The 484,270-nt window shown below is 46.1% G+C and overlaps 1 protein-coding gene across 1 annotated transcript; it reads right to left on the bottom strand.

The window, feature by feature from the left end:
- Nucleotides 1-156,109: 156,109 nt before the first annotated feature.
- On the bottom strand, nucleotides 156,110-469,451 carry LRRC69 (leucine rich repeat containing 69). The gene is made up of 8 exons (XM_069621344.1): nucleotides 469,255-469,451; nucleotides 441,724-441,850; nucleotides 372,371-372,443; nucleotides 343,493-343,688; nucleotides 297,731-297,802; nucleotides 257,728-257,829; nucleotides 230,040-230,219; nucleotides 156,110-156,366 (listed from the first exon to the last, which is right to left on the bottom strand). Exons 1-8 carry the CDS (start codon nucleotides 469,441-469,443, stop codon nucleotides 156,256-156,258), a joined length of 1,050 nt encoding a protein of 349 aa, XP_069477445.1. The 5' UTR covers nucleotides 469,444-469,451; the 3' UTR covers nucleotides 156,110-156,255.
- Between the last annotated feature and the right edge of the window lie 14,819 nt (nucleotides 469,452-484,270).

Below are 484,270 nucleotides of genomic sequence, written 5' to 3'. Positions count from 1 at the left end.
ATTTCGGGTTGGGAGAGTGTGCTGCACTATTTGGATGATTTTCTTTTCATTAGCGGGGCAGAAAGAGTGGAGGAGTGTAAAAAAATGCTACAGTTGTTTCAGGAGCTGATGGAGGAGCTGGGGGTGCCATTAGCGGAAGTCAAAACTGAGGGGCCGGCAGTGGTATTGACATTTCTAGGAATTGAGCTGGTTTCAGTGGCCATGACCTCACGCTTGCCGCACGACAAGGTGAGCAAATTGGTGGTTTTGTTGGAAAAAGTGGTGGTTGCCAAGAAAATGACGCTGGTTGAAATGCAAAGTTTGGTGGGGCATCTGAATTTTGCATGCAAGGTGGTGGCCCCAGGGCGAACATTTTGCAGGAACATGGCGAGGGCTATGGCGGGAGCGAGGTGCCCACATCATCGAATAAGAGTGTCAGGGGCAGTGAGGGAGGATTGCAGAATTTGGTTGCGCTTTTTGGAGAATTTCAACGGAGTGACAATGTGGTTGCAGGGAGACCCGGTGACTTGGGAAGTTCAGATATTTTCTGATGCAGCAGGAGTGGGAGGTTTTGGAGTTTTCTGGGGAGGAAAGTGGTGTGCGGAGAAATAGCCAGTACGGTGGTTGAAGGAAGGAAGTAGTATAGCATTTCTTGAATTTTTTCCACTTCTAGTTGCATTGCAGTTGTGGGGGAAGGATTTTCAGAATAAGAAGGTGAATTTTAATGTTGACAATGAATGCGTAGTTCATGTGGTGAATAGGCAGTCAGCTAAGGATCAGAGGGTGGTGAGATTGATGAGAGAATTTGTGCTGCAGTGCATGGAATGGAATGTGGTGTTTAAGGCAACACATGTGCCGGGGAAGGATAATGGCATCGCTGATGCATTATCTCGTTTTCAATGGCAGAAATTCCGTGGATTGGCTCCAGATGCAGAGCAGGAGGGGAAATAGATTCCGGAGGAGCTGTGGAAGATAGGAAGCTGAGAGCGCTTTCACTGGTGGAGGGCACATTGGCCTCGGCATCTAAGGAGGCATATAGGAGGGCCTGGGAGGATTTTATTAGAGGGGGAGCTTGTAGTAGGAAGGGTAGATGGGACGCGGAAGAGAGGAGGAGAGATGATGTTATGAATTTTCTCCTGAGGTGTATGGACAGGGGGTGGTCAAAGGCAACGATTGTGGGGAAGTTAGCAGGGATTTCTTTCTATGGGAAATGGTTTTGGGGTTTTCAACCAAGTGGGGGGGAAATGGCAAATAGGATGTTGGAAGGTTGGGCTAGGGAGAGTAAGAGGGACAAGGATAAGAGGAGGCCGATATCGGCGGAATTGTTGCAGAGGCTGACTGAGGTGGTGGGGGGAGTTTGCTGGGCAGCATGGGAGGGGGAACTGTTTGTTACTTGTTTTACTTGGTTATTTTTTGGGGCTTTCAGGGTTTCTGAGTTGGTAGGGGGAAAAGGTGGGGTAGGAGGACTGCAATGGGATGATGTACGAATTACAGAGGAAGGTCTGGACATCAAGATCAGAAGATCCAAGACTGACCAGAAGGGGAGGGGTTCTTGGGTTCTACTGGGTAGAGGGAGTAGGAATTTATGTCCAGTACAGGTAGGATTGGTGTGGAAGGAGCGTTGTGGGGGTAGGGCAGGCTTGGTGTTTCAGCATGAGGATGGGTCGCCGGTGGCAGCGGCACATGTGCTGGGGGTATTGAGGAAGGCGTTGGAAGTGGTGGGTGAAAAGGCAGAGGATTTTGGGACTCATTCTTTTAGGATGGGCGCAGCATCTGAAGGCAGTAGGTTGGGATTTTCCGAAGACAAAGTGAAAAGCTTGGGGCGTTGGAGGTCTGGGAAATACAAGGGGTACATCAGGGATTTTGATAAGGGGAATGTGTGATGAGATGGGGGAAAGGATTTTGGGGAGGACTGCTCTTATTGTGATGTTTTTGACTTGCCAGTGATTGTTAATTTTCTTGTTTCAGATGCTGCGCGAAAGGAAGGGGAGTTGGCGCAAGTGTGGATTGTTGGCCATTCAATTGTTAAGTGGGCTGGTAAGGAGGCGGAAAAAAGGGTGTTTGGGAGGCAGCTGGGATGCAGCTATAAGGAGGTGGTGGTGAGATGGCATGGTTTGGGGGGTCTGCGCTGGGATCAGCTGCTTCCTATATTAGCAGGGATGAGGGAACGCTATGGGGTTCCAGATGTGGTAATTATTCACGCGGGAGAGAATGACCTTGTGAAGGATACGGGGGTCTCTCTGCGAAGGAAAATGAAGAGGGATTTAGTTTGGATGAGGGAAATGTGGCCTAAAGCAAAGGTGGTTTGGACCAAGTTGTTGCGGCGGAGAGTTTGGAGGGGGGCGAGAAATGAGGGAGCAATAGAGAGGACTAGGAAAGGGATAAACAGGGAAATGGTCAAGTTTTGTGCCTCGGTGGCGGTACAGGTGATGGACCACAAAGACATAACGTATGAAGGGCTCCTTATTTTTAGAGAGGACGGAGTACACTTGTCCATGTATGGGAATAGTCATTACCTGGCGGATCTGAGTTCCTGGCTGGGAGACTGGGTAAGAAGTTGGAGATAGGAAGGGAAAAAGGGGGAGGGGGAGTGGGGCAGAAAGAAATCCTCAGGGGAGGGTTTTTCTGGTGCCGGGGGCATGGCCCCTTTTGATGTGAGGGGAGGGAAGCACAATGGGAATGACACGGGAAAGGAGGGGGTGGCGCTGTTTGCACAAGCAGGTCACCCCGGGGGAGCAGGTATTGAGCCTGGAGGGGCATGGCCCCTGGGAGAAAGCGGGATGCCTGGGAAAAGGGCAAGGAGATGGTAGGCTCCAAGGGGTAAGTAGGGAGGAGATAGATGAGTTATTTATTTAATTGTTGGGAAGATGAAAATGAAAAAGGAGAATGTTTAATTATTTAATTGTTTGTTGTAATATTTATTTAGTTTGTTAGGCCATGGAGCCAGTTAAGCATTTTGAATTGTAAGCTTTGGCCTGTCACATTAAAGCGACCTTTTCCACTTTTAAATGAGTCTGGGTTTTTGTGCAGTAAGCCAAAAGGGGGGACCCGGGGGGAACGCGTAGCGTTTCCCCCCAGGGAGATTTTTGGCGCTGCACACGGCCAGCGAGTGGCCGTGGGAGGCAGAGTGCCTCCCGGGGTATTTAAGGGGCTCAGGGAAGGTTCGGGAGCCAGGCGAGGGTTAGGACTTGAAGATTGTCCCGCCCTCCCACCCCTTCATTTTGGGTTTTAGGAATAGGCCTGTTTGAAGCCGAGAGAGGGTCCAGGGTACATTTTGTGGGGGGTTTTGCTAGAGGTAGGGGTGGTAGTTTTTTGTGACAGGTCAGGGCATTGCGAAGATGTGATGTGATTTCAGTTGCTGATGTGGCAGGTCAGGCTGGCTGCAGGTCAGAGGATAGGGGGAGATTGGTGTAGAGGGGAGTATAATGGGGTTGAAGTGTTCTGGGCGCCGGGGGCATGGCCCCTTTTGATGTGAGGGGAGGGAAGCACAATGGGAATGACACGGGAAAGGAGGGGGTGGCGCTGTTTGCACAAGCAGGTCACCCCGGGGGAGCAGGTATTGAGCCTGGAGGGGCATGGCCCCTGGGAGAAAGCGGGACGCCTGGGAAAAAGGCAAGGAGACGGTAGGCTCCAAGGGGTAAGTAGGGAGAAGATAGATGAGTTATTTATTTAATTGTTGGGAAGATGAAAATGAAAAAGGAGAATGTTTAATTATTTAATTGTTTGTTGTAATATTTTTTTAGTTTGTTAGGCCATGGAGCCAGTTAAGCATTTTGAATTGTAAGCTTTGGCCTGTCACATTAAAGCGACCTTTTCCACTTTTAAATGAGTCTGGGTTTTTGTGCAGTAAGCCAAAAGGGTTTATGCCACTAAAAGCAAAGAGTTATGTCATTGCCTCATCGCTTCCAATGGGCCCATATTATATGGCTCAAATGGTGAACGCTGAAAACTCTCTGCGTATGGCAGCACGGGCAGCTGCTTAGATGTGTCTTATTGCAGGATTGGCCCAGTCAACACATACGTAGAAAAGACCAGCAGATAATGTTACAGCAAAAGAATATAGAGAAAGAAATAATCCTGCATCTCTGTGGGGCCTCTAATTTGTGGACATAACGCTACTGCCTGAGCGCTGCCCTTCTAAAGAACTCCCACGGCATTGCGAGCATTCTGCTCTTGCCGTTTCACGCTTCCTGGAGGAGGCGTGGCTTTTGTGGTCACGTGGAGGATCACGTGACCCTCTGAGGGGAACTTAAACTGCTGTGTGGCGCCGGAGCGCTGATAATCCTGCATCTCTGTGGGGCCTCTAATTTGTGGACATAACGCTACTGCCTGAGCGCTGCCCTTCTAAAGAACTCCCACGGCATTGCGAGCATTCTGCTCTTGCCGTTTCACGCTTCCTGGAGGAGGCGTGCTTTTGTGGTCACGTGGAGGATCACGTGACCCTCTGAGGGGAACTTAAACTGCTGTGTGGCGCCGGAGCGCTGATAATCCTGCATCTCTGTGGGGCCTCTAATTTGTGGACATAACGCTACTGCCTGAGCGCTGCCCTTCTAAAGAACTCCCACGGCATTGCGAGCATTCTGCTCTTGCCGTTTCACGCTTCCTGGAGGAGGTGTGGCTTTTGTGGTCACGTGGAGGATCACGTGACCCTCTGAGGGGAACTTAAACTGCTGTGTGGCGCCGGAGCGCTGATAATCCTGCATCTCTGTGGGGCCTCTAATTTGTGGACATAACGCTACTGCCTGAGCGCTGCCCTTCTAAAGAACTCCCACGGCATTGCGAGCATTCCGCTCTTGCCGTTTCACGCTTCCTGGAGGAGGCGTGGCTTTTGTGGTCACGTGGAGGATCACGTGACCCTCTGAGGGGAACTTAAACTGTTGCGACGCACCCTCGCGGCGTTAAGCCCGTCAGGGGTAAAGGGCGCCGGCTGTTATAAGGCTGTTATATGCGGGGAGTGCGCTAAAGAAAAAACAATACTTAGGTCTAGAAGTAAGTTAACCCACCTGTCCTTAACTAATAACTAATATGAAATTGTTTATTCCTAGTTTTTAACTCGATTACATATTAATTGATGGTACTGGCTGCCCTTCTTATAGATCTGTCCTCTATTTGATCACTGTAATCATTTCAAGCTTTATAGGGACTGCGAAGGCTCTTTCTTCTTCCCTGTTTATTATTAATTACTGCAGTGTTTTTTGCACCATTGACTTGGCTGAGTCCTGCCATATATATTAAAGACCCTGTTGGAGTAGGACTGAGCTAATATTTCTATTTTTTAGATCGCATGGTGATGTGACTTCTTAAGGACAAATAACATATAATAATACTAATCCTATTTTTATTATATTTTATTTGTATATATTTCCCCCTTTGTGCTATATTAATATGGCCCCGAGTACACGATCTCATAATTTGAGAACTAAAAAGGGGAAGAATAATATATCTACACCGAATACCAATTTAGCCACTCAGAAGCCTGGTTATGGGAAAAAATCTAAGAAGAGTGGTAAGAATGAACTTACTGGCGAAGGTAAAGGTGTTTTAGAACAACCTAAAATACTCAGTTTTCTAACTATAAAAGAAAAAGTAACGGTATCTGATAAAATAGAACCCCCCCCCTTTAATAGCTCTGCGATAGATAATAACTAGCTATTGACACTAGTACATAACTTCAGGCGACAATCTATGGGAACTGGTACTAATCTGGAAATCTCTATAGTTGAAGATACCGATATGAACAACATAATCAGGTCTAATTTGTCAGCTTCCCCAGATTTGAATAAATTTGCACACAGAGAAGATGAATTTAATTCGTGTGATGAGACATCTCACTCTAGGGGAAATCAATCTGAAATTGTTGAAAACAGTAATAGAAGTAGGGGGAGTGAAAACTCACTGAAATCAGGGGAGAAATTAGATGCCCTAACTACCATGATGGATGTTCTCTTGACCATTTGCACTAAATTGCTTAAAGAACAGAGTGACACAAAATCATTGGTACTACAGAATATTGATAATATCAGATCACTTGGGATTATGATAGAGGAATACTGTGGCAATGATTTTTATAAGGGGAAAAGGCATACCATGGAGCCAAATGATGCTATAGGAGATTTGAGTGAGTTGGTACTGGCAGTTGAAAAAGAAAATGAGAATACCATGATACAGCCTAATACCTCCCGTACGGAACTACTCAACCCTAGGGAAAACCTAGTCGAAGAGATCAATAATAGTACGAGTGAGATAGAAATAAGGTTAGCCCAAGGCTCTAAGAGGCGCACTAGGCGAAATAGAAAAAAAAATAATAAAAATAACCCTCGCAATAGGATGGTGATAGCCAAGACTAAAGCAAATAAAACTGTGAAAAGAAATTCTATGGCTCTTGCTAACACTGCCCCATTAGATTCTGAATGTGTAGAAGTAGGGAACCACTATGAAATCTTGGAATACCAGAAGAAATCGGATGAAAGGAAAAAAGGGGAAATTAAAAGTAAGGGGCTAGAATACTGGTTAAAGGGCAAGGATGATATTATTGAGGAAAGTGAACTTGAGGATATGGCACCTACAGAAAATAACTTTAAATATGTTGAAATCCCATATAATAATAACATCATGCCCCTTACTAAAAAGGAAAGGGAAATTTATACAAAAGAGATGGAATGACTGGCTATGTATAGTAAGCAAAAAACAATCAGAGTAAATAGTGTGGGAAACAATGAAGAACACCAACTTATAGTGGGGAAAAGTATTAGAATCACAGAAAAATCCTGCACAGATAAAAGCCCTTTCCTAAACCGGGCCTGGTTACTTAATAAACTGTCACAGATTCCACAGCTACAAAATATTAATTCAGGGGATATTGAATCTATTATCCTTCCTGAATATGGAAGCTGGGAAAACTGGGTTATTGTCCAATTTAGATCTGCAGTTTTTGTTGACCTCATAAGAGAATACTCTGATGGAGTATGGGACAATAACTATGAAATTGTGATATGCCACTCTGCTATTCATAATGATAGGAAAAATAAAAATATGGAAGGTGTGGGAGTCCCTCCTACTACTTCGGAATCAGGAAATATAAATGCACAAGTTAACTTATCGGAGACAAATATCAGAAATCAAAATTGAGATAAGGTATGTACTAAAACATTCAGTCTCCTCTCTTGGAATAGTAGAGGTTTTAAATCTCTACTACATAAGGAAGGCATTCAATTGTTGTTGGAGAGTGACATCTTTGCTTTACAAGAAACTTGGGTAACTGGGGAAATTCTACTAGATGGATATAGCATTTGGAACAAAGTTGCCCATAAAGGTGAAAAAGGCAGGCCTTATGGAGGGCTATGTATTGGGGTAAAAAATCATCTCTCATTTAAACAGTATGAGATGCATGGAAATCTACCTAATGTTATGTGTGCTATCATAGATAGGGGAAATCAATTAGGGAATTTCCTTCTTATTAACATCTACTCCCAACCGGAACGGGAAGATATTCACGAAATTGGGGATTATATTAACGACACCATTGAAAGTTGGATTCAGGAATCTCCAGAGTCCGATATTTGCATAGTGGGTGATTTTAATGGCCATTGTGATTCCGCCGTAAGGGAGATGAATAGGCGCAAAGAATTGTGGGATGAAACGGCCATCATTGCATCTTTGGAAACTAAAGAGGGTAACCTGGTGGACGGTCTAAATACACAGACTATGCAGGGTTGTCGGTGGATGAACCTTATGGCTAGCTGGGATCTCGAATATCTAGAACCGAATATAGGGCCGGGCATGGGGGTAACTTGGACTAATGGGAAGGTAGGCTATAGGTTAGACTATATGTTTGTAAACAAAAAACTAAACCTGTCCACTATTTCTTTTGAACATATTGATACCACTCTGAGTGACCATACACCCATTAGGGGTGTATTTACTAATGGTTTGGAAAAGAAATGGGATGTGAATAATGTGATGAATATACAATTCTCAGCTGGCGGAAATAGGATTACTTGGTCGGACAAAAATTTAACCATCTTTAATGAGCTGTTTGATCGTCTACCCATAGATGGGCAAGATATTGCATTGAATGGTCTCTATCCTATAACTAATCTGCTGGGTATAATACGGAGGTCAAACAGCAAGTTTATTGTGAAAAACATAAGGGGTAAAAATCACTCCCACAAATATGATCAAGTGATCTATGATAGAAAAAAAGAAATGATGGGTGAGATTAGTAAACTTAAGCAGACATATGACTTGGATGAAGAAGAGAGAAGTAAGAGAATTAGAAACATAAAGACTCAGTACAAAAATTGGATCAAGGATTATAAGTATAATACCAATAATGCTAATTGGAGGTGCTTATATAAGATATGCAAAACTCATGACTCAAAAAAATTTTGGTATTTATATAGACAATTCCTGATGGACGGGGATTGTAGAGAAAATACAAATGTGAGTTAAGATGCATGGAAGCAATATATTACCGACCTCTACTTCAAGACTAGTGACATGTCTGCTAATCCCACTGGGATAAATCTATATGACCAAGATACTATTCCCTTTGGTATTTTGGATATTAAGAAAGTGATCTCAAAAATGAAATCCTCACGTGCTCCAGGCCCGGATGGGCTGGCTAATGCGGTTATTAAACAAAACCCTATGAAATGGGCAGGGATTCTGCTACAGCTCTTTTCCGGTATATGGGAGACAGGCCGCATACCGGATAGCTAGAGGAAAGCAATAGTGGTCCCTATTTTTAAAAAGGGGGATAGAAAACTGCCCGATAACTATAGATTGCTGGCCATGGCAGATAGTAGCTGTAAGATCTTTTGCTCCCTTTTAGTGGAGAGTTTAAACAACTGGATAGAGGAAAAGGGACTTCTGCCTGCCTTGCAAACTGGCTTTCGCAAAGGATACAGTACCCTTGATAACCTAACAATGCTGAATTACATCATAGCAGGGTCAAAAGATAAGGGGGAAAAACTGTATGTGTGTTTCGTAGATTATTCGAAAGCCTTTGATAGTGTCAATAGGGGGCTTTTGTGGAAGAAACTAAGTGAGAAAAATATTTGCCCCAAAATTTTGCACTTTTTGAAGGAAATGTATAGGGATACCACTGTTTCAATCTGTTTGGGTAAAGGAGGGATGACCTCTCCAGATATCGCTACTAACACTGGACTGAAGCAGGGATGTGTGACATCTCCTATATTATACAACCTGTATGTCTCAGATATGTGGGAAAGCTTTTCCACTATTAATAACTTCCCACCAATAATAGCGGGAAAACCCATTTGTGGCCTTATGTATGCAGATGACACCGTACTTTTGGATAAAACGCCAGTAGGGTTGCAAAGAATGTTAAATGGATTATTATTGTACTCTGAAGAGAATAACCTAAGTATTAATATTAATAAAACTAAGGTAATGGTATTTGGAGCAACCAATCTGGAAAAGAAAAAACTTCTCTCTAGATGGCAGATAAATTCTATAAAATTGGAGGTTGTGGAGGCCTATCCCTATCTGGGGATGCCGATTCTGAGCAATCCCTGCATAAATTTTTTCCAAGAGGCGGTAAATCTAAAAATATTAAAGAAATGGAAAGTCATAAGAAATTATATTACCAGTAAAGGTGGCCACTCTATAGAAGGACTGCTTGAGATATATAAAAGTTGTATTATTCCTGGAATTTTGTATGCGCTGGAAACAGTAGAAAGCAAATATCTGAGTAAACTGCACCTACTTGAAGGGAAGATTTGGAGACCAGCCCTAGGACTCCCCAATTCAGTACCAATACAAGCAATAAGATGTGAATTGGGGCTTATATCACTCTCGACCCTGTGGAAAATTGAATGTTGCAAACTTTATTTTAGAATAATTTTGGGGGTTGGGGATGAAGGAAACTTGCTCAACCTTATAGGGCTAAATAAAAGTGAATACAGTTCTAAGAATTCCTATTTTTTAAACCTACAAAAAATAGTACTATCATTTTTAGAAGTCTTGGGATATAATGTAAATATGGGAAAAGATAATTTAATGTATATTAAGAAGAACCTTAAAGATAAGGCTTTTATTTGGGATCTGTGTGAAAATCAATCCTATTTACATACAAAGTCTAGATATTCCATTTATGCTCTTCAAGGCCTCAAGCCTGCCACACCAAGACAGTACCTGCTTAACACAGGAAATAAAGCTATGAGAAGATTCATTCTACTATTACGTTTGAATACTCTCCCTTGTAATGAAATTATCGGGGCAAGAACAAAAATCCCCTGTGCAGAAAGACTGTGTAGACACTGTAATATAGAGGTGGAGACAGCAAGACATATTTTAACCCTATGCCCTAACCTAAAGGAATACTATAATAAAGGGTATTCAAATTTTGTAGGGGATATGCGAAGAATTGAATCGGACCAATTTTGGTCAGCCATTTATGACAGAGAAATTAAGGTCTTTATTGGGGCAGCCTTTTATATTTGGAAGCGAGTAATGTGATGTATTTTGTAACGTGTTTTAGATTGTAAATAAGATTTGATTATAAACTAGTTGGTTAATGTTTCTCTTTTTATGTGTAATATGTAATCATGTATGGTTGATGTAATAATTTTGTAGTGTATAAGGTTTTAATTAACCAAAAACACTTTAATTCAATAAAAAAAAAAAGAAAGAAGAAATAGAATATACAGTATGTGAGAAAGTCACACAGTTCAGTGGGAGAGCAGGACCGGGGCAAGGCAGCATTCTGGACCGGCACTAAGAGCCGAAGCACGAGCCATCAACAACACAAATGGATGCACGGTAAGTGATGGAATATCATATTTTCCAAATCAGAGAAGTCACTAGTACATATATTCATTATATTACATAGCAGAAGCACTCAAAAAATACACAGCATAACCATTTTTAGAACATTAAAAAACAAGGGCTTTGAACACACCTTATTACTGCGCCAAATATAATAGGAGAAGACTCCAAAGCATGTTGGTGGTAAAAAGACTTTAATTTCATGTAGCGCTTCAACATTGACACGTGTTTCGGCAAGGTGCCTTTCTCAAAACAGGGCTTATCTTTATGTGACAAAAACATAAATACAAAATAAAAATTGATGAAATGAGAACACGTTTGTTTCTCCGTCCATTTTACATTTTATTTTATTCAATCGGAAATCACATTGTATATGGTCATTTGTTTTGATTTTTAGCTCATTCTTTTGACTGGCACATATACAATGGGTTGACATCTGATTTTTGCAATAATGGCATATGACATTTGTTTTTTTTATACCCCTTACAATTTACTACTTTTTATTTTATATTTATGTTTTTGTCACATAAAGATAAGCCCTGTTTTGAGAAAGGCACCTTGCCGAAACACGTGTCAATGTTGAAGGGCTACATGAAATTAAAGTCTTTTTACCACCAACATGCTTTGGAGTCTTCTCCTATTATATTTGGCACATATAATTGTGTGTGTTCAAAGCTCTTGTTTTTAAAGTTTAACAAATGGAGTTGAGGAACTCTTAGTCTCCGTTCTCTGACACACCAATGCGACAGAGCAAACTAGCAATTAATTAGGTTGCGCAGGTCACCAAGTGATATCAACCAAAAAGTTCCCTCTAAACTCGCTTCATTTGTAGAACATACTGCCTTGCAAGAAATGCTTTGTGGAACACTTTCTAGAACTCTACCCCTCTCGTGTTGCTGTTAATCTAAGAGTAAAGTGTATGTTTAATATTTTTAAAACAGAAAAAATCCTCCTAACCCATTCTACAGCAAATCTGTCCATCAGATCACATAGATTTCCAAGGTTAAATCACTAGGTGTATTTTCTGCATGTATGTCTCACCTTAGTTATTTTATTATTTAATATACATGTAACCAAGAATTGACTTTGTATATACAACATAAAAAACACAATACAATACATATTCAAAACCAAGCCGCTATAAATAGTTAATAAACAATCAAATTCTTTAGTTCTATAAAAAAAAAATCTATTAATTCTGAGCTACTTTAAAAACAATATAAGATACATTCAACATATACCACTGGATAGTTCACATAAAATATTCCTACAGTGCCAGTAAAATGTAATGATATAATACATAAAATCAATGTCATTCGCATCCATAAATTTGCTCCACATATCTACTAGGTCTACCGCATTACTATCATTTCTATCTGACTTAACTTAAGAAAGCCTAATATTGGCAAGGCTTTCGCAGTGGACTAAGCTATGTAGAAGTGTTTCAATGTTGGTATTACTGCAAAATTGACAGTCTCCTATTCCGAGTGATCCCCATACGTGCACCTCTGATCTCTTAAACCTCACAATCATTCAACTTTAGGAGCAGGTATTGTCGCACAACAGCACTTTCAAGATAGACCGTTATATAAACAGGGTTAAATGTACGCTGCATTCTATATTGAACATGGGGTCCACTGTGCAGTTGGTGGCCAACTGGATGAGGTCGATTTTCTAGACTTTAATATATGACTTTCCTTTTAAGCCAGCGTTTACATGACTCGGAATTATAGTAGTTAATACGACTGAATCCCTCCAGCAACTGTTGATGCAACAATATTATGCGCCCCAGTGGGCCTTTTCTAGCTTGTCTGTCAAATGTTACAAAAGCATCCATATAGGTAACCATTATTGTGTCGTTACAGAGTAGTCTCACTCTTTCATACCACATAAACGTTTTTTCCAGTCCTTACTGCCCATATACTTTTTCAATCAAACTCTAGTCTGATAAATTCAACTGAGAGGGATTTACGCATGCAGAGGAAAGTCCGAAGTATCTTTGCCTCAAATTTGCACCTTTCATCATGGAAGCACCCCCAAACTTCAACAACATCCAAGAGGTGGGAATGATCTTAGAGTTGTACAACAACAGTACAGTATGAATGGAGCTTCTCCCAATAAATGCGCTAATAAACTGTACAATTTTCATGCACTTAAGTTTAGTATCAATCGAATGAGGTGACCAATTTAACTTTTCATTGACTGTTATCCCCAAGTATTTATCATTTTTAACCTGCTCCACTTGTTTATTATTAAATGTCCATACTGGGCTGTTTTTCGGTTTAGCATTTCCATTGAAAGCCATGATCTTTGGTTAGGTGATGTTAACTCTTATTCCATTTAATTTTGCATACACAGATAGTTCATCTAGCCGGCTCTGTAAACCTTTTGGTGTATGATCAAACAGGAGCAGGTCATCAGCGTACCCGAGCTAGCAAATTTTCAGCGAACCAATTTTCACTGGATAATGTTTCACGTTGTTAAAGGCTGTCGCTAGGTCTGCCAAGTAGAGGTTAAACAATGTAGCAGCTACAATACAACCATGTTTCACTCCTCTAATCAATCTAGATAATTTCCCCTTACCATCCATACGCACCTTGACCAAGGAGTCATGGTGCAGCAACATAAGCATCCTCAGCAGGCCACGCAGGATATTCAATTTAACAAGCTTCTCCCAGAGGCAATTACGCATGACAGTATCAAATGCTGCACTAAAGTCTATAAACGCACCATACACTGCTGTCTCCCGACTCGAGTGTGCGCATTCAACTGCAGTCACCAAGATCATAATATTATGGGTGGTATTTGTTTTAGTGTGAAATCCAATTTGATTTTGAGGGAGTATTTTGTTTTCGCCAATCCACTCAGTAAGTTCACAAAGAAGCACTTTGGCAAAAACGTTGCCAGGAATGTCAAGCATTGCGAGCAGCCTGTGATTGGTAGGGCTAGACCAGCTGTCTTTTTTATAGACTGGTAGAATAATGCTTTCATTCCAACTTGAGGGCAACAATTCACTCTCCCCATTGTGATTAAATACAATAGAGAGCACCTGAGCCCATTTACTGGGTGCTAATTTGATAAGGTTGTTACATGTTCCATCAGGGCCTTCAGCATAGGAGTTGTTTAACTTCTCAATCACTTTAGTGAGCGCTTGTACTGGGAGTTTGCATCGCCACGTTTCAGTAGGTATTTTGATGGCAGTGTTTTGGGGCAGCGTAGCTCCCAGAGTGGACTCGATGTGCTTTATCCACTCTGTTTCTGCCACACTGTTAATTATTCGACCCTTTTTCTTAGTACCACATATCAATGCCCATATCTCATTCGAGTTACCAACAGTAGCATGTTAAGCTATCCTACACAATACATCCCGAGCACATTCAGCTCGATGCAGTCTTAGCCATCTTTGATAATCTCTTTTTAATTATTTTATCGTCTGTTTGGTTGCAGGGATAACACATGTGTGCCAGTCGCTAGGGCAAGTGCTATGTTCATCATCAATTTATTTTCGCTAATGATCTCTGTATCCGAAGTCGAGCGCTGCTTCGATACCTTTGGACAATGTTCCTCCCTACTTTTGTATTGCTTTTTAATTTGAGTATACAGACTGATTTGATGCGTATGTTTTTCAAAATCTTGGGTAATATTGTCACAAGCTGTTCCCTGTGTTTCTGTATGTGTCTGTATATATTTTGAAAGAATTTCACCTGCAGCCAATCCTGCTCTGTTTAATCTCACAGTATTCCAATGCATACGATTGACACCATTATTCAGGTTGGGTACACCTTTCAGATACTGGTCAACCGCATCCTTATATATTTCAATATTGTTATTGTGCAGGAGAACGCACAATGAAAGATGATCAATTTGCTCCCTAGGGGGAACGGCCAGATCTTTCACCAGTTTGCAAGCACTTGCATTCACAAATACATAATCAAGATGTAAGGCACTATTGCCAAGAACTCCCGTAAAGACTTGTTGGGCATCAGCAGGGGCGTGTGACAAACTGGCCGGCGCCTGCTCGAAAGGCAATACCGACTCTCTGTCCTCACTAAGAAGAGAGCTCATATCCAAGTCTGTGTCTCTGCAGCATCTAACAACTCGTCCGTACTCTTATAAATCTGCAAAGAGCGGGCCAATCCTGATGCAGTCTCTACCTCTCCTGTCTTTTCCCAAGCCCTCTGTATGGCCGTGGCTTCTCATTTCTTCTCTAAAACCCAGGACAGCCTGTCCACCCTCTCGTCCTCTCCTGCTTCTCCCTTTAATCTCTCCTCTTCCTCCGGCCCATCTGCAGCCACCCCCCCATCTTCTCTGCCTTTCCTCTCTCCACCCCTGATGAGGTTTCCAAACAAGTCTGATCTATGAAAGCCTCGTCAAAACAGGTTCTTCCAAAACCATCAAGGACCACATTGACACCCTTGCTCCAGCCTTGGCCGACTTTTGCAATCGCTCTTTCATCACTGGAACCTTCCCTCCCCCCTGAAACACTCTCTTGTGCACCCTCTTCTCAAGAAGCCCTCAGCCGACACCTCCAGTCTGGCTAACTATCGCCCGAGCTCCTTCACTCCTTTCCTGGGCAAACTCCTGGAAAATCTGTCCATCTCCCAGCTTAATCTTCACATTGAATCTGTTGGTTGTCTCCATGACCATCCGTCTGGCTTCAGAGCAGCCAGAAGCACGGAAACTGCTCTCCTGAACATCCATGAAGACCTGCTCTCTAACCTTGATGCTAATCTCCCCTCTGTTCTCATCTTACTCAATCTCTCTTCTGCCTTTGATATGGTCAACCATGCCATCTTGCTCAACCGGGTCTGTGATAACCTGGGTATCACTGATCAGACTCTGGCCTGGCTGACCTATTTCCTCTCGGACCGACCCTCCCATGTCCAACTTTCTCTTTCTCTTTCTCTCTCTCTCTCTCTCTCTCTCTCTCGCTCTCGCTCTCGCTCTCTCTCTCCCAAGGAGTCTAACTTTTCTTCCTGGTTGTTCAATCAATACTTGGCAACTCTCGCCCACTGCATTGCTGCTCTCTGCTCCAGCTTTCAGTGCTATGCGGATGTAACTCGCGTTCAGGCTCACCTCTGCCGCCTCTTCTTCTCTCATCCCAGATTATCTGCCTGCAATCCAGGAGTTGTGTGCCACCAATGATCTCTGCCTGAATGCCAGTAAGACGGAGACCCTCCTCGTCGGCACACCTGCACCTTCATTTCCAGCCACTCTCTGCCGGCCTCCCTAGGCCCTCTTCCTGCTCCCACCTGCAAGGCTAAGAACCTCAGGGGCATCTTTGACTCCACACTCTCCTTCTCTCCTCACATTTCTGATGTCTCTAAGAAGTCAATCTACCAAGTGCACCTCCTCAGAGGGATTCTCCCTTTCCTCTCCTTCCCCCAGAAGCTCTCTGTCTTTAGAGCTCTGGTTCTCTCTAGGCTGGACGACTGCAACAGCCTCTTTTTGAATCTGCCGTCCTCTACTCTCCGTCCTCTACAACTCATCCAGAACAGGACTGCGAGGCGTGTCCTCGGCCTCAAGCCCATGAATTGTATCTCTCCAGCCCTGAAATCTCTCCATTGGCTCCCAGTGGCTGCACAGATCAAGTTGAAGATCCTTTGCATTGTCCACAAGGCCTTCTGGGGCCTGGGACCGCAATACCTCCAAATCTCTCTTCGGAAATATCTTCCTAATCAAGCTCTTTGCTCCTCCTCCTCCAACTCCCTGAGGGTCAGGAGCTTCTCCAGGCAACGAGTTGGGGGCAGATCTACCTCTTTGGCTGGCGCCTCTCTCTGGAACAGCCTCCCAGCCTCTCTGAAACGTAAGCAGAACCATCTCAAGACTTTTCTCTTTGCTTCTGCCTTCTCTCTTCCTGATCTCCGCTCTGACACTGCACTGGACACCTGGCTTTCCTCTGCAATTCAGGCCCAGGTTCCTGCCCACCCAGTTGCACACCTGCACTGCCTCCTGGCAACCCTTGCATTTGGGTCTGTATCTGCAACCCTACAGTCCCCTTCCCTGCACTTATTAGGCACTTGTTGTCTGCACTTAATCCCCGCACTGCCACCTGCTGGCCGCACTACTTTGTTTTTGATCCTGTGTCCTGCACTTGCCCTTCCTCCGCTTCCCACCTTTCCCCTCCCCTCTCCTCTGCACTTGCGCAATCTCAATGTCATTAGGCCTAGTAAGATTGTTGTCATTGTCCTCCCTTTGTTTCCCCTCCCTTGCCTCATCACACCTTGAAACACTTGTGTATAGGTGCGTTATAAATGTCATGTCATATCATTAAGCATAAACATGTTATGATAGTCAAGCAAATGCGCCCAAACTTTAATTTGCTTGCTAGATTTACACGAATGCACTGGGCCGGACTTGCTTGTGCACCTTAATATATAATTTTCTAATATAATATTGGCATTAAAATCGCCCATGACCCACACAGGGTTTTCTATATTAATTGCCGCAAGAAGTGTATTTACTGTGTCAATATTCTCTTTATTAGCAGTAATTTGAATGATAATGATGTGTTATTTATATAGCGCCTTAATCCAAAGCGCTTTACAGAGCACATATTTACATACAATATCACCCAACCGAAATTGGTACTCATTTATTGACCTGGGAAGGATGAAAGGCTGAGTTGGCCTTGCCTGGATTCGAACCTGCGACCTGCAGATCACGCTCAGATCACAGCAGCGAGTGCTCAACCCGCTGAGCTATCTTACCGTCCTGTACCAGTAGCTTTGGGATTGTCATATATGTTTACGAGAAACATATCTATACTCTTGAATTTGATCTGGACTATCTGGACCATACTGGTAGAGCCCTCCAGGGATGACGACAAGAGACCTAAAGCCCACACTTGGGCCAGGGCCAGCCAAGCGGGCCCTTAGTAGCCGAAATGTGTAATGTGCTCCTCCCGCCAAACTCGCATGGATCAACTAACCAGGTTTCTTGGAAAGCAACTACACAATAACGATCCGTGTAAGCTACCAGTCCCTCATCATTGGTGAGATGGGAAGAACCACGTGTGTTCCAAGAACAAAGGCTAGACTCAACATCGAGTATACCCAGCAAAGTGCGACTTAAAGATGCTAGGCAGCCATCGCCAGTAGCTATCTTCGTTATTCGTTTCTCCATTTTGACTATGTGTATTCCTGGTAGGTGGCTTCTGTAGAGCTACGCAGGGCGGGTGTGAGAGGGAAGAGGAATCAAGTGTCATGCTAGTGGGGTAATGTGTCAGATCTCCATTTTTCTGACGATTACAGATGCAGTTCGCTCAGGGGGACCGCCTTTCTGACTAATACCGTAACCTGCCCTTACTTCATAAGGGGACATTTTTACAGATCTGCAAATGTATCCATGATGATACATCTCATCGACTGACTTCAGTGAGAAGGTTTCCTAATCACATTTTGGTGGCGTTGTGTACCCCATTCCCTGATCTTTAATATGTATGAGTGGCTTATCAGGGACTGTAGCTAGGCGAGAGCTGATAAAATATCACAGACCACAGGAGAGCCTATTTTCAGGTCTGTTTTTTTGACAAATAAATGGTTAGATTCTTTTTAGAATTTCGAATGGTCCTCACATAATGAATAAGAATCGTCTAGTCGGTGTCAAACAATACATAGAAGCAGGTACCTTATTGCACAGTTCATTTCGCTCAGTGTGTTTAACTCGTTGCAAGTCAGCAGTAAAACCAACCCAAATGACATTTCTTTGGGTTCAGATCAATTGGGATTCTGGGCTGTATTCAACCTTTGAACTAATTGTGAATCCCTGTTAATTAACAGATTAAATCCTAGGAGTACTTAAAGGTGCAGTTCCTTTCGAAACTGGACTTTCAACGGGGGTCTGGTGCATACTATAACAACTTAAAAACTGAAAGCATATAAGTTGGAATTCCACAGAATGCATTCACACCCCATGAGGCCAGAGCTAAGAATCATGCTCTTTTTGCCCAGCGTGTTTGATATAGATTTTGAAAGGTTTTTGTCTGGTTGGTTTATCATGTGAATTGTGTACAATTCTACAAAACAGGATATTATTTGAGTGCTTGAAAAACAAACATTCACACAAAAAAGCTCCTTGCTGTATGACAAGAATTGAAAAATAAAGCTGTTGAGGTGCCAATATTAAAGACTGGGCTTGTCTGCATTAACACTTAAATCGAGAGTCTCAGTTTGGGCAATGTGTCTACTCTGATAGTGCCTAACCTATCAACATTGCCAATCCCTACATTTTCAAAAAATTCCAATCCCTAAGTGTAAGCTAGTTTGCCTGGTATGCTCTTCAGAAAAGCTTTAATCATGGTTTAACTGGTTATGGTGCGACTTCATATGCATTAATAGTGACCATTGCAATGGCTAATGGAACAACAAAAAAGTCAAAAACAAGTTGAAATTCTCTAGGCACTTTATTCTTATTACCAAATGGGTCAAGTTTGGATAAACAAACTTATGGGGTCAGAGCACAAGTGGTAAATACTCTCGTATTATGCCAGGTCTTTCACTTCCTTTAGGACCATGGTTCTAAGTGCCTCCCTCCATCCCATAATTCATGGTTGTATCTCCGGCCAAATGAAAAAATAACTTGCAGCCTCCTGGATTTTATACTCTCTGAACACTTCTTTATTGACTCGTTATCTTTCCTGGTCCTGCATGGGTCATCATGGTCAAGTGTTGGTACTCCTGGCCTCTGCTAACAGGCACCACCACCACAGTACCATAGCTCATCCAATCGGGTCAGCCGCCTGACACTGCTCAAACAGTTGGACCACAGTAAGCTGTCCCCTCCTGTTTGGTCTTGAAATCACTCAAGGTAAATTTAGAGCTGGACAAAAATAAACTCCCAGTGCTTGCTCCCCTCTTCCACATCTCCTCTACGTTCTCTCTTAGATGTTCCTCCCCCTTCTTCTTTGCTTTCACTCAATGGGAGTGTTTCTCTTCCTCCCTTTCTTATCACTCTCTCTGAATGTTTCTCTTCCGCCTCCTCTCCTTCCTTCATGAGCTCTACCTCGGTCTGTCATTTTGGAGTAAGGCAGCCCTTCTCACATGGCCACCCATCTTCAGGATGGTGCAGCAGGCCCCCACGGTCCCTACATGGGGCTGACTTGTGGCACCCTCCACCAGGGGCAAACCAGATGTACTTGTGTTTCATTTACTAGACAAAAGGGGGACACCAGGGCCGACCCTGGTGAATCAATACAAATAACACACTTCAAGGACACTGTGCAGTAGTCGGTTGATGACTGAACAAAATACAGGATTTAAGCAACTTAGAGCAAAAATGATTCCATTCATTCAGACAAAAAATTGCGGTCAATTAATTCTTACAAAAACATAGAGGCAATGTCAATTTAAAAAGATTAAATAAACTGTCATGTGCACCCCAAAGCGATTAGTGCTTGATAAAACAGGATACAGAACAATTTCATTAATCTCTATATATAACGACACAAATATTGCTTTTACTATAGTACAGCAGCGGAAAAGGCAAGGGCTATGTCTATAATGGTTGTCTTATAGCTAATAGGTATAGCTGAAAAACTTCCATCTTGCTGGTGACTAATGATTGAGCAGCCGTTTTAAATATGGCTGTACATATAACCCAACATGTTTCGTTCCGTTGAATCTTTGCTTGGGATACAAGGAACTTCTTCAGGGGATTTCACTTTTGCTGTTCACGTCGGTTCCAACACTGCTGGGTTGGGTGAGCTATAGGTTTATTTGTGAAGTTAAGTTCTTGTTCAGTCTTACATTCACGTTCTCCTATGTTGTTGATACGGGGTAATGTCATAAAAATGCAGTTGCTACCTCTTAGATTTTTGTGACTGAGGTTAGCTGGAGAAGTTCAGTTTCTCTAATGAACCTTTCTTCTGTGAGCCTTAGACCAAGTGGATGGCTTCTAGTTCCTGAAGTAATGGTAACTCTTAAAATTTGTGTGGCATGTATTGTCAAACTGACATGGTTGTTACTTTCTAACGAGAAACTTCTGACTCGCAAATTAACATCAGTTTGTTTTATGCTGTCATCATGTTGCTACGTTAACATTGATTTTTTTTTTATTTTGAAATGTATACGTTCACACAGGCAGCAATCGGGAGACTTGCGCTGTTCGCTGTTACCATTACCGCTGTCAACCTTAAGATACCTATTCGTTTGATCAGGTTGTTCACAGAGCCTTTAGACCAAAGTGTTGCAAGTGGCAAATTATCTCACCACGGTGAAAAACCAGAAAGGAAACTGGAGGATGAATAGTGGAGGGTTCTTCTAGAAAGCACAGACCACCCTGGTTGTGAGTAACAGGTAGGTTGGTAATTTCTAGCGTGGCTACCCTAGGAACAGATGCACAGGAGAAGTCTATGGAAGAACAAGGGAGACACTTGGAAGACTTTGAGAGCAAGCCGCCTCGGCAGGACAGGCAGATGGTACCTAGACCAGGAAGGCCATTCCAGGGGGAAGGAGGATTCAGAAAGATATGGCAAGGTCGAAACAACGAAAGAAGGCAGCGAGAAAGAAGAATGAGCAGGCCTCTGGAGTGGAAAAAAGTGGCAGCAAGGAACGCAAAGAAGAACAGAGCGTCAGTTCGGGCAGATTCCAGAGCGTTCCTGAGGTAGAGTCAGAAGGAGGCCATATTGGTGGTGGACGCGCATACAACGTCCCGCAGCCACCATTCTAGTTGAGGTATGTGTCCTAAAGCCACATATGAACCCAAACAGAAAGGATGTCGTCACTTTCAAGTATGGGTGCACAACACATTCTGTGCTACCAATATCTCTCCTTTCGAACTGCAAGGAACACTTTAGGGGTTTCTGGACGTCTAATAACATGTGAGGCTAGTGATGGGACAGAGGCCGTGGGGGTTTCCCGGAGGCAGTATACAGGGGCCTGCATCACTGAGCAGGCAATGGGTGCCAGCGCCCGGGATCTCACAGCCCCATCTCCTAACCTCTGAACATTGATTTTGTCACACCATTCATATATTGCACAACACAAATAATGTGTTCCTTGGCTCACTGAAGGCAAAATACTTGAAAAGGATGGCCCTCTTCTGATCTCAGCCTATGGTTGGACATGTGTACCTTCCAGATAACTGATACACAGGTCCAGATTCACAAAAAGCAGCGCAAACGAAAGGAGCGCAGAGAATGGGCTTGGTCTGTTTGTGCTGCTTTCATAAATTCCCATGTCACTTATTCACAAAGGTGGCCTGGGCATTTCTGGAGGGGTTGGACTGTTGTGCAGAGATGCAGCATCTAGCCCCCTCGTATACATTAGTGTTGGGAGAGCATTTCACAGAGATGGGCCTTTAAAGGGCCCGTCTTGATGAAATGACAAGAAAAATGCATTTCCATTCTCGTTTGAGGAATGGAAATCCTAGTGTGGCAGCTGCGGTTTAAAAAAAATGATGACGGTTAGAAATTACCCTGCAATGATTTGTGCCTTCCCCGACCGCTATTTCAGAAGGCACAGGGGCATGACAAAAAATGCCCAGAAACGCCCCCTTATGCGCGCAAAGGGGGAAAAGAGGCATCTGAATGACCGCGTCTAGGATGCCCTTTGTGAATCGGGCAGCACCAAAACAAAGTTTTGAGAATCTTCTTTATCCAGACTTGAGCAGTTCGCCATTCTGTCAGGCTGCTAATCTGAGGTATCTACCTTTCCCACAAAACTATTCAGGTGCGTGCCCAACTCTTGGCTGCTATTGTTACATTGTGTACTGTACCTAAGCTAGAACACGAAGTCTCATTGTGACTGCTAATGTTGCCCTTGAAATTACACGTGTTTGATAGTCTAAATCTAGCGCCGAAGGAAGGTGGTCAGGAGACTTCAAGGCAGTTTCCGTACTTATTTTGATTGCTGATAAGATGAGGGGTTCTGGCTGGGATAAAGAGAGGAGGGCAAACGCACTCCGATATCTTAATGTTGTTAGTTTTGAGGGGCACGTTTGTTGAGCTGGGTCCCCCAAAAACCCATAAAACAGCCCTGCCTTTGTTAAATCCGTTCTAATCTGGGGAAATGCAGTGCTGTGCTACATAGCGAGGGATCAGGGCATTTCAGTTATTTCATTAGTTCCCTGGATGCATGACAGCTATTTATATGAGCTAAGCACTGTCTCAGCCTTCCTTGGCTGCTTAAGATCCACTCATACTGTGGCATGTGCATGTTTGGTTTAGTTTAGTTTATTTATTTATTTATAATGCGCACCAGACCCAGGGACATCGGGGCGCAGAAGATAAGGATATGTTCAGCTTGGTTACAGGGTACATGGGTACATGGAATGCAGGACGAAATATACAATGTCACATCAGTATATACAGTGTAAATTACATGATCACATGAGATTACAGTGAAAGTGCTAGGAGCATGAAGTGCAATAGTACATCGGTATATACCGTGTAAATAACATGGTTAGGTAGGTTTGTCAAGCGTACCCAGCCCACACAGGCCCTTGAACTTCGCATCACTGGCCAGCGCTGTGTGAGGCGGTGTGAACAGGAGTCGGGTCATTATTTAAGTGACTCGAGTTACACTCACACGCAGCATGCCCACTGCTGGTTACTCTGCCTATATTTGGAGACCATAGAACCAGGAGACAGAGAAATACAGAGATATAGAAAAGGGAGATGTAATGTCCTCTCTCTATGCCCTTTCACTTTAGGACACACAGGACAGGCATTCACTCGTCCCTTTTCCATGCCTGGTGTGGGTTGCAGTCCACCATGCAAGTTTCATATTGGCTTATTGCATTACATCAGCTGTTGCACATCTTGGCGCTACGTGGGAAAGGAGTGGACTGAAGTGTGAGCATATAACAGTTGTATTATTCGGAACTATGAGGCCTATTACGAGTTTGGTGGTATCTTGGGAGTAATAGCACTGAGATACTACCAAACAGTATTATACTGTTACCACCACTTGGTTCCAGCAATTAATACCGCCAGATTAGAAGTGGCAGTTTGGCAGTGTAAATGCCCATTTTGTGGAGTTCATAGGACTGCATTGGAGATTTGTTGGCAGAATTACCTCTAGTGGAATTACTGAGTGGTAATTCAACCAACTATTGGAGGTAAAGTGGAGGATCTACCCCCATCCAAGGCAGGGAAAATTGAGGTAACGGAATTACCTCCACTTTTTTCCTGCACTGCCAAACTTGTAATGAGGCCCTATGTTTTTCAACCCATATATAGAACAATCGTCACTGTAAGGTACAATGGGCCTCATTATAAGTTTGCCAGTCCGGAAACAACGGTACCGGTAAGCTTGCCGGTACTATTTACCGGACCAGCAAACTACGAGTTCTGCCTGCGGGTGCCTTCCCGCCCGCCAGCTCTGACCTGGCGGGCATAGCAGCACGCGCGATCAGTGCATGTCGGATGTACCGGCACCATTCTGAATGGTGCCGGTGCATCCGACCTCCCCATTCCCATTGTGCCCTATAGGGCTCAAATGGGAATGGGAGCATTTTTTTTCTGGCGCCCACGAATGGGCAATTACCGGGTCCAGCGGGGCCATAATGACCCGGTAATTGCCCATTTGCGGGTGCCGGAAAAAACACAAGTTTGGAGCAGCATGTCGGTTTTACCAGCAAGGCTACCACCAAACTTGTAATGAGGACAAATGTGTGCCTCAAACTTGCCCCAGGGAACTCCAGGCTCATTTATTTGGCGCTTTAACCCTTTGCTGAGACTGGCAACAGAGACCTGTGTTGTGGCAATTATGGTGGCCTTTTGTGGCAAAATGATACAGAAAAGGGCAAAATGACACACAATTCCCTGGCTTCTGATGGTGGTCCCAGCCACATTCAAACTACTGCGGTGAGGTAGAAGCCAGTTTATCCTATGAAGATACGTGATGATAATTACATCAGTTTGTTTGGACAAGAATAGCAAGCTAAAAAGACTTCTCCACATGTCCCCCATCTAAGAAAGGCAAAGTACATATCTTTAACCCTTCCCAATCCAATCGGGATTCCTATATTGGGGAAAAAAGATGTAACGTTCACCAAAACACTGAAATAGTTTTTTTGGGTCAAAAAAAATGAAATGCTAATTCCCTGCAGGAATCTGCAGTCTGGTTGTGTACAGCATGGAATCACAGTGTCATGCACGCTGCTTCCACCTCCTTTGTGGATGCGAGGGGGCGCCCCCTCAGTCAGCCGTTGTACCACCTGCCACTTTCCTCACCCAGCTCCCCCTGTCACGAGCGGGGGACACCCTGTCAACTCCTGGTCTCCTTCTGGCCAACGCCCCATACTCTCTAAATCCTCTCCCTTAACCCCCCTCAGCCATCCTTTCCCCCGCTTTCCCCTGCTGCCATCCTCACCCCCCACCGAGCCCCCACACCTCGCCAGCACTCCACTCCTTACCTTTTCGACCCACCACCATCAATGTTTCCGGGCGTGGGCCCTGAGGTGCAAATTCAGGAAAGGTGAGATGTTGGGAATTGTTTTTCAGAGTGGACAACTAGGAACAATCACAAAAACATGTGTGTGCAATTTCCCCGCCTCAGTATGTGCATTGTACTCCCATAATGTCAGTGTCGCGCATGCGTCTTTAAGTCAGAAGCGTAAATCGTGCATGCTGAAGGATCAGGCATCAGAAAAAATGCAGAGAAGCCCAACCACGCTCGTGCATTCGCGCTCCTAAGAGGAATCTATTCATTGGCTTGCAAAGTTCAAATAGGTCCCGAGATGATGGTCTTTCAAAGAGAAGCTGTGCTAAATCAAAGGCATTTTTTTATCCTCTACTAAAGGTATGTGGGACAGAAAAGCATGCGTCGTAGGAAATAATAACATTACCCTGCATTACAAATTCTCTTGAGCATGCTCCCAACACTAAGATGACTGACAAGGCATTTTTTTTGTAAATCCTGTTTGTAAATGTGAGATGCATACACAGATGTGGGAACACCTCCTTCCACCCTGTGGCCGCAATGTGCATGATTGCACAAAGCAGTTAGAAAGGGATCTCGAATTGGTATGCATCTGTGATGTGATCCATCAGATTTCCCTTTGTGAAACCCCTGCATTTATTGATGCAAGTGACGACGGTGTGCAAGCGTGTTCTTCCTTCACTTGCATGAAGGCAAACCTTTGTCAACCAAAAGATTGCAGTGACAGTGCACACAGCTAAAGATCATTGCTTTGCCTTCACTCTTTCTCAAGCGCTTGTGAGGATTAGCCATCTGGCAAAGGTGTAGCTAGAGTATTGAAAACATATATGGAGCATTCTGCGGGGCGTACCTAGAGGACATTGTGGCAAGAACAGGTACGCCACCTACATGAGATCACCAGATCCTTGAGGAAATATGGTCTAAGTGTCAACCCTCACAAGTGCCACCTTGCCCAGTCGGTAGTTAAATATCTGGGCTTCTTAGTGGGTAACGGACTGCTCGAGCCACACAATATGAAAAAATCTAAAGCAGTCCTTCAAATTCCCTCCCCCAACACCAAGAGGGAGCTTTGCGCTTTTCTGGGGCTAACCGGCTACTACTGTAAGTTCACACGTAATTATTTGAGTATAGCGGCAAACCTCACAGATACATTGAGGAATGCTCAATCTCAGAAACTCCAGTGGGGAAGAGAAGACCAAGGAAGTTCCAACGGTTCTCTGTCAAAAGACCTCACTATAAAGGTCTCATGTAAAAAAAGACCGAGTTTAATTGGCAGGGGTTTTCTTTATTGCACTTCTGCCTTTCTTTGTTTTACAATTCAGGGGGGTTTCACCCCCGATCTTCCTCCCACCCCACACCCCCCACGCCTCGCCCCACTCTCCCGCACTATTACATTGTAATCTCGCTGTTTCACTGAGGCACACACACGCGGGGCCGCGCTAATCCTCCCGCTCGTCAGGGTACACTTGCATGCCTCAGCGCGCACTCGTGTGCGGTACGTCTGAAGTCCCCTGCGCGCATTCATTCGCGGCCCGCCTGCTGGCCCTTGGTCCTCCAGCAGGAGCATAGAAGATCGCTTTAGATCAGTGGTCTTCAAACTTTTTTGGCCAGGGCCCCCCTGAGCAAAATTTGGGCAGGTCGGGACCCCCCAGAAATGCCAAATGGACAGTATATATTGCGCGCCGTCAACTGCTCCCATCAAAGTCGCTGGGCTCCCTCATCCCACTCCTACCCAGTCGCTGGTCTCTCCCCACCCCATCACACACCCAGGGCTCTCCCCACTCTGCTCCCATCACTATCCCATGGTTCCCGCCCATTGTGCTCCCACCATAGTCCCTCGGTTCCCCCATCCCGTTCCCAACACAGTCTGAGGGCCAGTGGCGGCTGGTGAATCTTTTTTAAGTGGAGGGGCATTAAGGGGAGGTTCGGGGGGGTTTCCCCCTGTGAATTTTTTTTAAATAATAGGTTAAAATGTTGCATTGTAGAGCATACTTTTAACAAAAAATGGGTAAATAGCCAAACAGTTTGCAATTGTTGCTGGGAGTCCAGGGGGCAGGCATTGATATTTTATTTCTATCGCGCTCGTACACAAGTGTTTCAGAGCGTGACAAGGCAAGGGAGGGGAACAGAGGAGAATAAAACAGCGATCTTACTAGGCCCAGTGACATTGAGAACGCGCAAGTGTGAGGGGAAAAGTGCATGGAAGGGGGGAGAAGTGGAAAGTGCGAAGCAGAGGAGAAACAGATAAATAACAATAAATAAATAATAAAGGCAACAAACAGTGGTAGTGCAGCCAGCAATTTGCAAGTGCTACGTTTAAGGCAGCAGACAGGGTAGGTCTGATAAGTGCAGGAAGAAAGATGGTTCTCCTCAAGTTTTAGAGTGGCAGGGCGCTGTTCCAGAGGGAGGCCCCAGCCGAAGACGGAGATCTACCCCCAGCTTGTTTCTTTGATAAACGACTGACCCTGAGGGAGTTGGAGGTAGAGGAGTGAAGAGCTCGAGAGGGGAGGTATTTGCGGAGGAATAGCTGAAGGTATTTTGGACCCAGGCCCCAGAAAGCCTTGTGGACAAGGCAGAGGGTTTTGAATGATAGATGTCCGGTAAAAAGATACCATCCCTGTCCCCTGGGCCCCACTGGTCCTAACACAATGAACATGATTATGTGTATATGCAAGGCGCTGCACATTCATACAGCAATCACTCTATCATTCACATGAGCATCCATCACCATACACTCACTCATAACGCATCCATACACATGTTTAAATAAAAACAATGAACATAAACGTACCTTCTGCATTGGCCTGTGTGTGGGTGCTGAAACGGCCTGCTCCAGCTGCTCTGTCCGTATGTGCGAGGAGGCGCAGGAGCTCCCCCTCGGACATACAGACATGCAGTGCCCCAGCCAGCATTTCCAATGAGGTATGCAATGCTGGCGAAGCAAAACGCCCCAGCACTTGCATGGCTCAGTGAGCATGTGCGGCTGGGGAACTAAACTGAACTGTCAAAGGGAAACAGCGTTTCCCTTTGACAGTTCAGCCAGCCCAGGAGCACTCCATTAGCTGGATAAAGCAGCTGAGGGAGTGCTCACTGTTTCACTGGGCTGGCTCCTTAGCTCCTCCATAATGGGATGAGCCGCCAGGCTCGGACAGGCCTATAGGGCAATGTCTGTACCAAAAATGTAAAATGCTAGTTTGGGCCAATCAAAATGGGCCACCATTTTGGCCAATGTGGACCATTTTGATGAGTTACTAACTATGCAGTTAGTAATGTTGACCATTGTTGCTGAATATATCACAATTTACTTACATTTTAACACAAAGCACCCCTTTGGGTACTATTGAAACAGTGGGCTTCATAACTACTCTGGCGGTAGCTGTGCCGGTAAAACCGGCACTGCTGCCACTGGAGTTGCATCTGGGTCTGGCACCCGCGAATGGGCAATTACTAGGTCATGCCGACTTAGGCGGACATGATAATTGCCCTTTCGAAGGTGCCGGTAGATCCCCATTCCCATTTGAGCCCCATATGGCTCAAATGGGAATGGGGAGCTCGGATGCACCGGCACCGTTAATAACGGTGCCGGTGCATCCGACGAGCTGAGGTCAGACCTGGCGGGGGCTGTCAAGCACCCACGAGCACAACTCTTACTATGGCGGAACGGTAGCAACGGTGCCGGTAGCTTACCGGCACCGTTGTTACTGGTCCGCCATAGTAGTAATGAGGCCCAGTCTGTGACTAAAGGAATGAATATCCATTTACAACTGTGGGCCACTTTTTCATTGTTGCCTGAGACAGTTTCATGCTTCAGCCCGCCCATGTGGGCCACCCCTGCCCATTTCTTCCAATCTAAAAAAAAAAAAAAAAAAAAAAAAAATCTTTTTTCATGCTGAGCTCTCAGGGCCCCCCTGGGATGCACCCGCGGACCCCTAGGGGGTCGCGACCCACAGTTTGAATACCACTGCTTTAGATAGACCGCTTTTCCCTAGGAAACAAAGTTATGCCACAGTGGAATTGGAGGCTTTAGCAATAAAATGTGCTGTCACCCATTAAAAATATTATTTGACTGGCAAAGAATTCAGACTGGTTACTGATCACTCTCCCTTAACATGGACGAGCATAAGGAAAGATACCAACGCCAGGAGGGTTCTTGGATTTGCAAACATTTTGCTTCACAGTGGAACATATAAAATGACAAGTATAGGGAAATGTGGATTTTCTAAGTTGGTTTCTGATAAATGGAGAAGGGGAAGCCACCGAATTAAGGGGGAGGATATTTGACGAATCGTGGGTAATGCATCCCTTCCCCCCCAAGGAGAATCTGTCCTCTGAAAAGAAGTGCCTTTCTGGATTACCAAAACAGGTGATGGCATATTGCCATTATAGTGTCTCTGATTCACACGTGAAATCTGTAACCCGGGGTACAAGTTCTGCCAAATCTGAGCAAACCATGTCAATAGAAAGATCTTTTAAGAATACATACCCTCCTTACTCCCTGAGGTATAACATGAAAGGATCCAGAGAGAAGCCATAAACCAGATGTCTTCCTCTGTCATAACCAATCCTAACAGCCCATCTTTTACTGAGCTAAGGGGAAATAGATTTACCCATAAAAATAGCTCAAAAGTTGCAAGAACTAACTTTACTGAAAGGGACTACAAGACCCATAATCCCAGAAGTACTGGCACGAGCTAGAAGGCTGAAGAGGCATGCGGTTGTAGAAGTCAGGCAATTAAGGATAGCAGCCCACACCCGAAGGAACTTGGGAGGCATAAAAGGCCCCCTCAGGTGCAGGAAACTGGTAGGAGCTGGAACTGTGAATGGAAGGTGAGCTGTAGCAGCTGCAGGAAAAAGGTGCAAGGCTGGCAAACCAAGCAGAAGTGGGAGAACAAGGAGAGGGTCCCATTCCCCCAAACTCTGAAGTGCAGAGGCTGCGCATTGTAAGACGTGTAGGAGAAAGGTCTTTTCATATGTTTCATATGTGAACCTGATTGCAGTGGTTGCCGAGCAGGAGACTGAGGCAAGCAGTAATTATCCAGCGTGGGTCTCAGGAGGTAATGGAGCTCCCAAACAGTGTGGCTGGACTGGAGACACCTTTTCAGGAGAAGCTTGTGGTGTCCACAGTGAGTCAGAAGTCGTAGAAGTGGTCTCAGAAGTCGGAAAGCACTGCAACCCACAAAGCAGGTGTTTAAGAAGCCAGTGAGTGAAGCACAGTGTTCTAACACATTGCGCAAGCCTTGCCGGTAAACGTATCCAGCTCCCTGTCAACTCGCGTAAAATTTAGAGTGAGTAGAAGTTGTTTGTTGCTTTTGAAAATACATTGAAAGATGGAAATATAGCACTTGCTTATAACAGTAACACTCCTTACTCGCGTTAGAAGCTAAAGTGACTAAAATCCACTGTTCTGCTATTCTAAGACTGTCATTTCTTGAAGGATCGGTGTTAGGCTCACCGCAGACACTGTCCAGCAGTGTAGAGGGAGTAACAGTCTGGTAACCACGGTTCGTTCGTAGCTGACAAGTTCTTCCTACCAATGTAGCCCTCTACTCAGTTAATTAACAAGCAGAGGGATCTATTAGTCGAAAGATGGGACATACTCCCACGACACGCCGGCTGTGGAAGGAAAAAGACCCAGTTAATAACACTGCTTGGTACTCCTGAACGATACTCCCACAATTCAGGCCAGACAAAACCAACCTCAAGAGGTGGAAGGGATTCCAGATAACGGGCAGTGCATTGGAGCTGGCAAATAGTGTCCCTGAGTACTCTTCAACGGGAATGAGCGCACCTAAATCATGATATACACTAAGTGATGGTGAAGGGAAAACTAACATGTGACAGAAACAGGTAAACAGAACAGACCTTACCGGAAGAGTATCCATTAGATGTTATATGTTCAGTCTCGAATCCAACAAGGTACCAGAACTTACACCACGACACCTGGATAGGGTCTTTAGAAGACAGAGGATCCTTGTGTCTCGATACAGCACGAGGACGCCTAAATAAGCACTCCCACTGCAAATGTCTCTAGCCTTTGTGCCACAGTTCCTGAGCTTAGTGAAGATTGTCCAATTGGTGTTGCGGAGCAGAATTGGAGGATCCGTTGTCATGAAAGGAGTCTCGCAGGAGAAGGGAGCAGAGCCGAGGGGCAAGGCCGAGAACAAAATTGTTCAGCAAGAGGTGTGCAACAAACAAGGTCCGATTTGTAATCCAAAGATTTCCCTTTAAATTCCCATTACACTGTCACAAAGAAGAGGACGTGCGGAGGAGAAGAGGATCCGCAGGAGACAGAAGAAGGAACAAATGCTTGTGCAGGAGAAACTCCATGCTGACGTGAGACCCAAAATTGGAGGAGCCTGGAGACGCAAAGAAAGAGCCTGTTAGTTACAAACAGGCTTCAACGTTAACCCCAGCAAGAAGCAAAGGAGAGACGCACAGTGTTCTGCAATCTTAAGAGGGCCAGAGGTGACAGTTGGGCTACAGTCAGTAGCGAGGAGCACAGGAGAATGGGAACTGGATGAGTAGGAGGGAGAGGGAGAGGGAGAGAGGGAGAGAGGGAGAGGGGGAGAGGGGGAGAGAGAGAGGGAGATATATATAATATGGCATGACCACGGAAGGTTTGTGGAGGACCGAGTGTCCTCGCAACTATGCCAACAACATTGTACCACAGCAGACATGGAACAAACCGGTATACTTAACGCCGTACAGCCATCCGAGACAACAAGATGGAAGAGAAGGTGGTGAAAGGCCACAGAAATCAAGATGGACGTAAAGCAAACCGACCCTCAACGACCGAAAACCACAGTGTCATTTGCCCTAAGAACAGAAGGTAACAGGGATAAGAGGAGACAGGAGTGAATGAGGATCATTATTGAAATGCTCATACTTGTTACAGTCAAGAGAAAGATAATATTACAATATCAGAAAGAAGAGTGAATGAAAATCATTATTGGAATGCTCATACTCGTCACAGTAAAGAGAAAAAGAGAAATATTTTGGGTGTGATCAAATTGATATCAGCCAACGCCAAGAAGACCTAATCCAAATAGAGGGTCAAGTGATAAAAGAAAAGCCAGAGAACAAGTTGGACATAATAAATACATTTGAAGGCAAAGAACAGAAAGTAATCAAAGATTGTGAACTGTTCTGAATTAGTCCAGAGGAAAAAGATACTTGCTGGATAAATTTAGTAGGGGAAGAGAAGAGAATAACTCTTTGTCGAGAAAAACAAAATAAGAAACAAAAGCCCAATACAACAGTGAATGAACTGTACGAACTGATAAAAACAGTGAGAAACCAACAAGACGCAGTAGAAGGCAGACTTTCTCCTGGCTTTAAGTAATTGAGATAGTGGTAAGGTCAGACAGGCTTAGGGTTGGATGGAGGACCGTTTCATTTCTAGACTTTCACTGACGACTGACAAGCACCGTAGCTAGATTTGTTAGGTAAGGACGCCTTGCAGTAAAGAGAAAGCTAGGCATTATTCCTTTTCTTTAATAAACTTAACAGTGATGTCTAATTAGAGTCTATGGCCTTCTTCTGACCTACAAAAGTCACCAATAAGGGTATCAGGAGCCATGTATGGTAGCTGTAAAGGTGCAGTAGTAAGACTCTGACATGGAGGGGTCATGGTATTGGCTATAAACCTTTATTACGGGTGTAAAAGGAAAAGAAAACCCTAACTCGCACTAACTCTAAGAGGAGTTTCCCTGCCTCAACGTAAATAACGAGTGTCAGAATGTCTAAAGTAAAAGTCCCACTCTCAAGTGTCAACATCCTGACTATTTACCTTACACACTAAGCTGACTAAACAAAAAGATGGTGTATTCTGGATCATGGGGGGTGTCTCCCTTCCCCTGGACAAAAGGCAGTTGGTGTTAGATTCTCCTTGGCTGTCAGATAAATGTTTCTTTCGCCAGTCGTCTGTAGACTTACAAATTCGCACTTTGGTGTCCCAGACCCCAGTTGGTAGCTTTGGCTGACCTCGCCAGCTATTGTGTTGAAAGTAATTGCCTAGATGATCTCTCCAAGCTGTATCGGTCCTTGACCCTTGGGTGCAGACCTGGCCCCCTCTCACCAAGTGATGTACTGTTCACTTGTTGGCAGGATGTTCTCGCCAAGCTGCAGACCTGGTTCACTCTCCTGCCAAGCCCTAATACAATTTCCTGTGTGATTTTGGGTGCAAGTCCCAGACTCGCCCTTCCGGCTGTATTCTCGATTTCTGCGGGCTTGATTTATCCCCTGCTAAGTTTTAGTACAAGTCCGAGGCTCACCTTTCCGGCCGTATTCTTACTTTATGTAGACTTGGTTCACTCTCCTGCAAAGCCTTAGTACACCTCTGTGTACTATTTGGGTGCAAGTCCAAGACTCACATTGCTGGTGTTTCCAATACTCTCTCTGAAGTCTCTGAACCTCTCTGGCTTCCCACATATCCTGCTGCGTGGTATACGTGAGTGCTGGCACCCTCGAGGCAGCTGGGCTCACTCGTCGCACTACTGTACCTTTCTGGAGATTCACTCCCCCTGCAGTGGCTCCTCATGTCTCTCCTGTTCAGGGCTGGCGTGCACATTTGCCTTCGGGGTTCCCCGGTCTATGGAATGCCTGGAATCCTGTTCCGCTTCTGGCACCATCCTTCCATCCTGGACCAGCCCCAGATTCTTTTTTCATCTGCAGAGCGTCCCGGTCCGCACCCGTCTGCCTGTTGAGCTTGCCTTCACTCTCGCGGCTCCTCCTCAGAGGCCTTGACACTCTTTCAACTTGTTCAGAGCAATCCTGGCGCATGAACCACTAGACTGCCGACAGTGGTTCCAACGTGGACTCTGTATTGCTCTGCATTCCCTCCCTTGTCTCAGTCCCTGGTGAGCGTTAAGATGTGAACTCCGTAGTCTTCTTCCTCGTCCCACTACTAAGTGATTATGGGGATGGTAACTCACTAGTCCTTTTCCTCATCTCATTGCTAATTGACTATTGAGATGGTAGCTCCATAGTATTCCTCCTTGTTTCATTGTTCTCTATTGGAGTTGCCTAAGCAAAGTATATTGGATGTGATTTGTAAGTAAAAGAGGAATGGGGGAGGAAGAAAAGGTGGGGTAACTTTGAAAGGGGGCACCAGGGTCATGTGTTGGATTGGAATACTGCGTTCTCCATAAATAGTCATCCCTGGCCCCAAAGAGGGTCTCTCCTCCCATGAGATCCACCCGCTGAGTGCCCCTTCCCCCGGGAGAATATCAGGTAGGGGCCTCACCACCCTAGCCTCATGGGAAGGGGCTCCCCCTTCAGAAGCAGTGATGACATCATGGAATTCATCACATAGGAAACTCCTGAGGGGCCAGGGGTGAACATCCAACACCTGGCTGTGCCCTACCCCCGAATTCTTGGGCTACTGGACGTTGAACACATCAAAGCTTTCAATTGCATCTGTTCCTGGTTTTGGAAGGGGCCATGGCTTTCGCCCTATGCCTACTCTTATCTCTGCCTCAACAGACACACTAACAGATATAGGTTCTCTACACCTGGCAAAAGTCAACCTGACCTGAGACAACAGCTGAGGACAACTCGCTCAGTTCTGACAGGCTAGTCAGGTCTGAAACTTTTCTAACCACCTTTTCATGTTCTTTTTCTATGCCAGTAGGCAACCCTGAGATCACTGAACCCAGTGCTACAACTCGCAAGAATAGGCAACTCAGCGGACTTCGGCCTTGGGCAGGGAGCACTGGGGACAACAGTGCTTTCACTCTCTGGCAGAGAAAGCCTCAGGGATGCAGCCCTCAAGCGCTACCTTCTTTGCTGTTCTCAGATATTCTGCTACAGTGACTACCATTACTGTCTCTGGATCGAGGAGGCATTCTACTGGAATGTAATTCTTGACTGGAACATGGTACACTCCTCCAACTAGGCCCAACTGTTTCCCAGGGACAGTACCTCAGACTATCCAAACCTCTTAACTGCAGGTTTGGTCCTTGGGTGCACTGCCCTTCCATCACCAGTTGCCGGACAACCCATGACACTAGAAGTGGTCCCACTCAAGGTGGGCGTATATTCCCCATTTCTGGAGGCACTGTCCAGAAATAGCTGAGTCTTGGCAGAAACGGTTCCCCTCCTCAAAGGATGGGTACCATTCCCACTTAGAGGGAGCGAAATCCATGGCCCAGGCGGACTTCATCTTTAAAGATTCCCACACTGACTGTAGTCCCCTTTCAGGGCACCTAAAGTCACAATGGCCTTCTTGGCCTTCCCCTTGCAGCCAGGATCACCCTTCTTATGTCTCAAGTCTTCACACCAAAAACAACCGTTGGTTGCCGAGTGTGTGGATGCCTCAGTGCTAGAGGTGTTGCAACCTGCTCTCCAGTGGGAGTTCACATACCAAGGGTCTGGGATCTCCCTTTGAGTTGTTTGGGACAATTCTTGGATGGAGGGTCAGAGCGCTCTTTCCTTTCCCTCCTTGTATTTACAGCGATCAGTTCCTTTTGATTTGGGTGCATGCGCCTTAGCCTTGTTGTGGACTTGAGTATTCGCGTTCCTGCCTGTAGTCATCTCGGGCCTCACAGGCTTTGTGTCACCCATGTCCCCTAAACACTGGTATAACTCCATCTTATGCTTTTCAAGGATATTCTCATGCGTGTCCAAATTACATATGCCCTGAATTGTGTCATCTTTGTTGCCTGTGTCACATTCATACCGTTACTCTAGGGGATGATGTGTAAATGCCTCAAAAGGTTTACTCCCCACCTCAGATGGTTGGACTGTATCCATGGGGATGTGGCGTCTAGGCTTTTCTTGGTTGCCACCACCTGAGATACTTTCATCCCTACTGGAGGTTTTGTGTGTCACCAACTCGAATAAAATATCCCCAGCACCTAGTAATGATCTGAGGTTTCTGAACAATACAGAGGCCGATTCATGGAATAATTAGCGCGGCGCAAGTGGGCAAAAACGTGCGAATCGCAGTGGAATAGCGAAAATCGCAGTGAACGTGCGAAAATCGCACGAAAAGCAGCGCACGTCGATTCATGGAAGTCCGTGCGCGAGAAAACCAGCGGATGTGCGATAAAAAGTGCGCGGCGCACGTTAGCGCACAGGCCATCTAACAGCGTGCGCCAGGTCACAGCGAAAATCGCACAGGCCACAGCGAAAATCGCACATAGCGCGGCGCACGCAATAAAAGTAGGCGGAACACGGGCGTAACACTCGGAATGGGGAACAACTTGCCAAAACGTGGGCGTCACGGGGGAAGTACAGGGCACAAGTGCGCGGAACGCCCACACGCTCGCCTACAACACGTATTCATGGAATAGAATAGGGGAAAAAAGCGCACGCTCAAACCAGCGCACAGGCACAAACACGACCGCCACAAGAAAGGAGGCGGTAGCGTCTCTGCGGCTGTAAGAAATGTGCGCCAAAAGGTGCGCCAACAAATAGCACCTATATACTGCCATGATGAATGTCCCATACTGTGGCCCTCCAGGAAAAATGACGTGCAAAGGGGTACCCACAAACACGGACACCCGCTGACAAAAAATACGTGTGCATGTATACCGGGGTGCGCGGGAAGTGTCACACGCGATTTGCAGGGTACGTGCATCACAGGGGTTTGCGTGAAGTTATTCACGCGATCGGGCCTGGGGGAGCGGGCTATGTGTATTACAGGGGTTCGCGTGAAGTTCCTCACGCGATCGGGCCTGGGGGAGCGGGCTTCGTGTATTACAGGGGTTCGCGTGAAGTTCCTCACGCGATCGGGCCTGGGGGAGCGGGCTACGTGTATTACAGGGGTTCGCGTGAAGTTCCACACGCGATCGGGCCTGGGGGAGCGGGCTTCGTGTATTACAGGGGTTCGCGTGAAGTTCCTCACGCGATCGGGCCTGGGGGAGCGGGCTACGTGTATAACAGGGGTTCGCGTGAAGTTCCTCACGCGATCGGGCCTGGGGGAGCGGGCTTCGTCTATTACAGGGGTTCGCGTGAAGTTCCACACGCGATCGGGCCTGGGGGAGCGTGCTACGTATATTTCAGGGGTTCGCGTGAAGTTTCACACGCGAATAGCCTGGGCGCGTGAATTTGAGGGGTGCGCGGGAAGTTCCTCACGCGATCGGGCCTGGGGGAGCGGGCTACGTGTATTACAGGGGTTCGCGGGAAGTTCCTCACGCGATCGGGCCTGGGGGAGCGGGCTACGTGTATTACAGGGGTTCGCGTGAAGTTCCTCACGCGATCGGGCCTGGGGGAGCGGGCTTCGTGTATTACAGGGGTTCGCGTGAAGTTCCACACGCGATCGGGCCTGGGGGAGCGTGCTACGTATATTACAGGGGTTCGCGGGAAGTTCCACACGCGAATAGGCTGGGCGCGTGTATTTCAGGGGTGCGCGGGAAGTTCCTCACGCGATCGGGCCTGGGGGAGCGGGCTACGTGTATAACAGGGGTTCGCGTGAAGTTCCTCACGCGATCGGGCCTGGGGGAGCGGGCTTCGTGTATTACAGGGGTTCGCGTGAAGTTCCACACGCGATCGGGCCTGGGGGAGCGTGCTACGTATATTTCAGGGGTTCGCGGGAAGTTCCACACGCGAATAGGCTGGGCGCGTGTATTTCAGGGGTGCGCGGGAAGTTCCACACGCGAATAGCCTGGGCGCGTGTATTTCAGGGGTGCGCGGGAAGTTCCACACGCGAATAGCCTGGGCGCGTGAATTTCAGGGGTGCGCGGGAAGTTCCACACGCGATCGGGCCTGGGGGAGCGGGCTTCGTGTATTACAGGGATTCGCGTGAAGTTCCACACGCGATCGGGCCTGGGGGAGCGTGCTACGTATATTTCAGGGGTTCGCGTGAAGTTTCACACGCGAATAGCCTGGGCGCGTGAATTTGAGGGGTGCGCGGGAAGTTCCTCACGCGATCGGGCCTGGGGGAGCGGGCTACGTGTATTACAGGGGTTCGCGGGAAGTTCCACACGCGAATAGGCTGGGCGCGTGTATTTCAGGGGTGCGCGGGAAGTTCCTCACGCGATCGGGCCTGGGGGAGCGGGCTACGTGTATAAAAGGGGTTCGCGTGAAGTTCCTCACGCGATCGGGCCTGGGGGAGCGGGCTTCGTGTATTACAGGGGTTCGCGTGAAGTTCCACACGCGATCGGGCCTGGGGGAGCGTGCTACGTATATTTCAGGGGTTCGCGGGAAGTTCCACACGCGAATAGGCTGGGCGCGTGTATTTCAGGGGTGCGCGGGAAGTTCCACACGCGAATAGCCTGGGCGCGTGTATTTCAGGGGTGCGCGGGAAGTTCCACACGCGAATAGCCTGGGCGCGTGAATTTCAGGGGTGCGCGGGAAGTTCCACACGCGATCGGGCCTGGGGGAGCGGGCTTCGTGTATTACAGGGGTTCGCGTGAAGTTCCACACGCGATCGGGCCTGGGGGAGCGTGCTACGTATATTTCAGGGGTTCGCGTGAAGTTTCACACGCGAATAGCCTGGGCGCGTGAATTTCAGGGGTGCGCGGGAAGTTCCTCACGCGATCGGGCCTGGGGGAGCGGGCTACGTGTATTACAGGGGTTCGCGGGAAGTTCCACACGCGAATAGGCTGGGCGCGTGTATTTCAGGGGTGCGCGGGAAGTTCCTCACGCGATCGGGCCTGGGGGAGCGGGCTACGTGTATAACAGGGGTTCGCGTGAAGTTCCTCACGCGATCGGGCCTGGGGGAGCGGGCTTCGTGTATTACAGGGGTTCGCGTGAAGTTCCACACGCGATCGGGCCTGGGGGAGCGTGCTACGTATATTTCAGGGGTTCGCGGGAAGTTCCACACGCGAATAGGCTGGGCGCGTGTATTTCAGGGGTGCGCGGGAAGTTCCACACGCGAATAGCCTGGGCGCGTGTATTTCAGGGGTGCGCGGGAAGTTCCACACGCGAATAGCCTGGGCGCGTGAATTTCAGGGGTGCGCGGGAAGTTCCACACGCGATCGGGCCTGGGGGAGCGGGCTTCGTGTATTACAGGGGTTCGCGTGAAGTTCCACACGCGATCGGGCCTGGGGGAGCGTGCTACGTATATTTCAGGGGTTCGCGTGAAGTTTCACACGCGAATAGCCTGGGCGCGTGTATTTCAGGGGTGCGCGGGAAGTTCCACACGCGAATAGCCTGGGCGCGTGTATTTCAGGGGTGCGCGGGAAGTTCCACACGCGAATAGCCTGGGCGCGTGAATTTCAGGGGTGCGCGGGAAGTTCCACACGCGATCGGGCCTGGGGGAGCGGGCTTCGTGTATTACAGGGGTTCGCGTGAAGTTCCACACGCGATCGGGCCTGGGGGAGCGTGCTACGTATATTTCAGGGGTTCGCGTGAAGTTTCACACGCGAATAGCCTGGGCGCGTGAATTTGAGGGGTGCGCGGGAAGTTCCTCACGCGATCGGGCCTGGGGGAGCGGGCTACGTGTATTACAGGGGTTCGCGGGAAGTTCCACACGCGAATAGGCTGGGCGCGTGTATTTCAGGGGTGCGCGGGAAGTTCCTCACGCGATCGGGCCTGGGGGAGCGGGCTACGTGTATAAAAGGGGTTCGCGTGAAGTTCCTCACGCGATCGGGCCTGGGGGAGCGGGCTTCGTGTATTACAGGGGTTCGCGTGAAGTTCCACACGCGATCGGGCCTGGGGGAGCGTGCTACGTATATTTCAGGGGTTCGCGGGAAGTTCCACACGCGAATAGGCTGGGCGCGTGTATTTCAGGGGTGCGCGGGAAGTTCCACACGCGAATAGCCTGGGCGCGTGTATTTCAGGGGTGCGCGGGAAGTTCCACACGCGAATAGCCTGGGCGCGTGAATTTCAGGGGTGCGCGGGAAGTTCCACACGCGATCGGGCCTGGGGGAGCGGGCTTCGTGTATTACAGGGGTTCGCGTGAAGTTCCACACGCGATCGGGCCTGGGGGAGCGTGCTACGTATATTTCAGGGGTTCGCGTGAAGTTTCACACGCGAATAGCCTGGGCGCGTGAATTTCAGGGGTGCGCGGGAAGTTCCTCACGCGATCGGGCCTGGGGGAGCGGGCTACGTGTATTACAGGGGTTCGCGGGAAGTTCCACACGCGAATAGGCTGGGCGCGTGTATTTCAGGGGTGCGCGGGAAGTTCCTCACGCGATCGGGCCTGGGGGAGCGGGCTACGTGTATAACAGGGGTTCGCGTGAAGTTCCTCACGCGATCGGGCCTGGGGGAGCGGGCTTCGTGTATTACAGGGGTTCGCGTGAAGTTCCACACGCGATCGGGCCTGGGGGAGCGTGCTACGTATATTTCAGGGGTTCGCGGGAAGTTCCACACGCGAATATGCTGGGCGCGTGTATTTCAGGGGTGCGCGGGAAGTTCCACACGCGAATAGCCTGGGCGCGTGTATTTCAGGGGTGCGCGGGAAGTTCCACACGCGAATAGCCTGGGCGCGTGAATTTCAGGGGTGCGCGGGAAGTTCCACACGCGATCGGGCCTGGGGGAGCGGGCTTCGTGTATTACAGGGGTTCGCGTGAAGTTCCACACGCGATCGGGCCTGGGGGAGCGTGCTACGTATATTTCAGGGGTTCGCGTGAAGTTTCACACGCGAATAGCCTGGGCGCGTGAATTTCAGGGGTGCGCGGGAAGTTCCTCACGCGATCGGGCCTGGGGGAGCGGGCTACGTGTATTACAGGGGTTCGCGGGAAGTTCCACACGCGAATAGGCTGGGCGCGTGTATTTCAGGGGTGCGCGGGAAGTTCCTCACGCGATCGGGCCTGGGGGAGCGGGCTACGTGTATAACAGGGGTTCGCGTGAAGTTCCTCACGCGATCGGGCCTGGGGGAGCGGGCTCCGTGTATTACAGGGGTTCGCGTGAAGTTCCACACGCGATCGGGCCTGGGGGAGCGTGCTACGTATATTTCAGGGGTTCGCGGGAAGTTCCACACGCGAATAGGCTGGGCGCGTGTATTTCAGGGGTGCGCGGGAAGTTCCACACGCGAATAGCCTGGGCGCGTGTATTTCAGGGGTGCGCGGGAAGTTCCACACGCGAATAGCCTGGGCGCGTGAATTTCAGGGGTGCGCAGGAAGTTCCACACGCGATCGGGCCTGGGGGAGCGGGCTTCGTGTATTACAGGGGTTCGCGTGAAGTTCCACACGCGATCGGGCCTGGGGGAGCGTGCTACGTATATTTCAGGGGTTCGCGTGAAGTTTCACACGCGAATAGCCTGGGCGCGTGAATTTCAGGGGTGCGCGGGAAGTTCCTCACGCGATCGGGCCTGGGGGAGCGGGCTACGTGTATTACAGGGGTTCGCGGGAAGTTCCACACGCGAATAGGCTGGGCGCGTGTATTTCAGGGGTGCGCGGGAAGTTCCTCACGCGATCGGGCCTGGGGGAGCGGGCTACGTGTATAACAGGGGTTCGCGTGAAGTTCCTCACGCGATCGGGCCTGGGGGAGCGGGCTTCGTGTATTACAGGGGTTCGCGTGAAGTTCCACACGCGATCGGGCCTGGGGGAGCGTGCTACGTATATTTCAGGGGGTCGCGGGAAGTTCCACACGCGAATAGGCTGGGCGCGTGTATTTCAGGGGTGCGCGGGAAGTTCCACACGCGAATAGCCTGGGCGCGTGTATTTCAGGGGTGCGCGGGAAGTTCCACACGCGAATAGCCTGGGCGCGTGTATTTCAGGGGTGCGCGGGAAGTTCCACATGTGATTTGACAGTGTGGCTCCTCCCAGGTGTACCCTGTACACCCTCCACGGCCCCTGCAGGCAGCCCACACCACAGGGGACTACCCTGCATCCCTGGTCATGTCCCGCAGGCAGCCCACCCAACATGGGCATGCCCCCCAGCAAAGGCACATGTCTCCTTGAACTAATGAACACCAACACATGTCCCCTTGCACCCCCACCCCCCAGCACTGTGGGGCACCTGCCAGCAGGCCCCCACCCATGTCCAACTCATGTCACCCACCACCCCCAAACCCCAGCCACCAGGGTCACCCTCCACCAGGGCCCCACTCATGTCTCCCACCACCCCCACCCCCCAGCACTGTGGGGCACCTGCCAGCAGGCCCCCACCCATGTCCAACTCATGTCACCCACCACCCCCAAACCCCAGCCACCAGGGTCACCCTCCACCAGGGCCCCACTCATGTCTCCCACCACCCCCACCCCCCAGCACTGTGGGGCACCTGCCAGCAGGCCCCCACCCATGTCCAACTCATGTCTCCCACCACCCCCAAACCCCAGCCACCAGGGTCACCCTCCACCAGGGCCCCACTCATGTCTCCCACCACCCCCACCCCCCAGCACTGTGGGGCACCTGCCAGCAGGCCCCCACCCATGTCCAACTCATGTCTCCCACCACCCCCAAACCCCAGCCACCAGGGTCACCCTCCACCAGGGCCCCACTCATGTCTCCCACCACCCCCACCCCCCAGCACTGTGGGGCACCTGCCAGCAGGCCCCCACCCATGTCCAACTCATGTCTCCCACCACCCCCAAACCCCAGCCACCAGGGTCACCCTCCACCAGGGCCCCACTCATGTCTCCCACCACCCCCACCCCCCAGCACTGTGGGGCACCTGCCAGCAGGCCCCCACCCATGTCCAACTCATGTCTCTCACCACCCCCACCCCCCAGCACTGTGGGGCACCTGCCAGCAGGCCCCCACCCATGTCCAATCCATGCCCCCCTGCACCTGGGTCCCAACATTCCCCAATCATGTCCGTAATGCCCATCCTCCCCTGCCAAAAGGCCCAACCAACTATCACACCCACCCACATATCAAAGGCAATTACATGTTACACCCCCAATGTAAATAATGCAATTTAACACATGTCTGTCACACACAATGGCTGCAAGTGAATGACAAAACACCCAACATGACATGCCTGAAAGCAATGAGATGATACGACACATTGAAGATTAAAAAAATAATATGTATTGAACAGCAAATAAGAAAAAACACAAAGCAAATCAAACAAAACAAGATGAATGTCCATGAAAAAATTATGAAAAAATAAAATAAGCCAATCAAGAAGATAATCCTGGGTCCATGAGCCCTACCAAATTAAACCTAACTGACTACTAACTAAAAAGGGAACTATATACAAAAAAGTGGTGCATTGTCCAATCGCAACCCAAAAAAAATTCAAAAAAACAAAGGAAACCTAACCCTAACTATACAACTATATACAAAGGCAGCGGGCTATTCGGACGGCTCACTGGTTGTTGTCATGGGCCAGGGCATCCTCGAACTCCTGCTCAATGGCTTGGAGGCGGGCATGTTCCCTGGCCCCGAGGTCCCGCAGGGATAACGCAGTGTCAAGCTCAAACTCCCTGCGAAGACCCTCGAGGCACTCAGCCCGCCTCAGCGCCCTCCGCATGGAGTCCTCCGCCCTGACCATCGTGAGCCGTTCCTCCTCTGCCCGCTGCCGCTCCGCACCTATCCGCTGGCACAACCTCTCCCACACGGAAGCCACTCCCATTCCAGGGTTCTCCTGCCCTCCGGCCGATGCCTGCACCCCTGATGTTGATGGCCCCGAGCCATGATGCCTCCCACGTTGAGCCTGCTGCTGCCTCCGACGCAACTGCCTGTGCCAGCACGACGGCATCCAGGCTGATGGAAACCACCGACGCCGTCGTGCACGTGCCCTGCCCGATGATGCCGTCACATCCTCCATCTGCTGGGGTCCAGTTGCTCTGGTGTCCACCCCTGCTGGATCTCTGACTCCCGACTGTGGCAGGGATGGGATCCCCACCGAGCTGGCTGCATTGGTCGGGGCAGGTCCACAGGGGGCCCTGGTGGCATCTGGGCTGGAAGACGGCAAGGAGAACGACTGGTGGATAGCCTGCACAGAGGAGGAGAGGGCCGCCACATTGGCCAACACATGCAGGAAACCCCCGAACATGGCCGATCCCAATTGGGCCACGTCGGCACGGTGCACTTCGTGATGACGTGCGTGCTCCTCCCGGGAAGCACGCACGGCATCACGAATCGCAGCCGTGCGCAACGCGACCCCAATCAGGACCTTCTCCGCACGGCCAGGGGTTCCCACGTCCGCAGGTGGAGGGGAGTCAGGTGACATGGACATCCCCTCTACCTGCGGACAGGCCTGGGACGGGGCATCCCTGCTGGTGCATGGTGGTGCACTCACAGGGTCAGGGACAGCGACATGCACAGGCCCCTCCACGGTGACCTGTGCTGCCTCCTGCCCCTGGCCCTGGACTGCACCACTTGCACCAGCAGGGATGCCCCCACCAGGCCCCATGTGTGCCCCAGTGGCGGCCTCCTCCTCCTCTGTGCAAACCACCAACCTGGATGGCTCCTCACCGTCTCCCACCGTAGCAGGCCCCTGTGGGGGCTCACCCACCCCTTCCGCTGCAGCCGTGGGGGCATCCCCGCCGCCTTGCTCCACAGCGCCGTCTCCGCCCTCTTCTTCACTAGCCGCTGCGTAGAGGGAGACAAAGAACACAAGCATCAGGGCACTGTACAATGGTCCCCTAGACAGGAAGCAATAGCAGATGAGCACCACTGTCAAAGTACACTTCCATCATGTCCCTCCACAACACATGGGCCAGTCCAGGCAAAACACACACAGTAACAGGCATGGTGCATGCCATGGACATTTCCATGCATGTCCAATGGACTCTTGAAACATTCAATGATATGTAACTCACATGCATCATGGCTCATGCCCATCACATGCACACACATCACCTCAGTCACATCCATCTGGCCCCAAACACACCAAACACAGCGGATACAAGGGTCATTTTGCTGCTTTACTGAATCTCTGCATTGTCACACACATGTGTCATGCATCCATGGCATGCACAAGTCACAGACACGCAGGTCAGGCACACAGACATGGCTACCATATATGTACCTGGCATCAGCACCCATCCCTCACCCCCACCCATGTTCAGGTACAGAGACTGGCATGCTCTCATGTTCATAATCTGATTAGGGCTCCCCATGCGGCATTTCAACACATGCAACAACCATGTGCATCACACATCACTGGTCGCACATGCATTACCATGATGTCCCTGCACACATACATGCATACATGGGCTATGGCACACATACAGGCAAGTATCATAGAACCAGCACACCGCAACATGCCCTGTCTCACACAGTAATGCATGGACACTTACCGCTCAACTCCAGACGGGCCTCCCTCTCAAGGATCTGGGCGTGGAGCGCTGGGCGTACGCGTTCCAGGACCCTCATCTGGATGGTACTCATGCGGCCCCGGCCCCCCTCCACGAGGCGCCGGGCCTTCACAAGGGTCCTGGACCTCAAGTCCTCCCAGCGCTTCTTGATCTTCAGGACGTTGCGGGTTGCCACCCCCTCCGCGTTGATGGCAACCACACAGTCGGCCCAGATCCTCTGCCGTCCTTCCTTGCTGGCGCGGGACGATCCAAAGAGGGCATCATACTGCCCCAGGACATGCTCCACCAGGACACCAACTTCGGTGACAGTGAAGCTGGTGCCCCTCTGCCCCTCTGGCCTGGGGTTGCCACTGGTGCCAGATGTGGAAGTGCCCGACATGGCAACCCCAGAGGCAGGTGTGGGTGGGCAACTGGGTCCTGGGGCTGGGCTGTGGAGCGATGTAATACCAGTCGGGAGTCTTCAGTTCCAGCAGGGGTGGACACAGCAACTGGACCCCTGCAGATGGCTGATGTGCAGGCACCAAATGGCAGGGCACGGTGGCAGCAGGCAGGCAGGCAGGCAGGCAGCAGCAGATGGCACGTGGGAGGCTGCTCGGGGCACTGGGGGGCAGTAACTCGGCCTTCTGGGCAGGAGCGTGGGCTTCCGTGTGTTTTCGCGTGGCCAGCTTGATACGGAGTGATTTGGCACGTGAAAATCCTGCACGTCAGCGTGAAATCCGAGGAAAGGCCCTTAGCGCGTAAGCGCGTCAGCACGCATACGCGATTCCATTGGACCAAAGGCCCTCAGCGCGTAGGCGCGTCTGTGACGTGACCCGCACGGGTGTTTCCCACACAGCACGTGATGACAGAGCACACGTGGAAAGACTGCACGTCAGAGTCTCATCGCGTGTAATTGGACAAAAGTGCGTGTACACGCGATTGGCCTATGTACGTGTATATGAGGTGTGCGCGGACACTTACACACGCAAGTACGTCAGCGCACCTGTATCCCGGTGTACGGCCATTTCCACCAATCACACGCAATGAGACTCTGACGTGCAGTCTTTCCACGTGTGCTGTCATCACGTGCTGTGTGGGAAACACCCGTGCGGGTCACGTCACAGACGCGCCTACGCGCTGAGGGCCTTTGGTCCAATGGAATCGCGTATGCGTGCTGACGCGCTTACGCGCTAAGGGCCTTTCCTCGGTTTTCACGCTGACGTGCAGGATTTTCACGTGCCAATTCACTCCGTACCAAGCTGGCCACGCGTGAGCACACGGGAGACCACGCTCCTGCCCAGAAGGCCGAATTACTGCCCCCCAGAGCCCCGAGCACGCTCCCACCTGCTATCTGCTGCTGCCTGACTGCCTGCTGCCCACGTGCACTGCCATTTGCTGCCTGCACATCAGCCAGGGGTGCTGTTGCTGTGACCACCCCTGCTGGAACAGAAGACTCCCGACTGGAATTCCATCGCTCCACAGCCCAGCCCCAGGACCCAGTTGCCCACCCACTCCTGCCTCTGGGGTTGTCATGTCGGGGCTAACACCATCTGCGACCACTGACAACCCCCGGCCAGAGAGGCAGAGGGGCACCAGCTTCAGTGCCTCCGAAGTTGGTGTCCTGGTGGAGCAAGTCCTGGGGCAGTATGATGCCCTCTTTGGAAGTTCCCGCGCCGACAAGGAAGGACGGACTCGGATCTGGACTGACATCGTGACTGCCATCAACGCGGAGGGGGTGGCAGTCCGGGACTTACAACATGTCAGGAAGCGCTGGGAGGACTTCAGGTCCAGGACCCTGAACAAGGCCCGGCGCCTCTTGAAGGCAGCGGATGCCAAGGGGCGCCGGGGCCACTTGTCGGAAGAACAGATGGGGGTCCTGGAACGCATATCCCCAGCGCTCCACGTCCAGGTCCTAGAGAAGCAGAGCCGTCTGGAGTCGAGCGGTGAGTGTACATGCATCCTGGTTGTGAGCAGGGCGTGTGGTGATCATTCCCCATTGTGCCGGTTGCACATCTGTTTGTATGGGGTGGAGTATGGGTGGGGGTGTACAGGGCCGTGGGGCTGACACATGCGAGGGCTGTAATGTGTGAGACATGGATGGTGCTTGTGTGTGTGGGCTTGCATGGCAAATGCAGTTGTGCGTGCACACATGTTTGGATGAATGTGTATGTAAGTAGACATGTCCGTGATGTCAGGCATGTATGTTGTTTTCGGCTGCATGTATGAGCACTGTGTACATGTGCATGTGTGTGTATTTGTCAAAGGTGCAACAGTGATGCTACATGGATGCATGTGACAGCGGTATGTGGAAGCCTGATTGGCAGATGTGACATGGATGCCCGTCTGAACAGTGCGACACTTGGCAGAGGTGTAGACATGCATGCAAGTGTGGTGGTGTGTGTACATGTGTGGTGCACTTCCTGTGTTGCATGTGATGTATGGCTCCCCTTTGGCTGCTGATGCTGTTGTATGTGTAGGGATGGTGGTGGCAGTTGCGATATGGCTGTGGTATGGCTCATGTGTGCCAGTTGCAATGACATGTGTGTTGGGGATTGTGATGACATGTCTGAGGTTTGCCAATGCCACTCATGTGCAACTGTCATGCGTGTATGTGTCCATTGTACAGTGCCCTTATGCCTGTGTTTTGTTTCTCCCTGTCTGCAGCGTCAACTGATGAAGAGGGCGGAGAAGGTGCTGTGGAGCACAGCGGCGGGGATCCGACCGCCAGCCGGAGACGCAAGGCCCGGCTCCCCTCCCGTGTTGTCATCTCGTCGGGGAGTGAGGAGTCCGGTGCCGCGTCCCAGGCCGCAGCTGCCGGGGGGAGGTCCAAGAGGCGGAGGTTGCAGTTGGACTCCTCGGCAGCAGAAGGGGCAGCTGGGACCCCACAGGGCCCAACAGGGGAAGATGGCACGGAGTCATCCAGGTTGGTGGGGGGTCTGGTGGAGGAGGAGGCCGTGCAAGCACCAGAGACGGGGTCTGGAGGTGGGGATCCCACTGGTGCTAGTGGTGCAGTCCAGGACCAGGGACAGGAGGCAGCACAGGCGGCCGCGGAGGTGCCTGTGTGCAATCCTGTCCCCGATCCTGTCCCTGCATCATCTTGCACCAGCAGGGATGCCTACGTCCAGACCCGTTTTCAGGCAGGGGATGAGCTGACGTCAACTGGCCTTCCTCTGCCTGCGGACGTGGCTATCCAGGTCCGGGTTGAGCCTGTCCTGGCTGGTGTGGCGTTGCGTCAACGGGCCATGCGAGGTGACCTGCAGTCTTTTCATGGAGAGACTGCACGTCATCTCGAATGGCTCGTTGACCACGTCAGCCTGCTGGGACAGGTCACCCAGACCGGATTCCTCCGTCTGATGGGGCTTGTTCCGACCCCCTCCTCAACTGGACCCCCTACGCGCCAGTCGTCCTCTGTGCCATCTTCCCACCCATCAGTCACCTGGGTGCCCTGTGGAGCTGCCTCTGACAGTGCGGCCAGGCTGGTGGAGGAGGCATCCCTGCCACAGTCGGGAGTCGGACGTCCAGCAGGGGTGGCCACATCAACAGGTGCACCCCAGCCGGCGGAGGATGTGCAGGCAGCAGGAGGCAGTGCACGGGCAGAGGCAGAGCAGCAGCAGCAGCAAGATGGTGGGAGCCATGAAGGCTCGGGGCCTTCGACATCGGAGGGGCAGGCATCGGCCGGAGGGCAGGAGGACCCAGGACAGAGAGTGTCTTCCGTGTGGCAGCGGTTGGGCCACGCCATAGGTGCGGAGCGGCGGCGGGCGGAAGAGGCGCGGCTCACAATGGTCAGGGCGGAGAACTCCATGCGGAGGGCCCTGAGGCGGGCCGAGTGCCTCGAGGCTATCCGCAGGGGGTTGGAGGAGGACACGGCGTCGTCCCTGCGGACCCTCGGGGCCATGGAACTGGACCGCCTCCGGGACATCGAACAGGAGTTCGATGATGCCCTGGCCCGGAACACCACAGAGTGAGCCGCTGGACTTGCCCGCCGCCTTTGTATATAGTTCTTTAGTTTTAGGTTTCCTTTGTTTTTTCTTATGATTTGGAGTCGACGGACACTGCTCCACTTTTTGTATATAGTTGATATTTAGGTAGGTTTTTTAGGAGGTTTCCTTAGTTCTGTTGTGATGATGGAACCTAGTTATTTTTGGACATAGTTCTTTGTTGCACGGAGAGTTTTGACATTTGACTTTGGACAAATTTTTTGGATTAGATTTTCTAGTTTTGTGTTTTTATGCGGACATGCAGCTTCTTTTTTCACATTTACATTGTAGTTAGTTTTCTTTCTTTAGCATTCGTATTTTTTTCTAATACATTTTTTTTTACATTGTTCACTGTGTGGTTTCATCTCATTGGTTTCATGCATGTCATGTTGTGTGTTTTCCCATTCAATTGGAAAATATGTGTGTGACGGACATGGGTTCATTTGCTTCATGAACATTGGGGGTGTAACATGTGATTTCCATTTCCATGTGGGTGAATGGGTTACTTGGTAGGGCTTTTTGGCTGTGGAGGCTGACCATTACGCACATTGTGAGGACCTGGTGGGGGCTGCACATGGTGGCAGGGGGGTGGGGGTGGTGGGAGACATGAGTGGGGGCCTGGTGGAGGGTGCCCCTGGTGGCTGGGGGGTGGGGGTGGTGGGTGACATGAGTGGGGGCCTGGTGGAGGGTGACCCTGGTGGCTGGGGGGTGGGGGTGGTGGGTGACATGAGTGGGGGCCTGGTGGAGGGTGACCCTGGTGGCGGGGGGGTGGGGGTGATAGGGGACATGAGTGGGGGCCTGGTGGAGGCTGCCCCTGCACTGCTGGGGGGTGGGGGTGGTGGGAGACATGAGTGGGGGCCTGGTGGAGGCTGCCCCTGGTGGCTGGGGGGTGGGGGTGGTGGGAGACATGAGTGGGGGCCTGGTGGAGGGTGACCCTGGTGGCTGGGGGGTGGGGGTGGTGGGTGACATGAGTGGGGGCCTGGTGGAGGCTGCCCCTGCACTGCTGGGGGGTGGGGGTGGTGGGAGACATGAGTGGGGGCCTGGTGGAGGCTGCCCCTACACTGCTGGGGGGTGGGGGTGGTGGGAGACATGAGTGGGGGCCTGGTGGAGGGTGCCCCTGGTGGCGGGGGGGTGGGGGTGATAGGGGACATGAGTGGGGGCCTGGTGGAGGCTGCCCCTGCACTGCTGGGGGGTGGGGGTGGTGGGTGACATGAGTGGGGGCCTGGTGGAGGGTGACCCTGGTGGCTGGGGGGTGGGGGTGGTGGGTGACATGAGTGGGGGCCTGGTGGAGGGTGACCCTGGTGGCGGGGGGGTGGGGGTGATAGGGGACATGAGTGGGGGCCTGGTGGAGGCTGCCCCTGCACTGCTGGGGGGTGGGGGTGGTGGGAGACATGAGTGGGGGCCTGGTGGAGGCTGCCCCTGGTGGCTGGGGGGTGGGGGTGGTGGGAGACATGAGTGGGGGCCTGGTGGAGGGTGACCCTGGTGGCTGGGGGGTGGTGGGTGACATGAGTGGGGGCCTGGTGGAGGCTGCCCCTGCACTGCTGGGGGGTGGGGGTGGTGGGAGACATGAGTGGGGGCCTGGTGGAGGCTGCCCCTGCACTGCTGGGGGGTGGGGGTGGTGGGAGACATGAGTGGGGGCCTGGTGGAGGGTGCCCCTGGTGGCGGGAGGATGGGGGTGATAGGGGACATGAGTGGGGGCCTGGTGGAGGCTGCCCCTGCACTGCTGGGGGGTGGGGGTGGTGGGAGACATGAGTGGGGGCCTGGTGGAGGGTGCCCCTGGTGGCGGGGGGGTGGGGGTGATAGGGGACATGAGTGGGGGCCTGGTGGAGGCTGCCCCTGCACTGCTGGGGGGTGGGGGTGGTGGGAGACATGAGTGGGGGCCTGGTGGAGGCTGCCCCTGGTGGCTGGGGGGTGGGGGTGGTGGGAGACATGAGTGGGGGCCTGGTGGAGGGTGACCCTGGTGGCTGGGGGGTGGTGGGTGACATGAGTGGGGGCCTGGTGGAGGCTGCCCCTGCACTGCTGGGGGGTGGGGGTGGTGGGAGACATGAGTGGGGGCCTGGTGGAGGCTGCCCCTGCACTGCTGGGGGGTGGGGGTGGTGGGAGACATGAGTGGGGGCCTGGTGGAGGGTGCCCCTGGTGGCGGGAGGATGGGGGTGATAGGGGACATGAGTGGGGGCCTGGTGGAGGCTGCCCCTGCACTGCTGGGGGGTGGGGGTGGTGGGAGACATGAGTGGGGGCCTGGTGGAGGGTGCCCCTGGTGGCGGGGGGGTGGGGGTGATAGGGGACATGAGTGGGGGCCTGGTGGAGGCTGCCCCTGCACTGCTGGGGGGTGGGGGTGGTGGTTGACATGAGTGGGGGCCTGGTGGAGGGTGACCCTGGTGGCTGGGGGGTGGGGGTGGTGGGAGACATGAGTGGGGGCCTGGTGGAGGGTGACCCTGGTGGCTGGGGGGTGGGGGTGGTGGGAGACATGAGTGGGGGCCTGGTGGAGGGTGACCCTGGTGGCTGGGGGGTGGGGGTGGTGGGTGACATGAGTGGGGGCCTGGTGGAGGCTGCCCCTGCACTGCTGGGGGGTGGGGGTGGTGGGAGACATGAGTGGGGGCCTGGTGGAGGGTGACCCTGGTGGCTGGGGGGTGGGGGTGGTGGGAGACATGAGTGGGGGCCTGGTGGAGGGTGACCCTGGTGGCGGGGGGGTGGGGGTGATAGGGGACATGAGTGGGGGCCTGGTGGAGGCTGCCCCTGCACTGCTGGGGGGTGGGGGTGGTGGGAGACATGAGTGGGGGCCTGGTGGAGGGTGACCCTGGTGGCTGGGGGGTGGGGGTGGTGGGAGACATGAGTGGGGGCCTGGTGGAGGGTGACCCTGGTGGCTGGGGGGTGGGGGTGGTGGGTGACATGAGTGGGGGCCTGGTGGAGGCTGCCCCTGCACTGCTGGGGGGTGGGGGTGGTGGGAGACATGAGTGGGGGCCTGGTGGAGGCTGCCCCTGCACTGCTGGGGGGTGGGGGTGGTGGGAGACATGAGTGGGGGCCTGGTGGAGGGTGCCCCTGGTGGCGGGGGGGTGGGGGTGATAGGGGACATGAGTGGGGGCCTGGTGGAGGCTGCCCCTGCACTGCTGGGGGGTGGGGGTGGTGGGAGACATGAGTGGGGGCCTGGTGGAGGGTGCCCCTGGTGGCGGGGGGGTGGGGGTGATAGGGGACATGAGTGGGGGCCTGGTGGAGGCTGCCCCTGCACTGCTGGGGGGTGGGGGTGGTGGTTGACATGAGTGGGGGCCTGGTGGAGGGTGACCCTGGTGGCTGGGGGGTGGGGGTGGTGGGAGACATGAGTGGGGGCCTGGTGGAGGGTGACCCTGGTGGCTGGGGGGTGGGGGTGGTGGGAGACATGAGTGGGGGCCTGGTGGAGGGTGACCCTGGTGGCTGGGGGGTGGGGGTGGTGGGAGACATGAGTGGGGGCCTGGTGGAGGGTGACCCTGGTGGCTGGGGGGTGGGGGTGGTGGGAGACATGAGTGGGGGCCTGGTGGAGGGTGACCCTGGTGGCTGGGGGGTGGGGGTGGTGGGTGACATGAGTGGGGGCCTGGTGGAGGGTGACCCTGGTGGCTGGGGGGTGGGGGTGGTGGGTGACATGAGTGGGGGCCTGGTGGAGGCTGCCCCTGCACTGCTGGGGGGTGGGGGTGGTGGGAGACATGAGTGGGGGCCTGGTGGAGGGTGACCCTGGTGGCTGGGGGGTGGGGGTGGTGGGTGACATGAGTGGGGGCCTGGTGGAGGGTGACCCTGGTGGCTGGGGGGTGGGGGTGGTGGGTGACATGAGTGGGGGCCTGGTGGAGGGTGACCCTGCACTGCTGGGGGGTGGGGGTGGTGGGAGACATGAGTGGGGGCCTGGTGGAGGGTGACCCTGGTGGCTGGGGGGTGGGGGGTGGTGGGTGACATGAGTGGGGGCCTGGTGGAGGGTGACCCTGGTGGCTGGGGGGTGGGGGTGGTGGGTGACATGAGTGGGGGCCTGGTGGAGGGTGACCCTGCACTGCTGGGGGGTGGGGGTGGTGGGAGACATGAGTGGGGGCCTGGTGGAGGGTGACCCTGGTGGCTGGGGGGTGGGGGTGGTGGGTGACATGAGTGGGGGCCTGGTGGAGGGTGACCCTGGTGGCTGGGGGGTGGGGGTGGTGGGAGACATGAGTGGGGGCCTGGTGGAGGCTGCCCCTGCACTGCTGGGGGGTGGGGGTGGTGGGAGACATGAGTGGGGGCCTGGTGGAGGGTGACCCTGGTGGCTGGGGGGTGGGGGTGGTGGGTGACATGAGTGGGGGCCTGGTGGAGGCTGCCCCTGCACTGCTGGGGGGTGGGGGTGGTGGGAGACATGAGTGGGGGCCTGGTGGAGGGTGACCCTGCACTGCTGGGGTGTGGGGGTGGTGGGAGACATGAGTGGGGGCCTGGTGGAGGGTGACCCTGGTGGCTGGGGGGTGGGGGTGGTGGGAGACATGAGTGGGGGCCTGGTGGAGGGTGCCCCTGGTGGCGGGGGGGTGGGGGTGGTGGTAGACATGAGTGGGGGCCTGGTGGAGGGTGCCCCTGCACTGCTGGGGGGTGGGGGTGGTGGGAGACATGAGTGGGGGCCTGGTGGAGGCTGCCCCTGGTGGCTGGGGGGTGGGGGTGGTGGGTGACATGAGTGGGGGCCTGGTGGAGGGTGACCCTGGTGGCTGGGGGGTGGGGGTGGTGGGTGACATGAGTGGGGGCCTGGTGGAGGCTGCCCCTGCACTGCTGGGGGGTGGGGGTGGTGGGAGACATGAGTGGGGGCCTGGTGGAGGGTGACCCTGGGGGGTGGGGGTGGTGGGTGACATGAGTGGGGGCCTGGTGGAGGGTGACCCTGGTGGCTGGGGGGTGGGGGTGCAGGGGGACATGAGCAGGTGTGCAGGGTAGTCCCCTGTTTTGTGGGCTGCCTGCAGGGGCTGTGGAGGGTGTACAGGGAACACCTGTGAGGACCCACCCAGCCTAATTGCGTGTGATAATTCCCGCACACCCCTGTAATACACGTACCTGGCCAAATCGCATGTGAGAATTCCCGCGCACCCCTGTAATACACGTACCCAGCAGAATCGCGTGTAGAACTTCCCGTGTACCCCTGTAATACACGTACCCAGCCAAATCGCGTGTGATCATTCCCACATACCCCTGTAATACACGTACCCTGGCCAATCGCGTGTAGAACTTCCCACGCACCCCTGTAATACACGTACCAAGCCAAATCGCGTGTGATAATTCCCACGCACCCCTGTAATACACGTACCTGGCCAAATCGCATGTGAGAATTCCCGCGCACCCCTGTAATACACGTACCCAGCCGAATCGCGTGTAGAACTTCCCGTGTACCCCTGTAATACACGTACCCAGCCAAATCGCGTGTGATAATTCCCACATACCCCTGTAATACACGTACCCTGGCCAATCGCGTGTACAACTTCCCACGCACCCCTGTAATACACGTACCAAGCCAAATCACGTGTGATAATTCCCACGCACCCCTGTAATACACGTACCTGGCCAAATCGCATGTGAGAATTCCCGCGCACCCCTGTAATACACGTACCCAGCCGAATCGCGTGTGATAATTCCTGCGTACCCCTGTGATACACGTGCCCTGGCTAATCGCGTGTAAAACTTCACGCGTACCCCTGATATGCACGTTACCCGCTTTGCGTTCCTTGTTTGGCAGCCCTGTGGACTGGTCCAGGGTTAGCGCTGCCCTTTGCGATGATTTAGCGATTTTGATGGCTTTTCCTTGCGCGAGGGCGTTCTTGGGGGCGTTACTGGCGCTGCTGCAGGGTCGCTGCGATACTCTGCGCCACGGCTGGTTTGGGAGCCTGAAATCCATGAATACGCTGTGCGCGGAAATCGGTTTTAGCGCACGTGCCTGGCGCAGTCAATCGCACGCGGACACTCTGCGCCAGCCGCTTGCGACACTTTTCTGCGAAATTCTATGAATTACCCTGTCAGTGTTTCTAACTTTACTGCCTTGCGGTAGGCCTCACCTCTTACAAAGCTTGTGCAGGCAGCCTCTACCCATGCCCTGCACTACTTTCATTGTGAGCCATATCACAGTAATAAAAAAAATACTGTTGCAGTGAATCTAACGTTAGTTGCACACTTTTACTTTGTCTGACTAAGCTGTAAGCAGAATCTCTCACCTCCCACCCATGCCACCAATGTGACAAATGCCTTCTGCTAAGCAGGAGTATAATGGTGAGTAGTGAATAAACCAATTGGTCCCTTGACCCCAAAGGGAGCCACCCCCTTAAGACTAGAGAGGTGAGCATGCTATGCAAAATACTCCTTAAGGGATCAGGCAGGCAGAATCACACTGGAGGTGCCCTCCCCCAGGGATAAGGACTCCACAGTAAGCGAGTCCGTAACATCTCCAATATCACCAATGTCCAAAAGAGTGATTGCATACATGGGGTTGATAACAATGAAATGGGACCTTTAACTATGCTTGGTTGGGCTGGGGACCACTCCCAGAGACCGGAATCCCAGACCAGTAGAATTATGTCTCTCTCCGAGAGCCTGCCAAACGCTGCCGAGCCCAGGTGTGCTGGAAGCCCCTGGCTCGAAGGCCTTGAGAGGAGCAACAATGAAGCATGACCGAAAGGGAAGACCAGCATGCCAAAACTATGGCAGCTGAATGAAGCAACCAGGAACCGACGGTGTCAGGAGGCCGGTTCCAACACGTAAGGCCACCACAAAGAAGCAGGTATGAGGTTCTCGCGAAGGAGGGGGATGAGGGTGGTTGAGCTCTACAGGAATACAAGAGATAGCCAGAACGCTATTGGTAAATAAAATGGATTTCCTTTTAACTTGGGGCTGTTGCAACAACTGAGTAACTGTTGGATCTATCTAAGCTTCACCCTGATCATTTACTGTGTCGCTCATTAATTTATAAGCAAATGGTGCTCAGTTAAAAGGGATAGCCATAATACTAACTCATTGCTGGGAACAAGAGAGGAATGGTTCCACAAAATTCATGCATATGCACCATTAGCATGTGCAAAACAGAACGTGCAAGGCAAGCTGCTCAAAAGTCTTTTTGATGGGTCAAGCATAGTGGCAGAGGATCATCCTTTCATATGCAGGCCATGCAAATTGAGTTTAAATGGCAAATTTGGGTTTTCTACCAAAGTTGGCATTGAAGAAATGCACACCAAGTAGAAACATTTTCCTTTCATCTCTAATCAGGATCTTGGGAATCGTCTCCACCACTATTGGGTATTTTAACATTTTGTTGCTGGCTTTCCCTCGCTAGCATTTCCTCATCCATGTATTCTGGTTCATAAATGAACCCCTGAATTCTGTCCATAATGTTTGTGAACCCCTTAATACCGGTCATAATGTTAAGATTATAAATGGTGTGGCGAACCAGAAGAAGGAGTCGGACCACTGACAGACATGTTCTTAAAAATCTTCATTTGAAAGTAAAAGAGAACTCCTAACTTTCCATATTTCTATGAGTGAAGTTCACTACCTAAAACTAAACCTAAGGTGTGCTTGTCAAAGAAAATAGTCCTTGGCCAAAATCCTATCCAACCAATCTGGCCCTACCACTTAGGAAAACTAAACTAAAAGAAGAGGCCGGAGCAATTAACTTCTGCCTGGCCCAGGCACTTTGCGTTCAATCGATGGTTCTAAGTCTCTTAATATCACACAAAATAAAACAAGTTCTCAGCTTTCTTGCAGTCTATGGGCCTCATCACGAGTTGGGCTGTATTCCCGGCTGTAATACCGCCGACTGTAATAGCCCTAGCACCGACCGGTCCGGCTGTATTACCGCCGGATCACGAGTTGGGTGTTAACGGTAAATCCCCATTCCCAATTGGGTCCATTGGATTCAATGGGGTATTTTCAGCGCTAATTATACGGGCTAATAAAGCCGACGGTAATACAGCCGGAAACAGGGGATTTTCACCTCCAGAGAAAGGCTGGAGGTAAAACAGCCCATTTAGCGCCCAACTCGTGATAGGGCCAGCCCTTAAATGTGGCTGTAATACCGTTACCACCGCATATAAGGGCTACAGCCCAACTCGTGATGAGGCCCTATGTTAGTTCAAACAAAATGTTCTTCCTCATGGTTTCCTTTTCCCCAAGGTCTTTGTTGTCACAGTTCCCTATATAAAATGTTTTATGCCTCTGGAACTCCCCAAAGTCCTAAGGCATTCCAACAAATTGGTTTCCTATCAAAGCACATAGTTCAAACAGGGCGCTTGCCCACTCAGGATTTCTATGGTTTCACCAACTTTGAAACACAATGTTCATATATCTGCCACTCTGGCTCACATAGGGCCCTTCCCCGCTCGGGTTTCTAAGGTTCCCGTAACCTTGTTGGCTCGGCCTGGAATGGAAGTATTTTTACTTGGTTTGTTCCGATTCTCATTCAGGACTTGCCTGCTTGGGTTTCGAAGGCTCTCGTAACCTTGTTGGCACTCCCAGCCTGGATTTGAAGTATCAGTGTTTCCTTCATTCAGATTCACACTGGGCCCTTGCCCGCTCAGGTTTCTAAGACTCCTGTAACCTTGTTACCTCTCTCAGCCTGGATGTGAAGTGTTCGTACTTCTTAGCGGTAGTCTCTCCATGGGAGCATTTATCTCCCGGTTGCTTGTCTCTGCAGAGAACGTCCTCCGGGTTGGGAGATCAGCATTCCAGGCTCTCCCCAGCAAATTGGTTTCTGCCTCTGTTACTAGGCTCCAAGCCCACCACGGCCTGTCCATGCTCATGCCACCAGAGGAGATGGGTAACTCTCAGTCTCTGTCTCTACTCCCAACCTGGACTGCGCAGCTTATGAAAACACCAGCCTTTCGGTGTCTGGCTACGATTGGCCTCGCTCTCCATGTTCCAGCAGGCTACGCGGCCCATCGTGGCTCTGCCCCTTCAGGGCATCCCCTCCAGGGGGCTCGCCTCTGCGTAGGGAAGTGCACCCCACTCCCCCTTTGCAGGAGTTTCCTTCTCTCCATTAACAGTTCCTCTTCTGTTAAAATATATCACAAACAGCAATGGTATGCTGCATTGTTTCACCTTGCTCTGCCAATTCCAATGTAGCTGTGTCCAGCTGCTCACTGTAATTTTTCACCTTGCTCTGCCAATTCGAATTTAGCTTTGTGCAGCTGCTTATTATGAGAGCTGTGCCCAGTGGCTGTACTGTGTTTCACCCTGTTTGATCATTTTGATTTTGCCTGTGCCCAGTCGCTGCATTGTGCTACTTTGTCCTGCTGTTGTTCTGCCTCTTCTGCTTGCACCCCCCTCCATGTTCCCACCCACCCCCTTCCACTCTTCTCTCTCTCCCTCCTCCACATTACCTGTGGCGCTCTTTGTTTCTCCTATCTTCTCCAACTTTTTCTCCATTGACTATCCCACCCTTCTCACTAAGTCTGCCAGGAAGAAGTTCAAAAAGGATATCCTGGTCTCCAACCCGGGTCTCCCTATTGCTCACACCTACACCAGAACTTCCTCCAGACAGACCCTCACCAACATCCTCTTTGTCGTTCCTTCGCCAGACCTATGGACTCCCCATATGGTCTCTGTGCTCTCTCCTTTCTCTTCCTCTCCTATTAATGGTGGCACTCAGTGGGAGGCCCTCCTGGCCCCCTTCCTCTCCTCTAAGGTCATCATTAATGTCTACCTGAATGGCACCATCTTGGTCCAAGGCCGTCAGGCCAACCTTCTCCTCTTTGATAGACGCTTCCTGAACCTCATTAACTTCCTTCCTTTTCCTGGTGTGCCTTCTCTCTCCTCTCCGGCTCCCTTGCCTCCCACGTTTGCCTTTTCCTTGGCTACCTTGCCCTTTTACACCCCTCTCGGGCTCCTTCTACACCCCTGCAGAGCGTACCTCTGATTTGTAACCCTCCCAAAAGTCTTTCAAGGTTGGCAACCTTCTCCATATTGACACCATCAACACTTGCTCAGCTGTCAAACACTCCTATGACATCTGCTGCCTCCTGGAAGAACTCAACCTCGATGTCCTTGGTCTCACCAAAACATGGTTCAAAGCCAACTCTGTCACAAGCTTTGACACTCTCTTCCCTGATGGCTACAAGATCCTCTCCGTACCAAGATCTGACCGTCCTGACGGGGGTGTTGCCTTGATCTTCCCTGAGTGGATTCGGCCTCTGTGATTCCTATGCAGGCCTATTCCTCCTTCAAATGCCTCATCTGCAGGGATCTCTTTCCCCTGGCCACTTTCTCACCATTGCTAAAATCTATTGGACACCTGGTCAGACTACCTCTTTCCTTTCCAAGTAGGCTGACCTCTCCTCGTCCCTCCTGGCCTCGACCACACAACTTCCCCTCCTTGGAGACTTCAAAATCCACCTGGATGCTCCTGTCCCTCTTCTGGACTCTTTCACAACCTCTGCAAGTCTCTCTCTCTCTTTCTATTCTTCCCTCTGGCCCGACTCACACTGCAGGGCACACTCTGGATGTTCTCATCTCCTCTGACCCTCCTCTCTAACCCTCTTACCACTCCTCTCTCCTGGAATGATCACTTTCTCCTTTCCTCCCATCTCTCCCTCTCTACACTGCAGGCCAAACAAGCTCCAGAACTGCCACATACCTTCTCAGTCATCCAGCTCTTGAAGCGTGCATCATTTGAGGCTTTCGCTGCCACTTTCTCTCCTCCTCCTCCCCCTCAAGCTGACTCTCATCCTGACACAGCCCTTTCCAAGCACTACTCTGCTATCTCTGGTACTCTTGATGTTCTTGCCCCTGTCATGAGGATCCTGCTCCAAAGGAAATACTGGCTCTCTGTCTGCACTAAGAAGAGAGCCCACATCCAAACCTGCGTCTCTGCAGCATCGAACAATTCGGCCAAATGCGTTAAAATCTGCAAGGAGCTGGCCAATCCTGCTGCAGTCTCTACTTCTCCTGCCCCCTCCCAGGCCTCTGCATGGCCCTTGCTTCTCATTTCACCTCTAGAACCCAGGACATCCACCCTCTTGTCCTCTAGTCCTCTTCCCGCTTCTCTCACCGCTACATTCCGCCCCCCCTGCAGCTGCCTTTTCTCCCTCTTCCTCTTCTCTGTTCTCCCCTGACAAGATTTCTAGACAAGTCCGATCTATGAAAGTTTTGTAAAAACAGGTTCTTCCCTGTTCGTCCAAAATGATCAAGGACCATATTGACACCCTTGCGCCTGCCCTGGCCGACTTCTGCAACCACTCCTTCACCACTTGAGCCGTCCCAGCCCCCCTGAAGCACTCTCTTGTGCACCATCTTCTCAAGAAACCCACAGCTGACCCATCCTGCCTGGCTAACTATCGCCCGATCTCTATCACTGCTTTCCTGGGCAAACTCCTGGAACAGCTGGCCATCTCCCAGCTTAACCTCCACCCTGATTCTGTTGGTGTTCTCTATGACCATCAGTCTGGCTTCAGAGCAGCCAGAAGCACGGAAACTGCTCTCCTGAACATCCGTGAAGACCTGCTCTCTGACCTTGATTCTAATCTCCCCTCTGTCCTCATCCTACTCGATCTCTCTACTGCCGTTGACACAGTCAACCATGCCATCCTGCTCCATCACCTCCGTGATAACATGGGTATCACTGATCAGGCCCTGTCCAGGCTGACCTCTTTCCTCTCCAACCGACCCTCCCAGGTCCAACTTGGGTCCTTGCTTTCCTCTATCTCACTCTATACTTCTGGTGTTCCCCAGGGGTCTAACCAGTCTCCCTGGCTTTTCAACCAATACTTGGCACCCCTCGCCCACCGCATTGCTGCTCTCTGATCCAACTTTCAGTGCTATGCGGATGCCACTCAGCTCGTTTTCAGGCTCCCCTCTGCCCCCTCTTCTCCCTCTCTCATCTCAGATTGTCTATCTGCAATCCAGGAGTGGTGTGCCGCCAACGACCTCTGCCTTAATGCCAGTAAAACAAAGATCCTCCTCATCGGCACTCCTTCACCTTTTTTTCCTATCACTCTCTGGCCGGCCTCCCTTGGCCCTCCTCCTGCTCCCACCTGTGAGGCTAAGAACCTCGGGTCATCTTCGATTCCAAACTACCAACTGCACCTCCTCAGAGGTATTCTTCCATTCCTCTCCTTCCGTCAGAAGCTCACTGTCTCTAGAGGTATGGGTCTCTCTAGGCTGGACTACTGAAACAGCCCCTTTCCAAATCTGCCTGCTACTACTCTTCACCCTCTGCAACTCATCCAGAACAGGACTGCAAGACTTGTCCTTGGCCTCAAGCCCTGGGATCGTATCTCTCCAGCACTGAAATCTCTCCATTGGCTCCCAGCGGCTGCAAGGATTAAGGTAAAGACCCTGTGCATTTTCCACAAGGCTGTCAGGGGCCTGGGTCTGCAAAACCTTCAACTCTCCCTTCGGAAATACCTTCCTACTCGGGCTCTTCACTCCTCCACCTCCAACTCCTTCAGGGTCAGTCACTTCTCCAAGCAACGCATTGGTGGTAGATCTTTCTTCGGCTGGGGCCTCCCTCTGGAACAGCCTCCCTGCCTCTCTGAAACTGAAGAACCATCTTTGGTTCCGGAAGCACCTCAAGACCTTCCTCTTTGCTTGTGCCTTCTCTCTTCCTCTCCCCTGCTGATCTCTGTTTGTTTCTGCACTGGGCACTTGGCTGCCCTCTGAAAATCGGGCCCAGATCCCTGCCCACCCAGCTGCATACCCACGCTGCCTCCTGGCAACCCTTGCACTTGGGTGGGTATCTGCAACCCTACAGTCCCCTTACCTGCACCCACTAGACACCCATTGTCTGCGCTTAATTCTTGCACTTCCCACCTGCTGGCCTCACTACCTGCTGTTGGTTTGATCACATGTTAAGCACTTCCCACTCCTCCCCTGCCCCTTGCACTTCCCCCTTCCCTCTCCCCTGCACTTGTGCGTTCTCAATGTCACTTGGCCTAGTAAGATCATTGTTTTGTCCTCCCTTGTTCCCCTCTCTTGGTTCGCCCACTCCTTGAAACACTTGTGTATGGGCGGGTTATAAATAAAATATCATATCATATCATATATGTCCTTCTGCGGTGTCTTTGGTGCTTAGAGGAAATCCAGCATTGCCTGCAGACAACAGAATGGAAGGGCTGACACTGGTTAGGGTAGCCAAAACGGAAATAAAAATTAGCTTGTACCAATCCCATATACGCAGACCATGTATTCCGGTTTGGGAGGTCCTTATCGGACTGAGAGTCCTTGTGCTCGAGAGGGCAGTCACTCCCAGTGAGGTCCCATGTACCCAGACTTAGGGAGGGTCTTTTGCAGAGCAGGCTCACCTCCATAGCCTTACAGGGGGTGGCTCCTCTCTGGGTAGAAGGAACAAATTGACTAGGTTTGTCACAAACCCCTCCCATTAAATGTGAGGCCTCCCCTTGATTGGGAAGTGCAAATCAACTTAGAAAGTCCACATTGCCTTGCTCATTCCTTTTTCGATGTTCTACGGAGAAACAAAAAGGTTGCAGATCTAAAAACCATCTCATGAATTGGGCATTGGAGTCTTTCTTCAGAATCATTCAAGTCAGAAGGGAGTGATCTGTCACAAGCCGGAACTTTCTTCCTTTCAAATAATATTGTAGATTGACGATTGCCCACTTGATGGCTGGGGCTTCCAGTTAGCCATTAACATAAGACTGTTGTAAAGGTGCAGAAGTAAGGCTCGGACACAGTGGTGGCATGTTTCTAGATATAAACTTTTATTAAATAAGAAAAGGTTGGAAAAATGCCTTGCTATCCCTAAATCTAAGTGGGGTTCCCCTACCTCAAAGGAAACTAGTGAAATTGTCAAGAAGCCCAAAAAGAATGAGTTTGTCACTGTCGTGTTAAAAAAAAAAACTGCTTCTGACCCCTACAATAATGATCTACAATAACTGTGCAAGTATAGTCTCTTCTTAAAGTAACAAGTGTTCTTTGTGGTTTCAATCAACAGAAAAAATCCCAGACTTTCTTGTAGTAAACAGCAATGAAATAAACAATGTTCAAAAGTATAAGATTCCCAGACTAGGGTTCTGCTCCTTCGCCTACAGTTCTTCTCAGTTTTGCAATTTTCTGTCATATCCGTTTGGTTCACTTTCCTGCCAAACAAATGATTCTCTGCTTTACTTATACCGGTGGTATTATGGGTGTATAGTTCACTCTCCTGCCACATACCTGACCCTCTTATCTTGGTTTGTTATATGGGTGCGGATCCCAGACTCACATGTATCATATGCATTCGGTTCACATTCCCGCCTAACATAGGATTGTCTGATTTTGGGGTTTCCCAGGGTCCCCAACCCTTTTACAACATATGATTCTTGTGGGTGCTGGTCCCAGGTTGGCAGTGTCCTTTCAGGGTCCCAGAACCTCTTTTTCCAATGTTTAAAGTCAATTGCTAGCTTCCCCGAACCTACGACTCTTGGTAAACCTGCATATCTGTTTTCCTTCTCTTGACAGATACCAGCGTTTCCTCAGCTTCTGCGTTGTTCTTCGAGGCTCCAGCAACTCCCTCGTGAATGGCACAGTCTGCAGCAGTTCCACAGGCGTCTCTCTCTAGCCGGGTGCACATCCTGCATTGCAAGCGGCTCACCGGAGCCTCTGGTGCCCTGCGGTACGTATCGGCAGCAATCCGAACGGTCCCTCCAGTTTGGACCGCGTTCAGATTCTCCTTATCCTCGCTTCGCAGCTTCTTCCCCTTTGGCTTCTCTCCATCTGCCAGATGCAGGAGTCCTACAGTTCCTCCTTGGAGGATCATGCACCCCGGCTTCATAGCCGATTTCCTTTCGAACTCCTGTGTCAGCCAGGTGCATTTGTTTGAGTAAATGACTTCTCGTGAAAAGCTAGGCTGCTCACTCTGCTTCTTCTGAGTGATCCTTGAACTTTCTATGATCTTCTTCTCACCAGCACTCATTTTCAACTCTGGTGTAAGATACTTAGCATTCTCTTGTGTTTTAACTTTGTTGAGTATATTCAGATGACTGACCTTGCAACAGAGTATATTTGCTCTACCTGAAGGGGCCAGAAATGAGAGACAGACACAAAGTTGCAGTTTTCTCAATGTTTGCCATAATTATTAAAGGTAAGATGGGTGAGCTAAATGCCTATTTGTCCCCCTCCTTGTGACCAGGCTTTGGTTCCCTTCCCCAGAATCAATTCAAGAAGACGTCTGAAAAAGTTATGATTCAACAAAGTTCTATTTAGTTCAATGAAAAATGTCTTTTCCGTCCAATACATCCTTCAACTTGGTAAAGTAAATGGGCCTCATTACAAGTGTGGCAGCCCGAAAACAAGGGTGTTGGTAAGCTTAATGGCACCCTTGTTTCTGTACCGCCACACTATGAGTCTGCCTGCCGGGTCCGCTGCGCCCGACAGGTCTGACCCTGCCAGGTGCAGCAGCGCCGGTAGGCAGATTCTTCCTGGAAGCGCGAGCACCAGTAGAAAAGGTGCCAGCGCTTGTGTCTCAGCACTCCCATAGAATAGGGAGTTACAAAATCCGGCGCCTAACTTCTCGCGCCGTGGGACCTGTAATATCCTAGTGGCACCGGGAACTCAGGCCCCAGATTCAGTGTTACGGGGTTGGCGCCAACCTTGTAAAGAGGCAAACCACTTATTAAAAATGAAAGCAACTCTTTCTTCCACAACCACAATTATTCTTCCGGTCAAATACTTTTGTCTGGACAGCACAACAAATGCCTTTTGTTATACAACAGTTTGTCAGGATGAAGTTAATCATTTCTTTCCACATCACTGCAACTGTTTCTTTCCTGGTGTACTTGCCTGCCAGGACTAACTACAACTGGTCCCTTTGCTGGTTTACTCGGCTGCAAGGAAGAAAAACTCCTACAACTACAAATGGTCTCTTCTGTTAGTGGCAATATTTGTTCCAAGGTTCTCCACACCAATATTCCATGTGAGGAGGGTTGCACAATGTTTGCCTATCTTTATAGTCTCTTGACTGTTGGCAATGTGGATTACAAATTTCCCCAAACTGGTATCTTATGAATGGAGATTTGTCCCTGTGTTGCCGTCTTATCTCTTCTTCATACTTTCTTGGCTCTTGGCAATGTGGGTTACAGGCTTCCCCAAGCTGATATCTCATGATAGGAGAATTGTGCCCCTGTTGCACTTTTATTCTACCTGTTCAGTATTCAAAATTGTCTTTTACTATTACTTGTTATGCTCAAAGCGCCCCGGGGTTACCCCTTTCTTCAGGCCAACTCACTGGCTTCTTTCGGCATCTCTGTGTCTGTGTCACTCCTTACTGCTGCAGTGTAATATCAGTGAGGACAGGGCTTCAGTACAGTTGACAGCTTTACTGTGACTGCCGTTGCCTGCACAGCCTTTCTCTGGAGCTCCACAGGCTTCGTCAGTTCTCTGCGTTCTCCACAGCACCTGAGCATGTCTCCCGCACAGCAAGGCTTCTTTCCCCGCTGCCGTCTGCCACGATTCTTCTTCCTGCTGTGTGTACCCTGCAAAACCGCACACCTTCTCTTCCCACGTCGGCTTCTGCTGGTACTTTGTCTTCTGATTCAACTTCCACTGCTTTTCGTTCTCTAGTGATTTCTGGTATTCGATTGTTCTCCTGAACGCTTCTGCATACGCTACCCCCTCTTCCACCTGTGGATAATTCACACATTTAAATTTCTTGCTTGGATGATTTAAATTGAAAAAACAAGACTGCACGGTCTTCTTAGTTGCACCTTTGATCATCATTAACTCTTTGTCCTCTTCCTCGTCCGACTACCATAGTCATTATGGGTCTTGAAGTCCATAATGTTTTCCATATCTATTTAGTTTTGGTTAATTTGTGAAGTGGACGTTATCTGAGCTAAGAGCTGTTATGTGAATGATATGTGTTTTGACATTGGGGTCATTAGGACTTCTACCTAAGACAGAATCATGATAATTAGAAGATGTTAAATTTCATTAATAAATTCCCAAGGTACAAAACCTATTCTGTTTAGGTGACTTTTCATAGAATGGTCTTTGGGTTTGCTCATGGAAGGGATTGTGCAGTGACAACATGCCATTAGAAATTTGGGATTTATAGGGTCCTCCTCAGAAAAGTAACACTGCGCCTCTCCTAAGGGAGTCACCATTTTATCCTGACGGCCATCTCCTATCATGTGATCCTCCCTCATGATGCCACCCCCAAGATTAGGATCAGGTAGCTACTGCCTTTCCCTGGCCATGAAAGAAGATTTTATGCTGTGGTTCAGTGATGACTCTGCAGAATTCATCAAAGGGGAAGAGGGATTGGGTAAATCAGAAGGAATTTGATGTGTTAAGGGGCGTTAAGGGGGGTTACCGCATTCCCTGAAAATAGTCGTCCCAATCCCATAGGGGGCTTCCCTCCTCATGTGATACTCCCTTGCTACACCAAACCCAGAGGAACTATTGTACTCTGGACGCACCACGCTAGCCCCATGGGAAAGGTCTCCCCCTATGGAAGAAGGGACGACATCCTCAGATTCATCACACTTTTCTCTGCGAAATAACATCCGGCTAATGTACAATATAGAGTGTTCCATGCCATCATGTTCTTGTGATAGCACGGCTCCCAATTCAACCTCAGAGGCATCAGCTTGTATACTAAACTCCAGATAACATAAGGCATCTTTAAGATTGGTTCTTGACACAAACTTTGTTTCAGGCCCTCGAAGCTTCGTTGGTCCTCTTTTTCCCAGACAAGCTTTTGGGGATGTGAGTTGTAGGATTTGTCATTGTCGGTTAGATTGGTGCCCATGGTGAAATAATTTGGTATGAACTATCTGTAGTAGCCTGTCAAAGAAAGCTCTATGGTCCCTCTTGGTTTTTGGCACCAGTGTTTCTTGTACCACTTTTATTTTCTCCACTTGGAGTTTAATCAGTCCGTTTGCCACAAAGCAGCACAACTACTTTACAGCTGCCTTGATCAGAAGACACTTATTCGGGTTTGCTGTTAAACCAGCTCCCCTCAGAGCTCTTGTGACCACGTAGAGATGGTGCATGTGTTCAGACCAGGTCTTACTGTGCATTATGGTGTCATCTAAATATGCTCCTGGGAAGCTAGCATAGGGTTGCAGAATCTTGTGCATTAACCTCTGGAAGGTGGCAAGAGCCAGCCCTGTGTAAACCAAAGGGGAGGACCTTGACCTGATTCTTGTGCATTAACCTCTGGAAGGTGGCAGGAGCCAGCCCTGTGTAAACTAAAGGGGAGGACCTTGACTTGAAAGAGGCCCTTCGGGGTGGAGAAATCTGTTTCTTTCCTGTCAGAGGAGTTTAGGGGTACCTTTCAGTATCCTTTGGTTAATTCTAAGGTGGAAATGTATTTGGATGACCCTACCTTCTCAATGAGTTCTTCAATGTGTGACATGAGGTGGCTATCAAACAAAGAAATGGAGTTCAGCTTTCTGAAGTCCATGCAGAACCTCCAACTCTTGTCCAGTTTTGCCACTAACACTAGAGGGGAGGACCATGGTCGCTCGGAGGGCTCAATAATGTTAGCCTTGAGCATTTCATGGAGCTCTGCCTCACTGATCTTCCGTCTTGCGTTTATGGGCCGGGGTCCTAATATGATGAAAAACGAAATCTGTACTCTCCCAGGTTGTTCTGAGAAGACCTCTGGGAATTGATCTAGGATATCATGCAGATCTTGTTCAGATAAATGTTGAGGGACCAACTGATGTTCTAGGTCTTGGTCCATGAGGAGGGTGGCCACGGTTACAGTAGTCTCCCCTACCAAGTCAACCTTCTATTCTTTTAAGTTGACAAGGGAAATGTGGGTTTTCTGGCATCTGTCTGGTTGTGCCATGACATTATTCAAAGGGTGCCTTTTCTCGAGGACTTTATAGGGGCTGTACCATTTCAAGTTTATTTTGTTCTCTGAGGTAGGAAGGAGAACTAAAACAGAGTCACCAACAGAGCAAGACCGGGCTACCTCTTGTCTGTCTTGTAGTGTCGCCTGATGTTGTTCGGCCTTAAGTAACTGTTTTACAATTTCCCTGACAGCAGACATGAGTTTTTAACTTCTGAGCTGGGAAATGAGTAGAATTGCCTCCTCTCTCTCCTCCCAAGTCTCTTTTAACATTTGCAGCATGCCTCGAGGATCTCTCCCATACAAAAATTCAAAAGGGTAATACACTAGAAACGCCCAAGGTGTTTAAAGAGCCCAGGGAATCATAACATCCCAGTTCCTACCACCAGCCTCTACTAATTTGTGGAAAATTCTTTTTAAGGTTTGGTTAAACCCCTCCACAAGACCATCTGTTTGGGGGTGATACACAGAGGTATGTAGGGTCTTGATATGTATCACCTCTTTTACATCCTGCATGATATAAAAGTTGTGCCTTGGTCAGTAAGGATTTTCTTTGGGAACCCGACTCTTGACAGAAAGGGAAGTAGATATTTAAGTATCTGCTGACTCGTGTTGTTCCTGAGGGGGGAATGCTTTTGGGTATCAAGTAGCACAATCTACAATCACGAGTATGAATGTAGTCCCTAGTTTTGATGTTTCTAGTGGGCCCACTATATCCATTACTAGTCAGGAAAAAGGGATTCTGATGATGGGAAGGGGTTGTAGTTGGGCCTGGGTAACTGGAGTGATGTGGTCTTGTGGCAGATTTCGCAGGTGGAGACATATGTTTTTACATCTACGTTCACCCCGGGCAGTAAAACCGTGCTATGATCTGCTTCTGGGTCTTCCCTAGTCCCTGTTGGGTGGCTGTTAAATGGGAAAGGACTAGTTCTAATACGATCCGGCGATGGCTAGGGGGAATCCCCAGTTGGGTTTGGTGAAAGCCATGTTTTTCCCACATCCCCTCGATATAGTAATCCCTTCTTTAGAAAGAAGAAAGGACCAACTTGGCTATGTTCTCCCTCTTTTGACATCACCTTCCCAAGGCTTCTGCCAAGGCTCAATCATTGCTTTGGGTGATGGCAAGATCGGGTAGCAAGGAGATGTCCTCTCTATCCTTACAGCTGCCTCTTTTCTCACAAAGTCGGCTTCTTAAAACCCCATTGACCCTCTTTCGGTTTCTATCAGGGTGTTTTCCGCTTGAGGAATTGGGATGAGGGCTTTTTCAAGAATCTCTTACGCAATGGCCTCCCCTTCCTTGAATAGATATGTGACAACCCCAATAATTGTGGAGGATCACCTTTACCTCTCCCCTATAATCAGGATCCACCACACCCGCTGCAACCTCTAATGCATGTCACAAGGCAAGTACGGACTTGGTTGCTAGTCTGATGTTAGTTCCAGGTGCAGCAGAAAGACTGAAGCCTGTTGGTATTTAGTGTCTTTCCTGGGGTGGGATGGAGATAGTCTCTATGTGATACAAATTAAACCCAATGGATTGGGAAGGATTTCTAAGGTTTTCCCGATTGTGACACACAATGTTCATATAGCTGCCATTCTGGATCACATAGGGCGTTTGCCCCCTATAAGTTTCCCGTAACCTCGTCGGCTCTCCCAGCTTCAATTGGAAGTATTTGTACTTCTTTCAGTCGGATTCTCATTGCGCAGTTGCCCACTCAGTTTCTATGGCTCTCGTAACCTCCTGGGCTTTCCTAGCCTGGATGTGAAGTATCCGTACTTCTTGGTGCTAGTCTCTCTGTGGGAGCATTCGTCTCCCAGCGGCTGCTTGTCTTTGCAGCAAACATCCTCCATGCATAGAGCTCAGGATTCCAGGCTCTCCCAAGAGAGCTGGCCTCTGAGTCTGCTACTGGCCTCCGAGCCCACCACCGCCTGTCTGTGATCATGCCACCAAAGGAGACCAGTACACGTCTGTCTGCGCATCTTCTCCCGACCTGGACTGCATGTTCCGAGAAAACGCCAGCCTTTCAGCGTCCGGATAGCGTTGGACTAACTCTCCACACTCCAGTGGACTGTGCAGCCCAGCGTGGTTCCACCCCTTCAGGACATCTCCTCCAGAGGACTCACCACTGCATAGAGATTGCACACACACCCTACGTAGGAGTTTCCTTTTATCCATTCAAAGCTCCACACCTGCTTAAAAAATACGTCATCATGAACAACAAAGGTATGCCCTTCTTCCGTGTCTTTGATGCTTAGATCTAGCATTGCTTGCAGCCAAAAGGAGTGAAGGGCTACCATGGGTTGGGGTAGTCAAAACAGGATTACAATTATATATGCCGACAATGTATTTCAGTCTGGGAGGTCCTTATCGAACTGGGTGTCCTTGTCCCAGAAAGTGGAATCACTCGCAGTAAGGTCCCACTTGCCCAGACCCCTAGGAAGGAGCTTGTGGAGCAGGCTTACCTCCATAGCCTCACAGGGGGTGGCTCTCGTCTGGGGAGAAGGGACAAAAAGACCAGATTGTCAAAATATTGAAAAAGAAAACCATATTTAAATTTCAATTGTTCTTCAAGTAAAAGGGAGAAGAGAGAACAAACCATTGAGAAAAGCAATGTATAGACCATTATTTATTTAATAAAACAACATAAGTAATCATTGATAAGAGACCATACACAACAGCAATAGGCCCAAAAATGCAAAGTACTCTAGAGCATAAGAAAGAATTTCCTAATTAAAAAAACCTTTCTATATTGGATTTACCCTGCACATTTGCAAATTATGGATTTATGGAAATGTGAAGCAAATATAGAGAACAGTCATTTGAAGTAGTGGAATTACCTTTGTGTGCTTTATGCCTCATGAAGACACACCAATACTTTGCATACAGAGGACTGTGATGGATCTTGCAGAATCGCCACTGATCCCCAGCCTAAAGTGTTCTCCCATGAGGCCAGGGGAAGGCAGTTGCTACCTGATCCTGAACCTGGTATTCTGAGGGTGGATCACATGGGAGGAGATGGCTGCCAGGGGAGAGTGGTGACTCCAGCAGGAGAGAAGCGGTATTCTTCTCTTTCTTGTGAAGAAGATCCCCGATGGAATGTTGTCATTATTCAGAACCATTTAAATATAAAAATCTTAAAACTACTTATTTCAAACAAAATTCTATAAATTCTTCAGGTGTACATGATAAGTCTAGAACACATCACACATCTAATGTTTATGGTGATTGTTATTTAAATAAACCTGTCCAACAATGTACCTTAAAATCATTTGAAACTTCCTTGGACTCCAAGTCCTAGAAAGCCTCAAGTACTGGCACGAGGAAGAGGAGAAAGAAGTCAATGTTGAGGGAATGTGACACCAAGTACAAGGTGCATCTAGTTGTCAAGAAGCCATGTTCTGTTGTGTGGGGTCTCTCAGAGGTTGTGTGTGTACCCTACTCTTTTTTAACATCTTCACCCTGCCCATCTTTGAGCTGGAGTCAGAAGGCATAATATACGCCAACTACTCAGATGATATGCAGTGCCTTATACCTCTCTCAGGCAATCATTCCCAAGATTTGATAACCATTAATACCACCTATAAACTCATACACACCTGAATGATATGTAATGGATTAGCTCTTAACACCAAAACTGAAATTATGATTGTCGGCACTCCTCCTAAAATTTGAAATCTGGACACTGCACACCGATCCTTTCAAATTGCGGACTGTACACTGACAACCCTTCCCAAAGTTAAGACCCTGGGAGTAGTGCTCGACAAAGAGCTTGCATTGAAAGCCCACATTAGCAGCTTGGCCTCAAGCACTGCCTACAAGGGTTAGGACGAAATATCTGAATAAAATTTTCCGACCTTACAAAAAGACCTAAAACACATACCACCAAAAGTTCAAACTTTTTGTCATGTGTGTCACTATATTAAAGAGTATAGTGAGTGGGGGATGCAGGGGAAACCCCTGCAGCTGCCCAGAAAAAAGAAAAAAAAAGAAAAGGACCCTGCAGCACCGGTTCCCGATCACAGAAGTGAAAGGGAATCAGCGCCGCAGGGACAGAGCAAGTCTTAAAAGGTAAGTAGAGTGTGGGTGGGGGTATGTTGTGGGTGTGGGTGTAAGATTGTAGGGTTTTTAAATGGATATTTGCATGGGAAATGTACAAACATTTTGTAGTGCGTACATTTCCCATGCAAACATTTCCATCATGGGTTATTCTGCCGCGGAAATTTCACATAGATCCACCTACTACATCAAACTCCTGGTCCAAATCGGACCATTCCTTGACTCCTCCAATTGTGCTACTCAGGCTCACACCATCATTGGCTCTTGTCTCAATTATTGTTCTACCCTGCTTTTGGGCATAGGGAAAGGGGAATGGAATCATCTTCAGGTGTTGCAAAACAATGCTGGTTGGGTGATGAAGGGCTTGCGAAAATCCGATCACATGTTAGCAGCTAGGCGATCCCTGCATTGGCTGCCCGATGGTAAGCGAATTGCCTTCAGGACTTTGTGTCTCACCCACTCCTGTTTGTATAGGAACAATTTCTCTACCTGTCCAACTAGCTCTCGTGGCTCCCAAATAGGTAGGCCCTAAAATCGAATAGCTCCTGCTTACAGTGCCCCCCTAAGGTCAAACTGTCATTGGTTTCAGAAGGACGGTTTTCTGTGGTGGTGCCACGTTTGTGGAATGCCCTTGCTCTGCACCTTAGGACCTGCTCCTCTATTGCCGTTTTCAAGCATAGACCGAAGACTATTCTGTTTGAATAATTTAGCCTCCTTGCTGCTGATGACCGATCTGTCCTCCCTTGCCTGACTGCTTTTTTTTCTGTCTGTCTCCATCTGTCCCTGCGTCTCTATGCCTATGGGCTTTGTCCTTGCGCATTACAAATAAATAAAAGAGTGCGCGGACCAGGAAGCGAGTCTAGCGGCAGAGACAGACTCACGGAGAAGAGCCATTGGGAGAGCAGGAAATGTTTGCCGGTGACGGATTAGGGGCATTCAGGACCGGAGAAGAGGAACTTTAGAGAAGTTGCAGCGGGTGCCATGGTGGGACTTCTGAAGGTGAATGGTGCGCAGCAGGACCACAGGAGACGTGGTTCTGTAACGCAGCAATGGGACCATCATGAAAAGCCGACGTGGGAACCAAAAGAGCCTCTGCCAAGCAGGGGAAGCTTACCCAACAAAAGCTTCTTGCAGCAGCTGCACGTTAAACCGGTGAGTGAACCTAAAAGAGTAGGTGGCCCCGGGACATGCCAATACATTAACAAACCTTTGGGAAGCATTTTTTAATACTGACCAAATGGAATTGAAAAGCAAAGGCTAATATGGTACAATTCTCCTAATATGAAATGTCTGTTGGGGGAAACCTGGAACCAGCATTGCCTTAATCCAAAAGACGTTACAGAAAAAAAGCAAGGGCAACTATGGAACAATTCTCCTGATATGAGAAGTCAGTTTGGGGAAATATGGAACCAGCATATCCATAAGCCAACGACATTACAGAAGAAACAAAGAGGCAAAATCTGTACAATTCTCCTAATATGAGATGTCAATTTGGGGAAATCTGGAAAAAGCATTGCCAAGAAATATTGAAAGAAAGGTTGGAATATCAGTATGGGGGAAGTTTATTTATTTATTTATTTATTTTTGAACAAGTAGTACCATAAGTCAACAAAGTTGTATCATTGAAGAAGCACACTTGTGTTATATCTAAGAGGAATGTGAATGTTACAGAGTGGCCTGATAAGAACAGCAGGTAGTGAACCTTTTTGTGAAGAGATACCAGGCAGGAGAGTACACCAGGGGATCTGAATGAGCCAAAAGGAAGTTATTCTTGGTAGGAAGGAAACCAGGATATCAAGAGTTTCAGTTGAGAGGTTTCCTGGCAGGAGAGCATACCAGAAAACCTATTTTGAAGTGGTGTGTTAAAGTGAAACTTTGTCATATGAAGTTGTTGCTTACATTGAATACATTCAAAATGTTGTCAACCAGAGAGTTGGAAAAGATGTGCTTTTGCCAATCTTTAACCAATATTGGAGAAAAGACCTTGGTCTACTCATCCTGAAAATAAAGAAAGACTTTCCTATTGCATATTCCAACCAGTATTGTTGGAAAGATATTCTGTTTCGCCATCCTGAAAACCTAGGAGAGACATTCTCTTTTTTATATTCCAACCAGGGTTGTGGAAGAGACATTTGTTGTGTGATCTTGAGGAAAGTATTAGGCGACAGAGACATTTTATGCCTTTAATAGACTATTGTTGAACATTTTGAACAATTTTCCTGAAACAATTCAGGGTAAGGGAGCCAACCCCTGGAGACAAGTATTGTTTTTGCTGAAGTTATATGTTTAGGTTTTTGCAAATTCTTACATTTACCTCGAACCTTTTGATTGGGTATGTTAGTGTGAGGGTCAGAGATAGTTTAGACACAAGGTCAGCCTGCTTTAGTTTTATAGGAAGGGACATACTCTTTAGGATAGGGAGAGTAAAGCCTTAATCCACACCCCTTTCTGTTAATAAAAATGGCTGATGTTGAGAACATTACAACTTTATATCCGTCCCTCATTTCTGACCCCTCACAGAACGTTTGTCGACATTGTGCACTGTTGTCATGACAAGGGGCATATCATAGCACTCTGGCATGCTGATGTCACATGCAAGGGTGTGTTTTATTATTTATTGCTGCCAGGGCTTTTGAACGTACCCATCAATTGATACCCATAAGATAGCAGTTGTTGATCTGTGCAGTTTGCAGATATTAATGTTATGATATGAAAGGTAAGATGCATTGAAAGAATGAATGGAATCCATTGACATATGGTCCAGAATAGATGCCTTGTTGATTGGTACATTAAAACTGCCGAGAGAACCTCTACTTTAATTTCTCCAACCATCTCCTTTTGAAGGTTACATTCTCTTCTCCATGCCGGTCTCCAACCACTACTCACTGTCCAAGCTACTTCTCTCCTACAAACTCCTTTTGCTCGCCAACCATCTCCAAACTCCCACACTCTCTGAATGAAACCCTGGATTTATATATGACATAGAGTCCTCCACCTTTGGTAGCCTCAATTTCAGGGTCTGCACCTACAATGAAGAATTGGTGGGGGAATAAAATTGGTTGACCTTAATTGGCTCAACTGAGCTGACTGATGGGCTGTGAGGTGTGAGTAACCTGAAGGCGGCTCCCTGGCTAGTTCCTGGGGATCGGTCATCCAGGTGGCCAGGAGACAGCCATCACTTTTGAATCCAGTTTTGGGGGTGGACCATTGAGGGAGGATCACCTGGATGGGCGGGGGGGTCGTTGGGGAGTGGAAGTGGGACACTGGCCGATACGCGGTATCCCCCTTCTTCTTTCAACACCTTTTCCCCATCCTACCACGTAGGACATTCCAGAACACTGCCCCCTCCACTTTTTCCACACAAACACTTTCGCACAACACGAAAGACAACCGACTAACACTATGGCTGTTTACCTGACGTGTCCCAATACCAGGGTCAGGCAAAGTCAGGCAAAAGACCAGAATCACGCACGCCTGATGGCCCTTTCCCTTCCCCACCGGAATAAAAGGTAGAGCACAAGAGCACGATATGAGCAAGGCAGTCTGCCCGACATAAGAGTTAGCTCAGCATGGTAGTTCAAGAGGACGTGAAAGACGGCGCAGACCGAGGGGGTGACCAGGAGAGAGGTGACCTTCCCCTTTCTGAGCCAGGGCAGTAAATCCTCTGCAAACAGAAATATAAGACCACCAGCAAAGGCCAGCGTGTGTTGCGGCAGATGTCTACGGTACGCGAGACCCTCCTCTGCTGATAACCAAGCCGGGGAAGGACTTCGGTCTCGATGGTGCCAACCTTGACTCCAAGGATAAAGAAAGGCAAGCGATTCGCCACAGCCAGTGATTCGAGGGGAGAATCAATAAGAAACAAAATTGTGTTGAACGAAAAGTAGCAAACGGCTAATTTGAACTTTGAGAAGCTAAAGAGGGGGAAAACCAGCAACAGAGGAGGCTGGCACCCCGTGTGTGCTCAGGCAGGAAACTCTGGGTGATTACCCAATGGTAGAAAGACTACCATAACAAGAAGCCCTTCGCGAGAGGTGAAAAGAGGTTAGAAGTGGTCATACAGGGGTCTTGTAAAATCCTCTATACTGTTGAAAGTCTTTGACCGGCAGATGATTGTGAAAGCTAAGGGAAGTGAATCCTGCATGGTAAAAAGTTAATACATGAGCTGTATATTGGAAAAGTCGGCGACAGTGAACCCGGCAGAAGGAGACCGACAACGAGGGGAAAAGCCTGAAAGCCTGTTTAAAAAGACATTAAGATTTATGAAAGCAAGAAGTATTTCAAGACAAGGGGAAAGGAAATGCCCCCTTGTAATTTGGGATCCGAGCCCGGCCAAGGGAGATCCAGGGGTGGAAAACTATCAGCCAGTGTTCACTAAAAAGGGAACTGTCTTTTGAATTTGTTGAATACAATTACTGAGGGCTTTGCGCCCAGAAGAGGGGGACTGTCATGATGCCTACCCCCAGGCATCCGGACCAAGCCCATCAGCCCCGGGAGCACGCATCTAGACATTTAGTAAAACCTTAGCAGCCTCTGCTAGGGGCTATCTGGGTTCAGTCCTGGCACCTTATGCGCCAGGCTCATAGTAGGAATCAGTCCTGGCGCCTAAGGTGCCAGGCTCATAGTCATCACTTACCTCAGGCAGACCATGCTGCAAATGACTCCAATCCAACATGAAGCCTGAAAGGGACTATTTTTCTACAGGGACTATTTTTTACACAGGTGTGGTTCTAGGGACTTCTTACCTGGTACTACTTTGAGGCTATTTAAACCACGCCCGACCAGCAACACACGCTTTGTGTTATTCTGCATCCAGTAGCGTAACACTCACAGTGCCTGCAGCCTGCATCCAGTCTTCTGCAACGTCCGCCTCGAATCCGGAGCTCCTAAAACAAAGAAGAAAGAAAGGGACAAGGTTAGAAAATGAACTTATTTCTATTCCACACCTGATTCTGGATCCATCTTGTCTCCGGACCTGTAAAGAACATAATGTCTGCACGTGCCGCACCTCCAGCTGCAGCGCCGCGCCATACTCACCAGTCTTCATAGCATCCTTCGGGTCGGCGCTGCCTCCATCATTTCTTCGCCGAACTTCGGCACCTAGGAGACAAAAGAAAACCACAAGGTGAGCCGAGGGAACCAACAAATATAATTCTTACCACCATGGGTTTACCTGATTTACCACCGGAGGCATCCTTTTGTGTCTCTCCATATTTTCACGTGCCGCATCTGTAAAGAGAGACAAAACAACACGTTTTCCTCGTGCAACATTTACCGGACAGCGCCGGGTAACACAGACTCTTACCTGAGCGCCACCAGCTGCCACAAGAGCATCTTTTCACGAGCCAGCTGCAAGACAAGAAAGGAAGGGGGGAACAAGAGTGAACATCGGACATATTGAACTCTATGAACTTAATACTTACTGGTCCTCACCAGGAACCTCAGAGTCAATACTCTCCGGAACTCTCCCAAGCCTTCAAACCAGTGAAGTAACTGGAATCGACGCGCCCCTGCAAATCCACGCAGGATGGAGAGCTCATCTTTCAAGAATATAAGGTGAGATTGCTGTGAGGGCATTTCGGAGGTGATTAGCTGGGGAGGACTGTGGGGGTGCCATCAATGGAATCCACAAGTGGCTAAATCCATCTCTCCACTTGCAGGAGAATATTTCTACGGGTTAAGCAGACAAGATTAGGAGGACAGATCCCGTCAGTCATCGCTGCACTACGCATCACGTGGGTGGAGAGTGCAGCTGTCCGGGTCCGACCGACGCCCCTGTGGGAGCCACGTGAGCATAACAGGGACACAGGGATGAAGCCATCACCCAAAGTATACGTGAAGCAGAACTTTGTGTTTGCCTGTTGTGGAAAACATCAGGCCCTCGAGCGAAAGACTTTTATTGCAAAGAGACTTTACCATCGAAGAACCTGATAGCTGGAACATAACTGTCGGCTCGTGCTGAGAAAGCTCGAGTGTGTGCTGTTCCAGCAGGAACGGAACTGTCAGCTCGTGCTGGGAAGGTTCGAGCTTGTGCTCTGCTCGAGTCCCACCTTGTTCCGTGCTAAAAAACATGGGGAACGGAGACCTCAAGGCAATCACATCCTGACTTATTATTTGAACACTGTTTACTTTATTTTGGTACCCTATCCCACACTCTTTCTGTAAATAGGTGTAAGGAATTGTGTCAGCAGCCGCCCCTCCTGGAAACTATGGTCCCGTTGGAAACACGCAGTGCCATTGTTCCATCACGTTTTCCGGAAAGTGCATTGCCGGTCTAGTTCTTTTCAAGATGGCCACCACCAGTCCCCTTCAATAGCTCTCTGCGGTCCCTGTTCGGTGCGTTGCAACTGCTTACCACCTCCTTTTGGTGAGATGATGTTTCCCTCTGTGTGTTTCCTTCGCTGCTGTTTGCCTTTTCTTTACTAACGTTTGTTAGCTCGCCTTGTCCCCTCTCGTTCCCATGCTATCCACGCTGCTCTGTGTCAGCTGCCACTCTGCTCTGTGCTGTGTGTACACTTACCCTTTTTGTGAGTGTTCTTGCATGCCTACATTTTCTGGCCTTGATTGTGTATTGGCTTCGAATCTCAAGCTGCTTCTTTCCATTTGGACTCTCACCTACTGGATCTCAGTACCTTGGCCCTATTCTCTTACACTACCTCCTTGCACTGGACTCTCGATTCCTGGATCTCAGTACATCACTGTGCCAGCGCCTCTTCAGGATACAAGGGTTTTTTATGCTATCTTGGTTTTTCCCCATTCCTGCCTAGTTGCTTTCGGGCGAGAGCCTCCTGCCTTAGCTGTCAATTGGAGCAGGCATAGTGGCTTCCCCCTGAGGTAGACCAAACCTCTACACGGACAGACATCCTGGAAGAACGGATCATCCCCACCTCCAGACGAGTCCTCGGCCCCCTCCAGCAACGAATACTCAGGTGAGGAAGATCTGGTCATCAGTGACAAATTGGTAATAGGTTTTTCTTAGTGTAGGCACTTTTATTTTGAACCGACACCACTAGGACTGCTTTATTTTTCATTTGATGGTCGACACTTGCTCGCATCTGAGATTTAGGTTTGGGTTAGGCGTTTTCCACACTGCATTTATTGTTCAATAAACACCTTTGAACTGTGTTCACTTGTCTGTCTTTACTGTTTCCACCATGAGTTCCTTACATAGGGCAGGCCAAGCTTTCATGCTGGATATCGGAGCAGCCCTATACAATGAATGTGTGTCCTGTGTTGAGGACCCATAGCTGGTTCTGGACTCTAATAAGGGGCTTACCCAATGTGTTTCTAGTATCTGATTCATAGGCTGGAAGCATAGTCCTCCACCCAGTACAGCCACCCTTGAGGTAGAGTCAAAGGGGGAAAAATACAAACCAAAATGGTTGGGTGGCCAGTTGTAAGTTTGGTCCAACCACCCAAGCCTAAAGCAGCTCCCTGTTGCACTCAGAACTAGCGTCCAATATCAGTCCTTTCCTAATGTCAAGTGCAGTTCCTTTGTCAAAGTACCACGTCGTTTCAGCAACTTGCCTTACCTACCCTGTGGTATGGCTCTTGGTGGGGTAGAGGTAGGGTTGATCCTCCCATGCAGCCACGACTGACAGTGAACATGATACAATGTTGCGACTAGGCTCCAGGAAGGGTCAATCCCTAGGGAAAAATACTCCCAAATGAGGGAGAAAAACCCACTGGGCTGGTTCCGACGTCACATTGATGAGGGAACTGATGGAGGATTCTGGATAGGTAGAGGTCTTGATAGCAAAAACACTGGGGCAGAGAAGCTAGTCCACAAATCCGTTGTAGGAGGACAGCTGGATGCAGCAAGGAGAACAAAAAGAGCTAAGGCATACAACAAAGGAAGGGGTGGACCAGTACTGAGTAGGAGCTCGGCAAGGGGGAGAATACAGAAATAGCAGTGCACAATTAGAAACAAAGATAACATATACGCTTACCCACACTCAGCGAGCTCAGCAGTGTATGCAGCCATCTTCAATGATGTCAGCTGTAACAAGCATGTCTGTACATCGCCGACACCTTGGATGAGGATTAGACTGCTGCATCCCCTTTTGTGTATGTGATCCATTAAGACGACCTGCTGCGAGGAAGGCAAGCCACTGCCAGCGCTACATGGGTGATGGACGGTAAGTGCTAACACCTCGAGCAATTGAAGGTGATAAGAGTAGAGCAGTAGAGCAGCAGGAACTGGGGGGGGGAGAGCAGGAGGTGGAGCAGGGCTTGCAAAATCTACTAGCCCACTAGCATTAGCGAGTAGCTTTTATGAAGGGCTAGCACCATTTGCAGGATACTCCACCTTGCTGGCGAGTATGGGGGATGTTAGAAACATTTTGCATTTGCTACAAACTTTGTTTACAGAAACTGGCAAATGCAAGTTCGCTGTGCATGCTTGGCAGCATTGCACCAAATATGAACTGTGCTTATAGCGACATGCACCATTTTACAAAAAGCACAGGTAAATATTTTGTCACCAGTCACCTTGGGGTGAGAGCATTTCTCTTATGTCGAATATGTAAACTAAGGAACTCGCCCTGCAGGTCTAGTGGGATTTTTTATAATTTGCCATGCCTGAGGTGGTTGCATGATTTGGGGGTGATTGTCAGGAGGAAATGGTAACATAAGGAGGAAGTGATAAAATCTAGAGTAGGTTTTCAGGAGGAAAAGGTTATCAGGAGTAACTGCTAACGTCAGAATCAGGTGGATGTCAGTAAGCGTTGGCAACAACAGGAGGAGGTCATTGTCAGGAGGAGGTAGTCACATGGGAATGGGGAAGTGGTATCAAGAGATCAAGAAAGTTTCTAGCCAGAGGAGAAGGGTCTTCTCTGAACCATTTATGTCAGGAGGAAATGTGGTAGCCTGGTCCGGGCCAAGTTAAGTGGTTTTCAAACTGAAGCAAGGAGGTCAGAGGCAGTGCAGTCAGGTACCCCACAGGGTGGTGTAGGGGTGAAGGAAGTCGAGTACTGATGAAGTAGAAAGGGATATGTAGAAACTCACTGGAAGGAGGAACATGACTTGTGGCTCTAGCTCACCCATAGTTGCTGGTATACAGTGGATTGGTGAAGGGGCTGCTTCGTTTGCTCTATAGACGAGTACATACATCATAGAGCCTTCAGATAAGAAAACCTGCAAATAGCCTATAGAACAAGGGTCTAGGAGACTCAAGTGCTCGGCAATGCCACTGGAAGGTGAGGAGTCATCACCCCCAGTGTGCAAGCTGGTATTATTCCTCTTGTGTTTATTCAAAGTCAACCCATCCTTTGTCAAACATTTTGGAAAAAACTGTTGATATAGATAAAACTACTGATTCTGGTCTTTTGTGTATCCTGCATGGTCTTTCTGACAGGTGGTTTTAGAAGAGGAATGTACACATGCAGGGATGGAAGTCTCCGCTGCTAATAAGTTGAGACTGGTTCCTACTATCATCAAGCTACACCTTGGTCCATGGGTTGGACCTATTCTGCACAGAAACAGGAGAAATTTCCCCGAGTGGACAAGCTTGGGTGGCACTACTACCAATGACATATGGACCGTTAACCCCCAAACATGGGTTGACTGTATGTTACAGCATTATTGTTGAGGCTGGGGAAACTGACCTAGACTACAAGGGGTAATGAAGGTCCTCCCGCTTAATCATGGATCAGACACCTTCACAGTTTGCAAGGGAGACCTCATCCACCAACTAATTTACAACTCCACCTCACTGCAGAGCCTAAAGAGACTCCTGATCTGAAAACATGGTTATCATATGGCTACAAGTTAATAGTGCACAAATGAATTACCAATAACTTTAAATTCTTCCAAGTTACCTGGACTGGCAAATAAGGAGGAGGTATTCCATGGCACACAGAGAATTCCCCAACATTTCAACTTCACGCCACAGAGACTTCCCAGACTCGTGATCCACCTCATATTGAATCATCAAACCAACCTCTCTTTCCTACCTTTTTACAGGCCATTCTCATGCAACCCTGCCTTTACTGAAATATTCCCTGAAATAATTTCTAATTTTGTGATGGAGCACAAACACATAACCATCCTCAGAGATTTCAACATTTGGTTCAAGGAACGATAAAATAAGCGCCCAGAAGTCTGAGCTGCTATATGGCCGACTTCCACCTCAAACGAATGGTAAAAGGAGTGGTGCATGCTGCGTACTACACCCTCAATCCAATCATCTGTGATTAAGGCCTGCTAAGCACCTCTCCACTGAATCAAGTACCATGGAGTAAAGATCTTTTGATACCTTTTGCTATGAACGCATTGATTCGTAAGTTCATGACAAACAAAAGACAAACAAACACCAGCAGGCAAAGCTGTAAAAAACTAAACCTTGTGTGACGAATCGAGGGAATTCGTCCCTTCACCCCAAAAGGGAGACCACCCCTGTGAGGCTAGGGAGGTTAGCCTACTGTGAAATACCCTCCCTAGTGGTTGAGGCAAGTGGGACCTCACCAGGAGAGGCTCTCTCTTTGGGTACAAGGACTTCTGTTCCTGTAAGGAACTCCCTTCACCAGTAAGCCTAATAGCATACATCGGAATATCAAATCTTCTGAATCATAAAGACTGCACCAAAGAAGATACTGAAGGATGTTATCTTCACAAGAAAAAGCAAATATCTCTTTAATGGAAACTGACCAATCCACTAAGATGAGTGGATTAAGAGGAAAACACTTGTCATATAAGGAAGGGGAACGAGTATGACCACAGAGTCAGCAGTACGCCTCCACGCAGGGGAAGTACCCTGCTGACTTAAGCCTGGGAAGAGCCGGAGCCATCGCGGGACACAGAGCCTGTGAAAACCAAGCTTGCTGTCAAGCATGTGATCAAACGCTGAACTATGAGTATTGAAAAGCTGGAGAGAAGAATAATCGATGGTGGTGTGTCCCTGGAAGAATCAGGGTGGGCAGCAGGCCTGCGCAACAACGTTGAGAGCATCGGTGTAATTCCGCTGCGGCCACGCCTCCCTGATAAGATACCGAAGAGACTAGAAGTGCGAGGACCGCAGACGAGGGGCGCTGAGAACTCAGGCAAGCAAGTACAGCGAAGAGCTGGAACTGCTGCCAGACCTGTAAGAGTCCCAGGACCATTGCTGATAAAGAGAGGAGGTAACGGAGGACCAGGGATGCACAGGAAGAACAAGGAAAATAGCACGTAACTAATAACTCGCCCCAGTACAAAAGAAGAGTTACTGCATGTGAACTGTGATAAAATAAGTGTGAAATCCATAACGCTCAGTGAAGGAGATTTGGATACAAAAGAATTACCACTGTCAAATGTGAAGACTGACGGTTTATGGAAAGGAACAAATACAGTACCTTTACTAAATGTGAGCTTTGATAAAATACAGAAGGAAAGAATAATGTTCCCAGAGAGGAACCAACATGAAAGAGAGAAACCTAATAATAATAATAATAATAATAAAGAAATGTGAATACAGAGAGAGAGAGAGAGAGAGAGAGAGAGAGAGAGAGAGAGAGAGAGAGAGAGAGAGAGAGAGAGAGAGAAAGAAATCCTCAGAGAAGGGGAACATCCATGGAATATATTCCTATGTGGGAAAGAAAGGAAAACCTGTGGGAAGCAAAAGGGTGTTAAATAAAGAAAGCAGAATATCAAATGTTAAAGGCCTGCATAGCCAATACAAGCAAACAAGTTGAACAAAGTAAAGACCTGCCTAAAGTGGGATATAAACTGTCTACAGTCAGAAAAGAACTGGGGATAGCTAGGCCTTTCTGACTATTATTAAACAAAGTTTGCTTAAAATGTCCCTAAAGAGTCTGGGTACTTCTTCTGACCCATCTCATTGGTGTCACGAGTGGGATGTGGGCCAACCGATAAAAGTTGGGGACCCGTGCTGTTCACTAGACTAAGTCGCAAGGCTCCAGACCCTACAGTGGTTAGAGCCGAGTTCATAGGATTCGACCTGCAGAGATTGTAATACCCGCTGGTGAGGGATGCCTAATCCCTACAGGGCTGATACTAACCCCTCCTCGAGCAACTTGTATTAGATTAGCCTCCTAATCATGCTTGGCTTGGATACATGGGTTGGACATTATGGCGGGAATCATAGATTCGGATATCCGTGGAGACGTTAACGTTTTCCTACATAATAGAGAAAATAATACCTGTACCGTTAAGGAAGGAGAACAGGTGGCCCAGGGGATTCTTGAAAAAGCATTGCTCCCAACTCCACAAGAGGTAGAGGTTCATTTGAAAAAAACGGATAGTGTCAAAGGGGTTTGGAGACACAGATCTCTCAAAAGAGAAGAAAAGTCCCAAAGAAACAAAGGAGGTTACTCCCTTACCAGATCTAGGTTTTGCCAAGAGAAATTACCCCATTCTTTCAGAGGCCTTTGGAAGATTATCCAGCAAAGAGGCTGGATGTAATCAACCCAGTCCCTTCCTCTTAAAAAAGGGTCCATTGTATTTGGGTGGTACAATGCCTGAAAGGGTGTATTGAACCGAACTAGTGATTCCTCGTAGTCATCAGCAAATAGTACTGGAGCTTGCCCACTCATTTAACAGCATCTCATCAAGGGGTGGGAAAGGGTAAAACTCAAATAATACCAACATTTTACTGGCCTAGGATATTTGCAGATGGCAAGAATCTTGTCCTGACATGTGAGAAATGTCAGAGGACGACCACCACTGCAGTGCCAAGACCTCCATTACAACCCTTACCCATAATACAGGTACCTTTTTGAGGATTGCAATCGATATAGTGGGGCCATTAGAGACATCTCGGTTGGGGGATTTCGCTTTATCTTGGTAACAGTAAACTATGCCACTCGCTATCCTGAAGCTTTTCCTTTGTGTAATAACACAACAAATCCTTAAACACCTGCTACCCTTTCTTTCAAGAGTAGGGTTTCTATAATAAATCCTCACTGACCAAGGTAACATCTCTATGTCTCGATTGATGAAGGAGGTGAAAGAGATGCTTACCATCAAGACCTTAAAAACATTGGTGTATTATCCCCAGAACGCTTTAATAAATCTTGAAAAAGATACTCCAGAAACTGGTGGAGACAGATGTGAAATATTGGGACATAATGATACCATGGGCCCTATTTGCTGTCAGGAAAACACCACAAGCGTCCCTGGGATATTCCCCATTTGAACTTCTCTATGGAAGGGAAAACCAGGATGTACTAGACAAGTTGAAGGAGACCTGGGAGGAGAAAAAAAAGATGCCCTTTTACCAACCTCTCAAAACGTGCAAAAGCTGGGATCCCACGTGACCGCGTAGCAGAGATTGTTAAACAACATCTAGCAAATGCACAACAGCAAAAGGCAGCATATAGCAAACATGCCATACCCTCAGTATGTCTTGGTTCTCCTACCCACTTCAGAAAACAAAATGGTTTCCAAGTGGCATGGAACATATTAAGTCTTGGAGAAAAAGGGGCATTTAAATTACCTAATTTTCCAACCTGATAGAAGGCAAAAGACTCAGGTTTACCATGTCAAACTTATTAAAGAATAGAAGACAGACCACACTGAAAACACTACTGTTGCCAGGGCAGCTGTCTTGACAGATTCTGATCAGGAACACTCTTTAATCTCTCCTGAATTATCACCAACTGAACAGGATGATATTAAAGACCATCTGGAACAATTTTCTGACGTCTTCTCTGAGCGTCCGGGCAGGGTTAACAAATGTTTCTATTTCATCAGACCTCCAGCAGGGAGAACTCTTAACAGTAAACAATACTGAATTCCAGAAGCATGAAAGAAGATAATTAGAAAAGAAATAGAGGAAATGCTCATGGCGGATATCATCGAGCCCTAGGAGGGTTCATGATCCTCTCCCATTGTGCTAGTTGCTAAGCATGACCAGTCATGGCGATTTTGCCAGGGATGAGTAACTTGTCCTTCGAATGGATTGTGTCCTCCCACGTAATCCTCATCTTTTGATAGGCTCCCAAAGCAGTATTTATTTTGGAGTAGGGACTAAGAATCCTCCTTCCTGGCCCGAGGAAGAGTCCAGACAATAATGCTTTGTATACGTCTAAACGGAGGACCATGGGGGGCCGCACTACTATCTTGAATTGGGACTCCTCTCTGTAAAGCAGAGGATGTAGCCATGCCCCTGGTTGAATGAGCCCTTAGACCCTCAAGAGGATCTTTTCAAGCTAGTCTAACACTCAGAAATGCCTAACATAATCCACCTACACAGGGTTTGTTTGTCACTGCCATCCCCAATTTATGGCCTGCATAACCAACAAACAGTTGATCATTCTGTTGCAATTTTGACATTCTAGAAAAGATAAGTGCTCGCCTTGGGTCAAGCCTGTGTAATCGCTCCTCCTCTTTTTTTACATGATAAGGAGGTGGATAAAAAAAAAGGTAGTACAATGCTCTGTGTTAAATGAAAATTAGAGAATTTTGGGCGAAAATGTCGGTTTAACTTTAAGGCTGTCCTTGAAGAAAATGGTATCGGGTTGCTTGCAAAATGAGGCTTGAAGTTCACTCACCCTACGGTCTGATGTAAGAGTAACGAAACAATGGCTTTTAAGGTTAACAACCTTAAAGGACAAGAATGAATTGGTTCGAAGGGAGTGCACATGAGAAATTCTAGAACAAGATTAATGTCCCAAACTGGAACCTGAAAATGTATCGGAGGGAATACATTTGTCAATCCCTTCATAAATTGCATCACTGGTGGCATTTTGAAGAAAGACACCTCTTCAGACGACCACTAAAAAATTGACAGCGTTGCCGGATATCCTTTAATTGTGCCAACCCGAAGCCCCAGATTAGCCAGATGTTACAAGAATGATAACACTGTAGGGGTACAGCACATAAAAGGGTCTACATTCTTGTCCCTGCACCAGCTGCAGAACTTGATCAAATGGCAGCGGTACAAGTATTTTGTTGCAGGCCTTCTGGCCAAAAGCAAAATCCCCATTACGTTATCTGGGAGGTCCCAATCCTTATATCTCAACCTCTCAGAAATCATGCGTGAAGGTTGAGTGTCTTGACATTGGGATGGAGAATCCGACCTTCTTCCCGCGTGAGAAGATCCTCTCTTTGTGGAAGATGTATTGGAGGGCAGACGGACATGTCCAAAAGGTTCAGGTACCACGTCGTCCTGGCCCAATCCATAGCCATTAGGATTATGGATTTGCCAAACTTTCTCAACCTCCTGATTTATTTATTTATTTGAAATTTGTAAAGCACACTGCAGCCCGCGGGCATCAAGGCGCTAAGATAACTTACAAAGGCTTAATTCTGGGTTACATGAATACCGCCCAAGGAGGATTCTTAACATGGTACAGGTATATACAACATACAAGTGACTGGGCTGCATGGTTACAGGTGCAGCGGGAGATGAGGCAGGTTAGAAACATAATCAGATAAAGAGACTCGTTTTAACCGCCTTGCGGAAGGCTGCGCAGAGTCGATACTCCTGATGTGTGAGGGTAAGGCATTTCAGTTGTATGCAGCCTGAGTAGGGAGGCTACTACCAGCGGCACACGTTTTCTGAGTTTTAGGGACGGTGATTAGGTGTATGTGTGATCACATGAGAAATGACAGGGACTGGAATAAATGCATACAGGAGTGGGAACTCTCAGTCCACTATGAACGTGTCTCCTAAAGCTCCTCTTGATGGAAATTCTCTGGAGCAGTACAGCTTGCACTCTGGTTGGAACTGGTGACAAAAGAATCCACTTGAGGGGTTGACCAAAGGGTGAAGATCTCTTGATGGACTTCCTGAGCTACTTTCCACTCATGGGAGACTGTGCTCTGCCTGCTCAGAGCATCCGCCACCGTGTTCTCCTCTCTGGCTAGGTGAACTACTGATCGGGAGATTCCATCTTGAATTGCCCAGAACCAGAGCCTCGTTGCCTCTCCGCACGGTGGTAGTGGTCCTACACCTCCTCTCTTGTTGAGGTAGTATATGGCCACTGTGTTGTCCATCATTATCAGGACATTCTTTCCTTGTACAGATGGCAGAAAGGCCTTCAGCGCTAATCTGATTGCCCTCAGCTCCAAAAGATTGAAATGTAGTTCGGACTCCGATGGAGACCAACAGCCAATGATAGTCATATTGTTGACATGTGCTCCCCACTCGGTGAGTGAGGCATCCGTGACAACTGTCATATCTGAACATGGTTGCCAAAAAGGTTCTCCCCTCAGAATGTTGTCCTCGCAGGCCCACCACAGAAGATCCTTTGCGACTCTGCTCGGAATTTGAAGAAGGTCTGACATTCTGCTTGAGAATTGGGACCATTGAGTTGTGTGAGTCCATTGGAGAGATCGCATTCTTGGGCGAGCCTCTTGCACCAGAAAAATACAGGATGCAATGAGGCCAAGCAACCACAAAAAGTCGAAGGCCGGAAGATACTGGGCCCTCTGGAATTTGGTGACCATCTGCATAATGTGTTGAGCCCTCACCTCGGGTGGCCAGGCTTTTCCCATGGATGCATCCAGGACTGCCCCGATGAACTGGAACCTTTGAGATGGTATCATGTGGGACATCTTGTAATTGAGGGAGGAGCCCAGTCTGTGGAGAGAGTGGCAGGTTACGCTGAGATGTTCCAGTGCTTGTTCGGGAGACCGAGCCCTGATCAGCCAATCGTCCATGAGACTTGCTGCCATCACCACCATCAGCTTACTGAAAACCCTTTTGCGGAGGTCAGCCCAAAAGCCAGAACTCAAAACTGATATTGAGAACTGCCAAAGGCAAACTTCAGGTACTTTCTGTGCTTGTGATGGATTGGCACATGAAAGTAAGCACCTTTCTCCAGCATGGTCAAAATTTCCTGCACAAGTAGCAGATCTGGAATTTTGAAAGAGTTTCTCCCCGGTGGATGATCCTGAGGACTTTGAGAAAGGGAAGGCAGTTTGCAATGCCCATGCATCTGAAGTAATACCCCGCCATTCTTGCCAATGCCGTGAGAGTCTGCCTCCCCCCACCAGGGTTTTGTAGACTAAGGCCTCGGAGAGGTTTTGAGGTGGCTGATGCAGCAGCTGAGGGTAAAGCAGCTGTTGCCTGGGCGGTCTTAGCATCTCTCCCCTGTCCACCACCAGGGAATCTTCTTTGACCCCTCTGACTCGCCAGTCCTCTTACCCGTCCATCTGAGGAATAAAAATGAAAAGACCTGCCCCCTCCAAGCTGTTCCACTGAACTGGATCAATTTCACGGCTGTCCAATTGCAGCACCAAGGGATTTGGCTACCGCTCTGGAGGTCTGCAGCTTCTCCAGGCTCTCGTCAGCCTTGCTGCCAAATAAGTGTGTTACGTCAAAGGGCATGTTAAGAAACCTTGATTGTACATCCGAAGCAAACCCGGACTTTCATAACCATGCAAATCTGCGTATCACAGTGCTAGCTACAATTGCTCTGCTGATACTGTCTGCAGAGTCGAGACCATTTTGAAGGGACTCTACCCAACTTTAATAATGTTAAAAAATCCATCTTGTTCTTCCCCTTTGGAAATAGGATCAGCCACCAGCGCTATACAGTCCCATAGGTTAAATGTTAACTAAGCAAGTGTGCATGTGGCGTTCGCTGACTTAAGAGCCATACTCCCAGCCGAGAAGACTTTTCTTGCCAAGGCATCATAACTTTTGTCATCCCTGTCATGGAGAATCGTTGGGTAGGCAGTCTGTTTTGAAGTAGATGTGGCGGCCTGTACCACCAGGCTTTCTGGAGTTGGTTGTTTTGATGAGTAAATACAGAACCTGCAGTAGCAATCCTTATTTTCTGACAATTTGTTATTCACTGTCGGAATTAGCTCTGGCATATCCCTGTTTGCTGACCCTAGGCTATATGGAAGGGAAGAATAGGATCCTCTTGGGGCCCCTTGTCCAAAATGTCTGTCAAGTCATCCTGCTCATAAAGTGTTGGATCTAAAGCTAACGGTCGAGGGGCATCAAGTCGACTCGCATCGAAGCGCAGCGCCCCCTGCTGAATTTCTTTTCTGAGACAGCTATAGCTGAATATGGATATATCAAAAGATGAGGATTATGTGGGAGGACACAATGCATTCAAAGTTGGGTTCTGCAAAAAATATATCTACACTAGACTTGACCAAGGGCTATTGGCAAGTCCCTTTGAATACATCTGACCCTGAGAAAACTGCTTTATCAACACCTCATGCAGGGTCTGTTCCAATTTAAGGTTTTACCTTTGGGTCTTCATGGGGCACCCCCCACAGTTCAGTGACTGATGGGCTTCATGTTAAAACCATATTTGGCATTCTGTGGCACATATTTAGACACATTGTTTATTGTGGTGCATAGCAACAGCTGGGTCGAACACATGAATTATTTATAGAAGATCACTCGTGTGTTAAGGAAGATGGGCTTGACAGCTAATCCACGAAAATGCCACCTGGCACAATCAGCAGTAAAATACCTGGGATTATTCATGGGAAATTGTTTAATTCAACCACAGACTGCAAAAGTAAAAGCAGTTCAGCTTACTCCTACACCTAAAACAAAGATAGATCTGCAGGCCATTCAAGGGTTAACCGGCTATTTATAGGCGCTTCATTAATTCCAAACAACTCCTATTGGATAAGAAAGAACAAACCAGTTTTGAACACTTGAAGAATCAATTATGTAAGAATCCCATACTAAAGATGCTTAACTACAACAAATAGTGTTTACTTTAGAATGGATCCATCTAAGGTTAAATTGGCTGCAGTTCTCTCCCAAGAGCACGAACATCCAACACTAAATGCCAGTCAAAAACATTTCCCTTGGGAACAATCCTATGCCACAGTCGAGCTGGAGACCTAAGCAAAAAAGTGGGCTGTCACACACTTGAGGTATTAAGTAACGGGCTGAAAATGTAGACTCATTACAGACCACTCTGCTGCAAAAAGATACTAATGACAGAGTGATGAGATGGTTCTTGTACTTGGAACCTTTTTGTTTTTCTGTTGAACCTCAAAAGGGTCAAGAACAAGGAAATGTTGATTTCTCAAGTCGCTTTCTCTATGTACAGAACAGGAAGCCACAAAGCTAAGGGGAACGGTATGTGACAAATTGAGGGACTTCGTCCATTCTCCCCTGGGGAGACCCCCTGTGAGGCTAGGGAGGTGAGCCCACTCTGTAACACCCTCGGTAAGGGTTGAGGCAAGTGGGACCTCACCAGGACAGACTCCCCCTCCCCTTTTGGGACAAGGGTGAACCGGGACAAGCCCAGACCTTTAAGATGAGGTAAACTGTAAGTGATTTCAATCCGGCACACACCCGAGTCAAGCCCAGCATGTAGTGCTCAACTGAAACCCTTATTTATTTTTATCTATAAGTTCAATATTCTGAACGATATACCACTCATATCATACCCTTCTCCTGAGACCCCACCAGTCACAATGAACCAGGAATCACGCTGGTTTGCAAAGGTAACTATTTATTTATGTATTTCAAATTTAATCACAATATATTTTAATAGGTAAAAAACACTCACCAATGGGGTGTCGAAACACAGAGTAATATCTTCAATACACTATGGATCAAGTAATGAGCGCCAAAAACATATGCAGCACAGAAAATAATACTTTTGTGTTGGTTTAGACGGATGGCACTATAGTTAGAGGTTCCCCCTACAACACCCCTCGGCCCCCCAATAGGCAATTAAATAGATGTGAGGATAGAGCAGGTATTCATGAAAAGCATAAATCGGACAGAATATCAGTACCACCTTCCCCCTTCAAACACAAGAGAAAAACGGAATTGACTTTTCAGCTGTCAGAGTGGCTTTGAAATTATCTTTGGAATTGACTGAGCAAAAACACTAAATGTGGACAAAAGTACTTAAATTGTTATAAATTCCTATGGGTGCCACTTTGAACAGTTGAACACAGTCGCAAACAATGATTTAGTCCAAAGAAAGCATTTGAAATCTCAAAGTCCAAGTAAAGAACACTTTAAAGCTATTTCCACACGTGTAAAGACTTTCAAATTTTAAAATCGCTGCAAACTTTTCCTTGAGTGATTTCTGCTATAACGGGAGAATCGCACTGTTTTGAATGGATGTAAGGTACAAGTAGGGGTTGAAATTTAATTTCTATCATAACTGAGGGAGTTATAGAGGTTTTAGTAAAGGTTGTTTTTGTAAAATAGGCACAAGAATGAAAAATGGAAATGCACTTTGAAAATTAAAGATGGTTTTGATTCCACTAGATTATGACTATGAAAAAGATAATGTCACACGTGAATTTCCACAGTTACGTGGCCAACGTAACCCTTCATGGGTGATACTCTAGTTTCCGTTCTGGGATTTACTTGTCTTACTCAAAATCACTAATGACTTATGATTTTATAAAACAAATGAGAAAAATCAGTGCAAGAAAGGTACTGACAATACTATGATTCTGAATTTACAGATAGGATGAATTGAGATTGGGATAAGACTATGCAGAGATATTGGGGTCACTTTTCTTCCTATTAATACTTACAAAATAAGTTATTAGATTGGACCGTCAGTTCTGGTCATGGATTGGATCTGGTCTAGGAAGAACAGCACATCAGGCACGGGACTGTATCAACTAGGCTGGTCACCGGTTTTGCACAGGATCTGCCCTCCCAGTCTGTGGGTATTTTAATCAGCTGGATAGTGAGTTACTCAGGCAAGCCTAGTGGTGGCAAGCCAGAGAATTTCAGGATACTGGTTCACAAAGCCTTCTCATCCCATAGCGCTTCTCTGAGGGTTTGGGAATAGGTTTGAGGATTAGGTCTTGCAGAAATCAATAGCTCTCTATTGCTGGCAAGAGTCTTGGCATCTGGATCTGCAAGAATATTAAAGCTGGATGTAGAATGCTGGATTAGAGTGCTTCGCCGCAATCAGGAAAGTGAGTGGATCTGTGAGTCCCTATGTGTTATCAGCTGTCTCTATTTATGCTTTAAAATTACATCACAAAGTGGGTGTATGGACTGGCTTAGCTAAGCTTGGCCCTGTGAGCTGGGATAGGATCAAAAATTCATCTCCGCCTTGCAATTTGAGTGATTGGATCAAGGCCGGATGATGTTACCTTTTATGGTTTGCTTTACAGTCCTCAGATACCTCCCTTTAGCCACTGGTCTCAAAATCGGATTTGATACTAAATGTACATTTCTACATTGGTCACCTTTATACAAATCACACACAAAGATGCCATATTTTATTTAGCAGCTATTGCTCAAAACCCTGCAGCAGTGGGATCTTGTCTCAACCATCTACAGAATTTTGTCCTTTTCGCTATGAACACAATTTTCAAATTTTATGCAAATTTTCACAAATGTGTGTGTTTAACATAGGAATGTGTGTGTAACTTTTCACAATTCTAACATTCATACATTTCGCATAAAACCCCATATATTGCCATTCCTGTCCAGAACATGTCACACAGTTCTACCGCCTCTTCACACGTGCAGCCAAAAATTTAATTAACAACTCTGTCCTTTTTATATGTATCCCCACTTTGAATAACAAGTTATGAGTCTTTTAAAAATTGTTCATTGTTCATTCTTAACAGCAGATGGTCGCTTGGCTCCACCCCTTTGTCTCTCCTGGGAGTCGAGTACATCCCCCTCCTTGGGGGAAGCTCCTTCTAGGAGAGTTTATGATCACCTTCACACCTCCGCTTCTTGGGGTGAAAGGCTTGTCATTGTTCCTTCTCTTTCTGTAGACCAGTGTCTGTTCTAATCCGCAAATAACATCTCCTAGTGAGTTTCTGCTGAGAGGAAGGCCCTCCTTCTGGGAGAAACCTGCTTTTCTAGTTCTTGCAGCTCAGCCAGGCTAATTAACTTCTTAAATCCAGCCAAAACCAAATTTGTTGCATCAAACATAAATACATTACTTTCTTAGCCTTAAAATCTGTGGGATCAAAAACACAACTAAAATCTGTTTTCCTTTTTGGCAACAATCCTTTTTATGTTTGCTAATCCAGCATACTTTTAGTTTTAGCTCACTTTAAAGTTTCATCAGTATCTCATCTGACAGCTGTCATTCAGGAAGCCCAGGGCTGCACCCAGATTTTGGCATAGGCTGTCAGTTTTCAGACAATTCAGTTTGTCTGAAGAATGTTTTGCACTTCACATTAGGACTTTGTATGTTTTACAGTACTTCATTAGATACATGAATTTTAGCACCATGCGAGATTTTGAATGTTGAGAACTGTTATAGGCATTTTGGGGTTTTTAGCGACAAAGCAGATGTCATTTGTAGGCCCATTTTGGGGTTTCACTTGCAAAGTGCTGCTTCTCTCTCTGCACTCCGTTTGCTGGTCATGGAGCCCACTGGCATATTTTCTGCAGGGTGTGCTCTATTCCACCGCACATGCACCATGGGTGGCAGGTTGTGCATCCCTTTTTTTGCGTGCTGAATCACACAGTTTTTGTAGGTTTTTGGCACGCACAAGGGTTTTGCCGCCCTTGTTGCTGTTTCTTTCACCTTAACTGGCAGGGTGATGCCGCATAGCATAGCAGAGTGGGTCAATACATCCCACAAACAATACTTAGAGATGAATGGGGATGCAGAAGTTACTCAAACATCAATAAGTGAAACGACCCAGGCAGTTGGCAAAAAGGTTGACTGTTGTAATGTCAATTATCTAAAACGGGGAGTACAAATGACATCAACGGACGTCTCACAGCATGGTCTCAACGAGTTTCATTAAAAAAATCATACTTATAGTAAAAACTCATCATTGATGACATTGACCTACGTATTTGCTAACGTCATCCTACGTGGCAAACTACAAAAACCTATTGGACAAAGTGATTGTGTCTAAGGCAATGTCTAAGTATACGTTCCATACTAGTCTGAGAAAGTGATAGGCTCCTTAACATCTGGTGGGGCAACTAAGCCCTCCCCTCAAACAGGTCACTATAAACGTCACTAAATACATGACGTCCCATTGGTCACACAAAATATAGGCCCCTTAATTACGCGGCCCCCTACCATTGGTTGACACTCTTACATCTGTCAGTACTTTTCCACCTACGTTAGCAGCACTCGGGCTGGACTTCAAGGTGCAGGTGAGCTGGTCATAACCATAACTTACCACCAATTAGCATATCATCTATCATCACCTCAGTGGTCTGACAATTAAGGCTATGAGCTCGGCCTTGGAAATGTTCTGTGCTCTGGAGAATTCAGGGGATTAGAGGCACACTCTGCCTCTCCGTGTAGGTGTGGTTTGTCATGTTTGTCCAACTTCATCCATCCACATGACTGAAGACCACAAATTTGAGCTCTGGTGCATTTAAAATACTATTTTTTAATAGAACTATGACGTCTTCCTTGTTTTTGTCCATGTCTTTTGAACAGGAGTTTCGTTCTTTCACACTTATTTATTTATTTGTATTTTTAAAGCGCACGCTCAGCCTGTGGGCATCGTGGCGCTGTTACATATAAGCATTTGGCTGGTTACAGAAGGAAGGTTGTTAAGTTTACACGCATTTTGAATTACGGTATCATGTTTTAGATATATACGTTTGCAAGGCATTTTAATTTATAGTATCAAGTTTTAGTTACATACATAGGCATCGCCGACATCAGGGCGTTTAAGATATGTGTCGTTCATGTCGGAAGGGAGCTGCTTATGTGAAGAGCATGGTTTTGAGGAATTTCCGAAAGGAAAGCAGTGAGGGTTCCGCTCTGAGAGAGTTGGGGAGGTTGTTCCAGAGCTTAGGTGCTATGTGTGCGAAGCCAAAGCCTCCAGCTTTAGCTCTTCTTATGGTGGGGACTCGGAGTTGGTTGTCATGTGGGGTTCTTATAGGACGAAGGGAGGATTTCCTGATGATGGTTTCTACTAGGTAGGAGGGAGCGGTATGATTGATGCATTTATGTGTAACGAGAGTACTTTGAAATTAATTCTTTCTTTAACTGGGAGCCAGTGAGCGTTTCTTCTGGCCTGTGACAAATGGTCGAATCTGGGGATGTGCAGGGCAGCGCGGAGCGCATTGTTTTGCACTGTTTGGAGCTTGTTAAGATTTTTTGTTTATGTGCCGGCTAAGAGGGTGTTGCAATAGTCTAGCCTCGTTCCTATGGTGGCTCTAGCAATGGAGAGGCAATTGGGAGAGGTGAGATACGGTTTTATGGCGAAAATGAGTTTGGTGGTCAGCGCGGAGGAGGAGGAAATGGCATTGACTTGTCTTGTCATGGAGAGAGTAGAGTCTAAGTATACTCCTAGGGTCTTCACAGCAGTGGATACAGGTATGTTGGTGTTGTCGATGTTTATGTGTGAGTAGTCTTGGCTGAGCTTGGCTAGGATTTCGCTGGGGGCCATGATGATGATCTCTGTTTTGTCACTGTTAAGGCAGAGGCCATTGATCGCCAACCATGCTTGGATCGTGGAGTAAATGTTGAGGAGGGCTTCTGTGTCTCGGGCATAGTCTCCAGTGAGGGGGAGGAGGACTTGAGTGTCATCGGCATAGTTTGTGTAAGCTATGCTGAGGGAGTCCAGTAGGTCAAAGAGGGGTTTAGTGAAGAGGTTGTAAAGAGTAGGTGCAGTGCATGACCCTTGTGGGACTCCACAACTTATGGTGGTCAGAGGAGCATTGGCCTGGTCAGAATACACCTTCATGGCTCGCCCTTCTAGAAAGGATGTGATCCAGGAGGTAGCTTTAAGGGAGAAGTGGGCTGCATTGAAGAGGTGAGATGTGAGGATGTCATGGTCCACTAAATCAAATGCTGCAGAGAGGTCGAGTAGCAGGAGGAGAGCAGGTTTGCCTGTGTCCATTATTTTGGTGATTTGATTTTTTAAATCTAGTAGGGCAGTTTCGGTCCCGTGGCCTTTGCGAAAGCCCGATTGTCTTCTGCCTAGGATACACGATTTGTAACCAATGTCTGCTCATCCCAGTCCGATATGACTGGTCCAGCCTCGCCCTTCTGAGATTCATTCCCATATTTTAATTGCTTTACAACTGCGACACACTGGAAAGGCCTTCCTTTTCTAGTCCAGCTCTGCTATAACACGTAGTGGAATCATCCATTCTTTACTTGCTCCTATATATGTATACATTGGTGCATGCCGCAATCTATTCACTACTTTGCTAGCCTCAAGAATACTTCATCTGCTTGCGTTTCTTTGCATATGTACACGTATAAAATGACTTGATATCTTCATCGTTTCCGTAGCATAAGCCTCTTCATCTTGAGCCCAAGATGTTACTTATCTTTGATACTTCCTTGAAGCCTTATAGAATATCTTCATTTTCTTGTCTCTTCATCTCTTCCATGTACGTCAGCCTGGCTTTGTGTGACGTCACCATTCTGCTCTTCCAGACATTTGCTCTGTTTCTTCTAACATTTCATTCAAATGGCCATCATACTGTCTTGTATGCAGGTATGGTTATCTCGAAAGGGCACCTTGCTTTCAGGATTCTCTTTGGTATCTGTATATTCAATGGTATTGCACGTCTCACACTCTGGTTCCCAGCATATAGGCAATATAGGAGCGATGGTTAAGGTGGGGGTACTTGGCTCCTTCTCTACACTCTCCCCTCTGGGTGATTCATCGACCACTCTCCCATCATCCTTTACGTCTAGACATCCTCTTCCAAAGAAATGCTTCTTTGGTATCCATACCTTTATGACTCCTTTCGGGCATCCAGCTGATTTCACATGCTCATCCTTGTTCCATGTCACGGGCATGCACTTTCCACTTGGACTGCAATAGATCAATTTTCCCACACATGTCTTATGGTTCCTTGGATACAGGAACTTATTTCACTCAGGCACATGGATGCTGGCGTTCACAAAATCTCTAATTTCGTCATCTGTGAAGTTTCTGGCCTTCCAGCCTGATTCAACATCAATCAAAATCTTTTTCCGTATGGCTTTCTTTGCAATTTTCCTGAATTGTGGGATTATTATCCTAATTACCCTGAATCCAAGCAGTACCATCACAATCAGGTCTCCAAGGAACTTAAACATGTCTGCCATCCATTGTGGAACACAAGAAATGTGCGCTCCAAACCCGCTAACATCAGCAATGTCTTCCACTTCGTCTATCATCTGAACGTGTAGCTTCCTCCGCATCCCTATGGCCTCTGTCAAGGTGCCATTCTCGTCATCATGAGAAGGTATGAACGTGCAACATGAAATACCTCTATCCATAGCTGTGATCATGTCCAGGATGCATTGTTCTGAAGAGTCATCAGTCGTATGGCTCGCAGCTCCTCCCTGATAGCAATTAATCCCTTTATGGTAGTGTTGATCATCTGCAACAATTCCCATCTGGTAATCTGTAACCATTTAGTATTTGCTCCAACCTGGATTCTTGGCATGAAGATCATTGTGAATAATTGTGAAGTCTGGCTGAACAGTCTGTGTTCATATGGGATGGAGTCAAAAGCTTCTATTGACTTGGCTGAAAAGTAGTTCTCCCTCTCCATTCGATTAATCCGCTCCACAGATCTCTTCTTCCACAGAAGAGCTTCTGCTTTTGGGAAGCTGTCAAGGTTTAAGTCACTTTTTGGAATCACCAATACTGGAACATGGACATTTACTAGTGAACATCGTCCTCCGCAGTCTTTGGGTAGCTTCATATAAACTCTGGATCCACAAGCCCGGTAGTGATGCATGATTACTGCTGATCCAATTTTCATTCTTGGTACATCAAAGATTCGACCACAGTTCTGGATCTCTCCAACTTTTCTTGTGCCATTGTTTCTGAAGCACAGCTTTGCACTTTCCAAAGGTACTATCTGCAAGGGTCCTCCCTTATCTTCGACCCATGTCAGTAGTTTAGCAAGTCTTGGCCATAGAGGCGTGCATCCATTCTGTACGATGTCAATGGTTGGCTGATAAAAACCAATGACCACCCAGGCTCTGCAGATGACTGCTCCTTTTCCCCATCCGTCTGGTGATAGCACTGATCCCCAAATCTGCATCTGGCCTCTATTCTTCCATCTATGAATTTCATTTGCAGATTTTCCTGGACTCTCCAGTCTTCTGTTTACCTCCATTCTGATTCCAGCTCCATTTACTCCAGGTTTTTTGTATCGGATCACGTGATTCTTAGTCTGTACCGTATTTCCTGTCTTCGAGTCTTGGACATAGTCGTCTTCATCTGGATGTGTCCATTCAGTTGCCCATTTGAGATAGGCTGTTCGGCCCATAAACTGACCTCTTGTAGGGAAGAGTGCTATGTGTGATGGACAATGTACAGTCTGGACGTCTATTTCGATTGCTATGACGATTTTAGACCTCCCCATGCTATATGGCAGGAGTGTACATACAAAGCATTCCTCCTTTGAGGTCCTTCTTCCCACTTCTTTCATATGTTGATACCATATGTTATTTCCCAAAGGTGGGGTACTATTCAGGTAGTCATTTAACTCCTGATCATCATCCCTAGCACTTCTTTAAGGTCTCATTCTTTTCTTATGAGTTTCTATAATCATCTCATGAAGTATGTCAGCATAATTCCTTCTTACTGGACCAATCGTAGGAACATTTGTCAATGGACTTGGTGTTTTTACGTGTGCTACCTGTGTAGGAGAAAGTTCCAAAAGCCTTTTCCTATCCTGAAGCCTCTTCTTAGCAGCAGAAAATGATGGCCATAGAGAGTCCACTATAAACTCCATACGTGAACTTCCCCCAAAAGGAATCCCGGATTTATCTATCACAGGAATATGTACCTTTGAATGTACGTCTAGAGTAGGGACAATTACATAAGGTCTCGGCTGTCTGGTAGTTGCCACATCTGTACCCTCATTCTGCATAGGAAAATACACAGGGATCCTTTGTTTGTTTGGATTCAAATAGTAAGCAGTGCGCACTGTAAGTGAAAAAAGTATCACTATAAACAAAATGCATGTATAAAAGACATACAGGTAAGCCCACTTCAACAACAGCTTCTTGCACATCGTGGAGGTCTCTCGTTGTTTGCCATTACATTATTGCTGTTGACGCTGCCCATTCTTAATCTTTTTTTAAGGAAGGAAAAACCAACTTTTATTTGGGAAGCATGCAGTACTCTGGTAATATCTTAATCTTTTCAAGAAGCTCTTCAAGCAGCTGGCTGATCGCAGGACGATTAACAGGGTTCCTGATGCATAGAAAAGAGTCGTCCTTTTGCCAAACAAAATGTGGATGTCTCTCCATCAAGAAGTAGAATACTACAGCTATTAGGCTCCGGATCTCATCTTCCAAAAGTCTCATTCAGGATGTCCTCAGTGTTCTCTCAGAATATAGGTTATCTTGTTCAATGATATCTCGTAACTATTCCTTAAGTGCCACGTCATTCCTCAGATCTCTCAAGAAAGTGCAAACGTCAGTTTGTCTTCCAACAAGATGTGGGCATTCCTCAATCAAATGGTAGAACACCATGCCAACCAGTCTATGCGCATTATCATCCGATAGGGGCATTTTCCCCACTGTACTCAGAAAGCTGGAGAACTTTCTCTATTATGGCTGCGAGCAATCTCCTCACGATAGGACCAGACTTAGGATCTTGCAGGAAATTATGAACATCAAAAGTTTTTCCCACCAACGCAGGGCAGGAACGAAGAATGTAAATAAAAATAGCAAGAATGATCCGATGAACATTGTCATTGGCCACCACCATGGGCACCTCCGAAAATAAACTCACTGTGAAAGGATTCGGGGCACTGTTCCATCCTTCAGTCATTGAAAAGGAACCAAATCTGGCCTTCTTTCCTGCTCGACCAAGACCTAAACATGCCTCAGTCCAATGTCTACAAACTCCTGTTGCTTAAGAACAAATAGCTTCCCTTGACTCCTTTTTTAGCAATTTAAGAGTGTCCCGAAACAAGCCACAATCCAATGTACTCTTTATCTGTCTATTCGACAGCTTCTGCGTCCTTCTTCCTCGACATGCATCTAGTCTGCACGTGCTCCGGTTCTTCTGTGATGCTTGCTTCTGACTGGGCTGGGGGTGAAGGGGGTTCTCCAGCGTAGATCTTTCCATCTCCAAGAAATATTCACGCACATCTGCCTTGCACCTTCACTGCTGACGGTGTTACGTCCTCCACGATGAAGGGACCGTTAAAGCGTGGCTCGTGCCATCCCCTAGTGAAATTCCTGATCAAGATTTGATCACCAGGACAAAGTTTGGGAAGACATAGTTCTTCACATCCGGCTGTTGTATTATAACTCCTTTCTTAACAATTCTGCTGTCGTCTGGGAATCGCTTCTAGTTCTAGATGGAGGTGTGAGGGGTGTCCTCATCCGCCTCCCTGTCACAATTTCATGGGGCTTGAGATGGTGGTCGGAACCTGGTTGATTTCTCAACACATACAATGCCAGTGGTAGGCAATGCAACCATCCTTTTCTCAGGGTAAGCTTCAATTCGCCCATTCTTTCTTCAAGCAGGCCATTGAGTATCTCACAGATCCCGTTCACTTGCGGGTGATAAGCCGATGAAAACTTGTACTTTATACTAAGCAACAAGCTTATCTGTTCAAATACTTCATTAACACAATGAGGGCCATTATCTGATCTTACTACTTCACATATTCCCCATCTAGGAAACACTTTGCATACTAGAATGTTCGCTGTGCAGGTTGTCTCTGGATGTGTGCATGGACCAGCCTCAATCCACCTTGAGAAGGGACATACCACTACAATTATATACCTGTATACATTACAGACTTGTAGCATGTCCACATAGTTGATGTGTAAATACTGAAAAGGACCATTAGGTCTCGGAATAACTCCTCTAACTGTACACAGTGTGTGCCCAGCTGTAAACATTTGACATACAATGCAGTTTACTGCATAAAATGCAACGTGTTCTACCAAATTCAGAACAAACCATTCCTGCCGTCCGCTCTGAGGTAGCCGCTCCTTTTCCATCGTGCTAGCCCTGCGTGTACTGTCAACGTCACATAGGCAGAGTCACTGTACATGCTTACTTCCTGGTCTGTTTGATTCTCGAGCACAATAATTGGTGCCACTAATTCTGCAGCCTGTGCCAAAAAGTGAGACGTAGTCATGCACTTATCAATACTTCAAAATCTCCATTAGCCATGTTTTCACCACAGTGGCACCTGTTTATCTCTGTCCATCACTTTGATTGATTCTAGAAGAACTGTCAATAAAGAGAATCTCCCCAGCTGCCAATGCATTTTCCTTCACCCTCCGGAGCTCATCATAGAATTCCTCATAGTTCGAGCAATCATGTGCATGCTCATCCTCTGCCAGTGGTTCTGCAATAAACATGGCAGGGTTCACTATTCTGCATCAAACTATTTTAATCGCTGGATTTGATAAAACCACCTCGTAGGCAGAAGCCCTTTGGGATGTCAACATGTCTTTAGGTTTTTCCAAAATGGCAAACAAAGCATGTTCAACAAATAACATCATAGAACACCCCATTTCTATGCTGGCAGCCTTCTCAATGGCGAACACAGCGGCTGCCAAAGATTGTTCACAAGGGAAGTGACCCCTCATTACTGGGTCTAGAATCCCACTGTAATATGCAAGGGACTTGTAGCCCAACGTGGTTCTCTGCATGAGTACAGCTGTCATAACAGTGCCTTTTGTGTGCGAGAATAAGAATAATTTCTCTGCATAATTGGGAATCCCTAAAACTGGAGCTGTGCAAATTGCTTTTTTCAACTCATCAAACCATTCTTCCATTTCCTCAGTCCAGAACTGTAGACAAAGACCCATGCTCTCACAAAATTACATAATCCCAGAAATCTCTGCATGTGCTTTATCGTGTGTGGCTTTGCTGTTTTCAAAATAGCCTCAGCCCTCTCAGGAGTAACCTTGTTTCCTTCATGCAAAATTAACTGGCCTATATACAATACTTCTTCTTGACAATACTGCAATTTTTCCTTGTCTACTTTATATCCTTTCACTGCAGGAATAATCATCAGTTGCACAGAATTGCGTCTGCACTCTTCCTCTGAGGTGCTACAGACTAATATGTCATCCACGTACTGTAATACAACACTTTCTAAATCAATATTGCTTAAGTCCATCTGTAGGACTCTATTGAAAATCGATGGAGACTCACAGTACCCTTGAGACAATCTCGTGCTTTTTAGCTTCTTTTGTCTGAACGTAAATGACATCAGATCTTGAGAGTCTTTATACAATGGGATTGAGAAAAACACATTTTTCAAGTCAATCATAGTGAAATATTGCACCTCAACACGGATACTACAGGGAACTCGACCTCTACAATCTGGTTAATCGGGCATAAATTCTGAATTAAACGCCATAAGCCCCCCTTACTTTTTTCACAGGTAACACGGACATATTACACGGCGACTCTGACTTCACTAAGATATTTTGTTCCATCATGGAGGATATTGTCTTGAAAATGCCTTCGTCTTCCTCTCGAGACATGGAATACTGCCGTGCTCGAGGTAAAATTACTCCTGGTTTCAATTTAATCTTAACTTCTCCAGCCCCCTTCAATAAACCGAGACAAAGGGGGTGTCCCAAAAACAAGCTACCTATTGATGTCACAAATATAGGCTGGAAATGTAGACTAACATGAGGCAACTGTAAGTCAAAATCTTGTGTGGAAACATATGTCACAAGATATAAACAAAGGCCGGTGTTACAAAAAATATATGTATTCAATTTTTCTGATACATGCTAAAATGCAAGGACAACAAAAGTCCATTTTTAAAAAAAAAGACAGCATATGATAACATATAGCAACAATGAATCAAACACTGTATTCTAAAGCATACAAATATATCTGATAGCGATTGTCAGAATTCAATGAAGCCCATTCCTAGTTTCAAGTGATGTTAGTAAAACAAGGTGACTTCCAATCATAGGCGTTTCTCAATAATTTTATAGAGAAGATCCTATAGAAGATGTGTCGACAGAAATGACTCTGTTTCCAGCCTTAGATATGTAAAACCACAAGGTAATACTTGTCAACTGTTGTAACCTGGACACCTGATCGTCCGACTAAGACTTTCATCAGGACACACAGAGGACACCTGGAGTTGGATGTCTTGTTTTCAAGAGGGATGCTTTTTGTTAAACAGTGTATCTTAATGATTTCTTTAGGCAAAAGCTCTAAGAAGTTTAAACGATTTCTGTATTCAGTATGTAGGATGTGTCCCTGTTGGTGAGTTGGTACATCAAGTCCGGCAGGAGTATTTGGAACCATGCAGAACTTCAGATTTCTTCTGGGCCCATGTGGCTATATCTCCCAGATATAATTTTGTGTTGGTATATAGAAGATGCTTCCTATCGTGGGGCGAGCTTAAGAGAATCGTGTACTGGATGCTCGTATTATTCGAGTGTTTTCTATTCCACCGTGGTACCGGCGTTTCGAGATCCCTTCAAGAAACCTACATTATAAGGGCCTGTTGTCCATAATGCAAAGCACTTTCGCCATGTCTTCATCGAAAAACTCGGGACGTTTCTGTGCTAGCATCATTTTCTGAGGAACCTCATGTTTAATTGCTTGCACCCAATAAGTAATACTCATCCAAAATATCACTTCCTCATCTGACAGATGGTCCCCAATCAAATCCTCATCAGTGACGTCAGTCAATCTATAACCTTCCCCAATGGCAATCGCTGTGCACCATCGTCTGCCTTCATAATCGGTTCCATCAAGCAAAGCCATTTCTCCCCGCACTATGGCTGCCTGTAATTCTAAAGGAAAGACTTGTCCTTCCTCTTCATCCATAGGTATCTTTGGCCTAAATAAAAATTCATCAGGTATTCTCATAGTTCTAAACACTAAACCTGGTAGCCATGTTAACAGAATGCGCACCCCATAGTGAAAAACTTCTGGTTTCAACGGCATTCCTCGTATGGCCACTTGTTGTTAGGCAGAATCCTGTGCAGTTCCCTTGGGGACCACTGCAAGAAGATTAAGACTACAGGAGTAAGCAGTAACCCCAAATGGTAGCAGTCTGTACCACCCAGATTTACCTGGTAGCTGTGGCTGAGCAGTCAGACTTCTCTCAAGAAGAGTTAGGCAGTATACAGAGGATACACAATAGGGCTAAAAACACAATAGAACAAGCAAACACTGACCAGAGCTTTGTATCAAAAGTATATAATTATTTATTTAACACACACTTTAGGAAACACACTAGCACTATTAATCAAAGCAAGCTCAAAACATAATCAGAAAAGTATACACACCTCCCTTAAGAATTATTTGACAAGTCTAAGTCAAAACACCACTTTTTGTCAAAACAGAGGTGAGCGCGTAACATAGATGGCACTCGAATAATTAAGTAAAAGGGAGAGAAAAAGGCAGGTCATAAAAATAAAACAGTTCCCAACACTTTTAAAAGACCAAAACCAGTTAGTGAAGGCAGAGTCTACTGTAGAGCCAAAGTTCATAGGCCAGGCCCACTTTAAAGGGAGCAAGGTGAAATGTACCCAAGATCACACAATTGCGAAATGCATTCAAGTCTTTCTAGAAATGTTCAAAAGAGGTTGGGGTGGTTCAAAAGATAAAGTTAGAAGGTCTGGGCGCCAACCCAGTTGGAAAGCCAAGGATTTAAGGGTCACCTTGGACAAACCGAAGAAAGGGAGGCCAGGTGGAACACAGTACCTTTAAAATTGAGGAAGCTCCAGCGGTGGCAGTTGTTCCTGGCAGCGGGTGCAGTTCGTGGTTACGACCAGGGGAAGAGAGGATCTCGTCGAGAAGGAAACTTGGAGTTGTTGCACTGCCCAGGGAAGAAACCAGCCGCGGATTTCATCAGTGAAAAGGTGCGTTCCTGGTATTCGTGGTCACAGTGGTGCAGCTTGGCTATCAAGCTGCCGGGGTGCTTGGCATGGGCGATTCGACCAAGAGACGTCCTGTAAGGCGAAATGGCAAACTGGTTGATCCCACCAGCTCAGAGGAAGAAGACTCTTCCAGCAGAAGATCTTCTCTTGTCGTCGGGAAAGTGGTGAGGTCGTTGCAACAGGGCTCCACCGGTGGTGTCGTCGTTGCAGATGGCTCAGCTTCTCCCCTCTTTGGATTTCTTAGGTCCTGTGGCGACTTCTGAAGTTCCAGTCCCAAAAGCCCTGCTTTTATGCAGAAAAACCCCCATTCAACAGCCTAGCTGTCACTCAAAGATGCAAAGTGGTGAGCTGGGTGGCTCACCACTGGTCCAATCAGAACGGAGTGCGACTTGGGTTGCTAAGGCAATGCAGTCCATGGTGCCAATTCCCCCATCCACCCATCCTGTGGAACCCAGACAGAGTGGCACCAGTTGGAGGGCTTCTGTGGAGAAGCCTGCCAAAAAGTGGAACAAAGGGCCCGACCTTGGTTGGAGTTACAGAGACGGACACGAACAACATTTTAGAAAAGAGTTCTGGCAAAAAGACCCAACCAGTGATTTAATATTAAATAAGTAAACCGGCGGTACTTTAACAGTGCACCAAAAAGTGGTGCGTTTAAAATCAATGGGAAAATCCCATAGGAAATATACTGGTGGAATATTTTGCGTGGTAACCACTGCCACCAGCCAGAAACTCGACAAGGGGGGACTGGACAGTTCCCCCTTGGAAACAGACCCAGGAGCAATCCAATTAACCCCTTCCAGTACTTCCACAATATGATGGTTTGTACTGGTTCTGTTCACAATTTTGGACTAGTAAAGTCAATGGTGACTTTACATGCCCTGGGAGACAGTAGTCAGTCCCAGGGTATGGAGTTTATGTTTGGGGGTCAATATGACACCCCTGTGTTACTGCACTGAGGGTGCTGTGTAACACATACACAAAAACAGATGATACCCTATGGAGTAAAAAAAAACATAGCCCATAAGCACACAAAAAGTCAAAGACATACCTCAAATCATACCTAAGAGTGGGAGGAAAAGAGTCTCACTCTTAGCAGGAGAAAAAAACAAACCTCAAAAATCCAGCAAAGCTGCTGGGGGACTCACTAGGTTTGGGAAATTAGCCTTATAAGAGAATTCCCCCTAACACTTGTCCTGCAAACGCCATAATAAATTCACTTACGTTTAAATAATGCATTCCTGGCGTTGAACACACTATGCCTTCATCAGTGAACAAAATCGTCATGTTCAACTTGGTCATCAAATCTCAACCTAATATATTGACAGGTGTCTGTCTTGAATATAATAATGGCACAGACATGTCACATTCTCCTATAGAGACAATTTTTCAGTAAAAGGAACTTTACTTGTAGCGCCTGTGAAACCTTTAGTATTCAGCGCATTTTCAGACATTGTAAATTTCTCCTCTCGGATACATGAGCGTGTTGCATCCGTGTCTACTAAAAAAGAAAAAGATTTGCCTCCTATATTGATGTCAACCCTTGGTTCATCTTGAGGATTGGGCGTCACTAATTGTATTGAACACATCAAGTCTCCCAGTCCTATTGTGGATACATTCTCATCCCTGTACCTGTGAAAGGATTCCCTCCATCAACAGTAACCCCCCGCCCCTATCCTACTTATCAATTGTCCCGTCTTTGGACCCTGTTGTATCTGGATGGGTGAATGCTGTGACAGCTCTTGTAGCGGATTCATTTCCGTTTGCTGTGTTTGTAAACTTGGTTGCATTCTCTGTGCTTCTGTTTGCTGCACCGTTTGATTTTGAGCAAAACCCTCTCCATTCTGTTGAGTGTATGCAGGCGGGTTTGTGGTCCCTCCTCTTAAGAATTGTCCATTTTGCACGAATCCTTGACTTCTACACATGCGTGCAAGGTGTCATGACATACCACATGTCCAACATACAGGAGGTCTCTTAATTTGCCCTTCCTGCATGCCTTGACTATCATTCTGTGTGTTTTGAAACCCACCTTGGTTGTTCTGGAAATCTCTCTGATTATTCTGAAAGCCTCTGCTCCTGAAATGTCCCCTACCTCGTGGTACGAATCCATTATTACCTTGATCATACTGCCGTTGGTTATTCACCTGAGGCATGCCTGCTTCTTGCTGTGAACCTGACCCATCTCCGCTAGTCAACATGGCCCCTTCAATGGCGTATTTTGACAATTCCTTCTGCACTCATTTCACCTCTTCACCTTTCCTAGCATCATCTTTCTTTCGATTCTTCTCTTGCAACAGTCTGCAATAATGTGCAATGGTCAGCTGTATTTCTGATCATGGCTTTGCTTCCATGCCCACCAATTTCTTGAGCTGCTCCTGCACTGGCTCTGGCAGCCCTTGGTATAATATGTGATAAAATACAGGTCTAGATTTCCCCAAGACTCGCGTGTCTCCAAACCCCACTGCTCTTGAAAATACTGAATATAAACAAGTGGATCATCCCCTTCCTACATCTTTCTTGCCATTATAGCTCCCATATCTGACGTGTCCGGATACAGCACTCTAAGTGCTTTCCAGACTGCCGTCCTACAGTTGTTGAGTGGTGCTCCATCACGAGTCGTGTTCAACATAGTAACACTCTAGTATCCTGCTCTTGACCAAACATTGTCAGCTCTTTCCCCAAGGATAGCGATTAGGAGACCTTTAACGTCCCCTATGGCTAACGTATTTCCCCCTGTCATTTTTTCCAACTTGTGTATCCATTTCCCAGCACCAGAAGTTAAACTCTGGGGTTTACACCTTAAATTATCCTTATCCATCTGTGGCCAAGGTATATACTGCGGTCCGGCTCCTCCTTTCTCTAACAAAGGAAACTGCAAAATCCCAAATTCACATTCGTCCCCCATCGTCTTTCTGTTCATAACAGGGACAATGGCTATGCACCCCCTTCTTCCTGGCAGCGACCTTAACCTGCTCACATAAGGTGGCGAGTATCCCCTCTCACCATGCGATTGCCCTTTAGATCGATCTAGCTGCGTCAGAAATTCTGATGCCCGAGATATAGGTGGGTCTAGATCCGACCATCTAACTTCCTTGTCCATTGAAAAATACCCTTCAGGACCACATGCATTACCTCCCTGCTCCACACGGAAGGTTTCTCTGTCCTCGTCTGACATATCCTGTCCCCAACTAGTGTGGCTTCTCTCCTCTTCGTCTCTATTCTGAGTTAGTCTATCTAAAGACAGCTTGTTAGGCTCAAACCTACATGAGCCTCCCTCTTTGTCGTACAGCTGCGTACTCTCGAGTCGATTGTTTTTACCCTTTCATTTCAGTTCTTCCTTAGTCCTCATCTCATGATTGACCTTATCGATTGTGCCCCCAATGCTTCTAGTGTCAAACCCATTGTCTAGACCTACTCTAGATGGACCTGGCATGGGTTCATGTGCTGGGAAGAACTCTTGTATTCTTTCATCCCTTCATTTCTGTTCTTCATTCTCCTCTCTCTTTCTAACTTTTCTCGTTCTTCAAATGCCCTCTGTTGTTGTATTTCCTTTGCTCCTCTGCCCTTTCCTGCTTTTTCAGTTATTCGTCTTGATACAACTGTTCCTGTCTTTGTCTATCTCTCCTTTTCACCCCATCTCCTTTTAATCGTTCCTCTCTGTCTCTATCTTTTTTGTCTTGCTCATCTTGACTTTCACTTTGCCTTATGTCCTCGATGCTCTTACCATCGAGTTTGAGCAAAATCTGACCACCCATCCATTTGTTCTGTATGAGCACTACCTCATCAGCCTTATCCTTCTCTCCTTTCCATCTATTTATTTCCCGTCCTATATCTAAGGATGTACTTGGTCTGTCACTTCTCTCCTTGTCCGTCTCTCCTTGTCCCTTGGGACTTTAGAGAGAATTTCTTTTTCGGAAACTTTCTGTGCACCCTCATTGCTGCTTTTGCTCAGGCGACTTATATGCAGGATTGTTGTACCCTGTTGCTGCCTTACGCTCTCTTAATGGATACAATTAGTCATCTTTCTTGCTATCGCCGTTTATTTCAGGCGCGGCAGGGGAAGCAGAAGGCGCCTCACCACCCTCTTTGCATATGTTAACTATCCAGTCTTCAGGAGGCGGCTCTTCCCTTTCATCCTAGTACATTTTCCAGAGCTTGCTAGCCTTTTGTATAACTTTTTTCCTGTGCATGCTGCATGCAAGTAAGTCGTCATGCGTTGCAAAACTGCCTTCGATAGTGATCCCCCTTGTGGCCATGGCATGAACATCTTATCTGCCATGCCCTTAACCCAGTCTGCACTGTACTGCTCAAGCTTGGATGCGTGTTTTGGCAACTGCTTGCACAGATGTGTAAGTGGAGTAATATCATCCACTTTGACTCGTCACACCTGACTGTCAATATGCACCTTTACACTTTGCACTTTTCAACAATACATTTCCAAAACAAAATACAATATGAGCGTGCACCAACCGTCACAGCTCCAAACCCTCTATATCACGTTTTTTACTCCAGTCTACTTATTCACTAAACACCATCAATTCAATTTCAACAAAAAAATAATGAACTCTTGAATCTCGTGTTTTCCTTTTCACGTTTCTCAATTCCTCTATTATTTCTTCACCATATACAATCACATAAAACAAGTGAAACTTCTGACAGAAGATGCTGTGACTACGAGCAGAGACTGCTGACAGAAGATGCTGTGGCTGAGAGTAAAACTTCTGACGGAAAATAGTCGCTTGGGAGATAACCTTGTTCAGGTAAGTCTTTTCTATTAACTATTGAACTCTGTAAATTGCTGTGAAGCTAATGTCTCTATTATCTCCTTTTACAGGTTCTGTGAGGAGAAACGCTGGTAGAGTTACCCGCTGTCAGCGGATCAGATGCGAAGCGCATGTTCCAACGGTGGCGGGGCTTAAATAGCTCCCTCTGCAATATGAACAGAATGTGCTGCAACTTATGAATGGATCGTGCAGTGGCCATGTTAAGTGTATGGAATTTACTGTGAAACATCACAATAGTCTATGGAAGTGTATGCCGAGAATTATGTAAATGCCGTGTGTGTCAGGCTAAAACCAACCTTTGACCTGCTGGTTTATGTAATGATCCCTGCCTAGCCTGAAAGCGTGAATGAGGATTATGTCCACTGACTGGGATCATGACAGTTTTCCCCCCAAGGCCCCTCCCAAAGATGGACACTCTGGCTTAGTGGGGTGATTGTGATGGAACTTCTGAAGCAATTTGGGAGCATGAATATTTGAACTGGGTTCCCAAGTCCTGTCCTGTGGACCAAACCGTTTGCAATCGACAAAGTAGAATAATTTCCTTTTGACAATCTTGGAATCTAAGATTTATTTCACTAAGAATTCTGGTTCACCTTCTATTATCAGGGTTTTTAGGGATGGTTGTAGTTTGGTCCCTGGATTCATTGGTTTTAACAAGGAAATATGGAATACAGGATGAATTGGCATGTGAGCTGGTAGGTTCAATCTTACTGCTACAGGGTTAACAATGGCTTCCACAGAGAATGGGCCCAGAAATCTGGGCTGGAATTTACGCAGGCCCTTATGTGCAATGTGTTTAGAAGACAACCATACCTTATCTCCTACTTTATACTCTGGAGATTTTCTTCAAGGTTTATCTGCACATTTCATTTGGCTTTCCTTTGCTGTAGTCAAATGTCTCTGGACCTCCTTTTGTACCTGGGTAATGTTCTCTTGAAGATTCCGTACTGCTGGTATTTCCAAGGATTCTGTTGGATCGAAGGTAGAGCTTCGAGGATGCGAACCGTTAAGGACGTAAAAAGGGGTATATAACCTGTGGAAGTGTGTTCGGAATTATTATAAGCATACTCTGCTACCCAAAGGACATCCATCCAAGAACAATCTATCTGGTGGAGAAGACATTGAAGGTATTGTTCTAGAGTGTGATTGGTTCTCTCAGTCTGACCGTCAGTTTGTGGGTGGTGGCTAGTAGATAAACATACTTCAACTTTAGCCAACTCACAACATTTCTTCCAGAATTGAGAAACAAACAGACTCCCTCTATCAGAGATCACTGCAGATGGAAATCCATGAAGACGCACAATTTGTTCTAGGAACACTTTTGGTAAAACCAATGACGTGGAAAGCCCCTTGAAGGCAATGAAATTAGCAATTTTGGAAAACAAGTCCACCACTACAAGGATTGTGTTATAACCTGAACAAGGGGGTAACTCAGTAATAAAGTCCATAGAAATGGTATGCCATGGCGCTGGTGGGACAGGTAATGGTTGAAGAAGTCCTGCTGGTCTCTGCTTTGAGCTTTTGTTTTGGACACAAATCCCACAAGTTTGGATGAAATCTATGATATACTTGCACCATGTTGGCCACCAGAAATGTCTTTTGATCTTGGCTGTGGTCTTAGCGATTCCAGGGTGGCCTTCTAGTGGGGCTCTGTGGTAGTCTGCCATGACATTCCTTTGAAGCTCCTGATTTGGTAGGTAAAGGAGACTCTGGAAATAAGGTAAGCCTTCTTGAATGCTAAACTTTGGTACTTTTGACTTCCAGGCCTCTAATTCTGAAGTGGTCATGCAGAGTTGAATCTGTGACTAAGTCTTCTTCTGAGGATCTAGTGACTCCCAGCACCTTCTTTCTGGAATTATGTTTAATGGATCTGAAGTACTTTGGACCTCTTCTTTCTCTCCAATCCGTGACAAGGCATCCGCTTTACCATTCCTTACTCCAGGGCGGTAAGTTTTAACAAAATCGTATTCCACAAAAATAATGCCCAGCTGAGTTGTTGGGATGACTGAGCCTTTACATTGCGTAAATATTGCAGGTTTTGGTGGTCTGTGAAAACTGTGATGGTATGCCGGACCCCCAATAAATGGTGTCTCCATTCCTTGAAAGCGTGTTTTATTGCTCGTAATTCCTTATCTATGATACGGGAATTTAGTTCTGTGGTTGAAAACTTCTTAGACCAGAAGGCCACTGGATGCAGTTGTCCGGTTTCGGTATCTTTCTGAGATAATACAACCCCCATTTCTGCACTGGATGCGTCAGTTTCTACTACGAATGGTAGCTCAGGTTGTGGGTGTCTCAAAATGGGAACAGTGGTAAAATGTTTTTTTAAGTTTTGGAAAGCCTCCTCTGCTTCTTTACTCCAGGAGAATGTCTTGTGCTTTCGCAATAATGAAGTTATTGGATGAACTAGTTGGGAAAATCCTGCAACAAAACGTCTATAAAGATTTGTGAATCCGAAAAAAACTTTGGACTGACATAGGGTAAGGCCAATTCAAAATGGCTTCAACTTTTCGATTATCCATTTGAATTCCCATTGGTGACAGGATTAACCCCAGAAATTCCACTGAGATAGCATGAAAGGAACATTTCTTCAACTTGACAAATAACTTGTGTTGCTGTAGTTTCATAAGTACCGCCCTTACATGGGTTATGTGCTCTTGGACCGAGTTAGAATAAATTAGAATGTCATTGAGGTACACTACGGCACAGGCATCTAGCAATTCGCATAGGACATCATTCATAAAGTTCTGAAAAGCTGCTGGAGCGTTGCATAAGCCGAAAGGCATAACTGGGTACTCATATAAGCGGCTTTTTTTGCGGAAGGCATTTTTCCCATTCATCCCTTTCTTTGATTCTCACTAAGTGGTAAACTCCTCTAAGGTCCAGTTTGGTAAAAACTTTGGCATCATTAACTTGGCCCATTAACACTGGGATGAATGGAAGGGGATATTTGTTCTTAACTGTGATCTGGTTTAGGGCATGATAGTCAATACAGGTACAAAGGTCCCCTTCCTTCTTGGGCACGAAGAACAGAGGAGACGCCATGGGGGATTTATGGGGCCGAATAAAACCACTGGCAAGATAGTTATCTAAATATGTCTTCAACTGAATATTGTCTTGTTATGTTAACGTGTAAATTCTACTGCATTGGGTTTTCGAACCAGGAATTAAATCAATTTGACAATCATATGGCTGATGTGGAGGTGACACATCGGCCTATTCTTCCTCAAATACTTCTTGAAAATCTCGATACTCTTGTGGATGGGTTCCTACTAATCCTAAGGTGGATTCTTCTCTTGAAATCGCTTGAACCTCTTTTACAAAGGTTCTGCCATGGACATAGCAGGAGTTCTTGCATTCTTTGGAAAATACTAAGGTTCTGGCATGCCAGTCAATGTGTGGCTTATGTTTCTCCAGCCATGGAATTGCTAGGATTACTTTAAATTGTGGAGCACTAATTAGGTCAAACGAGATCTTTTCCCGATGTCCCTCTTGGCAAAGCAAGGTGCAAACTTCAGTACACTTCGTCACTGGTCCGGATATCAGTTGAATACTATCCAATGCGGTGACATTTTCCGACACTGCCTTTGGGTGCATACCATAACCCATCTTGCCTGCTAGTTCATAATCCATGTAGTTCCCAATCGCACCACTGTCCACGTATGCTTCCAGAACATATATCTTACAAGGTTGAAGGTCACTACTTAAGATAGCGGGAACAACGAAATGAGAGATCTGAATTTCCTTCTTCTGGCTCGACAAGTCGACCTCTACACTTGGCTGGTGTTGGAGTTTTCCGTCACTTGATTATTTATTATATTCTTGTCCGCTTTGTCTATGGCTCCCACGGCAGTTTCACCGGACAATTACGCAAGTGATGACCGGCTGAACCACAATAGAGGCATACATTCTGTTGTCTTCTTTTATCTCTTTCTTCTTTAGAGCACCACCTATCTGCATTGGCTCCGAGTGACTTTCAGTCACTTGACGAGTTCCACTGCCTTTTGAACGACCATAGATTGCTCTAGTCTCTGATCTAGCCTGATCAGAGCGCCGGTCCTGCAGTCGATGATCCTATTGTATAGTTAGATCAATTAATTCGGCACAACCTCTAGGAGGGTTCACTACTTGCGCCAATATGTCTTTGAGTTCCCCTCGTAATCCTCGATAAGAGTGTTGTTCTCTTCTCCTCAGGCCAATTAGTCTCTGCTACTAGTCGATCAAAGTAAGCAATGAAAGCTAATAGTTCTTGGTTACCTTGGCGTAAAGAGAGCAGCTCATTATCTAAGGCCTGTCGCTGAGCATGATGGGCAAAGAGTTTCTCCAACTCCTGCCAAAAACCAGCATAATTTATTAACAATGGGTCAACTCGATTGACTAAGGGTATGGACCAGTCAGCAGTATGTCCACCCAGATATGATAACACAAATGCCACCTTAGCCTGATCTGAAGGAAAGACCCTTAGTCTACACAGAAAGTGTAAATTACATTGGTTCATACAAACTCGAAAACACCTTGGATCCCCTGTAAAAGCTTTCTGGGGTTGATAGTGGAATGTTCCCTGGTAAAACCACCTGTAGAGGAGGACTGGGAGCGGAGACTTGACACTGTGGAGCACCACCTGGAAGTGGTGCTTGTCCTCCTTGGGACTGTAGTAATTGGCGACCCAATTCATCAGTGTGTTCTCTGTTAACTACCAACTCTTTCCTGAGAAAATTGGTTTCTGACCTAGCTGCATGGACTTCTGCCCTTAACCCTCCAAAAATGTGGGATACATTTTCTATTTCTGTGTTCTCCATTACGCTCAGGTGGAATATCTTAGGTACAGGCTTTGCGTTCTGTAACGCTTACCTGGACACCTCGGGAGCGTAATGCCTTCTCAACCTGTGGACCTGGTACTTGAGACCTTTTGGATTCTCTTTCTGTTTCAAAACAACAATAACAATAGAACACTATAACATCTATTAACTAAAATACTACTGCATGACATGTGTGCTCCTTTAATACCTCCCTTCTCACCAGTGTTTATTTTTTGTGAAGCTCTGCATCCTGCTTTTCTACAGGGGCGCGTTGAGGTGAAGAAACAATGGTAACTTGAGTAGCTGTTGTACTCAATAACTTATTGTCAAATAAATGTCTTTACTTTTAAGAATGAGTCTAGGGGTAAGTAGCTGTTGAAAATGCTGTAATCATTGATGGTTTAAATTAGATTCCTACGTTGGAGAGATCTCTCTTTCTAATAACTTGCTCTTTTTCTCTTACTTTTGCAGGTTCTCGGAATTTAGGAAAGGGACTTATGGCTGAGAAGGACTGCTGAGTTACCCAGAATGAGATAACGTTTATGAAACGTGAGTTCGCCTATACGGAGTAAGTGCAGCCTTCAGGGATGAGTGCAGAAACAACTGTGAGGTGAATGCTTGAAGAACCTTCAGGTACGTAATGCTTATTTAACGTCTTCTTTTATCTATAAAGTTTGTATATTGTTAATTAAATACCTTTTGTTTTGTCTGCAGGTTTTTGGAAAACTGAGTGAAAAATACCTTTGGAAGATGCAGTGGCTGCGGAAGAACCTTCTGACTGAAGATACTGCGACTACGTTTGAAAACTGCTGACTGAAGATGCTGCGGCAGTGAGTGAAACTTCTGATGGAAGATGCTGCGACTACGACCGAGACTGCTCACAGAAGATGCTGCGGCTGAGAGTAAAACTTTTGATGGAAGATAGTTGCTTCGGAGATAACCTCGGTCAGGTAAGTCTTTTCTATTACCTATTGAACTCTGTAAATTGCTTTGAAGCTAATGTCTCTATTATCTCCTTTTTGCAGGTTCTGTGAGGAGAAACGCTGGTAGCGTTACCCGCTGTGAGAGGATCAGACGCGAATCGTGCGTTCCAGCGGAGGCGGGCCTTAAATGGCTCCCTCTGCAATATGAATAGAACATGCTGCAACTTATGAATGGATCATGCAGCGGTGTATGGAATTTACTGTAAAACTTCACAATAGTCTATGGAAGTGTATGCTGAGAATGATGTAAATGCCATGTGTGCCAGGCTAACACCCACCTCTGACCACCTGTGACCTGCTGGTTTATTCAATGTTCCTTGCCTAGCCTGAAAGCCTGAATGAGGATTATGTCCACTGACTGGGACCATGACAACCAATGACTAGAATACGACGCCACCTCCAGACGCTAAAACTCTAATGGAACACCTCCCCCTTTTTACGTTTCTTCAAAACCACAACCAAGGACATCAGCCCACTACAACCATATAGCAGCCCATACCTTTCATCACAAAACAAACAATGTCGTCATGAGCTTGCATCCCAAATGGAAAAACGGCAGGATCAAGCACTTTCCCTAACAATTAACCCTCAATGTCTCTGCTGTATGCACCATAAGCAAACTCAAACTAGTCACCTGTACATTGGTTTTAAAAGACCCTCTCCCCACACATCAAACAGCACATCGCTACACCCTTAACACTAACTGGTACACTCCACCCCTGGCCAACGCATGCCCTCGCTGCAAGCAAGGATAAATCTCTGAACATAAAGCCCTCGATACTCCTAACATATCACACATAGAATGCTATCTTGCATGCAGAGTTTAGGGTAAACCACCATCAGCAATAAGCATTGCGATCTTGCTTTTCCATCTCATCTTAACTAACAGAAACGGACCCACTCTCTTGCAAATGGCATTCACATGCGATACAAATCCTAATAACATAACATTTTACCAAATGTGGGAGTGATGAGCTTGGCGCCTCTTATATCCTGGAGGAAGAAGTGAGAGACCTAAGTGGAGAGCATAACTGTGCCCAAGTTTATTCCCACCACCGTAGCCACGCAAACACAGTGGCTGGTAATGGGTGCAATGGTCTGTTAAAGTCTAGGGCTATTTTGTGCCTTGGTCTTTCCGGATACTCCACGGTCGCATAGGGAGTGGAACAGGTATGGAGGATCTTGTTGCTTTCTTGGCACTCCTGGCAAACCCTCACGTAACGGTCAACATCTTTGTCAAACCTTGCCCTCAAAAGGTGTTCCCTAAGCATAATCCTCATGCCTGACATGCCTGGGTGACAAGCATGATCATTGCTCATACTTTTAATCCTCATTCCCTCTAGAGCAATGCTCTTGTCTCCTCTGAAGAGTATGCTATCCTCCACACATAATGCGTCTGGCACAAGAGGACATGGCTTCAGATCATGGTCGACAGCCTTTGTGGGAGTACACATTTTGACTCAGAAAAGAACCTCCCCTACTAGATATGTTGTATTGGATGCGCTGTATCTTGGTTCCCAGAAGGCTAGCTGGAATGACAGTTAGTTAAGGGAGAATGTTTCCATGGGAACTTAATAGCAGTTAAAGATGACATATATTCTTACAAGGACAACTGAATGGAGGCTGGCTGGGTGCTGTGTAGTGGTGCTTGAGCAATAAATCCAATTCTGGCAAACCAGTTGGAATCTGCACATTTACTGCAATATGGCAATGAAAGCGGGATCTGCTACCCACACCGGTAGAGTGCCCGTGCTCCGAGGAAGAGCTTGTAGCAGGCGTACCCTAGCATCAGGCAAAATGAAGCACCACTGATCGCGTAGGGAAGGTGGAAGGGATGCACACCAAGTGAATTGAGAGGGCCTCTCTCGTGCCAGAGAGGTGCACAGCTAGACCGATGAAGAGATGCAGCAGGTTACCTTGGTCCTGGATTCAGACGATGCAGAAAGAGTTCAGGAACACATGTTATCACAGAGATAGGATGACTCTCTTGCAGAGGGATAGTGATACAGCTCACGTGAGGACTGCTATTAAATAATGCTTCCACTGTGCTTCAGTGATAAATGGCGTGCACAAAGTCCACATAGTAGTCTCCCACAAACGCTGGTACTACCCCTGTAGTTGCCTATGGTCACATAAGGCCTGTAATTAAATGCTGACCCAGCTCAGCTTCAGTGCCAAGAGTGTGTAGACCCAAAACCTATTAATCCCTAAAGCGCTTATGTATCAGCTGCAGTGATTCTCTGCAGAGTCTATGGGAAGCATTCTTAGGAAAGCGCTGCTGGGGCCACAACATTCTATGATGGGTATTAAGGTTTAGGTAACAAAATCACAGCTAACGCTGCATTAGTATTTGGACCTGGGGAAGGCACTTATATCTTGCAATGGGTGCTTCTTTGCCAGTCTTCCTTTTCCAGCACAGTGGTGGATCCTGATGCCTCTGTGGTGCAGCACACCCCTTCTTGACACACGTTGTGGTTTGTGGTGAGGATGAGGTACTGGTTGCAGTTTTGAGGCTGGATCTTGTAATCAAATTGTAGTAAATAGGCAGACTCTAACTGGTTTGTCAGGTTTATTGTTCCAGCACTAGTACACATCTTGCCAACCTCCAGATAACTATCCTTGTGATCATACTCCACCCCGAACTGCTGACTAAGTTCCATGTAAGCATTCTCCCTTACATCACCAACATTCCACTTAGTCTCCTGGCAGCCATGCTACAACACACCCTTTCTTCCAGGGAGAAGTTTACCACATCCCAGCGTAGAGCCCACCTCTTGAAGGACCTCCTTTGACTCCACAGTCTCCATTGAGGAGGGCAGAATTTTAGGGGGACTCTATTTTGTTGAGATGAGAGGTTTGTTGTACTGGCTGACGAATAACATTGAAGGAGAGGTGCAGACCACTTACTAGCTATTAGTTCCTCACCAATTCCAAAGGGGTGTTCTACACCTCGTCCTTTATCACCTATCTGCAGGCCACAAAGGAATCACTAAATCCCATGAACAAGTACTGAGTAGGCTTTTCTGGTCCGTTGTTCATCAGCAGATCCGTAAGCATTGCCTGGAGTGCCCTGTGTATCATATGACTCTCTGGGCGACGTATGCCAGGCTTTCCTCCGACCTCTGCACATTAGTGAGGTGCAATTTCCCGGATCGGTATAGCTGTGATGGGACCTCTTACTTAAGGAACTGTCATGTAAGTCATTTTGGACCATGGCACCTAGTACACTGAGGCTTTCCCAAAGTGGAGCAAAACCACACACAGCATGATTAAACAACTAGCTCCCTCATTCTCGAAAGTTGCTTTTTCAACCGAAATATTAACAGCCGAGTGAACCCCCTTCATGTCCCAGGTTATGGCAGTGCTAAACAAGGGATGCTAAAACTTCAGACTCTGCCCAACTCGATTTACCATCCTTACACTGTTGTCTTAGTGGAGCTTTCTAATAAGACCCTAAAGACCATTCTCTGGAAATTGGTGTCTGACAATGTCCAGAACAAGATGAGCTGCTGCCCTAAATCCTGTTCACTGTCCATAAGACACTGCTGTTCACAAAAAGATGTTCCCCTACCAACTGGTGTACAGAAGAGAATCCTGGAATATGCTAGGCATTCTAAAACAAAGCTTGGAACGGGTGCCGGACTCATGGCTACGGATCGTAGAGTTCATCCAATCCACCCAAGAACACATGAGGATCAATCGACACATGGTCCAACAACAACGGATAGACAGCCGGGAGAAACAGAAAAAGTTATATCACGAGGAGCCCAACTAATGGAATTGAAGGTGGGAGACCTGGTCCATGTACTACTACCTACGACAGAGAGTGCAAAATGGCCAAGTGACATGTGCCGTACAAGATTGTACAGGTTCTGGATGACAGGAACTATCACGTGCAGCTAGATGATCACCAGAAAACTGACTGAAAGGGGTGGCAGCAGCCAGAGGAACCTACCTTGACGGCACCCCTGAGGACACCTACGAGCACTCTGTACAGTCCAGCATTAATTAAGTTAATTTCTGAACACCTCATGGCTGATCAAAGACTTGATCTCTGTGCACACCTACATCACTTATCCAATGTGTTTTGTGAGTAAACAGGCATAGCCCACGGGTAAGCCCATTATATTGAGACCCCAGTGGGAAAATCTGTCCTCCTCCGACCTCATTAGCTTCCTGATGCATGTCTAGTGGTTCAACCTCCGCTTCATCAAACCATCCCAGAGACACTAGTATCCAAATCAGATGGGACTTGGTGGCTCTGCTTTGACTTCCGAGAAGTAAATGAACTGTAGAAATGTGATGCCTACCCTATTTCGAGGATCAACAACGTGATCAAGCGGATTGAACAGTCCAAATACATCCACAGTCTGAATCTCATGAACGACTACTGGCAGGTACCATTAGCTAGGGAAGACCAGCAAATAAATGACTTTGCAACACCTTTGGGCTTGTAATTTAGGGTCAACCCATTTGGCTTGCACTGCGAGTCAACCAGTTTACAAAGGATGATGGATGTGATCCTTCAGCCCCATCAAGCTTTCTTGGCAGCATACCTGGACAAACATAGCAATCATCGATACTAATTGGGCAGAACATTTGAAGTATCTATATTTTGTAGCTTGAAGCTTCCAGAAAGCAGGGATCATAACAAACCCAGGATTGTGCCACGTTGCCTTGTCATCAGTTAAATACATGGGCTTCCAGATCATAAGAGGTGCTGTGCATCTGCAAGAAAATAAAGTAAAGAGCATCCAGAATATCCCTAAGCCAAAAACAAAAAGGAAAACTCGGATGTTCTGGGTCTAGTCATCTGCTATAGACGATTAATGCCAAACCTCTCCATCATAGCTGGGCCCCTCACTGATTAACTGAAGGGATCAAGGATCAACAAGATCCAGTGGTCCAAAATTATGGAGAAAACCTTTTGTCATCACCCCCACACCTGGTTATATTTAACTTTGTACATCCTTTTACCCTGCAAAGAAAGCCTAGTCAGTCGACCCGGGAGCAATGCTCTCAAGTCAGGAATGGGGTGGAGCCTCCTAGTTGTGGGTGCTACCAATTGGTAATTGAACTGTCCTTGAGGGGGTAAAAGACCCTGTTGATGGTTTCCCCAGTCCTGGCATGTGGCTCAGTGTATTGATGTTCCTGTTGATTCTGGGATCTCCTGGATAAATGTCACATATCCTGAATTTGCTCTATGGGTACCACAAATGTGTCACTCTGCTTATATTCATACCAAGAAGTGGATAGAATGTAGGCTTTGCCCACCAATGTAGTGCAAGTTCACTACTTTCGTGTTCATTCACCAGAGCAGGCACACAGTTGTTAGTGTTATGGGGAATGGAGTTGATGTGGTGAGGGGGAGTGAGTAAATACAGGCAGGAAGGTGGCATACGCAGGTGACATGGAGGGGGTTACAGATACTAGCTGCATACAGGATTGACAGCGACTTACCTGGAAGCTGTATCGATCTGCCTCTGTCTGTCTTCATCACACTTAGAATGGTGTTGTTGTGCAAAATCATGTTATCATGTCTGGACCCAGGGAACTCGACGCAGCAATGCGTGATGGTCGGATTAGCATCACATGTCCTCTACCGTAAGGCATGCAATGTTATAAAATCTGCATTTCATGGCATTGATGCTATCATGGGTGGTGAGGAGGGAAATATGTTTGTGTGCATGTTGCAGAAGTGCTTCTACCACCTGGGCAAGGACTAACGAGAAGAAGGCGGCAGGTTAGAGAATGCAATTCAACATTCCAACAGTTTTGGAATGTGCCCGTTGTACAGGTGGCCTCCACTTGTTGGCTCCTATGATATGACCTGGCAAAAACAAAGAGGTTATGGCTGGAAGGTTTAGAATGAATCTTAACCACTGGCAATGCTCTGGGCAACCCTGCAGACCACCGTTCTTCGCCTGCCAAGCCATTACAGAAGGGAAAAGACCATATGCAAATCAGGCTTGGCCCCACCCCAAAAGGGGCAGTCCAGCCCGAACTACTAGGTTACATCCCTTCTGCACGAGACCACAAGCATCCCCAAACATGTTTCGGCCTTCTTGGGCCTCATCAGTGAGGGGTAGCTTGGGTCTCTAGGCCCAGCAGGCACGGGAGCCACGTCTGGGCATACCCGTCCCACTCGGGGTGACAAAGAAAAAACAAAGAGGTGATGGCTGAAAGGTTTAGAATGAATCTTAGGAAGCAAAATGAGTGGGCACCACTGAAAAGTAAATCCACTTATTTCTGGTGTACAAAATTCATATTAGAAAAAGATCTGTTCAAAAATAATTCTTGCAGAAAGCTTGTGAAGGAGCAGGCTGTAATAGGTTTGGAGACACCCAAGCCAAGAAAACAAGTGAAGCAAGAGACTAGGTAGGATACCTAGTCATACAGCCGCTCTCTAGTGTCCCAATACGGGTAGTGGTTTCTTTCAAAATGACTGAGAGTTTAGTTTAAACCTTTGCTGCAAATTTCGAAAAAGTAAAACTCGAAGTTACTGTTGTTTTTCAAAATAATTTTTATCTGCAAAAACGATAGTCTTTAGAAACTGAGTAGTCACTAATAATTTCTTAGTGAGGAAGAGTTTGCCACAATTAACTCGTTGATCAGACAAAGTTATGCCAATGCATTACGGAAATAAATTTCCTTCATCAGGGCCAGTCTAACCATGGTTCATACATATTCATGAATCAAGCAAGCAGTATGAATTAGTGCAAAATCACATACATAAGTAGAAGAAACAAAATTAGGAAAAATAATAAGGAAAAAACAAAATTCAAAACATACCAGCAAGTCGTGGTTGCAGTAGCAGAAGGGTAGAGCAAGAACAAACAGAAAGAAAAAGGCAAATCAGTAATTTTGAAAGAAACCACTACCCGTATTGGGACACTAGAGAGCGGCTGTATGACTAGGTATCCTACCTAGTCTCTTGCTTCACTTAGAATGAATCTTAACCACTGGCAATGCTCTGGGCAACCCTCCAGACCACTGTTTTTCCCCTTCTGTAATGGCTTGGCAGGCAAGGAACGATGGTATGGAAGTTTGCCCAGAGCAACGCCAGTGGTTAAGATTCAGTCTAAACCTTACATCCATCACCTCTTTGTTTTGGCTCCTATGACCTACCATATGTACCTATGCTTTCTTTGTCAGGATGGTACAGAGTTGTCACTTATTGACCTGTGAATGTCCGGGATGATGGTCAGGCGCTGGGGATGTCACGTTACTAGATCATCCACCACCACCTCCTCTTTTGGGCCTGTCACCTATCCCCTTTTATCTGCAGCTTGCTGTCTCCCTTGAATCGCATAATGAGCCCCTGCACATGTTGAAACAGCCCACTATAATGACCTGTGGTATCTTTCCACATTATTTTATTTTTTCATTTGTAAAGCGCATAAGACTTTTTATAGTCATGCGCGTGGGATGGACTGCATCTGTCGCTGTTTATGGTCAGTGCTGCTCAGGCCGTGATCATTGACATCCTGATGTCCTAATGCAGCTAGCAAGAGACCAGCAACATTTAAATTAATTTGTTAAAAGCGCAGGATAAAACTATAACGGTCCTACTAGGTCTTGTGAAATTCTGATCGTGCAAGTGCAGCAAGCAGGAAGTGCAGGGGGCAGGGTGAGGAGGAAAGTAGGGGGAGGATGGTTGGGGGTTGGGAAGAGAGTGCCCTAGCTTGGTAAGTGCAAGGCAGAGCCAGGTGGGCAAGTGCGCTGGGGATGGGATAAGGGCCAGCTGCAAAGTGGGTGGGGGGAGTGGCCAGGCTCAATAGTCTAGCAGTGCAAAGGTGGACAGGTGAGGGAAATAGTGCGAGGGGGGATCGACCAGACCCTGTAGTTTAGTCAGCAAAGAGTGGCTGGGGGCAAGTGCTGGTAAGGGTGGCTGAGGCAGACTGGTCAAGGCAGGGACTGGTGCCTGTATGAGTCAGAGGGGACTAGGAGCCAGATGCAGCAGCACAGGTGCATTAACAAGCAAGGGGGAGAGGGACGTAGGAGTAGAAGAGGAAGGACTTGAGAAGCTTCCAAAACATAACGAAATCCAGCTCGTCTGAGAGGGGCAGGGAGGCCATTCCAGAATGAGGCACCTGCTGAAGAAAGATCTACCCCCCACTCTCTGCTTGGGGAAACGTCTGACCTGCAGAGAGTTTGAGCTAGAGGACCGAAGGACTCTAGCAGGGAGGTATTTAGGGAGCCAATGGAGAGATGTTAGGGCTGGAGAGATGTGGTCCCTGGGCTTGAGGTCAAGGATAAGTCTTGAAGTCCTATTCTGAATTAGTTGGAGAGGGCAGAGAGAGGAAAGAGGCAGATTGAGGAATAGACTGTTACAGTAGTCCAGTCTGGAGAGAACCAGAGCTCTAGCGACATTGAGTTTCTGCGGGAAGCTGAGGAAAGAGAGAATGCCTCTGAAGATGTAAAGCTGAAAGTGAGCCTCCTTGGCAAGGTCAGCGATATGAGGTGAGAAGGAGAGAGAGGAGTCGAAGATGACACTCAGATATTTTGCCACACAAGAGGGTGAGGGGAGGGGGCCCAAGGAAGGCAGCCAGAGAGTGGGGGGGGGAGGAAAAAAAGGGGAGTTCCAGTGAAAAGGATCTCAGTCTTACTGGCATTAAGACAAAGATCGTAGCAGCACACCATGCCTGAATAGTAATCAGACTGTCGGGAATGAGAGAGGAAGGCGAGGCGGTAGAGGAGGGAAGTTTAAAGGAGAGCTGAGTGTCAGCCACATAACACTGGAAATGAGGAGAGAAGGTAGAGATCAAGTGTGCAAGAGGGGAAAGGTAAATGTTGAAGAGCCAGAGCGATAGGATAGAGCCCTGAGGGATGCCACAGGTAGAGAGTGAGGTAGAGAAGAGAAAAGGGTCCAGTTGGACCTGCGAGGGCCGATTCGGAAGGAGGGAGGTCAACCAAGCCAGTGGCAGGTTCGTGATGCCCAGAGTGTCGTGGAGTCGATTTAAGAGGGTGGCATGATTGACAGTGTCAAAGGCAGAGGATAGATCAAGGAGGATGAGGACAGAGGGAGAGTTAGTGTTAATGTGTGAGAGCACGTTTTCACAGGTGTTCAGGAGAGCAGTTTCGGTGCCTCTGGCTGCTCTGAAGCCAGACTAGTGGTCATGGAGACCGCCAACAGTTACAGTGTGGTGAATTAGTTGGGAGATGACCAACTTCTCCAAGGGTTTTCCCAAGATGGGGGTAGTGGAGATAGGGCAGTAGTTAGCTGGACAGGAAGGGTCCGCAGACGGCTTTTTTAGGAGGGGGCTCAGAACGGAGTGATTGAGAGGTAGTGGGAAGGAGCCAGTGGCAAAGGAGTGGTTGCAGAACTCAGCCAGAGATGGTGCAAGGGAGGCAATATTGTTCTTACTAGTTCTGGATGAGCAGGGAAGCATCTGGTTCGAGGGGGCTTTCATAGAGCAAAGAGGCTTGGAGACCTCATCAAGTGCTATGGGTGAGAAGCAGGAGAGTAGGAGGGAAGGAGGGAGAGGGGCCAATGGAGGCCTAGGTGGAGGAGGGAGGATAGTAGAGGAGAGTGAGGATATGCCGTTGAGAGGGCCTGGGAAGAAAGGAGAGGTAGAAACTGCAATAGGATTGGCAAGTTCCTTGCAGATTTTGAAAAGTTTAGCCGTGTTGTTGGTGGCCCCAGAGGTGCAGGCTTGAATGTGGGCCCGCTTCTTGGACCAGATGGAGAGTCTGTAGTGCCTTTGGAGCGGGTAGCAGGCCAGTTTGTTAGGGGATGGGCACAAAACCAACCACTTCCGTTCCGCACCTCTACACCTGCTTTTCAGTAAGGCTAAGTCAGAACCATACCAACTGTTGCACTTGTAGGCAGGCTTCATGCGGGAATCATACCAACTGTTGCACTTGGAGACAGAAGAAATGAATGAGCACATTGTGCTAGAATTTACATGTGATACATCTTACACAAGGAGTTGCTACCACTTTACTATTTCTAGTTGAGTGACGAAAGGCAATACCAAAAAGGTATCCAAGTGCGCGACCTGACACAGCTGTTCAGCAAGTAAAAAGGGAAGATTTAAAATAAATGAGTTATCCGTTTTTCATAAAACAGAAGTACGTTTTCTGTCCTGCAAATATTTTTGGGGTGAAGACTCCAGAGTATGGAGGCCAGAACCACGCTGTATGTGCCAAATGCCCTCATGGTTTGGAACACTATATGTACATAGTGCTAAGGGTAGAGTAGCGTCGAGACTGAGGGGACAGATGCCAGATGCAACGATGTTTAAGATGGAATGGAGCAGAACCAAAAAGGGCTTTGTGGGCCAGAATAGGCAACAAAAGAAAATCTACACCTCACAGACAGCCAATGCAACTTCCGAATAGGCGAAATATGGGCAAACCTAGGAACGTTAAAGACAATCATTGCTGTGGTGTTCTGTAGCAACTGAAGTTGGTGAATAGAGTAAACTCGTATGGCCACATAAAGGGTGTTACAGTAGTCTAATATAGAACCCAATAGGGCTCTAGCCAGGACAGCACAATGATGTTGCAAGAGATCCGGCTAATTTGTCTACGTAGCATCAGTTAATAGATTGACTATGCAGATGAGAGACATAAAGAATGGAATCAAAGGTGTCATGCCAAACGTTTTAACCTTTGCCTTAACGTTTATGGTGTGTTCGGCAAAGTTAAAATCTGGGTATTTTTTGAGGGATTTAGAAAGGGCCGTCATGAAGCTACAAGTAAAATTTCAGTTTTGCTTTGATTCAGCCCCAGCCAATTTTGGGCCATTTATTGTTGCACACATAAATAGATTGGATTTGAATAACATTGTCGTGAAAATCGCTATCAAGACAAAAGGTAATCGGAGTATGGTTAGAGTAATTTTAGAATACTGCACCTACATTTAGTAAATGTCATGTAGGGGTTTCACATAAATGGTAAGACGAATAGGAGAAATGTAGGGCCCCTGTAGTGCTCCAAATTCAACAGATTGAGCATTATAAATGTGTGTACCCATTTTTATACGCAACGAAGAAAACCATTTCACAGAATTTTCAGACGCCATAGCCACTTTCTGAACCACTGTCATAGCAGAGTGTGGTCAATGGTGATAAATGCTGCAGAGAGCTAGAGTAGCATCAATAAACTTACATTCCCCCAATCCATTATTTGAAGAAGAGAGCCCTAGATATCCAAGAGAACCATTTCAGTACTGTTGACAGAACGGAAGCCATATTGGAAATCGTCCAGGAGTTGGTGAGACCTTCCATGTGCTTGTAGTTGAATGGAAGCAGCTTGGGATAAGATCTTCAATAACAAGCATTGGCAAAGCCAACCGTTTGGGCTTTTGTGTAGGCACTTGCCAGACACTGCTGTAGTGGTATTAACTGGCCACTGATGGTAGCAGGTGCAAAATAATGCCAATACCTTGGCGTATAATAGCAGTGCCTAGCCAATGAAATTCCTAATACTTATTATTTTATTTTTTTATTTGTGTTTAGTTAACAATAGACTTTTCACAAGTTATAATGTTAAATACATACAAAAAATAAGGAAAAAAGGAGAAAAGACAACCAAGAAGGAAAATTGAAAAAAGAAAAAGCATTGAAAGAAATAATACAGAATCGAAACATCAATATGTACATCACACACCCATTGAGGATAATATCCCTTGCCCAAACTATTACTCAATGATCGATTTCAATTCTTTCAGCATTCTTACGACTTCAATAGATAAAAACGTTTCCCTCCCGGCAGACATTATGTTACAAAATTCATCTGAGTGTAGCCAATCAACAGTATGTACAAAATGAGAGAAGGGTTTCACTCTTTTCTCTTTAGTGGCCACACACGATATTAAGAGATGTTTCACACTCTGTTGTATTTCAAAGTTGCAAAGATTACATGAGCCCTCTGCACCATTTCCTTTATTCCTGATTCTCTGTAATGCTCTAGTATTGAAAAGGTTCAAACGAAACCTCAAAAATTGCACCCGCCACTTGGCATCCAGAAAGCACCCAAGATAAGATAACACAAAATCTCTAGGTTTATCGCTATTTGGGAAATTCTTAAAAATGTAAATTTCCAAAAACATGGCCTTTGTCAAAATCCAATCATTCTGCATTGAGTTTTTTTTCACCTTTAGGGGGTTCTCAATCTAATACTTATACACAGGCCAAAACTGTTGGATTTGCCAATGCTTGTTTTTAACAGGGCTTCAGTGAAGTACAAGCATGGTGCTTATAAATCAAGTGGGGGCAGGAACTGTTAGAATGACCATGGGCAATCAATGGGTGGGCAAATAACCAAACAACACCTACAAGCGTTGTGTCTCTCCTCATATGCTGTTTCTCCCTATCTGTACTCTAATGCGAAAGTTTCCACTTTTAGCGTGCTGTAAGCGGCACCTAATAAGCCAAACTAAAAAAGGGGTGCTTGTGATGGGACGGTAGCTGGCACAGTCTTCAGGATCTCAGGAAGGCTTTTCTCGTAATGGCGTAACTCAGGCTTATTTTAACACATCTGGGAACATGCCATCCTTAAACGAAGATGTAATGATGTTGCTGATCAAGAAACAACGGGGGCAAGCACAGTCCTTGATATTCCGGGCGGGACAGAGATAATTTGGACAGATGGATGGTTTAAGAGAAGCAACGAAGTTCTTGGTTTCTTTAGCAGAAACCGGATGAAAATCAAAAATAGTTTTAACTGCCAAGTCCATACCCATCAAAGGCGCTATGGGGGTTGTGCTAGGGCTAAGATATTGGTTAGCGTTCAAAGAGTAAAAGGTTAGCGTTCAAAGAGTAAAAGGAGGTCTCTAACCTGCAAAATAAAGAATGCCTGAAGTTTGTCCGCCCTACTGGAGAACAGATCGTAGAAGGAGAAGAAACATGAGCATTTTTCAGATTATTTAGATTTTTTTTTTTTTTTTTTTTTTTTTTTTATTTAATTGTATTACAATTTTTACAAAACGGGAACCCATGTGAACTCCTGTTTACAGTTTATGAAGTTTATAGAGTAGAGTGGCCTTGGCTCCATTTAGCTATGTATATTAGTTCCAATCATGTTTTCCCTTCTCCAAGTTTCTTTTTTGGTAATGGTAGTGATCGCAAGGCTCTATCCATACATAGAATCATAGAATCCAAACGTAGTTCACCGTTTAAATGCGGCATGGCCATCCTTACAATTTTCCCTCATTGTAAATTCAGTGATTTAAGAAACAGACTTACGCCTATCACGCATCTCTTATTGTTCCCGTTATTCAATAATGACCAGAGGTTCTCCCGGTCTAATGTTACATAATGCTTCAATGGGTCCGTGAGGAAGCGGGATCTTTCTGTCACCAAACCCATGCAATCCATTATTAGATGCTTTAAGGTTTCAACATGCTCAGTTGGTTTACAGAAACGGCATAGGTTCGTTTGCGCTTGCTTACGGATTACCAAGATCTCATTGGTTTTCAGTAGGTTCAGTTTAAATCGTAAGAATAGGCGACTTAGTCTCTTATCCGGGAATTTGTGGAGGTATCCTCGGACTGCATTTAGCTTCATGGGAGCGTTAGGCAAACCGGCTGTTAATAAGTGGTCAGTTGCCAGTTCTTGTGTGTGGATCCAGTCCGCTTCGAACAGTTTTACCACCACTCTGTTCGGGTTTTGGATTAGAGTTTCCAACGATAAGTCTAATTCTTTCAGGAGTGCTAGGTTTGCTTGTTCCCACTCCGCAAGCATCCGGGTATCTCCTTCTGTCAATTCTTTACGGATAAGTTCTAGCACTCTTGCTTCCGGCTTGTTAATAACTTTGCGATATAGCATCAGCGATGCTCTCATCTTAACTGCCAGGAGTGATGAGATACAGAGTTCCCTCCTTATTAATGGCATAGGAGTGGATGGCGCTAGGCCCAAGACACTTCGCCAGAAGTAGCCTTCGTATTTCAACCAGATTGAGTTCGAAACCGAAGGCATAGCATCTATGCCATATATCAGTGCGGGTATCACCTTAGCCTTGTAGAACCTCAGAGTGGGAATTAACGAGAAGCGTCCGTGTCTTCTATCCACTGCCTTAGCTTGGGCTGTAAGGTTTTTCAACTTTGTCCAAAGTGTATCTAGCAAGGTCTTTTCGTTTTTCTCGTTGCTAAATATAATTCCCAGGTATTTGAAAGCCTGCACTGTTTCCAGTTTCTTGCCCTCACAATACCAGGAGCAGTTTTGGAACTTTTTTGGTGGTTTCCCCAAAATGAGTACTTTAGTTTTTTCTTTATTTAACCGGAGATTATTTTTTGACATATATGCTACCAGGTTATCCAACTGACGCTGAAGACCAATAGGCGTCCTATCCATCAGGATAATGTCGTCAGCGTATAATAGACGATTGATCTTCTCTCCGCCCAGTGCTGGTGGAAAATGTCTGATTGCCAGACTTGATTCCCCATAGTCTGCGATGTATGCGTTGTATAGAGAGGGTGCCAAGGGGCAACCCTGTTTCACTCCTCTGGCTGTCATAATCTTTTCGGATAAGATTCCTTCGGCACTAAGCCGGACTTGAATAGAGGTTCCTTGATGCAAGGCCTTTATGGGGTCTAAAATTGAGGCCGGGCACCCTTTTGCTTCTAATTTCGACCAAAGACGTTGTCTATTGACCTGGTCGAATGCTTGTACCAGGTCAATGAAGACAACGTAAATCGGAAGACCACCTTGTAGCGCTTTTGCTTTCAGGGCGCTCATAAGCAAGATGTTTGTGGTTGTCCCTGAGTTCTTCACAAAGCCATTCTGGAAAGGATCCATAGATTTGGAGGAATGGGCCCATTGTTGAAAATCGTCCAGTGCAAAGGACGCAAACATTTTTCCCATGACGTCCAAAAGAGCAATTGGTCTATAGTGGTTCGGGTCGTCAGTTGCGCCTCTTTTGAAGATCGGCACAATGTTCGCCTTTTTCCATGTTGGTGGGATGTCTTTTGACTGATTGCAATTCATAAAGATCTTGCTCATAAAGCTTGCCCATAGTTCTGGATGTTTTTTGAGTTCTAAGTTGCTAATGCCGTCAGGCCCCGGCGCCCTGGAGTTGTTCAGTTTTGTAAGCTTGTTCAGAATTAACTCTTTGTCAACAGGGATATTCCACGTTGAGTCCTTATGGCGACTTTTTCTAGTAGGCGAGTAGATGTTATTCTCGTCTACGATTGGAGCAAACAATTTCGAAAAATGCTCGATCCATTGTGCTTCGCCCACGTTGTTCTGGATGTTGTCATTAACATTGCTTTGAGTCCCTTTGATCAGGTTCCAGAATTCTTTTGGTTTGTTTCCACAAACTGCTGACAGCATTTGTTCTGAATCGTTCGAATAAAGTTTATAGCGGTAATGGACTAACCAGCTTCTATATTCATGCACAGCCTTTAGCCATTGTACCTTGTTCTCAATAGAAGGGAACTTCTGATAATGTTTCTTCAGCCTTCTATGTTCCAACCTTTTCGTTACCAGATCTTTGTTGTAGAAGTGGCGATGTCCCGTCTGTGGTTTAGATGTTTTAATTGGGTCCCTCTGGAATCTAGTTAACAAGGGAATGTAGTCCAGAACGTTCTCATCCCTTAGGCCTTGTGACATGATTTTTATTCCAGATCTTACATATTGCGCTTCGAGTTGCTGTAATCCCTTTTGTGAGATCTTCACCCTTTTACCTCTCTCTGAGGACTCGAGCGGCAGGGAGCTCTTAATTAATTTAGGTCGTGACACCCAACCTTCTAAGATTAAGAGGTTATGGTCGCTAAACACTGTGCGAATTACCTCAAAAGAATGGATCTTTGGCAAAATTTCTCTTGATACAAAGATGTGATCTATTGTCCCCTTTTGATCACCCCTTTGCCATGACGGGATCTCCAAGTTTGATTTGGAACGAATCCAGTGGAGGTTGTGCATGTCCCTGTCAGCCATTATCTTATCAAAGAGAATCCCTCTTTCCCGAGCTGGGGTCTTTTGGCTCGTCTGCTTTGGTGACGTACCGATGCCGTCGCAAATTGCGTTGAAGTCTCCATTGAGGCTAGGGCTAAGATATTGGTTAGCGTTCAAAGAGTAAAAGGTTAGCGTTCAAAGAGTAAAAGGAGGTCTCTAACCTGCAAAATAAAGAATGCCTGAAGTTTGTCCGCCCTACTGGAGAACAGATCGTAGAAGGAGAAGAAACATGAGCATTTTTCAGATTATTTAGATTTAATAAAACCTCCTCGGAAGAGTTAGATACATATTGACTGAGCATAAAAATATTCTTGGCATGCACAATGACAGGTTTGTAAACTGACCTGGCCAGCTTAGAATTCTTATTGTGGGAACTATTGGGGTCTGTCGTCAATCTGAGGTCCTCGGTTGTAAGAGCAGTTTTTAAAGCGTGAAGTTAGTGTAAGCCATGTATTGCCTACATACCTAGATTGAATTGTTTTGGTCTTTATTTCCGCAATATTGGTATTACAGAATGTCATCGTGTGGTCAGTATTCACGTCACTATGAAAGGTTTTCTAAGATGTTATACAGGGATGGACCCAGGGAACTAACAGTAAGATAGTATCTGTCTCTATGGGTAATCGCTGTAAGGTCAGCATTTGCAGAATTCTTCGCCTGAAGTTGTGCTTAATGAAAAAAGAATAGTAGCCTGACCGTGGCAGACAATAGAGATTACAGAGCATCTGCCTAGAAAAATATCCCACAAAACCACCCAATCAACAGTATGACCTCGATTGCGAGGAGTTTGCATTAGGTGGACGCCTGCCCTAGTAGGTATTTTGCATACACTTGTAGCCAGAGATACCTTATTACCATTAAAAGGCAGATATTTAGTTTGCCCTGTCTTGCCTGCCATTTCCACCTCCCTTGGGCCAGAGGTATTTTTGGAAGACTTTCTGGTGATTTCTTAGTGTTCTTTCAAGCAAGAATGGGATGATATTGAACAGTGGTGGTATTTTAGGTATACCGCAAGATTGTCTGTTATTCTGGTATACTGCCAACAGTGTTTTGGTATGAATACACTGGCAATTTTCTTTAAGGGATTATGATCTGTCATGAAGTAGGCAGCATACACTGGCAGTACTGATGAAAAACCTGTTTTACTGTTACTGCTGAAGTTGTAAGGAAGCCCTAAAGTCCTTTTCACAATGAAAATTCTATCACTTGTAACTTACATACTACTACTTACCTTCATAGAAGATGAAGTATTCTTTTCATACAAACCTTTCTTTGGACAGTCCATTATTGAATGGTACATATGCGTTATAATGCATGTTAACCACCCAGTTGCCCTATAAGAGTAGCCTTTGCCCGCTCAGCCACAGCTAAGTCAAGGAAAGCTTACATTGAAACTCTTATTCCAAAGCTGTGGTCAGTGCTGCCCATCCCTTCAACACAACACCAACCCATGACAGATTGCTTAACCGCACCTGGGTTCATTGAAGGTACTACAACAAAACAAAAGAGGTGATGGCTGGAAGGTTTAGAATCAATGTAAACCTCTGGCATTGCTCTGGGCAACCCACCAGACCACCGCTCTTCACCTGCAAAGACATTACAAAAGGGGAAAGACCATATGCAAATCAGGTTTGGTCCCACCCCAAAAGGAGCAGTGCAGTCCAGCGCCAACTGCTTGGTCCCATCCCTTCTGGACGAGACCACAAGCATCCCCAAACATGTTTCGGCTCGTTGGGCCTCATCAGTGAGGAGTAGCTTGATTCTCTAGGCCCAGCAGGCACAAGACACGCGTCTCTGAATACCCTTCCCACGTGGGGTGAGTACAGCAAAACAAAAGAGTGATGGCTGGAAGGGTTAAAATTAATCTTAACCTCTGGCATTGTTCTGGGCGATCCTCCAGACCAATCGTTCTTCGCCTGCTAAGCCATTACGAAACGTGAAAGACCAACATTCAAGACAGGCGCTTTTCTGCACATAGCTGTGGTATGGGCACCTTGAGAAGTTACTTCACTGGAGTAACTTGTTTCATAATGTTATTTCCATTGTAGGCAGCTGTTTGTGATAGGCGTCAATAAACATCTGTCCATGTTGTTTGCTGCTGTATCTTGAATTGTAAATTCTCTGTATGTTTCTCAGGCCCTTTTTTATCACTCAGTATGAATTTCCTACTTAGCCCATATTTTTTCCTAAATTTATTTTTTATTTGGATTTGTGAGCAATTTGCATCCTGAAGTACAACGTCTGACCATGATCAATAAGGACTTACATATCTAACACCTATTAAAACAAAAACTTTTCTAAGGAATACATTTGCAACAGAACACACGACAGAGTATATCTGCTTGCGTGTGCCTTTACTCGCATCTGAAACAACTGATCGGTATACGAGTATGTGAAAACAAAAGCCAAACCAGGCAGCACATACATATTTATTATGCATTTGGCACGGTTACAAATACAGCATCATTTATCAAAGCAGAATACACAGAATGTCATCATAAGAACCCATTACCATTATAACACAGATAGAAAGGTGTGAGGACCTCTTCTTGTCAGAATGCATTCACCAAGAAAGTGGTAACTAGATTTATTTGGGGGAGGGGGTGGGGCGCAGGGCAGAGAAGTGTTCAGGGAAGTGGTAGCAGGCTGTTTGCGCGTCACTGGATGTGTCATGGCATTGGCAGAAAGATGAGTTTAGCTGGCCTGATTGTCTGTTCTAGTTATTTGAGTTTTTATGGAAGACGTTGCATGTCACTATTCAGCTGGTTCTAAGTGTCCGGGGATGGATACATTGGGGTGTAGTAACGAGTTGAAAGAACAACGATGTTAAGGAAAGAACGCACAGTGAATTGAATGGTCCACTGCATGTTCAACCTCAGAGGAGAGATTTCCATGCAGTAGAGGGAATTAGTACATGAAACGCCACACTGGGCCATGCATTGGCCAGATATACTTAGACTGGAGGATGCAGCCGTAGGCTTTTGAGGGCTGGCATTCGTAATGCGGTCAGCAGTGCAAACAAACATTTGCAAAGCAAACCGTTTTTGCTTTTGTATGGCCATGTGATAGGCATTTTCCAAGCAATAAGAACATGGCACTACCTGGACAGACGATGGCAACTGCTGCAAATGGTTTAAGTACATGGGCATATTATGGGTGTACCTGGCAATGCCTATCTACTGCTCACTGTTGGCTTTGCCAATTCTTGTTTTTAACAGAGTCAGTGCAAAGAACAGATGTTAGGACATACATATCTACATATATAAAAGTGAACATTTGTTTGGTGTGGGTTTGTATACAATTCCACACTGTTTCTCCAATCTGCACCAAATATTCTGTTTCACCAATCTGCACCAAATATTGCATAGTTGCCTGTTAGGAACCTCTGGACTTTACTGGCTACATGACATTTGGACACTCCACCCTTTTCCCCAGATATCAGTACCTTCTGACATGAGACGATTGCCTGAAATCGGCAAAACATCAATGTGTCGTAGAAGGACCGGTCCCGATATGAGTCCAGGCCCTAAGGTGCACGGTTTCTAAGATATTTGCACCGCAACAAACTGCACCGTGCTGCAGTGAGGTGACAGGTGGGGAAAGAGCACAGACGGTCCCAGTATGCATGAGCACACCAACTCTCGCCTCCCCACAACGTCTGCTATGGGGTATGTCAGCCAGCCGCACACACCCATTCTTAGTGCAGTTTACTTCAGGGTGCAAAGCACATCAAACGATAAGTGAATCGGAATAGGGACCTACAGGATCAGTGTTATCATGTCTGTGTACAGAACCCGTTCAGAGAACGGGTATTTCGGCTATATGCTTATAAAACAAGTGGTTGTTGGCACTCCTGGTTACATTTTTATTATACTAGGAGCTGGTTTAAGGCTCCAATTAAGCCATGATCTTCCAGAAGACTGCTTAGAAAAAACATTTAGATCCACTTAAGGCACAGTGCGTGTGCAAATACATCCGGGGTGTGGGGCTCTTTTAGGTTTGGAGACACAGGTAAGGTATGGGGATTGCCATAGGACTTGCAGGGCCATGGGCAATCAATGGGTGAGTCTAATGGCAAACACCCACAGTTTGTGTATCTCTACTTGCATCCTATCTCTCGCCGATCTTCACGTCCGTTTGTAAACATTTTGGCTTATCGGCAGCACTTACAGTGCCGCCCAATAGCCAAAACTAACAAAGGAATAGATGTGATTATATGCGCAGGAGACTGGGCCCCTTGTAAGATCAAAGCATGTGTCAAGCAGAAGCGATGAGTGGGGGTTGTTGCAGAATGTCAGGGACACAAACGATGCAGGTTTGTAGTAGGGCGATTTGTTGGCGATTGCAAAGTATAACCTGCCCAGAATATTTGTCAGCTCTCCCATGAAAGCCCTGGGGCTTTCCCATAGATGCAACACTCTGCTTGAAGAGATCTACAGGTCTCCATTATTACTGTATCTGATTGCCAAAAGAATTACTCACAATCATAACATGGTACTGTGAACGTCTTGGCCCTCGTTTTAAACGCATGCATTCCTTGGTGTTGTCTATTGAAATTCCAATCCATTATTTAACCGTGATAATAATGACTGTATAGTGCACAGCAGAAACTGAATGAAATGTATGTATTGTGTCACTTTTGGAGGGTTATAAAGAAAAACACAAATGAGCAAGGTCATGGAAATCTAACTGCTGAAACCTGGATTTGTCACAACATGACTTGGTGAACACAGAATCAAAAGAAAAGTCTGTATACTGCAATTGAGATTTAATTTGTGTGCAGTAAGTGTCAAGATACACTTGACTTTATAGAGCATAAGATATTCAACATTAAAACATACACGGTATAGTACCCGAGTTAAATGAATCAAATGACAAATATTTGAAATGCCAAATTCTTTTGCTTGTACATTCTCTATAGGTTCCTTGGGAAGGAAACTAGAGAACTTAGTGAAGTAATAGTCGGGTAATCAGCACAATTGTGTGGGAACAATCTAGAGTTGAACAACAACATAAATAACAAGTCAACACAACAGCGTTTCTGCCATTTTAAAGATAAGCTTGCTGAGCTCTGGTGGTGTAGGCCTTCATCAGGACGAGATATTCTTGTGAGTGAAGTATCCTATGTAGTTGGATCCGGGAAGCACAGTGGCTTAAGGCATCTTAGTGTCTATGTACACTAAAGTGATAGGAGATTATCTTCTATAGGGCGGCCATTCCTATAGGGAGCCTGTTGATTCGAATTCTAACAGAAGGCAGCGTAATTGTTACGGTAGGTGTTCCAATGTGGAAAAGTCACTCCTAGTAGAAGCTAGTTCTCAAAGGGACCGCTGCGATGGAAGTGCCGGCGTTCGGTGTACAGTCTCCTGCGCGGCTCACAGTGCGTTTTTACTTTTGGAGGGATGAAAGTTTGAACCAACTCTACGAAGATTTGGGCCTGTGACCTGCAGGTGTTCGGGTGAATCGCCCCTAAGCGACAGTACATAGATACTATTTAAAATCAAAAGTGTTAGAATTAAACATCAAGCCATGTATTTCAAAATATGTGGTCATGTATGTGATAGTATTTACGTCTGAAAGACACAAGACAGAAAGTTCGGGTACAGTAGTTTAGCAGAGACCCACATTTTGTTTGACTAAAATCCTTCATGCCATCACAAGCTACCACAGAATGTATAGGCATTGCAATCAAAAGTGCACGTGTTAAAGGTTTTGCTACAGAAACTGACTTTCCATTTGCCAGTGCTCTGATATTCCTGAATAAAAAAAAGTTGTGTATTTTGGAGATTTACTCTAAGCACTTAGCAATGCTTGATCTCTTCTCAGCAAATACTCTCTGCACTTAAGGTCTTTCAAGCATAAAAAGAAGGAGGGGTCCAACTGGCAAGCATCCATTTATGCTTTTCTGATTAATGTTCTAAGCACAGGATATCGCTTTTCAATAAGTCACCTAAGAGAACATTTGAAGTGTTAAAAATGCGATGGTGTAGATTATCTGATATTAAGAATATAATGTTTTCATATAGTGCTACATGTAGACTCCTCCACTTCACAATGCTGTTGTGGTATGTGTTATGATTGCCCAATGTATTGGTACTCGGTCTGCCACAGAAAGGATGAATGACGGAGTCGGCCTCACTAGGATTCTGGAACCTGTGATTGCAGCTTGTAGACATAGGCATATGTCTGTGCTTCAGTAGAATCTGTTCATAGCATTTGTTTATACTGTAATGCCACCCGAGAAACAATATTCCAGATGCCCAAAGAATGCAGACTTCAAGTAACCTATCGGTGCACATGTCATTCTTTACTTTGTACAACATGCCCAATACTCCTGGGGCTGGATGATGGGCCAGGCACTGCCACGAGCATTACTCGAACCAGTAGCAGCAGCACGTGATGGCATTCCTTCTACTGTACTGCTGAGTCCTCATAGTAGTGCAACCCCAAATAATCCATGGTCTTCTCGGTTAAAGCACTTGTAGGAGCAGAGGAACACTCGGATAGGAAAGAACTGCACGTTGGTACATATCCGTATCTTCTGTTAAGAAAAGAAGCAGAGAACAGGTTGAAATACTTAGTACCAACAGTGCAAACAGTGCTTTCCCAGGGACACGTACTACTGACCACTAGGGGTGTCACAGTATTCGTTTTATGACGGTACGATAACCTTCTTGCCAAATGACGGTATGTCATGGTTATCGCGGTATAGCAGGTGGAGTTAACTGATCTTAACAAATATTTTCTAAAAGGTCATAAATTGACAGATGTATCATCACAAACAAAACCAGGCACCCAGGGCCAGAATTGGGCTTTTCAACATACTTGCCACTGAAATGCCTTGCTTCCACCAAACACAAACACACGTGTGGAGAGGAGGGGGTGAGGTGGAGGCCTGCTGCAACTGGCAAAGCAAACTGAATAGCTTTTCTTAAGTGGTCATTTAGGCTTTTTGCTTCCCCACTGGCTACTGGTGAAGATGAACATGTTGCCATCTTGATAACCTGCATGCCACAGATCAATGGAGGCTGATGGTAGTATACGCTTGTGCACATACACACACGCACACACGCACTTTCTCTTTACGTTACAGCCTTTAGTTTACTTGCGGGCCAAAAGGTGTTCAGTAATCACTGACATGTTACCCTTTGGTATGGCAGCAGGGAATACCCACAGATGAGTGAATTTCGCAGTGTGACTTATTATATGTAAATTCAATGATAGAACCAGGGAAATCCCCCATTGCCATATGTTTAGAGAACATTATTCATTATAAATATATAAACCCCAAAGCCGCCACCCCAAAGTAAACCCTTTTCCTTCTTGGCACTGTATCTATTCTTCCTATTGCTAACATATTGATTTTGTGTAAGGCACGTGTGGTTTATGGAATGGCATTAAAAACTGCTCCAACTGAAACTACTTGGCAGACGGCACATCCAACAGTGCAAAACCAAGACTGCGCAGCAATTGCTTACTGCAGCCTTTCCAAATCAGATTGAAAAGCACACTTAACGGTATGAATGGTATAACGGTATAAACAATGTGACGGTTATTATTGTTCAATTAAGTGGTTCACGGTATCTTTAACGGTATACCGTTATATCCCTACTGACCACACACAGGGGCAGTACCTACATTCTACTTTACACTTTCTTATTAGTCACCTACAATCTTCAACTATCAACTGTTTTAAACTCATCCCTAGAAATTAAGAGGATCTTGGGCAAAAGAACCTTCTTGCAAAAAGTTAACATTGTGTATTCCTTGCATCTAATCATGGCTCCCTTCCAATCCCCTTAGCTCCGAGCTGGCCGTTTTCCTCAGTTCAACCTGATTTAAAAAAACATTTTTTATTGGGTATTCAGTTTGTAATAAACTTTGTACACACATACATTAGAAAATAACCATTGCACATACATGTATGCATGCATGTCCACAAACAATGAATATATGAAAACCTAAAAATAAAAAACAAAATTCATTATTCAGACATAAAACCAATTACAACCAAACGATTACCATCTAGAATAATAAACATTTACCCGCAAGAGGGCATACGTCCTAATAAGGCTCTGAAGCAAAGCTATTATTAAAGCGATCTGGCGGCCGCTTAAGAGTCTATGAGAGAGAGAGAGAGAGAGAGAGAGAAGGGGCGAGAAAGACGGGAAGAAAGAGAGAGAGAGAGAGAGAGAGAGAGAGAATCACTGCAGTGTACACATTTCCCCAAAGGTCTACTTCTTTATTGTTTTTTTTAAACTTTATTTATACATTTAATATTTCGCATTGACAACAAAATATAATACAATAACACAATGTTCAAGGAATACTTATGCAATTCCATCATTAACTTTATCCATAAAGAATAATCAAGCATAGAAATTAAAATGGGAGGGGAAAAAAGAAAAATAATAATTAAAAAAAATGTTAAACCTCAACAATAGACAACTAAGCATAGAGATCATTAAATGCCCCCCAAATCTTCTCATATTTGTCGAGTTGCTCCTTTGCTTTAAAGGACACCCTCTCTCTCCTGGATAGCAGGGACAAACCTTGCAACCAATCCTCAGTATTCGTAGAAGCATTACTTTTCTAAAATTTTAAAATGTGCTTTTTAGCTAGGAGAAGGGCTCTATATAACCAGAACATTTTGCTGTTAGACAGCCCAATACCCAATGGAATCAAACCTAGCACACCAAGGAGAGGGTCGCTACGTATAGGTTAGCCCAAAACTAGCTCCATCCTCTGAAAAACACTATCTCAAAATATCTGTATTTTTCCACATAACCACAACATGTGGAGCGTGCTACCCACCTCTCTGTTACAGTTCCAACAGGTGTCTATAGCACTCAACTTGCCAGATTTCATTCTCCATGGTGACCAGTATAGATAGTGATTCATTCTTTGTTGTGTATACCTCAAATCCAAATCCACCTTATATTTAACAGGATCCGCACACACACGATCCCATTCAATATCTGACAATGAATTATTCAAATCAGAGTCCCAATTTGCCCTTCCACATTGTGGAGCCACCCGGGACGCAGAAGGTGTAATAAGCTTATATAAGGTAGATGCAGATAAAGGTACGGACTTAGAAAGAAGGAAAATCACTGGCGGTGCATGCACTGCAGCATTCAACAGCAAAAACAATACACCAAAAAGCTCCTGCAAAGCATTATAACGACACATCTCAGTTGCTTTGAGCTTATATTTAAAGCGTAGAAACTCAAAGTCAACCATATTCAGTCCGTCAAAGACCTTCCCAATTCTCCAAATACCTGCATTTTGCCATGAAACCCATTGTAAGACCTTATTATTCTGCTTCACAGTCTGGTTTTTCCATAGACATGAATCTTCACACAATAAAAACATTTCACCCTGGATCTCATTACCTTTATGCCATTCCTTCACAACATGTTTTACTAAAGGTGGAGTGGTATTAATCGGTAATCTTTTATCCATGAACAAAAGCATGTCAAGTGGTGTGGGAGAGACGGATTCCTTTTCAATTCTAATCCAACCCGCGCTATTAATCTCTACATTCGCCAACCAATGATGCAGTGCACGCAAAGTAAAAGCCGAATTATAACGCCTTATATCAGGAAAGCCAAATCCACCGAGATGAACTGGTTTATGAAGAATATCTTTCGGAATTTGCGCCTTGTTTCCTTCACCCAACAGAAACCTGGTCATAGACTTATTAATACCCATTAACACACTATTTGAAAGTGGCAGGGGGAGCATGCTAAAAACATACAAGAATTTCGCAAGAAGTGACATTTTAACTACACTAAACTTCTCTAATTTGCAACAAAGCTTATCTATTTCTGTAATCTTCAAGTGAATATTGTGCGCAAGTAAAGTCTCAATACCCTATTTACATGAATTCCCAGATATTTAAGACCTGAATCAGCCCACATCTCCCGACCAACATCAAACAACCCCCTATGACAAGCCGCGGAAATTGGATAAATCAAAGTTTTGGTAACATTAACTTTGTAATTAGAAAATCTACCAAATTCCCGCAACGTCAGTAGGAGCTCAGGATAAGACCGTTCAGGGTTTGAGATCAGGACTAGGAGATCATCTGCATTTAAAAGGACCTTCGATACATATTCTCCAAAAGGAATACCGATTATATTAGGGTTATTTCTAAGCATAACGGCAAGGGGTTCAATAAATAAATCAAACATTAGTGGGGACATCCCTGCCTAGTACTTTTCATAATTTTGAAACAATCAGACCGACTACCATTAACATCTACAATCGCTTTAGCACCTCCATATAGGGCTCTGAACAGCCTAATGAAAAGTGGTTCACAATTCATTTTAAGCAGAACCTGACGTAAAAAAAAAAAACTCACCCGATCAAACGCTTTCTCTGCATCTATACTAATTGCTGCATATGCATCAGCATCAGCTGAATGTCTCTTGAGATAAATAACACCAAGCAGCTCACGTAGGTTATCACTACTATTCCTTCCACTCACAAAACCTGTTTGGTTCCTATGAACAAGCCTTGGGAGTAAATCATTTAATCTTCTTGCAAATATTTTTGCCAAAATTTTAACATCCACATTCAAGAGTGATATAGGCCGATAGTTTCCACATAGTGATGGGTTATTCCCAGGCTTTGGTATGACCGTTATTAATGCCATCTGCATTGATTCAGCAATTGCTTCATTATCCAGCATTTCTGTATACAACTTTACAAGAAAAGGTGATAAAATCAGACTAAAGGTTTATAAACCTCTATGGGAAAAACATCGAGGCCAGGACATTTACCATTTGCCAAAATATTGATGGAATCTTGAACTTCCTCTATTGTTAAAGGCGCATACAGGCCTAATCTTTCTTGCTCGGTAAGCCCCGGCATATCCACTCTACTCAAGAAATCATCAAGTTTCCATTTCAGAGACTGTTACATCATCCTTATACAATGCGGCATAATATTGCTTAAATACCTCCCAAATTTCCACATTCTTTTTCTTCTTCATTCCTCTTTCATCCATAATAAAAAGCACCTGTTTATCATTCTCTCTCTGCCGTATACGGCTTGCTAACAAAGCCCCAGATTGTTCTCCCCTCTCCCAGAAAGCTTGCCTAGAATAGAATATTTGCGTTTCTACCTTATGGTGGAGCTCACACTCTAAGGCACGTTTTGCTCGAGTCATGGCTAACATGTTCTCATCACTAGGACAGCCACAATAATGCACCACACATTCTTTATAAACATCCTCTAGTTCAACCACAGCCTTTTCCTGTTGACTTTTACGATAAGACGCAAAGCTTATAATTTGACCTTGCAATGTTGCCTTCAATGCATCCCAGACCGTTGTTAAAGAGTTCACTGATCGCAAATTATCCTGCAAAAACAGCGATATTTCTGTTTCCAAGTGTTTCACAAACTCACAGTCCAGAAGCAACTGTGTATTCAAACGCCATTGCCTTCTAGGCCTCAAACCACAAACCTCCTCTTCCAATGTCATCATTACTGGCGGATGATCCGAAATTACAACCTCCCCAATTGAAGCATTACCAATGTCCCCACACAAACTCCTACTAACAAGGAAAAAATGAATACGCGAAGACGTACCATGAGCCAATGAATGAAAAGAATATTTTCTACTTTCTTCATTATAATCCCGCCAAATATCATGCAAAAAGCACTTGTCTAAAAATCTTATAAGTCCTTTCCTTGCATAGGAGTTAGCCTGAGTAGTCTTATCTTTAACCATATCAATTGTGGTATTGAAGTCCCCTCCAACTACAATATTGGTACAATAAGTTAGCTAAAACTCCATCCAATTTCTCAAAGAACATATCCTGATTCACATTGGGTGCATAGATGTTAAATATTACCATGCATCTATTCTCAATATGTAATTTTAGAACCACATACCTCCCTTCCTGATCAACACATACAGTATCAGTTCTATATCTAATACCCTTCTTGAAGAGAATGGACACACCACAAGAATTACTTGCAAAATAGCTTGAAAACTCCTTTACATACAAACCATTCAAAATATACCCCACTTGATCTCCTCTTAATTGGGTCTCTTGCAGAAATACAATATCCGGTTTGCGCCTACTCATCATTGATAATACTTCCCGTCGCTTAATAGGATTATTGACACCCTTGACATTCCAACTCATAAAAGTTATATTTACTGCCATAATCTCAGATGAATTAAATGTATAGGGTCAGATAAACTGCTTCTTTCGATAATCCCCTTCAACACTGAGCATATATTCCCTTTTATACTCCAGGCTCCCATCCTTCTCCTATCCCTTTCCTCCTCTCTCCCCATTTTGATAGACCGTGCCAACCAAGGCGTTGTACTCAGAGATCTCTACATATAAGTAACATACTAGGAAATTACATGAAAAAGGACACATCCTAAAAAGAAACCAAAAGCAAATAAAATGACAACTAAAAAATAAACAAAACAAAACAAAGGTTACAGGAAAGAGCATATAAAACTAAATATTGAACAGTATTAACCGAACTAGACTAATTTATTTGCTCAGTATGAAACCTAAATAGGACTAACATAACCTGCGCAGCAATAAGCCAGCAACCATACCACAGCCAAACATGAATAGCAGTCCCATAAGTAAAATATTAAGACCTAATAAGCCTATCCCTTATATTTTATATAATTTCCAATGAAAGAAAACCTTAAAAATATGACACTCTATATACAATCAACATTACATCCATTTAAAGATCATAGTACCAAGCAATGTAAGTAATCATATTCACTAACCTTCCATTACTACACGTGACACCATGTACATACCCGCATACACATTTAACTATTTAATTCTCCCTGTCCAAATCCAATCCCTACATTAGATTATTCATTTTCCCCTTCCTCCAAGTAAAGTCCGTTTCGAATTGCATGAATATCTTGCTTTCTAAACTCTTTGAACTACTCTCCTTACACACAACTGGAAGCCACCATAACCATACAATTAATATTTAATTCCCGAGAAACACACACCATGCATTCTCTTGGCAAGCAACTCTCAGCCCACATAACCTAATAGCAACATCCCTCACCAATTATATGACATAGCGAAAAGCCTTTGACACAGAGCATAATACGAATCTAAGTGATTTGCCCGCGGTTGAAACTACCGCGGGCAAAACGTTTGCATGAGAAAGGTGCGAACTACCAAATGTTTGCACCTTTCTAATGCGAACACACATACATACTCACACCCACACAACACAACCATAACACCCCCCACCCGCACCCTCAACATAAACAAACCCCACTTACCTTCATCTTCACGCTGGGTTCCTGCAGCGCCAGTTCCCTTTCACTTCCGTGATCGGTAACCGGTGCCACAGGGTCCTTTTCGTTTTTTTTTTAAACAGAAGGCTGCAGGGGTGTACCCCGCAGCCCCCGCTCACAATACCACGAAGTATAGTTTGGTCATTGCGACCATTTGGTTTAGGTAAAATCGTCCTAAACCCATAATACCGCTTCAACATTGGTAATATGGAAATAATGCATCTCCTATCCCACAAGTGCGCCTTGAAACAACGCTTCAAAGGAAGTGCCTCAGCAATATAAAACCACAGACATAGTATATATTCATCTGTCTAAAATACCCACTATAATGTAAAGGCCCCTCAACAATCCACTGCCACAATTAGGCTAATGAATCGTAATGCATTTAAGGGCCTTCTAACAACATCAAACAAGGGCAAGCATCACCTCTAATGGCTGTCCAGTATAATACAACAAAAGGGCATACAACCACATATTGAAGTTGAAAAGAGCTTCAGAGCAAGAGGCCACAGAAGAGACTGACACTGCAACACCCCCACAGCCCTATAAACCCACTGTATGTTATAAGCATATAAACAGACTTAACTTAAAGAAAGAGCAATAGTAATTTCTCCCATTTCCATTGGTTTACCAAGCTTCAAATAATATTCATCCTGCACAATCTACCATAACATTATACCATGCAATCGAACATTATTCACATAAATATCATATCCCTTCATACACTTTTGTTACTCTTTAGAGCTAAAACATAGATGAGATTCAAACGTTAAGGTGTCATGGGGCTCCACATTCCACATGACTCTTCTTCCAACACAGATAAGTATTTTCAGTGTTTGGTCACAACAGTACAGCAATATACTTTACTACCACAATAACTGTATTATAATTGTCGCAGACTGAAGAGCTGAATGTCATCCATGTCACATGGCACTTACTGTGCAGTACAGTATGCATATAGCGCTTGGCGCTTATCCATGCCACTTAAAATAAAAGCTTCCAAACAACATAGGCTAGCTATAATCCTTCACATGTACCTCAGCCCATCTCCTTGATTTATCCACCCCTGCATCCTCTTTAAGGATTGTATACGCCTATTAGTAACATTTAAAAAAGAATACTGCTCATACTAGGAAGTAAGTGCAGAATAAACAAGGAAGCGTCAAAATCCAGACATATGATGTTTAAAACTTTAGCTTTTTCCGTAAATATCTCAGTCTGATCAGAGAGAATGCATTGCTGTATACTCCCATCCACTTCAATAGTAGGCCACTAGTAACTGACCATGTAGACAGTGCTTTCCTGACACTCAACCTGGCATTTCAAGTCCTTTCCAGTCCCATTAATACCATTTAATAAGTCTGTGATTTTCAGTTTTGGCTAATAGCCGACATCGGAATGCTGTACACTTGTATAATCATACATCAATTGGCCCTGGTGCTTTCATCCTGTTGGGCGCTCATCCCTTCAAGTATCATATCTCCGCTCCTGACTCCTTCAACTTCCCTGTCTGCCGCAGGCACACACATGACAACAGGGGCGGAGAATGCATATCATGCGTGCCTTCCAAAAGTCAATAAGGGCACAACTTCAGGGGCTCCCAGCCTCTGCAGCACTTCACCTCAACAATTTATTTCCCTGACATTACCGTCAAGGAACAAAGGCATAACGGGTAAGTTAGCAAGTTCTCCTTGTGGAGCGCCTTGTTTGGCATGACCTGTGGACACTTCTTCCGGCTGAGCTTGCGGAACCCCTGTGACTTTACTGGCTCGTACAGGAGGAGGGGGTCTCTCGAGCCAAAGCCTCTCCAGAGGTTACACCTTTGCTTCCCAACATCCAGAACGTGGGATTAATGAGCCTGCACGCTCTTACCAGACCACAAAGGTACTTTGTGACTCGCCTCTGAGCTGACCACCATAAGATGAATGGCACAGCCGTTGGCTTGTGCTAACTTCTACCATCTCTGCTCGGTATACCCCGTTTCGGCGCAGGCCAGTTTGCCGCAACCGCTTTGGCGCAGTGGCCAGTTCAGCGCGCCCATTTTGGCACAGAAGCCTTTCTGGCGCCGTCGATTTGGCGCGAGGGACGTTTGGACATGACTGACATTGCAGCCACGTCTAAACTCCCTCACGCCAAATTCAAAAGAATAATTCTTTTCAAATGCAGCACGTTGGCAGGTAATTTTAACGTGTTGCATTTGAAAAGAATTGTGGGTGTGGGACCGGAGCAGAGCCTGCGTGAGCAACTGCTGCGAGAGCCAGCACGCCAGCCCCCCCACCCTGCCCCGGCAGTCCGCTGCTTGGGGCACAGCGGGAAGTGCACCAGGATCACACATCTTGTGACGCAGAGTGCCTACTAGTTCGAGGACGGGAAACTGCATGGAAAAAAGAAACTGGCTGTTAAAACGATGCACGTTTTCCCACAGGAATGCCTGTTTAAAGCGAAGTGAGACGAAATGCAAAAAACAGCCCGTGACGTGTGGGGAGCCTGAGCCTCCTGGTGCGGCCGAGGAATGTTTACATTTTGCTGGCAAGCTGTTTTTTCATCCGTGGCGAAAATTAATGGTCACGAGGGAAGAGAAAGATGAACACCGCCCCTGCGGGGGGGGGGATAGCCAGACCAACCTGATAACTGCAGTTTAGAACCGACTTCGGCCCAGCCCACCCCTCACCTCCGCAGGACAGAGGGCACACCAATCCGCGGACGAAAAACGGCAGGGAAAGGAAGAATGGCATTTTCATCGCAGCATGTTTGCACCCAAATGCCGCCCGTGCAGGGTGGGGGGAGCCTGATCCCCAAATCCAGCTGAGGAATATTCAAAGTTTGCTGGCAAGCAGTTTTTTCATCCAGGGCAGCACGGAAGGGTCGAGAGAGAAAAGGGAGGCAAGCACCGCCGGTGCCGTGGGGGTAGTCTGATCTTCCAGATCACTAGACGTTTAAGACTGACGTCCCCCCAGCCCACCTGTTGCATCCACAGGACAGCGGGCATCACAGAGATGCCTCCCGGACTGATGCATGAAGGACATTTGTTCATTTTCCAGGCCGCTCGGAGCATGCTCGCCGGGACATGTGGAGTGCCTACGAAGCTCCAGTGGGGCAGCGGGCCTGATCCCTCAAGGCTCGGCGGTCATCAGCCGACGCAGACTCAGCTCGGCAGCCCCCGCAGCTGAAAATGACAGTGGCCCTGCAGATAAGTAGAGGACACAGGCCCGTTTTTTGCACACCGCAAGTTACACAAGTGGATGTCGCGCTGGGAAGGCAGTGACTCTTTCCCAACCCGCACGACACAACCCGGACCTCCAATGAAGCATCAGCTGGGAGGTGCAAGTGACCCGAGGACGCCGGCGGTCTCCAGACTCCTGTCCTGGGCTGAGTCAGCATGTCCTCCCAGCCCCACCCCCACAGGACAGCGGGCCTCCCATGCGAATACCCGCGCCAAAACATCCTGGTGCCCGAACATCCCCACGGCGAACTAGCCGCGCCGAAATGGGTGCGCCAAAACGGGCTCTGCGGCCAATCGGCCGCGCCAAATCGTCCTGTTCCATCTCTGCTAGTTTATGTTAAATGTTAAAGGTATTTGTACCGCGCACTGTCACCAACGGAATTGGTCTCCAGGCGCTCAGGCGGATCTGTAAATGATAAGGTGGGATGGGTTAGTAAGGTGAAGAGGGAGTAGGATAGTGAGGAGTGGTGTTCTGTTGGCAGCTTCAACTCGGTATACCCCGGGTGCTGAGCTTTGGTGCGGGTATTGGATCGGTGTCAGTCCACATGTGCTGTTGCTCCGGTTTATGTGTTGTTGCAGTGTTGTGAAGTGCATGCGGCTTGTGGTGCGAGAGATGGTTGTGTGAGTTTTTAAGTGAGATAAGTATGCAGAGTTTGAGGTTATATTGGTTAGTGGGTTACTTGACCTTTAGCATGCTAACATTCACAGTTTTGTCCAAGTGTGGCACTTGCTGGCCCTCACAAACCCATCTGGACGCAGCGCAGGCCAATGTCCAGAACTCCATCCAGGTGTGGGCATGCCAACATTCACAGCCTTATCTAGATGCGGCGCAGGCTGGTGTTCACAGTTCTAAGTGTCGCACATGCTAACATTCAAGTTTCATCCAGGCGCGGGCATGCTATCTTTCAGTCAAATCCTATCTAAATGCGACTCAGGCTAATGTTCACAATTCTATCTAAGTGTGGACATGCTAATATTCACAATTCTATCCATTATGTTGAGAAATATAGTACTCTGGGGCCCTCTAGTCGACGTTCAGAAGGGTTTGTGCTCCTTTGCAGGCACGTTACTTTTCTTTGCTTTCATACGTGAACCTTTTCAGAGCACACTTTTGGGGATCTACCAGTCTTGCCGCCGTTATAAACGTTGCGGAGCAACCAAGAAAATGTCCTTTTTTTTTTATTTTTATTTTTTTTAAATTATTTATTTTCAAGAATACCACAACATAGAAATAATATGTACACAAAATTACATCATAAAGTAATGACAACAAAGCAAACAAAACTATATACCGCTGAAAAACCCCTCCCCCCAGGAGTCACAAAACAATCAATGAACAGGTCAATATAATAGCAGGAATTTACCCCAAATCTTGTTAAATAATGTAGTTTTCTTCTCTCTCTGATATAACACTCTCTCCATTTCCGCTAGTGAATGCATTCCTGAAATCCATTCCTCAATAGTAATAGGGTTAGACGTTTTCCAATGTCTCAAAATTAGTTTCTTCCCCACCATTGCCCCACGAAAGATCCATTTCTTCTGGGAAGTAGTCAGGTCATCCAATAAATCCCCACAGCCTAGTACAATTGTCTTGAAATCCATATGAACCGTCCCCTCCAAAATCTTTTCACAGATCTGATCAAACTCGAACCACAAACCTCTCACCCTCGAACATCCCCACAACATATGTTCCAAGGTGCCCTCCTCATGTGAACACGCCCAACATTCCGAGCTGTCACTCATCCCTCTTTTCATCATTCTCTCAGGTGTCCAGTATGTTCTATTCAAAATCTGTATTTGACGCGACCTATCAGCAAGATTCAAAGAACACAATTTCACATTCTCACAAATACTTGTCCAATCCTCCTCAGTAATATCCTCACCAATTCTCCGATTCCAATCCAATCTCAAAGCATCATTAGCCCGATAGTTCGACACAACCAATCTATAGACATAACTAACCAGGCCACATCCACTCACTCCAGGTATCCATCCAAGCCTGTCTATGTTGATTCTCTTTTCCAAATCCACCTCCCCCACCGCCCTCCTGATCTTCCGATAGTCCGACAAACAAAAAGTAGGAATTTCAAACTTCAACCGAAATTCCCTAGCCGTCATCCAACGTAAACCATTGAACAAATCACTAATCCAATGCACCCCGGCTAGATACCAATCCTGCCAGAACAAAGTTTTCCCTTCAAGCGTAATACTTGGATTCATCCAAATTGAAGCACTCGGATCTCTCAAAGCATTGAAACCCAGACACTCACACAAGGCCGCCCAAGAGTTCCGTAAACTCCTAGTTAGCAGGCCTTCCACGCTTGTTCGCGATGGCTTACTGGTCAAAATGGCCCTATGCGACAAAGGGCCGACATGGCTAGACTCTGCACACATCCAGTCCTCATGTTCCGATTTTAGAAAATCAAAAATATTCCGCGACATAAACGCCAGATGGTATGCCTTAAAATTAGGGACCCCCAGCCCACCCTTAGACAAAGGCGATTGCAATTTGCTAATCTTCAGGCGAGGAGGTTTATTATCCCACAAAAATTCCTGCATGAGGCTATCTAACTCACGCCAAAAATGCTTTTCAATATCTAAAGGGATCATACTCAGAACAAAATTCACGCGAGGAGTCGACACCATTTTCAAAGCATTCACCTTCCCCCAAAGGGAAAGGTGCAACACATTCCATCTCTTCAAATCTGATTTGAGGTTAGTACACACCATCCTCATATTTTCTCTCACAAAATCAGCAACATTAGGCAAAAGCCATACCCCCAAGTACAATAGTTTTTCAGCACACCACTTGAATCCCAACCGGGTAATAAATTGTTTGTCACACAGCGGCACTAACGGTAAAACCTCCGATTTTGCCCAATTAATCTTAAAACCAGAACACTGGTGAAAGGCTTCGAGAATGTTCATAAGAAACGGTACTGACTCACCAAGATTCTTGAGGACCAATAACAAGTCATCTGCGTATAACCAAATTTTCTGCAACATCCCCCAACAACTTATGCCTTGTAAACCCTCTTCATTTCTCAATGCTATAGCCAAGGGTTCAATACTTAGTACGAATAACAAAGGAGACAATGGGCAACCTTGTCTCGTGCCACGTTCCAAATCAAAAGGTGCCGACCTCTGACCATTAGTTTTGACATCAGCCGTCGGCCTGGTATACAGTAGTCTAATCCATGAACAAAACTGAATTCCAAAACCCATCCTTTCCAAAACTTTAAACATAAATCGCCAGTCAACTCTATCGAATGCCTTTTCTGCATCAAGTGATAGGACAGCTGAGTCCTCAGACAACTCTGACGCCTTCATGATCGTACACAGCAATGTTCTCATGTTACTGGACGTCATCCTACCTTTAACAAAACCAGATTGGTTGCGATCTATCAACCCCGGCAAAAGATTCTCCATTCGCAGAGCCAGAACCTTGGCCAAAATCTTATTGTCTACATTGATCAAACTAATCGGTCTGTAGCTGGACGCCATTGTTTCATCCCTGCCTTTCTTTAGAAAGACAGAGATAGTTGCATGTCTAGTAGAGTCCGGGAGTATGCCCCTGGCCTTTGAAGTCTTATACATTTCGGTCAAAAGTTTCAACGCCGAATTAGGCAACCATCTATAGAATTCAACTGGCAGTCCATCAGGTCCTGGAGACCTACCAACATTCAATTTTGATATCGCAAACTTGACTTCATCCACCGAGATATCTTCTTCCAATAAAGTAGAATCCTCCCCTGAAATTCCAGGGACCTGAATCTCATCCAGGAAATCTCCATTTTCCACATCAATATGTGACTCATTCTTATATAAATCCACATAAAACTTTCTGAATACTTCATTAATACCATCCGGAGTGAAAGTGACTTGACCATCAGAATCAGCAATAGACAGAATCGAACGTTCAGACTCTCTCAACCTCAGTCTATACGCTAACCAGCGATCACATTTCTCCCCATGTTCAAAGTAAGAGCATTTTTGGTGGAAATACTTCTTATCCACTCTACCAGAAATCAAGTCCCTCAACTCTCTTTTTAGCTTGTTCAACTCGGGAAGCAAATCCACTCTCGTGGGATCCACCATCAGAGCTCCTGACAAATCTCTGATCTTCACTTCCAATACATTCTGTGTATTGTCCCATTTTTTTTTCAGACCACTCGCTAAACTAATAAACATACCCCGAACAGTGCACTTAAACGCTTCCCAAACCATATCAGATCCAACTTCCCCAGTACAATTCTCCTCCACAAAATAGTCTATTTCAGTTGCAATTTTGTCCATCTCATCCAGATTGTCCAGCAATATGCTATTTAGTCTCCAAGTTTTTTGTCTACACAAAGTATAACTCCAATTCAAATCCACCGAAACATGAGCATGGTCAGTCAGCACAATATTACCTATACTACTTGTTTTGTATTCCTGCAACAAATCTCCTGCCATCAACACCATGTCAATTCTGGAATATGTAGCATGTGCACCAGAATAGAAAGTATATTCCCGCTTTAAGGGATTTTCTATTCGCCAACAGTCTTTCAGATTATGTTCCTCCAGCAGATCATGAAAAGCCTGAGACTGCATGTTCATCCTACGACAATTTCTAGTATTGCTCCTGTCCAAAGTTGAATCCACAACTGTATTGAAATCGCCACCCAAGATTATGTTACTGGACCGAAGGTCTTGAATTGTCTGAGCTACCTTTCTGAAAAAGGCACCATCATCCAATGTCGGCGCATAAATATTACAAAGAATTACATTCTTCCCTTGAATATTTGTCAAAACAGCAACCATTCTGCCTTCCTTGTCACATATCTCCTTGACCACCTTGATTGGTGCATTTTTCCTTATAAGAATAGCCACACCCCTAGACCTAGACTCAAAGGACGAGCCATAAACCTGCCCAACCCAACCTTTTTTCAAACCATCCAGATCTGCTTCCAAAAGGTGTGTTTCTTGGAGAAAATAAACATCACCCTTCAAACCATTCATATACGCCAAAATCTTCCGTTTCTTCTGTGCATTGTTCATACCATTCACATTCCACGAGATAACTCGCAATTGATCCCCCATATTTGAACACAGAATATCCCCCCCAACCCAATTCCAAAGGTACCCCCTCAACAGACCCTCAAATGTCCTTCTACCTACGCATTTCCCGAACAGCAGACTCCACATTATGCAATACGAAGTCCTACACTACCCTCTGCCCTCAGGATACGCAGATCAGACCAGCTGTACCAGGTCTTTCATGTTCCGCACAAAGAAATCCTTACTTGCCTGCCCAGCACTGCACTCTGCTTGCGCCCACAACTTTCATTACTAATGCCTTGAAACTTCATAAGTCATTCATAAGAGGAGGCAGCCTAGCGAATCAACGAAGAAGTACAACACTCTGTGCAGGCCTACTTTTTTATATGGAATGTTGACATCTAAAGCATAACGCAGTGGCCATTATGAAATATATATGCAGCGCGCTCTTCACCAATCAATCTGAGCTTCAACAATGTCGTCATCCTGGCACTCAAATGAAAGGAATTGAGCCATGTTGATTTTTCTTCTCTTCCTGTTGTGTGTACTAAAGGAAAGGACCCTCATAAATGTCCCAGACTCCACAGACATATTCAAACATGTCGTTTTCCAACGGTAAAATGCAGTTAAAAAATAAACACTTACATTAAACCTAATCTTATTAATATTAATTTTAAAAAATATGTCAAGCTGAAAGTTACTTTAAACACTTCTTGTTGGTGTTTGGCAACTTCTCCTGAGTAGGGCTTAAACTGAATGAAATGTATGTATTGTGTCACTTTTGGAGGGTTATAAAGAAAAACACAAATGAGCAAGGTCATGGAAATCTAACTGCTGAAACCTGGATTTGTCACAACATGACTTGGTGAACACAGAATCAAAAGAAAAGTCTGTATACTGCAATTGAGATTTAATTTGTGTGCAGTAAGTGTCAAGATACACTTGACTTTATAGAGCATAAGATATTCAACATTAAAACATACACGGTATAGTACCCGAGTTAAATGAATCAAATGACAAATATTTGAAATGCCAAATTCTTTTGCTTGTACATTCTCTATAGGTTCCTTGGGAAGGAAACTAGAGAACTTAGTGAAGTAATAGTCGGGTAATCAGCACAATTGTGTGGGAACAATCTAGAGTTGAACAACAACATAAATAACAAGTCAACACAACAGCGTTTCTGCCATTTTAAAGATAAGCTTGCTGAGCTCTGGTGGTGTAGGCCTTCATCAGGACGAGATATTCTTGTGAGTGAAGTATCCTATGTAGTTGGATCCGGGAAGCACAGTGGCTTAAGGCATCTTAGTGTCTATGTACACTAAAGTGATAGGAGATTATCTTCTATAGGGCGGCCATTCCTATAGGGAGCCTGTTGATTCGAATTCTAACAGAAGGCAGCGTAATTGTTACGGTAGGTGTTCCAATGTGGAAAAGTCACTCCTAGTAGAAGCTAGTTCTCAAAGGGACCGCTGCGATGGAAGTGCCGGCGTTCGGTGTACAGTCTCCTGCGCGGCTCACAGTGCGTTTTTACTTTTGGAGGGATGAAAGTTTGAACCAACTCTACGAAGATTTGGGCCTGTGACCTGCAGGTGTTCGGGTGAATCGCCCCTAAGCGACAGTACATAGATACTATTTAAAATCAAAAGTGTTAGAATTAAACATCAAGCCATGTATTTCAAAATATGTGGTCATGTATGTGATAGTATTTACGTCTGAAAGACACAAGACAGAAAGTTCGGGTACAGTAGTTTAGCAGAGACCCACATTTTGTTTGACTAAAATCCTTCATGCCATCACAAGCTACCACAGAATGTATAGGCATTGCAATCAAAAGTGCACGTGTTAAAGGTTTTGCTACAGAAACTGACTTTCCATTTGCCAGTGCTCTGATATTCCTGAATAAAAAAAAGTTGTGTATTTTGGAGATTTACTCTAAGCACTTAGCAATGCTTGATCTCTTCTCAGCAAATACTCTCTGCACTTAAGGTCTTTCAAGCATAAAAAGAAGGAGGGGTCCAACTGGCAAGCATCCATTTATGCTTTTCTGATTAATGTTCTAAGCACAGGATATCGCTTTTCAATAAGTCACCTAAGAGAACATTTGAAGTGTTAAAAATGCGATGGTGTAGATTATCTGATATTAAGAATATAATGTTTTCATATAGTGCTACATGTAGACTCCTCCACTTCACAATGCTGTTGTGGTATGTGTTATGATTGCCCAATGTATTGGTACTCGGTCTGCCACAGAAAGGATGAATGACGGAGTCGGCCTCACTAGGATTCTGGAACCTGTGATTGCAGCTTGTAGACATAGGCATATGTCTGTGCTTCAGTAGAATCTGTTCATAGCATTTGTTTATACTGTAATGCCACCCGAGAAACAATATTCCAGATGCCCAAAGAATGCAGACTTCAAGTAACCTATCGGTGCACATGTCATTCTTTACTTTGTACAACATGCCCAATACTCCTGGGGCTGGATGATGGGCCAGGCACTGCCACGAGCATTACTCGAACCAGTAGCAGCAGCACGTGATGGCATTCCTTCTACTGTACTGCTGAGTCCTCATAGTAGTGCAACCCCAAATAATCCATGGTCTTCTCGGTTAAAGCACTTGTAGGAGCAGAGGAACACTCGGATAGGAAAGAACTGCACGTTGGTACATATCCGTATCTTCTGTTAAGAAAAGAAGCAGAGAACAGGTTGAAATACTTAGTACCAACAGTGCAAACAGTGCTTTCCCAGGGACACGTACTACTGACCACTAGGGGTGTCACAGTATTCGTTTTATGACGGTACGATAACCTTCTTGCCAAATGACGGTATGTCATGGTTATCGCGGTATAGCAGGTGGAGTTAACTGATCTTAACAAATATTTTCTAAAAGGTCATAAATTGACAGATGTATCATCACAAACAAAACCAGGCACCCAGGGCCAGAATTGGGCTTTTCAACATACTTGCCACTGAAATGCCTTGCTTCCACCAAACACAAACACACGTGTGGAGAGGAGGGGGTGAGGTGGAGGCCTGCTGCAACTGGCAAAGCAAACTGAATAGCTTTTCTTAAGTGGTCATTTAGGCTTTTTGCTTCCCCACTGGCTACTGGTGAAGATGAACATGTTGCCATCTTGATAACCTGCATGCCACAGATCAATGGAGGCTGATGGTAGTATACGCTTGTGCACATACACACACGCACACACGCACTTTCTCTTTACGTTACAGCCTTTAGTTTACTTGCGGGCCAAAAGGTGTTCAGTAATCACTGACATGTTACCCTTTGGTATGGCAGCAGGGAATACCCACAGATGAGTGAATTTCGCAGTGTGACTTATTATATGTAAATTCAATGATAGAACCAGGGAAATCCCCCATTGCCATATGTTTAGAGAACATTATTCATTATAAATATATAAACCCCAAAGCCGCCACCCCAAAGTAAACCCTTTTCCTTCTTGGCACTGTATCTATTCTTCCTATTGCTAACATATTGATTTTGTGTAAGGCACGTGTGGTTTATGGAATGGCATTAAAAACTGCTCCAACTGAAACTACTTGGCAGACGGCACATCCAACAGTGCAAAACCAAGACTGCGCAGCAATTGCTTACTGCAGCCTTTCCAAATCAGATTGAAAAGCACACTTAACGGTATGAATGGTATAACGGTATAAACAATGTGACGGTTATTATTGTTCAATTAAGTGGTTCACGGTATCTTTAACGGTATACCGTTATATCCCTACTGACCACACATAGGGGCAGTACCTACATTCTACTTTACACTTTCTTATTAGTCACCTACAATCTTCAACTATCAACTGTTTTAAACTCATCCCTAGAAATTAAGAGGATCTTGGGCAAAAGAACCTTCTTGCAAAAAGTTAACATTGTGTATTCCTTGCATCTAATCATGGCTCCCTTCCAATCCCCTTAGCTCCGAGCTGGCCGTTTTCCTCAGTTCAACCTGATTTAAAAAAACATTTTTTATTGGGTATTCAGTTTGTAATAAACTTTGTACACACATACATTAGAAAATAACCATTGCACATACATGTATGCATGCATGTCCACAAACAATGAATATATGAAAACCTAAAAATAAAAAACAAAATTCATTATTCAGACATAAAACCAATTACAACCAAACGATTACCATCTAGAATAATAAACATTTACCCGCAAGAGGGCATACGTCCTAATAAGGCTCTGAAGCAAAGCTATTATTAAAGCGATCTGGCGGCCGCTTAAGAGTCTATGAGAGAGAGAGAGAGAGAGAGAGAGAAGGGGCGAGAAAGACGGGAAGAAAGAGAGAGAGAGAGAGAGAGAGAGAGAGAGAGAGAGAATCACTGCAGTGTACACATTTCCCCAAAGGTCTACTTCTTTATTGTTTTTTTTAAACTTTATTTATACATTTAATATTTCGCATTGACAACAAAATATAATACAATAACACAATGTTCAAGGAATACTTATGCAATTCCATCATTAACTTTATCCATAAAGAATAATCAAGCATAGAAATTAAAATGGGAGGGGAAAAAAGAAAAATAATAATTAAAAAAAATGTTAAACCTCAACAATAGACAACTAAGCATAGAGATCATTAAATGCCCCCCAAATCTTCTCATATTTGTCGAGTTGCTCCTTTGCTTTAAAGGACACCCTCTCTCTCCTGGATAGCAGGGACAAACCTTGCAACCAATCCTCAGTATTCGTAGAAGCATTACTTTTCTAAAATTTTAAAATGTGCTTTTTAGCTAGGAGAAGGGCTCTATATAACCAGAACATTTTGCTGTTAGACAGCCCAATACCCAATGGAATCAAACCTAGCACACCAAGGAGAGGGTCGCTACGTATAGGTTAGCCCAAAACTAGCTCCATCCTCTGAAAAACACTATCTCAAAATATCTGTATTTTTCCACATAACCACAACATGTGGAGCGTGCTACCCACCTCTCTGTTACAGTTCCAACAGGTGTCTATAGCACTCAACTTGCCAGATTTCATTCTCCATGGTGACCAGTATAGATAGTGATTCATTCTTTGTTGTGTATACCTCAAATCCAAATCCACCTTATATTTAACAGGATCCGCACACACACGATCCCATTCAATATCTGACAATGAATTATTCAAATCAGAGTCCCAATTTGCCCTTCCACATTGTGGAGCCACCCGGGACGCAGAAGGTGTAATAAGCTTATATAAGGTAGATGCAGATAAAGGTACGGACTTAGAAAGAAGGAAAATCACTGGCGGTGCATGCACTGCAGCATTCAACAGCAAAAACAATACACCAAAAAGCTCCTGCAAAGCATTATAACGACACATCTCAGTTGCTTTGAGCTTATATTTAAAGCGTAGAAACTCAAAGTCAACCATATTCAGTCCGTCAAAGACCTTCCCAATTCTCCAAATACCTGCATTTTGCCATGAAACCCATTGTAAGACCTTATTATTCTGCTTCACAGTCTGGTTTTTCCATAGACATGAATCTTCACACAATAAAAACATTTCACCCTGGATCTCATTACCTTTATGCCATTCCTTCACAACATGTTTTACTAAAGGTGGAGTGGTATTAATCGGTAATCTTTTATCCATGAACAAAAGCATGTCAAGTGGTGTGGGAGAGACGGATTCCTTTTCAATTCTAATCCAACCCGCGCTATTAATCTCTACATTCGCCAACCAATGATGCAGTGCACGCAAAGTAAAAGCCGAATTATAACGCCTTATATCAGGAAAGCCAAATCCACCGAGATGAACTGGTTTATGAAGAATATCTTTCGGAATTTGCGCCTTGTTTCCTTCACCCAACAGAAACCTGGTCATAGACTTATTAATACCCATTAACACACTATTTGAAAGTGGCAGGGGGAGCATGCTAAAAACATACAAGAATTTCGCAAGAAGTGACATTTTAACTACACTAAACTTCTCTAATTTGCAACAAAGCTTATCTATTTCTGTAATCTTCAAGTGAATATTGTGCGCAAGTAAAGTCTCAATACCCTATTTACATGAATTCCCAGATATTTAAGACCTGAATCAGCCCACATCTCCCGACCAACATCAAACAACCCCCTATGACAAGCCGCGGAAATTGGATAAATCAAAGTTTTGGTAACATTAACTTTGTAATTAGAAAATCTACCAAATTCCCGCAACGTCAGTAGGAGCTCAGGATAAGACCGTTCAGGGTTTGAGATCAGGACTAGGAGATCATCTGCATTTAAAAGGACCTTCGATACATATTCTCCAAAAGGAATACCGATTATATTAGGGTTATTTCTAAGCATAACGGCAAGGGGTTCAATAAATAAATCAAACATTAGTGGGGACATCCCTGCCTAGTACTTTTCATAATTTTGAAACAATCAGACCGACTACCATTAACATCTACAATCGCTTTAGCACCTCCATATAGGGCTCTGAACAGCCTAATGAAAAGTGGTTCACAATTCATTTTAAGCAGAACCTGACGTAAAAAAAAAAAACTCACCCGATCAAACGCTTTCTCTGCATCTATACTAATTGCTGCATATGCATCAGCATCAGCTGAATGTCTCTTGAGATAAATAACACCAAGCAGCTCACGTAGGTTATCACTACTATTCCTTCCACTCACAAAACCTGTTTGGTTCCTATGAACAAGCCTTGGGAGTAAATCATTTAATCTTCTTGCAAATATTTTTGCCAAAATTTTAACATCCACATTCAAGAGTGATATAGGCCGATAGTTTCCACATAGTGATGGGTTATTCCCAGGCTTTGGTATGACCGTTATTAATGCCATCTGCATTGATTCAGCAATTGCTTCATTATCCAGCATTTCTGTATACAACTTTACAAGAAAAGGTGATAAAATCAGACTAAAGGTTTATAAACCTCTATGGGAAAAACATCGAGGCCAGGACATTTACCATTTGCCAAAATATTGATGGAATCTTGAACTTCCTCTATTGTTAAAGGCGCATACAGGCCTAATCTTTCTTGCTCGGTAAGCCCCGGCATATCCACTCTACTCAAGAAATCATCAAGTTTCCATTTCAGAGACTGTTACATCATCCTTATACAATGCGGCATAATATTGCTTAAATACCTCCCAAATTTCCACATTCTTTTTCTTCTTCATTCCTCTTTCATCCATAATAAAAAGCACCTGTTTATCATTCTCTCTCTGCCGTATACGGCTTGCTAACAAAGCCCCAGATTGTTCTCCCCTCTCCCAGAAAGCTTGCCTAGAATAGAATATTTGCGTTTCTACCTTATGGTGGAGCTCACACTCTAAGGCACGTTTTGCTCGAGTCATGGCTAACATGTTCTCATCACTAGGACAGCCACAATAATGCACCACACATTCTTTATAAACATCCTCTAGTTCAACCACAGCCTTTTCCTGTTGACTTTTACGATAAGACGCAAAGCTTATAATTTGACCTTGCAATGTTGCCTTCAATGCATCCCAGACCGTTGTTAAAGAGTTCACTGATCGCAAATTATCCTGCAAAAACAGCGATATTTCTGTTTCCAAGTGTTTCACAAACTCACAGTCCAGAAGCAACTGTGTATTCAAACGCCATTGCCTTCTAGGCCTCAAACCACAAACCTCCTCTTCCAATGTCATCATTACTGGCGGATGATCCGAAATTACAACCTCCCCAATTGAAGCATTACCAATGTCCCCACACAAACTCCTACTAACAAGGAAAAAATGAATACGCGAAGACGTACCATGAGCCAATGAATGAAAAGAATATTTTCTACTTTCTTCATTATAATCCCGCCAAATATCATGCAAAAAGCACTTGTCTAAAAATCTTATAAGTCCTTTCCTTGCATAGGAGTTAGCCTGAGTAGTCTTATCTTTAACCATATCAATTGTGGTATTGAAGTCCCCTCCAACTACAATATTGGTACAATAAGTTAGCTAAAACTCCATCCAATTTCTCAAAGAACATATCCTGATTCACATTGGGTGCATAGATGTTAAATATTACCATGCATCTATTCTCAATATGTAATTTTAGAACCACATACCTCCCTTCCTGATCAACACATACAGTATCAGTTCTATATCTAATACCCTTCTTGAAGAGAATGGACACACCACAAGAATTACTTGCAAAATAGCTTGAAAACTCCTTTACATACAAACCATTCAAAATATACCCCACTTGATCTCCTCTTAATTGGGTCTCTTGCAGAAATACAATATCCGGTTTGCGCCTACTCATCATTGATAATACTTCCCGTCGCTTAATAGGATTATTGACACCCTTGACATTCCAACTCATAAAAGTTATATTTACTGCCATAATCTCAGATGAATTAAATGTATAGGGTCAGATAAACTGCTTCTTTCGATAATCCCCTTCAACACTGAGCATATATTCCCTTTTATACTCCAGGCTCCCATCCTTCTCCTATCCCTTTCCTCCTCTCTCCCCATTTTGATAGACCGTGCCAACCAAGGCGTTGTACTCAGAGATCTCTACATATAAGTAACATACTAGGAAATTACATGAAAAAGGACACATCCTAAAAAGAAACCAAAAGCAAATAAAATGACAACTAAAAAATAAACAAAACAAAACAAAGGTTACAGGAAAGAGCATATAAAACTAAATATTGAACAGTATTAACCGAACTAGACTAATTTATTTGCTCAGTATGAAACCTAAATAGGACTAACATAACCTGCGCAGCAATAAGCCAGCAACCATACCACAGCCAAACATGAATAGCAGTCCCATAAGTAAAATATTAAGACCTAATAAGCCTATCCCTTATATTTTATATAATTTCCAATGAAAGAAAACCTTAAAAATATGACACTCTATATACAATCAACATTACATCCATTTAAAGATCATAGTACCAAGCAATGTAAGTAATCATATTCACTAACCTTCCATTACTACACGTGACACCATGTACATACCCGCATACACATTTAACTATTTAATTCTCCCTGTCCAAATCCAATCCCTACATTAGATTATTCATTTTCCCCTTCCTCCAAGTAAAGTCCGTTTCGAATTGCATGAATATCTTGCTTTCTAAACTCTTTGAACTACTCTCCTTACACACAACTGGAAGCCACCATAACCATACAATTAATATTTAATTCCCGAGAAACACACACCATGCATTCTCTTGGCAAGCAACTCTCAGCCCACATAACCTAATAGCAACATCCCTCACCAATTATATGACATAGCGAAAAGCCTTTGACACAGAGCATAATACGAATCTAAGTGATTTGCCCGCGGTTGAAACTACCGCGGGCAAAACGTTTGCATGAGAAAGGTGCGAACTACCAAATGTTTGCACCTTTCTAATGCGAACACACATACATACTCACACCCACACAACACAACCATAACACCCCCCACCCGCACCCTCAACATAAACAAACCCCACTTACCTTCATCTTCACGCTGGGTTCCTGCAGCGCCAGTTCCCTTTCACTTCCGTGATCGGTAACCGGTGCCACAGGGTCCTTTTCGTTTTTTTTTTAAACAGAAGGCTGCAGGGGTGTACCCCGCAGCCCCCGCTCACAATACCACGAAGTATAGTTTGGTCATTGCGACCATTTGGTTTAGGTAAAATCGTCCTAAACCCATAATACCGCTTCAACATTGGTAATATGGAAATAATGCATCTCCTATCCCACAAGTGCGCCTTGAAACAACGCTTCAAAGGAAGTGCCTCAGCAATATAAAACCACAGACATAGTATATATTCATCTGTCTAAAATACCCACTATAATGTAAAGGCCCCTCAACAATCCACTGCCACAATTAGGCTAATGAATCGTAATGCATTTAAGGGCCTTCTAACAACATCAAACAAGGGCAAGCATCACCTCTAATGGCTGTCCAGTATAATACAACAAAAGGGCATACAACCACATATTGAAGTTGAAAAGAGCTTCAGAGCAAGAGGCCACAGAAGAGACTGACACTGCAACACCCCCACAGCCCTATAAACCCACTGTATGTTATAAGCATATAAACAGACTTAACTTAAAGAAAGAGCAATAGTAATTTCTCCCATTTCCATTGGTTTACCAAGCTTCAAATAATATTCATCCTGCACAATCTACCATAACATTATACCATGCAATCGAACATTATTCACATAAATATCATATCCCTTCATACACTTTTGTTACTCTTTAGAGCTAAAACATAGATGAGATTCAAACGTTAAGGTGTCATGGGGCTCCACATTCCACATGACTCTTCTTCCAACACAGATAAGTATTTTCAGTGTTTGGTCACAACAGTACAGCAATATACTTTACTACCACAATAACTGTATTATAATTGTCGCAGACTGAAGAGCTGAATGTCATCCATGTCACATGGCACTTACTGTGCAGTACAGTATGCATATAGCGCTTGGCGCTTATCCATGCCACTTAAAATAAAAGCTTCCAAACAACATAGGCTAGCTATAATCCTTCACATGTACCTCAGCCCATCTCCTTGATTTATCCACCCCTGCATCCTCTTTAAGGATTGTATACGCCTATTAGTAACATTTAAAAAAGAATACTGCTCATACTAGGAAGTAAGTGCAGAATAAACAAGGAAGCGTCAAAATCCAGACATATGATGTTTAAAACTTTAGCTTTTTCCGTAAATATCTCAGTCTGATCAGAGAGAATGCATTGCTGTATACTCCCATCCACTTCAATAGTAGGCCACTAGTAACTGACCATGTAGACAGTGCTTTCCTGACACTCAACCTGGCATTTCAAGTCCTTTCCAGTCCCATTAATACCATTTAATAAGTCTGTGATTTTCAGTTTTGGCTAATAGCCGACATCGGAATGCTGTACACTTGTATAATCATACATCAATTGGCCCTGGTGCTTTCATCCTGTTGGGCGCTCATCCCTTCAAGTATCATATCTCCGCTCCTGACTCCTTCAACTTCCCTGTCTGCCGCAGGCACACACATGACAACAGGGGCGGAGAATGCATATCATGCGTGCCTTCCAAAAGTCAATAAGGGCACAACTTCAGGGGCTCCCAGCCTCTGCAGCACTTCACCTCAACAATTTATTTCCCTGACATTACCGTCAAGGAACAAAGGCATAACGGGTAAGTTAGCAAGTTCTCCTTGTGGAGCGCCTTGTTTGGCATGACCTGTGGACACTTCTTCCGGCTGAGCTTGCGGAACCCCTGTGACTTTACTGGCTCGTACAGGAGGAGGGGGTCTCTCGAGCCAAAGCCTCTCCAGAGGTTACACCTTTGCTTCCCAACATCCAGAACGTGGGATTAATGAGCCTGCACGCTCTTACCAGACCACAAAGGTACTTTGTGACTCGCCTCTGAGCTGACCACCATAAGATGAATGGCACAGCCGTTGGCTTGTGCTAACTTCTACCATCTCTGCTCGGTATACCCCGTTTCGGCGCAGGCCAGTTTGCCGCAACCGCTTTGGCGCAGTGGCCAGTTCAGCGCGCCCATTTTGGCACAGAAGCCTTTCTGGCGCCGTCGATTTGGCGCGAGGGACGTTTGGACATGACTGACATTGCAGCCACGTCTAAACTCCCTCACGCCAAATTCAAAAGAATAATTCTTTTCAAATGCAGCACGTTGGCAGGTAATTTTAACGTGTTGCATTTGAAAAGAATTGTGGGTGTGGGACCGGAGCAGAGCCTGCGTGAGCAACTGCTGCGAGAGCCAGCACGCCAGCCCCCCCACCCTGCCCCGGCAGTCCGCTGCTTGGGGCACAGCGGGAAGTGCACCAGGATCACACATCTTGTGACGCAGAGTGCCTACTAGTTCGAGGACGGGAAACTGCATGGAAAAAAGAAACTGGCTGTTAAAACGATGCACGTTTTCCCACAGGAATGCCTGTTTAAAGCGAAGTGAGACGAAATGCAAAAAACAGCCCGTGACGTGTGGGGAGCCTGAGCCTCCTGGTGCGGCCGAGGAATGTTTACATTTTGCTGGCAAGCTGTTTTTTCATCCGTGGCGAAAATTAATGGTCACGAGGGAAGAGAAAGATGAACACCGCCCCTGCGGGGGGGGGATAGCCAGACCAACCTGATAACTGCAGTTTAGAACCGACTTCGGCCCAGCCCACCCCTCACCTCCGCAGGACAGAGGGCACACCAATCCGCGGACGAAAAACGGCAGGGAAAGGAAGAATGGCATTTTCATCGCAGCATGTTTGCACCCAAATGCCGCCCGTGCAGGGTGGGGGGAGCCTGATCCCCAAATCCAGCTGAGGAATATTCAAAGTTTGCTGGCAAGCAGTTTTTTCATCCAGGGCAGCACGGAAGGGTCGAGAGAGAAAAGGGAGGCAAGCACCGCCGGTGCCGTGGGGGTAGTCTGATCTTCCAGATCACTAGACGTTTAAGACTGACGTCCCCCCAGCCCACCTGTTGCATCCACAGGACAGCGGGCATCACAGAGATGCCTCCCGGACTGATGCATGAAGGACATTTGTTCATTTTCCAGGCCGCTCGGAGCATGCTCGCCGGGACATGTGGAGTGCCTACGAAGCTCCAGTGGGGCAGCGGGCCTGATCCCTCAAGGCTCGGCGGTCATCAGCCGACGCAGACTCAGCTCGGCAGCCCCCGCAGCTGAAAATGACAGTGGCCCTGCAGATAAGTAGAGGACACAGGCCCGTTTTTTGCACACCGCAAGTTACACAAGTGGATGTCGCGCTGGGAAGGCAGTGACTCTTTCCCAACCCGCACGACACAACCCGGACCTCCAATGAAGCATCAGCTGGGAGGTGCAAGTGACCCGAGGACGCCGGCGGTCTCCAGACTCCTGTCGTGGGCTGAGTCAGCATGTCCTCCCAGCCCCACCCCCACAGGACAGCGGGCCTCCCATGCGAATACCCGCGCCAAAACATCCTGGTGCCCGAACATCCCCACGGCGAACTAGCCGCGCCGAAATGGGTGCGCCAAAACGGGCTCTGCGGCCAATCGGCCGCGCCAAATCGTCCTGTTCCATCTCTGCTAGTTTATGTTAAATGTTAAAGGTATTTGTACCGCGCACTGTCACCAACGGAATTGGTCTCCAGGCGCTCAGGCGGATCTGTAAATGATAAGGTGGGATGGGTTAGTAAGGTGAAGAGGGAGTAGGATAGTGAGGAGTGGTGTTCTGTTGGCAGCTTCAACTCGGTATACCCCGGGTGCTGAGCTTTGGTGCGGGTATTGGATCGGTGTCAGTCCACATGTGCTGTTGCTCCGGTTTATGTGTTGTTGCAGTGTTGTGAAGTGCATGCGGCTTGTGGTGCGAGAGATGGTTGTGTGAGTTTTTAAGTGAGATAAGTATGCAGAGTTTGAGGTTATATTGGTTAGTGGGTTACTTGACCTTTAGCATGCTAACATTCACAGTTTTGTCCAAGTGTGGCACTTGCTGGCCCTCACAAACCCATCTGGACGCAGCGCAGGCCAATGTCCAGAACTCCATCCAGGTGTGGGCATGCCAACATTCACAGCCTTATCTAGATGCGGCGCAGGCTGGTGTTCACAGTTCTAAGTGTCGCACATGCTAACATTCAAGTTTCATCCAGGCGCGGGCATGCTATCTTTCAGTCAAATCCTATCTAAATGCGACTCAGGCTAATGTTCACAATTCTATCTAAGTGTGGACATGCTAATATTCACAATTCTATCCATTATGTTGAGAAATATAGTACTCTGGGGCCCTCTAGTCGACGTTCAGAAGGGTTTGTGCTCCTTTGCAGGCACGTTACTTTTCTTTGCTTTCATACGTGAACCTTTTCAGAGCACACTTTTGGGGATCTACCAGTCTTGCCGCCGTTATAAACGTTGCGGAGCAACCAAGAAAATGTCCTTTTTTTTTTATTTTTATTTTTTTTTAATTATTTATTTTCAAGAATACCACAACATAGAAATAATATGTACACAAAATTACATCATAAAGTAATGACAACAAAGCAAACAAAACTATATACCGCTGAAAAACCCCTCCCCCCAGGAGTCACAAAACAATCAATGAACAGGTCAATATAATAGCAGGAATTTACCCCAAATCTTGTTAAATAATGTAGTTTTCTTCTCTCTCTGATATAACACTCTCTCCATTTCCGCTAGTGAATGCATTCCTGAAATCCATTCCTCAATAGTAATAGGGTTAGACGTTTTCCAATGTCTCAAAATTAGTTTCTTCCCCACCATTGCCCCACGAAAGATCCATTTCTTCTGGGAAGTAGTCAGGTCATCCAATAAATCCCCACAGCCTAGTACAATTGTCTTGAAATCCATATGAACCGTCCCCTCCAAAATCTTTTCACAGATCTGATCAAACTCGAACCACAAACCTCTCACCCTCGAACATCCCCACAACATATGTTCCAAGGTGCCCTCCTCATGTGAACACGCCCAACATTCCGAGCTGTCACTCATCCCTCTTTTCATCATTCTCTCAGGTGTCCAGTATGTTCTATTCAAAATCTGTATTTGACGCGACCTATCAGCAAGATTCAAAGAACACAATTTCACATTCTCACAAATACTTGTCCAATCCTCCTCAGTAATATCCTCACCAATTCTCCGATTCCAATCCAATCTCAAAGCATCATTAGCCCGATAGTTCGACACAACCAATCTATAGACATAACTAACCAGGCCACATCCACTCACTCCAGGTATCCATCCAAGCCTGTCTATGTTGATTCTCTTTTCCAAATCCACCTCCCCCACCGCCCTCCTGATCTTCCGATAGTCCGACAAACAAAAAGTAGGAATTTCAAACTTCAACCGAAATTCCCTAGCCGTCATCCAACGTAAACCATTGAACAAATCACTAATCCAATGCACCCCGGCTAGATACCAATCCTGCCAGAACAAAGTTTTCCCTTCAAGCGTAATACTTGGATTCATCCAAATTGAAGCACTCGGATCTCTCAAAGCATTGAAACCCAGACACTCACACAAGGCCGCCCAAGAGTTCCGTAAACTCCTAGTTAGCAGGCCTTCCACGCTTGTTCGCGATGGCTTACTGGTCAAAATGGCCCTATGCGACAAAGGGCCGACATGGCTAGACTCTGCACACATCCAGTCCTCATGTTCCGATTTTAGAAAATCAAAAATATTCCGCGACATAAACGCCAGATGGTATGCCTTAAAATTAGGGACCCCCAGCCCACCCTTAGACAAAGGCGATTGCAATTTGCTAATCTTCAGGCGAGGAGGTTTATTATCCCACAAAAATTCCTGCATGAGGCTATCTAACTCACGCCAAAAATGCTTTTCAATATCTAAAGGGATCATACTCAGAACAAAATTCACGCGAGGAGTCGACACCATTTTCAAAGCATTCACCTTCCCCCAAAGGGAAAGGTGCAACACATTCCATCTCTTCAAATCTGATTTGAGGTTAGTACACACCATCCTCATATTTTCTCTCACAAAATCAGCAACATTAGGCAAAAGCCATACCCCCAAGTACAATAGTTTTTCAGCACACCACTTGAATCCCAACCGGGTAATAAATTGTTTGTCACACAGCGGCACTAACGGTAAAACCTCCGATTTTGCCCAATTAATCTTAAAACCAGAACACTGGTGAAAGGCTTCGAGAATGTTCATAAGAAACGGTACTGACTCACCAAGATTCTTGAGGACCAATAACAAGTCATCTGCGTATAACCAAATTTTCTGCAACATCCCCCAACAACTTATGCCTTGTAAACCCTCTTCATTTCTCAATGCTATAGCCAAGGGTTCAATACTTAGTACGAATAACAAAGGAGACAATGGGCAACCTTGTCTCGTGCCACGTTCCAAATCAAAAGGTGCCGACCTCTGACCATTAGTTTTGACATCAGCCGTCGGCCTGGTATACAGTAGTCTAATCCATGAACAAAACTGAATTCCAAAACCCATCCTTTCCAAAACTTTAAACATAAATCGCCAGTCAACTCTATCGAATGCCTTTTCTGCATCAAGTGATAGGACAGCTGAGTCCTCAGACAACTCTGACGCCTTCATGATCGTACACAGCAATGTTCTCATGTTACTGGACGTCATCCTACCTTTAACAAAACCAGATTGGTTGCGATCTATCAACCCCGGCAAAAGATTCTCCATTCGCAGAGCCAGAACCTTGGCCAAAATCTTATTGTCTACATTGATCAAACTAATCGGTCTGTAGCTGGACGCCATTGTTTCATCCCTGCCTTTCTTTAGAAAGACAGAGATAGTTGCATGTCTAGTAGAGTCCGGGAGTATGCCCCTGGCCTTTGAAGTCTTATACATTTCGGTCAAAAGTTTCAACGCCGAATTAGGCAACCATCTATAGAATTCAACTGGCAGTCCATCAGGTCCTGGAGACCTACCAACATTCAATTTTGATATCGCAAACTTGACTTCATCCACCGAGATATCTTCTTCCAATAAAGTAGAATCCTCCCCTGAAATTCCAGGGACCTGAATCTCATCCAGGAAATCTCCATTTTCCACATCAATATGTGACTCATTCTTATATAAATCCACATAAAACTTTCTGAATACTTCATTAATACCATCCGGAGTGAAAGTGACTTGACCATCAGAATCAGCAATAGACAGAATCGAACGTTCAGACTCTCTCAACCTCAGTCTATACGCTAACCAGCGATCACATTTCTCCCCATGTTCAAAGTAAGAGCATTTTTGGTGGAAATACTTCTTATCCACTCTACCAGAAATCAAGTCCCTCAACTCTCTTTTTAGCTTGTTCAACTCGGGAAGCAAATCCACTCTCGTGGGATCCACCATCAGAGCTCCTGACAAATCTCTGATCTTCACTTCCAATACATTCTGTGTATTGTCCCATTTTTTTTTCAGACCACTCGCTAAACTAATAAACATACCCCGAACAGTGCACTTAAACGCTTCCCAAACCATATCAGATCCAACTTCCCCAGTACAATTCTCCTCCACAAAATAGTCTATTTCAGTTGCAATTTTGTCCATCTCATCCAGATTGTCCAGCAATATGCTATTTAGTCTCCAAGTTTTTTGTCTACACAAAGTATAACTCCAATTCAAATCCACCGAAACATGAGCATGGTCAGTCAGCACAATATTACCTATACTACTTGTTTTGTATTCCTGCAACAAATCTCCTGCCATCAACACCATGTCAATTCTGGAATATGTAGCATGTGCACCAGAATAGAAAGTATATTCCCGCTTTAAGGGATTTTCTATTCGCCAACAGTCTTTCAGATTATGTTCCTCCAGCAGATCATGAAAAGCCTGAGACTGCATGTTCATCCTACGACAATTTCTAGTATTGCTCCTGTCCAAAGTTGAATCCACAACTGTATTGAAATCGCCACCCAAGATTATGTTACTGGACCGAAGGTCTTGAATTGTCTGAGCTACCTTTCTGAAAAAGGCACCATCATCCAATGTCGGCGCATAAATATTACAAAGAATTACATTCTTCCCTTGAATATTTGTCAAAACAGCAACCATTCTGCCTTCCTTGTCACATATCTCCTTGACCACCTTGATTGGTGCATTTTTCCTTATAAGAATAGCCACACCCCTAGACCTAGACTCAAAGGACGAGCCATAAACCTGCCCAACCCAACCTTTTTTCAAACCATCCAGATCTGCTTCCAAAAGGTGTGTTTCTTGGAGAAAATAAACATCACCCTTCAAACCATTCATATACGCCAAAATCTTCCGTTTCTTCTGTGCATTGTTCATACCATTCACATTCCACGAGATAACTCGCAATTGATCCCCCATATTTGAACACAGAATATCCCCCCCAACCCAATTCCAAAGGTACCCCCTCAACAGACCCTCAAATGTCCTTCTACCTACGCATTTCCCGAACAGCAGACTCCACATTATGCAATACGAAGTCCTACACTACCCTCTGCCCTCAGGATACGCAGATCAGACCAGCTGTACCAGGTCTTTCATGTTCCGCACAAAGAAATCCTTACTTGCCTGCCCAGCACTGCACTCTGCTTGCGCCCACAACTTTCATTACTAATGCCTTGAAACTTCATAAGTCATTCATAAGAGGAGGCAGCCTAGCGAATCAACGAAGAAGTACAACACTCTGTGCAGGCCTACTTTTTTATATGGAATGTTGACATCTAAAGCATAACGCAGTGGCCATTATGAAATATATATGCAGCGCGCTCTTCACCAATCAATCTGAGCTTCAACAATGTCGTCATCCTGGCACTCAAATGAAAGGAATTGAGCCATGTTGATTTTTCTTCTCTTCCTGTTGTGTGTACTAAAGGAAAGGACCCTCATAAATGTCCCAGACTCCACAGACATATTCAAACATGTCGTTTTCCAACGGTAAAATGCAGTTAAAAAATAAACACTTACATTAAACCTAATCTTATTAATATTAATTTTAAAAAATATGTCAAGCTGAAAGTTACTTTAAACACTTCTTGTTGGTGTTTGGCAACTTCTCCTGAGTAGGGCTTAAGTCTCTTAGAAAGGACATTGCTTTTAGGTGATCTGAAAACGAATGTACCACACCATCCACATTAACTCTGAGTACAGCTGGATAAACCATATAATAGGCTAGTTTTTGTTTTATCTCTTGCAAGTCTTTTAGCCTCTGCAAACTATTTTCTTTGTGCCACTGTTTCTTTTCTGAAGTCATTAAACAACACAATTGTGCACTTATCACCCCATTTAAGCACACCTAGTTCCCTTGATCTTTTTAGTAGCATGTCCTTCACAGGATACCTTTAAAAACCTCACCAGAAAGGCACAAGGGGGTAGACCGGTACCCGGCTTTGGAGCAAGTGTACGATGTGCTCGCTCCATTTCCAAAATTTTTCCTGGGGGTAGATTCAACAGCTTTGGTAGTACTTTCTGCAAGAAGTCCATAGGACGACCATTTTCCACTCCCTCTGGAAAACCAGGTATCCTCAAATTCGATCTTCTACAGTAATTTTCTTGTTCAGAGATCCTTTTGTTAGCCATTTCCAAAAGTCCTATGAGGGTTGAAACTCTTCCTTCTAAAGCCAGCAATCTGTCTTCAGATCCTGAAACCCTAGTTTCCAGCTCTTCAGTGCGCTTTTTAACCATGGATTGATCTTTTTTTCATTTCCAATATGGTTTGCTTAATCTTCCCAATAGAGAGTACAACTCCATCCATGATTTCAGTTAGGTAGTCTTCAGCAGACTGGCCTTCAGCTCCGGTTCCAAGCAAACTCTTTTCATTTCCATCTCTAACTCTCTTTGATGGCTGTGAGTCTCCACTTAGAGTATCAGCAGGTCCATCTTCATCTTCACTCCCAATTCTTGACCGCCTGAAAGAGGGAGCATCTACCATTTCAACCGGATCTGCCATATTATGTATATATTCTATATCAGCAAGGTTGGCTGTGCAGAAGCAAAGCTCTCAAGTTGCCATTGCTGCAACTGCCAGTTTTAGAATCCAGGTCTACTTCTTAAAGCGAAGATTCCACTACAATTTAACATACGGTGCGTTAGAGTTGTTCATGAGGAGAAGTTGTTACAGAGTCTATGGGGGTCATTACGAGGTTGGTGGTAGCCGTGCCGGTAAATACTGGCACAGCTGCCGCAGGAGTCATGAATTTTCCGGCACCTGGGAATGGGCAATTGCCAGGGCATTACAACCCGGAGGACCCGGTAATTGCCCATTCCCAGGCGCCGGAAAATATTACTCCCCATTCCCATTTGAGTCCCATTAGACTCAATGGGAATGGGGAGGACGGATGCACTGGCGCCATTCATGAATGGTGCTGGTGCATCCGTCAAGGTCTGTGAGCGGGTGCCGGGCTGAAAGGCACCCACTCGCAGAACTCGTAGTTTGGCGGTCCGGAAACAAGAGTACCGGCAAGCTTACCGGTAGCGTTGTTTCCAGACCTGCAAACTTGTAATGAAGCCCTATGTCGCTGATTATAAAGCACAATGGTCCTAATGGGTCCCCATCTCTCATGAGCGCCCAATAAGTTAAATCTAAAGCGCATACAAATATGGCCATCGATTTAACTGGGAAAGCTGCAAAGATATTTAGGCATAGATGTTACTGAATAATGCATTTTCCTGAACTCTTTAAGAACTTTATATATGGCGATCGTCTCCTGGGCTCGATTCCTTTCCAATATTCCTGCTATTCCTGCATTAGCCCATCAGTATTTGTAAGAAGATCCTCATTTTGGAAAAGTCAGTCAGACCAAATTAATTTGCAATCCTTTATAAATTCATTGAGGACCAGCGATTGGCTACAATACATCAAAGAGTTCAAATCAATGAACCAGAAGTCAGGTGGAGGATTTAAAATCTTTGCATACAATTTTAATTTATTCCAAGAGATACAAAAAACTAATACCAATGGTAGGAAACTAGGCAGACCCAATAGTTTCTTCCACAGTGTACCCTCCATAACTTCGAGAGCCTTCCAGTTTACTATAAACAATTCATATCCATACAATAAGGAAGGTAACTCTTTGCCCACATAAAAGCGTATCAAGGGCAGCATAGAAAATGTACAGAATCTGACGTAAATATTGCAAACAATTGTAGTATCCAAATCTACAAGATCACTTTCAACATGAATCATATAGCTCAGGTATTTCAAGGTATCAACTTCGGATAAATTAGCCTCATTGATTGACCAGTTAAAGTACCTGGGTTTGGTCATATGGCCAGAGACTGACATGATCACAGACTTTCCCCGAACTGGATTTCAAATGATTATTACTTAAATATAGATGTAAACCATTAAGGAGACGAAAAAGCCCAATCTGGGTCCTATCTAAAAAAAGAATGTCATCTGCGAATAATGTCTGAATAGGAAGGTGTTCTAGTTTAGGAGCATACGAATTTGACAAAGCCAGGTGGTCTATTAGATCAGATAGACACAGATCAAAAAAGCACAGGGAAGAGGACACATATCATGTGTGAGCCCAACAAAAGTCTTTAGGCGCGTACCCATGGGGCACATATTATTTAGTCTCACCTGTATTGTTGTTTTCGAATGCAGGACTAACATTTTCAGAAGGCCCCTGGGTCTCCCCCCATTATATAGCTTTTTCCACAATTTTGTATGATCGACACAATCGAAGGCTTAAGAAACGTCCACTGAAGCGATATACACATTTTGCCCTGGGATTTTTTTCTGTGCTTGCGTAAAGAGTAAATCTACTAACAGGACATTCAGAGATGTACCACAGCCTCCGAAAACCTGTTTGGAATGGTGCAAAGATCTCGGGAGAGGTGTCTAGCAACGCAATAGGGCAGTAATTGCCTGGCACCCCCTCACCTTGTATATTGGTACGATATAGGAAGCGTGCCAGGATGATGGAAAAAACTCCTGCTGATATGTTGTTGAAAAGAGCCAGCATCACCCCAGCCCACATCTCCGGATTTTGCATAAAGACTAAGATGGGGATCCCATTGGGGCCCATTGCTGTGGAATTTCTGGATATCTTAATCTTTCCTATTATTGAATGGTGGGTATAAGACCCATACCAGTTACCCAGATTGTTTAGATCGAATAATATCCTGGTCTCTGTAGGGATCCCAAATGTATTCCTAAAATGATTTTGCCAAACAAAATTGGATATTACATTGTCGAGAGAAAATGTCAGCTCCACGTGGCTCATATCAGTTTTCACAATAGTCTTCCAAAATTATTTATGATTGACAACATATACTGACTATCAAACCGGGCTAATACAGATTACCCCTGCTATAGCTCAGGGAGTCTTGATTCTATTACATGGAGGCAAGCATTATGCTTCAATCTCTTTATTCTACTCTTCCGAGCCGATTTAAATCTAGATATTTCCTTTCATTTCTTTTTTTCAAACACAACAAAACCAAACTGAAACTACACGTCCCATGAACCCCAGAGTGTGGCTCGGGCAGCTTCCTATCACTGGTCCCACTTGTCACTTCCTGCCCAGGACCTTTCCTCTTCTTTTGATGCCCTCCAACTGATATCCGGCAAACGAAAAGCAGAAACACTCTCCTTCAGCCCACAAGCTGAGACAGACTCAAAAATTAGCCAAACAAAAACTCCCTCGGCCTGCGCTGTCCACTGCATCAAGGAACGCTAGACACCCCTGCTCCTCAAGACTCAGCCTACATTCTGGTCATCAGTGCATGACAAAACACGCATCGGGGGGATGGTACAAAGACGCATTGTACAACAACATCAATTAGCATCCATCAATACAGTACAAATGAGACAGTACCTGCGTCCAAGGGTGGGATAATGCTCGCCTTCGTGTCTTTAATAGAATCAAGACTCCTTACGCTATAGCAGGGGTAATCTTTATTCTATGTCAAGACCGGAGGCAAGCATTATGCTTGTTCAAATCTATCCACCGCAGTCGCCGCTGCGCTTGTTATTGGCTTAAAATAGAAGGACTTAAAAGTGGCTTCGCTTCACCAATCCGTCGCCCTCAGGATATCTTGAAGGCAGGCCCTGGCACTAAAAGCCTTGGAAGCCATGGCACCTCTCACTGGCGCCTCTCACTGAATGAGCCCCAAAATGCATCACATCTATACCTGCCAGGGTCATGATTTCCCGTACCCATCTGGCTATGGTTGCAGCTGCCACCACCCTAAAGGGTTTCCTGTGCATAATAAGCAGTTGCCAAACGCCTGCCGGTATGACCTTGCACGTTCTAGCTTCGTACTCCTTGACACAAGTCGCTATGCACAATTGCGGCTGCCTCTGAAAATTGGTATATGAGATAACCTTAGCATGGCACTTTGTTCTCTTTACAATAGAAAAAGATACCCTGTATGGACAGACAATCTTTCTGTCAACTTCGAGAGCCTTCACATCCACCACTCATCTAACATATAACAGGCACAGCAGCATAGCCAGCTTTCCTGACAGCTACTGATCTGAAAAAAGTCCCTGTTCCGCGGCCAACCCATAAACAGCTGCAACACCACATTGACGTCCCACAGCTGTGTGTATTTAGGCATGGGGGATGTGTAAATCTTCACGCTTTGAAGCAATCGGGCTACTGCTGGGTGCTCCGCCACTGGGGCCCTATCCACCGGCTCATAGCCTGCTGAAAATGCAGACCTGTACACTACAACCATCCTAAATGCCTTGCCCCCCTCTGCAAGGGAAGCCAACAAAAATTAGAACCTGCACTAAAGGGGCTGAAACAGGATGAACACTGTGCTGGCTGCACCATAGGCACCATCTCCCCCACGCCACGTCATAGCTCCTGTGCGTAGAGGGGGCCCAAGATTGCTGGATAAATTCAGCAGCCGGTCCCAAAAAGACTGGCCCACTCCATCTGCTCCCAACACCCTGCACGCCCCTGCTGCAGTTGCCCTGTCGTCAACAGAGGATATTAATTCCAAGTCAGATCTGATAGGAGATCCTGTCTGAGAGGAATCACTTGTGGAAAATTCATAGAATGTTCTATCAGCTCGGGGCTATCATGATCACTTCCGCCCTCTCTCGCCGGATCTTCGCTAGAGTCCTGGCTAGCATCATGAGGGAAAGGGCATAGTGTACCGTGCCTGACCATGACAGTAGAAAAGCATCCACCCCTTGAGCCTCTGGGTCCAGCCTCCAGCTGGAGGACTTGCTTAACTGTTTTTTAAACCTGGACGCAAACAGGTCGGTGTCTAGAGGACCCCAGAAGACCCCTATCTGGGCATAGACTTCCATGTGAAGCATCTGATCGCTGGAGTCGTGTAAGTAGCGGGACTTCCAATCCGCCAATACGTTCTGAGAACCCGGAAGGTACTCTGCTGTCACCAAGATCCTCCAATTGAGGCAGTAGTGCCAGAAGTCCTTTGTCAGTTCCACTAGCATCCTTGATTGGGTACCTCCTAAGTGATTTATGTAACGCACCGCTGAAATGTTGTCCATCCTGAAGAGGACACAACACTCTGCTCGGTCTTTTGCAAATGCTTTTATCACGAACGATCCTGCAAGCAATTCCAGGCAGTTGATGTGGAGGGACAGCTCCTCCTGTGATAACTTGCCGCCTGTCTGCAGGTGACCTCATCTCGCCCACCAGCCTGCCCTGCATAGGAAGATCGCCCGCATGTTCCAGGCTTCTATGTCCTAAAGCCACAATTCCAAGTTCCAACCTACCCTCCCGATGCAGGGGTATTAGATGGTGGTACCTTAGACCCTCTCATAAATTCTGAATTTATAGTCTCTGCAGTGCCCTGTAGTGCAATGGGTCAGGAAAGATCGCTTGAATGGAGGCTGCTAAAAGGCTGGCGATCTTCACTATAGCTTGTAAGGATATCACAGTCTTTGCTAGCGCTGCTCTCAGCTCCTTTATCACTCTCATCTTGGGAGCTGCAAGTTTCAGGGTTGCTTTCGTGGAATCCACGATGAACCCCAGAAACTCCATGTGCTGTCTAGGGACGAGTTCGGACTCCTCCCTGTTTATGAGACAACCTAGCAATGTCAGCAGCTGCGATACCCACTGCATCTGCTCGACGAGAGCTCACCTGTCGTCCTCTAGCATGAGAAGGTCGTCCAGGTAAATTATCATACGAATCCCTCTCTCCCTAAAGGCAGCAGCCACTGGCCTCATGATCTTCGTGAACGCCCATGGCGGAGAGGCGAGGCCGAACGGTAGGCACCTGAACTGCCATACTCGCTGGTTCCACTGAAAGCGCAAAAATCTGTGGTGTTCCCTGGCTATCGGGGTCGTTAGATAAGTGTCCGTCAGATCCAATCTCAATAGCCAACCTCCTTTCTGTAGAATGTCTCTGAGGAGGTGCACTCCCTCCATTTTGAAGTGTTTGTATACCAGACACCCATTGGGCTCCTTCAGGTTGATGACTGGTCTTACTTTCTCCTTTCTGTGCACCATGAACATGCTACTTATGAACACCTCTGCTGCGCTGTTGCTGCGCTATAATGCGCCTTTGCTTGCTATCCAACATAGCTCCTTCTCTAGGAGCTTGCGTTAACCTTGCACCTGCACTTACTGCCGTGGCCTGCCCTGCTGGACCGGCTCTGCTGTAAATTCTAGTTGGAACCCTGCTACCGCTTGCAGCAGCCAAGCATCGCTGGAATGCTTCAGCCAAAATTCTAAGCACAAAGTGTCCTGCCTCCTAGTGGAGTATAGTGAACTACCGTCCTCACCTGATTGGGCTCCTTGGTGTCGGTAGTAGCCTCGCCCTCTGCATCCTCTACCGCAACAACCGGTGTCCGGTCATCATTTCGAATTCAAAAGGATCGAATGCAATACATTCGAATCAAAAGGACCGGAAAAAAAAGACCTAATGCCTTTTTTTAAATGTATATTTTTTTGTTTTGGTATAGGTAAAATTCGTGTTTTTTGGCCAAAAAACGGAGGTTTGGGCCCCCCCCCAAAAAAAATGGATTCCATTTTTTTTTTCCCGGTCCTTTTGTTTCGAAAGTATTGCCTTTCAAAACTTTGTATTCAAATCTTTGACCTTGAACCGCCACAACCTTGCGCTGGGAAAAAGGCATCTTCCTTGTGAGACTCCCAATATTGCGATCTCGGGTTGCAGAGCCTCTTCTGTGAGTGAAAGCAGCCTCTACTGTGGCCGGTCCCTGCAAACACTCTGGCGGGGAAGAAGTTCTTAATGGAAGGCTGCGCGTTTTCAAGGGCTGTGTACGTGCCTACGAATCTCCCCATTTCTCTAGCGAAAGCCTTGCAAACAGAAGGCCCTGGGCAGCTTCACCTGCCTCATAAAAGGCTAGGTCTCAGAGTTAGAGTCAATATTCAATAACAGGCCTCTTCTTCTCTCGGATGACAGGGCACAGTTTGCCTTACCTTGAAGGCACACTGCCCTTTGAGCCCAGCTGGCCAATGTCTCGGGATCCACTGGCTCTCAGGTGTCTCTGGCCTTTTCCACCAGATCCAGGATCTTCGCTATTGGCCCAGCTAAATCCGGAACATTTTCTTCACATATCTTACGGGCCCGATCCATGCCCCTTCTGAGGTCCCTGGAGGCCTTAGATATGAAGGTAATCATCTTGGGATCCAGCTCCAGGGTCTCTGCTACTTTCCCAGTTAGGTCTGGGTAGAGGGCACTCCGACTGCATGTGCAGCCTAACTTCTTTCTAAATCAGTTTACGTAATCTTTGGGTCATGTATGCAGCTGCTCTCAGTGAAGTTAACCAGTTGTTCGATGTGGGGTTAACAATCGACTCGGGGTCGAATATGTCGATCAGCTCCTCTTTGGGCACCTGCTGGTGCTTCTCTTTACATTTACGTTTCTCACTCTAGGGCCTCGGTGAGGATCTTGAGTCTGACAAATCTGACTCTGGTGAAGAGTCACTACCCCCTATATTTTGTGCCCCTGAGGAAGGGGGTAGGTGGCTTGGCACATTCGATTGCTTCATGAAAGCCCCCTTAAGCTTTTTGAATGCATCCACAGCCTCATGAGGCTTTCTTTTTCCCCGCCTTTACTGCACCCAGGGGAGTAGAAGAGGCCTTTCTCTTTTTAGGTCTGCTCTCTCCCCTTATCTGCCTCCTCTGTATGAGGTTGGCTAGAGACGTGCTACCATCTACATCAAGTTCTTTTTTCTTAAAACCATCCCCAATTAGGCATTCAAGCGATTCCAGGTTTCCTGGAGCGGGTGCACCGCTAGGGCCACTGCATCCACCAGGGCATCTCCCAAAACTCTTTTGAAATTAAGAGTCAGGTCTGTGTCTTCTTCCCACATCACTTTGTCCCTACTTCCCTCACTCCCATCATTTTACACCATGCTGAGTCTACATCAATATCAATTAATGTGCCTGGGTGCCTGGACAAGGCAGGCTGGATGGAACGTCCTCTTTGATGAGGGGCAGAAAATCTACGGGGAATGTTATCAAACTTGGCCTTATACAGTCTTCCTCTTGGGCTGTTAGCTGCTGCCCACTGGGAGTGTTAGATGTGGGCCCTCATAGGGCATGGAGTTTGCTGCACTGCGCTATCTTTGTTCCACTAAATTAGCACTTGGGAGTGAGCTGCAGCTCTGTGCTGCCTGCTCGTGATGCTGGCACTGTGTCAAGCTTTATGATGCCCATTCTCCGGACGTTCTACCGGCTCTCTCAATGGGCGGGAGAATTGCTGCAATCTTGCAGCTCCGGTGGCTCTGGAGCTTTTTTTCCATCCGACGTGTGCTAAGGAAGTCATCCCGATCTCGTGACGGCAGCTCGCATACCGCGCAACATACTGGAGAATGCACGCGCGACCGCACAGAAGCCGGCGGTTTACTTGGTTCGGTCGCGTCGCTCTGGGGTTAATTCCCCGGAGTGCAGCCGCGTGCCCTGACGTGAGCTGGGTTCTCACGGATCCGCTGCATCTCTAATATGACAAAATAACTGAACTCAGCCGCACGCTTAATCACGCTCACATACTAAGGAAAAATCGTTATGTAAACCATGTATTCAACTTTGAACATTCACATTCTCGCATCTACCCAACTGGAGGGTTATTTCACATGGCAATACACTGCAAAAACACATGCAATATGCTCGAAAAGCTAGAGCTGAGAAGAAAGGCACATATCAGTAGGATGAGCAGAAAAAGAAGAGGAAAGGATCTGGGCAGGAAGTGACTAGTGGAACCCAGTGATAGGAAGCAGCCCGAAGGACTATCAGAGACTGTGGGGTTCATGGGATGTGTAGCTACAGTTTGGTTTTGTTGTGTTTGAGGGGGGAAAGAAAGAAATGAAAGTAAATATGAAGAATGCAATCTGCTGGGAAGAGTAGAATAAAGAAGTTGAAGCATAATGCTTGCCTCCGGTCTTGACATATAATTGAATCTTATGCCCCTTTACCCAATTCCTATGGTTTTGTTTAAGTAACTTGGATTTAGAAAGCCTTTCTGAAGTTGATTAGAGTTTTGTCGTGAGCGAGTTCCCTAAGATTCCTACGAAGCATCTTCTTCCTATCCGCAACAAGACAGTCATATTTATGTATATATGTGAATTTAGAATTGGACCTGCCTAGGTAATGTATTCAACGTTGACTTAATTAGAAAAGAAAAGGACTGGGGTGCGCTGTTGCGCACGAGGAGCGATGGCCGCTCCTGTGTAAGCTCCGCAGACATGCTGGCTGCAATGCTGATATAACTGTCAAGAAGGACCGGTTCTGCTTAAAAATCAGTGAAAGTGTCTTGCTGCCCAAGAAGACTGTACCCACGAAGTTTCAGCTTGATCACTGGCAGAGCTCCGAAGATCTATTGCTAAGAAGCTCCTACGCGGCCGGCGGAAGAATGCAGCTGACACACGCCGCAGAACGAGAGGAGGAGCCCAGCAGCGTGATAACTCGAGGGCCAGAAGGCTGGGCTGTGGGGCCTTCCGCCACACAGAAAGTCGTGGACGCTCCGGTCTCTGTTGAGCGCCCGCTGACTCAGGAAGCACATCCCCCCAAGTGGGGGCATAGCGGACCGAGGGGACCACGAGACCCACCTGGTGAATGGTAAGGGGAGAGGGGCCTGCACCATCGAATTCGCCGCATAGTAGCCTGACCCCCAGGCGGACTACCCATAACCCTGCCACACGGAAGGGGCTCCGGAGGAGGAGGGAGGAGCTTGATTACTGTCCCGGCCAGCGAGGGCCCTGGCCCTCGATCTTTGGTACCAAGACTCCGGTACAAACAATGAGTGGGCGCACCCCGCGACTATCAGAGTAGGCTGTGCCCACCCCTGCCGCAGTGTGAGGACTCTGGGAGAGGAGCGGGCACCCCTAATCAGTGAACTATCCAGCGTGGGCTGGTGGCTCTGCACAGCCCGCGCTTAGCAGTACTCGAGGCATAGGCGCCAACCACGCCTGGGCTCCTCCACCTACAGCTTTCACTGCGGACTGCCTTCACCAATTGGACACCCTAACACCGCTGCAAAAGAACACCCGGCGCGCAATACAACAGTTCACCCCAACAAAAGGGAAGCAGTACAACAACTATAAAGACCACAAATACTACCTCCCCCCACAACCTCCAGATAAATGTGGGCAAGTTTACATTAGGTGCGATCAGAGGCAGAGAAACCCTCTCACTTCAAGGAAGAGACACCCCTGAGCTAGACACGTGAAGCTAGCACTAGACATATAACAAAAGGAAAACCTATTCAGTATTACTTAAGGACAGGCTACACCGACTACTGAGGCCCGCCGACCACAGCACAGAGGCCACATAGGCCCCCCTCGGGGTTGGGCCAATAGCAGACAGTCATATCTAAGAGTAACCAGGAACATCTACGAGGTAGGATGACTTAAGACATAGATCTCCTCCATCAGGGACTGAAGGCTCTATATAAACTGCCTGAGATACCCATCGCCTGCTGCCCTGGAAGCGACCATCACCGGTGCCCATCAATAGTGTTCAAGGCAGGAAAGATCCGACACCCTCTCTGAGCCATACCGACCCTGCACACTGCACCCGGGCGTGGGTAGTTACATTTTCGGAACAGATCACAGTTGTGTGGACAAGGAAGACGCCGGGGCACAGCTCACCATTGTCATAACTTCAGGACACATCAAGCCCACACTGCCATCAAACCTACCTTGCACTATCTGAGAAACCTGGGTGGAGAGTGGACAGGGCACACGCAAGGTTTAACTCCCCACGGGTCCAGCGAACCAGCCACCCAATGACCATATCATATTGGGGACATCAACAAACCCACTAGGGAAATAACAGAGCGTGGCAGCAAACAGCTCAGCTGGAGCACAAAGCAGAACAGATACAGGAAACCACGCCGGGAGGGACGAAGACATTTAACCCCTACACGCCATGAGATCCGTATTGAAAACCACGCCCCTGGCGCAAGGCGAAGAACTTTTTCAAACAAGCACCTGCTGTGTCCAGTCCTGAGGGAGATAAAAAACAATGCCCTAGGGCTTCGGTCCCAAGAAAGGGAAAGGGGCCATGGAAAAATACACGACAAGGAAAGAAACAGAACCCACGATGTCTATGGAAACACCGCCACAAGAGCAGCTAGACATCCCAGTTCCAATGATGGACTCACAGACGGTCTTCCTTGTCCGTGCAGCAAGGATTCTCTGCCCTTAATGAAAAATTAGACGGGATAACAGCAAATGTCACTTCCATTAAAACGCAACTGGACAAAACTACAACGCGTATCACGGAAGCCGAAACAAGAATCTCTGGCACAGAAGATGCATTGGAAGCTTTAAAGTCCACAGTGCCTACAATGGCAATAGAACTGGGTACGATAAAAACTAAGTGCGAAGATTTAGAAGCCAGATCCCGACAGAACAACATTTGCATAATCGGCGTGCCCGGAAGAAGCACTGAAAGGACCCATGGAGCAAGCGGTGGAAAATCTCCTACGTAGTCTCCTAGGAGATCCCGGATGGTCAACTACGTTCATTGTGGAGCGTGCACACAGATCACTTGCGCCAAAACCCAAACCCGGAGCATACCCGAGACCCATCATTGCACGACTGATGAACTATAGAGACAGAGATTTGATGCTGAAAATTGCCAGAGGAAAACAGGAACTGAGATGGGAAGCCAATACTATACGCATTTTTCCAGATTTCACGATGCAACAAGAAAGGCGTCTCTTCACTAGGGTAAAAAAACGATTGCGAGAGCGACATGTTCCTTACGCCACGCTATACGCCACGAGGCTAAAGATACAGCATCAAAACAAAACCTACTTCTTCACATTTCCCGAGGAGGCGGCAAACTCTGTGGAAACCCACATCCCAACACCGACCCAAAATCCAAGTACTGAACAGGAGTCTTAAAATGCCGGGATCACACAACAGCGAACACACAAGAATAACGAACAATAGACTGGGGAAAATAGAGGCCCCCTCCGGGCGGCCCATAAAACGGGCAAATCCAAGTTGGCCCACATATCATGGTAATGAGACTACCCCCTTTACTGTTCAAATGAGTGAGAGCAACAGCATAAGAAACTGGCCACACTGAAAGAGAACATAAACATCAGTGGCCCTGGATGTCGCTACAGACCCTCTGTAGCAGGTGCACAATAAGTTAATGGGTGGGGGAAGGGAGGGACAGGCGGGCATAGTTGAAGTTCGGGGAACTATGAGGGAGGGGGAGGGTTACAGGGCAAGTTTGTTGAGGCATAGTTACAAAGAGAAGGGTATTACATCAAAAAGCACACAGGCAACGGGCACTAACAATGTTAAGTTCATAACAGAAATGGAACACATTGCACATAATTACATCCATTTCCGAAAATGATGGCTAATGCAGGTAACGAAGACATAAAAATGTTGAGCTGGAATGTTCGTGGCCTGTGATCCCAGATCAAGAAAAGGAAAATATGAGCGTATATCAATAGACAAGGCCCCAAGATAGTTTTCCTACAGGAGACTCATTTAAGACATCAACAAGCTGGGCAGCTCGCCCCGAATTGGGGGCAACACCAATATTATACGACATACTCCAGTCGGGCGAGGGGGACAGCGACTCTCATGCATAAAACTTTGCTGTTCGCCTGCCTCAACTCCGAGTGTGACCCTGATGGAAGATATGTTCTGTTCCATGGCACCCTCCACGACAGGGAGATAGTCCTACTTAACATATATGACCCGAATATAGATGACCCTGACCTGACTTCTATTCCATATTATTTGGGAAACTGGCAAGATACCCCACGGCTTACTTGATATGTGGCGGTGACTTCAACACCATTCTAGACGTACACTTAGACCGCACCTCATCTCAACCAAGAGCGTTGTCCAATTCAGCACAAAAGATACTCTCCCACATGGCTGACTTAAACCTAAGGGACGCATGGCAGTCATTAAATACCACTAAAAGGGAATACACATACTACTCCACTGTGCATGATATGCACTCCAGAATAGACGTATGGTTAGTTGCCAGTGATGCGCTGAGCTGGGTGACGGGCGCTCACATCTACCCTAGGACATAATCCGACCACTCACCAATACAGCTAACGGTACGAATCCCTGAGATTAAAATAAACAGGCCATCATGGAGATTTAAGCCAGTGACCCTCCAAGATTTGGTCTATAGGATGGCATTAGCCCAGCATATACAGGAATACTTCGACATCAATGAGGGCTCTGTGTCCAGTCAGGCAATACTATGGCAGGCATTTAAAGTCTGCGTTAGAGGCAACGCAATGTCCACCGAATTCTGAGTCCTCAAAAATATCCGTAGAAATTTGGTGCGCCAAGAAACAGACATTGCTACTTTACAGTCCCAATATGCAAAATCCCCATCCCCACAGCTAAGTTTAAAGATTAAAATTAAACTAGACGAGTACAAAGAAACTGCGTATCGCAAGATCCGTTATTTCGATAAACCTGCAGCAGCACGACGATACGGGGAGAGCGAGCGCCCGGGAAGGCTGCTAGCCAGAACAGTACGCGGCGAGAGAGGCTTGACCACTATCCCATGCATAAGGCACAGTGACCACGGAAAGCACAAAGGTTAAAGATACATTCTATGACTTCTACAAGCAGCTATACTCCCCTCAGTGCAATGCGACTGATGAGGAGATAGATCAATATCCCTCTCACATACCAAAGACATTATTAGCCGACGCCACCAGAGAAACTTTTGGAAACCCAATCACTGAGGCAGAGATAGCGGAAGCAATAAAAACGCTCCCCAATGGGAAAGCGCCAGGCACAGATGGCCTTGGGGCGGAATTTTATAAAGAATTCAGTCAACCTTTAGTACCCAAGCTTTACGCAGTATGGACAGAGGCCTTAGATGAAGGGGAACTGCCCGGAACCACTAGGGAGGCGGTCATCACGCTATTGCTTAAACCCGAAAACCCCCGGAAGAACGCGGCTGTTATAGACCGCTATCATTAATAAACACAGATACTAACATCTTCGCAAAAATATTGGCAATCCGGCTAACCTCACTGATGTCCTATATGGACCATGAAGACCAAGCCGGATTCGTTGTAAGTAAGTCCACGGCAACAAACAGAGGATGCCACAAAATTCTGGCGACAATACCCGAAGAAACTCAGGGGGTAGCAGTCTCTCTTGACATGCAAAAAGCATTTGATATGGTATACTGGCCCTTCCTATTTAGGATACTACAGAACTACGGATTTGATCCTAAATTCATTAAATGGATCAAAATACTATATGCACGACCCTACGCCAAGATAAGTGTCAGCGGCTCCCTCACGAACACACTGGAACTATTAGGAGGCATTCGACAAGGCTGTCCATTGTCACCACTCCTATTTGCACTGGTGATAGAGCCCTTAGCAGCATACTTCGGACCCGATACAGCACATATGGATTGCACGAAAACTACAGTAGCGCCCCAAGAACTTCATGGACTCACTTGGAGCCTGATAAATATTCAATACCTAGGAACATACATGGCTAGGACCGCCCAATTGTCCCGCACTCTAAATTGCAATACCTTGGCCGATGCCCTGTGTGCAAAAATGACACACTGGAGCGCCCTACTTATCTCAATGATGGGAAGAATCGCTCTTATCAAAATGATAATACTCCCAAAACTCTTCTACCTATTCAATATAGTACCGGTTTGGCCAGGTTGTGCACTGTTCACAAAAATGAAAAGTGCCTGCATCACATTCACATGGGGAGGACACTCCAGACTGAACTGGAGGACGTTAACGGACCCATACCCACAAGGCGGCCTAACGGCACCTGATCTGGAACTCTATTATTTAGCAGCACAGGCACATTACGCCGCCCAGTGGGCCACGAACTTCCTCAACCCGGTAGGCACACCTCATGAACAACACGTGCCGGAACCCACCACAACACTACACAATATGACAAGGTCACGTCCCAAGCGCCACAACTCCATTGAGCCTACACAGGTAACGATTACGGCATGGGCCAAAATTGCCAACATATACGATACAGAAAAGTTATACCACCCGAGCATGCCGATTTGGGGCGACCCCCATATACCACCTACCCTAGACAAGGAGGCAGCTACATATTGGAGTGCCAAGGGTATCGTCCAGTGGGGACAACTATTCCCTGACAAACGCTTCGTGACCTGGGAAAATCTTAAAGACATAGTAGGAAATGCGGCCAAACACAAATTGCACTACGTGCGCATAAAAGCATCCATTAAGAACTTGTGGCCCACTTTTCCAGAAGAACCAGCGATAAACTTGGGGCTGGGATACATGTTCAAGGGAGGAACAGGGAAAATCACGGCTTCCACACTGTACAAGACTATTGTTCAAACTCGCCCAACAGGGAAACATAACGCCAGAATCAAGTGGGAACAAGATCTGGGGCATCAAATAGAGGACCACCAATGGCTACAGATATGCACTCTGACCAAACACATATCATGTAACGCCAGATACAAACTAATACACTATAAAATTGTCCACAGGACACACTGTACCCCTGCAAGACTCAAGTGCATCTATCCCACAACAGCAAGTATATGCCTGAGATGTTATTCCGAAGATGCAGACATCTTCCACATGCTGTGGACATGTATAAAATTAAAAGAATACTGGGCAGAGATTTGTACAGCGCTAGACGAAATGGCTGATCAGCCCATTGAATGCTCACCCCAGTTATGTCTTCTAAGGGCAGTGGGAAGGATGAACCCAACATGGCGGAAACTTTTGAACCTGAGTTTATTGATAGCAAAGAGGGCAATATTATTGAAGTGGAAGAGCAGTACACCGCCAACCAAGGCAGACTGGGACCGAGATACGTTATGGACAAATGATACTGAGGATCTATATATAGACTCAGTACTCCCCACTTCCAGACCCAGAAACATATGGGCCAGATACAAACAGTACCTGTCGGACAAAGCAGAAGCTGAGAACCATGACTGATATGGAATGTAATTGAATATGATGTAATGTTTGATACCCTAAACAACTGTGTATATGCTCTGTCTGTGTGCTATTATAAATAAAGTTTAAACAAAAAAACAAAAAGAAATGGACAATGGGCCTCATTACGACTGTGCCAGTCCGGAAACACCGGTGCCGGTAAGCCTACCATCACCGTTGTTTGCGGACCGGCACAGTACGGCTCTGCTGGGCGGGTGCCGTCAGGCCTGACGGGCGGAACGGCACCCGGCCGCAGGGTTTCACGGAAGCACCGGCCTCATCAAAACTACAGTAGCGCCCCAAGAACTTCATGGACTCACTTGGAGCCTGATAAATATTCAATACCTAGGAACATACATGGCTAGGACCGCCCAATTGTCCCGCACTCTAAATTGCAATACCTTGGCTGATGCCCTGTGTGCAAAAATGACACACTGGAGCGCCCTACTTATCTCAATGATGGGAAGAATCGCTCTTATCAAAATGATAATACTCCCAAAACTCTTCTACCTATGCAATATAGTACCCGTTTGGCCAGGTCGCGCACTGTTCACAAAAATGAAAAGTGCCTGCATCACATTCACATGGGGAGGACACTCCAGACTGAACTGGAGGACGTTAACGGACCCATACCCACAAGGCGGCCTAACGGCACCTGATCTGGAACTCTATTATTTAGCAGCACAGGCACATTACGCCGCCCAGTGGGCACGAACTTCCTCAACCCGGTAGGCACACCTCATGAACAACACGTGCCGGAACCCACCACAACAATACACAATATGACAAGGTCACGTCCCAAGCGCCACAACTCCATTGATCCTACACAGGTAACGATTACGGCATGGGCCAGAATTGCCAACATATACGATACAGAAAAGTTATACCACCCGAGCATGCCGATTTGGGGCGACCCCCATATACCACCTACCCTAGACAAGGAGGCAGCTACATATTGGAGTGCCAAGGGTATCGTCCAGTGGGGACAACTATTCCCTGACAAACGCTTTGTGACCTGGGAAAATCTTAAAGACATAGTAGGAAATGCGGCCAAACACAAATTGCACTACGTGCGCATAAAAGCATCCATTAAGAACTTGTGGCCCACTTTTCCAGAAGAACCAGCGATAAACTTGGGGCTGGGATACATGTTCAAGGGAGGAACAGGGAAAATCACGGCTTCCACACTGTACAAGACTATTGTTCAAACTCGCCCAACAGGGAAACATAACGCCAGAATCAAGTGGGAACAAGATCTGGGGCATCAAATAGAGGACCACCAATGGCTACAGATATGCACTCTGACCAAACACATATCATGTAACGCCAGATACAAACTAATACACTATAAAATTGTCCACAGGACACACTGTACCCCTGCTAGACTCAAGTGCATCTATCCCACAACAGCAAGTATATGCCTGAGATGTTATTCCGAAGATGCAGACATCTTCCACATGCTGTGGACATGTATAAAATTAAAAGAATACTGGGCAGAGATTTGTACAGCGCTAGACGAAATGGCTGATCAGCCCATTGAATGCTCACCCCAGTTATGTCTTCTAGGGGCAGTGGGAAGGATGAACCCAACATGGCGGAAACTTTTGAACCTGAGTTTATTGATAGCAAAGAGGGCAATATTATTGAAGTGGAAGAGCAGTACACCGCCAACCAAGGCAGACTGGGACCGAGATACGTTATGGACAAATGATACTGAGGAACTATATATAGACTCAGTACTCCCCACTTCCAGACCCAGAAACATATGGGCCAGATACAAACAGTACCTGTCGGACAAAGCAGAAGCTGAGAACCATGACTGATATGGAATGTAATTGAATATGATGTAATGTTTGATACCCTAAACAACTGTGTATATGCTCTGTCTGTGTGCTATTATAAATAAAGTTTAAACAAAAAAACAAAAAAGAAATGGACAATGGGCCTCATTACGACTGTGCCAGTCCGGAAACACCGGTGCCGGTAAGCCTACCATCACCGTTGTTTGCGGACCGGCACAGTACGACTCTGCTGGGCGGGTGCCGTCAGGCCTGACGGGCGGAACGGCACCCGGCCGCAGGGTTTCACGAAAGCACCGGCATCATTATTAACGGTGCCGGTGCTTCCATGTTCCCCTTTCTCATTGAGTCCTATCGGAAGCTGCATCTAGGCGCAGATCAAATCAACTCAGAATCGCATTACCATATAGTGAGGTCTTACAAATTTAAATGAACAGATAAGTTTTCAATTTCTTCCTGAAAACAGCCATGAATTCAATCTGTCGAAGATAAGAGGGAAGTAGATTCCAGGCCCGGGGACCGGCCACTAAAAAACATCTATCACCCCCAAATAGTTTTAGATGAGGGAATCATCAGCAAACCCTGATCTGAAGATCGCTGGCATCGTGTCAGTTTATAGATTGTAATGTTAGTGGACAAATATACCGGTGCGATAATCTGCCCACTCTCAAGGCCGTCCAACTGCAAAAGATTGCCCCCATCAGACAGTTCAAGTGCAGAGAGAAAGCCCACCCTCAAGATGCATTAAAGAGTTATCCATTGCCCACCTGTAAACAGTCCAAATGCAGCACATAGTTCACCCCCAAGTCCATCCAGGTGCAACACATTTCCAGGCACTCAAGAATCAAGTGCATTATTTATTTTCTACCACTCTCAATTCCATCCAACTTCAATGCATTAAAGAGTAATATGTTGCCCACCCTTAGGCAATCCGAAAGCATCACATAGTCCACTCTCAAATCTATACAGGTGCAACACCTTGCCCGCCCTCAGGGAATCATTCAAGTGTGACACACTGCCCACCCTCAAATCCTTACAGGTGCAATACCGAGTCCACTTTCGAAGGTCTACAAAGGGGGGATGCTGGACACTCCCCAAGACTTCTCTGGGCACCATAACCTGGCTCTTCTGATGGGGTGGGAGCACAGGGAGAGAAAAGTGTGAGAGTTGGAGAAGGGCCCAGATGAAAGATAGAGGAGTTAAGCGAAGTAACTAAATGGAGAGACAGAAGCGCAGGGGATTTGGCAGTTGCAGGCCTATGCGTTTGTGTGAGGGATGGCTGCTGGGTTTCAGGTTGCAGGGGTGGGGTAGAGCCAGGTTTTAAGGGCCTTCCTGAAAAAGAGGTGATCCCCTATGAGGTGGAGTGTGAGGGGAAGGGAGTTACAGAGGGTGGGAGCAAGGACAGAGAAGGAGAAGCCTCATAGTCTGGAGAAATATTGAAAGGCAGGACCACCAAGGGGTTTGCAGAACCTGATCTTAGGAGTCAGTTGGGGTGGCAGCATGTAAGTTTGTTTTGGAGGAATTCAGGGCCTTTCTTGTGTAGGGCACAATGGGTAATGCATGTGGCTTTGAAAGAGGCCCGGAGGCTGATAGGCTGCCAGTGGAGCATCCTGTGAGGAGGGGAGATGTGTTCTCTGGGGAGAGTGCAAGTAGGAGCCTTGCTGCAGAATTTTGGATCCGTTGGGGCTTTCTGAGTTGAAAGGCAGGTGCACCTAGATAGAGGGAATGTGCGTAGTCTTGGCAGGATAGGACGATAGCCATGATTGCTCAAATATAGAGATAAGGAAAGATCCACTTTTGCATGCGTAGGTGGAAGTGGCAAGATGTGGAGACAGCATTAATGTGGCGGGATAGGGTTAGGTCTGAGCTGAGGGCGCAAACCAGGGTTGTCACTGACTGAGGATGATGTAGTGGGGGTGGGGGTCCTAAAGAGGGCGGCCAGGGGGTGGGTTGGCGAAAGAGAGTGGTTTTGCCACAGATTATGATTTCTCTTATGCCAGAGTTGAGGAGGAGGATGTTGTTCATCATCCAGTGGTCTATGTCTGTGAGGAAGGATGGAAGATCTGGGTGGGGTGAAGACAGGGATTTCGGGATCTTGAGAATGATCTGTGTGTCGTCAGCGTAGTTATAGCAGGTGAGGTTGTGGAAGCGGATGAGTCTGGGTGGTGGGGATATGTAAAGGTTGACATGAAAAGGGGGGCCGGCCGGGGGGCAAGTGAGAAAAATTGGAGAATGGTGATTTGGGAGGAGTCGGAGAGGAAAGAAGAGGTCCATCTTAGGGCAGAGTTCCTGATGCCTAGGCAGAAGAGTCTATTAGTGAGAGAGGTGTAGTTGATTGTGTCGAAAGCTGCAGAGATGTCCATGAGGATGAGTGCAGCGCAGCCTTCTGAATCGGCTGTCTTTTCAGGTCGTCAAGAGACAAGGGAGGCTTCAGTTAAATGGATGGGGCTGAAACCTGACTGGGCAGGGTCTAGGAGGCCTTGGGATTTTTTGCGAAACGGCTGAGCTTTGCGTAAGCTGTGTGATCCAGGAGTTTGGCAATGAAGCGATTGTTAGAGATGGGGCGGTAATTGGAGAGGAGAAGGGGGTCAAGAGAGGGCTTTTTTAGTAAAGGTTTGACGTGAGAGGTTTTGTATGCTTCTGTGAAAATACCGGATGTCAGTGAGTGGTTGATTAAGGATCTGGCGAGGCTGCCTGCGCATGTGGAAGAAAGAATGTTCTTGAGGAGGGTGGGGGGCAAGGGTCTGCAAGGGAGGTTGAGTGGCCTAAGGAATTCGGGGTGGGAGACAGCAGAGAAGAACCACAACAAAGGCACGCAAATAAGGATCCTGACTGAGTCTGACCGAGTTGTGAGCACCCTTTCCAAGCATACCGTTCTACTCCTCTGCCCGACATCCAAAACCCTTTTGTTCCCGCCCCCCTATTTGCACCCAGCGTGAAAGTCGCCCTACCCGCCTTCGCTCCAAGAGGAGAACCAACATCCTCGTGCCTGGCCGACGCCACTACCGCCTAACCTGTACTCTACCTGGCGCCTTCGCTGATCTAACCCCCTGGAAGCGCCGGCAGCATGTGAACTGTCCCATCTGAACTTGCACCACTTCGATCCGCACGGTGAGACATTTATGTCCACTGTATCCGGTATCTTCATTGCTGTCTGTTACGCTGTTTCCTCGCTCACTCAACGTTGACACCTTATTAAATTGTGTGTACTTCTATCTGAAAGCTTCTTAATCCGATCTCAAGTGCCTCTACTACGCCGTCCGGTGTTGGCAATAACTTACCTACAGTGCTCGTGTCATCCCGTATTGTGATACTATTTGTATAGCAGAGTAATCTGGTCCCGGCCAAGTCGCCTAGTAACACTGCCTCCTCACCACCTCACAACTAACCTAGACATCCTGCACCAGGGCGTAAGATCCCTAGATCACTGTATGCAGTCCGCGTCAATCAGCCCTAGTTAACTTGATTTACAAACTCATGTTGCTTCTTCCTTGCTTTGTTATTGAGCCCAACAAGCTGTATGTGGTTATTGTCAACATGTTAACTTGTGCACAGGAATCCTAAACTATCTATATTGTGCTGCTTGTATCCCGTAATACAATTGTTCATCAGCATGGTGTTACTGTTACCCTGCCCAAGCATGCATAGTTAAGTTGCACCCTGTCGCATCTACTATACATTACTTGCGGCCTTCTGCATGTTACAGGGTTCATAATGTTACCTTAGTCTAACTGCTTTGTTCTGCTTTTACCCAGCATTGCTCCACTGTACGCTGCTAGTACTAATTGACCATTAGCCAACCTAGAAAAGTTGCACTGTGCTGTTTCTTTCCTACATTGTATTACAGGTACTGTCACTACCCTATACCGTATTACTGTTAGTGATAACTTCTCCTAGTCGGTATAGGCCTGTAACTTAGTGCTCTTGCTAGTCATGTACCCATTTCTGGCCAACAGACTGCCCAACACTTGTATTTTCAGGACTGTACTTTCTCTAGCATTAATAGCCACACTTACCCTCACAAACATATCCAATACCCTTTTAAAGAACACAACCATCACTGTTAGGATGTCTCTCCCTCATAAGTCCTGGATCAAGCTCTCTATGAGTTCTGCACTACCACAGGCAGAGTCTATCAAACCTTTGACATTCCTGCCGCCCTGCCTACTAGACTCTAATAGCCTGACACAGAAGTCTCACTCACCTGTCCACTACCACTGCCCACTCTCCCCTTTTCCATGGATTCAGACTTTTGCTACTAGACCCACTCCTAACCAACCCTGTTCCACCAGTCTCAGAAACCTCAGGCTTGGTTCAAGACTCAACATTGCCGCCCAGCTACCAACTAATCTCTCGGACAACCCACACCTTCATGCAGAACCAAAAAAGAGAAACAAATTAAATCCCAAAGTCATCTCCTTTTCTATCAACTCTGGCCCTCATTCCATCCCCACTCTGCCTAACCAGCCCGACCCACCTTACATTAAAGGGGCACTTGTAAATGGTAGGTCCGTAACTGCACACGCACTAAACATTGCAGATCTTATTGTCACCAACCAATTAGATTTCCTTGTCGTAACTTAAACAATGGCTGTATTCCGCATCAGGCCCTTCCTTGTCACAAGCATTACCTGACAACTCACTATAATAAGGTCAGACAGAGAAATTTCCCGAGGAGGAGGCCTAGCCTTCATTGCTAGAACTCGGAGCATGCCCTCCCCTCTGCTTCCCTTCCGGAGATCTCCTTACAGTCAAACTGCAACTTTCACCCTCTCGTACCATAACCTTACACCTCATTTATCGACCCCCCGGTCCTATCTCCTCCTTTGAGGAAGAAACCACATCCCTACTCTCCTCCAAAACTAAGCCCAATTCACAGATCATAATACTAGGAGATTTCAACCTAGGTGTCAATGACATCACTGACAACAACTCCCTAACCTTGGCCAGTACCCTCAAAGAACTGGGTTTCACACACTGCATTACCCTCCCAACCTACATCAAAGGAAGATTATTATATTGGATTGCTGACCTGAATTGTGATACCAATATCATCTCTAATGAACAATGTGCCTGTGCTGACCATCACGTAATCTCCTTCACCCAACCTATCAAGCCTCAAGTTACTCTGAAGCCCATAGCCCCACCCTCTCTGACCAGAAACAATCGCAAAATAACTGTGGATAGCCTACTAACTCTACTCCATCCTATCACTAACTTCACACCCTCTATCTTGGACCCCACAGCGATGGTTGATCTCTATAAGAATACTATCAAAATAGCTATAGAAAAAATTGCACCTCTGGAAATGCGAAAAGCCCAAATGCACCGGAACTCCTGGTTCACCCCCTGCTCCCATTTCAAAGCCCTACGCAATGAGAAAAGAAAGGCAGAAACCCTTTGGAAGACCAACCTGTTTGAGGCTAATAAGGTTAAATGGACCCTTATCTCTAAACATTTCAAGAAGGAGATACTCCTAGCCAAAAAAAGACACCTTGAATGACAGGATCAACAAAGCTAGTTCTAGCACCAGAGAACTGTTCACCATTCTAAAAGAACTAGAGTCACCTACTCCCCAATCAGAAACCTGCATCAAGGACAAGATTTGGTGCACCAATATCCAAAGTACTCTAGCTAACAAAATCTCACTCCTACAATATAAAATTGAAAACAAAAAACACAACATAGCCAAGGTCTTATCTGTACCTAATTCTCACTCAACTCCTGAGAAATCCTGCAACCGTTTCAACTTCGCCCCTGTCTCCATCAAGGAAGTAACAGAAATAATGTCCTCTCGTAAACCTTCAAGATGCCAGGACGACCCCTGCCGAGCATCTATTATCAAAGAGACCATCAGAGATCTAGCGCCTTTCATCACTTCCCTCAAACTCCTCCTTTGACTCATGCTCCGTTCCCAATAATTTAAAAGATGTGTGGGTCTTTCCACTCCTAAAAAAACCTCATCTAGATCCCAACCTACCTACCAATTACAGACCCATAACCACTGTCCCCTTCCTTCTTAAAATAAGAGACAGAGCTGCCTACCTCCAGATACAGTCTTACCTATAAACTAATAATCTCTTTGGTCTGCGACAATCTGGTTTCAGACTGAACCACAGAACAGAATCAGCCTTAATTGATCTAAAAAAAAATCAAATGGACAATTTAAAAGACAATGGGAAACTGGCTCTCCTCCTCCTTCTAGATCTCTCGGCCGCCTTCGACCTAGTTGATCACAAGGTCCTGTGTAACCATCTAGCCTCCGCTGCACACTTCTCCAAGGAAGCCACGGCCTGTATTCAGTCTTTTTCCTGGATAAACGCACTATTAGAGTCTTTTCACCTAACGCTGCAGCCGAACCCATACCCACTACCTGCGGAGTTCCACAAGGGTCTTGTGTCTCACCTAACCTATATAATACATTCACTAAGCCACTCTTCGATGATCTTGATAGCCTGGGTGTCATCTACACTAACTATGCAGATGACACTCAGATTCTCATACCCATCACTGGCGATTACGAAACAGATTCTACCCTCCTCAATAAAACATATCTGATTATCCAGGCATGGATGGCCACCCATGGCCTATGTCTGAATGACAAGAAGACGGAGCTTCTCCTTGTCAGTTCTTCAGTAAGACTAAACGGCCTAAGTAATCATTTCAACTCCTTCAATATCGATGGCAACGATATCAAAGTTTCCAGTGAGGTGAAAACCCTGGAATTCTACCTCGACTCTGAACTCAACCTAAAGAGACGGGTCAATGCCACTTCCTCAGCCACAGCATACAATTGTAAGCTAATTAACGCTTGCAAGCCCTTCCTCTCCACAGCCAGTTGTACCACGCTGACTAGAGCTCTAATTTGATCAAAATTAGATTGCTGCAACGCCCTATATCTAGGCTCCTGTAAATACAACATAACCAAACTTTAAACCCTACAGAATAATGCCTTAAGATCAGTGTTCAACATTCCCAGAACGCAGGACATCTCTGCTCTCAGATGCAGTACTAAGGGGCTGGCAGTCAAAGATAGAATTAATTTCAAATCTCTAACTTTCACGCATAAATGTCTAGTCAACTCTGACCCTAAATATCTAGTTGACAAATTCATCAAAAAAACCTCAGATCGCCCTTTGAGAACTATACACTCACACTGCTTGATTGTACCTCGATACAAACTTCAGAAAGCAGGTGGAAGTAGCTTTCCAGTGATGGCTGCTAAACTCTAGAACTCATTACCTATTAACATCAGAGCAGAACCCTCCTACTTTAGTTACAGGAAGCATACAAAATCCTGGCTCCTGTCCTGTGATGTATAAATATGTTCTCAGTTCAAGATCCGTGTATATATCTGTATGTAACACTTGCTACTATGTGTAAATACTTGTAATTGCCCTGTTACTGTTCTGTATGTAACTTGTGCAACATTGTAACGCGCCCAGATACCTGTGGGTTTGGTGTGCTATATAAATAAACAAACAAACAAACAGGGCGCATGTCAGGGGTGGGGGTGTAGTTCTGCTGGAGATTATTTTGAATAAGACATTCCTGGTATAGTTGCAGTACAACTTATACAAGAAATGGGTCAACAACCACCATTGGAACCTTTGGTCCATCCCCTTCCAAAGGATCGAGCATAGGAGCCTTTGGGTCAGCCGCTTCGACCAAGAGAGCTTCAAGGCCAACCAAAGTAAGAGAGATTTTTTTTTCTCTAAACAGGGGATAGTGGGTCCGCCGTCTACCTGATTTGTCATAGTAAAGGCTAAGAAATAGGTGTAAGGGTTGTGAGGAGCCAGGAATGAGACGCAGACAAAGGGGGTTCATGATTTTGGCCATAAACCGTTATTGAAACACAAAAGGGCTTGGGAAATGCCTTTCTGTCCCTGCTCTAAGAGGTATTCCCCCACCCTACATTAAACTAGGGTTCTGCCTGATGTCAAGATGTCCAAAGCAAACTTTGCTCTGACCAAAGTACTATTCTGGCCCTCACATTCTAACCAAATTAACTCTAAGGTGAACAGGGTAAGGTTGTTGGCCTTGAAAGTGCACAAATGGTCAAGTTCAAAAGGAAAGGAGTAGCTCCAACATAAAAGTTCCCCATGGATAAGGTTCACAGTTCCAGGGGATTGTTCCCTTCCCCTATGATTGTTTGTTTGTTTGCTTGTTTATTTATTTGGTAATGCACACCAAACCCTTGGGTAGCCGGGCGCAACAGTGTACAGTAAAACTTAAGCTTGTTACCGTATTTGGCAGGAGTACGTACAACACATAGGCAAGACAGAGCAAATATATACATGAATATATACACATATGTACAAGATTAGGACATATTTTAGGATGTCCGAGTCACTCTAGCGAGGCTGTCTAAGCAGATGGCTGTATGCTCAGGTTTATAGGTCAGGCTATGAATCCTCTTCACTGTGATTTACACTTTTATAGATATCAGTTTCCTGGTGTTTCTCTTGTTCAACAAAACAACTGGTATGCAAGACAACTTGGCTGTTGGTTTTAACCTTGGTAGGATCCCGATGAACTCTCCTGCCACGTTTCTTCTCCTCTTTATATGATTTGAATACAGTCTTTGGCTGTTCCTGATGTATACTTATCAGGATTTCCTCATAATGTACTTTACACATTGTTCAACTGACCTTGCTTGGTATACGCTCCTGCAAGAACTTTCTCATAGGAACACACTTGTAACCTGCCTGGTATACTCTCGTGCCAGGGCTGTCTCATATAAACACACTTGTACCTTTCATTTGCCTGGTATACTCTCCTGCCAGAGCTTTCTCGTGTTTCATTCCCTTCTATTTGCCTTCAGTAAGCTTACCAAAGTGCCTGGGTGTTCCCAATTCCCTTGGGTGGACTCACCGGCTCTGAATGCTGCAGTCAGGTCATCCAGGGAGGGCCTCTCTCACACTTCCTGAGTCTTGCCTTGCCTTGTGTTTATACTGGCTCTGGCCAATAGGATTAGCGGAAAGACTAGACTGCTGTATATGGTTCTTATATGTAATCCTCATTCCTCCACTCTTCTCCCTCATTACAGTACTGATTTTATAACTCTCTTGTGAGCATCAGGGATCTTTCTAGTCACAGTACTGGGGAAGTGATCTTTATTAAGGATACTCCTATTCTTCCTCGTCCCAGTACCTTTTAGGGGAATGGTAGGATAAGTACAACCCAGGAGTCCATTAGGGAAGGGATTGTTCTTAGGGTTGTGGGAAGGGGGTCTAAGGTCTCTTGATTGGCAGGGATACTGTGGCTCACCTGATGATGTTGTATCACACCCTTGAGGGTTGCCTCCCCCATATAGCCACCCCCAGGCAGCAGCTGCCGCCCCCTGGACCCATGGAGAGATGTCGCACTCCATCAGATTTATCACCGGGTGCAGAAGGAGGAGACCGACACACAGGTAGCATGCTTGTTGGCATAAACATTTATTTAGGCAAAAATAAAGAGGAAACCTATCTCTACCCAACTCTAAGAGGGGTTTCCCTGCCTCTACTAAGGAACTAAGGAATCAGTCAGAATGTCCAAATAAATAAAAAAGAGTCCACTGTCGTGTCAAAATGCCTACTTCTGTCCCTCATACTTGTAACTAACATAAAAGAGATGTTGCATCTTCCTGGTCCAGAGGAATGACTCCCTTCTTCTGGACAATGAGCCACAGATCCAATCGTAGGTGGGAACGTCACCTGAGAGAATGATGTCCTTCCCCAGGTCTCATTTACTTTGCCAGGAAACAAAGTTCCACCCTGTGATGCTGTAAAGTTCTCAGTTCCAACTCAACAGACAGTTTGCTTCACTATTGGGTTCCTGGAATATCCCTCTCTTCTCTAGCTATTTTGTTCTCAATGCCTCCACAGTTCAAGGTGAATGACTCCCTTCCCCGGGCCTTCTTCTCTCTGGCTTCACGATACACAATCTTCACTAATCGGGGTCCTGAAGAATGCCTCCATTCTCCGGGTATTTTATTCTCAATGTTCTCACAGTGCCAGGAGAATGACTCCCTTCCCTGGGCCTTCTTCTGTTTGGCTTCACGATATACACCACCAGAGGGTAGCATTACCTTCCCCTGTTCTTTCTTGGCTTCACGCGGCACAACCCCAGGAGGTCTTGCTTCCTTCTCCCAAACCCTTCTCAGACTTTAGTATGGAGTTCATACTGCCAGCGGAATGCCTCCCTTCCCCTAGCTTTCTTGTCCCTTTTGCTTTCACAATTCACAGTTCAAAATTACCAGGGGGAAATGCCTCCATTCCCCTGGCTTGGTTTGCATTTCAAAAGTTCACATGACCTTCCAACCTTATGGGTGCGGGCCCCAGACCCATGTGTTTCTCTTGTCCTATGCGGTAGCCCTGGTTCACTATTCTTCCAGGTACTGTGACTATGAATATGTCTTGGGTTACTCTTCATAAAAGAGTACATTATCCCCTTTTTGTGCTGCAGACTTGGCTCACTGTCCTGCCAGGTACTGTGACTATGAAGATGACTTAGGTTACTCTTCATAAAAGGGTGCAGGTTTCTGACCCATGTTCAGACATGTGTCAGCCCTTCCGAAGGCCCACCAACCATCCCGGCTTGCTGGTGTTCTTTGGTTGGTGGCGGGCTCTTCTCTGTGTCCTTTCGGGCCCCCTGTGGTCCCTGCTGCATTCCAGTGTGCTGTGCAGGCTCTGAAGCATTTGGTTCCACATGGGCTGCGCGTCTGTCAACCATGCTTTCCAGGTGCTTCTCATGCCTGGATGCCTGCTTTCACACAGCTCCAGTCGGTCTCTCCACAGCAGACAGGTTAAGGACAGCTCTGCCTGCAGGGCAGAATCCACAGCCACAACATTCTCTGTTCTCTGTTACTATCTGCTTCTTGTCTCGCAGTTCCTCCGGGGAGGACTTCCCTCTCCTTCCTGGTTTCCCTCTTCATCTTTGAATGTGTTCTGCCCAATCAGGGTTTGGGTAAAACCTAGACCATCTATTCAAGTTCTCACGAGTGCTCTTCATGCTTCTGCACTTCTTCTTCATCCCACTGCTCTTGAGGTCTTCCAGGGAGTCAAATGGTCTCTCCCTTGTCTCAGTACTTCAGGGATATATGTCTTTTGATGAATCTACACTCTTCCTCGTCCCAGTACTTACTATTTTGATGGTCTGGCAAAAACATATAGGAACACTAGGGAAAGTGTTGGTGGGTAGGAAGGTGTGTTAGAGTTTGGTGGGCTATGGGGATACAATGTTCTCCCCAGGTCATCACTAATACCATAGGGGGTTTCCCTGCCCATGAGATCCACCCGCTGAGTGCCACCCCCAAGAGGACTATCGGGTAGCAGTCTCACTTGCCTGGCCTCATGGGATGGGGGCTCCCACTAGGCGAGAAGTGACGACATCTAGGGATTAGACACATAGGCCAAAAGTGACATTTTCCCAGTAATAGTTTTATTCACTGCACTGTTTTTCTCTTTCTATGTTTGCTGTGTTTGGGCTCCAGTAATCGGTGAAGAAGGCGCACACAGTGGATCCCCTGGCAAGACCATCAGGTCAGATTCTGCAAGGTTTAATAAAGGCAGGAACTTTCTTGAATGTTGCCTCTTGTGGACACGTTTCTGGATGTTTTCTTTGTTGCTTATTTTTTTACTTTCCTAATGAGGGACTCTGCTGCCGCATCCAGTTGTGGTCCCACCCACCCACTTTCAGAGGTGTTAGAAACTTTTATTATGCAGTTATTAACCTCACAAGTACATGTGGACATCAGGGATGCATGAACGATCGCTGGAGATCAATTATAATCACAGGGAGGATCGAATTGCCACGTGAAACAGTCGGCAAAAAAGATGGAGACATGGCTGATGGTTCCAGCAGCTCAGTGGGAGTACCCAACAGAAAAGGGATAGGAGGTGTTTTGGGAGCCGCATCATCCGCTACACAACATTGAGGACGAGAGCCCATTGACTCCTACATTTTTTCTATCATCCTAGAGTTTGTTCTTAGATCTTCACTCGGAGTGTCCTAAAGTCTAACCAGGGATTGGAGTGTGACAGATAGCCGTGTTTGTTGTCGAGCCAAAGCCTTCTATGTCCATATCATCCTTTTTCCCTGGTTTCAAAGCAAAAGTCTTTTTTGGTAGGCATTCAGTTTATTACAAACTTTTGCTATTTCAAAACATCTTCTCCCAGTTACAACTGTTGCTTTTACAGACATCCTCACAATGAAAGAATCCCTGGAAAATTAAAACGGAAAGTTGTTACATAGCCTGACGTTAACAAAAAAAAGAGTGATTTGTGCTTAGTGGTTTAAACATTATCCCCAATTAGGTGAAAGGAAAAAAAAACATGTTCCAAACAAGTCACCCGTTCCATCAAATAATACAAGACACACTAATTGGGGAAAAATAAAACAATTAAAAAGCAATAGTTGTCAAAAATGGGAAGGGAAGTTGAGTATCTGAGGTAACCTTCCAAGGTCCAGGTATCGCTCATGGGCCAGCTCGAAACCTCAGCCAGGAAAAAGTTATAATCAACCTATCCTGAGAGGCTATAGACACACAATGTAACCTACTTGGCTCTCAGGTTTAGCTTGTTTACTTTTTAATTGAGACAACTCACCAAGTTGTTGTTAAAAAATGTACTCTATACATCTTGCTAGTGATCTTATTGAACATGGGCTTGTTACTCTTTAAAGGCATTACCACCAGGCAGCTGCAGGGTAACCTTAGTATGAAGAATGTTCAAACGGAACCTCAACAATAAGTCCCTGAGTTTTGGATCTGGACATGTCCTCAGGTAGACTGGAGTTATGTACAGTTGGCCCGTAAGTGAGCTGGATAAGGTGTGAATCTTTGAATTCGATCGTTTTACCTCATTTTCGGACCAATCTGCCGTCCAAACCGCTCTGCAGAGTACCACGAACAGGATCTATCCTGTTTTCTTTACCGCGCGGACTGCGCAACAAATGCTTGTTTAAAAGAAACAAAAATATCTTTCTTCTGCATAATGCAGTTCCTAATGCTACCGCTAGATGGGCCTATTGTCTCATTTCTTTCCAGAGAAAACTGTCACCGAGCAACATGTCTTAGTTAATCATTACACAGAGCTGAATTGCAGCATCGGCATGCCTACTAAGAACAACTATTTACTAATATAAACAAATGCGAAAGAACTCCTGGCTCAGAGAGGATCGCAGCACAAGTATTGTACTGTAATCCTCACGTGCTTCCTCTCTGATGAATGCGTCATGATGATCATTGCTTGCAGGATTTCAACTTCACTCGCACCTTCTCATATACATTGCCACAGTCATTATTTTACCTGACCTACGACAGATTACTCTTAATAGCTCAATAAAAACAGTATTAACTTTTCCCAGCTCATTTGCAAACAAACGTTTCAGTAGTTCTGTTATCAGATTAAGAATTTAGCTGTCAGTCGCTGCAGCAGGTTTCTTCCATACAGTCTTTCTTTTCTTCAGACTCCTGTTTCTTACTCTCTGATTCTTCCTGACACCTAACTGCCAAAACGTGGTGACAATATACATAGGCGTACAATTAGAGAGTTTCTTAAAATATAACCTGCCCCTGTGATGGTGACAAATGAAAGGCAGTTAGAATGTTGAACAAGAACCTTTGTTGATGTTGAAGCCAATCAGTGCGCAGGGTTGCTTCCTCCATCTTGGCTACGGATGCCTTTCCTACTCTAGACACAAAAGTTAAGGCCCAAACCAAAGTGACAAAGGAAAAAAATAGAAGAAAAGCATTTTCCTCCAAGAAGCCCCCCCAAACCTAAACGAAGTCTATGCCGTTCTGACCCTGAACCTGACAACCCCCCTCTCCACAGCCCTGTCCCAAGGCCAGGCTTACTAGGACACCTCCTATGAAATATCACCACCAGTAACGGGGCATGAACATCAACTGCTGACTCCCAGGACCAAACCCATTCCAGTTACCCAAATATTGAAGCCTCCCTCTCAATTTCCTGCCATCCAAAATGGCTCTCACCTCATATTCCTCAGAAGATCCCTCAACCTGAACTGGGAGAGCAGTGAGACCCATCCTAGTTCCTTCCTGAAGTGTCTTCAACAAACTGACATGAAATGGATGCACCCTTAAATTCTGAGGCAACTTCAACCTAACTCCAGCCGGGCTTATCACCTTCTTGACTTCAAAAGGCCCAACGAATCGAGGAATAAACGTACTCCTCCCCTTGATTCTCAAATCCTTGGAGGATAACCATATCCAATCTCCAATCTTGTATGCGGGACAATTCCTACGCTTCCTGTCAGCAAACCTCTTGTAATTTGCCTTACTCATTTCTAGACTTTCAAGCGCCTTCACAAGATTATTTTTCATTGACCGCAATCTCTCTTCCACGGCAGGACTCACAAACTCCTTGATAACCTCCTCCCTCGAAAAACGAGGGTAAAACCCCTGACTACATTAAAATGGAGACCTAGAGGTCGAATCCTTAGCAGAATTGTTGTAAGCAAATTCAGCTAACCAAATCAAATCCACCCAACTGTCCCGAGCCTGCAAGTAACACCTTAAGTATTTTTCGAATTCTTGATTTAACCGTTCCACCTGCCCATAGTTTCAGCATGATATCCAGAATTCAGTTTCACCTCACCCCCAGTTCTTTACAAAAAGTTCTCTAAAACTTACAAACAAACTGAGCACCTCTGTCCGAAATAACCTGAGAAGGTAATCTGTGTAAACGCACTACCTCCTGAAGGAAACTCTGTGCTAATCTCTGTGCCATTACTTCCCCCTTAAAAGGAATGAAATGCCCTTCCTTAGTGAGAACATCCACTACCAGCAGCACAGTAGAACAACCTTGATCCTTAGGAAGATCCACAACAAAGTTCATCGATAAGGTATGCCAAGGTCGAGGAAGAATTGGAAGTGGCTCTAGCAAACCAAAAGACGTTCCAACCGAACTCTTTGATCGCGCACAAACTTCACAGGTTTTCACAAAGTTCAGCGTATCCACACAAATGGTACGCCACCAGAAATGTCTTCTGACCAATTCTAGGGTCTTACAAAATCCAGGATGAACTGGAACTAACTCATGACACTACTTCAACACTCTCTCTCGCAAAGCTTCAGTGGGAAGAAAAACTTTGGAATCCAGAAACGGCAGAACATCCTTCAGGCTCGGGCCCGATCCAAACGTACCCATTCCTCCATCTCTAACCTACTCATGCTTTCCTGAATTTCTTCACACAGACCTTCCTCATGTGATGTTCCACCTAAAACGAAATGTTCAGGAGAAATCGGGGACTGTGTTTCCTGGCCAATTTCTTGTTCTCCTTGGAGGAGCTGGATAGAGCAACGGCCTTGCCGTTCAACTTTCGTGGCTTGAATGTTATCACAAAGTCGTAAACTGCGAAGAAAAGAAACCATCGGAGCTGTCTTGGCATAAGGGTCATAGCAGATTTTAAGAAGAGGAGATTGCGATGATCAGTCAAAACAGTCGCTGTGTGTCTTGCTCCCATTAAGTAGTGTTGCCATTCCTCGAAGGCTGCATTAATTGCCAAAAGTTCTTGGTCAATATGGTGTAATTACTTTTCGCCTGGCAACATCACGCACCAAACTACCACCAGGACCATTAACCACTGGCAAATATAACAGCAATCCTAAGAGACTTAAGGAATTCCTTGACTCTTGTATGGTACAATTTACCTTAAAACACACATTTATTCCTACGTATCGTTCAAAAGTCAGCTTCATGGTTTCAAATTTGTCAGGAAGTGCTCTATCTTGGGCAACCCCAGTTGTCACCACAAATAATCAGCTATTGGACCGACATGTGGGATTCATTAACAGCATTCAAGCAATGTTTGGCCGATGTGTATTAGTTGTTACAGCCCAGGAAAACATATTGGATTTACGACAGGGGAACATGGATGTTTTGACTTTCATCACTCTCTTTAAACAATTAGCTGAGGCCTGACAATGCTCTTCTGACGATATTCCCGCAGGAATGTAAATGAGGACCTCAAGGATGAAGTTTCCAGGGTTCCTCGCCCGCACATCCTAGCGGAAATGATAACATTAGTCTTACAATTGGACTACAGGTTACAAGAGAGAAACCTTGAGAGGAAGAAGAGCAGAACCTCTCGCTTTATCCATGTTATGTTGAGAACAGAAAATCCCAAGTCTTCTAGACCATCGGATGGAGAACCTATGCAGCTTGGCATCGCCAGAGGTTCTCTTACCCCTGAAGAAAGACTCCGAAGAAGACCTTTGTGTGTCTGCATGTATTGTGGATCCGATAACCATGTTCTAAAAGACTGTACACTTATTCTTCCAAAACGTCCAGGAAACGCTTCAGCCCGTTCATAAAGGGAGCCATGGATGGGTTACCTACAAAGAGTTCCCTAGATTGTGTTAAAAAATCTCACACCATGGTAGTATTACCAGTCACCCTTCAATTCCATGACTAAACCATATACACGATTCCTGCCCTTGTGGATTGTGGGGCTGTAGGACATTTTGTGGATACTGATTGGGCAACACAAAAAACAATATACCCTGTATCTCTAAGGCAGTAGAGGTACTTGTAGAAGGAGTGGACGGAACCCCTTCACATCCGAACCAAAGAACAAACTTCCCCTATGACCATGAAGGTTTTGTCCCATTCTGAAAAAGCCTTCTTCAATTTAAGGAAGGCAGCACACTACCCACTGATATTGGTATTACCTTGGCTATGAAAGCACAATCCGTACATTAACTGTACTGTAGGTAAATAGTTTTGGGGCTTTAGGTCTGTTTGCCAATTCTGCAATTGAAAACAACGCTTAAACAAATCAAATATTATCAACATTACTCTTCTCCCTGAATGTTACCAGAAATACCATGAAGTCTTTTCTAATGAAGAATTCAAAGAACTGCCTCCCAATAGAGGGAAATGACTCTGCATTGACCTTATGCCAGAAACTCAGATCCCTTTTGGCCGAATGTATACATTATCAGAACCAGAAAAAGAAGCCTTACATGATTATCTACAAACCAATTTGCACCATGGCCTACTTATGGAATCTAAGAGCCTGGCAAGGGTTTCTCTATTTTTTATATCAAAAAAATATTGCAAATAATTGAGGCCCTGTATCCATTATAGGGGATTAAATAAAATTACCCTCAAAGACCAGGATCCACTGCCTCTTATCCAGGATATTTTAGAAGCAGACCGTGGTGCCACTATTTTTTACAAAACTTGACTTGAGGGGCGCCTATCATCTGGTCAGGATCTGAGGAGGAGCTCAGTGGAAGACAGCATTCCGCACACCTTTCCGGCCCTATGAATACTATGAATACTGTGTAATGCCCTTCGGGTTAAATGTGTAGTTTAACTATAACACATTAAATAAAATAAATACAAATGTAGTTATTATTGCATATGGTGTTCAAAGTATATTTTTACAGAACCTTGATTGGACAATCCTTTATTTTGGACCGTTATACTTTGCTGGTTGGCTTACTACTGTTTCACATTCACACCCCTCTTGAGAATATAGCCTTCCCTCACCCCATGTTACCATAAAAGGCGAAGGAGGTATATCTCTTAACTGTGCCCGTTTTACCTTTATAATTGGGTTGGCTCTTGGTTTGCAGACGTGTGCGAGCTGCGTAAGCACTTTAGCATCTGTTCATCCTGGTACTCCTGCCAGGCAGAGGTCCATTTGTCACAATGGCGAACAGAGCATCCAGGGAAGCGGGATGGTGTTGGCCCTGTGCACTACGGAATGTAGAATGAAAAGAAAGAAGAGAGTGATGGCAATTGGAGAGCTGTGTGCTGTAAGGGATGTTTAAAGGGGTTGTTGAATAAAGTACTGTAAAATTACCTCAGCTGATCAGTTACTTAGTTGGCAAAGAGCCACTCAGTAGCTGTACAACTAGAAAACAACAATGCCATGTGCATGCCCACTGAAGGTGCTGCAGTTAACCAGGATGGAAAAAGGTACATGGCACCACTGTAGGTCCCAGAGATAAGTAGTGGGTTTGATCCCCACAGACATGAGCCAGATTAAACAAGTCAGGGAAAACACTGTATGTGGGCAATGATCAGGAGCACAGTGAAGACTTGAGCCAGACAGTGGAAGCCATCAGAGGCAGGGAACGTGCTCACCATGCAAATGCTAGAATGCTTATGCAGAGACCAGCACAGCATAACAGTAGATCCATCACATTTCTTTCTAGGCACATCAGATGAACCACCAAAAGAGTGGAGTGAGCGGAAAGAATATTGGACCAGCTATTTAGATAATGGCGCACTTACGGCACAGGGAAAGAACATGTGTACACTTGTATGCCCCAGCTAAACAAAACGTATACAGCATTACCTCTGCTGAGCAATCAAGAGCCAGATAGGGGGTGTCAATATGAATCAGTAGGGAATAATGAAAATGGACTGATAGTATCACCTCCAAGCATTCCCCACTAAGGTAGAAGCCTCTCTGTGAACCAGCATCAATATACAGCGCAAGGATCGCACAGTACTCATCAAGCATAAGGGGCCCTCCTCCTCCTGCAAGGAGAAACATAGCTCCTCCTCCCTTCCTCCCAGCTTCTTCTCTTTCCAGCAGCGCCACCAGTGTTTCATTCCCCTCCTTAAGCCTGCCTGTTGAAAAGAAAACACAAACTACCGAAAACAGAGTACCAACACAACACCAGAGAGTGGCAAAGGAAACATACCCAAGAATGAATGTGTACCTGCATTAAAAAAAAAAACATCACCACTATTGTGTGAATTTGGTACAGGGTTGGGGCAAGAAGAGCTCATAAGGTGCCAAATCATAATGCACACTAATAGCCAAGTACTGCAAGAGAGATGGTGGTTATGCGGAAATCCACGCTGTAACAATTGATAAGCATTTCACAACATGGAACATACAGAGTTGTGAACCAACACTGTGAGGGAAAGGAAAAAAAAGAAAAGGTCAGGATTGATAAGTTGAAAGTGAATAACAATACTGAGGAAAATTAGACCAGGTAGGGGTCTCCAAAAAGAACAAAGGAAAACAATATGTTAAAAGGCTTCACCCAGTGTGTAGATGTGGCTATAATGGACATGTACTCCGGTGTTATGACAAATATGAACTAAGTACAGTATGGTAGGGCATTTTACTCATCTGTGTATGAAGGGGAGTGTAACACGGGTGAAAGCAAGAGTGAAGCGTAAAGAAGAAAAGCCTGAAGAGACAGGGGACGATCTTGTACTGTATATAAGGGGGGGGGGGGCATTTCCGTACCAGAGTGTTGGATGAAGATAAATGGAATTAAAATGAAGATGATGATGGATTCATCTCACCTTTTACCACAGTGTTAGCAGAGGAGAAGGATTAGCCCAGGAGCTTGCCATTGATTATGAAATATTTTTAAAATGTCAGATAGTTTAGCTAGAATGTAAGGAAAAGTTAGAGAAGTGGAAATGATACGTTACAGAAAGGGGGATCATTCTGGGATGGAGGGGATAAGCAGCTCTGAAAAGCAGATCATATCATAATGTATATTAATAAGAGAAGAACTGAAAATAGAGCTAGAGGGCATTGGTCTGTGAGGATATTTCAGAACTAGTGAAACCAGCTTTCTGATTGAGTCACATTGTAATCAGGAAGAAAGGCATCAACAAGCTAGAAGTTTGTGTGGATTTGAGAGATCGATATGACAGTTTATGGGTGAAAAGATGTCCCATGGCGATTCAAGGTGATGGGGCATGATGTGAAAGAACGTCACTGATTAAATCATAAACTGGAGAGACTTCGAAAAGGAGGATTCATAATTGAAAATGATAATTGAAATATCTAAATGTAAATGTAGGACCACAGTATTGAGTTTCTCAGTCGTATGTTAAACAAGCATATTTTTTAACTATCAGTCAGTCTTAGTCACACATCAAACAACAACGTGAGCCACAACGGCACTGCTGTGCTAGTTATCTAGTTTCATGAACAACAATGAGCCTGAACGTAACAGCCTGTCTGCTCTTGTTGGTCATGTCAGCCCACTGCTCTAATCAGCCTGTATGAAATTGACACCACTCTGCTACTGTAATACTGACAGCACTGTCATAGAAGGGTGGGTGGCTTAGGTGTGTAAAACGGGGAGCAGCCAGGCAGCCCCGCTACCAAATAGAGCTCACTAGTTAAGAGGACAGTTGGGCATGCACATGTATATATGCCAGTGTCAGTATGACATTGGCATTGCTGTGTCTCTTCAGAGGGAGGGACACAGTGTGCAAATTCAGGGCCTTTTTTAGCGGTGCGTGTCCCCTTTTTAGTTTTGGCGATTAGGAGGCTCTGAAAGACCTAACTTTCAGCCGAAGCTATTGTCATTAAAATAAGAGCTTTAACATAAGAGCTTCAAATAGGGGATTTGAATGAGGGTCTCTAATGCTTTTCAATGCAGATGACCTATGAGTATGGATGTGTGTTGTTTGGCTATGTGTCCCACCCATTTAATGCCCATCTCCAAGTGAAATCTATATGATTTTCCTCCCATTCCCACCCATCTCACTCCAAACCGCACTCCTTTTTTGCACTCTTTGACTGCATTTGTATTGTGTGTTAAATTAGTTAGCCATTTTGACTTCCAAAATGGCGGCCGCCATATGGTAATGTCAAGAAAAAGTAATTTGATTTCATTGATGCTTTAAAAATATTTACTACCGCTTCGAAGTTATGTTACACATTTTAATACATTTTGTATTTATTATAAACAAGTTAATGTAATAGTTTTGTTTTGCTCTAAAATGTCTGAAAATGTTCATATAGTGTGGGGTGTTGATTCAGTGTTTTTGATGTAAGCAGCACCTGATTGGCTCTGCGGTTAGTATGCTGTGATTTGATGTGCAGTGTATCTTTGTTTCTATGAGTAAGCCATTTTGTTTCTCAGGTGGCTGAGCTCCGTGGCTCAGGAGATGCCGCGGCGCACACAGCCAGGCTTAGGCAGGCTCTATACATGCAGTTCCAATACCTGCCAATTAGTTACCTTTTCAGGTACACTAAAATGAAGCAGTGTGTTCTTTTCCATCTGGATACAGCTCGCATTTGCAGCCCGGGGAGTGATGAACCCAGGACTCTTTTGGATCTGTTCACGTATAGAAAGAACTGGTGTGGAGATGAGTGCAACACAGAGTTATTTCCTATCAGTCTTTTTCCGTTCTCACAGATGCTCTGTTGTAAACTTCACACACATTAGTGCTGTAGGATTAAATAATACATGTATTTGTCCAGGGAACTGGGTTCGGTCTGCATTAAGTCATGTCTTACCCAGGATATGGAATCGTTTATACTTTCTGTTGTACGTTGGACAAAAGGGACACAGCCCCTTTAAGAAGGACTTGAGGGAAAGAGCGGGAAGAGAAAGGAAGGGGAGGAGCGGGAGTGGCAGGGAGGCAGAGATCGAAGGGAGTGAATAAAGGAAGGTTCACAGCAGCATTGGCTCTGTCTGATTATTGCATAGTTAGACAGAGTCCAACACTGGCGACGAAGCCGATGAGACCCGTTGCGTGCCGGCAGCAGTGGTAGGAGGGCGGCAAGCCCAGCAGTTGAGAAGGGCCTGTGCGCCCAGAAGTTATCGTGAGGGCCCGTGCGCCCAGAGGAGGGAGCAGCGGCTCGAGTGCCCTGCTGGAGGGCCTGTGTGCCCAGAAGCGATCGGGAGGGCCCGTGTGCCCGGTGGAGACAGCAGCGGCCCGTGCGCCCTGCTGGGAGGACCGAGTGCTCAGAGGAGAGAGCAGCGGCCCGAAAAGGGCTCGTGTGCCCAGAGGTTATCGTGAGGGCCCGTGCGCCCAGTGGAGAAAGCAGTGGCTCGAGTGCCCTGCTGGAGGGCCCGTGTGCCCTGAAGCAACAGGAAGGGCCCGTGTGCCCAGTGGAGTGAGCAGCGGCCCGTGCGCCCTGCTAGAAGGCCCGTGTGCCTGGAGAAGATCGGAAGGCCCGTGCGCCCTGCTGGAAGGCCCGTGTGCCTGGAGAAGATCGGAAGACCCGTGCGCCCTGCTAGAAGGCCCGTGTGCCTGGAGAAGATCGGAAGGCCCGTGTGCCCAGCGTCAACACCAGAAGGCCAACACATCAGCGAGCCGCAGCCCGCGTGCTGACTGACGCCTGCAGCCAGCGACGCGGAAGACCGGAGAAGACCTGCAGCCCGAGGAGCCGGAAGAAGCCCGCCCGTCGTCGCGGAAGACCGGAGGAGACCCGCAGGGCCGCGGCGCCGATTAACAAGTAAGGTGCCGGGTGGGCAACTACAAAGAGGGGAACCCCGTGTCTCCCACACGTGACAGTGCCAAAAAAAAAAAAAAAAATTTAAAAAGGGGGCTGAAATCGAACGGAGTCACAGCAAAAGAAAAGGGGGAACCCCGTATCTCCCATACGTGACATTATCAATACGTGACACTGACCAGATTCACGGCAAAGAGGGGAACCCCGAGTCTCCGCACGTGACACCAACAAAATTTAACTACAAAGAAAGGAACCCCGTGTCTCCCGCACGTGACATTACCATAAAACACCTAAGAGTAAAAGAAGTCGCGACAAAAGACAGCCCTGCGTTCCCCCAGGTAACGTCTGATACCAAGAAGGACACAGCACCTGGAGTTAATAATAACCAACGCCCACGCACCACTGAACTAACCACAGCATACCGAGCTGCGCCATCATGTCAGCCCAGGATGCAGCAGATCCCAATGCCCAACCAATATCACCAGGAACACCCTCCTCCTATGCAAGCCTAATGAGAAGACCCGCCCCGTTCACTCTGAACCCACACCACGACCAGGGCCAACGATGGGAAGAGTGGATGGAAGAATTCGAAGACTTTGTGGGTGCAATTAGCACACAAGAACCTCCCAACATACTAAGCATCTTTGCAAACGTCGCAGGGAGAGAAATCAAAAATATCATCCGTACGATTCCCCTACAGGACCGCACCACATACGCGAGACTCCGACAAGCCATAAATGAAAAGATTGTTATCTCACCCAACCGTGACTATGAAAGATACACTTTCAACCAATGTGGCCAGCTGCCTCATGAATCAATAGGAGAATTCGTCATTCGCCTTCAAAGAAAGATATCGAAGTGCGATTTCGCCAACTTTAATGACGAAGAAGCCATAAGGCTACGCATCATAGAAGGGTGAGTATCCTCCATGTTCCGGAAACACCTCCTAAAGAAACCCCTATCCCTAAAAGAAGTTTTGGACCTGGCAAGAGTATATGAGAGAGTGGACATCCAGGCAGCAGCCATCGAGAACCCCAAAAAAGGAGAAGTTATAGCGGCAATGCACCCATACGCCCGACATCCAGCCCCACAGACAAGGATAAGCCCAAGGTATCCAACACAACGAACACCAAGCGACCGCCAATTTTATCGCTGCGGGTTCGAGTATCCGCACAGAGGCCCGTGCCCTGCCATCGGCCAACGCTGCATGAGATGCGGCATGGAAAACCATTTCCAGGTGATGTGCAAAGAACTACTACCAGAAGGGAGCTCGACACGGCCGCGACCCACCACCCGCATGATGGACACACACATGGAACACCCCCGACAGGGAGACCGAAGTACGGCACTGCCCACGAATGCCTATCAACGTCCAAATACGGTAAGAGCTCTTGAGGAGCTTCAGATTGAACCAGATAAGAAAGACCATGAACTATATGACATACACCAGAGTGACTTCATACAAGACCCGGGACAAGCCCCAAGCCCCTTCCAACAAGAAAGAGACTCATATCTCGACCCCCCACCCCAACATCAGCTAGGAGGGAATGAACCAGCCCGATATCTACAAGATGGGTACGACAGAGAGTACGTATGCCTCCTCAGTGCTGAAACCGAAGACACCTCAGCTCCCAGAGTAACAATACAGCTGGGAAATACCAGAAACAATTTTATCGTTGACACAGGAGCGACGGTAAACGTCATGAATGAAGATATCTACGGGGAAATAGCCTCCTCATACCCACTACAAGAATCCATGACTCACATCTTCCAATGGGGAGCGGCGCAGCCAATGACCTCCAAAGGAAAATTTCTATGTGATCTGCGGCACAGGGACATCACGGTAACCGCCACAATACACGTTATAAAGAGCCCATCCATCGGCCGCTGCCTCCTCGGCTACCGCACGGCCAGAGCCCTCGCCTTAATTGATCTACACTACGATCAGTCAGAAGTAATAGAGGGACTGCCAGTATCACACGAATGCGTCAAGAGCAATGATCGACAGACCTCTGGCGAAGGGAGACCTCAAGGGCCAATTCCCCAAGTTATTTGAAGGAGTTGGCATGTTAAAAGGATCATGCATCAAACTACATATCGACAATACCATTAGGCCAGTACCGCAACACCCGCGCAAGGTGGGTTTCCACCTCCAAGAACAAGTATCAAAAGAAATCCAACTTCTCCTTCTCAACGACATCATAGAGAAAGCAGAAGGGCCAACGCCATGGGTATCGCCAATAGTAATTGTTCCCAAGGACAATGGTCGTCTCCGCATATGCGTTGACATGCGCATCCCGAACACGCCCATCCAGAGAGAAAGGCACCCAGGCCCGAGCCTGGAGGACATGTTGATTAGGCTAAATCAAGCGAGATTCTTTTCGAAGCTCGACCTCAACCAGGGCTACCACCAACTGGTCCTGGACCCAGAATCACGACCCATCACAACGTTTGCAACGCACGACGGCCTCTTTCGATACAAAAGACTCAACTTTGGAATATCATCTGCTGCCGAAATCTTTCAGGAGACCATCAGGCGTCTCATTGCATCAGAGATGAACACACTAAATTACAGTGACGACATCCTAGTATTTGGGAAAGATCAGGAACAACACGACAAAGTGCTGAAAACCAACTGCTCCATCTTACAAGAGGCGGGACTGACCCTCAACGTGTGACATCAACAAGACAAGCCTTAAATTCTTCGGCCACATATTTTCGAGCAAAGGGATAACAGCCGACCCGGACAAGATTAAGGCCATCACCGATCTCCAAGCACTTACGACCACGGCAGACCTGCGCTCCCTACTAGGCATGGCAGGATACTGTGCGCGCTACCTCCCAAACTACGCCACAACAACTGACCCACTCCGCAACCTCCTAAAGAAGAACACACCTTTTATATGGGATGCACCCTGTCAGGAAGCATTCACAAGGATAAAAGAAGGTCTCACCAACAACCGACAACTGGCATACTTTCGTCCGGACTGGCACACCATCATTACGGTCAACGCAAGTCCAGTAGGACTAGGTGCCATCCTTGCCCAGACCGACACCGCAGACAGTGCTCATCACGCGATAGTTGCATATGCCAGCCGAGCCCTGTCGCACACGGAAAAAGCCTACTCCCAGGCAGAAAGGGAGAGCCTGGCTGCAGTATGGGCATGCGAAAAATACCACCACTTTATTATTGGCCGGAGGTTCACCCTAGTAACGGACCACCAAGCTTTAATATCAATCTTCGGGAACCCCAAAAAGAAAATGCCACCTCGCATAGAATGGTGGGGGATAAGACTACAAGAGTACGACTACTGCATCGTCCACAAACCGGGAGGAGACGCCAACCCAGCAGAGTATGTCTCCAGACACCCCCTGCCGGACAAAGACGGCACCCTAGCCCAGGAAGCCACAGAATACATCTCATACCTGTCATCAAATGCCATGCCACCAACCATCTCGACCGCAGTGTTCGAAGAAAGGAGCAAAGCCGACCCAACACTCAGAGCTGCTGTCTTTCTCACTCGGTCCAACAAATGGAGGGAACGTCACACAAAGGAAACCGGGGGGGGGGGATGTAAACCAGAAGGAACTAGACCGGCTGGCCAAAATACACGACGAACTAACAGCCACTGACCAAGGACTCCTGCTACGGGGGAGAAGGCTAGTAGCACCAAGGGACTTAAGGAAGACCCTAGCAACACTGGCACATGAGGGCCACAGGGGAATGGACAACACAAAATGATTCCTCAGAAACTATGTCTGGTTCCCCTACATGGATGTAATAGTAGAAGACATGCTCAGACACTGTAGGCCATGCCAACTGGCAGCGAGAGGACCAAACCCAAACCCTCTGCAACTAACCACGCTCCCGACAAGACCCTGGCAAAAGGTTGCAATGGACTTCTATGGACCTTTAGAAGAAGGAGGCTATCTATTAGTAGTAATGGACGAATATTCGAGATTCCCTTTTGTTAAGCAAACGCCGTCAACATCCTTCGTGGAAACCGCACCCATAGTGGACGAACTATTCAGCGAATGGGGCATTCCCAACGTCGTCAAGACCGACAACGGCTCCCCGTTTCAAGGGAAAGAATTTGCAAACCTCGCAAGTCACCTAGGCTTCCACCACCAAAAGATTACACCTCTCTGGCCCCAAGCCAATGGGATGGTGGAAAGGTTTATGGCCACAATCAAGCTAACCAGACAAAAAGCAGCAGCAGAACAGACGCCCCACCCGAAGGCCATCTGCAGCATGCTCCGGAGCTACCGAAATACCCCACACGATGCCACGGGTAAGCCACCAGCTGAACTCATGGTGAGGTACCAACCCAGGACACGCATTCCCCGATGGGAGGACTATACCCCTGAGGAAGACCTCGTCATCAGGGAACGAGATGCCGAAAAGAAGAGAAGGGCCAAGCAATGGGCCGACACCAAACGGAGAGCGAAAGAACAACAACTGGAGATGGGGCAAATGGTCCTGGTGCAACAAACCCAACGCAAGAAGACGGACACCCGATACAACCCAGAGCCGCGAATCATCACAGCCATAAAGGGGCCCATGATTACGGCAACAGGAGATTCGGGAGACATCACTCGCAACTCCTCTTTCTTCAAAAAGCTATATCCCGAAGCACAAGAGACACCCGACGAGAACGGCAGTGAAGAGGAAGAAGCAGAACCCCCAGTGGAGTCGACCAGCGAAAGCCGAGAATCCCCAGGAAGACCCCCTCGAACAGTAAGGAGACCAGTGAGGCTCATCGAACAGATGTAACTGGGCTCCCATGTTAAGTACGGGGGAGGTGTTGTACGTTGGACAAAAGGGACACAGCCCCTTTAAGAAGGACTTGAGGGAAAGAGCGGGAAGAGAAAGGAAGGGGAGGAGCGGGAGTGGCGGGGAGGCAGAGATCGAAGGGAGTGAATAAAGGAAGGTTCACAGCAGCATTGGCTCCGTCTGATTATTGCGTAGTTAGACAGAGTACAACACTTTCTTTTTTTTTTAAATATTTATTTACAATTAAACCAATACAGGAATACAACAATCACCAAGCAAATACAATGAATGAAAATGAGAAGAGAGAGAAAAAAAAAAAAAAAAAAAAAAAAAACCACCCACCTCTTGTAATAAAGTCAACTCTTAGGACCAACATAAGTACACATACAGGCCATTTGCTAATACAGGTCTAAGAACGAATCCCACACCTTAGCATGTATATGCAATTTCCTCAATCGCCTAAATATCACCCTCTCAACATTCGCCAATGAAATCATCTCATCAATCCAACTTTCCGCAGTTGGAGGAATCCGGGACTTCCAACCCCTCAAGATCAGTCTTTTAGACACTGAAGCACCCCTAAACAAAAATTTCCTTTCTGACACCGAAAGATCCTCAAGTAAATCACCACATCCCAAAACCATCGTCTTAAAGTCCAGATCAATCGTGCAATTCAGGACTCGCAAGCACATATTGCAAACCTCATGCCAGAAGTTCCGTACCCTGACACAATCCCAGAGCATGTGTTCAAGAGTCCCAACATCCAAACCACAGCACCAGCACGCGTCGGAATCAATCATGCCCCTCTTCCTGAGCTTCTCCGGGCACCAAAACACCCTGTTAAGAATTTTAATTTGCCTTGAACGTTCACACAGATTGATTGAGCAAAGCTGTACATTCGCACACATCCCATTCCACATATCAACAGTAATCTCGCAACCTAAACGCCTGCTCCATTCCTCCACCAGTCCAGTATTATCTTTATAGCTCGCAACCATTCTGCGATATAATCTACTCGCCACCGACCGAGAGTCCACCGCCAAATTCTCCAAAGTTTCAAGTTCACACACATCAATCTCACCAACGCACCTTTTCAATTTCCTGTAGTCTGCCATGGATATATGCTCAATATCAAAATCAGCACATAAGAGGTCAAAATTAATGAATTTTCCGTCACGGTAAATGTCTCTAATCCATTGAACACCACCCAGAAACCACTCCGTCCAAAAAATAGGCTTACCAGCCTCAGTGATGGATTTATTAAACCAGATCGATGCCGAAGGAGATCTCTGAGCCGATGAGCCACACATTTCATGAACATCTCTCCACACATCTCGCAAAAATCCAGTCAATGGAAGCGTCCTACCCCTATTGCTAGCCGTCGTAAGAATCGCTCTTGGTGCAAGAGGACCCAAAGCACCCGCCTCCGCCACCGCCCATGCACCCGGAGACACATCCAGGAAAGGAATCAAAAATTGACAAGAGAAGGCAAGATGATATGCCCTAAAATTGGGGACCCCAAGACCCCCTCTGTCAGCAGGGAGCTGCAGCTTCCATAACTTAAGCATCGGCGGTTTCCCATCCCAAAGGAAGGTTTGCATAGAAACATCAATCATTCTCCAATAACTTGCGCCAATCTTCATTGGAAGCATACCCAGGATGTAGTTTATCCTGGGGGCCGCCACCATTTTCAAAGCGTTTACCTTGCCCCATAATGACAGACGCAAAGTCGACCATCGGAGCAAGGATGACCCTAGCTCACGACAAGCCTCCCCCAAATTTGCCTCCACCATATCATGCACAATCGGAGTAAGCCAAATCCCTAAATATTTCATTTTTTGAGTGCACCACTGGAATCCAAACCCCGTCACCACAGATTTAATGCAACTTCTTGTAATAGGTAAAGCCTCTGATTTCAACCAATTAATCAAATATCCAGATGCAGTATGGAACCGATCCAAAATCGCCATCAATGAAGGTAAAGAGACTTCCAAATTTCTCAAAACCAATAGAAGGTCATCCGCGTAAAACCAAATTTTTTGCATAACTCCATGGAAGGGTACACCCTCCAAGGTCAAGTCACTCCGCAGAGCAATTGCAAGAGGCTCAATAGCCAACACAAACAATAAAGGTGAAAACGGACAACCCTGTCTTGTGCCACGCCCTAGAGTAAAAGTATCGGATAGTAAACCGTTCGTCTTAACATTGGCCGTGGGGCGAGCATACAAAAGCGAGACCCACGAGATAAACCCATCACCCAGATTCATTAACCTCATCACAGCAAACATGTATTGCCAGTCAATACGATCAAAAGCCTTCTCAGCATCCAGGGAAAACACAGCTACATCATCGTCCAGATCTCGGGCCGCAGTTATGGTCAGCAAAAGATTCCGAATATTGCTGGAGGACCTACGATTTTTTAAAAAACCCGACTGATCTGAGTGAACAAGTTTCTGAATCAAGTCCTCAACACGTAACGCAAGAACCTTGGCCAAGATTTTGTTATCGGTATTTATTAAACTTATCGGCCTGTAGCTTGAAGGTAGAGCACAATCCTTGCCCTTCTTAAGGAACACGGAGATGGTGGCATGATTAGTAGACTCTGGAAGAACCCCCACCTCTCTGGATTCAACATACATGTCCCTTAGAAGTCCCAACACCGCCTCCGGAAGAACCTTATAGAATTCAGCCGGCAGACCATCAGGACCAGGTGTTTTTCCTGAATTCAGACTCGCAATAGCAATCCTAATTTCATCAATACCGACTGGCTGACTCAAACTATTCATGTCTTCATCCGAAACTTTAGGAATATTCAAACTTTCCAAGAAGCATACACTATTACTAGTAACACTAGCCTCATTTTCATATAACTTCATGTAGAAGTCTTTAAAAATTTCATTAATCTCGCAAGGATCAAAAGTAACCACCCCATCTGTCCCTTTTATAGAATTAATGGCACCTTCTGAAATCTGTTGCCTTAATCTATAGGCCAGCCACCTGTCACATTTCTCTCCTTTCTCAAAGTAAGTGCTTTTGATCCTATATAAATCCTTCTCAGCTCTTGCGCCCAAGGCGTCATTCAGATCCCTCTTCAACTGCTTCATCTCCCTTCGCTTTGCAATATCATTCGGATCACGAATCAATTCATCCATCACCTCTGCAATACGAGCCTCAGTGTCTCTCTGCATTTTAGACATTCTATTCCTCCTACTACAGGACAAACCCAGAGCAATGCCCCTCATCGTACACTTAAATGCCTCCCAAATGACTCTTTTACTAATAACATCAGAAGAATTCTCAGTCACAAAATATTCAGCTTCCAGTCGAATCTTTTCTAAAACAGACTCATCATGCAATATAGAAGTGTTCATCTTCCATTGAAAAGTCCTGCATCGCACAAAATGCAAGGACAGGCCCAAAAAGATAGGCGCGTGGTCGGTGACAGCTATACAGCCAAGTCGGCTATCCAAAAGTTTGGCAGTCGCATCCCCAGCAGTAAAAAACATATCAATCCTAGAATAGGTGTCATGTGCACCCGAATAGAATGTGTATTCCCTGGAGTCCGGGTGGTGTAGCCTCCAACAATCCTGAAGATCAAAATCCTCAAGTAGTGTCCGAAAAGAACAAAAATGCCCATCCTTTCTCTGTACAGCAGAGCGTCCAGTACTATCCATGGAAGAATCAATCACTAAATTGAAATCCCCACCCAGAATGATATTAGCTGAACCTAGATCAAGCAGCAACTGTGACACTTCCCCAAAGAAAGTGCCACGGTCCACCGAGGGAGCATAAACATTACATAGCACATGCTGGACTCCCTGTATTTCCACCAATACAGCCACTGCCCGCCCCTCCCGATCACTAGTGGTCTTCATAATCCTGACAGGAGAACCCTTCCGCAAAAGAATAGCTACCCCCCTGGACTTAGAGGAATAGCATGAGACAGCAACCTCACCCAACCACCCTTTACTCAGGACCCCAATATCCTCCAGCAAAAGATGAGTTTCCTGCAAAAAGTAAATATCACATTGCATATCTTTTAAACTATTCATAACCTTTTGCCTTTTGAGAGGATTATTCATTCCGTTAACATTCCAGGAGGAGAACTTAAGTTGAGAGTCCCCGGCAGTAGACATTACATAAAATTCAGGCGATGTCAAAGAAATAAAGAAAATGAAAACAATAACACAAAACAAAAAAAGAAGAACAACCCCAAACCCTCTGCAACAGAAAAAGGACGCCAATGCAGAAGAAGCACCGGAGACCAAACCAACGCCCCAGCACCCCTCCCAAATCCAAGGTAGTCGTCAAATCCACTAACATTAATAATCAAAGTCATGCATAAACAATATGCATAAACATCAACCCATCAATCCCCATAAAACCCAGTAAAAGCAGTATTCTAAGTAGGTCACCAAAGAGTAGATATCAACCAAGTAAATCCCGCAACAAAAAGGGGGGGAGAAAACAAGGGGGACCTATTTAAGGAACCCATGCACCAAACAATGGACATAAAAACTGACCATGGCATTAGAAGAGAGCTCCACAACGACAGAGTCAGCAACCTGTATCAGGCCTTGACCCATCGTCAAACCCCCCAGAGCAACAACAGAGCCCAGGAGTGAGATGAGATGCGAGTTAGCTGCGGTAAAACTGCCCCCCCCCATACTATGCCACTATCCGAGCACAGCACCTTCGCGTGCAGGAAGATATTAGTAAAGGTCCAGATGAAGGCCTGATGAGTCACACCCTCGCAGATGTTACAAGTGGGTGCCTCTACGGCGTCCGTGCAAAAGAGATTCCCTTTTGTCAATGAGGCAAAGCTGATGATGCCAATGCGGCAAATGTGGGCAAAAGCAGAGGCGATGTTGGTCCAAATAAGCCCCTTGGGGAACCTTGAAATGTGTGCCGCCAACAGACACAGGCGGAAACAGGTAGGGCAAAGTGAGGGTCCGGAAGCACAGACAGGCCCCTGTAGTAGAGAGGCTGCAGCAGTACACACTATCCGCACCCCAGATGCGGAACACAGGCAAGGATAAAATGGAGCACCTTAAGCAAGCGAACGAGTGACCTGCGCCATAAGAGTATCATATCCTTGTAGAGGGAGTTAAAAGAATCCAAATGCAGTCCCATTAACACCCACGCTCACCGCCGCTCACTCCACTGAGCACCGAGGTCCGGAGTAACCAGTCAGTCCCTCCACCGTGATCCAGCTGTATTAGATCCCGTGGAGCCGACAGGAAGCCGCCTGCAATCCCGACGAGCGTCGGAGAAAGGAAAACACTGCAGCATCCGGAACCAGGAAGTAGATCCTCAGCGACGTCGGGAAAGAGACGGCACCACGGCAATCAGCTGATCGGAGCCTCGGAAGGTGCTTTACTCATAGCACGGGGAGTTCACGGCACGCGTATCCGCATCATACGAAGTGATGAAAGTTCTTTTCCAACGGAAAAAGAGCAACTGTGGCGATAGAAGCGCCATTTTAACCCATAGTAAGTGACCAAAAATAAATCAAAATAAAGATAAAACAAAGAGTTCACTTAGCCATGTTATTATCATGAAGTTTGTCCAGCCATGAAAGGGCTTCCTGGGGGTCCGAAGTGGTCTTGCTTCCTCCAGGCAAGATCAATGTTAAATTATTGAATCTGTTCAAAAAAGCCTTCACTTGAAGTGATTTTGCACGTTCTTTCACCCCTTTAAACAGTTTCCTCGCCTCCATCACCATCCTGGGATAATCTGGAAACAGATAGATTGGTTTCCCATTAAAATTGACAGACATCTTGCCCCTTGATGCCTCCAGCAAGGACTCCTTAATTCTTGCCAGAGTAAATGACACCAAAATGTGTCTAGGCTTCAGGCCAGGAAGTTTACCAACACGATAAACATTGTCAATTTCATTTTCCAAAGTGTCCACACCATAGCATTCCTTGAATATCTGTAGTATCATTGGCAACAACTTTTCACCTGTAGGATCCGAGTGCTCTGCTACACCAACTAGCCGCAAATTCCTCTCACGCAGTCTCAAATCCATCTCCAGGCGATGGTTTTTCCCCTCTTGTACATCAGCCTTCAAATTCTTGTAAGCTCTATAGCTCCCAGTAATTTCTGTTCCCATCTCAGAGGTTTTCTTTTCCAGACCAGTAACCCTTGTATCCAAATGGGAAACTTTTCCATTCAGTTCTGCCATGGTTGTCTTAACTTCAGCCACGTCTATGGCCACTTGGCGCATCAATTTGTATAGATCCTGGACACTCGGGTCATCCTCATCCATCACTGTGATTTGTTTTTGTTTTTTTGCTGTAGGATTATCAGGTTCCAAGATCTTTTTCTTGGAATTCATATCAACAATAAAGCAGCTTCAGGGAGGAGGCCAGGAGCTGAGGGCTCAAGCTGCTCTCACCTTGACCACCATTCCAGAATCCAATATCTCCCAGCCTACGACTTTCTGCTTTAGCTATATTGTCGTTTGTCCTCCTACATACATACACATCTGCAATAAAAAAATAAACAGACATATTTCCATGTAACCTGATCAGGAAATGTTAAGCGCTCCTGGTAGGCGATGAAAACCGTTCACATTATCAAATGAATAACTTATTCACAGGCCTGACATGCCGTCATGATAATAGAAAACTTTAGGCTTTGCGGTGCTAGGGAAGATTAATAACTTGCTGTGTACGAATCATTTGCTCACTTATCCAATCTCCATGCTTGCGAAGCTTGACCTCGGTAGCTGCTTGTTTTTAATGGCTGCAACCAAGACATTTGGCGGATAGTAAATCGCTTTTACTCAATGCCTAATAGTTCGGGGGAAATAGTGAACATAATTTGAACTATAGAGTGAAGTATGGTCAAATGCAGTCAGTATTTTTCTGACAATTACAGAGCACCCCATGCACAGTTTAATCTTAGAAGGAACATGTGGATGATTCAAAGAAACGTAAACCTATTTCATTGCACTTTAAACAGGACAGTGCCAAACAATGTTCAATTGGCTCCCTGGAGACTGCAGGCACGCAATGACTTACTGCCTTTCCGGCCTCACTCAGCTCATCTCCCGACTGAGATGTGTGTGCCGTGCACATGTGATGTGGGCCAGGACAACATGATAGATTGTGCGGCTAACACTGGGATGTTGCTCGGCAATAGAGTTGCTGGGGCACTCCCTGGCAGCTCAGCACTGAACACAGATCTGTCCATTCCTGATTCTGCAAATAAAAGTGTTAGTGAAAAAATACAATGCAAAACAAATCGCATTACAGTACAGTTAGGGAGAAATGGCATATGAGGAGGGACACAAAGCTTGTAGGTGTTGTTTGGACATTTACCCACCTATTGTCTCTCCATGGCCATGATAATCATATGGACATTCGCACCCAGTTCCTGCCCCTCCCCGCCCAGAGAACATCCTCCTGGGATCTCTTTGAGCTACCTTTATCAAGCCCTACCATCAAACGATGTGCTCAAAGCTCCTGCAAGTGTTCTTTCAAAGCAGTCTTCGGAGAGTTAAGAACTTAATTGGAGCTCTAAACGCGTTACTCGTGTAATAAAACTATCTTAACCAGGTCTGCCTTCAGCCACTCGATTTATAAGCACTATGTGTGTCCTTCATTGAAGTCCTGTTAAAGACAAGCACAGGCAAAGGCAACAGTTCTGTCATGTGTATAAGTATTAGGCATTTGCCAGGCACAGCTATTATATTCCCAGGTATTCTCACCATTTTGCAGATGATACAGTTGATGGCAAGTTTATGCCAGTGGAAGTATTTATTTATTTATTTTTATTTATTCACATTTTTAAAGCACGCAGCAGCCCTTAGGCATCATGGCGCTGTTACAGAAAGTCTTGCTGGTTACATAGGTTAAATTACATCGCAGTCATTGGTTGCAGTACATAGTAGAGCTTCGTAGTTACATAGTAAGCAGTGGTTACACAGTAGAGTTTACACAGGAAGGTGGTTACAAGAACATCTTTGGAAACAGACTATATGGGGACTATAAATGCATGCAGTAGGAGCGTGGGGGCTAGTTAAACGGAGTGGTCTTGAGGGATTTTGATAAGGAGGGCTCAGCTCTGAGAGCATTGGGAAGGGGGCGTTCCATAGTTTGGGTGCAATGTGTGGAAAGCCAATGCCTCCGGCATTTGCTCCTTTGACAGAAGGAACATGGAGTTGGTTGGCATGGTGACTTCTTTTAGGGCGTGTTGAGGTGTTCCTGAGTATGGTTTCTGATAGGTATGAGGGGGCAAAGAGATTGATGCATTTGTGTTTTAGGGTGAGGATCTTGAAGTTGATCCTTTCCTTTACTGGGAGCCAATGGGCATCTCGCCTGGTCTGGGAGACGTGGTCTTTTTTGGGGATGGAGAGAGCTGCGCGGAATGCGTTGTTTTGAAATGTTTGGAGTTTCTTGAGGTTTTTTGCAGAGGTGCCTGCCAAGAGGGCATTGCAATAGTCAAGTTTAGCTCCTATTGTGGCACGGGCAATGGAGAGTCTGTTTTGACTGGTGAGAAAGGGTTCAATGGCATTTATTAGTTTGGTAGTTTGTGCAGAAGCAGAGGCAATGGCGCTGACCTGGCGTGACATAGAGAGGATTGAGCCAATGTGGACTCCAAGGGTCTTTACTGAGGTGGTGACAGGTAGGTTTGTGTTATCAATGGTGAAGTGGTTGTATTTCAGGTTGAGTTTGGGCAGTATTTCCTTGGGACCTAGGAGAATGATCTTGGTTTTCTCCCCGTTAAAGCAAGGAACATTGGCAGCCATCCAGTAGATTTGAAGGGCAGCTGCATCTGAGCCAGTGTGAGGCCGGAGGACTTGAGTATCGTCGGCATAGTCCGTGTAGGCTATGCCGAGCAAGTCCAGCATGTCAAAAAGAGGTTTTGTGAATAAATTGTAGAGGGTAGGCGCAGTGCAAGAGCCCTGTGGCACCCCACAGTGGATGGTGGTGGGAGCTGCATTGGCCTGATCGGAGTAGACTTTCATAACCCTTCCTTCTAGGAAGGAGGTAATCCATGAGGTGGTTTTATTGGAGAAGTGGGCTGGGTTGGAGTTGCAAGGTCAGAATGTCATGGTCAACAAGATCAAACGCAGCGGAAAGATCTACGAGAAGCAGGAGGGCAGGTTTTCCCATGTCCATTATTTTGGTAATTTGATTTTTTAACTATAAGAGGGCGGTTTCTGTGCCGTGCCCTTTGCAGAAGACTGGTTGCCTCTTGCCTAGGATGGCATTGGCTTCAAGGTAATGCTGGATTTGATTGTGGGTGGCTTTGTCTAGGAATTTGAGGAGCAAAGGGACGGTGGTGATGGGGCGGTAGTTGTTCGGGCATGTTGGGTCTAGGGAAGGTTTCTTGATGAGAGGGCGGGCCCATGCTTCTTTTAGGATTAATGGGACAATTCCTGAGGAGAATGACGCATTGATAAATGCAGTGATAATGGGGGTAAGCGTGCCAGAACATTCTTTAATGATAGTGGGTGGGCAGATGTCCCCTTTACATGTGAATGGTTTGATGTGTTGGAGGAGGTCGGCAACTTCCTTTTCTGTTACGTCTCTGAATGAGAAGAGAGGGGTTTCAGTTAGAGGAGTATGTGGGATTGGCTGTTGCGTGCTGATCTGTTTAGGGAGTGCTTTGCGCTGTGCTTGGATTTTATCTTGGAGGAGCTTGACTTAGTTTATGAGGGCTGACTGGATGCTTGAACACCAGGCTTCATCTTTGACGATTTCGTCGGGACTGGTGGAGCGGGTGATGAGTTTTTTGAAGATTGAAAACATTTCCCTAGATTTAGAGCTGTCTGGGGAGATTCTATGGTTAAATGATTCAGATTTGGCAATGAATATAGCTTGTTTGTATGTATAGGAGATGTTTTTGAAGTCTGCTAGTGTGGATTGGTTAGGCATTGATTGCCATTTTGCTAGGGTCTGGCATTGTGATATGCGTAGGGGTGATAGTTCTTCCATAAACCAGGAGTTAGTGTGCAAGGATTTCTTTTCTTTTTTTTCTTCCAGTGGAGCTATGGATTCAATGGCTAGGGTGAGGGTGTGGGCATAAGGGTTGGCCAGAGTAGTGGGGTTGTTGACAAAAGGTGGTTTGAGCTCAGGGATGTCTAGAAAGGGATGGATGTTTGTCGCTGTGAGTTTCTTTGAACTTCTAGCTTTGGTGGATGGGGCGTGAGAAAGAACTTTGGTAATGGGACTGTTAGGGATTGTGAAATGGACACAATGGTGATCTGTCCAAGGAGGGCTGAGATATTGGTGATGGAGGAGGAGCAGTTGTGTTCTGCAATCCAGTCAATGGAGCAACCTTTACAGTGGGTGGGTTCCGTGACTCTATGGGTGAATCCAAGGTCTGTGAGCTCTTTGGCAAGTGCGGAGGCAGCTTTGTCCTTTGGGTCATGCAAGCCTAGGTTTAGATCTCCAAGTAGGATGGTTTTGGTGGAGTTCTTTAGGTTATTCCCTACGATTTGGAGGAGGTGCTTTTGGTAGTCCGGGGCTGTGCCGGGCGGTCTGTATGTGATCATAATGTTTATGGTGCAGTTGAGGGGATAGTGTTAATTTGGCCGAGAGGAGGTCAGCAGTGTTTTTCCCGGCCGGGCTGCAGAGTCTGATGGCAAGAGTCTCCTTGGAGATGAGGACAACGTCTCCTCCTTTGGAGGTTTTCCGGTCTTGTCTCAGGATGGTGTATCCTGAGGGAGGGCAAGAGAGATGGCGAGGCCAGATGCTTTCTGGAGCCATGTTTCCGAGATTGCCAGAAGATCGAGGTCATGGGAGGTGATGAGGTCATTAATCTCGAGTGCATGTGCAGGGAGGGAGCAAGCATTAATGAGGGCACATTTGAGAGCATTGTTGAATGTTGTCTTTTTGAGAGTCGGATTGGGGTTGGTTGTAGGGTCAGGGTAGTTGAGAGAGGTACCAGGATGTCCAGGAGGGGGGGTGAATTTAGTGCTGATTGATGTGAACATGAGAGGTGCATTGGTGGTGTGGGGTTGGCGAGGCGGTTCGGGTGATTGTGGTTGTTGAGCGTGATGTGGCGTGAAGGGGGGGCGAGAGCTGAGTTTGTGGTTTCTGGCATGTGTTGTGAGTGAAGTGCATGGGAGGACGTTGGGCTCTGTGCATGCTCTGAGCCTGAGGAGCCTGTCGTGTGAGAGGGTGTGGACATTTAAATTGGCAGGGTGTAGGCTCTGATAGGTGGTCTGTGTGAGGGTTGTGGTTGAGAGATGTTGTGAAGGTACTGGTGATACGTGTGTGAGCGAGGGGGGCATGTCGCTGTTGATCCAGGAAGTGGTAAGTATGACAGATAAAGAGAAGAAGAGGAGATGTGTGGTGGTGGAGGTGGATGTGTGTTGATGCGATGGAGGTGGTGCTGGCCTGTTGGTCGTGATGGCAAACATTGGTGAGGGCTTGGGGTGCATGGGGGAGTGTAAGAAGGTGTGCGAGCGGGATGGCTGGTAGAGGGTTCGGTGCCAGAGCAGTGTACAATAATTGTTGTGCATGTATGGTTATAAAAACGGGCTATATAATCATAGTAATAGTTTTGCAATTTTAGTATAAATTTGTAGCTGTGCGCGAGGACGTCTGTGTCAGTGCCCGACAAATGCATTTCCCATGCCTACACAAAAGCCAAAAAACTGTTGGCATAGCCAATCCTTGTTCTTCTGGTATGCAGCCATCATGGGGTGCAGCAATACACATGAGCAAGCCAGGCTGGTAACTCACTAAGACCTAAACATAGACATGCACAGCACTGCAATTGGTACCGCACATTTGTCTGTGACATTAGTGGAGCAGGGGGAAGCCAGCACAGAGAGGACAGCAACAGCACAGTCACATGCCAGCAGCACCACACGAGATGCAATGCCAGGACAAAAAGGCCACTGTCAAAGAGGAATGGCTGTGCTGAGTGCTGACCTATATAATATTTTGCTGAGGTGTTTGACAGGCAAGCTTAACAGTTCAGTAAAGGTTTTGTCTGCTAGTCCTTTTGTACAGGATGTACTTCACATCTTCAATTCTGAAGAAAATGAATTATCATGAATCAGATAGATGCTAGAAAGGAAGTGGGGGACAAAGACTTGGTCCATATCTATTGATAATATCCTGCATTTAGGAATTATTGTAATGATGTCAACAAAGCAGTTGATGCGATAATGGCGGTCTCACACCCCATTGGCCCACTGCATGTCCTGCTGGGGAAATCCTGTAAAGTTACTCTACGATGGGCAAACGGATGGCTGGGCTGCTTTAGGCAGACAATCTGGCCTTTATTGCCTTATGATACAAATGCTGTGCCCCATTTAAAGATTATTTGCTGGTTCGGTTATGGAAGTTCTTAACCCTGTTACATCTGATTGTACATCAGGCAAATGAATGCACATGTAGGACCCACTTATCACATACCTGGCTGAAGAACCAAGGGAGCTCACATGACCAAGCAGAGTTAGGGTGTCACCTGCAGAATTTTGGGCTGGCAGCAGCCAAACGAGTTAGAGTGGCACATTTGCTTTCTTAGAAAAGTGAGATGCCCTGGTGGGTATAGCTTTTTGATGGCCCTGTACACATCTATGCATTCATTGTCGCATACTCTTGCTCAAGATTGGAAGTTATGAGTTTTGGTTTTAGTAGGGGGTTCAAAAGGAAAGGATTAATGGAGAACAGATTCTATCACACTGATGTTTTATTTTGTGCTTTCTTCACAAGGATACATTTGTGCTCTTTTCTGGTGCTGTACATTTTTTCTCAACACAAATACCTGAAACATAAGCATCACCACGCAACTAAAGCATCTCTGGTAAGTTTACATTTAATTCTTAGTGAAAAAGTTGTTTGTTACCTTTGTTTTTGCCACAAACTTTACACACTCCAGCCACATGTTTAGAAATCCTTGTCCACATACTGCACAAACATTCTTGTGTGATAGTATGCTCCTGGCTTCAGGATACAGTTTCATTTGGCTGCGAAGGATCGAATCGGGAGATTTTATATCCTTTAGGATGAATCTAGCAGTCATCTCCTTAAATATTTTTTAAAAAGAGATCTACATTAGTGTTCACTCACACAACACGTCTGAACTGAAAATAAGAACAATATACACTGCATATCCAAACATATCTTCTTGCATTACAGTGAGTAGTATTAAGCAATGTGCAGCTCTGCACTTTATGTTCTGGGAAGCCTGTTGTGTTTTGTTTTTACACAAACGAGTGTTTTGCATAAACAGTGGGAGTATAATTTTGCATCACATGAGCATTGGAGCAAAAATGGTACAGGGCAAAAATGCATTGCTGCACTATCTATTTTCATGTGCACATTTTAGACCCCATTGCAAAGTTTTTGCATAGGCATGCATTATTGAAGTACTGAAAAAAAACAGCTGTATGCAGCATTTTGCTTAAGGGTCTATTAGGTAAAATGTTAACGTTGCTGCTAAACCTACCAAACTCTTTAGTACCCCAGAACTTTTTGATGGACTGGTATATTATTTTTCCCTATACCTCAGTGAGTGGTGTAAGAAACCCAAAGGTGTCTCACCCGCTAGTCCCCGGGGATCTGTCATCCAGGTGGCCAGAACACGGCCATCGCTATTGGATCCAGTTCCTGGGGGTGGACCAGCACGGGAGGATCACCTGGATGGTGGGTCTTCGGGGAGTGGAGGTGGGACACCGAAGGGTGAGACGTGGTATCTCCTTTCCTATAATACCTTCTCCCCATCCTACCAGGTAGGATACTTGGAAGCTCAACCCCCCAACCCACTTTTCCGACACACTTTCTCACGGACAGTTTATCATGATCATTGTGAGCAACAACGGACTAACACCAGAGCTGTATACCTGACATGTCTCAACACCTTAGGCAAGATCAGGCAATTACTAATCATTACACACACCTGACTCCCATCACACTTCCCCACACGGATAAAAGGCAGAGCACAAAAGCACACTCTGAGGATGAGCACACGAGAATGCAGAAGTTCCAAGTTGGCAATTTAACACAAGGAGAAAGGCAGCGAGACCGGAGAGGAATGCAAGGAGGGAAGAACCCGTGACCTCCAGAAACCGCTATTTTCATGAGCCTTGGAAAGTGAGAAGCCTAAGACAATGAACTGAAGCTGAGCAGACCTATGCTGTGCATCAAAGGTATGCGGGGCGCTCCCGTGTCGATAAGCCAGGCCGGGCTGAGCGGTTGCCGCTGTGGTACTGTCCTTGGCTCCTGCAAGAAAGCAGCGCCAGTAAAAGCAGCACAGCCAGTGAGTCAGGGAAACAGATAGGAAATCACCCTATGTTTGAACCAATGTTGCAAGCGGCAACATTGTATGAAGAATTCCACAAAGAACTGTGTATGAAGCGCATGTGATAAGAGGTGCAAAGAATTGGAAACTAAAAGGAGTGAATGAACTGTTGAAAGTTAAATCAGATACCGTATACAGAGTGGTCCAGCACTAAAGGGGTGCTCATTTGAAGGTCTCTGTGGAGTATCCCATTGAAGGGGAACTGAGTGGTCCCAAAAAGAACTTTGAATCGAAGTGGTCCTGCATGGGGACGAACCAAAAACTGTGAACAATCGAAAGTCTTTGATACATATAAAAATGAATTACAATTGGTCCGAACCTGGCTGAGGGAGAGCAGTTGAATGTGAAGAGGTATCTGAGCCCGACTGAGGGGGGTCTCGGTTGAACCGTGAGTCACCCAAGAAGGAACACTTTTGGAAATAATACAAGGAAAAGGGATCTGAGCCCAGCTGAGGGGAATCCAGTGAGAAACATCAAGATCGTTTAGGTGCAAGAAAGGAACTTTCTATGTTTTTGTTTTGTATATCAGGCCCTCTGAAACAAGAGACTTTGATGAAACAAGAGACTTGAGCACTGAAGGTCCTGATTCTTTAACTGCCATTATATCGTCGCACTGCAGCCGCCAGAGTGTGTGCTTTTCTCAGAGTGAGCCGCCTTACCCCGTGCTGAAAACGTGGGGAAGGGAGGCCAACGGCCTAAGTATCCTTATTATCATTTTTGAACACTTATTTCTTTTCATGAATTGCACCCCACACTATTTGTAACTAGTAGTAAGGATTGGCAATAGTTTTGTTCAGTATAGGCCCTTTTGACAAGACTCCGCTAGGACTGCATTCTTTATTATTTGATGGTTGTAGCGGTGTCCCATTTTAGATTTAGGTTTAGATAGGCGTTTATCACCCCTCTTTGAAGGTTCAATAAACACCCTTGAACTGTGGTCACTTGTGTCTGTCTTACTTTGATACCATGCCTTTCTTACATATGGTGTCAGATTGGGATGTGATTCAACTGATAAAAATTGAAGACCCATGCTGATAATTGTCGTACCACCAGAAGGGGACAATAGAATAGTTGAACTCCTTGACTCTGACCGTGTATCCACTCTAAAAGAGATTTTACTTTCTCAATTAAGTATCCCGACTGGTCAACAAGATCTGTTCTTCAAAACACAGGTACTCTTAGATACCCTCCCACTCTCTCATTATAGTATACAGCAGTGGGATCGAATAATAATGAAAGTTCGACCAGCCCTTACCTTTATTAGGCCTAGTGCCTTAAAGCCCCTGCTCCAGGACCCTTTTCTTTCGGTACCCAACTACTATCCGCTGCAGGACCATCAGGCCTAGAGGCCGTCCTAGGAAAACCCGTCCCTTCGGCAGAGTCAGACTCGGAAGAATCAGACAACTTCAAAACTTTATCCGAAGGATTCGAGACCTGTTTTTTTCCGATTCAGAAAAAACACTGATGGAACTCTTACTCCCTCAGAATAAATGGCCAACCTAACAGCGATTATAGGCCGCTACCTGGGCTATCAGATGCAGGCCAAAGCTAGAATCCAAGCAAACCTAGCAAAACTGGTTGCATTGCAAGCTAGGCCCTATTGCCCAAGGAATACTTCAACCATACTTAGAAGGTGAAGATCTTGGGAACTCCGTCTTGAATTTGGAAAGGTTAGCTGACCAACTAGGATGGGAAGAGAACCTAAAGAGATGCTATTTGGGCCCTCTATTGAAAGGTGAACTGCAAACTGCCTACCAACTATTCAATCTTGCCCAGGGAGCCACCTTTGTATCCATCAAAGAAAGGCTCTTAAAAAGAATGGGGCAAACTTGTAATTTCTATCGGCAAAAATTGAGGACCATTAGGTTAAATCCGGGAGAAACTCCACTGGAAATGGCTGAACGTATCAAAAACACTGTAGCCCTTTGGATCAATAACAAATCCTTAGAGGAGTTAATAGAAATGATCACACTAGAACAGTTCACCAATTCCTTGCCCCCTTTTTTGCAAAAGGCTGTCTTGCAATTAAGTCGACCTACCCTAGCCATGGCCATTGAAACTGCACAAAACCAATCGGATACGGCCAAACACTTCCACTCGGTACATCGAGGTGAGGAACGTAAAGATTACAAACACCCCCACCGACCCCAAACCCAAGGGATAGACAAACAAAGAGGGTCATATAGAATCAAGGAATGTATAACAAAAGAGAGACTAGAACCCAAGAGGTCGGACCTTAAAACCAAACACTAGAGTAGGAGGGAAGAACCTAAAGGAAGCAGACCACCCTCTCTTATCTGAGGGTGGAAGAAAGGCAAGATGTTAGGGACCAGTGTGGCTTCAAAAGTCCCTGATACATGCAATGTGTAGGTCGTGAGGTGGGCTGTTGAGGGGACATGCATTGGCACATCGCATGGTGCACTCATGCTTATCTAGTGCTGCCTCAGCTGCAGGTTATGGGATGTTGGGACATGCCACACAGATGTACTGTGACTACTGGTGTGGTGACCTGCCATTTGCTGGCGACAGTGGCATGGAGGTCTGTAAGGGTGTGGGGTGTTGGGATGGGAAGAGGGAGTGTTGAGGGGGGGTTGGAAGGTGCAAGGCAAAAGCAATGGCTCACCCAGTTGCAGGCCCAGTATGTGTATTGGTGGTTTGTGGTCGGTCTGGCAGGGACGTGAAAGGCCCATGCCATTGGTTGGGAGGGTGGGCATATGTGGGTGCAGGTGAGGGCTGGCATTGTCGTGTTATGGTGGCAGTGGTGGCACGGCAGGCACGCATGCGGTAAACAGTGGCAGGGTTAATTGTGTCTGCGTTGGGGGACATGCTTGTTCACTTGGCAGTACAGGGTGCTTGTGCAGTGTTCCTCAGGGATTTTAGGCACAGGTCATTGTGATGTGGCCTGGGTGTATGGCCATAACAATGCCCTGGGTGTTGATTCAGGTGTGTGTGAGTGTGCTTTTAGGGTTTGATTTGGGGTACGGGGACTGTGCAATTGCCATTTCAGTGCAGTTTTGGTACGGTAGTGAGTGCAGGGTGGGCGAGGGGGCGGGTGTTGTTCATATTGGGGCTTCATGTACTCGCCGGCCTCGATGGGTGTCCCGGCTCCGGCCCCTGCAGCGCCCACTCCTTCAATGGCCTCCATGTGCAGCACACTGCTGCACTTCTCCTCCCAGGGCATGAGGCGCATTGGGGAGAAGGCTCCACCACCAGTGCCCATGCATCGTCTGCGGTGTGCAGCCAGTAGGTTCCGGACCCGCAGGCAGAGGTCGTCCAACCACTTGTGGCAATCTTTCACTGTGCGTGGGGTCGTCTGCACTGCTGACACCTTGTGTGCTGCCTCCTCCCAGATCTCCTTTTCCTCTGCTAGGTTCTGCAGCGCTGGTCCGTGGAAAACAACTCCCCAGCATGCTGGTCTATAGTCTCTGCCAGCATGTGCAGCTCCGCCTTTGAGAAGCACGGCTTGCGCTGCCCGGTCTCAGAGATGCGTGATGCCATGCTCAAGTTTTGATTTCAGCAGTCAGGAGGGGTGGAGGTCTACTGGATCCTGCAGATTGCAATGGATTGTTTTAATGATGGCCGCCGGCCTGTTTCCTGTTCCGACGATCACTTTATTTCAGGTTGCTGTATTTCCGGTGCCGCTGCATCCGGCATCATCATCCCAGAACCTGGGGGCCCAGCACCCAGGGTGACGGTGCGGCTGGATTTTGCCGTTTTTCACTGTGTTTTTTCGTGATGCCGGTCTCACCATTTCCGGCATGCCAGAATGCACACGGCCGACAACCTGTGATCATCTGTTGTTTCTGGCATCACGGAAAGAACGATTTTTTACTGCCACATTCGGAATGAGACCCATTGTGAGAAATTGAAGAACTTTTAAAACCATCTCTTGGAAAGAGATCCCAGTAGTTGGGATAAATGCTACTGCTCTGCACCCTATTTTTGTTCTGTTTTTCTAAGTGGTAGGGCCAGAGAGTGCCTAGGGTTTGGACCAAGGACCATTTCTTTTGGACATTTGCCAAACACCATTACTTTTAGTTTGTTAGGCAGGGAATGACCCTCATAGTTGTAGGGCTAGATAGGCATTTTTCTTATTATTTAAATAAGCACCCATGAACGTTTCACATCTTACTCCAACTTCTTGTTCTGATTCACCACATATGGTGTCAGAGTGGGATATAGGCCAGCTGAACCCCTCCTATTCACAAAGTTGACAGAAAAGGCCAAAGCCCCTACTCTGGCAACCCCACAGTCCATCAGATTTGATGGGTATATTACAGAGAAAGTTTCTATCCTGCCAAATGAAAGACGCATAATAGCGATCGGTCTGAATCTTTCCCCTACCCCGGGACCCTAAATCAGACTAGCAGCTAAGTCCAGACTTGCCTGGCGACATGCATTAGAGATTGCAGCTGGCGTTATAAATCTCGACCATAGGGGGGAGGTGAAAGTGATCCTCCATAACCATGGGACTACAGCCTACATGATTAAAGAGGGGGAAGCCGTAGCACAAGGGATAATTGAAAAAACCCTCACCCCAGTACCCCAAGAGGTAGGCACCTTAGCAGAAACAGAAAGGGTCACTGGGATTAGTAGAAGCTGACCTTGTAAGTGAGGAAACGGGCAGAAGGGAGGACGAGGGCATTGCCCCATTAACCGATCTTGCCTTCGCCCAAAGGAATGACCCAGCTCTAACAGAGGCCTTTGGCAGGGTAATGTGATGAATTAGCCATGATTCCCCCAGGAAACCTGGCCTGGGACCCTTTTCATGTGGCCAGGGAAAGGCAGACGCTTCCTGATCCTGACACTGGGGGTGGTGTTCTGCAGGAGGATCACATGGGTGGGGCAGGTCAGAAGGAAGGGGAGACCCCCTTGTTCAACCTTTCCCGAAACCCTACCCTTCTAATGGCTTGTTATAACACAGAAGAATTAAGGAAAACTGACTTTCACATCAGGGACTTCATGTCCCTTAATTCACTAAGTACTGGGACGAGGAAGAGGGCCAAAAAGGTACAATTTTGTTGGAGTGATCAGATCAGTAATTCAAATGACCCACACCTGAGGGAGACACAGAGGCTTAAAAAGTCCCCTCAGGTGCAGGCCATAGAGAAGCAACAGAAGAAGCAAGAGTAGCAGAGAAAGCAAACACCAGAAGCAGCCTGGTACTTGCTTGCAGCCCAAAAAGAAGCTGGGAGAGAGAGAAGACTCCTGCATGTGACTTTCAAATTATGAAGTGCAGATGCTGCACAGTGGGAAGCGAAGGGAAGGGAAGCTTTCATGCCCAGGAGGCCGTATCAGGTGGCTGGTGTGCACCAGAGGGCCTTGAGGCTTTCTCTGGTGGCTGGCGTGCACCAGAGGGTCTCCAGAGCGACAGGGCTTCCTGTTGCAGGTGACGTTGGTGAAGGCGGACACCAAGAAGCAGTTTGCCGGGTCGCGAGGAGCCACAGAATAAGAGGTCCTCTAAGCAGCAAAGGGACAGGAGGCGCACGTCTTACACAGTGAGTTCACATGCTGGTAGTGACCCGGAGCACTCCGTACCCATTTGCGTATCCCAGGCAGGCATTCTGTTGATGAGCGTCCTCATTCTAGGCACAGTTGCTGGACCACATGGTCCACCCATTACAGGTCACGCAACTAAAACAACTGACTGGTTTCTCCTTCACCCGCACGTTGCCACTGTTTCAGCTTTACAGTGATATTTAGTTCAGTCTCATTTCACATCCTCTTAATGCTTTACCTTTTCTTGTTGGCCAATATGCAAAGGGTGCCCTTTCCCATATTCTTGTGGCTCTTGCCAATACTTATTTCTCTTGAGACACATAAGTTTGCCAACACGGGTAGTATAGCTAAGTGGCAAAGCGCTCATCTTGGAAGCAAGACGACGCAGAGCAACACAGGTTTGAATCCCAGGTCCGCCCTTAGAAACCTCTTTGGTATTAAGCGTGTTATAATAAAATATATATAATTATAATTAATCACATGCGCACTTTCCCATGTTCTTGTGGCTCTTGCCAATACTTGTTTCTCTTGAAACAAACACTTCTGTAGAATAGTTCATATGACTCTGGCCAATGCTTATTCTTTCAAAACACACCGTTCCTTCATATAGCTCTGGCCAATGTTTGTCAGGCTCAAAGTTCACAGTTTCTGAATATTCATACGTTTCTACACAAAACTGCTTTCATTCAGATCAGTATTCAAACTGTTTACTTTCATACAGATTGGTATTCAAAAAGTGCTGGCTTCTATGTGAAATGTCATTTGCATTTGTCTTTACTTTGCTTCAGCTTTCTACTTTAATATTGTTGTACACAGGCCGCCTCAAATATTCCCCAGCGTTCCTTTCCCATTTCACGGGACTCACTGGTCTTTCCTGGCACCTTTGTCTTCTCTTGCGGTAAAACGTAGCATCCACTACGGTACAGTCCAGTTTGCTTTCGCTTCCTTCGGCTCCGTCTGGCTTCCGCGGTCACCACTTCTCCCAGCGTCTCGGATCAGAGCTCCGGTAATCCTCATCCGTATTGCATGCTCCTGCAAATGCCGCAGAGCTTCTTCTCTGCTCTCTGCGTCCCCGCAGCCTGCTTCTTTCTTGCTGCGGCTTTCGTCAGTGAGCCTCCTTGCTCCACCACACCGGCACTCGCTCTTCCCTCTACACGGCTTCCCAGGGAGACTTGGCCTGGTCGCATCCACAGCCATAGCCGACACTGATCTCTCTCGTCTTCCTGAATTGCAGGTATTTAAACCCCCCGCCAAGATGATTGGTTCTCTGACTACTAGACTGCACAGTGTTGATTCTAGAGTCTTTTTGTCTCTTGTTGTTGCTTCTTCCTCGTCCCAGTACTAAACTGGTGTGTGTATGAATTAATGTCAATGGGGAAATAAGGGATCTGATCTACAGTAGCCCACAAAGGTCTGTGGGATTGAGGGGACATTTTGAGAGGAAAAAGGGGGATACCATGTCTCATCTAAGGGTACCTCATCTCCTCCCACCAAGTCTCCTCCACCCAGGTGATCCTCCTCGCATATCCACCCCTAGGGTCAGGATCCGATAGCGACGGCCTTTCCCAGGCTACCTGAGGGGAGGATATATTGGGGAAGAAGTGAGGATTTCTTCAGATTCCTCACAGAAGTACATTTTGAATACCAAACAATTGGAAAGCAGCAAACGCAAAACTCACGTGTGAGTGAAAGCGGTCCCAGATGCAATTTTGAATACCCAGCCATTGAGCAGAAGCAAAAGTCTTGTATAACCAAACCAAATGATTATAACTTTAGACGTGTAAGTATATGGAAAGCCCAACTACCCGATGGGGCAATATTGTTGAAAGATGATTCACGCAAGAATTGCCCAAGCCAAAAGCTACTGAATTCAAGACAAATACAATACAACCGATATTGCCAACAACAGAAGGTGACAAACAAAACCTGTTGCCCATACTTTTGTACAACACAGGGTAAATGTTGGTGTAAACTTACATTGCCAAAGCCAAGAGAGAGGCAAAATAAGACCCTATGCTTGTCAATATGGTTACCGCTGCAGTGGGGAAACAAGAGTGACAAAAAGAGGCTGCCCTTCTGGGAAAGATATTCAGAAGGAGAGGAGCATTAAATATTCAAGAGCACAAATGTGAACCTTGTTTTCTCTAATGAGTTCTTAAAAGTTTTTGAAGCTGCAGATTGTTGAATACTGCGAAGCTGTTGTGAACCTCTTGTCAGTTGACCTTAACCACAAAAGCACTTGTTGTGAAACGCTGTTCGGATAGGGGTGTATACCCGGATGGCAAACCTTTGGAGGTAGTAGGCCTAGCATGGGAGTAAACCAGGTAGAAGTCAAACAAGTGCTACAAAGTAGTCTTGACAGAGACAATTTATGTGCTTGTGCTGCTGAAGAAAGGAGCCGCCAAGAAGTTGTGTTTTTTTAAACTTATTAACTGTGGCAAATCATCCTGACCAAGACAATTGTTGCTGATATTGATGAACTGCGACGTTTTTCTTTATCTGAAGAAGCTAAATTATATAAGGAAGAAGAAGAAGAGTATTCCCTTATTTTCTTTCTTTGAACTGTGAAGCAGAATTCTGCTTAAAATCTGGGGAAGGGAAATTCCCCAGGTTATAAGAAGAGACTGTTGATACAAATTCTATTGTTTTGAACTGCCATGCATTTCCATATTTATTTATTGTATGTATCAGTGTGAGGGACAGATATCCTTTATTAGAGTGGAACCTTTAGTTTATTTTAAGCATGGAAATCTTCGTCAGGGTAGGGCTAGGGAGGCATTCATCCAACCTTCTAATTTAATAAAATGGCATTTGTTGAGAAAACTTCACAAAGTTGTGCACCTCACATTTCTGACCCCTTACAGTAACCTCGGAAGAACAAGGATGTAGTTAAGCCGGTCCCTTCTTCTTTATAAAGAAAGGGTTACTTTATTGAGGGGCTGTTGGGAAAGATGGACTTAACCGAACACAATTGGTAATCACCAAAGTCATTGGAGGATGGTGTTGGAGCTGGCCCATTCCCATCTAATGGCTGCCCATCAGAGAATAGGCAAAACCCAAAGCCAGGTAAAACCCTGTATCTACTGGCCCAGAGTGTTCGCAGATGTGAAGAACTATGTATCTACCTTCAGGATTGGTCAAAAGATTCCAGTCACTCCAGTTCCCCAGGCAGTGTTACAACCTCTTCCCATCATCAAAGTACCCTTTTCCCGCACAGTGATGGACATAGTTGGCCCGCTAGAAACATTAAGTTGGGAAATAAATTTGTACCCGTGATTGTTGACTATGCTAATCGGTATCCAGAAGCATTTCACCTTAGGAATAATATGAGTCAACAAATCCTGAAACATATACTTCCCCTCCTTTCACAGGTCGGATTTCCAAAGGAAATCCTCATGGATCAAGGTACCACTTCTATGTATAAAAGTATGCAGGCGGCAAAAGAAATATTGCACATTAAAACTCTACGTACCTCTGTGTATCACCCACAGACAGATGGCTTTATGGAAAGGTTAAACCAAACCTTAAAAAGAACACTCTGCAAGCTGGTAGAAGCCTCAGGCGTCTCTAGGGTATTCCCCTTTTGAGTTATTATACGGGCAAGAACCTCGAGATGTACTAGATATGCTAAAAGACACCTGGGAAGAGAAAGAAGAGTCCATCCTTCCCATTTCACAGACAGCCCAGAAGCTGTAATCCCATATGGATGCTGTTAGGGAAATCGTAAAACATCAGTTAGGTATGGCCCACGTATGTCAAAAGACCCTACAGGATAGTCAAGCAGTACTCTGATCTTTCTCTGTTGGGGAATCTGTCTTAGTTCTCCTTCCCACTGCAGAGAACAAAATGATCTATGGTCTCTATAAAATTCTCGAGAAGAAAGGGCCCTTGAATTATGTAGTGGGCCAACCAGTTCAACTTCTGAAGACCCAAATATATCATGTAAATTTGTTAAAGGAGTGAAAAGTCGACCCAATAACTACTGTTACCACGGCCACCCTCCTTACTGACCAAGACATAGAACACCAGGTTGTCCCTAACCATCTACCAGTCTCCCAACAAGAACACCTTCATGATTTACTAAACCAGCTCCCAGAGGTCTTCTCTGAACAACCAGGCAGAGTGCCAAATCTTTTTCATTATATACACACACCAGCTGGACAATCAGTAAATTGAAAACTTTATCGGATCCCAGAGGTAAGGAGAAACATGATCGAAAGAGAGCGGCATGAAATGCTCAAGGCCAACATCATTCAGCCCTCAGAGTGCCGTGGTCTTCCCCCATCATTTTAGTGGCCAAACCGGACAAGACTTGGAGGTTCTGTATAGATTTCAGGAAATTAAACTCCCTTTCTACGTTCAATAATTATCCCATACCACAATTCGATGAGCTCATTGGGAAGTTAGGGTCATTCAAATATATATCCACTCTTGATTTAACCAAAGGATACCAGCAGGTACTCCTAAACCCCACTGATAGGGAAAAGACTGCCTTTTCGACCCTGGAAGGGCTTTTTCAATTTCCTCAGCTTTGGTTTACATGGTGCTCCTGCAACATTCCAGAGATTAATGGATAATATTTTTAGACCATACTCTAGCTTTTCTGGAGCCTACCTGGATGGCATTATCATACACAGTAAGACCTGGCCAGAACACATGCACCACCTCTATATGATCGCACAAGCCCTCAGTAGAGCAGGTTCAACGGCACACCCAAAGAAATAACATCTGTGCCCGGCAGCTGCAAAGTATCTGGGCTACGTCGTGGGAAAGTGACTGATTAAACATCAGGCTGAAAAAGTCAAAACGGTACAACAAATACCTGTACCTAGAACCAACCGAGACCTTCAAGCTTTTCTAGGATTGACAGGCTATAACCGGCATTTTATGCCTAATTATTCTACATTGGTGCCAATCTTACAGACAAGGTGAAGAACGATCACCCACCAAAACATGTCTGGGGAAAAGAAGATCAATGAAGCTTTGATGGTTTAAAACAAATATTATGCCAAGAACCTGTCTTGAACATTTTTCATTTCAATCGTGAATTCATCCTACAGACCGATTCCTCTAAGGTCGGGTTGGGAGCTGCATTGTCACAAGAGCAAGACGGTATAGAACACCTTGTCTTGTATAGATGGAGTGGATGGAACAGATGGAACGGATGGAACAGATGGAGCGGATGGAACAGATGGAGCGGATGGAGCGGATGGACTAGATGGAACAAGTGGAGTTGGGTGGAGCACATGGAGCGTATCGAATGAATAGGAAGGATGGAACGGATAGAACACATTAAACAGATGAGAAGGACGAAATGGGTCTACGGAATGGTTGAAGTAGATCAAGTGGCCAAGGGTCGAGTGGATGGAATGGATAGAAGGACTATTAGATTAAATAGATGTAACAGACGAAATGGATGAACAGACGAAGTGGAATGAACAGACAGAGTAAATAGAATGGATAGAATAGATGGCACAGATGGAGTACTCCATCTCAAGCACTTTACTGATAACCACCATATCACATTACCACGCTTACTCTCTCCTACACACCACCACTCACTCAACTAGAACACAGCGATTCTATGACACATTCGTTCACTGTTCTCATACTAACATCCACCACATGCTCCTCATCATCCTAATTAAACACAGCTAGCACACACCATTAGCTTATGCGTCTCGTCAGGCCTAACTCAGCCAGAAATCAATCTGGGTGTCCATCCTCCAGAATTGAACACATACAACTGACCGCCCCACCACCACACCTACCGCTAAGAAGCAGCTATCATGCAACTGCCACACTGGCTGCACACATATCCGGTGCACCCACGCACCCTAACTCTCTCTCTCTCTACTGACTTGAACTACGGTTCCCGAGGGCGTTCAACCTACCCGCGCTTTGAGATCATTACTGTGTAGTACGGGCTTGTACCAAAGGTGAAATTGCACTGACACATGCAGTCTTAATTGCATGTAGTGTTCCCCAAGGGCACTGCATGTGATTCTGCCTAACAAAGTGCATGAGCTGCCGAGCAGGGCAAAGCAAGGGTAGAAAACGCTCTGAGAAGGGCAAACAGCTGTATCCAAGGCTGGGAAACCCTAAAAAGTTACAAGAGACAGGAAAACCAGAACAGGCAGACGTCCAACTGACACCCTGCTAAAGCAGGCGTAATTAAGGACCACAGGAATTTCGAAAGGGCTGGAAATATAAAGCACATACAACAAGAATGGGACCAGAGGATCAGGAGGGTTAATGTGCCCAAACAAGAGAAAGGAGCATTTTTCAACACCAAGAGACCTTTTTACTATGTAAAGAAGAGAATGGGGCGGAACTGTATTAAGACTTAAGACAGGCTATGCAAAGCATGCAAAGAGGCTGGAAGACCACATTGTGAGAAATTGAAGAACTTTTAAAACCACCTCTTGGAAAGAGATCCCAGTAGTTGGCCCAAGCAAAACCCAAGGATAAAGGCTAAAGCTCTGGTGCCTATTTTTGTTCTGTTTTTCTATGTCGTAGACCAAGATAGTACACAGAGATTGGTGGACTAAGGACTATTTCTTTTGGACATTTGCCGAGCACCATTAGTTTTAGTTTGTTAAGCAGGGAGTTTCCCTCATAGTGGTAGGGCTAGATAGGTGTTTTTCTTCTTCTGTCCTACAATATAATAAAAGGACAGATGTATGTTTGTCCCTGTATGTTTGTCCGACGCAGTACCTTTGCCTGTTATCACCGCTAGAGGGAGCTGTTGCCTTTGGGTATATAGAGACAATGCCAATTCACATAGCTTTGCCTGTTGTCACCGAGAGAAGGAGTTGTAGGCTTAGGATATACAGTGGTCCTACTGTGTAAATCAAAACCTGAACTTTGTAAACTACTTATTTAAATTAAAACCTTTTAACATGTCACAGGCCAAAACACGTGTCTGGGGTTCCTGATGGTACTTTTGTTCAGAGGAGATTTGCCTAACATTTCGGTGCTGGACTGCTCTTATGGGTGGGACAAAGACTGATAGGCAAATGGGTATTTCTCCTCTGTGCCGTGAGCTAAAACGTGGTTGTAGACCCTCCTGAGTGGAAGAAATTCCATAGAACAGGGTATCTGACCCATGCTCATTCTCAGTAGAGGGGCTCCCACAATCCTTTGTAACTTGGGGTTTCACCTTAAATAACCCAGGGTAATCCAGACGTGGACCCCTTGCTCACTGTGTCTTAGAGAGGCTCAGCTTTACCTCACAGATGAGGCCCGACTAGGTCGAAACAAATGTCTGGAGTTGCTGATGCTACTCTTGTTCTGTGGAGATTTGCCTAGCATTTCGGTGCTGGACTGCCCTTGTGGGTGGGACAAAGAATAATATGGAAATTGATATTTCTCCTCTGTGAAGGGTGCAGTGAGCTAAAACGTGGTTGTAGAACCTCCTCAGGGGAAGAAATTCCATAGAACAGGGTATTTGACCCATGTTCATTCTCAGTAGAGGGGCTCCCACACTCCTTTGAAACATGTCACATCTTAGCCTGACTCCTTCTTATGCTTCACCACACCCCCCTCACCATCAGTGCAGCCAATCAGTTCATTCTTTGGCCTAGTCCCTCCTTACAGTCTTGCATATCTCACATGAACCAGAGAATAAATATATTGTAACACTGTATTTGAATGGCATTGGTTTACATTACATTCTTTCCCTTGTAAATAAAAAAACGAAACACATTCAGTATAATCATTATACAATGTGGAGTGTACTGTTGGCTGCAGGGTTGTTAGGAGGTGTTGGTGGTATTCTGTCTGATACTAAAATGCCTCTTGAAAGGTGTGGAGTGAATTTTCTCTTTTAAGTGGTCAGCTCAGGGCAGAATTTGCTTTATGATGAGTGCACTCAAAGCTGAGCAAATCCTTTCAAGTGATAAGTGGTAATTTCCACCTAGTGTTTACTTGGTGTCATTATCTTCCCAGCTTCTACCCACAAAGGATTATCCTGAGGAGGCGTAGTCAGAATAAAAAGGCCTATACTAAAAAAAGACTAATCTTGCCCTCCTTCTCAAATGACAAATGTGTTAAGGGAATAAAAAAGGAAAAATTGTGTCTTTTCAGAATGGCTTAGGTAACAACTCCCATCCCCACGTTCAGCAGCACAGGGTCTCAAGGGTTTCTTAAAAAGCATGGGTGATGGCACAGTTCTATCAGTCTTGCACACTTTGGTTTACCATTACAATTCAAAAGTTCAGGTTTGGCCTTCAAGCTTTCGTCTGCCTTCTCATAAATGCACAGTTCTACTCTTGACTTTCACTTTGCCACAATTTAACAGAGGTTTCCCTCTGCCAGGCTCAAGCCTGTCTTTCTTTATGGGTGGGTTGCTTTCCCGACGTTTTGTCTTTATATCTTTTTACTGTCGAAGACTTTCGAAACTGCAAGGCTTTTACGTAGACCTCTGCATGACCACTTCAACCTCTGTTTAAACAATTCAACAATCAACAATCTTCCTCATCTCACAATGCTTCTTGGTACTTGCAGATTCTTATTCTCTTTACTTTGCCCTCTTGGCCTCTTTCAAAGTTCATATACTTTGCACTCTCTTCATATTCACAGCTCACATACTTTGCTTGTCACTTATTCAACTTTTGTTCGGGATCGTGGATCGTGGTTACTTTCTTTCCTTTGGTTCCCGTTTAATACATTTCAACTCAGAACATTTCACAGAGACTTTTGAATGTGCAATTCCGTCTCGCAGGAACATTCTGTTACTTTCTTCATCATTCAGCAATTGTCCTTTCCATTACGCATTTCATCGGCACACGTGCAACCTTCACATTACGGTTCCAGTCACTTTTGCTTTTAACACAAACCAGGCTTTTGTTGCCTTGAATAACTCAGTCACCTTAATTGGTCTTCTCTCTTCAAAGCCTTTCAACGCCTCCTCTGCTTCCCCACAACTTTGTCGTTCTCCCAGGAGGGTAGCGGACGCTCTGAATCATCTTGAAGGCTTCTCCTTCCCGCTCGCTCGGTTTCAGTCTTGGAACGCTTACGGCTTCCCGAAAGTGTGGAATTCTCACTTGGCTCTCTCTCGTTCTTCGCAACTGCCGATCAGCCCCTTAACCTTCCAACTTCCATAGCCTGGTTCGCATCAGCCCTGAAAGAGCTGCTCCTTCGCATACCCAGCCGCGCTCAGATTGTGCCTGTGCGCACCACCTTTTATCCTGACAGGGAGTGTTAATAAGTGGCAGTTGTGTAGAGTTAAGATGATGTGCCTGACTCTGGCTGGTCTCATTAAAGGGACAGAGCCATTGCACATCAGTAGAGGTAATCTTCCTGGCCTCATTCCTTGGCTCAGTAGTGTTGTCAATGTGAGTGGGGAGGAATTATGGAAGCTGTAGTTTCCCATAAAATAAGCAGGGATAGGGGTTTGATGGGTTCTGGAAAAAGGGGATGTCATGTGTCACAATCAGGTGCTTTTCCCCCACTCCCCGAGCACTACCTACCCAGACGATCTTCTCTCGCTTGTCCACCCCCAGGGTTGGGATCCAAAAGCAATGGCCTTTCCCTGGCCAACAAACTCTGGTTTTTCACAACATAGATGCACCAAAGAGAACTACTCAAGGCACTACAGAAGACAGCTGGAGGTATACTTATGGAAGAATGGGGGTAGAAGAGGAAAGCCTCGATATGGTACCACAGGGCAACTACTGAAAGCAGGCGGTGCGAGAGGCATCACTAGGGCAACAAATAAAATTAAAAGAAGCAAAGTGCATTAATGGCTACACTGCAGCAGGGGCAATAATTTCAAAAGAATGTTTCAAAACAACGACTGAACTGTGTGTGGTGTGGACTGCAAAAGGATTGCCCTACATTAACTCACACCGATGTTCACACATTTCATCCCAGTAATTCCACTACCATTAAGAACTTCAATCTATCAACATGCAGTTATGTTCACTGAAGGCTGATATCACCCTCCAAGTTGCTGCCATGACACACGGATGTCACTTGTTTGGCCAATCAATTGCCATATACATTAGAACAGTTTAGATTTCTCATAGTGCTTTTTAACCGAGTGACAGTGTTGCATAAAATAAAATTAAAAGAGCATTGGTTGTCTATTGGCAGATATTTCACAGGTGGAAAGATTACCAAGATGCACTGTCAGGATGCCAACAAAGGATGAATAGAAGAAAGGATTGTCCTCAGCCGTTTATTGATATATAGGTCAACCAAATGGGAAAACAAATAAAGCAAGAACTAAGTCACTGACACTCGGTGTGATAATGTCCCGCCTACCCCAGTGCTGTATCAGATTTCTCAGGGGTTCCCAAACTCTTTCTTTTTACCTTATTACTCAGGAGGGAGAAGACTATGCACACAATCTCATGAACCAGATATTGGCACAGCCGCAGTATCTCCATTGGAGTGAGGGCAGTCCAAATATTTATTTTCTCCACTGACATTTCACCCTTTACTTTGGGTCCCTTTCTCGTCAGTTATTGGGGTCCCTTTTCCACCACCCAAACTACTGCCCCTGTGTCCTCACTGCTAGAGTCTTGTTCCTCATTCTGCCTCCTCACCATGCTTTGGGCCAACCTGCCCTCTCACACCTACCTATTCACTCTAGTTGAAGGGTTACCCGCCTTTGATACTATCACCTCTTTCTCCGTTACCTCTTCCTCTAATGTTACTGCAGTTTCCTCACCTCTGATCTTACTAATACCTCCTCCTCCGATCTTACTGGCAGCACCACCTCTTCCTCCTCTTTCTTCTTCCCCTCTTGGTTCTAGCACTTCCTAATTCCCTCCTCTGATCCCACTCCAATACTGTCTCACTGCTTGCCCAGCCTTCTCCAATTACCCACACTGCCATCCTGGAACTGGGTGCTTTTATAATGTATTCCCTGCTCCCCTTTGGTGGGTCTTTAGTGAGTTTATGCACCTATGGCTTACAATTAGACAAGGGTTGGGATTGCCCATCATGCCTGAATGCACCGGAGGCTACTTTGGTACCAAAGGGCTGGACCAAACCAGTGTCTGACATCTTTATTCTCAATCTTACTCCCCTGATCCTCCCGTCTGCTGCATGTGCAATACTGTTCTCTACAGGTTTTTCAGTGTGTGTTTTCAAATGTGGACATACACTGGGTAAGCCTTTAGAGTAGTATGATTAACTGGTTGTGCGAGGAAGCAGTGAACCTTGGGAGAATTCCTTGCCAGGGAACAATGCTTCTGACACTTTGCTTTTTATGCTGAACTTTCAGCATTTGGACAGCTGCAAACCAGCAATATTGTATCTGCGGAACCGTAGAGTACATTGTGCCCCGCAAGCTTTGTACATGGTTTCCTTTTATGTGTCAGATGAAACTAACATTATCAAACTCTGGCAAAGTTGTGACAGTATCAAAGATCATACTACTATTGTCAAGTGAGGATAAATAATTCATTCAGGAGGCAAAGCTTTCTTTTGCTGGGCTGGAGTTTTAGATCTGTTTAGAAAAAGCTTAACGCTCTCTCAGTTGGGAAGAAGGTGTGCCAATATTGCCCTGCAAACTCTGAAAAGGGATTTGGGTGGGGTCGATTTTTTCTGAACTGGCTTGACTAGTTGGGTGGTGACTATTGTGGTGTGGTGTGGTGTGGTGTAGTAAAGAGTTGGACAAAGGGGTGGCATGTTTCAACAAAGTTTTATTTAAGAAATAAAGGAAAGAACCCACCTCTCCCTATCTCTAAAGGGTTATCCCTACCTAAACAAATATCAGATTGGGTACTCAACGTCAGGATGTTTGTCCAAATAAAAAATGCCTGTCCCCTGTCCAAAAAACGACTCCAACCCTACCACTAATCTACAAAATGGTTCAGCATCCTAATGAACATAGCACCAGGAGAATTACTCCTTTCTCTCAGTGAATGGGCTCAGTCATTAGAACTTTTCCAACAATCCTTTGCTTTAGTTTCTTATTCAACAGCAAAAGTATGGTCAGGAGAATGAGCCCTTTCTGCTGACCCAACTTGCACAGCCTCGAGGGCTGTCTTAGGATAGTCTTTTGCAATAGTCCTCAAAAAGTCTCTTCACTTCTCCCCAAGGGCTCCTGAAAGCTTGCTTTAAAGTTCCAACAATTATTCCCTGTCTTATGACACTATGAACATTACTTCGAGACAGCTCTTTTTGTCTAATATCCTCTTGACTCTTACTTGGATTACCACTGCGACGAGGGAGATTCCGCCCAAAGCACTCTTGACTCTCGGTTCTCTGGAAATCACTACTGTGACGAGTGATATCACTGCAGAGGTTCTCATGACTCTTGGTTCTCTAGGTATTACTACTGTGATGAGGGAGGTTACTCCTGCGGTTGTCTTAATTCCTGGTTCTCCGGGTATCACTACTGTGACGAGAACGATTACTCCTGAGGTTCTCTTGGTTTTCTGGGTACCACTACTGTGACGAGAGGAATTACCCCTGAGGTTCACTTGATTCTGGGCTCTCTGGGTATCAATACTGTGATGAGGGAGATTACTCCTGAGGCTCTCTTGACTTGCCCCAAGCCCCTACAGAGTCTCCGGCTATTCCCGTTACCGGTTATGTGACGGGACTGCATCGCCGGTTCTTCCTGGGCTGATGGGCTGGCTAGTGTTGCTTCAGTGATTCCTACTTCCTTTACTCCACTCCCCGTTTCGTCCTTGCGGCTTAACAGAGGCTTGGCCCACATGACTCTGACGCAGTTTCAGGACCACACAGTCCACCTCCCTGAAGTCACACCACTGCTGGTTTCTTTCCCACTCTTTCACTGGTCAGTAGCTTGGCTTCCTCTGCAGTGCTCTGCCGACTGTTCTTGGTTGTCCCCACCACTGGGGGATCGTCGTTCTTGCAGTTTCGTATTCCCGCTTTTTATTCCCTGTGTCTGGATACTCCCCAGCGTAAAGTCAAAGTCCTTCTGGAGTTTTGTTGAGATAATAATTATGACTCCTTGGGGTCAACTCTTCTCAGTATTATGGTAAAGCAGCCTGTAATTATTCCTGCAGGTTTCTTTGGCTCGTCTTCGTCTCGGTCAGATTAATTTTTGAATGAAAGGCAGAGGAGACATTACCATAACAGACAGTAGTGTTATCATGAATTTCTAATAAGAATTCAGTCCCAAAGGAAAAGAGGTTAGGGAGTTCCTTCACGGAACATGAGTCCTTATCCCCATGAGGGGAGTCTCTCCCTGTGATGTCCTGCTTTCCACCACCCGTACGGGAACTATTGGGTAGCAGCCTCACCTCCCTAGCCTCAGAGGGAAGGCATCCCCTCACCCCGGGGAGAAGCAATGATATCCCATGAATCATCACACTGTCCAGACCCCAAAACTGATTTGTAGTGTGCTAAAATTATTGTCCCTTGCTATATGACAGGGATGGAAGTGGGATAACCAGGGTATCCTCGCCATACCGCCAGGCCCCAACAACCACTTTCATAGGGTGCTACCGAGCCATAAGACACCACTTTGGTGGTCATCAGAGCTAAACAGGGTTCTTCATCACATCACCTGCACATGTTCCAATAAGCTATTAAGCAGTGGCTACATTTCCCCCATCTTTGAAATACCTAGTGTGTTGAACACTGCAGAATGTTAGAAAGACTACAATGTAGTATTATGCAATATGGGACAAGTCTTGTTCAAAGCAATGGTTAAACACTTTACAAATACACCATATTGGTTCAAATCTCTGACAGTTTTCTTTTGTAAAGAAGGTCTGAACCCCCCCCCCCTGACCTCTTATGATAGAAAGACAAGTATGGTGACTGGGGCCAATATTGTACTCTACTGTCCAATGTTCCTTCTAAGCTGTACGCATGTGCGCTTGCCCAGCTTCCTTCTGGGTGCTGCTCAGAGGATATTTAGCAGCGCACACAGACAATTCTCACCTATTCAAAAAGATTTAATATGGCACAACCACGGCAATCACCTGACATTTTCTTTCTCTTAAAATAACTAACAAGCCTTGATATTCCAGCTCAAATATAGGATACTGGCTGTAAGTTATCAGACTACGTGGATGTGTAACCTTATCCCACACTTTGTCTTCTTTGTACATATGACACGCAAGTGCTTTGAAGCGGTCCTCTTGCAAGTTGACGCATTATAAAACTCAAATATTAATTTGCCCTCTAAGGATTTTGAGAAGCAAAATGTGATGCACATAGTCTCCTACTTTAGCATTGCTACCATTACCCTGTAAGTGGACAGCAACTTTGCAATATCATTTACTTGGCCTACAAGTGAATGAATGGGAACTTGCATAAAAAGCAAGGTTTTTGGGACTAAGAGCAGAGTCGACCAGTGGAGGACAACATCCGAAGCAGAAGATGAGAGAAGACGCCAGCAGCACCCTGCTCATCTGCAAAATGCCCAGTGAAGCCCTGCAGCTGTGCTGACCCCGTTTTCGAATCGACAGGGCAAACCCGTAAAGGACAACTTCCTCCCATAGGCTGGTGGGACCAACTAGCCTTGAGACAAACCTTATTTTGGCGCAACCTCTGACTTGCTTCGACTTTTCTGCGCTGCAGAAGCTCAATACCCGGGGTACCCCGACCACTTGTGAGTGCATTGTCTTCCAAAGTCTGATTCCAGCCAGATCTTCATGGGCATCCAGAGGACCCTGCAGAAGCATGAAATCCACATCCAGAGTCCAGGACTGAGGGGTCAAGGAAATCCTAAACAGAGCTTTTCGTTCTTCATTGGCGCTGAGAAAAAGGCGCTAGAACCACAAAGAGCCACTGAATCTACAGAAACCATTGCTGCCGAGTCCCTCTCTCGAGTGCTGCTGCAGGAACCCACCAGACATCCTCCCTTTCATCACCACGACCAAGGACCAGGAACAAGGGTCTACTGCCCTGCGTCGTGAAGGCAACCAGCTGGAACACTTTCTTCATTCTCAAGGTACTTTGGGGATTGGGGTATTTTATCCTTTTGCTATTTGGGGTGCTTCCTATATTTGGGAGTGCGATTTAACCCTACACTAAGTTGACCTCAATTTACCTGCATTGGCCTTACAGCTTGTGCTTTCCAAAGGTGACTCCACTGGAATTGCTGTGATTTCTCCTTTGAACACAGACTATTAAGAACATCTTTCAGAGAAGAAGAGCATCAGAACTTTGACTTTGTCCATTTACTTTGGCTGTCCTGACTCCCTAAAGGCCTCCTTCCGAACCTATTGGCTTTGGCAGTGATTGTTCCCTTACAGGTTTTAAATGTTGAACACTTTAATGCTGGGAAAATTGACTGCTTGCATCCCATTGGGAGAATCTAACTGTTCTGATCTAACCCTAATCTTTCCTTCCTTAAAAACTCAATATTGCAAAGGTGATACTATATAAATGCTATACTGACCTCAAATGACGTCACCTCCGGGTGCTGGAACATGTGTAACATATGAATGACTTATTCACCTGCTTTATTCTTCACTGTTTGAATTGAATCCTAACTTGGGATTAATGTTACAGCTAATTACTGCTTTTAAAAGAATGCTTTTAATATCTTTGTGTATAAATAAATAAATAAATAAATATTATATAACTTTAAGTGTGTAAGTGTTTAATTGGATACTTGTATTAATGGTTTCATTGCACAGCTCTACAGCTCACATTACCCCTCTTAAGATAAGTCTGGCTGCTCAGTCACACTACCAACTTGTGTAGAACAGGCCTATATTAAAAGGTGGGTTACCTAATACCAAGGAGATACATCTTGTGTAGTCCCACACCAGTTTGATTGCACTAATTCTGACCTAATTTTCACGTTTTCCTTTTTTGGGGGAGTAAAATGGATATTGTGTATATGTCTCTTAGCTGTAAGACTGGTGTCATCCCAACTCACAGGACAACGTAATGTGGATAGTAAGCAGAGGCACAGGAATTTTGATCATCACATTCAGAGGTGCAGTTATTCTGATGCAATTATCATTCTTACACAAATGATTAGTAGCATGTTCTCCTGGCCCTTGTATTACTTCATTAAAGCGGCAGTGGAACTCCTATTGGCACGTTTTTTCTTTTAATTGCGATTAATCCATCTGCAAATGTTGTATTCTGTCTGAATTAATTGACAGCCAGATCGTTATGTGTATTACAAAAACAAATATCTCTTGCTGTGTTTTTCCAGTGGCATAAAACACACATTTTTCTTTGCACAGAAGTACGTCTGCAAGTTACTCTGGCAGATGTTGAAGTCTTCGATTAATTGACGAGTTCTCTTTATAACATATAAAACATTTTTTATCCTATGTCTTTGGAAAATGCACCTTTTACACAGATTTGTAAAGCATTGCAGTGGTTGGGAAGAGGAAATTCCTTTCCAAACTCTCTTCTGAGATGGTAGTTCACTAAATACGCATGCTCACAAAGTGGCTTACCTTATTAGTCAGTTGCGCACATGGAAAATAATGTGTGCACGACAGCCAACCGGTTCCGCAAATAGAGAATAATAATTAGAGGGAACATTGCTCCTGTCCAACATTGTAGAAGTCAGGATTCTTGGCCGTTTAGATAAGTTAGATTGCCGTTATTCAAGGTAAAGGTACATTGGAAATAGGGGTCACTGCGCACAATTATTTAGAATAGCATTGGATTGAAAAAAAGTGTGATTACATTTTGTGAAAACAAACATAATACAAAGACATTAGGTCATACTATGTTTAAATATGGAGAAGGTTATTCACATTCAGTAGACATTCATCATTTTAAAATGAACTCCACATTTGCCTCGCAAATAAAGGCTTTTTAGTCTGATGAGATTTCAAAAGTATTTGGTAGGCACAAGGAAAAACTGAGAAACACAAAAATGAAGTGTAATTTGCAGAAATGGCAGTTTATTTGAACAGCGGCCAGTATGAGGTAATTTAGCCTCAAATGAAAGAATATACAGTATTTTTCACTGTGCTATTTGGGAAAGTTAATCTGCCATACAGTCAAAAGTAGATAAGCAGGGAGATGGCCATGAACAAAATGCACTAGTCTAATTTATGTCCTGAATATTGTGTGCCTAAAAGGTCTGGAACAGAATTGCAACATATTGCATGTGTATTGGAAACTTAGGAAAGTACTTAGATTTGCTAATTTGCATAAAAGAGTCATGTAGTTGAGAACTGTCATTCTCTATTTTTTTAAAACTGTTAGTCATTGGGAAGTGGGAAATAGCAAAGTCATCCCAAACAGAAAAGGTTTTTTATCCAATGAAAAGTGAATGATAGTTTGACCTTTTAAAAGAGGACCAATGAAAATTGTATTAAAAGTAAGGTCTACAGTTACATACATTTTTTCACAATCCATTTTTAGTGTATAAAACCCATGATGCATGCGTGGGAGGGGTTCCTTTTCTTTTTTTGGCTATGCAGAGAAGTGAATAAATGAATTCAAGCCCAAAAGCCGGCTGATTATCTCTGTATCTCTCCCTCCCTCACACAAGAAGTAGGTAACGTCAGGATGGCTGGCTGCAAGAGAATTATGACTGAGAATTAACTTTTTAACACTTTCAAACAAATAGGTCGAGTTGATTGTACTCTTGTCAAGGCAGATTATCCAAACAAGATCTAAGTCCACTTTGACATTGATCACAATATGGAGGGTGTGGGTAGATGAGCAACCAAATAATCCATATTGCTTGCATAAAATGTGTGGTGGTAATACTAATAATAATAAAAATGTTAATAAATATAATAATACAATAACATTCAGAAATACAGTAGTGTATATTGAGAAAAATGTATAGAGCTTCCCTGTACTGACCTTGTATTTAATATCATATTAAATGGAAAGTTAAAAGAGCATCTGTGACGAGGTTTGAACCCAGATATGTTGCACAAGTGTCCTAACCTCTAGTCCACCAAGGGCGTGCCTATGTTGTGGGCCTACATGCATATGTGCCTGAGAATGATGCACCTGTTTGCATTGTCTTCAATGCATGTATGAGCAAGAATGATAAACCCTGTTCAATGACAAGGAGTTTTGGGGTGGTCAGGAAAGGTCCCCATGATTACGAGGGGTATAATATTGCGAGTACCGTATTGCTAACTCGGGGTGTCAGCGAACTGGGCGCCAAGTTGCCATTTCATAGGTATCAAAGTGTAGTTAATTATGGATGGGATATGTTACTTTAGCTTAATTGTTTTGTCTAGAAAGGAATACTTATTAGCTTGCACGCACACAGAAAGATAAAATATCAAACACACCAAATGTAAAAACCTACATGCACATTAATACAAGTACATGGGGAATAAATGCATCTCAATATAGTGGACCTTTGCAAATGAATCAAACCCATGGTAGTCAGGATTGGCCGCAAGATTAATTTTGACTACTCTGTGAGGTTTTAGAGGCTGGGGGGGGGGGTTTAATAAGTAACTCCACAACCTTTGTGGACAGCGCTGCAAGAACTGGCTATGAGTTTTATGGTTTGATCAATATCACAGAAGTAGAAGGTAATCTCCGGATTAATGGGGGCATGACAGAAGGGGTTTTCATTATTTGTTTCAGATAGCAGTCAAACACGGGGTGAGCCGATGCCAAAGGCTAAACTAATAAGAAACCAGGAGTTGCAATTATATTGTCAGGTGCCCTACGTGCTATAAAGCAGCAGTGTATTTAGATTAAAATTTTCCACTTAGATTAATGACCGGGGGAATGAGATAGCATTACTAACTCAAAGAGAAATCATTCACCCAGCCTTCCTCATATTGCTGGGCAAACCATGTGCAAACCAAGAGTTAGGGTTTAAACGGCTTAGGCCAGTTATTGCTAGTAATGAATTATGTTTCAATACCAATGTTTAACCATGTACTGACATCATGACCTGCGATGGACGAATCCTAAGAAGAGGTGTGTTATGAATATGATTTGAAGATGATTATTAAGATAAAACTGGCCAATGAAAACGTAGGAATTGGGAAAAGATGGTATTTCTTTGAAGAGGTTTTTGTCCAATCATGTTTGGGGGGTGGATTGCAATAAAGTATCTGGGAGTGTTTTAACTGTTGCAAAATTGTATAAAAGATGTGAACTGAGGTGGTTTGTTGAGACTTGGGTTAGTTTGGTCATGCAACACCATTTAATTGATCCCCGGAGAATTGTACAATAAACTTGCCCTATGTACAACCGTTTACTCACTTAAGTGCTGGGCCTGTTTGGGTTAAGGTGTTTAAAGACCCATCCACACAGGAGGCACCTAGAGGTGTAATGATACGCTGCATCTCACATGGCTGCATCAACTCTGACACAGGGTAGTTCTACTGCCAAATTAGTGGTGATATGTGGTGCTGATACAGTTGTTAAAGATGAAAAAAAGCAATATGTCTAAATGCCTCTCCCAAGTAAAAATGACAACCATCATTACAGTAGGGAAAACCTACTAGCAATTAATGTACATTCAAGAAACAACATTTACTCTTTTAGGGAAAGTCCCTATCAGGCATAAGTTAAGAATGTTCTTACATTTATTTATTAATTTATTGGGTATTTATAATGTGCCTATACACAATGTGTTTCAAATGGCACAAAAATGTAAAACAAACTCCTCTAGACTTCAACGGGGCATGTCTGAATTTTTTTAAAATCAGCACAAAAGAACTGCCAAAGAAAACCATTGGCAAACAGCCTGGGAAATTAAACAAGACTCTGGAAGAATCTCAGGGTCCCGACATCACTCAGGCTATGCTAGCATTTTCTGGGTAACTGCAATCTTTAATAGACAATTCCCACGGAGACGAAAAAAAACTATCAGGAAAAAGCAAATAGGTTTACTAAGGAGACACAAGCACCTAGAAACAATGTGATAGGTCACTGAAGCCACTGTGGTAGCCTTAATGTAAGTTTTAGATCAATGTTCTTGCCCTATTAGGGAAACCGATCAAACATCCTGATTCCGGATTTGGCGGATTTACTGGTGGTAAATTAGCTAACGGAAATTACCATTACCACCGGGATAACACATATCGGTTGTAATTCCGCCAGCAGTAATATCACCTTTTTTTGGAGGTAACCTGGTGGAAATACCTCCAGCCAAGTGCTGGAAGAATGTCCTCCCCTTTTCCTCCAAAGTCTGAATTTGGCGGTGTGCTACAACTAGCAGTAATTCCCTTACTGCCACTTTTTTACCACATCACCCAACTCCGAATGATGCCCAAAATGTGGAATTGCCATTTACTGTGACATAAAATGGTGTTAATGATCATTAGCACCCTGGACGGAGGAGCCAGCCAATCAGGAGGCTAGGAACACGGGTTTGAACCGCCAGTACTGCCTGCGTTCCAAGCCACCTGACAGCCGGCTACCCAGCCACCATCTCCCCCTCCACCCTCCATCCCATTTTTTTCTCCACTACCCACCCCTCCTACCTACCTTATTTCGGCGGCATCGGGTGCCACCTCATCCGCTCCTTCTCTTCGCCTCACGCAGGCCACCATGGAAAGAGAAGAGGGGCTCCGTACAGAGCGCTGCTTCCCTTTCCATGGTGGCCATCTTGGAAAAGGATTTTTCTTCCTACAACGGGGTGCTAATGGCCTTCATCCCCCGTTCCAGGGGCTTCGCTCAGGCCGATAACTTGGGCTGCCAGGCCGTTATCCCCCATTCCAGCCCCTGGAACGGGAGATGAACGCTGCATTCAGTACGGGATGGACTTTCCGCAGATTATTTACCATTGCACTGTTGGTAATGCAAACAAAGGTCATATCAATGTAGTATATTACAACATAAGCAAATCATAGTAAATTACATTTTAAATTATGATAATTACCCCAAGAGATAGCATTTCCTCTTCGTGAATCGAATGTACTGGCAGTTTTTGCAAGAGTGGATTTTCTTCACAATAAAGCTCCTCCAGTGAAAGTTGCTCTATCTTTCGATAAAAAACAAAAATGTTAGGATGAATAAGGAACACAAAAAGAGTTATCACCACTCTTTGTTCCTTCAGCAAAGACTCAAACATGTAATGTGTTAACTTATTTCTTAAGTGCTGCAGATTCAACCCCCTTTAGATGAAGACCTGTCTTTTAAGTTAAAAAGTATGCTACATTGGAATTCATTTAAAAAAAAACATTCCGTGCCCGCATGTGTACATGAAATGTTTCTAAAAATGTCAAAGTATACAAATGTTTCTTGAAGCTCCAGCGCATGTCGGTACTATTTTCACAATCCTAGTGAGTGCACTGTCCTAGCTATAAGCAGGACCGCCAAAGCATCTCTATCCCCCCTTGTGGTGCATATACTGGTTGTAACTCTTTACCAGAAGTAGCATATAACACTGTGATAAAGACAACACATATGGAAAAAAAAATATTCTCACTTTCCTCACCTTCCCCCAGAAACTTAATGTCTCCAGAGCTCTGGTACTCTCCAGGCTGGACTACTGCAACAGCCTCTTCCTTAATTTGCCTAACTCCTCCATTCGCCCCTTTCAACTAATCCAGAATAGGACTGCAAGATTTATCCTTGGCCTCAAGCCCAGAGACCGCATCTCTCCAGCCCTATAATCTCTCCATTAGCTCCTGGTTGCTGCAAAGATCAAGTTCAAGACCCTCTGCATCACCCACAAGGCTTTCTGGGGCCTAGGACACCTCTACATCCAACTCCCTCTCCCTATATACCTCCATGTTAGAGCCCTTCGGTCATCTAGCTTAAACACTCTGCAGATCAGATGCGTTTCCAAGCAGAGAGTGGGGGGGTAGATCTCTCTCCTCCGCAGGTGCCTCCTGCTGGAATGGCCTCCCTGCCCCTCTTGATTTGAGTGCGATCTCCTTAAGTTCTGGAAGCTTCTCAAGACCTTCCTTTTCTCTTCTTCCAAACCCCCCGCTAATGTCCTTGCCTGCTTCTTTAGTGGCTGCCTGGTTCCTTCAGAGTTCCCCAGGGCACCAGGCCCCCCATTCCAGTCTACCCCTGCACTTGCTCCCCTCGGGCCTCTCCCTCTCAACCTGCTCTTGTCCTCCAGGGCCCCTCCCCCGCACTTGCCTGGCTGGGCCTGCACCCTTGTAGCCCTTCCAGCTCCTTACCTTGCACCTAGCCTGTGGACCTTCCTTCCCCTGCATTCTCTGCTTTCCCCCGGCCCTGTCCACCTGGCCTCCCCTGGCACTCAGTTTCCTCACATGCCCTTGCCGCCTGACCGGCACTTCCCCTCCTCCCCTCTCCCCTGCACTTCTCTTGGGCCTAGTAGTGTACTTTTTGTTTTGTCCTCCCTGTTCCACCACCCTCTTGTCTTGTTGCACCTTGAAACATATTGTGTATAGGTGCATTATAAATACTGAATAAATAAAAGAAATATTAAAACCTGGATCCATTTTCTCCATTTCTGATAGAATACTATATTTGTTTATTCCAAATAAAAGTGTGAAAACAGATATGAAAAAGGTTTTCAGACACAATGATAAACTAAAATGAATATATCTTGATATAAAAGTAATAAAAACAGATATATATTCTTTCCATTTTACACAATGTGTATACTCAAAATGATAAAACATTTAAAATATAAACTGAATCCAACATAAATCTAGTATGATTTTCAAATAGTATTTTTTAAGGAATACTGTAATATGCAATCTATGTTTACATAATGTGATGCATGTGACTACATATTTATTACAAACAACAGCATTAAATAGAATCCCAGGTATATTGTCTCAGCTATATGTTTCACCTCTGACACATCCAAGCACGCGTCTCTGCGGCATCTAACAACTCAGCCGAATTCTTTAAAATCTGCAAGGAACTGGCCAATCCTGCTGCAGTCTCTACTTCTCCTCTCCCCTTCCAGGTCCTCTGCACAGCCCTGGCTTCTCATTTCATCTCTAAAACCCAGGACATTCTGTCCACCCTCTCGTCCTCTCCTGCTTCTCCCGCTACTCTCTCCTCTACCTCCGGCCCCCCACACCCACTTCCCCTCCTCCCTTCTCTACCTTTCCTCTGCTCACCCCTGACAAGGTTTCTAGACAAGTCCGATCTATGAAAGTCTCGTCAAAACAGGTTCCTCCCTGTTCTTCCAAAACCATCAAGAACCACATTGACACCCTCGCTCCAGCCTTGGCCGACTTCTGCAATAACTCGCTACTGGATCCTTCCCTTCCCCACTGAAGCACTCTCTTGTGCACCCTCTTGTCAAGAAATCCTCAGCCGACCCCTCCTGCCCAGCTAACTATCGCCTGATCCCCATCAGTCCTTTCTTGGGCAAACCCTTAGAAATGTTGGCCTTCTCCGAGCTTAATCTTCACACTGAATCTGTTGGTTGTCTCCATGACCATCAGCCTGGCTTCAGAGCAGCCAGAAGCACGTAAACCGCTCTCCTGAACATCCATGAAGACCTGCTCTCTGACTTTGATGCTAATCAACCCTCTGTCCTCATCTTACTGAATCTCTCTTCTGCTTTTGACACGGTCAACCATGCCATCCTGCCGAACAGTCTCAGTGTTAACCTGGGTATCACTGATCAGGCCCTGGCCCAGCAGCCCTTTTTCCTCTTGGACAAACCCTCCCAGGTCCAACTTGGGTCCTTCCTTTCCTCTATCTCACTCGCTACCTGTGGTGTTCACCAGGGGTCTAACCTTTCTCTCTGGGTTTTCCACCAATACCTGGCACCTGGGTACCACCGCATTGCTGCTCTCTGCCCCAACTTTCAGTGCTATGCGGATGACACTCAGCTCGTTTTCAGGCTCCCCTCTGCCGCCTCTTCTCCCTCTCTCATCTCGGACTGTTTGTCTGCAATCCAGGAGTGGTGTACCGCCAATGATCTCTGCCTTCTTTCCAATAAGACAGAGATCCTCCTCATCGGCACACCTGCACCTTCCTTTCCTGTCACTCTCTGGACGGCTTCCCTTGTCCCTCTTCCTGTTCCCACCTGTGAGGCTAAGAACCTCGGGATCATCTTTGACTCCACACTCTCCTTCTCTGCTCTAATCTCAGATGTATCTAAGAAGTCAAACTACCAACTGCACATCCTCAGAGGTATTCTTCTTTTCCTCACCTTCCCCCAGAGGCTCACTGTCTCCAGAACTCTGGTTCTCTCTAGGCTAGACTACTGCAACAGTCTCTTTTTAAATCTGCCTGCTTCTACTCTCTGCCCTCTACAACTCATCCAGAACAGGACTGCAAGACTTGTCCTTGGCCTCAAGCCCAGGGAACGTATCTCTCGAGCCCTAAAATCTCTCCATTGGCACCAGTGGCTGCAAGGATCAAGTTCAAAAATCGTCTGCATTTTCCACAAGGCCTTCTGGGGCCTGGGAGCACAGATATTTCCGAAGAGAGAGTTCTCTCTTCGGAAATATCTTCCTACTCGAGCTCTTCACTCCTCCACCTCCAACTCCGTCAGGGTCAGTCACTTCTCCAAGAAACGATTTGTGGGTAGATCTCTTTCTTCAGCTTGTGCCTCCCTCTGGAACAGCCTCCCTGCCTCTCTGAAACTTGAGAAGAACCATCTCCAGTTCTGGAAGCACCTCAAGACCTTCCTCTTTGCTTCTGCCTTTGCTCTTCCTCTCCCCTGTTGATCTTCTGTCTGATACTGCCCTGTTCACCTGGCTACCCTCTGAATTCGGGCCCAGGTCCCTAGCCACCCGGTTGCACACCTGCACTGCCTCCTGGCAACCCCTGCACTTAGGTCTGTATCTGCAATCCTACAGTCCCCTTACCTGCACTTATTGGACACCTGCTGTCTGCACTTAACCCTTGCACTTGCCACCTGCTGGCCGCACTACTTGTTGTTTTTGATCTGTTGTTCAGCACTCCCTGCCTCTGGCACTTTTCCCCTCCTGTATCCCCTGCACTTGAGCAATCTCAATGTCACTAGGCCTGGTAAGATTGTTGTCTTTGTCCTCCCTCTGTTCCCCTCCATTGCCTCGTCGCACCTTGAATCACTTGTGTATAGGCGCGTTTTAAATGCCATATCATAGCAATCCCTAGTATGCAAGAACTGGGACAGGCCAGCCTCAGATACAAGAGGGGAACAGAGAAAGGTTTAACCATAATTGAGCAGGACATAGATAGGGCAGGCGATTGCATGCCTCCATGCACAACTTAGTGCAATCACAAAATATATGCTTATAGAACTAGGGATTACCTTGCTTGTAATCACTGCTCCCTCATCCTTACCGATAAAGCAGTTGACCACTGGTCACTTCAATTTGATTTCCAGTATTAATTTTCAATCATTTTGTAATAAAATGTAAATTCTTTATTTTAGATTAAGTACAGAATTTGTTGAACATAATTCACACTATGCAGGAAACCTTGCGCAATTGAAAACAAAATGTTTCGGTGCTCAGATCTACATCAGGTGTAAACAAGAACAAAATCAAACAGAAAAACTGTTCAACAATTCATAAACTATATTAATGCAAAAAAAAGTTACGGTTAACAGCTACAAAAGAATTATGTCTAAAAATGTTGGCAATGGCAGTGTTAAGGTACAAACACTCAGACCAATGGAAACGAAACGAAAAGTCTACAAACGTTGGCCATGCCAAGTTAGAGGTAAAAACACTGTCAATGTGCAGTATTTCCCTAACACAAACAAACTCCCACTACTTCTCAAAACTCCTTTTAACTACATTATCCATGTTACCTCTCTAAGATTAAAAAATACCCCATGCATCTGTCATGAACCATCGATCACGCCCCTTTTGGTCCTCCTGGTCCCTGGCACGTCGAGGGTTACTCGCTGTAGTACACCCAACATGGCCGTATTCACAGAATGCGGTCTATCGACCTTTACGTCCATGCAGCACGTTCCATAAATTAACCACGCCCCTGCGGCTCCGCGCGTCTCAACGCTATCATTAGCTGAGGCTAGACGTGCGTCGCGTTGTGCTCCTGGAACTGAGTTGCTACTCTAATTCCCGGACCCACTCCTTCTCCTTCCCTTTCCTTGTACCTGTTTCCTTCCGCGTTCCGCGCACACCTCTCCCGTGTGCGCTCTTCCTTCCTGGTCTTCCTGGAGTTTCCTTGATCCCGGACGAAGAAGCTAAACGAATCCTGGAATCCAACGACGGCCGAGCGGGCTTATACAAGACCCGAACAGCACGCAAGAAAACCCCGGCGAAGGATCCCGCAAGGCAACATAAACAGGTGAGAAAACACGAAACCTGTGACCGATTGAGACGCCACCTGACTGAATTCGACACAGACATGGAAGCGGCCATCCAAGAGCTGACAAGAGCTGACGACCGAAGTGCAAAATTTAAAGGCAGAGAATGCCGCCTTAAAGCAATTGGTGTTGTCCCATGAATCCGCTACGAAAGAGAGTGTAATACTGGGCGGCGTTGTTGATAAATATGATGGTTCCGCAAAGAGCCTTCGTGGATTCCTTGACTCATGTTTGGTCCACTTTACTTTCAAGCCTTATTATTTTTCTATGCCCAGGGCTAAGGTGGGCTTTATTATTTTGCATCTTTCCGGCAATGCCTTGACCTGGGCCACCTACTGGTTAACTCTGGGGATTCTCTCCTGGATGATTACGATGGCTTCATACGGGCCCTTAAAACCATGTTTGACTGCCCAGAGCAGGTCTACAGTGCCCAGGAACGTCTACTCGACTTTCAACAAGGAACCCAGGATATGCTTACGTATGTCACACGCTTCAAACAGCTGGCTAAAGAAGCGGATTGGTCCTCTGAACCTTGTTTTACCCTATTTCGAAGAGGGCTAAACGAAGACATCAAGGATGAACTAGCCAGAGTGGCGCGCCCAAGTTCTTATCAGGCCCTAATGGATCTTGCCCTACAGATTGACTTTCGCATTCAGGAGAGAAAGGAAGAGAAAAGAAAAGCAAGTCGCCACTCCAGAAGAACCCCATTGGGATACTCTCGAACCCCGAAGGTATTTCCACTTCAAGTAATGAGCCTGAACCTATGCAGCTAGGGGCATTCCGTGGACCCATATCCTCCCAAGAAAGAATGTGTAGGATCCATACCGGGTTGTGGATGTATTGTGCATCAGACAAACATTTAGTGAGAGAGTGCCCAATAGCCCCCACGTGGCGCTCGGGAAACGCCAGCTCCCGATCCTAAATGGACACAGGTTCGGGAGAGAGATGCCTGCTCCACATCAATTCCATCCTTGAACTCTCCTGGACAAAATTCTTTGGTGATTTTACAGGCCTTCTTATCGCCATCCAAGAAGGAAACGCATCCTGTCCTGGCACTGTTGGACTGTGGAGCTATGGGGATTTTCATAGACCAAGAATGGGTTCTTAAACACCATATTCCTTGCGAATCCCGGACTATCATGCAACCTGTAGAAGCTATTGATGGAAGACCCCTTTCTTCAGGACCCATAACCCTTCAGACCAAGGACATCGAACTTGCCATAAACCACCATCGAGAAAGGATAAAATTTGACATCATCAAGTCGGCCCACGACCCAATGGTTTTGGGAATGCCCTGGCTTCAAAAACACAATCCGTACATCAATTGGGCAGCGGGTTCCTTGTTCCTGGGCTCAGAATTTTGTATGTCCCACTGTTTATTGTCAGACCTTGCTCCGACACCATCAGAAGGACCTCCTACGAATCACCAAGGTACAATCTCTGTCTCAAACATTATCCGGGTTCCGGAGATATACCAGGAATATTCTGATGTCTTCTCCTCTGCCATTGTCCAGGCGTTACCTCCCCGTAGACCAGAAGACTGTGCTATAGAAACGGACCCTTCCGCTGTAATTCCCTTTGGGAGGATGTTCATCTTATCCGAACCTGAAAAGAAAGCCCTTCGAGAATACCTGGATACTAATCTTGCAAATGGCACCATACGACCCTCTAAGTCCCCAGCAGGGGCCTTACTGTTTTTTGTTCCCAAGAAAGACACCAAGGAACTCAGAACGTGTCTGGACTATCGAGGTTTAAATCAATGCACCCTTAAGGATCGCTATCCGTCACCCTTGATCTCGGACATTCTGGAGGCAGTAAGGGGCGCAGTTGTTTTCACCAAGTTGGATCTCAGGGGTGCCTACTATCTGATTCGCATTAGGAAAGGAGACGAGTGGAAAACGGCCTTTAGAACACCCTTTGGTCATTATGAATTCTTGGTCATGCCTTTTGGACTTGCTAATGCCCCGGCGGTCTTCCAACGCTTCATGGATATGGTGTTCTCAGACATGCTATTCCTTTTTGTGATTGTCTATATGGACGATATCCTAATATTTCCGAAGGACATTTCCAAGCACGAAGAACATGTAAAGGCAGTGTTACAACGACTACGTGAAAACAAGCTCCTGGCAGAGCCTGAGAAATGCATCTTCCATGCTTCTACTGTACACTACCTAGGATTTGTCCTTAGTCCAGAAGGCATTGGAATGGATCAATCCAAGGTTAAGGCTATATTATCCTGGCCAAGCCCCACCTCTGTGAAACAAATCCAGTCTTTCCTGGGCTTAGCTAATTTCTACAGGAAATTCATACCTTCCTTTTCCGAGATAGTCCAACCAATCATTGTCCTGTTAAAGAAAGATGTTCCCTTCCTTTGGACCACAGCTCAAGAGGAAGCCTTCCAACGGTTGAAGACTGAGTTTACACAAGCTCCCATCCTGGCTCAACCTGATGTCAACCGACCATTCATAGTGGAGACAGATGCCTCCAGTTACGCTATTGGAGCCGTCCTCAAACAGCTATTCGGGGACAGGATGGAACACCCCATCGCTTACCTTTCTCGGACGTTAACTCCCAGTGAAACCCATTAATCAGTCTTGGAAAAGGAACTGCTGGCCATCCGTCAAGCCTTCACCGAGTGGCGTCATCTACTCCTCGGAGCGAAACATCCTGTCCAGGTCCGCACGGACCATCGAAACCTACAAGTACTGCAGGCCTTGGAATGTAGGAACAGCCGTCAAGCTCGGTGGGCCTTCTTCTTTGCCCAATACCAGTTCCAGATTCACCACGTTCCCGGGACACAAAATCTAATAGCTGACACCCTCTCTCGACATCCAGACTATGAACCTCTTGGAGATCGGGCATATCCCAAGATGTTTCCCCATACAATATTTGTAGCTCAAGCAAACAATCTCCGGGAAGACATTCGTATGCAAACTCAGATTTCGGAACTCTGGAAGGATCTTTCGAAAAGGTCTCAATGGGATCTGAGAACCCAGGACGGATATCTGTTTAAAAATAACAACCTGGTCATTCCCACACAGAAACTACAACAAAAGATAATAAACCTCTGCCATGGTACCCTTCACTTCGGTCATCGCGGCATTTCCAACACCCTCCGTCTAATACAAAGACAATTCTGGTGGCCCAGAATGAAGGCTGACGTTCAACTGTACGTGCAATCTTGTTCTGTCTGTAATCAAAACAAACATGACAACCAGAAACCAGCAGAACTCTTATTACAGCCTACACCACCAACAAGACCTTGGGAAGTCATCGCTACAGATTTTATTGTAGAATTACCGCCATCCAGAGAGTACACCAGTATCATGGTCACCATTGACTTGTTCACTCATATGGTTCATTTCACACCTCTGTATAAATTACCATCCTTGTCAGAACTTGCTGGAATCTTCCTGGAACACATCTTCCGACTTCATGAACTTCCTTCCAAGATTATATCGGACAGAGGATCACAGTATATCTCTCAATTTTGGAAACACCTCTGCAGGATACTAGGAATCCAACAAGCCCTCTCCTCAGGATATCATCCCCAAACCAATGGAGTCACAGAATGAGTGAATCAAACCCTTGAACAATACCTTCGTTGTTTTTCTACTAAGGTCCAGGACGATTGGTCGCTTCTGATACCAGTGGCAGAATTCGCCTACAACAATTCGGACCATTCGGCTGTTAAAACCAGCCCTTTTTTTGCAGCCATGGATTCCACCCTGCGGTACTACCTTCAGTCCTTCCGCACCCTACACCAGTTCCAACAGTCGATTCCTGGATTGAAACACTCATCAATGTACAGAGAGAAGCCAAGGAACATCTAGAAAGAGCAAGGATCCAAACTAAGCACTATGCAGATTCGAGGAGAAGGCCAGGGCCTTCTTACACCATTGGGGATAAAGTATTGCTATGCTCGAAGCTACTGCCCCGACATCTCAGACCGAATAAATTGGCTCCTCGATATTATGGGCCTTTTCCTATAAAAGAAGTCATTAACCCGGTGGCCTTTCGACTTAAACTACCAGACTCCTGGAAGAAAATCCATCCAGTTTTTCACAAATCTCTATTGAAGCCTTACATCCAAACCACCCGGACTAATCTTAGACCCAGTCCTGTGGTTGTCAATGACCAGCTAGAATATGAAGTGTCTCGAATATGTGACTGCAGATATAGACGAGGACAACTTCAATACCTGGTGGAACGGAAGGGCTATCCACCCAGTGAACGTACCTGGGAACCAGTCTCACACCTACACTCCCCCAGATTGCTCAGAAAGTTCCATCTAATACATCCAGGCAAACCCAGTGGAACAAGTTTTAGAAGGGGGCATGCTGTCATGATCCATCGATCACGCCCCTTTTGGTCCTCCTGGTCCCTGGCACGTTGGGGGTTACTCGCTGTAGTACACCCAACATGGCCGTATTCACAGAACGCGGTCTATCGACCTTTACGTCCATGCAGCATGTTCCATAAATTAACCACGCCCCTGCGGCTCCGCGCGTCTCAACGCTATCGTTAGCTGAGGCTAGACGTGCGTCGCGTTGTGCTCCTGGAACTGAGTTGCTGCTCTAATTCCCGGACCCACTCCTTCTCCTTCCCTTTCCTTGTACCTGTTTCCTTCCGCGTTCCGCGCACACCTCCTCCGTGTGCGCTCTTCCTTCCTGGTCTTCCTGCAGTTTCCTTGATCCTGGACGAAGAAGCTGAACGAATCCTGGAATCCGACGACGGCCGAGCGGGCTTATACAAGACCCGAACAGCACGTAAGAAAACCCCGGCGAAGGATCCCGCAAGGCAACATAAACAGGTGAGAAAACACGAAACCTGTGACAGCATCCCAAATGAAAGGTGTGTACTTAATGCATCTTTGGTGTATATATGGGTGTTGAATGTGTATCGGGTATGTACCGCCAGTAGGCGTGTGACTACTGCCTTATAGTGCATACTATGTGTTTAAGCATTCATCTTCTACAAATGCATGTGTTAACAGTACTTCTGTATAGCATGCATTAGTGTTAGTCACACCCCTACAGTGGTGTCTGGGATATGTGTGTCTGCACGAGTCTTCTGCACGGTCTTCTAACAGTCATGCTACACTTATTCTCTGTCTTACGGGCACAGTATGTTGCCCTATTATGTGCTGATGCTGTGTGTACTTGTGTGTGGGTGTGCGTGGGTGTGTGAACTTTCATCTTGTACAAATGCATGTGTCAATGGGGTTTCTGACTTGTGCGCATTGTATTTTTTTATTTACTATGGACCATATTTGAATGTTATGAATTCTCTCATTCGAAATCCCTGTGTGTGTCTCAGTGTTGCTCATGCATTTGTCTCTCAGTGTTGTGCATGCGTCAGTGCTCTCTCTGTGCATATCAGTGTTCTGCCATACCGGTCTCATTCCTGTGCACCACCCGCTTCTGTATTGCAGTGCTCCACATGCATGTGGAGCGTGTCAGTGCTATGCATGCATGAGTGACTCAGTGGTGGGTGTATTGTCTCACTACAATGTCTGCATTGTGCCTAACTGCAATACATGTGTTTGTATCAGGTTCATGCACATGTGCATCTTAGTAGTGAGTGTGTGCCTCAGCTTAGTACATGTAGGTGTCACAGTCATGCTACAATGCGTATCAGTGCTGTGTGTGTCTGCCAGTGCTGCATGCACATGTGTGTCTCAGTAATTAGCATATATGTTTGGCTAAGTGGTTGCCTTCATTTGGGTCTCACTGCTGCTTGTACATGTGTCTCAGTACTGCATGTGTGTTCGTGCTGTACACATTTCTCAGTGATGTGCAAATGCATGCATCACAGTGCTGTTTCTGCACGTGTGTTTCAGTACACCACGCAAATGTGTTTCTCAGTGTTGCATGTGCATTTGTCTCAGTGCTGCATGTGTGTGTCTCAGTGCTTGATGTTGAGTGCATATCAGATACATTCTGCCAATAGGCATGTAACTCCAGTCTTATATATGTTAGTGCATGAGCAATCCGCAAAGGTATGTGGTGATAGTGAGCCCCATTAACGTGCACTTAAGCACTGTGATATGATTGTTATGTTTGCACATGCATGTTCTGCACTGCTGCGTAACATTATATGGTTGTTCCCTGTCTTACGAGCATAGCATAGTTCCTCATAGCCCTATACTGTGCTAATGGTGTGTCTGTGTGTGCACTTGTGTGTGTGTTTGCACGTTCGTCATCTGCAATTGTGTGTCAATGATGTTTGTGCCTATTGTGTACTGTATTTTGTGTTTTAGAAGCACCCAATTTGTATGCCATACGCCTCCCTGCCATCTGAAGTTCCGGAAGCAGCTCAAAACTTTCCTCTTCTGTGCTTTCTCTCTTTTCCTCCCCTACCTGACCTACCTGTCTGCTGTACCGACTGGTTGCTTGGCTACCCTCAGTCTCACTGGGTACCAGGCACTTTCTTGATCAGTCAACCTTGCACTGCCTCCGGGTCTAGCACGCACTTAGGGACTGTAAATGTAACCCTACCATTGTTCTCCTTGCACTACCCAGAACCGTGCTGCGCTGGCTGCACTTACAGCATTGCTGCCCTGTTTTCCCCTACCCTCTCACTTGCACCCCCCTCCCTTTCCCCTTACACTTCTCGTTCTCATACTTGCACGATCTGAATGACACAAGGCCTATTAAGATCGTTTGTCTTATCCCTCTGTCTTCCCACCCTTGTCCTGGCGCACTTAGAAACACTTGTGTACAGGCGTGTTATAAATGACTTATCATATCATATCAGATCATAGACAATTGTCCCAGTCATGATCACTCGTTTTTGCATTTATGTGTGTCTCAGTGCTGTGACTGCATCTGTGTCTCAGTGTGGCCCACGCCCATGGGTGACTCAGTGCTGCACAAGCATGTGGGTTTCAGTGCAGCACACGTGATGAGTGTGTGTGTTATGTTATGTTAGCTACAATGTATAAAGTGCAGCCTACACCGACAAGGGCATCATGGTGCTAGGAGGACAGTATAGAAGAGGAGGCAGATGATAATAGCTAAAACAACAATGTTTTCAGGACCCGACGAAAAGACAAATAATCCCGGATGACGCAAAGAGAAAAAGGAAGAGATCCAAAGCTGTGCTGCAGCGACGGAAATAGAGCGCCCCCCCAATTTGTATTAGTGCTCTTGTGAGCACTTAAAACGGGGAACAGAGGTACGCAACGCGCTGCGGAGCAGAGAGCACACAACGGAACATGAAGACAAAATTTGGCCTGCAAATACTCAGGTCCAATCTTATGAAAGGCCTGGGTAGACAATACAAAGAGCCTTAAAATTAACACGTTTGGGCACAGAAAGCTAGTGGAGAGAAGAGCGAGTTCAAGAAATAGAAATGTAGCAAGATACACCAGTAGCCACACTAGCCGCTGTATTTTGCAGGATCTGCAAATGGTGCAAAAGATTGGCTAGTTGAGCAAGATAAAGAGGACACTACCAGGGGTAATAAATCTGGAGATGAAGGTAGGGCAGAACTTTATGGCGAATCCTCAGTTTAAAAGTGAATTGTCTGACACACAGAGCTCACCTGGGCCTCCATAGAGAGTGACACTGGTTTCTGTGTTAAAAGATCTTGGTGTGAAGCTTTCAGTGTATTTGTATTTGATTTTGTATTTTATTGGGATTTATATAGCGCTTAAATCCGAAGCGCTTTACATGAGAACAGGAGAATACACAACAAGCATAGTAATAATGAAACAAGTATCAGAAAACAGTACTTAGAGCAATTTACATGAACAGTAAGGTATTACATGGCTCATCCTTTTTGCAAGTGTTTTACCACTACTGGGAACGTGCCGTTATTATGTCGGTGTCCGGTATTGCCCAGAGCTGCAGTGACGTTGCTGACATTTTCAGTGCGCCCAGCGAGGACGAAGAGTTCCTTGGTTTCCAAGAACATGTTCCCATGGAAACCTTTTCATCGGAGGACAGCTGTGATAGTTTAAACTCTTTGGAATCCCGGAAAAAGATCCAGAAATGCCATGTTGGCAACAAAGTGTGTAAGGAACAGAAATATTCTGGTTGTCGGAAGGACACGACTGGGAGTTCACCAAAAAGGAAAAGGTTTGGTCTTCGTGTGGCATTCCAGTTTCCATCGAAGAAATCTGATAACATTACGTTAAAGTCTGAGCCAATGAGTGATGAGCTTCATTTGCGAGGCAACAGAAAGCGAAAACCTCTCGCTGTTGTAAAACCTGCTAAGAGGGTAAAACAAAATACTGATGATGATTACATGGCAGAAACGGGAGGTGGGGGAGGTAGTGAAAATGTGGGAAGCGGGGTAGGACCAACGTGGAAGAGATAGATCAGGTATTATGATGGAGATTGGAGGAGGTAAAACTTGAGAGAAGTGCGGAAGGAGGTGTAGGAGGAGATGGAGCGTATGGGGAGGAGAAGACGGTTCCAATGTAAAGGGGCGAGAAGTTGAAAATATCTGAGACGGGATGGGGCACAGGGCAGGGGAGGAGAGGCTATCTCTTCCAAGTTGGTCCTACCCCGCTTCCCGCATTTTCACTACCTCCACCACCTCCCGTTTCTGCCATGTAATACCTTACTGTTCATGTAAATTGCTCTAAGTACTGTTTTCTGATACTTGTTTCATTGTTACTATGCTTGTTATGTATTCTCCTGTTCTCATGTAAAGCGCTTTGGATTTAAGCGCTATATAAATCCCAATAAAATACAAAATAAAATACAAATAGAATGAAAGCTTCACACCAAGATCTTTTACCACAGAAACCGAAAGAGGCAAAGGGCCAAGATCAGGGGGCCAGAAATCAGGTGAACAAAGAGCAGAGTCATAAGAAGAGTCAACTATAAGGACCTTGTTTTTTTCGCCATTAAGGCGAAACCAATTGCTACTCATCCAAGCGTATACAGTGAGTAAACAAGAGTGACAGCGCTCAGCTGTAGAACAAAAGGGACCAGTTGGGACAAACAAGATCTGGCTGCCATCCACATAGGAATAACACTGAAAACCGAAAGAGTGAATACGTTTAACTAAAGGCTAGATATAAACATTGTGTGTGTGATGGACACATACGTCTCTCAGTGGTTTGCACAGGTTCCTCAGTGTTTCATGCAAGTGTGCCTCAGTGATGTGTGTGCATATGTCTCAGTGACACCCACGCATGCGTGTCAGTGCTATGTGCGTGTCTCACATGCATGTGTGTCCCATTGCTGCACTCACATATCTCAATTCTGTGCATGCAAGTGCATCTCATTGCTGTGTGTGTTAGTGTTTTGTGTGTGTGTCAGTGCTGCACATGGATGTGGCCCAGTGCTGCATGTGCTTGCATCAGTGTTGTGAATGCCTCTGTCTCAGTGCCATGCACATACATCTCAGGGTTGCAAATGCACATGCATGTTTCAGTGATTTGCATGTAGGTGTTACGGCTGCCTGCATGTTTCAGTGCTGAATGTGTGCGTCCATGTTTTAGCGCTGAACACACATGTTTCTCAGCGATGCATGCACACTTGTCTGAGTGATATGCATGCATAGATCAGTGCTGCATTCAATTGTCTTTCTGTACTGCACATGCATGCTTGTGTATGTCAGTGCTGCAGGTGCACATGTTATGTTATCTTGCATTTGTATAGCACCTCCTGCCATAGGTTATGGCGTAAAATGGCTTTTTCCTGTCGGGGAGGCAAAGGAGTATGGTAGAACATTCAGCAGTGGTAGGGGGGAGCATTGTCTGGCAGATAGTTAGGACCAGGGTGAGGGATAGCTAAGATGCTCACCCAAGTATGAGAAGGAAAAGTTGGAGGCGCTATGTGCACAATTGGACCAAATGTATCATGGGACTCAAATGTATTGTATTGCGTGCAGCACTGAAAAAAAGAGATAGCCGTAGAGGGGTGTTCGCTGCACCACAGGTATGTCTAGAATATATCCATCACACGGTGAGCCTGGACATGTTAAAGCCATGCCCAAGAAAACAAAGATGGCAAAGCCCTTCTACTTACTTCCCTAGGCCCCCAACAACATTTGGGAGGGGTTGTATGTCAGAAATCCGAATTTGCCAAGTTTGCAACAGCTTCCTGAAAAGCGAGGAAAACAACTTCGATTTATTTTTTAGGGGCGTTTCCTCATTTATGTCAAGGTTACCAAAATAATTTGTTTAACCGAAACTCTAGGCTTGTGCTTTTGTACACAAAGCCAGTTTATGGCTCAGCAGTGGTCAGACTTTTGAGACTTCCACAGTGTCATGGTGAGTCAAGACATGTAGACACCATCTCCAAGGAAATAGCGTGGAGAGCCCTTCTGCTTACTCCCTTAGGCCCCAAACATCCAGGTTCTATAGACAGGAAAGCTGGAATGAAATATGGGCACATGTGACTTAGAGCTGCACATGCATTCATCACAGTTCTTTGCACATCTATGATGAAAAAATGTATTAAATATTTATTGGTTAAACTTATTCAAAAATAGGACATGTATAGTATAAACAAGTTTTTTTGGCTAATCATTTACATTTCTTCATTCCTTCTTGTTTCTCCCTTACACTTTCTGACAGGGGGAAGGATAACTTTTAGAGTATAATCATTTTTCTCTTGACCTTAACTCTAAAGAGCAAAGGGGTGATTTTTGATGTCCGATATAAAATCAAGTTTAAACTTGAGTACCCCTATTACCTCTTTGTCCTTTCCTGTGGGTCCATGGGTGTGTTAGCCTGTCGTATCATCATAAAAAGGGAACAGGTCATTAGTTGGGCTTCATTTCTTTCGACTTGGTTAAAATGGCTTCAATAAACCTAAGAACTTCTAGACAGAGACTAGTGCTCTCCCCCATCAGCATCCAGTCCCACCAGTTCTGGTCTAGATCGATGTTACAGCTCATTTGATGTTTCATGAGGTATTTTGTTCTTAGATTAGACAGGGTTTGGCAGGAGGTGACCCAATGATTGAGGGTTTCTGTTGGTCCGGCTGGCCAGCAGTATCTACAGTATGCTTTTTTGGGGGATATTAGTTTCCTCTGTAGTTCTACCTCTCTTGTGTCGAGAATATTTAGTCTCGCTCTCAACAGCAGATCCCTGTAAAATGGAGAGGGGAACTTCTGTAGATATAGCAAGAGTTGGTTTAGCCCTTTTCTTTCTTTCTCGGGACATGCTCTTAAAGTGTCCAGATTTCTTAAGCTCACAATTTCTGTCCAGTCCTGCATCTGGAGTTTTTTTAAAATTTTCATAGGGTTGGTGAGCAGATCGTTTTCATCTAATTCACGATCTGCCATTACTCTCCCGATCTTATTCCACCATTTCCTCAAGAATTGATTGTTAGTTTTTCCTTTGCATTGGAAGATTGCCAATGGTGATCCATCTTCTGCTAGCCTGGTTTTCCGATACAGTGTTATTGACTTCCGCAGGGCTATACTCTTCAAGGACCTAAGTCGGAGTTCATGGCATATCACCGCAATTGGGAGGGCATTAGGGAGCCGTAAACACTTACCTTCGAGACAAGCCCAGATTTCCCAGGGGCATGGTCAGCAGTCCTTCTGAGCCATAAGACAAAATAGGGACCACCTTCTGGCGGTAGAATGACATAAGCGGTATGATGGAAAATGTGCATATTTTTGAAGAATTCTCATGCCCTGAGCAGCCAGGCGCTTCGTCTTTCATCTGAGGGCCAGATAATGGGCGGAATCATCACAGTTCTTGTTTATTACAACCCCCAGATAAATCATTGTCACCACCACTTCGATCTTCACATCGCCTATTCGCCAGGCTTGATCTAATCGCTGGGATCTACGCGCAGATGTCATATTTATGATTTTAGATTTATGAACATTGATTTAAATATCATTAGTCTTCAGAAAATGAACAAAACAGTTAATTCTCCTCTATAACCCGACTGGGGTTAAGTCCATAAATACAATATCATCTGCGTATAGGATCCATGGCGTAAATTTTCAGTTTATTTTAAGCGGGAAGGCCCTTATCTCTTTCTGGATTTCTCCCAGATCAGCAATATATACGCTGAACAGCAATGCGTCAAGGGCACAGCTTTCCTTCAAGCCTCTGTGCGTCTGAATTTTCCTTGAGAGCACCCCTGTGCCTGCCAGTCTCACTTGTATCGAGGTGTTGGTGTAAAGCACACAAATTGCTGCTAACAAGTCCGCTGGACAGTTCCACTTTTTCAGTTTTGCCCATAGATTCGTTCTGTTCACACAGTCAATTGCTTATTCTAGGTCTAAAAAGGCCATGTGGATACAGGCCTTTAGCTCCAGAGCTGTGGTTTTGAGAATTCCAATTAGAAAGATATTTTAAAAAGTTCCCACTCCTTTTATGAACCCAGTTGGATGGGGATCCAATATTCCAGACTTGGTGGCCCCTTTTGTCAGATCTCTCAATAGTATGGAGGCAAACAGCTTTCCAATTGAGTCCAACAGGGCGAAAGGGCGGTAGTTACGTGGAGCTGTTCTATCGTCCTTTTTAAAAATGGGAACCACTATTGCCTCACACCAGGTAGTTGGTACTTGTGTGTGTACATGGCCTGGTCAAATATCTGTATCAGGAACTACTCTATTCTTCAGGATTCTCTTTTAAGAGACAATTCAAGATCCCATCGGGTCCGGCTGCTCTCGATGTACTAAGTCCCTTAATCCTTACCAACACGTCTTCTCTTTCTATATTAAGCGTCCATTTTACTCGAGGCTTGGGGGATTCTGCTGCTATAACCTCTCCAGGGACAGAGAAGAGATTTGAATAATGAGTTACCCAATTGGCTTCACTGACTTGGCTGACCATTTTCTCTACACTGAAGGAACCTCCATTATTTAAAAGCTCCCAGAGGTCTCTGGTGTTTTTCTGGCATATAATATTTAACGCTTGTTCTGCTTCTGTTTGCAATCTCTGTGATTTGGTGGAAATGACCCAATTTTTTAACCTGTTTTCTTTGCTGTATTAATTCCACCCAGTCAGGTAATTTTTGAGTTTTGATTGTTCTCAGGTCTGCTCGGAGGTCTTTTTTGGCTCTGCATACTAGGGGGTCATAGATCTTCTTGGGAGCTGAGCATGGTTTCTAACTTTTCTGCCTTGGTTTGGAAAAGTCTCTCAGTATCCAGGTATATTCCACTTGTATGTTGTCTGCTTCTACTGCTGACTTGAATTGACCTCCAGTTTTTGTGATTTCTTTTTTCCTAGCTGTAGCCTGTTTTTTTCCCAGGACAATTCAACTGGCTTCATAATTTCTCATCTCTTCTGTGATCCCCCTAAATCTAAGCCCATTAAAATTAGATCATGATCGCTCACAGTTTGTTCTTTCACTTCAATTTTATTATTTATTCTGTCTTTCAGATTTCCTGAAACGAAAAAGTAGTCTAGGCAGTATCTTTTAATTCCACTTCACCATGTGCACCTTCCTGGAATGTCCCTGAGGGTCTGCCCCTTTAGCATGTAGAGATCTCTCAGATGTATTTCTCGACTCCAGTTTAATGCTCTTCCTTGTAGATATTTCTCTTTTTTTTGGTAATCCCTCTTCATCTAATAGATGTATATTCAGGTCTCCACAAATAATTATCACGGGTTCCTTCCACTCTGCTAGGGCTCTGTTGATCTCCTTGCATACTGCTTGGACAAAGTTAATTTCTTTTACTGAATTCACATGCCAGTATACATTGATTAGTAGCTGATTTTCTGGTTTACATTGGACTTTCTTTAGCAGCTGCAGGACTTGTATGTAAGAGTTAGGAGTAGAGTGAACTAACACTTCATATTCTGAGTCCACCTTCACCAGTGTTAGTAACCCAGTGTATGGCCTTCCCATAAGTCCTTTGCTTGCTGGATTGAGGAAGGTTTCGGATAAATCACATGCTGAAACTTTCCTCAGCCAAGTTTCTTGCATGCAGATGATTTGATAATTATGTAGGGCCTTCATATTGTCTGTAAACAGGGGCTTAAAGGCTCTAGTGTTCCATGAGGCAAGCCAGGTCAGCAATGTCTCATCCTTATAATAAGTCTATTGATGACTTTTTGAAGCCAGTGCTTCTGCCAGTCAGCCCCAGTTGTCACGGTTCGCTGAAGGGCCATCTTGTTCCTCTTGTTGAGAATTGCTCACGGTAAATCGGACTTACGTCAGATCAATTTTACTAACCTTCGACGGCTTACTTGGTTTCCTAATTGGGGAGCGATCAATAGCTCTTTTAGTTTCTGTACCTCGTCTTGGAATATTGGTGCTCCTTTCGTTGTTTCTTTTAGTTTTTTGTTGGGGCTCGGATGACTAAAACTTGACTTGGGCTCTTTCTGAGTGATTAGCATGATGTGGTTTCATAGCAGTTGTTTATTTTATTTGAGGGCTTTCTTCTTTGATGATCTCCAAAGTTGTTTCTCTTGACTGGCGAGTTAGACAGGCAACAAGGTCTTTGATAGTCTCTTAGATCGTAGCCCAAGGGGAGTATTTTCTCACTTTGTTCCAAAATAGCATCTTTTCCTTTGATCTTAAGTGTAGGATTACCCAGTCGGTTGACTGTTCAGATGCAAACTCGACAATTTTAATGTCATCGGAGGAAACAAATTGCAGACTTGGTATATGTTGGAACAACTTGATGGAATTCTTTCTGTTCAAGGTAGGGGCATTACTAACCCTCACGAATCGTTCAAGATGGATTTTGAGAACTTCCCTTTTTGCCTGTCTCTATAAGTGTAATCTTTACTATCTGTCTGGAGGAGACCAGTTGAGGTGGTTTTTGTTGGGTCAGCTTCTCCCTTTTCTGGTCCATGGTAAGGAAGGGTTTCACTTGTACAGATTTTCGTGGTTCTGTGGAATTTACTTGTTTCTCTATTTTCTTCTGCTTCAGACTGGGTTTGTTTGCCGTCTGGGCAGCCAGACGTTCAATTTCCCCCCATTCCAAATTAGAGAGATTATTCCAGTTCACGTCGTCTCTGTCTTGATCTGTGAGGGCTACTAAATCGCTGAGACATGTATCTTTCTCCAAATGACTAGGATCTTCCCTTGCTGGACTCAGTGTTTCTGGGAACATAGTAATTTTATTTTTCTTCCGAGAGGTGGCATCATCCACTGTTATTATTAATTCTCTTCTTCTTGCTCTCTTAGGTGATTGGATCTCTAACGGGGCTGGTGGAGTTAGTAGATTTCAGAGAAATGTCCTTGAGCCATTAGATTACGTTTTTTTTGGTATAGGTTGGTTTTTGGTTTCCTTTTTTTCTTTTATACAGATTTTCTCTCGGTTGAGTTTTGGCCCCAGCAAATCTCAGGGAGATTGATATGGAGGCCAAGATGACTCTTTGTAGCTCTGGTGTTTCCCTGTTTGTTTTTTTTGGGGCATCTTTCCTTCTGTGAAGATCCCATTCCGATTCCTCTTGACTCGAATTTGAGGAGTTAGTCGACTCATTTATCTTGCAATCAGTTGCTGTATTCTCTAAATTGTCAGGATTCAAGTTAGGTGATCTGCTTATTGGTGAGCTCAAATCGATGTTCTTGTTTAGTGGTTCTTCATCCCGCTTTTTCTTATGTTCACTTTTGTGGTCACTTTCCTCTGACTCAAGATAAGCATTTATGGGCATCTCTTCTCGCAACATATTAGCTTCAATTTCCGAGAGTCTATTTTGAGTAGAGGCTTACTCCTCCTCTTTTGTGTAGAAATTCTCTCAGTTAGAATCAAGAGATCTTTAACTAGTTGAGCAGCAAAGTCAGAGTTTTAACGTGGTTGTAATAAGTCTTGGTGCTCAGTGACAGTTTCTTTAGTCTTCAAATTTAGCACGATTACCTGCTTGTCCAGGGAATGTCTATCCCGTGAGGTCTCTGATGTATCTGCCTCGCTTTGAGGGGTCGCCTCTTTAATAGTCATGGAGGCACTGTCCGAATCCTTTCCTTCGAACTCAGTGAAGACATCGTCAGCTATTCTTTAATACACCTCGCAAATCCTTTCGATGTCTTTACGGTTTTCTGTTGGTGTTTTATTTGTGACTAACTGTTTTAATTCGCCCAAAGCATTTCGGGTGGCTTCTTGGGTTGTCTCCGAACAGGGATTCAATTTGCCCATACTATTTTCACTCGATTTTGTGCCCATTTTTCTTTTACGGGTCGTCTCATTTTCCTTCTCCATTTGCTTTGATTTTAAACTCAGTGTTATAGTTTTCTGCTTTGATTTTTCTGGAGAGCTCTTAGGAGGGTCCGGTGATATTTCACTGTTTGTTTCCCCTTATAAGTCCACCCAGGCAAAAGTCACCTTTGTAAGTTGACAGGTTTTTATTTCCAGAGTTTCTGTGTCTTAATACTGGAATTCAAATCACTTGGTAGTGAAACTAGGGTGTAAACGATGTTTATACACTTAAGAGCAGACTGCTGGAGACTGCTATCCGCTGTGTTTTTTGATGAGAGAGTAGTAGCCTCTATTTTGCTGCTACTACTAGGTCTTTATCGCAGCCCAGAGCTCAGTCAGTTCTGTAACTATTACTCAAGGCAGCTTCAGTCCTGAGATCAAAGGGACAAGCCCCACAGTCTCTCAGTACCTACGTGGTCTTGGAAACAGATGAGATACTTAAAAGAAGTAAGCTTGATTGTGCGTTACTTACATTTTATCAGGGTCACTCATTGCTCACAGGTCTTGAAGCTAGGCTAAGCTTCAAGACCTGTATGTTAATGTTAACGGTTTTTATACCGTGCACCGATGCCATTGGTGTGGTTTTCAGGTGGTTCTGTAATGCAAGGAGGTACGGTGGGTGGTTAGAAGTGTTGAGCAGGAAAAATCAAGAGAGCTGTGATGTCCTGTTGGCAGCTTCAGTTCGGAAACACTGTTCACCGAGCATAAATGTGATCTTGAGAAGTTGGCCACCATGTGCTGTTGTGCGAGACTATGTGTGGTTTGTTTTGTCAACGTGGTGTTGTGAAGTACGTGTGGACTGTGGAGCTGTAGAGGTCTGGTTGTGTTAAGTCCAGAGTTTGAGAGGTATATGCAGAGACGGGAGTTTATTAGTACAGATTATTGGTGTGAGTCCTGGAAATCCATCCAAGTGCCTCACCCCTCCCAAACCCGAAATCCACCCAAGTGCACCACATCTCCCACCCTAGGAATCCATCAAGTGCACCAAACTCCCTTGTAAATCCACCCATGTACTCCACTCCCCCAACCCCAGGAATCAATCCAAGTGCATATCACCCCGCCCTTGAAATTCCATCCAAGTGCATCACATCTCCACCCCTCGAGTTCACCCAACTGCGCCACAGTTCCCACCCCTGAAATCCATCCAAGTGCATCACACCTCCCACCTCAGGAATCAATCTGAGTGTGTCACCCCCACTCCTGAAAATCAGTCTAAGTGCATCACATTTCCTACCCATAATATTCATTTAACTGCATCTCCAGTGACCGTTGTGATCTTGTTCCCCCCCCCCTAGTTGCCCTTGTTGGGTTTTACTGAATTGTCACCTCCGCGGTCATGATTCCTAAGATTCTCTGGAATTCTGTCTGATTTCTTAGTAGAAGCCCTATTACTAGCTAGGTGATGTGTTCACTGGCCTAACAGGGATCCGATGGGAATGGTTAGTCATCTTCATCGATATCCTATGGGTGTTTTCTATTATCTATTGGGGAGGGTCTGGTGTATTACTTGTGTTCACATTGTGGTCCTCAGTGGCGGTAGACCTAAGTGGAGAGTCTCCCTTCCCTGATTTCCCCTCGAGCCTCCTTCTCTGAGCTAATCTTAACAGGCCTAACAGCTTCTCCTGTTTCTTGGTAGTCCCTCTTGTGGGGGTGGGAACGGGGCAGCGTCTCTGTTTAAGTTCTCTCTTCTCAGTCCTGTCCTTCATTCCTCTATTCATGTGTGTGTCTCAGTGCTGTGTGTGGGTAAGTGCTCCACACATGTGCATTTCTGTGGTGTGCATAATGGTATGTGTATCTGAGTTCTGCACGTGTCTCACACAAGCATGTGTGTTACAGTGCACATGTCTGTCTTAGTGCTGCACACACTTGTGTGTCCAATCACTGAGCATGTGTCTGAATTCTGTTCATGCACGTGTGTCTCTTTCTCATTGCTGCAAGTGCCCCCGTGCTGCAGGTGTGTGCAATAGTTCTGTGTTTCTAAGTGTATCCATGGTGTACATTCTCGTGTTAGTGCTGTACATGTACATCATATGTGTTTCAGTGTGAAGCATGCACATATGTCTCAGTGCTGCTCACAGGCATATGTGTGTCCGTGATGCATGCATGTCAGTGCAGCACATGCACATGCTAGTGCTGCACACATGCGTGTTTCAGTATTGTGTGCTTGCAGGTCTCAGTGCTGTACCCATATGTATCTCGGTGCTCTAGCTGCTTCTGTGTGAGTGTGTGTGTATTCGTGCTGCATGTGTTTGCCAGTGCTGCATGTGGCTCAGTGCTGTGCATGCACTTGTTTAAATGTGTACATCTGTGTTTCAGTGTTGCATGCATATGTGTCTCAGTGCTGTCCATTATGTATGTGGCAGGTCTGCAAGCACATGTGTCTCAGTGTTGCGTTTGTGTGCTGGTGCTGTAAGTGGATGTTTCTCAGTAATGCATGTTGTTTCAGTGCTGCTTGTGCACCTGCATTGGTAACAGTGCTCCATGTATGTGGATTTCATTAATGCATGGAAGTGTGTGCCTCAGTCCTGGTTTCACATGTGTATCAATTCTGTGCATGTATTTGTGTTTTGCTGCTGCATTTCAACATGTATCACAGTGCTGTGTGCTTGTATCTCAGTACTGCACCTGGTTGTGTTTCAGTACTGTGTACATGTATGTGCTGCATATGCATGCCCATTTCTCAGGGCTGCACATTGCATGTGTATCTCAGTGCTGTGCATGCTTGTGTGTCTAGTGCTATGCATGCGTGTGTGTGTCAGTGCCGTGTGTGTGTGTGTGTGTGTGTGCATGCATGCCTCATCGTTGCATGTGTGTCACTGCTGTGAATGCCTGTGACTTTCTCAGTGGTGAGCATGCACATGCCTCAGTGCTACGCATGTGTGTCAGTGCTTTGCGCATGTATATCAGTATATCAGTGATTTGTGCATACGAGTGTATGTGCTGCACATGCTGTGTCTCAGTGATGCAAATGTATGTGCCTCAGTGCCATGCACTTAAATGTCTCACTGCTGCACACACATTTATCTCAGTGCTGGAGGTGCTTTTGTTTCAGTGCTGCATGTGTGTCTCAGTGCTGCACATGTAGGTATTACAGTGCTGTGCACCATCCTGCATACCTGTGTGCTCAAGTGCAGCAGGTTCTTGTGTGTTTGGATATGCGTGTGTGTGCGCACGCCAGAGCTGCACGTGTGCGTCAGTGTTGCAGGCATATGTGTCTCAGTGATGTGCGCTTATGTATGTGTCATGTCTATATACATGACTGTCTCAGTACTGTGTTTGTGTTCCTGTGATACACAGGTATGTTTCCCAGTCCTGAATGTGTGTTTCAGTGCTGCTTGTCTATGTGTATACATCTTAGTGCTGAATGTATGTGTGTTTGTCAGTGATGTACACACGTATCTCAGTGCTGCATACACATGTGCATCAGTGCTGCACTACCGCATTTATCTGTGTGTCAGTGCTTCACATGTGTTTGTGCCTCAATGCTGCATAAATATGTTGGCCTCAGTGATGCGCATGCACGTGTCAGTGGTTTGCACGAGTCTAAGTACAGAGTGCACATGTGTGACTCAAGGTTGAATATGTGTCTCAGTACTGTGCATGTGTGTATCTCAGTGCTGAAAGTTTGTGTCACAGTGTTGCATGTCCATCAGGGTACTGCACGTATCTGTGTGTTTATCAATGCTGCTCACATGCTTGTGTGTCTATGGGCTGCATGTGTGTTTCTCACACAGGCATATGTTTCTCAGTACTGGACGCATATATGTGCCTCTGTGCTGCGGAACATGTGCCTCTCATGGGGAGAAAGGATAGCTCAGGGGAAATGCGTTTGTCTTGGAAGCAAGACAACGCGGTACAACACTCGTTAGAATACTGATCCCGCGCTTAGAAACCACTTCCTGGTATTAAGTGCGTTATAAATTAACAATAAAATTAAAAAATGTGCATGTGTCTCACTGATGCACCTGATTGTGCCAGTGCTGTGGACTGAGGCATACATGTACAGCACTGAGGCACGTGCTCACACAGCACTAAGACACATGCAGAATTTCGATACATGCAGCACTGAAACATACACACATGCATCCCTGGGACACCTGTAAGCGAAAGACAGACACGTACGAAGCACTGACACACAAACACTGATACACACACATTCATGTAGGACTGAGACACAGCTGTGCACATGCATCACTGAAACACACGTGCATACACAGCAGTGAGAATCATGTGCACGTGTGTGTGTGTGTGTGTGTGTGTGTGTGTGTGTGTGTGTGTGTGTGTGTGTGTGTGTGTGTGTGTGTGTGTGTGTGTGTGTGTGTGTGTGTGTGTGTGTGTGTGTGTGTGTGTGTGTGTGTGTGTGTGTGTGTGTGTGTGTGTGTGTGTGTGTGTGTGTGTGTGTGTGTGTGTGTGTGTGTGTGTGTGTCAGTTATCCAAAATAGTTGGTACTAGTTTGATGTAGAAATACAATAAGAGCATATAATGTGCGTAGCCCTTCCCCTTTTTAGTTTGGGCTATTAGGTAGCGTTTTAAACTACCTTTAAGCCAAAACTATTGTCATTAAAACAAGAGCTTTAACATAAGAGCTTCAAATATGGGCTTTGAATGAGGGTCTGTAATGCTTTTCCAATGGAGATGACATTTGAGGAGGGATACACAGTTTGTAGGTTATTGAATCCCTCCCATTTCCTGCCCCCAGCCATGCTAATCCCCCCAGTACACGGAACGCCCACACGCACGCGAACCACACATATTCATGGAATCAAATAGGGTAAACCTGCGTACGGCCAAAGACACGCAGAGGCCTAAACACGTCCGCCACACGAAGGACGTGTTTAGAACAAGAACGCGTATCCAACACCCACCCGCTGTGAAGTAATCGCGTGTGAACCCCAACGCCTGGAAAACACACGCACCGCTTGCCACAAAAAGCACGTACCAAGCGATGGAAACCCACGTGGGATCTTCAACCCGTGCCAGGGGAACACCCGTGCATGTCACGTCACAGATGCGCTTACGCGCTATGGGCCTTTCCTCGAATTACACGCTGACGTGCAGTTTTTTTCACATCCCAAATCACTCCGTATTAAGCTGGCCACGCGACAACACACGGAATACCACGCTCCTGCCCAGAAGGCCATTTTCCTGCCCCCCAGAGTCCCGAGCACGCTCCCACCTGCCATCTGCTGCTGCCTGCCTGCCTGCTGGCCACGTGCCCTGCTATTTGGTGCCTGCACGTCAGCCATCTGCAGCGGTCCAGTTGCTGTGACCACCCCTGCTGAAACAGAAGACTCCTGACTGAAGTCCCATCGCTCCACAGCCCAGCACGGCCCCAGAGCCTCTTGAAGGCAAAGCATGCAGAAGGGTGCCGGGTCCGCCTTAGCAACATCCAGATGAGGGTCCTGGAACGCATACACCCAGCGCTCCACCTCCAGGTCCTTCAGAGGAAAACCCGTCCTGAGTCGAGCGGTAAGTGTCCATGCGGACCGATTGGACGCAGGGCATGTTGAGGTGTGCCAGGAGTGTGCAGGATGGACATATGTCTTGAAAGGCCCATGTATGGATGTGTATGTACAGGGACATGAGCCTGCTGCATGCGAGTCCAGTCATGTGTGAGGCACATCAATGGTGTATGTGTTCAAATGCATGATGGCCAAATGCATGTGTAGGTGCACACATGTATACATTTCTGTGTATGTACTGTGGCATGGATGTGGTGTGACACATGGATGCTGGTTCCACCTTCATGTATGTGCACAATGTACATGTGCGTGTGTGTGTATCTGACATGTGTGCCACTGTGATACACCATGGAGGCTGATTGGCAGATGTGACATGGATGCCGATGATTTAACTGCAACAGGTGGTGGAGATGTAAAGATGCATGTATGTCTGGTGGCGTGTGTGCATGTTTTTGGCACTCCCCGTGTTGCATGTGAAGTCAGGCTAACCTTCGGATGCTCATGCTGTTGTATGTGTATGGATGGTGCTGCCTGCTGCAACATTCCTGTTAATTTGCGCATGTGTGTGGGTTCAAATGATAGGTGTTTTGGGGATTGCGATGCCATGTGTGAAGTTTGACACTGCCACTCATGTGCAACTGTCATGTGTGTATCAGACCATTGTAGAGTGCCCTGATGCCTGTGTTCTGTCTCACCCTGTCTGATGAAGAGGGCGGAGACGGTGCTGTGGAGCACAGCGGCAGGGATCCCACCGCCAGCCGGAGACGCAAGGTCCTGCTCCCCTCCCATGTTGTCATCTCGTCGGGGAATGAGGGGTCTGGTGCCGCGTTCGCGGCCGCAGCTGCCAAGGGTAGGTCCAAGAGGCGGAGGTCGGAGGTGGACTCCTTGGCAGCAGAAGGGGCAGCTGAGACCCCACAGGGGCCTATGGAGGAAGATGGCACTGGTTCATCCAGGTTGGTGGAGGGTTTGGTTGAGGAGGACGCCGTGGAAGGGCTACATACAGGGTCTGGAGGGGGGATTCCACTGGTGCTAGTGGTGCAGTCCAGGGGCAGGGACAGGAGGCAGCCCAGGCGGCCGCATTACACAGAGGTGCCTGTGTGTAATCCTATCCCCGATCCTGTGACTGCATCATCCCGCACCAGCAGTGATGCCTTCATCCAGACCCGTTTTCAGCGAGGGGATCCGCTAACAACAACTGGCCTTCCTCTCCCTGTGGACGTGGCTATCCGGGACCGTGTTGAGCCTGTCCTGGCTGGGGTGGCGTTGCGTCAACTTGGCATCCGGGATAACATGCAGGGTTCTCGTGAGGGCGCTGCACGTTATTTCAGATGCCTCGTTGACCGCGTCGACTGGCTAGGAGGGATCACCGGTACTGGGTGCCTCCGTGTGCTGGACCTTCTACTGACCCCCTCCTCAACGGAACCCCCTATGTGCCAGTCGTCCTCCGTGCCATCTTCCTGCCCACGTACCATCTGGGCACCCTGTGGAGCGGCCCCTGATCCAGCGGCCAGGCTGGTGGAGGACACATCTCTGCCACAGTCGAGAGTCGGAGGTCCAGCAGGGGTGGCCATCACAACAACTGGACCCCAGCAGGAGGAGGACGTGCAGGCATCGACAGGCAGGGCACGTGCACGGCAGCAGCAGGCTCAAGGTGAGAGCGATGATGGCTCGGGGCCATCAACATCACAGGTGCAGGCATTGGCCAGAGGGCAGGAGGACCCTGGATTGGGAGTGTCTTCCGTGTGGCAGCGGTTGTGCCGGCAAATAGATGCAGAGCGGCAGCGGGTGGAAGAGGCACAGCTCACTATGGTCAGGGCGGAGAACTCCATGCGCAGGGCATTGAGGCGGGCTGAGTGCCTAGAGGAAATTCGCAGGGAGTTGGAGGTGGACATGGCTTTATCCCTGCGAGACCTCGGAGCCAGGGAAGAGGCCTGCCTCCAGGACGTTGAAGAGGAGTTCGATGATGCCCTGGCCCGGGACATCACCAAGTGAGCCATTGGACTTGCCCGCCGCCATTGTATATAGTTCATTAGTGTAAGTTTCCTTTCTATTTTTTTTTCATTTGGGGCGCATGGACTATGCCCCACCTTTTTGTATATAGTTGTTTATTAGGTAGGGTTTTTAGTAGGCTTCCTTTGGATTGTTGGGCTCATGGACCCTTGGATGTTCTTTTGTAAATAGTTTTCGATGTGGATTTTATTTTCTTGGACCCATGGTGGAATACTTTGCTTTTTTTGAACTCTGAGTTTATGGACAGACCCATAGGAGCCATTTTACTTTGGATTTTATTGGTTGCAGCATTTATTTTATTTTTTTCATTTTTGGAGTTCCGGACTTGGATTCTTTCTTTTCATTATTGTGTGATTTTGTTTTATTCATTTTGTTGATTCTTCAATACACTTTTTTTTATACTTTACTTGTGTGGTCTTCTATCATTTGTTTTGCGCATGTCACAATGTTGTTTTTCACAGTCATGTGTCACCATTGTGTGGGTCTGAGGGACATGTATTCATGGGCATGCTGGTTATGTATTTTCTATCATGACTTTGGGAATTCAATGTGGGGTGTTTGGACTGGGGTGGCCTGGGGTGGGATTTGGGTGGCCATAAGGCACATGGGTCTGGAGTGTGATGACGTGTCGGTGGGGGGAAATGAGTCGGGGCCTGCTGGCAGGTGCCCATCACTGCTGGGTGGGGGTGCAGGGGGACATGAGTCGGGGCCTGCTGGCAGGTGCCCGTCACTGCTGGGTGGGTGGGGGTGCAGGGGGACATGAGTTGTGGCTCACAAGTGGGCTCACAAGTGCATGGTGCCATGTGGGCTGCCTGCAGGGCATGGGGAGGGTTGTAGGGTAGTCCCCTGTGGTGTGGGCTGCCTGCAGGGCATGGGGAGGGGGGAAACCGCACACCCGGGAAGGCCCAAGATGCCAAATCGCGTGTAAAACTTCCTGCGCACCGCCCATATACACGTTCCCTGCTTGCACCAGGCCCTTCGCGTGTGAAACTCCCCGCGCACCCCCCAAATACACATTCCCTGCTCGCCCAAGGCCTATCACGTGTAAAACTCCCTGAGCACGCCCCATATACACGTTCCCTGCTCGTGCCAGATCCATCGCATGTGATACTCCCCACGCCCCCTACAAATACACGTTCCCCACTCGCCCAAGGCCTATCGCGTGTTAAACTTCCTGCGCACCCCCCATATACACGTTCCCCGCTCGCGCCAGGCCCATCGCATGTGAAACTCCCTGTGCACCCCCCAAATACACGTTCCCCGCTCGCCCAAGGCCTATCGCGTGTAAAACTCCCTGCGCACCCCCCATATACACGTTCCCCGCTCGCGCCAGGCCCATCGTGTGTTAAACTTCCTGCGCACCCCCCAAATACACGTTCCCCGCTCGGCCAAGACCTATCGCATGTGAAACTCCCCGCGCACCCCCCAAATAAACGTTCCCCGCTCACCCAAGGCCATCGCGTGTAAAACTTCCCACAAACCCCCCAAATACACGCAGGCACCCCATCCACCATGGGCATGCCCCACAGGCAGCCCACTCACTCTCCCCATGCCCCATAGGCACGCTTTCCACCCTGGGCATGCCCCACAGGCAGCCCACTCACCCTCCCCATACCCCACAGGCAAGCCATCCACCCTGGGCATGCCCCACAGGCAGCCCACGCCACAGGGGGGGTGCTTTTTCTACGCAATTTACCTGGCGCGAGCGGGGTACGTGTATTCCGAGGGGTGCGCGGGGAGTTTTACACGCGATTGGCATGGCGCGAGCGGGGTACGTGTATTTTGGGGCGTGCGCGGGGAGTTTTACATGCGTTTTCGCTGGCACGAGCGGGGTTTGTGTATTCTGAGGGGTGCGCAGAGAGTTTTACACACGTTTTCGTGGTTGGGGAGCTGTATGCTGGTCCACTGACCTTTGCGCCCGGTACTGGATTTGTGCGATTTCTTTGGTGTATGGGGCAGGGTTAGGGGTGTAACTGGCGCTGCTGCAGGCTCGCTGCGCCAGTCTGCGCCACGGCTGGTTATGGATGTATAAATCCATGAATACGCTGTGCGCCTAAATGGGTTTTGGTGCACACGGCTGGCGCAGACTGCCACACGCGCACTCTGCGCCAGCCGTGCATGCCACTTGTGCGCCGAATTCTATGAATTACCCCCTCAATTTGGACATCATGGACTCATTTAGTGGGTATTAGCTCTTTTCTTTATTGTGTCTGTGGCATGTTTATTGCCCATCTAAAAACGTAATTTTATAGTCATTGTTCATTCTAATTAATATGTCTAGCTAATATGTATCTATATAATGCAACAAACGTATTTATACTGTACGTCGGTAAAAAGTGCAAGTCAGCTATATTCCTGACGTCTGGTCTGCCTAACAGTTACGTGCCAGGCACAGGAGAGAAGGCACAGTGCAGCAGCCCAGCACTCACAGCACGGTGTTTCTGAGTCCTAAACTGACACCTCAGAGTAAACAAATGCAGGAAGAACACAGGTAACATCGATCGCCTTGAAAAAACATGGCATCCGCGGTTGAAGAAGAACCCTAATGAAGTCTGCCTGCTCTGAGGCCACTAAAACGCTTGCAAAGCACATATACCCACCCCCGCCCACCAGCCAAAATATTGATGGGATATACGTTCGCATTCCGTGTATGGAGCAGGGAAATGCACAGAGCAGATTTTCTGCCGTGATTCCTGCATCCTGCAATACGATCCAAAATGATACACATTCAGCAAAATACGCAGACACATGATTTCATTTTGCACACTCAAAGATGTAAGTCAAAGAAGTGTTTTCAATGTGAATTAACGTGAATTGATAAATACACTGGCCCGAATGTCCTTTCTAAAAGAAATCCTTCTCCTGAACCTGTTGACAAAAACTCAGCAGTGTGGTGGTGTCTTTAAGGAGTTCTATTCCTGCTTCCCATGTTAAATTCAGCCACTATAAAATAAAGCAGAACAGTTCACAAGCTCATGATGAAACGTAAAATACACTGTCGGAAATGGTGGGCCTGCAATTGGTAGGCAATACGATGTATGATATAATTGTTAATAGTGGTCTCCGTAAACTCTCAATGCCGGTGTGTTTGCTTTTAACCTTTATTTATGAGGCTTTCAATCAAAAAGTGAAAAAAGCCGAAAATGATATTTGAAAAATAATAGATCTATGAAAAAGCACGGTTCCATCTAAAGTGTCCAGTAAATATGCATGAAAAGCCAACTCTTCATAAGGACAGCAAAGTTGGATACGTGTGGTTACTCCAGTAATTTTGGGGCCTGCAATTGAACAATTCACAGAACGCTTCTACAATGTACTTTGCTGCGTGCATATGGTTCTAAAGTTATATTTAAGATGGCCACAATGCATCCAGCTCATAGCCATTCTGCGTCTGGCAACCAGCTAACTGCTAAATGTCATATTGCATTCATCTCGCATTCACACACCAAAAGAGAGCTCTGCCAATCTGGAGCCAGATTGCATAAAGTGTGCACCGGTGCAAGTGCAAAGTTTGCACGGTATTAGCACGAGGACAAAGTTTACCCTATTTAAAAAAATCCCTGGGACACATTAAAAAACCATTGCACCTTGAAAAGTGCAGTTTGGCATATTAAAAGCATCAGGGCTAAAATTGCCCTAGGGCTAAAAAGATACATTTATGATGCATTTTTGCATCAGAGCAAAGTTTGCCCTACTACTAATACCATTCCTTATTAGCACTGGGGCAAACTTTGCCCTGGTGAAAAATGTAGTGAACATGCATCTTTTTAGCAGTTGGGCTATTTTTGCCATGGTGCTTTTATGCAAAACTGCACGCGTCGAGGTGCAATGGTTTTTTAAAGTGTGCCAGTGTTTTTAAAATAGGGCAAACTCTGCCCTAGTGCTACTACCGGGCAAACTTTGCACTTACATCGGTGCAAAGTTTCTGTAATCTTGACCCAGGTCTGTTTCACATGAGCAGGATCCCAGAATGTTTGCTACTCATTTTAGCCCAGAGGTTTGACAATACCAGTAACTTCAAAAATAGGTGACCGAAAACAGAAACCAGTGTGTGTCTACCTCTAAGGCTATTGGCATCAATACGTATATATATCAGCATGGGTAGAGTACAATCTGAAAAAGATGTAAACAGAATACACTCCAGTCTAGAACGAATGGGCATGAGTGAATAGACCAAAGATCACTCTAATCAATTTTGCCCGAAATTTGAGAGCCCCGCCACTGAAAATAAAGAAGGCCATTAACCGGTTGTATTTGATGATGCCAACTTAGGGGTGTCCAAAGTCACTTTTCTGGTCACTGTGCTATACAGCAGAAGGAATACGTTACTTACTTGTAACTCCTGTTCTCCAGCATTGGTATTTTTCATAAATCCACTTCAAATTACTAGCATCCATTAATGGACATGTATTTTTAATAGACCATCAGTTACTACAACAACACAGGTAGAATTCAGAGATTTGCAGTCACAACATACATCAGATTTCTTTGCAAATTAACCGATAGAAAAAGTTTAAAAACACACAGTGATTGGTTAGTTTATACCAATGCTCTTTTCTCCCAGCAACCCCCACCCTCCAGGCATCAATTAGATATGACCCCTTTGGTTTGAAGGCAAGGTACAGGGGGTGGGAACACAGTGGGAAAATCGTTTTTTGGCTTTTTATCTGAAAGGCAGGATTTGGGAAATGAACTCAATGGTAATATCGTTTTGGCCTTTTATAAGAAAGGCAGGGTTTGGGAAATGAACTCAATGGGAAAATCGTGTTTCAACACTCATTCAGATGAATTGCAGGGCTTTGGGCTTCTGATTTGGGAATAAATGGGAAAATTTGTTTTGCGCACACTACATTCACTTGAAAGGCAGATTTTTAGGGATTCTTATTTTGGGATTAAGGAATCCCCTCTTCTATAAGGAAGTCAGGGGTTACAGGAAAATAGGGTCACCCTATTACTTTATTGACTATAATGGCTGTAACACACTGGTAATGAAATTTGTTAGTTTAGAATTGTAACAAAACTCATCCCGTGATCTTTTCTATATGGGAACTAATTGAATTAACTAATAAAAATGTGCTAAGGGTCTACACAGTTTTGCCCCTCTTAAACACAATTAAATGGACAGGATTAAGGCCGCTGGTTCCCAATACAATACAATTGAAATGGATAAGGGTGTTTTCTATGAGGAATCAGTTGAGTTATCTTTTTAGTCAAATATGGCCACGTTCTACACAGTTTCCCCCCCTACCCACTATGCAAGAAGGAAATGAATGATGGCAGAATTCCCCCATATTTTTGCTGTCATCGGAATCAATCTACTTACATGGGAGACCTTGGTTATTGGGCACTCAGGGAAACAGCAGGGCTCATCATGGGAAAGCACAGATCTGGTCAAAGACTTCTGTCAAAGATAGTCACCAGAACCCAGTCCTCATCTGGCTCCTCCGATGTCAGACCCAGTTAGCTTCTAGGTTTTCCTGTCCCTGCCTCCCCTGCAAGGTTTGAGGCCTCTCCAGGTAGACAGCTCTTTTTCCAGGCAAGGTGGTATGCTGATGGTTTTGGTAGCGCTCTTTGCCTCTCAGGTTAGTTGTTCCCCGCTAGAATCCCTCTCAGATAGGAAATTGATATTATATAGTGCTGATGAAACTTAACCATTATCAATATTCACACGGTATGGATTGGCTAGCTCCCCCCCTCCCACCAATTCCGCTCACTGCCTGCTGATAGGACAAGAAGTTGGGAGGTGTTGATTATGGAGACTGAAGGGAGGAGAATAATGCATCACTCCAAAATGACAAGTTGGTTTGTCATTTTGGTTTTCTTAAAATCTCCCTACATGGCAACTATCTTTATTTTTCAGATAACTGCATGAACATATATATATATTTTTAATTCTACATTTTATGGCGAATCAGGAAATATTAATTTCACTTCAGCACGTCCTTCCTGGGAGGAGCTATTTTTTTCGTGATTTGCTCCAGAGCCAAAACATTGAAAAAAATGCCACTTAACATGCCAAACATTAATTTTGCATTCTATCAGTACACCAATTTTCAAATTCCTCTGAATTATGAGGTCAGAAGCATGCTTTTCTTCCTACCTCGAATTCTATACATCACATAAAATTAAGAGATACATAGAACTGACTGTTTTTTGTGATCTTTAATAAGAGTCCTGGATGAGCTCACTGCGACTCACAGTTCTTATGTTATTAAGGAAAAAGGAGTCCAATGTTAATTAAATGGCCATCCATTCATATGAAAAGTCGTAGTTTCATATTCCAAGCAAATACAGACAGTTCTGTTTTCCTCAGAAACATGTGACTAAACATGTGCTTATGAGTAGGGTATGTTTCTACACAGTCTTTGAAGATCCATTAGTGGCTCTGAGAGGCACTTTATTGGGGTCAAGCAAGTACAAGAGGTCAATTCTGTTGGCTGGTGTTAGCAAAAACTTGTGCAGTTCCCTTAGGGAACACTGCAAACGATTTAGGACTACAGGTGTTAGCAGTAAACCCACTTGGTAGCAGTCTGTACCACCCAGATTTACCTGGTAGCTGTGGCTGAGCAGTCAGACGTCCCTCAAGAAGAGTTAGGCAGTATGCAAAGTATACACAATAGGCACTCAGATACGATAATACAAACAAACACTGACCAGAGCTTTGGTATCAAAGTATATAATTATTTATTTAAAAGCACACTGTTTGAAACACTCCAGCACTCTTATTGTAAAATACTCTAAAAACAGTTACTATTATAATATATACAACCCTTATTCCTTATCAGATAAGTCTTAGTTAACACCACTTATTTACATACAGAGGTGAGCGCTTAACTATAGATGGCACTCCAATAAGTTTATGAAAAAGGGAGGGAAAAAGACAGAATATGGAAAGGTACACCACTCTAAGATTTAGGAACACTATTAGCAAGGCAGAAGAGCAAAAGTCACTGGTGAGCCAAAGTCCATAGGCTGGGCCCACTCTTAGAGAGAGCATAGCACAAATGCGCCCAAGATCACACAGTTACACTAGGCTTAGAAAGTCTTGCAGGGAGTTCGAAAAGAGTTTAGAGAGGCTCAGAAAAGTTTATCCAGGGTGTCCCAGGCTAACCCAGGTTCGAAAGCCGGGAGCTAAATCTACCCCGTACAGTCGGTGGCAAGGGAAGCCAGGCGGGACATGGTACCTTAAGCGGGAAGGATCCTCCAGCGGTGGCAGTTGTTCCTGGCAGTGGGTGCAAGTCTCGTCGTCGTCCAGGGGAAGAGAAGATCTCGACTTGGAGGAAAGATGAAGGTTGTTGCACTGCCAGGGAAGAAACCAGCCGCAGAGTTTTCCGGTTAAAGGTAATACCCTTTAATTTGCGGCCGTGGTAAAACATGGTATCCCGGTTGCCAGGGTGCTTGGCACAGGCAAGACGGCCACGAGATACGTCGGGAAGGCGAAAAGACGGTGAAACTGGTTATCCCCACCAGTCAAAGGAAGAAGACTCTCCGGCGGGAGATCTCCTCTGTCGTTGGGAAAAGTGGTGAGACGGTCCAGCAGGGCTCCACCGGTGGTGTCGTCGTGGCAGGTCGGCTCAGCTTCTCCCTCGTCGGATTCTTAGGTCCTGTGGCGACTTCTGAAGTTCCAGTCCCCAAAGCCCTGCTTTTATGCAGAAAACCCCCATTCACTCAGCCTAGCTGTCACTCAAACATGCTAACTGGTGAGCCGGCCGGCTCATCACTTAGGCCAATCAGGACGGAGTGCGACTTGAGTTGCCTAGGCAACTCAGTCCAGGGTGCCTAAATCCCCCTCCACCCCTCCTAAGTACCCCAGACAGAGTGGCACCACTTGGGAGGGCTTCTGTGGAGAAGCCCGCCAAAAAGTGGAACAAAGGGCTCGACTTGGGTTGGAGTCACAGAAGAGAACACAAACGCCATTTTAGAACCGAGTTTGGGCAAAAAATACCAACCGGAGAATTAATATTAATTAAATAAACCAGCGGTATGTTCGAGGCTATCGTAATTAAATAATTAAAGATAGTAGCCTCGGACAATGGGAAAATCCCATAGAGAAATATTTGCGGTTGAATATAAAAAGTAGTATCCACTGCCACCAGCCAAAACTCGATCAGGGGGGACGGAGACGTGCCCCCTCGACTAACAGACACCGGGGCAACGGAATTGCCCCAGCCAGTACGTCCACAATATGATGGTTTGTACTGGTTCTGTTCAGAATTTAAGACTAGTAAAGTCAATGGTGACTTTACAGGCCCTGGGAGACAGTAGTCAGTCCCAGGGTATGGAGTCTATACTGGGGAGTCACTATGACACCCCTGTGTTACTGCACTGAGGGTGCTGTGTAACACATATCACAAAAACACATGAAGCCCTATGGAGTAAAAGACCCCATAGCCCATTAAACACATCTAGAGTCAAAGAAACACACTCAAATCATGCCCAAGAGTGAGGGTAAAAGAGTCTCACTCTTGGCAGGAGAAAAAAATAAACCCCAAAAATCCAGCAAAGCTGCTGGGGGACTCACTAGGTTAGGAAATTCAGCCTAAACAGAGAATTCTCCCTAACAGCTGGTTTATCTGACCCTTCCACACATTTGAACTGTTGTATTTCTTTAATGAAACAGACCTGCCGATTCTGGTGGGTCCTCAGCCCAAAAGGTCTTGAGGTCAATGTTTCAGAGGCACAGACCTTTCAGTTCAGTGGGGAAAACAATCTACATGCATAATTCTAACAGAATAGCATTTTTTATTGAAAAGAGGTCTTTAAACATGTATCATATTGTATCGCATCTGGGCCTGTTTTTCAGGAATGTAATCCTTCTTTAATGCAATTATTAAAAAGATATGAGTCTCACTTTCAGTATTATTCACACATAGGCAAGAGTTAACATGGAAAACTAGTGTTCACTTCTACAACACGTAGGCCTCTCCTTTTAAATTATGTCATTTTGAATGTTGAAAATTAAGTGTTCCATTTGTGACAAATGCAAAGTGCTTGGCTTCACTTTAGATTTCTGGATCACAGTCTTGAGTTGCATTGAAGTCAATGTGATGTGCTGCTGTCTCCTTAAATAAGATGGTAGCTTTTCATATTTTATGAAAACAGCATTTTCAGCCACAACGTTCTTTTGCAATGTATTGGGGACATCCAGCAGTTTTAATTTCTCAGGCACATTTTCCGTCACTTGAGCGCCTGTCCATTTTGGTAATGTTGAGTGGGGCCCACTTTTCGCATTCATTACACCTCATGTTGGAAAGTAAGTGTTTTGGACTGGCCAGCATATCCCTATGGGTCTCAAAATCAGCCAGCTTCATTCTCACAATGGGGCCTTGCATGGCCTCTGAGTTTCTGTCACTCTAGGGGTAAATTTACACCCCACAATTTTTCTTTACCAGAAAGTATCGTCAGTAAATACCTTGTGCCCATTGGTGGTGCGGGACGCGTTCTATTGCTTGTTTAGAAAGGAGATGCGAACTTTACACAATAGAGTTGAGCGGAGATGTGAACTTTGTGGAATAGAGATGAACAATGTTTTTCGTCCTTTGTGGAAGGAGGATTTCTGGGTGGTTGTAATAGAAATTCCAGATTATGGACATGTCTCAGTAAGGAGAGCACCCAATTATCTGGTAATTTGGTGCAACTTGCGGAGAAAACAGGAAAGCTGGCCTCTCACAGGAGTGTGAAAGTGAAGGAGCGTGCCTGTGTTGTGGTCAGGGTAGTTTACTGGGCTGGCCTCTCGCAATCGGAGGATCCACAGCATCAATGGCTGCCCCCGTATGACTGTGTTTTACCTCTGAAGCTTTCTCCTGAAGTATAAGTGCTGGTTGGATACAATTGGGACCGATAGGCTGGACCGTAGTCCCGGGTGGGAACCGAGACTTACAATACTGAGAGGACTGCTGAATCTGCTTCAAGGTATCCAAAGACCAAGCCATGTCTGTTTTGATGGCCGGAAGGGTATCATCCACCTTCTTCCCAAAGAGGTCCTCACCATCGAAGGGCATGTCTATGGCTTTTACCTGCACATTTGGGTGAACATTAGTAGCTTTGAGCCATCCTTCTGCCGCAGAACTACGCCATTCCTCATTTGGCGAAAGCTGGTGTCAGAAATGTCAACTGCCACAGAGATGGCATGATCAGATGCAGCCTCTCCTTCATGAAGCAGTTTAAAGGCTTCCTCCTTCATGAAACAGTTCCCAGTCGTATCAGGAAAGGACAGTGAGGGAGTTGGGGGCCTCAATGGTGGTGGGCTGCTGTAGACAAAATACGTTTGCCAATGGCATCAAATTGTCTCCCTTATTTGCCTGGAGACACAGCACATGGAGAAGAGGGGATGGCCTACCACGTGCAGCCCACAGAAGATACCACAGAATCATGACTGGGCAGTACAGCCAATCCTCCTGCTGCTCTTCAACATATATATTTTTAAGTTGGGTGGCTGCAGGTGAAACATGCCTTGAAAAGCTTTTCTTATCCTTGGAGTCAGCCATAGTGGGATAAGGAACACCACAAAGTAGAGATATTGAAGAAGACTTGAATGTGTGTGAACAATCTGAAGACGACCTGCAAGTGTGGAGCAAAGGGAGACACTGCCTATTGGCTAATAGTTAAGATGACACAACAGTACTCTAAGAGAACACTAAAGTGGCTGCAGTTTTTCAAAATTCAAATGAAAACTGCTCCAATGTTACCAAGGATTCCCAGCCTGACGGTGGGGAAAATTCAGTCTGGTCACCCCCACCAGGACAGAGCAGCAACGCTTCTAAGCAAGAGTGCCAACAAGCAACCCAGTGATGTGTTTCTGCCTTATTGGTCATAATCAGTTTTGTGTAACTGAGGTACATCAGCTCTCGAGGTACAGAGAGTAAAAGGTCTGAAGCAAGATTACCCATACTGATTTATAATGAAAACCAAGCCAGACTGCAGTGTGTGCACATTTCCAATCCAAAAAACTGTTCTCAAAATCTGAATTCAAAGATATATTTTCCATATAAACTAAAATTCAAATGTGCTGCCACAGCCTGCCATTTCCTCCAACGTGTTTAGGGAAACAGCCTCTTATAAAAGGTGTCACATTTTAAGAATAAAGGTACACTTAAATTTTAGATAAATAATATACTTACTGTGGAGGGGAAAGAATGAATTTGGTTTACAGCAACATCCAAAATCTTTAGTTGTTTCAATTTCCCAAGGCCCTAGAAAAAATAATGCCATCATTAAGTCACAGTTGTGAGTAATGCGCGGATGCACTTTCAAGTCACAGAAAATATAGAATTTTAGTCTATCGCTCACAATCTTATAATTCCCTATCATTTCATCAAGGTATCTGCTTCCTTGGACTGTTGTCAAACATTTTATTCAACCAAAGTAAGTTATTACTGATTAGCCAAACAACAAACTTGCCCCCTTGCAAGCCATACAAAACTCAGCAGCCAGACTCATCCTCCATCTACCCAAACATTCTCACATCACCTTTGCTCTTGCCAAGCTCCACTGACTCCCCATACCCCAGAGAATTGCCTTCAAAGGACTCTGCATTATATTCAAAGCCATCTATCTCAACATTCCATCTTAGCTTCATGACAAACTCAAACCCATCACCCACATAAACCCCAGACAAAGCCAGCCAACACCTTCTACACATTTCACTCTGCAAACTCACATGCACACAAACACAAGCATTTACTCACTGGGTACCCAGGGAATGGAACACCCTACCTAGACCTACAGATAAGGGGTGTATTGGCCACTTTTACTCCCTACAAATTGGCAAATACTCCCAAAAAAGAAAAATAGGGAGTAAAATACTCCGAACAAAAACTAGGAAATTGACACATGTGAGTTTGTCCCCCTGCTTTCATCAACACAGCTCAATGGATATGTTTGGACTAGGAGTACAGGTAGTGTTGCATGATGAAACTATTATTACTGCCTGATCTGAAGAGGAAAATGTATCTTTTAATGTACACAAATAACTAGGTGCAAAGAAATATTTATTGCAAATGCATTTCAATTCCATAGTTAACAAATATTTACTCGCTTATGAAATACTCCCATTGGGAATGGAACTTACTTTTACTTCCTAGAAAATAATTTTCTTCCCAACTTTAAATACAAAATAGAGGAAATCTTATCTGAGGCACAGATCCTACCTCTTCACATATGCACTGCGTCCTCCATCACCACTTTCAAAAAGAGCCTCGAAACATACCTGTTTCCCCCACACGTAACCCTGCCCTCCTCCACTGCCATCACTTGTCTATCTACCTATCCTTTCCTGAAAACATTTTGTAACTTCTTTTCACTTTTTCAATATTTGAACAATGTATGGTGCTCCGAGACCCTCTGGGTGAGGCCAGCGCTAAACAGATATTCAAATAAATAAATATCACGGACTGAAGAAAAAAGCTATTAACAAACGTTACAATGCACCACATACACCGAGTGGAAAATTAATACCTTAAGACAAACGTGGTGCTTCAGAAAAGCGGTTTCCAGATGTAATAATGTTTTCATGCTATAAATCTGCATGCTTGCGAAACATACGAAATTGTAGGATCTAAGAGAAATGTTTCCCCATGGGCAATTTTAAAATGAAAATGCAAAGGCCAAATTAAATCTCCTAAAATCGGGTCAATACATGCAAAAGGACTAGCAAACATATATGAGAACAAAACAGTATTGTCTGTGAAACCTCCTGCCCTTGTGCACTATGCTTATGAGTGTTCTGGCCATTTTCAGAGTGCACTTTCTTGTAATGAGTACACAGAACTGCAGATACGTCCTCATATGGATCTTGTGTGTTTTAGAATATAACTCACTACGAAAGTCCTGTGAATCAATGTGACCAGAACAACTGCAATTTTATTTTCACTCGGCTACTAACTAACCCACTTTCATCAAAGGTGACTCACTGCCTCCCAATGTCTGAAAATAAACGTAATGGGACTTCCTGCATACTGTCGGACCCAGTACACAGTTAAAACGTATCTGAACTTCTGGTTGCTTTTGATTTAAAAATGCGAATTAAATATTCATGAATGTTGGAGTACTGATTCCGTGATCAGCGTAAAAGGCGTGAGTAATTGTTAAAATGGCAGAAACACCGATTCATAAAGTGTGATTTCAATGAATAAATCAATACTTTATTTAGGATAAACAAATCCATAAAAGTACATAAATTATAAAACAAAATGATCAGCTACAATACAATTCACCCAAAACAATAAAAGTAAATCGACAAAACATAACTAATAAATGTCTGCAAACAATTTAGCTCATGCCATCAGCAATCCACTTCTGCATAAATAAAATCACATGAATCAATATAAAACATAGCAGCAATTTATAAATATACATAAATAGATTAAATAATTTCCATCAAAGTGTTTACCTTCTTTTTATGTCAACAATTAAGTGCATTACAATCCACTCCTACGGGGGTGACAATCAATTTAACGAATAGCAGCAACGTATAAATACGTGCAAGCAAATATATTCATTCTCTTCAGAATGCTCTCCTTTCTAATGCACAAATCAAATATGTAGCAAGTGAACTGATCAGAAAGAGGAATCAAATAATTAATTGACAATCTATAGTTGACAATATGGTTCTTTTGCCACATCTTTACTAAGGTTCTACTTCTTATACCCCTGTACAGGTTGCAGAATACCATAAAATGCAACACAGATTCATTTTCCTGGCCACAGGGGACTACACGAGGTATTGCTTACACCCCATCCTGCTTGTGTTTTGATGAGTAGTAAACCTAATCTACATCTTGTAAGGATAAACCTAAGGCGTGTCTTGGCCACCTCTCATATGCACCGCTTTAGCTACGAGCGGAGCATATGAGAGGTGTGTTTTTGCAGTAGATTTATTTTTCTGTCTCTCCTTCCACATTGAATTCATCTTATCGTGATATAGCCATATGAAATATTTGTTAGTGCGTCTGCGTTCATTATTTAGGGTCTCTTACACCAATCCTCTGGGACAACAGAATAAAAATTACGGTGAATATAAATTGGCCAAGGAAGGCAATGACATATTGAACTGAATTAGGGCTTGGATTAAACCGATTTCACAGTTTTCCCATATCATGCTCTGCAATTGCATTGAAACGAAATCCAGCACACCCACTATCCCTAACTCTAAATGTGTATTATACATTGAGATAGAATGCAGTAAACCCAGAATTGAGTACAAGAATTCGTAATATTTTTATTTTTAGCATCAGATCTACTAGTTGGTGATTATTATTATATGCAAACCACAAAATCGCAGTGTTGGCTTGCATCATTTATAACGCCTGTGTGCTTATATATTCCTCCCGTGAGACAACTCGGTGAAAGCTAATATATCAAGGTGGTGAACTTTGTAAACGATTGTAACTTTTGTCCATTGACATGTATATGTTGCAGCCTAATCTTCCTTTTTAGTCATGATATTATATTTCCGAAAGTTCACAATAAAATATTTCTCATTTATAAAGGAGTTGTAGGCCGCAACAAATGTTCAAGAGTTGCAGGGGTCATAGACCGTAAACGGCATCATTCGCAGAGCTAAGAACTGGGATTAACCTTCTACTGATGCAGGAAATAGACATGATTGTTTCGAGGAAAACTGGCAGAGAATTTGAAAAGAGTGGGGTCCAGCATAAACCCCATGTGCACTCCCTTCTCAACTCTAGACTTGTTAGTCACCTCTCCCAACCCTACTGTAAAAGGCTCTGGCTGAAGTATAAGAGTGAAGATTAATGATGACATTTAACAATGCTTCTGGGATCTCCAGCTGAATTAGTGTACTCCAACAATTGCTTCATATTTACATGGTCAAATGCAGCTGTGAAATCCAGGAAGCCTACATAGATTGTAAAGTCCAATCCTTTTGACATATTTGGATAGGATTATTGGGTGCCTTGGTGCACTGTACTAAAGCCCGTCCTAAAGCCAAGTTGCATATCACTCAGAACCCTGTTAGTAGTAATCCACTTGCTAAGCCTGCCACATATTGTTCGGCAAAACATTTTTCAACTCCCAAACAGCAAAGCTATTGGTCTATAGGCCTCCATTGTTGCTCTATTAACTTTCTTAAATAAGGGAAAAATCATACCGGTTCTACAGTCAATCAGGATCGTATCCATAATTACATAGGTATTGAAAACCAGAGTTAATAGTGGGATTCATAGGTCTGATTCACACTGAAAAATATCAAAAGGACCTCAGTCATATCCTAAAGCCATCATGCAATGTTGTGAGTTCAAGGCAAGTTACAACTCCTTACAATGAAAGGTCAAGATTTTGGAAACCGGATTACTTATATATGTTCACATTTGTAGCTGGAGAGTAATGTTTGGAGAAAAGCTCTGCCCATTGTTCACCTTCATTGTGAACTTGTATTGTATTCTCTTCTTTTGGTGTCTTTATTCTCTTCTATAATTTTCCAAAATGTGTGCCAATATTCCATATCTGCAGCCACTAGTAAACTGTTACATAGTTCTTCCATAGTTCTTCCTTCAGGGAAGATCTTCTATTTTTTTGTAGCTCTTCCTTTTAGGCAGACCTTGTCATTCGTACCTTCTCCTTATCACTAGATATTTATTGAATAGCAGTAAACTGTTCCAATTTACTATTTCTGCAGCTTTGATCCACTCAATGGTTAATTGGCCTTGGTCTAAAAATGTTGTGCTTCATTAGTAATTTCCATACATGCAAATCACTCATTGTTTGCCTTGGACATGTTACAATAAGATCCTCCCCACTCTTTGTAAGGTTATGGTGGTTGACTATATCAGTGTTTTCATATTGTTTGTTAAAACAGCGGGTTTACTCTTCACACCACCACCTGAATGACAAAGCATTTCAAACATACTAATCAAGCCCCATTCGACAATAATGAACAATATATAGTCAATTATACTGCATGATCTCCCATTATCAAACCTAATACTTGGTGAAATGTCATGCCCTGTGCAACCATTAACTGGCCTTTAACCATATTCTATTTGGAAGACAATATGCATAGGCCTGTGTAGCATGAACATCCCCATCCCAATTTTGTGCCTCTTCCTCACTGCAATCATATTCAAGGTCTTTCCGATAACCTAACCTTGCATTAAAGTGCCCTGTGATAAGCTTAACACTACTCCTGACTTCCTGAAGTGTGAGCCAAATAATCAAATGATAATAATCAAACACAAATGAAAGGTTCCCAATATTTATTTGTATTTATTAACTTTTATATAGCGCTTTACACCAAAGCGCTTTTCATAGAACAACAAGAATACATTTGAAGCAGTAAATTACAATTCATGAGTCAAATAAACAGGAACAGTATGCAGAACAATTTGCCGAAGTCAAAGTGTAAAATCAGAGTAAGGGGAGTATCAAGGAGGGGAGGACAGAAGAGTAGTCAGGAGGGAGGGTGAAGTAGGTCGGATTTTAAGGAAGATCGAAAGGAAGAGAAAGAGGAAATGGAAATGCTAGAGAGGGGTAAAGAGTTCCAGTGAAGCGGAGCGAGAGGCTGAAAGGAACGGAAGCGAGAAGGAGCGCAAGGAGAGGGAGGGACACAGAGGAGGAGGTCAGCAGAGCGAAGGGGGCGAGAGGGAGAGTAGAAAGAGAGAAGGGAGGAAAGGTAGGGAGGGGCAAGATCATAAAGAGATTTAAAGACGAGACAGAGGAAGTTGAATTTAAGTTGAGCGTGGAAGGAGAGCCAGCCAAGTGAGGAAAGCGAAGAGGAAATGGAGTCATAGGGAGAGAGGGAGCAGAGAGTGCGGATTGCAGAGTGGTAGAGGGATTTGAGGGGGGCGAGATGAGAGGCAGGGAGGCCAAAGAGGAGGGCTGAACAGTAAAAGAGATGGGAGAAGATAAGGGAGGAGATTAAGAGTTTGGTGGTGGGCAATGTGAGGGAGGAGCGGATTTTACAAACATTAAAGACATGGAAACGACAGGCACGGGAGGTAAGAGCGATATGATGGGTAAAGGAAAGGTTAGAGTCAAAGTGAAGGCCGAGATTATGGGCAGAGGCAGAGAAGGGGAGTTGAGTGGGGGGGTAGAGGGAGGGGGTCAGGTGGGAGGAAGAGTGTTGGCAGGGAAGAATAAAACTTCAGTTTTGTCAGTGTTTAGGGTCAGAAAGACGGAGGACATCCACGTTTTGATAGCAGCGAGACAGGAGGAGAGTTTGAGGTGAATATCACGAGTGAAGGAAGAGAAGGAAAGGAAGAGCTTGGTGTCATCAGCATAGAAATGGTGAGGGATACCAAAGGATGAGATGACAGGAGCAAGAAGAGGTGTAAAGTGAAAAGAAGAAGGGGCCAAGCACAGAGCCTTGTGGAACACCAAAGCTGAGGGAGTGAGAAGCTGAGGAGCGGCCACCCCAAGAGACGTCAGAAGAGCGGTTGGAGAGGTAAGAGGAAAACCAGTTGAGAACAGAGCCTTTGAGACCGAATGAGGAAAGAGCGTCGAGGAGTAAGGGGTGGTCGACAGTGTCAAAGGCGGCAGAGAGGTCAAGGAGAATGAGAATAGAAGAGTGTTTGGAGTAGCAAGCAGTGAGGAGGGAGTTAAGAACAGAGGTGAGAGCAGTTTCGGTGGAGTACATGGGGCGAAAGTCAGATTTAGTAGGGGGAAAGAGGTTGGAGATAAAGGCAGAGAGTTGGGAGTAGACTATTCGTTCAAGGAGTTTAGAGAGGAATAGTAAGAGAGAGATGGGGCAAAAGTTGGAGGCCAGGAGAGGGTTGGCTGAGGGTTTTATCAGTATGGGAAGGATAGTAGTGTGCTTGAAGGCTGAAGGAAAGGTAGCGGTGGTGTGGCAAATGTTGAAGAAAGAGGTAAGGTAAGGTATAAGAAGAGGGTACATTTTTGGGAAATAGCGTAGTAGGAAGAGGATCAGATGGGGCAGCAGTGGGGTGATTTCTGGACAAGAGAAGGGAAATAACAGCGTTCGAGACGGGTGAAATTGGACATGTAGGAGGAAGGGGTGGAGTGAGAAGGGGAAGGGGGAGACTCTGAGGGGATAGTAGAATGTTTTGACATAAGGTGAGAATTTTAGAGGAGAAGAAGTCTGCAAAGTCAGGGGGAGAGAGAGGAGAGTAGGAAGAGTGGTCAGGGCCAAGCCGAGGCCTGTGATAGCCAAAGTGCTAAACTACAAAGATAGGGAAAAAATCCTGGCTTTCTCGAGATCCGGCGGACAGATCCAAAGAGACTCTGCGGAAATTGCCATATATCCCGACTATACCTTCTAGGTCCAAATGTAGCGTGCACAATTTATCTACACGAAAGCCAGGCTGAAGAAAGCAGGACTACGGTATATGCCATTGTACCCGGCAAGACTAAAAGTGCACCACAATAACCGAGCGCTCTTTTTCGAGTCACCTGCTGAGGCCCGTGAATGGATGGACAAAGAAAAGCTCCAAGACCTGGAGGCAAAAGAATGCAGGGCACGCTAGGAACACTTTAAAACTGCCTCAATCAGAGCGAGCACAGAAACTGCGATGATTGAACCACATGTAAGACGCATGAGACGGAACTTATACACTTTATACAGCACGATTGATCAAATATAGGAGCTACACCAGAGGAGTGCGAACCCCGAGTAGAGGGTAGTCAACAGCGGACCTCTACCACCCCTAGAAACAGTTCGGGTATTATTAACCCACCCGTAGGGCACCAGGAGACTAGTCACGTGACAGGGTTAAATGGAGCGGAAACGGGAAAGTCCTAACGGGGGCAGCCCCGCTGGACCAGTTTTGTTAAAGGGTTGTTTAAAGTTAGGGGAGGGAGGGCAACCGGGAGTTGTTAAACAGGTTGGGGAAACGAAGGGGGGGGAGTTTGAACCACCCAGGGCCACAAAACTTGCTTGGCTAAGCGAAGGTGCCACCAAATATGCCACCTACATGATCCTTTGGGTTTCCAGATATTATGGCTGACAAGATCAAGGTCATGACGTGGAACGTCAGAGGAATAAATAATTATGTGAAGCGGCGCAGAATTTATAGGTACATCAAGAGAAATAAGGTCGGGTGGCCCTACTGCAGGAGACCCACCTAGACGCAAGGCTTTTGACTCAGTCAGATGGAATTGGTTGTACGCCACAATGGCGAAAATGGGGATTGGACCTATCTTTTTGAAGTGGACCAAACTCATACACTGGCCCGATGGCAAAACGTATTCGGACAAATGGCAGCTGCACAGAGGCACACAACAGGGCTGCCCACTTTCCCCAATGCTATACATTATTGCGACGGAACCGGTGGCCGCCTACTTAAGACAGGAATATAGCGATGGGGGCATAATGATAGATGGGGTACCACATATAGTGTCCATGTACGGTGATGACAAACTGCTATATCTGAATAACCCTGAGCACATCCTGCCATTCATACTGGAGGCACTAGACGGGTTCAGCAGATACACAAGGATCCATAAACAAAGAGAAGTCGTGCCTCTTCCCCCTAGCTGCCATGGGAACAGCAATGAGAGGGTGTCTCCCTGCTATGCCCCTCCCATGGAAAGCAACCTCATTTAAGTACCTGGGGATCATTATTTACCGGGACCCAAAAACGGAACACACCTCAAACACAGGGAGGGCGAGGGACGGTCTAGAAAAAAAAAAATCGATGGGCTTCTGGAGCAAACTGCCACTGTCAGTTGCAGGGAGGGCTGCACTTCTCAAAATGGTGGCATTACGTCGGCTATTGCACTGCTTCAGCAACGTTCCATTCAACGTCCCTCTGCAATTTTTGAAGGACCTAGAAAAGCTCTGTAGACAGTTCCTCTGGCAAGGTGGGAGGCATAGATTCGCACTACAGGTACTGCAGAGACCCTACGAAAAGGGAGGCCTGAAAATACCCAACTTTGAGCTATACTTTTTAGCAGGACAACTGAGACATGTAGTACAGTGGATGGTGGACAAAGCCACAACAGACACCCGACTCCTGCAGCCGGCCATCCCACATATATACCTTAGAGATCTACTCTGGGCCCCCGCAAACACTACACAAAAAAGCCCCTACTTGGTGAAACTGGGAATCCAAATCTGGAAACGGGCCTGTAAGGTCATGAGAGTAGTGGACCCGACCTCTCCTCAGATCCCTATTGCAGCAACCATGGTGGGAAAGCCTTGTGGTTACACAGCAATACGAGCCAGATTGGAACCCTGCAGAATGGCCACATTGGGGATTTGAAAAACGAACAGGGGATACTGTCATTTGCTGAATTACAGGAGATCTCTGGATTACCCGCGGGACAGTTTCTGTTACATAGGGCAGTGCTGGAGGTGCTCAATGAGAGATGGCCTGAAATCAAAGAACAAGAACTAGAACATGAGGCAATAGAGAACATGCTAAATGTCGCTGAGGGTGGCCACAAGATTTCCAGACTCTATGAAATACTGCTTGACAGTACATCCGACGAAGAGCTCAGATGAAAAGCTAAATGGGAAACTGAACTGGGCATGGAATTTGAGGACACGGCATGGAAAACCATATCCCACTACCACAAAAAGGTTTCCAGAAATGCCAGATTAAAGTTAATACAGTTCTACATAACTAACAGAGCTTACCTAACACCAGAGGTAATCTCCAAGTTCAAGGGGGCAAGCGTACAGGAATGTCCTAAATGCAGATAAACTGAGGCTGGAATGACCCACATGTTCTGGGGGTGCCGGGAAATACAACATTTCTGGAGCCAGATAACTGCACGAGCAGCTATGGGTGGCATAGACCTAGACACACGATCCCCGGTGGCATGCATTTTGGGCAGATATAAAAGAAGCCGTGAAAACAAACCGCTGAACAAACTAAAAGACTTGATGTACATATTAGCCAAAAGATGTATTGCCATGCGATGGAAAAATGTGAGAGGCCCAAGAATAGCACAATGGTGGGAGGACCTTCAAAAATGGGTGGCGGCAGAGTCTGAGGCCTGGGAAAACGCACTACGTGAACAGAAGCTAGACATCAGCGAGGATCAACAACAATGGGTGGCGCTGATAGTGCCATTATTAATCTCAAGGATTGAGACCATTGCCACAGAAGATGTATGAGGTGCATAGTTTGAACCTTAAACCTGTAGGCTCAGCTAATGAACAGTGGCCGGGGGTTGGAGGGGGAAGTTGGGGAATAAGGGAGTACGTTGAATGATGCACCAATGATGTAAAATTGTTTGTTGTTATAAAATAAAACAAATAAATAAGAACATTTAAAAAAAGAACATTTGGCTGAGTTAAGGCAGGAGTCATAGAGGGAGTGGTAAGAGAAGTAGGTGGTTTGGTTAGCTGGTGAACGATGTTTGAGCCAGCGTCTTTCAAGGCATCTAAGGAGAGGGCGCATTGACAGAAGGTGAGAGGAAATCCACGGTTGGGCAGGCTTACGGGAGGGGTGGAAGCGGGAAAGAGGGTGAAGTTGGTCGTGACTAGAGGATAGAGTAGAAAGAGCATCATTGGCAGACAGAGAAGAAAACAGAGAGAGGAGGGGGGGATGAGGAGCAGGTTACGTGGAAGTGAGAGGGGTTAAAGTTGCAGAGGTCTCGTCTGGAGAAAGAGACGGAGGAGGGGGTTAGGGGGAGAAACAGGGGGAGTGAGTGAGAAGGAGAGTAGGACGTGATCGGACAGATAGGTGGGAAGAGTATAGACCGAGGAAGAGGTGAAGGTGGATATGAAGATATGGTCGAGAGTGGAGCCAGAGGAATGAATAGGTGAGGTAGGGAGAGGGGTAAGAAGAAAGGAGTCAAGTATGGATAAGAGTGGGGAGGATTGGTGGGAGGAGGAAAGATGGAGATTAAAGTCACCAAGAACAGTGAGGGGAGTAGGGATGGGGGAGATGAGAGAGAGGAGGTGGTTGAGGTCATCATAGAAGGAGGTTAGGTGGGCTGTAGATAATTAGAAAGGAAATGGTGTGGGGGTAGATGAAGGTTTTGTATAAGTATTCAAAAGAGGGGAAGACAGGGAGAGGAGTGGGACAGGGTAAAGACAGACATTTGTGGTGATAGAAAAGGCCAAGGCCGCCACCCCGGTCAAAGGGTCGAGGGACATGAATAAAGGAGGAGGAAGTGAGAGAAGCAGATACAGTAGAATTAAAGGGGAGGGGGTCCAAGTTTCCGTAATACATAGGAAATGCAGATTTAGTCGAAGAAACAGGTCCAGAACAGCAGCGGTCTTATTACAAAGAGATTGGGCATTCAAGAGGGCAATGTTAATGATGTTGGACGGTGTGACAACAGGGGGATAGATGAGGTTGGGGCAGAGAGAAGGGGACGAAGGGTACAGGGACGAGTGGAGGTAGGAGGGAGATGGCCATGAAGATGAGGTAGAGGGATAAGAGAAAAGGTCTAGAAGAGGGGGGGCGAGAAGACGGAGGGTGAGAGAGGAGTGAAGAGAAAGGAGGGATCACGCATGCCTGAAGGAGCAAGAGGAGTAGGTGGAGGGGAGGTAAAGGAGTGGGAGAATAAAGTAGGGGTTAGAGAGATGCAGGTTTGACAGTTGACCAACTGCTCGCAGCAGGGAAGGCGAGGAAGGGGGAAGTAAGTGGGAGTGGGAGAAGAGGGCACAGAGGAATTATCAGGTGAGCTAAGGCCAAGATTGGAGTAGGCAAGGAGAGGAATAGGCACAGGGCGAAAGGGACAAGCAAAGTGCAATCGGTCGCTGGTACTAGTTAAAGCTGGACTGGGAAGAAGTACTGTCATGCAGAGGAGACAGCCAGGTAAAAGAGCACAGGGTCAGGGTGTTAGGCAGAATCCTGTGCAGTGCCCTTAGGGACCACTACACACAATTAAGACTACAGGTGGCAATACAAGTTTACCATTGGTACAAGCCTGTACTACTATGTCAGAGTGATAGCAGTGGCGGAGCAGCCAGGCTTATCTGAAGAGTATATGAGCGGTAACAGAGATTACACAAAGGGACCACAATTACTGTGACTCAAGCAAACACTGACTCAAGGTTTCAGGTAAAAAATATAAGTACATTTATTTTTAAACCATCAGTTATAAACACAACAATTCTATTAAACTTAAATAAAAACCACACGTTAAATATACTACAACTAACCAATTCACTTTGTACAGTAAGTCTCAAGGTAAGTATCCTGCGTTTGAATGAACCGGTGTTATGAACAAAACACGTTACCGCGAATACGATTATGATCACTTTTTGACAGTTCAGTCTACTAACTAAACGCGTATCCGTGACATGAAATGCTACCAGGGCAAAAACACACTTAGCACCTGAGATACTCAGAGGGAGTTGGAGGCAAAAATCACAGGCAGAATCAAGAAACACTCAGAGACAGAAGTTCAAAAGTCAAAAGGCCGGAGCCAGAGTCGTAAGATGCCAGGGCCTGTTGCCGAAGATCACACAGTCAGACAGTTCACGATTCAACATAGCCAAGAGTACATTCGATATTGTCAATGTTCAGAAGCAAAAGTTATAAGAAGGAGGGAAGACAAGGGCAAGCCTTGACCCAGTTTCCTCAAGTAGAACACAGTACCTTATTTCAATGGTGCAGCTGGTGCCCTGGCAGTTGTTCCTGTTGGTTTCCCACAGACCCACGATTCCTGGAGCTTCGTTGTGAAGGAGGACGTCTGAAGGGGGTCTGCACCACACAGGGATGAAGCCGGCAGGAGCGACAAGGAATAAAAGGTGCGCTCCTTAAAAACAGGAGAGGCTCTTCAGGTGGCTATCCGGACTACTACAGCAGTGTGCAGCGATTTCGACCACAAAGGCGACCTCTGGCTGAAGAAGATGAGCTGGTTATCCCCACCAGGCTCAAGGGAACAAGACTCCGGACTGGATCTTCTCTTAGTCGTTGAAGGGTAGATAGCTCAGGACTGCAGCAGGGCTTCACCGGGACGGGGTAGTTGCAGCAGCCGTCGTTCTTTCCGCTTCTCTTCGATCCCTTGTAGTTCCAGTGGCGACTCTCTGACTTCTAGCCCAAGAGACCTGCCTTTTATGCACAAACCCCCATTCACACAGCCTGGCTGTCAATTACGCAGCAGGGGGGTTGTCCAGCCTGGACAACCACCTCAGCCAATCGTTGCAAAGTGCGACTTGGGTTTCCTAGGATACCCTGGGCAGGGGATGACTACACCCCTCCCTCACATTCAGTGAACCTAGACACCCAGGCGCCTTGAGGAGGGCTTCTCTGCAGAAGCCCTCCAAAAGACAGTGAACAAAGAAGGCGAACCTAGTTTGCCGCGCAAAGAAAAACACAAGAAGGACTTTAACAAAAAGAAATGGCGAATAAACCCAACCGGAGCCAAAAGAAAGACGATTTGGTCAAGCGGGTTTATGTTCGAGGCTAATATAATAGACAAGAACAGTACCACGTTTATCTAATATAATCGCAGTAGAAAAGTTAGGGTAGATACCACTGCCACCAGCCAAGTCTAAATGTTAAAAGAGCAAAACAATGCTCTAGGAGGTACAGATAAAAAGGGATACGAATTAACCCTTCCCAGTACTCCATGGAAGATGGGGTGTACTGGATCTGTGATAGATTGACTAGGTAAATTTAATGGTAACTTCACCCTTTTCTGGGGGACGGTAGTCGCCTCAGAAATGGAGTCGAGGGAAGTCTCAAAGACAACCCTATGTTACTGCACTGAAGGTGCTGTGTAACACACAACAAAGAAGGGGGTCCTGGAGTGGTGTGCTCCAGAGCCCAAGATCACACAAATAGTAGAAACACACATGGCAAAACACATGTAAGAGTGGACAAAAGGTGTACACTCTTACCAGGTGAAAAAAAATAACTCCAGAGATCCAGCAAAGCTGCTGGGGGACTCACTAGGTGAGGGAAATTAGCCCTAGAAGGAGAATTCTCCCTAACAAAGGGAGCCGTAGAAAGAAGGGTCTACAGAGGAAGTAAGCTCAGGTAAAGAGCTAGGTGTGAGCTATGAGCAAGTGGCAGGATAGTAAAGGCACAAATCAGCACAGAGAGGGTGACCGGGGCACAGAGCGCAGGATGAAGAGTGGCGGAAGGAGGGCCAGCGGAGGATATTCATGGAGGTGAGAAGCTAGGAGTAAGCCACAGGAGCAGGTGACTGGATAGTAAGGACACAATGCAGAGTAGGCACAAGATGGGACAGTAAGTAGGGAGCAATCAGACACAAGAATTTAGGAAGAACCACGCTGCTAGGAACAAGGCAGGGGGAGGTGTGACAGTGGAGTATTGGAGCGCGGGGGAGCCTGCTGTTTGGGAGTTAGGAGGGTGCCCAGGGCGCTGAGCACAGGAAGAGGAGCAGTAGAAGGAGGGTCAGCGGAGGATGATCGCAGGGGTGGGAGGCTAGGAGTGAGCTCCGGAAGCAGGTGACTGGATGGTTACGGCACCTTGCAGGGTAGGCACAAGATGGCAAGGTAAGTGGAGAGCAACCAGTCACAAGAAAGTAGTGAGAACCACGCAGTCAGGATCAAGGCTGGGGGAGATGTAACAGTGGAGTAATGGAGCGCGGGAGCGCCAGCTGTATGGGAGTAAGGAGGATGAGGACGGGTGGCCAAGCCTGTTCGTAGTACGGGCACAGGGCAGTTAGTGCTAGAGAAAAGCCGATGGCATTAGTGCAGTAAGGCAGAGATTTGTAGATGATGTTGGGAGCAAACAAGTGCAGGAGGATGGAAGGAGTTGCACAGTCAGGTCCAGAGCAGGTAGTACAGGCTCAGGACTGCTAGGGCATGAGAAAGCTGTTGGAGCTTGTGCAGAAGGGCAACGAGTCGCAGTAGAATGCTGGAAGCACTCCGGCGTGGGATGATGGCAGAAGCAGCAAAGTGAGTTCCAGGGGTGGAGAAGGCAGAGTCGCTGGAGCAGGGGAGGTGCTCGCAGACGTAGATTGAAGTCAATGAACACGTAGCCAAGTTCAGCACTGAGTTGGTAGTGTGTCCCGATGAGTGTTAGGACAAGGGTGAGCCCGAAGCGCAGTAGCAGGAAAAAAGGGGGAGCCAGACATATGATGTCATCAGTGATGTCATCACTGACATTTGTGATGTCATCTTTGATGTCCTTGGTGTTAGTCTTAGCAGTGGACGGTGGCGGCGCGAGTTATGGCTGCTTATCTTACCATAACTGGCGAATTTCAGGGGTTTTTCGGTTTTACTTGGAACCATAACGTCCCTTTAACAACATTTTTTTCACTGAATTTCATAGGTTTTTAGTAGCGCAACTTAACCATAACGTCCCTTTAACAACGTTTTTTTACGGAATTTCATAGGTTTTTATTGGTGCAATTTAACCATAATGTCTACGAACATCTGACTTCATTGCAGACCTTCCGGAGAGTGCCACATGACCATATGCTGGCGTGCAGCATGGTGACGTGTCCAAGAACCCGTACGCACTTCACAATAAGATCTGTGCTTTGTGAACAGTTTGGAACTGCATTTTCTACTGATCTAGGAACTTTCAACTTCAACATTTCCCTTGCACAGCTCCAACACCTATTCCTACTCATCCATTAACAATCTAGTACAGAGTACATACTTTTAGCAAAACGGCTATTTATCTTAAAATGGCATCAGCTAATGCCATCCCTCCTCCCCAAGAGACACCACCACTGCTGTAATCAAGGAGCATGAGAAACACTGCCCCATACCTTAGAAATAACACACGCGCAACATTTTCACCTGTCCACCTGCCCCTCCATATTAGTGTTTGGTGCCTCTTCCCTCATTTCCCTCCCCACCTTTCGTTCTTTGCTCTCCTGCCAAAAAAAAAAAAAAATACATCCAAAAACAACAAAAGAAATTTTCCTTTAGGAACCAGCTTTCACAGTTAAAAAATAGAACTAAAAAAAACTTATAGACTCCATCTACTTTATATTTCTCTGTAAAGTACATAGACTCAATAAGATTTTCCAACATTTCCATTTGCATTTTGTGTTATGCTAATGGCAATATTGGGGCGTTCATCCTCCGTTCCAGGGACTGGAACAGTGGACACCGGCCCAGCAGCCCAAGTTATCAGCCCAAGCGAAGTGAGGGTGAATAACAAGGTCTCTGGACCATTATCCCCCATTCCAGCCCCTGAAATGGGGGATGAAGGCCATTAGCAGCCTAGGTTCCCAAAGCGGTAACCCGTGGTACTAAAAAAGAGGATTTTTCATCCTACACCTGTGGCGTTCCGGTTTAGGAAGAAAAATCCTTTTCCAAGATGGCCACCATGGAAAGGGAAGGCGGGGGTTCCATACAGGGCCCCTCTTCGCTTTCCATGACAGCCTGCAGAAGGCAAAAAGAACACCCTATGACCATATTACCACAAGCACATTTTTCTTCCCTTTCAAATCTATCCTAATTTCGAATAACTTTACCACAAAGCCAGTTCCAGGTGGACATGGCCACTTTAATCCTATGTTTTATCCCTTCTGGTCATGGCCAGTAGCCAGATTGTCCGGATCATGACCTTATATCATGAACCGGACATTCTGGCCACTGCCCATGGCCACAGGCTACCCCTCAGTCACTGAAGCTATACCGCTATTTTTTTTTTAACAACATTATGACACTTGTCAAATAAGAAAACACTGCCACATTTGCAAAACAATGCTTGTAGATCCTTGCCAATGCGCCTTACGCAAGTTTGCTGGAAATCCACCCACGTTTTATTTTTGCAAAAGTGTCAAATGAATGCACATACAATCGTCATATAAGCTACCCCTTCTGCACGAAATCCCACCAAACTTTGTAAACTCATTTGAAATCAGGTCAGAAATATCCCACCCATCTTCATCACCTATCTCCTCCCCAGACATTATTTCATAAGTTTCACAAGTGCAATGCTCAGAAAATATTATTGTCCCGAGGGTTCGGCGATGTACTATTATACATACGTTGATCTATCGCAAACATTTCCAATTCACCTTACCTCACTTTTCCTCTTTTAAAAACATACGAAATCTGGCAGCAGGGCGTGTCCATCTTCTGCTATTCTTATCCATTGCTGCATCTGCCTAAGGTAAACTGCCCTGATGTCACTAAATCATATGTCCCGCCCTAAACCTCACATCACCAAACCTAGTGATATTCTACACCTTTCTCAGTGACGTTCCTATTCAGCGTAGCCAAACGTGCCCATAATCACCTACGTGACGCAGAACCCGAGAATCAACACACATCGACTAACAACGTAGCACGTCACAATTGGCAATAGTAAATTGTACTTTAAAAGAAAAAAATAACACTGTACAATTTGTAAAGTACTTTTATTTCACAAGAAACGCTCCGAGAACATCCGACTATTGCCATATTCAATAAAATTGCAAATTTGTTTCTTCGCTAGAGATCCAAAATGTTTATCGTGAGGCACACGTTGTTTTTTTTGCGTACACAACGTGTTCATTTTCGGTAAGATAACCGCTTAGGTCGCACAGTGAATTCCAGTGCTTCTGCATCAACTTGGGGCTAGACCACCGTAAAGGATGTTATGTTACTCCTAATCGCTAGTACAGCATAAGGACATACGTGCCCTGCCCGATCGTCCCAAAAAAAGAGTCACTGTCCTCCAGGCGTTGACAGCTATGTTCAGCTGCCGATTGAAGAAGCCGTCAGTTGGCATCTCGAATCTATGACAATCGCAGAAAGGCAGAATATATCTGTTTCGAAAACATAACAGAAAATTTGTCTCAATACCCAAACTTTATTACAATGTATCTATTGACTTATTAATTCGGCATAGAGTTTAAACTAACGATTACCACAGACATCAAACAATCTCAACAAAGAGAAAACAACATGGAAACTGATACACAATTCGATATGGTCATACATGACATTTTAATGAAATATTAGCGTTGAACCTGGGTGAACCTAGTGGTGGTCTACATGCACCTCGATGCTGCACTCCCCATAACCACGTCAAAAAGACAACTACACACAAACTTAGTACTTGCGATTCATTGCAATAAGCAACACAGAACAGACCTATAGAATATAACCCAGAAATAATCTTCAGATAATAATAAGCTAATGCTCGTTCTGGTATACAATCGTCGAAAATCAAACTTACATTATATTCATCATTTCCATTCTCTTGGCGTAAGGCAGACCGTAACGCTCAAAGCGTTTGCACCAAAGATTCTTCATAAACTGAATTTACATGTTCCTTACAAACTTTTGGAATGCATAACCTTATCAAATCTTCGTTATTACAAACCTCCTCTCATTGCATTCCTTACGGAATGGTCCCTTTTTCTCAAGGTCAAAAAACAATTGAACCTTATACTGTGTGTCCCATGTGTGGGCTTCCTTAGCTTGCAACCAAAAATTCAAAGCTGGTGACCTTCACTCAGAATCAAAACACATTCTCACTTTGCATCAACTTCTCACCGCATCCATGACAACTGTTATTCTCATACATGTGCAGGGCGTCTCTTTGCATCAGACACTGCACGTGGCTGCCTCAGACCCCAGACTCTATAGGGCGCAGTCTGATTCCATTATTATTTTTATTACATTTTAACACAGACACATTAGTCCTTTATGTGCCGCGCTGTGGTTGTGCCACCAGCACATCAATTTATAAACATCAAGCGTTTTAATCTCTTTCGCCTGTACTTTAGGCACATTATATTGTCGAACACCTCCAAATGTACCGTGAGACTTTCGTGACAAAACAACACCTGTTTTTTGCTTCTTGCAGCCATATCCCATCCCTTCCTCATCAACCCTCACCTCCCCAGAGATTATTTGATAAGTTTAACAAGTGCAATGTTGTGTTTTTTAATATGTTTGAGGACACCAAAACACGGATCAAAGATGGCGGGCGCATCGGAACAATCTGACGCACTACACGCTCTTCACCATCCAATCAACGAACGCGTCGCATGTCCGCGGACATGACGCAAGCCAATCAACCAATCGGTGTCCTGTCCGCGGAGCAAAGGGGGAAGTGCGTCCACTGAGCAGTCATAGATATCACTCATTTTTTGAGGCCTACTTTTTGATCGTTAAAAAAAATCCGTCCAGAGGTTTGGGGTGTAGGCGTGCGCAAAGTTTTTTGCCCATTCACTCTATGGGAAAATAATAAATTTTGGGACCCCCCTATATCTTTTCCCCCCCTGGACCACACCTCACCAGACTTTGCATAAAAATTCAGAGTGGGCCATATACTTTTTTTGCAAAGTTTGGTGAGGATTCGTCCAGGGAGAGCGAAGTTATAAGCCGCCCAAAAAGTGCTCTTCCTATGGGATTAGCAACTTAACCATAACTACACAGCCACTAGAGTGGCTGTGTAATATCTATATATAATATAATCTATCTTCAATTTCTGCTGCTTACAGTTAAAAAAGTGACCAGCTAAAATGTCTTTCGAGCCTCATTGGATAACACAACAACCTGAATATTCATAGAAATTGAAAAATGTCTGCTCATTTTTAAATTAAATGCAACAGAAATAAAGGCTCACCAGCCATCCCTTCTTAGATGTTTTAACTGCTGCAACACAGTTACATATAAAGCCATGAAAACCTATTTGATCCAATGAAAACAAAGGCTATAAAATTAGTAAATACATTCCAGAAACTCAGTATCTTCCATATTTTAGTCTATTTGTGAGGCCAAATCTGTAATATCAAATGATACGTTCTAATAGGCAGATTGGCTGCTCTTGCAGTACCACACAGCCCACTACTGTCCACTTCTACGGCTGGCCCAGCTACCACACCATATGTGTTTAAGTGTTGGTATTCAGTAGAACAACAAATATGACTGTGACCATTTGCATTCAGCTAATTCCATTTGCCCTCAAGGTCATTTTGAATTAACTAAGTATTGGCAACTCAGTGAAGCCTACCCCCTAGTTGACCATCATTCACCTTCCCAACCATATGCCATCTGAAGGCTACCTTCACCACAACCTCACCATTGTTATCAACTGATACTACCAGAATTTACCAGTCAAATTCTTTCAGACATTCCAAAAGAGCAATTTTATTAAAGTGGAGAAATTGGCCGTAAGGAATAGTTCCAGATTCGGGCTGTCCAGCTCTGTATTACCTATTTCTATCACCCAAAATGGTTGTGGTAGAGCTTTTCTTGGGCAGAAAGGAAACACCTTTTGTGTTAAGTTTGTAAAAGAGTCCTGAAGGTAAGAGTCCTCTTAAGGATAAGAGACATTAACAGCAGTTAACTGGTGTGAAAGTAGGAAATCAAAAGTGGCAGGTGCCACGCATGGTAGTCAGATTACTTTTGGACCTGTAACACCCTATTCTCACAGGTCTTGTTATGCCCATAGAACCTCAAAGCCTTTCTATTCTAGATGGAGGTTGTTTGATACATTGCCCGGAAAACGGTGTTTGCATTATACACGTCGTTAGTATCACGTGATTGGAGAATGTCACGTGATTTCCACTTTACGTTTATAAGCAGCGTTTGAAACTTACTTGCTGCTTCTGATTGAAAAAACATGGAGTCCTGTACCTGAAGCTTTGATCTGCGTCCACGCAACTCTTTAGCATTTCTTTGGCTCTCCTTGCCGCGTGTAAATATTCAACACGCAGTTTCCTGGTACTCTTGCAGCCGCGTCTAAGAAGACCAACGTGCGGCTTGCCTTGCCACGTGTAAATACTCCACACGCGGATTCCTGGAACTCCTTAGCCGCGTCCAAGAAGACCAACGTGCGGCTCTCCTTGCCGCGTGTAAATATTCTGCACGCGGTTTCTTGGTACTCCTGTAGCCGCGTTTAAGAGACTAACGTGCGATTCTCCTTACCGTGTGTAAATCTTCCACACGCGGTTTCCTGGAACTCCTGTAGCCGCGTCCAAGAAGACCAACGTGCGGCTCTCCTTGCTGCATTTAATTTTCCACACGCAGTTCCAATGAACTCTTGCAGCCGTGTTTAGAGGACTAACGTGCGGGTCTCCAGGATGATTTCTGCAATTTGTTAATGCTGTGCTGCGCTCTGATTGAATCCTGTCGCCTGTGATGAAACAACAGGAGGATTTCTAACTGGATTAATTTTGTGTTAGAATGTTTTGCTAAGCACTATCTCCTGTTCTACAAGGGCAAGGAAGTTCTGTCGACAACTGTTTAATTAGAAGGTGATTGTGCACATTACTTTGGACGCTACCCTGTGGTGCACCAACCCGGATCTAGCGTGACCCTTGTGCCGTTCGGGATAAGTTTCCCTTACTAGCCTTCCCTCCTTTTTCGTTGGTTCTATTTTGATTTGCTTCAGAGACCTTTTGTCAGAGCCTCTTCAGTTCAACATCTACAGGTTAGTGTTGTCCTATTTGGTGAACTATTCGTAAGAATTAATGTTGGGACACATCTTCATGATATCTTATTTTTATCCTAGGCTGACTTCCCACTGCCTTCCCACGCCCTTTCCAGTGATTCCTCCCTCTGACTGGTTAGCTTAGTCATAGCGTGGCATGATTTGGTAGGTCTATTTTTGACTTCACTACCTTCAAGCCGTTTTCCCCCTCAAGGATCTGGAAGAACCCTACCATTTGTATCCTTTTTGGTTATACCTGTATCCTTTACTGGTCAGTGTAAGATACGTGGTTGGTTTATGACAGCAGGAGAGATGCACTCCTTTATATAAAAGAAAGGTTCAGAGATATATACACAATTCAATAAAACACTTTGTACTCTGGATCCCCCACCTGGGCAACCTGTAATAAAAGTTTTAACAAGCCATGTCCATAAATGCTTAATAAGTCTTGCTTCCTGGTCAAAAAGTTCAACCACCCCAATGTACCTGAAGTGGAAGAGTTTTTTCGACGGTTCGTTTACGGTGTCCCTCGAAGGGTGGAGTCCCTTTAAAGCAGGAACCATTGGCTGTTGAGATCCTCGAAGAAAAGTGTAACACTTGCGGAGATGCAGCTTCGACCTTCGTGGTGCTCTTCGACGATCGATCGCGGAAGTCCTGGGAAGATGAGGTGTGCAGTAAACCTCAATGCATAGTGTTTCGTGCCGCAAATAAGACTCAGTGATGGATGCAGGCCTCGGGTGTCAAGAGTCACGTTCGGCGGTCCTCTGACCTGTCAGTGCCGCAGCACATACCTCGGGAGAGCTTCGGCGATCAGGACTCGACCACGGGCTGGACCTTGGATCTTCACACTGGTGGACTTTCCTCAGTAGCCAGCGACCTCGACTTTCTCCGGCGGGACAAAGTGGTCGACAGTGATGGCAAGGTAGCCCTCATTCAAATGTTCTTAGGCGATGCAAAGTATTTCGGCTCCGGGTGTCGGGCATCACTGCGTCAAGATGTCCCCGCTTAAAATGCATCAACTGCTTGCAGTCATAATGGAGCATACAATCATCCAGCAAAAGCCTAAGTGTGGTACCACATAGAAATTGTATATATTTGTCATTGAATTACCAGAGTACAAAGTGTTTTATTGAATCGTGTATATATCTCTGAAGCTTACTTTTATATAAAGGAGGGCTTCTCTCCTGCCACTTTTGATTTCCTACTTTCACACCAGTTAACTGCTGATAATGTCTCTTATTCCAACTTTTCTCTTTTAGGAAAAATATTTTTTCTAAAGAGAAAATACATCAAACATCGTCTCGAAGAAAGGCATGGGGAAAAACGACATGTTGAGCCATTGCGTTATCCTTCTAGAACCACACCCTCTCCAGTCTCTACACAAGTCAACCGCTGAACCAATACAACTTAGAGAACTATGTGGTCCAATAATCGGAGACAGAAAGAAGACAACGTCGAACAGACACTGTGTATATTGTGGCAATTCGGGGCATTTCCATAGCACTTGTCCAGTGTGTCCCATAAAGTCATTGGGAAACTAATGAGCTTGCCCTCTTTGGAGAAGGGAACGGCAAGCCCACTACCTTCAGCAGTTCTTTCCATTCCCTCGGTGAGCCACACAAATCCCATGTCTCCCGCAGTCTTATTCGTGGCTGCTATCCACCTTACTTGGGTTAACAGAGGGGTTCAATGCTGCGCCCTGGTTGATTCTGGGGCATCAGGGAACTACATGACATCCGTTTTGCCCAAGAACATGCTGTTCCTTTCCTGGAGAAAACCAAAGCAACTCATTGAAGTTATTGATGGAACAGCATTGGCTTCAAGGCCTGTGACTCAACACAATGGACTTTTGCGTTTATTCATCAACGGTCATCATGAAACGCTAGCCTTGGATGCAATGCAAACTCCAAACTTTCCAGTGGTTCTAGGGTTACCCTGGTTACAACAGCATAACCTCTATATCAATTGGGAAACGCAAACAATTATTTTCTACTCCGATTACTGTAACAGCATATTTTGCTCACAAAAAACAGGAGCTTCCGTAACCGAGAACACCCCTGCTCAGTCTCAGCACCCTTGCATTGGGGTTTGGCAAGGGCTTCCGGTTCAATATCAGGAACTTGAAGCCGTATACCCTGAACCTGCTTTCATTCTGTTACCTCCTCACCGTGCACATGACTGTGCCATCAAGCTTATCCCTCGATCCCAAATACCACATGGCAAAATCTTTTCTTTGACTTCTCAGGAACACATAGAATTACGTTGTTATCTCGATGATTGCCTTGAAAAGGGATATATTGTCTAGTTCCCCATCTGGAGCATGCCTGCCTTTTGTACCCAAAGGGGAAGGGACCCTCAGGTCGTACATAGACTACATGGATCTCAAAATTTATCACAGAAAAAGACCGGTATCCATTGCCTTTCATTTGCAATATCATGGAATCTCTCCGCTCAGTGACCATCTTTACCAAGCTCTGCTTACGTTGGGGCATACCACCTAGTGCAGATAACACACAGAGATGAATGTAAGACTGTGTTTAAAATACTGAATTGTGAATATCGTGTGATGCCTTTCAGTCTGAGCAATGCCTCCGCTGTCTTCCAAAGTTTGATGGACAAGATCTTTTCAAACTTCATTGGGTTATCCATCTGGATATATCTTGACGCCATCCAGATGTTGTCTTCGTCATTGGATCAACATATCGGACACATCCGAACAGTGTTAACCAGACTAGCAGATAATCACCTTCGTGCCAAGCTCGAAAAGTGCTTTTTTCATCAGTCACAAATCAGTTTGTCTCAAAGCTCACTTCAGTTCCCAGTTACCTTGAGCTCTGTTCAGTCCTGTTCCTCTGAGATCTGCTTTCCCTACCTCTTGCTAGTTTCCTGCTCTTTTGTCTGGCTCCAGGTTTCCCAGCAGTCTCCTTTTTGGCTGCCAGTCTTTCTGATCCCGGTTTCTCCAGCTTGCCTCCTTTTCTTCCTGTTGCCTCTGTACCATGCCTGCCTGTCAGCCAGCAGCCAGTTTATCCAGTTGCCATCTGCAGGATCCGGTCTTCACCCCAGTTGCTGAGAAGGTTGTTTTTCCTACGTCTGTGATATCCATCATCGGCTCCCTTTCCAGTGTTTCCCACACTGTCCTGCTGCCACCTTAATCAGGGGATGCCGAATTAAAGCATTGGGAGGGCTTTCTAGGCGATCCTGGGTTATCAAACTCTCAAAGATCTCTATTCGGGGGTACTCTCAGTGTCATTCAGACAACGGCTGGATTGGAAGGATCACAAAGACCTCTCACCGGAACAAGAGGTAAAAGGGGCAAGCGGACCTGGTCCTTGACACCAAGTCACAGCCTTTGTAGCTGCATCATCTTTACACTATCAGTCTCCATTAGCAAAAATACATTCCTTACATAGACTATTAACACAATCTCCTGGGTTTTCAATTTGGTTTGAACAGCAAATACAATAAATATTGATAGTCTCTGCTACAGCTTGGCTCTCCTCACCGCCGTCCATTTTATCGGTTAGAGGCTGTAAACAAAACAGAGATGCATGGTTCTAACTACAGCTAGCTCTTACGCCTTACAAAACAGAAGCTCTTTCTTTAAAATATACCGAGTGGGGAACAGGCTGTCCGATATCTGGTCCACATGGGCCCCCGTTTTTCCCGAACCCCCAGTGGGGCGGGGTCACTCTCCATCATAACTGTGTTCTTCTGCAAAACCATAGATTTGTATCCACTGTCTTCAGAGCCTACTTTGCCTGCGGATGGTCGCCCCGGCTTCACGTCCAGTGGCTGTGCCTGACCCACGTTGACGTCGTCCCAGGTACCCATTTCCAGATCAGCAGCAGCTATGGGTACATGTGCTCCTTAATGTTTTGAATGAAATATCCAAAAGACTGGCCCATAACCGGGACAGTGAGCAACGTCTCGCTGTCAACAGAGTGTAGGCATGTTCTAGCAGAGCTCCACGCCTCGCCATCTGCCATCAAATCCTGCGTGTCCTCCAGCTCATCATTCTCCATAAGACAATAAGGAGTATAAGTATAGTTGGAATCGCTGGAACTTCTGGGGGTTGTATTCCCTCCTCGTAACTGTAGCGGTTCATAATTGCCGTTTCCTGGATACCACGCCTGATAGCCCCTGGGAAGCAAGAAGAGCACACGTGTTTCCCATACCTACAAGAAAAGCTATATAGGGCCATTATAAACCCATCCCCCGAACAGCATCATAGCCTTAGAATCGACCCAGATCTATTTTTAGTTTGATTAATTTATGTCAAATGTATATCAAAATTATTTCAAACATTCTTGGGATTCTTAGCATTTTATATCACAATTTATAGTAAGCATTCTTAGGATTCGTATCCATTTTATATCAAACATTTTTGGGTTCCATTACATTTATATGAAATTAATATAACATCTATATAAAACGTATATACAATTTACAAAATAATTATTGGGGGTGAATACATTTGATATAAAAAAATATGGTTGGAGACAACGGGTTTTGTAGACAGACATGACATGACAACACTCATCAATTCACGAAAATCAAGGATCCTGTAGGTCCCTGTTCCGATTTGCTTATCGATTGATGTGCTTTGCACTCTGAAGCAAACTGCACTGACAATGGGGATGTGTGGCTGGCTGACATACCCTGGAGCAGACTTTGGGGGGACGGGAGAGTTTGGTGTCCTGCTGCATATTGGGACCTACTGTGCTCTCTCCCCACCTGTTGCCTCACCCTTGCATGGTGCAGCCCATTGCGTTGCATTACGGTGGAAATGTCCCAGAAACTGTGCATTCTAGGGTTGAGGACTGGTTCTTCTTCGACCACACAGATGTTTTGCAGGCGGTGTGCTGCAGTGTTTTATTTTTGTTTGGTGGAGGGTGTAGCGGTGTTCAGAACGCAGTGCCTCCCCTCTGCATCCCTCCCTAGTGGTGGTAAGATATTGTTCCACTCATATATTTCACACTTATCAGGGTTATTTGTAAGATCTACCTAGTCGGGGGCCGTTCATCGGCCGTCTTATTAACGGATTTGCCTTCCTTCACCAGTGAAGACGGCTGCTTTGCGTAGCAGAAATAAGGTCCACAAAACCCCTTTATCGCCCAACGTGGTTCCCGGAGAGGCGGGACCACTGTGCCCGGCTCGAGAGGACTTAGCTACTATGCAGGAGGGCCCTGAGAGTGCTCAACGGGAGATTTCTCAGTCACCATAGAAGGTTACACCCCTGGCGATACCCGATCCGGCTAGATTTATTTCAGCTGCGATGGAGGCCCCCAAGAAAGGGGTCACCTATGCGCAGGTTCTATGTGCGGAAGATCATCCGTCGGGAGTGCTGGCATCCCCCCAGGTGGTTTTGGAAGCGGGGGAGAGGAGTTCACATATTGAAATGAGGCAGAACAGTGTCGCTCAACAGCCTGATCTCTCCCAGTCTCTTGATAACTCAGTGGTCCTTGGTGAATCTTTTTCGAGACTGTGCACGGCAATGGAGGGGTCTCAGGCTAATAGAAACAATGTACCATTCCCTAAGGACTTGAGGGCTGAGATGACCTCTCTGCCAGCGTTCCAAAAACCTGTTACAGTGTTTGCGTCAACAAATCAACACAATCTTCAAAACATGGACTTTTTCACTCCAAGAAACATCCCTTTAAGAAGACAATCAGAGTTGCCCCCTAGGGTGGACTCTTTGGGCCTTGCATCCATTTCGGCCTTGCACCTGGTTCTTGAATCACTTCTGAGACTCTACGATAACAGTAAAGACATTGTATCAAGTAACTCAGTGAAACTCTCCACTGGGTAGAACTATTTACTAAGAGCTACGGTGACTGGGACATTGGGGCAGGGGACTTCAGTGGGTTTGACTGAACAAGTGACTAAGGTTCCTATCCACAGCACTACTGTATATTTTGGGAGTGGGAGGGGCAGGGAGATGGATCTAATTATGATTAGTCAAACCCTGAATTCCCCTATCCCGCTGGTGGAAGATGATAGACTGTGACAAGGAATGGGGAATTCTGAGACTTAGTGTTTCACCTGTGCTTTTTGATTCCCCTGTTCAGGATACTAATGTGAGCATAAGGGAAGATGTACTCAGTGATGATATTGCTCCCCTCCCCACAGCAGAGAAAGAAACCTAATGGCAGAAAAAAAAAGAAATACAAAAATCTGCTGGCATTAAAATCAAATAGTCGAAACTCCTCCCTCAAATATTTATGTCAACTCCCCTTATCTGATGATATTATAGACCTCAATACTCAGGCCATGACGGGTAGGGGTAATCAGCGAGTTTTGATGTCCCAGGTGTGCTCACTTAAGAGACCCCAGGCAATGGATATTCCAACGATTCCACAAGAGACATCTGAGGGAATGTCTTGCTCTCCGTTGGTTTTGAATGATGTGCACATGGTTGGGCAAATGCCGATGACACACAAATTCTTCTCCCCCTAACAGGAAACTACAAACAAGACCTCCACACCCTGCAACTAACATATGCATGCATCCATGCTTGGATGGCAGCCAATGGGTTCTGCTTAAACGGGGAAAAAACTGAAATCCTGCTAGTAGGCCCCAAAGAAGCCCTAAAAAACTGAATGAGAAGTATAATTCATTCATTATTGAGAATTACATTACAGCCTCCACATCAGTGAAAACCCTTGGGGTTTGCCTAGACTCTACCCTAACTATGGACAGGCAAGTCAGCGCCATCTCATCCGCCGCTGCCCTCACCACAAAAATTATAAATGCAGTAAAACCCCACCTTTCTACAAGCAATCTCCTTAACATTGCGAGAGCCACAATTGGAGCAAAACTTTACTACTGTAACATCCTTCTCATAGGCACTTCTGCCAATAACATTAACAGACTACAGATTGCACAAACCAACGCCCTCAGAAGCCCCCTCAGCATCCCCAATAGAGAGCACATTTCGCAGGCAAGAAAGCACGCCCACTGGCTCCCAATCAGGGAACGCATAATATTCTAAGTCCTCACCATCATACACAAGTGCCTCGCCAAGACCGCCCCAGCCTACCTAGTAGACAGAATACACCAGACTCCAGCCCACAGACCTAAACGTGACCAATACTCCCACCTACTATCAGTCCCAGCATTCAACAGAGCTAAAGCTGGCAGCACCAGCTTTGAAGTATTAGCCCCAATAGCCTGGAACGCACTTCCTCTCAACTTAAGAAGCGAAGAATCTCTCACAGTGTTCAGAAAGCTGCTAAAAACAAAGTTATTTAACTAACACCTTTTAAAAATGTACTTTCTCGACCCTGTTCCACTGTAACCCTTGGAACTCTTTCTCAACACTGTCACTGAACAAGTACCAACCTCTTCACTACCTATCTATTACCTGTCCTACTGTACTAAGTAACTTGCTGTAACAGCGCCACGATGCCTCCGGGCCGCTGGGCACTTTATAAATTCAAATAAAATAAATAAATAAATGTCTAGGGAAATTCCGGTCGGATTGAGTCTCAGACAAGGGTGTATATCTTGGCGCCCACTCTTTTCAATCGCTATGTGAGCGATATTGAAAAGTTGTGGAGTGGATCCAATACGAATCCTGTCAGGTTGGGTCATCTGAGGATGCACTGGCTAGCGTTTGCAGATGACCTCATCTTTATCGATAGGACACCTATGGAATTGCTGGCAATGCTGAAGGGGTGCAAGTGATAATTTTTGCAACAAAAAAAGACAATCTAAAACCATGTTGTGGTTAATTGGGAACGAAAGAGTGGAAAGGGTACCCGCTATAAGGTACCTAGGTTACATTCTAACAAATTCCTCTGTGTACTCAATGTGGAAAGCGTCTTTGAAATCTAAGCTTATTCAATGTATTTCTCCGCTGAAGCGTTTAGTAGTTAGGCTGCGTAAATGTTCCTAGTCTCTAGCCTTATCTTATTATCTCACCAAAGTTGAGTAGGTTTTGTTATTTGGGTTGGATTTCGCTTAATTAGAGTTGGGAGACTACCTGAATATGTTGCAGGGTAAGTTATGGAAAAGGGTTCTGGGTTTGGCTCTTTCCATTCCCAACGCAATCATTCGCCATGAATTGGATTTGGTTTCACTCAAAGCTCGCTATGAATGGAGACAGTTGCTTAACTATTCTAAAATCTTGCAGCCGCCAGAGAATTCTCTTTATCTTGATCTACAGAGAATGATGAAAGACTCTTCTGTCTGTTCGTTGGTTTCTTTTAAACTTAAGATGCAGGCCTGGTGGTCGCGTATCGATTGAGGAGGAATTGACTCAGTGGCCAGGAAGGTCAAAATTCAAGCATTGTAGGTATGACTGGTCTTTAAACCTGGAATCACTGCATACTAACTCGCTGTACACTGAATATGCACATTTCCCATGTAAAAGATCTCAACCCTCGCCCTACCTCACTTGATTCCCTTGTAAAAAAATTGTATAGTTTATATATGCGATATAAACTAAATCAATTGTTTACTAGGGAAATACCTATCAAGTGGACTACCATAGAATCATCTATTAACACGTTTGCATGTGGCTTTTGCAAGTCTGTTGACATGACTGAGACACAAGACATCCTTTTGCTTAGGCAAAAAGCATCGTTGGTGCGGAAATGTTGTGACACTTTCTGTGAAGAACTTGTTTTGGGCAAGGCTCATGTGGGGAGAAAATGTTTCGCTTTTTATAGCTTTGTGTCACTTTTTAAATAAAATGAATATATTACTTGAAAAGATGTAAAGAACAGTTTTAATGGATTTAATAGTTTTGTATTTCAATGTTTTGTATGCAATGTGATGAAATTGAATGTAAGGTTTATTTGAAAGCATATCACAATTAAAAAAAAAATGAAAAAGATGTTTCGCTGATTTCAGGCAGCCGTCTCATGTGTGAAGGTGCTGAAATTCAGGGAAAAGGGTAGGGTGTCCAAATGTCATGTAGCCAGTAAGGTACGGAGGGTCCTAATCGGTAACTATGCAGAATTTGGTGCAGATTGGTGAAACGGTGTGGAACTGTGTAAGGAAGAACGCTTGGCAAAGCCACAAATCCACAGACACATTTTGACTTGTGCTGAAATCCCGGGTAAGGGGTGGGGTGTCCACATGTCATGTAGCCAGTAATGTCCAGAGGGTCCTAATAGGTTTGGTGCAGATTGTAAAACAGTGTAGAATTGTACAAGGAACAACGCTTCGTCGAGCCACAAACCAACACATTTTCACTTTTAAAATTATAGATTTATATATCAACGGATTGATATCAAAGGGGCGGGACTAAGGAAAAGGGGCAGGGCTAAGACCAGAAATGGGGGGGCACCGGTCAAAATTTAACATGGGAAGAAAGGGTACCCCCTTGTACTACCTATCGGAAATTTCTCACTCCCATTTAATCGGTGGTCACTGAGGAACAACCAAGACACAAATATTTAGCCGTTTCTATTGGCGGGGATAGATGGAGATGTGAAAAACATTGTGCTTACTTGTGCCCTGTGCCAAAAGACCAGTTGTCAGATTCCCCATCCAGCTCCATTACAACCCTTAGCAATCATTGATGTGCCCTTTTCAGATATAGGCAGGGGCATAGTTGGGCACCCTGAACCATTGAAATTAGGGAACTGGTACATATTGGAAATTGTGGAGTATGGAACTTGCTATCCAAAGCATTCCCATTATGCAAAAATACGACCCAACTAATTCTTAAAAACGTTATCCCATTTTTCTCGTGAGTTGGGTTCCCTAAGCGAAGAAAATCCTACACATAAAAACTCTAAGTACTTCCATTTATCACCCACAAACTGATGGAATAGTGGAATGACTCAATAAAACCCTGAAGCATATCCTAAAGAAGTTAATTGAGGCTGATGGCAAAAACTGGGATATCATGACAACCTGGGCCCTTTTTGTCATCTGAAAAACACCCCAATCCTCAATAGGATTCTCTCCATTCGAACTATTGTATGGCAAAGAACCACGGGATGTCTTTGACATGTTACGGAAGACTTGGGAGAAAAGGGAGAAAGCCAGCTTACCCATTTCCAAACAGCCCAATGATTAAAAGAAAATATGGCTACTGTCAGAACCTTAGTTCAAACTCATATGGTCAAAGCCCAAGAAAATCAAAAGTCCTACCATGATAATAAAGCTTTTGCTTAGGTCTTTTCCCATGGCAAAAGGTTCTTGTTCTCCTTCCATCATCTGATTATAAGATTTTTGTCTAAATGGCATGGCCCTTATAAGGTGATAGACAAACAGGTCCATTTGATCATCGAGTTTCCCAACCTAATAGAAGAATTAAAACCCACCTCTATCACATAAATCTCCACAAGGAGTGGAGAGAAGATACCATTGAGAAAATGACAGTAATCCTGACTAGTTTATTGTCTGAAGAATCAGATAAAAATAGCCTGATTCCTTCCCATCTCAGAATCGGAGCGACGACCTGTTAGACTTGCTAGAACAATTTTCCTATGTCTTTAGATCTGAGCCAGGAAGGGTAAAGGGGGTGTTTCACTACATCCGTACATCCCCAGGGAAGGTGGTCCATTTAAAACACTGACGGATACCAGAAACCCAAAAAGAAATAGTAATAAATGAGGTGGAGAACATGCGAATATCGGATATCATTGAGCCATGTCAGAGCCCTTGGTTTTCTCTGATTGTACTTGTCACCAAGCAAGATCAATCATGGAGGTTCTGCATTGATTTCAGAAAGGTGAACGCGGTTTTCCAATTTGACAGTTACCCTATGCCAAGGATAGACAATCTAATTGCGATTTTCCTCTCCCTGATTGATCTGACGAAGGAATACAGGCAAGTGCCTGTTAATCCAGAGGACAGGGAGAAAATAGCTTTCCCCATCCCCATTGGACTATTTCAGTTCAAAGTATTAGCCTGTGGACTACACCGGGCTCTGACTACCTTTCAAAGGTTAATGGACCAAGTCTTCCAGCCTTACTCCTCTTTTTTGTGGGGCTTATATCAATGATATAATCATTCATAGCAGGAAATGCAAAGAACATCTACATCACCTATAACTAGTCATCAGAGCCTTGAGAAAAGCCGGACTCACAGCGAATCCAAACAAACGCCACTTGGAGCAATTAGCAGTCAAGTTTCTTGGATTTTTCATTGGCAACGGGCTGGTTCAACCCCAAGGTGAGAAGGTAAAGGCTGTCTATGAAACTCCAGTGCCCATAAATATCTAAGAGCCTTTTGAGGTTTAGTGGGTTACTATAGACTATCCCCAGTTATTCTTCCATCACGTCTTGCCTCACTAATAAACTTAAGTATGTAGAACCCCAAAAGATAAAGTGGAAAGACAAGCACCAACCGTGTTTTGACAAGCTCAAGAATATTCTGTGTAGTGAACCTGTGTTGAAGGTGGCATGTAAAATGGGCAGTGTCATACCTTCAACACTAGCTCACTGGCAGGAAGTTTAGTTTGGTCACAGATCAGTCTCCATTAATATGGATGAGCCTCCACAAGGACACCAATGCACGGGTAATGCTCTCGATCTTAGACATGCAGCCCGATTGTTTCATAGTGTACTGAGAGAACCAGCAGCATTAGGGGAAGGGTATGTGATGAATATGATGGTGTCATCGCCTGATTCCCGGCTGTGACCTCCCCACATGTGGCCAGGGGATGGCAGCCACTTCCTGATCCTGACCCTGGGGGCAGTTATATGAGGGAGGATCACGTGGATAGTAGACAACCTCTGGGGAAGTGTTATGGCATCATCAGGTGAGACATGGTATCCCCTTTTTCTTCTGAGGATATCCTACCCACATCCAATGCCTTAACAGAGTATTGTTGCACCTCCACTCATTAACCTAGGAAGAGTGTTGAAAACCTTTTCATCAGATCTGTGTGAAAACCATAAAAAAACTGACTTGCCTTTGAAAACCACTAAGAACGTTTACCCAAACTTCATATGCAAGTCATCAAGCGAATACTGGGACGAGGAAGAGGGATCGAGTAATACAGATCACCCAAGGCCAACAGCACAAATTGCACTCTAGTTGTTGCGATCGCTGGCATAAACAGCAGAGGCAGCTGAAGGAGAGCTGCTGGCAGGAGAAATGTCCATCTCTTAGAAACGACCAAGAGACCGAGGGGCTAGAAGGTGTTACGCAGAGCCACCCGGTTCGTCAAGAAGGAGAAGGGAAGCTTGCCGCAAAGAATGACACTTTGCAGGGACGCCCGAAGCCGAGAGAAGATTTATGGGAGTTTGCAAGTGTTAGGAGGAAGCTTCCACCTTACTGAAGATGGGGAAGACGCCGAAGAGCCCAGCAGGAGCCGGGAAGGACAGAGAAGCCACAAAGCAGAGGCAGCGAGCAGAACGCTGAATGCTTGTTACCGTCTTCCCGTGGGAGAGACAAAATATACCAGGAATGACAGTGAGTCCTGTGAGAAGCCTGAGGGTGTTCTCACTCCTAAACCCCCTGGATCCTCTTCTCAGATGGCCAGGGGAAAGGCCATCGCTTTTGGTTCCCGACCCTGAGGATGGAGAAGCAAGAGAGGATAACCTGGGTAGAGGGTCCTTGGAGTTTGGGAGTGGAGTACCCTCAGGCAAGACATGGTATCCCCCTTTCCATAATTATAACCAACCAACCCCTCCTCCAACCTTTATGGGGTTTTGTAAGACCTCTCCCCTCCTTTTTCCCCACTCAACCTTTAAAAGTACTGGGACGAAGAAGAGGAGACTAAGAGGAATGAACACTACACTTTAATTTTACCACTCTGGAACTGGAATGAGAAAGATGCCTGTAGACTATGGTGAGAGTCAGGCATGTCCCCTTTATTGTAGTCAGGCAAACCTATTTAAGGAATCACACCTGCAAACTGTTAGGAGGTTCCCGGTGTAGAAAGAGTCAGAGGAACACTGTAGGGAGAAGAAACAGGGTGGCCTGTGGGGAGAAGACCAGCAGAGGACCAGTTTTTGTGGGAGGTAGCCGTGGTGGGACCTGTGGAGGAGCCAGGACGCCAGCCAGCAGCCAAGAGAGTGAGCCTCTGTAACATGGAAGAAGCAGCAGGAGCAGGGATATCATAGAGGGAAGCAGGATGCCATCAGCGTCCGTCCAGATGCGGCAGAGCTATCACAGTGTGCAAGGCAAGCCCATATGTGAACGGGACTTGCGAAAGCTGGCTCGCCGACCACTGGAGAAGACAAAAGCAGCAGAAGCCGCTGAAGAGCAACGTCGGAGACTGGCGAGTGTCAAGGAAAGGCACTGGCTAACCGGGGTGTTCGTAGAGGGCTGTGATTGAGGTAACATTTACCGAACTGAGCGAAAGGATGACTTTAAACTGGATGAATGCACATGAATTACCAAACTGATCGGAAACCTGAAATTGAACAAAGTGAATGCATATTAAGTACTGAATTGAACGGAAACCTAAAGTTCTTGAATGCTAAACCGATTGGATAGTTGGAATTAAGGAATAGTGCGCTCAAAAATGTTATTGTCCCGATCGATCAGGCAAGTCGTTATAAGCATACGTTGATCAATTGTAAAAATAATTCCTATGCATCTAGCCTTAGTTTTCCTCACTTTTACAAATGCGAAATCAAGCAGCGGGCATGGCCATCTTGTGCTAATCTTATCCGTTGCTGCATCGCCCTAAGTTGAACTGCTCTCGCAGCACTAAATCATATCGCCCGCCCTGAAGCTGACATCAGTATTCCTAGCAATATTTCCCCACCTATTTTCATGATGTTAGTGGGCAGCACAGCAAAACGCGCCCAGTCATCACCTACGTATGGCAGAACCCGGAATATCAACACAGACATCCTCTCACAGCACAGCGCGTCCCAAATCAGATAGAAAATACTATTTATAAAGGAAACACCAATACTCTGGATTTTATAATGTGCTTTTATTTCACAATAAACGCTCCGAGAACATCTGCCAATTTCAATTATGAACCACATTTTTAATTTCGTTCTGTTCGAGCATCAAATCTTTATCATGAGGCACACGGTGTTCCTTTCGGAAGAAGAAGCGCATTCGACGCACCTTGAATCACAAGGCTTTGGCATCAGCTTCTTGCTAGACCACCGCAAAAGATGACAGGTTGCTCCTTGTTGCTCGTACTGCCAAAGGGCATATCGGTCCCGGGCGATCGTCCAAAATCAGCGTAACCGTGATCCATCCGTTTATGTGTATCTGCTACTGCCTGTCGAAGAAACCATCACTCTGCATCTGGAAACGATGACAATCGCAGAAAGGAAGAATATGGCTGTGTAGAAAACTTAACAAAAATATATTTCAATAGCCTTTCTTTATTCAAATGTATCCATTTACCCTTTAATTCTGCATCGTGTGAAACCTAATAATGAACACAAACCAGAAACAATAGAAACACAGAGAAAACATTGTGGAAAATTGGAGTCTACGATGTGCTTAAGAGGTTAGTGCTGTGGAGTATGTTTAGCTCCCAATGGGATGCGGAAGCCGACGGAAGAATTCGAACAACACATAGACAGCATTATAATGGAATATTATCAACAAACCTGGTGGTCGGTGGAACCCGGGGGAACCCAGACGTGGACTCCATGCTCACTGTGCTCAGAGAGGCACAGCTCCACCTCACTGATGAAGCACAACAAGGCTGAAACACGTGTTTGGGGTTGCTGTAGGTACTCTGCTTCAGAAGGGAATTGCCATAGCATTTCGGTGCTGGACTGCCCATGTGCCCGAGACAAAGACAAATACATACAGGTTGTGTTTGTGTGTCGTCAAAATATGCCCCAACCAACAACCCATTACAATGTAAGCAAGCAATATCGGTCAGAAAATGAAACCTTGACTCGTTCGTCTATAAATTCGTCTTCAGTAAAACGTACATTATATTTGGTATTTCCATTCTCTTGGCGTAACGCAGAGTGTCCGCTCAGATCAACCGTTTTCATGAAATTAAATTACATGTTCCTTTGTCGAGTTTTAAAATAGTGAACCTTATCATTTCTGTGGGTATTACACACCTCCCGTCCTTTAATCCATAGCGAATCCTCCCTTTCTTCCAAGGACGAACAACAATTTAACCTTCTTGTGAGCGCCTGTGCTAAATTTCGTTTTGGAAGAAGGAAATCCACAAATCAAAAACATACTGTAAAAGACGTGTCAGTGTGAACTCCCCACAAGCAACATCAAACGCAGTGACCTTCACTCTATGGGAGCGATTAAGCTGGCCGACCAACGCGGCATTTGAAATATGTTCTAAAACAAACAAATTGTTTACTGGCATCCACCAATGCTGTGCTATTGTGAATACTTTTTTACTCTATACTATATTGATAGTAATTTAGTTATTCTATGACAACAGTTCCAGTTAGGGTCCTCCCCATTGTCACGTCTGCATGCGCCCTGTTTTCGCGGAGGAATGTGCTCTACGGATAACGTTAGACACTGACAAGTCATAAATCCAAGTGCCTTTCCATCTCCACTGAACATCCTGTGCACTAACAAATGTAGTAGGAGAGGCAGTATATCCCGCCCCCCTGCACCATTCTCGTACCGGGTAAATGACATACGTTAAGGGGGGAGACATCTCTACCCCTCCTGTACCTATTTGCATCACCCATGTTTCATACAAGTGTATTAGCGCTGTGCTAATGTGTATACTTTGAACTCCATTTTGTGTCCTTCCAAACGCCATCTTTTTCTAGGCCCTCCAACACCTCTGTCAGCTCAGCACGTCTCCTGTTCTCACAGAAATGCAGCTATTCATTTTTGCAAGTAGCGATTATCGAGCCCTGACAAAACGTGCTCATCCAAGAATGTGAGACCAAGGCCTGCTCCAACCTTAGTGCCCCATCCATCTCTGCTGACCGACTCATGCCCTCTCCACCCCCTCTCTGCCAGGCCGTGGTCCCCTGAACCCATGCCCCCTATTCCCTTTGAACGCATCTGGTCACCAGACCCTACCCCCACACCACCTCCAATTCACCTACCATATACCTAATATAGAGTGGTCATATTTTTTGTTAACTTTAACACCTATCCCCACTGTGTTTGAAATCGTAAGACTCCAAAGGCTGCAAATCAAAGATCTTCTCTTCTGATAAGGCATCCGAAGGAATGATCCTTAACACATGCCCCCATAAAAATATAGGTCAGAATGCAACTATTTCACACCAACAGCCCCCTTTCATGCAGTGTTTTGCTTACAGTCATTAGTTCTTGCATGCCAAGTTTGTTATTTAGCTTAGTCAGATAGCTGTACGTCATCTCCGTGGAACTTTGCCCGACCTTCACCCCACCGAGAGGAGCCCAGCTCACCCACGTGCGGCCTGCCGGATCTCCAAGACACCAGCCAATCCTGTGAAGCCAGTCCCTATATCTATATACGGTATCCATGTCTTCCTCCAATCCGGATATAACACTATGCGCACCTATTGGGAAACATCAGAAGTGAAGTTTCGAGAACTTATAATGTACTGTTCTTGTAATGTTCGGCAGAGCGCTCTCAGGCAGCAGAGTTCTTTGCTCCATTTATTTACTTATATAAAATTTGGTTCCCTTGCAATTACTCTCCTGTTCTCATTCCCTAGTGGGGCACGTATTTATTCTGTCTATTTCGACACGTGCATACTAAGGCAACTGCAGACCCTGCAGTTGCTTTCATGCTGATATCCATCTGACCCTCCCGCGCCCTGATCAGTGAAGGATCCACTAGAGCTGGCTGAAAGCGGGAAGGGGGAAAACACAGAGTTACGCTGGAACACTCTATGATATCCTAAAACAGGCACTTCTTGCAAAGACAAGTTGGCAAAGAGGATACATTTGAAAAGACAATTTGGACGCTATGGCCACCTATGTTGAGCTTTACAGACACCAATCAACCACAGACATGCATGTTATCGTTCGAGATATAAATGAATGATTCATAAACTGGATTAAATGGGCATAACTAAATACTTTTTAATACTTTTAATAGCTTTGAAAATCGAGTTTAATAGCATTCCATTGTTCATGTACAAACATTGCGGAACATACATCCCGCTGCTAATCATTTATACCGGGAAGCCAACTATTCAACAAGGTCCGCTTTTGGTGGACAGGGCTGGTTTGCAATGTTTTGTGGCAATGTATGTGTCCTAGGAACAAAATCAGGATCGATTCCATGAGTATGCATGGGCAACACAGTCAAGTGAGATCTTTCACAAAATCGAATTCCATTTCCTGGTATATTGGCTTGGCACCCCATTTTTTACTTCGTTTTGCAAAGGCCATTGTGTAAAGAAGCCTTCCAAAGTTTCCTGCAGTTCTCGATTGTTCTCTGCTTAGATTCTCGTTATGCGCTAATACGGCTAGTAGTGTTCTAGATTGCATACCATCTATGCCGAAATGCAAACTTTTGGGTCTGTACTTTTGGCACATTTTGTGGAACACCTCCAAATCTCCGGTGTGACAGAATTCTGTGAGTCCCTTCAGGTCTCTTGAAAGAGTTTTTATCAAACATGATATCTCAAGAGCTTTCTGTGGAGGTGAAGATGGAACCAACCACTTCTTCTTGCTTTCCTGCTCCTCCGATAAAGGTCCATGTCCACATTCGTGAAAATGTTGTCCATGAGTGAACGTTGGAACAGTGGTGCATCAATGAGCACAATTTGTCAAGTAGAATTTGGAGCTCCACCAAAGATGGTCAAGTAGAATTTGGAGCTCCACCAAAGATGGTTGCTGAGAGACGGAGACCACTGTAAAATATTTTCTGAACCCTTTTTTTTACCAGCAGCTGTGATTTTTTTTATTGACTGATTTGGCAACGTGCCATGCATCAAATTGATGGCGAATGTTTGGAAACTGCTCTTGCATGGCCTTGGCTATTGAAACATTTCTGTCAGTGGCTATGAGGTCTATTTGCATTCCCCTCAATTGAAGATGTTCGAGGGATTTTATGAAACTATGTTTCTCCATGGCCACTGAGGATTTACATTGGGACACCTGCACGATCTTCAAACTTTTTTTAGTTTCCATGTCCTGAAAGTGGTATGTGCAGTACTTTGCTGAAAATCCGGGGCTGTCACAATGTCCATCGCCAGCTAGCCTGAACTGTTTGCCAGAGAATGTGCTTTCAATTGACATTTGTTCAATTTTCCAGGCTTGAGCAATAGCGGAGAATAAGAATTCTCTTTGATATTTATAGTACTGCATTTTAGCAAGGAACTGAAGTCCCACAAATTGACAGAAACTGGACAACTTGAGGCTGATGGCACAAACTGGGACAACTTACTAAAAGCCGAGCCACTGAAAAGTAAAGCTGCTGAACACAGTAGATTTCCGCTGGCACTTTGCACAGCATCGGTTCAGGAGACCATGAAAAGGAATCATGGAGGTGGACACAGGTGGCTTGGATTTTCAGGTTAGTGCCTTGTAATACACGAGTCACATTCACCAATGGCTGTCCGCATATTGTCCCCCTCACTGGATGGACACATTTCAGCATCAGTATAATCTCTTCGAGGCAGCCGTCGAATACAATGGCCCTCATTACGAGTTCGGCGGTAACCATGCCGCTATTGACGGCATGGCTGCCGCCGAAATCGCGTCGGGGTCCAGGTCCTCGAAATGGGGATTTACAGGGCCATTCCGAGTTTGGAAGGCCAGGTAATTCCTCCCTCCAAGGACCCGGACACGGTCCTTCCCCATTCCCATTCCAGCCCCCATAGGGCTGAATGGGAATGGGAGAGGGAGCAAACAACGGGCCATTACGTGATGGCCCGTTGTTTGCTCCCTATTCCCCTCGCGGGGCCCGGTAGCCACGCCTGGTTTTCCCAGGAGTGCATACCATGTCCCGCGAGGGGATCTCGTAATGCGGCGGTACGGAGTGAACGGCGCCGGCACCTTTTACGGCGCCGTTCACCCCGTACCGCCAGGGTCGTAATGAGGCCCAATGTATTTAGGCTCCTTTATTAGCCAATCGTCCGGCATGAATGTGGTTTGTGACTCAGCTGTGGTGGACAAATCACCCAAGCTAGACAAACTGTAGTCGAGATCTTTGGCAAGTTTCTCAGTCAATTGCGTTGAAGCTTCAGTTTCTGTTAGTTCAGCTTGTGTTATTTGCACACGAATTGGAGAAACAATCAACGTCGATTGTTTATTGGGTGGACCTTTTTTGCGGGTGTAGATTGTGTCAAGTGGTCAGCGAGGAATTCAAAAGCATATTCATTATATTCAGTTTCATCTTGTATATTTCTTACATTGTAGCAATGGTCCAACAACACTTTGCTTGCTTCGCCGGTCACATTCAATTCAGTTTCTGGCCATTGGACATTAGAATCTCGAGTCTGCTTATTGACTGGACCACGCTGTGCCTCAAATAGTAGTTGCTCCATGGTGAAATCTGTTTGGCAAGCAGCATCTTTGGTTTCATTTGTTGTCTGTGTCTTTATCATTCTTTTCCTTCTGAGCCTCTAGGAGATGGGTTGTAAAAACATGGTCAATGTAAAACACACATACAGTAGATAGCACTTAAAACATGTTATGAAGAAAACACCAGCCCAAAACACTTCTAGAAAACGAAATTGTTTGTTAGTTACCCTTGTTTTCTTGATTTTGTGTGAAATTGTGGTCTTCTCTGTAACAACCACACCAGCAAGCTGGTCCACCACCTCTGATCCATGTGCCTCCTCTTCTAATTCCACACCTTGTATACATTTCTTGAATAGAATGTTCATTAAAAAAAACAAATTCAATCGTATTGGAAATGAAAATCTTTCATCGCACACATCGCTTACATACATACCATTGCAAACAGTGTACGTCATTTAGTCAAAATATACATTTTGAATTTCACCGGATTGATGGCAAGTGTACTCGATCAGAGATCACCGTGCAAAACATACTGATTCTAATGTTGCCCTCAAACATTTTGCAATGTATTCTGCATTAGGGAGGAAGTGTATCGTTAGAACGGAAATCATAAAAGTTTGAAACACTGGACGTTTATATGAATGTCACTGTCTAATAGTATCTTATGTAGATTTACTTTCTTTCATTCAAGGAAATGGTCAGTACGCATACCTCATACTCTGGACCAGCTCCAAAGGATGATGTAATTGTAGTCGAAGTACCAGCATCTCCCTGTAACACAGTACTTGTTTTAGTATGGATGCAAACAGGGAAATGGAACAGAGACAATGGTAAATATAAAGAGAAACACAAAGAAGTTGAAGGTGGGCACCACGTCCTGTTACTGTAGTTATAATCAATCGTAATTCATTTAGTATTCATTGATCAAGTTTTAGCCTGGGGCTACCAGTCTGATGAAGGTCCTATGGCATAAGGACCAAAATATGTGATTTTGTTTCTTGTTTCTTTTTCTTTCCTCTCTTACAAATACTACTATACCGTTGGAACGCATCTTGGAATTGGTATGTGTGCTCATATACGTTTGATTTTGAATTGATTGTGCAATGACTGTTCCTGCATTGTGTTGAATTATTGTTTTGTAACGGCGATAGATTGGGCATATCAAAATCATTGTACGGCCCTGACGAAGGTTAAATTAACCAAAATGCATTGGCTAACGTACACAATATTATAGCCAGTATCTTTAAGCCCATCCACTTCGAATATGAGAATGAATATTCAGGAGTGATAAGAACAATAATCGATGTGCAATAAATATTACATTTTTTTGAGAAAATGACGGACTAGGTCTATATTGAATTTTTACGTAAATACAGTAATTACAGCACGGAATTGGAAGGTCCCTACTATAAGGGCAAGCTGAGAGCACCAGTTTTAATAGAGTTATTCCACTCTATTTTTCTTTTTTCAAATATAAAGAGAAACCCATAAATTACACAGTGTAAACAACAGACAGGATACATAAACGATTTCATAGTATTTTAAATTCCAAGCACAATACATTCTAGTAATTGAAAAGTGAAATAAAATTACCTTGATAGGCGCTTGAAGTTGTAGTTGACTCCGGAAAAGAAATGGATGCAGAATCTTGCTCCTTCATTTTCAGTGCATTGTCACGAGGTGGTAAAAGGGAAAATTAGATATGCATTAGATATGTGGGAAGATCCAACTGTTGATAATATGAACTTCTGCAAGTCTGTAGGGCTCACCATTGGTATACTGGACATGTCGGTGGTTTCGTCACTTGCAAGGGTCTGTGCTTCCGTCAGTATGCTCTCCTAAAAAATTGACATGTCAAGCAACCGATTACAAAAAGATTATGCTTCTTTTGAAGGGCACTATGGCATTGTTTTCTATGGTCATAATTACTTTCTATGATGCTCCATAAACAGGGACAGATGTGTAGTAAAATGTGTTATAGTTAAAAAGTAATACAATCTGGTCATTATGCAAACTTTAGTAAGACACATCTACACCGAAAGCACCAATCCGTTCATGTAGTTACCATGTTCAGTACCCCACCGCCTACATCAAATTCATAATCCGCGACTCACCTGAGGCAATGTGTGCAAAAATAGAGTTGGAATTGCATTTGGAAGCAATTTACGAGACGTTTTGAGCTTTTTTGTGTACTGTGATTGGTCGTACATATCCAGGGTAAAGTGCAGGCTGCAGATGCGGAATCGATTGGCCCTCAAGTCTCCCAAGACAGCATTCGCTCTACTTTCAAACTCGTCCACTGGAAAACCACAATGTCAAACCCATTTTCCTATTAAATCAATATTCCTCAGGAATGTATGCATGATTGTGCCCTTACTTTTGACATGGCTCCAAGAACAGCAACCGAAAACCATACAAGCAGGCATTCTTGAAAAATCTATAAGATCTGTATAAAAAAAGTACACATAATTACAAAAGAATTCTACTGAATGCATGAGATTAATGGAATGATATCAATGTTTTCTATGCAATGTTTGTTTTGGTCAAAGAAGCAAAACCTGTATAGCGTAGTCGAATACTACAGACATACAGAATTGGCATACATACAGAATTGGTTGATATGGCGCAAATCGTAACGGGTTACTCATCCATTGAATGTACTTTCCTGCATCAAAAGGAAACATGGTTATAGACATTGTCCGAGAAAGATGCGATTCAATCACAATTGACACTGATGAAATTTGCTCTATATCGAGATCAGAACACTTTAAACAGTAGACAATCGTAAAGTCATTGAGATGAATGAACATTACACTACTGGGTACATTTGTTCGAAATAAGATAGAAATTTTGAAATCAGAAAGAGATGATTATAGTGAAGTTAATAGTTGATCTGCCCTTACCTTGACTAACAAACAATTATATTCGGCAAGCAGGGTAGTTAGTAGCAGGAGAACAGGTAGCACGATCAAGAGTTGACTTCCAGTGCTCACAGATGTTCACAGGTAGCACGATCAGGAGTTGACTTCCAGTGCTCACAGATGTTCTCAGGATAAATATCAAGGGGTTTATAAAGAATTAGAAATGTGGCTGTGAATGTGAATGAGTGACATGTTTCTGGCACGGTCTGATTGAGGGGAGCCTGGAGACACTGTGTCTGGCTAGGCCATGTGAACAATGGCTGCTGCACGGAAGATACCTATGAAGTGTATATGGTGTTTGACACCTCAGCTGTTCCTACCCTGCCAGCCCCCTTGGGAGGGCACGGCCACAGTTGCAAACTGCCATTGATACTGTAGGGAGGATGGATGGGCATGAGGCATGCAGAAAAGGGCCCGGCACACTGCTGAATGGAGACAAACCTATGTGGATTGCAGGGGCGCGGTCTGATTGAGGGAAGCCTGGAGACACTGGGTCTGGGGAGGCCATGTGTACAATGGCCGCTGTGTGGAAGATATTTTAAGTTCTCTAATATTCGGAAAATCTTAAGACAACAATTTCAAATTTGTGGAGTACAAGGGGCATGGCCCTTTAGCAAATTACCAGCGGCATCTGCGCCAAATCCTGGTAAGCTTTCATAGTGAAGCCTGCAGTTACGCACCTGCAGCGTCATACACAAATCCTACATGTGTGTGAGAGGCTTATGGTCAATGTGGAATCATTTCTCACTTTGCCGTCTGGCGGGTGGGCCCTACTAAGGGACAGTGGCTGTATCTAAGTGCCTTGTTGGGTCTCGAGGCTGCATAGGTTGTGTGGTTGCAGTCTGGGGTTTGTTGGTGCTATGGAAGTATGTGTTGCATTGTGATTTGCATTTAAATTACTGAGAACTCCTACAGTATCTTCCCCCTCTTTTTCTTTGTCCTCCTCCCCTGCCTTACCTTCTAATGCCCTTTGGTGATACAATTGATAGCAGTCACTGTGGCAGGCCAAACCTGATACAGTCACTTTCCTTTGTTCTAACCTCATTATTTTTTCGGTTTATTTTTCAATTTCTGCACCTCAGTTCTCAACTTGTGATTTGTGTCCTTCAAACCCATCATTCTTGATTTCCTAACCAGTTTTGCAGCTTTCCCAAACAAATCCAGGAATATTTCCTATTGTTCTGGGGCTATTTGTTTTAAAATATTTGGCCAAATCAACGTACCTTCCACTTATACTCCTGTGTTATGGAGCTCCACTTCTCATAATATTAACATGCACTTGGGTGTTTGTAGTTGTACATACAGTGCACTAGAAAGCCATTTTCAGGAAAACTGCGTTCTTCTGAACCTCCTTTTCCTTTTCTGTATTTTTCCCCAGCGGCCTTGAACAGACATTTTACTAAGTAGGTTCACTTGAATACAATTTCTACACTAGACCCTTAAGCACACGACTAATAACACAATATAAAGGATGCCCCTTTCCAGTTACTTATTTCTTTTCAATTAGGTTCTCTCATTCTCATAGAGCTTTCTGTATAAAACAGATTTTCTTTTGGTTTCTGCCCTCTGCTACATCTTACATTTGGCTTCCCAACCTTATTCATTCTTGGCTTCCCACGATTATGAATTCTTATCCTTTCATTTTTCACTACTGCGTCATACACATTTTTGTCCCATTCTCACTCAATCGTCCATATTTTCCCCACTGACTCTGTCCCGCTGCTATTTAAATTAAATAAAAGGGCTATCATGCAGCCCAAGAAGTGACAAGGTCAACGGCTGGCCTTCACTCGGAACCCCTTTAGAGGTTTCAACCTGGCTCTCTACCTATATTTTATGCGTACAGTAGGGCTGAAGAGGAAATTGTCTGTTACTTCTGTTACCGCTCCAGATGGGCATGATGAATCCAAGTCATACCACCAAAAGTAGAAACCCACCCAAAAAAAGTCAAGGCAACCAAGGCATTGGCATCAGAGTTGTTTTTTTTTCCAAATAGCTGTGCATAAATGAACATAACTAGAAAAGTAAACCCATCCCAACAATGAGGACCCCAAGCACAGACTTCTCAGGGTTTTCATAGGGTTTTACACATTGAGGTTCACACAGAAAACAGTAAGATACATTAGTAGATTACATTAACAATGAACTTGCTAACAGAACACCCTCCAACCTTGAGGGTCATGATGGAACAGCACCATGCCAGGCCTATACAATTCCACTCTAACTAGCCACGTGATACAATCACCGGCAAGAGCAGATCACTCCATCATATGTAACAAGCCCCGTCTTGTGACTAGCAACCGTAAATCCCTTTGTTCAGTTCTCAGGCATGAACACTTGACATGGGCACTTGTGAAAATGCCTCTTACATCAAAATAAGAACTCTTTTGTTCCACACAGGCTGATACCATGTGCAGTAAATACCAATAATTATTTTCACAAAAAAAGGTAGGAAAAGGTTTACAAACACTCTGTCACTTACTTCTGGTAGGTCTGTAAGCTGGTTCCTAGAGAGATAAAGCTTATTTAGGCTGGTCAAATATCCCAATTCTTCTGGAAGTGATTTAAGTTGATTGTTTGCTAGGTGGAGTTCAAAAAGGCTTCGCAGTAGGCCTATCTGTTTGGGAAGGCTTTCCAGTTGATTGTTGTTTAAGCTCAAATGTCCAAGATTTTGTAAACTGGAACAGAAAAAGCAAGGCGGTGAGTAGGAAGTTTATTGTGTAAAGCACTTGCTAAAGGCACAGCAATTCATGCACGTGTTTGCAACCTTCAAAAATGCGACACTTAGTACTGCAGACAGGTTCTCTAACTGAAAGCACATTTTCATGTAATTCGTACATCTTTAACCAGTCTTTCACTACTCTTTCACTACTAAGACCATTGCAACTCACACTTGAATAAGCACATCACAAATGGGGCTGATTTCTAATATTAGCATCCAGGGCAGGGGAGCCAACCAATCAAGCTGCTCGGAATCACAGGCTGAATTCCAGGATTTCAGCCTACGTTTCCGAGCAGCCGGATAGCTGCATCTCCCGTTTCTCCTCTCTGCCCCCCCATCTTCAGCCTATCTTTCCGTAACTTCCACTCTGATTTTCTGATCCCATCCCACCCCCGTGCCCCACTTACTCAGCCGCTCTGTGTCCTAGCCAGCCATCATGGATATGGAAGAGGGGCTCTGTATCCAGCTCCAGAGCAATCTTCTTGGGTAGGTATTTTGTTTGAAGGAACGGGACGCCATGAGGCACTGAGGTTGAAGTTGAGGGAGAAGCACAGTCTGTGGAGAGAGTGACAGGTGCTGTCCAGATGTTCCAGAGCCTGCTCAGGTGAATGGGCTCTGATCAGCCAATCGTCCAGGTAGGGGTAGATGTGAACATCCCTCCCCCTGTAGATTCGCTGCCACCACCACCATCAGCTTGGTGAATACCATTGGGCGGAGGTCAGCCAGAATGGCAGTACTCGAAACTGATAGTGAGAATGTTACGCTCACCTGGTCTCTGCGGAAAGGTCCGTAACCTTTCCAGTCAATGATCGAAACACCTTGGAGTCCAGGATGGATTTGACTTCATATTCTGGTTCTCCATCTATTACTTCGGGCTCTGGCGGCGAACTAAGCCGTGTATTGGACTTCATTGGTTTGAGGAGAGAGACATGAAATATGGGGTGAATTTTCATGTGAGATGGTAACTCCAATTTCATGGCGACAGGATTGATTATGGACGTTATAGTATAAAGGCCAGGTATCTTGGGCGGAAAGCTCTTAGCCCCTTCAGGGGAATATATTTGGATGCTAACCACACCTTTTCTCCAATCTGGTAGGCGGGAGCTTCCTTCCGATGTTGATCAGCAAACAGTTTTTGTCTTTCCTTAGCCTTGGTCAGATGCTCTGTCGCCTCGTTAAGAACCTGAGTGATGGTTTTATGCACTTTTTATGGCTGGCATTTCCAGGGTATCGGGTGGATCAAATACTGATGTCCTCGGATGTCTTCCGTGCACAGTGTAGAATGGAGTTGGCCCTGTGCTTGTGTGAACTGAGTTGTTGTATCCATACTCAGCTATCCAGAGTATATTTTTCTAAGAATCCTCGGACTGTTGCAACATACACCTGAGATATTGCTCTAAAGTTTGGTTGGTTCGTTCAGTTTGCCCATCAGTTTGAGGGTGATGGCTTGTGGACAACTGGAAATCGATTTTGGCAATCGTACAACACTTTCTCCAAAAAGGCAGAAACAAATTACATTCCGCAATCAGATACTAATATTGATGGAAATCCATGTAATCGAACTATTTGCTCTAGGAACACAGAAGCGAGAGTTGATGCAGTTGGGAGTCCCTTCACAGGGATGAAATGGGCCATTTTGGAGAACAAATCCACAACGACTAATATGGTGTTGTATCCACTGCAGGGTAGGAAAATCTGTGATGCAGCCGATCGACAGGGTATGCCAAGGTGCTGGCGGTACTGTTAGGGGATGTAGTAAGCCAGCAGGGTTCTGTTTCTGAGATTTGTGTTGTGCACAGACACTGCAGGTTTCAATAAATTGGTTGATGTCTTTTCGCCAGGTTGGCCACCAGTAGTTTGGTTTTATCTTAGCCTGAGTTTTGGCTATACCTGGGTGTCCTTCCACTAATGAATCGTGGCAATTTGTGTTGATTTGCTTTTGCAGTTCTTGGTCTTGGACATATGATCGTCCTTGGAAATACAGTAGATTGTCTTCGATGGTGTACTGGTCACCTTTTAACAGCCATTCCTGTTGTGTTGATTGATCCATCGGGGATTACAAACTGGTTCTTTGGTCATCCACACACGTGGTGGCAGCTATTCTGGTTTGAAACCTTTCCTCAGGAATTATGGCCACGGGGTCGGATGCTGTAAAATCCTCTTTTTCTTCACTCATGCGTGATAGAGCGTCTGCTTTCCCATTGCACACTCCAGGTCTATAAGTGATAATAAAATAGTATTCAGTGAAAAAGAAAGCCCAACGAAGTTGACGCGAGGATTGTGCTTTGGCGGTTTTCAAGTATTGCAAGTTACGGTGGTCCGTGATGACAATGACCGTATGTCTCGTCCCAAGAAGGTAATGTCTCCAGGTCTTGAATGCTGCTTTAATTGCCAGTAAAGCCTTATCTGTGATTGCGTAGTTCAACTCGGGGGCTGAAAATTTGCAGGGCCAGAATGCGACAGGGTGTTGTTGTCCTGTTTCAGGTTCTCGTTGTGACAATACTGCTCCCATGGCTATTTTTGAAGCATCTGTCTCAACTATGTAAGGTAGGTCTGGTCGTGGGTGTCGAAGGACTGGTGCTGCAGTGAATGCTAGTTTCAACTTCTGGAAGGCTTCTTCGGCTTCTGTCGACCAATGCAACTTTTGATTTTTCTTTACCAAGCAGGTAATTGGAGGTACAATTTGTGAAAACCCAGGTATAAACCGACGGTAAAAGTTGGCGAATCCGAGCACGCTTTGCACTCCTTTCGTGGATGTTGGTGAGGACCATTGGAGGATTGCATCCACCTTTCGTGTTACCATATGTACGCCTTGTGGTGTGAGCATGAAACGGAGAAACTCGACCTCGGTTACATGGAAAACATTTTTTCCAACTTGGCATACAATTGGTGTTGTCGAAGCTTCTCTAAGACTGCTCGGACATGGCCTACATGTTCTTCCATGGAATTTGAGTAGATAAGAATGTCATCAATGTAAACAAGAGCGCAAACGTCCAGTAGTTCACGGAGTACATAATTCATAAAGAATTAGAACGCTGCGGGGGCATTACATAGCCCGAAGGGCATGACCTGGTATTCAAAAAGGCCGTACTTCGTGCGGAAGGCTGTTTTCCACTCGTCTCCGTCTTTTACTCTTACAAGATGGTATGCTCCTCTTAAATCCAGTTTTGTGTAGATTTGAGCATGCTTCACTTGGTCCAGGAGCTCTGGTATAAGTGGCAAAGGATATTGATTTTTTACTGTGATCTGATTGATGGCTCTATAGTCGATGCAAGTTCTTAAGTCCCACTCCTTTTTAGGCACGAACAATAAGGGCGAGGAGGCAGGAGACGGGCGAATGAAACCGTTCGCCAGGTACTGATCCAGGTAAGCTCTAAGATGCTGATTTTCATGTTCTGTCAGAGCATAAATTCGGCTGCAAGGGATCTGGGCTCCGGGTACAAGATCTATTTGACAATCGTAGGGTCTGTGCGGGGGCAGAACGTTGGCTTGCTCTTTTTTGAAGACATCCTGGTAATCTTGGTATTCAAGCGGTAAGGAGCTGATGAGGCCCAACACGATTCCTTTCTTCAGTTTCAGGTTGGTGTAATCTTTTTTGTAAAATGTGTCGGCACAATCATGAGGTCAGAACTCATTTTTGCCAGTCGATCCTAGGATTGTGGGTCTCCAGCCAGGGCATTCTAAATATCATCTGGAACTGAGGGGCACCGATGAAATCGAAAGTAATGTCCTCTTGATGCCTGTCCTGACACAGAAGCTTGACTTTCTCTGTGTATTGTGTCACCGGGCCAGATGATAGCTGAGAACCATCCACAGCAGTGACGTTTTCCGATTTCTGCTTCTGTTGGAGAGGAAGGCCTAGTCAGAGAGCCAAATCTTGGTCAATGTAGTTACCCACAGCTCCACAATCAATATATGTCTTCAAGGCATGTATTTTTGATGGTTGCTTGTGATTCACCAAAAACACTGGAAGGACTAGATGTGAGGTCTGTACGGATTCCATTTTCATGCTCGACAAGCGGACCCCTGCACTTGCCGGGCATTGGCGTTTCCCGAGTCCTGTTCTTCTTCTTCATCAGTTTTGTCTGGTGCCCCAACCGTTTTTTTGGGTGGTTTTACTGGGCACTCACGGAGGAAGTGACCGGCTCGTCCACAATATAAGCAAAGCTGTTGTTGTCTTCTTTTTTCCCTTTCTGCTTTGGGAAGGGGACTTCGTAATCCACCAATTTGCATTGGCTCAGACTGTTGTTGAGGTTTAGTCTGATTCTCACGAGGTCGTACGTAAACTGACCGTCCCTCTGATCTAGCTTGATCCATTTTCCGATTCTGCAAACTACGATCGAGTTGCACCGTCAGGTCTATGTAGTCCGCACACCTCTCAGGGGGATTCACCACTTGCGCCAACACATCCTTAAGTTCTCTACATAACCCTCTGTAAAAGAGTGTAGTCCTCTTCTCTTCTGGCCAGTTGAGACGATTGAAGGTTGCAATATAGGTTAATAGATCTTGACTCCCTTGTCTGAGTGACAACAACTCATTGTCCAGAGCTTGTCCTTGAGTATGACGGGCAAACAATTTCTCCATCTCATGTTGGAAATTCCCAAAGTTCCGGAGTAAAAGGGTCATCTTGATTTACCAAAGATATAGACCAGTCTGCCGCACTACCTCCTAAATACGAGAGTACAAACGCCACTTTGGCTTGGTCATTAGGAAAGGCTCCTGGTCTGCACAAGAAATGAAGGCGACATTGGTTCATAAATACAGCGAACTTGTTTGGGTCGCTGATGAAGCGTTCAGGAGAGGCTAGAGGCACTGCTCCTGGAAGAACCATCTGAACCAGTGTTGATTGTTGTAGTGTGGAAGAATGAGAAGAATGGGTCACTCCAGGCAGTGGAACCTGTCCTGCTTGTGCTTGTAGCATTTGTCTTGACAATTTGTCAGTTCTTTCTCGAGTTACAATAAGATCCCTCCGTAATGCTTTGGTTTCCTGTCTTGAAGCATGTACTTCAGCCCGTAATTCCCCTAGTAAAAGGGCTAACTGCTGAAGTTTCCATATCGCCCAGGCAGAGAGCATTAGAGGCTTTGCGTTCTGTTACGCGCACCTGGTCTCTGTGGTGGCATTGGGGCACGGTTGCAGCCCTCCCTGAACTTGAATCACCCCCTTCAGGCCTCTCCCTCAGTAGAAAAGCTTTGAGCGGTGGTACGTGGTGATACTGCTCCTGCGTGGAGATAACAGTGTGTGAGTGCACCAATCTGTGATTGTTGTACCTATCGAACCCTTCACCCCAAAGTACGGTTTCTGTGAGCATACGCCGGTCCATAAAGCTCACCTGTGAATTATGGAAGATAAGCTCCCAGTCCTGCTACTTCTGGCAGGGGCGCATCGAATGGAATCTAGTTCCTTCACTGATCCCTGATAAGGATTAGTCCAGTCCAGCTGCGATTATGCTTCCCCTTATGATTGGTAAGTCTTTCTTGAGCTCTTGTGATGCTGTTCGTTCTGTTTAATGTCTTTATATGTTGCTCCTATTTATGCCCACAATAATGTCTCTCTTCTGTTTTCTTTCCTTAGATGGAAATGCGGCCTCAATGCAGCTGTGAGACGCGAGACGCGGCCGGATGGAAGATGGATGCTATCGCAATGTTCGACAGCAGGTAAGTTATGGTTTAAGGAAAGCATGAAGTATAGCGAAGCGCAACCTTAAACTGACAGTTTTTTTGATGTCTAACCTTGTCTTCTGTTTTTCCTTGCAGGCGCTGCTGTCGACGATGGAGCGTGTCGTGCTGCGGTGCCAAGATGAAGATATTGGCGTTCCGGAAAGTGCAAAGATGAATACTTGGTTTGCCGAAGAGATGTACAGGTAAGAACAGCTTCCCCCAGTTGGTAAGTATTCTGGCAGGAAGCAGGATGTCCAGGGAGCAGAATCTTCAAAGATAAGTCTGACCTCAGGCGACGGTGAGCGTTACGCTGCTTGCAAGTGCAGAATAACGGAAAGCATCTGTCTTGAGGATCGGGGCAGCATATATAGCTGAGATTGTGGGCACGGCCATTAAGGCCGGCTTACCAGCCACACCCTGCCACTCCTAGAGAGTGAGCACGTGCAAAGGCAATCCATTAGCAGCCACACTCAAGAATACACTTGGGGCTGCTTAGTCGATGGAATGTTCAAGGTTAATGCATCCTGCTTAATGGATAGAATGTTCAAGGTTAATGCATCAGAAGTGCTATGTCCATAATAAAAGCTTTTTGGTGTTAAATGGATGTTCTTGTTTACTTTTGTTCATGGGCCTGGGGCCAAAGGTGCCAGGACAGTGTCCACCCAGGTCTCCTGTGCATGCGACTCCTGCATGCCTGTGCCCCTGACTTCATGACCATGACAGAGAACTGACAACGGCAAATCTCTGGTACTTTCTGTACTTGAGATGGATCGGCACATGAAAATAAGTATCCTGAAGATCCAATGACACAATCCAATCCTGAAGCTGAAGGGCCTGAAGGATCTGCAAAAGAGTGACAATCTTGAACTTGTCCTTCCTGAGGAACTTGTTCAAGCATCTTAAGTCCAAGATGGGTTGCAACCCTCTATCCTTTTTCAGGATCAGAAAATAAGGAGAGTACAAGCCTTGATTGCTTTCCGCTACGGGTACCTGTTCAATTGCACCCTTCTCCAACAGTGTCTGAACTTCCTGTCAGAGGAGCGGATCTGATACTTTCAAGAACTGGCCTCTAGGGGGACAGTTTGGTGGTTTCTTCAGAAAGGGGAGGCAGTAGCCATGGGCGACAGTTTGTAGAGCCCAAGAATCTGTTGTAATGCTTCGCTATTCCTTCAAATGCTGGGCTAACCAGCCCCTCACTGCAAACAAATGCTTTAAGTCTTCAAAGTGGTTTGGGGCACTGGCCGGTGCAGAAGGCAAAGAGGCATTAGCTGGAGGAGCTCCTCTGCCCGACCGACCTCAGACACCCAGTGGATGTCTTCTCTGTCCCATTTGCGTAAGCTGACCTCTTGCTCTCCCAACAGAAGAGTAGTATTGAAATGAATGATTTCTCCATCCCATATTGGAAGACTGAGTTGGACGACTCTGTTGGGGTTGTCTAATGTCCAGACTTAGAGATTTTCCTGCTGCCTTAGACAACTGTAATTTCTCAAGGCTTTGATCTGCTTCCAAACAAATAAGACCCTTCAAATGGCATATCCAACAGTCAGAAGCAAACCCTGATGTTCTTAGCCAGGCAAAATTTCTAAGCACTGTACTAGTAGCCATAGAACGGCTAATACAGTTCGCAGTGTCCAGACCTGACTGCAAGGACTGACACATAGCATCTTTCAAGTCCTGAATAATGCTCATAAAAACCATCCCTTTCTTCACCCTCTGGGATGTGATCCGATTGCCATGGCAATTACCTCCCACAAAGTGTTGTTAAACGTTGACAGAGCACAAGTTGCATTGGCTGCCTTCAGTGCCATACCCCTTGAAGAAAAAGCTTTCTTTCCAATAGCATCAAGCCTTTTATCCTCCCTGTCTTGAGGAATCCTGGGAAAGGTTGCTCCCTTAGAAGCAGCAGTGACCGCTTGAACAACAAGGCTTTGTGGACTTGGATGTTTCGAAAGATACTCCGGATCTACTGATGAGGGTCTGTATTTCTTAATGAAGTCCTTGTGGGCTGCAGGAAAGGTGTCTGTATTTTTCCAGTCCTATTCTTGATTGCAGTATGAAAAGGAAGGACTGGGTCCTTAGCTGACCCCTTGTCCAATATATCAGTCAAGTCATCTTGTCCATACTCAACAGATGATCTACCCCAGCCTAGGTATTCTATAACCTTTGCCATTACTGATCTATAAGAAGCATCAGCATGTCCTGAGCCTTCTGGGGTTCCTAAATCAACTTCTGGGGAAGTATCCAGACCACTGGCATCCTGCACGATGTCCACAAGGTCCCTCATTCTTGATTCCTTGGATATCAGTTCCTCTGGAACACCAGGAGTGCCGTACTGTTGTCCAAAACCACAAATAGGGATTTGTTCCTCCTCCACTTCCTCATCATAAATAGAGGCCATAGACTTAAAAAAAATTCTCTTTTGTCTTGTGGTTTGTAAACCTTGTAAACTCTGATGACTTTGACACCAGTGTTCTCGACTTCGATGCCTTCGACAGTGTTGAGTGAGTCGGAGGAGGGGTATCCCTTCGAGCTGTCGAGGCCATGTGTCGCACAAGATGCTTTTCAGGTCTTCCAATCCTGCGAAAGCTTTGACAACCTGATGTCTGTTCTGTTGGGCGTGCGGTCAGCGGTTTTCATCAACACCCTGTCGGCCTTCTGTGCAATGGGGTCGGGAGTCTCTAATGCTGCCTTCTCAAACACTTCCAACATCTGCAGACAGAATTGTTCCAGCTTTGCTTTACTAGCCCCCTTCTTCGGAAAGCTTACCAGATTCCCTTCGGGCGAAGAAAACGTAGAGGACGATCTAGAGCGATGACGCCTTTTCTTGGATCTCCTTGAAGATGATGAAGAGGAATGACGAGATCTCAAACGCATAGCACGCTTAATGTGCCTCTTCACCCGGTGTGGCGATCTCTCCCTCTGCCTCTTAAATTCAGCTAATTTTTTTGTGGGCGTTACAGAAGACGACTTTGGGGATGGTTTGCACAAAGCAAGTTTCCCCTTCCTCTCCTTTAAAGCTTTTCCAGTCATAGACTGGCACGAGCCACAATCGTCAATGATGTGGCCCGACCTCAAGCACCAGAGACATGGCCGATGGTTATAGAATTATCAAACATGCCAAGGCGAAGAACGATATTTCGAGCAGCGCTGCAGAAAAACAGAACTGAGGCAATGGGTGCGGTGCGTGCCTTTTATACCAGCGTCAACATCATGCTCGATGAGAACGGAGGCCCTCGAAGGACAAAAGGTCGACGCACGGCGCCCTCTGCTGAGAAAAGTTTCTGAGCTGCAAGCAGGATATCGGAGTATATCAAAGATGAGGAATACGTGGGAGGACACAATCCATTCAAAACCAACCGAAGAGGGTATGCACAATCAACATTTGTCTTATGAGTTTTCCATTTCCTTTCTCGGACAACCCTCAATTTAAAAGTTTAGCGTGTGGGTGTGGCTAGGCGCGTCATTGATAAAGATGGCTCCATAAAAGCCTCCTACACTGTGAAGGAGAAAAAGGCATGAAACCCTTGTTAGCTAACTAATGCTGAAATAAAAGGCAGTTGTCTGCTGCGTGAGCATTGAAGCTGGTGTTCAGTGTTTCCCCGACCAATCCCTGCAGCCCGAACATCGAGTGGGATGCGACACGGGCCGCTTGACTACAACATGGCACCTTCAGGCTTGGTCCTGGCATGAAGGAGTGAGCCTTGTTCTCTGGCGGCTGAATGAATGCTCACTGCTGGATGTGCCCTTTTTCTCGCCCAGACGGCTGTCCTCCGGGAGTGGCGCTTTGATGTGAAGAGTGGGTTTGTGCCCGTAGTGTGATGGGTGGTAACGGCTGGAGACACAGCGTGAGAGCTTGAAGTCAGAAATCAGCCCGGGGACTGTGAGGTGATTGGCCCAGCTGATACCTGCTGCGACTCTCCTGCCTGCCGGGAAGCGCAGGTTTCGCCTGCCGGAAAATTCGCTCTGGACCCCCCCCCTGCACTGGTGGCTATCACCCATATCTGAGGATCCTAGCTGCATTAGCGGCAGTGAAGGGAGACTTGTCCAGAGCACAGCGGCCACACTCTGTGCGGGGCGCACAGCATTTGGGGGGGATTACATCACACTGGCTGGAATGGATGGACGCATGAGGAACCCAGTGTCATGACTATACTGGCAAGCTATAATAAGTCTTAGTCACACAGGACACGTGTCTTAGCTTCTATTTCCATGCCAGGCCCGATTGGGGGGTAGTCTTACCTCTGGCACATTCTTAACCTTAGGTGAAGTGACAGCAGCGCGAGCTACAACATCTTTACCCACCTCAATCTATAGCAGCGCCTGGATGATTTTCAGTGATCGCTCCTCCTATCGTGTGTCTGTGCGAGGTACAGGCCTATGGCTACCTGGCATTTGGCAATTGTGCAGCTCCACCAGTGCCCTCTGTGCCCCCAGAGCTGCGGGTGGCCATAGCTTTTAGGTGTGTGGCCCACTGGGTGCTGTATCCAGGGGGTGAGGAATTCAGTTCGCAACAAGGGATGAACCCTGCCATGGTGAACCTCCAGTGGAACCACGTTCTACCTCACCCGCCTCCTGTAGCCACGATGGCCAAAACACCCAAGTCAGGCAAGCAAGGAGATATCTCGATAATGTTGCAGCCTGTTGACAAGACCAAGAGCAGCGAAGTGGTGACGGCCCAGGTCCATGGGGCTGATCCGCTCCCAGCAATGCTCATGAAGATGTCCACAGAATCAGATTTGCATAATTCATTGGCGGAGATCGGCAAAGAAATCCACAAAAGCACAGAGGATCTCTCCCACAAGATACTGGCACTAGATAAGAGGGTTTCTGAAGCTGAGCAATGGGTCTCAGATGTGGAGGACCTATTATGCGAACAATCCTCTGAGATGGTTGACTGCTCTAACAGATTGGAGGCACGCTGCGATGCCCTGAAAGGTAAGCAGGAGGATGGGGAGAATCGCTCCCGCAGGAATAATATTTGGATTCGTGGTATCTCTTCAGGGGTGAGGGACAACAAACTCCCCGATTTTGTGGAGGACCACTTTCAATTCATCTTGGAGCTACCTGATGACTCAACCAGGACTTCTTCAGCACAGGACCGACTTCGCACATGTCCACTTCTTTAAACTGAAGGAACACATAATGACTGCGGCCTGGACTTTATCAACCGTCTCCTTCCGTAACATGTCACTTTCATTGGATCAAGATCTGGCTTTCGTGACTCTGGCGAAGCGAAGGGCGCTCCAATGACTGACTGAATGGTTACGCAGTAGAGAAGCTCCATTTCGCTTAGCATTGAAACCGGAGGTCTATTCAGACGCTAAAGGAAGCAGGGAGCCTGCTGAATGCTGAGGACATGGGGGGTGGGAGGGCAGTGAGCCCGAGGTGGGAAGGACAGCTCTGCGCCCAGGTCCGGAGGCCTCACAAAAATGGATGAAAGTGGGCTGGGGGAGGAAGGTGAAGGGTCCCGTCAGAAAGACTTGAGTGTCCTGCAATTGCTATGGGTGTCCTGGAAATTGGGGCTGTTTTTGCTGATAAGTGGGTCCTCTTGACCTGTGTCTAAAGTTGAGCTGTGGGGGTTGGGTAATCAAGGGGGGCAGCTGGGGCAGAGGGGTAGGTTTCGGAGTGTTTTATACCTCCCAAGTTGGAATCCCCTGTGGAATAAGAGATGTTTGATTTTTGCTCCTGTTTCAGCACTGTTAACAGTTGGGTAGGGAAGGGAAGGGTGGGGGTTGGTGTTTTTTTTGGGGGGTTATAAATGTTCCATGTTGGACTGGCGTTGGATTTATATTTCCTACGAAGGAATGTTTTGAGCAGTGATGAGGGGGTGGATACTGCTTGGTCATATGAGATGTTCTGAATGTATTTATTCATTTATTTCTATAATTTGTAAAGCACACTAAGCCCAGAGGCATCAAGGCGCTGTTGCATGGACAGGTTATAAAGGATTACACAAGATGATTTGCTACACAGGTTACACATAAATACACAAGGTTACGTACTACGCAGGTAATGAGTCTTCAATGCCATGTTCTAGAAAGAGCCAGGTTTTCAGCTGTTTACGGAAGACCCAATGCGACTGTTCAGCTCTCAAGGTCAAGGGGAGGGCATTCCAGAGTTTAGCAGAGATTACTGGGAAGCTAGTACCTCTGGCCCTAGCATGCCTGAACTTAGGCTGGAGGAGACAGTGAGTGTAGGTTGTTCTGGGTGGTCTTTGGGAGTGAGCTTTGACAATCTTCTGTGAAAGGTATGGGGGTGCCGAGTTCGAGAGGCACTTGTGGGTGATTGCCAGGGTCTTGAAAGTGATCCGATCTCTGATAGGGAGCCAGTGTATGCTTTTCCTTGCTTTATAGATGTGTTCTTTCTTCGGGATGTTAAGAGCTGCACTAAGCGCATTGTTTTGGATCACTTGCAATTGTTGTAGGTTGCGTGGTGAAATACCTGCGAAAAGAGCATTGCAATAATCCAATCTCGAGCCAATGAGTGCTTGTGCAATATTGTGGCAACTGTCTGAGGAAAGGAAGGGACGGCAAGCATCAATACGTTTAGAAGTGTAGGTTGCAGAGGAGGACATGGCGTTAACTTGGCGGGTGAGGAGTCAAGGTAAACTCCCATTGTTTTTACAGAGGTGGAGGTCGAGATAGGGTTGCCGTCGATGAAGAATGCAGAGTAGGAATGGTGTAGGTTTTTTAGCACAGCCGGCGAGCCAACCAGTAGGCTTTTGGTCTTTTCATCGTTCTGGCACAGTCCCTGCACGGCTATCCAGGCCTGGAGGTGGAGGAGAATTTGGGTGTCATCCGCGTAGTTGGTGTAGGAGGTGCCCATTAAGTCAAGGAGGATGAACAGAGGTTTAGTGAAAATATTGTACAAAGTGGGAGAGACGCAAGATCCTTGGGGAACGCCACAGGAAATAGGAGCCAGGTGGGGGGCACTAGCATTGTCTGCAAAGACTTTGATTGTTCTGCCTTGCAGGAAGGAGAAAATCCAACTGGAAGCTTGTGTTGAAATGTTGGCTGCTGACGAGAGGCAAAGTATCCTATGGTCGGCCAAGTCGAAGGCCGCAGAGAGGTTTACTAGTAAGAGAAGGGCAGGTTTACCAGTGTCCATAATCTCATTGAGCTGTTTTTTTTTAAGTCAAGCAGGGCAGATTCTGTGGCGTGTCCTGGGCACCTGCAAGATGAGTTGCTTCCTTGTATAGAAGCAACTCCAGGACCTAGAGGGCTACAGGTCTAATAAACCTTTTCGACTCCTACATATATTTTACATGGAGCATGTTCTAAACCCAGAACTATTTGTGAATATTTTCCCCTTTGGGTCACGCTCAAATACTCTCCATTCAGCTAGCACTAAAAGGCCTGAATGGGCATTTCTTTCATGTACCTCATCAAGTTCATTGTTGTCTAGATTATTGAAATTCGTCTCATACATATTGCTTTCAAATGCTTTTTTTTCTTTTTTTTTGATGTTCTTATGTACCTCACCAAGTTATTCGTTGTCTAGATTATTGAAATTTGTCTCATACATATTGTTTTCAAATGTTTTTTTTTGATGTTTTTTCGTTTTAATACAAACTTTGTATGTTCACAACCCTTGATACGTGTGAGTTTCCTTATTCGATCTTTCTTCTTTCTGGACAAACTATTTGGGTTACTAACTTAGGGATTTATTCCATTAGTAAAACTATACCAGGCTCCCCGATTTCCATTTGTTCCATTTATTGACTAAAATTGGGTATGAACCTGGAAGGTAGCAGTTCTATTTCCTTTTGTTTTTGTATCTTTGATGCCTGAGTCTGCTACTTGTCACCCCGGGCACACCGAAGTCCTCAGAATATATATTGCTATTTAGTGTCCTGGGCGGAAGCCTGATTGCTGAACCCCCAAAATACGGTTCAATTCTAAATAGCGTTGTATTTGAATATAGGCAGCTTTTTCTAGGATCTTAGGAAGATAGTGGTTCGTTGTGATAGTACGATAGTTCAAGGAGATAGCTGGGTCTAGAGTAGGCTTTTTTTAAAAGAGGAAGTACCCATGCTTCCTTTAAGAAGGTGGGGACTGTGTAGGAGGAGAAAGAGGAGTTAATAAAGGAGGTGATAAGGGGGTTAAGGCGTCAGTGCATTCCTTAACCATAGCCGCTGGGCAGGAGTCACCTTTGCCTTTGCCTCTGGATGGTTTCAGGCCTTTCAGAATGGAGGTAACCTCTTCTTGGGAGACTGGGTTGAAGTGGCAGGGTGGGTAGTCGGGATCTGTAGTGGTGGGCTGGTTGAGGATGGAGCATCGTTGGGTAGCACTCAGAGGTATGTTTGGTGTCAATCTTGTGGGATGTACTGACCCACTCTGCAATACTATGCGGCATCACGATGACGGCAAAACTCTTGTGCGCGCCAAAACCTACAAAACCGTGTTTTCAACACACAATAAGGTGGCTGCACAACCTGCCACCCATGGTGCAGGTGTGGTGGAACAGAGCACACGCTGCAGAAAACGGGCCAGTGGGCTCCATGACAAGTAACGGAGTGCAAGAGTGCAGAGGGAAAAGCAGCGCTTTGCAAGTGAAACTCCAAAATTTGCCTATAATGACATTTACTTTGCAAGTAAAACTCCAAAATGCCTGTACACAACACTTCTCAACACTCAAGATCTTGCTTGGCGCTAAAATTCATTTAACCTAAGGAAGCACTGTGAATGTACAAAGTCCTGAAAGGTTAAGAGCAAAACATTTTCAGCAAAACTGGATTGCCTGTGAATGACAGTTCCTGTCAAAAATCTGTGTGCAGTACCCTGGGCTACCTGTGAACACTAGGCTCTCCTGATTAAACTTTAAAGTTATCTAAACTAAAAGCCTGCCGGATTAGCAATTATAAAAGGACTGTGGCTGAAAGGAATACAGATCTCAGTTGTTTTTGATCCCACAGGTTTAAATCTAAGAATGTAATTTACCTATGTCGTCTGATGCAACAAGTTTGTTTTCTGCTTGATTTTAAGTCAAGAAACTAAGAATAAATTAGCCTGGCTGGGCTGCAAGAAGTGGACAAACAGGTTTCCCCCAAGGGGAGGGCCTTCCTTTCAGCAGATACTCACTGGCATTTGATAATTGTGGGGTAGGACAGACTTTTGTCTGCAGCCAGAGACTGAACAATGGCAGATTCTCCAGGCCAGGAAATGCACGTGTGAAGAGGTCGTAAACTTGGCTTGCAGAAGATTCCCAAAGGTGGGGGCTACTGCTTGAGCTCCAGAGAGAGAGAAAAGGCAGACCATTTGCTGCTAAGAACATATAATGAACAATTTTTAGAGACTCATAACTTGTTATCAGAAATGGTGAAAAATATAAAAAGGGTAGATTTGTTAGTCCAAATTTTGGCACTAGATTTCAAAATGTGATGGAGCTGTGTAGCATATTCGGAACAGGAATGGCAATATATGTGGTTTTATGGGAACTGTATTAATGCTAGAATTGTTCAACTTTACACACACATCCCTAGGGTAAACACACATATTTGTGGACATTTGGAGAACATTTGGAAAATGGTTTCATGGTGAAATGGACAGAATGCTGCAGAAAGGCGAAACAAGGTCTCACAGCTACGGGATTTTGAGGAACATATACTCCATAAAATATGGAATCCTTTTATGTAATTTTCATAGAGGTTACAAATGTATAAATATGTATTTAGGACACAATTCGATTTTGATACTAGTGGCTAGGGAAGGTTTCTAAGGATGTTAAAAGCCAAACCATAAATGTGACATCATCTGTCTTGGATCCAATCACTTGAATGCAAGGTGGAGATGAGGCTCTGATCTAATCCTGGTCCACAGGGGCGAGTTTAGTTAAGCCGGCCCATGCACCCATTTTTGTGATGTCATTTGAAAGGATACATAGAGACATCTGACAACACATAGGGACGCTCTCTTCTGATTCCAGCGAAGCACTCTGATGCAGCATTCAACATCCAGCATTCAACATCCTTCCAGATCCAGATGCCGACGACCAGGCCAAGCAGTAGCTGAACCATTTTCATTTAGGCCTCAATCCTCAAACTAATCCTTACAACCCAGTGAAGCGCTGTGGTGTGAGAAAGCATCCTGAAACTAACACCCTGAAACTATCTGGCTTGCTACCATAATTGCTGCCTGATGAACTTGCCATCCCGCTGATTTGAAATACCCAGAAACTAGAAGGGCAGATCCTGGGCAGTTCCGGTGACCGGCCTAGCTGATCCAGTCCCGCGGCTGATGTGCTGTCTTTCCCTGTTAGACCCGATCCATCGACCAGAATCTTGACAGGCCTAAAATCTTAAATCCCATTGGATTTTGAGAATTAACTGGACGCTAGAGAACTATTGTATACCTTGCATTATCTTGTCCACTATAATCTTTGAACTATCCTTACTTTCATAACCAGTAACAGTGTCAAAATCCTTAGTGCTATCTTATTCTGTCTAGTTGCTAAAGCGCCATTTTCATAGTCATCTTTATTTGTGTAACTCTGATCCATAAATCCCACTTTGAGTCTTTGGACTGGTGCCGCCGGGGAAGGTGATGGGGATCTGTTACTGAAGTCATGAATCAGTCTCAGAGCTTACTTTGTCCGACTTGGTTGCATAGCCTGAACGCTCTAACCTTGAGTAAAAGCATAAGCCATATTTTCTGATTCTAAACTGAAGTCCTTATCCAAATGTGTCTTTATTTTCGAAAAACATCTCTCACTAAAACCTCCACAACTCCATCAGCTTTTAAGATAGAAATGAAATTTCAACTCCCACTTGTACCTAACATCCTCAGCTACATCTACAACCCACATCCGCAGTGCAAAACAGTGCGGTTGACCCGTTATATCAAAGATCGCAGAAGTAAAAATGTGCCGCCAATTTAAGTTTTGCAAAGGTTTTACACGTGTGAATCGCCTTTAAATAATTTACCACTTTGCCTTTGAGATTCCAAATGTTTTCTTTTGATTAAATCATTGCTTATGATTGCTTACATCTGTTCAAAGCGGCTCCTGTAGAAATGTATAATAATGTAAGCATTTTGACCAGATTTTGTGTTTTTGCTCAGCCAGTTTCAAAGCCATTCTGTCAGTTGAAAAGTCAAATCTGTTTTTCTCTTGTGTTTAAGGGGGAAAAGTGGGAGTGATATTCAGTTTGTTCTGTATTATTCCAGAGTACCTGCTCGCTCCTCACATCTATTTAAATTGCCTGTTGGTGGGTTGATGGGTGTTGCAGGGGAACTTCTAACCACAGTGCTATCTTCCAAACCAACCCAAAAGTATTCCTTTCTGTGCTGCATTCGTTTTGTGTTCATTACCTGATTGCCCTTGCATTAAACCTATTATTCATTGTTCTTGTCACCCATTGGTGATTGTTGTTACCTATTAAAAATATATTGTCATTTTAAATTCTAAATAAATAAATAATTACCTTTGCAACTAGCCCGATTCCTGGTTCAGTGTAGCCTGGGGGTATTTTGAGAGGGGTGTGATATGAGTGGTATATCATTCAGAATATTGAACCTTTAGACAATAATAAATAAGGGTTTCAGTTGCGCACCACATGCTGGACGAGACTTGGGTGTGTGCCTGATTGAAATCACTTACAATCTTTTTGTGAAGTGTGTCTGTCTTGTCTAGTAGGGCTTTCTGGATTTCGGTGCACCAGTCCTCATCCTTGAAGAGGTTGGGAGGTGGAGAGGGGGGTGTTTCTAATTCTCTAAGAATGGTAAAGATTTCTTGTGTGTTGAATTTAGCATTGGTTATTCTGATGTTGTAAGATGTGGATTTGGCCTGTAAAATGGCAAGCTCGAAGGTCTTGGCAGAGGTGGCAAATTGCTGTTTGTGGGTGTCTGATGGTGACCTTTTCCATGTGGCTTTGCAGTGCGCTTTTTTGATCCGATAGGAGGGGATTGAGCAGGGCCAGTATGCGTACTTCGGTTAGATTGTGTGTTCTACGTGCAATGAACAAGTTACTTCTTACCAGGTAACGTTCTTTCGACGGGATGTTCCTCCGACGTATTCCTTATCTTTGATAATACGTTTCCAGCTTGCTGGCCTCAGAAACTTTTTCTGTAGAGGGTGCTGCGCGTCGACGTCCGCCGAGTCGATGACCCTCGACGGCCACCGTATCAGCGCCGACGTCACCATGCCCATAAATAGACACGCGCTGCGTCCGTTGCTCAGTTCCGTTTTGTAGCATAAGAAAAGACATGCCTGAATCAGTTAGTAACCTTGAAGGAGCGAAAGCTGCAACCACAAGGGAAGTTATCACTGCGGGGATGGATGGGAGGGGCGATAAGGAATACGTCGGAGGAACATCCCGTCGAAAGAACGTTACCAGGTAAGAAGTAACTTGTTCTTCGAAGGGATTGTGTCCTCCAACGTATTCCTTATCTTTGATAGACTCCCATAGCAGTGGTATGTAATTGGAGGAGGGAGTGATAGTGCTATGTATCCCTTTAGGGATGGACCGAATGTAATACGGCCTTGCCAAATCTGGTCTCTTGAGCAGTGGAGAAATCCAGATTGTAAAATTTTGTGAATGTATGTGCGGACGACCATGTGGCAGCCGCACATATGTCCCGGACCGGTACCCCTCTCTGGAGAGCCGAAGAGGCTGCAATACCCCTGGTTGAATGAGCCCTGAGATTTTGGGGTGGCTCTTTCCCTGGTAGTGTATAACATTCCAGGATGGCCAAAATAATCCACCTGGAGATGGTTTGTTTTGTTATGGGTAGTCCCAACTTGTGACCTGAGTATCCTACAAACAGTTGGTCTGCTTGCCTGATCCTAGCCATTCTGCTGATGTAAAAGCTGAGAGCTCGCCTAGGGTCCAGCCTGCGTAGCCTTTGCTCCTCTTTCCCTGGATGGGGAGGAGGGTAGAATGAAGGCAAGGTAATTTTCTGAGTAATATGGAATTCAGAAACCACCTTTGGGAGGAAATTAGGCTTCACCTGTATGACAACCTTGTCCTTGTGGAAGATTGTATGTGGGGGTTTACAGGAGAGAGCTTGTAGCTCACTCACCCTCCTAGCAGATGTTAGTGCTACCAGTAGGACAGTTTTAAGTGTGAGAAATCTCAATGCGCAAGAGTGAAGTAGTTCGAATGGAGTGCCCATTAAGAAGTTTAAGACTAAATTTAAGTCCCATAATGGAACCTGGAATGGTTTTGGAGGGTAAACATTAGTTAGACCCTTGAGAAATTGTACCACTAGAGGAATTTTGAAATACGATGGTTCCTCCGCAGTGCGCTTGAAGATAGAAAGCGCTGCGAGATAGCCTTTTACAGTACCAACTTGAAGGCCTGAGTTTGCCAAGTAGAGTAGAAACGATAACACTGTTGGTGTACCGCATGAAAAAGGTCGATATTCTCTTCCCTACACCAGCTGCAAAACTTGTTCCAACGGCAGCGGTATAAAGACTTTGTTGCTGGTCTTCTGGCCGAAAGCAACACCTCCATGACGTCATCAGGGAGATCCCAATCCTTGTACCTCAACCTTTCAGAAGCCAAGCGTGAAGGTTGAGGGTTCTGGTGTCTGGATGGAGAACCTGACCTCCCTTCTGCGAGAGAAGATTCTCTTTGAGTGGAAGACGGATTGGAGGGCAGATGGACATATCCAGAAGGTCCGGGTACCGCGTTCTCCTGGCCCAATCCAGGGCAATTAGGATCATGGTTTTCCCGAATCTTCTCAACCTCCTGATCATTTGAGGAATAACAGGGACTGGTGGGAACGCGTAAAAGAGTGGAAACTCTCAGTCCATTACGAACGCATCTCCTAGAGCTCCTCTCGGGGGAAATTCCCTTGAACAGAACAGATCGCACTTCCTGTTGGTGCTTGTGGCGAACAGATCCACCTGAGGGGTTCCCCAAAGGGCAAAGATCTCTTGAAGAACTTCCTGAGCTAGCTCCCACTCGTGGGAGACTGTGCTCTGCCTGCTCAGAGCATCCGCTGTCAAATTCTTCTCTCCGGCTAGGTGGACTGCCGATAGAGAGATTCCTTCCCGAATTGCCCAAAACCAGAGCTGCATTGCCTCTCTGCACAGTGGCAGTGATCCTACGCCTCCTCTTTTGTTGAGGTAGTGCATGGCCACCGTGTTGTCCGTCATTATCAGGACATATCTCCCCTGTACTGATGGCAGGAAAGCTTTTCCCAGGAAAGTGTCCAGGACCGCTCCAATGAACTGGAGTCTCTGAGATGGTATCATCTGTGACTTCTTTAAATTGAGGGAGAAGCCCAGTCTGTGAAGGAAGAGGCAGACATAATCTAGTTGGGTCTGGGCCTGTTCCGAAGATACGGCTCTGATCAGCCAATCGTCCAGGTAGGGATAGACGTGGATCCCTTCCCTCCTTAGACTCGCCGCCACTACTGACATCAGCTGGGTGAAGACCCTCGGGGCGGAGGTCAGCCCAAATGGCAGAACTCGAAATTGACAATGAGAGTCGCCAATTGCGAACCTCAGGTATTTCCTATGCTTGAGATGGATTGGCACATAGAAATAAGCATCCTGAAGGTCCAGAGATACCAAAAGAAATATCTATCAGAGCACACCTAATTACTCAAAAACTAAATAACTATTTAGAGAGATTTTATTACAATTCTGGGTGCTGGGGAGGAATACACGCCCTGACACTGGAGCATGTGTTAAACATAAAGATACCAGCCAGTCCTGGAGCTGGAGGGCCTGAAGGATCTGAGAGAGAGTTACCATCTTGAACTTGTCCTTCCTGAGGAACTTGTTCAATTCTCGTAAGTCCAGGATGGGTCTCAGTCCTCCGTCCTTCTTTGGTGTGAGAAAGTAGGGGGAGTACCAGCCCTTGTTCCTGTCCGCTACAGGTACCGGTTCTATGGCACCTTTCTCTAGCAGGTCCATAATTTCCTGCAAGAGGAGCGGATCTGGAACTTTTAGGGAGCTGTTCCCCGGTGGATGACTCTGAGGGATGTGTAGAAAGGATAGGCAGTAACCTTGGGCAACTGTCTCCAACGCCCAAGCATCTGACGTTTTAGCCTGCCATTCCGTCAGATGGTGAGTTAACCTGCCCCCTACAGGTGTCTTCTGTGTGAAGGCCTCAGAGTGGTTTGGGGGCGGCTGATGCAGATGCCGAGGGTAAAGAGGCACCTGCTGCTGCTGCGGTCTTAGTACCTTTGACCCGTCCAACTCGGGTGGATCTCTTTTGGCCTCTTTGAGCCGGCTGTCCTCTGCCTTTTCCGAATGCGGAATAATAGCGAAAGGACTTTCCTCTCCCAGAGGTTTCTGAGGGGCGAAAAGGAGTTTGGCGGATAGCAGCTCCTAAGGATTTTGCTGCTGCTTTAGAAGTCTGTAACTTTTCCAGACTGTCATCAGCCTTTTTCCCGAATAATGAAGAGCCGTCAAAGGGCATATTCAAAAGTCTGGCCTGTACATCAGGGGCAAAGCCCGACTTTCGCAACCACGCATGCCTGCGGATTGTTGTACTTGCCGCCATGGCCCTGCTGATACTGTCAGCGGAATCAATGCCCGTTTGAAGTGATTCGCACATGGCATCTTTGCCATCTTTAATGATGTTAAGGAAGGCTTCCTTCTCCTCTCCATCGGGTATGCAGTCAGCCGCTGATGAAGCACACTCCCATAGTGTGTGACTGAACCTGGCGAGCGTACAGGTGGCGTTGATGGACTTCAACGCCATACTACAGGCAGAGAAGACTTTCTTTGCCATAGAGTCGTACCTCTTGTCATCCCTGTCCTGTGGGACAGTAGGGTAAGCAGTCCTACTGCTGGATGAAGTTGCCGCTTGAACCACCAGGCTCTCTGGGGTCGGGTGTTTTGACAGGTATTCAGGGTCAGCAGCCGCTACCCTACACTTTGTCGACAATCTTTTATTGACTGCTGGGATAACTTCGGGAGTTTCCCAATTGGATGCAATTTTTCTTTGTAGGGCTGCATGGAAGGGGACCACCGGGTCCTCCTGTGGGCCTTTGTCCAATATATCCGTTAGATCATCCTGTTGGAAAACAGGTGAAGGCGCAGACCAACCCATAAACTCAATTATTCTTGCCATCAGGGTTCTATATGGTGTTTTGGCATGTTCCCCTGGGTCTGGCTTTACAAATTCCACTTCTGGGGAAGTGTCAAGTCCACTTGCCTCATGAAGTGACTCCTGTAGTTCCTTCAGCCTTCTTTCTTCAGAGATGAAATCCTCTGCAGCAGGCAGTGTGGATCTCTGTAAACCAAATGTTTCTTGGTCAGAGTCTTCCCTTTCTTCATAAATTGAAGAAAGACCAGGGTATTCTGATCTCTGAAATGGAGTAAAGCCCATCTCTAGGGCCGAAGGAGCCAAACTCGTCGTTATTGGACGAGAAAATGTCGAAGTCGTCGACGCTGATGTAACTGGCTTCGAAGGCGCCGAAAATGGCGTCGAAAAAACTGGAAGGGGTCTCGAAGAACTCGAGAGGATCGGGATCCTACTCGAGGGCATCGACGACGGTCTCGGCGTCGTGCCGGAAGCCCTTGAAAACACTGTTGGCTGTGGAGCCTTGGTCCTCTCTTTCATCGGCGTCGACGTCGGGGTCGACGATGGCGTCGAGTCGATCGACCGATGCGTCGAGGAACCCTTCGACAATGGCGTCGATGGCGCCGACCCGTGCGTCAAAGGAACCTTCGACGACGGCGTCGAAGACGGTGCCTTCTTACCCGATGGCTCATGGCGCTCTCGGGTGGAATGTTTCGCTGGGTGCTGCGACTCACGGCGTTTTGATTTTTTGGGTTTTTCACCCGGGGTATCACCCTCAGCTGTCTTTGAGGGGGTCGAGGCCGCGTTCTCGAAGACGCTTAACATTTTCTTTCTGAATTCCTCCCACTCAGCTTGAGAACTGTGTTTGGTGGGACAGGAAACTCTTTCTGGGGACACCGAAGACAACGAGGAATGGGACCTTCGACGTCTCTTTTTTGAGTGTCTAGATCTCGACGAATGGTGGGAGCTGCTTCGAGATCTAGAATGGGAGTGTTTTCAACGGCGAGGAGACGAATGCCTCGACTCAGCCGACGAAACCTTCGAGGAGGATTTGGCTGACTTACCTCTTTCGAGCTTCCCCTTTTTTCGCTCCTTCAGGGCTTTCGCCATCATGGACATGCAGTCCTCACACTCCAAACAATGGTGCTTGGACCCCAAGCACCATAAACAGACCCTGTGTGGATCCGTTATTGACATTTTTTTACCGCAGTCTCGACATTTCTTGAAGCCGGATCGCGGCATCGTCGGTTCTGATGAAGAAGCCATCGAGAACGATAAGGAATATTTGTCGAAATAGATAGATAAATCTGACTGAACTGAGCAACGACGTTCCGAGGCCCCACGAAGCGTGGAAAAACGGAACTGAGCAACGGACGCAACGCGTGTCTATTTATGGGCATGGTGACGTCGGCGCCGATACGATGGCCGTCGAGGGACATCGACTCGGAGGACGTCGACGCGCAGCGCCCTCTACAGAAAAAAATTGCGAGGCCAGCAAGCTGGAAACGTATTATCAAAGATAAGCAATACGTCGGAGGACACAATCCCTTCGAAAGTGGGTTTTGGGTTTTCTGTGAAGCAGGGGGGTGTAGTGGGAATGTTGAATGAGATGATTTGGTGGTCTGACCAGGGGCATGGTTGGTTGGGGAGGATAGTGATTTGACAATTGAGGCCCGCGATCCAATCTAGCATACAGCCTTTGGCATGATTGGGGGACGTGATGCAGTGTGCGACACCCAGGGCGCTGAGAGAGTTGGGTATTGAGGTTGCATTGTATCAGGGTCATGGAGGCTGAGATTGGGATCTCCAAGGAGGATGGATCTGGAAGTAGGTTTGACGTTGGTGCTGAGGGTGTGCAAGTGGTCTTCAACGAAGGAGAGAAAGGGCCGGGTGGGCAGTAGACAATATGTATCGTGATGGTTGTGTTTGGTGAGAGGAATAGCCTTGCTGAGAGTATGTCACAATTAGCAGTCAGGGTGGTGTTAGTCTGCCTGATTGGAAGGGATTCTCTGTCTACCAGTGCTACACCACCCGCTCTGAGGCTGAGTCTGTCACTTCTGAGAAGGGTGAAACCTTGGGGCATGGCAATGGACAGTGCTGGGCCTTAGGTGGCCTGGAGCCAGGTCTCTGAGACAGTCAATAGGTCCAAGTTGTTGGATTTGATAAGGTCATGGATGCCCAATGGGTGGGCTAGAATAGATCTGGTGTTGATGAGTGCACAGTTAAGAGGGGTGGCCATAGTGGTGTGCTGTTTTATATGGTTAGGGCTGATGCTAGAAGGGTTGTTGGGGGTGCGGGACGCCTGTGTGGTTGAGTTGTTGACATTATTAGGCTTGGTGGTGATTTCCTTTGAGGGAACACATGGGTTGACTGTGGCTGGCTTGGGGGCAGTGGGCAGTTTATTTAGATGTGCTCTGTGACTAGACCTAGAAGTAGGGGGCAGCTTTGGTATGTGTGGCAGACTTATCTTGTAAGAGGTGGATTGCTTGGAGATAATGGGTTGTCATTGCCGTTAGGCTGCGGTGTGTGGTTCCAAGAGGGACTATTATTTAGGAACTTTGTGCAAGCTCTCAGTTTCTTGTTTCTGTAGTGTGTTGGTGCGGGCGAGAACGCTGTGTGCACTCTGGTGCGCGAGAAAAGGTGTAGGAGTCTCAGTTCTCCAAGTTTTGACATGCAAGTGGGAGATGTGGGGATATATTGGGTGGTCGGGAGAGGTGCGCTCGTTGTCTGAGTGGATATCCATGTGCAGGTTCTGTGCGTTGCTTGGCTTTACGTATTGTGCTCACTTGGAGTATGGAGTTGTGCAATTTCGTGTTAGCAGGTCGTTTGGATGTTAGTGGTATGGATGATCAGAATCTTCCTGAATGGTGACTGTTGGGGGGGATGTGTAAGGGGAGTCTTAGCAAGTCGGGTCCTGGTCCAAGTCTTGCTGAGGCAGTGGCTTGTGATGTAGGCCATGTTGTCAATGTGCTGGTGATGGGCACTTGGTGGGGGATGGTGGTGTTGGGAGTTCACAGCGTGAGGCAGTGGCTGGGGGAGTGATTGATATGATATATGATTGGTTATTTATAACGCGCTTAATACCCAGAGGTTTCTAAGTGCGGACCCGGGGATCGAACCTGTGTTGCTCCGTGTTTTCTTGCTTCCAAGGCAAGCACGTTGCCCTTAAGCTATGCTCCCGAGCCATTAGTGTGAGTTGGTTGGTGATCTGCGCTATTGATGGGGTGAGCCAGGCTGCACCCGATCGCGGGTTTACTTGTGAGCATCTTCGCTTGCAGTGGGCCTGGCATTTAGAGCCGGTACGAATGTTGTTGGCGGGGGTAAGCGATAGGATCCGCCAGCGTTAGCAGATGTAATGCAGACATGCTCCGGTAGTAGGATTGACAGGGTGCGGCATGAAGCATCAACCCTAGCAAAGGGATGGGACGGATAGGAAAGATGCACTGGTATAGCAGTCGTAGGGGTATTGACAAAGAAAGCATTCAGATCTACAGAGTGTAACAATATTTGCGGGTGCACATTACGGAGCATTGAAGGGAAGCATACAGAAGTACAGTCAGCTTGAAGTGTGGGGTTCGGACGCCGAACGGGCTTACAGCTGACTATTGGATGAGAGGGGGCAGCCGGCTGCACCGGCAGAGACGAGGAGCAATGGTGGCCTTCACCACAGGCCTTTACCTGGGGCCGACTGGGCCTCCCGGCTGCAGGGGGTTGGCTCAGATGAGCCATGCTGCAGCCAATCCGAATAAGGTGGTAGCAAACTCAGGGGGGTACCTAGTTGTGTTGGGCACCTGGCACATACAAGGGTTCAACTCCCTGATGAAAAGAAAATCTATTCTAAGTAAATTGGGGGATATGTCTCTCTCAATTGCCTGCTTGCAGGAGACTCATTTGCTTGCGCAGGATAAAATGTGATTAGGATAAAATGTGATTATGCACTGGAGCGTTCCCGAGACAATCGTTTGCCTCTGGGGGTGAGAAGAAACGGGGGGTGGCAATACTCATTGGTGGGCAGATCCCGATATCCAAGATTAAAGTCTTACGAGATCCCCAGGGAAGATTTGTGTGTGTGAGGTGCCTGCTTAGACAATGCTTGTTCAGCTTGGTTTCCCTGTAAGCCCCAGAGCTGCTCTGAACTAGAGCACAAGATGCTGGGGAGACAGAATATTGAATCAGCGAGAAACCGAGGGTGTGAGAAGCCGGCACCAACCCGCGGAGGCATCTGCACCGGCACCGGTTGCCAGGAGGAACACTGTACTGTTGCACAAAGGGAAAGCCAGAAGACAGCGAGGAAACGCTGACAGAGAAACAAGACTTGAAAGAGAAACCAAGTGAGAAGGAAGGTCCGGAGCGACTGCATGCCCCAGAGATTCACCCCTAAGAGAAGAGTGGTAACGAGGAAAACTGGTGGACCGGAAGGCCAGAAACCCATGAAGAAACCGGTCCCAGTGAAATTGTTGAAATTTGATTTATATGGTTGATTAATCTGAACTGTAACAATACAAGAGGAAACATGCTAGTTAAACCGGAGAAAAGACTATCAATAAGCAGACAAGTCCCCTCTGGGAAGAGGGGAGAATATCTCAACATTTAAGGCATACAGAAGACAAGGGAACCTAGGTGTCAACCCCCGAGGATACTTCCCGATACTCCTCCTCACCTGGGTCTTCGATGGAGCTGTCTGGGTTATCACAATCCTTCTTCCGACATGGTCTTCTCTATTCCTTTGTCTTCTTTTCTTTCTTTTTGTGCAGGTAGGGGCAAGCTCCCTCGGAGGCCACCTTGACAGGTTTGGTTTCCAAGTCTAGAGGACCCCAGAGGAGCAAACCCCCAATCAGGGAAAAAGCCTTTAATGCACAAAAAACCCTGGGCTGTGGTTGGTCTGATGCGAGTTGTAGAAGAGTTGTAACTGGTAGCACTGAAACAGTCTGTCTTCCTAGGCAAAGAATCTTTTTTCCAGGTAACACACTAATAATCCGAGCAGGTAAATGGATCAAGAGTTGCAGTAGTCTGCTCCGAGACTGCAGAAGAACGTATGTACCAAATAGCAACTCCCGGCAGGTACAGGGTGCAGCCAAAGAAGCTACGCTGCACAATAGATGGCAGAAAACTTGCCAAAAATATGGAGTCAGTAGCAAGTACAAGAGATACAGAAAAAGGAGGTACCGCAATGAAAGAGATCGCGGTAAGTCAGGAGAGAGTGCAAGGTTTAATCAGAACAGAATCACTACAAAGGAGTGATGATAGAGGAGTAGTAGTGAAAAATACGTGAACCGAAGAGTAAACAGGGTAGGACAGCAAGCCGAAACAAAGAGGAGGAGCCAGAAATGTAAGGACAGGCTAAGCAGTCAGATGACTAGGTAGAAACCGCGCTACAAAAGGCAAGGAACCAAAGAAATAGTAAAAGTGAAAGATAGGTAGATAAGGAAAGGCGGAATTGACCGTCAAGGAAAAGGAGCAGAATAGAAAGTAGCTGAAAAGTAAGGAATCCCCCAAAAAGTTACCTTGAAGATGAATGCGCACCAGAGTGTGCAGGAGGGCACCGGGGAACGGAGAAGAGTTTGGAAAAGAATAACAAGAGAGGAGTAACAGAAGGTTAGCAGGAACGCTGTTGAAACAGAAACCGGCAGCGCTAAACCAAAGACGGATACAACGCAAGGATGCAAAAAGCAGTGCACAGTACTATGGGAGTAACGGCCATCTTGTAAAGCAACTAGACCATCAAAATGGCACAAAGGGAGGTCATCTAACGAGTACTTCCACCTTTGCCAGCACTTCCAAGGGCGATGCATGACACTAGTAACGAGAGAATATTATGAAATGAAGGCATCTTGTCATAATGAGAGTGACAAAAACAAAAACATAAAGTTGGGAAATTTAAACAATCCAGAGGAGAGAAAGAAGGTTTTTTTAAGCCCAGAGAATGAGTTCACTACAGGTTGACTAATAGTATCCTGGAAAGGGCAGAAGAACTCCTGGTGTCCCAGAAGCTATAAATGGAGTCAGCTAGAGAGAGAATACTATGTAGTTCAAACAAAGGAACTGAATCAACAATAACCAGGACAAGCTAGGACAGAAAAATAGGGGAACAGTAATAACCAAGAAGAGATAACACGCAAAGAGAAGATACCTCATAAGGTCATACCCGGCCAAACCATGTGGATTTAAGAACTGAACAAATTTCACGAAATAACCCTTGGACAGTAATCCCACAAGAAGAGGGAAGACCCACAACCGTATCCAAGAATGGCAAGCCCTGGTACTGAAAGTTGCTAAAGAATATTTGAAAATAAGATACTAAAAGAGCTCTAAAGCAAAGCAGAACCCTGCTTCACCAGAAGAAGGGAGTCATTCTTCTGGCCTTAGTTTGTTTTGACTCGTGGTATAATCCGACAGGATTAATGTTTGGATAGTGGACTTTGTTATGATTTGGAAATTTCCTGATGACCGACAAGCCCCTTATTTATTTATATAGGTAGGTGACACCCCATAGCTATAGGGAGAGATAGACCTTCTTATTTAATACATTTAGTTGGAAAGGTCTTCGGAGTGTCTGTGTCCTTCTTCTGACTCACCACAATACCTATATTATTTCCGCACCAAAATAAGTGAATCCGAATAACGACTTCCCTCTGAATCTGTATACAGAGCATTCACACAAAGTTGGACTACATTCCTATTAAAAAATGCCTGCAGGCCAAAATCACAGTTTTCTCACAAAAAAAACATACGTGATATATGCAGATACGTGATATGCTTCTAAGCTTCTAAAAATTGCCTCATCCTGTGGTCTTCTTATGGGAACACTAAATAGGCCACAACTGCAGAGTCATCACTACGACTCTGATATATATGTATACAAAAATAAATGTTTATATTACTATTTGTGAGAAGCTAATAGACATTAAACCACCTTCAAGACATCCATCAGCATGTGCTGGAGTCCTGTCAGGGAAGATAGTTGTTATTGTGCTCAAGGACTAGATAAAAGTATAGCTTACCTGTATATTTCCGGAGGAAGTGATCGAAGCACGTTGTTGTTTAGATTGAGAAAATTCAGATTTTCTAATCCCTCTGCAAAAAATAAACGGATTTGTCAATAAAATATCGTTTTCTTTGCGTTCCAATTCTCATGATAAACAATTTCCATTTTCTTTTATTGCTTGGCCAGCCCTTAATTTACTTTGTATTATAATTTGTTATACTCTTGTGTGTCTGGAAGCCTCGATACCTGGGGCCAGATAAGATAAAAACATTACTGGCTACGAAAAATGTTTTTTATAGTAGTGAAATTCCAGACAATAAATCCCAGCATGCCAAGTTACAACCAGGACTAGACCAGCATTTCCCACCTGGAATGGGTCATATTGGCATGTATGTTTTGTAATTCGGAGGGATTACAAAATGTGCATTTTATTACAATGAAGCCCTTTGTGACAACACAGGCTACTTTTGCAAAGGTGTTTCTTCTTTTGAGGACATCAGGTGTTTCTTCTTTTGAGGACATGGAAGCACATTCAAGCTGGTTTGTTTAATGTAGTCAGCAATTTTCTTTCAGGTTTTTGCCTATTGGAAAAAATGATATGTTAGAAGTTTATGAATGTGGTGCATAGTGAAATATTATTTCTTTTTTTTTACTTCTGTTTTGATGTTTATGTTACAGTTTGTAAATAGTGCATTGTGACATTTTCTTTTTTCTTTTTCCCTGTTGCTAATTGGTGTATTTATCACTCTTGAAAAAACTGCAATATTCGTCCTGTTTTTCTCCCATTGGTATGGTCTCAAAGAGCTGTAGGTGAACGCCCTGGGGGGGCTGCAGTCCAAGGTTTGGCAAAGTTAATCAGAGCTGAGTAGAATGCGGGTGTGCATTATGTGGTGCAACTTTCTTTCTGGTTTTTGTGGCTAATTTAGTCATTTTCTACATGTCCTGTGTGATACCCTGAGACAATCCATCAGTTTGCATTCTGGGATTTGTAGTTCGATCTCTAATTTTGGCTATTAGGTGTGCAGAAGCACCACATATAAACCAAAAGTATTACATTGGAATACAGATAGGAGTGTGATGAAATTTGAGATGGGGCACATAGCTTGGGAGCGTTGTTTCAATTTAATACCCCCCCAACCCCCATGGCTTGTATTATCGCTAATGGATTCACTTGTAAACATCTTTCCTCCCCAAACATTTCTCCTTTTGAACTTTTATCCTTATCTGTAGCCTTGTCCCCGGTTATGACTGTAGTATGGCACTTGATTTATCGTCCACCAGGTAACATATGCCACCATGGCCTAGTCAGGCCTCATCAGTGAGGTGGGGCTGAGCCTCTCTAAGAACAGTGAGCAAGGGGTCCACGTCTGGGTTCCCCTGGTAACTTAGGGTGAAACCCAAAGCTACTTAATATGCAAAACAAGGGGGTTCTGGGAGTCCCTCAACCGGCACAAACACGTCTGCAGATGCTGTTGGTACTCTTGTTCAGAGGAGAATTGCCTAGCATTTCGGTGCTGGACTGCCCCTGGGCAGGACAGACTGATATGGAGGGATATTTCTCCTTTGTGAAAGGGACAGTGAGCTAAAGACTTGGTTGAGACTCTCCTGGGGGCCATCCACCGAAGAACTGGTTAATGGGCTGTGTTTGTGCCGGTAGAGAGACTCCCAAAACCACCCCTTGTTTTGAAGTATGAGAACATGTTTTCTATTATTCTACTATCGGACGTTCCTTCTCCGGGCCACACACGGAAACACTCATGATACTGGGGCAATTTTTTGCACATGAGATCGAGGGGGCTATCTAGATAGGCCATTATTTCCAGCCCTCTCGCTGCCCTTCCTCTATGTCCCAATCACCCTAGGCACCCCTTCCCTTTTTACCCACAGCTCACTCACTCACTCACTTACTCTTGATCACTCGCCTTCCTCTTCTTTCACTCTGTCCTTCTCCACAGGCCCACCCACGCACTCTCATGCGTCACACTGGCCTTCTCAGGCCTGTCCACTCACTGCGTGTTAGTAACCAACAGTCCTCTCCACGTGCTCACCTTCTCCCTATGTTAGTAAAGAAAAGCACTGAGTCACCTCCACTTCTTTCACTCGCTTACTGCTAAAATTCCAAGCTCACTATATACATAAAGTTCCTGTTGATGTTCACTCTTCCACCTCAAGCCAACACCATGAAACAATATGAATAATACTAACTACCATGCGCACATCCCTCTCTACCTTCAAAACGATTATACTATTAAAATGACACTTGTCTTCCCCAGATGTTGCAACTATACAATCGCTGGTGCTACGCGCAACTCCTGTCTAATGGGGTCCGCCTCTTACTACTCTCCTGCTCTAACACAGGCATGCCCACACCCATGCCCACTCCCTATAGGGTGGCAAGTGCTAAAATCTAATACTACTATGGCCGATCGTCCTCCCACCTTGAGGATGCGTCCTAAACGCCAAAAAATACAGTCACGCAAGGAACCATGATGTAGCGCTTTCTTGCATGGTTAAACTCACGCGCTAGAGATCCTCGAGTCCCCTCGGCACCGAGCCTCCCATATGGGCGTGGGCGGCACTCATGACCAGGCAGACCTTCAGCTTGGAGTCTGCAGGGCCTCTTCGGTGATGCGCGTGGATCAGGTCTGCGGTCAGCGGATGCACGCACCCCGGGAGGGCGTACGGAATACCCTCAGTTGCCGGAGAGAACTGAGGATCTCGCGGAGGCCTCCAGAAATGTACCAGGGGTCCCCCAAAGCTTGTAATCAAAAATTGCCACAAGTAGTCTAAAAAGTAGCACAGACCGGGCAGGAAGTAATGCTGTTTATTACAGCAGGGCAAGCACAAATCAAACAGAACAGTGGAACAGAACTGGTTAATGAGAGCTAACCAACTTGCACACAGGGAACATGGTTTTTATACTGCTAATACAATGTTCATGGAGTCAGAAACAGTTGCACTTCAAACTTCACGTCTTTGTGGTTCCCACAAAGCTTACTGGTTAAATACCCCTATAGCTAGACATACGTTAGTCAAACATGATTAGAGCAAACAGATCTGCCCTCTCCCAGCCAGGGGCGTAGGAGACCCGTAACATCTGGGGGGGACAGGGGACACCTTGGGACTTTTCTTTTTTATTTATTGTTTTTTAGTCAAAGAACTCGACTTTTCATAAAATTAAAATAGCTGTACGTATTAAATCACATATATCATCACGCAGGGCACTGTTGGTATGTTTATACTAAATGAAATCCTACACACTACATACAGTCATGTTTGGTTAAGGCCCTCCGATTTAGGCAATAGATTATTTTATAAACTGTCATAAAACATAGGGTGTTTGAAGGTTGAAACATGTTGAAAAGAAAAAGCTGTATGCCCCCTCCCCCAAAAGAAAATAATGTGACAGAGTATTGAACACAAGCAGAGGAGGAAAACTTGCAAAGAGTTAAAACGTGTTGGATGCTGGATCAAGTGAATAGTGTCTTTTATACCATTTAGGTTATACAGTTTACATAATGGGTACAAACAGAGTCTGGACCATGAACTGGAGTTTCGTTTGACAAGCGAGACTAAACATATACATGACTTGTGCAATAATAAGGAATAATCGACAGCAACGATTAATACATGAAATGCTAAAAGGAGTATTTTAGCTGCACCCACAGCCTTGAGCCAGAACTGCCCAACAGCACATCAGATCAGGGTGGACTGGGACCAAAAAAGGAAATCATTTTCAAAGTGGCCCTATATTGCACATTTTCAGCAGGCTCAACTCTTTTCCTATGAGAAAATTAGAAAATTCATTAGGTTCCCACACAAAAGAGGCCCAGGGTGCAGAGGCCTACTGGGAAATCTCTAGAGCTACCTATATGCCAGTCCACCCCTCCTGTATCAGATCCTGTGGCCAAAAGTTCAACTTTTTCCGTTATACCAATGATTTATTTTTAAAGTGATAGTATGCAAAGGGTTGCTGAAAGGAGTGACTAACAGTAAATTGGCGATGGGTGACTGTGTAGCTAAGCTTACACCTTTTGGTAGGCTAACAACCTAAGTGTGGTTTGATGAAACTGTGTGAAAGGTTCCACTTCACATTTTGTTGCAAGGTTTAAAATTATGTTGTTCCATTCAACTACATGGGAGATTTTTGCTTTGTCTGATAGCAAACAGAAACACCTCTGGGCAGCCGTCCAGATAAGGTGCCTATAGGGCCATTTTATGCATGTAATTATGGCCATTACGGAGCATTTAATTTTCTTCTGTGTACCGTTAACGCTTTATTTATTTTCATTAACAAGCATACTTTCCTCCACTAGATGGCACTAGAGTGCAAAAGGTGTCTTGGATCTGCACCAGCAAACACATTTCTTTTATCAGTGGCAGAGCCTTTCATATGCATGATAGTTAAAGTGAGTAACCCAAAGCACCCATTTAATGATGTGTTTATATTAACACATCATTAAATGGGCGCTTTATATATCCAAGATGTCTGCTAGATTGACACGCAAAAAAAAATAAAGTTGCTTTAAGCCACTAATCAAATGTTTTTCAATATCATGAATAACAATGAGCTGGAGGTTTGTTGCAAAGAATCTCCATATCTGAGTTTATTATACGACATCTTTTATTACATGTCTTAAATCAGTGAAAGTACTGTGGGGCTAACTAGATCTTTCAGTTTGATATTATCTTGCATTCTGGGACTTATAGTATACCATTCAGAATGTGAACATGCACCCAATGCATACGTAAACTCAGACCCGTAGACTAAATAAGTTGTAGATCAAAGTTGTCTGGCTTGCCTTTAACCATTTTATTACACTTGTGGAAAATATTCAGCACTAAAATAACTTCCAAGTACGTGCTACATACACAGCTTCATTTTCAAAATTCTGGACCATAGAAACTCTGTTGAGAACTACTATAGATAGAGACTAATGTATTGCTTGCAAAGGGATTGTGAGTAAGCAAGTGTTAGCATATCATTTACTTACAGGAACTTGCACACATAATCTCAGCAACAGTCACAACCTACTAAGCTACCTTCCCTGCTGTCTGCTGCAGGAAATTGATGTGGATCCCCACATTGTGTACAAAACCAAAAACAGGATTCTGGCAATTACAGTTGGGGAGAAATGTAGACAAGTGCATAAGTTGCAGACTGGTCCCAAATCCCTGCTCAACACTAAAGTGTGTGATCTGGGCAACTAATTTTGCCACTGTGCCTTTTTAGCAAAAACAGAAATGTCTATAACAAGTGATTTATTGCCAACTAGTTACTACTCAAAAAAGCCTGACTGACTCCTTTTCCACTGTTTGAACTATACCATTAATAGTAGTGACCATTTATATAATGCACATGACAAAGGGCCTAATTCATTGAGCGTTTTCCAATGGGGTGTTGCCATTATATAAGGTTTCTGTGAATTAGGCCCAAAGTGTAAATGTCTCGTGGCTTACTCCTTGCTGCTTCTTTAATATAAATTCACATGAACTCCTCGAGTATTAAAAACTCGCCTGTACCTTCCCCCATCTTCTACTTCCATCATAGGTGAGCAGTCTTGATTGCCCGATAGGTTTCTTCCAAAATGTTTCCTGAAATGTGGTAAACTAGGGCTTTTTCTCCCCTCGCAGGATTCTCAAACTTAGGTAGCCTCTCCACTGGGTACCTAAGACGCATTTACTGTTTTACTGTTGTTCTGAAATGTGGTAAACTAGGGCTTGCCGCACACTTCCTGTCCGCTTGCTCTCGTCTGTCTCCCCCCACTCCCTCCTATTCCATGGTGCTCTCTATCTCGCCTATCTTCTCTAACTGCTTCTCCATTGACTATCCTGCTCTCGTCACTAAATCTGGTAGGAAAAAGTTTAAAAAGGACATCCTGGTCTCCAACCCAGGCCTCCCCATCTCCGACACCTACACCAGTGCCTCCTCCAAGGAAACTCTCACTGACATCCTCTTTTTCGTGCCTTCGCCTGACCTATGGACCCTTCATATGGTCTCAGTGCTCTCTCCTTTCTCCTCTTCTCCCATTAATGGTGGAACCCGTTGGGATGTCCTCTTGGCCGCCTTCCACTCCTCTAAGGCCATCATTAATGTCTACGCTAACGGGACCATCTTGGTCCAAGGCCCTCAGGCCAACCTTCACCTCTTTGATAGATGCTTCCCACGCCTCATCAACTTCCTTTCCTCTCCTGCTGTCCCCCCTCCTCTGTCCTCGGCTACCTTGCCTCCACCCTCCCTCCCTGCCCCCTCTCGTGCTCCTTCTTCACCTCCGCAGGGCGTACCTCTGATCTGTACCCCTCCCCGGAAGTCCTTCAAGGTTGGCAATCTTCTCCACGTTGCCACTCTTAACTCTCGCTCTGCCATCAAACATTCCTCTGATATCTGTTGCCTTCTTGAGGAACTGGACCTTGACGTCCTCGGTCTCACTAAGACATGGTTCACGGCCAGCTCTGTCACCAGCTTTGACACACTCCTTCCTGACGGTTACAAGATCCTCTCTGTGACCAGGCCCAACCATGCTGGGGGGGGTGTGGCCCTTATCTTCCCTGAGTGGATTCCTGCCACTGTCACTCCTACGCAGACCTACTCCTCTTTTGAATGCCTTGTCTGCCGACTCTCTCTCTCTCCTAGCCATTCCCTTACCGTGGGTACTATCTATCGGCCACCTGGTCAAATTTCCTCCTTCCTCTCCGAGTGGGCGGACCTCTCCTCCTCACTCCTGTCCTCAACCACTCAACTCCTCTTTCTTGGAGACTTCAACATCCACCTTGACGCCTCCTGTCCCCCCTCTGGACTCTTTCGCGACCTCTGCGACTCTCTCTCACTCTGTATTCTCCCGTCTGGGCCGACTCATTCTGCAGGGCACACTCTTGATGCTCTGATCTCTTCTGACCTTTCCCTCTCTGTCCCTCTCTCCACTCCTCTCGCCTGGAGTGATCACTTTCTCCTATTCTCCCACCTCACCTTCCCTACCCCTCAGGCAAAGCCACCCTCATCACTGCCACCCTCCTTCTCGGTCATCAGACCCATGAAGCGCATGTCAGTTGAGGCTTTCGCTGCCACCTTCTCGCCCCTCCTCCCCCTTCGGCTGACTCCCACCCTGACACAGCCCTCTCCACGCTCCACTCTGCTATATCTGATACTCTGGATATCCTTGCCCCTGTCATGAGAATCCGCCCGAAGCCCAAAGCCAAATGTAACTCCTGGTATGACTCGGATCTCGTAACTTAAAACACAAGTGCAGGGTGGCAGAGAGGAAATGGCGTGCTTCATGTTCATCCTCTGACGAACTGGCCTGCCGCCTGCTCCATAGGCAATACAGGCTCTCCGTTCTCACCAAGAAGAGAGCCCTTATCCAAGCCTGCAGCTCTGCGGCATCTAACAATTCGGCCAAACTCTTTAAAATCTGCAAGGAGCTGGCCAACCCTGCTGCAGTCCCTACCTCTCCTGTCCCCTCCCAGGCCCTCTGCAAGGCACTGGCCTCTCACTTCATCTCTAAAACTCAGGACATCCTGTCCTCACGCTCCTCCCATCACCTCCCTCCCTCTATTCCCTGCTCTTCCTCTGGCCCTTCTGCAGCCACCCCTCCGCCCTCCTTCTCTGCCTTTCCCCTTTTCTCCACTGACAAGGTTTCCAGACAAGTCCGATCTATGAAAGTCTCGTCAAAACAGGTTCACCCCTGTTCCTCCAAAACTATCAAGGACCACATCGACTCCCTGGCTCCTGCCCTGGCTGACTTTTGCAACCACTCCTTCGCCTCTGGAGTCTTTCCATCCCCCCTTAAGCACTCCCTTGTGCACCCTCTTCTTAAGAAACCATCTTCCGACCCCTCCTGCCCGGCTAACTATCGCCCAATCTCCATCACTCCCTTCCTGGGCAAGCTCCTGGAGAAACTGGCCATCTCCCAGCTTAATCACCATGCTGAATCTGTTGGTAGTCTTCATGACCATCAGTCTGGCTTCAGAGCTGCCAGAAGCACAGAAACTGCTCTCCTGAACATCTGTGAGGACCTGCTCTCGAACCTTGACTCCAACACTCTGTGTGTTCTCATTTTGCTCGATCTCTCTTCTGCCTTTGATACTGTCAACCATGCCATCCAGCTCAACCGTCTCTGTGATAACCTTGGTATCACTGGTCAGGCTCTGGCGTGGCTGACCTCTTTCCTCTCCAATCGACCTTCCTCTCTGACATCTTTTTCTCTACCTGTGGTGTCCCCCAGGGATCTAACTTCTCTCCCTGGCTGTTCAACCAGTATCTGGCACTCCTTGCCCACCGCATCGCCGCTCTCTGCCCCAACCTTCAGTGCTATGCGGATGATACCCAGCTCATTTTCAGGCTACCCTCGGCCTCCTCCTCTCCTTCCCTCATCTCTGACTGTCTGTCTGCTATCCAGGAATGGTGTGCCGCCAAGGACCTCTGCCTTAATGCCAGTAAGACTGAGATTCTACTCATCGGCACACCCACTCCCTCCTTCCCTGCAGCTCTCTAGGAGGCCTCTCTTGGCCCTCTTCCTTCTCCTACCTGCAAGTCAAAAAACCTCACGGTCATCTTCGACTCCACACTCTCCTTCTCTCCTCACATATCTGACGTCTCTAAGAAGTCACACTACCACCTGCACCTCCTCAGAGGTATTCTTCCTTTCCTCTCCTTCCCCCAGAAGCTCACTGTCTCCCGAGCCCTGGTTCTTTCAAAGCTGGACTACTGTAACAGCCTCTATCTTAATCTGCCTGCCTCTACTCTCCGCCCTCTGCAAGTTATCCAGAACAGGACTGCGAGACTTGTCCTTGGCCTCAAGCAAAGGGACCGTATCTCTCAGGACTGAAATCTCTACACTGGCTCCCAGTGGCTGTGAGGATTAAGTTCAAAACCCTCTGCATTGTCCACAAGGCCTTCTGGGGCCTGGGGCCTAAATACCTTCAACTCTCTCTTCCTAAATATCTTCCTTCTCGAGCTCTTCGCTCATCCGTCTCCAACTCCCTCAGGGTCAGCCGCTTCTCCTAGCAAAGAGTTGGGGGTAGATCTCTCTCCGCGGCAAGGGCCTCCCTCTGGAACAGCCTTCCTGCCTCCCTGAAACTTGAGGAGAACCATCTCTGGTTCCGGAAGCACCTCAAAACCTTCCTCTTTGCTTCTGCTTTCTCTCCCCCTCTCCCCTGCTAAATTCTTGACTGAAACTGCACTGAATCAGCAACTGGGCCACTCTCGCCGATCTCGGTCCTTGGCCCAGCCACTATCCACTTGCACTGCCTCCCTGGCAACCCCTGCACTGCGGGACTGTCTCTGTATCCCTACAGCCCCCCTTCCCAGCACTTGTCTGCACTTACCTTGCACTTGCCACCAGCTGGCCCTAGTATTTATTTGTTGTTCTACTTACCCTGTACTGCACTTTCCCCCCTCCCTTTCCCCTTGCACTTTTCACTTTCCCTCCACCCATGCATTTGTGCGATATGAATGACATCTGGCCTAGTAGGATCGTTGTCTGTCTTCCCCTTGCTCTCCCCTCCCTGCCTCCTCGCGCCTTGAATCACTTGTGTATAGGCGCGTTACAAATGCCATATCATATCAAGATCGTCAAGAATCTGCATCTCTGGCATGACACGCATCACAGTCAATTTAACCCATAATCGCTAATCACATCATGGGATTAAACAGTGGTGGAAATGGAAAAAAAGGAACTACTGGTACTCTGGCTGCATCCAAAAAGGAGGGAGTGGGGTGGCCAGACAGATGGGGCGGGTAGGCAAGGGGGGAGTGTGGAACGGGACCAGGATCACAAACCTTGCCTGAACTGTGAAGCAGGGATTTTAATCCACTCTGCAAATATGACCACATAGCTTCCAAGGTTTACTTGGTACCAATCGTTGGGATTTCAAGGCCAACAGTATTGCTGTCTTATAGAGTTTACTTACAAAAAACACAAATTGCATAATAACGCCACATGACAACATGTAAATCCTTACAGCTACGTGTTAAGCCAAAAGAATATCATTGTGGCTTTAATGTTCACGTCCTGAATGGTATACTATAAGTCCCAGAATGCAAGATAATGTCAACCTGAAAGATCTAGTTAACCCCACAGTACTTTCAGTGATTTAAGACATGTAATAAAAGATGTTGTATAATAAACTCAGATTTGGAGATTCTTTGCAACAAACCTCTAGCTCATTGTTATTCATGATGTTCAAAACATTTGATTACTGACTTAAAGCAACTTTACTGTTTTTGCGTGTCAATCTAGCAGACATCATAGATATATAAAGCGCCCATTTAATGATGTGTCAATATAAACACATAATTAAATGGGCGCTTTGGGTTGCTCACTTTAACTATCATGCATATGAAAGGCTCTGCCACTGATAAAAGAAATGTGTTTGCTGGTGCAGATCCAAAACACCTTTTGTACTCTAGTGCCATCTAGTGGAGGAAAGTATGCTTGTTAATGAAAATAAATAAAGGGTAAACAGTATGCAGAAGAAAATTAAATGCTCCGTAATGGCCATAATTACATGTGTAAAATGGCCCTATACGCACCTTATCTGGAGGGCTGCGGGCAATCAAGACTGTTCACCTATGATGTAAGGAGAAGATGGGGGAAGGTACAGGCGAGTTTTTAATACTCGAGGAGTTCATGTGAATTTATATTAAAGAAGCAGCAAGGAGTAAGCCACGAGACATATACACTTTGGGCCTAATTCAAAGAAACCTTTTATAATGGCAACACCCCATTGGAAAACGCTCAATGAATTAGGCCCTTTGTCATGTGCATTATATAAATGGTCACTACTATTAATGCTATAGTTCAAACAGTGGAAAAGGGGTCAGTCAGGCTTTTTTGAGTAGTAACTAGTTGGCAATAAATCGCTTGTTATAGACATTTCTGTTTTTGCTAAAAAAGCACAGTGGCAAAATGAGTTGCCCAGGATCACACACTTTAGTGTTGAAGCAGGGATTTGGGACCAGTCTGCAATTTATGCACTTGTCTGCATTTCTTCCCAACTGTAATTGCCAGAATCCTGTTTTTGGTTTTGTATACAATGTGGGGATCCGCATCAATTTCCTGCAGCAGACAGCAGGGAAGGTAGCTTAGCAGGTTGTGACTGTTTCTGAGATTATGTGTGCAAGTTCCTGTAAGTAAATCACATGCTAACACTTGCTTACTCACACTCCCTCTGCAAGCAATACATTAGTCTCTATCTATAGTAGTTCTCAACAGAGTTTCTAGGGTCCAGAATTTTGAAAATGAAGCTGTCTATGTAGCACGTACTTACAAGTTATTTTATGGCAGAATATTTTCCACAAGTGTAATAAAATGGTTAAAGGCAAGCCAGACAACTTTGATCTACAACTCTTTTGGTCTACGGGTCCGATTTTACGTATGCATTAGGTGTATGTTGGATACGTTTTACTCTCTTGCAGAGGAGAAAACTCATTTTTAATCTCTTGAAATTGCATTTACTCTCTAATTTGAAAAATCATGCGTAAAATACTCCCACCTCAACATCTTATCTGGAACACTGCCTCTGGGTGAATTTGCACCAACCACCTGCTTTGCAACCTATTGTGGCAACTCATTCAAGCAGTTTTGTATTTAAACAAAAAGGTTGGTTAAAACGTGATTTGTCAGGATGCCATTTTGGTTTTTATAATGCACTAAAAATACAAATTGAAAAGGGTGTATATCTTCACTCCGGGGATGTCAAGTGCATGCCATTGCCCCCCGAGGGTTGGACAATACCATTTTCATGGAAACACTTCTGTGAAATTTGTCAGTGAATTTCATAGACCATGTGTGGGTCTACAGACCCACAAGGGGATGGGGGACAGTGGAGTGCCATGCACGTGTGTTTCCTCTGGCAGGGTTAGAGTAACATTGTACCATACAAATATCTCTTTTGGGTGGTGTACGGTATAAATTGTCCTGTGTCAATGGAATGCATGAGGCTTTCTGCAATAACTACAAGTACATCTCGCTGATTTCAGGGCTTCCCGTGCTGGGGAGTAGCAGGACTCCTAGTGTTTGACATATGGTTCAAGTTGGTCCTGTTTGGTAATGGCGTTGATGAGCTAAATAATTAAGTACTTGAAGTGACCCAGAGGGATTCTGAGTAGCTATGATTAACTCTAAGCTTTTCATGCATCACTTCTTGGTATTAATAGAGTTAGGTCTTCATTATACATTAGCTACAACCAATAGGTTCGGCACAGGGTCCAACATGCAGTTGCTTACTACTTGCTTTCAGAACAAGCAGAAGGTCCTAGTGGACTAGTGTAACTATGACTGTCTGACCTGACGACTTTTGTCATCGCCAATGTCCACCTCATTCCGATAAAATGCCTGCACTTTCAAACATGTCCACCATAAGCGACTTATGTATGATGGATGGTGTCATGCGACATTCAGTAAATGCAATTTCAAAAACAGCTTCAAATCCCCCCCACCGCCAAGTGTACTGCATTAACTCAGGGCTGGGGGAGAAGGAGGACTCTTGCCATCACTAGCTGTCCAGGTCTGGCAGCATCCATGGTCCTAGTGCATTTACCAAACTTTTTTCTGTAGATTATCATTAAGGAAAATGATTTTTTTCCATCTGCATGCATCTGCTTGGCCCCTTTCGCTACGTAAATGGAAGGATAGCACACACAGCGAGCTCATTGTCTCAGCACCTCCCCATCAAAGGAAGGGAAACCAGAGGTTGTTAAACGTGTCCTGTTTCCTCTAGGTTTGTACATGGATGGTTCAATGATGGACTGGGTTATCCATTCATTCAATCAGTGATGAATCCATCCCAGTGGATGCTGCCTTATCTGCTGGGGGAGGTAGCACGTGTGGGCAGGGCTGTCACAGGCCTGCAGTTAAAAGCTCCTGGCAGCCCGCGGAGCATCTCTCTGGCGAGGTAAGGCAGGGAGATCCTTGCAGAAACCCACCACAGAGTGCCAAGATGGTGTGCAGGGCATGGGGGCTCCTGCTGCTGCTGATGCCAGCCACCCGGGTACTGGACGAGATGTACCTGCCGGATGTTTTCACAGCGGACGAGGCCAGGGCAGAGTTATTTTCAGAGTCTTATAACAGCACCGCCGAAATCATCGTCTTTAATGTCATGAATTACAGCTGGGTTTACAACACCAACCTGACTGCATACAACCAGCAGCGACAGGTAGGGTGGGGGCTGGCCCGGCGCCTGTGCGAATGCCCCGAGTTTACTTGGTGCTTAAAACAGCTACAAGCCTCTTTCTAGGACCTCACCATCTTTGGCAAATAAGGATACTGAGGCATTTAGAAATAATGGGATCTGCCCAGGATCACACAAAGCTCTTATATGGGCAAGTCGGCTTTGGGTCCACAAGACTACAACTCTTGCAATCACTTAACGACATCAAAGCCTGGGCCAGTGATATATTCACAACACTATTACATTTCACACTTGAGTGCCTGGCTTTACCCCACTGGTCCCTTTACCCGGCTGGTCCCCCTCTACATGAACTGTCTGTGAAGCTCTCCCGTTTTCCATTGGAACCACTGCCCGCACGCATTATAAACAGAATTAGAACAAATTAGTGGTGTTTCTGTGAAGCTGATTGGTCAATCTGCAGGCTATACGCACTTGTATAGCCCGCAGATTGATTACAGACCGTAGTTTGGCCTTCATTCAATTAAGTGAACACTCGGGGCTGGTGGTGGGCGAGGGAGGCAGTACAATTGGACACGTTGGTTGGCGTGTCATTTCGGAACAGAAAGAGTTAACTTTCCGTTTTGAAATGCACATTGCAAAAACAACGTGTCCACGTAGGCACGCATAGGGAAATGAAGCTGGGAAATGAAATCAAAGGAAACGCTTTCATAGTGTTGCACATAAGTAAAAATGGGGCTGACATAAGCTGCACTGCAGCATTAGGTGGAACGTGTGAAAAAGTGTGTGGATAGCAATGAAATCAAATGAAATGATGCGTGCACTTCTGGGCATTCAGTGGAGCAGGGAAGTGCCAATGGAGACGAAGGGCACAGAAAGGTAAGTAAAATGCAGGTTTATTTAATGTATTTGCAGATATGGCTTGCAGATGTATATGAACAGCATGTTTGTGTACAGTAATTGGTACCTAAAATGTGTGTATGTGTGTAGTAGGGGGGGGGAGCAGACCTAAAGTAAACTTTGTGCAGAGGACACACATACCCACACCTGATTCCACTTTGCTATGATATTCCTCCCACCCTAGCACCTTCGACCACCCTATAAAAAAATGAAACCTGTTTAATTGAAGTATAAAAAATGTCTGCAACAATTATTTACCATTTTGCATTTTTTTGTACTTTAATTAAACATGTCTCATTTATTCATCTTCAATTAAACAATGAGGGTGTTCTAATAGCTTTATAGACCTGCAGCTCGGGCCGTACCAGGCATTATGGTCCCTCATACCTCGTTAAAGGTCTTCAGGGCCCATAACGCCTGATACGGCTCTCACTACAGGTCTACAAAGCTATATTGCGCTCTAGCCAGAAAGCAACACCTCCCACCTCCCCATTCCAACCCAATGCGCGCTGTGCATCGCCAGCGCCGCAGCCCGGCCTGCACTCAGGGATCCCTATACCTAAATAACTGAAAACTGCCTACAGGTAAATGTAGCCCTCTTTAAACACAAAACATACATTTACCTACCAACAAGAAAGAACACTGTCAATTTGCATTTCATATTTGGGGCGATCACCAGTACAATTTCATTAGCGCCAACGCAAATGCTTTTCCACTGGATTTTCACTGGCACCAATGCAGTGTGCACATTCCCACTTTTAGATAAACCCGCCCTTCGCCCGCCACCCTTCGTGCTTTTTCACTGAGCTTCTGTGGTAATGCGTACTCTTGAAGCATTGGCATCACTGTCAAACAGAAAGGCTTTTATCTACATTGCAGTGTCAGTCGCATGTACCTGAAAAAATACATGTCAAAAATATAATTCTTAAACAACTGTCACACATGTAGACTGGAATGGGGGCGCCATATTGGACTGCGAGGGCGCGTTGTTTGTTGTACCAAGTGCAACTCTTCACATCACACTGTTGCTACTCGATGCCCTCCCATCCGCCCTACTCAACAGAAACATTCTGAGTGGGAAGAAGCTTTAATAGCCCAGCACTGTTTAACACTGGAAACGATTTAAAGTTCAACACATGGAATGAGATGACCCACTTGACCACTGGATGCATTACGGGGAGGGGGGACGCACAAGTTCGTGTTGTTGTAACAAGATTCTGAAGCAGCTGAACTGCGTGCAAAGTAAACTTCTGAGTCATGTTTGCATGCATCACTCTGCACACACACACACATGGGGGAAACTGGGGGGATAAATGTCATTGTATCCCCCCAACTTAAAAATGTGGGGGGATTTGTCCCCCCATCCTCCCATGTCCTACGCCCATGCTCCCAGCTCATCTCCTCCCCATGTGGTGCCACATTGCTTTCCGCTCCGCCCGCAAACAGTTTGCAATTAGTAATAACATATTTGTGCTGACCTCAGGTCCTTTATTCATCTGCCTTGGGTCAGCACCAAAGCGAAAGGAACACAAGACACTCTGAACTAGTGGGAAGGGAGACATTCACACGGTACCTGCAAGATAGCAACCTGTAGTGGATACTCTGGGGATTGGTTACCTTTCAGGGACACCAAAACTTACTGTCTGATTGGTTCTTCATGAAACACGCCTCCATTCCACCTCCCGTTCCCATACACGCATGACACCAAGGCAATTTAGGATGCCTTGGTGTCATGCGAGTGCTTCTCTGTATCATGTTGACTTCCTCAGCTCCTACGAGCAGCCGTGGGACTGGCTCAACGACCTTGATTACATCACCCGGTGGTGTCTCAGCGACTACGGTCTGCTGGAGACGAGCGACCCAAGTTCAGCTTCCCCCCTCCCTTAACCGTAGTGCACGGGTCATGTGTTCGGAGCGGGCCTTCAGTGTGAGGCCCAATCTGTGGCACCTGCATGGAGTGTTCTTACCTGTGGTTTCACCTCTCTCGTACTTATGCATACAAGTTCTTTGTGTCGATGTTGTGTCATAAACAAAGTGTCCTCCTCCTCTTGTTCCTTCCCAGGCCTGATCCCGAGGCTGGCTATAGCTCCCAGAGCACCCGTTGTCCCCCCCCCCCTGCGCAGGTGTCTCAGCCTATCCTGCTTATTCCCTCGATTGGTAGGTGAGCCCCCCGTGTGGTGCTGAATCAGCAACTTCATTACAGTGGTAACAATGGTGAAGGGATGAGATAATACACAAGTGAATTGTTGAATCACCATTTTTCAAGTTGTTTAATAACTTTGTAATCATTACCTTTGTTTTAGTAGTAAATATTTTGCATATGTATTTTTCTTTCTTCTCCTCTAACTCCAACCTGTTTGTGGTCTAGCATCTGGCTCGTATTGTTTCATTATTTCCCGTAATTTATGTGCCCTTTAAGCAATTGTAATTTGTGTTTGTATGTAGCATTTTGGTGTATGGTTGTGGAAATTAGGGTGTGTACGTGGGGGTCTTGTACAAAGATTGAGCTTTTCACCAATTTAAGAAAGCACTAGCGCGGAGAAGCTTTGGAGTGGACATGGGAGATAGATAATACTCAGATACATTGTGAAGTTTGAAAGTGGTATGTGACTAGTAATTAGTTTAGGATACTTCCAGTGAGTAGATTATTAAGGTGGGATGAATGAAAGGGAATGTATGTGTGGAAATTTCGTGCTATTAAAAAGTTCTCTTTGAATAATTAGAATATGGTTTGGAAATACACTGTTTATTTTTTGGATGGTCAAGGTAGGCCAGGAATTGGTATTGTCACTCTTGGCATCCAGGTTTATTGATGTTATGTTAGGATACCTAAAATTAGATACTGTTGGGATACCTAAAATTAGATACTGACCATGTGTGTGCTGAAAAGTAAAAATATAAAAATGTCTAGTTCAAACGGAGGGGAATTGGTCTGTGAACTTTGGCTGTCTGATTTTGCAGGATATGGTTTGGATGCGTGCACAGCAAAGACGAGCGGGAAACAATTCAACATGGCACTAATTATAACGTGAAATGCAGTGAGTATTGGTAAAGATGTGCACGTAGATGAACTGCTGGTGCACACTACTTTTTGGACCATTCAAGGTTCAACTAGTAGGCCTAATGAGGCGGCATTATGATTAGTTGGGTACGGGTATTTGATCCTTTGCATTATCCCTATTGCGTGTTCTGTTTTAGAAATCAAAAAACATGAGTTACAGGGCGCTTTGTGCACCTCATGGGATTTAGTAACTCTTTTGCAAGAAGTTGTAAAGGATTCCAATCGGGCGTCACACACCGGACCAGGACTCTTGCCCTTAGCCTCTGATGTAGCGCTCAATTAGAATACTTTTTCTTATTTTCTACGAATTTAAATTGAGCTGGCACCCAACCCGTATCACACCCCCTTTTATAAATACCCCGGGTCACAATGGAACATGAACTAGGCCGGTTGGTGGGAAGACAATATTAATTTATTTTAAATTCAAAGAAAATCACACAGTTTGAATATTGGGCAGCAATCACCAACGGGATGATAATTACAATGTAAACTAATGAAATACACTTGGTTGACCTTTTACAAGAACATATCCAAAGCACAAATGAATAGGAGCACTTTTTCAATTTTATAGATAGCACGTAGATAGTTAGGATTTCCCCCTGCAATGTTCCCTCAAACCCCAAATAATCGAATTTTGAGTAGATAGAAAGGAGCAGCAAGGAGTCAGGGATATTAGGCAGCAAACAGAATCAAAATCCGACCTTCCCTCACAAAATAAGAGGCAAAACGGATTTTAAAACCCTTTGCAATTACATAAAGTGACACTCGGAATTGACAAGTAATTAAATTAATGTGCAGTTGAATCAAGGAGGTAAATACGATTTATCACAGTACTAGGGATATAATATCACTAGCAACTACAAGGCAGGGTATCAACAAAGGGCATCCAGTTCAGAAAGCAACTTGAGAGTAAGAACACAGTGCAGCCAAATCACACGTTGAAAAGTTGCATTTTACAATTTTGCTGTTTTAAATGTCAAAACGTATTTTTTTTTAAATCGGGTGAAATAGACAGAATCGGAATGCGGTATTGGGATAGATGCGCATCACAGGGGTAATATAGAGGTGAAAGAGTGCCTCTAGCTGAATACCTGGATGAGATTTTCAATATGGAAAGAGATTTGGTTTTGGGAAAATAAACGCAGTTAACAGAGAAAGTCGGTTTGGAAAGAAAGGACAAGTTTTACTTAAACTAGATTATCAAGAAGATAGCACTGCTCATGAAACAGGTTGAGCGGCCGCATTAACCCCCTTCACGCCGCGTGTCTCTTTATGTGGAAATTAATTAAATAATTCAAAATATGACTAAGGATCTATGCAAGACAGAGATAAATAGAAGAATAGTGCAAACACTTGTAGATCAAGGACAGGAGGCACAGAGCATTCTGACAGTTTTAAACAAGTTACCAGGATACGGATAGGATTACGTAGAAAGTGGAACAAAGAAAGTATCAAGATGGGATAGGCTATGTGGTGCTATGGTATGTGGAAATACTCACAATCCGCACTTGAGTTTGGGATTTGGGACAGTCAACCAGGTTCTGGACTCAAAAGGCTCTGGTCACAGCAAGGCGGCGGACTCTCCTAACAGCAAATGGCTGAGCAAGTCTGGTCACTGGATGGCAAGGGTACAGCAGGCATGCAGGTAGTATTAAAAAGCCGGTCTGGTCACAAGATACTCCCACAAGTGTACCACAGCTTTTCCCCCTTCTCCCTGAGTTAGTGGGATTTTGTTATGGGGTTTAGGTATGAAGGGTGGTTCTGCCTGGATAGGAGGGCCTGAACCAACTATCCCTTTTCTGGTAGTGGAGTCTGGAATCTGCAGGGTGGATCTGGAATTTCTGGATACGCAGGCGCTGGAAAATTAAGAAGAGTGTCCCCTGTCTCTGTCAGCTTCCCCTTTTTATAAGGTGGGTGACTCACAGGATTTATTGTTGGGCAGGACTAAGCTAGACCTACCCGACAAACCGTATAGGTCAGCCTATGTTGAGCGCCTCCTCCAGGAGGGGACTCAGTTTATGGGGTTGTGTTTTATGAGGTGTAAAGCCATCCCACAGTCATTTCTGCCTAAAATCAATTATGACATAAATCACACATTTATACAGTTGCAGCACTTTTGCAAGTTACATAGGCAAATTGTATATTTCATACAGAGCATGATGTACTTTTCCCATGATTCACATTCTCCTGGCGTTTACGTCCCATACATGCTATGGACAGTGTTAGGGAGAATTCTCTGTTAAGGCTAATTTCCCAAACCTAGTGAGTCCCCAGCAGCTTTGCTGGATTTTTGGGGTTTATTTTTCTTCTCCTGCTAAGAGTGAGACTCTTTTTTCTCCCACTCTTAGACATGATTTGAGATATCCTTTGACTTTGTAATGTGTTTTATGGGCTATGGGGTCTTTTATTCCATAGGGCTTCATGCGTTTCTGGTATACACCCTCCGTGCAGTAACCCAGGGGTGTCATAGTGAGACGCAAACATAGACTCCGTACCCTGGGACTGACTACTGTCTCCCAGGGCATGTAAAGTCACCATTGGCTTTACTAGACCCAAATTGTGAACAGAACCAGTACAAACCATCATATTGTGGGCGTACTGGTAGGGGCAATTCGATTGCCCCTGGGTCTGTTGTTCGAGGGGGCACTGTCCAGTCCCCCCTGAGCGAGTTTTGGCTGGTGGCAGTGGATACTACTTTTTATATTTGACCGCGAATATATCCTATGGGATTTTCCCATTGTTCGAGGCTAATACTTGTTAACATAGCCTCAAACATACCGCCGGTTTATTTATTTAATATTAATTCACCGGTTGGTATTTTTTGCCAGAACTCGGTTCCAAAATGGCGTTTGTGTTCGCTTGTGTGACTCCAACCCGAAGTTGAGCCCTTTGTTCCACTTTTGGCGGGCTTCTGCACAGAATCCCTCCAAAGTGGTGCCACTCTGTCTGGGTCCCACAGGGGGTGTGGGAGGGGGTTTAGGCACCCTGGACTGAGTTGCCTTGGTAACTCAAGTCGCACTCTTGTGTGATTGGCCCAGTGGTGAGCCGCCCGGCTCACCACTTAGCATGTTTGAGTGACAGCTAGGACTAATGAATCAGGGTTTTCTGCATAAAAGCAGGGCTTTGGGGACTGGGACTTCAGACGTCGCCACAGGACCAAAGAATCCGAAGAGGGTGAAGCTGAGCCGACCTGCAACGACGACACCACCGGTGGAGCCCTGCTGAACCAGCTCACCACTTCTTCCAACGACAAAGGAGATCTTCATCCCGAAAGTCTTCTTCCTTTGACTGGTGGGGATAACCAGTTTTGCCTGCCTTTTCGCCTTCCCGGATCATCTCGTGGCCGCCTTGCCTGTGCCAAGCACCCCGGCAACCGGGACACCACGTTTTTCCACTAGCGCAAATAAAAGGGTAGTACCTTTTTACCAGAGAACTCCCCGGCTGGTTTCTTCCCTGGCAGTGCAACGACCTTCAGCTTTCCTCCACGTCGAGATCATCTCTTCCTCTGGATGGCGCCGCGACTTGCATTCACTGCCAGGAACAACTGCCCCCGCTGGAGGATTCTCTCCACTTTCAAAGTACTGTGTCCGCCTGGCCTCCCTCGCAACGGTCTGTGTGGGGTGTCTCGTAAATCCTCAATTTACCACTTGGGTTGGCCCTAGGCTGGCTAACTGAACTTTTCTGAGCTGACCTGGTTCCTTTTTAAACTCTCTGCAAGACTCTCCAAGCCTTTTAAACTGTGTGATCTTGGGCGTATTGGTGTCCTACTCTGTCCAAGAGGGAGCCGGGCCTCTGAACTTTTGGCTCACCAGTAGACTTTGACTTTCCTGCCTTGCTGAGTGCTTCTAAAGTATTGTGTTGTGTGCTGTTCCTGATTTCTGCCTTTTCCCTCCCTTTTTCTTAACTTATTGGAGTGCCATCTTTAGTTAAGCGCTCACCTCTGTCTGGAAATAAGTGATGTTAACTAAGACTTGTCTAATAAGGAATAAGGGATGTATATATATTAATAGTGACTGTGTTTTTGAACTTGCTTACAATAATAGTGCTAGAGTGTTTCTAAGTGTGTCTTTCAATAAATAATTATATACTTGATACCAAAGCTTTGGTCAGTGTTTGCCTGTGCTACTGTATTTTGGTACCTATCTTGTATACTCTACATACTGTCTAACTCTTCTTGAGAGAAGTCTGGCTGCTCAGCCACAGCTACCAGGTAAATCTGGGTGGTACAGACTGCTACAAATTGGGTTTACTGCCAACACCTGTAGTCTTAAGCCTTTTGCAGTGGTCCCTAAGGGAACTGCACAGGTTTCTGCCTAACAGACAGCCACGATATCTTGTTTGAAAGCCACCAGAATTACCTTTAAACTGTAAAACCTTTACATTACTGCATTGTCCGGTTATAGAATTAACAGTCTTAAACGTTTATTCATTAAATAGTCTTTTGAGCCAAAATGGACTGGCCTTTGTCCTTCAACTGGGACCATTTGTTTTCTCCAGGCTACCACCGTCAGTTTAGCCCACGGCTGCCCTGGAGTTTCCCCGGTTTGAGTGACTGGTAGGTGTCACTTCCAAAAGTAACACGTAGGTGTCCCAGAATCTATTGTCTCAAGCTGAAGCCCAGACAGAAGTCCAATGGGGGTGTGATATTCTTCCTCTTGGCCATTCAAGGTTTTCAAGGGCAGAAATTAACACGTGTGTCCCAGAATCTCTTTGTGGCTCCTTTTGGGGCAAACCACTCCTGTTGTCAGCACAAAAATGCACATGTAAACTGAGCAGGAACCCTGTTGCACTGGTTCCCCAGTACAGCCAATGCATTTAATTATTTATTTTATTTTATTTTGTTCTGAATCAGAAGCAAGTCTGTTAAAATAATCCCTTATCTATAATTTACCCAAACCCCCCCTTACATTTCTAGGCAATGACAGGGCCTTAATCACATAGTACTTTTAAAACAGGCATTTTTCTCTTTTGCAAAAGCACATTTTGACACGTGGTGAATTCTGCTGCGATGTCCCCTTCAAATTTGGTTTTCTCACCCCCTGGATTCCAAACATTGTTTGCGGCCCTAGTCAGTTTCTTTTACACAGCAGTATGTTTAAGGCAAATGTCCACTGAAATTGACACGTCCACAGAGAGCTAGGGTTTCTTTTGAAGGGTTTATTTTTGACACTTTATAGCAAAAAGTCAGGCGTTTTTCCGTACGGCTGAGAGCAAAGTTTCTGGTGATCCCCCAGATCTTGCCTGACACAGCCTGTCATTCAGTGATAGTACGTTTTGTGGCTGCAGTACAATCTGAATGTGGATTGGCACAGCCGGATCTCCCTGGATCAGAACTGTGTAGTGTTGAATAGATGAAACAGAGCATCAGGGCGCCATCATTTTAAACGCAAAATATTTCCTTTTTCAAGGGAAAATGCGGGGCTAGCAGCAAAGCAGCGCTGCTTTTCAATTCTCTCCCTTGGTGCATGTAACAAAACACACTTGCAGCCTTTGTCAGTGTGCCCCCCGTTCCAGCGTTCCCAATAAATGCTTGGCAAGACAGTGCAGTCATCATTTTGTAGCTGCAAAATGCAGTTTTGATGCGAGGCAATGGTGCTCAAAGGAGCCAGCACAGCCATTCTGCTGGTAACTGCTGAAATGCAGCTTGGAGATGGAGGGGAATTATGCTGAGTGGGTAAATGTATCCCACAAATCCCCCCTGACTCTTCTGAGACTTCTTGTTGAGGGAGAGTAGGGCAAAGTGCGGTTCATCAGGTGGAGTCCTTCTTCCATCAGGGAGCGATACATCACGATCCTCCCGTTATCTTTCGTTGGAGTGTGGAGCGATAACCTCAGCTTTTCCCTCGGTTTTTCTCTGTGGTGTGGAGCGACACCCCCAACTTTTCCTTCGATCTTTCTTTGTGGTGTGGTGCGACACCCCGAGGTTTTCTTTCGGTCCTTCCTTTCCAGGTCCCTGGGGAAGTCCTCCTTGGTCTATGAAAGGGGCGGAACCAGTACAAATCTAGTGAATAAATAAGAACCGGTTACTACATTTTCCCACCGACAGCCTTCCCGGAAGGTTGACAGCAGTGGGACACACATGCATTACGATCATTACAGTATGGAGACAATAACAACACATAATCCTTCACAAGACACAGATAATCCGTGGTGTTTACTAGAATTTTTGGTGATGCCATTTTTGCACTGATAATAAAGAAAAGTACTCCCTCTTAGACAGATATACCTATGAACCTACCTGTTCCCTTCTGGTTCTTCTGTTTCCTGTTCTCATTCTCCAGATGTCTCCTATTTGATTTTCTCTTGGCTCCTCAATTAGCTGCAAAGTGTGCCTAGGGTGACAACTCTAACTGATTAATATGGACCCATTTCTCTTCTGTCAGTTCTCCTTTGGGTATGCGGATTCTGTAGGCGACAGGTGAAATTCTATCTACAATTTCAAAAGGTCTGCGCCAGCTGGGGAGAAATTTCCGCTCCTTGGTCTGGTTCCTTTGGAAATTGTACAAGTAGACCCGGTCTCCTACTTCGTATTCCTTTTTGGTTGTTTTTAAGTCATATTTAGTCTTCATCCCCTCTGCTGATTTTTCCAGATTCCGCTGAGTGTACGCAAAAGCAGGTGTTTTCTTAGATTTTCAACATACTTGTGTGTTGTGGAGGCTTTTATCAGTGTCTGCTCTTGTGTTCTATAGAGCAGATGCTGAGGTAGCACCATCCTTCGTCCAGTCATTAGTTCAAATGGAGACATCTTGGTCGCAGGAGATGGTGTACATCTGATGGACATCAGGACAAGCAGTAATCGGATGTCCCAACTTGGCCCAGAGTCAGTCACAAACTTTTTTAGAAGGATCACAATGGTTGTGTTGTACCTCTCAACTCCCCCACTAGAGGACAGCGGTATGCAATGTGAAGTTTCCTTTTTACCCCAAGTATCTCCCACATCTTCGTCATCACTTCGCTGGTGAAGTGACTACCTCAGTCTGACTCAATCCTTTGGGGTAGGCCAAAACACGAGATGATGTGGTTGATCATCAGGGCAGCTGCTGTTTCTGCCCTGCAATTTGGGGCCGGGAGACATTCCACCCATTTGGTAAACAAATACTGTTAACATGTACTTGTTCCCCCTATAGGAGCGAATCAGAGGCCCGATGAAATCTACTTGTAAATCTGACCAAGACAGTGTCATCCCCTCTTCTGGAGGGGAGCTCGGTGTTTGGGTAAAGTTGGCTGAAATTGTGCACACACACACAAGACACACCTTCAAATATTGGTGGAGGTCCTGCCCCATGTGTGGCCAGTATGCAACATCCAGAAAGATTTCTAGAGTGGTGTGAAACCCTTGATGACCGGCTGTGGCCGTGTCATGGGCGTGAATAAGCATCAGGTTTAGGAATGAAGTAGGTACCACCCACTGGTCACAGCCAGAGATGGATCTCCTTACCAACAAACCGTCTTGGATTCGGAACATTTTGGGACACTTCATCAACACTCTGAGGCCCTGTTTCCCAATGTAATTGGTGTCTGTCAGAGGAAAGTTCTCAGGGTCCACAATGGGTTGATAACATTTCCCAATGATTGGATCCCCTTTTTGTGCCACCATCTGGGGTCTCCTTACTCCACTGGACAGTTGAGAGTCCATTGTGAGCATTTGTCTGGGACCCAGTCACAGCAGTGAACTGGATTTACCCCAACAGGGACTCGATCTCGAGGAGATCCCCCTGGATTGCTCTGGTTTTGGCCAGCTGATCAGCTAGGTCATTTCCAGTTTTGTCTGGCCCCTCTATTCTGGAATGACCCTTGATCTTCTTCCAATAGATGGTCATCCCACTAGAGGTGACCAGATCACCAATATTTTGGATTAGCTTGCCATGTTTGAGTGGTTTGTTATTAGCACACAGCGTGCCTCTGGTTTTCCAATTAAGGAGGTGCTCAACGAACCCATTCCAGACATAATCTGAATCAGTGATTATGACCAGTTCGTGGAGTTGGTGTTGGACGGCAGTGAGGATGGCCTGATGAACTGACATCAACTCTGTCACCTGACTACTGCGGGGACCGATTTTGTACCCAGCGGAGGGTTCCGGAGCATCATTCACCCAGGCATTCCCAACGCCGGCCACCAGTTCCTTTTCCCCGTTGTTGTCAACATGGTAAGAGCACCCGTCCACATAAACTGTGGGCATTCCCTGGCACTTGTCTTTTTCATAGACTTTGTGCAGGGAATTCAGGTACGCCTCCATGTTGTCCATGTTGTCCTGGGTCCTTGAGACAGTTTTCTCTGGCACAATCATGCAAGTCAGCCAGACGTTGCGCGAGGGGACTCTTCTTGTTTTGCCATATCTGACCTCCACAGGAAAGCCTTGCATTGACAGAATCCAAGAAGTAATTCAGGAATTACTCACATTTCTGGCCCAGATTCTGTCACTTTGGAGGTATTGCCAAGGCTGGTGTGGAGTCTCCACTATGATGTGTTCCCCCTGGATCAACGGGCAGTAATTCTTCAATGCCCACACCGTTGCCAGGAGTGCCTTCTCACAATCGTTGAATTTTTTATCCACCAAGGATAAAATCTTGCTTGCATAGGAGATGACTTTATTGACCTTGTCATGCTTTTGATATAATACTGCTGTCAAGCATGTAGTCGAGAACCCTGTTTCCAAGAAGAACTCCTTGTTTTTGACAAGGTAAGCTAGACAAGGCGGATGTGAGACTTCTTTTGAGTTGCTTTACTGCCTCTGCTTGTTCGGGACCCCACTCCCACTTGACCCCCCCTTCAACAGATGGATCAGGGGTCTTGTGATCTCTCTGTAATCCTGAATGAACTTCCTACTGTAATTAGTCAGTCCAAGAAGGCTTCTTAGCTCACACAGAGTTGTGGGGTCTTTCAGTTTCAGGAGTGCATCCACTTTCTTCTCCTGGGGACAGAGACCCTCAGGGGTTATTTCATGTCCCAAGAAGTTGACAAGGGTCCTGCACCACTGTTTATTTTTTTCATTTTTTTAAATGTTTTTTACATTTATATAGTGCACTGTGCCTTTTGGAAGGACAGTTTTGCTCCGGCAACCCTCAACTGGGTCAGAACATAACAGATTTCTGCTATGTGTTCCTCCACAGTTGAGCTTTTTATCAAGACATCATCCACATAGGCCAGGTTACCCCTTTCACCCAAGTCGGGCATGGCCTTGTGTAGAAAGATGTTGAATTCATTGCCTGAGTTTATGTATCCGAAGGGAGTCTGGGTCCACGTGTACTTCTGGTCCCCGGAGCTAAAGGCCAGCTTGTACTGGTCCTCCCTCTGACGGGCAGGGTCCAGTACCCATTTGTCAGGTCAATGGGCGTGTATAACGTTGACCCCTGGATCTGGGCCAGTCCATGGTCAATGTACGGGAGAGGCCATCGGGACATGTGGACACGTTTATTTAACTCCCTGAGGTCTGCGCAGAGTCTCCATTGGCCATTTGGTTTTAAAATCCCCAGCACCGGATTATTAAAGGTGCTGTGGACTGGACGATTATCCCATGGGACTCAAGGTTTTTGATGATTTCCGTCAGGGACTCCATGGATGTGAGAGGCAAGCAATATTGCTTCACAAACACAGTAGTCATTCCAGGGTCCGTGGTCATTGTGGTAGTATGGATCTCGTTGCGACCACAGTCGTACGAGTCCACAGCAAAGATATCTTCAAAATCTAAGAACACCTGCTTCAACTTTTGCTTTTACTCTGGAGTCTCACAGGCATCGGTAAGGTTGACCCGCTCTTCAACATTTGCCTGAAGCCTGGAAAGACTTCGGGTTTTGCTATCTCAGCAGCCTCCTCCAATTGGTTGGAGAGGTCTCTGGTTAGACTATGGACCTGGACAGAGGGTTTCAGGTAGGAGAGGCAGTCATTGTGGACCTGGAATATCACCTCATCCTGCCTGACGTCACAGGTCACCACCTCCTTCCCGTAAGGCAGGAAGAATACACCAGGAAATTCCCCCCTTGCTGGGTGAAGATCCTGTACGGTGGTATGTCACTGTCGCCATCATTGTCAAAGCAGTCATCAGTGATTGGTCCTATCAGTTCATTTCCTAGATCCATGGAAAAATGTCAGTCATCAACCGCCATTCCAATAATGGTGCCTGCGCCCAGAGTGATACTCCTAGGGTCGCTGTTATCCATCAATATTGGAATGGTGTTGTGTTCTACATTGACAAATGGTGTTGGGTTTAAACCCGACCCCTGCTGTTGGAGATGCGCATTGAGGTGTACATATGCGTCAGGATTTTGCAGTTTCTGTCCTCTTTTAATTTTTTATCCAAGTGGGAATTGTCGGGTCCGTCCTGGGATGGTGACCTCCTCTGCAATTTGAACTTCAACCGCATACGGCAGCAGTTGAGCTGACCGAAATGCTTTCTCAGAATCATCAAAGCCCATGGGATTGCCCCCTAGTCGGGACCAGGCTTTGCAATTTATCAGGTCCAAATTAATTGCAAACCGATTGAGAATGTCACTGCCTAAATAGAATGTAGCAGGGACATCTCGCACGACCCAACAATTATGTTCTATGCTTAGGTAGGAGATGTTTGGAATTGGGAGTTTCCAGGCCCATTTACCACTTATTGATCAATTTAAATGTGAGAATGTATGGATCTTTTGGGAGCTTTCTGAAAATGGCTTCGCTGATGAAGCTCTTTCCGTTGTTCATGCTCACTCGGGCGAGAACAGACTCATTCCCCTCATATAACAGAATAGGGAGAAACAACTGTTCTCTAATTTTCTGAATGTCAGCTAAACTTTGAGCTGGTTTCTCATCACTTTTGACTATAGAATTGGGCTTTTCAGATTGTGAATCAGTATAACATTTCTAAGTATTCCCTTCCAATTTGGAATGCCACTTAAAACTGGAAGGAAGGTTGATTTTCAGGAATGGAGAGGAGTTCCCATCACTGGTTTGTTGTCCTACAGCAATTACTGTAACGTCAGGTATTTGATTGTTTTTGAAATGAAACTCAATATGATCAGATTTCTGTTCAACCATGTGGCATGTGCCATTTAAACTAACATGGTTGACACTCTGTTTAAACTTTATTGGCCGGTTAGTCCAGAGTACCTTGTTCACACAGTCTATTAGGGGAAACAACCTGCAAAGGATGTCATTCCCTAGTAGACAGGGTGTTCCCTCTGGAGTCACAACTATTACCAGGTGTTTCACCTTATGTCGCCCAATTTTTATTTCCAAATCCACAGTCCTCTCGACAGGAATTTCATTCCCGTCGAAGTTCTGTAGTTGTCCAGGAAGAGGGGTGAGAGGGATCTGGTGTCTCTCCCCTTTCCTGAATTTAGCTGTTCAAAGGCCCTTTTTGACAGAAGAGTTGCTTGTGATCCAGTGTCCACCAGTGCTGAAATTGCACATTGCCCTTGTACTTGAAAGGGGGCATAGAATCTCCCCTCCTTCTCCTCATGTCGGCAAAGGTAATGGGCATTTTGGGTAAGCTTGGTGGTCAATTTCTTTATTTTGGACTCCGACACAGTGGAGTTTTGGACAATTTTCTGTGCCGGAGTCTGGGAATCTGTAATAAAAATTTGGCATCCGGAAATAGATGGGATTTCGGAATCCCCTTTTTCCCCTAGCTCTGTGCTGTTCCCTTTAACCTGGAGGCAGTCACTAGGACCAGGTTGTAGGGAGGATCCCTTCTTTACAATTTCTTTCTCAGTATGGCAATTCTGGGGTTCAGGGATGGGTGACTCTGAATCAGTCCCCACACCCACCCAGTCTTCATTCAGTTCTCTTGGGACCCATTTTTCTTTGGGAGGAATTCCCCCGTCCCTGAAGGAGAAGATTGTTTTCCCAGAATCCTCTAAGGATTCTTCCCCTTCAAATTGGAGGACACTAACTTCCTCCACAAAATGGGCCTTCTTGATGTCTTTATTTCTCCTACCGCCCTCTGCTCCATGGGTTGCAGATTTACAGGGGCAGGAGATTTTAGTTCTGGTGTGTCTAGGGGCTTTTCACAGGTGAGGAAGGAAGCTTCCTCTAGGACTTTACACCCCCCTTGCCCAAGTGCCTCTTCCTCAGGAACCAGTGAGTTGACAGGGTTCTCTCCCCATCATTGTTCAGGGGTGCCAGACCCTGGTTGTGCGCGATTCTGAGCCGCCTTTTCATCTGAGGGTTCTGCTGAGCCCTCAAAATGCGACCCAGATCCTGTGTGAGATTCTGGACCTGGCGCTCCAGTTGGGACACCCGTTCCGGCTGGTACGGGGGTCGTTGTTCAGACCTAGAGGTTTCACGGGACGGATAACTATCCCTTCTCCCAGAGTACCCTGGGTACTGGGAATGCTGGTAACCCTTCACCCTTGGGCTCCCCTCTCCCGGATTAGGTAGTCTGGGCTCCTGGAAGCGAGGAAAGAAAGGAGGGTTGTCCTGCAGGTTGGGGTTTTGTGGATACCAGGGAAAGAAACTTAACCCAGGATTTGGGGGATTACTGCCCTCCTGAGGGAAGTTAGGAGGGAAGTTTCCTGGGGGAGTACTTACCTGGTTGGATCCCCCTCTTGGGCAGGGGAGTCCATAAATACCCCTAGATGGGTTGGTTGCCCTTATATCTGGGATTTATGTAATCAGTAGAGTTAGGGTTCCCATTGACGGGATTACCTGACTGACTGCTGATTGGCCAGAAGGCCTTCTTGGCCTCTGATTTTGCTGGTTTTGGGTAGGTACATTTTTAGGCCCCCTCCATTTCTAGGTCTAAAATTGGGACAACCTTCACCTCCGCCACCTTAGCAGCAGCGGGGGTGTTGGTTGGTTTGGTTTTTTTTACCTGCTTTTTATTTTCTGCAGGTTTTGGGACCTCATAGATGCCGGTAGCCTGCTCTATTACCCAGTCCAGGGTCCTTTTATGATGAAAATCCCTCACCATCTGGGTCATGATATATTTTGGAAGCGCATGAAAGTAGGTAGTTATAAACTCTCTGCTATCCATGCGCACCCTCCTGGTGGTTTGTACAAAGGCACGTTTTAGCTCCTGCACAAATTCGTGTGGGGCCTGGTCTTCTCGGCATTGCAAATTGTAGGCCGCTTTGCGAGCCTCTTGGGGGTTTCTGTGGGCAGAAAAGTGTTTCAAGATGGCCACCCTGTAGGTGGACCATCTTGAATGGTTTTGGTCTTCCAGTCCAGCAAAGAAGCTGGAGTACTCCAGAGAGAACGTCCATTTGGCATAATCTATGCAATTCCAGCTATCTTTAAGGTGAAAAGTGTCCATCATTTGTTCATAGAGTTCCAAATGCTCCCAAACAGAATATTTTGCGTTTTTGTGGTACAGTGTTATGAAATTCCTAATGGCCTTGATCTGCCTAATGAGGTCTTTCACCAGAACTCTCTTTAGTTTATTTGCCTTCTTTTGCTGTTTCACTCGCCCTCAGACTCAGAGGCGCTACTGTTTGAGGACCCCTCATGATCTCCTAGGCACTCCCTGATTCGGTGAGCTTGAGAGGGGATCGCAGAATGGTAGGGCCTAGTTTCCTCTCCCCTGTGGCGCACAGGAAAGTAGTCTGCTGACTCCTCCCGGCTCCCAGGGTTGGTGGATGATTGGGTGGAGGTCTTCAGAATGCTCTTTTGGGGCCTCATCTCATGCTGTTTTTCTGCAAATCGAACCAACTGGTCCCTTTGGAGGTAGTACTTCTGCAGATCTAATTCCCTGACTTTCTCCTCATCGAAGCCTTCCTTTTCAGAGACATCAGCCCTATTATTTTGGTAACTATACAAAGACGCCCATCCATCAATTTCTGTGGGGTGCTGACCTGTCAGCTCCATTATGCTATTCCTATTTAATTCTGACGGCCTCATGATTTCTGGCTCATGTGAACCAGTAGACATGAAGTCAGCAGTGTACAAAGTATTAAATGGGTTTGAGTTCCTGTGACAAAATGATCTTACGCCAATTAAGTGTGGGGAAGAGCTTTATTGTATGGCCCCCGGAGAAGAGGAGGGCGGTTGGGTCAGTGGCACGTTCGTACGGAATGTCGGGAAACCGGCGTTCCTCGCTCCGGGTGGACAGCTGAAAGATTACATCACAACATCTCCTTATCTAAGGGAAAGAGAGGAACGGAGAGAGGGGGGAAAGAACAGGGTAGGCGGGGTGGGATAGTTTATGGGTTCATTATTTAAATTGATATGTGATCAATAGTAGATGAAGTCGTCGCTGAAGTTGCGGATAATTTTACGATTCCTTTTCGAGAGGCCCTTGGCAGATTCTCCTCCATTGGTGTGGCAGGGTTCGTTCTTTCTTGTATGTCTGGCGCGGTATCTCTCTTAAGGAAAATGTTCACCTTTTGATCTCATGTCATCCTGTAAATCTAGGGATGTGCTAGGTCTGTGAGTGTCGTTGGTCGTTCTCTTCACGTTCTCTCTTGACCATGCATCATGTGAATGGTTTTTTGAAGTACTCGGTTTGCTGGTGTCATTGGTTATTTTCACGAGGTCGTCGTGAGACCATCTCCCTCCATCGTCTAGTGTGACAGACTTGTTGTGACACTGTATGATCTTTTGTGGAGATCTCAATTTTCATTCACCTTTTAGAGTTTTCCTGGGTTCTTTGATGCTTACCCAGTCTCCTTCCTGAAAGGACACCCTTTTGGTTCCATTTCTTTTGTCGTAGTATGTTTTGTATTTCTTCTGTTTCTCCTTTATAGTTTTATGCATTTGTTCTATGTCCAATTTTGGTTCTGTGTTCATTCTCGCCTCACCGGTGTCCAAAAAGATCCATGCCGGTCTTAGTTGGTTGGTTGCGGTTCTGCCCCGCATCAAGGTGAAAGGCTCTACGTTGGTGGTGGAGTGTGGCGTTGTTCTATATGCGTGTAGAGCCTCCTTGAGGGTTTCTCTCCAAGGCATAGTATTGGCCGTGGCCAGTTGAATGACACTTTTTATCAGCCTGTTCATTCTTTCTACCAACCCGTTGGACATTGGGTGGTACAGTGACGTAGTGATGTGGTTGATCAATCTTTTGTCAAGTAATTCTTGAAATTCTGACGAAGTCAATTGGGACCCGTTGTCTGAGACTATGTCCCTGGGGTCACCTTCCCTGTTGAATATATCTGTTAAGAAGTCGGTGATTTTTTTTGTGGTTGTGCTGGTATCTACCACACCCCATTCAGTCCATTTGGAGGTGTAGTCAACGATCACGATGATGAATATTTTCACTTCCTCCAGGTTCTCGAAGGGACCCATGATGTCTATTGCCAGTTTTGACCATACATGTTTGGGTGTTTCTACAGGCTGAAGTGGTCTTTTCCTTAGTACTTTCGATTTGTCACTGGAAGCACATGCGTTGCAGTTCTTTACTGTCTCTTCCGCCTCTTTCCACATTTTGGGCCACCAGTAGCTGTTCCTTATCCTGTTCTTTGTCAAACTTCTTCCCAGGTGTCCTTCATGGGCTAAATCAAGTAATTTCTTTCTGAGGGTCAGGGCTGCAATCACTCTATTTCCCCTGAAGATGTGATTTTCATTCATGGATATCTCATCTTTCAATGGTGTGAAATTTGCCAACTCCTTCCCTACACCAACCCAGTCGTTCATTACATCCTTTCTGATTTCCTGTTGTTCTGTGTCAGCTTTGGTGATGCGTATCCATTCGTCGGAGGGTATGGCAGAATTTACGGTGGCTATGATATCTTCTTCTTGATCCTCACTTTCGACATCTTTATTATCTTCAATGGTGGATAGTCTCGACAAACAATCCGCTACTTCATTTAGTGGACCAGCATTGTAACAAATTTGAAGGTTGTATTGCATGATGTCTAGAAACCAACGCCTTATCCTTGGTGATATAAGGTGGATTGTAGGATGTTGACCAAAGGTTTGTGATCAGTCTTGAGGAGGATCAGTAGACCCCATATTAAATTCCTGAAATGTTGTAAGGCCCATTTGACAGCCAGAGCTTCTCTCTCGATGGTGGAGTAGTTCAATTCAGCACCCCTTAGTACTCTGGATGCGAATGCGATGGTTACGATGTTACCGTTCTGTTGTTGTTCCAGTACTCCACCAAGGCCAATCTTGCTGGCATCTACCGACACTATCGTTTTGGCTCTATAATCAAACATGCTAAGGGCTGGAGCTTGGTTGATGTCACGCTTGAGGTTCTCAAATTCGTTCCTACATCCTGTGGACCATTCAAATCTGTTGGATTTCTTCATAAGATTTCTCATGTTTTGTGTTCTGTGGGCATAATTATTCACGAATTTGGAGTAGTACTACGTCATTCCTAAGAAGCTTTTCAATTGCTCCTTGTTGTTGGGCTCAGCTAAACTCAGTATTGTGTCAAGGAGTTTTTTCTTGGGACGGATGCCACTGGCGTCGATGCAATGACCAAGATAGGACACTTCATTACACTTTATATTGCATTTCTCTAGTTTGAGGGTGAGTCCACTTTTTTCAATTATCTGTAATACGCCCATTAATTTGGCGTCGTGCTCCTCTTCAGTTTTTGCTGATATGAGAATGTCGTCCTGGAAACATTGTACTCCATCGAGGCCCCCAAAGAGATGTGACATGAGTCTCTGCAATACCGCCGCGGCGGAAGCAAGCCCTAATGGCATTCTGTTGAACATGTATGCTCCCAAAGGTGTGACAAATGAGGTGGGGGCTTTTGAACTGTCATCTAATGCAATTTGGTGATATGCTGAGGAAAGGTCTAATGTGCTGAAATAGCTTGCTGGTTTCATGGTCGATAGGAGTTCAGCTATGTTAGAAAGTGGGTGTCTGTCAACCCATATATTCTTGTTTAGATCTCTCAAGTCAACACACATCCGTATGGAATTGTCGGGTTTCTTTACGAGAACGATGGGGGCCAGCCACTCAGAACTCTCTATGGGTTGTATGATGTCCTCATTGCAAAGGCGTGTGAGTTCATCCTTGAGTGCTGCTTTAGTCCCAAAGGGGACTCCACGTACTCGATGGACCACTGGGGTGGCTCTTCTTTTCAATATTATTTTGTGCTGGAAACCCTTGAGCAGGCCGATATTTTTGCAGAACACTTTGGGCAATTGCTGAGCCAAATCGTACTTCATGTCAGTGTTCCCTTTGAGCACGCTCAATATGGGAACATCTTCTCCTGGGTGGATCTTCACTTGGAGAGTCGCTTGTTCTTCCCATCCTACTACTGAGGAGCCGTTCTTGGCCACAAACAACTTACAGTACGTTTGTCTATCGTGAAACTTGAGTTTGACCCATGTGTAACCGATGATGTCGATGGGGGTTTTTCCGTACCCTGTGGCTCTTACGGAGGAGTTCCGTAGATCATGGACTTTGCGAGAGAGCACTTTTACAAAGGTCTCGAGATCCACCATGGTATATGGGGACCCTGTGTCTACCATAACCTTCAAGGGTATATCATTGACATACATGTTAACCCATGGACCGCTCGATTCTTGGAGGGAGGTCACTGTGAGGATCTGCACTTGTGGACGTGTCTGGTTGATAGACAACATGTTCTCCGACACTTGGTCGTAGTCCACTGTCTTCACAGACCCATGTTTGTTGGATGGTCGTCTGTTGGGGTTACCGGATCTTCCTGGTTTCCCTCGGATGTTGCGGCAGACTTTGGCGAAATGACCCATTAAACCACATTTGTAGCATTCGACACTGTTGGCAGGGCACATCTTTCCCGCGTCGTGGCGTTTATACCACCCACACTTATGACAACGCGTGGGGTTTTCATTGTCATATGCTGAAACCCTCCCTCTTCTGGAGTTACTTCTGTTTCTTTGAGGTACACTCCTCACGGCCGCTACTAAGGCCCCATCATGTTCACATTCTGAGAAACCATCTAAACCATCTATGGACTTCACCTCAACGCTCTCTTTTATGACCAGTCTCTCCTTCATGCATCGGTCCCCCAATTCCATACTTCTCACTATTTCGGTGGCTTGATCTAGTGAAGGATTCTTTGTTTGCCACAGTTTTTGTTGTATGCGGGGGTCTGCTACATTGAGTACCAGCTGATCTCTCAAATATTCATCTCCAACACCGGTAAAATCACACGTAGACATGAGCACTCTGAGGGAGGCAATGTAAGCATCGACTTGTTCACCCTTTGTCTGTTTTCGGGAAAAGAACTTGTACCTCTCCAAAACTACGTTTGTTTTGCTGCCAAAATGTTTGGTAAGTTTTACCAAGGCTGTATCAAATTTCCGGTTGCCGTCACCCTCTGCATGATCTGGCTCGGGAAGTGCCCTGAATATTCTTAGACCTTCGGCCCCTATGCAGTTCAAGAGGGTCGCTTCTTTGAGATCATCATTGAATTTACCGCCACCAATGGCTCTGAGATATATTTGGAAGCTGTCTAGCCATTGCTCCCAGGGGCATGTCGGAGTACCGGGGCAAGGGAGGAACTTGGTGGGGCGTGGCACGTTCTGCATAGTTGGTTGCAAGGAGGATGTAGGGTATAGTCACTCTCCCTTTCAGTATCTCCTCTTTGTGGTGCCAAATCTGCTTGGGTGCAGTATTTGATATTTAAATCTGTTATTTGCACTAATAGTCCTGTGCACAGAGCTCTTGGAGAAAAGTGGAACTGTTCTTCTGTGTTTAGTATTATCTTTCTGTGCTCTGCTCACTGTTTCCTGTGACCTGTGAGTGGCTGTGGTGTGGGGCTATATGTATTTGGGGCCGCTGGGATGGTGGTTATGGCGTTTATTAGCAACAATGTTCCAAAATGGGATATGTCCATTGAGGAGGCAGAGGCTCGTGGTTTAGATATTCTCCACCCTTTGCCAGTCCAGATCTGAAATCCTGTCTATGGCAGGCTTTCTTGTTTAAGTTGAGCATATTTTTTTTTTTGTTTTGTTGTTTGTGCCCCCTGCAGCCAGTGGGGGCGCTGTGGTGCGCGACCATTTTTTTTTTTTGTTTTTTTGCTATCCGGTCAGCTAATCAGCAGCTGAGGATCCGCAGCGCCGTTGCCGTGGAAGATGATGTGGGCAAAATGGCGGCACGTAGGGCACGTTGTGAGGTGCTTTCCTCACATGGTCGTTGGCTTGAAATCATAAGATGCGCGTAGAGCGCTGTGGCTATTACGGCCGATAAAGTAAAGAAAATATGTACTTGCTGTGCCGTTCTGCGACTCGCTCTGTCGGCGGCCCTTCTCCCTTCTCTGCAGTGGCTGGGGAGGGGAGGGCAGCAGGAGCGGCAGTGTGGGGAGCCGCCTCTGATGCTGGATGCTGGCAGCCGGGCGATCAAGGAAGCTCCGGGGGCCAGATGCGCGGAGCGTGGATCACCGGGGAATTTCGACAAAATGATCTTACGCCAATTAAGTGTGGGGAAGAGCTTTATTGTATGGCCCCCGGAGGCGAGGAGGGCGGTTGGGTCAATGGCACGTTCGTACGGAACGTCGGGAAACCGGCGTTCCTCGCTCCGGGTGGACAGCTGAAAGATTACATCACAACAGTTCCTTAGTACAGAGGTCATCATACTATGATCAGGGGTTGCCCTGTCCCTCTCTACTTGTTCGGCGTCCCTCCAGTCTGGATTAAGTCTAGCATACTCTTTCTCCAACCTTGCTAGTTTCTCCTTCTCAGCCCCTACCTCTTGACAACAGGCAAAGGTCTGAGCCTTTTGCTCAGCTATCAGGGTTTTACTGGCCTCTATGACCCGCTATTGAGCTGCCACCTGCTGGTGGGGCCCATCTTTATCTTTCTGTGCTGCCTGTATAGTTTGGGAATACGGAGACAAGTTCTGTTGCAGGAGGTGAACCTCCTTATTCTGCATATTTAGAGTCCCTATGGCCTGCTCTAACTCAAGCTCCATTTGTCTCCTGTGTCCCATTAATTTTTCATATTCTTCTTTTATGCCAGTCAGTCCCTGGAGGTCTGACTCATTTCTCTCCAGATTGGTTTTTAAATTACACATTTCCTGGTATAGGGCCTTTTTCTCCTGAGATAGAGTGCCCCCTTGTTCAGGCAGGTCATCCCTTTGTTGTGTCATGGCGCCTAATTTCTGATTGAGAGTGGAGGTCTCGCATAATTAATTTATTATTTTCCTCTTCCAAGTTTTTATCTAATTCTGTAAAGTGACCATTTGCTCTGCGCTGGGGTTATTGAGTCTCACTTGTTGTTTTAATTTCTGTTGCATCTCTTCCAAAGAGTCAACCCTTTCTTGACACTCCACTCTTAAGGTATTTAATTGGGCCTCTTGGTCTACATTATTTTGCTGTTGTAGAGCCAAGTCCTCTTTCAACTGTATGATATAGTTCTCAAATTGGACCTCAGAATCTTGGCTCTTTTTCTTCTACTAGTTGTAGCTCAGTCTGAATTTGAGGTATGAGTTCAGATTGATTTTGCGCCAGAGTTCTATTTTCTCAAAATTTCGCCTGCATCACCCCCATGTGGAGATACACATAGGCTGTGATTCGGAGCATTTTAATCTGCTCTTTTAGATTTGGAGTCATGTAGAACTCACTTAAGGCTTGATGTAACAGGCTACCATCTTGCCACACATCCGTGTCCATGGCAGTGACCGGTTGCATCATCTCTCCTAGCCAGACTTCCTCATCCTGTTGCTGCCATTATCCTCTAACAAAGAACTTGTGCAGAGGGTGCTCCCTGGCCATATTTCTCTCTACTGTGGTCATTTTGTGAAAGTGTTATTTCATTATTAATTTATTTATGTAAGGGTAATCTGTATTCTGTTGCTTTTTGTCTATTTTGGGGTTAATTTAGCTTTAATTTTATACACATGCCTAGTACTTAGGATCTTTGTTTTGAGGAGGCGCTTTTACAGCGTAACCCAGTGTTCCAACAACACAAAGTATCACTACCTTGAAGGTTAGCCTGCTGTGTTAAGCTGTCACGGGTGAATACACGAATCCAATTCCCGGCACGAGCCCCCTAGATGTAAAGGATTCCAACCGGGCATTACACACCGGACCAGGACTCTTGCCCTTAGCCTCTGATGTAGCGCTCAATTAGAATACTTTTTCTTTATTTTCTACGAATTCGAATTGAGCTGGCACCCAACCCGTATCACACCCCCTTTTACAAATACCCTTTGTCACAATGAACCATGAACCAGGCCGGTTGGTGGGAATACAATATTTATTTATTTCAAATTCAAAGAAAATCACAGTTTGATTATTGGGCAGCAATCACCAATGGGATGATATTGACAATGTAAACTAATGAAAAACACTTGGTTGACCTTCTACAAGAACATATCCAAAGCACAAATTAATAGGACCACTTTTTCTACTTGGGTAGATAGCACCCGAGTGAAGATTTTAAAACCTTTTACATAAAATCACACTCGGAATTGACAAATAATTAAATTAATGAGCAGTTGAATCAAGGAGGTACATATGATTCATCACAGTATCAGGGATATAATATCACTAGCAACTACAAGGCAGGGTATCAACAAAAGGCATACAGTTCAGAAAGCAACTTGAGAGTAAGAACACAGTGCAGCCAAATCACACGTTGAAAAGTTGCATTTTACACTTTTGCAGTTTTAAATGTCAAAACTGTTTTTTTAAACCAACGGGTGAAATAGACAGAATCGGAAAGCGTTTTTTAGGCTGGGGATAGATGCACATTACAGGGAGAATATAGAAGTGAAAGAGTAGCTCTAGCTGAATACCTGGATGAGATTTTCAATGTGGAAAGAGATTCGGTTTTGGGAAAATAAACGCTTTTAACAGAGAAAGTCGGTTTGGAAAGAAAGGTCAAGTTTTACTTAAACTAGATTATCAAGAAGATAGCGGTGCCCATGAAACAGGTTGAGCGGCCGCATTAACCCCCTTCACGCACGTGTCTCTTTATGTGGAAATTAATTAAATTATTTAAAATATGACTAAGGATCTATGCAAGATAGAGATAAATAGAAGAATAGCACTAACGCTTAGAGATCAAGGACAGGAGGCACAGAGAATTCTGACAGTTTTAAACAAGTTACCACAATACGGATAGGATTACGTATAAAGTGGAACAAAGACAAAGTATCAAGATGGGATAAGCTATGTGGTGCTATGGGATGGGGAAATACTCACAATCCACACTTGAGTTTGGGATTTGGGACAGTCAACCGGGTTCTGGACTCAAAAGACTCTGGTCAAAGCAATGCAGCAGACTTTCCTAACAGCAAACAGCGTGGCAAGTCTGGTCACTGGATGGCAAGGGTACAGAAGGCATGCAGGCAGTGCAAAAAGCCGGTCTGGTCAACGGATACTCCCACAAGGGTTCCACAGCTTTTCCTCCTTCTCCCTGAATTAGTGGGATTTTGTTATGGGGTTTAGTTATGAAGGGTGGTACTGCCTGGATAGGAGGGCCTGAACCAACTATCCCTTTTCTGGTAGTGGAGTCTGCAGGGTGGATCTGGAATGTCTGAATATGCAGGCCCTGGAAAATTCAGAAGAGAGTCCCCTGTCTCTGTCAGCTTCCCCTTTTTATAAGGCGGGTGACTCACAATATTTATTGTTGGGCAGGACTAAGCTAGACCTACCCCAAAGAACCGGATAGGTCATCCTATGTTGGTCGCCTCCTCCAGAGGGGGACTCAGTTTATGGGGTTGTGTTTTATGAGGTGCAAAGCCATCCCACAGTCATTTCTGCCTAAAATCAAATATGACATAAATCAACATTTATACAGTTGTGGCACTTTTGAAAATTACATAGGCCAATTGCATATTTCATACAGAGCATGGTGTTCCCACTCCCAGGTCTGTACAACATTATTTCGCCCTTGTAATAGTTTTTACCGGTTTTTAGTGGGAACCGCTTCACCCAAATCCCACAATTATAAGCATATATACATATTACCATAGGGCAGATTTCCATTAATTTTTAACGTTCCATCATATGTACTTTTCCCATGATTCACATTCTCCTGCCATTTACGTCCCATACATGCTATGGACAGTCAAGAAATCTTGTTTGAAAGCCAACTGTAAAACATTTAAATTACTGCATTTTCCGGTTACAGAATTAACAGTCTTAAAAGTGTATTCATTAAATAGTCTTTTGAGCCAAAATGGGCTGGCCTTCAACTGGGACCATTTCTTTTTCCAGTTTACCACCAAATGTCAGTTTAGCCCTGGGCTGCCCTGGAGTTTCCCCAGTTTGAGTGACTGGTAGGTCACTTCCAAAAGTAACAGGTAGGTGTCCCAGAATCTATTGTCTCAAGCTGAAGCCCAGACAGAAGTCTGATGGGGGTGTGATATTCTTCCTCTTGGCCATTCAAAGTTTTCAAGGGCAGAAATGAACACGTATGTGTCCCAGAATCTCTTTGTGGCTTCTTTTGAGGGGAAGCCACTCCTGTTGTCAGCACACAAATGTCCATGTAAACTGAGCAGGAACCCTGTTGGACTGGTTCCCCTATACATCCAATGCATGTAATTATTTATTTTATTTTAATTTGTTCTTAATAAGAAGCAAGTCTGTTAAAATAAACCATTATCTAGATTTTACCCAACCCCTTCCCCCCTTACATTTCTAGGCAAGGACAGGGACTTAATCACATTGTACTTTTAAAACAGGCATTTTTCTCTTTTGCAAAAGCACATTTTGACACGTGGTGAATTCTGCTGGGATGTCATCTTCAAATTCAGTTTTCTCTCCCCTCTGGATTCCAAACATTGTTTGCAGCCCCAGTCAGTTTCTCTTACACAGCAGTAGGTTTAGGGCAAATGTCCACTGAAATTGACATGTGCACAGAGAGCTAGGGTTTCTTTTGAAGGGTTTATTTTTGACACTTTATGGCAAAAAGTCAAGTGTTTTTCTGTACGGCTGGGAGTAAAGTTTCTAGTGATTCCCCAGATCTTGCCTGACACAACCTGACATTCAGTGATAGTGCTTCCTTTAGCTGCAGCACAATCTGAATGTGGATGGGCACAGCCGGATCTCCCTGGATCAGAACTGTGTAGTGTTGAATAGATGAAACAAAGCATCAGGGCGCCATCATTTTAAACGCCAAATATTTCCTTTTTCAAGGGAAAATGTGGGGCTAGCATCAAAGCAGCGCTGCTTTTCAATTCTCTTCCTTGGTGCATGTAAGAAAACACACTGGCAGCCTTTCTGAGTGTGCCCCCTGTTCCAGCTTGCCCAATAAATGCTTGGCAAGAAAGTGCAGCCATCATTTTGTAGCTGCAAAACGCAGTTTTGATGCGAGGCAATGGTGCTCAAAGGAGCCAGTGCAGCCTTCTGCTGGTAACTGCTGAAATGCAGCTTGGAGATGGAGGGAAATTCTGCTGAGTGGGTAAATGTATCCTACAAAGTAGGTCTGATATTTTAAACGCACGAGGATGCGCATGGTTTGTTATGAAATGAGAGAGCGTTTGAATACAAAATGGCGGTCCTTTGCACAAGCGGAACGCCATGAGTAGATCCATTGGGATCTGGAGAATATTGAACAAGTAAGTAGTCAGATCATGGGTGAATTAGGTGATTCTCAGATCCTGAGTAAATATAGCCTGGCCATTAGATCAGATTTGGCCTTTTAAATATTTCCAATAATGTAGCGTTTTTGTTTTAAATTTAAGGAAAAGGGCAAAAAAAGCATCCACTGCTATTAAAGAGCAGATGTGAATTAGGAATCATTCATACCGGAATATAAGGTAGTGAGCGTTTTCACCATTACAAGTGGAACCTTGGTATAATAATGGTAATGGTACAAGGGAATGGGCCTCACTACGAGGTTTCCGCCGACCTCGAAACCCCGAATCTGATGCCCGACGGGAAGTCCCGGCGGAGCTTGAAGTCAGGCAGGGTATTCGGTAAATCCCCATTCCCGTGGAGTCCCATAGGACTCAATGGAAACTCAGAAGCGCCGGCACCGGCAATAGTGCTGGTGCTTCCATGAAATTTCTCCAAAAAACATTTTGAAGCAGTTGCGCCCAGCAGGCAGACTTGTAGTGTGGCGGTCTGGAAACAAGGGTGCCCGTAAGTTTACCGGCACCCTTGTTTCCGCACCACCACACTCATAATGAGGCCCAATGACTCTGGGTAATTTCACATGGAGATAAGCTGAGGTTGGTTTGGTGGTGGTAACATGCGTTTAATGGTGAAGGGATGGGATAATACACAAGTGAATTGTTGAATCACCATTTTTCAAGGTGTTGAATGACTTTGTAACAGCCTCTTTCTAAATCTGCCTGTCTCTACTCGTCCTAGGGAAACAATGGCTAGCAGTGAGACATTTTTAAAGGAGGCAAGCATAAATGTGTCTTTTTGTATCACATGTGTAATGCATAATATCTTGCTTCTGAAGAGAACTATCAATAAAACAACATTTACAACTTATCCAGAACAGGACTGCAAGACTTGTCCTTCGCCTCAAGCCCAGGGATCATATCTCTCCAGCTCTGAAATCTCTTCATTGGCTCCCTGTGGCTGCAAGGATGATCATCGTCCACAAGGCTTTCTGGGGCCCAGGGCCACACTACCTCCAAACTTCTCTTCCTAAACATCTTCCTTCTCGAGATCTCCGCTCATCCACCTCCAACTCTCAGAGGGTCAGTTGCTTCTCCAAGTAGAGAGTGGGGGGCAGATCACTTTCCTCGGCTGGGGCCTCCCTCTGGAACAGCTTCTCTGCCTCTCTCAATCTTGAGCAGAACCACCTCCGGTTATGGAAGCAACTCAAGACCTTCCTTTTCACTTCCGCTCTCTCTCTTCTTCTCTCCTGCCGATGTCCCCGAATGTTCTGTGCACTGGTCACATGGCCACCCACTGAACTCGGGCCCAGGCTCATGATGTCCAGTTGCACTTGCACTGCTTCCGGGCTCCCCCAGCACTTAAGGGTCTGTATACGTGACCCTACATTCCCTTCTCTCTGTACTTATGAGCAACCCCCTGGCAGCCTTTATTGAGTTAGCTGAACTTCTACCTTACCCCTCCCCCCTGAAACTTCTCTCCTCCCTCTTCCCCACACTTGCGCGATCTGAATGACACAAGGCCTAGTAAGATTGTTGTTTTGTCCTATGATATGATATCCTATCAACCTTGTTTTAGTAGTAACTATTTTGCATATGTATTTTTCTTTCTTCTCCTCTAACCCCAACCTGTTTGTGGTCCGGCATCTGGTACGTATTGTTTCATTATTTGCTGTAATTTATGTGCCCTTTAATCAATTGTAATGTATTTTTGTATGTGGTATTTTGGTGCATGGTTCTATGTTTTACTATTGACTGTCTGTTAATGCTCACATAATATATGCAAAATCTTGTAACACACAATGGCAATGTGAATATACATACGTTATGTAATGCATAATATTCTATGTTACAATATGTAGCCCTGAGAAAGACCTCTTTGAGCAGGTTGTAACACGTGTTGGTGAGAGCAGTAAAGAACATGCAAAAACAGAATTTGTCAGCTTCTATCAATATTCATTCATAATACTCATGTTATGGTAATACGGTGTGGCGCAATTGGTCAAGCGGCCTGTGTAATTTTGCAAGTGTAGTGACATTTGTGTGTCTGTAATTTCCCTGGACCAGTGCTAGCCTGTCCCTCTAAATTAAGAAATAATATATTTCAATGATTAAGGAGAATCCCAAAAAATTATTTGGAGGCGGAAGCTCAGTGGAGTACTTACCCATTCTATCTTATCTACCTAGGAATCTATATCACACCTTTGCAGAAATCCATATATTCAGTAACTACTCCAACTGTTAAAACAAATTGAAGCAGACTTGATGAAATGGGGTCTTGGAGAGAACTGGAGAGGTTGGGGAGCACACAGTCTGGAAAAATGAATGAGCTCCCTTGTCTGCTTTACTTATTTCAGGCCATTCCTGTTGTGGTATTCAGTAATGTCTTCATGCACCTGAATGGGGTTGATATGAAATTAATCTGGAGAGATACAAAGCCTCAGATTTCATCAAAACTGCTGAGGTCTCATAAAACAAAGGAGGTGGCTGCTGGCCCACATGTTGGTACTTATTTTGACGCAGCCCAGCTATAGATTATTTTGAGTGGATGAAGGGAGAGACTAAGAATGTATAGTGCTAGATGGATCATACCATGGTCGTACCCGACTGGCTGGGGTCCTATATCTGAGCCAGCATAATCTACCTGAAAACTGTTGCACTGGCCAACTCTTTGGATCAGCTTGCTTCTAAATATAGTCTCACCACATTTTCGCCACTCTTCAGCCCTATCCACTAAAATCTGAGTTGTAGACCAGCAGTCAACACCTTTTCCTGATGAGGCACACATGGCTGCAGGGTAGTGAGAGATATTTTTGCAGGAGCAGAGATAACATTATTTCTGGAATGTTAACCGGAATTTGCTTTACAGGAACGGAGCAGATTTACCTATATACAAATTCATCATTGGCTGGTGCAACAAATTCTTAGAAAAGCGGCAACCAGAACGCTTACACCCTTTGTAAAATTAGTCCAGGACTCTGTGGAGACAACCATTATTCCACCATTAAGTCAGCTGCTCAATACCAGAAATGGGAACTTACTTATAAGTAGTAAACAGTTCTCACCAAAGAGATTGCAGAAGAGGACTGTGTCTGTATAAGAAAGAGATGTGTGCGCATTGTATATCACAGGAACTAACTCAAAGAAGGGTGGTTGAAGAAAATATTTAACTAGGAGCCCACATCTGTTAAGATCCATAATATGTTCTTAACAGTCTCAGACAGATGTTGGAGGGGTACGGGCAACAAGACATATCTTACATGTTTGGTGGTTATGTCCCAGGAATAGGCTTGTTTTGCAAGAAGTCTGTGCCTCAATACCAGCTGACCCTGCAATGCTCCTGCATGGTCTGAAACACACTGCCTTGGACAGCCCCTCTCACAAGTGGACTCAAATGTGGTGTAATACTATTTCTCAATGTACTTTTGGGTATTGGCTCATTGTGAAATAGGCCCACACCATCACCTTATGTAACCTGGATCCAAATTGTGGGGCCTCATGGCTATCGAACAAGTGTCATATTCTTTAATTTCCAAACATATGTTTTTTCTTATCCCTGGGACTGAATTACTAGACACCTTTCTAAAGATCATAGGAATCTTCGATGCCCACAAAGGGTAAGCATATTTACCTTGTTCTGGTCATATTGAAACTGTACATCTGTGCACTGTATGGCTGACAATGAAGTGAGTCAGTAGGATGGTTTAAATCGCTCTATGTTGTTATGTGCTAATTGCATTTATTTTACTTGTTTTATGGATTATTATCTCCTTTATGCAATCTAAGAAACAAATGAAGGGAGAAGAACAGACATTTGAATCTATTGTTCGTGATTTCATCTGTAATGATTCTGCAAAATGTATAAAAAGAATATTAAAAAAAATAACAAATTAAGCAACAGACAAAAACCAAAAAAGAAAATAGCCACATGCCCTACTTTTACAAACTGAAATATGATATTGGCCAGATACAAAAACAAGAAAGAAAGTTCCTGAAGACAATAAACACACGTATATCAACTTCAATAGGCTTCCTTATTCACAAAAGAAAAGATGCATGTGCACAACGTAACTGGAGGAAATAAGAATGGTCATACATGGCTTACCGTAATATCCTGCAAATTACAGACAACCGAACATCTTGCAGCCATTATAATATTTTATGGAAATTGGGCTCTTGAGATAAGACCTATGCTCGGCTCCATCTAGGAGTTTTAACTTATGAACAATTTTTCAAAATACAATTATTAATACGTAGAACAAAATGGTCTTTCCCAGGTTTATAGAAAGCCACAAAAGTGCTGCCATTATGTATTATAGTGCATTCATAAAAATTATGCCCATCTGATCCACAGCAAAAAGGATCCAGCCATACGCAAATCAGTCAGGTACTACCACCAATGGGAGCAGTCCAGCCCAAACTGTTTTTCAAAACCTTCTAGCCGTCAACTGTTGGTTTTGCTTATTGTGCATTCATGACACAGGCCAATTTGTATTTATTGATTTATAAAGCACTTTTGCCAAAGCCCCAAACACAAAGGAAAAAGATTAGTACAAAGTTAATGCAAAATTATGAGCAAACCCAAAGTAGGAAAATTATAGCATGTTAGATAGTAGATGATTTTAAAGATGTGAGCGAAAGAAAGAATAGGACGGAATAGACCTAATATGTAGTGGTAAGTATGATGAATCTGATGATGTCATCACTTCTTTCCCTGATGTAGCCTCTCCCTATGTGGTCAGGGGACAGCAGCCGCTACCTGACCACCTGGGGGGAGGCGAGCCTCGGGTGAATGACATGACATATTTTGGGGAAGTCGCATACCCTCCATTCCCTTTTGCAGATGTTCCCTCCATTCCTGATGCCTTAATGGCATACCTTAACACTTTTCCTCCACTCTTAATATTCCCCAACCTGACACAACAGCCATTATATCAACTACTGAGACGAGGAAGAGGCAGGGAGCAGCAACACTCACTCCCAATAAGACCTCATACTAGCTTCCTCAAAATTATATAAAGAACGAGATATGGTATTCACTGAGATGAGGAAGAGGAACAGAACAGTGAAGATCGACAAGATCGGTAAGCCCACACAGAGGTCTAGTCGTTGGAGATTATACAATCATGCTAGGAAGTTTAAAACTAGCACAGCCGATAGCAAGCAGAGAGAGCTGCAGATGGGCTGCATGGCGACTTGCACGGATACCGACTAGTACTCTGAGGAAGAAGGAGCTGCGGGAAACCGTGTTGAGACTGATCCATACAGCGGAAGAGGAAACCGGAATGCAGTCAGCTCGCCGCCCGGGAGTGCAAGAAAGCAGGAACCGCATATAGCAAAGAAGACCACGGCAAAGGCACAGCAGCTAATGGGATGCACGCCAAGCCAGCAACAAAGAGGAAACCGAAGTGGAGAAGAGCAAAGGACAATACAAACACACAGTAATCCCAGTGAAGGCAGAAGAGTTATCAGGTTGCCTACAAGTTTGCGCCACTTCAATGAAGAAACACAGGAAAAACGTAAAGAGGTTTACTTACCTGCAAGTCATGCCACGAACGGGTCACTGAGCCCATAACCCCAAAGAGACAGAATTGAGAAAGAACGTCAAAAACAATGCAAATGGACTTGGAAAAGGGGCAAAAGCCCATTATATGAAAAGGAGAGCAATTATTGAAACAAACATTGTTAAGAAAGGAAGATGCAGGATCAATGGGCGAATATCGCTTCATGGTTAAAAGGGAAAAGTAATTGTGTGAAAGCCCTGGCAGGAGAGTATACCAGGCAGAGAGAACTATGTAAAATAAGCTACAGAAGGAGGAGAATCTTAAGGAAGCCCCATGCCCTTGAGATTGTGAAAACCTTAAGTGTGAAGTATATACAGAAGGAAAAATAATCTCAAAGACGACGCATGCCTTTGAGATTGTAAAGTGCTTTAAGAGTGAAGAAGAGCCTGGCAGGGATACCAGGCAACCTGAGAGTCTAGTCCGCACCCAAATTGTAATACAGTAAAGAACAGAATCCCTAGGAAGTCACATGCCCTTATGATTTTACACTAGCTGAAAAGTGAAGAGAACACCTGGGGAAGGAAGTAATTCCCCTGAACTGAGAAGGAGCTTGACTATTCTTTGTTGGAACTGTTGTTAATGTGGAATCTGGGGAAGGGAGCCATTCCCTGGAATTGTGAACACTGTCCATTTGGAACTTTTTTGTTTGATTCACATCTTTGTGTTGCATTTCAACATCTGTGCACCTTGAAATCCAGAAGCAATATCCTTTGCAGCTTAGAGTTAGTTTTAGAGTGTGAGGACTAGAATAGGATTTCGGACACAGGACATATTTTTGTTATAGACATCTTGTCAAAGGACAGACCTATTTTGGTTGAGGTATAGAAATACCTTCTAGATTAGGGATAGTGAGGCATTTTGAAACCCCTTATTATTTTTAAATAAAACTTTATGACCACAATTCTAAGCGTTCTGTGTCCGTTTCTCATTCCTGGCTCCTCACATAAGGCATTCAAAGCTTAGCAGAAGGAGACAAAAGACCGGAAACGAGATTGGGCACAGGGTGATCTAGGGACAGTTAGCAAAAACTGAGATTGGGAGAAGAGGGCACGAGAAGGAACGTATAGACACAAGTGAGCAAAACAGGGGGATCAATCCCATGAAGACATTTAAAGATGATACAGAGAAAGCAGAATCATAACCGAGAGTTGAAGTGTAGCCAGTGAAGAGAATGAAGAGAGGAAGACATACAATAGCAAGGGGAGATTCCGCAAAGAGTGCAAATTGCAGAGTTAAAGATGGTAAGATGCGAAGCAGAAAGTCCAACAGGAAGACAAACAGTAATCAAGACGAGAAAAAAACTGAAGCAGTAATAAGACGTTTAATGGCACGGAATGTGAGAAAGGCGCGAGCTATATGAATATTGAAAAGTTGGAAACGACAGGAGCAAGCAATGTTAGAAATATATAGAATGTAGAATTAAATGGATGGAAGCCTGCTTTAGCTGGAGCGAGAAGAGAGTTATGGTCAAGATAGGATGTGACTTCAGTGTAAACCACCCGTTCCAGAATTCTAGAGAGACGGTGAGATGGGTCGATGGCTTGACAGTACAGAAGTGTCCAGAGAAAGGTTTTTCAGGAGTGGCAGGATGACAGCACTTTTAAATTGAGCGGGAAAAGTTGCAGAAGAAAGGGACAGATTAATAAGCAAAGTTAGTTAAGGTAGCAAGAGAGGAAAAAGCTTAGTAATAAGAGGGGAAGGGATTTGGTTAAGGGGTAGGGTGAGCACAAACAAGATAAGTATCACACTCTGAGAGGAGACAGAAGAGAGGGACAATTAAAATTAGGAGAAACAAATGAAGACGAGTTGCAAGTGGTTGATAAAGAAGATCGTAGCAATGCTACTTTAGATATGAAAGAGTTTGCCAAGTGTGTAGGAGTAAGTGAAGAGGAAAGGAACGGGTTGGGAGAAGGAGGGGAAGGAATGCAGTGAAGAAGTTGAGAGACGAGGGTGAGGAGAGTATGAAAGAATACAATTGGAGAAATACTGTTTTTCGGCAGAGACCAGGGCTGAGTCATAGGTAGTATGAACAGTAGAAAGAGATACAAGATCTGTAGGAGAGTGAACTTTTTTCCATCAACGCTCAGCACATCTCAGCGACGAGCATAGCGAACAAAGATCAGGGGTCTAGCAGGGTTAAGGAGGATTAGATGACAGACCGAAGAGAGGAGCAGGGTGAAGAGCATCAATGGTAGAGAGAAGAGAGTTATTGAGAGTAGAAAGTACAGTGTCAGGCGAGAGTCTAGCAAAGACAGCAGGAGAAGTAACGGAAGAGCAGGTAGAAAGACTTAAGTGGCAAAGGTTCGAAGATTACGACAGAGAACATTTTGTTTTCAGCTAGTAGGAACAGAAGAGCTTGAGGGTGAAAAAAGAAAAGAGCAGGGAATGATCAGAGAAATGGAAGTGACAAGAGGAAGCAATTGAATCTAAGGAAGTTGAGGAAAAAATAAGATCAAGAGAGGGACCAGAAGGGTGAGAAGGAGGTGTTGGATAATGGAACAGATTATAGGAGTCCAGTAATGAAAGGAAAGGAGAGGAGGCATGAGAGGTAGATAGATGAAGGTTAAAGTCACCAAGAAGAAAAAAGACTGAGGGAAGAGGAAGCAAGACTGAAATAAGTGCATCAGGAATACAAAATGTAGAGAGAGTGCCAGGTTGGAAATATACGATCAGGAACGAAGTAGGATAGGGTGTTGACAATGAGAGCAAGTAATACTCAAAGGTAGGAAACAGCAGCAAGGATAACAGGGGTGGAAGAAGAATGTAGGATGAGTTAAAGAGAAAGCCAGTAACACCTCCTCTGCCAACTTAATAAGCTGATAATAAGCGATTTGAATTAAACCATGTATCCAAAAAGCTGAACATCAGCTGTTCTCAGTTCCTTAGTCTCCGCTGCTAACCTCATCTGCGGTACATGAGGCTGCAGTTCCAGGGCATAATCTGCCTGACGCAAAGCCTCAGCATTCCCCTGTCTGCTTTGATTCCAGGGCCTGGCTGGTGGACCTGCATGCCGTGAATCTGCCTGGCACCTCCTTTTCCCCCTGGGATTGGAACTGAACCCGTGGCTTTCATTGAATGTTCCCATGGGACGGGCCACTCCCTGGCAATCGTCCTCCCTCATACGTTGCCTGTGCGGGCATCAGATGGGCCCATGAGAAGGGATGAGTGCTGCCCCATTACTCTTTGAGGTGGGTTTTGGTGCTCCTGCTGGTACCTCAGAGGCTCCCTACCCACTACCTCGATTGTGGTAGCCTCTCTTCCCCTCTGGTTGGGGTGTGCACCCAGATGCCGAGCTGGCCAATGATGCGCCCAGGTCAGCAAGAAGACATGCATCACCATTTAAACTATCGTTTATCCTCTGCAGCGAAGAGGAGCACAACAAGCAGCTGGCCAAAGTCACCATGGCATGGGGCGCGGTCCTGCCTAACATCCAGATTTTCCTGCTGCCTGGGGTGGACGGGGTCTTGTGGCCAGGGGACTCAAAGCCAGCTGTGACGAATCTAGGGAATTGGTCTCCTCTCCCCAAGGGGAACCACCCACTTTGGAACTAGGGGGGCGGTGCTGCTAAGCTACACACCACTTAGGGGACAGGGCAGGTGGGTTCCCACTGGGGGTGACCCCCCCACCTTAGAGAACAGGCCATCCCTTAGCAGGGATACGTGTCACCCTTATTTATCTCAGGAAGCCAATGTCTTCATTGGTTATTTGGGGATTGCACCAGATCACTGCGAGAATGTTTAACCTGGTTTGGTTTCTGACCCTGTACTGTTTATTTAGTTATGTATTTATTGTGCATTTGTAAGGGGCTTACACATCAAGAAATTGTGTGTCAAAATGACCACAGCGCAAAGGGGAGGAAACATGGGAACAAAGGCAAATAGAATAAACTGATGAACAGGAATGGGGCGTCCTACTAGGCCTTGTAAGCATTCAGAACGTGCAAGTGCAGGGAGAGAGCGAAGGGACAGGGAAGGGGGTAAGTGCTAGGAGTTTTACAGAGGGAAGTGTCAATGATTCTGTTGTGTGCAACAGTAAGTGCCTGGCAGAGATTGCTTGGTACAGAGTGATTATGTAAGGGCAGGCCTGTGACAACACAAGCCAGTGGGTGCCCGAAGGCAAGTGTTGGGTTTGGGCGGAAGGCTGAGGGCAATGGGGTGGAGGGGGTAGGTCATAACACATGACTTTTTTATGTACTTTGTTAGTTATATATTAGCATTGAAACACTAACTGAAAATTGAATGAATTATTTTTCAAACAGAATGTATTATTTGCTCCTCATTCTAGCAAATAAATACTTCGCAATTTTTTTGCTGTTAACATTGTTGTGAATACAGTGCACCCAAGTACATCTTCCAATCCATCGGGAGGAATGTAAATCAGGGTTTAAAACAGTATTAGCTAGCACAGGCATTGCTTCTGATCTCTGAAGTAGATGATTGGAGAGTGGTTACCACTATGTCGGGTGTCAGCAAACCATTTCTATAACAGGTATCCAAGAAACATTTGTGAAGAACTATGACCTGCACTGTATTTTCCTCATACAATATTTGGCAATATTTCATATGGTTTAGTTAGAAGATTATGTTTGTAGTAATCACCTTATTGTGCAGCAGGTGATGATTTGGGTGGAAAATTCAACAAATACCAATTTATTTCCTTACTTGTTTCAGAATGGTGTTAACAATGTTACCTGCATAATAATCTGGTTTTACCTGCATCCTCTCTTTTTCTCTCCCTTATCCATACTGGAACATATCTACAGTACTACGTATTAGCCCTTTGCAGATGTAATGTCACCTGCCTTCCACCCCTTCTCTTTTTTCATCTGGTGGCTTCCCCTTTTCTGTCTTTGTGATGGATTGCCATCTGGTGACGGGGTAAAAGCTCTGGCTTTTTTTGAATTTTTATTAAATTAATAAAATAAGGGTAATCTCAGGATTTAAATCTTCAGATCAGATCTCCCTTTCACAGGCTCCCTGCCAAAAGCATGATGTAAACTCGTGCCCTGCTGGATCAGTATCCTGCTCTCCAGTGGCACAGAGCAGGTTCAGAGGACACATGTGCTCATTTAACAGCTGCTGCAACAGCCTAGTCACTTCAGCATAGAGACTACATAAAAGACCTGCACTTCTGTTCCTAAACCCCATAATTATGAGTATTCCTGTACTGTGGCACGGTTTGCTCCCTCCTCCCGCATCCCAGCCCGCCCTCCTCCCCGCCCCCCGATAGGCTTGTTGGCCTTTCCGTGCCTGGCCTTGCTGCCGCCACCAGCGTGCTTCTGCCACTTTCCATCGGGCGCTGCATCAGGTGAGTGGTTCCACACTCGATCCTCCTGGGCCTTGTTTTATGTGTGTGTCATCCCTTTTGGGGCCCTCCTGGGTCCGGCATCCTTGCTTGTTCCCCCGACCCCTCTTTCACGTCTCTCTCCACTGCCCTCCCTCCTCCCGCCTCCCAACCAGCCCTCCTCCCTTAATAGGCTTGTTGGCCTTTCCGTGCCTGGCCTTGCTGCCGGTGTAACGTCACTTTTTGCTATGTGTCAAAAAATCCTAACCTGCTGACTGAGCATGTGTGCGCATGCTCAGTCATTACTTAACGGATAGGATTTTTTGACACCAGGAATGTGGTGTGCCTGTCTTTCTAGGGTCCCGGGGGTGCAATACGTTTAACTTTATGAGAGCCAGGCTCACTCAAATAACATAACATGGTGAAGCCGTGTCACTACCAACTCTAAAACGGACGTAAAAAGCACGAACCCAGCGGACGAAAGAACCTGAACCCAGCGGACACTTTGTTTTATAAGCTCCTAGGATTCTAGTAAGCACTAAATGTGCAAAACATATTAAAGAATCCATAAAAAAATGTATATCTATGTGTATGTGAACTAAGTGCATTATTAACGTGATAATAATGCATTTAGTTTGCATACACGTACATATTCGTGATAAGTCCTGCTGACTGCGCATGCATACTCATCCTCAGCGTATGCAGGAATCCTGAATACACAGTGCGCTCTGCGTGCATCTCTCAATAAGCCTCAAGGATACAGGTCTCCTTACAGCTCTGAACTTGCGCGCTCAAGCCTTCACAATAAACACAATGTTCAGTGAACATGAGCAGCCTTCATAATATACACACACCACTGAGTATACAGTCTTGACCATGCACCGTGTACACACCAGCAAACTTCACAACACAGTCACACATAACTCTACACCAGCCTTATGTATGCATTCCTCCTAAATGGGGAGAAGAGGCGAAAGGTGAAAGCACAGAGACCATATGAAGGGTCCATAGGTCCGGCGAAGGCACGACAAAGAGGATGTCAGTGAGAGTTTCCTTGGAGGAGGCACTGGTGTAGGTGTCAGCGATAGGGAGGCCTGGGTTGGATACCAGGATGGCCTTTTTAAACTTCTCCCTATCAGATTTAGTGAGGAGAGCAGGATAGTCAATAGAGAAGCAGTTATAGAAGATAGGAGAGACAGAGAGCACCATAGGTGGGGCGGGAGAGGAGAGAGGTGAAAGGGAGAGGGGGAGGCACTGGTGAGGATGAAGAGTAGGCAGGCAAGGCACCGAGAGGTAGGCAAGTTTGGCAGGGCCAAGGTGGCAGCACTCGGGATAAGGAGCTAACAAAAGCACATTATTGCTAAAACAGGTGGGACACAACTAGGATTGAGATTCCTAAATGGGAGACAAAAGGCCTAGTATTCACAGCGCAGATGTTAAGTTTTTAAATACTGGTACAGTGCAAGTTATAGCAATAAGTAGAGAAAGTACACCTATCGTGCACTCAGCACAGAACCCCACCCACCCTGGTTTGCTTCAGCTCTACAACCCACACCCTCAAGCTCACCTCAGCAATGAACTATCCAAGCACTCTTGCCACCCACTACAACCCTAACTCACTGCAGCATAACAGCTCACGCCACCCAACCTCCCCACACCACCCACATAACCCACCCAAGCTACCTCAGCCCGCTTCCTCACCACCTCACCAACATCACCCCAGCCACCTTTAACCCACCACCTTCCCCACTCCATCCACTCACCAAAGCTAAACTCTCTCTTACCTCATCCCACACATCCTTACCACACCACTTTGCCCAACATGCACAGACCCTAACTCACCACAGCCCACCACCCATTCACCTTACCTCACACAAACACACCCACACCATGTCGTCCCAGCATGCTACCCACCCTGGTTTGGCTCAACACACCAACCTGCACACCCAACAAAACTTACCCCAGAACACCTCAAACAACCCATCCTACCTCATCCCCAGCACAGTATAGTCATTCCATCTCACTGCCTCCCACCGTAGCTTGACACAGCATACCTCCCAGCAACCCTTGATCGCCCCAGCACAACATCAACCATTCTAGATCACCCCAGCAGCTCATCCTTCCACACTAGATCACCCCAGTAGCCCAACCTCCAGTATACACTCACCTTACCGCCCACCCTTTCATCCTACCTCACCAGAGCACTCCAAATGGCCGTGAAACCTAACAGCACCCCCTTTACTCACCCACCCTAGCATGCCCTGGCCTGCCACTCATTAACCCAGCCGAGCCCCACCCAGAATCCCAAACTTTCACTAGCCCCTCAACCACCAACCAACCCTTGTTGACCCCAGCTCACCTACTTCAACCTAGCACCCCATCTTAGATCGTCTCGTCACCCTGCCTACTCCCGAAACACACCTAGCCTAGTTTACCTTAGCACTGAAACCCACTCGATCTAGATCACCCCAGTAGTGAATCCCAACCATCCGAGCACACCCCAGTCCTATGTTATGTTATGTTACTTGGCATTTATATAGCGCTCTATATATCATTGGTATGACCTCAAAGCGCTGTTAGGTTTGCCCTTTCTCCATCCATGCACCCTAGCACATGCCAGCCTAAAGCTCACCACACCCAACCCCACCCGACTTCACTTCATCCACCCAGCCTGTTCCAACGACCTAACCTCACCCTAAACCCTCACCCAGAAATCTCAGACCGCCCACAATCACCCCACTAATTCACCTAATTCCACCCAACCACTGCCTCAACCAAGCCAACCCCCCACTACCTCACATCACCCCATCTACAGCACCCACCCAACCATGTCACCTGCTCACCCAACCTCATCACATTAGCTCGCCTCATCCAACATAATATCACCCCACCACCTCACTGACCCCAAGACCCCTCCCACCTAGGCTAACAATAGCACATACGCTTCAGGACCCTAGCTTACCCTAGTACGATACCCACCTACCCTAGCTCATCCAGGCACAACAACCCATTTTTCATAACTAGCCCCAGAACACCATAGCTGACCCCAACACCCCACTCACACACGTTAGGTCACCTCAAAGTAACACACCACCCACCCAACCCAGCGTGCCCCAGCAACCCACCCAAGCATCTCAACAGCTCACCCACACTTGCTACCCCAGGATCACACCGAACCATCTACCCACCCTTCCTCACCTAGAATCCCCCCTGCTGGTTGCAGCATCACACCAACACACACACACCCTAAGAACCCACCCAAGCTCACTCCCACACCCTAGCCCACCCCATACCCTATGACTCCCTGATCATTCCCAACCCGGCTACATTACTGCAACACATGCAGCTCATCCCAGCACCCCAACCACCCTTGCGCACCTTATCAAACCCTAGCTCACCCCAGCAAACCTACCTCACCCCAGCACAACCTACCACACCCAGGAAACCTAGCTCAGCCAAGCATTCACCCCAGTACAGTCCCCCGGCCTTTCGTGGGTGTTTTGTTTGTTTGTTTGTTGGCATTGTGAAGTCGAACCCACGGAAATTCAAAATAGAGCCAGGGGAGCTGACAGAAAGGCGGGCCTTTGTGGAGCAGATGCACAATTCTGTCAAGGTAGGTGTTTCTCTGCTACTGAACAACAATGCAGCCAGTTTATCTATACTTTCTTCTAGACTACACACACTGGGCTTACGCCGCCCGTGAGCTATGCCTCCTCTCTGCTGCTTGCACGCAGACTGCGCCCCATACATAATTGATGCGTGATGCCCCTGGTGGCTAAAGTTGTGCCTATGCAGACCTTGCGCCCCAGAGACATGCAGGCCTGAGCGGAAGTAAACTTGAGGTCCCTGCGCATGCGTGCAGAGAGCTGCACAGACCACAGGCTTTGCCTTGCGCTGACCTCGGCAGAAGAGGGCAGAGCATGGCATCAGCGAGGCAGTGCCCTCACAGGAACATGGCTTCAGCAGGAGCGCAGCTGCAGAGCCACCAACAAATCAATGAAGCCGCGGTCGGCTTTCCTTCCCTGTACCCCTCTCTCTATGTCCTTCCCTGAATTCTCTTCTCATCTATATTAGTGTACCCCATTACTGCAACCTCTTGTACGGCTACATGCGAGCTATAAAAAAGTGAGTGCACACCTGCATGCAGATATGCACCCTATGTGTGCGGCGGTTGTGGCATTTTTCCAAACGGAACCAGAAGTACCTGGACCAGGATACAGACCCCACTAACCCAACCCTCAATTGTCTGCATACTCAGACCACTCACAAAACTATTTCTATCCCAGCAATCCCATACCGCACTTTACCATACCGCATCAACAACACATAGAGCGAACCTATAGCACACAAGGCCTCGCCCGATCCGATATTTGCACCAAAGCCCAGCACTCGGTGTATACTGAGCTGAAGCTGACAACAGCACACCACTTCTCCCACTCTCCTACTCCCCTCCTCCTCGACTAACCCTACCCGCCCTCATCCTGTTTACAGATCTGCCAGAGCGCATGGGGACCAATTCCGTTGGCGACGGTGCACTATATGAGTACCTTTAACATAACATAACATAACATTTCCAATGATATGGACATTTCAATATGTAAAGTACTGTTGTGACATGTTGCCAGAAAAGGTGAAGACAAAGCTCAACCTGTTGGCAAATCTCTAAGTTGAATATTGTTTGAGCTTATAGCCGTCAACAGTCACGTCCTTGTATTGTGTCTTCGCAATACTAATGATCAAAATAGTAAAGCAGTGATGGGGCATATAGAGGTTGCGCAAACTGCCATCCTTAAAAATGCACTTTGAGGCAGTACGGTGACCTAAAAAGTTTCAAACCACTTGGGTATGTCATCAAACTGAAAAAAGAGGAATTGTTTCCATAACCTCTTACTCCACTTACCCCACTTTCCTGGTACACGGGCAAATGCCTGCTCTCGGTAGGATTTTATGACGGGTAGGAAAAAATGGTTCCATGGGTTAATATCCACGCAAAAATATCGCCCTATTTTTGCGTCGATATTGAGCCATGGACCCTGCCGGGGACAGCCCTTGCAACCCCAGCATTATTTTTAAATGTATGGGGGACACTCCCCCAAAGATATTGCCTATGGCACGACAAACAACCATATATACGGCAATATTTTTGGTGGGGATAATATGTAGGGATACCGAAAAAATAACAGGTCAGGCTGTCAGATTTTCCTACCCCGTCACCTTTTCCTACCCCTGGGTGGGTTGCCCAATGCCTGCTGTCGATAGTATTTTCTGACGGGTAGGAAAAAATGACAGGCCAGGCTGTCAGATTTTCCTACCACGTCACTTTTTCCAACCCCTGGGTGGGTTGCCCAATGCCTGCTCTCGGTAGGATTTTCTGACGGGTAGGAAAAATTGACAGGCCAGGCTGTCAGATTTTCCTACCCCGTCACTTTTTCCTACCCCTGGGTGGGTTGCCCATTGCCTGCTCTCGGTAGGATTTTCTGACGGGTAGGAAAACATGACAGGCCAGGCTGTCAGATTTTCCTACCCCGTCACTTTTTCCTACCCCTGGATGGGTTGCCCAATGCCTGCTCTCGGTAGGATTTTCTGACGGGTAGGAAAAAATGACAGGCCAGGCTGTCAGATTTTCCTACCCCATCACTTTTTCCTACCCCTGGGTGGGTTGCCCAATGCCTGCTGTCAGGATTTTCTGACGGGTAGGAAAAAATGACAGCCCAGGCTGTAAGATTTTCCTACCCCGTCACTTTTTCCTACCCCTGCGTGGGTTGCCCAATGCCTGCCTTCGGTAGGATTTTGTGACGGGTAGGAAAAAATGAAAGGCCAGGCTGTCAGATTTTCCTACCGCGTCACTTTTTCCTATCGGTAGGATTTTCTGACAGGTAGCAAAAAATGACATTACAATTCCTGTCAGATTTTCCTACCAATAGGATTTTCTGACAGATAGCAAAAAGTGACATTACACCGGCACCAGCGTGATTCTGCCACTTTCCTGATCCTTGCCCAGGTGAGTGAGCTTACCTTGAGACCCCATTTGTGGCCAAATTGTGCCCGCCCACAACCCCTCGCTCCCCGCCTCCTGAATCGAACGTAACCCACCTTCAGAGCACGCCCCACGATCCCATTGGCCCAGCAAAGAGGACACTACTGATCTCTCCATGGCAGCCCTCTCTGCCCGGCAGCCCCGTCGGCCAAGGGCCCCTAGGCAAAGAGCAGCTCCTACAATGGCGGCTCCAAGATGTGTCTACAGGTGTCCACAGGGGAAGCCAGCAAAGCCAGCAGTTAAACAGACACCAACAAAAACTGTAAGTTTGGCATGGGTGGGGTGTAGAGCAATTACTCTACACCAGAACACCAGAAAGCCCCTGCCACTGTACCTCACCTTTCCATTACATAGACTGTCATAGACTTAGACCATGTATACAAAGTTGAACCTAGAAGGTACTCCCATCATCACTCAGTATGCCCTAATAGCGTCACTGTGTTAAAGTTGAAGCTAGAAAGTGTGCCTAATAGCGGTACTGTGTTAAAGTTGAATTTAGAAACTGTTCCCAACACCATTGAGTATGCCCTAATAGCGTCACTGTGCTACAGTTGAATTTAGAAAGTATGCCTAAATAGTGTCACTGTGTAAAAGTTTGAACCTAGAAAATGGGCCTAATAGCGTTACTGTGTTAAAGTTTGCACTTAGAAAGTGTGCCTAATAGCGTACTGTGTTAAAGTTGAATTTAGAAACTGTTCCCAACACCACTGAGTATGCCCTAATAGCGTCAGTGTTAGAATAGAACTTGAACATACTCCCCACATCATTGAGTGTGCCCTAATAGCGTCACTGTGCTAAAGTTGAATTTAGAAAGTATGACTAAATAGCGTCACTGTGTAAAAGTTTGAACCCTAGAAAATGCGCCGAATAGCGTTACTGTGTTAAAGTCTGAATTTAGAATGTATTCCCGTCATCATTCAGTATGCCCTAATAGCGTCACTGTGTTAAAGTTGAAACTAGAAAGTACGCCTAGTAGCGTCACAGTGTTAAAGTTGAATCTAGAAAGTGTCACTAATATCGTCATCTATTACGCGGATAGAGACAACACCTGTTCTCCGTGTGGATGGAAAAGATGGAGTGTATGGAAAGGATGGAGTGGTTTGAAAGGATGGAGTGGACCGAGTGGAGTGGATTGGATTGAAAAGATAGAACAGATAGAAAAGGTGGATGGAAAGGACAGAGTGAATAGAATGGATGGAAAGGACAGAGTAAATAGAATGGATGGAAAGGACAGAGTGGATGCAGTGGATATATCTCCATCTCCTATATATGCTATGTACCTGTATCCCCATGTTATCTGTTTAACCCTATCCATCCTGTCGCTTTATATACGTAAACCGATATGTACGCCACCTGTCATGTTCTCGTGCTTGGTCGCAGGCGCTTTACTGATAACCACCATATCACACTACTATGCTTACTTTCTCCTTTACACCATCATTCAACTAGAACACAGCTATAATATGACACATTCGGTCTACCTGTTCTCATACTAACATGACCCCACGAACACCTCATCCTAATAAAACACAGCTAGCTGAGCACATATCAGCTGGCTTAGTTTTCTCCTCAGGCCTAACGCAGCCAGAACTCAGTCTGGGTGTCCACCCTCCAGACTGAACACATCCAACTGATTTTCTCAGCACCACACCTACTGCTACGAAGCAGCTATCATGCAACAACTACACCAGCTGCTCACATATCTGGTGCGCCCATGCACCATACAACACTCTCTCTCTCTACTGATTTGAACTACGGTTCCCGAGGGCGTTCAACCTACCATCGCTTTGAGATCATACCAATGATACATAAGGCGCTATATAAATTCCAAGTAACATAACATAAGCCATACTCTGAGTTAGGGTATGGTGGATGGCATCCATTATAATTATTCCAGCCACAGAAACTTGATATCATATGTGTCAGCCCTATGAGCACAGCTCAGCTGTGTGATCCCCCCAGCCAAGTGGTCACTGTTTCTCCCAGCAAGACTGTAGCCCTGGGAGTAACCTCTCTTTGATCCTTTGTGAAGGCAAGAAAAACCTTCCCTCTTGAGCCAACCTCCCAGCAGGAGCTGGCCTGGGAAAGGAGGAATCAAATGGGTCACCCATCCCAAAGGAATAGCCTCCCACCTAGGTGTTGCATACCAAAAGGGCATTTAATGATATTTACAAGGGAAGGGGGCAGAGGTATTGTAGACAGCAGAGGGAGCTGCGTACAGCTGGGGGAAGATTCCACCATCGTGTTTCACTCTGCCTCTCTCTTTCTCTCCTCCCTTTCCATCCACTTCCTTTAGCACAAAGATGTAATGTCAGAAGGCAAAGAACACATGTCTCAAGGCAAGGGATTGGACCCCTTAAATCAGGCTTGCTTTGTCCAATCACCTGTGATCTTTGCTCTCCTCCCTAATTATTCCAAGGGCACATTGGGCGTGACCTACATCTCTGCCAGCCATTATGCTGGGACATCCATCAGAAAAGGAATAAAGAAATAGGAAAAGGAATAAATGTGTTTGTTCAACAGATGAGATGGAGTCTGGGAGGTCAGTGTTCGTATTGATTTTATGATGCATGGTTCATATTAAATTCTTTATTCTTCTAAAGAGCTGAGTCGATGTGTGAGCTGTGGCAACCATAGGAAGTGTGTGTGCGAATGTGTTATTGTTTCGATACGAGTGTCCTAGTCCTCTACAGTACTCCCACTGAGGTGTTTTGTATCTTGTCTGATAGATGATCCAGAAGTGGTGGGAGTACATCACTGGGGTCTGTAAAGAGGGCATGGTATCAACAGCAGATATACATGACAACAGATGCAAGTTTCAAAAACCTTTATATAGAAAAATCAGCAGGGTTGGAGTAATTCCTAGCTAATCCTAACTCTAACATGGGAGTAGTCTCGACCATGAAACAAAAGAAAACAGTCCTATACAAAAGAAACCTAACCTAGCCCTCTTTCTCAAACAACAAATGTGTACAGGGGAAATAAAGAGCAGTTCCCTTCCCCACGTTTACTAGCACAGGGGTTTAGAGAGTTCAGATGGATAGGTGACAGGCACAGTTTCATCGAGTTCAGCACACTCTGGCTTACTGGAACACCTGTACAGTTCAACAGCTCCTTTAAGCTCTCTTGGTCTCGTTTTCCATGCACAGTTCAGTTCTCAAACAACCATAGGACCATCACCCTACACAGGCCTTCCTCTGCCGGACTCAAACCGGTTTCAATGTTCCCTTTTCTTTCACCACAGCACAATGTTCACCTTCATTTCAGAATATTCCAATATGCACTTTCCATTCACCAAAAGTTAATTACAGGCTTCCCTCTGCCGGGTTCAAGCCTGCCTTTTCTTTTCACCTCAGGGTTTCCTTCCCCAAGTCTTAGTTCTCTTGTTTCAACTTCTTGTTCCTTGGGCTGTTACTATCGAAAAAACTTTCAAAACTGCAAGGATTTGACTCAGACCTTTGAATGACCACTCCGACATCCCGTTAGAACAGTTTTCTCAATTTCAAAAAGATTGTGATGCTCTTATCAAACTTTCTTACTTCGGTCTCTTGGACCTTTGACAATCTTTATCAACTGTTTACTTTCAATCTTACACAAAACTTCAGCTTCCTTGTTTGCAGATACTTCTCCTGTATTTGCTTTGCTTAATGACGTTTCTCAATTTCTTCCCATATCTTGTGTTCCCCTTTGCACAGAATGTTACTTTTAGAATTACAGAATCTTTAAAAGGGCGGATGATTCCTCGCAAACCCCTCTGTTAATCTGCATCTTTCTCGCCTCACCATAATAGTTCTGTTTCATTAAGCATTCTGAAGTTCTATTGCAACCTTTCGTTACCGCTGCTCCCCCACTTACTTCTAAAACAAGCCAGCCTTCAGATCACTCACCAGTCAAGTACTTGGGGGGGCTTTCTACAACAACGCCTTCCCGACCTTGCTTCCTGCTCGGGAAGGCAGCTGGCTGTCCTGGAGCATCTGCAAGGCGTGCTTCTCGGATGTAGACACCGTTCCATTTGAGTCGCTCACAGCTGTCTGCAAACACAGGACTCCCGCTAGGGTTTCTGCCGCTCGCAGCGTTTCTCGCGCAGTCCGCAGGCCTTCCCGCTTGACAGCACCTCGCTCCTTTGACTTCGTTAGAACTGCTTCTCTCGGCTCTCAGTCTCGCTCTCTGTGTGCTTGTGCCTGCCACCTTTTACTACTCTGCCAAGCATTAACAAGTCTCAGATGTGTGTGATTGAGATTACATGCCTGACTCTGCCTGACCTCATTAGTGTGACATGGCTCTGATACAACATAGGGGGTAATCATCACCCTGTTATTCCTCCTCTTCCACGTCCCAGTGGTTTTGAGAAGGGGAAGTGGGGAGGAATTCTGGGAGATGTAGATTCCCATAGAATAGGTAGGGAAGTGATTTCTGGGGTAGTTGGAAAAGGGGATACCATGTCTCGCCATTGGGTGTCTCTCCCCACACCCTGAGGACCCCCCACCCAGGTGATCCTCCCTCGCTTGTCCACCCACAGGGTCGGGAGCCAAAAGCGATGGCCCTTCCCTGGCCACCTGAATAAGGGATCCCCAGGGATCACAGGTCCCACAGATATTGTAGCCATATTGCTGTGCAGGACCTCACCATGTTGAAGGATCCCTGAAAATGTGGTCCAGCCTCCCCAGTGGTGGGAACCCAAGACCAAGGATAAATCTTATCCTTGAGCCCCTGGATTGGGGCTCGCAGCAACCTGAGAGTCAAGACAGCCAAGATCATTTTTTGCTGTAGAACTGCTGTGAGCCGTGATTCAAGCTGTTCGACCACGCTCGAAGCAACAGGACCATCTGAAGGTGCCTCTGGTACTCGACCGATATTAGAGCAGCTGTTCTGCACTCTCTAACCTGTTCACCACTGCACCAGCGGAGCATCTCACTGCATCTCCTCGAACTTGAAACTCATCATTGCACTTGCCCCCTTCAAACCGTTCTTCGAACCACCATCATCTTTGGTGCTGACCTTGATTGACAGCTGATCATTCTGGTGGACCCCTCAAACTGGGACCTTAGAACACTGCACCAGAGCTACCCAACTTGAACTGTGCATCCAGTCACCAGCATCTTTGCCATTGAACCAACCCTGGTGGCACTCATGATCTGCACTTCGCTGAATGCTGCTTCGAAGCATCCTTAAATCGGCTGTCGAACCGACCCCAGTGGCTTCATCGAACCATGACCCTCAACACTACATCGGACCACCTAACTTGAACAGTGCGTCTAGTTCCCAGCATTTTTGCTGTCGAACCAACCGGTGGCCCTCACAATCTGCACTTCTTTAAACCACAATGTACTTCATCTTGACTCCAGCTCAACACCTGCTCTCCATCTGAAAATGCAACAGATGCATTAGAGCCTGATTCGAACCGCACAACAAGTACAGAGAAACCTGGTTCGACACTGTCGAGCCATCAAGAACCACTGAAAGGTGTTATAGACTGCTAACTGCCGCCTTGGCCCATCATTGCGTCCTAGAGACTGGTTAGATCCCCTACTGTGCCTTTTTGCATCAGAACATATTCTTTTTTTTTACAAATGTTGTGCTTATCACTTGCCATTAGCCAGAGTGCTGCATCTTGCTATTGTTTGCATATTCTCTGTTCTTTCTACAGGAGTGGGTTTTTGGGAAGTACGTTTCCATTTAGTTACTATTAGAGATGGTGTGTTTAATTAAAGTATATATATATATAATTGTTTTGTATTTTAATCTTTAAGATTTTTTACAAAGGGTGATTTTCTGTTTATCTGTATTTGTCTATCTTCCTTTCTTGAGTCTCTATGGAGCTGTCAGCAGAGCAGTTTGTTTATTGTGGTAAGGAAGTTGGTGAGGTACAAGACGCCACTAAGTCTGTTGAGGCCTGAAAGGTTTCTTGTAAGCTGCGTAAGATGTTGTAGGCTGCCAACAGCCATGGGGTCTTGTCACCCGCTATTAGCCTTGCCCAGCAAAGTGCTTCATCCTGCAGCACGAAGTCCGAGAAAATATGTCTCAGATGAGGTGATCTTAACTTCAAAGTTCCAGGACAAGACATCAGCAAGTGGCGGATAGTTTCCGTTACTTCCGTTTGTCCACAAAATCTGCAGGCGTTAGTTGTTGCGCGCCCCCATATGAATAGGATCTCGTTTGTATGTAACAAGTTCAATCTTGCTCTTAGTAGCAGGGACCTTGCTTGCTTGGACGGGAACTGTTTGATGAACGGTTCAAGCTCGTTCAATTTGCGAATGGTCACCGGCAAGTGTCTCGTTAGCTTTTTTGAGGCGGCTTTCTCAGCTGTTTTAATCCAGTCGAGTTCCTTCACTCTGTTCAGTACTTTTACTGGGTTGTTATTGAGAGTCTCTACGTCAGATGAAACTTCTTGGAGGATTTCCTTGATCCAATTTGACCAGCTGTTTAACATCTTGCAATTTTGGTCATTTATTTCTTGTAGGATCAGATGGTATACTGAAGGATTTTCCGCAAGTTGGCATTTGCGGTAGAGCATTATAGAGTTGCATCTTACTGATCCCTCGAGGGAAAGTAAACTAAGTTCTTGTCTTATACAAGCTATAGGCACGCATTTTGGAAGCCCCAGGATAGCCCGCCAGAACGTTGCCTCTAGGGTAGGCCAAAGCGATGAAGGAATGTTGGGCATAGCGTCTCCGTAAACTAGGGTTGGGACCACCTTCATTTTGTAAAAATTGATCACCGGGATCAAGGAAAATCGCCCACATTTTCTATCAATGGCTTTGCCTTGTGCCGTGAGTTTTCTTGCTTTGTCTTTTAGGAGATTTTGCATTCCTATCTCATTTTTGGAGTTGTCCAGGATGTCCAGGATTGCCACATTTTCAATCTGGTTCTTGTTCAGCACTAGTTTCGTTTTTGCGTTGATTTTGGCGTTTTTGGACAAAGACATAAGTTTGGTTTTCTTGTCGTTTATCTCCAGGTTGTTTCTTTCCATGTATATCTGAAGGTTGCTCAGCTGACGTTGCAGTCCTATTGGTGTATAATCTAGGAGTATCACGTCGTCTGCGTACAGGAGCCTTCCCATATGCGATTTTCCGATTTTTGGTGCAAAACTACGAACGGTTTCTTCAGATGTTTTGATGTCTCCAAAGAATGCCAAGAACAGTGCCGGAGCCAGAGGGCATCCTTGTTTAACACCCCTTTGCGTGGGGATCAGAGTGGATAAAGATCCTTGTTGATCCAAGCGCACCCTCATGTTGGTGTCCGAGTACAGCGCTTTGATAGGCTCTAAGATAGAAGAAGGACAGTTCCATGACTCAAGCTTGTCCCATAGCAGTGCCCTGTCTATACGGTCAAAGGCCTGGGTAAGGTCCACAAAGACAATGAAGATCCTAGGACCTCCCTCGAGCACTTTATGTTTCATGGTGTTCATTATCAGGATGTTTGCCGATGTACCAAAGTTTTTCTTAAACCCTGATTGTAAGTGGTCCTCGCAGGGTGCCGTTTTTGCCCACGCTTTAAATTCATTTAAAAGGAGGGACCCAAACACTTTGCCTACGATGTCTAGCAAGGCGATTGGGCGATAGTTTGTGGGATCACTCTTGTTCCCTTTTTTAAAGATGGGGACCACCGTCGCTGATTTCCATGATGGCGGGATTGATTTTGATTGGGCACATCTGCAGAAAATTTCACACAGGAGCGCTGTCCATTCTTCGGGGTGTGTCTTTAGGTCCACGTTAGTGATCCCGTCAGGGCCGGGAGCTCTGGAGTTCTTGAGTGACCTGATCTGGCGGCTTATGTCTTTGCGATCGTCCAGAGTGATCCATTGTGCTGGTTCAGAGTTCTGCTTAGTTGCCTTTGTTGTTTTTGGCGGGGCGAAGAGGGTTCTGAAGAAGTTCACCTAGACAGATTCTCCTACATTGTTCATTATGGTTTATGCCTCTTGTGGTGTAGTTGAATTTAAGAGCGACCACAATTCACGGCTTTTGTTCCCTCGTATAGCTGTTTGGATTTCCTCAGCGTCTTGCTGGTATAGTGTTGCCCGGTGGTGTTTGAGCCATGATTTGTAAACCCTGGTGACCTCTATAACGGTCTTGTTTGTTTTTATGGGGCCTCGGGCTAGGGCTGTCCTCTTCACTTTTCTTAGAACTTTCCTTTTTTCGACCAAAAGTTTGTCGTACACATGCTTCCTGGATTCTACGTTGTTTTTAGGTCCCCTCTTCTTTTTGTAGATCTCTAGGAATGGCAGGTAGTCAATCTCGTTTACTAGAGTGCCAGAGTTTTGTGCACAGTACTTTTGTTTAAGGTCGATTATTGCTTTGGCTGACAGTTTTATTTTTGTTCCTCTGGTGTTTGCTTCCAAGAGCGTGGTTGACTTTGAAGTTAGACTCAGATTTGTCGGCCAGGTGACATACAACAGGTTATGATCGCTTTTGCTAGTCCGTGTCACCCCGAATTCCGTTATTAATCTGGCCAGGCTGTCGGATACGTAAATATAGTCAATCGTTGCGCTGGCTGAACCGTTTTCCCATGTGGGGAGGAAGGTTTCTTTAGGTAGGACCTCGCTCATGTTATGTAGTTCTCTAGATGACATCAGTTTTGTCCATGCCATCCCTCTTGAGACTGTAGATGAAGCTTTTTGAGCTGAGTGTTCTTTTTGTTTTTCTTGGCCACAAGAAGCGTTGATGTCACCACACAGCAATAGGTGTGAAGCAGCATGCGTGGCGGTAGCCGTGTCAATGGCTTGTTCAATCGATCTCAAAAAGTTACTGGCTTCAACGGCGGATGGATTCCAGTGAATGTTCATTATGACTATTGTCGATTTTGCGTTTTTTGCTTCATTTGTATTAGACTCGGCCAGCTTTGCACTGATCCGAAGTAAAAATGGATTGCTTCTCAACACTTTTGCATGGGACAGACCACAGTTATGTCGAATCGCTTTCAAGATTCCTGTTGAAGGACGCCCCAGCGGGCCTTTTTTGGCAGGGGCCAGAAAAATTCCGTACCCGTCAAGGGATGGCGACTCTGTTAGCCAAGTCTCCTGGAGACAGAGGACGTCAAATTCTGTTAGTTTTAGATCACTAGGTCCCGTCAGGTGACCGTGGCCTCTTGTGTTCCAGGAGCAAAGCTTTAGTCCGCCTGTAGCTGGCTTTGTGTCGCGTTGCAGTTGGTCGGCTTGCTCCGGGATCAAGGATTGCTAACTTTTGTGTTGTTTTTATAGCATATATATTTTTATAGAACCTGAGTTTGAAATTCCATTTATTTTCCACTGTTGTACTGTGCTGTGCTGTTTGGGTTGCTTCTGAATCACATTCACACCTCTCTTGAGAGTAAAGTCTTCCCCCCACCCACGTACGTAATCAAAAAGGCAAAGGATGTGGATCTCCTAACTGTGCATGGTTTACCTTTATGATTGGGAACACTTTTGTTTTGCAACCGTTTGAGGGCCAAGTAGGCCCTTTAGGCACTACTCACCCTTGTACTCATGTGGGGCAGAGGTAATTTTGTCACGGTCTTCCTGCCCCCATTAGGAACTGGAATGTGGCCTTTGGGAATTTCTGTGAATTACCCAGACATCTCTTCTCCTCTGTGTTCTATCTCCCCTGTCACAATATGACATGCAGCCTACAGAGTGCTCTGTGAATAACCTTCATATTACCCCTTCTCCTTGCGCCCCCTCTATGGTACCCTCCCCCATTAGCATCTTGAATGTGACCTTATGGAGAAACTGTGAATGATCCTGGCATGTTCTGTTTCCATCTCTGTCCCCTCGTCTGTCCCCTCTTTCCAATTAGAATCTGGAATGCAACATTCAGTCTTACCTGTGAATGACCTAACCCCCCCTTCCTAATTTCCTCACCACCCTGTGCAGGGATTGTTGAGTGCAATGTAGCCTATTACATAATTAAATAAATAAATGAATTACTTAATTGGACTATTCTTTATAATAGGATAATCAATATTTGTCTATTACTTTGGGTAAATGCACCCCGCATCTTCGGGCACTTAAGAGGTCCATGTTGTATTCTTGATCATAAAAAAGAAAAAATATTTCAACACCTACATATTCTAAACCATGTTATGTGACTTTACTTTTGTTGGCAGAAGCACAAAGCAGGGATAGAGAGATGGTGTGTTCTATATACCCTGGATAGAATGCTATATGCTCATGTTACTTTGCCTTTGGCAATGTCACTTGGGCATCTCAAAAAAGTGCAGATTCTCTAGACATTTCATTTTCTATTGAGTGGGAAGTAATAATTGTAATTGCAAAAGCTTTAAGTCAGAAAACATGTTTTACAAAACAAAGCAGGCAAAGCTAGTATCACTAATTTTAGGATACAATTTTAATTGGTTAAGAAACACATGGGAGGCTTTGGTAAATACTTTTGATGCTGGTGGTCTGTACACTAGACAATGTTAACTGTCGCATTTGGTTACATGATCTAGTGTTAAAAACAACTGCTGCTTTGCGAACATTATGAGGCAAGCATGAATTGGCTTTGACGGTGAAAAGAAGCTTGTAATGGTTTGAGAAAAATATTTTTTTTAAAGGGAACTGTCTTTAGACCAAAATTCTCTTTAATTCAAACAGGGACTAATATGTTATTCACATTTGTTTCTCAACACTAAACTAACAGCTCTTTAAAGAATAAATGGATTGTGTGCTATCCAGTGGTTAATTACTAATAGATATTCACAAATACTTCAGGAAATCTTAAATCACAATATCACAGAACATGAAGTAATTTGTCTGCACCTGCTATATCTCCTATTGACTGACAGGGCTACCAATGAACAGTGGGCCATACCATCCACAGCTGCAGGCAGTATCCCATTAAACTACTGAAGTGGGGGGCTAAAGCAGGCCAAAACTGACTGATATGCCAAAGTATTGAGTTTTCAATACACATAAACTGCAAAAGGTCAACAAAAGTCTACCTTTCAGTTACATTAAATTATCAAAGATATACAAAAGAAAAACTCACATACTTTTTGACTAATTTATTTTCCAGACAAATTAATCTCTGAAAATACTTACCACATACTTCTGGCGATAGTGTGGCAATCATGTTTCCAAATAAGTGGAGCTTCTGCAGCGATATAAGATGTTTAAGCTGCTCCGGAACTTCTTCCAGGGCGTTATTTCCCAAATTTAGGACTGTCAACTAAGAATCAAAATAAATAGAATAAGAAATATTTTTCCTATAACATGCATCAACCATAATTCCGTGGTCCAACCCAGTTCAGAAGAACCCCTTGAATTTAAGGTTGACATTGAATTGATAAAAAGGAGTATTAAACGTATCGCTTCTACTTTTCACTCAACAGCTTTTATTCTTGTGCATATTTCCACAAACAGGACGTTCATCTCAAAGCATGCTATGAGCGTGAAGAGTGCCGTGAAGCTGTTGTTCGGTTCCCACACAGCTACAATAGGCATTCTTGGTCCACTCATCCATAACCGTACCCAGTTAGAAGACTCAGTATAGGCATAACAAGACGAATTAATCTTCCCATGGCCTACCCAGCAGCAGGTCTATAGAGAAGAGTCTAGAAGAGGATGCCTACCTAACTCCCTCTGCCTGGAGCCATGCTCCATTTTGTAGTATCCCCTTGGCCTCCACGTTCGAAGGAGCCCTTCTTAGTTTGGTGGTTATAATAACTTTGCACCTTTAGAATATCTTTCTGATAGCTAGAAGCAGCCCAGAAAAACTGCACAGAGATCAGCAGGGCTTACTTTCACCTTAGTACTAAGCCGGGCAGAGTGTGAAGGGGGAGCAAAATAGGGAGAGTGAAAGGGGATAGGATGAGAAGCTGATTAGTGCGTGAAATGAATGCGTAAAATGCCACAAACTGGGAGAGATGGCGGAGAGTTGGTAAAAAGGTTCAAGAGTGGCTATGAAGACACAGAATGGGTGAGGTGTTGGACTCTATCTGGTTACGCAATAACGAGACGGAGCCAATGCTGCTGTGAACCTTCTTTATTCACGCCGATCACTTCTCTGCCTTCCGCCACTCCCGCCCCCTCCCCTTCCTCCTTCTTCCCGCCCTTTCCCTCAAGTCTTTCTTAAAGGGGCTGTGTCCCTTTTGTCCAACGTACAACACCTCCCCCGTACTTAACATGGGAGCCCAGTTACATCTGTTCGATGAGCCTCACTGGTCTCTTTACTGTTCGAGGGGGTCTTCCCGGGGATTCTCGGCTTTCGCCGGTCGACTCCACTGGGGGTTCTGCTTCTTCTTCTTCACTGAAGTTCTCGTCGGGTGTCTCTTGTGCTTTGGGCTCCTCCAGATATAGCTTTTTGAAGAAGGAGGAGTTGCGAGTGATGTCTCCCAATTCTCCTGTTGCCGTAATCATGGGCCCCTTTATGGCTGTGATGATTCGCGGCTCTGGACTGTATCGGGTGTCCGTCTTCTTGCGTTGAGTTTGTTACACCAGGACCATTTGCCCCATCTCCAGTTGTTGTTCTTTCGCTCTCCGTTTGGTGTCAGGGTGTAGTCCTCCCATCGGGGAATGCGTGTCCTGGTTTGGTACCTCACCATGAGCTCAGCTGGTGGCTTTCCCGTGGCATCGTGTGGGGTATTTCGGTAGCTCCGAAGCATGCTGCAGATGGCCTTCGGGTGAGGCGTCTGTTCTGCTGCTGCTTTTTGTCTGGTTAGCTTGATTGTGGCCATAAACCTTTCCACCATCCCATTGGCTTGGGGCCAGAGAGGTGTAATCTTTTGGTGGTGGAAGCCTAGGTGACTTGCGAAGTTTGCAAATTCTTTTCCTTGAAACGGGGAGCCGTTGTCGGTCTTGACGACGTTGGGAATGCCCCACTCGCTGAATAGTTCGTCCACTATGGGTGCGGTTTCCACGAAGGATGTTGACGGCGTTTGCTTAACAAAAGGGAATCTCGAATATTCGTCCATTACTACTAATAGATAGCCTCCTTCTTCTAAAGGTCCATAGAAGTCCATTGCGACCTTTTGCCAGAGTCTTGTCTGGAGCGTGGTTAGTTGCAGAGGGTTTGGGTTTGGTCCTCTCGCTGCCAGTTGGCATGGCCTGCAGTGTCTGAGCATGTCTTCTACTATTACATCCATGTAGGGGAACCAGACATAGTTCCTGAGAAATCTTTTTGTGTTGTCCATTCCCCTGTGGCCCTCATGTGCCAGTGTTGCTAGGGTCTTCCTTAGGTCCTTTGGTGCTACTAGCCTTCTCCCCCGTAGCAGGAGTCCTTGGTCAGTGGCTGTGAGTTCGTCGTGTATTTTGGCCAGCCGGTCCAGTTCCTTCTGGTTTACATCCTCCCCCCCGGTTTCCTTTGTGTGACGTTCCCTCCATTTGTTGGACCGAGTGAGAAAGACAGCAGCTCTGAGTGTTGGGTCGGCTTTGCTCCTTTCTTCGAATGTTGCGGTCGAGATGGTCGGTGGCATGGCATTTGATGACAGGTATGAGATGTATTCTGTGGCCTCCTGGTCTAGGGTGCCGTCTTTGTCCGGTAGGGGGTGTCTGGAGAGATAGTCTGCTGGGTTGGCGTCTCCTCCTGGTTTGTGGACGATGCAGTAGTCGTACTCTTGCAGTCTTATCCCCCACCGTTCTATGCGAGGTGGCATTTTCGTTTTGGGGTTCCCGAAGATTGATATTAAAGCTTGGTGGTCCGTTACTAGGGTGAACCTCCGGCCAATAATAAAGTGGTGGTATTTTTCGCATGCCCATACTGCAGCCAGGCTTTCCCTTTCTGCCTGGGAGTAGGCTTTTTCCGTGTGCGACAGGGCTCGGCTGGCATATGCAACTATCGCGTGATGAGCCTTGTCTGCGGTGTCGGTCTGGGCAAGGATGGCACCTAGTCCCACTGGACTTGCGTCGACCGTAATGATGGTGTGCCAGTCCGGACGAAAGTATGCCAGTTGTCGGTTGTTGGTGAGACCTTCTTTTATCATTGTGAATGCTTCCTGACAGGGTGCATCCCATACAAAAGGTGTATTCTTCTTTAGGAGGTTGCAGAGTGGGTCAGTTGTTGTGGCTTAGTTTGGGAGGTAGCGCGCACAGTATCCTGCCATGCCTAGTAGGGAGCGCAGGTCTGCCGTGGTCGTAGGTGCTTGGAGATCGGTGATGGCCTTAATCTTGTCCGGGTCGGCTGTTATCCCTTTGCTCGAAAATATGTGGCCGAAGAATTTAAGGCTTGTCTTGTTGATGTCACACTTGTCTTCGTTGAGGGTCAGTCCCGCGTCTTGTAGGATGGAGCAGATGGTTCTCAGCGCTCTGTCGTGTTGTTCCTGATCTTTTCCAAATACTAGGATGTCGTCACTGTAATTTAGTGCGTTCATCTCTGATGTTATGAGACGTCTGATGGTCTCCTGAAAGATTTCGGCGGCAGATGATATTCCGAAGTTGAGCCTATTGTATCGAAAGAGGCCGTCGTGCGTTGCAAACGTTGTGATGGGTCGTGATTCTGGGTCCAGGACCAGTTGGTGGTAGCCCTGGTTGAGGTCGAGCTTTGAAAAGAACCTCACTTGGTTTAACCTAATCAACATGTCCTCCAGGCTCGGGCCTGTGTGCCTTTCTCTCTGGATGGCCGTGTTCGGGATGCGCATGTCAACGCATATGCGGAGACGACCATTGTCCTTGGGAACAATTACTATTGGCGATACCCATGGTGTTGGCCCTTCTGCTTTCTCTATGATGTCGTTGAGAAGGAGAAGTTGGATTTCTTTTGATACTTGTTCTTGGAGGTGGAAACCCACTTTGCGCGGGTGTTGCGGTACTGGCCTAATGGTATTGTCGATGTGTAGTTTGATGCATGATCCTTTTAGCATGCCAACTCCTTCAAATAACTTGGGGAATTGGCCCTTGAAGTCTCCCTTCGCCAGAGGTCTGTCGATCATTGCTCTGACGCATTTGTGTGATACTGGCAGTCCCTCTATTACTTCTGACTGGTTGTAGTGTAGATCAATTAAGGCAAGGGCTCTGGCCGTGCGGTAGCCGAGGAGGCAGCGGCCGATGGATGGGCTCTTTATAACGTGTATCGTGGCGGTTACCGTGATGTCCCTGTGCCGCAGATCACATAGAAATTTTCCTTTGGAGGTCATTGGCTGCGCCGCTCCCCATTGAAAAATGTGAGTCTTGGATTCTTGTAGTGGGTATGAGGAGGCTATTTCCCTGTAGATATCTTCATTCATGACGTTTACCGTCGCTCCTGTGTCGACGATAAATCTGTTTCTGGTACTTCCCAGCTGTATTGTTACTCTGGGAGCTGAGGTGTCTTCAGTTTCAGCACTGAGAAGGCATACGTACTCTCTGTCGTACCCATCTTGTAGATATCGGGCTGGTTCATTCCCTCCCAGCTGATGTTGTGGTGGGGGGTCGAGATATGGGTCTCTTCCTTGTTGGAAAGGGCTTGGGGTTTCTGCCTTGTAGGTCGTCCCGTGTTCCGGGTTTTGTATGAAGTCACTCTGGTGTATGTCATATAGTTCATGGTCTTTCCTATCTGGTTCAATCTGAAGCCCCTCAAGGGCTCTTACGGTGTTTGGACGTTGATAAGCATTCGTGGGCAGTGCCGTACTTCTGTCTCCCTGTCAGGGTTGTTCCGTGTGTGTGTCCATCATGCGGGTGGTGGGTCGCGGCCGTGTCGAGCTCCCTTCTGGTAGTAGTTCTTTTCACATCACCTGGAAATGGTTTTCCATGCCGCATCTCATGCAGCGTTGGCCGATGGCAGGGCACGGACCTCTGTGCGGATACTCGAACCCGCAGCGATAACATTGGCGGTCGCTTGGTGTTCGTTGTGTTGGATACCTTGGGCTTATCCTTGTCTGTGGAGCTGGGTGTCGGGCGTATGGGTGCATTGCCGCTATAACTTCTCCTTTTTTGGGGTTCTCGATGGCTGCTGCCTGGATGTCCACTCTCTCATATACTCTTGCTAGGTCCAAAACTTCTTTTAGGGATAGGGGTTTCTTTAGGAGGTGTTTCCGGAACATGGAGGATACACACCCTTCTATGATGCGTAGCCTTATGGCTTCTTCGTCATTAAAGTTGGCGAAATCGCACTTCGATATTTTTCTTTGAAGGCGAATGACGAATTCTCCTATTGATTCATGAGGCAGTTGGCCACATTGGTTGAAAGTGTATCTTTCATAGTCACGGTTGGGTGAGATAATCTTTTCATTTATGGCTTGTCGGAGTCTCGCATATGTGGTGCGGTCCTGTAGGGGAATCGTACGGATGATATTTTTGATTTCTCTCCCTGCGACGTTTGCAAAGATGCTTAGTATGTTGGGAGGTTCTTGTGTGCCAATTGCACCCACAAAGTCTTTGAATTCCTCCGTCCACTCTTCCCATCATTGGCCCTGGTCGTGGTGTGGGTTCAGAGTGAACGGGGCGGGTCTTCTCATTAGGCTTGCATAGGAGGAGGGTGTTCCTGGTGATATTGGTTGGGCATTGGGATCTGCTGCATCCTGGGCTGCCATGATGGCGCAGCTCAGTATGCTGTAGTTAGTTCAGTGGTGCGTGGGCGTTGGTTATTATTAACTCCTGGTGCTGTGTCTTTCTTGGTATATCAGACGTTACCTGGGGAGACGCAGGGCTTTCTTTTGTCGCGACTTCTTTTGCTCTTAAATGTTTTATGGTAATGTCACGTGCGGGAGACACGGGGTTCCTTTCTTTGTAGTTAAATTTCGTTAGTGTCACGTGGGGAGACGCGGGGTTCCCTTGTGCCGTGTTGTGGGTTTTCACCCGTTTTATGGTAATGTCACGTGCGGGAGACGCGGGGTTCCCTTCTTTGCAGTTAAATCTGGTTAATGTCACGTATGGGAGATACGGGGTTCCCCCTTTTTCTTTTTTTGCTGTGACTCCGTTCACTTTCAGCGTGTCTGTGGCACTGTCACGTGTGGGAGACACGGGGTTCCCCTCTTTGTAGTTGCCCCACCCGGCACCTTACTTGTTAGTCGGCGCCGCGGGCCTGCAGGTCTCCTCTGGTCTTCCGCGATGACGGGCGGGCCTCTTCCGGCTCCTCGGGCTGTAGGTCTTCTCCGGTCTTCCGTGACAACGGACGGGCCTCTTCCGGCTCTTCAGGCTTCTGCGTCGCTGGCTGCAGGCTTCGGTAGGCACGCGGGCTGCGGCTCGCTGATGTGTTGGCCTTCTGGTGTTGACGCTGGGCGCACGGGCCTTCCCGAACTTCTCCAGGCACACAGGCCTTCCAGCAGGGCGCACGGGCCCTTGCGGTCTCTTCTGGGCACTCAGGCCCTCTAGCAGGGCGCACAGGCCGCTGCTGACTCCACTGGGCACATGGGCCCTTCCTGTTGCTTCAGGGCACACGGGCCCTCCAGCAGGGCACTCGAGCCGCTGCTCTCTCCACTGGGCGCACGGGCCCTCACGATAACTTCTGGGCACACGGGCCCTTCTCGGGCCGCTGCTCTCTCCTCTGAGCACTCGGTCCTCCCAGCAGGGCGCACGGGCCGCTGCTGTCTCCACCGGGCACACGGGCCCTCCCGATCGCTTCTGGGCACACGGGCCCTCCAGCAGGGCACTCGAGCCGCTGCTCTCTCCTTTGGGCGCACGGGCCCTCATGGTAACTTCTGGGCACACGGGCCCTTCTCAACTGCTGGGCTTGCCGCCCTCCTACCACTGCTGCCGGCACGCAAAGGGTCTCATCGGCTTCGTCGCCAGTGTTGGACTCTATCTGGTTACGCAATAACGAGACGGAGCCAATGCTGCTGTGAACCTTCTTTATTCACGCCGTTCACTTCTCTGCCTTCCGCCACTCCCGCCCCCTCCCCTTCCTCCTTCTTCCCGCCCTTTCCCTCAAGTCTTTCTTAAAGGGGCTGTGTCCTTTTTGTCCAACGTACAACATGAGGCAGAGTGTGTATGTGAATGCACTAAACGTCAGTGAAGAGATTCAGTGAGATGGCACTGTGATGAAGTCAGATGACCGCTACCTATAGATTTTGAGGGTTTATGTGACTAGGGACACCTGCCCTCTATACGATGTGCATACATTGAGATGATGAATAGGGGAGAGAACTATGCCTCCCCAACACTACATCCAGTACAGTAATGCATGATTTGGAGGCGTATATCAAACCTATGGTGAAAACATCTGCCAGGTATTGTGGCTGCCCAATAACAATTTAGAATAAACTAGAAGTGGAGCAAAGCTGCTGCGCACAGCACAAAGTTGATTTGAAAATCGGGTGTGTGGCGTGTTCCTTGAACATTAAATAGCAAATCTCCAAACCAGTTTATAAAGAGGACTATCATTATGTTTGAACAATAAACTACATCCAGTACAGATAGTCTCCTTAGTACTTCGTTATGGCCTGCCCCAATTACCCACATAGGGTGAGTGGTGGGGGAACCTCTGCTCCTGGAGTCGTGAGTGGTAGAGCAGCATTTCTTCATATCATGTGACCGTGCAAGCTCCCACAGACACGCTGGGGACACGCAGGCCCACAATATGAAGCCGCAAAGCCGGTGCTCATCCTGAGCCGGACCTCAAAATGGCAGACAGACCATTTAAGTTCTTGGGAAAACTTGCATCAATGTTAATGAAACGCAATTACCAACATGGCTTCAATGACAGGTGAAGGCAGTGTCAACTGGCAAGAGCGGACCATGCTCTTTCTATCCCGGCTTCACCCACCATTCACACGCATCCCGGAATAACGTAGCACAGGCGGGGTACGGTGTGGAACCTTCTTTTTTTCCCTTACACACGTAAACTGAACTTGCTTCCCCTCCCTCGTCCCGCCCCATCCCTACCCCAATGTCACTTCCCTTTCAACCTGTGGCTCAAAAATGGGACCACCCACATAATGATGTGGGAGAACACGGGGCCTGTCACATCACAACGTGACATCTCCCCCCTTTTTAACGTATGGCGTCACTGAAACCTTCCCCCCCTTTTCTTCGATGAGTCTCTGGGGTTTCATACGGGATCGTTGAGGTCTTGTGTGTCGAAAGAGTTCTTGTGCTATTGCGTCGTCACCTCTATTGACCACTTTTCCTTCCGACTGCTCACCATCTCCCTGATGCGGGTCATCTGAGAGCTGGTCGTCAGTGAAGGTGTGCGATTGTTCCCATACCTGCGGTAGGCTGCCCATGAGTTTCCTAAAGTGGGAATGCGTTCCTTGTGATGGAGTGATGATGTTCGCCGCTGGCAGTTAACATAGTGCCCTTTCTGCTGGTCACTACCAGCCATTCCGGTACAAATGTTGGGTCTTCCTTTCTCACTTTGGGTTGGCATACCACCACTTGGTCTCCCGGTTCAATGTCACATTCCTTTGCCCCTCGTCGCGAATCGGCTCTCTCTTTCATTCTTTCTTGCTGTTCTTGATCCCGAGCTTTGGCCTGCTGTTCTTGAGGTGTAGTGTGAGGCAGGGCAGGGGTTTCAGGTAGTCTCATTCTGATAACTCGCCGAAACATAAGGTCGGATGGGCTGATCTCAGTGGTGTTGTGTGGCGTATGCCGATATTCCCAGAGGAGTTGATATAGCGCCTATTCAGACGGTTTATTGACAAGGTTAGCTGTTTGCAGAGTCCGTTTGATGTTGGCCATGAAATGTTCCACAATGCCATTGGCTTGGGGCCATCACAGGGTTATCTTGCGATGTTGGAACCCCATGTAGCGTGCAAAGTTCTCGAAGTCCTGGCTCATGAACGGGGGCTCATTGTCCGACTTCATTATCTTCAGTATTCCGTAGGTCGACAACATGCGGTCTAGGGCTGGGATGACGCACGTTGCTGTGGTAGAGTCAATCAGTTGGGAGTCTGAGAAGCGAAAGTGTTCATCAATCAACACTAGCACATACATCCCATTTCGTAGCGGTCCGAAGAAGTCTACCGCCACTTCTTCCCAGACGTCTTCTGGGAGAGGGGACATCTGTAGTGGGTTGGGGTGCATCGGCGTGGATACCAGTGCTCAGGTGTTGCATCTGCCAACACTCTCTTCCACTAGGGCATCCAATTTGGGGAACCACACTCTGACGCAGAAGGCGTTTTGTGGACACTACGCCCCGATGGCCTTCATGCACCAGCATGACTGTCTGTTCTCGCAGCGAGGATGCAATAACGACTTTGCAGCCCTTCAGGACAATGTGGTCGTCCACCACCATCAGTTTGTCTTTCACCAGCTCCAGGGACTTGATGTCTTCCTTCACGTATTCCGGCTCCTGTCTGACTTGGTCTGTTCTGCTGGTTCGTATGCAGTGGGTCACTATCGCCAGGGCAGGGTCACTTTCCGATTCCTTCCTCAGGGTGGCCCACACTACTGGTAAGGGTTGCAGGTGGTGAATGACGTACTTGATGTATGTGTCAGCGATTGAAGGGCAGACCTGTGGAGAGCCTGTGGGGTCCCGAGACAGGTAGTCGGACAGATTGTGTTGCTTACGGGGTGGTGTATGATATAAAATTTGTAATCCTGTAGTCCCAACCCCCACCTGGCTATTCTGGGGGTCATTCTTGCCTTGGGGTCACTGAATATCGTTAGCAGGGCCTGGTGGTCGGTGATGACTGAACGCCTTCCCATACAGGAAGAGGTGAACATACTAACAGGCCCACACCACGTAAGACTCGCTTTCTCTGCCTGGGAGTACGCCTGTCCTGTGGTCGTGAGGCCACCTCTGGCGTAGACCACAATGAACTTGCCGTCCGGGTTCGCAGGGTCCCTTTGTGTTAGTATGGCGCCGAGGCCAACTGGGCTGGCATCGATGATGACCTTCGTCTTTCTGTCTGCATCAAAGTAAGCCATGTCCTCGGCCTTAGAGATCTTATTCCTGATGGTCTCGAATGCGTGTTGGCAGTCTGGTGACCATTCAAAAGCCTGGTCCTTCCAAGTTAGTAGAAGGGGATTACTGACGGTGGCGTAGTCCTGCAGGTACCTTGAACGCCCGTCCCAGGAATCATTGTAACTCCAAGATGTTTTGAGGTGGGTGGGCCGTGTTCAGCACTGCCACTTTGTCGGGGTCCGGCCTCATGCCTTTCTCTGAAAATATGTGTCCAAAAAATCTGACAGAGCCTTTCCCGAACTCACATTTCGCCCTGTTGAGCGTTAGCCCCGCTGCCTCTAGTGCTGAGCAGACCTTGTGTAGAGCCGCGTCATGTTCCTCTTTTGTCTCACCAAAGACCAGCACATCGTCTGAATAAATCAGGCAGTTCGGAACGTGGCGGATGCCTTTATGAATTTCTTCTTGAAAAATCTCTGCTGCAGAGGAGATGCCAAAGCTGAGCCGTTTGTATTGAAATAGGCCCATGTGTGTGACGAAAGTGGTGATATACCATGATTCTGGCGATATCTCGATCTGGTGGTATCCTTTCGTGGGGTCCAACTTCGAAAAGAACCTGGCACCATGCAGTAGGTGTATCATGCCATTATTCTGGGTGCCTGGTGCCGTTCCCTTTCTATCGCCTCATTCGCCCTCCTCAACTCTACACATAGTCGATGCAGCCGTCCGGAGATTTCTTTGTGACGGGTACTATGGGGGATACTGTTAAAATGGATTTCTGAACTCTGACCTGGTAGGCAGAGGTTCAGAAGGCCAGCATAGTTTCTTGGAACAGGGTAACCTTCTGGACAAGCCAGACCAATAAAGGTAGCATGGGCAGCGGTCAAGACTAGGTCTCAGGAGAGTTGAGGGTGACTGAAAGACCTTAATGAGCACACCGAGTAAAGGACACTTAGAAATCACTCCCAGTCAGGTGTATATATTTTAAAAATACAAATACATGTATTCAAGGCCTTTGAGTTTCAACACAATAGTTATTAACAGTAACACTTTTAAACCAACACAATCCTACTAAAATACACATCTACAAGACCAAGTGGCCTAAAGGATTAATGCACAAAATGGGTCCACAACCTAGAATGGGAAGGAAGCAGGTAGTGCAAATAGTCTTTAGGCAGTTCTGCAGTAATCACGATCCTAACTGAAAGGCAGTCTAGTCCCTAAGAAGAGGGGAGCTTATTGCTCAAATATACTTGCAATGCTGGCGCACGCGGTAGTGCAGATGGGCGAATACGGGGTCTCTTGTAGGAACTGTAGCAGCTCAGGAAGGTGGGTGAGGTGATGCAGAATAAGTTCCCACTATACGTAGAGGGTCTACCCAAAGGGGCAGAACAGGTTCCAGATGTTGGGAATGGTTCAATAGCTCAGGCTATCTATGGAGAGGAGAGGGGCCCTCAGGGGCCACTTGTGCGTAAAAACAGGTGGATGCGCTAGGGGTCACCGGTAAGGGTTGCAAGTACTCACTGAACCCAGGCGCACTCCGGACCAAACTTCGGCAGTCGAGTCCAATTCGTTGCAGGTTCAAATGCGGCAATTGTGCGGCTCTGTGGCTTTCAGCTGCGAAGTTACAGTGTTGATTCCCAAACTGGGCAGTTGCCATTTCTCCGCTCCTGGTGGATGGATCAGGCCAGTTTCACTGTAGCAGACTTCAGGGCACAGGGGGGCACAGCAGCAAGACACCTGTGAGGTTTGTCATCACGGCTTGGCGACACAGTAACCGCAGGTACTCCGGATCGGGCGCTCTCTCTTTACTCCAGAACTGGGAACGCCAAGTGTACAAAATTCGGTGTGAGAGTGGCGTGAACACGCAGCTTGAGATATACCAAGTTTCAAGGGTCTCCTCGAAACGGCTGCGGTATCAGAGCAAAGGCCCTGCGCAAGCTGGTCAGCCCACTGGTTGGTCCAGGGACACTTCCGAGAAGGCTTACTTGCAGAGTTTGATGAAGGTGCCGAGAATAGTTGGTCCCACTATTCAAATGGGTCAAAGCGTCTTTGCAGACCTTCTAGTTCGATCAGATGCAGAGGGGTCCAGCGGGATGACAGCGGGCTCAGGGTGCCAAACCTTCCAGCGGGTAACCAGCGGTTCCTTGACTCGGCTTCTTAGTTTCAGGATACTCGGATCCTATCCTTCGTTCAGTGAGAACTCAAGAGATCAACATGGTATGATTGTTTGGAGCCTTCTCTTATCCAGAATCTCCTTCGCGCCAAAACGAAGATGACACAATGGGAGATCTGCTCACATGCAGGCACACCATAAGTGGACCAATCATGCACACGGTGGTCCCAGGCATTCACAGCACACCAGACTCTCCTGCACCCAAAATGTGTATTGGAACCCCACTGTCCAACCCACACCCTCGAAGCACACACACAAGGCGTTTCGTGGGAGAACGCATGCCCAAATAAGGACTGACCTGGGTCGGCTCGACCTGGGGAAGGTGAAGGGGCAAGATGGCCAAAGGACAGGACAAAGAACCTTGTGGCATGGCCATTTTGAAGCCAGGCCACCTATTCGTGCCAAACGCAGTTTACCTGGTGGGAAAGGGTTAAAAATATATGAAAAGATAAGCGGCCACCAGCCCTGTCCAAGGCACATCTGCACTACTCCTAAAAAATCCTTCGAGGGTTTCTAGGGCCTTTAGAAATGACAGGAAGACCCAAGTGCACTGTACTGTAAGGTACATTGTGCACTTGCAACATGTTGCAGAAAGTTGACAAAGTGAGCGAAAAGCCCAGGGGAGTGCAGCAGAAGGCTGTGCTCCACTGGCAAAGTCAGACTATGAATTAAAACAGCAGCAAAAAGTTGGGAGGTACACAACTGGAGGATAATCTTCACATGAATGGGAATCTTTCCTAACAGATACCCATGGGATGGGCCCTGACGCGGGCTCGATGACACTTTGCTTTAAGAGTTTGTTGATCTCCTCCTCCACCTGTCTTTGGATATTGATGGGTGTGCCCCTGTAGTGTTGCGCAATGGGCTTGACCTCCAGGTTGATGTGGAGCTGGACTTTGCGATTTTTCAACTTGTCTAGCCCTTTAAATAGGTTGGGGAATGCAACTTCGATGTTCTCGGGTCTTGCTAAGTACTTATGGGCCATCAGCTGGTATACAATATGCACGAGCCCCATGTCCACTGCTGTCTTAAAACTGAGTTTACAGCCACTGTTCACTTCCGTCTTGAGAATGTGAAACTGAATTTTTGCTGTGTGAACCTTGTGTGTGCACACAGCAGAGATGACGCCTTTGACGGGAAGTGGCATGGTGGATCCGTCGGGGTAGATATCGACGGTGGCCTTTCTGAGCTTTGGTGAGTTCGGGAGGGTGTTATACGCCTCTTCGCTGATTATGTTCACCGTGGCTCCGGTGCCTATCAAGAAGTCCAGCGGCGTGCCATACACTTGAAGAGCCAGCACTGGACTGTGTTGGCTTGCGGTGTTGTTGTTTAAGGCCCAGACATATCCTTTCTTCCTCTGGTCTTCACTCGAGGACGGAGATTCACTACTGGATGGTGACTGCATTTCAATGTAGCAGATGAAGCGTCTGCGGCCGCTCTGTCTGGGACCTTCGACCGGCCTGTACTCCTCTCGGGTGTATGACTTCCTGCGGTCGTGGTCTTCACGTCGCTGCTGTCTGGATTCTGGGTCAGGACCACCCTCTCGGGGGCTCAACGGTGTTGTCCGACTGCGTTCCCTCATGCTCCTCCGGCTGCCCGGGGAAATGGGGGCATTTTTGCAAACACCCCATGTGGCGCATTTCTGTCCCAGAGCAGGGCAGTCGCCTGTGTCTGGGTATTCATAACCACACCTAGCACGTGGCGTCCGTGCCTCTGGGCGGTATGTTCGGGGTGGTGAAGAGTTTGTTGATGGCGTCTGGTTCTGGGGTCTTCGGCTGTAGCTTGACTTTGCCCAGGCTGTCAAACTGTGACTCGACCGCTGCTTCCAGGAGAGCAAGGGCTAGGGTTTCTTCAAACGACCGCTGCTTCTGCAGAAGCTTCTTTCGAAAAGAAAGACTGGGAGTCACACCCAGCTATGACCTGAGATCGTAGGGCTTCCTCGTTGAGTATCAATGGAATTTGCAATGTTTTAGTTTGATGCGCAGACGCATTAAATAGTTGTTGAGGGATTCCCCTTTGTCTTGGCGTGTAACGGGGAAGAGGTGCCTTTCATAGTCAACATTGGTATGGGATGTCAAGTATTCTGACAATTCGGTATGCAGGTCATGATAGGACGCAGTGTCAAGGTTGACAAGCTCCCCTGCAATGTCTCTGACTGCTGGTCCGACGGCCATGGATAACGTGTTTTTGAGCCGAATGTCATAGTTGAGTCCTATGGCCCACACATAAAATGTAAAGTCGCGTAGCCATGTTGACCATCTGGGGCCCAGATTCCTGGTGTCACGTACATCAAACAAGTAGGGTAGGTGTAGCACTTGAGAGCCCCCGCCTGAGGGGGGCGCATGCCCCGAGGGCCCAGCGCCCGACGCAGATGTAACCTGCTCACCCATAAATGCACATCTTACACTGCTCCACACTACCTGTCATGCCTGAGCTCTCAAACCCAATCAGCAAGACCCAACCGTTCAGCCTACCTAGAGCAACTGACCACACAGAGATACAAAAGACAAAAAGCAGGTGGCTCCAGCTTCCCTGTCATTGCGGCTAATTACTGGAATGACATGCCTACATAACTAAGGATGGACCCCTCATTAATGTCCTTTCGCAAAAACCTGGCTTTTCACCCAGGACATCAAGCACTATCCCCCCCCCCCCACCTGTAGGAGTCCTAGGCTTGCCCCTCGGACAGGTAACTTGCTATTCTGGCTTTTATCTTCACTTAGCTAGATGCTAAGCACATTGAGCTTAGTCCTTTTCTACTCTGTAACTGTATTGTATGACTATACTGTATAACCACTTGTAACCCTATTCTTAAGTTCAAGCGCCCAGATTCCTGAGGGTTAGACGCACTATATAAATGTAATAAATAAATAAACCTCCTCATCGGACATGATTGTGGCTGATTGAGAGTTACTGGGCGCCTCTTATTGAGTCTCACTGGTGTGGTGGTGGAAGAAGGCCAGCATGCAATATGGGCGAGATAGGTATGTTGGAGCCTTTATGCTTGTCCTTTTTGGGCCTGCAGGACCAGGTGAGGTAATCTGGTACCCGTTCACCACATGCCTTGCTGTAACTTTTGATCTGGTCTGACTGGAGGGCTTGTAAACTGCTAATGGTGCCGGGCCCCTTGTGTAGGCCTTCCTTTTGGCCTTGTTTGTTAGTTTCCCAATCTGTAGCCCATGCCAGTGGCTGCTGGTTGTGATTAGCGCTCTGCTAGCACGTGTGGGTAGCGTGGCTTAACGATGCCAGGCCTCTGGTGTCTAGCGTAGGTGCTTAAAGTAATCAGCGCTCTGCGAGCGGGTGCGGGTTGTGGCTTAATGGTGCAGGGCTTCTGGTCTGGATTGTCCCCTCGCCGCCATACCTGAAAACCTGCGATGCGGAGGCGCACCAAAGCGCAAACAGTGGCTGACGACACCCTCTCGGGCTGCACTTCAGGAGAGGGGGCATGGCCTGCCTAAACGCCCACGTGGGTGGCTTCACCCTGCCAGCGCGATCTCCTGACGAGCGCTGGAACTTGCGTGGAGTCGATTGATCCTCGTTGCCAATGTCAGCCGGCAAGAGCGGGCCACGCTCTTTCTATCCCGGCTTCACCCACCATTCAAAGGCATCCAGGAATAACATGGCACAGGCAGGGTACGGTGTGGAACCTTCTTTATTCCCATACACATGTAAGCTGAACTTGCTACCCCTCCTTCGTCCCGCCCTCTCCCTAGCCCAGCGTCACTTCCCTTTCAACCTGTGGCCCAAACATGGGACCACCCACATAACGATGTGGGAGAACATGGGGCCTGTCACATCACAACGTGACGGGCAGGTGGCACAGCCGGCCTGTATCGAAGGCCTAGATAAAAGGTTGTGTTTGGTCGCAACCGATCTCGTGCGAGACAGCCGCACCCCGACCTCTGTCCTCCAGCCTCAGACCCTACTTGCTGTATCCATCCTTCCTATACAGAAAGTAAGCCTTTTATCGTTAGATTGCTGCTTTGCGCATGGGTACTGCTCCACGAGTGCATGGTCTACCCATCCGGCTATCCTGTGCTAACTACATCCCCATGCACTCTACAACCCTGGTGCTGCTGGATGCCAATATCCTTGCGCGAACAGCACCACCCATGGATTAACAAAGAACAAAAACTTGCATACCGCGCTCTTTTAATGTCAAGGCTGCGCAACACAGGGTTACCTAAAAACCCACTGTACCCATGCACAGAAACCACCTCATACACAGGGTTCCCGTCATCTGCACCGCAATCATGCCTCATCTCACAGCTTTGCCGCTGCACCCACAACCATGATAAGATGAACTTGGCATCAAACTATAGAATTGAGAAACATCAGTCTCTGACACGTAGCCTGCAGCATGATGTTCTTCTACTCCCCACAGTCACCTGGAACACTTGCAGTAAAAAGAGCAAAAAATATCACACACACCTCGGCTGTGCCCCTTGCAGTCTTGCCCTTTAGCTCTGCCAAGAAAGCATCTCGTACAGCATTCTATGACACTAAAGCATTGTGCCCTGTTACCAAGGCCGAGAGCCCTGCTGGAAACGTGTTACACCCTATATCTGATGTCCTTAGCCCTGCTGAAAATGTACTACACAATGAAATTGATATCCACAGCCTTGTTGAAATCGTGTTCTGCCCTGTGTCTAATGTCCCTAGCCCTGCTAGAAATGTGTTATGCCCTGTATCTGGTGCCCATAGCCTTGCTGAAAATGTGTTATGCCCTCTATCTGAAGTCCTTAGCCCTGCTGAAAGGAGAAATTACTTACATAATGTTCTTTCTATGGATTCTTCTCCCGCAGATTCCTCATCTGATAGATATTCCATCCATCTTTGCAGCTTCGTAAATTTCTTAGACTCGGTCGTCGATCGACGATCCGTCTAGCTCGGTACTCGATCGTCAGCTACGGACTTGACGTCAGGTGTATACATGATGGGTAAATGGAATGGAGAGACCATTTTATTTTTTGTGTTACGTGTTTAATGTGTATATATAAAGTCTTGTTAGCTAGAAGTATATTAAAAGAATTAAAATTAAACCGTATGCCCTGAGGACGGCCTTTTTGGTTGAAACACGTGTTGGCATTACTTGGCATTACATGGCAGGCCTTACATGGGATTATGGCACTTCTTTAGTATAAAGCATTTTTTCGCAATTGTATAAATTCAGGTTGATTATCGCTGTCTGGCACAAAGCCTGCTTCACTAATGTGTTTTGATATTACATGGCAATATACTATGTCTCTAGTATAAACCATTTGTTTACAATTGTTTAAACTCAACGGTGTATACACAGGTGTTTACTTTGTTTAAGTTTTGATTTAACAAACACATGGAATGTGTGTCACTTTTCCTGTGAATGTATAATTTTTCTTTTGAATTAAAAACCAGCTGAACATATTTGTGACTACTTCCCCATCTACTTTGTTTAAACTTACCACATCCAGTGGTCTCTGTATGGTTACTAAGCGCAGCCTGTGTAGATGGTAATCCTCAACAATTTGCTTTACTTTAAGGTGATAGTGGTAGATCACCTTACCACCTACACGACAGCAGCTGAACCATTACTTAACTTCCTTTTAAAAAATTCCAGTTGTGCGCATTCCTGATAAGGGCCCTACTCCTACAACCTCTTTTCTTCACCTGCAAAAGTTGTTGCCGCGGCAGGGCAACACAGTGACAGCGTTTATTCTGGTCCTGGCACATTCATCTCACTTCCGACCTGGGAATGCCAAGTGTTCAGAATTCGGTGTGAGGGTGCCGGGGACACAGAGCTAGCAGTATACCAAGTTTCGAGGGCCTCCTCGAAACGACGGCAGACACAGAGCAAAAGTCCTGCGTAAGCTGGTCAGCCCACTGGTTGGCCCAGGGACACTTCCGAGAAGGCTTACTTGCAGGTTTTGGTGAAGGTGCCGAGAATAGTTGGTCCCACTATTCTAATGGGTCGAAGCATCTTCTAGGACGACCAGATGCAGAGGGGTCCCATGGGACGACAGCGGGCTCAGGGTGCCAAACCTTCCAGCGGTTCACCAGCGGTTCCTCGACTCTGCTTCTTAGTTTCAGGATACTTGGATCCTATCCTTCGTTCAATGAGAACTCCAGAGATCGACATTGTATGGGTGTTTTCAGCCTCCTCTTATCCAAAGTTCCCTTTGCGCCGAAACTGAGAGGACCCAATGGGAGATCTGCTCACAAACACACACTCCATACATGGACCAATCATGGACCCCGGTGGTCCCAGTCATTCACAGCACTCCAGACTCTCTGGCACCCAGGATGTGGATTGGGGACAGACACCCCAGCCCACATCCTGGAGGCACAAACACAAGGCATGCAGAAGCCCACAAAAGCTTGGCGTTTCGTGGGAAACTGCATGTCCAAATAAGGACTTACCCGGGTCGGCTCGACCTAGGGAAAGCAAAGGGGCAAGATGGCCAAAGGACAGGACAAAGAACCTCGTGGCATGGCCATTTTGGAGCCAGGCCACCTATTCATGCCAAACGCGGTTAACATGGTTTCAATGGCAGGAAAGCGTTAAAATTATATGAAAAGATAAGCTGCCACCTTGTCTCGTTTTTAAATCTCTTCATGACCATGCCCCTCCTTACCTCTCCTCTCTTCTCTCCCTCTATGCCCCCTCTTACTCCCTACACTCTACTGATCTCTTTTTACTCTCTGTTCCCCCCACCTCCCTGTGCCTCTTCTTGTTTCCGTTCCTTCCAGCTCCTTGCCCCCTACATTGGAACTCCCTCCCTTTCTCTATCTGCTCCATGTCCACCTATTCCTCCTTCCGATCCTCCTTAAAATCACTCCTTCACCCCCTCCCTGACTTCTCTCCTCTTCCTCCTCCCCACTCCATCTTCCTGTTCCTTTATCTCTCCCTGTCTCCCCTATGATCTCCACCCGCCCTTCTACTCTCTCTACTCCCTTTTCCCTTTCCCTTTCCCTTTCCCTTTCCTCTTTCCCATACCTCTCCTCTTCTCTTCCTTCCCAAATGCAAATTGTTCCACATGCTGTTTTTCTGGTTTGAATCATGTATATTTTATTGCTTCTATGTTCCATGTTTGATGTTTTCTGGTTGTTATGCTGTAAAGCGCGTTGCAGTAAAGCGCTATATAAACAATAAAATACAAATACAAATACATCTGCACATCTCCCAAAAAGTCCTACGAGTGTATCTAGGGTCTTTGGAAATTACTATGAGACCCAAGTGCACTAGTTACATTGTGCACGTGTTACATGTTGCAGAAAAGTTGCAACATTGGAAAAGGACTTAAGGGCATGTCAGTTTCCCCATAAAAAGTGAGTGAAAGCCCAGAGGAGTGCAGCTGAAGGCTGTGCTTCTCGGGCAAAGTTAGTCTATGGTGTCTAAACAGCAGCAAAAAGTTTGGGGGTGTACACATAGAGAGAAAATTACATACATTTATGAAATCTTTCCCAACACTGTGCGTGGGATTTTGCTTGACCCGTCGCAGGACCATCTCGATTCACATTTATTCGTTCACTTTCAAATGAACTCCCTCTGCCGGGTTCAGATCAAATTTAACTACTTTCGTTACTCCTCAGCTGGATACCTTACAGAGACCTTTGATTGAGCAGTGTGAGAAACCTGAAGGTGTCTCACCCGCTAGTCCCCGGGATCTGTCATCCAGGTGGCCAGGACACGGCCATCGCTTTTGGATCCAGTTCCTGAGGGTGGAACAGTGCGGCAGTATAACCTAGGTGAGGGCTCTTCGTGGAGTGGGACACCAGATCCGGTAGGATATTTAGGACTCTACCGCCCCCAAACCCCTTTTTTACAACACACTTTCTCACAGACAGCCCACTATGAGAGAAAGTTGAAGCTACACCACGATATCAAGGTATATCATGACGTTTTCGACACACCTAAGTCTGAGACGGTACAAAAGATTGAGCTTTTGAATATCCTCGGCAGCGGAAGGTTTCCAGCAAGCAATCCAAGAAGTCATCCAAGGAATACCCAGAGTACTAAACATCAGCGATGACATCCACATTCACGCCAGCAATAAAGTGGAACACCTACGCAGACTAGAAGTGGTACTCAACGGACTAAAAATGGCTGGACATACCATCCACAGAGAAAAGTGTGAATTCCTGAAGGAAGAAATTACTTTGTTGGATACGTATTCAACAGCAACGGCATGTCTGCTGACTCTCTCAGGGTGGCAGATATCAAAGGGGCATCTCCTCCCACCACAGCGACAGAGGTACGCAGCTTCCTAGGCATGGCAACGTATTGTGGCAGGTTTATCATGAATCTGGCAACCATTTTGGAACCATTTAAGGAGCTGACCAAGGCCAACACCAAGTGGGACTGGAACACCCACTTTGATGCCTTCAAACAAATCAAGACCTCACTTTCGGCGGACACTACCATGGCATGCTATGACACCACTCTACAATCAGAACTATATGTGGACGCCAACCCTGTCAGAATGGGAGCCATTCTGGTGCAGCCGTCACACACAAGAGAGATAAGGCCAATCGCGTATGCATCACAAGCTCTGACACCAACGAAGCACTGATACTCACACATCGAGAAGGAGGCCATTGCAGTCCTATGGGGTTGCAAACATTTCCACCTGTACCTGTTTGGGCGAAAGTTCAAGGTGTACACTGATCACAAGCCTCTACTGCCTATATTCACAGGGTCTTCCCCGCACCTGCCTGCCAGAATCAGAAAATGGCTGCTGCACCTCCAACAATATGGCTTTGAATTGGTGTACAAAGCGGGGGCAGAGAAGCCAGCAGACCTCCTGTACAGACACCCAAGAGCAGCAACACCACACAAGGTAAAGGAATCAAGGGAGACCAAGGAACACATTTGTCAAATTGTCAGCATGAAGAAACCCAAGGCCGTCAGTGTTGATGATATCCTAAAGGCAACGCAAGATGAGCCCTGCTGTCACATCGTAAAGAACGCAGTACTCGCAGGAGAGTGGAAGTCATTCCTCCGGAACGTCCACAATCACACAGCTGCAGCCAGGGACTTCCTCACAGGGATATTCCCAGTGCATCAAGAACGATCAGTGACAAGTGAGGGGCTGATCCTAAGAGGCACACGCATCCTAATTCCCACGAGCCTAAATACCGTATCGTCACGCTGGCACACAAAGGTCACCAGGGGATAGTCAGAACAAAGGCCAGAATACGACACATGGTGTGGTTCCCCCACATTGACGAGAAAGTGGAAAGCATCATCGCCTCCTGTCCCCCATGCCAAGTGACCAGGCACCCCCGAGACCTGAACCAATACGGTCAGCGAAAAGAGGCAATGCTTTGGTGGGAAGCAATCAGCATCGATTTCTGCACAGCATAGGAAGGAACTTACCTATTGGTAGTTATAGATGACTACTCGCGATACACTGAGGTGGAAATAATATCATCAACAGCAGCAGACACTGTAATCCCAGCTCTGGAAAAGTTATTTGCCACACACGGGCTACCAAAATACACCAAGAGTGACAATGGGCCGCCTTTCCAAGGGAAGGAACTGAGCAAATACATGGAAGATCTGCAAAGCCGCCACCACCACATCACTCCTAGATGGCCACAAGCGAATCAAGACGTGTAACGTTTTATGAGGACTATAAACAAAGTGCTACGCATATCGAAAGCTCAGAACAGCCTGGGGAGAGTTGACTTATACCGATTCCTGCGGAACTACCGGGTAACCCGACACAGCTCAACGGACATACCTCCAGCAGAGCTGTTGCACAGGTCAATACTAAATTCGTCAATACTGCACCATCACAGCAAAATGGTGATGGAACTAGACACAGAATGCACTCATTCTAAGAGAGTGGCAGCCAACGAGCACATGAGCACAAAACGACAGGCAAAGGAATCAAGTCACAAGGTGGGGGACACTGTGTTGGTCCTGAGAAAAGCACAAAGTCAGAGCTGTTGACCCAATATGATCATAAGCCCTGGAGATTGGTCCAGAGAGAAGGAACCCTGGTAACAGCTATCCAGGGACAGGAGACTATCACCAGGAACACCTCATGGTTCAAGCAAGTCCCAAAAGATCTATGGACAGAAGATCAGAATATTCTACAAGAGGGGAGCGAAGATGCAAGGCCGACCTCATGGGAACAGCATGAGAACAGAGAATAGCGAGGCCACAGCTTCGTGGCCCAGTAAGATGAGGAGGATACACCCCCCAGCCCGGAGGGTGAGCAGGAGGAGGAAGAGACTGCAGAGCCACTGCCACGCCAGCGATACAGTGGGTATGACCTGAGGGTGCCCCGCGGGTACCGGGTAAGCTGAGAGACTATGGCGCAGCACCGTCCCATACACTGCAAGGGGCCCCTGCAGGAGAATACAACACCGGACTCTGCATTCAAATGCCCGAGGTCTCAACCGTTGCCGGATTCGGAAGTGTCTGTCAGAGAGATCTTCACGGACAACACGACCACCATGTTCCACATAAGGGAGCAAGTGGGCACTCGATCCCCAGCGCTCTCCAAGGAAGCTCAGGACTTGTGGCACTGGGCCATCAGACAGGGGATGTTCCTTGTCTTGCTTCATCTAGCAGCCATCAAGAACACCATTGCAGACTCCCTCAGCAGAAAACTGCGCTCCTGCAACTAGTGGGAACTTCGTCAGGATCAGGTCGACCGCCACGACCCAGGATGGCTGAGCCTGAAGGCATGGCTACTGCAGCCTTAGAGTTTGGAGGTTATGAGTTGCCAGCAGACTGCAGGAAAGTCCTCACCAAGGCCAGGGTGTCGTCAACTCTAAAATGCTTCGGCCGTAAGTGGTGCCGCTTGCAAAAGATCACCCCTCTGAGGGTAATGGCTTCACAGGTTCTTCCATACTTGCTGTCCTTAACAAAAGCTGGACTAGTTCACGCATCCATCAAGGTACATCTGGCGGCCATCTCACGCTACACCAGATCCCCAGATAGATCCTTGCTGTGGTCCCACAGACTCGTCAAGGAGTTTCTCAAGGGACTTTTCTGATCTTTCTCGCCAGTGAAGGCTCCTGCCCCGGCTTGGGAACTCAACGTGGTCCTGACGAGGCTCATGGAGGCATGGTTCAAACCTATGCATCAAGGCCCACTGAAGTTTCTCTCGTGGAAGACGGCTTTCCTTGTGGCCATCACCACTCCCAGACGTGTTGGTGAGATCCAGGCCCTATCCTGCAACAACCGTATCTGACTTTCCACGTATTGAGGTTGGTACTGTGTACAAACCCCTCTTTCATGCTGAAAGGTTCCGTTGGAATTCCACATCAACGAACCTTTGGTGTTACCCGTTTTCTTCCTGAAACCTTTGTCACCAGCGGAGAGGGACTTACACTCGCTGGACATTGCTCGTGGCTTGGAGTGCTACATGACGCACACAAAAAGTTTTCGGAAGTCTTCTCAATTGTTTGTTAACTTTGGTCCTGTGAACCACAGGAAGGCCTTGTCCAAGGCTTCCATTTCAAGGTGGCTCTCCGGGCTGCATCATGCACTGTCATCGGCTGCCGAACCGGCCGCTGCTTGGCCGTCCGAGAGCCCATTCTACCAGAGCGATTGTTGCGACAACGGCGTTCCTTTCTGGTGGGCCCCTGCTTGACATCTGCAGGGCTGCAACGTGGAGGTCCATGCATACCTCCAAAAAGTTCTACTGCGTCGACAGGGATTCCAGGGAGGAGTCCACAGTCAGCCAGGTAGTGCTATGCAACCTGTTCGCTTGCAGCGAGTCTGTTCCAGAGGTGAGTGTTAATTGCTTCTGTGGAACCTTTCCACCTTCAGTAGTTGTGTAATGTGTAGTGCTGTGTATTTGTTATTCATGAGCATGTGAATCCATGCCAGACACCATGCTGGAGAAGGTTTAAGTTACTTACCTGTGACTATTGTTCTCCAGCATTGAATCACGTGGGAACCCTCCCTCCGCCCCCTCTCCGGTTCTTCTTGGTCATACTGCCACTTTATGTGCTCACTAAATCTGAAGATGGATGCCAAAGGCGGGGTTTAGGGAGAGGACTGTCATTGGATGGGGGCAGTATGACCCAGAGGACAGTGATTGGTTTAGAGGAGAAATACAGTTTTCAAGTGAAAGTGAAACTGTTTTTTCTTTTACCGAGGATTACCAGCCTGACGACAGGGAATATTCTTTTGCATGTGAATTCATGCTGGAGAACAATAGTTACAGGTAAGTAACGTAAACCTTACCCTACTTCTCCCTTGCTTTCCACACCCAATCCCTAACCCTCTTTCCGGTTGCCATAACTCCCTGTGCCGATCTAATCCAATAGACACTAACCCTCTATCCCAGATGGATTGCGGAGGCCTGTGTACTACTACTATAGTGCAGGTGCCAAAACCCTATGGGATGCAGGTGTTTGTGCTGCCCCTGCGTAACAGACAGAGGACCCGTGACACCTGGAGACTTGGTTCCCGCACCACGCTTCCTCTCGCTGCCTCAGCAGTCAGTAAGCATCTCAGCATCCCGTTATCCACCTTCTGGGCTGCTCCGGCTCAACTGCGACTCCAACTCGCCTTCTACCCATTCAACTTTTATTCTATGATCACTCCTTTTATACTCCCTCAGCATCCCGTTATCCACCTTCTGGGCTGCTCCGGCTCAACTGCGACTCCAACTCGCCTTCTACCCATTCAACTTTTATTCTGTGATCACTCCTTTTATACTCCTTTGGCGTACTAACAGGCAGCAGATGGCCATGATTACCTTCAAGTGTGTGACCTTGTAAGGGGACATGTCCATTGAGTATAATGGTGTGCCTCTGTATGCATCTTCTTCGTCCCACTACCATAGTGGTGTTTTACGCAGGAAGCCTGCATTACTCCTAACTCTCTCTTCCTCATCTCATTCCACGAGTGGTACTGTGGGGAATCAGTGTTCTGGGACTTGTGGAATCCCATGAAGGCTGAAGGGGGATCGGGTAGGTGAAAGTATTGTTGAGGATAAATGTGTAAAGTATCTAATCCTCACTTCCTTGCCTCCATCCTATCTATAGTGGTGTTCTCTATAGGAAGTTTGCCTTCCTTTTGATGGCTTTTCCTTCTTTTCAGTAAGTAGTGGAACTTCAGTGGGCAGAGTAGGATAAGGCTGGTAATATCCCTGAAAGGCTAAGGGAGAGTAGGGTGAGTCAGTACTAGCGAATGGACAGTACCATGTTTTATCTTGGAACCCCTTTTTTCTAGGTTGGGGAGGTTCCTGGACGTTTCCTAAGTTAATGGGACAGGAATAACAGTGTCCTATAAACATAAAATTCGCTCACAGGCTCCCAATATTGTGCAGGCACCTGGGGAAGAGGAGGAATGAAATAACAACCTCAGAACTGTGGGAAACAGGGTGCTGGCGCACCACAAGAGAACAGACTACAAGAACTGTGAGATTAGACTCACAATTTATTGTATCCTTTGCCAGGGGAAAACCTGGCCCTGAACTTGCAGACCATTGTGCTTACTGTGATAACATGTACGTTTCACATTATTATATATCTGCATTGAAACACCATTTGCCATATAGGCGCATTATAAATACCCAAAGGATTATTGAATAATATGTTCATGCTGTCATACTTAACATTTTGTTGGCTATTGTATGCGTCCCACTCTATGTTGAGCCTTACGTTTTTCATCTCTTTACACTTTGAGAGAAGTCATCCTCAGTGGAGCATTCAGTGTTGGCTTGTGTGGGTGACCTGAATTCCACGCCAACCTGCTTATAGGTGCCATTGTTTCAGAGTTGTAAAAAAAAAAGTTCTTGCCTACTTTTTCAATTTAATTTCTGTTAATACATCTTTCATTTTATAGAATAAAATAACCAACGTAAAACTTGATTGCATCTCTACTACTTTGCTTCTTCATGTTAAAATTGATGACATCAACGTAACATTTCCAGCTACAAATGGCCTTCAACTATACAGAACGTGGGCCAATAAAGCAAATGGGGGCTTTATATCTATTCTTGCTGAGAGGAATAACAGAGTGCGAAGGAACATTACATACTGTTCAGTAGGAACCATCGTACTGTGTCTTGCAACTTCAGCCTGGAGAACTCCTTAGTAGAGCTAAAGAAGAAGTAATTCTTTATCTATACAGTACATATATTTTGATTTCGTTATAATACACTCAACATTTATGAATGGGGTGTATGTCTATGCAAACAGCCAGCCACTCCGGGGCCCCTTTCCCACTCATAACCCCAACAGAACGGCTCTCCTAATTGGCTGAAAGTCACCTAACAGCTGTAAACCCAAATTTTAAATTTGTCCAGATAGCTGTGTTTTTGCGAAATGGAATTCTTTTGGTGAGGGAAGGCGGGGCAGGACCTCTCATCGAAGGTGTGACACTTGCATGGGAGGGAAGCAGCCCTATTCACCAGGTGTGTGATACTTAGCAGCACTTTATGTGCCAAGGTCCCATCCAGTCCCCAGGCGTTGGTTCAGCACGAATGCAGAGCACCCACAACCGGCTCACCGCAAGAAGGTTTAGGAAATATGTAACCCGGAAGGATAGCGGCAAGCTACCATCGGGTTAAATTGGTCAAATTCTCACAAGCGGCTTTGCAGGGCATCAAAAAATGACATTACGTGCCATCAGATTTTGCATATGCTGCTCTCAGATTTTGCTATCGCTACATAAATGTCACAACATAGGGTTAAAATTGCTGAGACACAGCTCTGATTCCCCGGGAAGGACGGCGCCAAGCTACCATAGGGTTAAATTGGTAAAATTGCTCACAGGCGGCTTTGCAGGGCAGCAAAAAATGACATTACATGCCGTCAGATTTTACTTATGCTGCTGTCAGATTTTACTATCGCTACATAAATGACGCAGCATAGGGTTAAAATTGCTGACACGCAGCTCCAATTCCCTGGGAGGGACGGTGCCAAGCTACCATAGGGTTAAATTCGTTAAATTCCTAACAGGCAGCTTTGCAGGGCAGCAAAAAATGACTTTACGTGCCGTCAGATTTTACTTACGGTGCCATCAGATTTTTCTATCGCTACATAAATGACGCAACATAGGGCTAAAATTGCTGAGGCACAGCTCCGATTCCCTGGGAAGGACGGCGCCAAGCTACCAGAGGGTTAAATTGGTAAAAATCCTCACAGCCGGCTTTGCAGGGCAGCAAAAAATAAATTACATGCCGACAGATTTGGCTATCGCTACATAAATGGCACAGCATAGGGTTAAAATTGATAACATAGGGTTAATACAAAAATTGGGTAAAAATTACTAACATAGGGTTAATGCTGCCCTGCCCCATACAACACAGGGTTGGCTACGAAAAACACACTGTCATAAAATGCCAGCATTTTCTGACGGGTAGGAAAATGCTGTCAGATTTTACTAGCGATAACATTTTCTGACGGCTCACGGTCTGACAGGGTGCCCCTGTCCAGAGATGTCAGGTGGGTGCTGCCCCCAGCATGTGGTCTGGGTGCCCCCAGCCTTGGTCTGCCTGGCCGTCGCGCAGGTCAGGAGCTCCCTCTATATTTTCGGCTCCCAAACACTACTCCGATGCTTCGCCTTTAAATAAAGAGGTCACTGAAGTTCCGTCCCTTTTCTTTTTGATCACAGCACGGTTACTCTAGCATACATGATGCGGCCCTGCGTCACTCCTTTTTACCGGTCCTTCGAGGCTTGCTCCTCCCCGGCTCCTCCCAGGTCACTCCAGATTCACCGCCCCTCTGCTCTCCGTTCACAGACACTCACCTTGCAAAGTTCCGTGATCTCCTCTGGTAACTCGTTGATCTGGTTGTTCTTTAGCTGCAAGATTTCCAGCTGTTCTAGTCGACCCACTGCCCTGGGGATCCGCTTCAGCCGCTTCCCATTTAAATTTAAGACCCTAGCCTTGCCCTGGAGGGCGCGCAACAGCAAGCTGTCAGCCATGGTCGCAAACATATCACCATGGAGATGAAAGAACGCCAGTACTTCTGTAGAAATAAAAAAAAGACTGATCGTCCTCCGCCTCCTCCTCGGGGTTGCCACTTTAAAGTCCCCTTTGTTGTTCCATTTGTCTATCGTTAATTTTTCGTAAACTCATATTGCAAGAATCGCACAATAATTCTTCTCAATAATGTGTTTTCTTGATCATTTGACATCTATTAAGAAGAATATTACTATTGAGATTACAGTCTCGGGAGGATAGCTCAGCGGCAACGTGCTCGCCTTGGGAGGTCCGATCCCCGGGTCCGCACTTAGAATCCTCTGGGTATTAAAGCGCGTTATAAATAACCCATCATATCATCGTATCCATGTCTGTGTGACAATAGTTTACCTGCAACAGCTGAAGCGACCCACCAGCAACAGCTGAAGCGACCCACCAGATTTAGATTCATTATTCTCTTGAAATAGCTTTTCCACTTTTAATGATGTTTGTTCATTTTAAGATGGTGGACACACTGACCTAGCACGTCTAGTCAATAGCCCAGGTGGGGTAACTGTCCCGTCTGACGGTTTGAGCCCTTGAAGACCCATAGTAAAGAGGGACCCTGATGCCAGCTGCTCAATATACTCTTTAAACAGCAAATCATATAATGACATCCACTTCTAAGCGCTTTAAGTATGCATAATACCTTGCATTTTTCACTGGTAAAATAATCCAATGGTTCCAATAAGGATGTTTCCTTTTTTGGTCTAAGCACATACTACTTACACATGCATCCCTTTAATCAATATCATTCAATCATATGTTAGCTTTCCCCTGTGTCGTGATCAATGTATGCATACATGTCAACATTCTGTGTCAAAATTAGTAAGTAGCATAATGATGACATAACAGGAAATTATGTCACATCAATTTTAACCAATTAAATGACAAAGAAATACATCTGGGGGTTAACAGCCGCCGATTATCACAAGATGGCCAGGCAGCAGGGAACTGAAACAGGAACTACCCACTGAAACGCTTTAAATACTTATATGTCAGCAAGTGCCTGCTGTGGAGGAATCAGTGTTAAAAGGCAACGAGGTGATAACACTTCTGTATACCCCAAGGAAAGTAACGCTGCAAGGACTACCGCAAATGCAGCTTGTAAGGCAAGCCCCAGAACAAAAGTAATACAGAGAGAAATATATTGTTGTGTTATAAGAGTGCCAACTGGCAACATGGGGCAGTGGCTGGGGGCACCCCTGAGGCTCATGGGCCCTTTCAACTGAAAAAGTTGAAAGGCCCGGATGCTGTTTTTTTGTTTAACTTCTTTGTGTGCACCGAGTCTGTTTTGCATCATCAGTGGTCAGGCCTACATCCATCAAATTAATGGGCCATTTAACACACCCACCTTCTGGATGGTGCTCTGCTCACGCTGGGCTGGCTGTGCGAGAGGCAGGCCTGGAAATCGGTAGAATTGGACACTGAAATCTGTAGGTGGTACGACTACGTAAAAAGCAGTAGCCTACCACCCTAATCGGTAGGGTTGGCAAGTATGATGTATGTCTGTTTTGTTTTCAGACTTTCTCCCCCTTTACCATTTACTCATTAACCACACCCCCCCGTTTTCTCGGTCTGGTTTACATCCTGTGTGGGGTCATAGTTCACTCTTTCGGACAAGGTCTCTGTGCTTTAATACCACTACAGTGGTGATGTGAACAGTATAAAAGCCAATTAACATAACATAGCATAACAATCATTACCACCCAAGGAAATTGGTACTCAATTTATCGACCTTGGAAGGATGAAAAGCTGAGTAGACCCAGAGTGGGAATGAAACTCTACTGGAGGTAAGATAACTAGGTGGAGTGTTGGGTAGGACACTTGTCATCATTATGTGAAGAAGGAACTAGGCCTCTCCACTCACATGATTTTGGCGGATGTCACCCGCAATGTAAGCAGCTGTTTCACCCACCAAGCCCATATTAGCCAATGTGCTTTCAACCGTCAAAAACAAAATCGGGTGTTTTCACCCACCCTGTGGCTCAAAAGGTTGAGAACTATGAACCAGGCTGGGGTAGAATAAGGGAAGTGACGTAGGATGAAGGGCGTGGGTGGCAGTTTAGAAAGAGACATGAATAAGGCAGGGTGTTGGAAAAGGTCCTCTCATGTGATGTGTCTTCAAATACAACTGTACTGTTGCCCTCAAGATCACACAACTTATACCTAATAACAACAACTATAGTGATGAAATTCTATTTTTGAACAACACCTGATCGCCAGGATGAGACACTACACAGTGTGTACATGGCGCTAGAAGCGGGAAACCTCACACTGAATATAGAAAAGTGTGATTTCAGGAAGAAAACGTTGAAGTTCTTTGTCTACATCTTTTCAGACCAGGGGATGAGGCCAGATCTGGGGAAATTCAGATTTTCCACACATTCGTTACAGAAAGTCATAATTCTATTAAAGACACGGAGGCGACGGATTATGCTTTCTCCACAACTTTACTGTTCAGCAGCAAAGAAAAAACAGTACCAATGAACATGAATACAAATCTAATAAAAACTACAATAACCATGTTTTTCTGAGATTTTGTAGTCCATTTCGATTGGTCCTCGAACTGACCATGTGATAAATCCATTAACCAATAAACAAAGTCCTTAATGCCTAAAACTCCTGTCCTCTTTCCCTTCCTCCTCTTTCTTTGTCCTTGCGAGGATGAGTTCTGTACGTCTTTTGTTTCCTTCTCCTATCTCAAATTCCCGATTGTTTGATGTCTGTCGTCATCCCTAAAGAAACATAAAATTAGAAAAGGTGACTATAAACCGAAACAGGGTGGGTCAATCGTAAACTCAACATATAGTAAATAACCTGTATCCTCAATGAGCATTAACAACATCTTCATAATTATTATACATCCTGTATGTTTCATTAGACATAAATATCAACAGTACATGACATGTAAATATCTCATTCTTACGATTGATCGGGTGGGATAATCCTTCGCCTCCGTGTCTTTAATAGAATTATGACTTTCTGTAACGAATGTGTGGAAAATCTGAATTCTATGTCAAGACCGGAGGCTCGGATTATGCTTGTTCAAAGCTTACTTACCACTAACGATGTTGTACTTTCCATGGGTTTAAAATAGAAAGTTCTAAAAGTCGATTCATTCAACCAATCCACAGACCTCATAATGTCCTCTACTCTAGCACCTATGTAATAAGCTTTAGTAGCCATCGCTCCTCTAGCTGAGTGTGCGCCATATCTCTCAATATCGATGCCCGCTTGTGCCATCACCCACCTAAGCCATCTGGCTATGGTAGCCGGTCTAACCGCTTTAAATGGTTTACAAATTGCTATTAATAATTGTGTTACCCCTTGGGGCCTTACTTCCCTCGTCATATCTTCGTATGCCGCTAAGCATCTGACTGGACATAATTTTGGTTGGTTTGGAAAAAACTCATAGGAAATAGATCTCAACCCTGTTTTGGTCCACTTTGTTATGAGGAAAGTCACTCTGTTAGGGGATATACCTTTCCTGTTAACCTCCAGAGCTCTAACGTCAGAAGATCTCTTACATGCTAAAAGACATAAGAGCATGGCTAACTTGCCTGAAATTGCTTTATGAGTCAGATCCTGATTATCTGCCCATGTTAAAAATAACCTCAAGACCTTGTCCACATCCCATAATTGACTATATTTTTCGCTAGGAGGTTTGAGCATCTTTACTCCTCTTAGAAGTCTACAAATTAATGGGTGTTCCCGAATCGCTAAGCCTTCAACTCTAGGATGCCCTGCCGATATTGGAGACCTGGCCGTGTTAATGGTCCTATACGCCTTTCCTTGAGCTGCCATCTGAGCTAAAAAATGTGCTACATGAACTACATCTGTTCCATCGGGATGTATGTTCCTCTCCAAACACCAGCTACTCCATCTAACCCATGCTGATCTATAAGCCTTATGTGTCCCTGTGGCCCAGGATTCGTTAATGATGTTTTCAGCTTCATCCGACAGTCTTGGCCTAATCCAAGATCCCCTGAAATCGCCCACGCTAAGAGATTGAGTCCTCCTGACCTCACCAAAGGGTGACTGAGGTCTCTGGGATCTCGAATGATTAATTCTATGTTGGGTAAAGCCAGTGGGTTCTGATGAGTCAATTCCAGTAGACTGGGAAACCACACCTGTCCTCTCCAATCCGGCGTAACTAGGATTAGGGATGCTCTCTGACGTCTCACCTGAGCTAGCGTCCTCGTTATCATGGAGAACGGAGGAAACGCGTAGTTTTTCTGATGGCCCCAGGATTGCAGAAATGCATCCGTCGCTTCTACTTCCGGGTCCGGTCTCCAGCTGAAGAACCGGGGTAATTGCCTGTTCAGTCTCGATGCAAACAGGTCGATCTGGCATGGACCCCAACGAGACATTAGTTCCTGAAACACCCCCTCATCCAGCTTCCAATCGCTGGCGTCTCTGAGGTATCTGGAGTTCCAATCGGCCACTTCGTTCTGCTGGCCCGGCAGATACTCTGCCCTCACTGAAACTCTCCTCTCCAGACAGAGTTCCCAGAAATCCTTTGCCAGTTCTGCTAGTATTCTGGATCTTGTCCCTCCCAGTCTGTTGATATACCTGACTGCCGAGACATTGTCCATTTTCAGCAGAACGCAACATTGAACCCTCTCCTGGGTCCAGCATTTCACTGCAAAAGACCCTGCCAGTAATTCCAGGCAGTTGATGTGGAGACTCGTCTCTTGATCCGACCACCTGCCCCCTGTCGACAGGTTTCCGCATCGGGCTCCCAAGCCCCATCTGCTGGCGTCGGATTCGATGATCAGGTCCGGGGATGAACCAAATATGGCTCTCCCGTTCCATGCATCCATATGAAGGAGCCACCATTTTAACTCTTCCCTCACTTCTTGGGAAATATTCACCTTTGATTCGTATGAAACGCCCTTCCTGAGGTGATAAATCTTCAACCTCTGGAGTGCTCTGTAATGCAGCGGCCCTGGAAAAATCGCTTGGATTGATGCCGCTAGGCGCCCTACTAATCTCGCAATATCCCTCAACGAGAGTTCTCCCTTCGCTAGTGTGTGTCTCAGCTGTTTCTTGATCTCGTTCACCTTGTGAATGGGAAGACTGAGCGTTCCCTGAATTGGGTCCACTATGAAACCCAGGAATTCCATTGTCTGAATTGGTACTAAGCTGGATTTCTCCCAAGTTATAATAAATCCCAGACTTTCTAGTAAGTCTATTGTTAACTGTACATGTTCTATCAATGTCCCCTTCTCTTGGCACATCAGACATATATCGTCTAGATATATTATGAGTCTTATCCCTTGAGCCCTGAGGTGTGATACAACTGGCTTCATCATCTTGGTGAAACACCATGGTGCCGATGCCAGGCCAAAGGGTAGGCATCGAAACTCCCATGTCGCTTCCCCCCAGATGAATCTCAGAAATCTGCAGTGTTCCTCTGCCATGGGGATAGTCAGGCATGCGTCTTTCAAATCTATCCTGGCTAGCCAGTCTCCCTGACATAAAGTATCTCTTAGTAGGTGTATCCCCTCCATTTTGAAGTGTCTGTACACCACATAACCGTTTAGGCCTCTCAGATTGATTATTGGTCTTGTCTTGTGTTTCCTTTTTACTAGGAACATATTGCTTATGTAACCTCCTGATTGATCTGATGCGGGTCGTATAGCTCTTTTGCTTTCCAGCCCTCTCAATTCTCTCTCCAGTAAGATCTTGTCTTCCCTGTTCAATACCATCCCTCTTGGTGGTTTCTCCTGCTGAGGTGTATCTAGAAAATCTATATGAAAACCTTGAGCGGTCTGAATCACCCAGGAATCCCCCGATATGTTTAACCAATTTTTTAAAAATTGAGCAGTTCTCCCACCTACTTCTAGGATATTTATACGTGGGAATGTTATTCTCACCTGGGTTATTTTGCTGACGTTCCCCTCACCAGTTTCTGCCTCTTCCTCTACCTCTCAATGGGAAGAAAAGTGTTTGTTTACGCTCCTCTTGCTCTCTCCATTGAGCCCTGTCCTGGTAGGATCGATTGTATTGGAACCGGCCAGCCGAACGACCCCATCCTCTGCTGGCCCGTCCAAAAATCTGCCTTCCGAAAACTCTCTTAAGAGAGGCTTGAGCCTTATCCAAAGCTGCGTAGGAATTTACAAATTTGGTGAGCTCCTTGATAAAGGAGTCCCCAAACAACTTTCCCTTCGCCAATGTGGCGGATTCTGAGGAGGCTAATACACTCAATTTAGGGTCAATCTTTACTAACAAAGATCTCCTCCTTTCCGTGGTTATAGCATGATTAGCGTTCCCTAACATGCATATCGCCCTTTGGGCCCATCCGATAAGGATTGCCGGGTCTATCGGCTCCCCTTTTACTTTCGCTTCTTCTCCCATCTGGAGTATCTTTGTGAGGGGTCCCGTCATGTCAAGCATCTTTTCCTGACATGATCGCCAGGATCTATCAAGACCCTTCCTCACATCTTTTGTAAACTTGCTCATAAAAGTTATCATTTTATCATCTATAACAGGTGTATCAGCAGCACCTTCAGGGAGGAGTGGTCTGGGGCATTCCGCCCTCATCTTGCTTCTAGCCTCTTTGGCTAATGGCGCCCTCAGGCGTTTTTTTAAATATGCCGCAATTCTTTTGGGGGGTTCCCATTCTGACGATCTGGGATGGATCAGTGCTTCCGGATCAAAATCCCCCTCATCGGCACCATCATCCTCCTCCTTCTTCCTTTTCTTTGACGCCTCATGGCTTTCATCCCCTGATGAGGATATTGATAACACTTCCTCTTCCTCGGGATATTCCTCCTCCCAATCATTCTCACCCTCATCTGAGGAATAGGAGGATGACTCTCGTCCCCTGCTAGGCACTGTCTTACCCTTTGTCTTCCTTTTACCACCTTTCTTCTTCGGTGGGGAGCCCGGGGTGGGGTGTGGGCTTCTTCCGCCCTACGGGCTGATTTACTGCCCCCTTTTGATTTCAACTGTGCCTTAAGGCTCTTGACCTCCACCAGGCCCTGAGAGAATCGGAGCCAGTCCTCCATCAGCGCTATTTGCTAAGGATTATGTCCCAGTGAAGCCCCCAGGGCTTTCTGGAAAACATCAGTCATGTCTGAGTGGCTCCTCTTTTGGCTGACCCCAGCCTTCCCCTCATCACTGGAGGAACTCATGATTCTCAGGCCCTGGGGAGTAGTGTAATTGTTATGAATATTATATATATATATATATATACCAGGGTCCTCTCAGTACAGAGAGTCAGATTGTGTATTAAATTGAAAATATATATATCTTCCCTGGTTCTGCTTATATCATAGATATAATGTTAATATCAAATCACAGGTTTTACCTGGGACTGTGCCCGCATCGGGTGCGGTATCAGTTGATTGCCTGTAGGGGCACTGTTGAGCTCTTAAACAGGACGCTACGCTCGTGCGATGCGTGCTGTTGTTAGCCCGTATCAGTAATAAAAGCTCTTTTCGTCGGAGCAATTTCACTCGTGATCCACACTCAAACCGAATATATCTCGTGATGAAGAACGAAGGAGAGAGCGCCGGAACTATGCGGTCCCGTCGCCCTCTCCCTTCTGTTATGTAGTGCCCTCTCTGACGGGTCGGAGGAGCTGCGGCCGCCGGTGCACCAGCCCCGTCGCGGCCGCAACTCCCTAGAGCCGCCTACCCGTTGCGGAAATGTTCCACCTTAGTAAAGAAACACGCTTGTCACACGTCAGATGAACGTTTATCAATCCATGCACACAAACACTCACAATATTATAATAGGTAAAGAAGTACTTAACTCGCTGCCGAGCAGCAAAGAAAGAGGAGGAAGGGAAAGAGGACAGGAGTTTTAGGCATTAAGGACTTTGTTTATTGGTTAATGGATTTATCACATGGTCAGTTCGAGGACCAATCGAAATGGACTACAAAATCTCAGAAAAACATGGTTATTGTAGTTTCTATTAGATTTGTATTCATGTTCATTGGTACTGTTTTTTCTTTGCTGCTGAACAGTAAAGTTGTGGAGAAAGCATAATCCGAGCCTCCGGTCTTGACATAGAATTGGCAGCACTTAATGAGACTCCTCACATGCACAATGTTTCAGATTCTCCCTTCGTTTCTGGGTCTTGCAAGCTATTTCAGAAGATACCTTCAGGGCGACTTTGCAACGATTAGTGCACCCTTGAGGGAGCTCACAAAAGAGCATGAAGTGTTCATATGGAAAACAGAAGGTCCAAATGCATTTGAATGCATCTGCCGAAACATCACGTCTGAAGAAGACAGGGCATACTTTAACTCCGAGTGGTGCACTGAAATGACAGTGGACGCAAGCCATGTATGTCTAGGGGTTACACTAGCGCAATATGATCCCACAACACTGCACCATAAATACATTGTTTGTTATGCCAGTAGAAGTCTTAACATCACTGAGAAGGCATACTCGCAGGTGGAAAAGGAAGGGCTAGCGGTGTTGTGGGCCTGTGAGCACTTCCATCTTTTTCTGCATACAAAGTCGTTTATCGTTTGTGTTGATCATCAAGCACTGCTGACTATGGGAGTCCTAAAACCGGTATGCCACCATGCATCACTCGGTGGGGCCTCCGGCTGCAAGATTATGACTATAACATTATACATATGCCAGGCAAGGAGGAAAACCCTTGAGATTTCCTTTTCAGATATCCAGCTAGTTAGTCGAAAGTGGGACCATCCATCGCTGACAGATATATTAACTATATCATGAATCAAGCCCACTTGCCTAGACCTGGCCACGCTGCAACAGGAGTCGGAGAAGGATGCTGCATTCATCATTGTAGTGCACTGCCTTGCTCATGGAAAATGGAAACATGCTAAGTAAATGGCACGGAGGGAGTCGGCAGAATTTCAGATGGAAGTGTTAAGTCCCCTGTTGGCAAACAAGGAGCTCTTGATGACGGAAGGCCACATTAACTTAGGCAACAGACTGGTGATTCCCTCCTCATTGAGGCAACAGGTGATTGACCTGACCAATGAAGGTCATAGGGGAGTGATCTCTGTCAAACGACTGCTCAAACAAAAGGTCTGGTTTCCTAGACTGGACGCACAAGGGGAAGATACGCTGAAGAACTGCCACACTTGCTGTGTAATTGCTCCAACCATGAGGCCAGAGCCGCTACAAATTTCACCCCTTCTGGATGTGGTATGGCACACGATCGCGTTTGATTTCTTTGAGCCAATACGTGATGGGTCATATGTCCTAGTGGTGATGGATGAATACTCCAGGTTCCCGGATGTTCAAATTGTAATATCTACTGCTGTGTTCAACATCATTCCTGGGCTTGACCGGATTTTCACGGCTTATGGTGTTTCTCAGACCGTGAAATCAGACAATGGCCCTTATTTAATGGACATGACTTTCAGAACTTTTCAGAATATGTGGGATTCCACCATTGCAGAGTCACTCCTTTATGGCCACAGGCAAATGGAACAGTGGAGCGATTCATTGCCAATGTCAATAGATCGCTGCAGATATCGTATCTAACCAATCGCCCTTTGGAGCAAGTGCTATATCAACTGCTAAAGGATTATAGAAATATGCTGCATAGCACCACAGGATGGTGCCCCTCAGAGGTGATGTTTGCTGAATTATCCAGACAAGACTGCCTGGCATGCGAGTGGAAGAGGATCAACATATAGATGATCAAGTTCTGCATGAACATGATGCTCATGTGAAAGAAGAGATGAAATTATATGCTGACAGGAGGAGGAGAGCAGAGGAGTCCAGCTTTGAAACAGAAGATCAGGTGTTGGTGAAACAAACGAGAAAGTGCAAGGACCTGTCTCCATTTCACCCACGGCCGTTGACGATGAGAACGAAAAGAGGGTCCATGGTAACAGCATGAGATGAGGGAAAAGGGATGACCCCAAACTCTTCCCACTTCAGACACATTCTCATATCCCCGAGCAACATAAGTCTGGGGGCAGATTGTGGAAATTAATCTGATGAGTCGTATTCAGGAGACTGAGATGTCTGATGCTGAATCGAAAATGTATGGAAAGAAGCCACATCATAGGAACCTCCAAACCAGGTGGAGAGTTCATGACCATATCATGTACGCTACAAACCTATCTGCATAATAGAAGAAATGGGGTGATTCAGCTGGTTTGTTAAGGAGGGGAGGTTGTAGTGTCGGATAGGACACTTGTAAGTAAATTACTTCTTCACATCGTTATGTGAAGGATGGACCAGGTTGGGGTAGAATAAGGGAAGTGAAGTAGGGTATGGGGGTGTGGTAGTTCAGTGGGGAAACACGAATAAAGCAGGGAGTTGGAAACCGTCCTCTTGTGTGCTGTGTCTTTATTTACAAGTGTACTGTTTAATCCAGTAGCCTACCCAAAGGCTACACTGGGTTTGCTACATCACAGTTCTCACAACTGAGCTATCCCCCCACCACCCTGTGATGCATAGTTAGTGCATTACCTTCAGTTATCTCTTCGTCCCACTACTTACAGGGCAGGTGGCATCGCCATCCTTCACAAACCCTTCCTCTCCATCTTGCACTTTCACAAGCCTGCAACTCTGGCTGCAAATAATTACTCCTGGTAAAAGGTCAGCACACCCTTGCTTTGCAGAATCCCTTTGTGACTCCTTAGCAGCCATAATGCTCTCCCACCCCAGCCTCACAATACTAGGGAACTTCACCATCACTATTGGACAACCTGGAATCCCTACATCTAGCACAAGTCTCAGGCCCTACACACTCTGCAGATCACACCATTGATGCAATATTTAGCTCTCCAGACCTCATCATCGTACTGCCACCCTGCCCACTCATCTGGACTGACCACGCAGCCACCTTCTTCAATCTTACCCCGATGGACCTTCCCTACCCTCCGGCAGCCCCAGGGACACTTACCCCTAAAAACAATAACATACAACGCAATGTTTGTAAGAGATCTCTCTATAAGACATATCTGGTGCATCACACAATCGATTCAAAGTGAGTCATTATTTTGCATGCATCAATTATTACTTGGATCCAATGCCGTGAGATGTTATGCTAATGGCCACGATTATTCCTGTTACACTTTGTACTCTGTTGTGCAACATGGGAGATATATACACCCTAGTCTGCCCCCTCTTGCATATCTTGCCACTGGCTCCAGCCATACATAGAGCCTCACTCACAACACTTGCGGGCAGCCTCATTCGTTGCCGCTCAGATACTTTGGATACCAATCCCAACACAAATGCTCGCTCGCACCAGACCACATTTCCCAAAGTCCGTCGGTTTCTTCCGCGCACTTTATCTATGCAACCAAGATCTCTCCCACGTCATTCTACCATTGGCCTAGCCACTTGCCTCTCGAGCCAATTAGACACAGTTTCACTTTCGTTTGAGCTGTGCGCCACGTCACGCACACACCCATTGGTCCACATGGCGCACCCCCATTGGCAGCATGGGCCTAAGTGCGGGACATAACACATAGCATTGGAACCTATCCCAAGGCAACTTTCAGCATTCGTTGCCGCTTTCGCAGTGAGATTCACACGCTCGCGGTTCCCGCAAGTAAGTGCAACGACAGAGGGCTTTTTACCCTAGGGATATGTACGCGCATTTTGGCATCCTGCACCACACGTATTCCACTGAGCATGTCCTAACACCATGCATGGTCGCTCTCGTTGGCAGTACTGTGATGCTGGAAATGCATCGGAGGGACAGGGCCTCCGTATCCTTGTCCTTTACTGCCTTTTTATCGTGTGTTCTGTCATATTTTCCACGCAGGAGTTCATGTGGGACTCCTGGTGGTGCAGCTCTCTCCCTTTTGGTTTGGTGAACAGACCCATGGGATACCCGTACGGCACCCATGGGTGGGGGGGTACAAACCTGTGCCCCTAGTGTATGTTTTTGGGCACCTGTTGGTGGCCCGCAGAGCAGGGTATGGGCTGGTGGCAGCTCCATGCTGAATTTGACAGGTGCGCCGAGTATCCTCCATTTTGGGATAACCCGGCCCTGCCATTGGAGTCAGTTGATTCCTGATGGAAAACAAGATGGCCCCTGTGGCCTCTTGCTTTCTATTACCTTGTTTTCCCAAAGTCCTGGGAAGCCCTGACTCTGTCCCTTCCCCCTGACTGGCTGTTGGGTGGAAGTTCCATATATGGTGTTTTTGTGAAGTCCAGTCCAGACTGACTGGAGCCTTCCCAGTGACTGTATGTTGTGGGTACGCCCTGTGGGTGGGACCTGGGTGAATGGAGTGTGTGACCAATATACACTTCTTGTTGTGGCTGTCTGGTTTCTGGTATGAGAGACAAAGACTGAGACAGCCCTGCCCGAAACTGGCCTGAATGCATTGTGGCTGGGTACTTGTCCCAATCCACATTCCTTGTTGTGAGTGTCTGAGAGGGAGGAGGATGGCCTGAATGCACTGTGTGCCTGATTGGCTGACTGACTGCATGACTGACTGCATGAATGCCTGTCTGTATGATTGGCTGCTGAGAGTGACCCAGCAGTGTGGATGAGAGACAAGATAGTATATCTGGGGACCTCTCACCACTGGAAATTGTTCAGAAGCTGTGTCTACACTTTAAGAGTAACTGGAACTGCTGATCCTCGATGCCCAGCTGGAAGACGAAGGCTTGCTGTTGCATTTGCTTCGACCTGATCTGAAAGCTGGCGACCTCGTCAAGGACTGATCCGAGAGAGGACCTGGTAAGGCGCCCTCTTCCCGTGCTCCGAGGGACCATCGAGCACCGCTAACCTTCGCCGAAGCTCCCTGGAAGTCAGACCCTCGAAAGGCTGCCGACCTGAGACGGGACCGCTGAGGAGAACGAAGCAAAGCACCCGGACTTCCCCGCTGTCGAATTCTATTGCCGTCGACCAGGGTTCGCAGGTTTGTGTAACCGCTGGAGGCCCGTCGAAGTTGTGTTGCCCACTTGACGCCGTGCCACCGACGACTGGAGCCGCCCGCTCCTTTGCCTAAGAACATTTGAATCCAAGGACTCCCTTGCCCGCAACGTCAACCGCTTTGTCCCGCCGGAGAAAGTCGAGGACGACTAACGTGCTGAGGAGAATGTGCCGGTGTGTTTCCCGCCACCTGAAGGCCACAAAGACTTTGACGACTCGACGCCCTTGTTGGGCCACAGTTCTTCTGAAACTCTTTGCGGTCCTGAACAATCCGTCGCCGAGGTGCCCCGCACACTGCATCCTCGCAGGACGTTGCTAACAAGCACCGCCTGGATCGACATCGGGGTCTCGGCACCCTTGAACTTCTCATCGCCGCCGTCGGCGATGACAAGTTCACCATCTTCGACGCCTCTCGACGATCCATGGCTCCTGCTTTAAAGGGAGTCACTCAAGAAGGATCCTTCGACGCGTCTTCAATTAACTCTACTCCACCAGGTACATTGGGGGGGTAAAACCTTAGTAGGAGGAAATAAGGCTATTGAACAATATATGGACTGGGCTTGTGCTATATATCTTTATTTGTACAGGTTGCCCCGGTGGGGAGATCTCCACACAGAACTGTACCTAATGGTAGGGGCCAGTATTCTGCCTACCGTTTCAACCATCTTGCTTTCCTTCCTATCTCTATTGCTGGTTCCGCGTTATTGATCTGTGTGACATTTTAACCGTACAGTTGATGCACTTTAATGAGATTCGATAACATTGGTGGTACCACCTTAGAATTGTATATATTTATCATTGTTGATTTCCGAGTACAAAGTGCGTTATTGTGATCGTGTACATACCTTTGAATATTAATTATATAAAGATTGTGTTTTCAGGAAGCTGAGTTGAAGAAAGAGGAGTTGGCACAGCAAGTGATACTCAAAGATAGGGACACTGAGCACCAAATAATCCAGCTAGAGAAAGCTAGAATGGAGACTTCAGCTAAACCAGTTGAGAGTGGAAGGTCCCCAGCCACCAAGTTTATGAAAGATTTGGTTGGTGTGTTTGTGGAGGGTTCGGATATCCTCCAATGGATTGAAGCATTTGAAATGGCTTGTGCAATTCATGATGTCGACAAAAGAGATTGGGCTAAGTGTTTGTTAAGCAGAGTGCCTCAGACTGGGTATGACTGTATTCTGAAGCTGAGTGTGGAAGACAGGGGTCAGTATGAGTGTATGAAGTCTGCTTTAATTGCGAAGTTTGGCAAGACACCTACCCAATACCTTAAAAGGTTCAGGGATTTTAAGAAAAGAGCGAATGTGTCTTGGGTTGACTGGGTGAGTGCTGTGCACATGAACATGATGGGGTGGATTGATGGTTACAAGGTGAAAACATTTGTTGAATTGTCCCACCTGTTGTTTTTTGAGCATTTTTCTGAAGCCTGTTCACCGGAGCTGCGTCAGTATGTTGCTGACCAGAACATTTTGGATCCCTTTAAGCTGGCTAGGCTGGCTGACAAGTGGGTCTCCCACCGGGTGTCCCCTAAGGTCTCCAGTGGAAAGGACAAGGACAAAGCAAAGGGGGGCTCTCAGAAAGCTGAGGAGTCCCAAAAGCAGTCACATTCGGGTAAACCTAAACCCTCCTCTCCTAAGACCCAAAAATCTAGTGGGCATAAGTCATCTGTGGGTGGGAATAGGAGTAGTGGTCTACCTGCTGCAAAGCAGGCTCTCAGTGGTTCCAGTACTGTACCCCGCACTCCCGGCACTTGTTGGGATTGTGGGGCTCTGGATCGCAAGAGGGGTGACCCCAAGTGTAAAGGAAAGGCACTTGGAGTACAGGCTGTCAGCCTGACCTACCCTCACCCCATGTCTGAGGTGGAGGCCACTGTCCTCCCCTCCTCTACAGGGATCACATTTGGTGCTCCTGTGGGGATTTCCTTAGTGTCCCTTGGGGCCTGAGACCAGTACGGG

The sequence above is a fragment of the Ambystoma mexicanum genome, chromosome 5q, assembly GCF_040938575.1.
Source record: "Ambystoma mexicanum isolate Mex_15411 chromosome 5q, UKY_AmexF1_1, whole genome shotgun sequence".
Classification (NCBI taxonomy): Eukaryota; Metazoa; Chordata; class Amphibia; order Caudata; family Ambystomatidae; genus Ambystoma; species Ambystoma mexicanum.
Note: the sequence above shows the minus strand (reverse complement) of the source record. Positions and strands in the feature narration are given on the sequence as shown.

Bases quoted from the DNA above. Each gene is read 5' to 3' on its own strand.
- LRRC69 (XM_069621344.1), bottom strand. From the start codon at position 469,443: ATGTTTGCGACCATGGCTGACAGCTTGCTGTTGCGCGCCCTCCAGGGC. The intron at 441,851-469,254 runs GTGAGTGTCTGT...TTTGATTCTTAG, and splicing joins AGATCACGGAACTTTGCAAG to TTGACAGTCCTAAATTTGGG. The intron at 343,689-372,370 runs GTAAGCTATACT...TTTCTGTTCCAG, and splicing joins CTTCCTCCGGAAATATACAG to TTTACAAAATCTTGGACATT.